A 511,237-nucleotide genomic window follows, 5' to 3' on the forward strand; every position below is an offset into this window, starting at 1 on the left:
ACCAGCTTCTGAGCAGCCAGTCAGCTAGGTATGGGAATACTGAGATTCCCCACTGATAGAGGTAAGCCATTACCACTGAGAGGACCTTTGTAAACACCTTCGGAGTTGTGGAGAACTCAAAGGAGAGAACTCAATATTGATAGTGATCTGTTCTTAATATAAAGCATAGGGAATGTTTGTGGGAAGGGTGATGGCCACAAGAAAGTAGGCATCCTGTAAATTGAGGGCTACAAACCAGTTTCCCAGATCTAGAGATGGAATGATGGTATCTAGTGTAACCATTCTGAAGTGTTGTGCTATGGCATAACTGTTCAAGTTCCTGATGTTGGAGATTAGTTTACACTCTCTGTCTCTTGTCAAAAGTAGTTGAAATAGAACCCTCTTCTGATGAACTCTGGTGGAACCAGCTCTAATGCCTTCAGGAGGAGGAGGGATTGAACCTTTTGTCTTAAGATTTCTTCATAAGAGGGTAGGGTGACCAGACAGCAAATGTGAAAAATTGGGACAGGGGTGGGAGGTAATAGGATCCTATATAAGAAAAAGACCCAAAAATCAGGACTGACCCTATAAAATCAGGACATCTGGTCACCCTATAAGAGGGGTCCCTGAAGAGGGACAGAGAGGGATGGGTGGCAAGGAGGGATAAAGTGGAAGTGGATAGAGTAACCCACTTTGACAATCTCCAGTATCCACTTGTCTGAGGTAAGGAGCTCCCAGGCAACTAAGCAGTGGGACAGTCAGTCTTCAAAAGTCGAGTAATTGCACAACCAAGGATCTGATGGAATGTACTGCTTGATGCTCCCTACCTTGGTGCCAAAACTGCCCCTTAGAAGGAGGGGCAGATTGAGTAGAAGTAGGGGAAAGTAGTTCTTTTTTTGTTATTTGGATCTCCTCCTGAAGGGTTTCTGAGGCCTAGAGAAGGTGTGCTGAGGGTACTGGAATGGCCTGGACCTTTGAGGTCTAAATGCCTTTTTGTTGCATAAATCGCCAGTGATCACAACATTGCCTTGGAATCATTAAGTGTGTGGAGAAAGGAGTCCATATTCTCACTAAAGAGCTGGGTCATTCAAAAGGGAGATCCTCCACAGTGTTTTGCACCTCCCTTGGAAGACCCGAGGACTGGAACCAGGCTGTCCTCATGACCGCAGCTGCGGCCATGAGCCTAGAAGGTGCATCAATGGAGTCTTGGACAGATTGAAGGGAGGCTTTTTTGACTGGTCTTCCGAGATGATGGACTGAAATCAATCTCTCTAGTTTTGTAGCAGGTGTTCAATAAAATGTATAAATTGTGATAAAGTTGTATTTTGCTATGAAGGCCTTATATTGACAATATGAAATTGATGAGCAGCTGATGAGTAGTTCTGCTTATCCAGTAAATCCAGGTGCTTGGATTCTTTGTCCGTTGGAGAAAGTCTGAATCTAGCTTGACAGCTCCTTCTGTTGGCTGCATCCAGCAATAGGGAATTAGCGCTGGGTTCGGAAAAGAAATATTCTATTCCCTTTGGTGGAATATAGTTCTTCTTATCTGCCCTTTTACAGATGAGTGGAATTGTAGCAGGTGTTTGCCACAGGGTATGTGAGGGAGATAGCAATGCCTCATTAAAAGGCAGGCCAATCTTTCCTTGTGGATTAATATTCAAAATATCCACCTAGGAATGTTGTGACTCTTGGACTTCCACTTGAGGAATCTGGAGCGAGCCTGCCAGCCTCTTCATGAGGTCTGGGAAGTTCTTGAAATCACCCACATAAGAAGGCAGTGATGGAATTACTGCCTCATCCAGAGTTGAAGAGGACTTGACTGAAGGAGGCAAGATCTCCTCATTCTGCAGTTCATGCTCCTCCTGAGTATCATCCAGTAATGAAGAAAACCAAGGGATGGTTGGTTGGTAACTGTGAGCGCTGGTACACTTTTGTTGGTATCCTATAGAACTGGTTGCCGAAATGGTCCCATGGGTCCCTGTAACCCCACTGGGGAGGAAGATGGGGAAGCGTCCCCAATGATAGTTGTACTATCGGTGGTTACGGTGTCTGGTAGGTTCCCCAGGATCCTCTTCCCCAGGAGTTTGGTGGTATGGTGCCAGGATAGATTCCTGGACTGAGATCTCTTGAATCTGATTAATCTTCTCCTGAGCTAAGAGAGGGAACATCAGGTATCAGGGCCAGTAGCAAAGGCTGCAGACTTAGGTAGGTCTCACTGGTACTGGCGAGGGGGCTCTGATAGATCTCTGTAAACAGTGGAGATTCAGGCTGATCAGAAATTACAAGAATCTCTGAAGCCAGACCTCTTTCATGAGGCAGAGGGCTCTGGTAGCCTATAGTCGAGACTTGGGTCAGTACCTGAGGTGGGAATGTCAGCTTGTAGAATGGAGACTGCTGCGTTACTGAGGAGGTTGCAGGGTCCTCCCCTTCCTCAGAACTGTGGTAAAGAGACCAGTACAGGGGCACATATGACAGTCCTCTGGGATATCGCAGTGCTGCAAGGGACCTGCCCCATTTTTTGTTTTCCCTGTTTGAGAAGATGTACTTCTTTTTCTTCAAAGTCTTTGCCTCCAGGGCCACAAACGAAGCTGTGACTATAACCAAAGAGTCCTATAATACTAAAGCTGATGAACAGGGGGAGCAGACCCCTGTTGAGGTATAGCACATTCCATTAGTAGGAGCTTTAGTCTAGTCTCTCTGTCTTTTTGGACCTGCCTTTGAATCCCAGACAGATTTTATCCTTTGAGGAGATATGGGAGTCCCCCAAACACTGCAGGAAACTCAAGGGTCCATCAGTGAAGGGAAAGGACCTGTAGCAGGTCTAGCAGAGTTTAAACCCTGTGGTTTTAGGCATAACAGATTGTGCTCCAGTACAAATGAAAGGTCCAAAAATAGGATGGTCGGGGGCGGTGCTCCCGCAGGAGCTCCTTTCAGGAGCACAAAAGAGCTAAACAAACAAAAGTAGAAGTAAATAACTCAAACAAATAGGGTAAAAGAGGATTTTCACAAGGTGGGAAACTGAATACAGCACACAGCTGAGCCACAGGTGCTTGAGAAGGAACTCACTGGTGGCCGACTTGCACCTCCCTATATCCCCTTGTTCAAAGCACAAGGCATTGCTCTGTGCAGGGGCGGACCTGTGGGCATTACTTTGCATTTGCTGATTGAAAGAGCATGGGCTTGCACTTATCCTACGATGGGGCATTCATAGGGATATATACATGAAGATGAAATAAAGGTTACGTACCTTGTACGGTGACTGGAGTTCTTTGAGCCGTATAGTCCCTATCTGTGTTCCACTGTGGGGTGCACATGGTCCATGCGCCCAAAAGTGAATGATTCTTGCTAGCAATGTCTGTTGCACCCTCTCCTTGTTCTCCAAACTGAGGGTACAGGGATGGTGAGGATCAATCGCCTCTCCAATTACCTTAGTACCACAAATAATCCTAGGAAAAGGCTCCAGAGCAGAGGGTAAGAAGGGCGAGTAGTGGAATATAGATACAGGCCACACATCTCAGTTACTGAACAAGGACCTCTCTTCTTCAGCTGGTGCATCCTATGTGTTTTGCACTGTGGTATTCATTGAGGAGGAGGATGCAAAGGTCTCTGCTGTACCAACAACTGGAGGACTGTTCTGCTGAAGGATGCATCAGCTGAAGAAGCTTGCATCAGGGCATAGTATCTCATAAAAGCACAGAGAGTCCCACACTTCTGCCATTAGAGATTTTCATGAGAGGGACATCTCAAAGTGAGATTACCGCTGCAGCCTGAGCTCTAGTCAAGTGATGGAGGAGGAGTCAATGTTAACATGTAACAAAGCAGATATAAAGGACATAAATAGTCCAAGTGATTTCCACATGGCCTTTATTATTATTTCCACCCACCCTCCCTGTCCCTCTTCAGGGATTCTTCTCATGAGCAATTTCTAGCCCAGGAGTGGGAGCCATGGAGGAGGTTCCTCTGGACTTAAGAGGGAAGGGGTTTTAAACCTGATATTTCCTAATTCCAAAGTACAAGTGGGGTCTCCAACCCATTTTAGACCTACTCCATCTCAATGGCTACCTCAAAAAGCTGAAGTTCCGTATGGTCTCCATCATGCCCTCTCTGGATCCAGGGGACTGGTACGCCACCCTCAGCTTGAGAGACACTTATTTCTACATCTTAATTTTCCAAGGCCACAGGAGGTTCCTCAGGTTCATTGTAAACCAAACTCACTTTACCAATTTATGGTTCTCCCTGTCGGACTTTCGGCAGTCCCCAGGGCTTTCACGAAATGCATAGCGGTAGTGGCAGCCTCTCTCAGAAGAGGGGTACAAGTCTACTCATACCTTGATGACTGGCTGGTCAAGGACCACTCCCAGGCCCAAGTGGAGACCAGTATCCACTTCATACAGTTGATCTTTCAGGCACTGAGTCTGCTTATAAATGAGCAGAAATCTACCCTCGTCCTGGTGCAGAGGTTATCAGAGCAGTGCTCAATGCCTCCCATGCAAGGGCTTTCTTCCCAGAAGTCCATTTTCAGACACTGGGATAATTGATAGCGCAAGTCAAAGCCCACCCAGTCACGACAGCCCATTTCTGCATCAGACTGTTAGGCTCCATGGCCGTGTGCACATATGTAGTGCAGCATGTGAGCTATGCCTCAGACCCCTTCAAGCTTGGCTGGCCTCAATGTACTCAACAAGCTGCCATCACCTGGACTTGGTGCCCACGGTTCCTGCACTGGTCTGCTCCTCCCTCAACTGGTGAAGGGACCCTCTGTCAGTCCGCTCAGGTGTCACCTTCATCAGACCTCAGCTCTCATTATCCCTAGTTTAGGATGTGTCAGATCTATGATGCGGGGGCTCACCGAGGGCACCTCAGAACTCAGGGCCGGTGGTCCCCAGAAGAGCTCTCCCTACACATAAATGTCAGGGAGCTAAAAGCAGTCCGCCTGGCCTGTTAGGTGTTCTTACCCCACATCATAAGCAAGAACATGCTAGTGCTCATGGACAATATGGCAACCATGTTTTACCTCAACATGCAGGGACGGGCTCACTCTTCACCCCCTGTGCCAGGAAGCTAGCTGCTTGTGGGAGTTCTGCATAAGGCATTTGATCCATCTCAAAGCTTCTGACCTTCTGGAACCCTAGAACGAGCTGGCAGATCACCTCAGCAGGTATTTCTCCAGTCTCCATGAGTGGTCCCTTCACTCCGATGTAGTAAGGATAGTTTTACAGAAGAGAGAGACTCCCCAGATAGACTTTTTGCAACCAGGCTGAACAGGAAATGTCACCAGTTCTGCTCCCTGCGAAACCACAGTCCAAGCTCACTCACAGACGCTTTCCTGCTTCCTTGGATGGGGCACCTGTTCTATGCCTCCCCACCCCCATTCCTCTCATTAACAATGTCCTGCTGAAGTTCAAGTGGGAAAGAGTCTGAGTCATTCTCGTAGCCCCAGCCTGGCCCCGCCAGCACTGGTTCACCACACGGCTAGGCCTTTCAGTAGTGACTCTGATGCCGCTCCCTCTCCTCGCAGGACAATGGTCAAATGCTCCACCCAAACCTCAACACCCTCCACCTGACAGCTTGGAAGCTCCATGGTTAAATCCCAAGGAACTGGCCTGTTTGGAGCAATTCCACCAAGTTCTGCTAGGTAGCAGGAAGCCCTCTACCAGAGCTACATACCTTGCCAAGTGGAAGTGTTTTTCCATTTGGTTTTTGCAGCAAGGTCTCTTGGCCACCCTGTCATCACTGCAGACCATTATGGAATATTTCCTACATCTGAAACAGCAAGGTCATCAGTTAAAGTACACCTGGCAGCGATTTTGGCGTTCCATGTCCCAGTGGATGATCGATCAGTTTTCTAACATGAGATGACCATTCATTTTCTCAAGGGCCCTGAAAGACTATACCCCCAGATTCAGCAGCCCATTCCCCCATGGGACCTAAAACCAGTCTTGTCAAAACTCACAGGCCCATCCATTTGAGCCACTGGCAACATGCCCCTTGTTGTACCTTTACTGGAAGCTATCAGTTTGGCCCGGAGGGTATCAGAGATCAGGGCCCTTAAGTAAGAACTCCCATATACGGTCTTCTTTAAGGACGGGGTACAGCTTCGTCACCGCATCGAATTCTTCCTGCAGGTGGTTTTGAAATTTCACAGTAATCAGGCTATTTTCCTGCCAGTTTTCTTCCTGAAACCACACGCAAGCAGGGAGGAGCAATGTCTCCATACACTTGATGTTAGGTACACCCTGACTTTGTATCTTGAGAGGACACCATTCCGTAGATCCACATAGCTTTTTGTGGCAGTAGACGGCAGGATGGCCTTCCTATTTCAGCTCAGAGGATTTCATCCTGGATCACTTTGTGCATCCGCACATGCTACAAGCAAACAGGTGTCCTGCCACCAGCTATAGTGATGGCTCCTTCTATGAGGGTGCAAGCTTCCTCAGCGGTGTTCCTGGCCTGATCCAGGATATCTGCAGAGTGGCGACTTGGTCATTGGTACATACATTTTCATCCCACTATGCCATCCCCCAGCAAGCTAAACATGATGCTGGGTTTGGCTGAGCTGTGTTTCAGTCTGCATGTCCATGATCTCTGATATCACCTCCTATGGTACTGCTTGGGAGTCACTTAATGTGGAATGGACATGTTCAAGCATTCGAAGAAGAAAAAATTACTACTAGTCTTTCCGTAACACATGTTCTTCGAGATATGTTGTCTATGTCCATTCCACTAGCCACCCTCTTACCCCTCTGTCGGAGTTGGCTGGAAAGAAGGAACTAAGAGGGTGCAGGGTCGGTTGGATCCCTTATACTGATCGCATAGCACCAGAGGGTGCTAGAGACAACCTGGTGGATACTATTGAGGGGAAAAATTTCCAGTGACTGCATGTGGCACACGCGCACCTAACATGGAATGGACATGTGTAACACATCCCGAAGAACACCAGTTACAGAAAGGTTAATAATCATTTTTTCTGCAACAAGAATATGCAGGCAAAGACAAGAAAGTTAAAAGGTCAGCCAGAAAAGAGACAAGACAATGGATACAAAAATAAAGCGAGAGAAGGAAATCAGAATTCTCGAACCATTGTGGCAATGTAAAGGCTCAAGATTGTACAATTTTAACCACAGATGAGGGACAGAGACCCCATTGGATAGAACATTTCCAGGCTGTACTCAACCACCCTGAACCACTAATACACATTGAAGATGCAAAGAAATAGAAGACTTACCAATATCATTATAAGTAATTGTCTTTGAGGGAGTAAATGAGGCCATAACCAGCTGAAGAGTGTGTTGTGTGCTTGAATTTAATAACAATACAAGATATCATATGACAGGCTCAAGTGGAATTAGTCAAAGATTATTAGTCACAGATTAATACAGCACAATACAGAATACTGAAAGGCTATACATACCAATCTGGAGACTGGAGAAGTGACATTGCAGCTTGATCCACTCTTGACTAACTCCCAAAACTCTTCCCTTTATATACTGTTCAGAGCAAATAAATTGTTCCCCCATGTTTGTTCTAACTATGAGTTCTATCCAGATATCTCAGCTTACCAAATCAATAAGCTGAAGACATCTGTGACCAATCTATTATTACCAAAACCATCTGTGACTATAAGTGGTTCTAATTGGCCCAAACATCAATCAATGGGCCATTATTTCATCAATCACAGAACACATCTGATAACAAATGTCCCTTGTCAATCACCAGTGTCTCATCAATCACAGAACCCGTGTAATAACAAACATCTTGTCAATTACCAGTGGTCCTCCCTGAACATCTGGACACAATTCTCAACAGGTCAATGGGGTTAGAATAAAATATTATATACATTCCACTATTGATGATATACATTCTTTTATTTGATCACCCACTAAGATTCACCAAAATACAAAGAATTTTTCAGTTTGATAGGTTCAGGTCACTAGATCTGTAGATACAAAACACTTTGGTTTATACATGAAAAGGATTTTGATTAATACATAACAGAACTGTAGGGCTTTCAATATCTACTAACAAGTGGCAAAACACCAGTGATAAGACAGACGCTGAAATGTTAATAGCTTGAGGGAAAGTGATGGTGAATTGTATGTGCTGGTTATACAGAATGGCTTAAGAAAAGGAGATTGTTTTTAAAGATTGGAGAAGAGGTGTCATACGTAAAATTCCTAAAAGAAGGAAACAGCTTATTTGTGATAACTGGAGAGGGGTCACTCTCATATCTGTATCTGGAAAAGTGTTTTTTTGCGTTATCATTTTGAAATGGAGGAAAACTGCTGTTGAAAAAAGTACTCAGAGAAGTTGGATTTTGATCTGGTAGGTTGATTTCGGATCAGGTTTTCACTTTGAAAAGACTTATTGAGAAACGTTTAGAATACCAACAAAGAAGAATTTTTTTAAACTTCCTTGATTTTATGAAAGTGTTTGATAGTGTCCACGGAGAAGCTCCCTGGAAGATCCTGACACACTATAGAATTCCTGCAAAGATTGTTACTTTGATTAGAAGCTGTATGATGAATCTGTGTGCTGAGTCAAGACAGAGCAGAGACGTGAAATGGTTTAAGATTGGTGCTGGCGTATGGCAAAGTTGCATACTATCTCCACTTCTCTTCTGCACTGTCACAGAAGTTGTGATGAGAAGAGCAACAGCTGCTGCCAAGGACAGAGGTATTGTTTGGGAAAGACATAAGCTCCGAGACTTAGATTTTGCAGATGACACAGTCATACTGGATGCCAACTTGGATGAAATGAAAAGACGCTTTATAAGCATAAAACTGGAAGCTGCTAAAGTGGGACCTCATATCAGTACGTTAAAGACCAAGACCACGGAGAGAGGAGAGAATGCTGTCAATATGGGCGGATGTGTGATTGATTGAGTACAACAGATTTGACTTTGTTTATCTTGGACGTACATCTGCTAATGGCCAGATCACTACAGAAGTGAAGGCAAGAATTCATAAAGACAGTGGATCATTTTCTGGTTTGTCAAACATCTGGAAAAGTAAGATACATCTACACTCTAACATGAGATTGCATAACACTATTGCCCTTCTAACACTATCATAGCCTCAATAACATGCTAGATGGTGGAAGTACACATCAGGAACTGAATGCATTCCACCAGTATTGTTTAAGAAGAATCTTGAGAATTCATTGGATAAATCGTGTAACCAGTGTGGAAGTGCAGCATCGCGTGGATCAGCAGATTAAGGACTCAATAATTAGACAGAGATGGCTACAGTGGTTTGGCCATGTCATTAGTCTATCCCATGGCAGAAGTGCAAGGTATTTCTTAGCTTGGATTCCAATCTGGAAGGAAAAGAAGGCATAAAGGACAAAGCATGGCTTATCATAGGACAATCAAAAAGGATGCTGCCATTGACTCAGATTCACAGACTTTAGGGCCAGAAGGCACCATCGTGATCATCTAGTCCAGGGGTAGGCAACTTATGGCACACGTGCCAAAGGCGGCATGCAAGCTGATTTTCAGTGGCACTCACACTGCCCGGGTCCTGGCCACTGGTCCAGGGGGTTCTGCATTTTAATTTAATTGTAAATGAAGCTTCTTAAACATTTTAAAAAACGTATTTACTTTACATACAACAATAGTTTAGTTATATATTATAGACTTATAGAAAGACCTTCTAAAAAGGTTAAAATGTATTACTGGCACGCAAAACCTTATATTAGAGTGAATAAATTAAGACTCGGCACACCACTTCTGAAAGGTTGCCGACCCCTGACCTAGTCTGACCTCCTGCACACTACAGGCCTTAGAACCTCCCCCCCGCCCCCCACACTCCTGTAATAGACCCATTTTCTCTGGCTGAGTTACTGATGTCCTCAAATCATGATTTAAAGACATCAAGTTACAGAGAATCCATCATTTACTCTAGTTCAAACCAGCAAGTGACCCAGGCCCCATGCTGAAGAGGAAGGCAACCCTCCCCGCCCCCACCCGGGTCTCTGCCAATCTGACTTAGAGAAAATTCCTTCACAACCCCAAATATGGCAATCAGTTAGACCCTGAGCATGTTAGTGAGACCCACCAACCAGGCACCTAAGAAAGAATTCATTGTGGTAACTCAGAGCCCTCCCCATCTGGTGTCCTATCTCCAGCCTTTGGACTGGTTTGCTACTAGCAGTTGCGAATGGACCACATGCCATTATGGGCAATCTCAGCATACTGTCCCTTTCATATCAAGCTCAGTCTTGAAACCAGTTAGGGTTTTTTGCCCCCACTGATCCCCTTGGAAGGCTACTCCAGAACTTCACTCCTCTGATGGTTAGAAACCTTCATTTAATTTCAAGCCTAAACTTGTTGATGGCCAGTTTATATCCATTTTTTATTGTGCCAACACTGGTCCTTAACTTTAATAACTCTTCTCTCTATAAAGCCATCAGAGGAATAAACACCAGGGAGGGAGAAATCATATTTCCCCTCTGTCTTTGTTTGGTTAGGCCAAATAAGCCAATCTTCTTGTATGATATTCCAGTCCTCCTCCATATTGGCAATACCTCCCAACTTTGTGTCATCCACAAATTTTATTAGTACACTCCCACTTTTTGTGCCTAGGTCATTAATGAGAATGTTAAATAAAATTGGTCCTAAGGCCAATCGCTGAGGAACTCAACTAGTAACCTCCCTCCACCAGTTCACCTTTCAGTATGATACACTGTAGTCTTCCCTTTAACCAGTTCCTTACCCACCTTTAATTCTTGTATTAATCCTCATCTTCTCCAATTTAATTTATAACTTCCCATATGGAACTGTATTAAATACCTTACTGAAATCCAGATAGATTTGATCTACTGCATTTCCTTTGTCTAGAAAATCAGTTACCTTCTCAAAGAAAGAAATCAGGTTGATCTGGCACGATCTACCTTTTGTAAAACCATGTTGTATTTTATCCCAATTACTGTTTACCTCTGTGGCCTTAGTTGGAGCATAGCAGATTAATAGGCTTTTTGTCCAAATAAGTCCTATCATTTCCAGTCTCTGTCATGAGGGGTGGATTGAGGTTGGTACTGGCATCCCTTTTTGTGCATGGCATTGACAACTAAGGAATTTTGAGGTGGGGTGAGAAAAAAATTCCATGTCCTTTGCAGGAATATAATGTGTATCTGCGCGCTTGCAGGTCAGTAAGATGGATGCTGGGGTCTGCCAGAGGGGAATCGAGAAGGGCCTTATTGACAGGGAAAACTATTTTAGAGAATGAGGATGTGTGCAGGATGTCAAGCAGTTTATGATGTTGTTCATCTTTCACTTCCTCCAAAGGGATCTGGAGGGAATCTGCAATCCTGTGAAACAAGTCCTGGAAGTGTTTGAAGTAGCAGGTGGAGGTATGGTATCCACATTAGGGGAAGAGGAGGAGAAGTGGAGTGGTGGTGGAACTTCCTCCCCCTGTTCTTCCTCATCACCTACTCATACATCTTCCTTTGGTGGTTGAGAGATCAATGGAAATGGTGAGCCTGAGGGCCTCCAGATTTATTGTATGGGAGGCTTCCCAAATTGTGCTCTGTACTTGTCCCAAGGATCCCAGTATGGCCAATGTGGAGGGAATGGCACGTGGGGTTGCAGCCAGGGGGGGCCATACCAGGGGCCATACCAGGGCCCTGGTCTGGTTGGAGTTTAAGGATAGTGAGGATGTGTAGAGAACATCATTTGTGCCTGTCTTGAGTATGAGGGAGGGATGGAGTACTCTTCCTCCTCTGCCTTGCTAGGGAAGGGGGTGCCATCCTTGGAGGAGAAAGAGAAGACTGGTGTGATTCCAGAGAGGAGAATGGAAGTGGAGGGAGGTCGTGTCTGGGTAGTGGTGACTCAGGCATATCAAATACAAGGAGATCTTTAGTGTATCTGAACTCTTCAGGAGGAGGGAGGATCATCATCAGCACTAGCGCATGTATCAGTGCCAAGGGAAAGGTATAGTCTCTTGAGTGCCAGCAGATGGAGTTGAAGACTTGCTCGGTGTTGTGGAAGCAGGGAAATAATTAACAAGGATTTGAAGGGGATTTTAATGCATGTCAGTCAGTTAGCAAGAGTCAGGCCATACTATAACCCTAATGACGTGAGACTTGTAGAAGCAAGGATAGTGTGAGGCAAGAGGACAAGAACTGTGTAAAAAGACCTTGCAAATATGCAGGCTTGCTTTTCTTAGGAGTGAGACAAATAAGATAGCAGAAAGACTTATGTATAAACAAAATGTATTTGTTGCTTTTTACCGTCTGTATTATTGCTAGAAATTGTCTGTAACAAAGGTATAAAGGCTTGCTGTAATTGTTTACCAGTTGAGAGACCTGTCCAGGACTGGGGCGATCCTGTGTCCTATGGCACTCTCTCCCTCCATTGTAATTACTGGAGAAATAATAAAGTATTTGATTTTGCTGCACCCAAACAAAAAGCGAGAACTGAGTTTTTCTCCGACAGTGTGGAGGATTTAATCAGTGCCAAGGGCTTTGACAGTGCCAAAATGAATGTTGGTGGTGGCTTTGTCGGTGCCGAAGTGCCCGAAGTTGGTCTGGTCTGGACAGTGGGCATCGGTCTAGAAGGTCTCGTGTCTTGGTTTCCAGTGTCGAGAGATGGAGCCAATGGCTGTAGGTCTGCCTGGTTATGGTCTTTAGATGTTTGCTTAGCTCTGGTACCAGATGTACTAGGATGGTCCCTGAAGCTATATCCCATCTCTGAGAACGTTGAGGCAACTGACCTTGCAGGGGATGGTGTCCTGGCTGGCGATGTCTCAGAGGGAAAGGAGTTTTTCTTTTAGAGGGACGTGGCAAATGAGGGTTGGTGAACAACCTAGCAGAGCGTGAGAGCTGCTCAGCGAAAGTATTCAGCCAGGGTCCAATGCTGGATGCAGTGATTTCTCCATCAGAAGTCTTACTTAAATGTCCCGGTCTTTTCTGGCCCTGGCAGTCAGACTGTGGCAATGAGTACACTTTTGCAGGACATGTCCCTCTCCCAGGCAGCGAATGCACTGCGTGTGGCTGTCAGTTACCGGGAAGGCATCCTGGCAGGAAACACCTCTCTTAAACCCTCAAGATCCAAGCATAAAGGTGAGGGGAAAAGCTTCCTGGTCAGGAAGGGCGGGAAATGGGAAAATGGAAACCTCTGCTACAAATGGGGAACAAGGAGACGAAAAGGTAATTTTTTAAGGGAGATGACAAAAAGAATGAAGTAACTATTAACTACACTAAAACTAACAGGTAAGGCACTATCTAACTAGTCAAAAAAGGAGGAGCGGGTTTTGCTGCAGATTCCATCCTAGATCAACGGTGGTAAAGAAGGATTGGGGGGCAGTCAGACTGCACTGCGCTATATATGTCTCGCTCATGGCGCGAGATGGAGAAAGTGTGCATGTGCGGTCCGACAGGCGCTGCTGCTGAAGATCTCCAATCCTAGGCACAGGAGGCGCTGCCGCATCTACAGGGGAGCACCCATATGGACATCGCTTGAAGAAGAACTGTGAGCTGCCTGTAACATATATTAGTGTGAAAAACTGATTCAAATTTTGCTTAGTCTGTAGAATCTTGATTGCGATTTTTTTCCTTATGTAACCAAGTTGGATCTCTATGCCTGCCACTTATAATTACTTAAAATCTATCTATCCATAGTTAATAAATCTGTTTTATATTTTACCTAAAACTGTGTTTTTGGTTGAAGTGCTTGGGGAATCTCAGCTCAGGTTAACAAGGGCTGTTGCACGTCCACTACTGTTTGCTGGAGTGGCAAACTAATTAATGAGCTTGCACTGTCCAAGGGAGGCTTGAGCAGTGTAAGACAGTGTATTTCTGGGGTGCAGGGCTGGGTTCACTGAATGGTGCCTCTTTCTGTATGATTCATGAGTGTCTTGGAGAGCCTTCATGCAATTTAGCTGGGTATGGGTCTTCACATGTTTATGGCAGAGTGATCACAGCACCTTGAGGGGTCTGCTGTTTGTCACTGGCATAGCTTTGTGAGAGACAGCCCAGGCTGGACTGTTAAGGAGGCACAGTGGGCCCACAATTTCTGGTTTACCCCAGGGGGGTCCCATCACAACCCAAATGGCTGACAAAACTGCTTTCAGCTCCTGGAAACTTTCTCCAGCTAGCTTGTGGTATTCCCTAGAAATGCCAAGTCAAAACCAAGGGGCTAATAAGCTGCAAAGGAGTCTGGAAATACTCTTTGGGCCAATTCCATCTATTAATGTGTATAGCGAGTGCAGGGTAGCTTTTGCATGAGTTTTTGATTAACAATGTAGAACATGAACCTGAGATCTTAAATTAGTATACAATACCACCTAAACTAGCATAATTTGAAGCATTTTTATAGATTGCATGCAATTTTAAAGACTGTAGGGCCTTTATATTTTTAGCTACAGGCAAGATCGATCCCAAGTCTTCTGAGCTCTACAGCCAAATCACTATACTTCACTGAAACAGAAATAAAACCTCTGACCAGCAAATACATACAAAACAGAGATGATGACATTTCTAAATGAGGATGCTAGATTCTTTTTTATATCTTTTACTGTCATCAGGATATGGGCACCATAATTGTTATTATTCAACCAATCACACATCACCACGTTCCCATTCAAGTTAGTGTTGTGAAAGAAAATAAAGAGAAGATTAGTACTCCCTTAGTTGCTAAAGGGACAATACTCATTTAGAAGGCCTTTCAGCAGCGCTGTTAAGAAACACAGCAACATCATTTCAATCGACTCTGCTATCGGATAAAAAACATTACACCTCCAGCATCCATCAGGACCCATTCCACTAGATCTGTATCTACCTCTGTAGCCTTCTTACGTAAAGTGCCATTGACATTTGTAAAGCAGCCACTCAGGGCTCCTTACTCAGGGCCCTCTCTTTGACACATGATTAGGCAGAGCAGTATTATCTACTGCATTCCTACCAGATCCGAAGTCCCTACCTCCTTGAGATATACTGCTTTTAAGTCACCTGGAGTGGAGCACCCACAGGGACATCTCTCTCGAAGAAGAGGAGGTTACTCACCTTGTGCAGTAACTGACGTTCTTCGAAATGAGTTTCCCTATGGGTGCTCCACTACCCACCCTCCTCCCCTCTACTTCGGAATTGGGGTAGCCTCCGTTGTAGAGAAGGAACTGAGGGAACCGGCCATGCATGCTCACTAAGAGGTATACTCAGAGTGGGGGGCAGGCTCTGTGCATGCGCGGCCGGTACGAGTACTGCTGCAGAAATCTCTGATCAAAGGCGCAGGGGCGTACTGACACCTGGAGTGGAGCACCCACAGGGACATCTCTCTCGAAGAACTTCTGCTCTCCTTCTTCCTGCTTTTGCGCCACACACACAGCCTGCTGGCTGTTTCTTTTTATTCAGTTTCTGGCCTTCTGGCCCTCTGATTGGTTGCTGTCTCAAGTTCAGTAATTAGCACCCTTGTGTGGGTGGCAAAAATTCAACCAATCAGCTCTGCCTATCATTTGATCTGATCCTCCTCCTAACCTCTCCCCTTCAGGTATTTTGGAGTGAGTTGAGTCACCCCTGTTTCTTATTTGCTATGGGTCAATTTAGTCTGTGTCCTCCGTTTTTGATGTTTTAATACAAAAACAGTGTGGCTGCCATTTTGAATTTTTAGCTATAAACTATCATTATATTATACCTTATTTACCATAAAACGTCAAATCTAAAACAAACTACTGTTTTAAGCAAAGTTAAGCATTATGATATTGTCACTACCTTTGTTATGTTAATTGGGAGGGGTGAATTGTTCACGATCTCTCTCATCCTCCCTCTTTCTCCTTGTCAGTATCTCTATACCTGTCTCTGACCTGTGTGCTGCAATCTTTACACAGGATCAAAGCAGGTAAAAATTTCCTGTATCACACTTACTATTCAACATATTTGTACAACAAATATTGACCTCAGACACCCAAGAACATTTAAATGTGTATTGAAGTTGTGATTTTAAGCAAGCAACTCAAAATAGCCATATATTATTTTCCTTAGAAATACCACAGTAACATCTAGAACCCTTAATAAGAACCTCTGCTACAGAGCTTAATCCCCAAACTGACTGATGACAAAAATGGACAAGCATAAGCAAGAGTATTTTAAAAAAGCCTCTTCAGGTCTTCAATAATTGAGCTGACAAAACAAAACAAAAAAATCACACTTTGCCTATATTGGATAAATATACAAACTAAGAATATGGGTATGTCTACACTGCAATTACAAACCCATGGTTGGCCCATGTCAGTTGATTTAGGGACCTGAGGCTTGTGTTAAGGGGCTGTTTAATTGTGGTATAGACATTCAGGCTTGAGCTGGAGCCTGAGCTACAGGACCCTGTGAGCGGGGAGCATCTCAGAGCTTGGATCCTGCCAGAGAATCTACACCATAGTTAAACAATCCTTTAACGCAAGCCCTAGGTGCTTGAGTCAGCTGACATGGGTTAACCATGGGTTTTTAATTGCATTGTAGACACAGGGGCTTGGATGCCTTCTGGAGATGCCAGTCTAAGGGACCACATATGGTATAGAAATTACCCACATAATAATGATGTTATAGAAAGACCTGTATACCAGCAATAATCTTGCTCTCATAGTTTTCATTTACTTTTTTTTTTTTAATTCATTTTGAGCATTCATTGCCCCATTCTTCATGGAACTCTTGGATTTCTACCAATGCTGATTTCCAAAGTCACAGAGCTCACATTTTAACACTGCAGAATATTTATGGCCTCCTGTATCCATGATTGTTCAATCAACTGAGCTAGCTAGTAGCCCTAGAAATGAAGTCATACAAAAATAAGAAGTTTCAGGAATATGAAATTGTTTTATTTTTAGATTTTTGCAACGTTTTCATACATGTGACAGATTATGTACAACAGCAACTATATACACCCATTATGTCCTAGGTGGACTTTGCTTTTACTACTCTCCTGTATCTTTGAAAACTCACTCTCTCCTCCTTCTTTCCCTTTCCTTCTCCTTTTTCCTTTCCCCCCTATGGAGGCAGTTCTCCCCTCTCTGTTTTAAATTCAACCTGTAAAAATCAATAAGATACTTTGATTTAAAAAACTGCATTCTTTTGAGCTACAGGCATTTTGCACACAGCATCATCTTATAGGTATGATTCCAAGGAGAATCAGGAATATTTGTTGTTTTATTAACACACAACATTTATAAGCAAGTTCTTCTTGCAGATGACATGTTCATACTCTGCTAGTTCCAGGAGCTACATTGGGAACCCATATATAACCAGCTCAGAATTACAATAATTATCTAAGCCTACAATAATAGTTATATTGCTTAGGAATGAAGGTGTGCTTCCAAATCAATTTATTTGATATAACCATTATCTATTCATTCACCATAAACTTTGTCATATTTTATATCTTGCCTTCCTTGCATTTGTTATATATATATATAAAGAACCCTCAACTGAACCATTATGGTGTATACACGTCTGAAGGTAGCAACTGTATTATTGTATTGCTGTAACCCACATCCCCTTTCACTCCATTCCCTCCTTTCTTCTGACCATCCCAACTTTCTGACTCCCCAATAAATATTTACATTATGAACTCTTTAGAGCATGGGAATCATGCCTTTCTTTGTTTTCTGTTAAGCATCTATTATGTTTTCGGACACTATAAAATAATAAATACAATGGTCCATCTTGGCTGCTGAGTGACATTTTGAAGTACATAAGAGTGCACCTGTGATGTCAATATGCAGTAAATCAGATTTTTAAAAATATATATATATAAAATATTACATAATTTTAGTTAAACAAATCTGTGTGGGAGATAATTGTATTTTGGAAAACGTATGTGATTCTCATTTGCATTAGTGAAGCCTCATTTAGAAGGATGAAGAAATGGAACAGACCTACAAATAGTGAAGGGCCTGATGTTCACAACACCTCCAGCTCCTTAGGACTTCAACTGGAGTTGCAGGTATTCAATAAGTCTGAAAACTGGGACCAGAGATTTTACATATGGCTCAGATAATCCAGTTCTGAGTAAAGATTTATGTTGTTTTACATTCCGCAGGAATACTGGATAAACATCTTGGGCTATTTTTTTTTATCTATTCCACTTCCTCTCCTCCCCCCCCCCCCAAAGGAAGTGATCTCTTTCCTCACTTGAACAGCTTCAACAATGTAAGATGGGAGATGGCTTAACATTTCTGAACTTTAAGCATTTCTGAATTGATCCAGTTACTAAACTGGTTCTGCTAGTTTTTAGCATAGTGCAAGATTAAGAACTAAAGACTGCACATGGCTATCTATTGAAACTCACCTTGCTAGCCACTTAGCTCCTACTGTTTCAATTGTCAGTTATCAAACAATTGCCTTTAGTAGTGTTGGCCAATGAAAGCTAGAAAATATTGTGCAAAAGTCTTTTTTTTTTTTTTTAACATATTTCATTCAACATAGAAAGACCCAGCTTTCCATGAGGACTGGCAGATGAGACTTTCTTATAGAGTATTAAAGGTTTAAAATTATGTGAAGACCATCTGACATTTGCTCCAATTAGATTATCTGATGAGTTACAGAGATAACAAGGCTTGTGAGATAGACAGTAGCTTTCTGTAATACTGCCAAGTTGTCTTCAAGGAGGAGGATGTACCTCTCTTCCTTCTCTCTCAAACATTTTTTGTAACTGTCTTTCCAAAAAAAGCTTTTACATTCAGAGACTCTACGTAGTTGCACAAGACAATCAGTGATGTACAGTCACAGATATGTAAAATATAGGGAAGGGTCCTGAACCAGAAAATATTTCAAAAAGTTTAGCAAAGATTATGAAACTGTGTTTTCTGTAAAGTTAGTTGAAAACAGAGCATTTCTCAAAATCTTTACAATAGACATCATAAAAATAGTGTACACAAGGAATTCCAACAATATGGTAATATTTTAGGAAATATACAATTCAAATGATACAGTCTTATGTACAAGTTTAACATAATTCTATGGTGTTAACATATCAAGTGTTCAGTATTGTTAATGCTGGGGACATGTGGGGAATGGAAAACTAAAGAAACAGATACAGCCAACCTCCTCTTTCTATTGACTCTGGCATTGAAATGCATTCTCTCAATATGGATAAAAGAGACCATTACCACATGGTCCAGCTGGATGAATCTGACTGAAGATGCACTGAGACTGGAACACATTACAAAAAACTTCTAGCTAAAGCAAAGTGACTTATGAAAAACATGATTACGACTTTGGAATATTTTCAAGCAGAGGGAGGTTAACCTCCCTCACGCAATTACCAATTACTAAAAAATGATCCAAGTTTGCCTATTCCATGGATCAAATATTTTTCTTTGTACCTTGATTATTATTTAGGAGATCTATTAATGAAAAATATTACTTTGTTTGTAACATTAATCATTATTAAATTCATAAATTGCTTTAATCACAACATCCTCTCAAGTACCTTTGATTTTTCTGTCAAATGAGGAAACAATCACTATAATAAACAGAAACTCAGACAAAAAAGCAATATGCCAATTTATTTATTATTCCCTCTATACTACTGGAGTACATTTGATTGAACAAGTTTCCAAAATCATGCACATTTCACGTACAGTACAAAGTATTTGCTACAATGACATTCAGATACATTATTTAGTGACAAACAAACGATTAAATACTTCTAACATAAGAAAGCTGATACACTATATTATCACTGAACTGATTTTTTAATGTTACTTTTAAAATGGCAAACATTAATTACTTTTTCCTTTCTATAACCAGGTGAAAAACAATATATTAGTGAAAGGGCATACAGAACAATACTTCATAAATTCAGACAATACTTGCAAACACTGTCTTGATGTAACAGGAGTTACAACTATTTAGTGCAATGATTGTGAAATTACATACCAACAATAAATAGAGCACTCACTAAATCAATGAGAGAACATTACATACTAAATATCTGTTAATTCTAACACTATATCCAGACAATGTCCTCTACAAATCAGCACAATGCACAAATAAAATTGCCAGAAACAAAAGCAATTACAGAACAGGTGATAAAGATGTACAGTTAGCCAATCATGTACCTTAATACTTAACCAACATATTCTATTTCATATGTTGCACATACTTTTAGAGATCAACTAATTAATGAAAAGTATGAAATTTCATGTTACCAAGGGCCTGAGGGATTTTAATATCGTGTCTTCTGGCTTCTGTAAATTCAGATGGGAATACATGGTACAATGTTTTTCTAAAAGTAATCTGTTTAATTGGAATTTTTAGAAGGGATAACAAAATGTGAGTTTGTGCATTGCAGCAGACATTTAATGTCTATGTTTTACTTTTATATGAAATACTCCTGACCTACTTAATCCTAAAACATCTTTTCCTCCAAAATTCTCTGGCACGAAATTTGATTCCCATGCAGAAAGACACGAACTGCTTTCATTTGTGGAAAAGAGCATAATATTTGCTAGCAGTATAAATTAGGGGGAGGGGTAATGAAATATTTTATAGTGTAGGTTATTTTTTCTTTAAAAAAAAAATGCCTGGAAAAAAAACCAGGTTTGTTAGTGGAGGTTACTGAAAGAGATAAAAAGTGTCTAGCATGATCATGAACTGACAAACCAGGGATTTTAAGAAAATTCTGACATACAGACATGCTCTGTTTTAATTTTGTTTGTTCCTTTCACAGAATACTCTCTCTCTCTTCTCCAAAACCTGCAGTGTCCGAGGCTGTAACACCATGGAGCTCTGAAGAATCTTTCGAAAGCCTGGTATAACTTGAACGCTGGCTTCGCTTGAGAGCCACGCTTTTTAGGTTCTCATTCTGAACTGCAGCTGAGTTGGAGCTGGAGCCAGGGCGCAGGATGATTTGAGAAGACTCTCTGATATCTTCAATTTCTTCAAAATTTTGATTAGCTCGATTGGCTGGAGCACTGTTATTATTTAGGGTGACTGTACTAGGTGTTCTGTTTAGATTATAGACTTTCTGGCAAGCAAGCCAGTTCTCTTCAGGACTGCTTGCTATTAAGCTGCTCTCTGAAGGGCTTTTCTTGTCTTCTGAGCAAATTGACATGCGTGCCACAGCTGGATCTTGAAGGCCACTCAGACTGTGTGGAATTCCTCTCTTTCCACTGTGGCTGTCATCTTCAAGCTCAATGAGATTTGCTTTTTCAAGCTGTGAATCATCCGCTCCATCATTGTGGAGGGAGTGGTTTGGAGAACTTTCACTGGACCTCACACCAGAATCAGAGGAATCCTTTTTGTCTAAAAGGGCGTCTGTCAAGTACTCCTTTGCTTTGATGAAGGTTCTAATAGGCTCAGATCCATGTTCTGGGGATTTTGGTTGCTTGTCCACTTTCCCATCCATTTTCTTATCCTTTCCTTCCTTGAGAAGTGGAGTGTTATCTGATTCTTCTGTTCCAGATTCATCTTCATCACTTGGCAGTTTCTGATAGCGCAAAGTAACTCCTTTTAGTTTTAAATCTGCTGCCTGGAAAATGCTTGTTCTTTCTGAAGATTTCTTTCCTGGAAGAAGCTTGGAACCAGACTGATCAGATTTTTCATCTTCTTCAGTGATAGGGTCCAAAGGAGATGCATCATTAATGGAAACACCTGAAGTACTGTAATCTACAACATCACCCCTCTTCATCAGAAAGGACTTTCGTCCATCATCTTGTTTCTGTTCACCATCCTTTCCTTTTTCTTGTTCTATACTGGAATGGAGGGAGCCCCCTGATGTGCTCTGCCCCATATAGAAAGCTGATGTGCTATGTGGGGAAGATCTACCACTTACAGTGGTAGAACTTGCACCTCCTTCTAGCTGTGACATTTGAGCAATATATTCTCTATATGCATCTCTGTATTCTGCCTGCACCTTATCAGTAAGCTTTGAGATTTCTACACTAGAATCTTGAGAATTGAGACTTGAAAGACTTGGAGTTCTGCGAGTTTGTGACTGGAAAAAAAACAAAAAAACAATAAAACAAAACTATTTATTATTATCCTTATTTTAATATAACCAGAAGCAATAGCATATATGAATGAATGAAAAACTTTTGTCTGTAATACATCATGGCAGTTAAATTCTTAAATAACCATTTAAAAGATCTGGATAAATGCTTAATAGTCATATTTGTATTCACACTCATTCATCAACTCCACAAAACACTGTCATTTCTGTTCCATTGCAAAAAGAAATTACATACAAATCTGTATTTAATCAAAACATTTAAAGTTTCTCCTTTTTGAAGAGACTTTATAATTATTAAATTCATTTGGTGTATTGAGTTTAGGCTTTTCACTCATACACACACATGTATATATAATTTTTTTATTTAAATTTCAAGGACAATTAATTGCCAACAAATATTTGTGAGGGAGAATTTTGAAAATAATTAAACGCATTAGCGCTGAATATATACTACTGAAACTTTCATTGTATTTAGCTGGTTTCAGAAAAATCAGACTTTCAGATTAGGAATATGAACTTTGTTCCTCACCTCTTCTCTCCTCGCTCCTTCTCTTTCACTTATCCTTTCTCTTCCACCTTGCTCTTGGTCCTACATGCATTTTTTTTTCCTGATTCTTTCCTTTTTTCCTCAAAAACTGTTCTTTAGCAAGCAATTATGTGCAAGAAGCCTTAGGAAGGATCTTATCTGTGGGCTGTAGTTTTGTTATCCCTTCTGTACTACTACCAAGGTCTTGTGATTTATTAAATATTACTAACAGCTCTCCACAAGATTCTTTTCTATATACTAGGATTTTGTGAAGTTGCCAAACATGATTAATGATGAATAAAACAATGTCTAAAAATAAGCATCTTATATATTCAATGAAAGACAACAAGCTGCTACAGCAATTCAGTGCCCATAATGAAACACTGCAGTCTCAAAGATGGATATGGTCAGTTATGTATGCATATTCCCTATTAAATAGAGCTAAATTAATTCAGAAAGGAGTATTTAATTTGGCTATCCATTTCCAAAAGGTGCCTTTTCCCCTTTAGATGAGCCGGTTTTTGTTTATTTATTGATGCAAACTTGCTATATATCCTCTGAATGGTGGATTCCAATGCTTCCCAAAAGTAGACGGTCAAACTGACTAACTTCTTACTTTTCTGAATTAATGTTTCTCTCTCTATTGTGGTTCTAAAGTTTTGATTTTTTTTTAATGTTTGTCTTTCAAAATCTTTGTTTCCATTATTCCTGGGCTCTTGACATATAATGAAAAACTACAAATAAAAGACAGAGAGCCACACCATACTGGTGTTGAAAAGGACATACTGAGACTGGATTTTACCTGAAGTGTTCATAAGAAACACTCATTTATGTCCTAAATCATTTTGTGTACATTTCAGTTATAACTATGATGATTAAAAAGATTGGCCAAGAGTTGTAATTAGTGATTTTGGGTGCCTCAGTTTCTGGATGCTCAACTTGAAATACCTGATTTTCAAGAAGTGCTGAGGATTGACCCTCTGAAAATCAGGCCTCAATTTTTTGGGTGCCCAGAATTTGAGGCACTGAAAATCACTAGTTACTTTTTAAAATCTTGACCATTGCCTTAAAAACATTTATTCATTTATCAATTACCTCTGTAAAGGCCCCATATACCTAAAAATGCTCATACTTAGTGTGATTTTGGAAATTATAAGCCAAAAATTATATGCACAAAGCTTGTGGGAGAATGAGAGGAGGGTCCCAAATCCAGAGTTTAATGCTGGATCACTTGCCAATACAGGACCCAGGCTCTGACATCCAACAGTACTGTGCATGTTAGAATTAATAAAATTAAATTAAAAAGTCAAATATATTTCTCAACCTTTGAGTGGTGCATGCTGGTAGCAAGTTATTAAAATAGTTACCATTTGTGAGGATTGAACAGTATGATTAATAGAATTTATCTGATGAAATATCTAGTATTTACCATGCCTTATGCAAGGTGAACTAAGTACTTTAGTCATACTCTCCCCCTGGAGGGGAATTACCAGGGAGGAGAAACAGTTATTGGGGAGTGAGAGAAAATGAGGATGAGGCAGTGGAAATCGTTTATTTGGGGTTGTTCCCTACTCTCTCTTCAAACTATGGTCTTGGGGCAAGACAGGGAGTTGAGAGGGTATCTGAATAGACAGAGTGGACTTGCAGTCTGCCCTGTCATCTAACAAAGAATAATTTCCCACATATTAGGTAAACAAAATACATCTCTTTAGTAAATACCTGCCAGCTCAAATTACTGTGATGTGGAGGAGCTTCATCGAGACCAATTGTGTTCAGTTCTTCAAAGCTGAAGTTGAGAGCGTAGGGAACCTGAGCAGAAATTCCTGTAAGCTCAGTATGAGGCAATTCACTATTATGCACAGGACGATGAGCAAGCTCATTGTGAGGAATCACATTGGTAACATGTTCACTCACTGCACGAGAATCTTCATGAACAACCTGATTTTCTGTATTTCTCATTTCGAGTACCTTAATGTAAAAAACAGTACAAATGTCATTACACAGCAAAGCAAGATAAAATGGTTTGAGCAAGTAATCTTTCTTAAATTGTAACAATTACATTCCAAACAAAAGGAAACAGGAAAATGTAACTTGCTTTTTTTTAAATTGTAAAATTGCATGCATGTTTCTGAATGATTCACCAAAAAAAGACTACTTGGGAGAGATCTCTTTATGGAATTGTCCTCATTGTCTGCAATGAAAATCATTCTTAATATATAGTTACTGTACACAGCCTTTTTAAAGCATTAACATGCCAAAGACTCTCAATTTTCAAGAATGCAAGTCCTGTAAAACAAAATACTAATTACACATTTAAGAGTGAAAAAACAAATACCACATTTAATAGTTTTAATAAACGTCAGTATCACAATAAAACACTGTCTAGTAACCATCAATATTTACAAGTCTGTGAATTAGTAGCAGAAACATATTCTGCAGTACAGGAGTAGAGAATCAACAGCACTCAAACATCTTTGTGGAGAATTTAACAGTCTGATGCCTGTCCCTAGCTCCCATTAACTATGTTGTTATTTACCCTCAAGCTGAGGGAAGAACAGATCTTTTAGTATACACGTATGGCTTAACAGTATCAGAGATACAGCTGCCCCTCACTGTATGGATTGTGTAAGTCCAATACTACCAATACTTTAATAGTTTGAGTTTTAAGATGCAGCCAACGTAATGATACACGCTTGCACATTTACCATGAGAAGTGACTTATAGTACCAAGGAAAAAGCAAAATAAATGAGGAGTTCTAGATCAAATTTAAAACAACATCAGCTCTCTTGATAAAGTAAACTTAAGAAAAGCTCAAAATGTTATCTTACTGTGCTTCTGAACAAGTGCCAGTCACCAAAATTCATGTTCATCTCTCGCTTCAGTTCATCGATGTTACATTGAGCCAAGACACGACCATTTATGTTTGCCTAAATAAAATAAGTAAAACTGTGTAAAAAGTACTTGGTGCCTTAAAAAAAAACCCCTGTAAATATTTCATAATAAAATTCATTTTATCCAGAAATCATCTTGGACTCATACAAGGATTTTATATTTCTAATTTATCATTTACTTGAAGCAATATTTCTTTTTAGTAATCTTGACTTTGCTTTTCAAACCTTAAGGTTCTTTTAAACAATAGAGGTTACCTTGGAAGCCTTGAAGTATATGCCATGGACTACCAAATGGCAATTTCAAGGTCAAATACCAATTCCTTGGCTGGGTAAAGGAGAACTGTGGTGGTGACAAACTCCCTTCCCAAAGATGAAGAGTCATGTGTTACTCTAAAGAACAACTGATTGATCAGGAACAAATTTAGTAGAACTCTAGTCACACCTGAATAGTTGTGGAGACATGAGACCAACATACAGAGATAAGAGGTAACAGAAAGGTCAAAAGCCTGGCTCAGGAAAGATTCTACCCAAATCCTAACTGCCTCCAGCAGTCCAGAACTCCTAATCAGACCTGGATTTTCCTGCTTCAGGAGGCACTTGAGTGTGGATGGATTGTACTACACTATGTAGCACCAGAGAGAAGTTGTATGGAATAAGGGATAATCTGGTATTGGTGAGTATGACAGAATACACTCCTGTATTTATACCCTACATATTATTGTAATAATCTTTGTACAAAGTATGACTTGTGAAGTATTTGAAAACTCGTAATTTGCTGGTCAGTATTGCCCTGATAAAATATGTGTGGCAACACTTTAGGTGATGTTATAAGATTCCACTGTACACTGTTGCTCACACATGTTCCAAACTCCACAGCCCTGCCCAAACTGAGGTTGACAAACAGGTTTGTCCTAAACAAAGGAATGTGTGCTCTGCTTAATTGGAATTTAAGCAGTGAACAGAGTCATCAAGCAGGGAGGGAAACTAAGAAAGCTCAAACAGGTGAGAAAAAAGCAGCAGGGAACATCCTTCCACATTGACTCATGGTCTCATAGTGCCCAGCTAGAAATGTTTTTAAAGAGAGGGACTGAAACTATAAAAGGGAGGAACAAACACACTAAGGCACCACGTTCTCTCTCCCTGCCCATCACATTAACTGTACCTGAAGCAACAAAGGCAGTGTTTGTTGGACTCTCAGAGAAGGGGTCCTGACCTACAGGGTTTGGTCAGTAAGACTGTTGAAAGCATGCAGAGAGAAATTTTGCTTGAATCTGATGTAGTTTGTTAAGTTAGGTATTAATAAATATCTTATCTTTATTTTTCTTGTAACCATTTCTGACTTTTATGCCTCATTACTTGTACTTACTTGAAATCCAGTTCTTTATAGTTAATAAACTAATTTTATTATCTAATCCAGCATATTTAAATTGAAGTGTCTGGGTAATTCCATTTCGGATGACAAGCTGTGTGCATATTATTTTCTTAAAGGAATAACAGACATAATTTGTAGTGTTCTGGAGAGGGCTGGGCAGTACAGGACATACATTTCTGGAGGGAAATGTGCGAATGGGTGTGTGTTGGAGTCATCCTGCAGTATAACCACAACTGGTGAGAGCCATAGTGTAATCCATGTGTGGCTGGCAGGCTACAACTACACACAGACACCAAGGGTGTGGCTTGCATTCTGGCAGGCTGTTTTTAGTGGTCCACCTGGGAGCTACTTCAGCAAGCAATTGTAAAGCACCCAATGTTGCATAGCAGGGGTGACACATTAATCTGGATTGTACTCTGGTAAAGAACAGTGAGGAAAGGAAGAATAAAGAGAAGGGACCAAAAAATTAAGTTTATAAAGCATCCATCTAAGTATCAGTGACAACACAAAGTGAGAGATATAAGTGGAATGTGTTTCAGGATATGAAGCTAATTTAGACAGGACAGATTAAACAGATGAGAACTGTAGGATGAGATACCTTATTTACCAACATATGAAAAAGGACATTTTACTCTTTAAAAAAAAAAGTTACAGATATTCAGGGATATATGGGAATTGATATGAAATATTTCCTGTTAATCTGAGATCTCTATTTCAGGACAAGGATTTGGGACAGGGGTTTTACAACTGTGCTTCACAATTGTGACAAGCAGCAGAGTCAGTTCATGAGCCACAATTATTTGCAGAATGAATTGGCTTCCCCCTTTTATTTTCTCCTAAACTGATCTACTCAATAGTGGAAACCTCTTTTCTTATAATCCAATCCCGAAAGAACTGGGTCCCAAAAAGAGAAGGGAGTGGGGCAGAAAAATCTCCAGTTTGTCACCAACCCTCATAAATTAGAACAAAAAATATAAACAAACACATAGTATGTTATTTTTGCATCTTTAGAGAGTGATTTGGAATCTTTGGTATTTAATCCAGATAGAATGAGTACTATGACAGTACATCCCAGGTGAGAGTTGAATAAATATGATTAAGGAGTAGCACAAAGAGCTTTTCATCTAAAGGCAGTGTCTGAAGCTTACATGCCAGTTGGAGTAAGAGAAGAAATCACATAGGGATGACCAGAAAAGGTTCTTGAATAGAAGTATTCCTTATATGATACAGCTAGAGTTGTAGATTAACACTAAGGAACAAATTATAAGAGGACCAACAGACATCCCTAAAATACCTTGCATCAGAGAAATGCTCTGGGTTACAGGTTATCTTTAGCAATACATTATGGAGTTTTCCCAAGCTGTTAGGGAGGAGTGAAGCAGCATTGCAGCGTAGGAGTGCTGCTAATACACTTCAGACTTCCCTTATGAAAGGGGGACGCCCCTCTTATGAAACTGAAGAGAGGACAAGATTAAAGGGCTGGAGCAGAGGATTGATTCCACTTCTGGGTCACTAATAGACTCAATATGAATTAGGCAATGGCTATAAAAGCATTTTTGAGTATGCACAGAGGCTAGTGTGAGATCATTATAAGTATAATTTCCATAAACTACTTCATGGCTCTGAACCTATAAAGCTGTAAGACTATTCAAGGAGAAGCCTGGATATGAACCAAGAACTAATGGCTGGAACCTGAAGCCATGCAAACTCAGATTAGAAATAAGGCACACATTTGCAAAGGTTATTAATCATTACTACAAACTATGAAGGAAAGTGGTGGATCCTTTATCTCTTGTTGTCTTCAAAACAAGACTGAATGCCTTTCTGAAAGATATGCTCTAGTCAAAGACATGTTATCAGGCTAAATACAGTGGTAACCGCGTGAAATTCTCTGGCCTGTGTTATATAGGAGGCCATACTAAATAATCTAATGGTCTCTTCTGGAATCTTAAAATGTATGTGGAAAATCAGGTAAATGTATTTCAGAACATACCCAGGGGTTTTGGTTAGTAATTATAAAAAGTGTCAATACAGATTTTGGGATATTAAAACTTTTGATTATTATTATTACTGCACATGTTGTGGATCTGGCTCTGTTTTATGTTTAATCAGTGGCACTAGTAAAAAACATCATGACTACTATTTTACTGTCTGGTTTGTGGGTATACCTGGAACATCTCTACCAGCACAAAATGCTCTCCTCCCAGGAAGCGTCCCCTCTGTACAGCCCTTGCGAACAGGGTGACCATGTGTCTCTGATTTTTGCATCCTTCCGGACTAGCCAGTTGAGCCAAGGGAAGCGAAAGCAAGCCAGCTAACTGCACATACACTACAAGGATGACCTCCCACCAACCCTATTACTAGCTGAAATCCTACCCTTCCCTCTAACAAGCACTCATGAAGCTTCAAATGAGCACCTATTACATGAGCCCTTGAACCACCATTCCCCTGTATTTACTCTGACATACACATGGGAAAAGACAGTAACCTTTTACGTAACTGGTGTTCATGCTCATGTCCATTCCATATTAGGGGGTACGTGCTCGCCACATGCACCGGTGCCAGAAGTTTTTCCCTCAGCAGTATCCATAGGGTACCAGCTCTGGTGCCCGCTGGAGTGGCGCCCACATGACATGGTGTAAGGGGCACTGCCAACTCCCCCCACCCTCAGTTCCTTCTTGCCGGAAACTGACAGTGGGGAAGGACGGCAGGTTGCAGAATGGACATGAGAAACACATATCAAAGAACACCAGTTACAGAAAAGGTAACTGTCTTTTCTTCTTTGAGTGCTTGCTCATGTCCATTCCATATTGGGTGACTCCCAAGCAGTACCCCTAGAGGTGGGTAGGAATTCACGGATGTGTAGATTAAACAGCTCTGCCGAACCCAGCGTCGTCTCTGGCCTGCTAAGTGATGGCATAATCAGTGGTAAACATGTGAACAGGGGACCACGTTGTGGCATTATAGGTGTCCTGAATAGGGATGCGTGCCAGAAAGGCTGCCGAAGATGTCTGCACTCTCGTTGAGTGGGCTCTGACAATGTGCAGCAGCGGAACTGTCGTAACAGGTCCTTATGCACAATTCATCCTATCCGCTCAGTACATTCTAAGTAGAAAGCCAAAGCCCTCCAGATGTCCAGGGCATGAAGACGCATCTCCTCACTGGTCTTGTGTGATTTGGGACAGAACACTGGGAGGAAGATGTCCTGGTTCATATGGAAGTTGGAGACCAATTTTGGCAAGAAGGCCGGGTGGGGCTGCAACTGAACCTTATCTTTGTAGAAGACCATGTACGGAGGTGCTGAGGTCAAGGCTTTAATTTCAGAGACCTGTGTTGCCGACGTCACCGCCACCAGGAATGCAACTTTCCATGACAGGTGAGAAAGAGATCAGGAACCCAGCGTCTCAAAGGGTGGGCCTATGAGCCTGAGGACCAAATTAAGATCCCACTGTGGGAAGAGCCTCTCGAGCCGTATCAAGAATCTGACTGTCATGTTGTGGGAAAACACTGTCTGTCCTTGGATCAGCAGGTGAAAAGCAGAGATGGCCACTAGACGCACTCTAATGGAAGAACGTGCCAGGCCCTGGATCCTCAAACGAAGCAGGTAGTCCAGGACAGCCTGTATGGAAGAATGCGAGGGAGAGATGCCACGCTTAGACACCCAGCGGGAAAACCTCATCTACTTGGCCAAGTAAGTCAGTCTGGTTGAGGGCTTCCTACTCCCCAGGAGGACCTGTTGGACTCCTTCTGACAGGTCGGGCAGGGGTCAGGGAGGGGCTGCGGACAAGCTCATAAGTGTGCCGAACCAATGTTGGCGAGGCCACGTCGGGGTGATCACAACCATCTGCGCTTTGTGTCTCTTGATCTTTGCTAGGACCCTGTTGATGAGTGGAACTGGAGGGAATGCGTACATTAAGCTCCCTGACCAGTGAGGGTGGCACCAGGAGCCAATGAGGGTGGCACCAGGAGTGTCAGGATCTCCTGAGCTGCTTGAAAAGCTTCGGGCGTTGATGGCACCTGAAGCTGGCCGGGGCCTGCACCGCTATCTGGAGTCACAGGCAAGACATGGGATGGGCTGCACCGCTCGACTTGAACTGGGAACTGACTTCCTGAAGGGGATGTTGAGCTTCCTGACATGGGCCTTGGCACACCCCCTGCCCTCTCCTTTTCCTTGAGGGAGGTAGGAGATTCTCCCTCCCTGCCCCCCAGTCTTTTTCGGCTTCTTGACTGGAACTGTAGAGGGAGACCGGTGCCGGCTTGTGGACAGTGCTGGGGGGAGCACTGCACACAGAGGCCACAGTGCTTGGTGCAGAGTCAGACACCTGCTCCGGCGCCGAAGTGAGTGACGACCCCATTAGGAATGCTCTTTGATGGATGTTGCGTTCCTTCTTCGTCCTAGGTTTGAAGGACTTGCAGATACGGCACTTGTCACTTATGTGCCCTACGCCTAAGCACCTTAAGCAGCTGGTATGGGGACCGCTGACGGGCATATGCCATTTGCAGCAATCACAGGGCTTAAAGCCTGGGGACCTGGGCATGCCCTGACCAGGTCCCGTTTGGGACTAATGGAGAGTGTGAGAACTATTACTAAGGGTAACTAAGAAAACTATTAACTATGTATAACTATTTTACAGGATTTCAAAATTCACAAGAACAGAGAAGGAATCAATGCTAGCCAAAGCATCAGACGTTCCAGCACTCATTGGCAGCAAGAAGGAACTGAGAGTGGGGGGAGCTGGCGGTGCCCCTTATACTGCGCCATATGGGTGCCATTCCAGAGGACACCAGAGCTGGTCCGCTACGGACACTGCTGAGGGGAAAACTTCCAGCACCAGTGCATGTGGCGAGCACACACACCTAATATGGAATGGACATGAACAAGCACTCAAAGAAGAATCAGAACTTACAGAAAGCTCCGCAACAACACACTCATACAAAAATGGCTACTGACCCAGCCTCAATGCTGCTCTTCACTTTCCTGGCATCAGTGGGGAGCACTGGATTGTGAAAAGGCAGGGGAGACACAAGGGAGTTATATTAGCATATGGAAGGGAAGACACAATAAATGAGAGAGTGAATAAGTGTGGCAGAGAAAGTGAGGGAAATATGGAAGGGTGAGAGGTAAAGAGGGAGGAAGGAAGGCTGAATTGACTAATCAGATCAGATTAGTCTAGATCAGACTTTTGTAATACATTGCATGATTCATGTAGAGATGATAGTTTTTTAGTAGTTTTTTAACTTTCTCTCTTCACACAGAGAGTTTGAGTAGTTACTAGGCCTTTCAGTAGGCTATGTAGAATTTTAGTATTTTGCACACATCCAGAACATTCCATATATAACATTGACTAAATTAAGGTGAGAGGATGAAGTGAGGAAAAACAAAAGGTATAGAAAATAAAAAAAAACAAAAACAAAAAAACAACAAAAAAACAGAAAACAGGAGGAGGGGAGTATATAAAAATTAAATGAGAAGACTAAGAGATAGGGGAATCTTGGGGCATGGGAGATTTCCATAGAATAGTTGCAGGGCCTGCAGATACAGGAGTAGAAAATAGAATCACAGGGCTGGGACTTGGAGAAAACAATGATGGGTAAATAGATGCCCATATTTCATTGTAATATGTTCCAACTTTTATGCTGAAAAGCTATGGGAGGGAGGAAAGGATATCTTTTCTCCCCTTTTGACTCCCTACAGATACTGTATCTGTCAAAATCCTCCTTTACACACTTTCTTGACAAAATACTTATCTGTAACACCTCTTTGGGACAGGGATCCTATTTTTAGTCTTTGAAAAAAATGTAGTTACCCTACCAGGGGGAAAAGAATACCTTTTGAGATCAGACTTTTGTAATACATTGCATGATTCATGTAGAGATGATAGTTTTAGAAGTAGTTTTCCGGTGTTAACTCTCACACAGAGCACCCAGTTTGACAGTACTAGGCCTTTCAGTAGGCTATGTAGAATTTTAGTATTTTGCACACATCCAGAACATTCCATATATAACATTTATATATCTGTCAGGATAAGGGAATAAACTGGGAAAGTACTATCTCCTAATTTATCAGAAAACATAACAAGACTTTGGAAAGGAGAGAGAAAGTCTTCAGACAAATTTTTTCCTTGATCTAAAATAAGGTAAAAGACTATACATTCTCATCTGAGATTAAAAAAATAAATTAAATGCAGGCTTTAAGAAAGTTACCATGGTAAATTGAACATGGTAAATTAATTACAATAATGTACAATATTCTTTTTGCAAGAAAAAACATATTTTGACATTTCACTTTAGTGACTACGGCCCTTACCTCAGTTTTAAATACAAGATAACAAAGTACTCAGGACATTTTTCTTGCATTAAAGAAACTGCATTACTTTGAACATACATAGATAAAAAATATTTTGACATTCAGTATGATTCAGTAGATTTTTCATGCAATAAGTCAGTTAAATAATTTTTTCTACACATGCATTCCTGTGTTTCAATGCTATGTAAATGACTGAAGTGTAATAATGAATCACCTTTCTTATAGTTGCAGAATATTGAGGTAGCATACTCTGATCCAGCCCTTCTGTCTGTTTCAGCTTCTCACATACGGCTTCCACATTCATTGAGCTCAAAGGCACATGTGATCCTCCAGTGGCTGATCCTGTGACTGTTCCTGTTCCCTATGCAAGCGGAAAAATGTACACAAACAACATATTCAAATGCTCAGCATGCCTGAGGCAAATCAGTCTTCAATTATATGCATTTTTGGATATGGAACTAAAAGGTAAAATTATCATGATTAGTGCCAAATTATCTAAATATAATACTGGAAAATACTAACATATGGTGGTAATAATAACAATAATAATTAGAAGGAAATGGCTGAGACACTGTCCATCCTAGAAAAGTGTTCTAGTTTAACCAAACTAATTAAAAAAATCAATATAAGATATACAAATTAATATATCAATATAAGCAAGGGTTAAAACTACAGTGTTACCATTAGGGGTTTGCACAGATTTAACTAGGTCAAATTTTAAAAGCAAGACAAGCCCTTATTAAACAATCTGGATTCCAGTGTATTACCCAAACTCTTCATGCTAACTTCAGACTAAGGTGACGTAGGGTGACTCTTTCAGCTTCTGGGAGTAACACCAAAGAGGGTGTGGGGAGGAAAAATGAATGCATCTGCAGGTGCCCAGTACAACAAGGCTCTAAATTCTCAGAAAAGTTGTGGGGTCTCTGTGCCACGACACAGAGATGGCTAAAGCAAGGTGAAGGGGAAGAAATGTATGTCTATGTTTATGCAATTTCACAATCCTGTTAAAATATATCCAGATAAACTGTCCATCTAGATTCTTATACCACACCCATCAGCAATATATTCGAGCATCTATATTAGTGATATGTTTCAAACTGTAAATTGGGTCTAATTATTAATTGATGTAAGGCAATTTGTAGACTACAGCTTTCTTTGAAAGTTTTACACAGCGTCCATGAAAAACACTCATTACTCAATAACGATATCTACATTGGAAAAAAAATATTTTTCAAAATAAACAGCTGTTATTTATGCTAGAGGGTCAGATACTTAGTTGCTTCTGTAGGTCAAGCTCACTGCACACACCAGAGGCTCCTACCACTCTTCATTCACCCCTCTCCAATCACAAACTCCCTGTTTGCCATCCTCCAATCCTTCTTTATTTCAGAGACTCCCTCCAACCTCCCTCATCACCTCCCTGTATGCCAGGGTCTCACATTCTCCCCTCGTATCACAAACTGTGTGCCACCTCATTCCTCCCTTCCCTCTTCTCCACCATGACAGGGGCTCTGTGTGCCCTCCATTCACCCTTCCAGCACATGGCTGGGGCTCGGTGTCCCCCATACCACTGTGCCTCATTCCCCCCCGAATACCAGGGGTCCTGTGTACCTCTCAATTCCTCTCTGCAAGAGTCTGAGTGTCTCACCATCACCCAACCCACCCATGACAGGGGCTGTATGTGCTTCCCTTTTCCCTCAACTATTCTTATTTCTTTTCTGTCTATCTGGGAGATACGTCATTCAGGATGTCAAAATTTTAAACTGTACTGAGACATGGGCAGAGAGGAGATGAGGGGTATTGTTATGCTGGAAAGTGTTAATGACTGCTTTGATTTATAGACAATTACAAAGATGACTGATGCTGCTGAATCTGTGAACCAGATGCAAGGGTCTCTGTCTCCCTCCCACCATTTCTCTCTGCTGATTTCACAAAAAGCAAAGGGGTTCTGCCCACTGACACCTAGAACATTCCCTGACATTTTGGATATTATCACGTTACATAGAGACAAACAGAGAAATTCCATCAAGACCTCTTTTGCCTGTACAATTCTATGTATCAATTATATATCAATTTCCCATTTAGAACTAACAGATTACTACAACTGTGTCATCTTTTAAAACCACTGACTACCTCATTTATGTATATAAGTTTGCTTGCTTTAATCCTGTAATAACTCTTTCATTTCTTTTCTTAGTCAATAAAATCTTTAGTTTATTACAGGATTGGCTACAAGCATTGTCTTTGGAGAGAGATCTAAAGTACAAAATGACCCGAGGTAAGTGACTGCTCTCTTGGGACTCGGAGCAACCTGAATATTTTGTGATCTTTGGTGTATAGCAACCAACTATCACTAAGTCCAGCTTGACTGGCTAGCAAGATATACTGGAATATCAAGGGGACTGCCTCTGACTCTGTTTTAAGACTGTTATAGTGCTGTATAGTTCATATTCCTTACTGGGTTGGTGAAATCTAATTATAGAAATACAACCCAGTTTGGAGTCTCTGCCCTGCTTCTTGACAGTCTGCCCTGAAATTGGCATTAATGCTCATGAACCACTCCAGACACTGTGACACAATGATTTACAGAAAACCACAAGAGACAAAGAGCACACACTGAAGCAAATAAGTATAGTTCTCTATAACAGAATCATAAAAATCTAGGGCTGGAAAGCACCTCCAGAGGTCATCAAGTCCAGCACCCTGTGCTGAGGCATGACCAAGTAAACCTAAACCATCCCTGAGAGGCATTTGTCTAAGCTGTTCTTAAAAATCTCCAATGATGGGGATTCCATAATAGCTATTCTCCTAATAGCTAAACTAAATCTCCCTAGCTGCAGATTCAGACGATTATTACTTGCCCTACAATTGGTGGACATGGAGAACAACTGATCACAGTCCTCCTTTTAAACAGCCCTTAATATATTTGAAGTCTGTTATCAAATACCCCTTCAATCTTAGTTTCTCAAGGCTAAACATGGATAGTTTTTTTTAAACTTTTCCTCACAGGTCAGGTTTTCTAAACCTTTGATCCTTCTTGCTGCTCTTTTCTGGACTCGCCAATTTGTCCACATCTTAAAGCGTGATGCCAAGAACTGGACACACTACTCCAACTGGGACCTCAACAGTGCTGAGTAAAGTGGGACAATTAAGTCCCATGTCTTACATGCAACACTCCTGTTAATACACTCCAGAATATTAGCCTTTTTCACAACCGCATCACATTGTTGACTCACATTCAATTTGTGATCCACTATAACCCACACATTCTTTTCAGCAGTACTGCTGTTTAGCCAGTTATTTCCCATTTTGTAGCTGTGCATTTGATTTTTCCTTTTTAAGCGTAGTACTTTGCACTTGTCTTTACTGAATTGCATCTTGTTGATTTCAGACCAATTCTTCAATTTGTCAAGGTCATTTGAAATTCTAATCCTGTCTTCCAAAGTGTTAGCAACCCTTCTCAGCCTGGTATTATCTGCAAATACTATACGCACACTCTCTACTCAATTATCCAAGTAATGAATGAAAATATTGGATAGTACTGGACCCAAGACAGACCCCTGCTGAAAGAGATTTCAACATTAAATGTATTTCTAGATATTTAAAAGGAATAAGAGAGGTTTCAAAATATTGTAACATTTATTTAGTGGTAATAAAAATGTAAAAATATCAGTATAATTGGGAAAGTACAGAAAGAGTTAATTCTACTCACAGAAGAACATAGTTATTGAAAAGTGCAGTCTAAGAGTGAATGCTATACAGTACAACTTTAATTATCAAATGTAATGGAACTCATTAAATAATTTTGAATAGTTGGCGTTTTGGATAATGAACATAGTTAACAGTTCTCTGTATTGTGACCTTGTTTTAGCTAACAGGGAGTTTTGGATAACTGAAGTTTAACTGTATATCTAGGTTTTATCTTCTTGTCCATGTGCAAATATTTGGATCAAGCATGATTAACAACTTTGGTTGCATCAGTTCCATATGAGACTGTGGTAAAATATTTCCTTTCCAAAGACACTCTTAAGCATTCCATATATAGTAAACTATAAACATCTAAATAGTTAAAGGTACCACTACATCAGTGGTCTCCAACCTTTTTACACACGAGATCACTTTTTGAATTTAAGTGCAAGCCAGGATCTACCCCGCTCCTTCCCTGAGGCCCCGCCCCTTCCCTGAAGCCCCATCCTGCTCATTCCATCCCCCCCTCCTTCCGTCTCTCACTCTCCCCCACCCTCACTCACTTTCACCGGACTGGGACATGGGGTAGGGGTTCGAGAGGGGGTGCAAGCTCTGGGAGGGAGTTTGGGTGCAGGAGAGGGCTCTGGACTGGGGCAGAGTGTTGGGATGCAGCAGGGAGTATGGGGTGCTGGCTCTGGGAGGGGGATCAGGGCTGGGGTGGCACTTACCTCCGTCAGCGGCGCAGTGGGGCTAAGGCAGGCTCCCTGCCTGCCGTGGCCCCATGCCGCTCCCGGAAGCAGCCAACATGCCCCTGTGGCGGGGCACGTGGCTCCACACGCTGCTCCTGCCTGCAAGCACCACACATCTCCCATTGGCCACAGTTCCCCGTTCCCAGCCAATGGGAGCTGCGAGGGCAGTGCTTGTGGGCAGGAGCAACGTGCAGAGCAATGGGGGCATGCTGGCCGCTTCCAGGAGTGGCGTGGGACTGGGGCAGGCAAGGAGCCTGCCTTAGCCCCACTGCACCACCAGACTTTTAGCAGACGGAGATTGAAATTGACTGGCAGAGGCTCCAGGATGAACCAATCGATTGTGAGCTACAGGTTGGTGACCACTGCACTATATCATCTGGAATTTCAGAGCAGGCCACAGAATGCTACCCTACTTTTATCATTACACATTCTGCTGTGACACTTCAGGTTTTCAATCCTTCCTCTTCGTTTTCTAGAAAACTAATTTCTGCCTTTGGCATCATAACCCAACACACATAAACCCATTATTATTCAGAGGACATCCAAAACCTCTATATAATCATAGGATTACTTAACCAAAGGGCTCAGCCCTGTGGAACTCTTGAAATTCTGCAGAAATGATGTTAATCGCCAAAAGCCCCTAAATTTTGCAGGAACAGAGCGCACTCTTGCAAAGCTTAGCTCTGAGCACAGAAATCTAAGATCTGTGTGCAAGACAGAACAGAGTGCTGGGGACGGAGAATGCAGAGCAGGAAGAGACATTTCTGAAAGATGATACAAGCAGAGCCCTCTATCTGTAATCTGGTTATTCCAGATGTCCCCAGAGTCATCAGAAATGCTAGTTCTATTAGCAGTGCACCCACCTAGCATTCACAGTTCCTGCTTATGGAATTTTGGTTTCAGCACTGTGGAACATCTAGGCACCACAGGACTGAAGCTAAACTCTGTGGAGGTCCATCACTTCTTCAAAGCTTAGAAGCTCAACATCACACAGGTAAACTCTGAGATGCAAAACTGTGCTTTGGTTAACTACAGTTCAGTTAATCAGCATTTACCTGTAATTCTTTGTAAACAATGATGAATGTATTTATGTTCTGTATAGTGTTTCTCTCTTTTCTCTTTATTTAAGTACTTCACTTTCAAAGGTGAGCTGAAGAGACCTTTAAGAGAGCTTAAGAGATTCAAGGAAAGAATCACATTTACTCTTGATAATGAGAACACCTACAGCTACACTAGACAATATTCAATTTACTTTTTTTAAAGGATATAAATCCTCATATACTTCAAGGTATAAGCCAATCACTAATTGATTAAATGTTAGGAAGCAGCTTTCCCTCTGAACTATGTAACTGCCCACATTACAGGCTTTCTTCCACCTTCCTCTGAAGCATCTGGCACTGCACACTGCTGGAAATAAACTACTGGATTAGATGGACTAGTGGTCAGATCTGGTATGGCTTATTCTTATGATTTCAAACAACAGAGAGGCTACTAGGTATACAAGAAGAGAGGCTGTTGCAGGCACATTGGGCAATACTTGTGCATTATTTGTATTCCCTTCTTATGTAATCTTTATGTTTTCCAATACTTAACTTTTATAATCACTTTTACATTCTTAGCCTTCTTAGTCTCCTACTTACCAAATAGTTTTGGCTAATATTTCTCCACCCACACACTCACTTTTGATAGTCACAATTATCTAAATTATTTCACGGTCTGTAAATAGTAAAAGATATTCCAGTTTCTTTTATGAATAAAACTAAACAGTTTTAAATAGAGCATTTAAATACTAACAAAACTACAGATTATGGGTTTTTTTAAACAAATACATTTCTGTTCTAAAGGGTAACTGCAATCTAACATGAAGGCAAACAACAAAAATAATTTTTTGATTCTCGTAGTTAAAACTTACACGTTTGTTACCTTGACTTGATTGCTTGAGAAACTTGTCCAAAAGGCAACAAAAATGGTCATAACATTTTTAATCATTCTGATATTAAATTTTTTATCCAAGTAGTCAGCACAATTCAGAAATTTTTAGAGCTATTTGGACGTATTATTCCAATCTTCTTCCTATTCCAATGTGATTTCTCAACAATATTCTTACAATGAATGTAGTGAATAAGAGATGCTGAAAAGCATGAACTAGGTTAATCTACCCATAATCACAATTTACTGGTTAGTTCAAATTATACTTTAGTGGAAAAATCTATTATAATTTGAAAAATGGCAGCCATAAACTGTGACCAAAACTATTTTATAATGGTGTTGCTAACATAAATACTCTAAGAACAAAGTGAAGAGTTTCAACAGTTTGTGAACTGTGAATCTATCAAATATAGTATCTGTAGATTACCACAAAGAAATAAAGAAGGAAATTTCACACACTGTTAAAATGGAATAGGCATTCTTGCATTAAATCAAAATATTTTAGCAGTCAAGAGCAAGTCACTATTTCTGCATGCATTAAGAGTTAGTTTAGAAAGAAGCATTTTTCTCTATCAAAAATTATATGGGAAAATGCTTAAATATTTAGATTTTTGTTAAAGTATAAACTATTTGAAATAAATACACATTAATCCAAATCACTCTTTATAAAAACACTGCCTGAAGAATAAATAATGTAATTGCTTTAGGGATAATGTCATCATGTAAGCGAATTAAAACTGTATTTAAACTGACATTTTTCAGCTTAGAGAACATTACACTGAAAAATATTTGCCATGCAAAAGCTAAAAGCAGCTTGTCAAAGCAAACCTAAGGGCTAGTAATGAGCATTAATTTATAGACAGCCTAGCATGAAGAGCTTTTGCAATGATTCCATCAAATAAGTAAATGACAATTCATAGAAAGTTGCTGTACCTGTTTCTGTTTGTTTAACCCAGATTTACACAGCTTCAAGAAAGGGACAAAAACAGAATGAAAAGACAGAAGCTTAAAGTGAAACATCAAAAATGTCTAAAGATGTAACTGACATTCATATTAATCTAATTTAAAACAGTGAATGTAAAACTAGCTTTATGATACAAAGTTAGTATACTGAGATTTTTTTATACTGCAATAAAACATTTAAGATAGATATTTCTGATAAGTGACTTGCTCCTTTTGTATTCATAAAAAAGCAGATGAATACTTGTTGAGGTTTAATATCCTAGGACAGAGGGAAGATCTGCATCATTTTTACTGTGAATAATCTTGGTTTGCAGCCTAAAATTCCTTTGCCATTTCAAAATTAGGTTACACCATTATTTGTTGAATAATTTTAAAGTCCTCATAGCTAAGCAAGGAAAACAGAGATGAAAAGGTAGATTTTGAGAACAAATAGTAATAGGGTTTATAGTTCGCATTCTAAGGGGATTAACAACATTTGCAAGAATAAGTGACAAACTTCCCAGGCTGCATCCTTTGACCATACCCAGACCTATCCATTAAAAAAAAACTTCCATTATTTTTAAATGATAGGCAGGGTTTATGTATAATTACATGATTTGCACAGGTCCATTTAGGGCCACTTCAATGAAAGTACATTATATGCCTCAAGGCATTATTGATTTCATGCAACAGGGAAAACATCTTTAAAACAATACAATTATGTTGAGGCATGCTCCATCCTAACAAGTGCAATTAGTAATGCTAACTTGATTCGTGATATATGTGGGTAGATATGTAGTAGTAGGATTTTATGTTTGTATTTTGGATAATTTAGAATGAAGGATATAATAATGCAGCATGTATTAAATGTATTGATGTATGATTTAACCATACCCTGCCAGCACCCTTTCTGAAAGCAGAAAGGAATGGCCTAAGGGGCCACTGGTAGAAACGCATCAGACAGGCTGCCTGTGTCTGAACTGATGTTAAGGCAGGAACAGACCAGAACAGTTCTTATGGCTGATTATGGTCACCTTTTGTTTTAGGATAAGTTTTCATTTCCTTCCCTGACGGACCGAGGGACGCACCCCACCCATGTACTTATCCGCTCCACTGATATTGACTTGGACTCCTTATTCATTCCATGGGTGGCATACCCGAGCCCACTTATCCACTGACACTTTAAAAACCTTTGCACCTCAATCTGGGTCTATGCCGGTTATGCGATATGTATGTATCTTTTCATCCTTGCAAACTATATCTGTAACCCTCCATAACCTAAGCCTGACCCCAGAAGTACAGTACCTTCCCTCTCAACCTGTGTATTTTTCATTTCAAACATTTACTTTAATAAAATTTGCTATAACGTCTTGTTTCTTATCTGCATTGTAAACAAAGTTGTGTAAGGTTCCTTTGTAATCCCTTTAGTAACCATATAACCCTTTCTAAAATGTAACCCTGTCTGAAATTCTCTGTAAAACTGTTTGGTGTGAGTAAAGGATGTGTGCATGGTTAAGGCAGGGCCGCCCAGAGGATTCCGGGGGCCCGGGGTCTTCGGCGGTGGGGGGCCCCGCTTCGGTGGTAAGTCGGCGGCGGGGGGGTCCTTCCGTTCCGGAACCCCCCGCCGCTGAATTACCGCAGAAGCGGGACCCGCCGCCGAAGTGCAGTCTCCACCGCGGGTCTTCGGGGCACTTCGACGGCGGGTCCCGGAACGGAAGGACCCCCCCCTCCCCCCGCCGCCGAATTACCGCCGAAGACCCGGCTGCACTCCGGCGGCGGGTCCTGCTTTGGTGGTAATTTGGTGGCGGGGGGGGTGGGGGGTCCTTCTATCCCGGAGAGGAAGGACCCCCGGTCAACGAAGACCGGGAGCGAAGAAGCTCCGGGGGCCCGGGCCCCGCGAGAGTTTTCTGGGGCCCCCGGAGCAAGTGAAGGACCCCGCTCCAGGGGCCCAGAAAAACTCTTGTGGGGGCCCCTGCAGGGCCCGGGGCAAATTGCCCCTCTTGCCCCCCCCCCCCGGCGGCACTGGGTTAAGGATGAGTGTGAAAGCCATCACAAATGTCCAGATGGTCAAGAAGAAGTGAGAGACTTGGAGAGACAGCAGGAAAGAATCAGAAAACATCCATTTTATCTGATGCTAAATAAGTTAGCAGCATTAACAACCTCAAAGGTAAGGCAAACACCCCCGCCCCACAAGGCGAGACAACAAATAAGAGATAACAGCTGAAAACCCCAAGATTAACACCACTTAAGGACTAATGATTACTAATGATTACATTGCAAAATCCGCAGACTAAAATGGGAATTTACAAGTATAAAGCTGGGGTTTTTGCCATAGAACTCTGGGTTCAGTCCTGCAAAGCCTTGGAGCATCAGATCGTGACCAACAGAGCCTAGCTCCTCATTCGTGCTCTATCTAACTGGCCATTAGATTTGACTCGAGCTATGACAGACTGGTAACTTTAAGACCAGTGTGTGTGTGTGATTGAATGCATATGCTGTTATATTTTCAATAAACGCGGCATATTGCCTTTTCCCCTGAAAAGATCCCATGTGATTCTTATAAGCATAACAGATAACACAGATCTTGTTCATATTACAATCTGGTGACAAACTGTTTAGACTAGGCAGAGATTATGCCTTCTTTGCTGTCAGAAGAGTGCCTAGAAAATCATGAGTGCTACTGGAAAACAAAAGTTAACACTGTTTCATTAAAAATACCACACTATACTCTACTGGCACAACAAACTGCTTACCTGTCTACTTGGATTTTGGAAGACTAAAGAATACTAAATTTGTTGTGAAAAAGATATTTTGGAGACTCCAAGACAAAAGTACAGCTAGGGTCAGTATTATAATACCCTGTAAGCCGAATCCTGCACTTTCTAAAGTTAATGGCAAAGCTTCCATTCTGTTTCAATGGCACATGATCAGGCCCCAAATCAGTTAATTTACTAAAGAGAACCAGCATTCAACCTGCAGGGAATTTTAACAGTATTCTTTATCCACTATTCCAGAAAACCATGAAAATTATGGACTAGATAGGGCTAGAACACAAAATACAAGTTTGAAATATATATACACAAGTGTGTGCACTCACACAGTGCCTACAATGTACTCTGCACAACATAATGCACAAAAAAGACTAAACATGTAATTATAATCACATGAGTTTTACACTACCATCAGTCCACTAATTTCCATGATTTACACTGGTGTAGGAAAGACCAGAATCAGGCTCTAAGATTTTAAGATTTTGGGTTAAAAAACTGGTTAACTTTATTGACATACTGACATCAATGGCAGGAGCCACAAAGCATGAAGAGGTATTGTGCAACTGTAGAATCACAGAAATGTAGGGCTGGAAGGGACCTTGAAAAGTCATTAACTCCAGCCCCCTGCACTGAGACAAGACTTTCTCCACACAGCTCTGCCAATTCACAGAATTTTTGACCCATATGAAAAAAACGGGTCTTCCAGAGATACCAGCTCCTTGCATTGGCCAAAAATGCTTACTAAAAAGCAAGTCAAGGGAGCTTCTCTCCTCTACTCAGGGCTAGATAAATCAACCCTTCTAGGCCATGCCAAACTCAGGAATCAAGACTGAGCTTTAATCCTCCATGCGGTATTCCTATTAGATCACCAAACCATTCACAGTAGTTGGTATTCATTAAAAAATTCATAAGGATTGTTAGTACACTGAATTATTTTGCATGCATGGATCCATGCATTAAAGAATAAGTAAAAGCTATCATCATCTATAGTGGCAAAGATGCATGGATTAAGGACGGCCTAAATACTCGGACAGAATTATTATAGTCTATTGTATCCATCATTTGTGGATAATTGAAGTGCCTCAAACACCTCTACTGAGCCTGTAATAACTCTGAAGAATTCATCTTATACTCAAAGGAAGCATGAAAACAGTTCATTTTTTCCATCATGGTTAAATCAATGGAGAACGAACACACTGAGTAATATTGTTTCGGTCTTCCACAGAAATTCAACCAGAAAGCCAGGAAGGTCTGACTGACAGAGCCTACTTGTGGAAGGGCTTTCAGAGGATTAGGGATGGTAGGGAAGCATAACAGGGCCCTTCCAGCCTCCTTCACACAGAGCAGAGGAGAAGACAATCAAGTATTAAAACAAAATAATTCACAAGCACTACAAAATTCAGAATCAAGGTTTTAACTACCCCATTAATGTTACATTTTGATCAAAATATTACAGGGTTTCAGAACAATATATGATCTTGAATGCTTCTATATGTAGGTTCAATAGCATTAGTTAAAGAATGAGAAACATTCCATGCCTATAAAATCCTTAATTCATGTTATTTTAATCCAGGCTTGCCATAATTATGCTGGAATTCTTGTTTTTCCTATTGTTGCATAATTAAAAACAAAGACATTTATGCAAACCTTTTCTTGCATCAGTGAAAGACAAAAAATACCTTAAGTAACACATTTAGGCTGTTGCAGATAACAGGATAAAGCAATTAAGATAATGGTTAAAACTATGTTAACCCTTTTGTGTTGGCAGTCACCAGAGCTTGATGGCCAGGAATGGTTTTCTATTGCCTTCCATAATTAAGGGTTAAAACAGCCACATATAAAGGAAGATATCTTTGTATGAATATTTATAATGAAATAAAGACTAAAGTTGTGGAACACAAAATTCTAAGATTAACTTATTCATGAGTAAAGGTAGACCTTAACATGCTAGCTCATGAATATGATTATGATACAGGAACTCCTCACTTAACGTTGTAGTTATGTTCCTGAAAAATGCAACTAAGTGAAATGATGTTAAGCGAATCCAATTTCCCTATAAGAATGAATGTAAATGGGGGAGGAGGGTGTTAGGTTCCAGGGAAATTTTTTTTTGGCCATACAGTATAGTACAGTACTATAATCGAGAGGTGCCCCCGCCTTACCACACACAGGCACCGCCGACTGGCACTGGAGACAATGAGGCAGGCAAGGAGGCTGAAGGTGCTGTAGGCTGGGAGAAGCACGTTGCGCAGCAGCAGCTTCCCCTACTCTGCAAGCACCAGAGGGGGGGGGGCTCAACCCTTGGCCCACCCACATCACCCCTTCCCCCAAACCCCCACCCTTAACCTGCCTCTTCTTTCCCCCCTCCCCATTTACTCCGCATGCCACGTCCTCGCTCCTCCCCGCTCCCTCTTGCCCACAGCAATCAGCTGGCTTGCAGCATTCAGAAGGCAGGAGGGAGAGGGGAGGAGCAAGGACAGCGCACAGGCTCCCCCTCCCTCCCCTGCCTCCTGAACACTGCAAGCCAGCTGGTCGCTGGGGGGAGGTGGGAGGACTCGTTCCTCCCCACTCCCTCCCCTGCCTCCTGGCCAGGGCAATCAGCTGGCTTGTGACGTTCAGGGGGCAGGAGGGAAGGAGGAGGACCGAGGACTTGGCGCACAGGCTCCCCCCTCTCTCCACTGTCTTCTGCCTGCGGCAATCAGACGTTTGCAGCATTCGGAAGGCAGGGGAGGGAGAAGGAGCCTGTGCGTCATGCCCTCGCTCCTGCCCGCTCCCTCCTGAACGCTGCAAGCCATCTGACTGCCGTGGGCAGGAGGCGGGGGGGGGGGGGGGAGAGCGCGTAGGGGAGCTGATAAGGGGGCTGCCAGCTGTGGACAAAGCAGGCAGCCAAACGATGTTATAGCGAAGGATTGCACAACTTTAAATGGAGCACGTTCTGTAACTGAGCAGGGACATAAGATCGAAACAACATTAAGCGAGAGGACGTTAAGTGGGGAGTTACTGTATATAGCAGATTTTTGTTATTTTCATATAAAGTTGCTTCATGCTGTAACAACTGCAGCAGCTTTATGCTGGGATATTGGAACAAAAGAGAAGAGGATAGGATTCAGCCATTCAGTTCTAAAAACTAAGTAATGAATGGCCAACTGCCATTCCTCACTCCTTTTAACTATCCCGGAACTGCTTTTGAAGACTGAAGACACTGTACTCTTAGCTGAAGACTCTCTACTTCATAGCTACTGAGAAGGTCAGGGGAGACTAAGGGGAAAATAATACAGTAGGTCTTATAAGTAAAATATTAGCTCTTGAATTCATTCACAAACTACATTTATTAGTATTCAGCTACTCTATTTGCCCACCAAGCCACTGATGCAGTGTTAGTGAACTGCAGTTAAAATCAATGCAGACTCATTACTGCTGACAAAGCAATGAGATGCTACATTTCCACACCACATGACTACTCATTTACCATTGAGGGGTCTGTGGGTGAAGAAAGCCCCTCATCAGCATCCTCCTTGATAATATCCTAACAACAACAAAATATTATGGTTTGGGTAAAATGATTAAGGGCTCAAAAATATGAAGTAAACAATGAATGGAAATGAGTCTAACAATAATACATTATTCAACAGAAACATTTGTTTTACTGAAGTGATTAAAAAAGATTTTAAAATATTTTAAAGCTATGCCCAAAGGCCTCAATATTCTAGTATTAAAGTGATTGTCAAATGAGGCTTTATTTTCTTAGGCTTTCTCAGTTCTAAATTCTCTTTTGAACACCAATCTATTTCAGTAAAATATGAAAATCTTTAAAAAGGGATTTTATTTTTACTTCTATATGCACCTAGAAAAAAGCATAGAACTTATTTTTGCTTTTGAAATGTAAATGTAAGATATAAACCATATGTACTTTAACATAAAACTACAACTGATGTATACTGAACATAAAATGTATTTTGTTTTAGTTTGAATTAAAACAATTTAAAATAAGCGGTCCTTTTAATTAATAATTATTTTATGTTGGCCTTTTGATATCCCACATTCTATGCAAAGCAATAGGATGCAACTATATTTTCTCCTAGTCTTTCGTTATATATTATACACATATATTATCTATATAGAAGTGTTTTACAATATTTTGCAAAGTGAGATATAAATTTACAAGTACAGATATTTGGGTCATATACTACTAAGTCACATCATGTTATTTACGGTAGCAGGAAATGGGTGTTTTCACTAAAAAGTTATCCTGCCAATCCCATGTGTCAGTAAAATCTATTCTAATCTTGGTTTTTGGATGTTAGAATTAAATTTCCACTCTATATATGGTATTTACTAAAAGTAAAAACAAAATACATTTTACATTTCATGTTAGCAATACCTTAATTTCTTAAATCTATTTATAAAAATATAATGTGTATTACTATATTGCAGTTAACAACCTTACTGCTGTATTACTCAGTATTCTTATTTTTTAGGTTAGTATTTTAATTGTCCTTCAAAATACTTACTAGGCCATTGTTCTGATCTCTGGACAAACCCGTTTTTAGTGATGGACGTGAGATGTGATGAGAACTGCCAGGGTAATACCCTGGCATGTAAATATATGGGGCAAAGAATGGCTATGGAAAGAAACATGTAACAAAAAAAGGACAAAATTACACAAAATCAAAATGTAATAATAATCAAAGGAAAAGTTATTTCAACAAAATACAACTTCTGCTTAAGAATGCTACATTTAATAAAGTTAGAAATTACAAATACTAAAAGCTTTATTTATCTTTTACTTAATCAAAAGCTCTAGAGTTAGCTTTTCAAAGTTGCTCAGTATTGACCTCTCTGCACCCACTGACGCCAATAAGAGTTCTAGCATTGACTTCAAAGGGGAACAGCTTAAGGTGAATGCTGAACACTTTTGAAAGTCTCATTGCAATGTCTGGGGGAGGGGGAAGAGGGCAGGAGGAGTGGACAGAGCAATAAAAAAAAACCCACTTTGTCCTTCTATTAATTTCACCATCACAAAGCTCTTCAACTTACAATTACAGGGAACAAGAGCTCACTACAGTTTGCAAAACTTCATAATATCCATCATACTTGGATATCTATAGAACTATATAGAAAATGGAGTGCATGGCACATAAGTGGAAGTTTTGATTATAGGATGCTTGTTGCATCCAATTTTTTTTTGTTTTAATAAATAAGAGACCAGACATTAAAGCTACCAGTTTTTGAATTTGTTTTATTTTTAAAGTATTTTAATACAATCACGTTCAATTTTTAGTTTAGATTTTTGCATTTTTAAAGCATATTATGATGCTATAAAGCTACAAGTATGCAAAATGTAAGTTCTTAATACAAAAATATTTTAAATCAATGTAAATTTTAATTACAATAAAACAAAGTTTTTATTAAAATTATTGTTAAATGTTTCTTGCTTTGAAAACTATAAGGTGGAGAACAAATACTAATTGACTAATCAATTTTGTGGATCAGGCAAGTATCTCTCTCTCTCTCTTTTTTTTTTTTATATAAACAGATGGGATTTAAGGAGACAAATGTTAAGTAACTTGCAAAACATATAAAGCACACCAGTGGCTGAGTCAGAATTAGAACTCAGGAGTTCCTGGCTCCCAGACCTGTGCTTAGTCTTCCAGATGACTGCCTCATACACTGGTAATCAAAAGTAGATAAAGACCTCAAAATTACGAATACATTTCCCGTTTTAAAACAAAGTATTCAAAAACAGTTTCCCCTTTATTTACATACCATGACCAAATTTAGGATTCTGTATTTGATCTGTGACTGTTAGACAATAATACCAACTACACCAGCACCCCAATTATGATTAGATTGTTATCCATCAGTGTGTTATGCAAATACAGCAACTGTAGATGTACAAAATATGGAATCCTGCAATTGATGATGCAGATAGGATAGGTAGAAACTGCTTTTCAAACATTGCAACATATTTGTTTTGGCCTGTAAATATATTTGTAATTTTAAAGTTTACACATTTAATGTGTTGTCTGATCCCAATTTTTAATATTTTTATAAAAGTGCTGCAGTGTGCCTTTAAAATTATTTTTCAGTACTTTCCTTCTCAGTTTTCTTATAGAGCCATGCAATTTAAGACTGATGTGTTTAAATAAAATAAAAAGATAAAAAATAATCTCTCTTTAGTTTCCAGGAACCAAGACTCTTGAAACCATTCCATAATTTTTCAGAATATGTTTATACTTTGTACATATGCTCATTTTGAAAATTCCTATTTTATATTATTAAGAGAGACAAGGTGGGTGAGGAAATATCTTTTATTGGACCAACTTCTATTGGCATGAGAGACAAGCTTTTGAGCCACATAGAGCTCTTGAGCTAGAAGCTCTAGGTGGCTCAAAAGCTTCTCCTCTCTCCCTAACAGAAGTTGGTCCAGTAAAAAGATACTACCTCACCCACCTGGCCTCTCTAATATCCTGGGAACAACATGGCTATAGCTACACTGCATAAATATTTTATATTTAGACATTTAAAAAAAATTATTTACCGTCTTATAGCTGTTCTCTGACAATGCTGTAGCATCTATATAGATCCACGCTATTGGGCCTGTATTCCTGCACATGACAAAGTTCTGAGTGTTCCATGGGACAAAATTCAAAGAACAGTACACCACTTTATCACTAGGTGGCAGGCACTCATCTATTGCTGGCAATTGTTATGCCTCTGCATTTTACACTTCGATCTAATCACTAAGGATTTAAAAGGATCATAGACTAGAACTGGTTGAAACTCCAAATTCTCTATACCATGGGAAATTCCAACATGTCAAAGGAATTACAGTTCAAATTCAAAACCAGAAGTTTAGAAATTTCTCATGGGAAGGAAATTCTGGAATTCTGGAAAAATCAAAACTGTTTTGGTTCAATTTTTCCTAAATGAAGTAGAGCAGCTGGTTGCCCTGACTCCCAGAGACTCCTCATGCCCCCCGGACTCTGGGGACAATCCAGGGAGTCCCACTGGAGAGTCAGGGAAGTCCTCCACAACAGATCAGGGATCCCTGAGAGTCCTGGCTCCAGTGGAGGCTTGCAGGCCTCCCAGAGCTGCCACAGTCCCTGCTGCGGAGCCAGAAGCCTAACTCTTGAGAGCCTCTGCTAAAGTCCTTGCACCTAACGTGCCTTCCAGGCTCCAACCACAGCATCCGGGGACTCAACTCTACTCCTGCCCAGAGCCAGGGACCCTGGAAGCCAGGGGGTCCTTGCCTAGACAGTCTACATGGTTGAGCTGCCCCAGAGCCATGGACTGTGGAAGTGTGGGCTCCCCAGCAGCCAACCAGGTTAACTGGCAGAAAACCAGGCAAGTTACTGATGGAATCAGACCTACGGTTCTACAGAAGCTCACCAAAACCAAAATGCTGGAAAATTCCCCAAAACCTCACCTAAGAACTAAGAAACTGGTGCGCTTTATACACGTTCCAAGGAAGCTGTAAATGAAGTGAAACAAAAACTAAAGAACTAAAGTCTAACTCCAATGTATTTCAGCTATCAAGCTGGGACAAGCTATGGGGTAGTTTATGAAAAACTCAAATGGCTCCACTGTCCTAGCGGCAAGATGAACTGATCTTTGGACTCTCTCTCATTTTTACCAGCTAGAGAGTCTCACACACTTCCAATGTGTGACAGTACCTATCATTTGGTATTGATGCTAGCCAGAAGACAGCAATCCAGACTGAAAATGCTAGTTTCCTCTCACTGTGAGTTACTCTCTTTGACTTGAATATTTTGCAATATGCCTGAGGTCTGGAGAACAATAATCTTCCTGTTACAATTGTGGAAAATTGCTCCCAGAAACAACATTTAAATTTTTTCCCTTCTTAAAATGGTTTAAGACTAAGTATCAATCTAGGCCTTAAACCTCCTATTACCGAATTATATCATAAAGTACCTTGAATAAAGTCTATTTACCATGTGCTACAGGTTCTATAGCAATCTATTCCTGGAAGAGAAGGAATTTTATTTCAGAGTTTATATGTTACTTCTTGAATTATCAGCAAAGAATCCTGTGGCACCATATAGACTAACAGACGTTTTGCAGCATGAGCTTTCGTGGGTGAATACCCACTTCGTCGGATGCAAGTCGACGAAGTGGGTATTCACCCACGAAAGCTCATGCTGCAAAACGTCTGTTAGTCTATAAGGTACCACAGGATTCTTTGCTGCTTTTACAGAACCAGACTAACACGGCTACCCCTCTGATTCTTGAATTATGTGAATTTACTTCTTGAACTATGTGAATTTTTGAATTTAAAATGATTATTCCCTCTCAAAAAATCTAGCCACCTCAAACTATGGGGAGAACTTGCTTGTGTGAGATGGCGAATGATCATCTTGGACAGAAAGGCCCTATTCCCCTCCCTCTACAGAAGGTCATCTGAATCAAATAGCAGAGGCTGGTTCAATCACTATTTTTTATTCTTTTTGGTCTGCAACCTAGAAATTGGTCAAAAATTATTCCATGACCCACCATTTCCTATCCCCCTTAGGGGGAGTTTACTGCTTGCAATTATGCTTTTTACTGCCTGGGAATAGCTTGGGCTCAGGTATTCCATGATTTCACAACTGTGGAATTAGCTCTCCATTGTAGAATCTCGCTCCACAGTCTCAGCTTTCATTTAAAAAATAGGATGTTTCTAGCCCTTATGGTCGCAGGGATAACACTGAAAACATGAGATGACCATAAATATATACTGAGTGGAACCAGAGGAACTTTGGCTTCCCAAGTTTGCAGACAGCCTGTAAACCATACATCAGAGATGTGATGAGGGTCTTCTCCCAACCATCTCAATACAGGCCCAGTAGGCTGCATGATTCCACAGCCATGGAATTTTTCTTTCTGGCCCTGTAATTTGCCATCCTGCTGCAGCCTGAGTTCCGACATTATGTTTTCTGTGTTCCTGACCTGCTGAGACCTGTCTAGAGGTACCTCTTGCTCTCCAGCTTTCCCTATAAGAGGGAATCAATTGGATCACAGTGCATGCTCTGTGCACTGTTCAATGAAGATGAGCCAAGAACCAGACCTGGAGTCCAGCTTGTAGGTAGGGAACTGGGGGACTAGATGTGTACATTGGTAAGCTACAAAGCCTGGAGCACAGCACAGCCCTAGTAGATAGCTTTCTACTACCTACCAGAGAGCTACTACCAGGGCAACCTCTCTGTGCTCTACTACCTAGCAAGACTTGCTGCACCTGGTCAGAGGGAGAATCCACGGGGCTGTGACTGCTAGGTCTAGGAGCATGACAAACCAATGCTGGTGAGGCCATGCCGGAGCGATCAGGAGCACCTTGTGAACCAGAGAGATTGCTGGAAAAGCATTCAGCAGGCTTCTTGACCGTAGATGGAGGAAGGCATCGATTACAGTGCCCCTGTTCCAGCCGAGCAAAAGAGGTGACACTTCTTGTTGTGTGCTGTGGTGAACAAATCCACCTGGGGAGTCCCCCACCTCTGGAAAATGGCACTGATTACCTCTGTGTGGAGACACACTCGTGGTGAGAGGAGAAGGACCTGCTGAGGCGATCTGCTATCATGTTCCTTTCCATTGGGAGGTGCCTGGCCTCTATGTGGATGTAATGTCTCATTCAGAAGTTCCATAGCCCAAGGGCTTCCTGACAAAGGATCTTGGAATGGGGCCTTCATTGCTTATTGACATAGAACATCACTGCTATATTTTCTGCCAACACTTGCACCGTCTTGCTCACAAGCTGTGGGAGGAACACCTCGCTTGCCAAGCGCATTGCCCTGAGTTCCTTCACACTTATGTGAAGGGGCAGCTCGTCTGTGGCTTTATGTAGCTATGCAGAAATCAATATGTTCAACTTTACTTTCTGTTTCCATGTGCCTGTTTATTGTAGAATCATGGAAGGGACCTCCAAAGGTCATCTAGTCCAGCCCCTGCACTGAGGTAGGACCAAGTAAACCTAGAGCATAATTGATCAGTGTTTGTCTAACCTGTTCTTAAAAATCTCCAGTGATTAGGAAGCTGACTTCTTCTCGTTCTACACCTTCAGTGGACATGGAGAACAATTGATCACCATCCTCTATAACAGCACTTATTATATTTGAAGACTATTATCAAGTCCTCCCCCACCCCAGTCTTCTTTTCTGAAAACTAAACAAGCCCTCATAGGTCAGGTTTCCTAAACCTTTTATCACTTTTGTTGCTCTCCTCTGGACTCTTTCCACTTTGGCCACATGTTTCTCAAAGGGCGGTATCCAGAACTGGACACAATATTTCAGCTGGGGCCTCAACAGTGCATACAGCACTCCTGTTAATATTCCCCAGAATATGTTGACTCTCATTCAATTTGTGACCCTTTTCAGCAGAACTACTGCCTAGCCAGTTATTCCCCATTTTGTAGTTTTGCATTTGATTTTTTCTTCCTAAGTGAGAAATAATTTGCACTTGTCTCTATTGAATTTCATCTTCTGATTTCAGACCAATTTGTCAGTGCCATACTGAGACAGCACCCGAGTAAATTAACTGTATTAGTAATTGTGTATTGAAAAAAAAGCCAACCCTGATACACTCACTATTAAAAAATTCCTGCTGTGTCCCACTATTTAATAGTGTGTCAAACTAATAGGACATTTTCCCTAAAGTTTGCCCTTTTGTTTCAATTTTCCATACGCTTTTCCATTAGATTGCAGTGATGGGTGACCATCCCTGCAAGTTTCACCATTTTTTCCTGCAATTGTCCCTTTTTATTGGGTGGGTTTTTTAGGTGGTGGGGGTTGTCTGTTTTCTTTTCCTTTAAGCATTTACAGGACTAGCTATGCAATATTACAAGATTAAATCATATTAAGTGTGATTTAATAGCTAATTGGTTACTTACTCGATTATAGAATGGATGCTGAGGTCCTGTCATGCCACTGTAGTAGCTGCTATGAGGTTGTGGTGATACAACTCCACCATTGAAAGGCCCATTGAAGGAAGTGGATGAAGAGCAGACTGATGAAGGCTGACTGAACACTGATGATGCTCTGGCTGGTGCCTCAGGTAAGGGCATTGTGGAATATGGTAATCCTCCAATATTCATTTGATCTCTTGCAGCACGAACATCTGAAACATTAAATATGTATACAAGATGAGGAAAGGAGAGGGACTCAATGTAGTGCTTAGTTTTAAGTTCCTTTTATTATTTGTCAATTCACTGGAGTTAAGTGTGCAAAATAAATAAATAAATTAATTAATTAATTAATTCGTGGACTTAGGGTAGTCCCAAAGGCTTTTGATTGTCATGTATGAGAAACCAGCTGAAGAAATGGGCAAGCCAATCAAGAAAACATCAGAATAACAGGATAATAAACAAGTATCATCATGATAATACCAGGATACAAAATATCTAGGAATGACAGAATAGGTTGTGCTGGTGGGGGAGTGGCACTATATGTGAAGCATAGAGCCAAATAGAGTAAAAATCTTAAAATGAGTCAAACTATACTATAGAATCTCTATGAAGGGAAATTCCATGCTTGAACAACAGGAGTATAGCAGTAGGAATATACTACCGACTACCTGATCAGGACGACGACTGTGACTGTGAAATGCTGAGAAATTAGAGAGGCTACAAAAACTGAAAACCCAATAATGGGGGATTTCAACCATCCCCATATTGACTGGGTATATACAACCTCTGGACAGGATGAAAAGATAAAATTTCTAGACACCATTAATGAATGCTCCTTGGAACAGCTAGTCCTCGAATCCACAAGGGGAGGGACAATTCCTAATTCAGTTCTAAATGATGCACAGGATCTGGTTCAAGACGTGAATACAACTGAACCAATGACAGCAACCATAACATAATTAAGCTTAATATCCTGATAGGGGCAGGAAATACCAAAAAATCCCACCACAGTAGCATTTGACCTCAAAAAGGGAAACTATGCTAAAATAAGGAGGCTAGTTAAGTGGAAATTATAAGGAGCTGTCAAAAGAGTGAAATGCCTACAAGCTGCATGGAAACTTTTAAAAACCACAAACTATATGTATACCCTAAATAAAAACAGCAAAAGAGTCAGAGTAAAATGTGATTGGAGTAAAAAAGATACCCTTTAAAAATTGGAAGTCAAATCCAAATGAGGAAAACAGAAAGGATCATTAACTCTGACAAGTCAAGTGTAAAAGCATAGTTAGGGAGGCCAAAAAAGAATTTGAAGAGCAACTAGCAAAACACACAAAAACTAACAGCAATTTTTTTTTAAAGGATATCAGAAGCAGGAAGCCTGACAAACAATCATTGAGGCCACTGGATGATCGAGGTGCTAAAGGAGCACTCAACAAAGACAAAGACACTGTGGAGAAACTAAATGAGTTCTTTGCATCAGTCTCCACTGCAGAGGATGAGAGGGAGATTCCCACACCTGAGCCATTCTTTTTAAGTGACAAATCTGAGGAACTGTCCCAGACTGAGGTGTTAATAGAGGTGGTTTTGGAACAAATTGATAAACTAAAGAGTAATAAGTCACTAGGACCAAATGATATTCACTCAAGAGTTCTGAAAGAACTCAGATATGGAATTTCATAACTACTAAATCAGCCTCTGTACCAGATGATGGTGGGTAGCTAACACCTATTTTTAAAACATGCTTCAGAGGCGATCCTGGTAATTACAGGCCAGTACTAACTTCAGTACCAGGCAAATTGGTTGAAACTATAGTAAAGAACAGAATTATAAAAGACTCATAGATGAACACAATATGTCACGGAAGAATCAACATGGCTTTTGTAAAGAGAAATCATGCCTCACCTATCTATTAGAATTCTTTGTGGGTGTCTACAATATGTGGAAGAGTGATCCAGGGGATATAACTGAACTTATTTTTCAGAAAGCCTTTCACAATGTCCCTCACCAAAGACTCTTAAGCAAGCTAAGCAGTTATGGGATAAGAGGAAAGGTCCTCTCATGGATCAGTAATTGGTTAAAAGATAGAAAACAAAGGTAGGAATGGTCAGTTTTCAGACAGAGAGGAAAATAGCTGAGTCATAAACTGATCTGGGAAAACAGGTAAACACTGAGGTGGCAAAGTTTGCAGATGACACAAAATTAATCAAGATAGTTAAGGTCAAAGCTGACTGCGAAGAGTTACAAAGGCATCTCACAAAACTGGGAGATTGGGCAACAAAACGACAGGTGAAATTCGGTATTAATAAATGCAAAGTAATGAGCATTGGAAAACATAATGCCAACTATCCACACAAAATGATGGGGTCTAAACAAGCTGCAAGGAAGAGATCTTGGAATCACTGTGAATACTTCTCTGAAAACATCTATTCAATGTACAGTGGCAGTCAAAAAAGCTATCAGAGTGTTAGGAACTATTAGGAAAGGGATAGATAATAAGACAGAATATCATAATGCCACTATATATAAAGGCATGGTACGCCCACACATTGAATATTGTTTGCAATTTTGCTTGCCCCATCTCAAAAAAGATATTAGAATTGGAAAAAGTACAGAAAAGGGCAATATTATTATTAGCAGTATGGAACAGTTTCCATACAAGTAAAGATTAAAAAGACTGGGACTGTTCAATTTAGAAAAGAGACAACTTTTTTGGGGGGGGGGGAGGGTGAGCTATGACAGAAGGCTATAAAATCACAAATAGTGTGAAGAAAGTGAGTAAGGAAGTGTTATTTACCCCTTCACAAAACACAATAACAGGGTGATCCAATGAAATTAATAGGCAACAGGTTTAAAACAAACAAAAGGAAGTACTTCTTCATACAGTGCACAGTCAAACTCTGGAACTCGTTGCTAGAAAATGCTGTAAAGGCCAAAAGTGTAACCGTGCTCAAAAAAGAATTAGATAAGTTTATGGTGGGTAGGTGAATCAATTGATATTAGACAAGATGCTCATGTACGCTGCCCCGTGCTCTGGGTGTCCCTAAACCTCCGAATGCCAGAAAATGGGACTGGACTACAAGGAATGGATCACTTGATAAATTGCCCTGTTCCATTCATTCCCTCTGAAGCATCTGGAACCAGCCACTGTTGGAAGACAAGATACTGGGCTAAACGGACCATTGATCTGACCCAGTATGACCATTCGTACTTATTTGGTAGGAGCCCTGCCTAATCTTCTATCCCCAATATATTTTGAATACTCAGATACATCATTTGTTCTGCTCTCTGAGAAGGAAAGGAAGAAGTCTACCTATTTCCTGAAAAACACTGTATTCTACATTCAAAGGCAACAAAGCCCAATACTTCTGATAATCAAACACTAGAAAAAGTGGATTATTAATTTCTATTGTTTTTCTCATCGGAAATGATAATGAAAAACCACAAAGGATTTCATTACCATTTTTGTAGGATTCTGAACAAGGGAGGGTTGCTGCCCCACTGCCATGGGGTAGGAGGCCTACTCTCCTGCCCACAGCCCTAGATTCTTCTTAACCAGTGTCCTGGCGTGGATTCTTTATGTCAGCTATAACAGGCCAGAATAACTTAACATTAAAGCTCACTAGTACATTTTCCTTCAGACATATTAACAGCATCTACCAATACGTTTTAAAAACATGACTTTCCACTTTTTTCAGTCACAAGCAAAATGTGGCAGTTATATGCTGTTGATCAGTGAACACATTCTTTTCCTGAGTAAATGAAGCTTAGTAGACTTTGGAAAAGGAGTAGAGCAGTGTTCCCCATCACCCACTCTCCCTTACCCCTGTCTGCCCCCGCCAGCCAAGGCTGGGAGTGGGGCCACGGCTCGGGATGGGGGGAACAGGGGGGACGCACAGCTTGGAGTAAGGGGGCCAAGGCTGGGGGTGGGTTTGGGTCCAGGTCCAGGTCCAGAGCCATGGCCCGGGGCTGAGGATGCAGCTGGAAGTGGAGGCGGGACTGGGACTAGGGTCTGGAGCCGAGGCGGGGAGGTGGAGGGAAGCTGTGGTCGGGGGCCAAAGTTGTGGCTATGAATGAACCCGCAGCCAGGAGCCGGAGCCAGAGCCATCGCAGAGCTCGGAGCGGGGGTGGATGGCACTCCCTCCCTGCCCCCCAGCCTTGGCCCAGGCCCCCCGCACCCGCTCCAAATGTTCCTCTGCATCCCCATAAAGGGGGCTCACCCCACAGTTTGGGGTACACTGGAGTAGAGCAACTTTTCTAACACAAAGGGTATTGTACCCAATGCAAAATACCTATTTTGGACCTCATTATGATGGATAAATATGAATTAATCACTGGCCTGCAAGTTGATGGCCTTCTAAGAACCAGTAATCATGACCTGATTTCATCCAATATGGAGAAACAGAGGACAGTCCCAACAAGTAACATACATACTTGATGCTTCAAAACAGCCAGTTTCCCAAAGCCGAGGAATATTATGAGAGAAATTGATTAAGAGTAAATATTTAGACAGAAAAATGTGAAAGAAAGTTGGGAGTTCTTCAAGAAGGGTTCATCAGATGGCCAAAATACCACAATCACAAAAAAGGATAGCTGCCAATACTGTTTCAGTGGTGAAGTGAAGGCAGCAATTAGAAATAAAACAAAAACTAATACACCTCTACCTCAATATAACACGACCCGATATAATACTAATTTGGATATAACGCGGTAAAGCAATGCTCCGGGGTGGGAGGTGTGTGTGCACACTATGGTGGATCAAAGCAAGTTCGATATAACGTGGTTTCACCTATGACGCAATAAGATTTTTTGGCTCCCGAGGACAGCGTTATATCGAGGTAGAGCTGTATATGACAAATGGAAAAAGGGGAAAATAGATAGCAAACAATATAAATTAGAAATTAGGAAGTGTAGAAAATTGATACGGGAAACTGAAGACATCTGGAAAAATCTACGCTCCAGGTTCCCTCAAGTCTCCTAATTGCACCTGGATTTCTTCTCCTGGGAGTTGTGTTGCAGGGAGGTCCTTGCGCCCAAGACAACTAGACAAGGCAGCCACTCCATTACCCCACCCTGTTTCCACCAAAATCTCCCCGGGACCTTCAGGGGCACCTGAGCTATAAGGCAATGCTGTTCATCCCCATGGACACACACTATGTCCATAGTTGCTCCTGGAGTCATCCAGTGAGGCTTCACCAGCTCCCTCCGGACCAGAGAGCAAACTGAGGCTGTATCCACAAGGCCTCCCTGGGGTTTCCTCCCCACCATCACTGAAATGGTAGACAGTTTTTATCCAGTATCAGAGGGGTAGCCGTGTTAGTCTGGATCTGTAAAAGCAGCAAAGAGTCTTGTGGCACCTTATAGACTAACAGACGTTTTGGAGCATGAGCTTTTGTGGGTGAATACCCACTTCGTCGGATGCATGTCAAGTTTTTGCCCCTTTTTCTTCCCTCCAGCCCTGGCCCAGCCATAATCCATGAATTGGCAGTTCCATTTCTTGTGTCCAGATCGCTCACAATGGTAGCAAATAAGGGGCCGAGCCAGAGCTGGAACTCCTCAGGGTTCTTCCTTCTTCCTGTCCATGCCCCTTCCTGCTGTGGATTCTCTAGCCATCCTCCCCAGCTCTGGACCCTTATATGGTCGCCCATCTTTCCTGGGAAAGTGTCTCTCTGCATACTCCTCTGTTAGTTTCACGGCAGCATCCACTGTGCCTGGCAGATGTCACCTGACCCACACTTGTATGGTCTCAGGGAGGCCCTGAAAGAACTGCTCTAATACCAGAGCATCCATTATTTCTGCTACCGTTTGGGTATCTGGTCTCAACCGGTGGGTGGCCCAGTCCATCAACTTTTGGGCAAAGGCCCGGGGCCATAAACCTCCTGTCCCCCTTGCTGATCTGAACTTTTGGTGGTACTTGTCAGTAGACAGCCGCACCTGATCCAGGATTGCTGACATCACCATCTCATATTTTCTGACCTGTTCTTCATTCAGGGCTATAGAGGCTACTTGGGCTTCTACCGACCGATAGGGAGCCAACCGCAGGGCTCAGGTTGCTCTATCCCATCCAGGACCTATGGCTACCCTCTGAAAAGTGCCAAGGAATGCATGTGGGTCATCTGCAGGGCCCATTTTACATAGCCCAAGGCTCTGTGTTCAGGCATCATCCCCGTTGGGGGACTTATCACCTTCTGTAGGAGCTTCTGCTGGATGTTGGCTTGTTCCCTTATGAAATCTTGCAAGTTTCTCTGCTGCTTTGCCTGCCAGGCAAGCAAAGCCTCTCTCTCCAGGTGGTGGAATTGTTGAAAACCTTGTAGGGCCTTCTGCATCTCCTCGTTTTGTTTTACCAGCCATTGAAGGGCCTCCTCCATTGCCCAGGCTGCCAAATCCTTGCGTTGGCTCAGGTCCCAGACAAGCCCCCATGTGTTACAGCGTCACCTTGGTCCTGCCTCTGTCTCAGTCCACAAATGATGTGGAGACACTTTTGCTGGTTCAACACCCTGTGCAGTTTATTTACATTTGCATCCCAACACTTTCACAGCATACCTAAGACCTTTCCCAAGCAGAGAGAGAGTAAACTTTCTCTCCCTCTTACTGCTTGCTTCCCACCTGTGCTCTTCCTTCCTGTGCCTATTTGTGAGCTCTTGGCTAATGGCTTAATTGGCCTTTTTGTCCAGCACCGCTCACAAATTAGAGGCACCGACTTGCATAGTCAGCTCCAATCTGCTTTGCCTGTTTGGGGCTGCTCTGAAGAGTGTTGACTCAGGCCTTTTAACCTAGCACTCTATCACAATTAGAAACAAAAGAGACCCTAGAAATAGCATAAGGCCTATAACAAGATGGAGACAGTAAAACTTTTAATACTGATATAGAAAAGGTAGATATGTTCAATAAATATCATATTTCTGTTCTGTAGTTGGAAAGAAGCAGGATGATGTGCTTGTATCACATGAGAATAATGAAGTGCCTTCCAGACCATTAGTAACTAACAAGGATGTTAAACATCTGCTAGGGATAAACATTTAGCAGGCCTGGATAACTTTCATCCAAAAGTCTTTAAAGAGTTGGCTGAGGAGATCTCTGGCCCAATACTAATTTTCAGTAAATCTTGGAATACCAGGGAAATTCCAGAAGATTTAAAGAGAGCTATTGTTGTGCCAATATTCAAAAAAGAGCAACCAAGAGAGCCCATAACTACAGGTTGCTTAGTCTGACATCAATGCTAGGCAATATAATGGAAAAACTGATATGGAATATATGCTTTGGTCAAACACAAGTTACTGGTCTCAATGCTGAGATCACTGGGTGAAATCTAATGGCGTATGACCGTCAGATGAGATGAGCTAATAATCCCTCTGGGCACAAATGGTACAAACCTATTAACTCAGAGGTAGTGAGTGTTCCAAGCAGTAACATCTACAATGAAGAAAATTATAATACAATTTTCCATTTTCATTTTATCCGAAAACATACTCACCTGAAATGATTTCTCGTAGCTTTGGATCTAAGTTTACAGTACACGGCAAAAAGGTTTTTACATCACGTGCTATAAGAACTGGTGTCCGTGAAGATAAAAATACTTCAAAATTCCGTATGTCCCCATCAATTTCAAGCAGAGGTTCAACATCTTTAGTTGTTGGAATATTCTTTGAAATTCTAAAGAAAATAAATACCAGACAGTTAGGTAAACTTCAAATAAGTCAAATTTATCAGAAAGTAGTATTTCCATTTCAAATGCTACCCCAATACATACTATCACATCCAGGGGCGGCTCCAGGCCCCAGCACGCCAAGCGCATGCTTGGGGCGGCAAGCCGGCAAGGCTCCGCTGGTCCCACGGCTTTGGCGGGCCCTCCGCAGGCAAGCCGCCGAAGGCAGCCTGCCTGCCGTGCTTGGGGCGGCAAAATGCCTAGAGCCGCCCCTGATCACATCCATGACACCAAACCCTTTGGGGCACAGAACTGACATACAGAAGTTAGGGTATGTCTGCATTTTCTGCACACACTTTGACTTGGTATTACTTTTTAAGAAAAATCCAGTGTTTCAGCAGAAAAGAGATTCATCTGACCTATATAAGCTAGTTCCATACTTTAGATAGTTCTCCACTGTGATAGGACAAGCACTACATGTAGAATGCAATAACCTTCATATGGATAATGTCATACTACCTAAAATAGGATGAGGAAATTATCTGGAAGCATTAAACTTAAACATTCATTCTAATCTTGGTAACCAACTGTGAAGTTTTACGATTAAGGGTTCTCTCTCCATCCTTAATTCACACCGTCTCTAAAAAAACAGCACAGTCTCACTCAGTCTATACCCACTATGCATGATACAGCTAGCTAACTGGTGGCTCTGCCCAAAAACATACTAATAGTCTCTTGTGTTTCACATACACTGCTATATGTCTGAAGGAAAAATATTTAATATCTAAATTAAAGTATTTTTTAATTTCTTACTAAGTCATTTTAACTATGTCCAATGAGTTTCGGGTTATATCATTAGCTTAAAGATATCTTTTATTTTTATGATTCACTTTAGAATCTTGTACCAAAGTTTTATTCCACAGACAACTTTTATAGCTGATTATACCTGAAAAGGCTTTATTAGAGAAATGCTGTCAGAATCTTAACCATAGTAACACCACTATTATTGGAATATATACATGCATAATAAGAAAGGCAAAAATTTAATACACATTTCAATACAACATACTTTTTTTTTTCCAAGCAAACTGCAATGGACATAATGCATTTTTAAAAATACTTTAAAATGAGTATAATAAAGCTTCTAAAATGTTCGTATTTATATTAAGGCCCCAATCCTGCAAAGCCTTACTCAGGTGCTTAACTTTACACTAAGCACTTTAGTTTTGCTGCTTAACTGTGAGAATTCTATTGACTCCAGCAGGACCACTCACTGTGCATAAAGTTCAGCATGTATTTCACTCAATTTAATAACATATCTAGAAATGACATATTATAGCTGTTGTAATAATGCTCACTATGTAACATGGTAAAATCCTGTTAAACTGAAAGATCTGATCATATTCCTGTATGATGTCTCTATACATAAAAGTTAACTCTTGTAACAGTTGTTTTGTATCTGATATTTACAGGCAAGGATTTGTTAACTTGTTAAAACTTCCTGAATAAATAAGTAAAAAGTTCAGCACGTGTGTACGTCTTTCCAAGATCATGACCTCAGTAGATAAATCACAGTGTTAAGTTTTTAGGAGTGATGCAGAATCATTAACTGAGCTGCAATATTGGAGATTGGAAATTTCACTGGACAAGCCAGGTACAACCACTCACTTCTCAATCAGGTTCAAGAAATAATAATAATAATAATAAAAAAAATCATGGTTGAGATGACTGTTAGCTACAGAGACTGTGTGCTAGAAAAAGGAGGAAAAAATTAGAAAGTCAGAGGCAGTATCAAAATAAAGCTAGGGTTTATGCTCATGCTTTAATCTCCACAGAGGCATCTGACAACAAATATAAAGTATAAACTCTCTAATAAAATAAAAATTATTTAGTTCCTCAATGCACAGAGCTTCTATTTACTCTTACACACAATTTCCATTCAAACTAAATTTAAAAGACTGGTTAGATGCATCTAATCAAATATATTCAGAAACATAAAACAAAAGTGGCCTCTTTTAAAGAAGCACAAAAATATAATAACCTAATGGGACATTTTAACATATTGTGACAACTGACAAAACAAAATGGTCAGAGATTGATCAGGTAAGATGTGGCCTATCCATTTCAATACTTTTTAAAAATACAAAACAAAAATGCCAAAAGAAAAGGCAAGAGATTTAAATAAAAAACACAGCTGACAAGTCACATGAAACAAATTAGATGAATTTTAATGCCAGCTCTGCTTAAGCCTGAATGTGAACAGTGTTCTGAATACGATGAACAATGCTACTGTTCAGAAGCCAATAGCCCACTGCTGGGTTACAGATTGAAGTCTTTCTTCTAACCTTCTGAGCTCAATACATTAAACTATTCTGTTGAAAGGGATATTTATGTAAATGATAATCTTTTGGCAAAGGGCCACAAAAATCATATGTGCCTGTATTTCTCAGATAAAAAGTGTAAAAGGTTAGCATACAAAGCACTTTAAAAGTGATTTATACTTAAAATATAAGTGAATAGATTCAAAATCCAAGTACTAGGACCAAGCCTATATTATTCTTGTTTAGCAGATGGATTTTCTCAGAAAGCAAGTAATTTTTTTTTACAATCAAAGGCATTAAAAGAGTTAATGAAAACTTTCAACCCTCAGAATATTAACTTTTTCAATGGCTTACAACTTGTTTCTAAGAGATGCTGAGCACCCGGATACTCTCACTGAAATCTGTGGGAATTGTGGATACTGAGCTCCTCTCAGGAACAGACCCTAATATAGCAAGCACTCTGTACTGCCAGTATAATATAATAATAGAAATGTAATAATTTATTTGGTTTTTCTCATTACATGCCCTTTTTTATGAGAGGTTAAATTATGTTGTTGTTTAAATTTAAATTAACAAATTACTGATTTTAAAGCTAGCTAAAGAAATATATCGGGAGTGTTAGATTATTTTTGGCTCTTTCCTCATTTAAAAGTGATCTATAGCTAAAACCCAACAGTTCCAGCCCTTAAATCAGTGGACCCCAAACTGTGTATGTGGGGGGAAGGGCATGGAGGAATGTTCCAGGGGGCTCATGTCAGAGCCCAAGCCACCTCCCATGGGGGGTAGGGAGGGAGTGCCCCTACCCCTGCTCTGCCCCCATCCCAGCTACAGCCCCACTCCGCCCCCACTCTGCTCTCATTCCATCTTCTCCCCCAGGCCAGCTCCGCCTCTAGCCCCAGGCTCCTCCCCCATTCCCAGTTCAGCCTCCAGTTCGCCTTCAGCCCAAGCTTCTCTGCTGAGCCAACTGTGCAGTAATGGAGGGTGGGCGCGTACAGATTCCGTTCCTGGTAAGGGGTGGCGCAACAGCAAAAGTTTGTGCACCACTGCCTTAAACTGACAGTTGGCTGGGCAATTCTAATATTTTTCAAATGTTACCTTAAAAACAGTTGCTGTGAGTACAAAGTAGCTATTTTTCATATTTAGAAATTATATAGCATGTCCTCTATATCTATTATAAACATGTAATGTACAGTCATTATTACTGTGGATGTAACCCTGTCCTCTATCAGCAGACTCTGTTAGACTTGCTCCAGTGTTTTTTAGTTTGTGATCGTCTTACCCTTTAGTGGCCGGCCTTAAAAAAAAAGGGCCTAAAATTTATGACAGCCAAAGGAAAGTCTCACAAGAATCCTACGAACATTTATTTTGATTATGGGTTCTAAACACGTTGACTAAATGGTTCTGAATAGCTCAGAAGATAGTGATCTGAATTACATGACAGGTGAATATTAAATATGCTGATCATTGGGAAAAAAACAAAACCTTAATCTGGTAGTAGTCATATTTATTACAGTGCCACAGGGGTACATGATGCTTTTCAGAATAAAGGATACTGAATGAGGTAATCACAGTAATAGAGGGAGGCTAAGAAAAAAAAGGCAAAAACACAGTGCATGGTGAGGCCAAGATGAACACTATTTAGAGAAGCAAGCAGATGCTATAGAAAATACAGCCCCCTAATACTCCCCCTTCCTCTCAAAAAAACATGTAGGAACAACTGGAGTTCCTAGGATTTCCAGTAGCTTTCTTCAAAAGATGAATACTCATTAGAAAAACTGTGTGATGCTCAATACAATGCATATAACATTCACTCCAATGCCTCAAGTGAGGGAGCATCCCTGATCTACAGTTGTTTGTTCTCACAATTATGGGACCTAGCAAGTAGTTCTAGAAGAAAAGCCAGGAAGCACTTTATAATCAAAATGAAGCAATGTCTCTTCAGGGATTTTCTACCAAATTGCAATACAAGAGAGCAGAGCTGAACAGCACAAGCCAATTCCCAACGGATTGTGGGGTATGATGCAGGATGACCCTACTACGTTTAAAACTGTTTTGGGAAAATTCAGTTACAGTGCGTGCTATTAAACCCCAGCATTTTCGGCTCAGAATATCTGCAGTAACTGAAATATTTTCCTATACATAGAATAGGAAATATCACAGTCCATAATCACTAGTGAGTAGCAAATCCCAGGGTGAAATCCTGGTTCTATTAAAGTCAATGGCAAAATTCCCACCAACTTTAATAGTGACAGGATTTCTCCCTCTGACCTTAATAGTGCTTGCTGTAAATTCTACACAGTCCAAAAACCTCAAGTTTGGCAGTAAACTACAGTGCAACTAGTGCACAACTTGGGAAGTCAATCAAATGAGCAAAAAACAAACAAACAAAAAACAAAAACAAAAACCCATGTATTTACACACACTACATTTGGGAACAGAAAAACACATGATCTGAAAAACATCTAAGATAATGGAGTTCTGAATATAAGTGAGCTGTTTCAAGAGATAATTTGTGAAAGGTACAGGATTTACAGGAGTGACCTTTTAAATACAGCAATATGTTTAACAGATGTGGTAAGGATGGGCAAGTTTGACTCAGCATTAGCTTGTCTATATCAGAAAAAAATGAACCTTTTAAGTTTTCTGTGATTGTTTGTTTTGGTTGCTTAGGGTTTAATATTCTACATGAGGTATCTAAAATGGAAACAAAGCACAACAGATCAAAACAGCACAATAGATTGTGCAAATAAAGGAAAAACAGCTAGGCACAAAAGTCAATTTCACTTGAATTCTCTAGCTAAAAATGGAAATCAGTAATATGGAACAAGAGATGAGGGTGTGTGCAATCCTATTAATTACATATCTGAAAAACAATGAAAAATGAGAGAAAAATAGTATTTAAACTAGTCGTCAAACTAAGCAGTCAGCTGAATTAGCTAATTAGATTATTTTTTTAAATGATTTGAGAGAGCAAAAGAATTTACAAACAAGAAAAATGTACATTTAAACAATATCAGAGTTGCAATAGTGGATTTAAAAAAAAAAAAAGACAGTTACTCACCTTTGTAACTGTTGTTCTTCGAGATGTGTTGCTCATATCCATTCCAATTAGGTGTAAGTGCGCCGCGTGCACGTTTGTCGGAAGATTTTTACCCTACCAACACTCGGTGGGTCGGCTGGGTCGCCTCCTGGAGTGGCGCCACCATGGCGCCAGATATATATCCCTGCTGACCCAATGGCCCCTCAGTTCCTTCTTGCCGTCTACTCCGACAGAGGGGAAGGAAGGCGGGTTTGGAATGGATATGAGCAACACATCTCAAAGAACAACAGTTACAAAGGTGAGTAACCGTCTTTTCTTCAAGTGCTTGCTCATATCGATTCCAATTAGGTGACTCCCAAGCCCTAGGCGGTGAGGTCGGAGTGAGATGTTGCAGAATGTAAAACTGCTGAGCCAAATGTTGCATCATCTCTGGACTGTTGTACTAATGCGTAATGTGACGCAAAGGTGTGAATCGATGACCAAGTAGCTGCCCGACATCTCCTGGATGGGAACATGGGCCGGAAAGGCGGCAAATGAAGCTTGAGCCTGAGTAGAATGGGCGGTGAGGTGGCTAGCCGGAACATGAGCCAAATCATAGCAGGCGCGGATGCAAGATGTCACCCAAGATGAAATTCGCTGGGAGGAGACCGGCAGACACTTCATCCAGTCTGCCACCGCTACAAAGAGCTGAGGCGACTTTCGAAAGGGTTTTGTTCTTTTGATATAAAAGGCGAGAGCCCTGCGGACGTCTAGGGAGCGTAGCTGCTGTTCCCGACGCGATGAGTGTGGCTTCGGGAAGAAGACCGGAAGAAAGATGTCTTGATTGACATGAAAGACGGACACCACCTTAGGGAGAAAGGCGGGGTGTGGTTGCAGCTGTACCTTGTCCTTATGAAACACCCTATACGGGGGGTCCGCTGTCAGGGCCCGAAGCTCGGATACTCGCCTTGCCAAAGTAATAGTGACGAGGAAAGCTGTCTTCCAGGAGAGGTACAGCAGCGAGCAGGTGGCTAGCGGTTTGAAAGGAGCACCCATAAGCTTGGCTAGAACCAGATTGAGGTCCCAGGTAGGGGTAGGGTGTCTAACCTGTGGGTACAAACGTTCCAAGCCCTTGAGGAACCTTGAAACCATGGGGTGAGAGAAGATTGATCGCCGTTCTCCCCTGGGTGGAAGGCAGAGATGGCTACCAGATGCACTTTTATGGAAGAGACCACTAGGCTGTGTTCTTTCAGGGACCAGAGGTAGTCCAGGACAGTAGGAACTGGTACCTGCATGGGGACAGTGTTACATTGAGCGCACCAGAGGGAGAAACGCTTCCACTTGGCCAGATATATCAACCTAGTGGAAGGCTTCCTACTGCCCAAGAGTACCTGTTGGACCAAGGCAGAGCAGCGTAACTCGGACTGGCTTAACCACGCAGCAACCAAGCTGTGAGGTGAAAAGACTGTAGGTCTGGATGGTGAAGTCTGCCCAAGTCCTGAGTTATGAGACCTGGCCATAGTGGTAGGGGAATTGGGTCTGCCACTGAGAGGTCGAAGAACATGGTCTCGAAACACCTGGCACGCTAGACGAATCGCCCTCAGCTCCCGCACATTGATGTGTAAGGTTAGTTCTTGAACTGACCAGAGGCCTTGAGTGCGGAGGCCCTCGAGGTGGGCACCCCAACCCAGAGATGACGCGTCCGTGGTTAGGGCCATCAAAGGTTGCGGTGGGTGGAATGGCATCCCTGCACAGACTAGAGTGGGAGTTAGCCACCAGATTAGGGAGCCTAGAACATTCGGGGGAACAGTGAGTATCGAGTCCAGGCTGTCCCGGCCCGGCTGGTATACTGAGGCAAGTCAGGTTTGAAATGGACGGAGGCGTAGCCTGTTATGTTTGGTCACGAAGGTGCAGGCGGCCATGTGACCTACTAGGCTGAGACAAGTGCGAGCTGACGTTGTCGGGAAGGTTTGGAGGCCTTGAATAATTGTAGCCATCGCTTGAAAACGAGGCTGTGGCAGGCAGGCTTTGGCCAGATTGGAGTCCAGAATCGCCCCGATGAAGTCTATTCTCTGCGTGGGTATCAGAGTAGACTTCTCTATGTTGATCATCAGGCCTAGGCTCCTGAAGAGGTCTTTGACGATGTACAGGTGATGTCTCACTTGTGACTCGGAGGTCCCTCGAATGAGCCAATCGTCGAGATACGGGTAGACATGCACCCGACAACGCCGGAGGGAGGTGGCGACTACGGCCATGTATTTTGTGAATACTCGCGGAGCCGTAGAAAGGCCAAATGGAAGGACCGTGAATTGAAAATGTTGATGGTTGACCACAAAACGGAGGTACCGTCTGTGTGGTGGGTAAACTGCAATGTGGAAATACGCGTCCTTCATATCGAGGGCGGCATACCAGTCTCCAGGATCCAAAGACGGGATAATGGTCCCCAGGGATACCATGCGGAACTTCAACTTTATCATGAATTTGTTGAGTCCTCGCAGGTCTAGGATCAGTCGTAGACCTCCCTTTGCCTTGGGGATTAGGAAGTAGCGGGAATAAAACCCCTTGCCCCTCAGGTCTTTTGGTATCTCCTCTATGGCTCCAATGGTTAGGAGCGACTGGACCTCTTGTAAGAGGAATTGCTCGTGAGAGGGGTCCCTGAAGAGGGACAAGGAGGGAGGGTGGGAAGGTGGGGTTGAAACAAACTGAAGGTGGTATCCCAACTCCACCGTGCACAGGACCCAACGATCTGAAGTTAGCTGGGACCACGGAGGGAGGAAATGGGAGAGGCGGTTGTAAAAGGGAGAGGAAGGGTCCGGGAAAACAACTGGTGGGCCGTCCTCAGGCGTCCCATCAAAAGTTCTGTTTGGGCCCCGCCGGTGGTTATGGGGGGGGCCTGATTTTGACCCCCTTGGGGGCCAGACTACCTCCGTAGATTCCCTCGGCCACGCCTTCTGCTGAAGTCCTGTCGTGGCCTAGGCGGGGGGGGGGGGGGGGTAAGTATGGTGAGGCTGGGGTCGGAAGGTCCTGCATTGGGTCACTAGTGTGTGCATCCCCAGCGAGCGCATTACTACACGATTGTCCTTCAGACTTTGTAATCTGGGATCAGTCTTGTCTGAGAAGAGCCCCTGGCCTTCAAAGGGCAAGTCCTGAATGGTTTGTTGTAATTCAGGAGGAAGGCCTGATACCTGGAGCCAGGAGATATGCCTCATCGTCACTCCTGATGCCAGAGTCCTGGCAGCAGAGTCCGCTGCGTCCAGGGAGGCTTGGAGGGAGGTTCTCGACACTTCTTACCCTTGTCAAGCAGGGCCGCAAATTCTTGTCGGGATTCCTGGGGAAGAAGCACTGTAAACTTCCCCAAGGACCTCCATGGGTTATAGTTATACCTACTTAGGAGGGCTTGCTGGTTTGCCACCCTAAGTTGAAGGCCCCCAGCCGAATATATTTTGCGGCCTAGGAGGTCCATGCGCCTAGCCTCCTTAGACTTGGGAGCAGGAACTTGCTGGCCATGATGCTCCCTCTTGTTCACCGATTGAACTACTAGGGAGCAAGGAGGTGGGGGTATGTAGAGATACTCGTACCCCTTGGAGGGTACCATGTATTTTCTCTCTACTCCCCTGGCTGTGGGGGGGAATCGAAGCTGGGGATTGCCAAATGGTGTCTGCGTTTGCCTGTATAGTGCGGATAAATGGCAGAGCCACTCTCATAAATGCGTCTGCAGATAGGATGTCCACTACAGGATCCTCTATTTCAGGGACCTCCTCCCCCTGCAGATTCATATTCTGTGCCACTCATCTTAAGAGGTCTTGATGGGCCCTTACATCAACTGGGGGAGGGCCAGAAGAGGATGTTCCTGTCACAGCCTCATCTGGAGAGGAGGAAGCAGAGAGGCCAGGGACAAGAGGGTCCTATGGGGGCTCCTGTTCTTGAGGAGCGGCGTCAGACTCAGGTGGGACCTGGGTGTCTGCAGGTGGTACCAAAACCTCATCCGTACTCATGGGGGCGGGGGGGGGGGCGGCTTATGGTTGCCTCTGGTGCCCGGTGTTGCGACGGGGCAGACCGTGGTGCAACTGAGGGAGCACCTTGGGCTTGGTGGTATGCCCACGGTGTCCACAAAGACCACTGATGGGGTCCTTGTCGTGGCCCTGGTTCTCAGGAAATATATGGCTGGGGACATCCAAGTCACGATCACCGGCACCAGGGTGGAGGAAAGGGGCTAATCCCTGATCCCCCCTCAACTATATACACTAACTACATATATATACACACAATAACTAACACTAACTATAACTGTAAAACTCGAACTATAAACACAATTAACAGTAAAGAACGACGAGTAAGCTAGGGAAGTGGAGAGCAGCAAAGCTGCGCTCCACAGTTCCAACGACCATCATGGGCGGTAAGACGGAACTGAGGGGCCGTTGGGTCGGCAGGGGTAATATATCCGGCACCATTACGGCGCCACTCCAGGGGGCAACCCAGCCGACCCACCGAGTGTTGCTAGGGTAAAAATCTTCCGACGAACGTGCACGCAATGCGCGCACACCTAATTGGAATCAATATGAGCAAGCACTCGAAGAAGAATCTATATTTCCATAAAAAGCTGGGCTTGCAATATCTAAACACAACAGGGCAATTTCTTAGGGCTCTACATTGCTCTTTGCTCCCTAGCAGAGAGGCAAGAAAATATGAGTTTAATAGCAGCAGGGGCGCTGGTGGTTGGCAAAAGGCAAAGCAGAGGCTTCACAGTAAACCCTCACCTCAAATGCTGAGGTAGCTCATTTGGATTAACACCATACAGTTGGGGTTCCACGTGTCTTTAAGATCAGGGACAAGAAGCAATCATTCTACACAGCTTAAAGCAGAAGTTATTGCTGTCTCCAGCCACACACACTTCCTGAGGAAAGTAGATTTAAGGCAAAGGCATTGTTAAAGCAAGACAGTAACAGTGTCATTTTTGAAGGAGCCATGCTGCTGCCAAAGAACTACATGGATAGCTGGCCAGAGAGCAACACTGAAGGGTGGGCCTTATACACACCAGGTTGAAACTTGCATTCTCTATGGATTCACTATGTCTGCAGGCCATTTTGGCTGCAAAACTTTAACATCAGGAAAGGAATTTGGGGGGGGGGGGTGGCTACTATAAAGAACCCATTTTAAAAAGCATCTAGTGTTTAGAAATGGACAGTCAAAAAAAGGAAGGTTACTTTTTCGTAACTGCAGTTCTTTGAGAAGTGTGGTCCCTATGGGTATTCACTGTGGGTGTGCATGTGCTCCATATTTCTGAGACAGCAGTGTCCGTTGGTCCGCACCTGTGCCCTGCACTTCTTGTGCTCTGAACCAAGTGTATAAGGGGTCGCACAGACCAACCACCTCTCCAGTTCCTACTCTACTGTGAATCAAGTGAGGAGCCGAGCAGAGGAGAAAGAGGGTAGGTCATGAATACCCACAAAGACCATGCTTCTCAAAGAACTCCAGTTAGAGTAAGGTAAGTAACCTTCCTTTTTACTTTGAGTGCTGGTCCCTAGGGGTATTCCCTGTGGGTGACTCCCAAGCAGTGCTCACTGAGGAGGAGGGTAACAAGGCAGCCTTCTGCACCACATATCATAGGATCGCTGAACCAAAGGAAGCATTCTTGACAGAATGCTTGAACCAGGGCATATACTTAGTAATAGTGTGACTGGAACCCCAAGCTCCTGCCCTATGGATCTCTGAGACACAAATTCCTGGTAGAGAAGCTACTAAAGGCAGCTTGCACTGTGGCTGAATGAGCGCTGACAATCTGAGGAGGAGGGGATGCCCTAAGTTCATAACAAAGGAGGATGCAGCTGGAAATCAATTTAGAGAGTCTTTGGGCATCCTCTTGGTGATGGAGACAAATAATCAGAGACTTTCAAAAGGGCTTTGTACTGTGCAAAGAGAAGGCGAGAACTCTGTGTACATCTAGGGAGTACAGCTTCCTGTCCTCCCTGTTATCATGAGGCTCTGGATAAAAGATGGGACAGGGGAACAGTTTGGTTCAAGTGAAATTCAGAATGTGCTTTTGTGATGAACTTGGGATGCAATCTCAAGCATACTTATCCCTGTGAAACACCATGTAGGGAGGGCCACCTTAAAGGCCCTGAGATCACCCACTCTCCTAAAAGCAGTAGGAAGGCCTTGTCCTCTCTGATATTGTGTAGAGCCCTGTGAATCAGTGGAATCGGTGGAAAAGCGTACAAGAGGGAGATGTTCCAAGGAACGAGGAATGCATACCCTAGAGATGTGTGTCTGAGCCCCGCTCTGGAGCAAAATAGATGGTATTTGTGGTTTTGAGGCGTGGCAAACAGGTCTATCGACGGAGTGCCCCAGTGGGAGAAGAGCTGTCGGAGTATCATGGGATGTAATTCCCATTCTTGTTCCTTGGAGAAGTGTCTGCTGAATGTGTCGGCAGTAGGGTTGTGACACCCAGGCAGGTAGGAAGCGGTGATTTCTATGTGATGTTGTATGCACCAATTCCATAGTCAGATGGCTTCTGTGCATAGGGAGTGAGATCGTGCTCCTCCCCGCCTGTTGATGTAAAACATGCATGCTATATTGTCCGTCAGAACTTGGATGGACTTGTTCTTTATGGTGGGAAAAAAGTGAAGGAACGCATACCTGACGGCTCTGAGTTTTAGAAGATTGATGTGCAGATGCGTCTCTGAGGGACCAACGGCCCTGTACCTTGTGGTTGCCTAGGTGCGCTCCCCAACCTATCTGGGAAGTGTCCCTGGTGAGCATGAGAACTGGGGTGCGTGGATAGAAGGAAACACCCGTGCATAGGTTCTCTGATTTTGTCCACCAATGTAGGGAGGCCAATACGTTCGATGGCGGAGTCAGTGTTATGCAGAAACTGTGTCTGCTGGGTTTGTAGTTGGAGTTGAGCCAGCCCTGAAGGCATCTCATGTGCAGCCTGGCGTATTTGACCATGAAGGTGGTGGCTGCCATGTGACCAAGAAGCTGTAGGCTGGTCCGTGCCTGTATGCTGGGGTGAACAGAGACTGTGCTCATGAGATGCATAATAGTAAGGAATCTGTTGTGTGGAAGCGAGGCTCTGCTTCAAACAGAGTTCACAGGAGCTCACCTAGACTCTATCTGCTGTGTAGGTATCAGGGTGGATTTTTGGAAATTTATTTGCAAGCCTAGGCTGTGGAAAAGAGATGGTAAAGTTTGTCTCGTCGTAGGAGCTGGCTTTGATAAGGCTGTTGTCTAAGCGGGGTAAGAGTATAATCCCATGTTTGCGGAGGTTTACTATAACTACAGCTAGGGTCTTGGAGAACACCCGCGGTGCTGTGAAGAGATCGAATGGAAGTACTCTGTATTGAAAGTGGTCGTGTCCGAGTGTGAATCGCAGGAAGCGTCTGTGTGCTGGATGAATGGATATATGGAAATAGGTGTCTTGTAGGTCGAGGGCTGTGAACCAGTCCCCTTGTTCCAGCACAGGTATTATTGTGCCCAATGTGACCATCTTGAATTTTTGTACATGTACAAACTTGTTCAGTCGGCGTAGGTCTAATATAGGTCTCCACCCTGCACCTTTCTTTTGGATTAGAAAGTAGCGGGAGTAGAATCCTTTTCCCCGATGTTACGTTGATACATGTTCCACTGCACCTAGGTGGAGAAGATGCTCGTGAGAGGGGTCCCTGAAGAGGGACGAGGGAGGGGAAAGGGTGGGCAGGGAACATAAGAAAGGGATGGAGTAACCTGACTGAACTATTTCCAGGATCCAGTGGTCCTGCGTGATCTGTTGCCAGACATGGTGGAAAGCCTGGAGGCAGCAGCCAAATGGGACAATAGGTGGCGGAGTCAAGGGGTGGTTGCACAGACCCCCAACCAGTACTTCAAAATTGTTGTTTGTTACCCAATGGGTGGGAAGTAGTTGGTTGCGCATGGTTTTGCCGGTACCTAGGAGGTCTATTGCCATTTCTCCCAGTGTCATATGGTTTGGACTGGGGTCGGTGATATTGTTGTGTACAGGGTCTCTGATAATGTTGGTATCGTTGTCTCCTAGAGATGAATGGGTATATGCCCAATGTGCGCAAAGTGGCTCTAGAGTCTTTCATAGTGTGAAGGACTTCATCAGTTTTTTTAGAAAAGAGTTTCTCTTTGTCAAAGGGAAAGTCCTCCACTTTGGTCTGCAAATCCTTGTGGATACCGGATGCAGACAGCCAGGAAGACCAGCACATCACCACTGCAGTGAAATTAGTGGTGTCACGGAGATAGCTGAGAGTGCTGGTGGCATAGGGTCTGAGTAGAGAATGCCACCAGCACTCCCAGCTATCTCCGTGACACCACTGATTTCCTGAGGAAACTACAATGCATTGGTGACCTTCCAGAAAACACCATCCTAGCCACCATGGATGTAGAGACTCTCTACACAAAACATCCCACACACAGATGGAATACAAGCTGTCAGGAACAGTATCCCTGATGATGCCACAGCACAACTGGTTGCTGAGCTCTGTGCCTTTATCCTCACACACAACTATTTCAAATTTGATGACAATATATATCTCCAGATCAGTGGCACCGCTATGAGCACCCGCATGGCCCCACAATATGCCAACATTTTTATGGCTGATCTGGAACAACGCTTCCTCAGCTCTCGTCCACTCACTCTCGTCCTTCTCTATCTACGCTACATTGATGACATCTTCATCATCTGGACCCATGGGAAGGAGAGACTGGAAAAATTCCACCATGATTTCAACAGCTTCCACCCCACCATCAATCTCAGCCTGGACCAATCTACACGGGAGGTCCACTTCCTAGACACCACAGTGCAAATAAATGATGGTCACATTAACACCACCCTATACCGAAAACCTACCAACCGCTATGCCTACCTTCATGCCTCCAGCTTCCATCCCGGGCACACCACACGATCCATTGACTACAGCCAAGCACTGAGGTACAACCGCATCTGCTCTAACCCCTCAGACAGAGACCAACACCTACAAAATCTCCACCAAGCATTCTCAAAACTACAGTACCCGCACGAGGAAATAAGGAGACAGATCAACAGAGCCAGACGTGTACCCAGAAGCCTCCTACTGCAAGACAAACCCAAGAAAGAAACAAACAGGACTCCACTGGCCATCACATACAGTCCCCAGCTAAAACCCCTCCAACGCATCATCAGGGATCTACAACCCATCCTGGACAATGACCCCACACTTTCACAGGCCTTGGGTGGCAGGCCAGTCCTCGCCCACAGACAACCTGCCAACCTGAAGCATATTCTCACCAGTAACCGCACACAGTAACTCTAACTCAGGAACCAATCCATGCAACAAACCTCAGTGCCAACTCTGCCCACATATCTACACCAGCGACAGCATCACAGGACCTAACCAGATCAGCGACACCATCACCGGTTCATTCACCTGCACGTCCACCAATGTAATATACGCCATCATATGCCAGCAATGCCCCTCTGCTATGTACATCGGCCAAACTGGACAGTCTCTATGGAAAAGGATAAATGGACACAAGAAAGAACACTTCAACCTCCCTGGCCACACAATAGCAGATCTTAAGGTGGCCATCCTGCAGCAAAAAAACTTCAGGACCAGACTTCAAAGAGAAACTGCTGAGCTTCAGTTCATGTGCAAATTTGACACCATCAGCTCAGAATTAAACAAAGACTGTGAATGACTTGCCAACTACAAAACCAGTTTCTCCTCCTTTGGTTTTCACACCTCAGCTGCTAGAAGAGGGCCTCATCCTCCCTGATTGAACTAACCTCGTTATCTCTAGCCTGCCTCTTGCTTGCATATATAATCCTGCCCCTGGAAATTTCCACTACATGCATCCGACAAAGTGGGTATTCACCCACGAAAGCTCATGCTCCAAAACGTCTGTTAGTCTATAAGGTATCACAGGACTCTTTGCTGCAGTAACCAGAAAGAACTGGAGACAGGCCAGGCAGGGCTTGAAGCCTGGACTCTTGAGCATACTAGGTGTCCCAAAGAGTGGGGGAACCCTCCCAACCCCAAACTATCTAATTAAGACTAATTAGAGCTATCTAAGGTAAATGATTTACAAAGGCAAAGTTTGAGCAGGAGTACTGAAAAGGCTATAGACGCAGAAGCGTTCAGTTCCAGACCACGAGCAATAGAAAGAAACTGGAAAAGCAGTCGGTCTGTGCAGCACTTCATACCCTTGCTTCAGAACACAAGGAGATGTAGGGTGCAGGTACAGACCAACAGACACTGCTATAGAAGAATCTGCTGGTCTCAGGCACATGAAGCACATGTGAACCCACAGTGAATACTCAGAGGGATCAGTGCTCATAGAAGAACCTGGCCAATTGTTTGGTCTGCCTTTGGCTCAAATTCCAAATCCAAGTTCTACCAACTGGAGTGTAAGACAACACTTATACCCTGATATTAAGAACATCACATTCTGAATTGGTCTATAACACAATTAAATTTTCCTCTGCATTCTGAGCAGAATAAGTACAAATAGTTTGTTTTAATACATAAAGATTCTATTTTATCCTGATTAAAAACTCCTGTACAATATTGCAGAGAAATTACAATACTATCACTATTTCAAAAATTCTTCTGAGAATATATAATTGAGTTTTTCAAACATGTTTGCAACAAGCAGCTTCAGAGCACTATTTGTTCAGGGAAAATTTGCATGAAAACAGGAAAATAAGATGCCATTATACACTCCATATTAAATAAGATAAGGAATCAATGTTTTATTTTAATAACGACAAAAAAAGAAGCTATATTTTGATAATGCTATACAGACAAAAATTATAGCCATTTGATGCGCGTTAAGTGGTACAAAGATTTCACTGAACAGATGCACCAGCTGTTTAAATACTCCTATTACACTATGTATTCTGGAAAGCTTTCTATACAAAACCTGCTACAGCTACCAGATCCAACTAGCAGTAAATAAGGTGCCTACTTTCAGTACTGCATACTGTTTTGCTTGTTTTGGAAAGAGATAGTAATTTATCCCACTGAAAGTTAATTTCATTGAAGTGGTTTCTAATGTCCACTGGATAAATATGTACCCCATCCTAATGGTAGTCTCAGGAAAGAGTGGGAGATACACACAATATTAAAGTCAAAAGTACTTTATAAAAGGCGTTTTGATTCTATTTGAATAATTTAATATATTCTGATTTTATTATAATTACTTAGCATTATCGTTTAACTTTTATATTGCAGCAGTGCAGAGATCCCAGTCAGGATCAGAGCCTTACTATATTGGTACTGTACAAAAACAGTAAGAGACAGTTTCTGCCCCAAGGAGTTTACAATCTAAGATGAAAATTGCCATACAAAATGATAAGGAAAAGAGAAACAGTGAAACACATGCACATATACTCATACATACACGCATATAATTTGTGGTGCTAAAATTATGAAGGGTTGCTGTGTTACTGGGTGAACAGTACCCATTTTTAACCACAGAAATGGCATCACTACAAACAGGGAGTAATGGAATTCCTATTTTATCTGTAGTTTGTACAGTATTTACAAAGATCTTTTGGGGTCCATTTGAATGAGGTGTGCTATATAAATGTAAAATCTTCATTATCAAATATTGGTATTTTTACTTATTGTATACTGTAGATTCTATCCACCATTTTCAAAGCATTTTACAAACATTAATAATTAATCCTCGCAATGCTGCTGTGTGGTATTATCTCCTAATATATAAGGAAACTAAAGCACACAGAGATTATGTAGAACAGTGATTCTCAACCTTTCCAGACCACTGTACCCCTTTCAGGAGTCTGATTTGTCTTGCGTACTCCGAAGTTTCACCTCATTCAAAAACTACTTGCTTACAAAATCAGACAAAAATGTCACAGCATACTATTACTGAAAAATTGCTTACGTTCTCATTTTTATATCATTATAAAGTAAATCAATTCGAATATAAATATTGTTCTTAAATTTCAGTGTATAGTATACAGAGCAGTATAAACAAGTCATTGTCTGTATGAAATTTGACTGGTAAAACTGGGATAACCTTCCCTGAAAGGATGATGGGAAGCTTTATTTATTAATGTTTGTAAAATATTTTGAGATTCTAAACAAACAAAAATGTGTTACATTATTTAGCTGTATTACAGTAGTGCCTAGAAGCCCCAACTAAGACAGTAAACATACATTCACACACTAAAACGGTTCCCATCCTGAAGAGCTCACAATTTGAACAGACAAGATAAAGGAAAAGAGATGAGACAGAGATGAAGAGCAGTAAAGTGACTTGCCAAGGTCAGTAGCAAAGCCAAGAACAGAACTCTAGTCTCCTGATTCCCCGTCTGGTGCTCTGTCCACAGGACCATGTTGCCTCATATTAAGCACAGAAAATAGCAGTAAAAGACATATGCACATCCCCTGTTCCAATATTATTTATTATAGGGAAGTTAAATCTTAGTAGCTCCTTTAATATTATACCGCAAAGAATTATGTTCACTGACCAGTACTACAAGGTTATTTGAATTTGAGAAGGCACATTATTGTGAATTAGCAGGCCTAGTAAGCATTATACAGTGGGAAAAAGTAAAATCCAGGAGTGTGGAAGAATCCTGACACTGCTGTAAGATGGACTATAAACAAACAAAGCGTAATTATGCACTGCATAGAGGATACCCAAGCAAGGATACTGACACAGGTAGATTAAGGCTGAAGACAGCCAGAGTTTTACTAACATAAATTTACTAATATCTGACTGAATTCTTTCTGCATTGTCAAACCATTACTTAGGGCACAAACATGCCTCAATCATCCTTGTCTATCCTGGGCTATTCTTTGCAAGTCCTCTATATTGCTAAATCCCTCTTTAAATACTGTTTGACAGTGGGATTTTTTCGGTCACCACTTTTTAGGTGTTCCTCCTGCTGGAGGCAGCAAATCCTTACAAAGTCCTGTACTATTAGCTAGAGATTGCCGGAGTCCTGTCTTGATTCCCAGAATGAGATTCCTCCCAGGCTTACAACTCTCATGAATATAAATACATCAGTAGACCAAATCTTATGGTGAAAAATATAGCTCTCCTATAGGCAACAACCCTCTGCCACCATCAGTTCACAGCACCAGGTTTGTTTTTTAACCCTACAAAAGTATGTGAATCCCCATATCCCAGAGTGACAGAGGCTATGGAATCATGGAATATTGAAAGACTACTAACTTTATGTATATATATCTTTATGGGCTTGTTAGTGATTGAATTCCTGGCTAAATGTGCAAGAAAGCATGCTTCCCGCAGGAATTAACTACAATGGAGGGAGTAACTAATGCAAATCCCGAATTTGAAACAATGAAACAATGCAGGTAACACTTTTTTGAAGTTTCAACCTCCTGGAGGAAAAAAAACCCACACAGATGGGCTTGATTTGGTTCAAAGGCTTTAGCAGACAAGATCTTGAAACTGTTTAAAAATAACCAGTCCTGACCTGGGGAGAGTAACACTATCCAAGAATTGAAAGACATAAGACTGTGATGAACAGAAAGAGATCCTGTGGGAGAAGCTGAAGTCTTTTCAACCTACCAGGATTGCCATGTGAAGAAGGTTGACCACCTGGTAAGCTAGGGATGGATATAAACCTCTTATAGTTTTAAATTATGTTTTCTAAATGCTTTTGTTCTGAATAAGTAGTACTTTCCTTTAAGAAAGCTGGCTGGCCACTGGATAACTTTCTCATTGCCTGAGAGAACAGAACTGAAGTCAGACCTGCAGAGATAATAAAAGCAGGGGTGAAAGTAACTGAGGACACTTACCAGTACAGGGGGCGGCTCTGGCCCCCGTAAGGGGCAGGGCCTCAGGCAGAAGGGGCGGGGCTGGGGGTCAGCATCCCCCAGCCAGCCCTTGGACCGCGCTGCCCGCGGCTCCCGTCTTGATTTAAAGGGCCCAGAGCTCCCAACGCTGCTGCTGCTGTAGGGACAGCGGCATCTTTGCGCCCCTCCCCCCCCGGCCACTGACCGGGGTGGGGGGGAAGGGCAGGGACGTTAAAGCACTGCAGGGACCTTTGCTGCAGCAGCTCTTTAAAGTTGCTGCCCCCCCCCCATCAGTGGCCCTGCCAATGAGGATCCTTAAAGCATTGCCGCAGCAAAGGACCGTCCTTAAAGCGCTGCTGAGGCAGTGCTTTAACATTGCTGCCCCTTCCCTCCATCAGCGGCCCTGCCGGTAGGGTCCTTACAGGCAGAGCTGCCGAAAGGGGAGGCAAAAGGGGCAGGGACAGGGACATTAAATCGCTGCCGCAGCAGTGCTTTAATGTGGGCTGCGTATGGGCCGGTGCGGACTGTTACCAGTACAGAGTACCGGCCCGTACCGGCTCACTTTCACCCCTGGATAAAAGTGAACTGCCTGGATCTGTAGTCTAGGAACCTGGCTAGAAGAGAGACAATCATGGGATTCCACTCCAAGAAAGTTGTAGGCCTGAGACCTAAGTGGGATACCCTCAAGGAGACCATGAGGGGGTCCAAGATGCAGTAAACTCAGAAACTGTGACACCCATATGGATCCAGAATGAGAAATAAGCTTTCCACCTCTAATCTGTTATTTAAACATAGGCCAATTTGTCAACTCTCTTCCAAAGACTATTCTGAAAAAGAAAGCCAAAGAAGTGTGACCCTTACCCTAACCATTCTTGGTTGGTCCTTATGCACTAACATAGTAAACACGATTAATAACATTGTTTAGGATGGTCCAATAGTATGACTTGAGGTAATAGAATGAAATGGAACACAGAAAATTTAGGCTAAACATTCAGGAATAATAGCCCATCTGTGAGATCTATTAATTTCTCTAATCACCAACAACTAATGCATTTTAAAAATACTACACTTCTTAAATCAATACATCAGAATAGTCAATGTTGCCCACAAATCTCTCAAAAAATGTGTTTAACTTGTTTTTTTTTTTTATTAAGGATTGTTTAAACAGTGTCAAAACAGGAATTAGGAACATAATAATCTTACAGAAAAGTAACATTTTAAAATGATCTTGTTTAATTTTTATCATTGTTAAAAGGTTTGCCGAAAACGTGAAATACAGTTTTTAAAAGGAATAATTTAATAGATACTTGTCTAAAATATTGTAACGAAAAGGAAACAGATAATGCTTATCTTCAGTTTTTATTTTACTCCCTTTCTTCTTACTTATGTCTGTTAACAAAAACTCCTCAAATGATTTAGACAAAAGCTTTTAGCTCAACACATAATTGCAACAAAATTACAATAATTGTACCAATTAAAATAATCCTGAATGAACAGTTTGTCATCTTAATGTTCCAATGGTTTATAGAAGGATCTACTTAATTAGCTGAAATTGCTTTCCAATGTTAGTATCAAATGTCATTTGTTAAAAGTTGAACGATTTAGAAAATAATTTAACAAAGCAATTTTACAAAACACCAAGAACCAACATTTTCTTTTTCAGCTGAATAAAGCAAGCAGATGTGTCATCAAATTGCTATAAAAATAAATGAGGCTTTTTATGGAAAAAATAAATTTTACTACCAGTGCTAAAGAATACTATTTTCTGATTGTTTCAAGAAATCAGATTTCCTTAATAAAATAACACATACCCTTTATACCCTGATACTATTAATATGCTTTAAATACAACATTTTCATATTTAAATGGGAAACAATGAGATAGAAGAATTCACCTTGGAGAGTTTTTGGTTTTTGGTTTTTGGTTGTTGTTGTTTTGTTTTGTTTTGTTTTTTTAATATGCGTATGGTATTTCCCTGTCTTGATTCAGGTTAATCCACTATGTGCTGGGCTTTCATATATATGACACAAACAGACCATAGTTCCAATGAAGCTGCTCAACTTTCTAAACACAAATCTAGGTCCCACCCCAAACCAATAGCTTCTGCCACTGCATTTATAAGCAAATTAGTCTTAAATAATTTAACCAAAAAAAAAAAAAGAGAGAGAGAGAGAGACGAGATAAGAAAGGCAGCATATAGGGCACAATGGCAGCAGGATCAGCCATGTAAGATTAACTGTATTTGGTAACAGAGAAAAGACTTCAACTCTAAAAAAGAAAAAGTAATTGGCTTTGGTAATAAGATTGAAAAATAATACATATCCTTAAAGCAATCAGAAAGCAATATTCTAACTCAAAGTGCTGGAAAAGTAACATATTAAACTTAAGAAATCAAGAAATATATCAGCACTTTCACATGAGGATGAATCATGCCAACTGACCCGACAAAAGAAAAATATGTTCCTTACATATACATTTCTTTACTCTGAAGCAATACAGTATGTCTACTATTCTGTACATATGGGTGGGCCCTCTTCCTTGCAAAGTTGGAGGTATGTTAGAGCTGAGACACAACAGGACTTACCCACAAATTACTCCTCAAAATGACTTACCCAAATAGCAGTAAAAATAGCACTACAAGAAGTAGTTAGTAGTCTATGGCCTAATCGTGACCTTAGGATCTGCACACAGAAGGGAATCAGAATAGAATGAAACAAATAACTTCTAGGTTTCTGAGCTGATTTGTTCCGCTTAGGTATATTTTAATTGTTCTTCTGACATCCAGAAGATAATCTGCTTTTTGTTTCAGTTTTGAATTCAGGTAAATAAAGGAAGAACAATTCCTATAAGATATGGAATGTTCATTACTTATGACTTTGGGGATAAAACTACTATTTTGCAATACTTAAGTGCCAAAGATTTCAGAGATTTCTTGGTCCCATTACTGCGACCAGAAAGCAGATATTTACAGAAAGATAGTACTTTGATACGCTACTGATTTGAATGGACTGATCACGGCAGCTTTTAGCAGTATGGGCAGAGCCCATGTGGGAAAAATAGTTCTAATTGTTTTGGACAGATGAGATGCCATACAGAACCTTGATACAGTAGCATCATTAATGTATTTGGATTTAGATAAACATGCATTTATGACACTGTTTAACACTGAGGCATGAGATGCAATGGTAGATGGTCTTAAGCTCAAGTCTAGGCCATCTTGTAAGAAATCCAGAAAAGTCAGGCTGCCTGGTTTGCTGTGGTTGATATTTCTACTTGGAGGATTTTATTCAAATTCTGGCAAATGCACATGGCCTGCATGAGAGGTAGGCCAGTCTCTATTATTTTAAAAGAAAAGCCTCTCTTATTTGGAGCTTGCAACTCAATAACCAAACTGTCAGGCTCAGATATTTTTACCACAATGCAGGAACGGGTCTGGGATAGAAGATACGGGGAATTATGGACTTATCCTAAGGAGAGTCTTTGGACAGTCTAATTTGCTAAGTCCCAAGAGCTAAAGATGAATGACCCAGCCTTCCAGAGCCATCTCTGGACGTGTCTCAGCTTGGCAAATGCAGAGCAAAGGTCCACCAGCTAGGAGACATTAAGTGAAAGATCCATATCTACGGTTCCTAGGAGGGTTCCTGCACAGGTGGAGCACATCTAGACCTTGCTCAGTGCCCTGACCTGCAATGATAGAGAATAGGGAGCAGATAGAGAGATGGAGCTCTCCAGATTCTCTCATTTACTGAACAAAATCGGTGAAATTCTAAATGATCTGGTGGTTCCTCCTGGCCTTAAACTCTCATTAGAAGCATGTGATTTGAGAAAGACGGTAGGTAAATGTCTGGGTTGGTTGAGGTGGAAATGGGAAACCACTTCTGGTAGAAATTTGGGATACAGTCGCAGTGAAACCTTGTTTTTATGGAATGTGGTGAAAGGGGGGTTTGCCATCATGGCCCCCAGAAGTTCGCCAACCCTTCTCGCTGAGATAATGACAATGAGGAAAGCAACATTCATTGAGAGGAGAGAAAGGGGGTAGGAGGCCAGAGGTTGAAAAGGAGAGTTTGTCAATGAGATAAGACCTAGATTGAGCTGCCACTGAGATGCAATAGGCCAAATGGGTAGATATTTACATACAAGGCCTTTCCAGAATCAGGCAATCAAGGGATGGGTAAAAATCAAATGCCCCTCCACTGCAGGGTGGAAGGTGCTAATGGCCACTGCATACACCTTGATGGAACTGAGTCTTCAGATACAGGAAATAATTTAAGAGCATTGGGATGCCCACAGCTTTGGGGACAAGGCCTTGTTGTTGTGCCCAGGAAGTGAAACATGCCCAATTAGCGTGATAGGAGCATCTTTTTAAGTCCTTCCAACTACTGGAGAGGACATCTTGTACTAGAAATAAGCATTCTCATACTAACCGAGATGTCCATCCCCAAACCAAGCAGTAAGGTGCCTGCGTCTGATGTTGTGTTGTGTTAGCAGTTCCAGAAACATCTGGAATGGGAGTGGAGGATATTTCAACATACAAAGAAGGGGAAACCAGAATTGGCAAGGCCAGAATGGAGCAAGCTGAATGACTGTCACTCTCCCCCATCAGAGTCTGTGGAGGGCACGTGGTAGAAGTGTGCATGTGCGGGGGGAGGCATAATTTGGCTGGTCTGATCAATTGACGATCAGAGCATCATCCTGTGAGCGGTCTCCATCCACTCCCTTCTACTTCTTGGGTACCAGGAAACAATTGCAATAGAACCCTGTGCCCTGAAAGGCTGCAGGGACTGGCTCCACTGTTCCTCTCTGCAGGAGGAAGTCCACCTCTAGGGTCAGAATATTGTCATGAGAGAGATCCCTGAGAAGGGATTGGGATGGGGGATGTTGTCCTCGGAGGGACAGGGGAGCCCTTCCATGCTGAATGAGATGGTTCCAAAAACAGATATTGAAGCCACGAGCTGTAATATGGCCAACCTGGTTGATCCTGCTGCTATTGCGTCAGTGCCCAAAGAGCTGGATATCAGTTGCTCCTTGGCTGCAATAAAGGAGGGAACTGCCACAGTGCCGCCGGAACCCTGTGGTAGTCATGTCTCTGGAACAGAAGCGGTGGACCATGTCAACTATCCGAATCCTCAGACTCAGAGGAACCAGAGTCCTGCACAAATAGCAGTGCCGATGGAACCGTTGGAATGGGATGTGTTAAAAGGAATACAGCCAGTAGGGGTAGATCTAAAGTGGGAGACGGGGCTTTCCAAGCAGGTGAGTGCACCGGAAGACACGGAGACCTCACTCTTTCCAGGGCGAACAGTTCATGAGGTGCAGGAGCACTTCCAAGTCTCCTTGGAGTCAATGGACAGAACCCGGACTGGTGCAGAGATCTGTCTTGAGACCAACGAGTCACGGAATGCCGGAGGAGCCAGAGCAGGATGGGTACGGAGTTCCGGAACTGGGACCAGTGGATCCAGCAAGCAGTGTGGCCTTTTGTCTTGTGAGCCTTGGAATGTATCGCTCCTCTGTGGCCAGAACTCACAGATGATGCAGCATCCGTGATTTTTGAGGCTGAGAGCTCGGCCTTCCCGTATGCGGGCAGGGAAGAAAAGGCAGATACTGCACCTGGATGTGGTGTGGGGAGGAATTGGGGTAGTGGGACTGGCTGAAAAAATAGTCTGGGAGCCAGTGGGGAATGGTGCAGGAAGACATGACTGACACTGGATGAAGAGCTGAGGTAAGGAGACCAGGACTGGAAGCTGGGGAATAATGGAGGGGGGATACTCGGACAAGGAACTCCTGATCAGAGGAGAGTCATATTGAATGAGGAGATGGGGTAGGAGATAGGGACAGGCTGGGCAAGAAAACTGGGATGAGGATTCCCACTGGGTAGAGATTAGGACTTAGAAGGCAAAAAGACAGAGTACAATGAGAAGTTGGAGCACGGATGGGAGAGACAGGCTGAAGGGAATAGGCTTGAAGGAGTCCTGCTTGGGGGAGGTGGAGAACAGGAGTAGAAGAGTCTGTGATCACTACAGAAAACTCCCCTCCAGAACCTGGAACTGAAGCCAATATTCCCCAGGCTCAACATTCTTCCACTGTCAGCAAATATCTGTGAACCATCTGGCAAAGTGTGCACCTCATTCTTCTCAAATGCTGATCCACAAAAGGATGACTGATATGTCTGCCATCAGTTACTCACTTAGCTCAAGTGGCAGACATTTGGCTCCAACACTGTGGATGACCTATGTGGATGTCAATATGATGCATGATGGAATTTCAGTTTTTTCGGTTACCTTTTTTAAAAACCTAGGAAATCACACACAAAATACTAGATTAAAAGAACTTTACGTTTACAAAGTCAAGCACTCACAAATTAGGAAATGCTGACATTAAGATTGACCACATAATCTTAATTCAGATCCCTCATGCCTAGGCATTATGATACAGTATTTAGTTACATGATCACATACCATTTTTTCCACAGGATCCCTGCATCATTCAGTGCACATGATTTATAGTGTCCAATTAATGAGCAGCTATTCAATATTTTATTTTATGCTCATTGGTCAGTTTGGCCCAATGCCTTGTCACTATACTCTATTCAGTCCCTGCTCCGATCACAGAATTATTAACTTCCTCATGGACTTTATGTAACTCAACACTTCTGTATCTGACTGCTTCAAAAATACTAACAAATTTATTTTCACTTCACCCCATGAGATTAGGTGGTATTATCCCTATTTTACAGATGGGAAACTTGAGGCACAGATAGATTCAGATCAGACATTTCCACTACTTTTGGGTGCCTAGTTTAAGAAACCTAGGATCTGAATTTTCAGAATTCTTAGGTTTCATAAGACACTTAAAATGCACAAAGCACAGTTCTATTGACTTCAGCTGTAGCTGTGAATGCTCAGCACTTCTGCAAATCAGATCCTATGGTATCAAATTGGGCACCCAGAAAATGATGAACACACACTAGCTATCTGTGAAAATTAGTTAAAAGTGACTTGGCCAGCATCACACAGGAACCCAGTGGCAGAGACCACGATAAAATTAATTCTTCAAGCTGGGCAGTATTCAACTGTTTTAGGCATGGGACCATCCTTTCTCTTCCTGCAATACCCTGCCTTATTCACTGCACACCTTCCAACTTCTGCAACAATTCAGACAGGCATCTCACAGACAACTACCTCCTTCGCTACACAACTCTGATTTATCCTCTGAGCATAAGCTATTTGGTAACAGGAATGAGACAGGCATCCTTTGGGGGAAAAATTGCATGTGATCATGTAATTAACAACTGCATTATGATGCATATGCATGGGTAGGATGAACTACAGTTATACAGGCAACCTTTATTCTGACTCTGTGTGCATGACTTTGCAATCTTTATACTCTTAACATAGCTTTTTGTTTGCAGCTAACTACACAAGTTGTGAAAGAGATATTTATCTTTTGTAATAAAACTTAAAATCAAAATACGTTCTGAGGAAAATAAATCAAAGAAATTATATTTTGCAGAAAAGAGTGCATCCTAAACCATGCATGACAGAGCAATTTCATTGTATATTAGCGCCATATAAAGTACTTTGCCAACATAATTAATGTATTAGTGCCATCTGCTGGTATACCAATGTACAGTGCATAATACAAAGTTGGCATTAGAAGAAGAGTGGTTCAGTTTGATGCAGTTAAACTAGTGCTCTTAGTTCATTTTTACAGTTGAACTATTGATCCTCATACACTAGATATATCCTATCCCTAAAAAAGAAATTACAACAGTGTTTCATGTATAATACAGGTTTTATCACAATTATAACACAGAAGCATGTACAATAAACTGTTTACCTGTAATTCTTGAAATGAAGCACTATAGTCATAGCAGATCTAGCCAAACTCTTGACTCTGTGCCTCATGCATGTGACTAGCAGGTATAAATATAATGCCACGAACTAATAGGAGAGCAGTGCACACCTGTCCTTGTTAGAAGTCCTGGTGGCTCATACATTCCCTAACAGATTGTACTTTTCCAACGGTAAAAGATAAGTATACAATTTAGGGTACGTCCAGACTACCCGCCGCATCGGCAGGTAGCAATCAATTTTTCAGGGATCGATATATCGCGTCTCATCTAGACGCGATATATTGATCCCTGAACGCACTCCCGTCGACTCCGGAACGCCACCGGAGCGAGCGGCGGTAGCGGAGTCGACACGGGGAGCCGCGGACGTCGATCCCGCGCCGTGAGGACGGGAGGTAAGTCAGAATAAGATACTTCGACTTCAGCTACGGTATTCCCGTAGTTGAAGTTGCGTATCTTACATCGACACTCTGACACCCCCCCCGCCCCCAGTGTAGACCAGGCCTTAGTCACAGGGGTCACTGATTCTGTGACTTTAATGAACCTCCATGACTTCAGTCAGTCGCGCTCTCTCTCTCTCTCTCTCTCTCACACACACACACACACACTCACACACACTTTGTCACAGACAGGCTGAAAGCTTACGTGAATGTTTGTTTATTGCCCACGACCTGTCCATGACTTTTACCAAAAACAGACAAAATCCTAATGTTAGTCATAGATGAAAAACGACTAAAATAACAAACATATTCTATGTTGGGAATATATCTGGAATCCCTGTACTTAAACACATTTAGAAAAATAATTAAGCAATTTAAATTAAAGCAACTTTTTCATTGATAATAATCAAAATGTACATATAGACAAAGAAAGAAAAGTATTGCTTGATAACATATTAGGGTTTGATTTAAGAATATTTACTTTGCATATAGTGACATGTGATGCTGACAATTTGTTTTTTAAATGGTTATAAAACAGGGGTCGGCAACTTGCGGCACGCGTGCCAAACATGCCGCAGTCCTGGCCCCCAGCCCCACTCAGCCCCCCCGCCCATCGTTCTCCCCTGCAGGGGCAGGAGGCAGAAGCTTGGTTCTGCGGCAACCAAGCTTCCCTCTCCCCCGCTTCTTCCCCCAGAGTGGTGCTTTCCTGCCCCACCCCCTCTCCTTCCCTGCGCCAATCAGCTGATGGCCCTAGCAAGGCGGGGTGGGGGAGAGCAACAGCGTGCCGGCAGTTCCCTGGAGACAGAGAGAGGTAGGGACGGGGCCTGGGGGAAGGGGGTGGAACAGGGCATATCCCTTCCAGCCCCCTGCCCTGAGCGGCTCAGGGCAGGGGGCTGGGAGCACCCCTACGAGCCGAGCACTCCAGACCTCTGCCCTGATCCCCCCACACCCAGCCTTCTGCCCTGCAGCCCCCATACCCCCAGCCCTCTGCCCTGACCCCCCACACACTCCCAGCCTTCTGCCCTGACCCCCTCCACACACCCAGCCTTCTGCCCTGCATCCCCACAGCCTCATCCCTCTGCCCTGACCCTCCCCCACACCCAGCCTTCTGCCCCCTGCACGCCCCCCACCCCAGCCCTCATCCCTGAAACCCCCCAACACCCAAGCCTTCTGCCCTGACCCCCCTCCCCCAGCCCTGACCCCTGAAACCTCCCCACCCAGGTCTGGGGTCCCGGCCGCAGGCCCTGCTCAGCCCGCTGCCGGCCTAGGTGAACAGAACCCCAGGCCGGCAGCGAGCTGAGCAGGCTTGCGGCATAAGATCAGCATTTTAATTTAATTTTAAATGACGCTTCTTAAACATTTTGAAAGCCTTGTTTACTTTACATACAATAGTTTAGTTATATAATATAGACTTATAGAAAGAGACCTTATAAAAATGTTAAAATGTATTACCGGCACGCAAAACCTTAAATTAGAGTGAATAAATGAAGACTCAGCACACCACTTCTGAAAGGTTGCCGACCCCCGTTATAAAATTAACTTCTTGAATCTCAGTGTCTACTGTCATTAAATAATTGTGGCCTGACCAGCCCTACCTTTTGACTCCCAAAAATTTTCCATAAACGAACATTTCAGTAGATAAAAATCGAAAGCAGTGTTTAAAACCCATAATTTTGCACAACTGTGAAAATTTAAAATTGATAAAAATAAAAAAATGTTTAAACAATATTAACTATCAAAATTATTTAAAAAAATAATAATAATTCTGCCAAGCCGAAACATTTGGAAATAAAATATTCTTGCTTTTGTTTTTAGGTATCAAAACAGAGACATCTTTACAAAAGTAAAATAATAGGGGAAAGAGTGCTGAGTGCACTCAGCTGAGGAACAGATTCTATAATATTGATGAGCCAAACCTGAAATTCATACATTCATAGATTCCAAGCCCACTGTGATCATTCAGTCTCACCTCCTGCATAACACTAGCCATAGTACTTCCCCAAAATAATTCCTACTGCATATCTTTTAGAAAAATATCTAATCTTGATTTAAAAATTGCCAGCAATGGAGAATCCACAACAACCCTCAGTAAGCTGTTCCAATGGTTAATTACCCTCACTGTCAAAAAATTACACTATTTGCAGTTTGAATTTGTCCATCTTCAACTTCCAGTCACTGGATTGTGTTCTACCTTTCTCTGCTAGACTAGAAGAGCTCATTATTAAATATTTGTTCACCATGTAGATTCTTAGAGACTCTGACCAGGACATCTTTTACCATCTCTGTGTTAAACTAAACAGACCGAGCTCTGAGCCTATCACTGTACGGCATTTTTTCTAATCCTTTAATCATTCTCATTGCTCTTCTGTGAACCTTCTCCAATCTATCAACATCCTTCTTGAACTGTAGATAATAGAACTGGACATAATATTCCAGCAGCGGTCACCACAGTGCCAAACAAAGAGGTAACATAACCTCTTTACTACTACTTGAGAGTCCCCTATTTATGCATCCCAGCATTACATTAGCTTTTTTTGGCCACAGCATCACACTGGGAGCTTATGTTCAGCTGATTATCCACCATGACCCCAAATTTTTTTTTCCAGAGTCACTTCTTTCCACAACAGAGTCCCCATCCTGTAAGTATGGCCTACATTTTTTGTTTCTAGATATATACATTTAACCAAATTAGAAGGCATATTGTTTGCTTGTAACCTGAGACTCAGTCCAAGCAATGATATTTTGTAAACTAGAACTACTTGTGACAACCTTACCAATCTCCCAAACAGAAATTGATCTAAAACTTAGATACAGATTAATGTCTTGACTTGAGACAACTGCAGGGCAGCCCAGAGGATTCAGCGGGCCTGGGGTCTTCGGCGGCGGGGTTCCTTCCGCTCCGGGACCCACCGAAGTGCCCGAAGACCTGCGGCAGGGGCCTGCCGCCGTCGAATTGCCGCCGAAGACCCGGCCCTTCGGCAGTGGGTCCCGGAGTGGAAGGACCCCCCGCCACCCAAGACCCGGAGTGGAAGAAGCTCCGGGGACCCGGGCCCCGCGAGAATTTTCCGGGGCCCCCGGAGCAAGTGAAGGACCCCGCTCTGGGGCCCCCGAAATACTCTCGTGGGGGCCCCTACGGGGCCTGGGGCAAATTGCCTCACTTGCCCCCACCCTCTGGGCGGTCCTGGAAAACTGATAAAGGAGAGGTTACTTTCCTGTACAGCAACTTGAGTTCTTTAAGATGTTTTGCCCCTGTGGGTGCTCCACATTAGGTGAACGCTTTACCGCGCACTTTCAAATCAGATATTTTTAGCAGCAGTGTCCAAGAGTGCATGCCTGCACCCTATATATCCTTGTGCTCCGATCTAGGGAGGGGAGGACTTGCCATTGCTTCAGTTCCTTCTCAGCTATGAAATCTGGCAAGGCAAGGACTCTGAAGCAGAGAGAAATGAGGATGAGTACTGGAGCACACACAGGGGCAAAACATCTTGAAGAACTCCAGTTACTGTACAAGTAAATAATTTCTCCTCCTTCAAGTAGTCACCCCTATGGGTGCTCCCTTTAGATGACTCCTGAGCAGTGCCTCAACAACAGAAGTGGATGCTGAGGAGATTGATCTAGTACAGGTCTGAGAACAACCCCCTCAAAGGCTTCATTTACCCTGGATGAGTGAAGAATAGCACAGTGCCAGGAAAAACTACACAGGTGGCAACTCTGCAAGTGTCCTTAAGCAGGGCAGAGATGAATTGTGCCCTACTGGAATGGACAGTTACCCTAGGTGTGCGTGCGGGGGTGCACTCCAGAACTTTCAAAACATGCTAAAATGCATCGTGAGACCCATTTTGATAGTCTTTGGGTGGAAAGAGGAGCTCCTTTCATCGTGGCTGTGAAAGGGACAGAGTGTCTAGGAAAGGCTCTAAATGGCTGCCACCCCCACTGTCATCTGGTACCCAAAGCCTTCATCATCCTGATCCTGAGAGGGGTCCTGACCAGACCAGGCCAGAGAGAAGGACCCAAATGACATTGCCAGCTCTACTGGCTCCAGCTGAATCACAATCACCACCTAAGATTAAACAGGTTTGGACTTAAACATCAACAATAACAGCTCTAGCCCATTCAGCTAACCCCTTTTCTTTTCCCAAAAGGACAATTACCACCATCTTTGATACCATTTGAGAGACTGCCAAACGGTTAAAGGCAAAGGAAACAAGGGATGTTGTTAAAATAAAAGCCTTATTTAATATTTTACATGTTTTAACTGTTTTTCCTGTTTTTATCTTTAATAAAAGTCTGAAAGAATTTTTACTGGTGTGTTTGCCAGGGTACTAAGCAGGCTGAAGTCTCTGTATACCAACCCAAAACCTCGTTTTAAAGTGTTTAATGTTAGACAGTAACTAAGTTAACATCTTTACATGCCTATATTCCAAGCAAGTAAACTTTTGTGTAGCTAACGGACACCACAATGCTCCCTTCTCTAGCCACAGATGGTTAAGAAGGAACTAGCGCAGTGATGGATCCACTCTTCCATATACAGTAACTCCTCACTTAAAGTCGTCCAGGTTTTTGTTGTTACACTGCTGATCAATTAGAGAACATGCTCGTTTAAAGTTGTGCAACGCTCCCTTATAACGTTGTTTGGCAGCCCCCTGCTTTGTCCACTGCTTGCAGAAAGAGCAGCCCGTTCTGGTGGGGGCTTGGAACCAGGGTGCACCGGCAGTCCCCCTATCAGCTCCCCGCTCCCTTAAGTTCCCTGTGCGGCAGCCGCCCAGCAGGCTATCAATTGCCTGGCAGTTCAGCTGCCCCTCTCCCCACTGCTGTGTGCTGCTCCTGCCCTCTGCCTTGGAGCTACTCCCTGGAGCCTCCTGCTTGCTGTGCAAAGGGTGGGGAGTGGAAGGGAGTGCTAATGTCAGGGTGTGTCCCCTCCCCGCTCCTTTACCTCAATTCCATAGAGCGGGGGCAGGTGGGGGGAGAGAGACATGGCAGGGCTCTGGACGGAGGGAGCTTGCTGGCAGCAGCTGCTGTCTCAACTTGCTGATTTAGCAATGTATTTATAGTGGGGTCAGCGTACTTAAAGGGGCAATGCGCATCTCTCTCACACACACACACACACACACACACACACACACACACACAGGGTGTGTGTCTCTGTCTCTCTCTGCCATGCTGTCTCCCCTCCCTCCATTCATGCTGCAAAAAATTAGAAACTCAAGATGTAAATTGGCAAATATAGTCTTTTTTTTTTTTAAACCAGTAACAAATTTGCTCAATAAATATTAAATTATTATAGAATCATAGAAACAGATCATTTAGTCCTGTCCCCTGCAATGAGGCAGGAGTAAGTACTATCTAGATCATCTCTGACAAGTATTTGTCTAACCTGTTGTAAAACCTCCAATGACACAGATTTCACAACCTCACTAGATAATTTGTTCCAGTGCTTAACCACCCTTACAGTTAGGAAGTTTTTCTTAATGTCTAACCTAAATCTCCGTTCCTCTAATTAAAGCCTATTACTTCTTGTCCTTTCCTCACTGGATAAGGAGAACAATTTATCACCCTATTCTTTATAGCAATCCTTTACATACTTGAAGACTGTTAACATGTTCCCAGTCTTCTCTTCTCCAGACTAAACAAACCAATTTTTCAATCTTTCCTTGTAGTCATGTTTTCTAGAACTTTAATCATTTTTGCTGCTCTCCTCTGGACTTTCTCCAATTTGTCCACATCTTTCCTAAAGTGTCCAAAACGGGACATAGTACTCCAACTGAAGCTTTATCAGTACTGAAAAGAGTGGGAGATTTACTTCTGGTGCCTTGCTTACAACACCCCTGCTAATACAGCCCAGAATGAAATTTGCTTTTTTTTGCAACAGCATTATACTGTTGACTCTCATTTAGTTTGTGATGCACTAGAACCCCCAGATCCTTTTCTGCCCATTCCCTAGGCAGTTATTTCTCATTTTGTAGTTATGCAAATGATTATTCCTTCCTAAGCAACAAAGAGTCTTGTGGCACCTTATAGACTAACAGACGTTTTGGAGCATGAGCTGTCGTGGGTGAATACCCACTTCGTCGGTACCGACGAAGTGGGTATTCACCCACGACAGCTCATGCTCCAAAATGTCTATAAGGTGCCACAAGACTCTTTGCTGCTTTTACAGATCCAGACTAATACGGCTACCCCTCTGATACCTTCCTAAGCAGAGTACTTCACATTTGTCCTTATTGAATTTCATCCTATTTATTTCAGACAATTTCTCCAGTTTGTCAAGGTCATTTTGAATTCTAATCTAGACTTCCAAGAGCTTGCAACCCTTCCCAGTTTGGTATTGTACTTGGTATCCTACCTATTTTCAGTGAATTACTGTTAAAAAATCACACTGCAACTTACTTTAACAAGAATATTAACCAAGAAAATTTAAGCCTAAATTAGCAAAGTATACCACACAGTCTTATCTCTGAGCAGATGATGACAAGATCTACTAGTAGAATCTAGCAACAGAGAATGGCTAGCTCATGTTGATATGAAGTATTAGAGTATACAAAACGGTGCTGGGGGAAAAAGAAAAGGTTACTCACATTCTCATAAAACTGTTGTTCTTCAAGATCTGTTTCACATATCCATTACACTGTAGGTGTGTGCGTGTCTCATGCATCAGCATCTGAGAGTTTTCCCCTAGTGATTCTCACTGGATTGCCTCCACCCACCTGGTCTTCTCGTGCTCTGTACCAAGGGTATAAAGGGTGGAGTTGCCCTGCACCTCCTTCAGTTCCTTTACATCAAAAACAGATGGTAGACACTGATACATGAGGGAAGAAAGGTGGGTCATGTAATGGACATATGTAACACAGCTTGAAGAACAACAGTTATGAGGTAAGTTGCTGTTTTTCTTCTTGGAGTGCCTGCATAAGTCCATTATACTGTCGGTGACTCCCGAGCTATTATCAAGGGCATTGGGGCTCTGAGGCTCATCAGAAAAGGGAGTGCAAGACTGCTTTTCCCACCTTCACATCATCTCTTCATAAGAGCATAGTGACTAGTAAACATGTGGATCAAAGACTATGTTGCTGCTCCACAAATGTCCAGAATACGGATGTGCCTCACAAATGCAGCTGAGGTTCCACATGCTCTGGTACAGTGTGCTGTTAACTCCTCTTTCCTGCATTCTGCACAGGAAACAAATAACTGGGCAGAGATCCTGAAAGGTTTTTTTCTGCCCAGGTAAAAAGAGAAAGCTCAATGCACATGCAGCTTTTGTTCACCTTTGTGAGGATGTGGCTTTGTGGGGAAAAAATGGTAAATATATAGGTTGATTAAGGTGGAAATTGGAAACCAGCCTTTGACAGAAACTTAGGATGAGGTCTTAGCTGAATTTTGTCCTTAAAAAAATGTGTGTTGCAGATCCATGACAAGCCCTGTAATTCTCTCTCTCTCTCCAGGCTAAGGTGATAGCCACTACAAAGGCTAACTTCACTGAGAGATGCAGAAATGAACAAGATGCCAACGGCTCGAGTAGGGGACTCATAAGAACAGACAATACTAAATTTAAGTCACAAGTGGGCGCTGGGTCATGAACAGAAGGAAATAATCTATTTACACCTTTAAGGAATTGGGTTAGTGAACACAGTTTTATCATTGATTTTAGAATGAAATGCTGAACTGCGTCCAAATGAATTGTATGAGGGTTTAGGGATAGACTATATTACTTAATGAGAGAGAGAGTCTAAACTTTCTTGAATCGACATGTGTGAAGGTTACAGGTTGTGGAAAGCTGCTCAGAAAAAGAAACATTTCCACTTAGTCACGTAACTAGTCCTTGTAGACAGACAGTCTTCCTACTACTAAGGAGGACATGCCACTGAGCAACATGCCTCTTCTGCATTTAACTACTTATGAACCATTTGTCAGGTGCAGCTTCTGAAGATTCAGGTACAGCACATGCCCTTGATTCTGTGTGATCATAAGATTACTTATTAAATGGCAGAAGCAGAGGCTCCCTGGCAGATAGCTGATGGAGCTCAGAATATCATATTTATCCCAATGATCCTGGAGCTATCAGGATCATTATTTGTCAATCTTGCTTCAGTTTGAGGATGACCCTGGGAATTAAGGGCACTAACGAGTAAGCATATTGTCAGACCTTGCTCCAGGAAAGGAGGAAAGCATCCTAGATTGACCTGAGGCTGTGACCTGCCTTAGAGCAAAATTCGGGACATTCCTTGTCCTGTCAGGTTGCAAACAAGTCCCCACTTTTGTAAACCTCCCTATATGAAACACCACAGCCAGGATATTAAAGTGGCCACTCATACTTTGAGGTGAAAGACATGCTCAAATGGTCTGCCAGAGTATTCTGAATTCCTGGTAAGTGAGATGTCCTGAGAGTATGGAGTTCTGTATGCAGAAATTCCTCAAACCGATTGCCTGCTTTCAGTCTGTTTGACTTTATGGCCCCTTGCTTGTTGATGCAAAACACCACTGTCGATGTGCTGTCGATGTGTACTTTGAGAATTTTGCCTCATTTATGAGGTGGAAAGCTTTGGCATGCACAGAAAATTGCCCTTAGCTTGAAGACATGTATGTGTAATTTTGCTTCTTGAGGAGACCAAAGCCCATGAGCTTGGAAGATGCCCAAATACACTCCTCACCCATGATTGAAGGGTTCATTACTAAAATCATGTAAGATTTCAGAGTCATCTTACAAATCATCAGGCAGAGCAAATGGGACTCCACAACATACATTGTCCTAGTTCATCCACCAATCCAGTGAGGACAGTACCTTCAGCAGAATGCTTACGAGTAGGTCCAAATAGTGAATCTGGGGATGAGAGACTGAATTGAGCCAAGCCTGGATTACTCTGAGGTGCAGCCTAGCACGAGGGGTCACATATGGATCATATGGAGACCTCCAAGGCTGAGGCAGCTATCCAGTCACACCACAGGGGAGGAAGCTACGGCTCTGTCACAGGGAGGACATTGGCTTCTGGTTACTTGGGGTGGCAGGCAATGCTCCACTCCTGCTCCCACCTCACCGACCACAGAGAAGTAGAATCATTATGCTGCCTTGACAACAAGGGATGAGTAATCATCCTCAAAGGTGAAGGAGGAGAAGCTCTGTACCCCCAAGCCTTGAATGCAGCCACCACCCCCAAGAGGAAATGCAGGGTAGTGGTGATCGGTGATTCTCTTCTAAGAGGGACAGAGGCATCCATCTGTTGGTCTGACATGGCACTTGAGAAGTGTGCTGCCTCCCAAGGGCCTGTATAGAGAATTTCTGAGGGATTGTCAAGGATCATCCAGCCCTAACTACTAGCTCATGCTACCTGCCCATATGGGCAATAATGTTGTGAGACATGACCCTGAGCAGATCAGAAGTGACTACCCGGTTCTGGGAGTAAGGGTGAAGGAGTTGGTGACACAAGTGGTGTTCTCTTCAATCCTTCTGGTCAAGGGTAAGGGCACAGGCAGATGCATCCTGGAGGTAAATGCCTGGCTGAACTGATGCTGTCACCAGGAGGGCTTTGGCTTCCTTGATCATGGGATGCTGTTCCAGGAAGAAAGACAGCTGAGCGGAGATGGGGTCCACCTATCTTTGGATACAGTCTGGCTAACCTAGTGAGGAGGGCTTTGAACTAGATTCAATGGGGGAAGGAAACAAAAGCCCACAGGTAAGTCAAAAAGATGGAGAATTGGGAGAAGGGTCAGAATAGTAGGGACAAAAGAGAGATAAGAAGGAACATAGAAAGAAAATCAAATCAGTATTTTAGATGTCTGTATACTAGTGCAAGAAATATGGAGAATAAACAGGAAGAACTAGAAATACTAGTGAATAATCACAACTATGACAGGTGGCATCATAGAGACTTGGTGGGATAATACACATGACTGGAATATTGGTTTAGAAGGGTATACCTTGCTTAGGAAAGACAGGCAGGGAAAAAAGGAGGAGGTGTTGCCTTGTATATCAAAGTTGTATACACCTGCACTGAGGTTGAGATGGAATAGAAGACATTTGTTGACAGTCTCTGGTTAAGGATAAAAGGGGTAAAAAACAAGGGTGATATCATGGAAGGGGTGCACTATAGACCACCTAACCAGAAAGAAGAGGTGAAGGAGGCTATTTTAAAACAACCAACAAAATTGGGAATTGGTGGTGATGGGACACTTCAACTACCCAGACATCTGCTGGGAAAATAATACAGCAGACCACAGATTATCTAACAAGTTCTTAGAATGCACTGGAGACAACTTTTTTATTTCAGAAGGTGGAGAAAGCAACTAGGAGAGACGCTGTTCTAGATTTAATTTTGGCAAATAGGAAGGAACTGATTGAGAATTTGAATGCAGAAAGCAGCTTGGGTGAAAATGATCAGGAAATGATCGAATTCATGATTCTAAAGAAAGGCAGGAGGGAAAGCAGAACTATAAAGAATGTATTTCATGAAGGCAAACTTTAGCAAACTATAGACCACAACACAGTAAGAAGGAACTGAAGGAGGGGCAGGGTGACTCCACCCTTTACATCGTTGGTACAGAACACAAGGAAACAGGGAGGGAAGAGCCTCCACTTTGGGTACTGCTAGGGTAAGCTCTCTGACACTAATGCACAAGATCTACAGTATAATGGATATATGCAAGCACCCAAAGAAGAATGTATATTTAAGGACTGGTTTCAGAGTAGCAGCCGTGTTAGTCTGTATTCACAAAAAGAACAGGAGTATTTGTGGCACCTTAAAGACTAACAAATTTATTTGAGCATAAGTTTTCGTGGGCTACAGCCCACTTCATCAGATGCATAGAATGGAACATATAGTAAGAAGATATATATATGTCACATACTGCAAACTTTGAATGATGATAACATTAAAGACAAAATAAAGATTTGTTAGCAACTGATAACTTTTGACTGTATACAAAACTTGTTGTGACTATATATTATTACAGAAAAAGGTTTGTAAAAAGAAGATTATTAAGGTTATGGCAAAGTTGGGAAATACTAGAATTAAGGTTCCATGTGAAACTTAAATCAGGCCCCTTTGTGTATATGCATGATGATACAGTATGTAATTATGTGATCTCTTACTATTTTTCCACAGCACCTCTGCCTCATTCAGTGCACAGTATAGCTGGTGCTCACTTAAGGAGCAGCTTATTCAAGTATAGTATTTGACTGCTTCATAAAGATTTAAAAAAAAAAAATCACACAACGCCTGTGAGATTAGGGTATATTATCCCTATTTTACACATAGGAAACACTTGGGCACAGAGATATTAAAGTCAAAAATGTTCATTAAGTTTAGGTGCCCAATCTTAGATACCTAGGATCTGATTTTTCGGAGTACTTAGCATTATCTAGCACTTTACATGCTCTCACTGATTTCAGTTGCAGCTGTGAGTGCTCAGCACTTCTGTAAGTCAGACCCTAGGACAGAGGTGGGCAAACTATGGCCCGCAGGCCACATCTGGCCCATGGGACAGTCCTGCCGAGGCCCCTAACCTGCTGTTCCCCCTCCCCCACAACTTGCGCCCGTGCACCTCTCAGGCTTTCCAATAAACCAGTCCTGCCTCTCTGAGCGGCATGGTAAGGGGTAGGGGGTAGATAAGGGGCAGGGAGTCCCGGGGGGCAGTCAGGGGATGGGGAGCAACGAGCGGTTGGATGGTGTGGAGGTTCGGGGGCAGTCAGGGGATGGGGAGCAACGAGCGGTTGGATGGTGTGGAGGTTCGGGGGCAGTCAAGGGACGGGGAGCAGGGCGGGGGGGGCGGATAGGTGTGAGTCCCCCAGGGGGTCTGTCAGGGGGAAGAGGTATGGATGTGGGGGGCAGTCAGGGGACAGGGAGCGGGGGGGAGGGCTTTGGATAGGGGATGGGGTACTGGGGGGACGGTGAGGGGCGGAGGTCCCAGGAGGGGGCGGTGAGGGGACAAGGAGCAGGATTGGATGGGTCGGGTGTTCTGAGGGGGGCAGTCAGGGGTGTGAAGTGGTAGGGGGCAGATTGGGGGCGGGGGCCAAGCTGTTTGGGGAGGCATAGCCTTCCCTACCTGGCCCTCCATACAGTCTTGCAACCCTGATGTGGCCCTCGGGCCAAAACGTTTGCCCACCCCACCCTAGGGTATCAACTTGGACACCCAGAAAACGGGCAACCCACAATTAGTGACCACCTGTGAAAAATGTGGTTTAAGTAAATTGCTTAGTGTCATATAGGAACTCTGTGGTAGGGACTGAATCCCATTCCCCAGGGCAGCATTCAAATGCTCATTTATTACACATCTTCCAGTTTCTGCAGCAAATGAGGCAGGGTTCCTACAGATTACAGCCTCCCTTATTTATCCACAAAGCAGGTTCATCCTGTACATTGAATGAGACAGAGGTTCCTGTGGAAAAAACACTACATGATCATTTAATTAAAGATTGTATCATAACTAAGGCTAAAATTATGTCACGGAGGTCATGGAAGTCCCAGAATCAGTGACTTCCAGAGACCCCCATAACATTCTCTGCTTCAGCCGCAGGGACTGCGGGACTCAAACTGGCAGCCAGCGGGGCTCTGGCAGGGTTCCAGCTACAAGCAACAGCAGCGACAGGCAATAGAGGGCCCCCTGCAAGGTTTCGGCAACAGGTGATAGACTCTTGAGGGGGCCCCTTCTCTGGGTTCCAGGGATGGAACCCACAGGGGAGGAATGGGGACGCCTCAGGCAAGTGACCTGGGGTGTCCCATTTTCTCTTTGGGAAATATGGTCACCCTGCAGCTCCCAGCCGCAACAGGTGGAGGGCCCCCCCATCCCTGCAGCTTCCAGCTGCCCTGGGCAGAGGGGGAACCTCACAGTTCCCAGCCACCATGGTGGCAGGGGAAATCATGGAGCCACAGCAGCAAAAGTCAGCCAGGTCATGGCTTCCGTGAATTTTTGTATGTTTATTGCCTGTGACCTGTCCGTGACTTTTACTAAAAATAACCATGACAAAATCTTAGCCTTAATCATAATGCAAATGCTCTAGTGGGCCAAATTAAAGTTGCACAGGCAATTCTAATTATGGTATTTCCTAAATATTGAATCCTTGACTTTGCAACCTTAATCATGTACTTTTAATGTAGTTTCTGTGTTATTTTCTAGTTTAAAAAAAACTGGAAAAAACAAAAACAAAACTTTCATCATGTTGCATTAGATTGACACCCCCAGGGATCATCAGCGGTGTTGGAACCTTTAGATCCATTACACACACCTCTGACACTTGAGCTAACAGAGTAATTGATAGAAGAGAAAGTTACTCACCTTGCAGTAACTGAGGTTCTTCGAGATGTGTGTCCCTGTGGGTGCTCCACTCTAGGTGATGGTGCGTCCTGGAGCCGTTGATCGGAGATTTTCGGTAGCAGTGCCTGGTTGGGGCGCACGCACCCAGATGGTATCTCCCGTCTAGTTGGAATCTTCCTGAGTGCGTGCATGCGCCCCACACCCTCCTCAGTTCCTTCTCCTCCATGGAGAGTCATCACAGTGCTCCAAAGTAGAGGGGAGGAGGGCGGGGACTGGAGCACCCACAGGGACACACATCTCGAAGAACCTCAGTTACTGCACGGTGAGTAACTTTCTCTTCTTCTTCGAGTGCTGTCCCTGTGGGTGCTCCACTCTAGGTGAATGTGTAGCAGTACCCACTATGGCCGGTGGGACTTTGGAGATAAGGCAGGGAGTACTGAAGATAATACTTTATGACCTACTATTGTGTCTGCCGTGGTGTCTTGCATTAGAGCATAGTGTTTTGCAAACGTGTGTTCAGATGACCATGTAGCCGCTTTGCAGGTATCAGGAATGGGAATGTTGTGTAAGAAGACAATGGATGCCGACATGGCTCTAGTGGAATGAGTTCTAATGTCGTCGGGCGGTTGAAGATTCTTTGCACGGTAACAGGATCTGATGCAGTCAGAGATCCACTTGGATAGACGTTGTTTAGAGATAGCCGTACCTTTTGATCTTTTGGTAATGGAAACAAAGAGTCACGGTGACTTATGAAATGGTTTAGTCCTGTCTAAATAAAAGGCGATTGCTCACCTGAGGTTGAGAGTATGCAGGGTTGCCTCTTGCGGACTCTTGTGAGGTTTGGGATAGAAAGTAGGTAAGTATATAGGTAGGTTGAGGTAGAAGGTCGATATCACGTTAGGAAGAAATTTAGGATGTGGTCTCAAAGTGACTTTGTCTTTGGAGAAGATTGTGAAGGGAGGGTGGGCCATCAGGGCGCTCATTTAACCAACTCTCCCTGCTGATGTTATGGCAACTAAGAAATGTACCTTCATGGACGTATGGAGATGAGAGGTAGCCAAGGCCTCAAATGAAGGTTTCATGAGAGCATGAAGAACGAGGTTAAGATTCCATGCAGCCGCTGTTGGGTAAATTTCAGGGTAGAGATTTTTCAGACCCGTTAGAAAGCGTTTTATGGTGGTGTGGGTAAAGAATGAATAACTGTCTAATAGGTCATGGAAGGTGGTAAGCGCCGCCAGGTGCACTTTGATGGAGCTGAGCGAAAGTCTGTCCTGTTTTAGATTCAGGAGGTAGTCTAGAATGTTAGGGAGGGTCACGTTATTGGGTGCTAAGTGATTGCGTGAGCACCAGAGGGCGAAACGCTTCCCCTTCTGCAGGTAGGTTTACGACTGGAGTCTCTCCTGCTGTGTAGGAGGACACATTGGACTTGCTCGGAACAGGCTAGTTCATGGGTTTGGAACCATGAAGGAACCAGGCTGTGAGGTGGAGCTTTTGGAGCTGGGGGTGAAGGACCTGTCCGTTGTCCTGGGAAATGTGTTCTGGCCTGTTGGGGAGAGCCCGTGGAAGACGGGAGGACATGCGGAGTAGGTAGGGATACCACGTGTGTCTTGGTCAAGCTGGGGCAATAAGGATGACCTGGGTCTTGTCGTCCGCAATATTCTGAAGAACCCTGTGTAACAGAGGGATTGGTGGAAGGCGTACAGGAGGGAGTTGTTCTATGGTATGAGGAATGCATCTCTTAGGGATGCAGTCCCGAGTCTCACTCTGGAACAAAACGGAACATTTTCGATTCTGGGTTGTGGCAAAGAGATCTATTGACGGGGTGCCCCAGAGGGAGAAGAGCTGTTGGAGTACTGCGAGGTACAGTTCCCATTCACGTTGTGTCAAGAAGTGCCTGCTGAGTGCGTCGGCAGTAGTGTTGTGGCAGTCTGGTAGGTAGGAAGCGATGATCTGTATTCGATGTCGTATGCACCAGTTCCATAGTTTAATGGCTTCCCTGCAAAGGGAATGTGATCAGGCTCCCCCTTGTCTGTATATGTAGTACATGCATGCTATGTTGTCTCTTAATGCCCGAAGAGATTTGTTCTTTATGAGAGGAAGAAAGTGAAGGCATGCTCGCCTCACTGCTCTGAGTTCTAAGAGCTTTATGTGTAGGTGCATCTCTGATGTGGACTATCAGGCTTGTGCCCTGTGTTCCCCTAGATGCGCTCCCCAATCAATCAGGGAAGCGTCCGTGGTGAGTATGAGCGTTGGGGAACATTGCTGGAAGAAAACCCCTGTGCAGAGGTTTTCTGGACTTGTTTATCAATGTTGGGAAGCTATAACATTGGGAGGAGGAGGAAGCAGCATCCGTAAGGTGTGTCTGTTGGGTTTGGAATTGGAATTGAGCCAGGCCTGGAGACCTCTCATGTGTAGCCTGGCGTGGTGAACCACGAAGGTGGTGGCTGTCATGTGACCAAGAAGCTGTAGGCAGAGTTTTGCCTGTGTCCTGGGACAAATAAAGAGTGTGCGTTTGAGCTGCGTGATAGCGAGAAATCTGTGATATGGGAGAGAGGCCCTGCTCTGGATTGAGTCGAGATGAGCTCCGATGAACTCGATCTGTTGTTTAGGTGTCAGGGTGGATTTTTGGATGTTTATTTGGAGGCCTAGGCTGTGAAAGAGGGAGATGGCGAAACAGGTAGCTTGAAGTGTCTCGCCATAGGAGTTGCCCTTGATGAGGCAATGGTCCAGATAGGGGAACAGCGTGACCCCGTGTTTGCGGAGATGAGCCACGTCCACGGCTAGAGTCTTGGAAAAAACTCTCGGTGCTGTGGCGGGTCCAAAAGGAAGAACTCTGTATTGAAAATGGTCGTGACCGATTGTGAATCGTAGAAAGCGTCTGTGAACTGAATGGATTGATATATGAAAGTAAACATCCTGTACGTCGAGAGCTGTGAACCAGTCCCCTTGATCCAGTGTAGGTATTATTGTGCCCAGTGTGACCATTCTGAATCTTTGTATCCTCATGAATTTGTTCAGTCGGTGTAGATTTAGTATAGGCCTCCATCCTCCAGTCTTTTTCTGAGTTAGAAAGTAACAGGAGTAGAAACCTGTCCCTTGATTTTGCGGTGGCAAAGGTCATCTGCACCTAGTTGTAGAAGATGTGCCACTTCTGTGCGAAGTAAATGGTCGTGAGAAGGGTCCCTGAGGAGGGACGGGGAAGGGTAGGAGGGTAGGAGAAAGTTTGTCCTTATCAAAAGGGAGATCCTCCACTTTGGTCTGCAGTTCTTTGGGGATGCCAGATGCAGAGAGGCATGAGGCTTTGCGCATAACCACAGCAGTTGCACGGGCTGCTGTGTCTGCCATGTCTAGAGATGCCTGTAGTGCTGTTCTAGAAATCAGTTGGTTCTCAGTCAGGATTGATTTGAAGTCTGCTCTCCTATCCTCTGGAATGTAGGAGGCAAGTTCAAAAGTTTATTGTAAATACCAAAGTCGTAACTGAAGAGGCGTGCAGAAGTTTGCAATTCTGAATTGTAGTGTGGAGGACGTATAAACCTTGCAGCCCAAGACATCAAGGCATCTAAGGTCCTTGTCTTGTGGGGTGGGTTGATATTACGACTGTTTCGTCCTCTGTGCAATTGCATCCATGACCCGGGAGTTGGGTGGTGGATGAAAAATAGGAAGTCAGCGTCTTTAGCAGAGACATAGTATTTACATTCGGCCTTTTTGCAAGTTGGTACTAAAGACGGTGGGGTTTGCCAGAAAGTGTCAGCTGGCTCCAGGAGTGCTTCGTGTATAGGAAGCGCGATTTTTGAGGGTGCAGACTGTTGAAGGATTGTGAGGAGTCTGCGTTGCGTCTCCTGAACCTCTTGAAAGGGGATATCTTGATTGAGTGCCACCCTCCTGAAAAGTTCTTGAAATTGTTTACAGTTGTCCACGGCCCGTGGAGACGGAGGGAGGAGGGCTCTGTCCAGGGCTAATGGAGAGTTAGGCGTCGCATAACTTGCATACTCAGGAGGCGGCTCAGGCACCTTAGAAGTGGACGGAGCAGGAGACTGAGGCACAGAAGGAGGATGATTGGTAGGAGGATGTTGCCAAGGGTACCACTGAGGCCAAGGCATAACGTAGGAGAACCCAAGTGTCGCCCCGGGGGGGCGAAATGGGGAAAACTGAGGCTGGTGGTCTTGAGGTGACCTGAGGTGGCAGAGGTGCCTGTGGAGGAGAAGCAGGAGTGGAGAACTCCATTTGCTGCTGTAAATCAAGTTCATGGTCAGTGAAAACCAGTTCAGTTGGAGAGAACGGCAGTTCAAATATATATATATATTAGCCCTATGTATCTAGGAGCGGAGAGTGAGGCTCAGGTGGCACTGAAAGCTCACATTAAGTGAGAAACTGTTGCTCCTGCTTCCTGGGCTGAGTTGAGACTGCTCTCTGGTCTAGCTCCTTAGCAGGAGAGTGAAAGTGACAATAGTGCTGCAGACTGCTTGGAGGTGTCCTGCAGGGGGTCTGCTACTGGTGTCCGGGTGGGAGATAGGCTCCGTGCCAACATTCTTCTCCCTGCAGGGGAGGATTGCGCAGCCGGCGCCGCGGCCGCTCGCGGTGCCCAGGAGGCGCGCGGCAGGCGCGCGCGGCCGCGTTTGCGTTGCTGAGGAGCAGCGTGCAGCCGGCGCCGCGGCCGTTTGCGGTGCCTGGGAGCAGCGCGCTGGCGGCACCGCGGCCGTTTGCGGTGCCGAGGGGACCGGAGCCACAAGGACCTTCCTGACACAGGAGGTCGGGTCCCTGCCTCTGCTTTCTGTCCGAGCCACGGCTGAGGCATTGGAAAAGCTGAGGCACCTGCCTTTGGTGCTGTCAGCACAGAGGGTAGGGATCTCGTGGGAGACCCCCTACCCTTGTTAAAGTCTCTCCTGTGAGACTGTTCTGCTTCTTGCCTCCGCTCCAGGGAGGGTGAAGCAACGCTGCCCACCGGTTCCGATCTGGCTGGGGAGCGTGTCAGAGCGGGTTTAACCTTTCCCGTCTCCGAAAGCGGCTGTAAGGATTTTTCACTCATCAGCATTTTGAGCCGCAGGTCCCTGTCACGACGAGCTCTTAACGAGGCTCGCGCAATGGAGGCACTTCACATGGACGTGGGTGTCCCCGAGGCACCTCACACAGTATGAGTGCCCGTCTGTCCATGGCATGGAGTCCTGGCAGGAGATGCATCTTTTGAATCCTGAAGCTCCTGGCATTATGAATTAGAGATGGGCGAGGAAAGCGTCTCAACAGGAGACAAGCCTGAAGGATTTTTTTTTTTTTAAACTAAGTAACTAACTATGTAACTACAGTAACGGAAGGGAAACAACTGGGTTGTAACTAATAATTATTTCTATGTTCTTTGTTACTATTTCCTATAGATACCACGGAAGAGAAGGCAGCACTGCCCCGAGATCCGTCTTCGGCCGAGGACGGTTGAGAAGGAACTGAGGAGGGTGTGGGGCGCACGCACTCAGGAAGATTCCAACTAGACGGGAGATACCATCTGGGTGCGTGCTCCCCAACCAGGCACTGCTACCGAAAATCTCCGATCAACGGCGCCGGGACGCACCGTCACCTAGAGTGGAGCACCCACACGGACAGCACTCGAAGAAGAAGTAGAATAATTTTGTCATCCTCTGCTGCCCATCACTGGAGGGGGATGAGACACACACACTGTCAACTGGTTTCACAGCTATTTTCTGGCAGCAGAGGAATTGGGAGACTAAGGAACCAGGGGTTCCATTCCAGGTTCTGGACTGGAGTGTGCGCTAGTGGGTACAGACTCTTCTGCCCATTCCTCCCAAGATTGATCCCTTTTCTCATCCCCGCCAACCTGTTCCTGACTCAGTCCTATCTCTTTTTCACCTTGTCCCAGTCCCATTTTCCATGTGTACTCAGTCCCTATCTCCAGCCCTGAGGCTTCTCATCCCAGTTCCAGTCTTCTTACCCTTCCAGTCTTAGTCTCTCCCTCCTGGTTTGCTGTCCAAGTCCCAGTCTCCCACAATTCCCAGTTAATCTCCATAATGCCCAGTCTCCTTCTCCAGTCAGTCCCATTTTCCCTGCTCCTAGCTCCTCATCCAAGCTCTCTCTCCCCTCCTTCCCCACTCATTGGCTGCTAGTCTCCTTTTCTGGGCTCCTCATACAATCTCAGTGTTTCCCATCTTTGCTTCTTATCCCAGTCTCTTTGCTGGCCAATTCCAGTTCTACTCCATCCCCACAGCCCCTCGTCAGATCTGCTTCCCCTCCCCACCACCCATTTTCCACCCACACCAGTTTCTACTCTCAAATCTTCCCCCTTCCCCTAGCTCCTCATATGATGTCAGTATTTCCCCCCTCCCAGTTCCTCTTTCCCCTCATCAGTTTCAATGTGTTCCCCGAAAACCTTCTGGCTATCAGTTCCCCCACTCCAGTCCCAGTTTCAGCAAACTTCTTATTCCAATCTACTCCTTTCCCTCCCTCCTTGTCTGGCTGTTGTCCTCTCTGCTTTTGATCAGATGGCTTCCTCCTCCACGCTGCCTGGGTACCAGCAATGGATTTATTGAGAGCACAGGAACAACAGGCTCTCTGCCCTCAGTTCCAGTACATGGGCCTCACTCTGGCCAGAAGCAGTAATTACCGGGTAAGTCTGGTTTTGGCCCTGGGTTGTACGGAGCATGCCCATGCTTTGAAAGCTGAGCTGTAATTGCTCTTGGCAATGACACACGAGGTCAGGTCGCACATAAGAGTTGAGAGGTTGCTTTATGGGAATGGCGCATGTGCAGTTTGGTCAGCCCTAGGAACTGAGAGAGGCTTGAACATGCTCAGTGAGGACTGGATCTTTGGAGATTTTAGCTCTTAAAGTGAAGTAAGGGTGAAGAATTTGGTGGCACAAGTATGCGTCAACTGCGATTTTTCAGTCTTACACCTTGGCCAAACATGGGCAGATTTTCATGAGTTCAGGAAGGCAAATCCCTGACACAAAGGCCACCCGCTTGCCAACTTTCACATCCCCATTTCAAAGCTTGGGAAACTGAGAACTTTTTAACAAAAAAGGGCACCAGACTTTTTTTTTTTTTTTAAACAGGCAAAACAAGTTTTTCCCTACTCTCATTCTTGTAAATGCCTGAACCATTTTGGCTACATTTTTCCATGCGAGTTCACCCTGAGATAGACACCTGACATGTAAAATTCCAGTACACGTTATTAAAATTTAGCAAAGTTATGAGCAAATAAAAACAGGGTCTTATAATGCAAAGGGCTGGACAACCTTAACAGGTGATACTTTCAGCCCTCCCTATAATAAACCACTGAAAGCTTCACTGAGAGTCTAGATAGAATTTCAAGAACCTTTGTTAAGTATATTACCAAATAACATAACACCATTTCATATCATATTATGGCCCTTTTAATATTTTAAAAGTTATACTTTATTACCTGTAGATTGGCAAAGAAAATGATGTCTTGGGATGAAAATTAGATTAATGAAAACCCAAAATAGCTGTGCGAGCACCCAATACAGATCTTAATAAAATAAACACACACGTATATAAACAGTACACCTGCTTTAATTAACAGTGAAAGACATTTTAAAAAAAGTCTGCCAATACTTAAAGATTTTACATATAGGGGAAAGACTTGGTTGGTAAATATTGGCAAATGCTGACTTTTTAATAGCAGTTATTGGAAATTTATGTCATCACTAGAACCATACCTACCTCTCGTAGATGGTTTTTAAAGTAAGCTGATCTGAAACACCTTCAGTCTCTTCCAGATGCAATATGAGCCAAGATGTCCTGTATGGCCACTGCTCTGTAAGGTTGATCCAGCTAGCCAGTCTATCCCAATTGAAAGTGATCTGATTAGCTCTCAATAAACGTCCTAAAAATACAAGAAGGGGGTGAGAAAGGAAGCAACTCTTTTAACTGCATGATCTTTTGTCACACTATAACAGATGAAAATCATGTATTCTCCTAACAGCAGAAAGTGTAAAAAGTTAGTAGATTAGTTCTATGGAGCTCAAATTTGTTTCATGTCACATGTAAAAGGATATAATTTGGTAATCTAATAAAAAATCCTACCAGATATCTGTCTATATCTCAGAACCTACCACCTCTGATCGGCTAGGCACTGGATTACAATTACCAGCCTGTTACAAGTAAGAACTAATGAGCATTAGCAGAGTTGTGGGGCAAAGTTTGTATAGTGCCTGACCGTAATTCTGCCCGACTCTAGCAACATTCTACAGCAATATGTTTATACTATACATTTCAGAACATTTTTAAAAATGTCATGATTTCATTCCAAGAGATTTTCTGTCTGTTTCCACCAGGAAGATATCACTCACGGTTATAACAAATAGGTAGATAATTGGTATCCTGAATAGTAAATCAAGAAAATCTCAATACTGGAAACAAAAAGGCAGTACTTCATTAACAAGAAAGGCAAGGTTTGGGTTTACAAAAATATAGCATATTATTAAAGGCAGAAAAAAGGATCTAAAATCAGTTCATGTAGTCGACAAACATTCTGATGAGAATAAATGTGACAAGAGGTTTCTTTACTAAGATTAATCCTAATTTGCATGTGCTGATAAAAGATTATTCAGTTAACACTTCCAGAATACTGTCAAACTTCTAAATCACAGGTAACAAGGTTCTACATGAATTTTTGATGCAAGTTCATATTTAAGACTCCACCTTCTGCAAAACACACATTGTGAATCCATTCTACATATGAATCTCACACTTTAATAATGTATTCCTATTGTGTCCACTTTCTTTGCATTTGTGTTGTGGTTGTATTTGTTGAAGTAGCATTACTAAGATTGCTAAAGTGGTTCATAATTTATCACCCTTAAAGATCTGATTATGATGTTTGTAGTTAAATTATATTAGTGTACACAAAGATCTCATGGTTATAAATTTTATACAGCTTTAGTTTTTACTCTTGGAGGGAATTCTGTGCATCTGCAGAAGCGCAGAATTCCTCTCTCTCACATAATTTTGTATTTTCCTGAATAAAATACATTTTGCCTAAGAAATGCTGCAGTTCCACCTTTTGCCCACCAAACACCACTGTAGCACCAGAACAGCTGGCTGCATTCATGCCAGCTGTTCTGGAGCCACAGTGGCCTATGGTGGACAAAATGCAGAACTGCAGCATTTCTTAGGCAAAATGTATTTTATTCAGGAAAATACAAAATTCTATGCCCAGTGCTGCAGAATTCCCCCAGAAGTAGAAGTTCATCACAGCACCCTGCCCACAGAGCCAGGTTAGGACACAGTAGAACACAGAGGGCTGCTGGGGAGTCACAGACTGGAGTTCAGAATGTCTTGGGGGGAGGGGAGGGTACAGACTGGCACATGGGCTCAGGAGCTGAGGGGTGACAGCATTGAGCCTAGGGGTAGGGAAGAGGGGTTGCAGAGGGATAGCTCAGTGGTTTGAGCATTGGCCTGGTAAACCCAGGGTTGTGAATTCAATCCTTGAGGGGGCCACCTAGGGATCTGGGGCAAAATCAGTACTTGGTCCTGCTAGTGAAGGCAGGGGGCTGGACTCGATGACCTTTCAAGGTCCCTTCCAGTTCTAGGAGATTGGTATATCTCCAATTATTACCTATTACCTTTAGATCCATGGGGGTGGGGGTTGCAGGGGCAGACATGCCTGACTGAATGGGAGAGCCTTGGGGTCAGCTAGGGTCTGCATGAGGGAGGCTTCACAAAGCCCTAACAATCCCCTCCTCCCCCCAAAAAACCTTCTCCCACCCACACCCAACACCCTCCAGATTCACTCCTAAGCTCCTTCCCTCTTCCTCAGCTCCTCCATTACCCCTGACTCCCCCAAGCCTTTGCACTGCTTCTGACCAGTGCAGAAAATACAGTTCTGTATTGTAATTTAAATGAATCACACACACAAAGTTCTGTATTAATAAGTCTAGAAAGGAATCTATTGGTCAAAAAAAATTACCAGAATCTTTTTTTTTTAGTCTGTATTGTTAGACATACTTGCTGACAGATATTTTGAAATAAATTACCAAAATAATTGAAACTGGCATGATTATATTGCGTTATTTTGACAAATAAAATATGCAGAATTTTGCAGAATTTAAATTTTTTTGGTACAGAGTTTTTAATTTTTGGTGCAGAATTCCCCCAGGAGTAAGTTTCATACCTGGTGTCACATATCCACTGGATGTGCACTATGCCCCAGCTTTTAAACAATCCCTTGGAGGAACCCCTTCAAAGGTGCCAGACTCCAAAGGGCTCCCACTTTTCTTTAAGGGTAGGCCACTCAGCCATCACGTCCTAGGCTGAGACCCTAAGCTCTAGTACACTTGTTTCACACCATGAGCTCTGAACAGCAGGACCAACTGAGACAGACGCCTGTTTACTTTCTGCCCTCTTTACAGATCCATTTACTTCAGCAATTTTTGGCTCTGAATGACTGATTTTAATGATTATAGAAAATTGCTTTTTTAGAAAATTGCCTTTGTAGAAAAGTTGCTAATATCAGTATTTTCATTGCATAGAAATGAAATGCAATATAGTATTAACCTTTTTTAAAAACTACTGGGAAATGGTGAATATTAAGTATTTACAAATGTGACTTTCATATGGTTTTTATTGCTTAAATAGATTTTTGATAGTATTTAGCATAAATATTTAATATACAAATATGAGTTCATTAGGTAATGTTGGCAGGATAAAAATAGGAAAATTAAAAATTGCGGATGCGTCAAACTACCAGGAGAGTTTTTGGGTGCTGGCAGACAGGCATAGCTCCTGGTGTGCAGATTACTGGAGTAGTTTCCTATTCATAACAGAATCCTTCTATAAAAAAAACTGCTCCTAATTTTAAATTTGTCAGATCCAGTTAGTTGGGAACATGTTGAATTTCCAAATAAAATTAAATTATACAAATTTTCTTTGTTCTCATCAGACAAGCTTTTCAGGTTTTTGCTTGTAGATTCTCTTGTAAACAGTCTAATTGGTTCAACAGGAACGTTAAATTAATTATTGTGTGTTAAGATATATAGAAGCATGAAATCATAGAAACGTAGGGCTGGAAGAGACCCCGAGAGGTCATCAAGTTCAGCCCACTGCACTAAGGCCGGGCCAAGTAATACATAGGCCATCCCTGACAGGTGTTTGTCCAATCTGTTCTTTAAAACCTCCAGTGGTGGGGACTCTACAACCTCCCTTGGAAGCATATTCAAGAACTTAAGTACCCATGTAGTTTGAAAGATTTTTCTAATATCTAACCTAAATCTTCTTTGCAGCAGATTAAGTTGATTACTTCTTGTCCTATCTTTAGTGGACATAGAATCATAGAATTGTAGGACTGGAAGGGACCTCGAGAAGCCTTCTAGTTCAATGGTTCTCAACTAGGGGTATGCAGAGGTCTTTCAGGGAGTACATCAACTCATCTAAATATTTGCCTAGTTTTTCCATAGGCTACATAAAAAGTACTAGCAAAGTCAGCACAAACTAAAATTGCATACAGACAATTATGTGTTTGTACTGCTTCATATACTATACACTGAAATGTAAGTACAATATTTATATTCCAATTGTTGTATTTTATAATTATGTGGTAAAAAGGAAAAAGTAAGCAATTTTTCAGTAATAGTGTGTCGAGACACTTTTGTGCTATAAGTCTGATTTTGTAAGCAAGTAGTTTTTAAGTGAGATGAAATTTGGGGTACGTACTCCTGACACTAGAGATTGAACAGGCTACAGCATCTGCTGCTTGAAGGAATGTCCTGGCCAGTAATGGTCCCTCCGCAACGATGGCTTGAAATTGCTTTCTTTGCTGTGGCAGAAGGTGCTCAATAAAAGCAGTAAATTTCAAGCAGTTTGTGTAATTGTATTTTGCCATGATTGCCTTGTCATTTGCAATCCAAAATTGTAGGGTTGCAGATGAGTAAACTTCCATCCAAAAAGGCCCAGAAGCTTCTGGTCTTTGTCATTTAGGATTGGCTTGGTGTGGTGTTCCTTTCCCTGTTCATTCAGCACATCCATCACCAAAGATTTAAGTGGGGGCGAGAGAATAAAGGGAGCGCTTCATCATCAGTAGCCTCAGCTTAATTTCCCAGTTTTACCTTGCCTGGGATTTAAGGGCCAGACAGAAGTTACACTTTTGAGGAATGTGTAACCGCTGCTAACTAGGATGTCCTCCCAGCAAGTCAGGCAGCCCAGTGAACCCCAGTGAGCCGAATATGCCCTTCCAAAGAAGGCAAGCCTCCCTAAAGGGGAGAGGAATAAATCTAATTCTCTCAACTACCAAACTAATCTAACTATCTAAAACTAAATTAGCAACTAAAAGAAAAAAATCTTTTAGTGGTGGCATGCTCAAACTCCATCTCAGGCTGAAGCAGCTGAGAAGAAACTGAGGGAGGCTCACTCACACAGTCCTATATAATCTCAGTGTGGGGCACAAGGCTGTGTAAGGCACATGCACGAGCCAAATGGACACTGCTAGTGCAAATTTCCATTTGAAGGCATGTGGGGCACATGTAGACCTGGAATGCAGCACTCCTAGGGGCACTACTCAAAGAACATCTATTCCCTTCTCAACTAAAGGCTGCAGCTCCAGGTTCTAGTCTTCAATGATGTTGTATTCCACTCGTCCCCTCCAACATATGGACATAAAAGCCAAGAATTAAGAATAATACAAAAAACTTTGAGGCCTTCTTTATACATCACAAAAAACTTTTTTTGTTTGTTATTTTTGCCTTGCAGTTCACCTCAAGGTAATAACTATGCGATCATTTTTCGTTACACCATATTGTAGAATCTGGAAATATATTTAAATCATAGAATCAGATAAATATAAGGCTGGAAGTGACCTTGAGAAGTCATCAAGTCCAGCCTCCTACACTGTGGCAGGGCAAGTAAATATAGACCATCCCTGACAGGGGTTTGTCCAACTTGTTTTTAAAAGCTTCCAATGATGGGAACCCAGGACCTCCCTTGGAAGCCTATTCCAGAGCTTAACTACCCTGATAGTTAGAAAGTTTTTCCTAATATCTAACCCAAAACTCCCTTGCTGAAGATTAAGCTCATTACTACTTGTCCTACCTTCAATGGACATTCAGAACAATTGATCACTGTCCTTTTTATAACAGCCTTTAACATATTGGAAGACCGCTATCGGGTCCCACCCCCTCAGTCTTCTTTCCTCAAGACTAAACAGGCACACTTTTTTTTTTTAAACCTTTCCTCGTATGTTAGGTTTCCTAAATCTTTTATAATTTTTATTGCTCTCCTCTGGATTCTTTCCAATTTATCCACATCTTTCCTAAATTGAGGTGCCCAGAATTAGAGACAGAACTCCAGCAGGGGACTCACCAATACCAAGTACAGCAGGACAATTACCTCCTGTGTCTTACAACACTCCTGTTAATACTCCCCCGGAATCATATTAGCCTGTTTTGCAGCTGTATCACGTTGATGACTCATATTCAGTTTGTGGTCCTTACAACCCTCAGATCCTTTTCAGCAGTACTACCATCTAGACAGTTATTCCCCATTTTGTAGTTGTGCATTTGATTTTCCCTTTCTAAGTGAAGTACTTTGCACTTGTCTTTATTGAATTTCATCTTCCTGAATTCACACCAATTTTCCAATTCTTCAAGGTCATTTTAAATTTTCAACCTGTCCTCCAAAGTGCTTGCAACCCCATTTGGTGCCATCTACACATTTTATAAGCACTCTCTATTCCATTAACCAAGTCATTAATGAAAATACTGAATAGTACCTAGGACTGACCCCTGCGGGACCTCAGTAGATACACTCTCCCAATTTGATCGCAAACCACTGATAACTACTCTTAACCAGTTGTGCACCCACCTTATAGTAATTTCATCTAGACCATGTTTCCCTAGCTTGCTTATGAGAATACCATGCTTCATGTCAACAGTGTAGTCTAAATGTATCGTACACACGGGAATAAGTTTTCTAATAATTTCAACAGGTTTTTAGCCCTCTGGCTCCCATTAACACTAACGGCCAACAACTAAACCCAGGACATGATTTATTTTAAAAGAAGATTTACAAAATGCTCAGATTACATTTAAATTTCCAAGCGAACATTTAGTTTTGTTCTGGTTTTTGAGATATGAAGCCACTGAATCTCTTTTTGGCAACATCTGGCAGCATTCTAGGAAAGCATCTTACCTTAGAAGTAGGATTTAAAAAAAAAAAAACGAACAAAACAAAACAAAAAAAACCACTTGGAACAAATGCATGAATTTTGCCCTTCATATACATTACTCTTTCAACTACTACCTTTTAAACAGTGCCTCATACTAAGCATTTTGGAGTATCCATAGCTTATTTTAAATTTTTACACAGTTCTTTTCTGTGATTTTTTTTGTACTAATATTACTGAAAGTATGCACCTCAGTGTGTTGCACCATTCCGCAGAGCATACTACAATTCTGACCAATCACCATAACATACTCCTTAGAGTGAACAATGAACACGTCATATTCACCTGTCACAGAAACAATATTGAGTAATCTTCTCATGGTCTGAGGACTGATATCACTGAACCAGTCCTCTGTAACCAGAAGCTTGGTCAGATCAAAAGACATCTGGCGTGTAATAGTCCGCTGCATCTGTCGCCTTCGGTAAGTATCCTGACAAATTTAAAAATAAAATAATGGTTAGTTTCTCCAAACTGTATTTATTATATTGAAAAAAAACCTTCCCGGCCAGGGGTATCCTTTTATGATTTTCTGGCCCAAAAAACTCTGCCAAAGATTGATAATTTGCAAGCAACTTGGAACAGAGATTTAGCTATGGAACTATCTCCAAATCAATGAAATATAATTGTATCTAATGTTAAAAAAAGCAACTATAGACCTGAGACTATGGCTTATTCACCAAAATACACTTTCAAATATATTGGTCCCCAAATAGCTTAATAGTAATGGGCCTCATAAATACCGGCCACTGTTGGAAATGTAATTTCTTTGATGCTACATTAGCTCATGGGTTTTCAGAGTGTCCTTGTACAAGAATTTTCTCATATGAGATGGATCAAAGGAACAGTTTGATACTGATTCTAAGTTGGAGACCATCCCCTTAGGTTTCATTTTTCGATGTATTACTGCTACCTGGTGGTTACCTGGTAACAAGGTGGCATGGTTCCATCATGCAGTTTTGGTCACTAAAAAAATTATACCTGAAAAAATGGAAAAGTTGATCCCCAATTAATACTGATGCCTGCCCTGGTGACATTGCTGACCTCACGGCTAACAAATGACTGGAATTCCGCAGGAAGAGAATGCCTGAAAAATTCCAAGCAATTTCAGCTGATTTTTTAGCAGCCTATGATGAAGTAGACTCTGAAAACAATTTTGTCGCTTCACCTCCCCTCCCTTTTTCCTAATTCTCTTTATTTACTTTGTGTATTGTGATGAATCTGGCATTTTGGTATATTTGTTGTATTTGGAAAAATTAATAAAAAGTTATAAATATGAAAAAACTGATATAGGAGGAAGAAGACAGACAGCAACACAGTACCGTGCTAGTAGTTCATTTTTGCTTTTGTGGTTAAGGAAATAAAAAGTCCCTTTCTTTCTTTGCAAATGGGATAGAAGGACTCTGCTCATGTACGGGGAGCAGTGAAGGGAAGAAGTTACTCACTTCGTGCAGTAACGATTGTTCTTCAAGAGGAGTGTCCCTATGGGTGTTCCACTGTAGATATGCTTGTGTCCCTGGACTGCTGATCGGAGAACTTTGGTAGCAGTGTCCATTAGACCCACACATGTGCTGTCTCTCCTTGTGCCCCGCCACGAGGCTAGCTAGCATACACGGGCTAACTCTTACTTACTTCTCTACCACTGAGTCATAGAGAAAAATTCAGAAGTAGAGGGGAGGAGGGTGGGTTGTGTGGCACCCATAGGCACACACATCTCAAAGAGCCATTGTTACTGCAAAAGATAATAACTACTTATTCTTCGAGTAGTCTCCCTATGGGTGCTCCACTGTAGGTGACTCCCGAACAATATCCCTACTGGAGGGCTGGGAATTCAGAGTCAGATCAGTTGCAGATGACAGTACTGTCACCACTCTACAGATTTCTGAGATAGGGACATTCCTCAAGAAGGCATCAGATGAGGAGATCGACCTCGTGGAGAGTGTGCAAATACTCTCTGGAGGGGTCATGTTGTGAACCTGAAAATAGTGTCTAATGCAGTTTGAGACCCATTTGGAGAGTATCTGGGCTCATATTGCCGAGCTCTTAGATCTTTCTGCAATGGAAAGGAAAAGCTTAGGAGACTTCCTAAAAGCCTTTGTCCTGTCCAGGTAGAAGGCCAGGGCTCTTCTGATATCTAGTGTGTGTATTATAGCCTCCCTGTTGTTGTAGTGAGGCTTAGGTAGAAAACTGGAAGGTGAATCAATTGGTCCGTGTGGAATGGGGAAGTTACCTTAGGGATGAATTTTGGATGTAGCCTAAGCATAACCTTGTCCTGAAAGAATACTGTGTAGGGAGGGTCTGCCATCAGAACCGTTATGTCTCCTATTCTCCTAGCTGAGGTGATTGCTATTAGGAAGGCTGTTTTCACTGACAGGTATGTAAGCTAACATGGGTTCGAAGGGAGGTCTAGTCAGGCCTTTCAACACCAGGCTTAGATCCCATGTAGGGGTAGGATATTGGGGTTGTAAAAAAAGCCAACTCAAGCAATCATTTAGTGGTTGGTTATGATAGCACTGAGTATTCTTTTACTTGACGATGGAAGGCTGCTATAGCTGCTAGGTGGATCCAGAGAGAACTGAGATAATACCAATCTTTTTAGACTCAGTACATAATCTAAGATCTTTGGAAGAGTTGCGGATGTCATGGAGATTTGTTGGAAAGTACACCAAATCTGGAACCTGGACCATTTTTGCAGGTAAGTATGATGTGGCGAGGACCTTCGACTGTGTAGCAATACCTCTTGTACTTCCTGCAAGCAGGAGCTTTCTATGCACTTGAACCATGAAGGAGCCATGCCTTGAGGTGAACAATCCCCAGGTTTGGATGTAGAGTGCATCCTTCATTCTGCAACAGGAGGTATGGAGTGGAGTGGAAAGGAAAGAGATCTGTGGGCACATCAGACTCGGGGTAAGGGTACCGAGTCTGTGTTGGCCAAGTGGGAGCAATCAGTATGATGTGTGCTTCTTCTCTTTTTATTTTTAACCCGACTTTCAACAGTAAGGGAAATGGAGGAAAGGTGCAGAGAAGGTCTCTGTCCAGGGAAGGAGAGCATTGCCCAGGGAGCGTTGCCCCATCCCTGATCAGGAGCAGTAACGTGGACATTTCTTGTTCAGGTCAGTGGCAAACAGGTCTGTGGTCAGTGTCCCCCACTGCCTGAATAGGTCATGGAGTACTGCTGGGTTTATCTCCCATTCGTGGTCGTGTGGGAACTTGCGACTGACACTGTCCACTATCAAGTTTTGTGTGCCCGGAAGGTAAGCTGCGGCTAGCATAACATCCTGGGAGAAGCACCAGTTTCATAGTTTTATTGCTTCTGCATAGAGGGAGGGTGATCTGGCTCCCCTTTTTTGGTTTATGTAATACATACATGCTATATTGTCTGTTAAGACTCACATGTGTGATCCTTTGATCGGCGGGAGGAAATGGACACAGGCATTCCTGACCGCCCTGAGCTTGAGGAGGATGTGAAGGGATATCTCCATGGATGACCACTTGCCTTGGGTTGTGAGGTCGTTTAGATGTGTGCCCCATCCTATGAAGTATGTGTCAGTATTGAGAAACAATGTCTGGGGGTGGAGTAAGAGCATTATGGCCTGCAACAAGTCAAGGTCGAAGCCTATGAATTTCAGGTGTTGTACTGAAGTGAGGGCTGATTTCTGGGCCCAGCTCTGAACAAGTCTATTGTGGATTTGGTGACTCAGCAAGCTTCTTGAAAGGATAGGGCTGTGAGGAGACAATTGTCCAGGTAGAGATAAATCATGATTCCTTGGAAGCATAGGTACACGGCCACTACTGAGAGGACAATACGTTCAGAGCTGATGGCCCAAAGGGGAGTACGCTGTACTGATAGTGGTCTTGTCCCAGGGTAAATCTAAGCAACCATCTGTGGGATGGTAGGATTACAATATGGAAGTAGGCATCCTGAAGGTCAAAGGCCAAAAATCAGTATCCCGGTTCCAAATGCTGGAATAATCATAGCTAGAGTGAACTTTTTTAATTTTTGAACTTTGCTAAACTTGTTGAGTGCTCTGAGATCTAGCATGGGTCTCCAAACGCCCTCCCTCTTGAGTATTAGGAAATAAGAAGAGTAAAAACCTTTGCCTCATAGATGTTGAGGTGCTGGTTCTATGGCTCCTAACTGGAGAAGACAATCTCTCTCTCGTTGTAGTAAACTCTCGTGAGGGGGTCGCTGAAGAGGGATAGAGAAGGGTTTTACAGAGGGGTGAGGAAGGTAAAGTGGATGGAATATGCATTATGAAAGATTTCCAGGATCCATCAGTCCAATGTTATCCATTCCCAAGTGCTGCGGAACATTCTAAGATGGTAGCCAAATGGGTAGGAAGAGTTGGTCAGCTGTAGCAGTTGGGGGGAGTGGACCGTTGATGCCTCGACCAATACACCAAAATCAGCGTTTGGAGGTGGATGGTTGCGACATGAAAGACAATGGGCCAGATGGTTTACGCCTGGGTAACAGATTTTTCTCTGAGGTTCATAACAGCACTGAGTCATGTATTGGGAGGTGTGTGGTTTGTGTTGGGACTGCAGACTGAATTATTTCTTTTCTCTGGGCGTGTAGATCCCTAACGAGTAGACAGTAGCCATAGAATATTTAATGGTATGAAGAGAGGTGTCCGTCTTCTCCGCGAAGAGCCTGGTGCCTTGAAAGAGAACGTCTTTGACAGTCAACTATAGCTATTTAGGGAAGCCTGAAAGATGCAACTATGGCACAGTCGCATAAACACTACCGTGGAGATGAACTGGGTCAGGGTCGGCTGCACTGAAGGCAGACTTTAGTGCTGTTTTGGCTACTAGATCTCCCTCCTGGATGACAGCTTTGAACTGGTCAAGCTGTGACTCAGGAAGCTAATCAATAAAGTTGCTAAGTTTCCAGTAGTTGACAGTCACATTTTGCCATTAAAGCTTGATAATTATTGATTCGGAACTGTACTGTGGCCAAGGAATAGGCTTTCATCCCAAAGAGGTCCAAGCATTTCCAATCCCATTCATAGGGATGCACCTCATTTGGTGTTGACAATCCTAAAAGTTTAACGCATAGACAACGACGGAGTTGTGGGGAAGCTGGGAGAAGAGGAATTCCGTCTCCCCACCCAGGCATAATATATATATATATTTTTTTTTTAATCAGCCCACTTACAAATAGACGTCACCGATGCTGCGATCTGCCGTATGGTTTTTGAGGGGTCCAGGAGAACCTCATTAATGGGAAGGGCTATTTTAGAGGATGAGGAGGAGTGTAATACATCAAGTTTGTGATGGGTGTCCTTAACTTTCTCCAAGGGAATCTGCAGTGTATCTGCAACTCTCTTTGCCAAGTCCTAGAAAAGTTAGAAGACTTCAGCTAAGGACACTGATGGAGGCATGATGGCCTCATCTGGGGAGGAGGAAGATATGTTGGCCCTCCGAGTCACCTCTTCCTCAGTGCCACCCTCCTGTTCCTCCACAATCTTCTCTAGAGGTTCCCAGGTTCTGGATGCCATGGCCAAGGAGGCATGTGTCAGGGGTTCACGGGCAAAACTGGAAGCCCGAGAAACATGGGGGTGATATGTAGGCCAAGGATCCCAGTATGGCCAATGGGCCACAGGAATAAAGCCGGGTGGTGATACCCATGGTTGGTGTGCCAATGTGATGGTGGGGTTGTCTGAGGGTATGGCTCAGGAGGCCTCTTGGTAGAGGGCACCATAGGGAGCATGAAAGGAATAGTGGGAAACAGCCTCCTCTGGCTCGCTGTCTGAGTCTGCACTGTAGAGGGGAGATGAGTGGAGAAGACTTGGTGCTGAGGTCCCAGTGTCAAGAAGAGGAGATTCCAGTACATCAGATACCTGGAGCTCTCTTGAGTGATGGAATTCTGGCTTTGCTGATCAACCCAGTGCCACTGGTGGTACCAATGGAGTCAGGAATCTTGCCTGCACTGAACGCCCCGGTGCTGGATGGGGCATTGATGACAGCGCTAATGGTACAGCATGTTGTTACTGGAGTGCTAGCTCCTATCTTTCTTCGTTGACTCGGTGCCTATGCCCATCGGGTCTTTAGGAGTGTCAATGGTACCTGCCACTACATATCTTCATGAGCCGATGGTACCAAGCATGCTGGAGATTTTTTAAGGTTGACTCGGGGCTCAAGCTGCGAACTTCCCACTCTCTTTTTTGATGATTTACAAAAGGGGTCTGATGCTGATTTCTTAGACTCGCAGTCCTTGGATGTTGAGGGCTGTGGGGAAGGCTCACGTCTGCCAGGTGAATCTCAGCACAGGCCTGAGGTGAGACTGGAGGGCTGCTTCCATGAAGATGATCTTTTGTCTCAACATCCTGTCCTTTCAAGACCTGGGTCTGAGTTGCTGGCAGAGACCACACTTCTGTGGATGTGGCCTTCCCCAAAGTAGTGTATGCACCAGGATTGCTTGTCTGCTACAGGGATGGCCACTTTGCAGAAGAGGCACTTCTTGAACCCTGGTGAACCAGGCATACCCTGTTGTGGGAAGGATCCCCAACAAAAAAAAAGGGGGGGGGGGGAATAAAGTCTTGTTTCTTTTGTTTTTGTTCGGGAAGAAAAAAAGAGAGAGAGGAAAAAAACTAGAACTAAGACTGGGGAGACTAATTACAGAAATGTTAAAGCAACAAATGGTCGCAAACAGACTGCTAATCTCTAGCCAGGGGCAGCTGAAAAGGAACTGAGGATGGGTAGCCTCATGGCGTGGCACAAGGAGAAACAGCACATGTGCGGTCCTAATGGACACTGATACCGAAGTTCTCCAATAAGCAATGCAGGGACACAAGCACTCCTACAGTGGTGCATCCATAGGGACACTATTCGAAGAAGAACCAGTTTTACATGAGCTGTTTATTTTTACTACTGGATGTACAGATTATAACCTTATTTCTCCTTGTCCAGAAGTGCGGAGACTACAGAGAAGCTCTGCACAGAACAAGTAGAGAAGTCAAAGCTGTGCATCCACATTGTTCCAGGCTACTCCACTTGCTGGAGTCCTGCCCCTGAAGCACCAACCAGTGACCATGTAAGGTCAGGCTACAAAAAGGGATCTACAAAATCAAATATGGATCTAGGTCTGAGTTACTTAAAAATTATTACCATTTTTCTTGTGGCTCATCCTAGCATTTGAGATTACCTTGAGGCACTCCAGCTAACAGCCTCTAGATTTAAGTTAGAGCTGCCGATTAAATCGCAGTTATCTCAAACAATTAACTCAAAGAAATTAATCACAATTAATTGCAGTTTTAATCACACTGTTAAACAATAGAATACCAATTGAAATTTATTAAATATTTTGGATGCTTTTCTACATTTTCATATATATTGTATTCTGCATTGTCACTGAAATAAGTGTATATTATTTTTTATTACAAATATTTGAACTGTAAAAATGATAAACAAAAGAAATAGTATTTGTCAATTCACCTCATACAAGTACTGTAGTCCAATCTTCATGAAAGTGCAACTTACAAATGTCGATTTTTTTTTTTTTTTGTTAACGCATCTGGCACGTAAATATCTTGCGATGCCGACTACAACAGTGCCATGCGAACGCCTGTTCTCACTTTCAGGTGACATTGTAAACAAAAAGTGGGCAGCATTATCTCCTACAAATGTAAACAAACTTGTTTGTCTTAGCGATTGGCTGAACAAGAAGGACGACTTTCAGGCTCTGAAGTTTTAGATTGTTTTATTTTTTAATGCTTTTTTTTTTTTAAACCTAATTCTACATTTGTAGGGTCTACTTTCATGATAGAGATTGCAGTACAGTACTTCTATTAGGTGAATTGAAAAATACTATCTCGTGTTTTTTTACAGTGCAAATACTTGTAATCAAAAATAAAGTGAGCACTGGCACACTTTGCATTCTGTGTTGTAACTGAAATCAACATATTTGAAAACGTAGAAAACATCTGAAAATATTTAAATAAATGGTATTCTATTATTAACAGAGCAATTAATTTTTTTAATTGCTTGACAGCCCTAATTTAAATGTTTGTGGAATAGCTGTCCCCATGATTGGATAGACTCTGAAATGTGCTTCTCAGTTGCTCTGCCCAAGTCTGAGTTTGCAGACCTTCAAGTCAGGCTTTTTATTAATGGATGATTTTTGTTGATTTCAAGGAGAGGGTTTGATGTGCCTTTGAAGGTGATGTTGTGATAAAACTGTTCTCGAATTACCATCATTAAATAAAAAATAAATACATATTATAAATATCTCTTCTTTTATGCTACTATCTTTCTCACCCGTCTATTAAGAGCAGTTTTGCTGCCAAGTTTGGTCATCTCTCCAAGGCTATTCTGAGAAACTCTTCTGTCAACTTCTTCATGTATTCCTAAAGAATGACATTTTCCCCATTAAAAAACATTTCACTCTTCCATTTCATCTGCTTATTCCAACTGTAAAATGTATAAAATTACCAAATATTCGCAAAAGATGTTATTAAAAAAGCTAAAGATTAATGGTTTCAAGATTACTTATTACAAGATTACTTGCTATAGTCTCCTTGCAATATAAACGTACCTGAAGTATCTGTATATGGAATATCTCCATTGGTAGTTGAAGCTACCATCAGCTTTTTTGCACTACTGAGCCCACGACTATTAAGAAAAACAGGCAAATGGACTATATTTCTCATGTAATCATGTCCATTTATGTTTGAATCACGTAACACACTATTGAGGTTCTGGTTAATTGCCTTTATAATAATATGTGGGTCACTTGCAAAAATGGCAATAAATGGGCCTTTTGAAAACAGGACTCGTACCTGCAATTAAAAAAAAAGGTAGATTGTAAATTGTTTTTTTTACTGTGTGCCATTAAACATTCTTGCAGTCAAAATTTTATATTTATTTTGTTCTGATGAGTTGAATAGAAAAACTATATGGAACACAACATATTTTTTCTACTACATATACTGTCAGAAGTCATCATATTAAATAGTACCATGAAAATAATATGCTTGATATACCACAAAAATTAATAGCAAATTTTTAACTCCTGAAAACTTTTCAGATAAAATAGCCTTTTAATTTATATACATTTTAGTTGAGAAGTTTGAAAAAACTTTTCAACCAAAAAAACTCAACTCAAGATGACACTAATTCATAGTGCCTTAGATCTCAAAGCACTTCACTATCATTAAAGAGTTATTCTCAGGACTTCCGGGAGCAGAACTTTGGCTGGTGTAAACAATTGCAGGTTCTACTGAAGCTAGGACAATTTACATAAGCTGAGGATCTGTTCCCTGGGAGGTAGGCAAAAATCATCTCTGCAAAACAACAACTCACTGTGTCAAGCATCTGTAGAACTTTGTCTTGTTCACAAGCATCCAATCCATCAATAATTACGACAAGTCTTGTCTGATTCTGAGTGAAGCTATCAATAGTTTTTGCCATTTTAGCCATCAGTTCCACTTCACACTTCAGAACCTACAAAAGTTTAAAAAAAAAAAAAAAAGAACTTTTCAATATTAAAAGAAAGAATAGAAGCTATATTGTGGAAATATGAAGAGAACTTTTTAGAAATTGGGGCAAAGGCTTTCTAAGCGCAATATTAGTTTTAATGAAGTTTTATATTTTTTTTAAATGTCATTCCCTTTAAAAATGATCTATCCCAACCATATTTTAATATTATTAACTAATACTTTTAATTACTGAAAAGGGAAAAGAAAAATACAATGCAATTTAAAAAGAAATCAGTTAAATATCTGTTTTTTCATAGTTATTTATTTTAATCAGGATTTTTTTCTTCCTTAAACAGAGTTTAAGAGGGCTGTTCTGAAAGGATGCATATTTTTAGTTTTTGTAGTTTTGGTCTGGTCACAGACGGTCATAAGTTAATATCACCTTAGGTTCATTTAACAGTGATAAATTAATACACATTTACAGTAACTCACCATTTCAAGAGTGAGTCAAAAGAGTTCAAAACAGCTATAGCTTCTTCTGTCTCCAGTGAAATTGCATAAAATGTACGCTAAATAATTCTTCTAAGATTTTCCTTATCTGTGTTCCTGTTTGAATGTCTTTTGTAGCTTTGTGTAGAAACCTTAAACGCTTCACAATAAATATTGTAAGTAATTTTTGTAGTGTTTTCTTAAAGTTTAAGTGGGAATGGACTGCGGGACAAAAGGATGCAAGTGCAGTTCCTGATGGAAATGATTTTCTTCATAAATAGCTGTGCATGAAACATTCTCCACTGTAAGATAAATATGATGGAACAGTGTAGCTCCTAATGGAGATTTAATCTGACAGACAAGATCTCATGAGAACCCAGCCCCAAGCAAACAACTTTTGGTACAGAGCACATAAGTTTTGAGCAAGGAATAGTAAGACAGTCATGAACAAATTTTAGACAGAGCCTAATTTCAAAGACTTCTTAAATATTTAAGAGACACTAAACAAAAACTATACAAAAATTCAAAGGGTATAAAAATATAACCCCCTGAGAAATTTCACATTGATTTTCCTCTTTGAAAAAGTGGCCAAACAGGAATTTAAGCCCCATTTTAATCCTATTTTAGAAAGCAACCATAACTATGGAGTCCACATCAGGCTTCTCTATAAACAGTAGCAGCACCAGTAAATGCTATCACTTTTGCTACCAAGTTTTTAACTGGCTCTTAAAGTCTTAAGTCACTCTCTCATTTGCTTCATTCTTTTCTTAACCAAAGACGCTATGGATGGCAAAGGACTGACAATGCTCAAAGTTATGCATGTGTAATTTATTCTTTATTGACTTTGCGGTAAAGTTTCTATGATTATATTGAATCTTAACAGTATTTGAAGCAATTGCTTTTATCACATTACCGCAGGTCTTATGATGGGGTGCCTGACTCACATACGCCCTGAGCAGGAGCCAGGAGGGGCCAATTAATATCACATGTTGCACCTGGCAGGGAATCATGGATTGATACGCCCTAGTGGCAGAAGAAGCCCAGCTGGGGGAGGAGCCAGGATAGGAGTATAACGCCAGGAAGTGAGAGCAGGAAGGGGCTTCCAGGAGGAGGTCTGCAGTCACTCCCCAGAGAGAAAGAAAGTTGGCCAGAAATAAAAAGGAGACCCAGGAGGAGAGTGTGCCTGAAAAGGGGAAGTCTGGCAAGAGGTTGAGATGGGTGAAGCAGCCACAGGGAGCAGAGGAATGTCCAGTGGTAAACCCAGAGAAAGCCAAGGAGATGGAGAGGTGGAGTAGTAAGGGGCCCGGGAAACAGAAACAGGGTGCAAATCTGAGCAGACCTAGATTGCTAATCATAGGGTTCCTGAACTGGAACCTGGAGTAGTGGATGGACCCATGTCCCCCTATTAGTCACTGGGAAAGTGGTGCAGGACCTGGAGACATGAAACGGAAGACGTTCTGAGGCAGCATCCAGACAGCTTGTCTGGCAGGACTTCGTTACCCTGGAGCGGGGGGACACTATACAGTGACATGACTGGAGTGCCAACTCAAAAACAGAGCACCCTGAGGCCCAAGAGAAAGAGGGGCCACGGTGCAAACAACCAATGAAGGGTGTGCCAGAAGACGCGAGATCTAATCCCCAGACCCAACCACAATGAGGAGCATCCTCTGGTGAGTGGGAACCCTTTACAAGGTCATTTAGATAATTTATTGGCTAAAGTGTTGTTTTTCTAAACAAAGTAAAATTGTAAACTGAAAATATGTTTAGCCAATCAAGTAATTCTTGATTGAATAGACAGATCATATGCACTGAATACAATTTTCAGTAGGAGAGCAATGTTCATTTATTTGAAAACTTGTTCTAATGTTTGTGAGGTTTGGTTTGATCAGATGGATGACATCCTATTGTAAGAGGATCATTGTACTCCTTTGTATTAATGAATGATGATTCATAATATCAATGCTTACCTTCATGAACCCTTCACTTTTCAGTTTGTGGAGCTTGGAAGCAGCATTATGAAGACGTTTTCTCTGGGAATTTAAGACTGAGTCCAACACTCGCCACCATGTACGACAGTTCAAGATAAACGCCAAACCAACAACACATGCAACTGATATCAGAATAGCATTCACCGTCATGTTCTTTGGATCTACATTAAAGATGACCAGCAGTGTGATCCCAGCAATAATGCAACCAAGTATGAAAAGGAAGATAACAAAAGATGGGAGACAGCAGGTTTTCTTCCATTTCTTTTTACCTATAAAACATAAAATAGTCATTGGATGTTGCATGCATCTCTAAATTTTCTATCCAATTTAATATGAAAATGCTCAAGTTTGTAAACTCTGTATATGATTATAACTGTCTAAAAATGGTGGGCTAAGTTTGGCCAAATTCTTGCAAAGAGGATGTTGGGGTACCAATCCAGTCTTTAGTTTCTCTTGTCGAAGAGACCCATCCCGGACGTGGGTGGTCTTTGCTGTGAAAGAGGCTGATAGTTTCTCACAGTGACAAGTCCCGGGCTCTTGTGTGAAGTGGAGGCAGTCTGTGTTCATGAGTTCTGCAAAATCTGACAACACTGCCTCTATGGCAGAGGAGAAATAGGATCGCTGCAGGATAGGTTTATAAAAATTTCTTGTTCTGAAGTCTGTTTCAGTCACCTGATTTACACTATCCATACACAAACTCTTCCTTTCACTTCTTTTATTTTCATAGGAGTAGGGCGGAAAAAACTATTCTGGTTTTCATTAAGATTTAATCTCAACAGTTTATTATGATTATTTATTAAGCACTGGCAACTGTTTGCTCAAAGCCTGCAGAGTGAGTGAAAGTGAATATATACATAAATATTATTGGATTAAATTTTCCAAACCCTGCCTTCCCTTTTGAGGGATCAGTTTGCAAAATTTTCATGTGCGCCAACAAATTAGATTACTAACTACCTGGTTTTAAGCTCAAAACTGACAGAAATTCAACTACTAATATAAAAAGAAGTCTCTGAAGCCACAATCTTGATTTTTTAATCCATGCCCTTCTGCCTAGTGAAAAAGAGTCAAGAATATCTAGGACCTTCTACTAACAGATGATTCCTCCTGTGAAGAAGGAAACCTTCCACTTGGAGTAAGATGATCAAGAAGCCAGCAAAAATGTCTCCAACTTCATTTGACAAGTGCTAGTATCCTAGATCCCTGTCAGTAAGGGGAGGGACATGGAACAGAAAAAATAATTGTTTTTATGGATGGATTATTCTTTTGTCCATGGACAAGTGACGTAATATCTGCTTTCCTGCTGATTCTCCTAATTGCATTTAACACCAATTACATACTCCTGTCTGATGTCTGAGAGCTTGTAGGGATGAAATGAAATTCCTTCTCCTTTCTCTCCGACCAAACCCAGTGAGAAACAATGAGCAATTATTCCTTCAATCTACAGATCCCTCACCTGTTTCTCAAGGCTCAATCCTCTCCCCATCATATTCAGTACCTATATGAAGCCACTGTGTAAAGTGGAATAAACAGCATGGCTAGAGTGATGGCAGTATAGAGATTACAGCCACATCTCTATCATCAGTGAAATGGCATCACCTACCAGCTTCCTCAATGCCTGGCCAAATGCAGCAGGTGCAGCTAGGTGAAGACCAGTTGGCTGAAGCTGAACTTAGGCAAGATGGAGGAAATGCTTGTGTGAATTGAGAAGTGCTTTGAAGAACTCATCTTCCTCACATAATCCCATTCTGTTAAGAACGTCTTCCCTTTGACTGTTAAGTCAGTCAGCAGCCGTGGAGTGCTTTTTAACCCCTCACTGCTACTGGAAGTGCAAACATCTACGGATGAAAAGAATCCACCCTTTTCCATTTGTGGCTAGCCAGAAAATTCTGCCCCACTCCTGTCACAATCAGAGTTGGTAACAGTGATAGAGTTGGAAGACAATAACGAGAAGGGTCATGCAGGGATCAGTTGTGGGTCCAGTTCTGTTCAATATCTTCATCGGTGATTTAGATAATGGCACAGAGCGCACACTTATAAAGTTTGCGGATGATACCAAGCTGAGAGAGGTTGCAAGTGCTTTGAGGATAGGATAAAAATTCAAAAAAAGATCTGGACAAACTGGAAAAATGGTCTGAAGTAAATAAGATTAAATTCAATAAGGACAAATGCAAAGTACTCCATTTACAAAGGAACAATCAGTCACAAACATATAAAATGGGAAATGACTGCCTAGGAAGGAGTACTGCGAAAGGGATCTGGAGGTCACAGTGGCTCACAAGCTAAATACAAGTCAACACTAACAGTGTTGCAAAAAAAAAAAAATCACTCTGGGATATTGTGACATTATCTGATTAAAATCTTGTACAAAGGTTGTCAAGTGAGGTGTCTATGAAAAGGTTATGATTTGCTTGTTATGATTCTGCTATCTGTATGCATGTATCATTTTTGTATTTGAAGTTATAAGTATTGGCTCTATACTTGGATTTCAAATGTTTGCTCCTGGGGTAATGCCCAGCACATCTTGGAAGGACTATTTGAATTAAGTGGCTCATCAAGAAACACTTGGCTGACAATGGACCATGGTAGACAACCATCTACACTAAGTGGACTGTCATGTAAACGTGCTATCTGGAATGTATGTAATGGCTTCCTGCAATGACGTAAGGAAACCGGGCATGAACATGTGGCTTGCCCATGTGACTCCAAACTCCATCTTGTTGCTGTAAATTTCCACAGTAAGAACAATGGGATGCCCTCCACATGGCAAAACCTGTAAAAGGCCCTGGGGAAACACCTCCACTTTGTCTTCAATCCTGCTTCTTTACCTCTGAAGGAACTTTGCTACAAACAGAAGCTCTGAACAAAGGACTGAATGACCCATCCAAACCATGGATGTACTCCAGAGACTTGATTTAAGCCAGCAGTTTATTCCATCACTGCTACAAGCCTGAATCAAGAAATTTCCCATTACTGTATGTGATTGATTCCTTTAATCAATTTTAACTCTCACCTTCCTTTCTTTTTATGAATAAACCTTCAGATTTTAGATACTAAAGGATTTGCATCAGCGTGATTTTGGGTAAGATCTAAGTTATATATTGACCTGTGTGGCTGGTCCTTTGGGATCAGAAGAACCTATTACTTGATGAGACTGATTGTAAAGAACCACATCTCTGAATCCAGTGTTTCTGGTGGTGATATAAGAACTGGAATGCCTGAGAAAACTGCCTTTATGTTTTCTCGTTGGCCAGTGTGGTGAAACAGTTTACTTTTGTGGCTGGTTTGGTATATCTTATAAAAGAATAACCACCAGTTTTGGGTTGTGTTTGCCCTATATCTCAGCAGTTCATCCTGAATTTGGCATCCTCAGTTGTGACCCACTAAGGCATGGTTACAAATGTATTAGCAGGAGTGTTGTAAGCAAGATAAGTAGTAATTCTTCCACTCTAGTCCGTGCTCATTAGGCTTCAAATGGAGTACTGTGTCCAGTTCTGGGTGCCATATTTCAGGAAAGATGTGGACTAATTGGAGGAAATCCAGAGAAGAGCAATAATAATGATTAAAAGTCTAGAAACATGACCTATGAGGGAAGATTGAAAAAATTGGCTGTGTTTACTCTGGAAAAGAGAAGACTGAGCCCTGGTCTACAGTACAGTGTTAGGTCGAATTTAGCCATGTTAGGTCGATTTTATAATGAACGCGTCTACACGAGCAACCCCATTCTGTTGATCTAAAGGGCTCTTAAAATTGACTTCTGTACTCCTCCTCAGTGAGGGGAGTAGCCCTAAAATCAACCTTGCTGGGTCGAATTTGGGGTAGTGTGGATGCAAATCGACGTTATTGGCCTCCGGGAGCTATCCCAGAGTGCTCCAATGTGACCACTCTGGACATCACTTTCAACTCTGATGCACTAGCCAGGTACACAGGAAAAGCCCCAGGAAATTTTGAATTTCATTTCCTGTTTGGTCAGCATGGCAAGCTCACTGGCCTGGAGCAGTGAACTGCGGCCACTGGGAGCTGCAATCGGCCGAACCTGTGGACACGGCAGGTACACAAACTGGCCCAGCCCGCCAGGGGCTTTTCCTGCAGAAGCGGAGGAACAAGTTTGGGAACCACTGTTCTACATACACATATATATTTTTATGAAAAATTCTCAACTATGCTCAAGAATACCTTTTGCTTTCAGCTAATTGTTTTTTATAATCTTTCTACATAAAAAATTATGGCTTTGCAGCTTATTTTTCCAAGGTGAATGGAAAGGGTACAATTAAAGCAGTAGTCTATCTTCTACATACCAAAAACTTAGTTTAGACATAAACAATGTACTGATGTGAAAAAACAGAACACTTTACAACTGCAGTGAAATGGAAAAATCAGAAAAGTCATTTGAGTAATAAATACCTTGTGTATCTTCTGTCTTGAACACTCGAAAAAGTCTTGTTGCTAAGAAACCAAACTCCCTTTCACATGCATCAGAAAGGGTAGCAATCATCTCAGCCATTGACGTTTCACCACCTACACTGGACAGTCTATTGTAATCAGTAAATAGAAATCTGAAGAAAGACAAAAAAAAAACACGTATCTTGTATGTAGAAGTCCTTTTTGGCTAGTGGAAATAAAACCTTTCTATTCCCCTACAGCTGAAGGGTACCCTTTCAAATGTGGCAGAAGGAACATTTAAATAAGAGTTTCTTTAATTAAGAGTCTTTATACCACTGCTCTTATAGCAATTTAGCCTCTTTCCCCTGCCTCCTTCTCCCCCATTTTCAAAACTTCCCTTTGCCTCCATCCCTGTCTTATTTTAGCATTTGATTTACTGAAATATATGTCTCTCAGTATCTCAGAGTGCAAATATAAAAGACAAAACTTTAATGATCACAATCCACAAAAACCAAAGACTAATCCAACAATAACATTATGCAGGATGCTCTCATATGTATCCAGGATGAAAAATAAAAAAAACAAGACAATACAATACCAGTATTTCAGCAGTTTCATGGTCAATCAAAAGGCATGGGAGTAAATAAGTTTCTAATTGATATACACATGATTAGACTGCAGTAGTAACCAAAGATAGAAAAATGCATAACTAATGAACAACAAAGGATCCATATCAGCCTTTCTGATGTAAATATATTGAAAAGTATATAAATAATTTTAAGAATTACATGGTCATGCTGCGATTACTTGAAACTTTACTAGACTTAATGTATACATGCACTTGTGATAGGGCAGCTATTTTATGTTGAGATTTACTAACCTACGTGAGGAAAAGGAAGAATAAAACTAAATCATAACTTCAAACTATAACATTACAATTTTAATCTAAATTTTATTTCTATTAGTTAAATTGGCATGTACAAATAGAGATGTAGCATAAAGTAATTTTCTTAGCTTCTTAGTAAAGCATAAGGGAGTCTACCAGGAATCATAAAAGTTAGGATTAATATTTGGTATCATTCTAGAAATACAAATACATACTATTCATTTGAATGTGATAATCATTACAAATATACATACAATCCTTAAAATATTGTAAGAATAAGCTTAATGAACCTGTTGCATATTTCAAGTGATTTTAATATGAATAAATCTTGCATGGTTATCTTGGTAACCAATATTATTGTCTGCAAACTACCTTGATCAACTATTACTCTTTTTTTCCCTTACTAGAACATAAAGAGTTATTTGAAGGAGAATAAACTACACATACTTAAACCTGCTGGATTCCTATTTCCCTGTACTGTTTATAGATTGATGATAATGTGAAACTGAATTATGTAGGAAAGAGAAAGAAAAGTACATATGAAATAACTCTAACCTGACAGGTAAAGCTTTAGTGGTTTGCTCTGGTAATTCTGGTGGGTTCACAAACATCAGTTTGAGAAGCAGCTCCAAGTACCCCATATGTCTTGCCAACCTTGTACTTAATACCCAGGCCCAGTTCCAGCTTTCTCCTTCTCTTCGGCCACCAAAGTAAATCACAGCTGTAATAAAATACTTTCTTAACATCTCAATATAAAAAAAAGTCATGGAAGTCTGAACAGATAAGACCTTAATACTTATCAAAACTTGCAGAACTAATGAAGCCAAGTGGCTTCATTGTAGTACTTGGAATTGTCATGAAGAAGAAAGAATTAGCCTCTACTCCCAGCTAGTTACACATTAGTGGCCTGAACTAAGTGTTGTGGAAGCAGTTAGCTCAAGCCACAGAAGTATAATGGCCTTGTTACACCCAACACTTCACCAAATGAAAAAAAAGCATTTTTGGGTTCTAAAGTTGGCCCTATCCAGTCTTTTTTTTTTTAATCACAAGAATAGCAGCTGCAATATAACTCTCATGACTGAGATGGGATTTTAAAGCAAGGAAAAGGTGGCTCTGAGAGCACTGTCAGATATGCAAAGGGATCTGTACATACCCAGAGTATCAAACTCAGAGCTTAGAAAGAAAGCTAATGAGAAACTGCTTCTCATATTTTATTATGGAAATGCTAGTCATGACTCCATAGATAAGTAAACACTCTAAGTTAAAACAAACCAAAAATGGGTCCCTCAAGACATTTAGCACTCAAACCATTCTTTGCCTTAATAATGGACAGTTACTAAAACAGACACTTTAAACTAGTTAAAAATCATTGAAATCTTGTGCATTGAAATGTTTGAAGAAATCAGATTGCAATAACGCTATGCTACTAACAGTTGTATCTCTTATGGCTATAGATTAAAACAAGTCCAGGCCAGTAGCTCAGGTAATTTATATGGGGCAATCATGACATCTGTGGTAACTCAACCAATCACCATCATTCCTCTCCAGTTAATGTGCATGCTGCAATTCAATTAACTGATATGAGTTAGTAGAGTGAAAGTGAATGTATGTCATGACTTCTCATTCATAGATTACTTATGCCAAATATCACTGGACTGGCCCCAACTATTACTGCTCTTAGAAGTTCTGTGGCTTCATGCTAGCAAAAATTAAGAGTCAGATTCAACAGTATACTCTGGCTGCTTTGTGCTGTTTCACAGATGCAACATTAACTCAGTCCTATAGTGATAGCAAGCAATAAGCATACAATTATGGTTAAGGCATATTAATGTCTGGTATCAAATTAATTTAAAACAAATTTTTAAAAAATAATTATTTTTAATCCTCCCTGCCCCTATCATGGCATCAAGATAAAACAGAGTTACGGGTATTCTGGGGACTTAAAATGGGTGTTTCTGCACTTTAACACATATGGGCATCTTTTCAGTTTAATTTAGCTCTGAATTTTCTGGATTTGCAATGCCAGTTTTGGTAACAATTACATTTTATATGATATCTTATCGTTGATATATATATATTTTAACTCCATCTTAATATATTTTTCCAACAGTTTTTAAATATTTCTGCAATTTTTAATCACACCCTCTTAATCATTTGAAGTATTACATGTTCATTTTTAAAAACTGAGCCCTACTCTTAAAACCTTGCTATTGCATGAATATTAAGCACTTCTGTTAAAAATATTCAGTTCCAGAACTGAAGTGATATAAAATTAAAATATAGGAGTTGAGTCAATGAATTTTTACTTAACAGCTATTGTTCTAATCCATATTAATGAAGTCAAATGCATTATTTTGCTGTTCTTACTAAGTTTATTCTCCAGTGTTTATTTTCATTGTTTTTAATAATAAACAATCTGGTTTTTGTATTTTTTTCAGAAGTACAGCATTTGCTTATGAATAAATACTGAACTCTAAAAATAGATAGAACTAGTATGTTGTATATGAAGTGAAAACAGACTTACTAAAGCATATGTATAGAACTGCTAATAAGCTCAGTGCCACAGCTATTCCGAGCATTGTGTCCACTGTGAAAGCAAGCAATAAACCCAGCCCTCCACACAGCAAGAGTGTAAGGAATACAATAAGCCAAGAGAACTGGAACAGAGGTTCAATCTGCTGTCCTGCAAAAGTTTTCATTTCATCTAGAATAGAAAAAGCATACAGAAAAGTCAACCTTAGTTGTATATTTTTATGACACAAAAAAATAAATTCCTGCAAACCAATCAAGGAAATTGTGTTAGACCCCTGATAATAACCATCACAGTATGAAAGTCATTATGTTATGTATTTATTTCTGGTTTTCAGTTTAAGTTCATACAAATGAGAATTCCAGCAACACATATTTAGTATCCATGCAGTGAGAGGTAAAAAAATGGTGGCATCAATTAAAAATGACTGAGGAATAGCTAACAAAGACTGAGAACAAATGAAAGTTCTCCAAATAGAAAAGTTAACTTACGGTAGATATTAGCGCCAATAACGTACATTACTTTTATTTATGATGGGAAGGATAAGGTGGAGTGAATGGATATATTCACTCAAGTAATAATTATTTAAGTTATTCAAACCATAAAAAATTGTAAGCAGAAATGAGTGTTTGAGTGACTGGGAATTAGGATGATAAATTAAATTGAAGAGATAATTTTAATACATCTTAGAAGTAAGATAATACTTTAACTTTTATGAATTAGATGGAACATCTCAAATATTTACAGAGTCAACCTGGAAATCTCATTGAGCAGCAATAAATAAGAGATTACATGCATTACAAAGAGGACAGAGAATACATGGAAAATGTTTAAATGGTATTCAATGAGTTAATGGTGATTTTCTCTTCAAATATTGCAGTCAGCCTGATTATGCTGGTCCAGAAAATGACAAGGCAAATTACTAGAATCAGAGAACACTTACATAAGAGAATTAAAATATCAGAATTTAGTTTCGAAAGATAACTAGAAGATGGGTGATACACATAAAAAAAAGCAAATAATATCACAAAGAAACAGCCATCAGTATTCACCCTTTCCTATAATACAAAGATAAACTTAAAATTGAAAGTAAAATTCCAAACTAAGAAAATGAAATACTTTCAAAGCAACAGAATTACCATGTGGGGGGATTCACTGCTGCAGGAAGCCTTGCAGACTAATAGGTTAGCAAGATTTAAAAACTGGTTAGATATTGTATAAAATGTACACATTTACGGCAGCACTAGCAAAATTAAAGGTTATCAATCCTCATGTTTTATATTTTCCCTGATTGATGGGTGCAATATGGAGGGGGAGAGTTTTGGAGAAGAGTTATATATTATCGAACCAGAGATAGGATACTGGACTAGATGGTCTACCTCAGTGTAGAAATGCCTGTGTGATATTTTATAGACTATGTATCTAAACATACAAAAAAGCTAAAAATCAAATGTTACCTTCCAGTTTTTTGAGCAAAAAAGACTTCCCACTTCCCCATTGGGCATACAGCCCTACACAGATAGGTGGCTGCATGGTTGGCTCACTGAGAATATCAGCCAAGGCACTGCTATAGAGATCATAGCCCAGCATGTCTCCATCAGTTTCAGTAGGAGACAAATGCCCTGTAATGTAAATATAATACATTATTTTTTTCATATGCTATATTTCACACAATTACTTGAAATCATGACAACTTTACTTGTATAATAAATAATTCAATGGAAAAACAAAATCATCGTTTCTGTATATATATTCCTGCTCAACTGGATTTCAGCCATAAGTTTATAAACAGTAATATAGCTGTCAAAACTATTAAGATTTAGTATGCAAGGACTCAAACAATATCCCACAGTTGCAGCAAGTTAAAGCAAATGAATTCCTCTCAAAAACAAGAACTAAATATAGACAAAACCAAATGCAAGGGAGTCATTGTCAACACATCTCACATTAGTTTCCTGTTCAGAAACAAATGACAAAAGCTTAATTCTAACTCTATTAGGGCTCTGGAAGAATGGATTTTCCTACTATATTCCTGTCAAGCTCTAATTTTCTTTTCAGATCACCACCTTTCCCCACATTACAACTACACATTTCTAAACTACACTCAATTTTCATCACACAATGGGATAAACAGAAACATGGCCTTAGAAGATTCTTCTAATGCACCTAGTTATTTAATCCTTTAAATCCTAGTAGGAGCTCTATTCCCTTCAAAAGCAGATATTAATACTTAGGGAAAAGACAAATAATGCTCACACTTACTGGCACCAAATATCTGAGTTAAAATACTTTTTTGGTGGTTACAGTCAATGTTATAAGGTGTCTCTCCTGCTTTGTTGGGTCTATAAAGCAGTCTGCCATCTTTTGGATTTCTTAAAAGCAATTCTGCAAGTTTACGGCTTCGTCCACGAATGGCAATATGAAGTGGAGTATCTCCTTTCTGTAATTAAATCAAGTGAAAAACTCTAGTAATAGCAATGGGTTAATTTTGAAAAAAGTGAGATTCTGAATGCAATAAATGTTTCAGAATATTAGTGTGGAAACAAAATATATTTTAAAGAAATTTTAATGACATAAACCCCTCCCTGGTACACACTCCCTAATGTAACATTGAAGAAATTCACCAAAAAGTTAACATGTAGGCAAAGGAGAAGGATAATAATAGTAAAAATACATTATAAAAAGTTCAGCTATCTTAAGTAGTCTTTCTCCATATTTTAAGACCCGTGAAACCAAAGGTTGCTATTAACATCAATCTTCTAGTAACTTCAGACACTTAAATACCAGTTATACTATTTTCTGCTGTATAAAACTGTGTCACACTGACAGCTTTAACTAGGAAAGCATTTTCAAGGTCTTAAAGTTTCCCAGAACAACAAATCAATACCACATTAATTTTGTTATTCATTATGATTTACCTCCCAAAAATGTGTTCAGTGCTTTACAGATGTAAAATAAAACAAGCTTCTCTCTCCAAAAAGCTTGCAATGTAAATGGACAACATACAGAGTAAGATGAAGACAGGAGTGGAAGGAAGAAGAAAATAGCAAGAAGAAATACACAGAACAGGTTGACTCACTTTTTAATTATTTTTAGAGTATTAATCAAAACTAAATATGAGTGACAAACAATAACATCAATCTAAACAGAGAGAAAGGAGACAGATTTTGCCACATTATTTTGTCCATCTCATCACTGTTGGTCCTCAGGTTAATTAAGTTGTGTTATGATTCTTTGGGCTTATTTTGAAATTGCTTGCCCAGACTTGCACTCCTGGCAGAATCAATCAATTAGCACTTGCCTGTTTTAGACTGTTTTATTGCATTTGTGAAATTCCTTTTTATGCATGAAAGTAAAATTTAACTTCTTCTGGTACTGTATATCACTGAACACAATACAAATTAACACTTTAAAAGTATGAATCTTAATGGACAGAACCTATATATGTTTTATTTTCTAGTGTTCTTATCAAGTATAATCAGCTCAATTTACACATAATGTGACAGCTTGAGGAAATGTGTATATCATCTTATGAATTGCATTTTGTCTTGTGAATTCCATTTATGACTAGAGTTGCCAGGTGTCTGGTTTTCCCAAAAGACAGGGCTCTATCTGGCTGCAAAAAACACTCATGATTCACTACCAAATTTGTGTACAAAACTAACTTGACTAGACAGTCTATAAATAAGTTACCAAATATTCTCTACCTTGTCAATAGCAGAAACCTTAGCTCCTTTATCCAGCAGAAGCTCTACTATATCAATATTTCTCATCTTGGTTGCTTTTATAAGAGGCGTTTCTCCATCCTAAAAGTAAAAATTAGACGTAAACATATAAAAACCTTCATACAACATCATTCCTTTTGACCAACCATAATTAGGAATATTTTAACAAACTGAATTCTTTACTTTTAAGAGAGGACACTTTTATAATTCTAGAAGCATCACTACATAAAAAATAGTGCTTCCCAACTTTTCCCTCAAAAATGCACTTACTCTTCAAGAACATAGTAAACTGATCAAAGGCATTCATCATAAGCAATGTAAATGCCTTTCTACAGACACTTCATTACACAGTCCAAAGCCAGTTGCTTTCATAAACAGTCTAAAAGAGAGGGGGGGAATTCCAATAATATGGCTACCAAAGCATTTGGGAAAAAGGTTAAATCATTGATATGTATAGTATCCTCTCTTTTCAATTCCTGTCCATGCAATCACTGACTGTAAGAGCTCAAGTTTATTAGCATAGTCTCTCCTTCTCCCTCACCACATACACTGCCATTCACTTTACCTCAGCAACACCAGCATCACCAACAAGAGTCTCTCAGTTTCCCTACTGAATGGCTCTTACTGAGCAGTGATTGGTTCCTACCAGAAAAAGGCATGGCTATAGAGGGTACAGAGCACTGATTATATAGCACAGAGATATAAAACTGAAATTAACCAGTATTGTAAGAGTGAACTGTCCACATTGCGAACAAAATTGGAATTTGGTGTTATAGTTTCAATCCATGCAGGAGGAAAACAAAAAAGAAGAGTCTTAGAATAATAAACACACCGTATCTGTGGTTACAATCCCAGTCACTTACCTTTGTACACATTTCAGTATCAGGATTGCATTGCAAGATATCCCTCACCATTGTCGCATTTCCTTTTTCAACAGCCCAATATAAAGCAGTTTTGCTATCCTACAAAAATAAACGACATTTTGGATTTACACAGCACTTTTCATCCAGCAGCATCCATTTTGTAGACCTTAGGGGATAATCACTATTTAAAGTCACACAGAAAAATTATATCACAGTTCAATAAAGGCAGAGGACACGATCACATCCAACTAAAACTTCAAGTGGATTTTGGGTAAGCAGAACCTAATTCCTTACACCAGAATTTGGCTAGAAAATAGGGGATAAGTGCTAGGGCACTGCTTCCGTAATCAGGGGCGGCTCTAGGCACCAGCAAAACAAGCTGGTGCCTAGGGCGGCCAAATCTAGGGGGCGGCAGGCTGGGCCGGCGGGGGGGGATCGCGGCCCGCGCTGCTTGAGCCTGCGCGTGTCGCCTGCGGGAGGTCCACCGGCCGACCGACGGGACGGCCGCACGCAGCGGCATGACGGCGAGGCGCGCGTCGGCCGGCCGGCTGCTCCCAGCATGGCACAGGCAGCATCAAGCGCGCCGCGAGATCGGGATCCGCACAGCCCGCCGGGCAGCGCCGGGCCACGCAGCAGCACGACACTCTGCAGCGTCATGTCTCGGAGCATGCCGGCTCGGCCGCGCTCTGCCCGGCGGCGCGCGCCGCCGCGCGACTGGAGGGGGGGCGGCCCGGGCCGCCCCCGCCGTGTCCGCGGAAATGTACTACGTATAGAAAAAAATCAACACCACTTCTTGCAGATTGCTAGGTTTTCTCAGATAGGTTTTACAATACAAGTACAGAAATGGCCCAAATCTTCTTCACTTGCAAGATCAGAGGTCTTTGTACTGAGTTTTTAGATAACTATGAAAAATAAATTGTGAATATGTAGTCAGCCAAGAGCTAATGAACAAGTCCAACCCTTCGCCCAGGACTGGCTTGCTGGAAGCAGTAGGGTAGGAACAAATGGGGAATTCTCACACACTATGTAACATTAATGGGGGAAGAAAGGAAGTCTTCAGAGAGATGAGCATACAAGGCAATCTGATTGGATGATTCATCTCTATGAGTGAGGACCACCCAAGATGTAGTGCATAGGGCAAGGATAGGAACAATGTTTGCCAAGGCAACAAAGCCTTCAGGCCATCCTAATTTGGTGGCCAGACACCTTGGTGACTGTATAAGCAGGTCTAGGACATGGGTTTGACTTTTTGTCCCACCCTATGTATTTTTCCCCCCCACCCACTCTTAAGTTCAAGGAAAGGCACTGGTGTGGAACTATCTGTTGGGCTTGCAACTAGTTCATGAATTGGGAGCCAGGGAAGAGACATGAAGGCTTGCAGTACAGAGATCCGTTATGTCATTTGCCACTGTACACATGTGGTATATTTCTAGTTGCAGATATTTTTGGATTGGCATGGTGTCCAGCCAACTGGTCCTGTTTCTCCTGGAATTCCTCTCCTATTGATGGTTCATAGATCCAATCACAAAAGTAGCTCCATGCCTGAAGAGCAGCTCCTTTTCCTTCTCCCTCTCACAAGAGCCTCTAGTAGCAGAAGCTACTCTTTCTTTTACAGGGCTCCAAGCTCTTTCTTTGCATGTACAGAAGAAAGTAGAAGTTATAGCCAGCACGAAGGACCAGAAGAAAATGCTTCACAGTCTACAGTACTGGAAACATTAGTGTAAGATACTGGCTCTGGTGATCAGTTTAGTGCCTGACTATGTTGTGCTTAGGCAGGACCAAAGGGTCCCAGATTTATGATCAAGGAAGAATAGAAGGTCTCACCACTAGAGAGTTAGCTTATAAGTACTCAGCCATTTTTTTCAGTGTGCTGGCAGACCACTGAGAAGTTTGGCCTATTTGCATGGCCTGGCGTTTAAATATTTAGCCAAAAAAATACAGTAGTTGTTAATATTTAGATTTAAAACTTGGTCTACAAGCCATACAATTTCTCCAAGCAGAGCTTGGGGAAAAAATCCACTTGTTTACTCACCAAGGGCAAACAGGATGGCAATGGTCATCAACTTTTGCAGAATCAAAAGATTAATTTTCTAGCTCTTTTGCCTGAGAAGATAACCTGATAACCCTTCAAAAACTAACCACGTATGAATCAGTGTAGTATTGTCTAAGTCTGCCAACAGACTACTGAAGTATCTCTGCTGTTCATTACAATTTTAGCAAGCTACAATACAATGAAAAATGATCTGGCTTTAGTCTGTTTTCACCAGCAGTAGTTTATGACCAGAGAATCAGGTCAGCTTTGTCCCACTGTTGCTTGGAAAAGCTCTGACCTACACCAGAAACTATTCAGTGAGGAAGCCCTAAAAGAGAGACTTGGGGAAGGAGGTCAAGCAGTGGTGACCCAGTCTTCCCTCTTCAATGTAGCAGCCAAGCAACTACAAGAAAGTTTTCCTTTTCCATTCCAGAAGCCTGAGGACATTGAAGGGCTCCAAATTTATCAGACATGTAGTAGACAAAAGCTGATATGACAAAGATGGACTCACAAGCAGGGTTCAATGACAGCATGCTGGAAGGAGGCCTAAAAAAACCCTCCCCCTTTCATAGCTGCTGCGGGAGACAGCTTGGCTTCTCTCTTGGTCATTGCACAGACACTGGGGCACCAAATCTAATTTGTTTCTGGCTAGTAAGTTTAGTGTTCTAGCAAGTATGGCATGGGTGCTTTAGCACACAACAACATAAAGGTGGTGGGGAAAGGTTAAAGGAGTAGACGGAATGATTGGATGTGATAAGTCTGAAAAGAGAAATACAGTATTGGGAGAGAGGCTTCAGGGGGAGAAGAAAGAAGAGACAGAAAACATGGAAGAAAGAAAAAAGTGAGTAGAAGCAGAGTGTGGAAGAAAAAACTAAAGTAATTGATGATAATGCAAAGTATTAAAAGAAAAAGAAAAAAAAGGAGGTGGAGTTAAGTCAGGAAGGGAAAGAAGTTCTAACAAAAAAAGATGTTGTGAGTAGGCCTGGTCAAATAGTACTAACAACAAATATTTCTCAGTGAATTTCACCAATATATTTAATATAATTTATTCAGAAAATATATTATGGAATACTGGTAAAATGCATCAAATATATTCAACAAATATTTTTTCTGCTAAGTAAAAAGTTGGTTGACAATATATTTTTATTAAATACAGCATATAAGATTTATTCCTTCAAACTGCAAGAGCAGTGTCAGAAGAGATATTTTTTTCTTCATACTAGTTAGTAGACTTTGTCCTCTGGCTGGTAGATTATGGACAAATTTTTCAAGTCATATTTTTCAGGAAACTGTACAATTCTTAACTTCACATTCCACCTAAGGGACATAAATAAATCAACACCATTGTACTTACCTGACCTCTAATGTCTATGTCAGCATATTTATGTAGCAGGGCCCTCACAATTTCAACATGACCTCCTCTAACAGCCCCTATCAACACAGTGTCTCCACTCTGAAAATAAATTAAATGATAGAAAATAGGAACAATAGGTTAATCTTCCCTCATTTGATTATAATGATTTACCAAAAAGAAAACATTTTGCCTGAAAATCACATTAGATGACAAATTATAGCCTATGAACATATAAATCATGTCAATTTTTACTAAAACTTTATATAATGAAGTTCAGATTACCTATTAGTAGTTTACACTGGTTAAGAATATTCAGATAGTAGAAAAGGCTTCCATTTTTCAACAAGTATTTTAATTGCAAAGAGGTCAGACATTAAGCATTTGAAGTAAAACATAATCATGTGCAAGATTACAATTTGAGGGACCAAATCTTAAAATAAGTAAGCATAGAAAGAACAAGAAAAAATAAATATGGGAAAAGATAAATTTTTCTTGCTTAAGTCTGTGTTAATTCATAGGTAGTCTACAGAAAAAAGTCATTTTGAAGTCCTTCAGGAATTTGTGCTTTTTCTTCATAGAGCAATGTTTTGTTTTGTTTTTTATACTGAGGTCTTCTCTTTTGATAAATAAATGCTGTATGCAAGGCGCTGATTCTGGTCTCAGTTACTCCAACATAAAAAAAGAAGTAACTTCACAGAAGTCATTGGAATTATATGGGTACACAATCTGAAGAATAAGGCCTAAAATCCAATTTAAAATTTTATTTAATACCTCTCAATTCACATAACTAGTAATTGTTATAGCATACAAAAAATGAAGCCATGAACTGATATGATTTAATTTTTTTCCATAGTGAAAGAGAAAATACATGCCATCAGTAAATGAACAAGTAAAACTCAACTTAATCACCATTTTGTATAAGCAGTCTAAGGACCTGAATTTCAGTAACATCCCCTCCCTGGTAGCAAAATTCTAAACTTAAATGCTGCAAGTCAAAATGGGTGCTAGTGCTACTGCTATTCGCTATTTTAAATCCTTCTATGTAACACTGTTTTCATTTGCAGTGACTATTTTATAGAATAAAATAGTATTATTCTATCTCAAAATTTTCTTTTTTTTCTTTTCTTTTTTGTCACAATGAGTAGTGGACCTAAATTTGTAACGAAAAGGAAAGGGTGGGGGGAGATGGGAGAGCATATAAGATTAAGTATCCTTTGGAACTGTGAAATAATTATTCAACCAACACCATACCTCATAAATTGGGACCCAAATCAGAAAATTTAAAAATGAGGAATTCCAATCCACTCCAATTAGAAGTCACTACCTATCTGGCGCCTAACAGAAGGTGAGAGTATTAAGTATTTTAACCTTTGTTTCTGTAAAACCAATAATTTTTCATGCCACATACGCGAGACACACACTGCAGTTCAGTAGACACATGAAGTGGATATATAAGTGTGGAAACCATTAGTGGCAAAAATATATACTTCTTGAACTCTGGCAGCAACCACTGGGCGTTTTTGTCACTGAGCCAAATATATTATGCGTTAGTATTTAGCAGAACAAAATCTTAGCTGTTTAATGGTATAAATCAATCCCTACTAATTCTGTAAAGCTCAAAGATATCAGACCTAACATTAACCACATTCTCATTACTATCTTCCCCCGCCTCCCACAGCCTCCGCCAATGACTTTCAATATGATTTAAGCCTCTGCTATCAAAAAAAACACTAGAGCAGTGGAGTCACAAGAGGTAGTAGCATAGATATAATTCATTATGATGATTACTTGCTGTTGTAAAATGATTCCTAGCATTTTTATGCATCAGTTTTATCTACCGTATATACTAAATCATAAGCCAGTTTGTTTATAAGCTAACCCCCGCCCCCCAAGATGGATAAGTAAAAATGGAAAATTTTTATAACCCGTTCATAAGCCAACCCTATAATTCGGGGGTCAGCAAACTTTGGCTCCCGGGCCATCAGGATAAGCCGCTGGTGGGCCGAGATGGTTTGTTTACCTCAAGCGTCTGCAAGCACAGAGGTAAACCTAAGTAAACGAAGTGTCCCAGCGTGCCAGTTGCTTACCCTGATCGGCCGGGACAGCAACTGGTGGGGAAATTTTTTTTTTGGGGGGGGGGGGGAGATGATGGGAGTCAGGGGAGTAACCCCTGTGACCACCCCCCACATGACCCCACCCCTAGCCCGGGACCCCCACACTCTCCCCATCCCATCCCTTCCCACCTTATCTGGGGAGGGCCAGGGGAGGATGTCTCTGCAGGTTGGGCCGGGCGGCATGGCCGCAGCGTACTCCAGCAGGCCAGGCAGCATGGCCACAGCCTGCTCTGGAGGCGGGACCGAGCGGCACGGCTGCAGCCTGCCAGACCCGGAGCTGCAGCTGCTTTGCAGGCTGGGGGGAGAGCAGCATGGCTAGAAGCAGAGATACTCTGGCCCTGCCTCTTCTCTTCTGTCTCTGCTGGCTGTGCTGCCTCTCCTTGCCCCCTCTGTTGGGGAGAGGGGATGTGTCCCACCTCTCCCTCTCTATACCCGTTCATAAGCTGACCCCCTTCTCTGGTGCTTCCCTTTTTTACTAAAAAAATTCAGCTTATGAACTCAAATGGAGCCAATGTCCTTTGTTTTAGACCTAGAAAAGTATGCTTAGCAGTTTGATTCCAATGACAGCTTGTGAAGTATTAGCTGCTAAATTTCTATCACTACTAAAGAGAGAAAAAGCAAGATGCCAATCCAGAATGACATGACCAAGTTCCACTACCTTGTAATTTGACAGTGCTACAAACACTTTAGAAACTATTAAAAAGTGCCTCCAGACCCACTACATTTTTCTAAGCATTTTGCTGTGTCAGGAAAAAAAAGTTTGATCTCTATTAAAAGTGAAAAAGGCATTGAAAATGCAAAGAAACTGACTTTCCGGGCAACAATATTTATTTAATTAATATTAATGCTAGAAGGGACAACCCTGATTGCTTATTCTCATTTCCTGAATAACAAAGACCATAGAATATCAATCAGTAATTCAAGCAAGGGAGGGTATTATTCTTCACCACCCAATAAATGAATCCTGAGTTCAATATATTATGGTTGACCTACAGCATATCTTTTGGAAGGACATCAAAAAACAAAAAAGAACATCTGTTAAGAAACTCAAGTGGATGTTCCCACAGTGTATTGCAATACTGTGTTAACTCAGGTCCTGAATGGATTTCATGACCTACAAACCAAGGGAGCTGGAAAAAGGCCTGCTGAAGAGGTGACATTAGTCCACCTATACATTAGTGGAGACTCATAATGCCAGAAGAATGTTAGATTTTCTTTAGCTCTATATAAATAGCATCTTTTTTTCCCAATCAAGCATGTGGCCCATGGCTGACCTAAAATGGTAGTACAAAAGTCTGCCGCCTAGTGGCAGAAAATTAAAAGATAAACATGAAAATATTTAGTATATATGCATTAATCACACCACTATACACTGGAATAAAGTTAAGCAGGTTAATATCAAGCATATGTTTGACACCAAGTTTATCATCAGAAAATTTACTAACCCTATCAGGAATGTTCACATAAGTTCCTGCATCAAGTAGATCCTGCACAATTTCAGTATGCCCTTCTTTTGATGCAATCATCAAAGCTGTATTTCCATCTTTATCTGTTAAATTTACATTTGGGTTCCTTTTCAGAATTTCCTTTACTGAGTCAGTGTAACCACCTTTTACTGCTACAATAAGGGCAGTCATAGAGTTCTAAAAAAAAAAAGAAGAAATGATTACACCCTAAATAAGGAATACAAATAATTACAATACCTGAATACCGCAAACTATCTAAAGAAGAATGAAAGATTTCTCATGAAAGTATCAAATATTTTCTCAAGCATTCAAATGTTAGCATAGATTTTTATTAAATGTACCGTATATGGTAGTATGTACTTTATAAAGTTTAAAAATAAACAAACAGGCACTATCTCGAAGAGCTTTCTAAATGCGAGCATTAAAACTTAAAGCAATTTATCATAACTTCTGAAAACAATATGAACTGTACAATCTTTCTGCAGTATTATGAAAATAATATCAGTTCATCAGTGCACTAAATATGCCAATTCCATTTCAGAAAAATAAATTAGAATCGCTGTTTTAATTTGTTTACATATTACACAAACACTCAGAACACAAACTGTATTTTATTGCTCACTTTGAAGTGAGAATATTACCCTCCACTGTCCCTCCTCCAACCATCTGAAGAGTTAACTAGAATTCAATGTTAATGAGATAGCAAAGTTCTCACTAGCGACTATGCTGTAATGTCCTTACATTAAGTAGTATGTTTCTTCTTGAGCAGTCTCATTGATTTCAATGGGATTATTTAAGGAGTATTTCCACTACTTCTCAGAGAGTGAGAATATCACAATCTAAATGTGAGTGATATGAAACATTTAAATGTTAAGAACAGGGGTAGGCAACCTATGGCAGGCATGCCAAAGGTGGCACGCGAGCTGATTTTCAGTGGCACTCACACTGCCCGGGTCCTGGCCACTGGTCTGGGGGGCTCTACATTTTAATTTAATTTTAAATGAAGCTTCTTAAACATTTTTAAAACCTTATTTACTCTACATACAACAATAGTTTAGTTATATGTTATAGACTTATAGAAAGAGATCTTAAAAACATTAAAATGTATTACTGGCACACGAAACCTTAAATTAGAGTGAATAAATGAAGACTTGGCACACCACTTCTGAAAGGCTGCCGACCCCTGGGTAAGAAGAATGCTGAAAGGTTGTTTTGGTTGTTTTTTTTGGGGGGGAGGGGGGGTAATTTTTTTTGTTGGTTTTTTTTTTTTTGGTAGAGTTATTTGCAGCACCCACTTTAACCTGTATAATTAGAGCAATTTAAATATTCATTTTCATCAAAGATCCATGTGTTGTGAAGCCAAACAGAATTCCTGTTTTACTAGTTTAGGGCTTGACTATTATTTCAGTACCCGTGCATCAACATATAGCATATATTGAGAGAATACCCTACTACACTCAAATTCAATATTTCTCTTCATCAAAGCATAACAGTGTATCTGAATTCAGGATGCAATTCATTTATATGAATTCTTGGGGACTGTCAGCTTATTCTATCACATTAGGCCCCAATCCTGTAAAGAGAACTGCTCAGGTGTAGGGGTTTGCCTGCATGTTTCCTTTGCAGGACTAAAGACTGAGAAAGGCTGCTGCCATATGTATTTAATATAAGTACTACGTGTTCTTATGGAATTTTTACTGAACATTTTATGCAGCTATGTCACCTTTCTAAATGAACTAACCACATTATTTTCAATTCAAATATTGAATAGTCTTCAATAAAAATTTAGAAATAGAAACAGCCTTTCAGTTATAAGGCAAAATAGGCAACTAAAGCAATACGTTTTAAACATTATCTGGAAAACACGAAGAGCCACACCAACTTTTATATATGATTTATTATTCAAATAGCACCATGTGATAAGCAGAATCTTGGTATGCCAAGCACCTATCAGAGAGTTTTGACACAGTAGTTAAATCTCTAAAAATAGCAACTGATAATCTATTAAGTTGTGACTCATAAAACATAGCACAGATGTTCCTTTTCATTGTTGTATAAATCCAAAGAAATAAAACGTGTGCCGTTGTTTTCCCACTACTTCTGTAATGTATCTGTTAAACTTAAAATTTATAGTTTAAAAAATTATATAGCAATGTCACACCTAAAAGTACGAAATCCATAGTCATAAAAAGTTCTGATAGTTTGTTTTCTTATATGCCTTTTTGATTAGATCTTAAAAAATAACCGCACACTGATCAAGACCAATAAATTGCATTTTCTTCATTGTCAACATTTAGCTGTGTTTTATTTTTGCACACCGGAAATGTAAATCTGTTTATGCTGGAAACAAGAGATGTGGACACATCTTATCATGGAAAACAAAATTAGTTACTTACAGCCCCTTCTTGATCAACATCAGCGCCCATCTGCAGCAAATATTTCACACATTCCAAATGACCCTTCCTAGCAGCCCAAATCAACGGTGTGGTTCCATACTATAAACAAAATCAACCACAAAACTTATTACTATGTTCTTTCAAATTGAGTTGCTGTATTTAATGTCAAGAATGGACTATTGTCCTACATCAGAGGTGGGCAAACTACGGCCTGCGGGCCACATTCAGCCCATGAGACCATCCTACCCGGCCCGGCCCTTGAGCTCCTGGCTGGGGAGGCTAGCCCCCGGCCCCTCCCCCGCAACACACCGCCGGGCGGGCAGCACTCTGGGCAGCGGGGTTGCATACTCCTGCCGAGCAGCACAGCGGCATGTCTGGCTCTGGCCAGGTGGCACAGCTGCCAGACATGCTGCTCTGAGCAGCATGGTAAGGGGGCCAGGGCCAGGAGTGTTGGATAAGGGGTGGAAGATCCGGGGGCCAGTCAGGGGACAGACAGTAGGGGGCAGTTGGATGGAGCGGAGGTTCTGAGGGTGGTCAGGGAATGGGGGGGTTGGATAAGCTTGGGAGTCCCGGGGAGCGGGGAATAGACTGTCAGGAGGCAGGGGTGTGGATAGGGGTCAGGGAACAGGGAGGGTTGGATAGGCGTGGGGTCCTGGGGGGCCTGTCAAGGGGTGAGGGTGTGGATAGGGGGTCAGAGCAGTCAGGTGACTGGGAGCAGGGGGGTTGGATGGGGGTGGGGTCCCAGGGTGGTTAGGGGCGGGGGTCCCAGGAGGGAGTGGTTAGGGGACAAGGAGCAGTGGGGGGTTGGATGGGTATGGGGAACTGAGGGGCGCAGTCAGGGGGCGGGAAGTGGGAGGGGTCAGAGGCCAGGCTGTTTCAGGAGACACACAGCCTTCCCTACCTGGCCCTCCATACAATTTTGCAACTCCAATGTGGCACTCGGGCCAAAAAGTTTGCCCATCTCTGTCCTATATTGTCTAGCACAGTGTGCTCGGCACTATAAAATACACAAAAATAAAGACAGGCCCTGCCTTCCCCAATTATTTTACAGTATAAAAAGAGATACGCCCCTCATAATCATAACAGATGCATATCATAGGAGTGGAGTCTTATGGAAAAGTTTTGAGAAGACACTGGTATCTTAGCATACACTGGGTTATTCCCTGGATAGGAGGCAATATGTAAAAATTCATGGAGGTGAGAGCTGGAGAAGGAAATTAACAGCACAGTGATGCTAAAAATCACTGGTAGAAAGATAGAATAGGGGAAGACAAGACCCACAATGTAAACATGTGGGGCTATAACGTCAAGACATTTAAACGTACAGCAGTTCACAAGGGGTTTACCAGGGGCAGGCGGGAAACAGGGAAGGGCAAAAAGTGGTGATCAGTGCATTTTGGATGGATCAGGGGAAGATGTAGTGCAAGCACCAAGGTAGTACGTACAAGTTAGGAGACTATGGAGGACTGGACAAGCATTCTGGATTGGTCAAAGTTTCAATAAGGTCTCAACAGTCTGCAATAGCTGTGTATTAGTTTCCGAAGGAATTTGAGGTGCAGGATTTGATTTATAAAGTCACAAGGCCCCAATCCAGCAAAGTAACTAAGCATATGCTTTACTTTAAATCATGTGAATAGTAGACCCACTGACTTCAATGGGAATATTCTCATGCTAAAAGTTAAGTATGTGTTTAAGGCATTTGATGGATCAGGGACTAAATGATTTCAGTCTTTCCCATTTGAGAGACCACCTCTCTCCCCATGTAATATTGCTGCTAGTGTGGTAAGCTTAGGCAATGATCTTTTAGTCCCCTGCTTTTGAAATAAGAGAGAGAGCTTGTGGTAAGACTTTTTTTTTTTCTTTTTTGGGGAGGGGGGGGGATCCTTGACTAATTCAATTCCTCCTCCCTACTCCCCACCCCCAAAATTTCAGAATATGCTTCAACATGCATCTAATTTCTTAGGCATTTTATGAAGAGGTTGGTTGAAAACAACAGTTCAGGTAATAATTTAAACTATGATTGAGAACTGTGTTTGGGTAATGTTTGTATTAATCAGTGTGTATAAGCACCAAGATTTTATGAAACGCAGCCTTTAAATATCAAAAATAAAGATATATATTGTAGGAATTCCTGTATAGCTGTTCTTTGAAAGTTTCTTACTTAATACAAGGAATAAAATCCTATAATTAATGACTACCAGTTTCAGCTAGGAAAAGATTGTTAGAAAGATCAACCTGAGGGGTATTTTCAGACGCATGCAATTTTTTTTTAAAATTATTTTGCTCTATGAAGAGCCATACGATCTGTTTATAGACATAGAGACATCCAGAGCACCAAAAAGGGGGTCACTTTACAGCAGCTGTTTATAAAAGGAAACTGACTAGCAATCTAGTAAGTTTTTACAGATGGAAGTATAAAGAGCTTGTATGAGGAAAGGACTTAAACTTAACAACCCAAATTTCAAAAGTAAGCTTCCCTAATAAATAACATGTCCATTAAAATAAAAGAAAGAAGGGGATTAAAAGAATCAGCAATGCTTGATGCGGTATTGTTATTCAAGACAATGATAAAAACAATATAGAATGTTAAAATATTATGTTGTTGTTGGTTTTTTAAATAATCTGCTAGTTTGCAAAATGGAAAATGAAGTGAAATGTGTGTTTCAAAACTCAGTACATAGTAATTTACTTCCATTTTCATCCTTCGGTTAAGTGTCATCAGTCTGCATTTTCATTATCGCACCTGACCCATGCCTTGGAACTGGAATTTATAAAATAATCCAAAGAATATTTAATTGTCCAGGAAGTAACTTTGAATTAAAAAAATTAATTTTGTCATCCATTTCTCCTTCTGAATATTTCAACTAAACCTTCCAACGAAGTAATATTTATTTTTAATCTTTTTTTATGATCTCATCTTTATTAGGTGATCAAACTTATTTGTGAAAGCAGTAAGATGGAAGTGGTATTCTCTCGCCTGGCCTATTAAGCTTATTTATTTAGTCTGAAGCTGCGTTTTAAGAAGCTATTAGCTTTGGAACAGTGATCAACTAATTGGTCAAAAAGCTACACTTCAAACTGAAGTTACCACATTTTAAATGCTTGCAATTTTAACTCCTTTCTCACAAGCTTTTAGATGTCAGAATTATATATGTATGCAAGTGACGTCAGCACCATTTCCAAAAGCTATAGAAGCAAAAGGACAAAAAACAGGATTTAAGGTAATCAATGTTCAGTGCAATATTTTGATATTATATTTAGTATATTACTCACTGTAAACTGTTACATACTATGAAGCAAGAAGATTTGCAAAAGATGTTTGGTCTATACCACAGGGATAGGTAATAATAAAAGGTAATAATTGCAGATATACCAATCTCCTAGAACTGGAAGGGACCTTGAAAGGTCATCAAGTCCAGCCCCCTGCCTTCACTAGCAGGACCAATTTTTGCCCCAGATCCCTAAGCAGCCCCCTCAAGGATTGAACTCACAACCCTGCGTTTAGGAGGCCAATGCTCAAACCACTGAGCTATCCCTCCCCCCATTTTAACCATGTGAGGAAAAAATGTAATTTAGGCTAATTTTTCAGAATCAATGACAGATGTTTTAGTCAGGAAGTGGTGTACAAATTTGGAAATTCTTGCATAAATGAAATGTTTAATGAAGAGGAGAAATTCTGGATATTATATGCTAGATAATTTCCCGGATGTTTGACACTCTTTCCGTATAAACAATTCTGTAATAATATAAAAATGCTAAACAAACATCATAGCTTACTTTATCAGAGCAGTTGACTTTAGCTCCATGTTGCAGCAAGAGATGTACGATATCTGAATGGCCACGTCCTGCTGCCCAAATGATTGGATAAATGCTATATTGCTTGGATCAGATAACAATATAAAAACTAAGCCACATGAAACAAAAACATATTCCTAACTCTACTTGTTTTTTTATGTATACATTAATATCTATCAGAATGCCTCAGACTTCATAAAACATGAAAAGAAATACATACAAAATTATCTACTGATCATACTTCATTAACTTTTGCCAATTAAATGGGTCAGTAGTAGACAAGTCATGTATTGTTTGGACACAGTTACTCTTAACAAGGATTTTAAAAGATCATATCCTAATACCTCACTATTTACACAGTTGTAACGAAAAAATCCTAAAAAAACATGACATACATATAACAAATTTATATAAGCTTCAAGTTGTCTACATTTATATGCATCTTCTAACATCAGTGGGAGCTAATAATGCCAACACATACAGAAGACAGAATAGATCCCCAAAAATCAGTATCATGACTAGTCTTCTCAGGAGTATCTGTATATATGACAAAATTACAACCCAGAATATTTGTTAGCTACCAAGAAATAATTAAAACAAGAGATGTTACTACTCTTAATTATATAAATGTTTATTAAATTATTGATTTCTAAAAATAAAAGTACCGTATATACTCATTCATTAGCCCATTCGTTTATAAGCCAACCCCCCAAGATGGTTAGGTAAAAATAGCAAAAACTGTGTGACCCTTTCATAAGCTGACCCTATATTTCAGGGGTTGGGAAACTTTGGCTCCTGACCTGTTAGGGTAAGCAGCCTGCGGGCCTGGACGTTTTGTTTACCTGGAGAGGTCACAGGCACGGAGCCCCCTCAGCTCCCATTGGCTGGGAACAGCAAACAGCAGCCACAGGGAGCTGAGGGGCTCTGTGCCTATGAACGCTCCAGGTAAACAAGATGACAGTGTATTAGATATTCAATTCAGTGATTCCATAGAGTTTAAAATCATCAAATTTTGGTGTAGACCCATTTATAAGCCGACCCCTGCTCTTTGATGCATCACTTTTTTACCAAAAATATTCAGCTTATGAACGAGTACATACAGTAATTAAAACTGAATAGAATTCTCCTTCTACTGTACATGGCTTACTATACATAGCAATTACTGTCACTATCTTAATATATTACCGATGTAAACCTTACTGAAATCTATAAAATCATCTGCTCTAATAAACAATAGTTGCTGTGATACCAAATCATAAAATTACCACTTTATTGCCATGATATGCAGTATAAAATGTTATATAAAACTCATAGTTCTTTGCAAGATAATACTACTACACAATTCAGGTTTTTGAGGGCTCTTTCTCCTCTCAAAGATCAAACCTTACCTGCCCAGTGACGTTTGGGTTTGCTCCTTTCTGAAGAAGCAGCTCAGCTACTTTAGTGCAACCTTTATATGATGCCCACATTAGGGCTGTCCACCCTCCCTGTAAAATACAATAGAGAAAATATTAGAGAGATTTATTTAAAACCTATATTTATGCATTTTCTTCTATTGCACACCTGTTCTTAGACTCCTATTTATGAGCCTATCACAAGCAACAGTGACAAATGTTGCCATCTTACTAGACTAAAAATTCAAACATAAAATTTTAAGTTAAATTCTATATGTTGCAGCAAAAAGAGCTTAGGGCGGGAGATGGGGAGGATGAAGGAAAATGCGCTCCTAAATGATTTTATCAAACTTGCTGCAGACAAAATCACAGACTTTAAAATAAAATAAAAAAAAATAAAAAAGCACTGCAGAATTTAGTTTGAATAAAGTGCTTCCATAATGACTTTCAAATGAAGGTGGACAAACCTGCCCCAATGTTACAGTTGAATAAAAGTTATTGGGAAACCCATGGACAAATTTGAATTCACTGTTCAATAAAACTAAACAGAGTTCAAGAGCAAGGCTTGTCCATAGTTACATAAAGGAAAAGCATACAGTAGCTCCTCACTTAACATTGTACTGGTTAACGTTGTTTCGTTATTAGGTCGCTGACCTATTAGAGAACATAGTCCTTTGAAGTCCTGCAACGTTCCCTTATAAAACTTTCTTTGGCTCCCACACTCCACCCGCCCAGTGCTCCTGCCGGGGACCAGGGATTGGGGCATGGGAGTTTGCCCCACTCCGCCCACCAGGCATTCCAGCCAGGGAGTGGGGTCGGGGCATGAGGGCTTGACCCGCTCCACCCGCCTGGCACTCCTGCCAGAGAGCAGGGTTGGGGCACGTGGGCTTATATTATATAATATACCAGGGGTTGGCAACCTTTCAGAAGTGGTGTGCCGAGTCTTCATTTATTCACTCTAATTTAAGGTTTTGCGTGCCAGTAATACATTTTAATGTTTTTTAGAAGGTGTCTGTCTATAAGTTTATAATATATAACTAAACTATTGTTGTATGTAAAGTAAATAAGGTTTTTAAAATGTTTAAGAAGCTTCATTTAAAATTAAATTAAAATGCAGAGCCCCCGGACCGGTGGGCAGGACCTGGGCAGTGAGTGCCACTAAAAACCAGCTCGCGTGCCGCCTTTGGCACCCGTGCCGTAGGTTGCCTACCCCTGTATTATATTGTGTATGTATATAATGTCTTTTGTCTGGCAAAAAAAAAAATCCCTGGAACCTACCACCCCCATTTACATTAATTCTTATGGGGAAACTGGATTTGTTTAACATTTCGCTTAAAGTTGCATTTTTCAAGAACATAACTAGGAGGTTAAGTGAGGAGTTACTGTAAATGGTTTTATCCCTAACCAGAGCAACTGTATTAACATTTATTTTACTGAAGAAGAAGAACAAAAAGTATTTTTCTCTTTAGCTACCTCCCCCAGCAAAATCAATTCCCAGAATCCTAAGAATTTCAAGAGTTGGACTTTGTAATTTAATGAGATTAATTATCCCTAACATATGCCACATAAGGAGACTACCCTATCAGTTATACATGCAACCGCCCGGATAATCGAGCCTCTAAACTATACTGAACTTGCTGGAGGAATTTAAATTGATCCTTTAGGATGCATTCTCCACCCAGCTGACAAAAATCAATCACCAGAGTGTTTGTTACTTTGCCCCTCCCTAGTTTATATTTGCAAAGATTAAATAATTAACTTTATGTTTTTAAATAAAATTGTTAAAACTTTCAAGTTCTGAGATTCCTCCAGCATGAAAGTCTCGAGCATAATACAGTTTACATTTCACAGACAGTTACAGTATTTTAGTTTAAATTCTAGAAGAAATTCTAATGTACAGAAAAAGAAAAATCACCTTAGAAAAGGTATGTTCTTTTCCATCATTAGACAAACATTTCAACGCAGAACTACTTTACATTTTAAAACACTCAATGAACAATAGATCTTCATTCAAGTTTTTTTGCATAGTTGGAAAATCAACTCCATACATGTCCCTTTTAGCATAACTATTCCAGTTTAAAACTAGAAAAAAAGATCATACCATATCCCGGTGCTCCAAATTTACATTACAGTTAAGCAGCTCTGCTACAATGTCTACATAACCTTCTTTAGCTGCCGAAATAAGAGCTGTCCAGTTATCCTACAGTAAGAAAAAAGTTGAAAGATGTAGGTTTTTTTTAAAGTCAATTAGTGATATTTACAGAGGACACAATATGAAGGTTTTACATACCAAGTTACTAGTCTCAGCATACAGTGGTTCCCTTAGAGCTATCAAGTATAGCTTTTTAGTATAAAGTACAAATTCATGTTTATAATGTGCTTGATTTATTCAACTAATGACAGTATACACCCACTGTGAAATTGTGGGTATGTGTTAGGAAATCAATATAACGTGAGATTTAATGTAACTGTGAAGTCTGTTTTTTTCAAATGAGAGCCTTCATCATACTGACTAATAAGCCAAGAAGATAAAAATGGCTTAAACTCAAATCTGTATCAATACTTACTTTAACAAAATTAACAACCAGCATGCTCAGATTCCCTCATCACAAGTTTATACGTCTGAGGTTTTCCATGACCAAAGCATGGGAATAACTCTCTTCTGTATAATTATAAATCTATGGTTTTTTTCCATCTTCATTCTCTTACCTCAATGCAGCCTTCAATGCTAAAACATTTCAGCTTCCTAGAATCTGCATACATGGGTTTAAGGAGTTTTCATTCTCATGAGCAGCGGGGAAAGAGAATCCACACAGCTCTTCCATTCACCTCTCCTTTGTCTAGAACTTGAAAACATCCTGGACCCTGAACTCTCTCCTCCCATATTTATATTTGTAAAATCTTCCTGTCACCAACCCCACAACACTATGTATACAACTGCCTCTGCGCCACACCTCTGATGCAATTATTATTTCCATTCATCTTTCACCTTAACTACTGCTACTCATCTCTACTGCAACCCAAACTTTAACTAGCAGCAGTATTCTGCATAGCTTCTAACAGGTTTAAAGCAGCTTAATGACATCATTCCTATCATCAATAAACCTAACTGGCTCCCTATTCATTTCAGAATTCTGTTCAAAATTTCTCACCTTGTCTTTAAATCCTCCTTCAGCCTGCCTGTTTCTTTTGCTACTCCTCACATGCAAACTTGCTACTGCTGATGTAAGAGCTCTCTCCACTGTTGCTCCTTCCATATTGAATAAGCTGCCTTTTATCTCTCTACTTATCCATTCTCCATCTTTTTTCAAAACTCAGCTAAGCACATCTTCCTCATCTGTGCCTTGTGATTTCTTTCCCCTCTATTATGTAACTCTGTAATTGATTCTTTACTGTAGCTTTGTAAAAAAAATGGGATGCAGCATGAAAGATGCTTCATTAATTAAACGGTACTGTATTCCCAAATACACAAACTTTCATGGAGGCATCAGTTTAAATATGGAAATGCCAGGACGCAGACTGCTTTGTAATGCTTCATGACCAATAGCTATACACTGTTGTTCTGTGCTGCTACAAAGAAGGGACCAGCACCTACTTAGTCAAGAGTGCTTCCTTGTGGATCAGTTACAGTGGCAAAGTGTTAACTATTTTACCATTATAATTGATCCAAAATCAGCCGCAGAGGTGCTTCATTTAACAGACCTGAAGCAGAACTACATGATATTTTAGAGCCAGACACATTAGTGTTAGTTAAGGAACCATCTTTGAAAAAGAAAATGACACTAATACTTACTGCATCTTCCAGGTTGCAGTTAGCTCCTTTCTTGAGCAATTCTTGGACAATTTCTAAATTGCCTTGCTCAGCAGCCAACATCAATGGAGTCTGACCATTCTGTAATCAAATGATAGTTACAATTGAACTACTTAGACAAGTTGATATATCTCTAAAATCCCATAGTTATATACCCCACCAGTGAAGTACTATCATCTATAAAGGAATTTCAGGTACTGTTCACATAATTTATGCTTTGATTTAGTATATGAGAAACACTGATAAAATGTAACATTCAAACAACATGCAAAAAAATGCAGTGAAAAAAAGAAATGGCAAGACAGTATTAAATCTTTCCATATAGTAACAGTGGTTTCAAAGAGTGGATTTTAGAAAATAATTGCAATACACTAAAAGCATAACAGTCCATAACTCATTTATCCACCTAACACATCTAGAGATCCAGAGTTTTTTCTTCCTTACTGAAGAAGCTTGGCTATACAGTTAGAAAGACCATAGTCCAACAAACGAATTGGTATCTGCAGAGCACCAAAAGTCCATACTGAAATTTCTTTTGGAAGTCCAGAGAACATAGTTCAGTTATACGTTTATTATTTTCTGAACACAGAAAATACGCTTGTCACTGTACCAGACAACTGAGCAACACAGAGTCTATTAATCCTATACTGCAAGGTACTAGGCAGTCTCATCTCACTGAAACAAACAAGACTGGAGAGTGTTTAGCATCTTGCAGAATCAAGCCTTCAGGGATGATAAAAAAAAAATCTGATACAAAGCTGATTCCCTTCTATGGAGACACTTTTCTCCAAGAGGCATCTCTCCCAGCCAGAGGAGCAAAAGAACGATCCCAGATGACGTTGCTTGCTGCTAGACACCACCTTTTGCAGCCTCTCTCAATCCATAAGTCACGTTATCTATGAGAAAGAGTCCATACAAGGGCTGTCCTGTATGATGTTTTCTCCACCATCCATTATGGCATCGTAGAAGATAACTTCTGATTGTGAGGAAGAACAGACTTTGGGAGAAGGGGAGAGAGAATTTGATATACTCAAGGTTACGGTGAGTTTACAAATAAGAGAATTTGTCTGAAAGTGCCTACAGCTGGCCAGTTTGAGACAATGGATTTCTCCCTACCCTTCTCCCACCCTGCTCCATCTTGAAGCTAGAAGTTACCCTACATCTGAATGGATCATTGCTTCCCTTAAAGATGCAAAGAACAGCGTCCAAATTCCCTCAGCTTTAGTAATATGCACTGAATGCCTGCCTATAACAGCCATGTCATTCTAAGTAGTACATCAGTAACTTTCCTGAAAACGTAAACTACTAACAAGCTGAATCACCTTATCTGATTACACTGGCGTTAGTAAAGGTTACTAATTGCTTGCTGCTGACTGCTTAATTATGGAATATATTTTATCAGTCCTTTATTCTGCTTTTGGTACAATGAACGATGGAAATGGATTGACTCATCCAGGAGAGATTTCTGCTGTCGCAAGCATTTGCCTTAAATTAGTTTTAATTACATTTTTCCAGATACTTTCATTATGAATAATTATCACGGTAATACATTTTGCACTATGGGGCATATCTTACAGCGTAATAAATTGTTATTCTGAGACGAAAACATGACTGTATATCTGTAAAATGCCAAGTAAGTGTATGGTGCTATCTTAATGTCTTTCAATAATAAAACTTATTTTTAGGGCTCTCAATTAATCGCAGTTAACTCACGCAATTAACTCCAAAAAATTGATCGTGATTAAAAAAATAAATCGCGATTAATCGCAGTTTAGTCACACTGTTAAACAATAGAACACCAACTGAAATGTATTAAATATTTTGGATTTTTTTCTACATTTAAAATATATTTATTTCAATTACAACACAGTATACAAAGTTGACAGGGCTCACTTTATATTATTATTAGATATTTGCACTGTAAAAATGATAAAAAAGACAGTATTTTTTATACAAGACAGTAGTGCATTTTGAAACTACAACTTACAAATGTAGATTTTTTTTTGTTACATGACTGAACTCAAAAACAAAACAATGTAACACTTTAGAGCCTACAAATCCACTCAGTCCTATTTGTTGTTCAGCCACACATGGAGATGGGTTTTTTTAGAGCGCTGGGAGACCTTTCTCCCAGTGCTCTGCCATGACTACACAAGCCACATTAAAGCACTTCAGCATTGCCAGTGTAGACTAGCCTTAAGACACAGATTTCTGGGTGCAAGGCAGTAGCATAGTTAGGGGGGAAGCGGGGCAGGGGCCGCTCCCCCACCGAGCACAAGTGGCACCTTTTTAATTTTACTCACCAGGGAACGGTAAAAAAAAAAAAAAGGCGCCACCCGCTGAGGCACTTTTACTGACAGGGCAGCGCTCCGGGTCTTCAGCAGCACTTGGGCAGCGGGCCCTTCACTAGCTCCGGGTGTCTTCAGCAGCACTAAAGCTTCACCATCCCGTTAGTAAAAGCGCTGCAGCGATTTTCCCTCCACCTGGCTATGCCACTGGTGCAAGGCTGGAAATATGCAGGTGTCACTCTACGTATTATTCATGGATGGCTGGGAGAGCGTTCATGTATTCAACTGAGTGTGACTTTTCACATTGGTGGCTGTGAGTGGGCAGAGCCTGGAGTGGTTTGTTGTTCACCAGCAAAGCAATGTAAAAGGCATTCCAGGCTGGAGAGCTAAGGGGACACAGCAGTCCGGGCTGCACTCTGGGGAACGTCACACAACCATTAGTTTCTTTGTGCATCAATTCCCCATATGTAAAATGAGGATAGTGTTATTTTCCTACCTCACAGAGGTGTTGTAAGGAGAAATATACTGAAAGATTGTGAGGTAGTCAGATACTACATCAATGGAAGCCATTTAAATACACCACTACCCCGCTTTAACGCGACATGATATAACACAGGTTCGCATATAGTGCGGTAGCAGTGGGGCTCCAGCGGTGCTTTAAAGGGTCCGGGGCTCCAGCTGCTGCAGGGAGCCCTGGGCCCTTTAAATCACCTCTGGATCCCTGCTGCTGCTACCCCAGGGGTGCGGCACCGGGGCTCCGCCAGTGATTTAAAGGGTCTGGGATTCCCCGCAGCTGGAGCCCCGGGCTCTTTAAATCACCGCTGCAGCCCTGCCACCGCTACCCCGATAGAACGGCGTTTCACTTATAATGCGGTAGGGATTTTTGGCTCCCCACAACCACGTTATATCGGGGTAGCGGTGTACCTAAGATAGATAGGCCACAATATGGCTGTTATGTTTCTTACCTCAGTGAGCACAACAAAATGGAAATAAGAGCTGAGTGTATGACTCAAGGACAAGGAAAGGACCACAAGAAATTTATGGATAGGAATTTATCATCATATTAAATATCCAGTGTGATGTCGCATCAGTTATTCATCCTGCAATTAACATGTAACAATATTCAAGAAATCTTTGGGGAAAAAAAAAAAAAACTCATTTTACCTCATTTCTTTCATCCACATCTTTGCACTTCTCAAGAAGTGCTTTTAGAGCAGGAACATTTTCCTCTTCTACATAGGTCACAAGACTCTGAGTCATGAGACTTGCCATTTTTAGATAATACTTCAAGTACTTCTATAACAGTATATACCTGTATTAAAAAAAAAAAGATTATTAAAGAAGCATTCAGATTTAATTTGATTACAGAAACCAAACTGCTGGTTGCACATAAGTATCTGCCACTCTCAGCAATAAAACATTTTCGTAACTAACAACTCTAACTCGACATTTCAATGAAGACCGAGTTGCTAAATCTTTTGCAATTCTTTGAAATTTCAAGGGTTTACCCTATTCTTAGCATTGTGCAGGATAAACAGGTTCTGAAGGAAACAGACAATATTCTTTCACACTTTATATATGTACAGCAGGGGTCAGCAACCTACGGACAATTTCTGATGGCACACGGCGGTGGGCTGAGTAGCTCAGCCCACCGCCGCTCTGGGGTTCCGGCTGCTGTCCTGTTGCCAGCCCCACTCAGCGCCCGCTGCTGGCCTGGGGACCCCCAGGGAACTGCCAGCCTGGGGTTCCAGTCACTCAGCCGGCAGCGGGCTGAGTGGGGCCGGCGGGGGGCTGAGTGGCTCAGTCTGCTGCCAGTCTGGGGTTCTGGCTGCCAGCCCCTTGCCAGTTGGGGTCCCAGCCACTGGCCCCACTCAGCCTCCTGCCAGCCTGGGTGAGCAGAACCCCAGGCTGGCAGCAGGCTGAGTGGTGCCAGCAGCCGGGACCTCAGACCGGCAGCAGACTGAGCCGCTCAGTCAACATCAAACAACATACAAAATGAGCAAAATGTAACAGTTGCCTGTTACACTTGCAACTAATAAAGGTAGTAAAGGTAAAATTTTCAAAAGAACCTAAATCAAAATTTAACAAAGGAAATAGGCTTGTAAGTGTATAAGCCTCATTGACTGTCAATGAGCCTTAGGTGCTTCTGAGAATTTTAGATTTAGTCATATTACATTTAGTGTGCTAACATTTTACAGTCACAGTTTCATGTTTCAAAATTCTGAGGAAATGCCTTCCCTGAAATATCACAAATCCTGATGCTTTATTTAACTAAATATGAAATCTGATACTCATCACAAACTGAGAGCTGTGAGAAGTGAACTGGTGGTTTAAATCCAGTCATAAATTGACATATTGTAAATTTAAAAACCCACTATTACAACTGACATCTTTGTTGGCAGTCTTCATACAGAAGATGAGGATTAAATATGCATAGAAGACCATTCACTTCCAGAGGTCATTCCAGCAGAGACTGAGCCGCTCAGCCCGCCACCAGCCCCACTCAGCCCAGACCGGCAGTGGGCTGAGCAGGGCCTGGGATCCTTGTCTGGGGTTCCAGCCACCAGCCCCGCTCAGCCTGCCGCCGGTCTGGAGTTCCGTCCGCCAGCTCCTGCCAGCCGGGATCCCATCCGCCAGCCCCCCTCAGCCCGCTACCAGCCTGGAGTTCTGCTCACCCAGGCCGGCATGAGGGTAAGCGGGGCCAGCGGCTGGGACCCCAACTGGCAAGGAGCCGGCAGCCAGAACCCCAGACCGGCAGCAGGCTGAATGCTGCCGGCACCCCAGACTGGCAGCAGACTGAGCCACTCAGCCCACCATCCGGCTGAGCAGGGCTGGTGGCTGGAACCCCAGACAAGGATCCCAGGCAAGGATCACACTAAATTGATAAGATCTGCATTTTAATTTTATTTTAAATGAAGCTTCTTAAATACTTTAAAAACCTTATTTACTTTAAATACAACAATAGTTTATTTATATAATATAGACATAGAGAGAGACCGTCTACAAATGTTAAAATGTATTACTGGCACGCAAAACCTTACATTACAGTGAACTTGGCACACCACTTCTGAAAGGTTGCTGACCTCTGATGTATAGTATATGACTGTACTATGGATCACCCAAATGTCCTCGTCCCCCTAAAAGGTATTACCTGTACTGCATATTTCTTAGTATATAGGAACTCAATTGCAGCACTGTTGGCCACAAACTATATACCAAACTCCAATTATTTCAGTTATTTTTAAGAGTACTGCCCCAATAGATGCAGATTCCAAGGTCAGAAGGGACCACTGTCATCATCCAGTCTCACCTCCTCTATAACACAGGAGACAGACCTCCCCCAAAATAATTTGTAGCGCATATCTTTTAGAAAAATATCCAACGTTGATTTAAAAATGGTCAATGATGGAAAATCCACCATGACCCTTGGTAAATTATTCCAATGGTCAATTATTCTCACCATCAAAAATTTATGACTTATATCCATCCTGAATTTGTCTAGCTTCAACTTCCAGCAACTGGATTGTGTTATACCTATCTCTAATAGATTGAAGAGCCCATTAATAAATAGTTGTTCCTTTGCAGGTACAAGCCACCCCTTAATCTTCTCTATGTTCATAGAATCATAGGACTAGAAGAGACCTCAAGAGATCACCTCCATATTGGTGCACATAACAAAATTCACTCCACACATGGGTGGGAAAAATTATAGGGAACACTGACTATGACCCTCAGATCTCTTTCCACAGTACTCCTTCCTAGGCAGTCATTTCCCATTTTATGTGTGTGCAACTGACTGTTCCTTCCTAAGTGGAGTACTTTGCATTTGTCCTTGTTGAATTTCATCCTATTTACTTCAGACCATATCTCCAGTTGTCCAGATCATTTTGAATTTTAATCCTATTCTCCAAAGCACTTGCAACCCCTTCCAGCTTGGTATAAAGTTTGCAGACAATAAGTGTACTCTCTATGCCATTATCTAAATTATTGATGAAGACATTGAACAGAATCGGACCCAGAACCGATCCCTGTGGGACCCCACTTGTTATGCCCTTCCAGCATGACTGTGAGCCACTGATAACTACTCTCTGGGAATGATTTTCCAACCAGTTATGCACCCACCTTATAGTAGCTCCATAGGTTGTATTTCCCTAGTTTGTATATGAGAAGGTCATGCGAAACAGTATCAAAAGCCTTACTAAAGTCAAGATATACCATATCTACTGCTTCCCCCCTGTGGGCAAGGCTTGTTACCCTGTCAAAGAAAGCTATCAGGTTGGTTTGACACAATTTGTTCTTAATAAATCCATGCTGACTGTTACTTATCACCTTATTATCTTCTAGATGTTTGCAAATTGATTGTTTTATTATTTGCTCCATTATCTTTCCAGGTACAGAAGTTAAGATGACTGGTCTGTAATTCCCTGGGTTGTCTTTATTTCCCGTCTTATAGACTGGCACTATATTTGCCCTTTTCCAGTCTTCCAAATCTCTCCCATCTTCCACGACTTTTCAAAGATAATTGCTAATGGCTCAGATATCTCCTCAGTCAGCTTCTTGATTCTAGGTATTCTAGGATGCATTTCATCAGTCCGGGTGACTTGAAGACATCTAACTTGCTTAAGTAATTTTTAACTGTTCTTTCCCTATTTTTACCCTCTGATCCTACCTCATTTTCACTAGCTTTCACTATGTTAGACGTCCAATCATCACCAACCTTCTTGGTGAAAACTGAAACAAAGTCATTAAGCACCTCTGCCATTTCCACATTTTCTGTTATTGTTTTTCCCGCCTCATTGAGTAACAGGCCTACCCTGTCCTTGGTCTTCCTCTTGCTTCTAATGTATTTGTAGAATGTTAAGCTAAACAGATTGAGCTCTTTGAGTTTATTGCTGTAAGGACTGTTTTCTAATCCTTTAATGATCATTCTTGTCGCTCTTCTCTCAACCAACCTCTCCAATTTAGCTACATCTTTTTGAATTGTAGATCGCAGTGGCAGTTGCACCAATGCTAAATATTGAGATCAGCTAACCTCTCTATTCCTACTTTAGATTCTCCCATTTATGCATCCAAGGATCACATTAACTCTTTTAGCCATCATGTCACACTAGAAGTTCATGTTCAGCTTATTATCCACCACAACCCCCAAATCTTTTTCAGTGTCACTGCTTCCCAGGGTAGTCCCCCATCCTGGAAGTATGACCTACATTCTTTATTCCTAGATGTACACATTTACATTTGTAAAAGCAGCAAAGAGTCCTGTGGCACCTTATAGACTAACAGATGCTTTGGAGCATGAGCTTTCGTGGGTGAATACCCACTTCGTCGGATGCATGTACATGCCAATATGAAAATGTCTAATTTTAGTAGCTTCTGTTTAACATTCTCCAGAGATACTAGTGGAATGGAAAGTCTCATTATATGGGGAAGATAATAATCTCATCTGTTTGTCCCCAAAAATAGAACAGAAATATTAAAATGCTTCTGCCTTACTGTTTATAACTATACCATTTCCATCTACTAATGGACCAATACCATACATCTCCTCACAGCTAAAATGTAACCCTTCATGTCCTTAATGAGGACAGGTAGACTTATCATCCCAATCCTGCTTGGCTGCTGTGCTGATAACATACAGTAATTATGGCAACGCAAATCAATGCTACCTGCCCTACACTGATTCTGTCTTACCTCATTAATTAGGTTAGTGCCAACTCTTTTGGCATAGTCACCCATACATGCTGCACATGCAATGTACATAACAGATAAACAGCAATTCCTCAGTGACAGAAAGTCATGCGATATCCAGAAGGGTATAATTTCCTGTAGTCAGCACGGACACCAAAAACTTTACCCAGGCAGCCCTGCATCTAATGAAGCACGGCAAATTTTCTACTCAAACATCTCTACACAATCACAGAAAAGGCAGAATGATCTCAAAACTTGATGGATTCATTTTATACTGCTGTCCTCATCCACAAGAATGAGGATGATCTTGTGATTCGGGCAGTGGACTAGGAAAAGATCTGGGTTCAATTTACAGCTCCTCCACAGGCTGCATGACTTTAGGCTAGTCACTTAATCTCTCTATACTTCAATTCTCCATCTGAAAGTCGTGATTTAATGACATTATGAAAGGTCATTTAGGATAAATACAAAATTAAAGAATTAGAATTAGCTTGAGTTTGGTTAAGGAAACATGTGTGCTGTAAAGAAAGACCTTGACTAGCAAGTACAAGGAAAGTCTTGAAAATAATGAGTTATAAAGGCAGAAGGAATGAAGTAGGGAAGATGTCTGGTTAAAAGAATAACTAATGAGATATGGGGAATTTCTTTAAAAAAAAAAGCCTCATTTTGACCAATAGGCCAAACAGATCGTTTTAAATAAGAAAACAAGAATGTCTTAAAAGGAGCCAACATGGACCTTCCTACATCACATACCAGTGTTATCCTAAAAGTAAATCCTATCTGAAACCAGGTCTGAAAAAATATATAAATAAATAAATAAAAAGGTGTTGGTCAGCAGAAGAGACGAGAAAAGACCTTAGGGCGAAAGGAGGTTGTAAATGTTATCTAAAATAAAACTGGAAATAAAGATGGGGGAACTGTCTCAAATTGGTTTGTTAGCTAAAGTGGTAATTGGCTATGCCAATTGTTTGTTAAAAGGTATAACTCTTGTTATGAATGTTTGGGTTCTTTGTCAGACCCTACCTCACCATGCTGGAGCACACCAGGATGAGACAGTTTTCCTAGGTCTGGCTAATTTATGAGTATACTGATCACATGCTTATGAATACTTTGAGAGTGGATGTAGTGACTGCTTATTTTTAGGCTGTTTGGCATGTCTGGAGCAATTACATAAAGCACTATTTTGTCTTTAAGCATAAATTCCTTTATTAAGTCTAAACTGGTGTCTGGTGGTCTCCCATATTAATATTAAAAATTTATAAATTCCAACAGAAATTTTAAAATTACAATCAGTTCCAGAGAAACAGGGCAATTCGTATATAAGCATCCATTATTATAATAATGGGCTAGGCTCTGTATAAGCATGAAAGTAGATTGTACATACACCTCTACCTCAATACAACGCTGTCCTCGGGAGCCAAAAAATCTTACCGCATTATAGGTGAAACGGCGTTATATCAAACTTGTTTTGATCCACCGGAGCGCGCAGCCCTGCCCCCCTGGAGTGCTGCTTTACCGCGTTATATCCGAATTTGTGTTATATCGGGTCGCGTTATATCTGGGTAGAGGTGTACTTTGGGGCAGGGACTATCTAAATAGACATATCAGACACAGAATATGTGAAAGGAGTATAATATACAAGCACAGTGAACAATGTGATGATGGCAACTATCCTGTTAGTTTCACTTGTGGAGGCAGTGCACTGGGGCAGTGGTTCTCAACCAGGTGTCTGGGGCCCCCTGTGGGGCCGCCAAGCAGGGCGAGCATTAGACTAGGGTAGAAAGCGAAAGCCCCACTGCATGGAACTGAAGCCCAGAGACCTGAGACCTGCCACCCTGGGCTGAAGCCAAAGCTTGAGCAATGTAGCTTCACAGGGACCCATGTGGCATGGAGCCCCAGGCAACTGCCCTGCTTGCTACCCCCAATGCCTGCCTTGGTATTTATATGCAGAAAACCAGTTACTGTGGTACAGGTAGGCTGTGGAGTTGTTATAGCATGTTGCGGGGAGAGCGGGGGGGGCAGAAAGAAAAAGGTTGAGAACCTCTGTGTTGGGGATAATTAGGAAAGCATAAGCTAAAATGAAAGTGAAGGTGATGAGCAGGTCAAGGCAGGGGAGAAGAGAAGGGCAAGGGGGTAGGTGTGGAGTGAGGCTGAAATTAAGAAACTGTTAGAAGGGGCAGGTGGGAGTTGGTGCAAACAGTTAATCAGCACAGAGCAGAGTAAGTCTGGTCAAAACTTCAGAAATTTCTCTTGAGATCAGTTTATGGGAGTCCCCGCTTTAGCTGCTCCTATCAACTAGTTTTTGGCTGGCTTGGGCCTGCAGTTTCTTTCCTCAAGGCCAGATAGCAGGTTGGTTCCTAGTGCCTGGGAAAGGACTGTCTCCTCTGCACAGTTCTGGGTATGAATTGTGTTGGGGTAGCCCTGGTTGGGGCCCATTTCCCCCCCTCCCTTTTCCCAGTGCAACAGTCCCTGCTTCAGCCATTTCTGCAGTGATTTCTACCAGCTTTTGTCACTTTTTTGCCATGAGGGCCTGACAGTCACAGGAGAAAAGCAGAAATATGAATTTTTTCCATCCCATAAGAGACTATGGATGAGTAGTCATCTGCCACAATGCATCACAAAGAGGAACAATACAGACATTCTAAGTTCACATCCTGAGCATGCTATTATGTGGCCAAGATATAAAGGGGTTTGATACCCCCTCCAAACAAAAACAAACAAAAGGCATGAACAGAATTAGGGCTTGTCTATACTGGCACTTTACAGCGCTGCAACTTTCTCACTCAGGAGTGTGAAAAAAAACAAAAAAAACCACCCAAGCCATAGGCGTCAACTCTGAGCACCCACGGGGAAAAACTAGCAGGTGCTCCGCACCCACCGGCAGCCAAGATATCCCCACCCCCTCCTCACATCCTCCTCCTCCGTGAGCACCACATTCCTGCTCTTCCCCCTCCCTCCCAATGCTTCCCGCCCGCCATCGAGGACTCTCTCCCAGCGCTCTGCCATGACTACACAAGCCACGTTAAAGCACTGCCACAGTGTAGACTAGCCCTAAATAAAACATTACTTCCATCCACTGGTTTTAGCACTAGAGCGCCAATTCACAAGGTACTTAATTCCATGCCAAATGGAATATTCACATGCTTAAAGTTAAACAAGGGTTAAGAATCTTGCTATATCAGGGCTTAATAGCCCAATAAGGAAAAGACTTTGCCACATTAACATTTATTCAACCATTGCAACAATAGGCACTGCAAACACAAAACTTCTCAGTTTCAGTTAATATTAAAAACTTAAAATTATATTTTGTAATTCCAACAAAACTACTATTTTTTTTTTTAAAGTCTGCAGATTAGTCTTCTACTCCGTCATTTTCTACATATTTTTATTCTGGCATTTTCTTGAAAAACATTCCACAAGAGGAACAAATATTTCTATACCAAAAAAAGTGCAATAAATAAAATTTATTAGCAGAAAATGATGAATGTTTCCAGAATAAATTACACTACGTATTTGTGGTCAATATTTTATCAGCAAATTCTCAGTTAGCAATTCTACAGGGAGTCTGAGAGAAAACAGTATTCAGCATGCCTCCCTACTGAAAGAAAGATTCTTCCCTTAATATCACTAACTTCCACATTTCAAAAGTGCAAAGACAGACCTGTTGCACTGTAGATAAGTGCACAGCCTTGTAAATTATTCAACTGGCTGACATTCTGATTTAATGTAGATTTTTATCCCTCAGATATCAATTAATCCAAGAAATAGCAAAATAACTGACTGTGCACTCCTCAGGGGAAAAAATATCAACAGTGGCTTAACAAATCTGTTATGTTAGATGCACTTTGAAGTTTCACTTTTTGAAATGCTAAGCACCATGAAATAAACCATTTCTTAACAGCACAGTAAAACTGTTTAGGGCTCCCACATGTCACTGACATAAAATAATTACCTCCCTAAAATTAAGACTCTCTCCTTTTAGGAATAAAACCCTGAAAGTATAATAAAGCCTAATTTCTAAATTGTTCTTCCTCCTTGTTTAGCCATTTTTTCTTGCAAGTTCTTTGAGACAGGCGATCCATCAACATCTGTACAGTAAACTACTGAAATGGAGCAGTGATCCTCCTGATTGGGGACTCTATGAAGAAAATATGGAGGCACCCGGTTGCAACTCCATAAATTAGGATTGCGTTCTAAATTGGGCTCAAAATGCAACAAATTCCTGTTAGCACTAAAAGTAGGAGATCAAGTTTTGTTAATACAAAAATTTATGTATATCAAAAATGTTTATTTTTCTTTTTTAAAATAAACCTACTTAATGTTAAATTTGAAATTATGACAACCCTATGTTAAGGCCTAATCTTACTATTCAAGCAGTTAATCTGTGATGTCAAAGTTTTATAGAAAGTCCAACCACTGAACCTGTGGAGAGTTTGTTGAAGTAACAAATTAATTTTGACTTCAGTAGCTTCTTCAACAGGTACAGAGAAAATATTTTGAAATGATTTCAGTTTATTCAACTAGTTCATTCAAAGTTGAGAAACCAAATGTCAGCTGAAAAAGCAGGAAAGCTTGTTTTCCTCTTCCAGTCTATGAACAATAATTAGGTGAGCGGATGAGCTTGACTAGTTCTAAAATCTTGAAGAACATGATGATCAGAAACAGTTAATCCATTCAATTAGACACAATAAGTACAGATAATATTTCCTTTGTGTAATAAAACTTTTAAATGTAAAACAGGTTTTGATAAACTTTCTCTTATGCATCCAGCATATTTAATGTAGTTTTATTTAATACAAAAATTAAAATGCTCTTTGTGCATTTATTTAAATTTCAATATCCATTCAAATGCGGCTTGACACAAACCACAAGTAAAAAACAGATCATTTTCTAAGTAAACAAGATGTGTTGTCCATCATTTTCTAACATAATAAAAATTGTGAAAATTGAATTAAGAGTCTAAAAAAAGTATGTTAAGCTGTATAACTGCTTATATAAATGTATATAGATATAGTACATCCTCCTGATTAGCAAAACATACCACCAACTTTTACCAATGAGAACGATCCTTTCTTAAGGAAATAATTTAAAAGTACAAATGCAAAACAAGATTAAAATCAATTATTTAAATGAAGGCTTCCTGCTTGCTGATTCAAATCAATCCACTGGTATTTGAAACCGGGCTCTGGCAGAAATTTGTCCATAGCAGTACTACTTTTCATTGTTGAGTGACATTTTCAAGAAACATATAGTCTGTCTATACAAAAATTGTTAGAAAGGTGGATCCTGATAAAGAGTAATTTGTTTTTAATTTAGATTTAGGGTAATTTTTAGCAATTATACATCGTAACGGAAAATTTATGCGCTATGAACACAAACCTGACTGATTGAGCCAGGATGCATACAAAGTTTCCATCACAAGCTATACTTCTTTGTCAGAATGTACCCTACAACACAGAAAGCATAGTCCAGCTGCCTGTCAGTAAAATCTGTTATATTAGCAGTTGTACTTGTACCCTTATACAGGTTCATCCTCATTCGCCCAGTCCCCAATCCCTCACTTATACATTGAAAACCTAGAAAAATAATACATACATAAAACGTCCTTGTCTACACTGCCAGTTATAGCACTGAAACTTTCTTCGCTTAGGGGTATGAAAAAAACATACTCCTAAGCGAAGAAAGTTTCAGCGCTGTAAAGTGGCAGTGTAGATAGCACTATAGCACTGGGAACTATTCCCATCACAGAGGTGGTTTTATAAAGCAGCACGCTTTAATGTCCGCTGTGTAGACATACTCTTAGCTGTGAAACAGTAAGGGTTGCTACATACATAACATACCTGACACAAACCCACAAAAGCAGGTTCACTGTCAAGCAAATATTTGACCCAGATGTTGTATTTAGCTACATATTTAACAAAGAAAAAATAGAAATTGGTCATCAATTCAACATGACCAAGACAATTGCAAAAGAAACAGAAACCTTAACTTTTACTTTTTACTATTTATCTAGGACATCTCAATATTTCATTAACTTTTTTTGCATTTAATTTCCTACAGTTTTTAAAGGGGAAAAACACACACTTGAATTAATCACTCCAACAGTCACTTCAGGGAGGAACATGCCCACTTATTTTTAAGTCCCTCTCGGGTGCCTCTATTATGTACACACTCCTTTAACTGCACAATTAATTACAATATATGCATTATTTCTTGAGGCGCACATGAAAACCCTACACCAGTGCCTCTTTAAAGGTCCATACAAGTGCCTCTATGAAGTAAACCAGGAACATATTGGGAAGGCAATCCCCACTTGGACAAGTGAACCAGGAATTAGCCCTAGGACCTCCTCCCTAACCAGAAGAGCAAAGGGACCTAAGTAGCTGAGGAGTCAATTCAAAATAATTTCAAACTTCTCCATTTATGGAAACCCCTAAACATCCTGGGACTATAAAGCCTGAGACATCAGATCACACCTTAAAACACCACAGTGAGGGTGAGGAGACTAAGAACACTGAGGGGTTAGATAAGGAGTGGAAAGGTCTTGATATATGGGCAAAGATTAACCTGTTTTTGTAAAGCTCACATTTCCTGAGCTTCGAAAGAGATTATCACTCTCAGTAAAAACTGCAATGATTTGCTGATTTACCAAAAATTTAGTCTATCTAAACTGCAAGAGCTCCTAAAGCTAGCTGACCAGGTCGTGACAAACAAAACCTGTAAGCTTCTATTTACTCTCACAATCCTACTTACACCAGTTTCAAATTCCATACAGGGAAAAAAATGCTATTTCATGTTAACCTTTGCAGTCACTCAATATACTGTCTCACAGATCTCTCATGTTTTTAAATCACAGATGAGTTTTGTCCATCTCAGTAGCTGAATGTTTAAAATTAGACTAGGCAGCTCGGACAGTAAACTGTAGCATTACTTGGTTAACTTTATGATCTATTCATTAAAAAAAAAAGTTAAACACCAATTTAACTTTGTTGACTGAATATGAGTCTACAGTGTGCCCTTGTTGACAAGAAGGCTAATGGCATTTTGGGTTGTATAAGTAGGGGCATTTCCAGCAGATCGAGGGATGTGATCATTCCCCTCTACTCAGCACTGGTGAGGCCTCATCTGGAGTACTGTGTCCAGTTTTGGGCCCCACACTACAAGAAGGATGTGGATAAATTGGAGAGAGTCCAGCGGAGGGCAACAAAAATGATTAGGGGGCTGGAACACATGACTTATGAGGAGAGGCTGAGGGAACTGGGATTGTTTAGCCTGCAGAAGAGAAGAATGAGGGGGGATTTGATAGCTGCTTTCAACTACCTGAAAGGGGGTTCCAAAGAGGATGGATCTAGACTGTTCTCAGTGGTAGAAGATGACAGAACAAGGAGTAATGGTCTCAAGTTGCAGAGGGGGAGGTTTAGGTTGGATATTAGGAAAAACTTTTTCACTAGTGGGGTGGTGAAGCACTGGAATGGGTTACCTAGGGAGGTGGTGGAATCTCCTTCCTTAGAGGTTTTTAAGGTCAGGCTTGACAAAGCCCTGGCTGGGATGATTTAGTTGGGTTTGGTCCTGCTTTGAGCAGGGGGTTGGGACTAGATGACCTCCTGAGGTCCCTTCCAACCCTGAGATTCTATGAATTTAGTTTCTTAAAAATTTAAATTTAAGAGAGATCACATACTGTGAAAAGTTTTCATTTTGTTCTCCCTAATATATTTTTTTCTTCTGTCTCTATTACAAAAACCACCTTCCCTCTCCTTCATTGCTGACAGAGGCAGATGCCTTTTTCAGTTACCTGCAAAAAGATCTGAAATGGCAACACAGAGGAAGACAGTGCTTGCTGCAGAATAAAGAAAATCTGCTACAAAATAGGCGTACATAAATATCTAAATGCAGTATCTGAATGAATGTTGAAAAAACAAAAGTTGTATTCTCACAAATCTGAATTTAAAACTGAAAATTAGATATTGGGACACAATATAATCATATTTGTGTGTGATATTTTATTACAGGAGAATGTTAATAAGAAACAATAGTCAGTAAAACTTACATCCTAACAAACTTCAACCTACTAGATATTATTCTATTGTATTTTGTTAGTAAGTTGCTATCATCAATTATGAAAAATCTGCACTGAAGATTCTTTCAGTTCTAGTCTTAATTGTAAAAGTTAGATTGTGCCACCTTTACTTACACTGAGGAGTACTTCACTGTGCAAATACTTTCAGTTATTTCCATATAACTACCTACAAAGTAACATACTAGTGAACATAAATAAGGGTGGCAGAATTGAGCCAAAAGTGATTACAATTCCCTATCATTCCATATTTTACAATAATAGCATCAGAGAAAAATGTAGGGCTAGAAGGAACTTCAGAAGTGATCAAATCCTGCTGTCTGCACTGAGGCTATACCGAGTAAACCTAGACCATCCCTGACTGGGGTTTTTCCAACCTGTTCCTAAAAACCTACAACAATGGGAATTTCACAACCTCCTGTGTAAACCTATTTCAGAGCTCAACTACTCTTATATTAAGTAAATTTTTCCTTATATCTAATCGACATATCCGTGTTACGGGGTATATAAGCCCACATCGGGGAACCAAAGATTAAAGAGGAACTCTGGGCCCAGAAGGCCATACCCAGCTGCACCTGCTGGGCATGTTCACAACGGAAGCCACAAAGCCAGGCAGAGTAAGGGAGCAGTCCTAAACGGTTTGCTCCTGCAGAGAGGCGGGAGAAGCTCCACATCACCCAGACCCTGTTGCTGAGCCACTCCATGGAGACCGGGAACAGTGGGCCCCCAGATCACTGTAAGGGGAACCCCCCTGGCAACAGGTAGGAAGTGACTCAGGGAGCAGGCTTGTGGCATCTGCCCCCAGGTAACATATCCAATGTGCCAATCACAGGGCCCTGGGGTGGAACCTGATGAGGCAGGACAGGCCTGGGTTTCCCTACCCACAGACTCTCACTGCAGGCCAATACCACTGGACTCTGACGCAAATCCCTTGCTCTCCCCACCCCACCCCTGGTGACAACTGGTGGAGAATGCAGGCACCAGCCCAGTCCCGTTAGACGGGCAGCAGACGTACCAGCATATCGGTCCAAGGAGAGAGCCAACAACAGAAGGCAGTCCAGCAACAGCAGGGTCAGCCACTGCCCAGCAGCAACAGCAAGCGACCCAACAGCAGCAGCAGCTACTCCAAGAGCTGGTGGCAAAGCAGCAGGAACTACAGCCATACCTAATTCAGCAGGCAGCAATGCTCTGCAGCCCCAGGGTGCATCTAATGCCAGGACGTCAGAACCCTCAGGTAATGTCCTTCACCCACTAGGCAGCCCAACAGGCTCTCAAAAATGGGCCCCGGGGACAACCAAGAAGTGTTCTTGGTCATCTTTGAGCAGATAGTCATAGTGGCATGCTAGCTGCAAGAACACTGGTCCACCCTCATAACCCCATCCATCCAAGCTGCCTACAGGGGCCTAGATTGCATAAAGGCACTGGATTACATTACAGTAAATGCAGCCATTTTAGTTTACATGGATATCAACCCCAAGACATTCTGCCAACAAATCAGTGACTGAAGGAGAAGAGTCTCTGGATCACCATCAGGGAGAAACCCCTCAGAAACAGGTAGGAAGCGACCCAGGAGTAGGCTTGTAGCATCCACCCCAAGGCCACATATGTGACCTGTCGGCCACAGGGCCCTGGGTTGGAACCTGGTGGAGCAGGCGGGGCCCGGGTTCCCCTACCGCCAGTCCCATACTCTCACTGCTGGGCAACACCATCTGACTTGGATGTAAATCTTCTCCCTCAACCCCCCACTCAACACTCTCTTGCTGCAGATTAAGCCCAGTACTTCTTGTCTAAACTTCAGTGGACAAAGAGAACAATTAATCACTCTTCTCTTTATAACAGACCTTAGTACATCTGAAAATTTTTACTAGGTCCCCCTTCAGTTTTTGCTTCTCAAGACTGAACATGCCCGGTGTTTGCGTGTCTGTTTTAAGATTTAGACAACTTTACCTATGAGAAAAGGTTATCATTTTTGTCACTCTCCTCTGGACTCTCGATTTTGTCCACAGCTTTCCTAAAGTGTGATGCCCATAACTGGACACAGTACTCCAGCTGAGGCCACACCAAGGACAAGGATCATGGAACAATTGCCTCTCATGTCTTACGTACAACAGTCCTGTTAATACACCCCAGAATCATATTAGCTTTTTTTTTTTACAACTGCATCACATTGATGCATTCAAGTTGTGATCCATTATAACCCCCAGGTCCTTTTCAGCAGCACTGCCACCTCGTCAGTTCTTCCCCACTTTGTAGCTGTGCATTTGATTTTTTTTTTCTTCTTCCTGAAGTGTGGTAATTTGTACTTGCCCTTATTGAATTTCATCTTGTTGATTTCAAATCAATTCTCCAATTTGTCAAGATCATTTTGAATTCTAATCCTGTCCTCCATAGTGCTTGCAACCCCTCTCAGATTGGTGTCATCCACAAATACTCTCCATTATCCAAGTCATTAATGAAAATATTGACTAGTACTGGACCAAAGACTGCCCCCTGTGTTACTCCACCAGACATGCCCTTCCAGTTTGACAGCAAACCGTTGATAACTACTCTTTGGGTACAGTCTTTCCTCCACCTTAACAGTAATTTCATCTAGACCACATTTTCCTAGTTTCTTAGTTATGGGAATGTCATATGTGACTGTGTGAAAAGCCTTAAAAAAATTAAGATGCAACATGTTTACTGCTTCCCCTCTACCCATTAGGCCAGGAACCCTGTCAAAGAAGGATGTTAGGTTGGTTTGGCATAATTTGTTCTTGACAAATCCTTGCTGACTATTCCTTATAAACCCATTATCCTCTAGGTGCTTACACATTGATTAATACTTTGTTCCAGTAACTTTCCAGGCATTGAAGTTAGGCTGACAAGTCTATAATTCCCCAGATCCTCTTTCTTCTTTTTAAATATAGGTACTATATTTGCCCTCACCCATCCTCCTCCAGGAGTTTTCAAAGATAATTCAAAGATAATTGCTTATAGTTCCAAGATTGCTTCAGTACCTTAAGTACTCAGAACGAATTTTATAAGGACCTTCCAATTTGAACACATCCAACTCATCTAAATAGTCTTAAACCTGTTCTTTCACTATTCTGGCTTGTGTTCTTTCCTCCTGGCTGTTAATGGTAATTGTGTTACATATCTGGTCATCATTAAACTTTTTGGTGAAAACTGAAGCAAAACAGGCATCAAACACCTCAGCCATCTTGATGTCATCAGTTATTAGCTTTCCTTCCATGCTAATAGTGGATTTACACTTTACTTCATGTTTCTCTTGCTCCTAATGTATTTAATGGTAATTCAATTGATGATAAATATGATTTATTGACATAGACCCTCAGATGGGTTGGATACTAATAGATGAAGAGGAATAGCTAATGTTGGAGCAGGGACTGCCTGACACAGTGAGAGGTCATATGGAATAGAAAAGCAGCAACCATTTTCACCAGGAAGTACCGGAATATTATAATAACCAGTACTGTAGCACAGTAAGAATGATCTAACTAGGTAATGTTGCAGGTACCATGTGGAAGAAGTAGTGCCTCCTTTTAAATACACTTCAGTAGGTCCTGAAGACAAATTTAAGATTTGGGGCCAGAATTCTAATTAACATCTAATTACAGTCATATTTTCATACAGCTCTCCTGCCAAACGATGGACAAGAGGTTAGAGACAAGGGCTTGGGGAGATCCAGTTCTGGCCCTCAGGAAAAGGGAGGATGAATGTTTGTGAGAACACCACAATAATCCTCTCCTGAATCATCTCTCCCTTGTCTCAATTCCCCTCCTGACTAATACCCTATGTTGATTGTCATCTTTTCTCAGCATTTGAAAGCACTTTTTCCTCTCCATATCTGAATGAGTTGGTTAAGGAATAAGGAGAAATAAGACAGTCTTTATAAAAACTATATATCAGAGCCAAAAAATTTCTGAAGAGTCACTGAGAATTGGGAAGATACCAAAAGACTGGAACAAAGCAAATGCAGTACATATTTTAAGCAAAGGCTAAAAAGTGTAATTACTATCTTATAAGTCTAACTTCCCTGCTTAATAAAAAGAGCAAACATTAAAAGAAAATAAACATCTAACAGATAATAGACCCGTGAATAGTATGTGCCAAGAGTTTATAAAGCATAAACCTTCCCAGAAAAATCTTGCACTCTTAAGATAGAATTTAAATATTGGTGGATGAACAACAAGTGATTGATCCAATACATTTGTATTTTAGTAAAATATTGCACTACCTATTTCCTATAATACACTGAAAACTTCTACATAATAAAAGCATGGTAATTACTACTATAATATGTCATTTTCTGTTTCAAACAATTCTTTTAAAGAAAAATAAAAAGTTTCAAAGCAAACAAAAGTACCAATGTGAACTCTCTCAAATAACTGTAGTAAGAAAGAATAATCCGTTCTGTGTGATCTTTGGACCAAGTGGAACCAAACTGTGGGCCAGAAAATAAGTCTGCTTAATAATGTTCTTATCACATTATTTCTTGCTGACAACATGCTTTTCTAGATCACATTCAGGATATAGCGTACTTAGATTTTCAGAAAGCCTTTGACAACGTCCCTCACCAAAGGCTCTTATCCCATGACAGCTTACTTTGCTTAAGAGGGAAGGTCCTCCCATGGATTGGTAACTGGTTAGATAGGAAACAAAGGGTAGGAGTAAATGGTCTGTTTTCAGAATGGAGAGAGATAAGTAGTAGTGTCCCCCAGAGGGCTGTACTTGAACCAGTCCTATTCAACATAGTCATAAATGATCTGGAAAAAGGGGTAAACAGTGAGGTGGCAAAATTTGCAATGATACAAAACTACTCAAGATCGTTAAGCCCCAAGCAGATTCCAAAGAGCTACAAAAGGATCTCACAAAACTCGATGACTGTGCAACAAAATGGCAGATGAAATTCAGTGTTGATAAATGCACGTAGGAAAACAATCCCAACTCTACATATAAAATGACGGGGTCTAAATTAGCTGTTACCATTCAAGATAGAGATCTTGGAGTCATTGTGGATAGTTCACTGAAAACATCCACTCAATGTGCAGCGGCAGTCAAAAAAGCTAACAGAATGTTGGGAATCATTAAGAAAGGCATAGATAATAAGACAGAAAATATTGTATTATCTCTATATAAATCCATAGTATGCCCACATCTTGAATACTCGTGCAGATATGGTCACCCCATCTCAAAAAAGATATGTTGGGCTTGGAAAAGGTTCAGAAAAGGGCAACAAAAATGATGAGGGGTATGGAATGGCTGCCGTATGAGGAGAGATTTATAAGACTGGGACTTTTCAGCTTCGGAAAGAGACGACGTAGAGGGGATATGATAGAGGTCTATAAAATCATGATTGGTGTGGAAAAAGTAAATAAGGAAGTGTTATTTACTCCTTCTCATAACACAAGAACTAGGGGTCACCAAATGAAACGAATAGGCAGCAAGTATAAAACAAACAAAAGGAAGTATTTTTTCACACAATGCACAGTCAACATGTGGAACTCCTTGCCAGAGGATGTTGTGAAGGCCAAGACTACAGCAGGGTTCAAAAAATAACTAGATAAATTCATGGAGTATAAGTCCATCAATGGCTATTAGCCAAGATGGGAAGGGATGGTGTCCTTAGCCTCTATTTGCCAGAAGCTGAGAATGGGCGACAGACGATGGATAACTTGATGATTACCTCTTCTGTTAATTCCCTCTGGGGCACCTGGCATTGGCCACTGTCAGAAGACAGGATACTGGGCTAGACTGACCTTTGGTCTGACCCAATATGGCCGTTCTTATGTAAAAATCATGACTTTCCTATTTAGCTGTTTTGTTTTGGATCTTGTGCTATCTATGATTTAGACTAACTCCTTGCAGCAGAGACTGTCAGTTTCCCATCTTTACATGTTTACTCTTAGCTCATCTCCTTTTATCATTTAATGAGATTTCAAATCCACAGAGACTTCTTAATTTCTCATATTTATATTACTAACAAGCTGAAAAACAGAAAATGTGTTAGATTATAGCATTTCATATATGTTATAACAGGGGTGGGCAAACTTTTTGGCCTGAGGGCCACATCTGGTTGGCTCAGGGCAAGGGGTTGGGGCGGAGGAGAGGTACGGGTGTATGAAGAGGCTCCGGGCACAGGGTTGAGGTGCAGGAGTGGTGCGGGGTGCTGAAGGGGACTCAGGGCAGGGGGCTGGGATGCAGGGGGGGTTCAGGGTGTGGGATCCAGCCCGGCGTCACTTACCTGGAGCAGCTCCAGGGTGGCAGCGGCTCCCTGCCTGCCCTGGCCCTGTGCTGCTCCGGCACCGCATCCCTACAGCCCTTGGGGGAGGCGGGGCAGAGGGCTTCACAGGCTGCCCTTGCCTGCAGGTACCTCCCCCGAAGCTCCCATTGGCCAAGGCTCCCCGTTCCCATGGGGTGGTGCCTGCAGGCGAGGGCAACACACGGAGCCCTTGGCCCCCCCATCGGACATGGTGCCAGCCGCTTCTGGGAGTGGCATGGGGCCCGCGGCCCCACAGGGGTGGCAATCCCATGGGCCAGATCCAAAGTCCTGAGGGGCCGTAGTTTGCTCACCCCTGTGCTATAATCTATGAATTCACTTCAATGGGTCCTTCAAATGACATAGTCTCTATAATGTAAACACGTTATTAACCTAATAGATGTTAATGGTCTTGAAGTTGGTCCAATAAAAGATATTACCTCACCCACCTTGACTCTCAAATATACCTAGTAAATCAATAATTACTTTTACTTTTTTATATATGCCTTTTGGATTTGAAGAGCAATTCCCTTTCCCCTTGCTATATTGTCTTTCCACCTGCTCTGTTTATTTTATTGTTTTAATTTCTGCAACATGGCATGTGGGAGGTTTATTTGGGGGGTGGTTACTAGCATGGGTAAGCAGGTTTGACAAGAGAGTTATAATCTGCATCAAGACCATGTTTGTCTTTCCACATTATCAATAATAAAGGAAAAAAAACACATTAGAAGACAGATGCTCTAGTGTGGCTGACAGCCGAGCTTGTTCATGTTTGTAGTATCCCATGGGCTGTTCATTAAATTTGTGCTTGTGCATGGGTGAGTGGGTGTGGTGGAGGGGTGTAAATGAAAATGCCAAGCGGGGGGAGAGAGGGGAGGGAAAGGTCTATATGACAATTCTCTGCATGGGGGGGGAGAATGGAGGGGTGTAAATGACCACTCACCGCACAGGGGGAGGGGTGTAAACGGCCCACGGCCAAGCCCTTTCATGGGCTCGGGAAGCGCCCTGCTCTGCCCTACACACACGACCCCCCCAGCGCCGAGCGCGGCTGCAGGAGCTGGAGAGACAGAGCAGGCGGGCGGCGCCGCTCCCTGCCCTGCCCTGCCCAGCCCAGGCAGCGAAGAGCTGCGCGCCCCCGGGCAGAGGACGGCGCACGGGCCCGGACGTTACCCCCGCCCGCAGTCTCGGCAGTGCCCAGCCCCAGCCAGGGCAGAGCGGGCAGCCGCCGCCGAGGGGTCAAGGCGGCTCCGTCGCGCCCTTTGTATGACAGCTCCGCGCTCCCCCGCTACTTACCCCTGAGCCGGCTGGACCGACCCCCGCGAGCGGCCTCTCCGGTCCCGGGAGATTCTGCCGAGGCGGCGGCGGTTGGCTCCGGTCCGCGGGCGGTGGCAGCTCCCAGGGCTCTTCACCTGCACCCAGAGGCGGCGGCCATCTTGCCTCCTCCTTGTCCCCCTCCTCGGAGCCGGTCACGTGCGCCCGCCCGTCGCCTTAGCCCCGGGCACAGGAGGGGCGGGGACTACCCCGCACTCGGAGCCGGAGGGGCGGGGTTCGAAGCCCCGCGGGGGCAGCGGGATCCCAGCGGCCTCCCCTTCTCCCCCGCGTAATTCCCCCTTCCACTGACTCCGCCTCAGCATCCCTCGGCGGAGAAACCTGCCCGGCGGAGCCCGACTCGGGCTCTGCTCCAGCGCCAGTGCTGGCCTCAGGCTGCACCCTCCGGGCTCCGGCCGCTGGTCCCTGAGCAGAGCGGCGGGGCTGGCCCGGCTGCGAAATATTCCCGGCCTAAGCGGTCCCGACACCAGGAACCGCCTCGTTTGGCTGCTGAGAGGCTAGTAAGATACGCGAGTTGTGTGTGTGCTGGCAGCAGGCGGGCTGAGACCGAGCCCTCGCCACTCTGCTGGTGGGTGAACGGTTCGTCCACCCTACGCCTCTCACCGTGGTGTCTGGGGCTAGAGGAGTCCTTGCAGCAGAGACTGCAACTGCAATCTTGTCTCAAGCCCCGCTGATGCTACAGGACTGAATACAGCCAGTCAGCTTGTGCAACCCCCAGCATCTGAGCATGTACAACTGCAGACCTGATTACTTTTTGTTTTTTATAACTAGAGAAGAAAGCTGCAGTCGTCGTGCTCAGCTCAGCAATCTAAGTTCACAAGGGAGATGCTCCTCATTCTGAATACATTTAAATGAGCTCGAACTCAGTTTAAGAGCAAAAGCAATTGTTATTTCTGAGCTTTCAGCTAGCAGTGGCCATCTGAGAAGTGAGGTGCACCTAAGGGTTCACAAACAAAGGCAAGATAACCAGCTCCTAAGTGCTGAAGAGCGTCAGTGCCAGGTCATGATTCTTGAAACACAAGATTTTATCCACATAAGTAGTTCCATTAGTGTACCCTCTCTCTTGTGTAACATTTCCCAGTCATACTTAGCTCTTTTCACAATTCAAAGTGTTCCATTGTTTGTCTGCATATAAGTAGCTGGAGGACTTTGTGATGCTATGCAGAAAGTTACCGATTTTTGCCTTCTGTATGTTTTACTTCTCCCTTCTGTAGTTTATCAAAAATGTTGCTTCTAAAATCATCTCCAATTTCACTACCCCCCCACTTTCAAGTCCCTTTACAAGGTTCCCATCTTTTTCCAATTTGTCCTCATCTTCTAGGTTCTCCACAACTTTGTCCTACCTATACATATTTTCTGATCTCTTTTGCGCTCAATACTCCTCCAGTCCTGTCTCACTTTTATGCTATCACCTACTCTTGGAACAGCCTTCTCTTGCCTCACACAGAGGCTCCATTGACGTCAATGCCAGACTTCCACTGAATTCCAGTGAGGCCAGGATTTCAACCCTAAGCGTCATCCTTCTCCTCATTCAAATCCAATTTTTTTGCAAACACTAATCTCAACTGATGTCCCAACATCATCTTAAATTTGTTATGTCATCCAGTGTACATTTGTCTGAACTAGACTGCTAGCTGCTCAGGCTAGGGATGTTTTCAGAGTTTGTAAAGTGCCATTTACCATACCCTTATGGTGTTTATAAATATAGTATGATAAATATTAATGCTTGTAAACTAGTGCAGTGGGGGATATGGTCCACAAAAACATAAAAAATTAATTCACTGAGTACATTTACCTCCTCTCCCCCTCTCCCCCCAAGGATTTATATTTGAAGTTTATGATGCATATGTTAAAAGTAAGTTTGGGGGCAGGGGTTGAACACAAACAGAAAAACTGGGAAAGGATCCAACTCAGTCTACAACCTGATTCAGGCAATCTGACATGGAACTCCACCTCTTCAGAGGTTCTTCTACCATCTGACTACAAGCTAGTTACTTTTATAGTTTGTGTGTGCACAAGTATGAATGTGTGGGAGAGGGGAAGGGAATGAAGGACTGAGTCATAGAATATCAGGGTTGGAAGGGACCTCAGGAGGTCATCTAGTCCAACCCCCTGCTCAAAGCAGAACCAATTCCCAACTAAATCATCCCAGCCAGGGCTTTGTCACGCCTGACCTTAAAAACCTCTAAGGAAGGAGATTCCACCACCTCCCTAGGTAACCCATTCCAGTGCTTCACCACTCTCTGAGTGAAAATGTTTTTCCTAATATCCAACCTAAACCTCCCCCACTGCAACTTGAGACCATTACTCCTTGTTCTGTCATCAGGTACCACTGAGAACAGTCTAGATCCATCCTCTTTGGAACCCCCTTTCAGGTAGTTGAAAGCGGCTATCAAATCCCCCCTCATTCTTCTCTTCTGCAGACTAAACAATCCCAGTTCCCTCAGCCTCTCCTCATAAGTTATGTGCTCCAGCCCCCTAATCATTTTTGTTGCCCTCCACTGGACTCTTTCCAATTTTTCCACATCCTTCTTGTAGTGTGGGGCCCAAAACTGGACACAGTACTCCAGATGAGGCCTCACCAATGTCAAATAGAGGGGAATGATCATATCCCTCGATCTGCTGGCAGTGCCCCTACTTATACAGCCTAAAATGCCATTAGCCTTCTTGGCAACAAGGGCACACTGTTGACTCATATCCAGCTTCTCGTCCACTGTAACCCCTAGGTCCTTTTCTGCAGAACTGCTGCTTAGCTATTCAGTCCCTAGTCTGTAACAGGATGGAAGAATCCCATTCACTAAGTGCAGGACTCTGCACTTGTCCTTGTTGAACCTCATCAGGTTTCTTTTGGCCCAGTCCTCTAATTTGTCTAGGTCCCTCTGTATCCTATCCCTATGCTCCAGCGTATCTACCACTCCTCCAAGTTTAGTGTCATCTGCAAACTTGCTGAGAGTGCAGTCCATGCCATCCTCCAGATCATAAATGCAAAAAGTCTCAAATCCAGGACCTTGTGAAAGATGTATAGCTCACTTGCAATAACACTATCTTAACCATCCTTTAAAAAACCAGCCTAGCACAAAAAAAAAACCTTTTCAGAGCTTGAAAATTAAACATTAGTTTAAATGTTTGGCATCTATCTAGTCCCTTCAAACGAGGCCAAGATGTTAAATACTTATGAAAACAGTATTAAAGAAACCAAACACCTCTCTCCAATCCCAGCCAGAGCTGATAAATGGTTGGAGCCAATAAATAACCCTTACAACACAAGCAAACTACTCAGTGGCTGGCAGGAAAATCCCAGAGCACAAATGGTGGTAACAAAAATCAATCTCATGAATCTCTCAAACAAAAATGGGTGGTTTCATTTCTTACCCCTGTCCTTCTTACCACATTTGCTTTGGCTCCGTTTGGAACTGTTCTCTTGCTCACACAGCAAACTGCAGATGAATGCATGGCTGCACAGATGGTGTCAGCAGGAGGGCTTTGGCTTCCTTGACCAGGGATGCTGTTCTGTCAATGAGAATTGCTGGCAAGAAATGGGGTCCACCTAACTAAGAATGGGAAGAGCATCTTCTCACACTCAAGGCTGATTCCCCACTCTGGCACTTTGAGTGCAGAAGGTGGGGGGCCTGCAAGGACTCTAAAAATTAATACTTGCCACTCCAGGCTTGTATTAAACTCCCAAGGCTGCAGCTTTTCTTTGACTTTGGATTGGTAGATTCTGCCACCACCCTAGTATAGAAACCCTTTGAGAGACCAGGAAGGCTTACTTGGAAATTCCTTCCTGTGGGGTACCCTCAAGCCCTTTCAGCCTCCCTCCGGGGAAGAGCTGAGACGGGGGGGAAAAGGAAATCAGCTGTTGCCACCAGCTAATTAAACAACAGGTGCACAAACCTCTTAAGACACAACTCCAATTATGTTCTTTAAAAAATTAAATATTATTAATTAAAAAAAGAAGAAAACACAGCTGGGAACTTAGGCTTTTTGCTAGATTTTAAAAAAAACAATTACAAGGATTAAGCATCAAGAATAGCTCTCTTGAGGACCAGCTTAAAGGTTACAAGCGAAACAAAAGCACCTGGGGTTAGCACAGAGGACTCCAAAAGCCATAAAGAAATAAAAGAGATAAACCTAATCACATCTTTCTAGACATTTCCTGGTCTACTTACATATCTGGGGTTTTAGATGAGTAGTTTCTAGGTATGATACTGATGATTTTTCATACCTGGCCCAAGCTTCTCACAGCATAACTGCTCCCTGTCTGCCTCTCCCTGAGAACAACAACAGACAGGCAAAAGGGGAGTCTTGTTTCAATTTTAAAAAGTTCTAGCCTTCCCATTGGCTCTTTTGCTTCCTTTTACCTATGCATATCAGTGAGACTTTTTAACCCTTTACAGGTAGAGCAATTAGAAAGCAGCTACTAAGAGGGATTTTATAGCTACTGGCTGGGTGTCTATAAAAGGAAGCTCCACCCACCCTTCATTTATCACACACACCAACCTAGTGAGGAGGGCTTTAAACTAGGTTCAGAGGGAACAGGTGTCAAATGCCCATAGGTCTGTATAAAAAGGTCATCTTAACAGAGGGTTAAATTCAGTGCCTGATGTACACTTATCAAAACAATTGCTGTATGTCCAAATCACCAAAGGCAGAAAGGAAACGGGGAGGCCAAAAGAAACACTTTTAAGACACCCTAAAGAAAAAAACTAATTTCTTCCGTATACTCATTGTATACCAAGGTACCTGTAACTTTAATTGATTCCTAAATATAACTTCGGTTCATAATTTACATTGAATATCTATTTTACTAATTCCTCCTCATGGATCAATTATCTGAAATTTAACTCCTGTTTTATTAATAAGATTATGATACCATTGTATAAGCACTGGTTTTTTTACTTTTTGCACTCCATGTAGGGATGTACCATGCTATAATAGCACATGAAGAATCTGGTCTGGATGTATTGTAAGATTATATGAGCATGAGAATTTTGTAGATTCATCTATCACTGCACATTGCCATTCCCCAGTTTTCCCCATATTTTACCTACATTATCAGTGGCATCCAAATCGCATCTTGAGGATTTTGGTGAAGTGTGGTAATCCGAGTCCTCGACCTTGAGAGGCACAGGTAATAGAACATTTATGAGCATCATAATACATAATAAGTGTTTTACCTTTCTGATTCAGTGCACCACAGTTTATAATCCCCATGGTCTCCATTATAAAATTATTACTCTGAGCTTATTTTTTTGAATTGTAAAAGCACACTCTTGAATACTATTGACATTAGCCGTTTTATTGGATTTTATCATTTTCGTATCCCAATCTACTTTTCTTTTTGAACCTATCAAAAGATTTGGTGAGCTTGCAATCATTTTTAATCCTTCTGTTAGTGCACACTCCCACAGTCCAACTCTTACTGCTCTACTGTGTATTGTACCTATCCCTTCCTGAGATTTCTATGTACATTCTGAGGGTTGTGGTGAATTTTCGCCAGATCTTTGGGCCATTAAACTTTCTTTGCCTTGAGCATCAAATAAAATATTGTGCTTATGGGCATCATCAGTAATAAGCATTCTACCCATATGATTTTGCGCAATGAATTCCAACAGGTCCCATTACCACTTTTACCACCCTTGGCTTATTTTCTATTCTTGGAATTGTAAAAACACACTCCTCAATATTATTGGTAACAGCTTCATTATTGAGATGGGAGTTGTTATTGTAATAACAAACTTTTCAAAAATAACTTTTAATAACCATCCCTTTTCTTAAAACCTATTATTTACATTATACTTATCCTACCTATATCTATTTTAATCCAATTATTAATTGTTATTCTAATCCTAGTACATATTAAAATACATTTTAACTAATCACATATTATCTTAATACAAATGACTGACTAATACAGACAATATACATATTATAACATACAACTTTGTAATTTAAAAAAAAGAAATGCAAAAATAGCTGCGTCCCACAATGCCCTTTGTCCCACATCAATAAAACAATTTAACAGCCTTATCACATCTATTCCTATGATCCCATAGGACACCACTCCATGGTCCATCACACCGAGGAGGACATTAGTTAATTGCCATGCTCCTATGCTGATCGATATGGGCTGGGTCAAAATCATGGGACTTGTCCTCTTATTGCCCCCAGGACCATGTATCTATCCTGAGATGCACAGTGCATTAAATCAAAGTTTATTGTGATGTTCAATATAGAAATGCTTGATCCTGTGTCCAGGTAACATAACATTCCTACCCCTATCTCTGCTGCATTGAAAACAATTGGAACTAAGAATCTTCCATATAGGTGAAGATACAGTCGAGAAATCAACGCCTGGCCTAGATTTTCTCTCTCTTCCTCTCCCTTGTCTGTATCTATGCCACTATCCTCACTGTTTCCCCTTCTTCTTCCATTAAATCTAATCATTCTTCTTTTTCCATTTCTAATAAGTCCAATATTTCCTCTTCATTTACCTCTGGGAGATTCTGGAACCAATTGCCTGCCGTTTTCTCCTGTCTTTCTCACTTTTTTCCCCTTTCTTTCCTTTTCTACCTCTCTCTTTTTTATTTGCTACTTTCCTTTTTCCCTATTTATTTAAAACAAAAAGTATTCATCTTCCTTTTTTTAATTTATGTAATTATACTATTACTTGTTATATTTTTTTTCCACTACTATCATTTATCTTATTGTCTACATAATCTTTTTCTATACTTATTGCCATCATTAAACTTATTCCATATTTATAGTTACTATTATTATTGCAAAACATAATACTTACAAACTTTATCTACTACATCAGTGGTTCTCAAAATTTAGCAACCCTAGGACCCCCATTTTGATTTAAAAATTTTCGGGGATCCCCAATCCTCCACCCACCCAGCCCTTGCTCTGCCCCTTCTCTGAGGCTCTGCCCTTTTTCTGAGGCCTTGCCCCTTCTCTGAGGTGCCATCCATGCTCGCTCTATCTCCCCTCCTCTGTGGCTCACTCTCCCTCACCCTCACTCACTTTCACCTGGCTGGGGTAGGGGTTGGGGTTTAGGAGGGGGGTGCAGGTTCTGGGAGAGAGTTTGGGTGCAGGAGGAGGCGTGGGGTGTGGGCTCTGGGAGGAAGTTTGGGTGCGGGCTCTGGGCTGGACAGCAAAAGGGACAAAAACGTGTTGCATTGAAATAAAGGATAGGGAGAATATGTAGCCCTGAGGATTAATCTGTTGGTCTGTATAAAATGTTTTTTTGATAAAAGTGTGTAGGCTGCATAGATTATCGAATCTTTACAATAAGCTGTAATGCAAGATACCTATAGACATCCAGGCCAGACACCCTGGCCAATTTCCTGCGTGACGCTGAAAGCAACCTTTAAGACCCTTACTCAGAAAAGTAATAATAGAATACAAACCTACGCAAATGTCTAGGGACTTCTGAATGTCTGCTAACCTTTCACCTAGATAGGGGGGGAAAGTGGGGGATTTCTGCCCACAAATCTCACACGTACACCACAAACTGCGTACATATCTGTCACTCATACGCATATCTAGTTGGCCTATGAGGGATAGGTACCCTAACATTTCCATGGGGGAAAGACAAATTTGGGCATAGGAGGAAGGATTTCTCCCTATAAAAAAGTGTGAATCCACCATTAGGTAGGCATACACCCATCTTTTATTCTCCATCGTCTCACCTGCCTACACCTCTACGCGCGCTCACAACTGCTGCTAAATGTGTGGTGTTATTTCTTTTCAAATTTGTAAGTCTAAAAGGACTTTAATTTCTGCTTTACCTCTAAGCATCTAATTTATAGAGGGCTAAAACTCATAACCATTTTCATCACTTCCTCTATCTATCAGCGGTGTGAACAACACCCTAGTGCTACTGCACTAGTGAATTTAGAACTGTTTATTATCATAGGTATTTCTCTTAAAGAACTGTGGTATTTTGTAACTTTGTAATCTCAAACTGCTTTTAACATTTTTGCATTTACTTCTTGTTTTTTTTTTTTTTAAAAAGGTCTTGATTGACTAATTTTGTCTCAGTGTAATTTCCTGTCATATACCCCAATCTCCTTGTATAAATTCTGTGAAGCCTGATTCAAGACGAACTTTATCTTCTGATCACACATATTGGCGAGCCATACCCATATTATTAATATTTATTAATTATTATTAATATTACTAATTAATTAGAAAATTAATTATTAAATAAAACTAAATTAAGTGGATACATTCCACTGTCCCTACTAACCCACCCCAAATCAGGCTACAAATATAACCTTAAACAGAAAGAAGATTTATTAAGGGATAGTTACAACTGGGGGGGAAGAACTGCTAAGGGGATTATTACAAATACCCAAGAATAGATTCTAGCAAGGGGCATAAAGCCCAGACCCTTAAACTGTCCCTTGATTAAACTATTAAATGCCCAAAAAACAATTACTGTCTCTCTTTCACTGCAGATAGAGATCACCAGCAACTGATGGACCATCTCAGAATCTCAGGAACATCAGAGGATCTGACTCTCTACCGCCGAAGCAGGAGATCAACAGATCTGGGCTGATGGATCCTTTGATGGAATACAGGAATCAGATATCAGGTAAGTATCAAAGTCCTTGGCAGGTGTTAGTAGCCGAAATCTTGATCCAATGCTTGTGCAAAGAAACTGGACATGGCTGCCTCGATGGTGGACAGCCCCTGTATCATCGCTGACAGTTCCTTATATGCTCTCTGTGGTGTGAATTCCTGAGGCACACCCTGCCCTCAACCAGTTCCAGCCAGCTCTCAGTCCCTCAAGTTCTGGCAGTAAAAAGAATTTCAGTAGGAAAATGCCACGAAGAAAGGATACCAACATAGAGTTCAAACCTTTCTTGCCACATGTGCCATCTTGAATTCTTAGACTCCATTTTGAACTGCAGCAACATTTATTATAATACATGACAAAAGTATAACCATACACCAATAACACCTTACATATCCACTCCTTGGCAGATGTGACACCTTTAATAAACATCTGACATTATTGTTACATCAATACCATTGAACATCAATCCCATAATGTGATTATGCAGGTTGACATATTACAAAAGGCATTACTGTAGAATCTTTAGATTTCTTCTTACACAGATACACAGATATAAATTATTAGGTATACAATTATAACCAGCTGTATGAGTAGTATGACTACAATTGGATGGAGCATTATTTCCCCTTTTTATATTCACCCGATCTAGCTGTAAAAAGATCTTCTCACCAATAGGACAATTTGGCTTTATCACCAATTCTTTTTAACACCTTTGTGATTTGACCCACAGAATGATGTACAGTGAGTAAAGTGTGAGCTCCTTGAACTTGAAGCTGCTTTAGGTGATAAACCATATCCTTTAATGCTTGGAGGTTTGCTCCTATATGAATAGGTGGAAGATGGTCATAGATAGAGTAAGATGCCATTATGTTCTGCACTTCCAAGTCTGACAGAGTAAAATTTATATCACAGCCCATCACAGGAAAGACTGCGCATAAACATATATTATCTTCTGCATCGTGTTCAATGTGATAAAAACCATTAATTGACTCATTTTTACATAAAGTTCTTACACACAGACGGTGACCATTAACAACCACTCTAGCTGAATTTTGAAAATACATAGGATGGTGGAGCCGGTAATTACATTTTCCTTCATGGGGATCTAAACATGAGTCTCCTCCCATACTCCAGTGATACAGGTAAAACCCAATTTGTCTTGCTCCACACAAGCTTGTAAATTTAAAGAATAATATTGCTCTTCTCTTACATGCACCCATTTGGTATTTTCCGTAGGCATCATTAGGGAATTGATCACAAACATTCCCAAAGGAATCGGGGTGAATCCTTTCTATGGCATTCTTTAAACTAAGTAAGTATGTATGCCACGATAGTCTCATTAGCATGGTCATAGGTGAAATTCGCCATTTTCCACCATTGCTGCTTTTCTTTTTCGAAATTGGTGGCATTAGACCAGATAATGTGTTTAATTTCCTGCTGCACTATACCATTATAACAATCCCTGAGTATAGCCTTTGCAATATCGAGAAGCAACTTCTGCGCTTGCACACATGCAAGTGCCTCTGTTAGATTAGACTGCAGTATCTCCAGTGCTCCTATAATCTGAAGATGGTCCATTTCTTGCATTTCTAACCATGTTGGTAATGTATTAGCAATATTAAATCCTAATTCACCCAAGTCATTCAATGCTGCTGAGAGGGAGTTGCCTAGTGAGGATATGTGGTGTCCCACTTCACCTATGCATGACTCCAGGAACTGCTGATCTACCGTATTCAGCACTCCTAGTCCAGTTCCCACCCCTCCTAAGATTTTAGCAGCTTGATCTCTCTTAACTCTTTGGGGAGATGGTTGTTGCAAGACATTACCCACGCCACCCATCCCATTAACAAAGGTGTTACATATGTTAATACTGGGCACATTCTTTCTGCTTGCCCTGAACTTTGAGGATGTCCAGCTTTATGCAGTCTTTGCTTAATTCCAAAATTTTGACATAATCCCTTTGTAATTTCTCCTACAAAATGAGGTCCATGATCTCAATCTATTTATGTAGGGATACCCCACCTTGTAATAACTTGATCCACCAAAACCTTAGCTGTGGTTAAGGCAGTATTATTTCTTGTAGGAATTGCTTCTACCCACTTAGTAAAAGGATCAATTATGACAAGACAATATTGATTTCCTTTTGCAGTTTTTGCCAATGGACCAGTAAAATCAATCTGCAACCTGGCCCATGGATCCTCTATTCTCTGGTATCCTCCTGGTCCTTTTACTATTTTTGTATCTGTGTTATTCGCTGCACAGGGAAAACAATTGTTCACATATTGCTTTATATCTGCCCTCATACTTGGCCACCATCCTGCCATTTTCAGCCTACTGAGAGTCTTATCTATACCTAAGTGCCCATTATCATGAACTAGAAAGATCATTTCGGATCTAATTTCTGTTGGAACCACCCACACAGACATATTGTCATGTGTTTTAGTAGCTAATACCAATCCTGTTTCATGCTGCCAAATTTTCCATCTCTGGTGTTTTCCTTTCTACACCAGTTTCTGGATTTTTTCTTTGTAGCTCTACTAAATCGATCTGTTCTATTTTCTTTTCTTCTAGTTTAGCTATTGGGATCAATTGGAATTGTAGCTGCCATGCTATCCCCTCCTTGGCTCTTTCTTTAGCCTGTTCATCTGCCTTCTCGTTCCATTGAGCTCCTTCAACATTCTTCCTATGGGCTTGTACCTTGCCCATTAATACAGGCTGTGTTCTTTGTTGTGCTAAATCCCATAAGTAAGATAACTTTAACATGAGTGATGGGTTTACAATCTGCTGATTTCATGCCCCTCTTTGGCCACTGAGGCATCCAGTCTACTATAGCTCTCAATACCCATTCAGAATCTGTAAAAATAGCCACAGGTTCATCCACTGGCGTATTTTCCAATGCCACTGCTACAATTTCAGCAGCTTGTGCTGCTGAAGTACAGTGAGCATAGTCCCTTAAAAACTTTTTCATCGGATATTCCTACTGCTGCATATCCAGTATATGGTTCACCATTCTTGTAAAAGCTAGAACCATCCACAAACCAAATTACATCTACTGTATCTATGACCTTGTTTAAGATTGCTCCACCTTGGAACAATATCGTTTCTTTGGGAGGAATTTCTGTTAAGGTACACTCTCATGTTATTCCCCTTCAGTTATAAGACCATAAGGAACTGGTGATAAACTTGGGACCTTTTCCATTGTTATATTTTATTCAGTAAAGCTAACATCCATTTTGCTAATCTAAAGCTAGAAACATGTCCATTGTTAATCTTTCCTGTTAATACATATCTCATGGGAGAATGGGATGTTTTAAGAAGCACTAGGGATAGTCCTACTAATTGTAAAGCCCAAACTAAGGCTAATACCTCTTTTTCACAAGGAATGAATCCTTGTTCTACTCCGTTCAGGATCTTAGAGGTATATGCTACTGGACAAAGACCTGTACCATAACCTTAGCTTAATACAGCACTCATTCCAGTGCTAGTGGTAGCCAAATGGAGCACAAAAGGTTCTCCTACCTTTGCGTATGCAGTATGCTAACACTGGGGCTTGTGCTAATCCATTTTTAAGATGAGTAAAAGCTTCCTGATGTTCTAATCCCCATTCCCAGTTTTTACCTTTCTTTAATAACTTATACAATGGACTGGCTTTTTCTGCATAATTTTCTATAAAATCTCTTGAGAAATTTGCCATCCCTAAACATGATCTTAAGATAGATACAGTGGAGTAGCATCTTACGCAGGGGTTATGTTCTAAAGTCAGCGCATAAGGTGAAAATTGCATATAGTCAAAATTACCCTTGAAAATCCCTTAAATCACCCATAAAGTACAGTATACATGGTTTTGTGTACAGTATACAACTCTGTACAGTAATATGTATAATGTATACAGTAATGTACAGTATATAATAAAGAGTAAATATGCAAAATATAATTTTACAGTACTGTATTTTTAATTACATAAAAGAGAGAGAGAGAGTCGGAAGAATGAAAGAATAAAAAAAGAAAACAGTAAACCTAACCACTCACCATTCATCCTGGATATTCTTGCTAGTCTACGCTGATGATGATACTACTGGGGGGTTGTCAGGGCTTGGTGTTGATCCAGGAGATGATGGGCCAGGCTCATCTGCTGCTGGTTGTTTTTTTCTTGAAAAACGTGGTGATCGGCTGTTGTCTCTTGAGCTGCTCAAACATTTCTTGATATGGTCTCAAATCGACCATAATACTGCATGTGATTTTGGGGCTTCATTCCATAGAGGGATCGTATTCAGAAATTAAATCATTCAAGTGTTTCGCTGCTTGGAACACTTCAGCAAATTTATGAAGATTCCAACTTGCTGGCTCTTCCTGTTCATCATCATCATCTTCATCTTCTGTAGACGATTTTATCAGTTCCTCTAACTCTTCGTTAGTCAATGTTTCTTTATGGCTCTCAATTAATTCTTCAATTTCTTCCTCATGGATGTCAACGATCACCACCCACTTTCCTGGCCACCTGAACAATGCGTTTCACTTCTTTGTCAATGGTTGGGAAACCCTTAAAATCATTCACACATTCTTTCCATAGATTTCGCCAACATGCATTGAATATTTCAGGCTTGATTGCATCCATTGCCTATTTAATATAAGTGATGCAATCGGTAATGTTGAAGGACTTCCAACACTCCATCACATTAACATTGGGATCAGCATCCATAGTGCTACGTATCCGTGAGAACGTAAGCCTCGTGTATGTGGCCTTGAAACAGCGAATCACACTGTGGTTGAGAGGTTGGAGGACGGAGGTGGTACTGTGCGGGAGAAAGACGACTTCAGTGTTGTTATGCGCAAACCAGAGTGACTCAGGGTGGCCAGGAGCATTGTCTACGATCAGCAACACTTTGAAGTCAAGTCCTTTCTCTTTGAGGTACTGCTTGACCTCCGGAATGAAACACTTGCTGAACCAATCCAGAAATAATACTGCCGTCACCTAAGCCTTTTTATTTGATTGCCAGAACACAGGCAGGAGATTTTTTGTTCTTGCCTTTTAGGGCACAGGGATTTGAAGCCCTGTAGAGCAAGCCCGGCTTTATTAAATGCCCAGCCGCATTGCCACAAAACAACACAGTCACATGGTCTTTAGCTGCTTTGACGCCAGGGGCTTGTCTTTCTGATTTCAAAATGTAAGTGCAGTTGGGCATTTTTTTCCAGAAGAGCCCAGTCTAGTCAGCATTAAAAACTTGTTTCAGAAGATAGCCCTTTTCTTCTATGATTTTCTTTAATTGTTCGGGGTAGGCTTTTGCTGCCTCTTCATCGGCAGATGCAGCTTCACGAGTAGTCTGCACGTTTTTGAGGTTGAAGCGGTTCCTAAAACTGTTAAGCCAACCTTGGCTGGCTTTGAATTCCTTCTCATCAGATGGCTGTCCCTCTTTGGCGGGAGGTTTGAACAGCGTGTAGACGCTAAGAGCCTATTCTCGCAATGTGTTGCCATCCATCAATAGGCACACGTTTACAGTTCATGTCTTCCATCCATAAATTCAATGCCTTTTCAGTCTTCACTAAAGTCTTATCACGCACCTGACTCGTCACCTTAGCAGTTATTAGAGCACTTGATGCCACGGCTTGACAAATTTCTCTCTCTCGAATCTTGATGGCACAGATGCTAGATTAGTTGTGGTCATATTTACGCACCACGCTGGAGACCGACATACCATCTCTCAATAAGTCCAACACATCCAGTTTTTCCTCCAGTGTTGGAACAGATCACTGTTTCTTTGGTTGAGCACCAGATAAAGTAGTTGGCTTGTGTTTAGGGGCCATATTGTACGAAAAATATGTATCTTTAAACACTAGAATCACACTCAATGCAGCGAGATGCTCACACTATGAGAGGCACGCAGGAAATGAGATCGACTGAGGGAACAGCAGATTCACGTCTCCCATCTCATGCTCACTCCGGGACATACGCTCATTGCATGAGTATAGTTGAATTCGTGTAAGTTAAATGTGTATATGACACGACTCCACTGTATATCTGTCTGGGCTGGTAACTTTTGCTATAATTCCACCCTTTGCTTATCTGGCAATCGTCCTTCTCATCTCAACATTATTCCTAAATAATTTACTTGCTGCTGGCGTATTTGAACTTCTCTGGACTAACCTTAAACCCTGTTTCCTTTATCTTTTGTGAAACCTGATCTAATATTTCTAAGTTTTCTTCCCTAGTTTTTTAGGGATATCATTTATATATGATATGATGCTATCCTTATTAGGCATTTTATCCCACATCTTATTTACATGTATATGACAAATAGCTGGTGAATTATGAAAACCCTGGGAGTCCAAGTGAAATAGAACTGTCATCCTTGGACTGTAAAAGCAAATTTATACAAGCTGAATGGTTTCTTTCTCTCTTTTCACCTGCATCCAAGAGTATTACTCTAATTGCAGCTTGCCTATCCATTGCTTTTTGCTTCCATTCCTCAACTTTTTTCATTAACTTTTCCTGTTCTCCTCTTATTTTATTTAGCTCATTTTGGGACTGTAGCGATGCGGCGACTCACTGGTACAGCACCTCCTGCTGTTCATCCTGGGAATTAGCTCTCTAGCTCCCAAGTGCCTTCTGCTGCCCGATGTCCCGCTTGCCTCAGGCCCCTGTGTCCCTCCGGACCCCAGTGCCCCTTTCGTCAGGGTTCTGCCCACCACAGTACCCCCATAGTCTCTGGATCTCCCCTCCCAGGGGAACACCCAACCCTCTACCCCACCTTGCCTCAGTGGCTACTGCCAGTCGTCATCTAGCCCCTGCTCCCTGGGGCAAACTGCAGTCTATCTTGGCCACTCATCGTCGGCAAGGGGGTTTGGACCAGCTGCCTAAGCCCAGGCTGCACCTCTGCAGCCCCAGTACCTTCTTTAGGCCTTGCACAAGGCCTGCAGCGTGGGGAGTTGCCAGGCTGGAGTTCCTCTTGCCTTTCCCCAGCACTGCTCTACCTCTGGCTCAGGCAGCCAAGTCCTTCTCTCTCCAGTGCTGGAGAGAGACTCTGAAGCTGGAGGGAGAGTGCATCTAGCTCCTGGCTCATAGCCCTTTTATCAGGGCCAGCTGAGGTCTGACTGGGGCATGGCCCAGCTGCGGCTGCTTCCCCAATCAGCCTAGCTTTTAGCTTGCAGCCCCAGCCCTCTCCCAGGACTGGCTGTAACCCTTTCCAGACCAGGAAGTGGGTGACCACCCCTCTACAGGGACTCAACAATTTGCACAGAGTCAACATAGTTGCTCTCAATGTATCAGCTTCTGCTTTGAAATTAGATAACTCTTCATCCTTAAGTTTTTTTCCCTCTTTTCTTAATTGTATTTCTTTTAATAATGTATCCATTTCTGTATCTAAAGTTCCAGCTACAAGCTGGAGCCCTTGCAAGGCAACTTGTTTTTTCTCCTTCTTACTAGGTTTTCCTGAGGAAAAAGCCTTTTTTCTTAGGTTGAACCCATTGGTGCCATTGCCTGCAGAATTGCTGATAAGCACCAGGCCCAATGAACGCATTTCCCTTCCAAGGACCACATCCTAACTTTCTAGCAAAATCGTCCAAACTGTTTCCTAACATTATTTCTAAAATGCGATTGTGCCTCAGTTTCCCTTTTGCTGTCACTTTTGCATTCAAAAATTCAAAAACAGACTCCAACAAGAAACTGCAGAATTGGAATTAATTTGCAAATCATTAAATTAGGCTTGAATAAAGACTCGGAGTGGATGGGTCATTACATTACATTACCTGTTCTCTGAGTTTGCAGGATAAAGCCTTCCTAGCCTGTTTGCCAGAAGCTGGGAATGGGAGACAGGGAATGGATCACTTGATGATAACCTGTTCTGTTCATTCCCTCTAGGGCATCCTGGCATTGCCCATTGTTGGAAGACAAGATACAGGGCTAGATGGACCTTTGGTTTGATCCAATATGGCCATTCTTTTGTTCTTCCAAGGCCTTCCTATCCTCGGTGTCTGACCCTGGAATCTGCCTTCCTAAGGCCTTATGTGCCCAATTCTGTTTTGCGTGGGTCTGAATGCCCTTCTTCTGGCCTGAAAACATTTAAATAGGCTTTTTCATTTTGACTCAGGTGTAGGTGAAAATCTGGGCTGCGATCCTTGCTTTGCAACTACAATTTTATCTTCTAAATGTAACCTACAACACTATACCTGCTGTGATCTTGACTGCAGCTGTTTACTGAGGTATGACAACCCCTGCATTCTGAGTATGAGGGCTTGAACTAATGAATGATCCAACCTTAGCCAGTCACCGGGGCATGACAACCCCTACACTCAGGTATGATGGCCTGAACTAATGAACAGCCTGATCACGACTATACTGACCCTTCCACCAGCCCTTAAGCATTTAGCTGGGCTTCCTAATTCTATTAGGATTATGGCTCCAGCATCAATATAAATAACAATTCCTAACAAGGTAACTGAGATAACTGAACAAAATAGCAATTCCTAACAAGGTAACTGAAAGCTTTCACTTACCTTTAGTTACTTACCCTTAGCATGCTTCTTGAAAAGCTGGTTTTTAAGATAAACAGCAGAAAAAGGTAAAAAAGAATGAGAAAGAAGGAAGAAAAGAAAATGTACTGCTTGGTGTCAATCATCCTCCTATCCAACAGGAGGCATTTTTTTCCTTAAACTAACACCTCAAGCCCACCCAGGGACACCAATTTGCTACCCCAAAATTTGGACTTAAGGAATCCCAACACTGGACTGCCTATAACCATAAATTGATTGTAAACTTATTCTACTCAGAGGGGTAATAAGAAGGTGACCCACCTTAGAGGAATTGCTAGGGTATTACCAGGGGGTTTGTCTCTGACATGCAGAGGACTCTGCAGAGCACACTAGTTCTGCTAACCCTTGGAGGTTATAGCCCTCCGCTCAAAGGATTGACATACAAGCAGCAATTCTTCAAAAAGTCTTATTTAAAAAAATTAGGTGATTACATTATATTCAATAAAGCAAGAAAGAAAGCAATACAGTATATAATAGGTAGTAAGACAATTACATTGCACTTAAAGATCATATATTCAAATGGCACAGAAGACTACACAGACAGTATGACAAATACAATGTTGCATTATTGGTACATACTGACCCTTTTGTACATATGCATAAGTCCTCTAATACAATAACATTAGACTCATTACAATGTAGCATACAAATACCCTATACATATGTATAAAATAACATTACAATATAACATTAAAGAAACATTGAGTAGTTAAGATTACCATTCTGTGAGCTGTGATCAAAACGGTCACAGAATGGGGTTGGGTGGATCACACTCAGAAACAGGCATACCCAGTCATTCCTTAAGAATCATCATAAATATCAGGCTTACACTTCTTCTATAATCCCTCTGTATCATCTCAGTCCTTCTGTTCCGTCTGTTGCTACTGCTGCCTGCTATCTTCTCCCTCTGCTGCTGCTTTTCTCTACTCTCTGTTCTCCTTTTTCTGTCTTCTTCTGCTACTTCTTTTCACACACACACACACACACACACACACACACACACACACACACACACACACACACACACACACACACACACACACACACACACACACACACACACACACACACACACACACACACTCTGTCAGCTGCCCTTATATTCAGTTTCTGGCCTTATATTCAGTTTCTGGCCTTTTCTGATTGGTTATTATTTCAGGCTTGGTAATTTGCATGGATCCTCCTCTTGATCCTCCCTGTGTGGGTGGCAACTGTTCAACCAACCAGCTCTGCCTGCTCCTGCTCCTAATCTCTTCCTTCCAGTATTTTGGAGTGAGTTGAGATATCCCTGTTCGAACTTTTTTCATCCCTGTTTCTGATCTACTGTTGGTCAATTTATTCTGTGTCCTCCATTTTTGATGTTTTCTAATATAAAATCAGTGTGGCCACCATTTTGGATATTTAGTTATAAACTACCATTAATTATAACTAATCTAAAGCCTCAAATCTAAAACTAACTACTGTTCTCCACAAACTAAAGCATTATGATGCTGCCACTACCTTTGTTATGCTAACAACATAAGAGATGTATCTCACTCCCACCTCTGACTGTCAGTATCTTTATGCCTATCTCTGTCCTGGGTGCTACAATCTTTATACAGGATCAAAACAGGTAAAAATCTCTTGTAACAGTGGAATCTCCACCACTGGAGATTTTTAAGAGTAGGTTAGACAAACACCTGCCAATGATGGTCTAGATAATATTTAGTCCTGCCATGAGTGCAGGGGATTGGACTAGAAAACTTCTTGATGTCCCTTCCAATCCTACAATTCTATAAATGATGGAGAGGGAGTGGAAAATTACAACCAACAGAGTCATAGGAGCAACAATGGGGATAACAGTGGGGAATCTGCTCAACATCATATATATCTATACATAAATGCAAGGGATATGGGGACTAAACAGAAACAACTGGAAATATTAGTCTAAGCTAAATTATTACTTAATTGGCATCACAGATGCCATACGTGGTGGGCTAAATCTCATGAATAGAGTATTGGAATAGAGTGGTATAGCTTATTCAGGAAGGACATGAGGGGGGAAAGGGAGCTGTTCCATTTTACATCAAGAATGTACACAATTGTTCTGAGGGCCAGAAGGAGGTGAAACAAACCAGTAGAGTTTCCAGGTGAAGATAAAGGGGGGGAAAATAAACATGATGTCATGGTAAGGATCTACTACAGATCACCAAATCAGGTAGAGGTGGATGAGGCATTTCTAGAACAAATAAAAGCTATAGCTCAGATTTTTTAAAAACCTTTTATAATTTTGTTGTTCTCTTCTGGACTCTCAATTTTTTCCCATAGTTCTACACCTGAGGCCTTATCAGTGCCAAGTAGTGTGAAACAATAACCTCCCATGTCTTACATATGACACTCCTGTTAATACATCACAGAATGATATAGGCCTTTTTTGCAACTGCATCACATTGTTGGCTCATTTTCAATTTATGATCCTTTATAACCCCATATTTTTTTCAGCAGTACTACTACCAGTTATTCCCCATTTTGTAGTTGTGCATTTGATTTTTCCTTCCTAATGAAAATACTTTGCACTTGTCTTTATTGAATTCCATCTTGTCAATTTCAGATCAATTCTCTAATTTGTCAAGGTCACTTCAAATTCTAATCCTATCCGCCAAGTGCTTGCAACCCCTCCAACCTTGGTGTCATGTGTAAAAACTCTCCACTCCATTACCAAGTTATTAATGAAAATATTGAATAGTACAGGACACAGGACTGGAGGACCTGACAAGATATGTGCCCCTAGTTTGACAGCAAATGGTTGACAACTACTCTTTTGAGTAGTCTTTTGACCATAATAATTTCATTTAGACCACACTTCCCTAGTTTGTTTACAAGAATGTCATGCGACTGTGTCAAAAGCCTACTAAAAAAAATCAAGATACTTCTTCATGTCTACTGTTTCCCTCCTATCCACTAGTCCAGGAACCCTGTGGAAGAAGGACATTAGATTGGTTTAGCATGACTGGTTTTTGACAAATCCATGCTGGCTATTCCTTATAATCCTATTACCCTCTAGGTGTTTACAAATTAAACAAATATGGTATGCCTACAAATATATAAGCTAAGTCCTGGGTTCCTATGCCTGTAGTTGGACTTCATTATGTCTAAGTTGGAAACAGTAAGCCTTCGGGGAGTATCAATGGTACTGCTCATTTTGTACAACAACATATATTGGCAAAGACCAACATTTGTCCAAGTCTGCTTTAAATATTATTGTTAGCCAACAAGGACAAGGTAAGTCCTTACACTGGAGTCCTAATACCAGAGCAAATACTGCTGAAGCTTTGATCCATGGGAGGTGCATTTTAACAATCCTATTTCTTTGGGGTGGGTGAGAAACAAACAATAAACATATTGTTTAACAAATAAGCAGTTTGTTAAACAATATGAATGTTGAGCCATTTGAGTGAGGCTATTTCCAAATATCAAGCTGAAGATATTTGGGTTGTTGGATGTTCAGGAATGTATCCACCTACATGGGTTGAGAGGGAGAGTGTCTTGTGAGAGTGTCATCCAACCAGTCAATGGCTGGATTTGGAGCAGCCTTACAAAATTCTGTTCACTCACCCATTGTTTGGCAGTAATTACTGTACACACACACAAATACATTTACATGTCTGTAAAATTATTTTTTAGAGAGTCAAGGTGGGTGAGGTAATATCTTTTATTGGACCAACATCTGCTGGTGAGAAACAAGCTTTCAAGCTTCCTCACATTTGGGAAACTTACTTGGTGTAACAGCTAATTTATGGAACAAGTTATTTAGCACAAGTAGTTAACACATATTGGAAGATGCAGTGTTGTTGTAGCTGTGTTGACCCCAGGATATTAAAGGACAAGGTGGGTGAAGTAATATCTTTTATTGGACTAATTTCTGTTCATGAGAAAGAGAAGCTTTTTTCAAAGTTTACACAGAGCTCTTCTCAGGTAAGTTTCCCACATCTGAAGAAGAGCTCTGTGTAAGCTCGAAAACTTCTCTCGCCCACCATCAGAAGTTGGTCCAATAAAATATATTACCTCACCCACCTTGTCTCTCACATACTGTAAGAGACCATTCTAGGTGAAATGATCAGTTAACACCTCTGCGGTCACAGGACAAAAAAAAAAGGGGGAGAGGGCTAGTGTGTTACAGACAGGAGCACCGCCATCTTTTTTGCTGCCCTAGGTGGTGGAAGGTCCCGCCCCCGAAATGGTGCCCCCGACAGAGGCAGTGGAAGGTCCCGCCCCCGAAATGCCGTCCCCGACAGAGGCGGCAGACAGTCCGGCCGCCGCGGTCACCGCCCCCCAAATGTTAGCGCCCTAGGTGACCACCTAGGTCACCTAATGGGTTGCACCGGCCCTGGTTACAGATTGTTGTAATGAGCCATGAATCCAGTGAGTTAATTCAAGAGCACAAAGATTGTTTTATTTCACCCACCTGTGAAGGATATTTCACTCTATTATCCTGGGTCCAACATATCTACAACAATACTGAAAACTGTTTTTTGTGGGGTCATTTTCACTAATCCCCACACAGCAAATGACAGGTCAGTTGATTTTGTGCCTGGTCTGGTAAATGTTCATGACAGCTTTGCAAAGTCGATTTAGGCTCAGTCATGTAGCTCAATTATTTTGAAGTCATTCCTAACTCATTTGGGGTAGTGGCTGGGAGAAGTGTTTCTGTGCCCTGTAGTCTCACTATTGTGGAATTTACACACATGCCATAAAAACTAAATTTTTATATATAAATATTATATATACACACACACATTCCTTTCTTCTCTGCCTGTTATTGTGATCCTGCTACCAGGATCTAGTCATGCGCCATGTCCACTCAGTGCTGCCTGAATCCCTCTGCCATTACTTCCTGAAGGACACACAGACACTTGGTGAAAACACTCAGTTCTTTCTCACTATTTCTGTGAAGCCGGTGTTGATGCCGTCCTAACTACACTGCCCACCATAGCTCACATTTTACCTCCTACTAGTTCCATTACACTTTTTTCCATATCCAATATTCCTAAAATCGATAGCCCCTAATATTCAGTTTGAATTAAATTATTTGGGGGCTCTTCATCCATCCCTACTATTCCTTAATTATTATTTTTAACATTGTTAGATAGTCTAACTGTAATGTTGAATAGTTCAGGTATCAGAGGTGTGATCCTCTGGTGAAGAAAGCATTTCTTTTTTAGCAAAGGGTCTGCTTAGCTTGTTAGATCTCATGGTTTGCTGCAATGCATTGAACTACTTTGCAGTTATTTAAGACACCAATGAAATTAGCAGAACAAATTCAAGGTTTTCTTTAAACTACTATTTAATCAGATTTTAAAGACACAAATTAGAAAACATTTATAGGCAAGTTAAAAACACCTTTAAAACATAACAGCTTGCTATCTGTGCAGCAATGCAGAGACAAATTAGAAATGAGTAATTATTAAAATATCACATCACAGTGTAACTAACACAGTGGTATTTTAATTTACCAATACACCAAGATCTAGGTTTATGGATCTGTTGAAAAATAACACTTTTTTAAAAATATATATTTTGGAATAGTAAAAATGAAATTCACAGACAATGCATTATATTCTGAACCAGAAAAGGCAAGTTGAGGAATACTCATAACTATCCACTTTTAGGTGTATTTTCTCAACTCTGTGTGTGGGTATTTGGGTGCATAACTACTTCTGCACTGAGGTAAATAATATACCCTTGAATGTGTCACCAAGACAGGAAAGAACTAAATTTCATATTTTAGATTCTTAAATTGAAAATTTATTACAATATCTTATATTGTTTGAATAATGCTATGTTCACCCATCTTGACTTAAACTAGTTTCCATTCAATACATTTAGAATTTACTTTTCTAACTGATCTAGAATACTCTTGAGGTCTGGAATTTAAAAATAACTACCTAGTCACTATGAAATCATATGACACCTTTTGTCACTCTAAGACATGTCAGAAGACTCTTCATAGAAATAGTCAATATCACTGGACATGAAAACGTGTATGAAATGAGAAAGTTGTTAATAAAAAAAAGTTAAGAGAACTGAACACATAAAAAAGGTAAAAAAGAAACATGTGGGCAAATATCCTTTTCTTTAACCCATTGTGACAAAATGTTGCTGCACCACTGATATGCAATGCCTTACTATTTTGAGATCTCCAGTACTCATTAAGCTGTGACAAACCCTTTTCAGGGTTTGGAAGAAAGAGAAGTAAAATCATAACCCTGGATGAACTAATGATGTCTGTTCACATTGTAAATTTTGGTAAGAACTCTACAATGAATCCAAGTTAGATGATTCTTCCTGACTCAGTCTAGTTCCTATGCCAGGGCAGCATCTCAGTGAATGAAACCTCTTTCTCCAAAATCTTTCCTTATTCACTTCCCTTCTCTGATGGAGCAATCGGAAAAGGGTCCATCTGAAAGCAGCCCTACATTGTTTTCCATTCAAATAATCTGGCTAAGGGTACGTCTATACTTACCGGCCGGGTCGATGGGTAGCGTTCGACTTCTCGGAGTTCGAACTATCGCGTCTAATCTAGACGCGATAGTTCGAACTCCGAACGCACTCCCGTCGACTCCGGAACTCCACCACCGCGAACAGCGGTGGCGGAGTCGACAGGGGAGCCGCGGACTTCGATCCCGCGGCGTCTGGACAGGTAAGAAGTTTGAACTAAGGTAGTTCAACTTCAGCTACGCTATTTGCGTAGCTGAAGTCGCGTACCTTAGTTCGACCCCCCCCCCCCCCAGTGTAGACCAGGCCTATGTGAAGTCAAATTTTGTGTTCAAAGACTGGCTACAGGCAAACTTTAAGTGGAGATTGTTATGAAACTTCAGCTGAGACCTTTACTTTGCATTTGGATTCTGGCTTAACAGTTATATTTTCACTTTAGGATAATGGCCAGGAGATCGTTTTTGCCACAGCCATGGAGTCCTTTCATTTTATTCAGACCTTAATGTGACTGATATTCTGAGGTTTAATTTATCTTTTATTTGAAGTAGCAACATAAAAACAGAACTTAATTTAGTGGTGTATGATATATGATCTGAGGGGACAAACTAGTCTTGTGTAAATAGTTATACAGACACTTGCATATGGTTATGCACACCACAGACCATAACAGTTTCTCAGTCCAGAGAGTTGCATTTTCACAATTTTATAAGGATATACATATTAAAAAAATATGACATGTAATTTTTAAATGTTTAAAATACTAAACCAGGCCTAATCCATTGGAGACTAATAGCATGGAGAAAGATACAAGAGGATGAACTGGCCAATTTACATTTATTTGCTTACTTTTGCACATTTCTGTAACCAAAATGCTTCCAAAAGAATTTTTTAAATACTGTTAAAGGGAATACAAATAGGCTTGAAATACAGGTTTTGGCAACCAAAGAAATACAAAAATCTCATCTGAAATCTATGAAATTAAAAGATTAAAAAGTAATTTTAGTTTACTTTATTAATCATCCCTTGCAGTTTTTCTGTTTGAAACACTGCATCACTGGGGAAGGCCCCAATTTAGAAGTTTACTTAAGTACCTGCTTAAGTTCACCCTTATTCAGCACAGAACTTAGGCACATTCTTCACCTCAAGCAAACAGTTATTAAGTCCCCTTGACTTCAGTTGGATTTAAGCACATACCTAAGTGCTATGCTGAATAAGGATGGGGTTAAGGACATATCTGAGGCTAAACATGTACTTAAATGCTGTATTCAACTGGAATCTTAATGCATGAGAACTATGGACGTAAAATATTTTCAATTAAATTTGAAAACTTCACATTTCATTGTGATTTTGTAAAATTGATTAGTTCATTTTTCATTTGAAAAAGCATCTATTTTTAGGCAAAAACCTTGACCTTTTCAAGGCTGGTTTCACGTAACTCCAATGAGAATTAGAAAAATTAAACAGACCAGAGTAGTTACAAAGTTAAACAAACATTGTAATTGTTGATGAAGAAATTACATGGTACTTTTAAACTTCTTTATGTTTTAATCTAAGGCTAGGTTTTTAAAGTTAGGTGTAGGCCCATATTCAGATATTTGCATGTACACGTGGAGAAGAGGTAGCCACATGTGTAAGCTGATATACAGTTTGCACACATGGGTTGACATTTTGGCCCCAATGAAGTCAATGGGAGTTTTGCCATTGACTTCAAAGAGGCCAGGATTTCACCCATGATATTTTAGTGCCTAGGTTTGTCTTTACTTAACAGTTGTACCACTGTAACTACATTAGTATTATTAATATGGTATAATTCTCTCCCCAGTGTGGATGCAGTTAAACTGGTATAAAGGTTTTTATACTGGTATGGTTTATTCGCCTAAGGTCAGAGGAATAAACTACTGTGGTATAAGCACTTTTATATAAACTAGCAGTATAATGGATACCATATATGTATTTTGGTAAAATAGCCACACCGTTAACCAAAATGCTTATACAAAATCTGTGCATAGACAAGGGCAATGCAATTATTTATATGCACCTCTCTTTGAACATCTTCTCCTTAAGGTGTTATTCAAAACATAGTCAAGACTATTTTTTAAGAAAATATCTTTTCATGTGTCCCTTTAAAAAAACTTTACCTGTGCTGAAATCTTGTATAAATGTCAGTTGAAGGAATGTCTATGGCTGAATAAAACAGAATTTATATACATTTTTAAAATTAACAGATCTTTCATTATAGTGACAAAGAGTCCTGTGGCACCTTATAGACTAACAGACCTATTGGAGAATAAGCTTTCATGGGTGACACATGCATCTGATGAAGGGGGTATTCACCCACAAAAGCTTATGCTCCAATACATCTGTTAGTCTATAAAGTGCCACAGGATTCTTTGTCGCTTTTTACAGATCCAGACTAACGCGGCTACCCCTCTGATACTTTCACTATAGTGACAGTGGTAGGCACCACTCAAACTATTCTTCTTTATATTTCTTTTCTTCAATGAATGCATGAGTGTTAAATGTTAAAAATAATTAGCGAACAGTTACTATGAGGGATACATTTAAAAATGAGCATTAGCTCATTAAGTGTCCAGAAGAAATGTCCTCAATATGCAACTGTCTACAAAGCACCATAACATTACAAACAAGGATGAGTTATATTTAGCCCTCATAAAAATGTTTAATTGGAATCCAATATCCAATGTGTATATGAAGTGGTAAATAAAATGAGACCAAATATTTAAAAGCAGGTTACTTTTGTATCTGATAAACCACAAATTTCTTCTTAAAGATTAAAATATCACTAAAATAGTAATTAGTAATTATATAAGCCTTTAAAGTGAAATAGTCTACCTAAATATTTCTTATCTGAATAATCTTTAAATAATTAAATGTACTGAGGGCTGCTCTTGAACTTAATTCACAAACAGAATTTGGTGCAGTATTTTTAATTTGTTATAGCAAAGCAAGTAACAAAAAGCAGAGAAAGCAACAGTATAATGCATGAAGGCTGAATGCTGCCCTGAGATAAACATACACAATTCCCATTGCAACGAATAGGAGGTACTCTCATCTAAGAGCAGAATTTGGCCCTATGTATTTTCATGTTCACAAATGAGCATATTACAAAGAGATAAAAATGGAAGGGCACTAATTCTACCCAAGACTAATGAGATTCATTGTCTTTTGTTTTCTTATGCAGCAATGGCAACATTTGTGGAATTTCAAAATTCCAAATTGGAATCAAGAGTGATAAACATGACACTGAATGTAGAAGCAGACAGCTATATCCAATTAAAGCTAGGAATCTTGCAGGTAGTGTTCAATTGGTGCTTGTACATAGTTGCTTAACTATGTATACTCCCTCATATCCAAGTGTTAAATGAGACTAGCTATGCCAATTCCTGAGGAAGTTAAGGGCCAACACAAATTGTATTTGCATCAGAAGCCTATGAGTGCTTTCTTCTACAGGATATTTACTCTTGTTACTGCAAATGCACAACTAATGACAAATGCCTCTTTAAATGTGATGATATCTGCTGGCACGCATACCAAAAGAAAATACCAGATTACTAAGGGGAGAAGGAGACATTTTGGTTTGAGGCTACCAAATACAGATTGTATTGCATTGGCATCCTGGCAAATCTGTTTGCATATGTAATGCTTATATGTGTAGATATGTAAATGAAATGCCAGATTAGGCTCTATGCCATTTGGGAGAGGGCAGGGGTTCTGAAGGAGAGGACCCAGCTCAATAACAACAGAAGGGGACAAACCAAAAGAAGCTGAGAAGTGTGTACAATGTAGACTAGTCTCCTGTTTAGTCTGATATCCTTTCAGAAAGAGAAAATGCAAGTGATGTTACAGATTTATGGATAAAATCCTTACCTGCTTTTGTGTGGAATAAGACAGATCAGCCTGCCCTTAGCCATATACAATGTGAAAAGATAGATGTGTTTGGGAAAAGCATGTTATGATAACCATAGCCCAGGGGATGTAGTGGTCTGTTTGCATAACCATGGTAGGAGTTTACAAATCTGATCATTTTCAATTACACGGACTGCCAGTATCCAAGCCATTTTTGAAGTGCAGAGTTAACTGCTCTCTCAGGATATGTCTACTGCAATACGACCCCTGGGATAGCTCTGGATGGCCCAGATCAGCTCACTCAGGCTTGTGGGTCTCAGGCTGCAGGACTATAAAATTTCAGGGTACATGTTCAGGCTTTGGCATCCTCACCCCTGGAGGGGTCTCAGAGTTGGAGTCACCTGACTCATGCCAACCACGGGTCTTTTATTACCCTGAGACCCTGAGCAAGGGGGGAAGGTCTCAGCCCGCGCTCCAGTACAAGCCCGAACACCCACACTGCTATTTTTAGCCCTGCAGCCTGAGCCCTGGGAGTCTGAGTCAGCTGACCTGGGCTCAGACTTGATGCCGTGGGTTTTTTAACATAGTGTAGCCATATCCAGGGTATACTCAGTTCTGCCTAGCTGTGTGGATTGATGGACGTGTGCTAATATCCACATATAGGAGAAGCTTGTCTTCATCTTCCTTGGAATTTTGGGAAGAGTGCCAAAACTCAGATGCTGAACTTTCCAAGCAAGAAAAACATAATTCTGATCCAACTCAAGTGTAGGTTCTGTGGAAACTGAGCTGAAGAAGCCTTCTGACATTTAGATGACGAGAAGACTATATTTTTTCTTGTTAGTGTCCCTAAAAGCTGAAAGCTGCCTTTTTTGTACTCATTCACAATATTCAGTCAACTAATGTTGTAAGATGCACAACCAAGAAGTTTTCAGGATCCAAAATATTAATCAAGAAATTTATTACTCACCTCATTTGGCTGTTATTGTTTGATAATAAGTTTCATTACTGTTGCTGTGGCATTTTTTGTATAAGTTTTAAAGTTAAAACAACATGTGGATAAACACAGTTTGCATTTACTAAAAATCATATGGAAATAATACAGAATATAAGCAAATAAAAACATAGCCCTTTGAACACATTTTTTCTCTAGCAGAGGCCATTACCACAATAAATGGTCTGTTACAGATATAATCACAACATTACTTCCTTGATATAATTTCAAAATGAAATATCAGTCTCACATTCCCAAACATTGCTTTCTCCCATAATCTCACCTAAAAGTGTAGTGTGAATTCTGCATCTGAAATCTTAATTTTAGAAAAAAAGAAAAAGCTTTCCTTAAAGCCCACCGGCATTTTGGGGTGAAAGGCCATGGATTATCAAGATGAAGCATACAGTGCCTGGTTGACATATGATTTCATCTTTTGTTTTCTAGTAACTTGAGTTACAACCTCAAGGTAATCTGGCTATATTTATTCGATACTGTAAGCACCTTCAACTAACCATTCTATGTCTGAGAAACTTCAGAGTGACTTCTTAAAGATTAAAAAGTCACTATTTGTAAAATGTTTAAGTGCTAGAATAAGGAACTCCGGTAGCTAAAGGTAAGAAGCACTTTCACTGAAAGCCTGGTGGCTTGCACAGTGTCTTCATCTGTATTCTATTATGACTGCCATTTTGTCTCTAGCTTCAAAGTCCACTTAGTGTTTTTAAAAACAACAAAATAAAATAAACCTAGAACAGAGCTATTAGCCCTAGAAAAAAAGGTGAATCTTTAGTTTTAAAAAAATCCTTTCAGAAGGGCTCTTTGTAATTAGACTCTCTTTATCAAACTAAGCTATAATTTGGCATTGGTAATGTTTACAGTTCCGCAACGTACTGTAATAGTTTGAGATCTAAGAAAACCCTCCAAATACTGAGATGTTTATTGCAATACCTTTTCAAAGATTCACAACCTTTCAACAGTTTCCCATTTCATAGTCTTGTTTTTTTTTAAAAAACAGCACCCAACATTATACAGTTCCCACATAATATTAAACATGAAATTATCACTTAGAAACAATATTTCAGTAGATAGAGGGTTTAAGGCAAGTCATTCATTTGGAAAAGTTAATTTCCATGTGTTAATTTAGATTGACACAGCTGTTTTCCACCCCATCAGTGCCTTGGGATACACAACGTACATTCAGCAAAGGGGCACACATCTGACCCTATGGACATACGTTGCAAGTCCTGAGTGCCCATTGAAATAATGGTAATATTTTCATATAAGGCATGACCCACAGGGACATGGCATAGGAGGGGTTAATTTGCTTTGTTTCCAGTCTTGCTATTGTATGTGATATTCCCTAGGTAACAGCATTCTTTTCTTACTAAAAACCTTTGCAAACAAATACAAACCCCTTTAAAAGGTGCTAAAAATGGGTTTTGAAAACATACAAAATATATTCATCATAGTATTTCCCAATCATTGTTTCAGTGTTGGATATCTGCAGGTTATTTCTCGTTTCTGATTGAAACTATTATTTGTTGTGGAATAACTGTTCTGTCCCAAAATGTTTTCTTCTAGTTTTTTGGGCCATGGGGGCTTGATGCTTTCCTGCTCTATACTTCCTTTTTGAGTTCTTTTCAATGGCAATATCAACAACACTAAGATGCAGGCAATGTGAAGACAGAAATACCAGGAGCTAAACAAAGAAGAAGAAGAAAAAAAAATCATTAATCAGAACTTTGGCCCCTATTATAGCTACTTTAAATAACTGACTGCTCTTACATAGGCAGTTTGCTGTAAATATGATCTTTAGAAGCAAGGCATCAACATTTCCACTGGCATTCTTTCAAATATATTTTATTGTATTGGAGGGTAGAGTGGGAATCAACAAAAAGTGAAACCTCTCCCAGTATATTTACTGCTAGAATGTAAAGTAGACAATTCTGAACTATTACCAGCTCTAAGGTAAAATACTACATTTGCCATAGCAAAATTTCATTTTTGGTGACCCCCCACTCTGCTATAATCTGTAACAGACATTGTGATAAAGTGGGGGATTTTCTTGTTTTTTCAATGATTTGCATGCAGAGGGGGTGGGACTCAGTTTCCCTCTGTGCTACTGGTTTAATGAGGTGATGGGAGAGGGAGTTTGTTGTTACAGAGGACCAGTGACAGAACTTGGGACCCCAGCCAATGGCCTGGAGAATGGATACCCCAGCGACCGGTGACCCAGAGGCCCAGCTCAGGAGTCACAGCCGGTTCTGGCCAGTGGGAGGACAATGGGCTGCGAAGAGGGGACCCCGGTGACCTAACCAGCTGGTTCCAACTAGAGGGGGCCAGAGGACAGAAGAGAGGAGAGGAGGCCCAAGTGACCCTCTTAACCCAGCTTTGCAGTCACACATGCCATTAGGTATTTGGGAAGTATGATATATTTTGATGTATTCCATACTCTGGCAAATGTACTATATTTAATTAATAAAAGAGAAACAGTAGAAACAAAAAATAAAGCAAAAGTGCAAAAATAATAACCTTGAGCAATGAGAAGTGGAGAGGAAGAATAATGATAGCAAAGAAACTTCACTTCTAATTGGGTTATTGGACTCTCCAATTTACTAACCCCATAAACAGGTGTTAGAGCCCTGGTGCAGTTCTACTTATTCGTTATAGTACAGTAGAACCTGAGAGTTATGAGTTACAAACTGACCAGTCAACCACACACCTCATTTGGAAGGTGGTATGCAATCAGGCAGCAGCAGGGACCCGCCCTCCCCAATACAGTACTGCATTAAATGTAATCTACTGAAAATATACAGGGAAAGTTGAATTTTTTTTTGACAAGGTAAGGAAACTTCTGTGATTGTTTCATTTAAATGAAAATGGTTAAAAGCAGCATTTTTCTTCTGCATAGTGAAGGTTCAAAGCTATATTAAGTCAATGTTCAGTTGTAAACTTTTAAAAGAACAACCATATCATTTTGTTCAGCATTACAAACATTTCAGAGTTACAAACAACCTCCATTCTTGAATTGTTCATAACTCTGAGGTTCCACTGTAAGTGTGGCCTGATAACTCACCCATGGGAGGAAGGTTCAAAAGGCTTTCTTGGGAGGGGGAACTACAAGTGGCATTCGGAGCATCCCCAAACGTTGGGCAGCCGACTGCATAGAAGATGCTTAGATTGAAGTTGATATTGTGTTATTTTGGGGTTGCAAATAAAGCCACACCCAAGCATTGGGGTGAGTTTGGACACTAACTCGGGTTTGTGTGGTGCACCAAGGACACGGTCGGGACTAAGCCTGTTCATATCAAACCATGTTTACTAGCTTTAACTATAGAAAATCCAACACTGGAATTAGAGATCTATTCAAATGAGCTTCTCAGCTCTATGAGCTAAGATGTGAAAAAATTATCTAAGTATACCTTACTGCTAGACTGTGTACTGAATACTTACACATACTGTCACTATATGTGTATGTACACACACTATATAGTATGTTAAACATCTGTGTCACTTTAAAACTGCAAACAAAAAATGAAAAAAAAAAAGGGGGGGGGATTTTCCTGCTACATTTAAGAGTCTTCTGTGAAGCACTCTCTCTTTTGAGAAATATATACCTATTTATCCTTTTATGGCTGGTTATTCATGAAAGTTACGTTAGGCAGTGGTCACTTATTCCTGTTGCTCTGTGCCCCTTGACCCATTTTCTAATCTCAGATGTGCACTCTGAATGGCTCCTATGCCAGGAAATTCAATAGTGCACTTGTGCTCTGTGTGCTTAAGGAACTATGAAAATTGTTATTTATTTTGTTTTTTCAAACTGGATGACAACTCACTTAGCTGGCAAAATAGTGATCCAAATACTACATTTTTATTCACCACTCAAAGGAGAACCCCTGCCACAAGAATAATTTAACTTGCCTCTGAGTTCAGTGATTTTTAAAAAACCCATAAAGTGTACTTACCTGTAAAACATGAAAGAGGGTTTTACAGAGAGCAGCACAAATGGCACAACTGTGTAACTTATTGCTACTTGAGTTGCTATCCATGTGATGACATCGTAACATAATTTAACAGGAGGAGAATCAACAAAGTAGTGTCTAATGTTGTTTCTCATCTAAAAAAAGCAGATAACAGTAAACAGTATTAGTAACTAAAACATTGTTATTGAGAGCTAGTTTTATTGTATTTTATTTGTTCCATTGCCATGAAAGCCTTCAGGCACTAAAGACTTCATCTTATCTCCACTCTCTTTCCTCTCCTCGAGGACATCTGGTGGGGAAAAGGTTTCACATACTTTATGCTGAGACAAGGAACCTATTGGAAAGAAGATTTCAATGCCAATCTATACATAAGTCAAAGGATTCATCTAAGAACACTGCAGTTGGTACATGTGTGTCCGAGCCATACCCAGCATCCATTGACCTAAGGTACAGATAGCTTGCACACCCTGGCCTTCAGCTTACCATGCATTCTCTGGCCTAAGAATTTAGTATTAGAATTCAGTATTTTCAATATATCCAATCTAATTTGAGACTTCTTGTCTGATTGACACAGCCTTGTTTTACAGTAAGTGACATCTAATCTTCTGTAAATGTACATTTGTGAATAATATGAACATAGAATACTTCAACAAAAAGTCCCCTTAAGGTAAGCCATTCCCATACACTCACTGACAGGATTACAGTCCAAAGCATTAAAAAGCATCCTGTTTTATCTAAATGTAAGAAATTTTAACTGTGTATTTCAGAAGTCTCAATAATGTAGTAGTTAATGTAACAAAATATGTACATAACACATTAACACACAGCTCCTGTATGTTTCTTTGAGAACCTTGTGTAACCCAGGGACCTCTAGGAGCTAGGGTTGCCAACTTTCTACTCACACAAAACTGAGCCCCGCCCCTTCTCCAAGGCCCTGACCCTGCTTACTCCATATATTTCCCCCGCCCCCCGTCACTCACGCTCCCAACCCTCACTCACTTGCTCATTTTCACTGGGCTGGGGCAGGGGATAGAGGTGCGGAAGGGGGTGAGAGCTCTGGCTAGGGGTGTGGGCTCCAGGGGGGGCCAGAAATGAGGAGTTTAGGGTGTGTGGGGGGCTCTGGGGTGGAGCCGAGGGGTTCAGAATATGGGAGGGGGCTCCGGGCTCTGGGTGCAGGTTCCAAGGTAAGGCCAGAAATGAGGGGTTCAGCTGCAGGAGAGGGCTCTGGGCTGGGGTGCAGGGGTGTGTGAGGGTTCCAGCTTGGGATGCAGGCTCTTGGGCTGGGGATGAGGGGCTTGGGGTGCAGGAGGGTGCTCCGGGCTGGGATTGAGGGATTCGGAGTGCGGGAGGGGAATCAGGGCTAGGGCAGGGGGTTGGGGAGCAGGAGGGAGTCACGGGTGCAGGCTCTCACTGGCGCTTACCTCAGGCAGCTCCTGGAAGCAGCGGCGTGTCTCTGCTCTGACTTCTAGGTGGAGGCATGGCCAGGTGGTTCTGCACGCTGCCCCGTCTGCAGACACCGCCCCCACAGCTCTCATTGGCCATAGTTCCCAGCCAATGGGAGCTGCAGAGCTGGTGCTTGGGGTCCCCTGGCTGCCCCTACGCATAGGAGCCAGAAGGGGGACATGCCACTGCTTCCAAGAGCCACACGGAGCCTTGGCAGCCAGGGAGCCTGCCTTAGCCCCACTGTGCTGCCAACCGGACTTTTAATGGCCTGGTCAGTCATGCTGACCAGAGCCACCAGTGTCCCTTTTCAACCAGGTGTTCCCGTCGAAAACCAGATACCTGGCAACCCTATTTGGTGCCAACAGACAGAGCTCACAGGGGTGCATAAGGGCTACGGGGTTTTGGGAGCAAAGGTACATTTAGGCTTGAGAGAAACCTGCTGTGAATTTTAAGTGTCTGTTCTGATCATGTTTAACAGCATAAGTGTAAGCAGAACGGCACGTGAAAATTATAGAGTAATCATGTTTAGTGTTGTGCATGTGTAACAAATTTCAGAGAAATCATGTTTGTGAGAGTGGCAGGATGGACTAGGTCTGGAGGCCCCCTGCTGGAGACCTCATGGTCCTGTATTACCCTGTCCCAGAATAGAGCAGCGAAAAGTCCTCCAAGCAGTCTAGAGTGGCTGCAGAAGAGCGGCCAATCAGAGGGGCTCCTGGAGCAACCAGTAAGGGTCAGAAAGGCCAGATAAAAGGCAGACAGCAGAGCAGAGCCTTCAGTGACTGTGTGGCACTTGACAAGGGAGGACCAAGTGCCTGGCTGATCAGATGAACAGTAGAACTGTAGATAGCTCACCAGACACACTGAGTCCAGCAGAGGCTGCCAAAGACCAGGTGCCTGCCTGGCTGGATAGCAGCAGAGCTGTCAAAAGATTAATGTGGGCAGGCTGAGCCCGAAGGACTGAGCATAAAACCTGGCCAGACCAGACGAGGGTACCGAGATAGGCTCTGCTGGTCTGGTAGCAGACTGAGTCCAGGGAGGGCTGCTGAAAAGGACACCAGTTGAGGTGTGACCTGGTGTGCCTAGGGCAGCCCTCACTGGAAATGCCAAGGTCAGGGCAGGCTGCAAAAGGGAGAGCAGATAGTCCCAACGCTGGTGGGTAACACAGAATTTAAAGTCACAAACTGCTTTTGATTCCCCCACACTGGTTATCAAGAAACAAAAAAAGAAATCACACAGCCCCCTTATTGCATTCCAGTTCTCTGGCTCCCAATCAGCACCTAGGTGCAGTACAGTGAGAAGTTATTTTAAAAGTTCTGCTCACATATACAAAATGTTCTTCTGACTCCAAAGGGTCAGCCACGTTACCAGGTCAGTATAGGTTTGGATCTTACCCAAAATACCATGCTGCCAGCCAATCCTTCAGTATCTAAAACTAAAGGTTTGTTATAAAGACAGAACAAGAAGAGAGTTGGTAAAGCAGTCACATACATACAAAGACTTCAAAGTCCATATTCAGGTTCCTAGCAGCACTGGTGAGTTTGCTGGCTTGAAAGTCCCTCTGGAACACATCCACAGCTTGGATGGGTCATTCAGTTCTTTGTTCAGAGTAGGGTGACCAGATGTCCTGATTTTATAGGGACAGTCCCGATTTTTGGGTCTTTTTCTTATATAGGCTCCTATTACCCCTCATCCCCATCCCAATTTTTCACATTTGCTGTCTGGTCACCCTAGTTCAGAGCTTTGTTTGTAGAAAGCTTACTCCAGAGGTAAGAAGCAGGACTGAAGACAAAATGGAGAAGATGCAGCTGCCTTTTATAGCCTTTGGCCATGCAGCTTTTGTATTTTCTTTGTTTCAAATACAAGCTGCCCAGCACATGGCCTAGCCATGTGTTCTGTCCATAGGCATGCCCCTGCATGCCTTGCTGAGTCATAAGGTGTATCCCTTTCCTTCTCTCAATGGGTCAATTGTATAGCTGATGTCCCTTGATGGGCCATCAAGAAGACTAGGTAGTGCTAATGCCAATCTGTCGGGGGTGGGGGGGGGGGGTCAGCCAGATGCACAGCACAAGTTTGGAACTACAGACATACCATACATGTAACTTACAATAAAAAGGTGATACAAAAACAAACAAGAATAATTTGCCAGGTATGATAAAACATTTTTGCAGATACCTTACCACGGTATACCTGGGATAACTCATTGTAATTTTACAATATTGGTATTCATAATATCCTAAAGTATCCCACAAATTCAATACAGCTTCACAGAGGGTACCAAGATAGGCCCCGGCTAGGTGTCTGAAGAAGGCAGTGCCTCTGGGAAGACCTAAGAGCTACGGCCCCATACCAGGGTTGTGATAAGAACTCGGGATGATATACCCTGAAATGGGGGCGGGGGGGAATGCTTGTGTGGCTTGGCCGGAGGGCTGAGCTGCCAAAGACCGGATGAGAGAACCAGCGGCCAGGGCGTCCTCACAAGAGGCAGATGCCATCCTGAGGTAAGACCAAAAAAGAAATGCAAGCTCACACCTAACCAAGAGAAAGGGGGCCATCCATGAGAGGTGGGTGCCCCTCCCCATGAAAAAAACTGTGTTTGCAGGCACTGTCGGCCAGAGAAAAGGGGGCATGCATCAGAGATGGGTGCTGACCCAATTACAGTAACAAAAAGAAAAGATGACAAATACACAAAAAAGATAACAAAAGAGTTATAAATAAGTTAGTGTAACAAAGGGAGGTTGAAGCTGTATTGTCTGGTACTGGAGGCGACTGTGATGAGATCATCCTAATGAGTTTCCTGTTCTTAAGTAACCACTAACTGCTGAGTGGTTTTGCTTAATAAAGAGTTGTTAGACATATCTTGAGTAAAGGAATCCCAAACCAACACTCAGGTCCCCTAGGTGAGTCGGCACAATTACATAACTGTGAAGCCATTTATCTAAGACAAGGGTTATGGCATACTTAACCACACTTATGCTAATTTATGCTTAAGCTAATGTTTTATAGGATACAGAACTGTAGGTTTCTTGTGTTTCAGCTGATGAAAGCCACTAAATATAATGAAGGCAAGTCAGGGAATACTAGGCAAGCTTGCCCTACAGGCTACAGATTGTAACAGCCAGTGTTAAATATTTGACATGGAGCCTTTTAAACACAGTATTAATTCATAGTATAAATTTATCACATTTAAAGAAATATGCAATAAGTACCATGAAAAAAATTACAGTCCTATTAAAAGCTTTGTGATTCCCTGTCGGCATTGGACGGTTCTCATAAGTTTACTCAGGGCCACAAGGTTAAGCTGACAGCAATGGGGATTGATTCAGGAGATTTCTAGTTCAACACATAGGTGGAAGGATACACTTGGGTTCTCATTTTGGGGGCTGAAAGTAGAAGTCTGTAGGGCCAGAAATTGCACAGCATGTTGAGAGAGTGGAAGATGGAGCATTTTTGAAGTCTTGGGCCATAGCTATGGGATGGGGCAGGAAAATTCTTTCATCCTGTAATGTCCACAAAGTCCCAGTTAACAAAACTAATCAGGCTGCTCACCACTTAGAACAGGGGTAGGCAACCTATGGCACGGGTGCCGAAGGTGGCACGCAAGCTGATTTTCAGTGGCACTCACACTGCCCGGGTCCTGGCCACTGGTCTGGGGGGCTCTGCATTTTAATTTAATTTTAAATGAAGCTTCTTAAACATTTTAAAAACCGTATGTACTTTACATACAACAATAGTTTAATTATATATTATAGACTTATAGAAAGAGATCTTCTAAAAAACGTTAAAATGTATTACTGGCACGCAAAACCTTAAATTAGAGTGAATAAATGAAGACTCGGCACAGCATTGCTGAAAGGTTGCCAACCCCTGACTTAGAACAATCTGGCTGCCTCGTATTAGCCAAGGCTTGTAGAAGAGCTCTGTGTAAGTTGGAAAGCTGAAGCTGGTCCCATAAAAAATATTACCTCACCCACCTTATCTCTCTAATCTCTTTTACTTATTTTCGGAGATTTTTCTACCGATTTGGGGATCAGTTCTATCTAATGAACAATTGTTTGTCCTTTGTCTTCACTTTGATCGTTTTGCCAGTTACCAACCTGTACCTTCAGATTTTGTATGTTTGGTTTTTTTTGGAGGGGTAGTGGTGGTAAAGCAGTTCTTCTATTATCTGCAGCCTTCTTACTGACCCCTTTCAATCTGGCTTTGAATCTGGGTACAGTCAGTATTTGTGCTGATTTCATTAAGAGACTGTCTGTCCTGTGAAGGACAAGATCAAGTGTCCATGCAGATTCTGGTATCGTTATGAAAGGCTGCTGAGAGAGGAGCATAATTATGTGTTCCTGACTCAGTGAATCTTGGCAGTAACTGACAGAATCATGCCTGAGAAGCTCTACGATCCAGGACTGTTCCATTGGTGGAGCAAAGGTGGGACTGAAAAAAGAGTTTCAAATCTGATTTCTTATTAAGGTATAGCTAGATGGTGGAGTGTTTTAAAGAAGATAAGTTTGTGCTTTGTGCAAGGGTTACACTAAAATCTAAAACACTCCTTTTGGATTTTTGGCTAATCTTGAATTCTCAGATAGCAGCAGTTGAGTCTGTCTAGGACATTGTGGTCTTTCCTTACTGCTGTCCTTGCCAGAATTATCCATGCTTTTTTGCTTTTTTGTTTTGTTTTGGTTTTTTTTGTATTCAACTCGGGAGCTACCCTTAAAAACTATTCAGAAATTTTTGCTAGCGCTGGCTTGCTTAGTGGTGCTTCTTGAGTAAAACAAATTACACCTAAACTGGCTACCAACTTGTTTCTGGCTGAGACTCAAGGCATTATGTATAAATTCCTACACTGCTTAGGGACCTGGTTTTCCGTAAGACCATCTCTATCTTTATGTTCCATCTTAAGAGCTGAGATCAGTGAGGATGCTTCTGTTATACATAATAGATTTGACCTCTGAGGCTGAGCTCTCTCCCTGGAGTATCCTCCACTAGTCCAACATAGTCCTTACTTCAAACCTTGAAAGTACAAAATAAGCAGGCTATCTACTTACTCAGGCTTTTGCTTGAGGAATGACCTGATTAAGTGGAGTTTTCTGTGGTTAGGGACAAGTTCTTTTGAGGTCAAAATTATTTTTTTTTGTGGGTTTTATTTATTTCTTAATTTATTTTATTGTTCAGTGTGGGCCTGATCCAATGCCCATAAAAGTAAATGGAGCAAAGTTATACAAATGAAAAAATTAGATTCAATTGTCAAATGTTAATCACTCTTCCATTTTAAGGTTTAAAAAAATAATTTTGAAAGCACTAGGTAGAAGCAAAAATTAAGTTTTTAGAAAGGGCCTTATGCAGTATGAAGTGGCCTTATTTGCTTCCCTGTGATATCTCAAAACATGTTCTTGTGAATGTGTAAATTACTTTACAGCCTGAGATAGTGTAATTTTAAGCCAAGTTTAAATATTCATGTTTCAGTTACAATTCCCATGAAAAAGCGAATGGTGATAAATTGTACCTGCAGCATACTATTATGGCAATTATAACACATACTAGGGTATAAAAGCACAAACAGAGAAAACGCATACAAAGTAAATTTTAAATGATCATTCTTTCATTGGCCAAAGAGCTGCTTCGTAATCATAGAATCATAGAATCATAGAATTCAAGATCAGAAGGGACCATTATGATCATCTAGTCTGACCTCCTGCAAGATGCAGGCCACATAAGCCGATCCACCCACTCCTTAGCAAGCGACCCTGCCCCATGCTCGGGAGAGAAAAAAAAAACCTCCAGGGCCATTGCCAATCTTCCCTGGAGAAAATCCCTTCCCCCCAATATGGTGTGTCCAGCTCCCGAGCATGCGGGCAGGGCAAGACTGCAAACCAGCCAAAAAAGGGTTAAAGGTTATATCATACCCATTGTACTTTTGTAGTGTGGCACTTAATTGACCTATTGGCTAAGCCTATTATATCCTATCATACCATATCATTATCTCCTCCAATCTTAACTTAAGTCATTATCTAGCGTTAGGCCCCCCCTCTTCGGTTTCCTGTGTTGGCTGTGCCACTCCCTTAGAAAGAGCCCTCCTGATAATCAAGCTTAATTTCCTGACTGACTGCAGTTTTCCTGACTGAGTATAAGTATCCACATTAGCGTGTCCACCAAATAATTCTTCTCCTTCCTCCCCTTTATTCCTCTGATATATTTTTATCCTATCTTAATATATCCTTCTCCTCTTATCTTAACCCTCTAACCAGGTTAAGGAACAGTCTTTCTCAAGTCCTCTCCATTCCATTCTCTTCCATCCTCGGGCCTTCTCTTCCTCCCCTCTTCTACCTGTTCTTCTTTTGTTCTTGTTCTTAAATAAAAATTCACTTCAAAGACCAAAAAAACACAATACTGCAAATATTATACCAAATTAGGTCTCTATAACCTACTATATAACGGGACTAGCCTCTCTAGAAATATACTAGAAATATTTACATGACCTCATCACCAAGAACGCATTAGCTTCATTGCCTACTCAATCACATCCCTCGTCCCTCCGCCCTCTCCTTGTTTCCTTCCCTCTCTCCGTAGGTCCTTCTCCGCGTCCCCCAGCTTATAAAAATAAATGCATAACATTAAACTAATGCATAACATTACACTACTAAATACTCCAGGTTACACTCATCTCTAAACTTATATACCAAGTCCTCTTCCAACCTGACAATACCCCCAACTTCCTTCCATCCGCCTAATATCCCCATCAGCCCACTCCCCCACTTGGTGTCAGCAGCAAATAAATAAATCCCAATGTCCCCAGGCCTAAATAAATAAATAAATTGATAAAAAATAAATAAAAACCCCCAAAACTTCCTACCCTTACTACCCTCTGCCAACCTCCCCTTAACCAGCTCCTTTCCCCTCTCTCCCTTTCATTTTTCCCCCCTAACCTCCCACCTTTGGATTTTCTTTTTCTCATTTTGATTTTATTCTTTTCCATTATTCATGTACCCAGTCAAAGATCTACCACTGTCCTCAAATCTGAAAATCCTGGATATTCAAAGAAGGATCTTTAACTTTGTCCAAAAATCTACTACTTCTCTGTAAAGCACTGCTGTACAGCACCCATCTTGCCCTCAGCCCTCATGCTGTAATCTATCTCTATCTTTTTCTTTTTCCCTCTTTTAAGATTTTTTTTATGATTTTGCATACTACAGATGTTAGACTAACAGATGTTAGACTAACAGGCCTATAATTTTGGGTCTTATTTAAGTTTTCAATATAGAACTGCATTAGCTTATCTCCAATTATCACTACATTACAATCCTAAATTTAGGATTTATTAAGATTTTATTATATCCGGCTTGCAATATCTCTGGGCCCTTAATATTAGACTAAGATAAGTATTGTTGGCTTCCGACGTCTCCGGTTAAGCTGTTCAAGTTCCGCTTCTACTCATCTATCACTAATGTCTACTATTCATATCTTCATTCCCATTCATTAAGGACCGAGGCAATCACAGACATCCCCTTGAGGGGGGACATTGGGCACAGCGCTCATCAGCCCCAGGCCTCACACTCCACCCCTTCCCCCAAGCTCCCATCTCTGCTCTGCCTCTTCCCACCCAGTTCTGCTCCCTCTCCAGCCTCATTCCATCCTGCCTTTTCCCACCCAGTTCCACCCCTGTCCCTCTCAGTGCCTCTTGCATGCCTCGGAACAGCTGCTGGCAGCTGCTGGGACACACTGGGAGAGAGGGGTAGGAGTTGATTGGTGGTGCCACCGGCAGGTGGGAGGTGCCAGGGGGTGCGGGGAGGAGGGAAGCTAGCTGCCGATTTTTTTTCTGTGGGTGCTCCAGCCCTGGATCACCCACAGAGTTGGTGCCTATGCGGAGAGCATGAGAGAGCTCATTACAGCCGAGTTGGCCCAGCTGCAGGGTCAGTTACAGTAACATCCCTTAAGGACCTCACAAGAGTGGAAGATCAGTGTAATTTCATTCCATCCTACCCCACTCCCCTGTCACACCTCTTACCCTCGGTTGGAGGCTGAGACAGGAGACTGCCTCCAAGTGAGTTTCCACCAAAAGAGTTTCCCTTCACAAGGGATATTACTTATCACCAGAATCCTGCCCCTTTGTGCCACCTGCACAGTGAAACGGTGTCACATCATAGTGGACAATCTGGCCGTAGACATAGTGCCCTGTGCACATGACTCAAAAGAACTCCTAAACCTAAATCTTGGGATTATATACCAATTTCTTCCATGGTCTTAGAAAAGTCATGCACCTAAATTTCAGTCAATACTGAAATGAGATTAAGGTTTTCCTATCTCACAAGATTATGAAGACTGTTGAAGATGAAAAAATGCTGTACAATTACTACATATGATTATCATGATTGTCATATCCTGTTCAATGAAATGCCTCACACCCATCACTGAATTGTCCTGGAGTGTGGAGCCTGTTTAGAATAGGAAGATATGGTCTACTTCCTCTCCCACCCTCCAAAGATGCCATGTTTTAATGATGCAATACAAAATAAGGGCTTTTAAATATATTATACATAAGCCATTGTACCTTTAATTTGTATGCACAACTACAACTGCATGTGAAAAATTCAAGTAACTATCTAAGGCAGTGGTCCCCAACCTTTTTTGTCTGGTGGGCACCAGACAACAAGCCACCGAGGACCATGGCCAGCGGATAAGCATCTACCGAAATGCCGCTGAGAAGCAGCGTCATCAAGAGGCGTCGCCGCCAAAATGCCGCTGAAAATCAGCGGCATTTCGGCGCCGCCACCTCTAGATGTTGCCACTTTTCGGCGGCATTTTGGTGGATGCTTGTCCGCCAGCCAGTATGCGGGTGCAGATAGATGCCCCAGCGGGCACCATGGCGCCCGCAGGCACTGCGTTGGGGACCGCCGATCTAAGATATTTATATGGCTCCCATCAACATAGTACCTGAGTGCCTCACAATCTTAAGTTTTTATCCTCGCAAACCCACTGTGAGGTAGGAAGTGCTATTATCCCCATTTTACAGACGGGAACGAGGCACACAGAGGCTAAGTAACTTGATCACGGTCACACAGGAAGTTTGTGGTAGAGCAGGGAATTAAACCCAGGTATCCCCAAATCCTAAATTAGCATCCTATTCACTGGGCCAACCTTCTGCTTTAATTGTTCAAGCAAATGGTCAGCTATGCATCTACATGGCCATTTGTGCCAATCTGTAGTAAACTGAAGTGTAAATTAGAAACAATTGTATATGCAGTTTAAAAAAAAATCAGCCCAGTTAAGATTTATCATCCAACTTCTACAGAATTAGCTATAAAGAAATCTAGGTTATTTACGCTTGAAAGGATTAGATTTTAATCAGTAAATGTGATTAATAAGGAATTGAGAGGAAGGTGGTGATCACAGAGAATCTGATCTTTACAGACCTAACAAGGGACAGTAAATAACTGACATGATAAAACACTTCAACCTGTTTTTGATAGTCAGTCAGTACTACTAATACACACAAACCCAAGCTCTGTAAACATGAGAGCTAACCATACCTGTGAAAGAGATGAAATATGACAGTGAGAGGTGCTCCACTGGAGAGTGGAGTGTTGCGATTCATGACAGAGAACTGTTTATGGGCCTTGCCTCGGGCTCTAGTTTTGTATCAGCCTGGTTGAAAAGTGTGAAGATCCATCCCTCCAGTGGCAGTAAAGGGGAAGGGAATTTATGTCTATATACTGCTCCTCCAGAGACTCCTGACTGTCGTTAGGAAAGGGGCCACAGCTTTAAAATGGGACAATAATGCTAACTCGTGTTTGTAAAATGCTTTGAGATCTATGGAGAAAAGTATTCTGTTTTAGTAGTAGCAGGAGAAGTCTGATAAACTGAAGCTCCAGCTCCCACTAGCAGTTGGAAGGTGCAAAGAGTCTTGTGCTTCTCTCTCGCCTTCACAGCCTCCCACCTGCTCTGATGGCAAAGAGGTCTCTGTTACTGTATCCCTCCCTGCTCAGCCTCCATTTTTCCTCTTCCTCTTTGATGAACTCTAGTACCTCCTTTCCCAAGCAGCACTGTGACACTGACAAATTTCTTGACAGGTTTACTTTAGTTTCTGGGTTTATTTTTCTGGATCCACAGGGTTCTAAATAGCAGCAGTAAAATTGACCAGAATCTTATTAATGTCACTCTGCTGTTTCTTGGCAGAACTCTGAGCAGCAAATGTACTAGAGACGTTTGTCTGCTGGCTGATGAGAACACTGCTTTACTTTAATATCTTTACAAAAGTCCCAAATACACATTTATTTTAAAATGATTATTAAATTCTACCGAAATTGTTAGCTTAGGCCTCCAAACCCTAATGAAAGATTCCTCCTCCTCACTGGCAAGTATGTGTCTTTTTAATATCACTTTTAACTATATCTGTTCACATCACAGTAATATTGTACAAGATAGTCAGTGAAGCTTGAGAAAGTCACGTGAAAGATGTGCTACAGATGCACTAACAGCAGTGTAGTCCTTCCTCTTTCGTCTTTCCTCCCATCCCTCCCTTCTATTCACTACTGCTGTTACATCTAAAATATATATTATACTTTTTGGGCCCAAGATTGTGTCTGAGTTTCCCTTGTGATGCACACATCTTTGAGCACTGTAGCATAGTCACTTTGCTTTTACAAACGACTTAAATCATTAAAATACATGGTTGGTACTTACGGCTCGTGCTGCTAATGTCATTAGTACTCCTGTTAAAAATGTTAAATAATATCCTGGGTACACACCATGCCAAATGGCTGAAAGGATGAAGGTCTGGATCGTAGGACTGAAGGAAGCTCGCTCATAGCATACTCTAACAAGTAAAGTAAATGTATTAAAGGCAAAGGGTATAAGGGAGAGAGGATGATCAACAATAGTGCCAATAACCATTTAAAACCTAGCAAGCCATAGATTAAATAGCAGTTGCTATTTGATTACATAGTTCTATTGAATCTTGGACTTAAACATTAACATATTACGATTTACAGAAAATGCTGTAACTTTACACTCTGCTTTGATACCAGATCTCAATGCTACTATGTATGCTCCTTCACAATGGTGTGACACCACTTCCGAGAGGCAGAACTCTACTGGTTAGCTACTATAGCTGGATGGGAAATGCATTACCTGTCCAATGACATTTTTTGAGATTTCCAAAAAAAGTTCCCATCCCAAACTGGGATGAAGATGTTCATGAACCAAAAAATCGGAACAAATTCAGACTGGGTCAATTGAAATGTTTAATTGCAATAATTTCAAAACATTTAGTTTCAATACTGACCTTTAGTTACTTTAAGCCTTTTTTCTATACTATAAATTAATTTAATTTTGAAATGAAGTCATTATGATCCCCAAACTGGAGCTTTTCCAGAAATAGGAAAACACAGAAATGGGACATCTCAACAATGTACTTTTTTTTTTCAAAATGGGAAACTTATTAAAACCAACTCTTTGCAGCAAACAGTTTTGTTTTTGACAAATTGGAATTTTCTGATTTAAAAAAATGGTTTTGTTGAAAAATTCCCAACCAGCCCTAGTAGAGAGGATGTCTCTAGACCCTTGGCTATATGTGCAACTGCACCTTCATGCTGACTTCTCTGACAATAAATTCTATGACATCATGAGTTTGGCTTGCAAATAGGTGTTTACATTAGCAGACATGGTTTGATCTTCCCCTGCAATAAAATTTAAATTATTAAAACCTTTTCTGCTTTTCAGGGATGGAACAAATGTTTGGGGAGGAGGGTGTACCCCCCTCCACACATCCTCTTGTAAGGAGAGCAAGTTTGAGGGATACACCCTACTCTCTGGAGGAGGCAGTTGATGGTGTGTTCCACTATTTGAAGAGCGGGTTTACATTTGCTGGGAGCACTTTCCCTGTTATAAGCCATGTTGGACTTGGAGGGAGGAGTTTGATTAGACAGAGCAACTACAAAGTCATAGAGCTCCTAGTATGCATCACTGCCCTAGATCTGGTATCACAGCAGGACTGTAATACTTGCTCTGAGAATAAGTATCAATCTGCTCTACAGGCTCTATTCCACATCTCCACCATAACATTGGAAATGCACTGCTAATTCAAGAGGCCAATCCAGCAGAATACATATGAATCAACCACAGGTTGCAGAAGACTGCAGTTACTGTCTTTACACGGGTTGTCTATTCAGAGATGCTAGTCATCTTTTGCATAGTGCCAAAACTTAGGAAAGACGTCTTCACAACTAGAAGTTACTTCATAGAACAGGAATCTTATATAAATTAGCTTCTCCTGCTTACCAACATCCAATTTCTTGGATGTGTGGCTATTAAGCTTCTGCAGTCCAAAGTGTTTAGTAAAGGCATATGTAAGGCTCCAAGATGGGGGTCTACCCAGACTGCCAGCTATTAATAAAGTTCATCTCCTGAGGGGAAAATGGACCTGCCTCAATATAATTGCCCAGAAGGATGGGCATTTTCTGCGTTCTATTCACCTAGCTGAAGTGGGATGTTTCATTTGGCTCTATTAATCCATCCTCACAACAATTCCAAGGGGGAACAGCAGGGAAGCATTAGCCCATTGGGAACCATCTCTTATTTCTGGCCAAGCCAGGGAACAATGAATCTGCCAATTATATAAGGGTACTGAAGAAGACAATGTGTACACAGCATACTCTCCCAACTGCATTCCCATGTGGTTTAAAGCTTGCAGTGTAGTTTCTAGGAAGGAAGAGGGTGCACACAGTTCCCATTCATAATACAGGGAAGATTCTGTGACTGAGTAGCTAAAAAAGCTCACAGGGTCCTCCACAGGCCAACAGCCAGAGACAGACAATGCTATAATTAAAGCGTAGCATCGATTATGCAGCTGCATTGGTTTAGGATCTCTAATAACAAGTATTCATAGATTATTTTTAAAGATAAGTAATAAAGAAACTTCAAAGTAGAAAAGTTTTCTTTTAAATACAGTACCTTTTAAGCCAAAGAGCTGTTTGAATATTCCAGTTATCAAGAAACATCTTGAAACTTGTTGAAAACTATAAAACCAAAATATTAATTATTTCTGCAAAACGTAAAGATGCCATATTAAAGACTCATGCTGTATTTCAGAATAGTGTGATACACAAACCAAGTATTCTTTGGGGATGAGCTGAATAAGGACAGCAGGAATTTACTCAACCGCTCTATTATGAGCCTGCTTTTATTCCTTAATTTGTAACTCTACATTTGGAGTATTCATAATCACAAAAAATCCCACAAGCTAGTTGGCTTGCAGAAGATATCTAAAATGTATGTGATTTGTCACTCCTTCCCCCAGAGACTGATTGTCACCTCTGATTTGTGACACCTTTGCAATCCTGAGAATAGAAAAGTGTAAGACAATTTAATGCCTTTAAAATTTTCTACATGAGCACAATTTTATTTGAAAGAGCCATGAACAAACCTCTATATGCTGGATTCTCAGATTTGATATTAAATCCCAGTGTGATGCTCCATTTTTGTCATATCCTCTAAAACCAAACCCTGCTGCATTATTAATTGCATCTGCTGCAATGAAACAAGAGAAAACAATTGATGTAAGTAGTTATAAATTGCCTACATTACAAATATTGTGCATCATATGACAAGTACTTTGTACACGTGATTTGTTGTATTAATGTACTTTTTGGCTGTATATTTAAATGTTTAGAAGCACCTAGAGTCACTGGATTAGGCACTTAACTATCAAGAGAAAAGAATAAGACAAATAAGGATATATGTTTGCAAACCAAGTCATTTTCAATCTTAAAATAATTTTTATAAAAAAAGAAAAGCAAACAGGCATATAATACACCATCGGTTTCACAATGTAGGTACCTTCTCCTATCACAGGACATTTATTTCTATTTGCTCTTTTCTTTGTACTTTGCCTTCCAATATGCCTGTTCGATCAAACTGACAGAGGAACCCATTCAAGCTCACTGCGATGCATGGTATTAACTACCACCCAGAGAGAAGAGAAAAATTGGAATTTGATCAGTTCTATTTTGAATATAAACTGAACTCAATTTAAGGTTACAAAGCACGGGTATCCACTGGTTGCAGTAGTTTGAGAAAGTGTCCCAATGTTCAGATACCTTCCTTCACTTATGAGGGATACCTGAGCTGAATATGTAAATACAAATACAAAAAGGATGCTTCAGATAGCATATCAAAGTCCGATGCTCTAAATATGTGCCTGTTAAAAATCAATGGGGGGAAAATCAACTACTGAGAAGGACATGATTTCTAATGTGTACTCAAAATTTCTTCTAATAGTACAAGTCCTGATACCAGGACAGCCCACAGTTCCTTTCTGATACCAGTGAAGTTTGGGAGGAAATATCAAAACATATTATAGAAAATGTGCAAATGTGTGGCCAAATGAAAAGAGGGAATGATGTGCCAGAGGCAGCGAAGAAGGAAAGGTTTAAGCAATGGCAGAAAATAAAAATGGTGGAAAGTTATGAGGAATGCAAGCTTGTAAAGGTAACACCACAAAGAGCAGTTGCAGAAACTAAGGGTCAGATATTTAAAGACTTGTAAGCAGTCCTACTGATGAAGGAAGGGGGAAAAGGAATATATCAATTAGCCAAGAATAGGCATAGAAGCACAGAGAACTTGGGAACTGTAAAGTGTGTCCAAGATGAAAACGGAAGAGTACTGGTGGAAGATGGTGATATCACTAGGAGGTGGCAGCTGTTTTATGAGAGGCTGCTCAGTGAAGACAATGTGAAGAAACCACCTAAGGAAGTATGTGCAAGAAACAGTCTCACAAGACTTCTCATCATGGTGGAGACTCAGACAGGGTTCAAGGTTACAAAACTGGTAAGGCAGTGGGGCCAGCCAACATACCAATTGAGCTATTAAAGCATTAGACCATGAGGGTATGGGGACAATGATGATCTTTTTCAACTTAATTTTCTGCACTGGAAAAAGTCCAATGAGTGGAGGAAGATCACATTGGTTCCTATCTCTAAGAATAAAGGAGATGTGCAAGAAAGTAGTATTTACCAACCCATCAAATTAATGAGTCACACGTTGAAATGGCTGGTAAGAATAATTGAGAAAAGGCTTTGGGAGGAGCTGGAACATCAAATAAGCAACAACCAATTCGGGTTTATGCAAGGAAGGTCAACATAGGATACAGTGTTTTCAGCCCAAATATTACAGAAGTACAGAGAAATGCCAGGGATTGCACTTAGTGTTTGTGGATTCAGAGAAGACTTATGACACAGTTCCTAGAGAACTGTTATGGTGATGCTTGTGGTCATGCAAGAGACATATGTTAAAACTATCATAGACATGTATGAGAGTAGCACAACAATAGTGACAAGCAGCAGTGGCTACAATGAATCATTCACTGTGGGGATAGGTCTACATAAAGGATCAGCCATAAGCCCATTCCTAGTTCCGATTATAATAGACACATTGACGCAGGAGATTAGGAGAGAGGCTCCCTGAAGCATGGTTTTTGCTGACATGTTGTGCCATGAAAATTAATACAAACTGGAAAGGGACCTAGAACAATGGAGCGCTACACTAGAAGAAAATGGCTTACAAAAGACAGAATACATGTAAAGTTTAATTGAGAGGGACAATGGGAAATCAATAAAGTTAGATGGTATAGAGTTAAACTCTGAACCTCAGTTCAGTGTTGAGCCATTATGAGAATGTGGATGCAGATGTTAGGAGCTGCATGAAGAGCAGATGCTGTAAATGTAGGGAGTTGATGGGGATTATATGTGCCAAGTACACTAAAGAACAAAGTGTAGAAGATCATGATTAGGCCAGCCATGACATATGGGTTGGAACATTGGTCAATGAGGAAGAGAGAAGAACACTACTTCATACTGCCAAAACAAGAATGCTCAGGTGAACACTGAGTAAGACAACAGCTGCTAAGCTATGCAATTAAATGGCATGAGCTATGATGCAGGCAGCCTCCATTCTGGAAAAGCTGAGGGAGTACAGGTTGAGATGGCCGCGTCACATAACATGGCAAGATGTGGGATACGTTGGCCAGAGAGTACAAGAACTAAGTCATAAGCCGAAGACCTAAATGCTGAAGGAAGACATGAAGGAGGTTGGCGTCATCTTGCATGGCACATTTGACAAGAATGCTTAGAGATGAAGAACAAGAACCGCTGACCCGATTGACAGGACAAGATAAAGGAAAAGAACACTAGTTACAGCAGAATAAGCACCTGCAGGAAAAGACCTAGGGATTACAGTGGACAAGAAGTTGGATATGAGTCAATAGTGTGCCCTTGTTGCCAAGAAGGCTAACAGCATTTTGGACTGTATAAGTAGGAACACTGCCAGCAGATCGAGGGACGTGATCATTCCCTTCTGTTCGGCATTGGCGAGGCCTCATCTGGAGTACTGTGTCCAGTTTTGGGCTCCACACTACAAAAAGGATGTGGAAAAATTGGAAAGAGTCCAGCGGAGGGCAACAAATATGATTAGGGAGCTGGAGCACATGACTTATGAGGAGAGGCTCAGGGAATTGGGCTTATTTAGTCTGCAAAAGAGAAGAATGAGGGGGGGGATTTGATAGCTGCTTTCAATTACCTGAAAGGGGGTTCCAAAGAGGATTAATCTAGACTGTTCTCAGTGGTACCTGATGACAGAACAAGGAGTAATGGTCTCAAGTAGCAGTGGGGGAGGTTTAGGTTGGATATTAGGAAAAGCTTTTTCACTAGGAGGGTGTTGAAGCACTGGAATGGGTTAACTAGGGAGGTGGTGGAATCTCCTTCCTTAGAGGTTTTTAAGGTCAGGCTTGACAAAGCTCTGGCTGGGATGATTTAGTTGGAGATTGGTCCTACTTTGAACAGGGGGTTGGGACTAGATGACCTCCTGAAGTCCCTTCCAACCCTGATATTCTATGATAATAACCTTCCCTTCTTCTTTGAAATATTGCCTCTAACCTGTGTTAGTTCAGTATGAGTCTAGAATAAAACAAATATTATACAAATAAAAACAATATATTTAAGTTGCAATAGGAAATAGAAATTTAGAAGACAGAACACTGGAAGTATACTACTGTGCTAAAATAAGTGTACTTTACATGATAGTGGAATATGCCTGAAATACTTAACCTTTTTATTCCCCTTTTCTTAACAGCTGCCCTAAGGCAACTTAACTTCCTTTTCTCACTAATCCATACCCATGATATCAGGCAAGTCAGTGGGATAATTTTTTCCCCCTTTTTCTCAGAGGTCACATATTAAAACTTTCCCCTTTTATATCTGTTGCTACCATTTGCACAACACATTTCCTCCGTCAGGGAGAGGCTACACCAGGGATTGGCAACCTTTGGCATGCAGCTCGGCAGGGTAAGCACCCTGGTGGGCCGGGACAGTTTGTTTACCTGCCGCGTCCACAGGTTCGGCCGATCGCGGCGTCCACTGGTCGCGGTTCACCACTCCGGGCCAATGGGGGCTGCGGGAAGCGGCGCGGGCCGATGGATGTGCTGGCTGCCGCTTCCCGCCGTCCCCATTGGCCTGGAGCGGTGATCCGTGGCCAGTGGGAGCCGCGATCAGCCGAACCTTGGACGCAGCAGGTAAACAAACCGGCCTGGCCCGCCAGGGTGCTTACCCTGCTGAGCCGCGTGCCAAAGGTTGCTGATCCCTGGGCTATACATTTCACTCAGTTATTCAGCTGTCAAGGAAGTCTGACACCACTTATCTAAGAGATTCTTCTGACCTCTACTGGCCCACAAGACAAAATCTGTGATATTTTTTTAAAAAAAGTACCCTAACCTAATAAATTATCATATTCTATAGCACCACCAATGAATATTTATTAAATTAAATTTTGTAAATAAGGAGAGAACCTGCTGCTCTATTTGAGGCCAGGCATAAGAAATATCAGCTTGCCACACTTTTTTAGGATCAAGTTAGAAATACAGTACCTGAAAGTAACACCAATTCCATAACAACTTCCTAACTAAAAGAGGAAACAGTGCTGATAGCATACACATCAGTATGCATTTTAACCTATTTGTAAAAGAGCTCTAGCATTTGCAAGGGATAAAAATAGATAAAAACCCCAAAGCATGGCATTCAGCAAAACACCAGTGTCATCATGCATTCTGCTCAGGCCCTTAGAGCAGTTACAATGAAGTAATAGCAGCAAAAGAGGACAAGAACTAAATGAAGCACTGATCCAATAAAGTGTATGTCCTTTCATATTTTATCAAAGCCAGTCTGGTTCAACTCTGCTAGCAAACATAGTACAGACAAAGAATCCTGTGGCACCTTATAGACTAACAGACGTTTTGCAGCATGAGCTTTCGTGGGTGAATACCCACTTCTTCGGATGCATCCGAAGAAGTGGGTATTCACCCACGAAAGCTCATGCTGCAAAACGTCTGTTAGTCTATAAGGTGCCACAGGATTCTTTGTTGCTTTTACAGATCCAGACTAACACGGCTACCCCTCTGATAGTACAGACAGAACCCCCTCTGAGGAGATACTCCAACAATGCAAGTTTAGGCACTTTTCAGCTGGCTTCCATCCTTGACAGATGATAATACTGGTGTTTTTAGGCACAATATTCCAAAGTATGTCATTCTTCAACAAACACTAGACTTATTCTGTACCCAGACAGGCTGAATATACTTCATTCCCTGAGCAGGAATTAAACTAGCAGCTGAAAGTGAGTCATGCTATTCTACTAAATTCCTTACTGCATTGGTTTCCCCTCAGTTTTCATGCAGAGTTATGCAACGAATATATAATAAACAAAATATATAATCAATTATATATAATAAATATTTCCATGGCACAAACTTCTGGAAGTTAAATATTTTTTCCCTAAATGACTTGGAAAGGAAAAATATTGTTTAAAATACAACATCCATTTAGTGCCTCAAACAAGGGCAATATATATGTATTCTGCTTTTAGCTGGTCATTAAAGTTTTTAATAAGAACAAGGTGAAATGTTTACCATCAATACAGGAAACAACTGCACTTTACATTGCACTTATTGCTGACCATATTACTATACACTACAATATCCATATTGAGTTTTATGCAATTTGTTCTTGCAATTGGGCTATTCTAAATAGGATTTTTTTTGGTCACTGACTGCAAGGAAGTGGTTTAGAATGGATATAAATGGGTGTGAAAAGTAAAGTACATAAGTCTTAAATTAAAATGCACTATGCAATTAAACTATTTTTCAGAAAAATTTAAAGGGATAAAAATACCATTTCTCATTCAAATATATGAAATACATGTTTTATTGAGGTATCTATTCATTGGGCCCTGGAATCTAGTTTGCAAAATACACTTCTATGCTTAAATTTATGTTAATGGGCAACTATAAAATAAACCCATTCATTGTCTCTTGCCTAAAGTCTCAGTTCTAAAATTTGTTCTTTCTAAGACCCCAAGAGGGCACTCTCTCTTTTAAATTCATACCCAACATACAGTACTCTTAACTGCAAAGAAAAGTACAAACATTTTTTGTTGCTTACCTAAAGTCCATGCAAAATAGTATTTGGGCCTGGCAGCCATTAGAGACACATACAGGTAGATAATCCTCATAGGCAAAGATACTGTAGCTCTGAAGTTATCATCAATGTTGTATTCCACAGGTAAAGTTTTTGTGACAGTCATATGAAATAATAAGGAGAGCCCACAGATTAAGAGTTTCTGTGTCACAGCTATCTGAAAAGTGCAATATAGGAGAGTTTGTGAGCTTCATCTTTTTTATTAAGCTTTCTGAACCAAAAAGTAATTGATAATCTTCTCTAAATAGGTGTAGAAAAGTATGTCACTTCCTGATAAACACGTGCTATGAACTTTAAATTTTTAATGACATTTACAAGCTAAAAGGATAAAAGGAAAAGGAAATATTCCTGCCTGGATTATGCTATGACCCTCCCTTCTTAAAGTAAGAATTGTTAAATCAAAGTCTGACAGCAATTAAGAACCTTGAAAGATCCCTTGAATAAATGGGAACACCATTCATACTTCCAGCTTTTCATAATGGTATCAAGAATGATCTAAATAGATAAAAATTAAGATGTCATTATCAAGATTATCAATTGGTCATTTGAGGTTAGTGCATCTTTTTCACAAAACCCACAGACAGACAGTGGCAAAGAGTCCCCTTCTCCACTTTTAATGACATACCACTCAAACATCAATTGGAGTTTATTCAAGCCTATAAGTACTAGTATCTCCTTGTTTTCAGTTCCTTTTCAGTAACTTTTAGAAAGACAAGATGTAAAATGTTGTCCAAATCAATATATTAAGCACCACTGTGGAGGATGTTTCATGGTATTATATACAAGATTTGAAATTATAACAATTTCTAAATGTATTTAACTGGGATTTACAATGGAATCCTTCCCTCTGGTTTTATGAGGCCTTGTTTTCCAGCTAGAGTGACCAAGGCAGAAGAAGGTCAAGTAACTCACCCAAGGACACACAGATTCTGACCCAATATCCCTCAAAGCCCAGTCCTTTTGCTCTTGCCATTTTTTAAAAAAAATGTAGATCAGGTGCTATTATAAAATGAGCACAAGAATAGGTGCTGGAACTAGGGTTGCTGGGGGTGCAGCAGCACCCCCTGGCTTGAAGTGGTCTCCATCATATACAGGGTTTACAGTTGGGTTCAATGGCTCTCCGCATCCCCACTATACAAATTGTTCCAGCACCCCTGCACATAATGAGTAACACATAACATTTGCTGTTTTAAATACATAGTCTGCTCTATATACCAAGGACAAAAGGTCCCATATGATGTGTAAGTTGCTGAAGTATCTTTAATATACTAAAGAAGCACCTAAAGTGTCCATGCACAAGTTAATCATTGAAGAGCTACAGTCATTTAGGCTTTACTTGTATTCAAAATTCTCCATTTCTCTCAATAGTTTAACTTAGACTAAAATATGGATATACATTTACCATTGTAATTCTATTATTATTGAACTTGCCAGGAAAATAATTTAATGTGGCCTGATTTTGGCTATAAAAGTGTTAGAACAGATAAGTAGCAGCTAGTTCCTTGTTCTCTCTACCATACTTCCAATATTTCCCCATACTTTCAGAGAAAATGTCCTATTTCAAATATTGTGTAATTATAAACATAAAGATGTAAGATAACAAGGTAACTTCACCACCACCAAGAATGAAAACACTTAAAAATAAAACAGTAATTAAGTGATCAATTTTGTTTTCCCAGCTTAGATATTACTGTCTCTCCTTCTTCCCACTCAACCACTCTGTTCTCTACTGTGCCTTCTGTTCAAGTTGTTTACCTTCTTGTGTGATGTGCAGAGTGACAGCAAAAGATTGCTATAATCCTGATATTTCACATGTCAACAGGCAGCACTTCAGAGATCAAGATTTTAGCAAGCTTTATTTTGCTGGCCTAACTGAAGTGCATTAATAAGAAGCCTTCCCTTGGCTTTCAGGATCCTGTCCCTCTTCACATCCAATAATCCACAAGTAATGCTGCTTCCACGAGATGGAAAGAACTACTGCAATAACACCCAACAATTTTCAAAAGACAATTTGTAGACCATTACTGCATAAGGAAGTCAATACTGATGATTTTGGTGTAGGGAATTCATTAGGCAAGAGATAAACCAAACAGATTACAGGATTTGAGAGCCATTCTTTAGCATAACAGGAAAGCACTATTAGAAGAATCCTTGCAATTTAGATTTTATTTTCTCTTAGCTACTACACACAGATTTAATTTTCCTTTCTTTCCAACTTAACTCACAAGTGGAGGTTAAAAGTGAGAATGTTCCGTCGGTAACAAGGTCATATGTGGTAAATAAGGGATTAAGTAAAACTATGAGGAATATTATGTATGTCTGGTACAAAAAATACTTGCATACTTCACAGAGATTCTATCTTGGGAGAAGATTTGGAGGGGGGGAACCAAGTCGGATAATCAGCTGAACATGAGCTTACAGTGCGATGTTATGGCCAAAAGAGCTAATGTAATCATTGGATGCATAAACATTCAAACAGAAGTAAAGAGGTTATTTTACTTTTTAATTTAGTTCTGGTGCAACCATTGCTATAAATACTGTGTCCCGTTTTAGTGTCCACAATTTGAAAAATACGTTGATAAATTGGGGAGGGTTGAGAGAAGAGCCATGAAAATGATTAAAGGATTAGAAAACATGCCGAACAGTGAAAGACTAAAGGAGTTTTTTTTGTTAAGCTAAATAGAACGAAGGTTAAGGGATAACTTGATCACACAGTCTATAAGTACCTACATGGGGAACAAATATTTGATAACAGGATCTTTAGTCTAGCAGAAAAGGTATAATACAATCCAATGGCTGGAAGTAGAAGCTAGCCAAATTCAGTTTGGAAATAAGGCATAGATTTTCTTGAAAGAGCACTGCCTTGTAAGATGGGTTCCTGAAAAGGAATGGGGTAGGTGGTGGAAGAAGTGGATGGAGAGGAATTGAATAGAATATCCCATTCTCATAGTGCTCAGGACACATTTGGCCATCATTATGGCTTCCTAAACACTGAGGAAGTGGGACAATCTGTCCCAAAATGGGGAAGAAATAGCAGAATGATCACCCATGACTATCACTGTCCTTGAGGGAGACCTAAATGTGCTGCTTCCGCACCGCTGAGTGAGGACAGGTACAGGCTGGCTGGTTTTAGTTGGAATTGGAGGAATCCTTCTGTGACTTCTGCTTCCTCCTCAAAAAGTCATGTTGCCTTTGTGGATATCCAGGTTGTCTATTATATTGCTAGGAGCACTGTTGTTGCAGTGCCCTATGCTGACACCTCCTGGGGGCTGAGAAATATGCTCCCAACAAATGGAGTCTTTAAATGAATGCAAAGTCTCATCAATTTTGTAGGAAAAGAAAAATTGACCATCAAAAGGGATATCATCTAAGACTTGCTGGCTGTCAGAGGTTATACCACAGTTTTGTAACCAGGAAGCTCTCCTCATTGTTATTGCAGAGGTATTGCAAGAAGTATCTGCCACATCAAGTGCACACTGGAGTGGCCACCAAGCATTCTTCTACCAGGAAAGTCCTAAATTCTTCCCATGCATCTTCCAGCAGCTTGTCAGTAAATTTAGCAATACAAATTCACATTTAGTTAACAGTGCCTGTTGGTAAGCTATACACCAGGAGAAAGGACGTGTAACAGATTTTTCTCCCTAGCAAATCAAGTCTCTTGGACTCTTTCTTTGGGAGTTGATTTGAATCTCCCCTCCCCAAATTATTAAATAATCAGTTTGTAAGCAACTAGAGGATATAACTAGGGTCATAAGTAATAGCCAAAGGATTTGTCAAAAACAAATCATGCCAAACCAACCTAATTTCCTTTTTTGACAGGGTTACTACTGGATAGGAGGTAGCAGCAGACATCATATTTCTTGATATTTAGTAAGGTTTTTGATACAATCCTATATGACATTCTCAAAAGGAAAATATGAAAATATGGTCTAAATGAAATTACTATAAAATGGATGTACAACTGTTTGAAAGACTGTACTAAAAGAGTAGTTATCAATGGTTCACTGTCAAACTGGGAGCGTACATTTAGTGGGATTCCTCAGGGGGTCAGTCCTGGATCCATTGCTAGTCAATATTTTCATTAATGACTTGGATAATGGAGCAGAGGGTATTTTTATAAAATTTGCAGAAGACACCAAGCTGGAGGTTAGAGGCAGGATTAGAATTTAAAACGACCTTGACAAATTGGAGAATTGCTATGAAATCAACAAGATGAAAAATAAAGATAAGTGCTTAGGAAGGAAAAATCAAATGCTCATCTACAAAATGGGGACTAACTGGAGAGGTGGTAGAAATGCTGAAAAAGATCTGGGGATTATAGTGGATCACAAATTGAATGAGTTAACAATGTGATGTGATTGCAAAAAAAGCTAATATTCTGAGGTGTATTAACAGAAGTATCGTATGTAAGACACAGGAGGCAATTGTCCCACTCTACTTGACACTATGAGAACTCAGCTGGAATACTGTGTCCAGTTCTGCGCTCCAAACTTTAGGAAAAATGTGGACAAACTGGACAGAGATCAGAGGAGGACAACAAAAATTATAAAACCTTTAGAAAACCAGACCTAGGAGGGAAGGTTAAAACCATGTTTAGTCCTGAGAAAAGAAGACTAAGGGAGGACCTGATGAGAATCTTCAAATATGTTAAGGTCTGCTATAAATAGGGTGACCAGACAGCAAGTGTGAAAAATCAGGACAGAGGGTGGGGGATAATAGGAGCCTATATAAGAGAGACCCAAAGATCAGGACTGTCCCTATAAAATCGGGACATCTGGTCACCCTAGCTATAAAGAGGACAGGGACCAATTGTTCTCCATGCCCACTGAAAGTAGGACAAACTGCAGCAAGGGACATTTAGATTAGATATTGGGAAAGCTTTTTAACTATAAGGGTAATTAAGCCCTGGATCAGGCTTCCAAGGGAGGCTGTGGAATCCCCATCACTGGAGGTTTCTAAGAAAGGGTTGAACAAAACACCTGGAAGAGATGGTGCAGGTTTACTTGGTCCTGCCCCAGCACGGGGGGCTGCACTTGATAACCTCTCCAAGTCCCTTCTGGCACTACATTTCTATGATTCTATCATGTGACCTCTCATTGGCAGCAGTGACCACATGGGAATTTGGGGCAGGATGGGAATAAAAACACTTGAAGCCTTGCACTGGGACATGGTATAATTTGTCCATGCACTTAGCCGCAAGAGCTAAGGAGGCTGGTGTGTGACATAGGTCTTTGTAGGTTCTAAAAGAGCCTCATTAATAGGATGATCTACCTTCCAGGGTCCACCACCTGGAGACTGTCCAAACCTTATCAGTGTTCTCTTGCACAAGCTCAACTTGCATACCCAAAGCCACAGCCATTCTCCTCAGCAGAGCCAATAAGATTTTAAATCCTCCAGACCTGGAAAGGAGTCATCCAGGGTCACTGAGTCATGAGGATGAAAGATCACTTGTGCCAGAACCAGCTCCTCTGATTAATCCTGAATCAGTTCTGGTTGATTGGGGGGACCAGCATCTGTGCAGGTCTCTGACATAGATGGCTTTAGAAGGTGCATAGCCAAATAGTCTGGAAACTTCCCTTTTGAGTGGGCCAGTGATCAAGACATTGGAGACCATCTATATGAATGGTCCTCCTCCCTGTACCAATGCTCTCCTTCTGGGAGTGATGTAGAAGACTTGCTAGACCAACTGTGCCTAGGTAGGGATGTCAGGGGTGGATACTCTGAACCCAACTATGAGGAGCCACCTGAATAATAATCAGTAGGTATCGAGTATGCCAATCCTGACGAGGCCTTAGGTGATCTGATTTATCTGTAGTCCATTGTAAAGAGGTCAGTATCAGAACCAATGCTGGCATGATAGTCATACCACAAATGTGCTCCAAGATGTGGAGGATATTGCACTGAGACTCGATATGAGGAAAGATTTTGTAGTCCGCGCCAAAGGATAAGCTATGGTCAGTGGCCATTCTGACTATCATCCCATTATCATGGTACTGAGGCCACAGGTGCAGAGACGGAAGATCATACCCATTCTGACCAGTGTGCATAGGTGCCAGGATCAAAACTTTATTGTATTGCTTAGCAGGTACTGACTCTGGTACAACTAACAGTCTCTGTATCAGAGCCAAAGATTGGGACAGAATGGGAAGAGCAGGAGGCGCAACCAATGCAATGGAATCCCTGCACTACAGGAGAGTCCGGAATGAAGATGCAAAGCAAATCCTTTGCAGCCTCATAAGTTTGTGAGGTCATCAGTACTTGTAATGTTAGTGCTGAAACAGTGTCTGTTGGTACTGGACTCAATGGCTGTCCCACAGATGGTACCGGAGTCAATAGCATGGAACCAATATCTTCCCTCTGCAGTACTGGGAGACGCAGGTCAATGGCCCAACTCTGCCATGTGTACTCAAGGAGTGCTGGTGAGGTTCTGAATCCTTTGAAAAAGAAGAATGCTTCTTTGGTCTGTTTAATGGGTCCTCCTTTGAGGAATCCTGGCAAAGGAATCCCAACCCCATTTTTTTCTCTGAGGAGAAGAGTGTGAAACCAGGGGTCTGTCATGACACCACTGCAGTCTCTCTGGCATAGTATGTGCAGAAGGCAAGACATTCAGTCAAATGCCCTGGAGCCAAGTTGGGTCTCATAGCCTGTTCCAGGAGGTATTGCTTGAGGTGCAGATCCATGGAAAGCTGCATTCTTTTCTTGAAAGAACAGCAGATACTGCACCTTTCTGTAACGTGTCCCTTGTTGAGTCACAAAAGGCAGCAGGTGGGTGGGTGTTACTACTGGAATAAACACTTCATATGATGGGCAGTGCTTGAAGCACAGTGACTGCTGCTTACCAACAGTGCCTCGCACCAAAACTAACTAAAAAAAATTAAAACAATAAACGAAGCCTATCTTCTGGGTACTAACTGCTAACTAGTTATTCAAAGGAAAAGAAGAGAGCTGAACATGCTGACTGCACATTTAAAAAAAAGACTACGGTAAACTACCAGGGAGCTCTGATTCAGGCCAGGGGTGGTGAGAGAAGGAACTGAAGTGGAACAAAGTGGCAGTGCCTTATATAACTTTCAGGAGGGGCCACAAGGAGGTGCAGGGCATGTGTGCGGCCCCAAAACATACAGCTCCAAAAAACTCTCTGGCTCTGGCACAGTGGGCATCGACACCTCTGAATGGAATACATGTGTGCAGCCACTTAAAGACAAATAGGTGCTCCACCCTCTTCCTCCTCAAGTTGTCGTCTGTCTTTGATGCAGCTGACCAGGCTCTGTGAAATTTTGTCTTCCCTTGGCTTTCAGGATCCTGTCCCTCTTCTGCTCATCCTCCTACTCACTCCTCTTAACTCTCCTTTTGCTTGGAGGATCCTTTTCATCCCCCCTCCAACTTTCTAAGAGGTTCCACATTTCTCCTTTCTTGCCCCCCTCTTCTTATCCATCTGCACTTCATCTCTGGGCAGTCTCATTTGCAAACATTTCAACTATCAACTCTATGCTGATATGTCTCTCAGATCTCTCTCTCTCTACTCTCCTTCTGCCCAGACTAAGGCTGTTTCTACACTGCCACTGTCAGTGCTAAAACTTTTGTTGTTCAGGGGTGTGAAAAAAATCCACCTCTAAGCGACACAAGTTTTAGCGCTGAAAACGGCAGTATAGACAGCGCTTTATCACTGGAAGCCACACTCCCGGTGATAAAGCTATCACCGCTCGTTCAGGTTGGTTATTTTTTTTTAATCGCCAGGAGAACTCTCCCCCATGCGATAAAGCGTATCTAAACTGCCCACATCACAGCGCAGCCGCAGCAGCACTGCCACAGCTGCGCTGTAATGTGGACAGTGTAGACATACCCTAAAATCTCTTTGAGATTTCCTTGTGCATGTCACTGTTATGTTCAATGTGAGCAGAACAGAGATCTTAATCTTTCCTCCCACTCCAAAATAGTCACCACTCCCTCCATTTTCAGACCCCATGGACATCACCACAACCCTGCCTGTCACTCAGGCATGTAATCTGGGTGTTCTATTCATTTTGGTCTCTTCTAGAGCCTCATATCCGGGTCATGTATGAATTCTGTACATCTTACATAATATCTCTCAGATCCAGCTTTTCCTTTCTGACCACATAGCTAGATCTCTTCTCCCAAGCACTCATCGTAACTACTGCATCCTACTCTCTGGATTTGACACATCCCATTTTGTTCCACATATATCCATTCAAAATGCTGCTGCAAATATTTTCCTGGCTTGTTGTTTGACCACATCACCCTTTAGCATATTAAATACACTACTAATCTTTGCTTTTCAGGTCCTTCATGGCCTATCCCTATGTATTCATATCTTATACACTACTGAGATGCTGACTGCTACTTCTGTTCTTGCCAGCTGGCCTTCACCCATTTACTACATTTTCAAAACAAGTACTTTCATGCTCCTTCCTATGCTGCTCCTAATACATGGAATGAGCTCCCTGTAAACATCTGCAAAGCCACTTGATTGTCCACCTTCATATCCCTCCTTAAAGTCTCCTCCACCATGAGGTCAGTGCATCATTCAGAGAAGAGAGGAAGGGAAGATTCCTTCTCTGAATGATGCACTGACCTTCCCTTCACCAAATGTGATTGCACCACTACAACCAAGATGGCCAGTGCTTGGATGAGACCAGCTCATGAATGAAGAACAGCTGGCTGAAGCAAAGACCAGGTGATGGTGAGCAGAAAGGAAAGTATTTTGAATAATTTTCAGCCATGACACAGTCTCCTTTGGCAGAATGTTCACATCCACCATTGGTCAATTCAGTCTGTAGTTTAGCAGTACGCTTGGACTCCTCACTGACTCTAAGCTCTGGTTGGCTAGGAGTCTCCTTCCCATCCTGGTGAAGAATGAGTTAGCCTCAGTTATTCATGCCTTCTTCACTTTTTGGCTGGCCTACAGCAGTGCTTCGTACTTGGGTCTGAAACTGCCAGCACTCAGAAAACTCCAACAACTACAAAATGTTGTAGTGCAAAACAGGCTACTCAAATATTTGTGAACAAATTATATCAGTCTTCCGCCCTCTACACTGGCTTCCCATAGACTTTAGAATCAATTTCAAGGTCTCTGTCCTTATCTTCAAAATGCTCCATGGCTTGGGTTCAGGATACCTAAAAACCACATAACCACCAGGTCAAAGACCATGGTTGACAACTTTGCTCCTGTGGAGCGATGGAACGCTCAACAATAAAAGTAAAGCTTGTCTACGTGGGAGATAAAACCTTCTCCAGGATTGTCCAAGACAGTTATGAACTGCCCCAGGAACTAAGGAACTTCACAAACCTCACTACCTTTCATTCCAACTGCAAGCCACCTTGCTTTCTTTAACAAAAACACACAGCAACAGGTATGTTTATAAATAATAATAAACCCTACCAAAACAATACATTCCACTGCGCACACACCTCCTTCTGGGGAGAGGATGAAAGAACAAACGTGTCAGATATTAGTCATGTTACTTAATGCGCTACTGGAAGACAAGCTCAGATACCATGGTGATGAAGGTGGTATAAAAACCTATGTAGAACAGAGGCCAAGAATACTGGTTAAATACTTCAGACTTTCAATATTTCAAATTTATAATCCTTAAAAAAATGTTAAGTACCCAAACCTACAAAACTGCTATGTGACCCCTTTCCTCTACGTGACTCTTAAATCCTTCATGTTGAGGGATTTAAGATTAGATTACTGAAGATATTGGCATATCTGCATAAATATTAATAGTGGTTCACATGAGCTCTTGCGCTTTCTGGTGGTGAGGGAGATGGTAAGCAAAGAGAGCATTGAGGGGGTGTGGTTAGTGACTTTTACATATCACAGAACTCAGAGAGAATAGTCTCAAAGGATTTAAAACAAGATAATGGAATGATTCAACAGAATTAAATAAACTGCTTGTATAATTCAGCAGAAAAGCTTGGATAATTCAGCAGTTGGAGTCAGCAAGGTTTCTTCCTCAAGGGTTGGTGTTTATCAAGAAAGTAAAATAATTATCAGAATGTAAGCAGAAAAAAAACCTTTTTAATGTTCAACTCCATCCTAAGTCTTCTCGGTGAGGAGCCTTAATTTCCCAAAAGTATTCTTCCCTTTGTCTCCTATTCAGCCACTCTTCTAGTCCTTCCCTGAGTTCCTGTTCAAGGGAAGGGAAAAGCTGAAGGGCATTAATCCCTTGTTCTCTGGGGATGTAAACAAAGGGCTGAATTTCCACAAGTTACTCCCAATTATTCACACGTTAGTACATGTGTAATTTACATAAACAAATACCTAATCTATACACGCAAATCATTTATTTGCATATGCACACAGTCAGTGCAAATACATGGGTGCAAATCCAAGGCATTTGTACTCACACAAATTGAGTACAAATGAGCACAAGTGACTGCTAGGTAGTGGATGCTGTCTAATGTGAAATGTAGAACATAGGGAGTTTTGCTGGAATTTAGTTCTTAAAATCCAAACCATAAAACTATGAAACTGGTGGTTTTGGTCTATAATTGTGAGAAAATAATGTGTACAAAGATTATTCTGTTTAAATATTTTATTATTATATTTACACTGTATGTTTTAGGATAAATGTCTAGATAAGAAGATGACAACTTGTAACAATTTTATTATGGTTTTGCTCATTATGTTGATTTTTAAGTTCATAATACTATTTCATTAGTGTTCTTATGTATTATTTGTATGACAGTAAACCCCAGAGATCCCCAATCAGGTTCAGTGACCCATTATTCTAGCACTTTACAAACACAGGAGAAGACAGTCCCTGCCTCTAACAGAATCTGAGGTTAACACATAGCACATGAATTTTGAATTAGTTTGTGTGAGAAGAATATTGACCCTCACCCAAGATCACAAAAGCTGAAACTCAATATCCTATGTGAATTCACTTAAAGGGTATCAGAATTACCAGTTCATGTTTTCAAGATAGTCTGTCAAAGCATACAACAAGTAAAATCCTTTCTAAAAGTAGTAATTCTGATTTAGAGGACGGCTGATGAGATGTTGCTATTAGCTTCTGCCATTTACAAATGTTTGTCAAACCTTCTACTTTAAAAAGTCTCAATATAACAGGAAAACTACCTTTTTCAGCATAAACCAGAAATACCCTTCTCTAAAAACATTTATCTGATCTATTCATTACCTAAACACAAAGCAGTTTAAGAGACCATATTTCACTGGTCAGACACTACCATAGTTACATGGTGACAAAACATTACATAAGTATCAATATCATACTTGAAAGATGTTCAGTCATTCAAGTCAATTAATACAATTTTGTAGGCCTTGGCCTTGATCTCCACAAAGTTTCAGTTTGCTATGATTTTTACTGCTCCAGTAACTGACTGACTACTGTCATATTAAGTAATAGACCAACCAAGCGGGATCTCACAATTCTATTTCATTATGAATTTGGAAAAATTAGATCACCAAGCCTGACAAAAAAATTCTGTTGGGCAATCTTGTTATCCTTTCAGCACCTAGGGCTTGATCCAAAGCCCACTGATGTCTATAGGAAGATTCTTGCTGACTTCATAGAGTTTTGGATCAGGCCTTAAGCAATTAAAACTTCCAAGCAAACTTTTACACTTCTACTGAAATGGATTCATTTTTAAATCTTCTTGGGTGATACATAAACAAAAATTAGTTCAGTAAACTAATGAACTATAATAAAGCTTACTACATTTGAGATTACTATACAATCAATTAGTTAAAAACTGCAAGCAATTAGCAAGAGCATCAACATATAAAAATAGTCTAAGAAGCCAAAAGCAGGGAGACTTTTTCCACAGGAATCCTGTATTTTAAGGATAGCTAACAGCTATAATAAAAGTAAACTTACGAAGATAGATATTAATTTCTGACTGTTGACACCACTTTGAGCACCAACAAATGATAGCTTGTAAAAAGGCATAATAGGAGGGAGATATGAAATAAACCATTTTAAAATGTTGATTAGATTCAGTTAACATGCAATTAACACAGTAAAATGCTAGACTAGATTCATGTCATGCACTTAACACAAGTGTACAGGAGGAGGCTGGCATGAATATTTGATGTTACAGAAATAAAATTTGACAAGAAAGGAAGCACATAGTAAATTTAGCTGAAAGATTCTTTCATCTAAGATATTAACATTTGCTGATCCTCATTAAGTTTCTTATTTTGATGAGTTACCTAATGATTTGTTTTTCTTTAAAAAGTAAAATTAATATGAGAATCTAGGAAAATATCTTTCGATAAGCATTTTATTAAGATAACAGGATTGGAACATGAGTCATAACAAAACAATTAAGGTTGTAGTTGATACAGCAAATGCAGTAAACAAATAGATAATCCACAATTTTTTGAAAAGCACGCAGTACTCACTGGTGTTATAAAATGCAGCCAAATTTGTCTAACACCAGTTGGGAAATGAAGTATCAGGAGCACAGACAGTTTATCTTAATCTTAACATCAAAAAGCGAATGCAGCATAAATTACAAAAAAAAAAAAAAAAAAAACCTCAAGCACTGTATAAGCAACACAATTTAAGGGAAATTGCTTACCTGCAGCTAGAGTATTTTGAAGGTAGAATCCTTTATAGATTCACACATATATTGGCCTTGTGACCTTCAGATAGCAAGCTTACTAACAAGAGTTATGTGGTAAAGTTTAGTACCACGTTGAGGCATATGCACAAGCATATCTACATCAGGCAAGCACAATAGTAAAGAATAAAATTGTCAGACACATAGAAGAACATAAATTGTTGGGCAAAAGTCAACATGGTTTCTGTAAAGGGAAATTGTGTCTTACTAATCTGTTAGAGTTCTTTGAAGGGGTCAGCAAACATGTGGACAAGGGGGATCCAGTGGACACAGTGTACTTTGACAAGGTCCCTCACCAAAGGTTCTTACGTAAATTAAGTTGTCATGGGATAAGAGGGAAGGTCCTTTCATGGACTGAGAACTGGTTAAAAGACAAGGAACAAAGGGTAGGAATTAATGGTAAATTCTCAGAATGGAGAGGGGTAACTAGTGGTGTTCCCCAAGGGTCAGTCCTAGGACCAATCCTATTCAACTTATTCATAAAAGATCTGGAGAAAGGGGTAAAAAGTGAGGTGGCAAAGTTTGCAGACGATACTAAACTGCTCAAGATAGTTAAGACCAAAGCAGACTGTGAAGAACATCAAAAAGATCTCACAAAACTAAGTGATTGGACAACAAAATGGCAAATGAAATTTAATGTGGATAAATGTAAAGTAATGCACATTGGAAAAAATAACCCCAACTATACATACAATATGATGGGGGCTAATTTAGCTACAACAAATCAGGAAAAAGATCTTGGAGTCATCCTGGATAGTTCTCTGAAGATGTCCACACAGTGTGCAGAGGCGGTCAAAAAAGCAAAAAGGATGTTAGGAATCATTAAAAAGGGGCTAGAGAATAAGAAGGAGAATATCTTATTGCCATTATATAAATCGATGCTACCCCCACACCTTGAATACTGCATACAGATGTGGTCTTCTCATCTCAAAAAAGATATACTGGCACTAGAAAAAGTTCAGAGAAGGGCAACTAAAATGATTATGAGTTTGGAACGGGTCCCACAAGAGGAGAGATTAAAGAGGCTAGGACTTTTCAGCTTGGAAAAGAGGAGACTAAAGAGGGCAGGTCTACACTATGGGGGAAAATTGATATAAGATACGCAACTTCAGCTACGTGAATAACGTAGCTGAAGTCGAAGTATCTGATATTGAATTACTTACCGTCCTCACGGCACGGGATCGACATCCGCGGCTCCCCATGTCGACTCCGCTACCGCCGTTCGCGTTGGTGGAGTTACGGAGTCGACATGAGCGCGTTCAGGGATTGATATATCACGTCTAGATGAGACGCGATATATCGATCCCCGAGAAATCGATTGCTACCCGCCGATACGGCGGGTAGTGAAGACGTACCCTAAGGGGGGGATATGATAGAGGTATATAAAATCATGAGTGATGTGGACAAAGTAGATAAGGAAAAGTTATTTACTTATTCCCATAATACAAGAACTGGGGTCACCGAATGAAATTAATGGGCAGCAGATTTAAAACAAAAGAAAGTTCTTCTTCACACAAAAAGAATAGGACTACTTGTGGCACCTTAGAGACTAACTTCTTCACACAGCGCACAGTCAACTTATGGAACTCCTTGCCTGAGGAGGTTGTGAAGGCTAGGACTATAACAGCGTTTAAAAGAGAACTGGATAAATTCATGGAGGTTAAGTCCATTAATGGCTATTAGCCAGGATGGCGTAAGAAATGGTGTCCTTAGACTCTGTTTGTCAGAGGGTGGAGATGGATGGCAGGAGAGAGATCATTTGATCATTACCTGTTAGGTTCACTCCCTCTGGGGCACCTGGCATTGGACACTGTCAGTAGACAGGATACTGGGCTAGATGGACCTTTGGTCTAACCCAGTATGGCCATTCTTATGTTCATAGGCCTCACCCTCAGGCCTGGTCTACACTGGTGGGTGGGGGGAGGGAAATCGACCTAAGATACACAATTTCAGCTACAAGAATAGCATAGCTGAAGTTGACGTATCTTAGTTCGACTTACTTCGCGTCCTCACAGCATGTGGTCGATTGCTGCGGCTCTCCCGTCGACTTTGCTTCTTCCTCTTGCCAAGCTGGAGTTCAGCAGTCGATGGGAGAGCAATTGGGGATCGATTTATCGCATCTATATTACACGTGATAAATCGATCCCCGATATATCGATCGTTACCCGCTGATCCGGCGGGTAGTGTAGATGTACCCAAAGTTAAGCAGGGAAAAGGTAAGTTGGAGGTGGATTTGGAGAGGCAATATATTTGGAGATCTCCAGTTCTTTCACAATAACTTTGTGTTCTCTGTTTGAGGTGATAACTGTATCTTGGACTAAAATTCAAATGTGTACATATATACAGTCAGACGAATTAATGTGCAGGATGATGGGAAAGTATGTTCCGCATCCTTAATGTGAAACTGATCAGTTTTTAAAAAGGGTAATGTACTAAATGTCAGTAGTCATTGGTCTTAATTCAAATCATATGTGTATTGTTTGCAACAGATGATCAACAGGCCTTTCATCCATATGTGCCTGGACCCTCACTCTGATAAGGGAGCAAATAAAAAAACCCTAATGTGCATGGATCCTGGGTGCAATGTGGTATGATAATGATACATGTATGTCATTGGTATTGCATCTGTACAACAAACAATCTGTTTACTTATCCTTCATATGAATAAAGAAATGGAAAAAAAATTAAGACTGAAAAAGTTCCTATAGGCATGTTAAAGCTCTCTCTCCCCTAAGAAAGACCCGATTAGAGGGGCTTGTTACATGTAAATGTGCAGTTTTAGCCTGAAATACAGAAGGAAGCGAACAAAAACGTTTAAGAGACTTCGAAGTAGCTTATAAATCTCCCATTCAAATTCCATTGACAAAATGCATGCGGTTTTTCCCATTATTTCCGGCTCATTTTCAGAAGCAGTTCATGCAGACAAATATGCTTATAAGGAAGTGCACATGAACTGCTTCATCTGAAGGTGGTATTTTACCATGTAAGCGTATTAGGCAGCTCCAAGATTATTTACTTTTGTTCAGAAGACCCAACAGTGGGAATCTATGCAGAACACCTACCTTTCAGGAACAATACTTTTTTTTTTTTTTTTAACAAAAAACTGTACCGCTGAATAAACTCCAGATATATCTGAGAAGTTATGTCTGTAAATGAATAATGCAAACCAAGCTTTTCATGCAATGACTATATATATATATATATATGGATAGATATATATAGCAGCACTGCAAAAAATCATAGTTCTTACATTTGGTGAAGGATCTCTTTGTTCATATTTTACATCTTCTTTCCCATTTGCTTCAGACTGTGTCAGTTGGTATGATCTGCCTTCAATGAAAGTAATATAGTCTTTATAAGAGCATAACGGGCCTGCCAGGATACCCATGAAATTACAGTTGTAACTTAAATACTCCAGTAGACTTGGCATGCGTCTGTAATTTAAAGACAAGCAACTTGTGAGAGGTACTCTATGCTTTTAAAACAGTCCACTGTAGGAATAATCATTTATTTTATTACTTATTCTAATTTCAATTAAAACACATACAGTGAAGCAGTCTAGTTACATTTTTATAACTACAATTTAAAATATAAATGAATGTTTCTTCATCAGTCTGTACTGAGTGTTTCCAAACTGATTTAACTACCCACAGGGACTTTCTCAAAGCCCAAAATCATACCATCAGTTTTTAAGTAGATCTCCGCGCTGCGATCAGTGAGAAACTCTGCTTAAAAATCAATGATATAATATAACTATGCAATTAGATAAAGGGCTCTTGTCAGTCTAAATTCAGTTTGTCTGGAGTGAGAGACTGAATGATTTTTTATGGTAGCACAGGTTTTATATATATAGTATATATGTACATATGTGTATACATACGTATGTGAACACGTACAAACACACACCCTTCTGAAACACCCTAAGTACACTAATACAGGCAAAAAAGCATACTTTAAAAAAAATAGAACAGCTTTGGTCCTCTGTCAAAATTGTCGTAAAAATTCCTGAAATTAGTTCCAAATGGTTTCTCTTGTGGAAGTGACATGAAGAATAGAAAAATATTGAATAAACGAGGACATTTTCTACCTGTATGTCCTAACAGATGGTATAAAAAGATATTTAAATAAATGAGAACTGTCTGTAAAACCCCCACTTGGGATTTCTTTTTGAAAGGACACAGTTACAAGCATAAATGTCAACAACTCACATAAATTATAGGTCCTCCCATTCTGTAAGTTGGTATTTATTTCTCCCCTGATTTTTTTTAAAGAGAAGGAAGGCACTCAATTTTTCAGTAGCTGTCATTAACCATTATTTCAGTGATAATAAAATGAGTAACAAAAAGAATTGTGATGTTCCCTTATTCAGTTTTTGAAAAGCACATTATATACCAACTACTTTCCCCAAGAACTCCTAATGTAATCTTTCAGTAACTTAAAAAGTGCTGAGAATGATTTCTACTCCACACTCAAGTCATTTTGAATACTTCAGTTCAATCAGGACTCAACTTAATGATAACAGGAAGCCTAAAATCAATGCATCCAAACGAATGAATATACTAGTTCACACTTTCCCTATATACTTTATCAGTGTAGTAAACACCAGGATATGTTGACTTCTTGGTCTACTAGAGTTTCGGTGGAAGAACATCTTGTATTTAAACTTAAATTCAATTCCCAACTTCATTAACTTCATGCACACACAAAATCTACATATTTCTAAATTATTCTTACAGCAAACATGGTGTGGCTATCACCAACGGAGGTAAGATAGGAATACTAAAACCTTATCCAAAATGAGACACACTTTCACCTGTAATTCAATTCTCACTAGAATCTGTGACCAAATTTCCCAAAGACAGTTTTCCACCTGCTATTTCATTTATGACACAGAAACGTAATCTCTATATTTTTAATCTGTTCAAATTCCCTTAATGCATAACTCAAAAGTTGAACAGGTCAACTGATCAAAACAGAGAATTCTGAAGAGTTAAACATAATGTAGCATACTCTTCGTTTACAGAAGATGCAGCTGAAGATCTGCCCCTGACCTCAATCTCAGAAAAGGTACCAAAAAGAGGGGGGGGGCGGGAAACAGTTACTAACCTTTCCGTAACTGTTGTTTTTTGAGATGTATTTCACATGTCCACTCCACTGTAGGTGTGCGCGTGACCCAAGCACAATCAATGGAAATTTTCCCCTCGATGATGCCCATCAGGGCAGCGTGGGCGCCCTCTGGTGCTGTGTGCTCATAGTGCCCATATAAAGGGCCCAGTGACACCTTCCCCCAATTTTTCTTTCCGGACAGCTCCAACATAGAGGGGGTTGGGTCGTGGAATGGACATGTGCAACACATCTCAAAGAACAACAGTTACAGAAAAGTTAGTAACCGTTTTTCCTTCTTTGAGTGCTTGCACATGTCCATTCCACTGTAGGTGACTCCCAAGTAGTTGCATAGAAGGTGGGATTGGAGCTCATGGACATGCTGACAGCAAAACAGCTCAACCGAATCTGGCGTCATCCCTAGACTGTTGGCATACTGAGCACAGAACATATGCACCGATGACTAGGTCACTGCTCTGCAAATGTCATGAATAGGGATGTGAACTAAGAATGCCATTGATGATGCTTGTGCTCTTGTGGAGTCTGCAGTCAGGATAGCTGGTGGCAGAACACCATCTGCTCGTAACACATGAAAACGCACGATGTGATCCAAGACTAAATTTTCTGACCAGAGATGGGAAGACCTCATCCTGTCAGCTATTGCGATGAACAATTGGGTGGATTTAAGTTTGGTACTTTCTATGTAGAATGCTAGATCATGTCTAGCATCCAATGAGTGAAGCTGCTGTTATTCTCTGTTGTTATTCTCGCATATGGTTTCAGATAGAAAACGGGTAGGAAGCTTACCTGATTGCTATGAAACTGGGAAACCACCTTTGGGAGGAAGCTAGGGTGAGGATGTAGCTGCACCTTGTCCTTAAAGAAGACTGTGTATGGAGGTTCCGTTGTGAGGGCACAGATCTCTGAGACCATTCTAGCAGAAGTAATGGCCACTAAGAAAGCCACCTTCCATGAAAGGTATAACAAGGGTCATGTTGCCAACGGTTCAAATAGGGGACCCATAAGTTTTGATAAGATAGGGTTTAGGTCCCATGGAGGGACAGGTTCTCGCACTTGGGGATTTAGTCTTTCTAGAACCTTGAGAAAACAGATATTACTGCAAGGTGAACCTTGATTGAGGAGATCGCTAAACCTTCCTGTTTCAGATGTAACAAGAATATCATGAAGTGACGACCGCGCGGGCGAGACTCTGTGTTGGGAAGACCAGATGGAGAACTGCTTCCACTTTGAGAGCTAAGTAGCACTGATGGATGGCTTCCTGCTACCTACTAGTGTCTGGGGAGATTTTAGAAGACCAGCAAAATGCCTGGACCTCTATCAGTAACTGGAATATTGATTGTCATGATTATTGCCAAAAGCAGCTAAATCAGTAGGTCTTAGCAGGCTTCTGCAATGGCTTTAACATATCTAGCAAGAAGTCAGGAAGGGAAGGAGGCCCTGTGTCCCTTCTGATAAGATCTCTGTTGAAATTGCTGAGGTATATGTTTTAGAAAAGCAGGAAACTTATCTATATCTCCCCTTTGGGATGTGTTTGTCAGGGCCCTCAAGATGTGTGGATTCTGCAAATACACATCTGTCTAATTAATGGTTTGAGGAAACCTCTTGCTTAAACTTTGAAATTGTTTGCTTAACAAGATTTTTTTATTGACATGTTATTGTTACACTAACCCAAATAAATAAGGAGAGAAAGTATGGGGTAGATGGACTCTTCAGGGACACTTCGTGGACAAAGCTTAGGATCCCCAACAGCTGCTGAAAAACTGACCAATTGGACAGCTGTCATTGTACCACTCAAAGAGCCATCCAGACTTCAGTAATTATTGATTTTTGGGGTGTCTAAGTGCTTCAGACTAAAATAAAGTGCAGTTGTAAGTGAAAGAACTCTTGTATTATACTGTTTGTGTCAGCCTCCTATCGGTCGGACGGCTGTCTCTTCAGTGATTTATTTCCTGCCAGTGCTCCATCAAGAGTAATAGTTACCAAGAGCTTTTGGTTTTTAGAATCACGGTAATAATCGGACCTAACAAACCTGCTCCGAGCAAGCCAGCAATCTGGGATTTAGCCATGGCATTTATTCCAGGCTGTTGGGTGGAGGGAGCTGAGGTTCAGGTGGAGCAGACGACCATGATGCAGAGAGATCAGGTCCAGATGTAGAGAGAGCAGGAGCATAGCCATCATGGAAAGTCCTAGCAGTGTGGCGAACCAGTGCTGACATGGCCAACCTGGAGTTATTAGAATGACCCATGCCTGGTCCCAGTTGATCTTGAGCAGAACCTTGTGCATGAGTGGGATAGTAGGAAAAGCGTAATACAGGTGACTTGTCCACGGGAGTAGAAAGGCATCCGTGAGCAATCCCAGGCTGAGACCTCCCAGGGAGCAGAACTGGTGACACTTCCTGTTGTGCCTGGTTGCAAACAGGTCTACCCAGGGAGTCCCCAACTGCTGGAAAATGTCTCTTGCGATGTCCAGGCGAAGGGACCACTTATATGACTGGAGAAAGACCTGCTGAGGTGATCTGCCCACTCGTTCTGCACTCCTGAAAGGTGAGATGCCTAGGGGTGGATTGAGTGAGCTATGCAGCACTCACATAGCTGAACTGCTTCTCGAAGGGGGAGAGAGCAAGATCCTCCCTGCCTGTTGAGATAGAACATGGCTGCAGTGTTAGCCGTAAGAACCAACAAGCTCTTGCCCATAATGCAACGCAAGGAATGTCTGACCGGCCAGGTGAACTGCCCTGAGCTCTCTGACTTTTTAGTGAGAGCTCTTTCAGAGACCAAAGGCCTTCAGTCCTGAGGAGACCCAGGTGAGCTCCCCAGCCTAGCACTGATGTGTCTGAGATCAAGGATATCGATGATTGGGCCACTGAAAAGGGAATGCCCACACAAATCACCAGCGGGTCCAGCCACCAGTTGAGGGAGGTGAGGAACGGGGAAGGTACTGTGAGATCAAGAGTCCAGTTGGTAGCGGTTTGGCGAGTACACCGAGGCAGTCGTGTCTGAAGGGGTCTGTGGTGTAGTCTTGTGTGCTGCACTACATATGTACATAAATCCATGTGGCCCAAAAGCATAAGACAGTCCTGGGCTGTTGTATTTAGGTGGCCCTTGAGGTATACTATCAGGGACATGACTTGTCTGAAACCGACTTTCTGAGAGGAAAGTCTGGCCTGGATAGAATCGAGCACCACTCCAATAAACTCTATCCTCTGTACTGGGGTGAGGGTAGACTTCTGTACATATATTAGCAACCAATGGTCTGTTGTGATACGAGAGAGTAAGCACAAATGAAGTGGGATAGGCAGTCTGCAAATAAAGGGAAAACGGGATCCAGAAACATGAAACCTGGTACAATATCCTGGAGCATCCCATCAAAAGGCCTTTTTGGAGTCTCTGGGTGTTTGAATGGGACAGACATTGACTCTGAGGGAGAAGGGGGGGGTCTATTCCTAAAGCCCCTGCTCCTTTTCCTCTGTGGGTCTTGATGGGCCGGTGGGGTGGAGTACCGGGAGGACTGCTGAGGTCTGTAGTGCTTCCTTGAAGTTGCTAGGATATACAATCCCAGGGACATAAGGGTCATCCTGAAGTCCTTCAGTCCATGAAGCTTCACGTCGGTCTGCTTCGAAAAAAGCTAAGCTCTCTCGAAGGAAAGGTCCTGCAGAGTTTGCTAGACCCTTCTTCAGGAGGCTGGAGGATTGTAGCCATAAACTCCTATGCTTGGCTATCGTAGAAGCCTGGACCTGACCGCCGAAACTGCTGCATCCAAGGCAACTTGCGGGGAAGCCCTTGTTATCCATTTCCCCTCATCTACCAGCAAGAAGTACTCCAGCCTGGCCTCTTGCAGCAGCAAGTCTCTGAACTTCAACATGGAGTCCCACATGTTTAAGTCATATCTGTACAGGAGCACCTGCTGGTTAGCTGCACCATGCAGACACTGCCTTTCCCTTTCATTGGCAGCAGATACCACCAGAGATCCTAGAGACTGGGTGAGAAAGAGTGTACAGGAGTTCATAACCCTGGGCACGAACAAAATATTTCCTCTTGGCTTTCTTTGACATAGGGGGAAGAGATGCAGGGGTTTGCAAAGAGGCTTTCACAGGGTCCATGATGGCCTCATTGAGAAACAGGGCTACTTTTGACGGGCCCGCCATGGCCAGAATGTCAACCAGACTAAGAGAGGATTCCTTTATTACCTGCACCTGTAAGCCCAAATTTAAGGCCACCCTCATCAGCAAATCCTGGTGGCCCTTATAGTTATAGTGGGAAGGCGACATGCCCGCCCCGACACAGCCTCATCTGGAGAGGAGTCCAGCACTGGCTGAGGGCACTCCTCTTCTCCCTCTGTGCTGACAGGATCCCGCAAAGCAGGTTCCAGAAAGTTGGCACCGGGTTTGGTACCTGAATCCTGGTCAGGTGATGCCCAATGGAACGGAGGTGCCCTTCTCTTGGAGGCCACTGAACAAGAGTGTCCTAAATGGGGGCCAGAGATTGGAGGAAACCCCCACTGGTTCCAAAAGGGTCATGGCCCACTACGCCAAGCACTCAATGGCATTACTGTGCCTGGGTCCACGGCAGGGTAGGGATGACAGAAAGAATAGCGGGGGTGGCTCCTCAGACGAGAGGGGTGCAATTTAACCTCTTGATTCCAACGACAATGAGCCTCCCTCAGTGACCAGGGAAGTGCAGTTCCCATCAGTGCTGGAGACCAGTGCCAAGGTGGGGAAGCCTGCGTTTGAGCCAGCATGATCAGTTTCCCATTAGATGGTACCGTGGGCTCTGGAACCACACCGTAATTAGGGGCCATGTGCTCCCTCCTGCCTTCCAGCACCGATACAACTGACTCCTACACTGCCAGTGACGCCAGTACCAACAGCAATAGCAGGTCTCTGGCACAACAAGTGCCTCTTGCGTGGAAGGCACTGCAATAGGATGGGTATGACGCTGTGCTCAGGTGCTGATGGTTCATCTGGTACTAGACTCTATGGTGCTGACTGCTGCGATGCCGAGGCAGAGGAGTGGCCTGACTTAGGTCTCACTCTGCTCTGCTCCCCGTGCTTGGTCTTTGGCGTCAGGGAACATCCCCGCAGTTTCTTATGCCTCTTCCTCGGCACTGGGGATGGCGAACAGTGCTGGGAATCTTGTTTGGTGGAAGGAGCACTCCTCACCGACACCACGGTGCTTGGTTCCAAGTCCAACCGACTCAGAGGAAGGTCTCGGCACCGCCTTTATAAGCAGGAACTTCAACCTGGTCTCCCGATCCTCCTTCATACGAGGCTTAAAGTCTCTGCAAATCTGACAATGATCCCTGATATGAGCCTCATCCAAGCACTTTAGGCAACTAGAGAGTGGGTTGCTCAGGGCATAGCTTTGTTACAGGATGCACAAGGCTTGAATCCTGGTGACCGAGGTATGCCTTGGCACCAGGTACAGACGAAATTCTGCTAACAAATGGAGAAACACAAACTATACTAACGAAGACTAATTAACTATTTACAACTACTAACTATAAAAATTATCTGAAAAATGACGCCCACTGAGAAAGCTTGCCGTAGCAAGAAGCACAGTTCCAGCGACCGTTATGGATGGTAAAAAGGAACAGAGGAGGTGTGGGGTCAGCTGTGCCCTTTAAACTGGCGCTATGAGTGCGTAGTATGAGAAGGCCCCCAGGCCACCCCAAAGGCTACCACCGAGGGGAAAATTTTCAGCAACTGAGCTGAGGGCGTGTACACACCTACAATGGAATGGACATGTGCAAGCACTTGAAGTTTTGTACTCCATTCTTATGACAAATGTGGTCAGCATGAATATGCTGCAACGGAATGCCCTCCTTCCTTTTAGGGTTTCAAGACTCATCATCCCACAATGCTACAACAAGAGGATTTCTCTTCTCTCATTTCATGTGTGAGGGAAATAGTAAGACATTTGAAATTAAAATATGAAGGTGCTGGGTTTTTTTTAGTCCAATTATCTTCATGCCATTAAGATTTCTGAAATAATAGGTACTAAAAAGAAAGTTATTTCTGAAGAGCAGAAATTCTCCAATTATCTGATCTGTTCACCACAAAAATGGTCTAGATTTCAGATGTTGGATGCTTAAAGCCTTCAAAAGCTATATAACTACAATGTCAAATAGAAGCAGCAAAGAGTCTTGTGGCACCTTATAGACTAACAGACGTTTTGGAGCATGAGCTTTCATGGGTGAATACCCACTTCATCGGATGCATGTCAAATAGAGTAATCCCAAAGCACTTATGTACTCTTTGATTGGACAGACACTGTGGCATAAACTAGGGTACTAACATCTATTAACAAGTCTTCCAAATAAAGAAAGAAGGGAAAGAATCAAACTAAAAGTCATAAAAGAGAAATCAGAGAAAAGTATTTTGTTTCTTTGATGGCTGTAACTCACGTGTACTATGCAGTTACTAATCACTTACTAAATAGAGTACATACTTTTATTCTTCATTGTCAAGAAAAAAAAATTAATAAGAAATTGTCTGTTTTAGTAAAAGCCTTGCAAGTAAAATGTAAAGTCTATTTCAGTAGTTATCTTTCAAGGGCAAAAAAACCCACATGAAATTAAATTACAAATATACTGGACGTGCAGTGTAAACCAGATCCAGCTAGATAACTGGACATCTTATGTATCAACTGCATTAGAGCTACAAAGTCTTCATAATCCATGCAAAGCATTCAAAACAGAAACTATACTCATAAGCATAGGAAAGCCTACCTTACAGCCAAGCATCTCTGTGATGGGGTCAATTCTTCTTCTTTTCGAAACATCCCTGTAGAAGAGGGAAGAAATAAGCACTAGTTAACCATTTATTTGCCAGAGATAATGGGGATTCCTTGTGTCACAGTTCAGGGCAACTGTACCTTTATTCCCCACACTGTGGTCCCTCGAGGGCACTCAGTACATGCTCTCAGCTGCTCAGCCATCCCCTCTTTTGAAGTGGTGCTGAAACTAGGGTGCTGCTTGAAGTAGTAATAACAAACACCACATACATGGTTTCCATTGTTTCCATCATCTGCACTCCCACTATAAAACCTGTTCCAGCACCCCTGCTCTTTTAGGCAGAGACTCACGTTCCTCAGCCTCCTGACTGGGAGTTTACCAGGCTGCACAGTTTCCTGCCCACACTGTGATATCCCAGCAAGCAAGACTTCCTAAACAGGCCAACAACTGCACTTTGCTTTCTCTCTAAGGGCTATCAACAGCTGTAATTGCCTGCAGTTACAAGTTACCATGCAGCTCTTTCTAAGCAAGCACCTTTATTCTTAAGGTGAAAACATTACAGAGTAAAGATATTAAAAACAATAAAAAAATGTATACTCATGCTAATAAGTTTACAAGAGATCACCACCCCTCCCAACTCCAAAAAGGACTCTGATATGAGTCAGTCCTTCAACCCTCACAACGGAGTTTTTCTGTGGTTACAAGTTCATAACAGCCTTAGCTCAGAATTAGACAACCTATGTATAGGTTAGTCTTTCCTTTATTACAGCTTGAGCTTTTGATCTTGAGACTCTGGGAACAAGTAATCAGTAACAATGGTCCCCTCTTTAGGGTGTACCTTCAAAAGCAAGACTCTCAAAGTCCTGGCCCGTGGGCCATCTGCGGCCCAAGAACTCCCCACTGCAGTCCATGGAGGAGAGATGCATGCAGACACGCTGCCCGATGTCTGCTGCAGGCTCTGCCCCCCACAACTCCCTTTGGCTGGGGGAGAGGGACAGAGATACCATCACTAGTCGCCAGGCAAAGTCAGCCATGGAGGCAGCATCATTAGTTGCTGGGCAGAGTCAGCCATGGAGGCAGCATTACTTTTTTCCACAATGAATATAAACAAGTCAAAATACCAAACACAACTATCTGATGCACACCTTGCTGCAATTCCCTCTAAGGTGCGCACCTGGGCAGCTGCACACAAGAGAATGAACAGCCACCCACCTAATTAGTGGATTAGCCACTGGGCTGATGAGGCCTGTGCCCAGAGGCCCCAGCCAACTGGGGGGCCCGGAAAAAATCTGACACCAGGCAATGGAAGCTCAAAGCACAGGCTGCCTGGCAGGCAGGCAGGGCAGGAGAAGCCCCGATGCCCCGACCCTGCTCCCCAGCAGCAGCACTGGGTGGACAGGATGGGGCAGGAGAAATCCCTGGCAGCAGTGCCAGGCGGGCAGGACAGGGGGAAGCCTCCACTCCCTGGCAGCAGTGCCGGGCGAGGTAGGGGAAGCCCTCACACTCCAACCCCACTCCCCAGCAGCAGCACTGGGTAGGCAGGGTGGGGCAAGTCCCCAGCACCCCTAACCCCGTCAGAAGCCATGTGGCTCATCCCCAGCAGAAGCCACGGGGTGGTGGGAAAAGCCCCAGCACCCCAACCCTGGTCTCCTGCAGAAGCGCAGGAGGTGCCAGGGGGGAGTCCCAGTACCCAGACCCCCTCTGCAATACCAGGACTGAAGGAGCTCTCACTCCCTGCTGCGGCCTCGGGACTGGAGGAGCTCTCACTCCTGGTTGTGGCCGAAGGGCCGTGGTGCGGGAACAGAGCTTCTCCAGTCTTGGGGCGGCAGTGGGGGGGACAGAAAGGAGCAAATAGGTTGCGGGGGCCACAATAAGGGCAGAATAGAGGGACCCTGGCTGGAATGGGGTGGGCCCCAGGGAAGGAGCAAAAAGGGGTGGGACCGCAGGCGGAAGGGGTGAGGAGGAGCCCTACCCACTTGCTCTGGTCCAGGGCCCCAGGAAACCTTAATCCACCACTGCCCTTGCTATGCAGTTAATCGGGAGTTTATTGTAAACTCAAATCCTTACTGTTTGTAAAATATTATACATTATAGTCCAAAAGAAGAGACCAGAGATAACAGTTTTTGTTGTCACTATGGCATTGGCAGCAACAAAAGCAAACAGAACACAGATGTCAGTTGAATAAAATAGCACAGGCATGTATTGTAATCATGAAGTTACTCTTCTGAAAGTGATACTAAGGCATTAACCAAAATGTTGTCACTGATACAGCAAAAGTTGCATGAGAGTTACAAAATAAATTATAGAGCAAGAAGCACTAAAAGAAAGCAAATAATCCCTTGGTTCCAGGAGGAGGAAGTGTCAAATTACTAAAAAATAATTTAGGTTCACTGACTTATTTACAGCCAAACAAACTGAAAGAGAGCAGATGCATTTGAGAAACACAGTCATGGGAAAACAGCTGCTACTTTTTGTTGTGAATGAGCTAACATTTATTAAATGGGAACTCATCTTGTCATGATGCTCCATGAACAAAAGAGATGTAATATATAGTAGACTTGGACAACAAAACGTAATTTCTTAAATTTTCTTTATGGTCTTGAATTTTTTTAAAAAACCTGTATTTTAGAAAGCAAGTGAATGGACGGAGGGCTACATATAGGATTCCTGGGTTTTAAGACATGCTAAACTAGTGCTAAAGGTATTTTAAGCTTTTGAAGGATGTGCTGGAGTTCTTTTACTAAACACAAAGAGTGTTTGCAGCTCGGAAAAGAAAAGGGTGAAGAAAGGCTCAAGATAAATGAAAATAGGAGGGAATTATTTATACCAATTATGGAAAGAAACATTCTTCAGAACTTAAGTTTATGAGAATTAATAATGACTGCCAGAACTATTGCTATAAATATGTCTGATATGGTACTATGTACCACAATTTGAGTGGGCAGCTAGTCAAATTTCCAGTAGCTACCAACCAATGTGAACTGTACTATGTTTATGATTTGTTTTATTTTTCCTTGAGCTGTCTCCATAGTTTTTATTGTGCAACTCATCTTTAGAAGATGCCATGATTAGACTGTCCAGAATTGGTAAATATGGCTGTTACCTATATAAATGTCTAATCCATTCTCAAATTTCTATAAACTCTGTGCCTCAATGATGTCATATAGCAATGAGTTCCCCAGTTTAACAGGCACTGCATTGTACTGAAAAATATTTGTCTACCAGCTTTTGATCCACTGCTTTTCACTTTCATTGCACATTCCTTCCTATCCTGTATTATGATAGAGGATAAATAGAAAGGCCTGGTTACCCTATGTACACACCACTGGAGTATCTCTGTATCTCTGCACTGGTATTTATCCAACCACCACTCCATAATTAGGGCAACTAAAATGATTAGGGGTTTGGAATGGGTCCCATATGAGGAGGGATTAAAGAGGCTAGGACTTTTCAGCTTGGAAAAGAGGAGACTAAGGGGGGATATGATAGAGATATATAAAATCATGAGTGGTGTGAAGGAAGTGAATAAGGAAAAGTTATTTACTTGTTCCCATAATATAATATAGAGGCCGCTAAATTAAATTAATAGGCATCAGGTTTAAAACAAATAAAAGGAAGTTCTTCTTCACACAGCACACAGTCAACCTGTGGAACTCCTTGCCTGAGGAGGTTGTGAAGGCTAGGACTATAACAGGGTTTAAAAGAGAACTAGATAAATTCATGGAGGTTAAGTCCATTAATGGCTATTAGCCAGGATGGGTAAGGAATCGTGTCCCTAGCCTCTGTTTGTCAGAGTGTGGAGACGGATGGCAGGAGAGAGATCACTTGATCATTACCTGTTAGGTTCACTCCCTCTGGGGCAGCTGGCATTGGCCACTGTCGATAGACAGGATACTGGTCTGGACAGACCTTTGGTCTGATCCAGTCTGGCCATTCTTATGTTCTTTCCCATGTGCATTACTTTTTATTTGTCGACAATACATTTCTCTGCCGCTGTGCTCCTGTACACCCAGTTTTGTTAGGTCATGTCTACACTACAGACTTCTGCCAGTATAGCTATGTCAGTCAGTGGTATGAAGAGGTGTGATTCTTGACCAACTTAGTCAATGTCAGCTTTCTGTGACAGAGAGCTGCTGAGGTAAAGGAAGTGCTTGACATTTTCCAGGGTCTCTTTATTGATCTGAATTACAGGAGCAGGATCCTGGTGATCTGAAGCCTGTTGGTGGAGTACTTTAATTTTCTTGTTGAGTATGAGGCCGAGTTGGTTGTAGGCCTCAGAGAAAATGTCAACTATTTTTTGAATATCTTCTTCTGAGTGGACACACACGGCAGAGTCATCCACAAGTTGGAGTTAAATGACTGATTTAGTGATAGTCTTTATCGTGGATAGGAGACAAATGAGGTTGAAGAGCTTGCTGTCCATTCTGTATTGAATGTCAAGTACGGAGGGGAGCTTGTCAGCCATAAGAAGGAGGGTGATAGCAACGAAGATGGAGAAAAGGCTTGGAGCGATGATACAGCCTTGCTTAACTCCTGTCTATAGTAGGAAGGGGTCCATTTCGGATCCATTGCTGGCGACCATCACAGACATGTTATCGTGGAGGAGTCAGAGGATGGCAACAAATTTTGGCAGGCATCCAAATTTAAGAATTCTCCACAGAACCTCACTGCTGATGAAGTCGAATACTTTCATGAAATCGATGAAGGCCACGTACAGAGGTCGATGTTCCTTGCAGCAGTTTCTTGAAGTTGGCAAGCAGTGAAGTCATAGACCATGACCCCATTCTGCTAGACACTGTGCAAACAGTTTATTTCACTTGTGGAGGTGATTTTATGACATTGGTACAAAGCACAGCTTCACCAGTATGGCTGCATCCACACTAAGGAGAGCTTTGCCAATATCCAGGGTTCCCAACTTATAAAAACCTTAATGTCAATGGCATGATATGTGTTTGTTTTCATTTTAGGAGCAGAGAGAGAGAGAGAGAACAATGTTTTTTACATATGTTTGATGTATCATATAAAATTACACAGCAAAATGAGAAACATTTTGGCATGAAGAAGAATCAACTTTAACCCATGCTAACATTCATCCACCTATGCAGCTAGCCACCCACATATCCACTCACAGTCTCTCACTCAGCCCAGTCTGTTACTTATTCATTTCCAGATTTTGTTACCTATTATTCTCTTAGATCTAACACTCGCCCCTAAAGAGCTTTAATCCTCCATTCTGCCATTTACTTTACATAGGAGATGCTTTTTAAAAAATCAAATGTCTGCCATTTTTGTAGCCACCTTATTAAAATGAAAACATTCTTCTATCTCGCTCATAATGGGCCTTTTGGTACAAAAAAAGGCAATTGAAATTCATTTATTCAATGTATTGATTGTTTTGTATATTACCAAAATAAGTCATTTCATATAACTCAGGTCTGTGCCACTGTACAAGCCAGATTTCCTATTTTTGTGTTTGTGATGTCAGTCCATTTCTAGAGTCACCTGTGTTCCTACACACAAACTCTGCCCTCAAGGCTGCGCTGCCCTTTTCTTCCTAAGCACACAAAAACCCACCACAGGGTTCATCTAAGTCTCAAGCAGCAAAGAATAAGTATGAATGGGAACACAGTTTCCTAAGGTACTCAAACTTTTAAATAAGGAAGTAATAAATAATAATTGGAGATGTACCAATCTCCTAGAACTGGAAGGGACCTTGAAAGGTCATTGAGTCCAGCCCCCTGCCTTCACTAGCAGGACCAACTACTGATTTTTGCCCCAGATCCCTAAGTGGCCCCCTCAAGGATTGAACTCACAACCCTGGGTTTAGCAGGCCAATACTCAAACCACTGAGCTATCCCTCCCCCACTAACTGTGTCACACCAAACATGCAACAGAATGAAGTTTAAGATTTAATCATAATGTGCAAAGTTCTATGCTAATTTACAATACGTGCAATACTACTGAAGTCAGAGAAGCATAGAATGGGAGCCAGGTTAGAATATGCCCCTACAAAATTAGCACACACTCTTCATTTTAAAAGAATGCACATTAGGCCCACAGAAAATGCAAATATAGATTGTAACAAATGTAGCAATGTTCTTTAATAATTATCAATATGGTATCTGGCTCTGTCACTGGTGTGATGTTTCTGTACTGTATATGGGAATGGATATTTCACCCTCAGGGTATGACAGGATAGGAGAGCCTAACTACCTAGGGAAAGAGGCCTTTTCTAATAATCATATAACTTACACTGAAGGGTTGTTCAGAGATAACGCTAGAATGGGTGGCCCGAGTGGTTCTAACTTGCTGTCCCTGGTGGTGGTGGTGAACAATTAAAGCAGTTTGAACAAGATGCGGCAGACTGACAGATCCAGACTGAGAATCCCAAAGAGCTTGTCTTCACTGCAGAGGTAACTTGAGTTATAACTCAAGTCCTGTAGACACACAAAAACCCTTCAACTCCAGTTCAGTGGTGGTGGTGCTTTTAACTCAAGTTGGCTGCCCTGAGAGGTGACATAGGCTAAAGCTTGAGCTAACACAATTTGCCATCCACTAATATGGCACTCTAAGAGAGAGTGGCTAGTGCTACTCAAATATTGCCAATTCGCCAATGTCTTCCCACAATTCCTTGGGACCATATTCTCTTGCCATCTACCTATTCTGTATTTCCAATCTGGAAGTCACCTACCAATTCATATAGGTCAATGCAGTGTTTTGGAACTCACATTCACACAGTGCTTCCAGCAGCTGCACTTGTACTGTTCTAGTACAGAACTCTGCTTGATTGGAATGTGGCCAGGAAGACATATCCCCAGGATACTACCAGATGGCCAGAGCCTGACACCTTGGTTCTGGGTGGCAAGGAACAGGATTTCAAGACAAAAACCCAGAATTCAAAGTTCTATCATGACGACTTCTCCAAGAAGCTGGGAGAGAAATAGGAGGCTCTGGATTCATTAGGAGAAGCTGGTTCTGTTCTGTTCTGATAACTTAAAAGAAAAGCCTATCTAAGTTATATTGTAGTGAAGCATCAGATGAGCGTTAACGTTACTTGTTTTAAAATCCTTTTCCCTCTAGTGCTTTCTTCCAACTACTACATAAAAATACTTTGTTTGATGAAAATTATTGGCCAATATCACTGTTCACAGGTACCTACAAGGAGGAAGCACAGGCGCCCAAAACCCAGTTGCATCTGCAGGGTGATAAGTGTGACATACCAGGTGCAAACTAATGAGTAGCTGTGTCACCCCTGCCCTGTAACCTTGCTGCAGTAGCCACGAGCCTAGACTGCTCACAAACAGCTTCTCGCATGTAAGTCACTGCCAACTTTGTCTGTGTGTGCTGCAGCCAGCCAGCCATACCTGGATTCTTACCAGATTTAAAGTCTACCTCAGAATCACTCCCAACACACTCCCAATCCCAGATTTTCCCTCAGAAACTTGGACAGCACAAATATACTGAGTCTGTTATTTCTTTAAGGGAATAATATGCATACAACTTGCTACTCCAAATGGAGTTACGGAGACACTTCATCTTGAACACACTGGATTCGATAAAACCATAAAACAAGTTTATTAACTACAAAGGGAGAGATTTTAAGTGAGTACAAGTAATGAAGCATAAACATCAGAAATGGTTACAAGGGAAGTAAAGATAAAACACTTACTGATGCCTAACTTAAACTACATTAGATTCATAGCAAAGTTTTCTCACCATGTGCTTTCAGCAGTTTTAATGACCAAACTCTTTAGGTCAGGAGGATTTCTCCCAAGAGTCCAAAGGCTGTTTCCTTTGTCTCTTCAGGTATAGTGAATGTGATGGATGAGGGTGGGGCAGATACTGGCTGTCTGTCCCTCCTTTTTATAGTTCCAGTCCCACTCTTGAAAAACATTTCCAGCTGAGACACAGGAGACAGAAAGTCTATGGGAAGGATATTCCCTGCTGTTTTTTTCTCCTGTTTTAATTTCCTTTGCCCTCTCACCCCAGCCCCGCCGCTTTATGACTCTGTTTACTGCTTAAATGCAAAGTAAGGCAAGCACAAATTCCTTCCTCTGTTTAGGACAGACCTGACTTCTGCCTGGGCAGGGCTGTGGATTTGGAACTTGCATTAATATCATCATACCGGGGAAATGTTGCCACACATATTTAATCAGAACAATACTGGCTAGCAAAGTATGAGTTTTCAAATTATACCTTACAAGGTGTACCTTATTATACATACATACATACATAATTACAAAAGTGTGTAGGGTGTGAACACCAGGGTGTATTCTGCCTCAATAAGCAGTTGATTAATATTACTCAATAGTGTATTCAAGTCCCAATATAAGAGCAGAAGAATCACAACATTTCACCTGAGACCAGAAAGGGGACAAAGGTGCAGCTAGCCCCATAATTGTGATACATATTCACCAGATATTTCTACATTACTTATTTAACTGCAAATAACTGTACACCTTAATGAACAGTCAGTGAGAAGTTTTCATGCTCGCCATCACACTTAATCAGCACCCCCTGTTCACTGTATAATGTACCCCACCATTTGTGCATTATGCAAATGAATTCAAAACAGCTCATTTCTTTAGAAAGATAAAGTTAGTAAACAAGACTTTCACTTGCTACTAACCTTAATACTAAAATGATGAGTGTGAGGCTTCCTGGGGTACCCAGGGTTGTGAGACACCTCGCTACCACCTGCCCTTAGCATGAGGAAGCCTTGTCTGTATCTGCCTGGGGTCAGCTCCCCAACTCCACCAGCTACAGGCAACACATGCACTTCCCTGTAGGCCTCACAGGACCCACTGTCATTCTACAAATTAACGAGTGGCACGCTCCAAACCTCAAGCCCTTTGAGCATGTCCCTGAAGCGTCCAGCCCCTGGGTCCATGAGACACTTGCAGTATTCACAGATTTGCTGCTTCCAAAGAAATAGCACATTCCAGCTTACCAGTTCCACTCAGATCACAGCTTCACTTAACACACAACACTTAGATATGTTTATAGTGAAATCACAGATTTTTTTTTTAGCAAAGCATACAGATTCTAACTATAGCAAGTGAACATATTGGAAACAAATGGTTACATATAAAATAAGATCATAACGGACATTCTAGAGCCTAGACTTAATTAACAAGACACTCTCATCTCTAACTAAGGCCTGGTCTACACTAAGGGCGGGGGTCGAACTAGGGTATGCAAGTTCAGCTACGCGAATAGCATAGCTGAACTCGAAGTACCCTAGTTCGACTTACTTACCCGTCCAGACGCGGCGGGGTCGAACTCCGCGGCTCCAAGGTCGACTCCGCCACTGCCGTTCGCGGTGGTGGAGTTCCGGAGTCGACCGGAGCGCGCGGGGAGTTCGAACTATCGCATCTTGATTAGATGCGACAGTTCGAACTCGGAGAAGTCGAACTCACCGCGTCGACCCGCGCGGTGAGTATGGACCTGCCCTAAGTATTGCTCACCGGAAGTCCTTGCAGAGCTTTGCAGCTAGGCAGGCTATGACCCTTATTTTCTGAGACAAGCACAATATTAGCCTGCATCCTAACTGAAGGATTCCATGTGTTCTTCTGCATGCCAAGATATATCGGAACAATCCCTTGTCTTTATTCATGAACAGAACACCCTTCTGCTGTTTATTTATTCCCATAGATTTCCTCTCTTGTACATTTTACAATCTCTTATTTATCCCCTGGCTAAGTACACAAACAGGCATACATTGTCAGGCATACAATGCCTGTTATCTCCTTTGGAACATTTCCAAAGTATGTCACCTCCGGTGGCCTGCCTTAATTCTAAAACGTTAAGAACATAATTTTCATTATGGATACATAACTTCCTAAATATTATCCATACATACATTTTGCAATGGTTACAACAACCAGTGGGTTACTGGCTCTCAGTAGAGACTTCACATGCCACCGTTCAGTGGTAAATATCCAATCCAAGAGATCCCTGTAAAACCCTATGCATCCACTGTGCCCTCAGCCAGTTGGCAACAAGGGGTCCCTGGATCACAACGAGTTCTTTAGAGTAATAAGTGACTCCCAAACCCTGGGTGTTTAGTAATCATGATTATAGTTTGTGAAATCTATAATTTTGAATGTATTTTCCTCTGAAAGAGTCCAACTAATCACCACCTTCTCCGATCTATTGTACATACTTTGAATAGAGCTCAACTTCTCTTTTCCACAATAAAAACATAATACTGAAAGAAAGTTTAGTGAGTTGAGATATTCTGTGTCAGATCTCATCCTGGAGCAAATGTTTGACTATTTTATAAATTTTAAAATTTAGAGGCAAGGTGAAGAGGAAAGTGTGACAAGCTAATCTCTACACACCAGTAAAAACACGATACTGCTACAGTGGGGACCATTTAAAAATTTACCTTTGCTGTTTTTGAGCAAAGAGAGGCCAAAGACAGAGTGAGAGAAAGTCACTGACAGGGTGACACCGCAGGGTTTAAGATGCAGAGGAATTCCAGTGAATATCTTAACTTGAATTTTCTAAAACGAATTTGTGGAATTTTGGAATTCAAAATCTTTAAAACAGATATTTTAAAAAGGTACTGACTCATTGTTAGGGCTGTAATAGATGTAAGAATAGTTTACACAGTCATCTCTTTGAATTAGTCTCTGAAATCTGAGAGACTTTGAAGTGAAATAGTCATAGGTATGACAGCAGTTAGGACTAAGTGAATGGGAGGGGCAAAGTCCTTGTGCTTTGCACCAATAAGGTATAAATACAGAACTCACTGGAGATAGGCCCAGTCAGTCATTGTCATTCTTTCCTCTCCCTCCTACATTGTCAACATTAGCTGTGTTCAATATAGACTGCAAGATACTTAGAGTAGAGGCCCATCCTTATGCATGTAAAGAGACATGCAAATCTAGGGGGTTGAAGCAATAACATTTAATTCCTGTAGCCTGATATTCTACAATTAAATAAAATTAAATTAAATTAAAATGGAGCCAGATAACAGAGACTGGAGAACACCATTATAGACAGTTGGAAAATTTGACATAATTTGCAAAACAAACCCCAATTATTTTACAACAAATGCATTTATTTAAAAATTCTCTCACTGGACTAGTCTCATGAGATATACATCACATTTTCATGAATGTCCCCAAGGAGAAACAATCACAGAGCTTATTCAAGCATACTTCAGTGCTACACAAACAATATAATGCACAACAGCTGAAATAACAGAGGATTGTCTAGCCACAATTTCAGTTCATTTTAAAGGTTTTTAAAAACAGTGGATCAGAAGTTTCTTAAACTGTTTCAATGGAACAGGTAAGTTTCTTAAACCCTGTTTCAGTGGAAAAGGTAGTTTACCCCAGTCATTTGTGACTATAATCCCAGAAGTCATCCTTTCAATAATAAATCTTGTCTCTAAGCATTTTAAAATTGATTAAAGTAGTTTGAGTGGAAGGCACATTGTCAGTCTTTTTCATGGTCCACACTATCATTCTTACTTCTCAGAGTGACCAAGAAATCAAACTAGCTCATAAAATAACCTGATACCAATCATTTCTTTCCGTCCCACCCTTAAGAATCACTTCTATATATTGTCACACACTGGGACAATTCACCTCCTGTCAACTTTTCTCTAGCCATTTAAGACATATATATACAACTATGAAGCCTCTTTGTTCATGCCTAAACTTGTTTGTAATATACAATTGACATATTATAGTTCTGTTCATATTATATCCAATCTTTTGGTGACGTGGTATCTTCTGAACAATAAGACTTGTTTTCAGAATGCAAGCTACCATGGTTTTTGCTGAATTGGTCCCTTATCAAATATTTAAAGAACCAACAATTGAGTTATCAAAACAAATTTCTCCCACCAGCCCCCTCTACCCCCCAAAGGCAGTAGTGGGATAATAAAATTCACAGCATAAACGCATGGTTTGATTTTCTGAATTAAACTGAAGGGAAATTATAAAAAATACATTGTGAAGAATTAAAGTAAAAGAATGCAGTTCAAAAAGTCTTACCATCATGAATCTCATAAGCCAGACTAGTGATCTTCTGTGTAATTATCATCATTGGGCTGTTACAAGGGAAAAAATAAAGATATTTTAAATAAGAATATCCATGTTTTAATTTCACATTTAAAATTGGGAATAGGTTGTCTAGCAATCCCCACTGGAAGAGGACAAAATGTCTAACTGCTGGAGCTTAGATCTTGGTCTTATGTTTACATAGTGAGTAGAAAATATTCCTTACATACAGCAGGTCAGTCCACCGAAGAGCCAAGATCTAGAATTGTCCAGGATTTAAGCAGTTTGGTAAAGCAATGCATATATTTTGCTGAATTGGGTCCTAAATGTTTAAATAAATAAGAGAAAATTTCCAGAAATTTAACTGAAGAAAATATAAATTCACGGGGGGTGGGTGGGTTTCTTTATTTTAAGATGGAAGAGTAAGTGGCGAAGGGCACAGAAGACTATTTCTTTGTTATAAATTAGCAACAGCAGCAGTATGCATAGGACAATAACAATCCCTGAAGTGAATATATGGCTATAACTCACTTAAGAAGCTCAGCTGAAATCAAAACCCAAGACAGCAAATCTTAAGAATTAATTTGGCCACATATTCACAACAAAAACATCTTTTTTAATAGTACGTAACTAACTTCGAAAAATTGAAGTAATTTATTTGGATGTAATAAAAAAGTAACAAGAGATGAAGCAGAGAACTATTTATGGATATCTTGGTACATTTAATTTTTCTGTATAAAGATTTTACTGTAAATACATAATATTGACTAGTTGTAAAGCTTTTTCTCCCATATTCGAAAGAAAATACAAGCAGCTGGAACTTTTAACTTAATAAACCACCTTTCATTTGTATGGGTATCTAATGTTTAGAAAGTTATTACCAAAAGGCAGAAGTATGTATTAATATACATACTTCTCAGTTTACAACAGCTAGTTCTACACTTTCACAGATGATCACATTACTAAAGAAGTTTGCTATAGTTCACACTGATGTGATTTCTGAAGTCATATTGAAGGCATGTGATTTAAACTATGCTGTTCTTGACCTTATCCTTACTATTTTTGTTTTGTTTTTACTTTGGTTATTTATCCTTTTATTTATTCCAAGACAAAAAAAACGACATTGACATAGAATTAAGTTTGAAAGTACATATTGATAACTTAGGGTATGTCCATACTGCAGTTCAAGGTGTAACTGCAGCATTAGTACACATGCCCATACTAGCTTTATTCACATTAGCACAGCCAAAAATAGCAGTGTAGCAGAACAGGCTTCCGCAAACACACCTTGGACTGCAGTGTAGACATACCGTTACAGGTTTAAAAGAGAAAGTTACAGAGATGTTGCAGCTGTCACTAAACCAAACATTACAAACCCAGGAAATTCTGAGTTAAAGCACTACTGGTGATTATTCCTTCTATTTATATACTTGAATTATTTGACTTTTAGCTGTTATATGCCCAGGAATGCCCTTCCAAAGAGCAGTAGGAATGTGAAGTTAACTGATGCTTATGTCATGGTGACTTAAGACTTAGTATACAGTCGCAATCTTAGTAATAAAGTAACCTATTCAGCTTCTACATTATGCCTAGTTTGTAGTATTTTTTAAATCTGTGTTGTGTGTTCTGAACTGTAGTATTTTTCTTAGTGTATTCTGTTGGTATTGAATATCTACTGAGCATTTCTAGTATGCTCATCAAATGGTAGCTAGATGCCTACATGATTATGCCACCAATCCCCAACAACTAAGAGTCTGGAAGGTAAACCACATGTCAAATTAATGTTGCAATATATATGAGTATTTTCCTGCAACTGCCTGTTCCACTTTTTACAGAATTGTGCCTCTGTTTGAGGCAGCTTAGTCTGCAGTTTATTGGCCCTATCCATCACTGTGTAGCCCTGCCAGTAATTTTTGTGTTTTAGAAGGTCAAAGTGTTTACCGTGTATGAATTTTCTATTACTTTTTTTAAAAGTCTGTGCGGCTAGAACAGGGTTGGAAATTCACACACAGAGAGAGACACACACAAAAGGTAACAGTTTACAGAACAGGAATATGAGCAATTGGTTAAAGTCCCTGGCCTCCAAGTGACAAAATACAATAATTGAATAGGAACAGGAAAGCACCACCTGAGTTAAGTAAAAGCTGGAAGAAATAATTGGACTGGGCAGTTCCCTTCTATTAATTATGTATTTTTAAAAGATACAGACTACAATACAATCTGGGCCTATGTCCAACTATAAGTGGAATTTCTACTTGTTTCAACCAAATATACTGGGCCTAAATTAATTTCTGATATAAATTCACTGATTTATTCCAAATGTGGAATAAATATGGCCTATTCTGTTCTATCACACTTCACACTCTATTTGAGACTCTTATTAGTTGTACCAAGTAACATCAACATCTGCTTTGGAGACTAAATAATTGATGACCAGAAAAAAATTATGGGACTGCATCTAACCAATGGCTTAGGTATGTTTTTTGCCCGTACTTGAATCTCAGTATTGCCAACCCCGAGCATTCATAACACAAGTCAGATCCCCCAAAGTTATAACCTGGCTTTAAAATAATAAGATCTGAAATATAATAAATTTTACATTTGCCTTCAAGTTTGTGAGCCTTTAGAATTCACATTTTAAAGCTTTTCTCCACAGTCATGAGAGCTAGAAGCTTTCAGTCTTAAAAAAAGTAAACTAAGATTATCATATAATCACCTCTCACCAGGAGCTGGGACTTTACGGGGAAAAAACACCTATTATTGTGAGACTCTGCTTCTTTGGAAACTAACTCAACAGTTTCTATATGATATACTGGTCCCTTCTCTGTCTTAAATTGGATGACTCTAGCAGTAGTCCCCTGCAAAAGCTCCATAGATATATTACTAGATCCCATTCTTCATCATCTTTCTATTTCTACTTCCCCTCATAATGATTAACATTTAAATCAGTCTTCTACTAAGAATTCTTTCAGCCATGTCTTGCAAAATACAGGAATATGAACAATTGGTTAAAGTCCCTGGCCTCCAAGTGACAAAATACAATAATTGAATAGGAACAGGAAAGCACCACCCTCTCATTCTCATCTTCTGTGATACCCACAACCATTGATCTGGCAGAAGATTCTATGCAAAACAGACACCAACAGGATATCACAGATCTGATAAGGAGGAAGAACGCTGTAACAATCTCAATCTTTCCTCCCAAGAAACAGTCTTTGTCTTTGCCACTCTCAACGCTGAGACAGATCCTTTGCTTTAGCACCCCAAAAATCTTATTTCTTAGTCTGTAAAATTCACATGACAGAGCACCGAGGCACTCGCTGGTGAACAAGGGGTCTCAATTCAGCTTCCACAAATGCTCATGGACATTCTATAAATTGGTTGCTTAAGAAGAGGAGGATGCCTTTGAGAAGATCAGGCTCCACATCCAGAATCATTGGACTAGGGTGGACCTCAAGCTGCAAAGTTTTGTTTCCTGTCCTGCTTATGATAACTTCTTTTCATTTTTTTAGTACTATTTCTTGAAATAAAAGACGTGCTATCTATGTTTTTCTGATGGAACATTCCACCGACTTACAAGTTCGCAGAAAACATATATTGAACTATATAAGTTTGTAACTCTGGTAAAACTCAATAAAATGTTGAATTTGAAATCAATGTGCTTCAAATTCCAACAGTTATCACAGTAGGATACAACATTTCAGATACTACTGGAAGCTCTTGATAAGTTTTCACATTTTAATCAGAAGCTACTGGAAATAATTCAAATTATTCCAAAAAATGCTTGTCACTTTTCAGATTCAACTAGTATTCCCAAACCGGTACTATATGGACTTGATCCAAAACCCACTGACTTCTATGGGAGGCTTTCATTGAGTTCAATGAGCTTTGGATGAGCACTTACATACCTGAAGGAAGTTATTTATATATGGTGGGCAAATGGCACTATTTGAACTGTTTAGTATAAATTCTATATTTCCTGACAGAATTTTTTAATATTAATACACTGTGTGCTCCCTTTTGCTTTCTGACTTCAAGTCCAGAAGTCTGGGAAGAAAAATAGCATAATAAATAATATCAACTAGCTCTTATATAGTGCTTTTCAGCAGTAGATCTCAAAGCAATTAAAGGAGGCCAGTGTCATAATCCCAATTCTCAAAGGGGGAAACTGAGGCACACAGCAGGAAAGTGGCTTGCTCAAGGTCACCCAAGAGGCTACCAACAGAACCAAGAGCAGAACCAACATCTCCTGAGTCCCAATCCAGGGCTCCACTAGGGAATATGGTCTTCAATGCTATTGACTTTTAAACTTTCACTTTTAAGTTAAATTAGTATGTAAATACTGTTGAATTAGTGCTTTTTAAATCTGTGCCTTGCAAAAATAGATATGCTGTAAAACCACTTATTGGATTTTTTTGCTGCCCAAAATATTGCAGGTAGTGACAGAAACTTAGAATAACTCAAATTTCAGTTACTGTCATCCAACAATTTACTATCAGAGTAAATACAGTATCACATCAAACAAGCTGTACTATATGTTGTCGTTGGGGTGTGGGGGAAATGGAGTATATAATTTTTTCTTACCCAGAAAAATCAGCAGAATATTGTCCATAATCAAAGATATAGACTCTAGTAATTTGGCACATAGTGAGGTATCCCAAAGCAAAAACAAAGCAATATCTGCAAAGGAAAAACAATTATATTTTATTTAGTTACTCCAAAAAGGCTATCAATCAATGAAAACATATTGCTCCAATGTTCCAAGTCACTTGCAGTTTGTGTTTGGACTAAAAACATTCACATTTTATCTATTATGGCAGAGCAGTTAGTTAAGTAGATTAATTTTTTCATACTTTTTGGCAAGTATTACACAATTTCAAGTTTTAATGCACCCAAATTCTATATATAGTCCCACAATACCACTAAAAAATTGCTATCCTAGGACAAACATTGGTTCATTTTCCATAGGGTGTGCAAAACATACCACAGAAAGCATCTATTGTGGCAATTTATTCATAGTGTGTGTACATTTATATGCATACATGCAACCATAATTCAAACTGCTGTTATAAAATCTGCAAGTGCTATAACAATGGAAAGAATCCAGTCAACAACATTTATCCTTTTCCTCTCCCTTAAAGTTTAACAACAAAAATTGATACACAAATATTCTGTTAACTCACATATAAAACTCCTCAGTGAGATTCCTTGATTCTATTACACTCAAAACCTGAGCACTGTACATCCACTGCTGCTGTTCTAGCAGGGATTAGAACTGACAATTAACTTCTGTTTTAAACAAGCACATTAGTGCATTTATTAAAAAAAATGCATTTACGTCTCAAATTAGAATTGAGATATAAGAAACCATAGATGTATAACAAATACATTTTACATAAATGTTGACACACTGTATGCAGTGGCATTGGAACAACTTTTATAGTAGGGTTAGGGGGAGAGCCCCACAGTGATCTCCCACCTCTCTGCAGCATGGCCTGTGCTCCCCAATGCCATGCTGGAGTCTCTACATTTAACTGACAAATAAAATTTGCAGAATTTTAAAATATTGTGCTCAGAATTTTTATTTTTTTGGCGCAGAATTTTAAATTCAGGAGTACCACCAACATCTTACAATCTTAAACCTTAATCCTTCAAACACTTAAGAATATATTTCACTACCATTAGTCCCCTTGTTACAATGGAACTAATCACAGTAGTAAAGTTAAGCATGCACATAACAGTTTGCAAGATCAGGGCTGTAGGCCGTGACACAGATTCTGGATAGACATAGTGGTCTGGGGATGAGGGGTCTGGTGTGCAGGAAGGGTGCTCCGGGCTGAGACCGAGGGCAGGAGGGGGATCAGGACTGGGGCAGGGGGTTGGGGCATGGGAGGAGGTCAGGGGTGCAGGCTCTGGACGGCGTTTACCTCAAGCAGCTCTCGGAAGCAATGGCATATCCCCCCCTCTCTGGCACCTACGCGGAGGCGCAGCCAGGTGGGTCTGCACACTGCCCCGTCCCCTCTCCAGCTCTTCCATGGAGGCGCGGCGCTGGCCAGGCAGCTCTGCACACTGACCCATCCACAAGCGCTGCCCCTGCAGCTCCCATTGGCCGTGGTTCCACAGGGGCAGCGCTGGGGGCTAGGGCAGCATGCAAAGCCCCCTGGCTGTCCCTACGTGTAGGAGCTGGAGCGGGGACATGCCACTGCTTCCAGGAGCTGCGCAGAGCCACGGCACGCATGGAGCGAGGCAAGCCCCTGACCCTGCTCCCCGGCAGAAGCTTGAAGGCCAGATTAAAACGCCTGATGGGCTGGATGCGGCCCGCAGGCCATAGTTTGCTCACCCCTGAACTAAGATAATAAATGGTATGAAGAGACCAATCAATTAACTTAAAACAAATAGTTAACAACATGACAGAAGTATTTAAACCATATAGAGATTTTTATAAAATTAAACACTATCTAGTATTTAAGGTTGGCTGCATATTCCAAAATTTAAACATATGTCATGTAGTTAAGAGGAGCATATTGTAGCCATGATTTTAATTTATCCATTTATTGTGTGATGTTATAATTAATCCATATGTTATGCCATATATATTCATTGGTTGTTAATTAGAGTTGATTTATAGGATTATAAAAGAATAAGATTGATCTATATTTAGAGGTATTATGTAGTAGATATGAGTAAGACAAGCTGAAACACAAGAAACTGTGGGCTGAGGCCTGCAAGACTTTAGCTTAGCTATTTTAGACCTTGGAGACAAGAAATGAGGATGTAAGTTAATGATCGAGAAATAACCTGAAAAATTATGGGAAAAGAAGTACCAACTCGTAATATCATGAAAATGTAGCTGGAAAGGTTAAATTTAAATTACAAAATGCTGCAACAACAAATCTTGTCTCTAACATGTGCCTTAACTGCGAGTTAAAGGTGGTATGTCAACGAGAACCTACACAGCCTATAGAATTCGGTGTCACTTGCGTTTCTAAGAGACATAGACCAATAAGAAAGAGAGGGTTGACACTTCCATGTACATGAGCAGAATGTAGGTATAGACAGACTGAGAGCAGGTGGTACAGGGGGTACAGGTGGTATGCAGGGTGCGCAGGGGGCTCAGGGCAGGGCGTTGGTGGGTGGGGTGCAAGAGGGTGAGGGGTGCGGCAGGTGTCTCAGGGCAAGGAGTGCAGGCGGGATGTGGGATGCAGCACGGGACTCAGGGCAGGGAGTTGGGGTGCTGGAGGGGTGTGGGATGTGGCAGGGGACTCAGCGCAGAGAGTTGGGGTGCAGGAGGGGTGTGGGATGTGGCAGGGGGCTCAGGGCAAGGAGTTGGGGTGCAGGGTGTGGGCTCCAGCCCGGCACCGCTTACCTAGAGCGGCTCCGGGGTGACAGTGGCGCGCACTGGGGCCAGGGCAGGCTCCCTGCCTGCCTGCCCTGGTCCCGGCCCCGCACTGCTCCGTTCCAGGAAGCAGCTGGAACCGTGTCCCTGCAGCCCCTGGGGAAGGGGGAGAGGCTCAGGGTTCTGTGCGTGCGCTGCTCTTGCCGCTCCTCCAGGTACCTCCCATGAAGCTCCCATTGGCCGCGGTTCTCTGTTCCCGGCCAATGGGAGCTGCGGGGGGCAGTGCCTGGAAGGAGGTAATGCTGCCTCCTTCCCCCTCCCCCCCAGCCCAAAGGGGCATGCTGCCAGCTGCTTCAGACAGCGGCGCGAGGCTCACAACACCACAGGGGGCAATCCCGCGGGTAGGCAGAGAGGCGGGGGGGGGAGGCCACGTGGGGAGCTTGGCAGGCCGCGTGTTTGAGACCCTTGATCTAGGAGGACGTGAATACGTCTGAAGGTACATTGTACTTATCTTTATTAATTGTATATGCTGTGACATTTATAACTTTGTTGATAACTTTAATAAAACTATTAAAAGATAAATGCTATTGTAATTGTATGTGTTATTTGCCTATGGTTTCATGTGTTCCTATAGGCTCTAGATCTAGAACAGAGGTAACTTTGTTGAACTTGAGACTGTAGCTATCAGAGCAGAATCCACTGGAGTATAATTAACATTAAATAGAATAAAAGGCTACAATATGTAAAAATAAAATTATTTGGCACAGAGTAACAATTAATAGCATCAATAAGGGAAGACTTTTGCCTCTACTCTTTCCTGGATGCTTTAAGAGAAATCACCAAAAAAATTGAGAGTTCTTCTGTAGTTCATTACCACCTGTCCCTTCACTTCTCTCTCTTTAAGGTCAGTCCTGAAAACATAATGAATGAAGAAAAATTGTTAATTTCAAGGAGCTAAAGTAGCTAACTTTGTTTCCCACTTTCTAAATCACTGCTTGAACATCTTAGTTACTGTACAACCCTTAAATATGTAAAGGTTTGGAAATTCTTACTTTAAATTTGTCAGGAAATATTACGATCTTATGGTTAGCTTGTAAGTTTTGTAATAAGCCAATTGTTATAAGTGGGAAAGGGTAGAGTAACATTTTCCCCCAGCAAAGAGGTAAAGGTTCTACCATCACATGCCCCCCTGCAGAATGTGCATGAAGACAAGCTTGCAAGTGTTCTTCAATGGAAGCCTTGTCTGTATGTAACAAAGTCACCACAACCATCCAAGATTATTCAACCTCCTAGTCAAAGACAGATGGAAATAAGAACTGCTACTCATCACATTACCTGAGTATTCATGAGCTGTCATGAATCTCACTAACAAAGCTGGGTGTAACCCTTCCTTCAGTAATTGATATAACCATAATATTACACACTCTAGATGCTACCCACCCAAATGAAGTCACTCAAGTCTCAAACATGCCAACCAAACCCTGGTAAGGCAAATAAATGACACCATCCAAATACAAGGAAGGAGACAAAAGAAATGGAATTTTAAATATTGATGTCACTTCAGCCCTGAGAGTATGTAAGCAACTGTCCAACACCACCTTTTCAGATCACACAGAAAGGAAAGATCTGAGAAACTGGTGTGAAATGTCATTCCAGCCAGTCAGGGTCCACAAACAGCTCAACAAAACCTCACAGTCAATGGTACAGAAGTCATCTCAGAGATTTGGGGAGGATGAGCATACACACTTGATCTCTTGGCAATACCAAGTCACTGATCAACCACCTGTGAAATTGTTGCAGTCTCCATGTCTGGAACAGGAGCCTGATTAAAAGGGTCAAGTAAACTATAAGAGACCAGATGGCACTGCTTTGCCACAAATTAGCTTCTAAAGAGAAGGTTAGAATGTTAATTCCTAGACTGTCAATGTCTAGAAATAGATTCTAAAACAGATGCCTTCCTGGCACAATGAACTCAAGGAAGATACTAATCTCTATCGAAGCTGGTCTCAACATTCCTCACTCCTATCCCTCTTGCTTTCACCAGCCACAAGGGGCAGGGTTTCATCTCACAGCTCTCTTGTTTTAGAGACAAGATGAATGAGATAATATCTTTTATTGGACCAACTTCTGTTGGTGAGAGAGACAAGCGATCACTCTATATCTGAATTATAGAAGATTAGGGTTGGAAGAGACCCCAGGAGGTCATCTAATCCAACCCCATACTCAGAGCAGGACCAACCCCAGCTAAATCATCCCAGCCAGGGCTTTGTTGATCAGTCCTCATCCTCAAAGGAAACCTGCAGAACACTTTCAAAAGACAAGCCTGGGAACTTAAATTAATAATGCTGCTAGACACTAAAAATCATGGACTGAACAGAGATGCTGGATTTATCGCTTACTAACCCCGTTTTTTTTTGTCCTGTGACTGCAGAAGTATTAACGGGCCACTCTATCTTTAATATGTGCTAAGTACTTATGTTAAACAATCTGTTCCACCCTGGAGTTAGCTGTGATGCTTGGAGTACCTTTCCTAGACCTGAAGCAGAGCTGTGCGTAAGCACAAAAGCTTTTCTCTCTCACCAACAGAAGTTGGTCCAATAAAAAAATATTATCTCACCTCCCCCACCTTGTCTCACCAATATCCTGAGGCTGAATCGGCTACAACTACACTCCATACAGGTCTCTTGTATGAAATTCTTATTTTAAAACAGATAACTACACATTCTACCATTTCCCAGTTTCATGCTAACAAAGCACAGTATTTTTAGTTTTGATGTACCAGAACAATCTGCTCAGGCAAGAAAAGTATTTTCAGATAACCAACTGGACACATGCTAACCATCATAACCTGCATGGTAACATTTCTTGTGCAAATATCTGTATTCATTTTAAAATTTAAAAAAATTAAATGACACCTATTGGTAATTAGACTATAGGAGTATAGCAAAATAATGTCTAAATTTTGTAAAAAAATCATCTAAAACAAAACTTACCCTCATAAGTTAGTACTGATCTTGCCTCAATATTGCTTTTGTTACCTGAAAACTCAGTACAGTAACTCCTCACTTAACGTTGTAGTTATGTTCCTGAAAAATGCTACTATAGGCAAAATGATGTTAAACGAATCCAATTTCCCCATAAGAATTAATGTAAATGGTTAGGTTCCAGGGAAATTTATATTCACACACACACACACACACACACACACACACACACACACACACACACACACACACACACACACACACACACAAAGTTTTTAACAAACAATTTAATACTGTACACAGCAATGATGATTGTGAAGCTTGGTTGAGGTGGTGGAGTCAGAGGGTGGTATATTTCCCAGGGAATGCCTTGGGAAATGAAGAACTAGTATTCGTCTGAGCCCTCAAGGGTTAACACATTGTTGTTAATGTATCCTCACACTCTACAAGGCAGAACAAATGGAGGGAGGAGACAATAGACGCATGGCAATGGCTGCAAACATTCCCTGTGGAAACTGAAAGTGATGATGAACCCATGCTATTCCATTGGAGCGCACCACTCCCTCCACTTTCCAAAGTGCCAGGGGGTGCATGTGCGTGCGTGCGTGAGAGAGAGAGACGCACATTGCCTCTTTACGAATGCTGACCCCACTCTAAATAAACTGTTTTTTCAAGTAGATCAGCAAGTTGAGACAGCAACTGCTGCCAGCAAGCTCCCTCCATCCTAAGTCCTGTCATATTCCGCACCCCCCCGGCTCTGTGGAGATGGGGTACAGGCGTGGGGGGCAATAATGAGGAGTGGGGGGCAGGGCCGCCCAGAGGATTCCAGGGGCCCGGGGTCTTCGGCGGCGGGGGGCCCTTCCATTCCGGGACCCGCCGCCGAAGTGCCCCGAAGACCCGTGGCGGGAGCCCCCTGCCACCGAATTACCGCCGAAGCGGGACCCGCCGCCGAAGTGCAGCCCGGTCTTCGGCGGTAATTCGGTGGCGGGGGGGGTCCCCGCTGCAGGTCTTCGGGGCACTTCGGCGGCGGGTCCCTGAACGGAAGGGCCCCCCGCCGCCGAATTACTGCCGAAGCCCAGGCTGCACGTTGGCGGCGGGTCCCGCTTCGGTGGTAATTCGCCAGTGGGGGGTCCTTCCGCCCCAGAGCGGAAGGACCCCCCGCCGGCGAAGACCAGGAGCGAAGAAGCTCCTGCGCCTGGCCCCGCGAGAGTTTTCCGGGCCCCCCGGAGCGAGTGAAGGACCCCACTCCAGGGCCCCCGAAAAACTCTCGTGGGGGCCCCTGTGGGGCCCGGGACAAATTGCCCCTCTTGCCCCCCCCTCTGGGCGGTCCTACCCTATCCAGCCCCCTAGAACACCCACAATCCAACCCCCCCATTCCCTGCCCCCTGACCGCTCCCCCAACCTCTGCCCCCTCCCTGTGCCCTGACTGTCCCCAGGACTCCCTGCCCCTTAGCCAACCCCCCCGGCTCCCTCCTCACCCGGAGTCTCAGCGCCTCGCTGAACAGCCGCAGCGTGTCTCCGGCGGGGCCTGAGCTCCGTCCCGCTCAGAGCCGCGTGGGGAGGGGGCGGGGCTGTGAGCTCCACGCCGAGCGGAAGGAGCTGAGCTCAGCCCGGAGCTCCCAGCCCCGCCCCCTCACATGCAGCTCTGAGCAGGGCGGGGCTCAGGGGCCCCGCCGGAGACACGCCGCTTGATGTGCTAGGACTCCAGGAGAGGGGCGGAGGCGGGAGCCTCAGCTGTTCTCTTGGGGGCCCCTGCGGAGCCCGGGGCAAATTGCCCCCTTTGCCCCCCCTCTGGGCGGCCCTGGTCGGGTGACACCCTGACATCAGCATCCCTCTTCCCCCAAACCTCCTGCAAGCAAGTCCCGGGAGCAGCTCCAAGGCAGAGGGCAGAAGCAGCACATGGCAGTGTGGGGGAGGGACACCTGAACTGCCTGGCAATTGATACACTGCTGGATGGCTGCCACACAGGGAACTTCAGGGAGCTGACAGAGGGGCTGCTGGCCTACCCTGGTTCCAGGCCCCCACCAGCTAGCTCCAATAGGCTGCTCTTCCTGCAAGCAGTGGACAAAGCAGGCAGCTGCCAAACAACGTTATAAGGGAGCATTGCGCAACTTTAAACGAGCATGTTCTCTAATTGATCAGCGACGTAACAACGAAACAACGTTAACCGTGAGGACATTAAGTGAGGAGTTACTGTATGTACCTACTTTCCCCACTAAATTAGTCAGTAATTCTAAACTGTACATTAATAGGAAAATAGTTCAAAACACAGGCATCGGCTTCTAATTTTCCCTGGGTGTGCTCAACCCCTGCTCCACCCCAGGCCCCACCTCTTTATCCAGGGCCCTCCACCCTGCTCTCCTCTTCCTGCCTCCGCTCCACCCCCGGTCCAACTCCCACTCCAATCCTTCCCCCAAGGCCCCACCCCACCCCACCTCCTCTCGCCCCTGCTCCGCCCCAACTCTTCCTTGCCTTTTCCACCCCTTCTCCCGAGCATGCCCCATCCCTGTTCCTCCCTCTCCCTCCCAACACCTCCTGCATGCCACTGAACAGCTGTTTTTAGTCCCTGCTTTCAAATTCACATGGCTGGAGGGAAAATGTCCTTTGGTTGACATTTTTTCTTTGCAGTTCATGGTTGAATTTTGTCATAGTTTAATTAAACTTCATGTAGTTCAGCTCTGAAAAACTCTACTCCCCTATCAAAATTACTCCTTGCCTTAGGCGAGGAAAATATTGTAATCAGTTATGACAAAGGGTGGACAAGGGGACTTTGGGCTGAGGAAGGTAAATTTCTGGACAGATCTAAAGAGCTAATTTAGTTGTTGGAGTGTGTGAAAAACATTTCTGATACTGGCTTTTAAATTGTTAAACTAAAGCTGCTCTAAAATGGACTTGCATAAAGAATTCAAACAATCAGAAAGTTGCATCATAGTATCTGATCACTGTACGTGAGGAAGTGGCTGGCCCAAACTCTAGTGAGCTAGTTAAAACTGCACTGAGGGAAACATGGTGATAGTCTTGAACTGTCTGGTTAGGATGACTAGATAGCAAGTGTGAAAAATCAGGACAGGAGGTGGGGGGTAATAGGTGCCTTTATAAGAAAAAGCCCCAAAATCGGGACTGTCCCTATAAAATCGGGACATCTGGTCACCCTATTTCTGGTTAAAAGAAAATTGGCTCATTAATGAAGGATGTGATGTCACTTAATTGAGGCTTAATAGATCTTTGAAGATGAAAAGTGCTGTATAAGTACCAAGCAGCATTATCTTTCTTAGTAAGTGCCGACTCCATGGGTGCTCCTAGCTGGTGCTTAGCACCCACCAACAGCCAAGCTCCCTTCCCTCCCCCACCCCCCCGCTCCCATGCACCTACGGCCCATGCCGATCAACTCTTTCCCCTCCCTCCCAGCACCTCCCCCAGCACCGGAACACCCAGTTGGAAAGGAACCCTCCCCAGCCTGGTGAAAATGAGCAAGTGAGTGAGGGTGGGGGACAGCGAGTGATGGAGGGAGGGGGGATGGAGTGAATGGGGCAGGGCCTCAAAGAAGGGGTAGGGCAAGGGTGTTCGGTTTTGTGCAATTAGAAAGTTGGCAACCCTATTTGGAATTAGAAATTATTTTCTCATCTATAACCACTAGGAATTTAATTATGTTTTCCATTTTAGAATTATAGCAGTAATTCACTCTAAATGTGGGCTACCAGAAGGTAAAGTCAATATTTATTTTACAGATAAACTTCAAGAAAAAACTGGCATGTGACTACTTATTCAACAATTCCACAAATTAAGACTTTTATAATAAACAGTTAAGAGGCATATTCATTTAGAACACATCTGGGCAAACACATCTAGGATTATTTCACAATACTTTTTTGTCAAGATAAAACCAGGTTATCTGTCAACTGAGTGTATCCACAAATATTAGTCAATCTAGTCCGGATGAAGTTCCAATCATAAAGCACAGTAAAGCAAAAATAGGATTGACATGTGCAACAGTATATTTAAATAGAAGGTATATGAGCAGGGACATAAATGATTTAAGAAGTGTGATATATATTTTATTAATTCTTTGATAAGTTTGCTGAAATTCTTGTACTAATCTCTTATATTAGGTTTTAGTGCTTTCCAAAGTTTATATTTCCCAAAGCACTGAACAGGTTATCAAGTAAACACACCATCCAAAGTTTTAAAATTGCATTATTACAAAATGTTTAAAAGCATAAACTTTGGACAATTTGTAATCCTCAGCAATACTCTACTACACATTAGTTGATGATCAAGGCAACTAATTTTACAGGGACTAGAAAAGAAACTAAGACTTCCTTTCTCACTGCTACACATACGTATTGCATTATGATATCATTGCTTGTTAATAATTCATTTGCCAAGTAGTTACATTGGTTGAAAAAATATCTTTGAGTTTTTGATCTACAGACCTTTCCACAAAAAAGCTCCAATCTTTTCAAATGACATGATTTTTTTCTTTCATTGTTTCTGGCCACCTGAGCTATGCATATTTTTCCATTCAACTTTTCCTTTGTATTGCTAAAAAGGCAAATGTCACACCTCATCAGACAGAATTACATTAACAATGGTAGCTCTTATGCACCTTGGAGAATCACTGAAGCAATGAAGAGCATACTTTAGGGTTAAAGGACACGTGGAAAATCCTTTAGCAAACAGAAAAGAATGAAGAACTGATATTTTTAATAACAAATATTTTCAGTGAAATACTAGCCCAACTGAAGTAAATAATTTTGCCATCGACTTTAATGGGACCAGAATTTCACTCACCCTTTGTTATCTGTAATTTTTCTTTCACGGATCAGACAGTTTTGAAATTTATCTTATAATGTAAGTTATATAAAATAAAGTCAAAATCAGAAAATGTTTTCATATTAACAAAATATGTTTCAATTGACCCCAAATGAAGGTTTTTCAAAAATTTCATTTTGCAGAAAGTTTCACATTTTTTTCTTTTGTTTTTATTTGGAATAAAAAAAATTCAAAATCACAGAATTCCCAGCAAAACGAAAATTCCAGTTCCCACACAGTTCTAGATATATAACCTTTTTTTATTTAGTAGCCCTGTTTTATTAATTTTCCCTGTTCACATATCAGGAAGTGAAAAATCTATCTGTTTTAACACGGATGAAACACTGACCCCCGAGACAAAATATCCTGTCTGTTCAGAAGAAGGATTAGGGGAGGTGCTGCAATATTCTGAGACTTGGGCTTCTTGGTCAATATGGTGCCATAGAGCATAGGTGTGTTTCTTCTTTCCTCACCATCTGAAGAGCACCTGACAAAGTGAAACTGAGGAAGAGGCAAAAGGAAAAATATATAAGCACAATCCTCAACCATAGTTGGGAGAGGAAAAGCATCCCTGGATGCATCTTGATATTTTCCCTCCATGTGAAAAACACATGAATTTTGTTGCTAAGTTTTGATGCAAACAGATCTCTCACCAGTTTACCCTCTCTCTCATAATAAAGAATATTGACCTATACAGATTTTACTTCGACTGTTTTATGGCCTGTGAAGGGCTGCTCTACAAGTGTGGAAATGTGCTCAATAGAGTGTGATTTCTAAATCAGACTGAAGTGTTGTGCATTAATTAGTCCATATAGACCCTGCTGATAGTGCTGTTTGAAACAGTACGAAGGAGGAGTCCTTGTGGCACCGCAGAGACTAACAAATTTATTTGGGCATAAGCTTTCATGGGCTATTACCCACTTCATCAGATGCATGGAGTGAAAAATACAGTAGGCGGGTATAAATATACATCACATGAAAAGATGGGAGTTGCCTTACCAAGTGGTGGAGGGGAGGGGGTCAGTGCTAAGAAGGCCAATTCAATTAGGGTGGATGTAGCCCATTCCCAACAGTTGACAAGAAAGGGTGAGTATCAACAGAGGGGAAATTATATTTTGTAGTGACCCAGCCATCCCCAGTCTTTATTCAGGCCTATTTGATAGTGTCAAGTTTGCAAATTAATTCCAGTTCTGCAGTTTCTCATTGAAGTCTGATTTTGAAGTTTTTTTTGTTGAAGAATGGCCACTTTAAGTCTGTTATTGGGTCTTCAGGGAGATTGAAGTGCTCTCCTACTGGTTTTTGAATGTTACAATTTTTGATGCCCGATTTGTGTCCATTTAGTTTAGTTTCCCTTCAAACATAACATACTGCTGCACATCACATTTGGGAAATGGATGCTGTTTTTCCTGGATCACTTCAACGTTCAAATGGATACACCATCCTTCCAGCTAGCACCAAAAAGTCAAGACCTTTTGCTTAATTTTACTATAGTATCGTCTTTGGATAATGTGTGTTTGAGTAACCATCACTGGAGGAGTCCAATGATTGATTCAGGGACCCAAACATTTAAATGGAAGGGGCAAGAGCAGATTTGGTGGAAAGGACAATAAATTTCTTTAGTCCACCCTCATAATGGGGAGAAAAATAAACACAAACCACATCCTTCTTAGTAGAGGCAACCTGGCCTTTTGCTCCCCCATCCCAAGAGAGATGCTGCAATGCACTTCCATTCCAGAAAAGCCTCTCCATAAAGCCATTTGAATATAGTTCCTTTTTACTGACAAACAAGCGGGTTGTGTCTAGGAATCCCCTCCACCTCTTAGGCCATGTCTACACTATAAACGTATGTCAACATAGCGGGGCACTTCCGCCAAGGGGAACCAAATTTAAAGTGAAGACACATGCACAACTAGGCTGACGTAAGCTGCCTTGTGTCAATCTAACTTTATAGCCTAGACTAAGGCCTTACTCTGCTTCTTTCCCCTCTCTCACTTCCTTTCCCTGTGTCTCGCAGTCCCCTGCCCCTTCCTATGCACAGTAGTAATACAATAAGTAGTAATAAAGACATGGTCCCTGCCCAGAAGACCTTACATTGAGAAAAGCCTAGTGACATAAAAATGGTAGGGAAGAGTGATACAATCAAAACATACACAAGTTTCATACATATGTTCTTTTGCTTTATAAAAATATATATGTAAATTATGAACAACTTGTGGGATTCCTGCTCTTCCACCACTCTTCATGTATTGCTCACCTTCTTTGATTGTACGTTCTTCAGGGCAAGGATCACATCTATATCTATGGACAGCACCTAGCAAAATGGGGCTCCAAACCCGATCAGGGCACCTGGGCTCTACCAACATATAAACATTGCAATTAACTAACTTACTTTTCTTGTAGCCACCTCTAACCCCTACATATTTTGTGTAATGGCAGGACAACTGTATAATATTCTGCCTGAAGAATAGTGGGCATAGTTCTACAGAATTTGTACTTGAAAGTGGATTTCACATCTCTGTGTTAAGATCCCCTTCTTCTGTTATATAAAGGCAACAGCACAAATCTTAATTTCTCTTTATGTATATTAAGTTATTCTGCTTCAAAAGGCAGCCTCTACCACAGTGTAATGTGAAATTGCTTTGATTTTTTTAGAAAATGTGGCTGAATAGCCTCAGCATAATTTGCTTATGTCAGTACCCCTGATGCTCCACTTCAGTGCCCAAAATACTGCTGCCTCTTCTACTGCGTGTGCCAATGCACATTTATTAGAAAACAAATTCTTGTCTCCAAGAGTAGAACTGAATATGTAGTAATATGCATACACATGAACTGTGTTAATTCTATTTATCATAACTAAATATCATGGTTCAGATTATTAATAAAAGATATTTGAAAAATGTTTTGAATACTTTATGTCACATATTTGTCTTCACCGTACCTAAAGGAGAAAACACCCTATGTGCTCAAGACAATCAATGAGGCCAATAATTTGTCATTACTCACCCTAAACTGTAATGACTGTCTTCAAGCATGAATCAATACATATTCCAATAAATATTTATAATTTTGACTAATTTTTGTTTTCATGCCATGAGTCAACTAACACCAACCAATGCTGGCTGCACTTCTGGGAGACCCCTTTAAAAATGCCATGAATCCTACCACGGATACAATATTGAGATGCAGTAACTGTAGCCACTGAAGCAGGGAACAAGAATTCTGGAGAGTGAAGTGAATCAGCACCAGAGTCAAGAAAAGAACCTATGATCTCAGGCAAATCACAACGCTCTTTGTGCTTCAATTGATCAGTCTCTGAATTGAAGAAAATATTAATCTTCATAGGCAGCGGGTGAAGCTTCCCCTTGGGGAGGCTAGCGCCTGCCCCACCTCTTCCGAATGAGGCCCCGTCTCTTCTGGTAGAGGCTCTACCCCAGCACTCTGCTCTCAGTCCCTCATCGTGGCCCCAGCCAGGGTGGAGGAGGGTGGCTGAGAGCTCGGCCCCTCCCCAACGTGGCCCCGGCTGGGGTGGAGGGGTGGGCTGAGAGATCAGTCTTGGTCAGCCTTGGCAGGGACTGTGGCAAAGCTCTCGGCCCTGGTTGGAGCTCCAAGTCTGGAGCCCCTCCCCCTCATTCTCCCTCTTCCACCTGCAGCCCTGACCATTGCCCCACCACCCCATTCTGTCCCTTCCCCTGCAGCACTGCCCCCATTCCACCCACAGCCCTGCCCTGCCCCTTCCCCATGACCCCTCCGTATTCCACTCCCATTCCACGTCTCCCCCCCTCATTCCTTCCCTCCTGCCCCACACTGTGGCCCCGAGACCGGAAAAGTTCTGTGCTCCGAGCTCCTTTAGCCCTGAGGCCGTAGCGGAGAGAGATTTGGGGGCCCCAAATCCACCACTGCCCCTACCCCCAGGAGCAAGAGGTTTGGGGAGGCTTAGCCTCCCCCAGCCTCCATTACACATCGCCTATGTTCATCTTTGTAAGTCATGTGGAAATCAGAGGTGTACTATCATGTGCACAGTATGTTATGCTAATTATAATTCCTACTGATTAACTTCCCAACATTCTAGGATCTCTTTGGTTTTCTCAGAAAAGTTGTTTGAACTGACAAATTATAAAACAGCCAACTTTTTAGAGCAAAATATACCAAAAACCAACATTGGATGTCCCAAATACAAGAAGTGAGCTGTATAAGGCTTTTTCCAAGGTTCAGAACAGCAACAGAAAGAGCTTATTAATTAGAACGTTACTATGTGTAAATATAACCCTTATCTCTGAGATCACTTGAAATATAGATAACAAACAGCCATGCCTATATTAGTATAACATTTGATCTTAGAATTTTTAAAAAATAATAATTACAGTATTTTAGTACTTCAGCAGTACTTAAATCACCCTACACTCACACACAAAAAAAATCCCTTATTCATTTTACGATGTGTAGCATTTCTGAGGCATTAGTCTCTGTTGACTTCAGAGATTGCTTTTGAATGGCAGATTCAACTGTTCCAACGGGAGGTAAAGTGTCATAATGGAGAACCTGAACCTGCCAATTTGTAATTCACAAAAAGTTGCTCCTATACTATATTTCACTCACACATATTTCTATCTACAGTATCTGCCTACGTACTTACGCGGCACCACCAGCACCGTAACAGCCAAGTGCTTTACTCTCCCTTTAGTCACATGACATTTGATTGGCACACACGGAAAACTGTAGTAGTACTACTATTTGTAGTAGTCAAATAGTTACCCAGGAACATTCTCCATTGCAAACTAGCGGAGGGTTGAGGAACTCTGCACAGCTGGAGAGCAAGTCAGATAAATTAGCCCTCTCCTTTTGGGACCTCAGTATATTGGTCAATGAAAAACAAAAACAGAAAATACTTATTCTGCAGGAATTAAAAAACTTAGTACAAAATACATTATATACACCTACCTTACCTACAAAGATGACACCATGCTTGCATAAAGATAGCATTTAAAAAAAGAAGTATCAAAGCTCTATCACCCCTACTGACTTGGCAAATCTGATCTAAAACTGGTATGGGGCACAATATCAAAAAGGTGTATGAGTAAAGAGTAACAAAATTAATTTTTAAACATAATTTTGGCCCAACTTGCCATAAAAACTTATACAAGTATAGTGGAATAAATTATTTGATAGCAAAACTCCACCAAAATCAAGTGTTAACATTAGGGTGACCAGACAGCAAATGCGAAAAATCGGGACGGGGTGGGGGGGTAATAGAAGCCTATATAAGAAAAAGACCCAAAAATCGGGATTGTCCCTATAAAATTGGGACCCCTGGTTAACATTAAAAAGCCAAGTATCAGAGGGGTAGCCGTGTTAGCCACTGCTTGCATCCGAAGAAGTGGGTATTCACCCACGAAAGCTCATGCTGCAAAACGTCTGTTAGTCTATAAGGTGCCACAGGATTCTTTGCTGTTTCATTAAAAAGCCAAACTCTTTTTAGCAAGTACCATCCTGTAGCACTAAAGTCAAAGCGAGCTGATACTTTTCCTTCACCTGCTCCTCACTGTGCTCTGGACACACACCCACGTTCACACCCAGACACATTCCACTTATCACAGCTGTTGCCTTTTTCTGACTCAGTCTGGGAGTCTCTCTCCTGCTGCTTGGATAGGAATCCCAGCTGACTCCACTCCTGAATTCTAGTACTACCCACACCCTTCCCTCTACATAGATACACAGCAGCCCTTTTGGGACAGAGGGAGAGTGCTGCTGCAATGTTAGGAGTGAGGGGGAAGGTTTACCAAAAGCCAAGGATGAAGTCAGCTTGAATTCAACTTCAGTCAACAGGAGAGACATTTTTTGCATGTGTGGAGGAGGGCAGCAGCTGTGAAATGTGTGGAATTTGACTTGCTGAGGTTGAGTGGGTTTGTGGCCAGAAAAGTGCATTGAGGGAAGTGAAAAAATTAAAAGACATTCCACATATTGCGAAATGGAAGTTGCAAGATGGAAGGTCAGAGCTACTCACAGTAACAGAAAGTCTGAAACATCCGCATGCACCACTTAGCTCCTCCATTATTTATGAATGTTAACAGATGTATTCTTTTAATACATACCTATCTGTACAACCTGTGTTAACACAGTTGCGTTTTCCTTTAAACTGCATATTTGCAGAGACAAAACATTCTCTATTCTAGGGAGATGTCTGCATCAGTGCCGTAAGGAGGGCAAGGCGAGTGAGACACTTGCGTCGGACGCAGAAGTGAGGGGTGCAGAAAGTCTCTCCTTCTGCGACAATTTGGCGGCAAGTCCTTCCCTCCGAGAGGGACTGAGGGACCCACCGCCGAATTGCCACTGGTTGTCGGCAAGGGAGAGGGGCGGCACGTCCGGCTTTTCGGCAGAAATTTGGCGACGGGTCCCTCAGTCCCTCTCCGAGGGAAGGACCTGCCACTGAATTGCTGCCGAAGAGCCGGATGTGCCGCCCAAGTCCCTTGCCTCGGGCGCAAAAATCCCTAGTTACGGCTGTGGTCTGCATCATAGGAATATCAATCTATGCTGGGCAAGTATGGAGCCACACTTGGTCATAGGAAGTGAGCTGTCTCAGCCTCTTAGCCAGGGGATTCCAATGAGACAGAAGAAAACCGTCAGTGACTCCATCCTGCAAGCTGGTCTTAAATGACACTACCAGAACAAGTTTCATTTGAGGACCCCCCTTCCTATATCGTAACTTTTTTTTTTCTGAGACAAGAAAAAGCATCAATTGGCTAGGAGTCCAGGTTTGAAAGATTCCACACGGGGACTGGTGAGGATCAGAGTAGAATAACTTGATGGTGAGCCTCTGACAAAACAGCTGTTTGTAGTCAGTAGGAGCCCTACTAATTTTCAGAGGAAGAATAAGAAAAGTCTGTGGAGGCACAAGTAGGCAGGGCCAACCGTTCCCCCTCCCCCATATATAGTTGAGAAACAAAATAAGGAAAGAACACAAACATTTTTCATTCCTATATTTAATGTAACAAGCCATTATCAATTTGCCCATCAAGAGTAATATGACAATCAGAATCATGTGGCTTACAGGGTTCGTTTATACTGCAAAAACCACACCAACAACAAGTCTCAGAGCCCACGTCTACAACCTCAGAGTCACGCTACGGCACTAAAAATAGTCATGTAGCTATACCCGCTTAGTCCAGAGCTTGGGCTTTGTAACACCCTTTCCCCATCCCAAGCTTCAAAGACCAAGCTCCAGCCTGAGCGAGAACATCTGCATGGCTATTTTTAGTGCTGTAGTGCTATACTGCAAGCCCTGTGAGCCTCCTGCGGCAGCACTTTGAAGTGAAAATTGCTCCTGGTAATCCACCTCCATGAGGGGATTAGCTCTGAGCGCTGGGAGCATGGCTCCCAGCTCTCGAAGCCTGTTTACACTAGCGCTTTAGAGCGTTCAGACTTGCTGCGCTCAGGGGGATGATTTTCCAACCCCCTGAGCCAGCAAGTTAGAGTGCTATAAAATGTAAGTGTAGACAAGCCCATCTGTATACATGAGCTCTGCAGCTTGTTTTGTGGGGTGGGGTGGGGTGGTTTGCAGTGTAGACACACCCATAATCACACAAGCATCACGCATTAAACCGAAGTACGCACTTAATGATCCAAAGCAACATTTAACTTCTTTAGAAATTCATCAGTAAGCATATATATTCACTGCAGAGTTAACTCGGGTTTTTACTCAGGTGTTGCCCCTAATCCCTCTCCCCTTAACTAGCTGGCTCATCTGGGGCTGTAGGGTAAAACCCAGTGCTTCCTTCACATAGGCTGGTAAACAGCCCACTTTGCAGTGAGAATGTAGACTAATCACTGAGTGCTGATAGTCCTCCAATACTTTTCTCATAGTTTCCCTGTGTATCCACAAGGACATACAAGTTCTTCCACAATTCACCGGGAAAGAATTGCAGGACAAACAATGGGATATGCTCCCAGGAGTCATAACAACAAACATGGCTGTGTGCAGCACCAGTGAGCATTTAAAGCGTCTGTATGTGGCGCGGGGAGCAACAGAGATGAGGTGGGGTGGAAAGAGAAGCAGCACCACAGTGATGGGCCCCAGGAACTCACTGCACCACCAGAGAGACTTTCCCAACCTCACTGACTGTCACTTCACTCCCCAATTCCCAAGAGAGTCTCCCAACCCCACTGTCACTTCACCTTGGCTCCAAAGGTACCCCAACACCACTGTCACTTCATCTCCAGCCTGAAGGACCCCCAGTCCCACTGAGTATCACCATCCCCTCGGTCCCATATCCTCAGAGAGACACCTCTAATCCTAGAAATCCTGAGCTCCAGAGAGACTCCCACTCAACCCTACTGAATCTCAGTACACCTCAACCCCCTATTCCTAGAGAAACCCCAACCATACTGAACTTCACCAAACTCCCAAACACTCCCATCCCCCAAACTCACAGGATGTATTTTCTTTTAATAATGTGAAAGAGGCCTGTTGCTTCATTTAACAATAATAAATAAATACAAATAGCTTAATGAGCTAAAAATTGAATGTGATTATGTAATATATGTATAAAACATTATGAATGATCTGTATTAAGTGCATAAAGTTTTACTTTGTCTGGGGATATAATCCCCCACTCCGCTTTTTTTTCAGAACACTAAGCATTGCCGGTGAGGTCACAGGAACTTGGGTAAGGTTTTGCAGAGTGGCTTCTCATAACCACATGCCACATCCAAGTCAACTCTGTAGTGAAGCCACACCCCATAACCACAACACTGTCCCTTTACACTGAAGCAGCAATTGAAACAATTCACCAAACATAATGCCTACTATCAGAAAATCTTAAGTAGATGTTGTGATGGGTTGCCCCCTCGGGGTGCCACCTGATACACTGCGGTACCACTGAACCCACCTATTTCACCAGCCTGGATTCCCTTACACTTTCCTGCTGAGCCAGGTCCTTATGGAAGAGGTTGTCTTTCCATATATGAAGAAAATAAGTTTCAATTCTACAAACTAAAGCTCCTCTGTCACTCCCTCCACACTTTTACTTTTCCCTCTCTCCTACTATCCTACTATTCACTCCTGTTATTCACGTTCATTATTGTCCCATATGGATTCTCTTTTCACACCTCATCCTGTCAATATGCATACACCAACCCCAACAACCCGCCATTTAATTTCAAACTTGCTTGTGACTCTCCAAGTCTCTTTACTTTCTTCTCCCCCACCCATTTCCTATAACTGTCCTACCACAAACTCCTCCTCCCACCTCCATTTCATTCTCCCCTAAATCAAATCAATTAAATTCCTCCACATCAAGAAACTGAGTTGACTCCCATCCCATCAAGTTCCCATTCATTAAATTAATTCACACATTTACTCAGTGTGTGGAATGCTCTCTTCGCAATCATAATTATTTTAAAATTAATGTTTAGATTCTACTTATTAACCTCATCAATCACATGACCAACCTAGTGGTGAGCTAAACAGTCTGCAATGATTTAGGACCAACTATGCTACTAACTGTGGATGCCTGGTGTCCAGGGGAAATTTATCTTTACTCCTGTGATCAAATCAACCCTTAAGCTTCTCTGTTAAAAAGATTTGCACTCCTGAGTCTTTCTATAAGGCATGTTTTCCAATCCTTTCCAATAAATTATATATTTCAGACATAAGAGAAATATTTAGCATGTGGAATCAATATTCACTACCTCATGGCTATGCACAACTTCCTGTATGACTTAACACACCTATACTGTTCTCTGCTTCTGAAGGCAAAGATACAACAAATAGAGTAAAAAGAGTGGTGAGTGGATGGAGAAGAGAGAATGAACAAGATCCAACTTGGGGAAGACAAACAGGAGAGGAGAGAACAAGTTAAACGCCCAAGATACCACTTTCAAGGTTACAAGAGGCAGTTTAGAAGACAGCACCACCCAAAGCCAAGACTGAAGATAACAGGGCACTAAACTTTACCACTCTCCGTGATAGGAATTTAGCTGTAACAATCCTAAACTTTTCAACTCTGTTTATTGTAGTATTTGTAGAAGCACCACACACAACCTACAAGGAAGCTATGCTATATTAGTCATATAATCAGAATCTGCATTATAATAATAGAAGCAGCAGCAATGCCAGCTTTAGCTACTAATAAATTAAAAACTGTGCCACTGCCAAAAAATAGCAGTATTCTCTTCAGTTATTTTTACTTATGCCAGAAAAGCAACAGACACCATTAGGGAATTATGACATGTTACACAGAGGCGGCTCCAGGCACCAGCGCAGCAAGCGCATGCCTGGGGCAGCAAGCCACGGGGGGCGGCCTGCCGGTCGCCGTGAGGGCAGCAGTCAGGCCGCCTTCAGCAGTGTTTCTGCAGGAGGTCCACCGGTCCCGCAGTTTTGGCGGTAATTCGGCGGCGGGTATGCTGAAGGTGCGGGACCGGCGGACCTCCCGCAGATCCGCCGCTGAAGGCTGCCTGACTGCCATGCTTGGGGCGGCCAAAAACATAGAGCCGCCCCTGATGTTACAGTATGTCCTTTGGGCAAAGTTCACTGTTGTGACCAGATATGGATGAGCTCCACCTCTACCACTAACTTCCTTTTCTGGAATGACTTCAACAATGAGGCAATAAAGCCTTTGAAAGCAAAAAATCTCCATTGACATAAGCAGCACAAGCAAGAATAAGCTGTTGGTGCTTCTGCTGAAAGCAATGATTGCAAGGTGGAGGACAGAGTGCAGGTTATATGTACAAAAAACAATTACTCATCACTGTCCAAATCATTATGAAACGAATGCAAAAAGCACTGTTAAGCTAGAGCTGTGGCTGGGGAAGGGATTTTGACTATCAGAATTACCACAGCAAAACCCACAGCTTTGTGCTTTCCTTTGCTGACCTGCTGAACTAAAGTTGTATTTCATACAATGGAAATAAAATAAATAACTGAAATACATTTTTATTGAATGCTGACAAACTAAAGGATTGTTTGTGTTTTCTATTTCAAGGCACAAAGCCACATATAATCAAATAGAAAGGGCCAAGATTTTCCTCTCTGCCAATTCTCTCAGTGGGTTAATTGTAGGCTATTGCATAGTGGTGAACATCCATTTAACAGTATTAGCGCAAATGTAGCAAGAAAAGCTAATTATTGAAAACAGTATCTGACTGAGATGTAAGGCAGCAACTTCCAACCCAAAAAGCATTAAGAGATACTTGGGTGACATTCTTATATATTCATAGGCAAACCTAAGGCCTTAAAGGCAGTGCTCCTTTTCTTATGTGGTAAGTGGGTGTGTTCCCTTCTCTGGAAGAACCAGACTAAAAGACTCCAACCAAAGATTGCTCCCAAATGGACATGAGACTGTCTGGCTGAGGAGTAAGCAAGTGTTACATTTGGAACAGGGTTAACGCAGAGAGACAGCAATAAGGAACAGCATTAGAAGCATGACATGAAAATGTTGTTTAGTAAATGTAATTAAAACATACTAAGGGTCATGGTGGCGTCTCCATCGCTGATACGTTTTAATCAAGATTGGATGTTTTTCTAGAAGATGTTCTCTAAGGACTTATTTTGGGAAAGTGCTATGGCCTGTGTTACACAGGAGGTCAGACTAGATGATCACAATGATCCCTTCTGGCCTGGGAATCTATGAACTGAGAATTGTGTTTTTTCTGGAGGTATGAAGTTCGAGGAACTACAGAATAAGCTTTGGGTTGCATCTTGTCAAGGTGAACAAGAACTGAGGTCATATTAAAAAAATAGAGACTCAATGTCTTGAGTCTATGTCTACACATTTCTTTTAAAAAAGGAATTAACCCTCCTCAGGAGCCTAATCTTTCTGTCCTAGCTTCCAAATAGTCAATAGTTCAATAAGTATAAACTGAAAGCTCCCTCTATCTGGAGGAAAATAGGTTCCAAGGTGAACTGGGGTATTGGTAGGAGTTATGGTGTAGTATCAGGAGGGGTGTAGTCTTATCTATAAATAAGAACAGCGAGGCCTGAACATTTAATTTTATCCAACAGTAGACATTTTCCCCAGGTAATTGTGTGTAAATGTGATAAAGCACACCATGTTTATAGAACAGTACACACATGTCCATTGTGAACTTTTAAATCCAAACCAATTTTAACTACAAACGTAAGTCGGCAGTAAAGGCTGCATGGGTTACTTATAATTCTCAAGCAAATTTGTTTCTGGAAAGGATATACGATGCAAAAGAGATTGTGAGACATACTCTACAACAGTGGTCACCAACCCATAGATTGCGATCGACTGGTTGATCCTGGAGCCTCTGCCAGTCAATCGTGATCTCTGGACGCTAAAAGTCCAGCAGTGCAGCGGCACTAAGGCAAGCTCCCTGCCTGCCCCAGCCCCACGCTGCTCCAGGAAGCAGCCAGCACCACCCTGCAGCCCCTGGAGGGGGGCAGGGGTCTCCACACGCTGTTTCTGCCTGCAAGTGCTGCCCCCGCAGATCTCATTGGCCGGGAACAGGGAACTGCAGCCAATGGGAGCTGCAGGGGCGGTGCATGCAGGCAGGAGCAGCATGCGGAGCCATGTGCCCCGCCCCCCAAGGGTTGCAGGGGCATACTGAGTGCTTCCAGGAGCAGTGTGGGGCTGGGGCAGGCAGGAAGCCTGTCTTAGCCCCACTGCGCCGCCACCCGGGAGCTGCCCGAGGTAAGTGCTGCCTGGTGGGAGCCCACACCCCAACCCCCAGCCCTGAGCCTCCTATCAGAGCCAGAACCCCATACCCCCCTCGTACACCCCAACACTATGCCCCATCCCGGAGCCCCCTCCTGCACCCAAACTCCCTCCCAGAGCTTGCACCCCTCACCTTCTCCTGAACCCCAACCTCCTGCCCCAGGCTAAGCCCAGAGCCCCCTCCCACACTCCGAACCCCTCAGCCTCAGCCCAGAGCCTACACCCCCTCCCGAATCCCAACCCTCTGCCCTAGCCGTGTGAAAGTGAGTGAAGATGGGAGAGAGCGAGCGATGGAGGGAGAGGGGGATGGAATGAGCAGGAGGCGGGTCTTTGGGGAAGGGGCGGGGCCTCAGGAAAGGGGCAGGGGAGATCATGGGTTGCACTTAAATTCAAAATGTGATCTTGTGCATAAAAAGGTTGGAGACCACTGCTCTACAAGCACAGTTTTAAGTCTTAGGCTTGTTTTCTTGCTTCCCAGAACACAATCTTGAGGTATTTCAGCCCTAAAGGAACATTTGAAAAATAGAGGTGAGAATGAGAGTGTCATCTCATCCTTAACTATAGCATTGCAGTGAAGACAGATTAGAGGAAGTGCAAAAACACTTACATAAAATGTGATTAAAAATGTCACAGATTCATAAAAAGATGATACTGGAAATTCTAATTAGAGAAGTGATAGAGGAGCTCTTGAGAGAAATGAATATAGATAAAAAATGGTTTGCACTGGTTCTCAGAAAGACGAGTTATATTCAAAATAGTTACTAAGATTCTGTTGAGGAAAATATTGAAAAAACCTTAGACACCTATTCAAGGTAAATTTATGTCTAAAATCTTAAAATCCCAAAAGATATTCTGAAACTATTTACCCTGACAACTGCCAGCATGGAATGACGCAGAGGTAAGTGAAAGAACCTCACAATAGGCAGATCTGGGATAATCAAGATCAAAAGGTGATTTGATCACAGTGTATAAATAATTTATGGGGAGAAAATACCAGGTACGAAGGGCTATTTAATTTATCAGGCAAAGGTGTAAAAAGAACCAATGGGCTAGAATTTAAAATGAGACAAAATTTAGGTTGGAAATAAGGCACTTTTTTTAAACAAAAAATTAACAACTGAAACATAGTAACTGATCCATCACTTCCCTTGATATGTCTTAATCTTTTCAAATCAAGATTGAATGCTTTTTTGGAGGATATGCTTTAGCCAAACATAAGTTACTGGGATCAATATGAGAGCTCTGTGGTCTGTGTTATACAGTCACTCCCCGACTTACGCAAGCGTTCCATTCTGGAAAGCCTTGTGTAACTCGAATTTTGCGTAAGTCGGAAACATATACCCGACAATTATGCAAAAAACAAACAAACAAAAAAAACCTCCTATATCTAGCTTACAGAACTTTTTCCATAAGTGAGGATTTGCGTAAATCAGGTGTGCGTAACCCGGGGGGCGTCTGTACAAGAAGTCAGACTAGATGACCTAATGGTCCCTCTTGTGTTAAAATCCATTAATCCAATCTACCTCCATGAAGGTTTCATCCTAATCCTAAATAGTTAGAGAGGGGTTTAAACCATCAAACATGATGTTTATGTAACTTCTAAAACTCTTTGTTTGCATTACCTCTTGTAACACTACATGGATAAAAAGAAAATCTATTACTTACTAATCTAGTAGAGTTCTTTGAAGGGGTCAACAAACATGTGGACGAGGGGGATCCAGTGGACATAGTGTACTTAGATTTCCAGAAAGCCTTTGACAAGGTCCCTCATCAAAGGCTCTTACATAAATTAAGTTATCATGGGATAAGGGGGAAGATCCTTTCATGGGCTGAGAACTGGCTAAAAGACAGGGAACAAAGGGTAGGAATAAATAGTAAATTTTCAGAATGGAGGGGGGTAACTAGTGGTGTTCCCCAAGGGTCAGCCCTAGGACAAATCCTATTCAACTTATTCATAAATGATCTGGAGAAAGAGGTTAACAGTGAGGTGGCAAAGTTAGCAGACAATACTAAACTGCTCAAGATAGTTAAGACCAAAGCAGACTGTGAAGAACTTCAAAAAGATCTTACAAAACTAAATGATTGGGCAACAAAATGGCAAATGAAATTTAAATGTGGATAAATGTAAAGTAATGCACATTGGAAAAAATAACCCAACTATACATACAATATGATGGGGGCTAATTTAGCTACAACTAATCAGGAAAGATCTTGAAGTCATCATGGATAGTTCTCTGAAGACGTCCACGCAGTGTGCGGCAGCAATCAAAAAAGGATGTTAGGAATGATTTTTAAAAGGATAGAGAATAAGACGGAGAATATCTTATTGCCCTATTCATCCTAGCATCCTGTTTGCTTTTACAAGTCTTCCCTGTGCTGTCCACAATGATGCTCAGGGCACCCTTTCCTCAGTTAATCCAGTTAATTTAGAAGCCTGTAGGTTGTAAGACGAGTTAAAATTTTCTCTCCCATGCACATTCCTTAGCATTTATCAAAGATGAACTTCATCTGGTATAATTTTGCTCATTTACCTAGCTTGATTAAGTCCCTCTAAAGTTGTTCACTAACCCAACAACTTTGTTGCATCTACAATTTTTGTTGCCTTTCCACTGAGCCCCCTTTCTAGATCATTAATATATTTAATAACACTGGACTTAATATGAACCATGAGGGCACCCCACTACTAATCTTTTGCCATGAAGAAAATTAAGCTATTTATATCTATTTGTTTCCCAACTCTCATATACTTTTGAGTCCATGACAACATTTTGCCTCACTCCATGACTGCTGATATTTTTGGGTAGCCACTTGTGAGGGACCCTGTCAAAGGCCCTTCAAAAGTCTATATAAATTATGGTTGACCATTTCACCTTTTGTTAACTACTATAATGACATATTAAAAGATTTCTAGTCTATTAATGAGACTATTTCCCTTTGCAGATACCATGCTAGTTAGGGTAAGAACCAAGATAGTATCTGTAAAGTCAATGCACACAGCATAGAGATATGAAGAACTACCCAAACACCAAAGAACATTATACTAAGGGTACGTCTACACTACGGGATTATTCCGATTTTACATAAACCGGTTTAGTAAAACAGATTGTATAAAATCGAGTGCACGCGGCCACACTAAGCACATTAAATCGGTGGTGTGCGTCCACGGTCCGAGGCTAGCATCGATTTCTGGAGCGTTGCACTGTGGGTAGCTATTCCGTAGCTATCCCATAGTTCCCGCAGTCTCCCCCACCCCTTGGAATTCTGGGTTGAGATCCCAGTGCCTGATGGGGCAAAAATCATTGTCGCGGGTGGTTCTGGGTAAATGTCGTCAGTCATTCCTTCCTCCGGGAAAGCAACAGCAGACAATCATTTCGCGCCCTTTTTCCCTGGATTGCCCTGGCAGACGCCATAGCATGGCAACCATGGAGCCTGTTTTGCCTCTTGTCACTGTCACCGTATGTGTACTAGATGCCGCTGACAGAGGCGATTCAGCAGCGCTACACAGCAGCATTCATTTGCTTTTGCATGATAGCAGAGATGGTTATCAGCCGTTCTGTACCATCTACCATGCCATTGTAAATTGGCAATGAGATGACGGTTACCAGTCCTTTTGTGCTGTACCATCTGCTGCTGTCATAGGTGCCCCTGGCTGAGATCGGCTGGGGGCGCAAAAGACAAAAATGGGAATGACTCCCCGAGTCAATCCCTCCTTTATGGTATCTAAAAATAGAATCAGTCCTGCCTAGAATATGGGGCAAGTGTACTAGAGAACCAGTGTATCAGAGAACCAGAGAGCACAGCCGCTCCGTGTCAGATCCCGCAGAAATGATGAGCTGTATGCCATTCACAGGGGGTGCCCCTGCAACAACCCCACCTGTTGATTCTCTCCTCCTCCAGCCTTTCTAGGCTACCGTTGCAGTGTCCCCCATTTGTGCGATGAAGTAATAAAGAATGCAGGAATAAGAAACAGTGACTTGTTAGTGAGATAAAATGAGGGGAAGACAGCCTCCAGCTGCTATGATAGTCCAGACAGGACATTAAGCAGTGTGGGGGAGAGGAGCCCAGCATCCCGCTACTATGATAGTCCAGGCAGAACAGAATCTTTTCTTTACACATGAAGGGCGGGGGCTGATGGAGCTCAGCCCCCTGTTGCTATGATGAAGATGGTTACCAGCCGTTCTGTACCATCTACTGGGAATGATCAGGAGTTTTTTACCCAGGCGCCCCCAGCCGACCTTACCAGAGGCCAGCCAGGAGCACTCACGGGCTGATGATGAGGACGGATACCAGTCCTTTTGTACTGCACCATCTGCCACAAGGCTGATGATGACGATGGATATCAGCCATATTGTAACATCAGCCACCCATGAGCGGGGGCGAGGATGCTGCCGTTGGCTGCTGCAGCATCGCGTCTATCAGCAGCATTCAGTAAACATAGGGTGACATTTAAAAGAGTCAAGAGAGGATTTTTTTCCCTTTTACTTCTGGGGGTGGGTGAGGAGGGTAAATTGACGAGCTATGCCCTGAACCACCGCGGACAATGTGTTTGACACTACAGGCATTGGGAGCTCAGCCAAGAATGCAAATGCTTTTTGGAGACTGCAGGAACTGTGGGATAGCTTGAGTCCTCAGTCCCCTCTCCCTCCCTCCATGAGCATCCATTTGATTCTTTGGCTTTCTGTTACGTTTGTCACGCAGCAGTGTGCTGAGTCCCTGCTGTGGCCTCTGTCTGGAGATTTTTAAAAAATGCTTTGGAATTTCGTCTTCTGTAACGGAGCTCTGATAGAACAGATTTGCCTGCCCATACAGCGATCACATCCGTATGGTCCATGCTGGAGCTCTTTTTGGATTCTGATTTCGGACTGCATCGCCACCCGTGCTGATTGGAGCTCCACGCTGGGCAAACAGGAAATGATATTCAAAAGTTCGCGGGGCTTTTCCTGTCTACCTGGCCACTGCATCCGAGTTGTGATTGCTGTCCAGAGCGGACAGTGGTGCACTGTGGGATACCGCCCAGAGGCCAATACCGTCGATTTGCGGCCACACTAACCCTAATCCGATATGGTAATACCGATGTTAGCGCTACTCCTCTCGTTGGGGAGGAGTACAGAAACCGGTTTAAAGAGACCTTTATATCGATATAAAGGGCCTCTTAGTGTGGACGGGTGTGGCGTTAAATCGGTTTAACGCTCCTAAAACCGGTTTAAACGCGTAGTGTAGACCAGGCCTACGTTGCTGCACTCCACTTGATACCTCTGGATGGCTACTAGTATTAGTGATAGTTCTAATTTTGTTTGCTGCATACACTAACAAACCAGAAGGATCCATGCAGTAAGATGTGACTCTAAACAGCGAAAGACAACCAGAAAGAAGGTTAAATATTAAAGAGAGCAACTAAATGAAGAACGATATGGAGAAGTTAGAACAAGTGTGCAGGTAACTCGGGACACCTCTTCCCCCCAAAAAAACCCATGACCAAGAAGAGAATATATTATCAAAAGTCATTCTACAAATGCCAGCAGTCAGGAGAACTGTTCTAGTTCATTGCAGAGAACAAAAAGTTTAACACAATTCTTAGAATGAGTAAACCAAGCACACAAAAAGAAAAATATTTTAGACAGCAACAGTTCTATCATAAGGCCATCCAGGGCAGTTCCTCCTGAAAAAAGTGAGAAAATTAAACTGAAATGTAATAAATTTATCTTCATTAAAGTTGTGCACTTATTCAAAACTGTTTACTATTTCACTTCTCAGAGGAATGATACTTAAGGGGGCATCTTCTCCAGTGACTCAAATTATATGCTAATGTTTCAGTTGAAGACTCCAAAGCAGTAACAGAACCACCTCAATTTTATACCACATCCATCACAATGGTATCTGAGCACTTCTTAAAGGTGACACTGTAACTTAGAGCAAATGGCCACAGCAGAAAATGAGAGTAATGTTTAAGTGTCCTTAGTTAACAAGTACACATTCGGCTAAGTAGGGCCCCACTTGAAATTGAGCCAGCAATGATATTTCAATACAGTATGTAGGTGAGGCAACATCTGGAATATTTTTTTTAAATTTAGCCTATTAGAAATGTGATATTATTGAGATGGAGAAGCTACAGTGAAGAGCAATTAAGATGACCAAGACTGCGGGAACTGTCAGAACAAAGCTGAAGAAAATTGATGGGAATAAAAAACACAGGCCCTGCAATAAAGAACAGTTGGATCTTACACCACACAGAAAGAACCAGATCTTCAGACAACTCAGATTTGCTTTTAATCATCATTTCAGTCTGAGGGCCTAAGTTCTAAAAACTGCAAAGTTTTTGCATATTGCACTAAGTATTCATTTATATTTAACCAACTATTTTTTAGCTACTAAGAGTGCAAGTTATTACTGTTTGCTATAGATAAGAGCAGCAAGGGTCAGTCACATTGTGAAGGCAGGTAGTCAGTGGCTGAATTTTCTATTTTTAAAGATTACTTCAGTTTAGAACGCAAGTGCGAATGAGACTTTGGCACTAGTGATTTGGAAAAATGTTTGTCCATTTATCTATGACCTCTTTACGTTACAGATTAATACAGAAACCAGTATTGGATAAAATCCTTTGCAATAAGTCCCAGAAACTGGAGACAATAAAAGGAATACAGAATTTAAAGGAACAAACAGGGGGACCATTTTCATGCATACTAATGTGCATTTTAATTAATGTTATGTAATTTTAAACAAAGAAATAGCAGTCATTAATAATCCGTTATTACAAGACAATCTGCCTAATGCTGAGTCTGAATATGTGTTTGTGTATAAAAATGTATGGTCTCGGCACTGACATCTGCTTGGCAGTAACAGTTATTAATAAGTGGTATTAATTAATATTCTTGTTTACAGCAAATTATTTCCGCAATAAAAAATAAAATGTGTATGATTCTTCGGAAGTAACCATACAACCTAAAGCCCTTCATGAGGCCCAATGCTCAGCTGAACGTTAAACAGAAATATGGTAGACTGGGGAACATAACACTGGATAAAACCCCAACTTTAACTGTATCCGTATGTATATTTCCCTAATCTCACTTCCCAAATCGTACCAGAAAGCACAGAAGTGATCTTCTTCCTTCCTGATCCTTCTTTTAATGCAAATAGCTTGTTCTCTATTTCAAATTCACTGTTTAAATATTCTATTTTTTCCTGTGCTGTGACAACCCGTGGAATCTGTCTATGTACAGCTTGCAGATTCTGGTTGATGTTATGAAGTTATGAAATTCTTGAATCATGGACTGTCTCAGTGTGGATGTGGAGTTATGCTGTAACAGCTCTAGCAAACCCCTCCCAGACCAGGTACAACAATGGGTAGTTAGACCTTTATTGGCCATCTATTAAGATGGAAGCACCTTTGGGCAATGAGTTGGCTGAAGCCTAGGGAAACCAGTTCATCCTCTGCAGGAGGCTGGTGAAGTACAAAGTGGAAAATTCTTAGCAGCGGTAAAAGAAAGCTATGAGTTGATGCCAGCATTTAAAAACTACAGTGGCTGTGTGAGTCAGTGAATACTCAAGGAAGCAAGGATAAAGCTTGGGCAGGAGAGAGGGGCAAGCTTTCATAGTAGGGGTGTTCTGTTAACTAAAGGACCAGCCAAGGTAGAAAGTAAGGAAACTGACCTGAATGTGAGAAAGAGGGAGAGAGACACCATAATTTTGAAGAGAAGCCATGCGCAGAAGAGGAAATCTGGACTCCCCAGAGGACTCTGCCCTAAGACCAAAGAACTCTCCAGAGTGGTGAGGAAACTGAGGCAGGGAAATGTATACAGGTGTATCATTACTTTGTCTACGTCTGTGTATTTCTGGTGATAACTAAAGAGTAACTATGTTTACAATCCTGTCTCTGTGTCTATTTGCTTCCCTATCACATATACCTAAAATGGTAAATTATAAACCCAGTGAACCCACATGGCTGGAGCCATGGGAAATTCTGACGGGTCAGCACTAGTTCCAATAGCTAGGCAGCAAGAACACAGGGTCTTAGCTTTCAGAAGAGGATAATTAGGACAGACAATCTGCACCCTGAGAGTGTGCCTACAGACACCAAGCAGCAGCAGCAGCACCTGTACACATCAGACTCAGGAGAACCATTGAGATGGGGCCTACACACAACAAGATGGAGCTCTACCAAGCTCTGTGTGTGTGTGACAAGTGTACAGTAGTTTTAAAATACTAGGTGCCATAATATAACACATCAATGGTCCATTTAGCCACGCAACCAGGGTGTAGCAAAGCATATGCTTTGGCACACACACATTTCATCCAGTTAGAGAGTGCACTTCCCTTCTAACTGGCAACAGGATAGGGCCTAGAGAAGGCGCTCTTAAGGGAGGGAAGAAATTTCACGGCACTGAAGAAAAGCTGGATGGCAACATAAAATAGGTCTGCACACTCATTTCAAAAGCTAGCTACACCCTTGTCAGCATCCTCATATCTATCTACAGCATATCCACACTGGATTATTGTGGCTTCTTCTCCTAAAAGGATTTTTAATCTTATGTTCCTATAATGGCAGAATGTTTCATATTATGGGACCACATTAATGGTTCCCAGTATAAGTGTTTGTCTATACAAATACTTAGTTTGGGGCAAGCTGGGGAGTAAATCTATCTTACATTAGCCTGCCACGCATTAACTGTCTGTGTAGACCCCAGTACCGTGTGTTAAAATGTCCCTAATATGCTTTAATCTACTCCATTTCAAAGCAGCGTAGATCAAAATGTACTAGGGAAATTTTAGGGCATGGCACCAAGTTCAACATGGACAGTGAGGGGGTGGCATGCTAGTGAGAGGTAGATTTACATCCCAGCTTGCCACAAACTAAGCACTCATATAGACAAGCCACAAGAGTACAAGCTGGCTTCCCTTATGTGGACATATATTTAAATAGCAATACCATCACCTGATCTTCATAAAAAATTCCTTTAGTCTTCAATTTCATTATTAATCTCAGGATATAAACACAATTTCTGTGAGAAGTCTGAAGTAAAAAAAAAACTTTTTATAAGGTAATTAAAATAAAAGTTTTAAATCCAAAAACAGAAAAGTTTAGTTTCCAGAGTTCAGACTTCCCATGCTCTAAATCAATCCTTCAGAGTGAAAATAGCTTTGGTTTCACAACATTCTGTGAATCTATTACACTGAAGGACACAAGTTGTTTATCTTGAAGCTACTTGCCAAAGACTATTTTGCTAATTTAGAAAGTCAGGTCATATCAATGGGAGTGATCTGACAATCACTGGCAAGATAGATACTGGTGTGTATTATAACTTCTGATTTTGAAAAAAATCAAGGAAGGAGAGATTTGGTGCACAGGTAAGAAACGTCTAATCCAATGCCCACTGCTACAGAGTCCTTAACATAGAAAAATCTGATATTCACTTGAAGAAAAAAAAGTACTTCAGGTGCCTTTCTCCTTTTTGTGGTAACTATTATTTGTCTCTTCTATATCTGTGGCCATTACAAAGTTAAAGTCTATGCCAAGAAAAAGCCAGTTTCTTATCTGTAAAATTTATTTCTCCAACAAACATGGTCATTCTGTAACTTAATGAGTTTTTCTATAAGTGAAATTTAGGCTGGTGTGATTCAAAAACAGTTTCTCATCATCTTCTCATAACTATGGTTCTTCGAGATGTGCTGCATATTCCCATTATACCCATGTCCTATGCACTGGTGCCAGAGAGTTTTTCCTAACAGTACCTGCTGGGGCTCCTCATGCTCCGAACGGAGTTTATAAAGGGCAGAGCCACACTCTTCCCCGCACACACACACTTCAGTTCCTTCACACCGAAAGCTGATGGTATATCAGGGAAGAAGGGTGGGTCGTGTATGGACATAGGCAATACATCTTGAAGAACACCACTTACAAGAAGGTGAGTAAGCATATTTTCTTCTTTGAGGCCTTTGTCTTCGGGGGTAGCCTTAGTCTGACCCTTAGGGCCTCTCTCATTCACCACTGCCACAACTAATAAGCTAAACATGGGAAACAAATAAAATTGCTCAAACACCTGGAACAGAACTAGGGTAGATATTTTTATTCTGTTCGTTTTGCCACAGGTGGAACAGAGGAAAGGTTCTGCCAGAGTGTTTTGGCCAGCTGCATAAAGGTCTCATTTATAGGCAACACCACCTTTCCTGTCACAGTGGAATGGAGAATGTCAATGAGCTGGAGGATATTCTCTTCCACTAGTTCCATTTGAATGTTCCAAGAAGGTGTCATTCTCCTGAGGAGTTCCTGATACCGGGGATGATGCCTCCAATATCACAGTCTCATCAGGAAATGAGGGGGAAGCAAAAGGAGACAGCTCCCAAGGCTGTTCTTGCAATACCAGGACCAGTTGCAGCTCCGGAGCAGGCTGAGATGAGTCCAGTATCAACTGTCGCAGGTTTCTCAGTACTGGCAAGAGAAAGCTCCCCTGGGGGGGGGATTGACATATACAATGTGTCAGTGAGGAATATCTGACTGCTGGGGGCATCCCCCAGTGCATCCATAGAGCCACAGAGGCAGCTGGTATTGTACCAGGCCCCAGGCATGTCTGGCCCAAGCACCTCCATCCTATATACAGGGTAGTAAAAGTAAGGAAACAAACAAAAACACACACCCCAATCTTTTGGTCTCCACCACAGCCTTTGGAACTTTTAAAGCTGTCAAATATGAACTTATGCAAAATAGTTGTGTGTTATAGTTTTTGTACTTATCTACAACATTTTTACTATATTACATGAAGAAAGTCAATATTCTCAAGAGAAAAAGCCCCATCCTATAATGGATACTGTAAGACAGACTCCTCCTCCCTTCTATCAACAACTAATTTGAGGAGAGAAAAGAATTCCCCATAATAGAGCAGTGTTCGACTAATTCTTTAGACATAAGAGGATTTTGAGAGCTTCCCCCCATTCAGACAATTGAAAAAGAGAGGGACAACAATCCTACATATATTCCCATCCAGAAGGGTGAGAGTCATTACATTGAGTCTCCAGTGAAAAAAATATTTTGATAATGCTGGGGTTAAGCTTACGCTGCATTCTCATGATGCCTGCTGGAGGAGGGGTTTGGGATGAAACCATTTTCAACCCAGCAGCTGCCATGCCATCCTCTTAGATTCTGCAACTATATTGTCCTCTTTGGAGAGGTGAAATCTCTAGTGGGAAGCTGGAAGCTGAACTTTTCTTTGTGGGAGGTAAGCTCTTGCAACAAGCAGGTAGAACCCTGCTACATTGGAAATCTCTCTGTCTGTCAGTGTCATGGCACTCTCAAAAGATATTTTATCTGCCAAAAGCCTACTCTGAAACACAGCAGCCAAAACAGAAAACAGGAAGTGAGAACAAGGGAAGTTCCAGATGGCACAAAGGCAACACAATGGGTGAGATTTTCACCCTGACACTGGTCCCTTTATGCTGCATAAGAGCAGCACATAAAGGAGCTCTAAAAGCTGATTTCTAGCTGGAGGAGGATTCCCTTGGTGCAGCTGCTGAAGAAGACAAACTTGAGGCTACCCTCTGAGAACTCCATCAAGTCCTGGCAAAGATAGCATGCTAAGGGTGGGAAAAGTGTGCCAGACGCAGGGCCATAGCATGTGGAGATTCAGATAGCATGCCTGATACAGACAGCAATGTGGACATTCCAAGCAGTGCTGTGGTCCATTGGGCACCCCAGGGAGGCTGCTGAAACTTAGAGGGACAATGTCTGCAACTAGGGGCCTGCATAACAAAAACCTTTTATTTCAATACATTTTACAAAATATTGCTACATGCCAAGCAGATTTTCTACTGTCAGTCTCTTAGCTGCAAATTTCAGAGCATGATTAATTTGCTTTGAATATTCCCAATGTTTCCCTTTTTGAATTTTTTTTTAAAAGAAAATGAATTAAGACAAGATGATCTCATTCCAAGTGGACCCCTGTGCAGAGCCTCACTGAAGTCAAAGGAGGTCTGCCCACATGAAGCTCATAGCAGGAAGGGGACTTAAATTTGCTCTTTCAATTTTCTCCCTATGACACATGGCATGAAGTGTAATTTAATCTGAGCCATTTGTGTAAGATTGCTTTCTTTACTAAAAAGAAAATCACTACAATGTTTATAGGGACAAAGTTGCTGGCTTACAATGTTGAACAGAATCCATAAATGATTAAATGGTGCGGGTTTTTTTAAATTGGAAAACTGGGGGGGGGGGGGAATGAATTGTTCCAGAGGTATTCTGAAAGCTGTGACAAGACTAGCATTGACGAAGGGTTCACAGAAGAATAAATATAAACAAAATCCATATAACTACAGACACAGCCAAAAGCTTTGGCTAATTCTTTATTTGAAAGGCTAATATTTAAAGAAATTAGGGGAAGTTAGCTCAATAAAAACAGTGGGAGAAAGTTAGTGATTTCTGTCCATAGTGTCTTTTATTTATTTATTTTGGAAAGGTACCCTTCAGACTAGAGCTTCTTACTATAGTTACTTCATTCAATTAAATGTTAGTTAAATAACAAGCTTTGAAATAACTATTAAACAGCCCTTTTAAAATGTATTTTTAAAAATCATTTTGTGATAAAGTGGCATTCTAATGTAGGCATTATGAATGGAGATTAGCATCTCATAGGACATTGAAGGCACTAAGCTTCAGTTGCTTGTAAATCAAAATAATGAACAGATGCACATAAATCTCAGTGTTAATGAGAATTATACATTTATGTGGTTGGAAACATTCAGATCTCTAGCAGAAAAAAGAGAGCCCATGTCAAAAGTAAGACTAGAACTTGATTTTATATACCCATTAAACTGGACTAAATCTCCTTGATTTCACTGCTGAAGGATGGTAGGTAAGATTAGATGCGGAGATTCAATTTTTTTTTTAAAGTATAAACTTCCCACTATTGCTCTCTCAGACCCCCTATTCATCTCTGAATAGAGATTAGCCTTTAGAGGAAACAGTTGTATCTAACCACTTATTTGTTTTTAAGAGAAGCACACAACAGTTCATGTATATATTTGAACTCTTCCTATCCTTTTCTTTCCCTAAGGCATATCACAAAGAAAGGAGTCCATTAATTATACCAACATTCTAGGTCAGGATTACCTGCAGCATGCTAGTTTCACAAGGGGAGATACTCATTTATCATAACATAGAGGGTGCACAATATGCAAAAATTTTATTTTAAAGTGTCTGTGATTATAGAAAGGGTTTATTTTGAAATGTGGGTCAAATACAGCAGAACCGCTCTAATCTGTATTTTGCTTATCTGTACAATTCATCATCTTCACAAAAATGAGGCATTGTCCCCATTTTGCTGCAAATGTTTAAGAGGAGTCCCAATTTAGTGGTGTCTCTAAGACTAATTTTATAATTCATGCTAAATATTTATTAGCACATTATGAAATAGCAAATTAAGACTAAAAGCTACAATTACAACAGTAAGTGAGCAACATAATTTGCTATGCCTTTGTTTGATTTTTCAAGCTGTACAACACTCTGAACTCCAATTGATGTCAGAATTTGCAGGACACTTAGTACCTTGCACAACTGGAGTCCTTTTAAACATTAATTCGCAAAATTCAGTCACTCACATTCATAATGTGTCTCCCAGTCACCGGCAATATTCTAGCATATGTTAATTTTTTAAATGTATATATTACTTTTCTCCTCATTGTGAAGATAATCCTAGAAAATTTTATTCCTGTATCCTTCAAAATGTAAGAAATTCAAGTACAGGTAGCTAAATGGAAAGAAATTTAAAAAAATGCAAAAGATTATTTGAGTCCAGCCTTCAGAGAAAATCATTCCTTATATTTCTTAAATTACATTTTCTGTTTGAGAGAAGTGTTAACACGAAAGTAGTCTGATTAGAAATGAACACTCTTCCAGCCACAGCTATGGCCCATCAACAAGATGTAGCCAATAATTTCTTGCCAGACATTCACTGGAACCCTGCAACTACAATCGTAAAGTGGTTAACTGCTTCAAACACTGAAAGTAAAGCTGTTTAATGCAATGTATTTTTGACCCGCTGATCCTCATTCTGAAGAAGAGAACATCAGAATGAATGTTCACGTGATCTTGGTTTATTTACATCAGATATTTTAATGGCATCCTCAGTACCACTCCTACTATCCACTCTCCCCTGTTGAGATCATAAGAAGCAATCCCAACAGAGCAAAAGCAGAACTTGTTGCTGAAAACAAGCTGCTGTAGTTTCAAAGAGCTACAATTCAAGAAAATCCTCAATGTGAGAAAGGGCAATCAGGAGAACCCAGGAATGTCTCCCACCCTAAAACAGAACCATCTTTATCCTCCTTCCCCCAAAATAAATATGTCTACTAATGTGGTCAGTATATCAATGATACAGGCAACATAAATAGGAAGTTTAGAATATCCTAGGGCTTATCTGAACAAACATCAAGTAGCTGAGAAATTTCAGAATTATGAATTCTTTGATTACATCATGAAATGAAGTCTTTCTGGTATAACTGCTAGCACTGATTGTATATGAAGAATAAGTTTGTTCCGCCTCACTGTACTCTAGGCTTAGAACTGCAGGAATCTATTTAAAATAAAGCCTTTTATCTGAAGCAATCTCCACTTAGATCTCATACATCTTCCCACTAAGAACTACTAGCCTAAAAAAGGTAATGGATTATATCTCATTGCAGTTCATTTTATTCTTCTAGAAACTCAAATCTAATATTTATCGAAAAGAAACTTTTATTAAATTAGTTTAACATTTAGGGAGAATCCAAAATATTTCTTTTTTAAAGTTCATAAAAACATGACATTTTAAGGAAATCAAGTCCTCTCAAGTTAAATCTTAATTGTGAAAAAACTAAGGTTTTGTATCCATTCACTGTAGTCAGTTATTTACAACATGACCTGCGCTACTGAACACAGATGAAGAAGTCAGAAGTTCAGTAGCAAGGTTAACACGAAGATTAAGGTGCAGATGTGCTTCTGCGTACTCATTCAGAGTATGCAGAAGTAAAGGGAAATCATGCCTCACCAATCTATTAGGATTCTTTGAGGGGGTCAACAAACCTGGACAAGGGTGATCTAGTGGGTACAGTGAATTTGGACTTTCAGAAAGCCTTTGACAAAGTCCTTCACCAAAGGATCTTAAGCAAAGTAAGCATTCATGGGATAAGAGGTCCTCTCATGGATCAGTAACTGGTTAAAAGATAGGAAACAAAGGGCAGGAATACATGGTCAGTTTTCAGAATGGAGAGAGGTAAACAGTGGTGTCCCCCATTAATCTGTACGGAGACCAGTACTATTCAACATATTCATAAATGATCTGGAAAAAGGGGTAAACAGTGAGATGGTAAAATTTGCAGACGATACAAAATTACTCAAGATAGTTAAGTCCAAAGCAGACTGCGAAGAGTTACAAAGGGATTGCACAAAATTGAGTGACTAGGCAACAAAATGGCTGATGAAATTCAGTGTTGGTAAATGCAAAGTAATGCACATCAGAAAACATAATGCCAACTATACATAAAAAATGATGGGATGAGTTGTTACCACTCAAGAAAGATCTTGAAGTCACTGTGAATAGTTCTCTAAACACATCTGCTCAATGTGCAGCAGCAGTCAAAAAGGCTAACAGAATGTTAGGAATCATTAGGAAAGGGATAGAGAGTAAAACAGAAAATATCATAAGGCCACTATATAAATCCATGGTACTCTCACACCTTGAATATTGTGTGCAGTTCTGGTTGCCCCATCTCAAAAAAGATACATTAGAATTGGAAAAGGTATAGAGAAGGGAAACAAAAACAATTAACAGCTTCCATATGAGGAGAGATTAAAAAGACTGGGACTTTTCAGCTTGGAAAAGAGAGGACTATACGATAGAGGTCTATAAAATCATGAATGGTGTGGAGAAAGTGAATAAGGAAGCGTTATTTACTCCAACTCATAACACAAGAACCAGGGATCATCCAATTAAATTAACAAGCAGTAGGTTTAAAACAAACATAAGGAAGTACTTCTTCACACAATGCACAGTCAATCTATGGAACTCATTGCCAGCGATGTTGTGAAGGTCAAAACTATAAACAGGGTTAAAAAAAGAATTAGTTAAATTCATGGGAGATAAGTCCATCAATGGCTATTAGTCAAGTTGGTCAGAGATGCAACCCCATGTTCTGGGTGTCCCTAGCCCCTGACTGCTAGATGATTGGACTAGACAACAGCAGATGGATCAATTGACAACTGCATGTTCTGTTCATTCCCTCTGAAGCACCTGGCACTGGCCACTGTTGGAAGACAGGATGCTGAACTAGAGGGACCACTGGTCTGACTCAGTATGGCCATTCTTATGAAGTAACAACTTTAGTACAAAATCTGCAGAAAGTTACCCAGTAAGCAGCTGTTCTCAATAAATATCTTTTTTATAGCACTACTATAATTGTGGTTAAAGAGGCTTTCCTATTTCAGCACTGTTTTTCAGGCAGTTTTAACTTTCAGAAAACTTTTCCTTTAGAATGATGTTCTCCGTAAGTGTTTTCTGCAGTAAATAGGGTAAATAGGGTGACCAGATATCTCGTTTTTAAAGGGGCAGTCCCGTTTTTGGGAACTTTTTCTTATATAGGCACCTATTACCCCCCACCCCCGGTCCTGTTTTTTCACAGTTGCTATTTGGTCACCCTAGAAGTAAAGCTCTTTCCACCTGGCCTCTTCTGACTGTGACCACAGAGCATCAAAAGCACATGGAAGCCTTGTCCTTGTCTGGTTACGCTGGAGCTGCCTCTCTTCCTTCTTTTAACGCAGTCATATCATTTGTTTTATTTTCATTGGTCTTATCCTATGAGAATCTGGAAGAGATTTCAAGAAAGTGAAAGGGGGCAAAACTTTGATACACTTGCTGCACCAGTTTTCTTTGATTGTAAGTCACTAGTCGTGTATTCAGAATATTCCCTCTTTCCTTGTTTATGTTTGAGGGCAGATTTTCCGGTGGACCCCACCATAAGATTTTCCTAGTGTCTATGGGAATTTTTTCTCTTTTACTATACATTTTTGTGCTTCAGAAGACTTTGCTCTCTCACCCCACTAGGTTTCTTTCAAGAAATCAGAAAGTCAAGGAGGGAGGAGCAATAGAAAAATTCATGTTAGCTGACAATCACAACACCAAAAGGAACTAATGATGGAAGACATTTTTTGTGCTTTCCCATTTCTCTCCATTGCCTGTGCTAGACATTACTGCTTTTGAAACAGTCCAATCTGTTGATCAGAGACCTACACCCTAAAACTGAAAGAACTGTTACCTTCACTAGAAACAATTCGGCAGCTATTCCAACCTCACATTCTACAGCTGATTTGATTAAAATTGATCTAATTTTGATTCAATCAAAAAGTGTATGTCTACACTGCAGCTTGCCCATGCTAGCTGACTCAGGCTTGCAGGGCTCAGGCTAAGGGGCTCTTTAATTGTTGTGTAGACGTTTGGGCTCAGGTTGCAGCCTGATCTTTGGGACCCTCCCACCTCACAGGCTCCTAGACCCCAGCCCAAGCCCAAACATCTAAACCGCAATTAAGCAGCCCCTTAGCCTGAACCCCACAGCTGGCACAGGCCTACTGCAGGTTTTTAAATGCAGTGTAGACATACCTTAAAAAAACATTAATGATGTACAGGAACAAAATGGGAGTACTAAATCTCTACCAGAAGTTTTATTTAAAGATAATGCTTTTGTACATTGGAAACTTAAATTTATGAAAAGCTTTACCTACAATTCTTATCAATAGATACTGTCATCTGATAACATTTCTTCTGCTTCCAGAGTTATGGTAGCTGTGGGGACAATAGCTTTGAATTTCATAAGTTTTTTATATTTAAATTTAAAAAAACATGTTACATAGCAGATTTTTTAAATTGAATTAAATACTTTTGTGCTAAATATGATCAGGACCACATTTATCAGGCACAACTTGGGCCCCTCCTGCCAAGAAGTATTTCCATGTTTAAACTTTCTGCACTGTGATAAGTCTTATTGAAGACAATGGGACTATTCACAGTATGAGTCATCAAGCATATAGAATTGAGCATTAGTAAGCAGTTATCAAAAGTAACCTTTTTTGTACAGCACTGAACTACTGTTAACCTCTGACTGATTACTCCAAACACTCGATAAGCTACCATGCAACCAAAAACACTACGTGACACACATGCACATGCATATCCATGCATCTGGGTCTGGTTTGCTTCTAATACTGCTGAGAATCAGGCCATGAGCAACTGCCCTGAGAAGTTCTGCAGGCGCTAGAAAAAATTTGACTTTAAAGACTGGCAAATATGCAATTATTATATACTTTTTACATCTACAAAAATCACAGTCTTACTTGTTTCTTCAATCATTGTACCGGTACTCTGAAGATCATCAAAAACAATAGTTCAAGAAACTCAGAACAAGATTAGAAAAATGTTAAATAGAAAATTTGTTTTTCCAAGCTTCTCTGAACCACCCTTACCTACATTTTAAAATCTCAAAAAAATTACTTAACCTAGATTTTTATCATTCCCTCCCCTCTTGGTGACTAACAAGCCATTGTCTGTTTGCTTGGAGGCAGGTATTATGAGTCCTACTTAAAACAATTACTACAGAACAGCCCTACCAAAACGGGCATACAATCGGGAAGCCTTGATCAAAGAGCAGTGTCTTGTATATGTGTCGACTGGGCGCCACGTAGCTGCCTTACAAACATTAGAAATAGGGACATTCTTCAAACAAGCAGCAGAAGTTGCCTGAGCTTTAGGAAAATGAGCTCTAATAAGACTAGGTTGATCTAACATGGCTAACCCCTACCATGTCCTTATACAGTTGGAGACCCACTTAAATAACTTCTGAGAGGATATTGCCTGACCCTTAACCCTATCAGCAAAGGCCACAAATAGTCTAGATGTGTCCCTGAATGATTCTGTCCTGTTGAAGTAGTATGACAATGCTCCGACTCCATCAAATTTGTCAGGTTTAGCTTCCCGCAGGGTTAAGTGAGTCTTGGGGGAAGAAAACTAGGAGATGAATAACTTGTTTCATACTGAACTCTGACAAAACTTTGGGCAGGAACTTGGTCTGGGAGTGACCTGTCCTTACAAGACACTGTGTAAGGGGGACCCACCATGAGGGTCTGAAATCTCCCTTACCCTTCAAACTGATGTAATGACTACTCAGTAGGCAGTCTTCATCAATAAGTGATAAAACCAACAAGTTGCTAAGGGTTCAAAGGAGGTCCCAAGAGCGAGGAGGCTCCCAAACTGGGAGTAAAATATGAAAGAGGCACATATGCAATCCAAACACTGCACAGTGAGAAAACACTGTATGGTCTGGATAGGAAGTTGATATGTAGATATTGCTGCTAAAGGAACCCTTATGGAACCAACAAGAAGTCCAGACTGTTTCAGGGCTTGAGACTAGCCTAGTATTATTGAGGGCTTGGCTACACTGGAGAGTTGCAGCGCTGGTGGTGGCTTTACAGCGCTGCAACTCACTCACCGTCCACACTTGCAAGGCACAAACAGCGCTGTATCTCCCTGGCTACAGCGCTGGTTGTACTCCACCTTGACCTGGGGAATAACAACTATAGCGCTGCTGATGCAGCGCTGCTCCGCCAGTGTGGCCACCAAAAGCACTGTTATTGGCCTCCAGAGGTATTTGAAGTATCACAGAATGCCTGTTCAACCACTCTGCTCATCAGTTCGAACTCTACTGCGCTGGCCTCAGGTGACCAAGCATCAGACATGTCTTTTAAATGCCCCGGGAATTTTAAAAATCCCCTTCCTGTTTGCTCAGCCACGTGTAGAGTGCAATCAGTGAATCTTTCCAGGTGACCATGCCTCCACATGGCAAATGAGCCCCAGCATGGAACAATGGCAAGCTGCTGGACCTCATCAGTGTTTGGGCAGAGGAAGCTGTGCAGTCCCAGCTGCGCTCCAGCCGTAGGAATTACGATACCTAAGGGCAGATATCAAGGGCCATGCTGGGAAGGGGCCATGACCGGGACATGCTGCAGTGCAGGATTAAAGGGAAGGAGCTGCAGAGTGCCTACTGCAAAACCCGTGAGGGAAACCGCCGCTCTGGTGCAGCCCCCACGACCTGCCGTTTTTACAAAGAGCTGGACGCGATACTTGGGGGGTGACCCCACCCCCACTCCGAGGACCACGATGGACACTTCAGAGCGGGGGGAGGAGGAGGAGGAGAAGGAAAGCGAGAGTGAGGGTACTGGGGTGGGGGAAGACACCCCAGAGTCCCAGGAGGCATGCAGCCAGGAGCTCTTCTCAAGCCAGGAAGAAGGTAGCCAGTCGCCGCAGCCGGTACTTGGTGGAGGACAAACAGAGGAGCGGGTTCCCGGTAAGCGGCTTTTATTTTCAGGATGGAAATTTTTCGGGAGAGGAGGGAGGGTTAGGGCTGCATGCATGCATGCCTAGATGCGGAATAGCGCATTGATGTGGTCTATCACATCGCGGTAATCGGCCTCGGTAATCTCTTCAAAAGTTTCAGCCAGAGCGTGGGCAATGCGCTTGTGCAGGTTTCTTGGGAGAGCCACTGTGGTCCTTGTCCCAGTCAGGCTAACGCGTCCGCGCCACTGTGCCGCGAAGGGTGCGGGGACCATTGCAAGACACAGGCAAGCTGCATAGGGGCCAGGGCGGAATCCGCATTGCAGTAGAAGACCCTCCCGTGCTTCCCAGGTGACCCACAGCAGCGAGATATCTTCCAGGATAAACTCCTGTGGAAAATGTTGGGATAGTGTTCAGTGTAGGTGCCCCCTGCAGCTGTTTGCTTTCCCCAATGCACAGAAACCCTGAGGACAGTATAGCCCTGAAACAATCAGTCCCCCTTACTCACCATTTCAGGGCTCCCGTGGGTTATGTGCGCTCTCTTTGGGATGGGAAAATTATGCTATTGTGAAGACTGTTACCCTCCTTAACTGTGGGGGAATAACTGTCTGCTGCCTCTGTTAAGTGTTGCATTTTTGCCTTTACAGATGCAACCTTGAGATCTCGGCTGCCAGTGTTATCAACGGCTGAGAGACTACAAAACCTCCGGAAGAAGCCGTGCTAATATCACCCTTACCTCCCAGCAGCTAGAAGTAAGGAGGGGAGGGGCGCCGGACTAGTAAGCTTGGAGCTGGAGGGGTTTGGGGTGCAGGAGGGTGCTTTGGGAAGAGAAGACTCCCCCCAGCAGCATCTGGGCTGGGGGGGGAGGGGGAGAAAGAGGCGCCTTTCCCCGCCGTGGCAAATCGGGGGCTAGGGCAGGAGGATAGGTGCCCCTCCCCTGGCAGGTCTGGGCCAGGGCTGGGTTTGTGCTGGGGGAGGGGTGTCGCAGCAGGTCTGGGCCGGGGCTCGGTTCGGGTCACCCCAGCTGCAGCTGGGTTCAGGCCGGGGTAGGCGCGCCCTGGCCATGGCAAAGTTGTGGCCGTGGGAGGGGTGTCAAGGCCACGGCTGGTCCGGACCACCCCGGCCCCTAGGTTGGTAGGTTGCTAGGTTGGAGGCCAGGCTAGGGTGGGTCCGGACCTGGCCAGGCCGCCCCGGCTGGGTTCAGGCCAACATAAGGGCACCCTGGACACAGCTGGGTTCAGGCCGGGGTAGGCGTGCCCTGGCCGTGGCAGAGTCGTGGCCAGGGGAGGATTGCCCCAGCCATGGCAAGTCTAGGCCACCCCAATCACTAGGTTGTTAGGTCGGGGGCCAGGCTAGGTTGGAGCCAGGGGAGATGTGCCCTGTGGGTTTCCTGAGCGCCTGTGTGGCACGAAGAAGGCTGCTGCATGGCCATGCAGTTTACAGGGAACTTAGGTGTAAACCAGTTCTAACACAATAGGAAGCATTTACAAGCTTCCTAAAATACTTATCGTTGTTTTATTTGAAGTTGACACATTTCACTTATGTCAGACTAAAGCACTACAAGTATGTTAGGGATTGCTATTTTATTAAGTTTGTATTGTGGTAATGTTATTTGTAAAAAATGCCCTCAAAATTAAAATCCTTGTATTTTGTTATATGGCAGAATGTCCTGAAGTAATCCCTGTGGCTCACTATTCTGTCCAGCTTGAGTCTATTAAATATCATTCCACAAAATAATTCACTGCATTCGCTATATTTTCAGAGTTTGGCAGTCTTGTTTCCTACTACCATTAATGCACACTGATACCAGCATTCAAATGACACCAGGAAAAATAAACTGATCCAAGAGAAACAAACTTGATCAGGCATTAAGCCTGAGGAAGTAGACTGTGCCAGATATGGCTCAAAGAGAACAACCCAGCCAATCCCAAAATGGGCAACACAACAGGGAGGGAGAGTGATTCATGAGTTTGTTGTTCAAGTTATATTTGATATATTTACATAGTGAATTTGCATGTGATGCACCTATTAATAAAGCATTATGATATTTACCCATTTAGTTATCATGCATTAGAATACCCACAGCCTCCTTAGTAATGCTACTGTGTAGCCAACGCTCTATTCTTTAGTTGTGTATCTGATTAGCACTTACTATGCAAACGACTTTATAACTATTTATTGACTCTCTTTTATTGATTTCAACCCATTTCTGCAATTTAAGATCATAGTATATTTTAAACCTATCCTCCAAGGTATTTGTATACATCTCCTAGATCAATAAAATGTGCGAATTGATTGGTCACCACACACTCTATCCTCCAAATCATTAGAGAAAACATTCAGCATTATTGAGTACAGAAGAGTTCCAGGGACCACACAAATAACTATCAATAATGTCTGGTGTGTTTTTAATCAGTTGAGTACTTATGAGTAGTGTCATGCACAGTATCCATGTTTTTCTAGTTTTCATAGAAAAAGTACAGAGTGGAACTATATCAAACTCCTTGCTGAAGTCCAGGCAGAATACTAAATTCACTACCATAAAATTAATAGTAGGCAACAAAAGTTTGTTGAAAACAAAAAAAGACAAACTAATGTATCTACTATTTTTGCACTAGATTTCTTGTTTCCTTTTAAGCTGCTTTATTAATTTGTCAGCAATTTACCCAATACTGCAATAAATCCCCCATATGCACTTCCCACTCCTGTTTAGAGAAAAGGTATAGTGATTTCTCATTTCCATGCTCCTGAACCATACTTGTTTTCAATTGCTACTTAAAAATAGTTTTCAGTGGTTCTAATGTTTCAGTTTGTTCCTTCAGTACTCAAGTTCAATTCCATCTGATCTTACTGATTTCAAGATACTGATGTTACATAGTTTCTTTAACCATTTCCTGTCTCATTTTGCCTTATGTCTTTTTTTAAATATTTAATATTATCTTCTCTTAGTAAAGATTGACACAAAGCACAGGAAAATATTTCAGTTCCTCCTCCTAATCGTCAGGCCTCAACTGCAGTACATTTTTGGCTTTTTCATTTTTAAAAAGATTGCTCCTAAGATTTCAGAAGGAGACAGCTGGAGAAATGGTCTGAAGTAAACAGGATGAAATTCAATAAGGACAAATGCAAAGTACTCCATTTAGGAAGGAACAAACAGTTGCACACATACATAATGGGAAATGACCACCTAGAAAGGAGTATTGCAAAAAGGGATCTGGGGGTCATAGTGGACCACAAGCTAAATAGAAGTAAACGGAGTAACGCTGTTGCAAAAAAATCAAACATCACTCTGGGATGTATTAGCAGGAGTATTGTAAGCAAGACACGAGAAGTAATTCTTCCCCTCTACTCTGCACTGATTAGGCCTCAGCTGGAGTATTGTGTCCAGTTCTGGGAGCCACATTTCAGGAAGGATGTGGACAAATTGGAGAGAGTCCAGAGAAGAGCAACAAAAATGATTAAAGGTCTAGAAAACATGGCCTATGAGGGAAGATTGGAAAAATTGGGATTGTTTAGTCTGGAAAAGAGAAGCCGGGGGGTGGGGGGACAACATGATAACAGTTTTCAAGTACGTAAAAGGTTGTTATAAGGAGGAGGGAGAAAAATTGTTGTTCTTAAGCTCTGAGAATAGGACAAGAAGCAATGGGCTTAAACTGCAGCAAGGCAGGTTTAGGTTGGACATTCGGAAAGACTTCCTGTCAGGGTGGGTAAGCACTGGAATAAATTGCCTAGGGAGGTTGTGGAATCTCCATCATTGGAGATTTTCAAGAGCAGGTTAGACAAACACCTGTCAGGGGTGGTCTACATAATACTTAGTCCTGCCATGAGTGCAGGGGACTGGACTAGATGATCTCTCAAGGTCCCTTCCAGTCCTATGATTCCCAATTCAGGAAAGCATCTCTGTTCAGGACAGCACTAAAGCACAAGTATGTGCTTAATTTACATTGTAAGTGCTTTTCTGAATTGACAACATAGTGTTTTAATCATTTTCAAAAACATTTGCCCATCACTACTCCATATAACATCCTCCCACCAAAGTGGGTGGCAGCATTCCAAGCCATTAGACACTTCCTCTGTTATCCACTGTCTATTGTGCAGTAACTGTACTGCACGTGAATTATGTTTTCAAGATAGTAACAGTAAAGGAGGAGGAAGTCTAAGTTTCAGCTTTGTTCTTCCACAAAGCTATTTTATCTGCATAATATTTCAACTGACCATCTGTAAGGGTTTGTTATCATTTTCAATAAAAACACTATTTGAAACTTTTATTACTACTCCATTTTAGTGTTGCTTAACTGTGACCTGATACATATTTATGTTCCCTTGGACTAAGAACAACATTTTGAAAAGAAAAAGTATCAAGCTTTTTATTTCTTTTAAAAACACTTTTAAGAGCATCAAAACACGTTTTTTGTTTGTTTGCTCCCACTTAAATTTCATTTTAAAAAGCTAAGCTTTGCCTTATTTATTTTGTTCCCTTTCTTAATTAGAGCCCTGCCACAACTGCAGTCAGTGGAAGTGTTCAAACTGAATCGCTTTCAGTACGAAAGAAAGGAATCTACCAGGATAACCCTTGTATTTTCTGGAACTTGCTCCCTCCCACTTGGCCAGATTCAATAGGCTTTGATTTAACGACTTTCTGGGCATAATGCAAAAGCCATTCATTTGACAGGGTTTTGAGGGGAGGATAAGAGGACATTCCTGGGTGTCATTTGAACGAAGAAAGGCTTTTCTGGAGTTTTTCATTTTTACCATCTGCTGGCTAAGGCAAATCACCATCGTCATTTAAATACTCAAGGCTGATGGAGTTAATTTATTTGTATGTATGTATGCTGGTGGGTGGTTACTGTAAGTTTAACTGTAAGGCTTGCAGAACTTTGTCTTTTTCTTGATTTGACATGGAAAAAAGGTCATGTAAAGGGATCCTTTGATATTTTCTAGATTTTATAAGATGACAACATCTTGTTCTATACTCTAAGGATTGTGTGCTGAATCCAAAGCTTTTCTATCAAAAGGTGAAATGCTGGGCCTATTGAAGTCAAAGGCAAAACTCTTATTGGCTTCAATGGAGTCAGGATTTCATCCAAAAAATTTTAGGGGTATATTTTTGTTTATTATAATATTGGGTGGGGGGGGGAGGGATATTGTAACAATATTCCTCAAAAACAAAACCTGTTGATAAAAGTGTTTTAGTATTCATTACTCAATCCATGTCACACTAAAAAGGTTCAGTTAATCTAGAGGTGTTAAATATAAACATTTTCAATATTTTGTCCATTGCAACTTTTTTTGTGCAGAGTGCTTTATTATAATATATGAATTTATTATTAGTGTCTAGATTTTATTGTCTGTGAGGCTGGTGGTACAACTGTAATAACAGTTCAAAGAGAATTACAAAGTCATCCAATTTTCTTCTTGGGGGAATAAAGTATCTTCTCCTAGAACAGGAGCTCCCATACTCATAGGTGATGGAACTAGGAGTGCTGGGGGTGCTGCCACATCCCCTGGCTTGAAGTAGTAACAAAAATCCAAATACATGGATCCAGCCTTCAGCACTGCTGCTATAAAAATTGTTCAGCACTACTGCTCATACTGATTGTAATGTAGATCCCATCTTAACAGAAGGGCTCATGAACCACCTCGGCTTCAATCCATGATTGTGAATGGGATCAGCAATAGTCTGCACAATCATAACATCCACCTGGTAACCACAACAATATCAGGAGATATTCCATCCATATTTAGCTGCCTTTTAATTAGTTTAGTTTCTGGGAAAGTACAAATTAATTTTCCACCTAACTGAAGAACATTGCTCCTGTGAGAAAATCTGGAGTCTGCAGAATTATTGGTGCACTAGGGTTTGGTTTGTACATATATTTTTGTGTGGTGCAACTTAGAAGTAGAGTTATGTTATGTTCTTATGTTTGAGTTTTGAAAGTTTAGCCTTAAAATAATTATTAAATATAGTTTTCAAAACACAGCTTGATTAATTTAAAGTCACAGCACCAAGGAAATTCTAAATGAAAGGCACACCACCATCTTTAGTATAGAATATCAAGGCAAGGTACTCGCCACATACAATATAAAGCAACATATACATTTGAGAATCCTGCCATTCCTAAGGACAACACATAGAAGATAAAGATGGACAGCAACAGGATGAGTTGATTTTTTTTTTTGTTTTAGTAGTTTAATGTCAGACATTAAACACACATTTAAAATTAAATATATTCTACATCTAAATATATTATTGTATGCAAACCAGCAGCTTAGACACAAAATGAGATTTATGCACATAGTCCCCGGGCTTGGCTACACTTGTGAGTTGCAGCGCTGGTGGAGGCTTTCCAGCGCTGCAACTTAGTAACTGTCCACACCTGCAAGGCACATCCAGCGCTGCAACTCCCTCGCTGCAGTGCTGGCTGAACACCTGGTCTGCTTGGGGTGTAATGAGTGCAGCGCTGGTGATCCAGCGCTGCTCATCAAGTGTGGACACACACCAGCGCTGTTATTGGCTTCCAGGGTATTAGGAGATATCCCAGAATGCTTTTAAGTAAATTACTCTCTTTGTTTTGTTATGCAGCCTCTCTTTGTTTTGTTGTGAACTCAGAGCTCCGGAGCTGCTTATCTAAACAAACACAGCTCCTGTTTGCTGTGATCAATCTGTAAGTGACTGTGAACAATCAAATGAGATAACCCCCTGCCTACCTCATTCACAGGGGTTGAGTGTTTGTTTGATGAGAGAAGGGGGGGGGGCGGGAGAAAGGGAGTCCATGCTGCTTATCTGGTCTGCAGGCTGTTTGCAATTAAGAGTAAGGGGTTGGGAAAATTTTCTGATTTTCAAGGCAGGGAGCTAATACACAGTGTTGGCTCCAAAAATCCACTCTCTCTCTCCCCCCGCTCCCTGTCACACTAGACCCCACTCCACCCCCCTCTTTTGAAAAGCACGTTGTGGCCACTTGAATGCTGGGATAGCTGCCCATAATGCATCACTCCCAACAGCGCTGCAAATGTGGCCACACACCAGTGCTGGTAGCTGTGAGTGTGGCCACACACCAGCGCTGCTCCTACACAGCTGGATGACCAGCGCTGCAAACCGTAAGTGTAGCCATACCCTAAGTTCCCATTCAGCAGCTTTACTACAGAAACTGAAATGATGCCTCCTGATGACCAACTCAGTAAGTCAAATTAAGCTTGTCTCAACTAAAAGTTACTCTACAAAAGAATATAAAGAAGTGTTTAGCACCCACTTAGCAAATACTAGCTGACACTGTGGGCTTGGCTACACTTACAAGTTGCAGCACTGGTGGAGGCTTTCCAGCGCTGCAATTACACCCCGTCCACACTTGCAGGGCACAACCAGCGCTGCAACTCCCTGGTTGCAGCGCTGGCTGAAAACCCATCCCGGTTGGGGTATAAGGAGTGCAGCGCTGGTGATCCAGCGCTGCTCAGCAGGTGTGGACACTCACCAGTGCTTTAATTGTCCTCCAGGGAATAAGGAGTTATCCCAGAATTCCTGTTCAGCCACTCTGCTCATCAGTTTGCACTCTACTGCTCTTGCCTCAGGTGACCCGCCCTTTAAATGCCCCAGGAATTTTAAAAATCTCCTTCCTGTTTGCTGCAGCCAGGTGTGTGTGGAGTGCAATCAGTTAATCTTTACAGGTGACCATGCCTCCACGCGGCAAACGAGCCCCAGCATGGAGCACTGGCGAATTGCAGGATCTCATTAGTGTTTGGGGGGAGGAAGCTGTGCAGTCCCAGCTGCGCTCCAGCCGTAGGAATTACGATATCTTTGAGCAGGTATCAAGGTCCATGCTGGATAGGGGCCATGATTGGGACGCACTACAATGCAGGGTGAAAGTTAAAGAGCTGCGGAGTGCCTATTACAAAGCCCGCGAGGGGAATCGCCGATCCGGAGCTGCCCCCACGACCTGCCGTTTTTACAGGGAGATGGACGCGATACTTGGGGGTGACCCCACTGCCAATCCCAGGACAACGATGGACACTTCTGAGCAGGCTGGGGGACAGGAGGAGGAGGAGGCGGAGGCGGAGGTGGCAGGGTGGGGGGAGGAAAACGCGAGTGAAGCTACTGGGATGGGGGAAGACAACCCAGATTTCCAGGAGGCATGCAGCCAGGAGCTCTTCTCAAGCCAGGAGGAAAGTACCCAATCGCAGCAGCCAGCAGTTGCAGAAGGACAAGCAGAGGAGCGGGTTACCGGTAAGCGGCTTTTATTTTCTGGGTGGAAATGTTTCTGGAGAGGAAGGGGGGTTATGGCTGCATGCATGCATGCCTAGATGTGGAATAGCCCATTGATGTGGTCTATCACGTCGCGGTAATCGGCCTCGGTAATCTCCTCAAAAGTTTCAGCCAGAGCGTGGGCAATGTGCCTTCGCAGGTTTATAGGGAGAGCCACTGTGTTCCTTGTCCCAGTCACGCTGACGCGTCCGCGCCACTGTGCCGCGAGGGGTGGGGGGACCATTTCTGAACACAGGCAAGCCGCATAGGGCCCAGGGCGGAATCCACATTGCTGTAAAAGAGCCTCCCGCTGTTCCCTAGTGACTCGCAGCAGGGAGACATCTTCCAGGATTAACTCCTGTGAAAAATGTTGGGAGACTCTTTAGTGAAGAGATAGGGAGATAGTGAAGATCACCCCTGCAGCTGCATCTTCACTCAACCCCTCTATCACTCCAGATTACCCGAAGCAACCAGCTCCTCTCTATCAATCAAGCCCCACTTCTCCCTCTATAAGCACCCCTCACTCACCATTTCGTGGCTTCTGTTGTGTTATGTGTGTGGTAAAAGAATGCTAAAGTGAGAACTCCCTCAGTGTAACTATTAATGTCTGGAGATAGTGAATACAATGCTGCCCCTGTTAAATGTTGTCATTTCTGGGTTTCTACAGTGACCTTGACTACTGGACTGAGCAGATGTTCCACAGCACAGAGGCTGCACAATTTGAGAAAAAATCCCCGAAAGAGCAAAGAGGACATGCTGAAAACTGTTCTTCAGCACTCTGCTAGAGAAAGTAAAGAATTGAAGGAGTGGAGAGAAAAGGAAAGCAAGATCCGCCAGAGGGAAAGCAGGAACCGGCAGAGAAATGCAGTGGCCAAAAGGAAAAGCACAGAGCAGCTTCTAAGCATCCTGTCGCGCCAAGCGGACTCTATCGAGTCACTCGTTGCCATGCAAGCAGAGCACTACCGTGCTACTCCCCCACCCCCCCCGTCCCAAAGCTTTTTGCCTTGTGCCCCAATGTCAGCTCAAACCACCTTTCCCCAGCATTCAGGTTCTTACCACCACCAGCTGCCTCCAACACCTGTACGTTCCCCAACCAGCCCTGATACCTACCACCACCTTTACCCTCTGCACTCAACCCCCATCACCATGCAGTATATGCACCCTGAAGTGCAGGATTCATTAAACAGCACTCCAGACAGGACATATGCAAACTTGTGACTGTACAGTTCACCAACCCACACCCCTGCCCTCTTGTGTTCATGAAATGTTGTGTGTCTGTCTGTCAAGGAAGTTTTTTTCTTTTCAATAAAACAATTCTTGGCTTTGAAAACAGTCTTTATTATAGCAGATAGTGAAAGATACCTTAGCCCAGTAAAGAAAGAGGCACTGCAAATCATTTTAGGGGTAATAAAATAACAGTGTAAACAGTGCAATTCACTCCCATGCAAGGCAGCAAACATTACTGTTGGCTTTCAGCCTCAAATTCTTCCCTCAAGGCATCCCTAATCCTTGTAGCCCTGTGCTGGGCCTCTCTATTAGCCCTGCTCTCTGGCTGTGCATATTCAGCCTCCAGGACTTGAACCTCGGTGGTCCATGCCTGACTGAATGTTTCACCCTTCCCTTCACAAATATTATGGAGGGTACAGCAAGCGGATATAACCACGGGGATGCTGCTTTCCCCCAAGTCTAGCTTCCCATACAGAGATCTCCAGCGAGCTTTTAAACGGCCAAAAGCACACTCCACAGTCATTCGGCACCGGCTCAGCCTGTAGTTGAACCGGTCCTTGCTCCTGTCAAGCTTCCCTGTATAGGGTTTCATGAGCCAAGGCAGTAACGGGTAAGCGGGTCTCCAAGGATCACAATGGGCATTTCGACGTCCCCTACTGTGATCTTCCTGTCTGGGAAAAAGTCCCTGCCTGCATCTTCCTGAACAGGCCTCTGTTCCAAAGATGCGCATCATGCACCTTTCCAGGCCAGCCTGTGTAAATGTCAATGACACGCCCGCGGTGATCCACAAGTGCCTGGAGAACCATAGAGAAATACCCCGTACGATTAACGTACTCTGATGCCAGGTTTGGGGGGGGGGCAGAATAGGAATATGCGTCCCATCTATCGCCCCTCCACAGTTAGGGAAACCCATTTGTGCAAAGCCATCCACAATGTCCTGCACGCTCCCCAGAGTCACGGTCTTTCTTAGCAGGATGCGATTAATTGCCTTGCAAACTTGCATCAAAACGATTCCAACGGTCGACTTTCCCACTCCAAACTGGTTCCCGACCGACCGGTAGCTGTCTGGAGTTGCCAGCTTCCAGATTGCAATAGCCACCCGCTTTTCCACCGTCAGGGCAGCTCTCAATCTTGTGTCCTTGCGCCGCAGAGTGGGGGCGAGCTCAGCACACAGTCCCATGAAAGTGGCTTTTCTCATACGAAAGTTCTGCAGCCACTGCTCGTCATCCCAGACTTCCATGACGATGTGATCCCACCAGTCAGTGCTTGTTTCCCGAGCCCAAAAGCGGCGTTCAACGGTGCTGAGCATTTCCGTGAATGCCACAAGCACTTTAGTGTCACATGCGGCAGGAGAATCGATATCGATATCATCGTCAGACTCCTCACTGTCACTTTGGAGCTGAAGGAATAGCTCGACTGCCAAATGTGTTGTGCTGGCGACACTCATCAGCACAGTCCTCAGCAGCTCGGGCTCCATTTGCCACAGAAATCGCGATTCACACAGAGAGTAAAACAGAAAGACACTCACAGTGGTGCCAAACGTTGCCGGAAAGAGTGAATGCTGGGATGTGAAGCGATGCACCACGGGGCGTTGGCACACAGGAAGCGGAATGACCCGCACACTTCCTTCCCCTTCCCACAATACTCAGCGCCAAAATGGGACGAGGTGCTCTGTGGGATAGCTGCCCACAATGCACTTCTCAATACAGCGCTGGAAAGTGCTGCAAGTGTGGCCACACTGCAGCGCTGGTAGCTGTCAGTGTGGCCACACTCCAGCGCTGGCCCTACATAGCTGCAAGACCAGCGCTGTTACTCCCAGCGCTGCAACTTGTAAGTGTAGCCAAGCCCTGTAAAGCTCCAACAAAAAGTCAAGTCTTTTCATCAAAGCAGTAAGTGTGTTACCCCCACCATTCCCAACCATAGTACTGAGTTAGTTCATTTACAATGGTGCAGGACCAGAATTTTTAATCAAATCTTATTAGCAGTACTACTGTGGCATAAAGATACTGCAGAGGAATGCAAGCTTTATTGAATTCTCCTAGGTGCAACTTATGCTGCCACTTCACTTTCTAGGGCGTCTGATTTATTTTACAGCAATAGTTTGTTGAGGTAATAAAGCATGCAACAGTGATACCATGAGTCAGAGCTCCTTTGCTTGTAGTCAAATTGTTTGGCAACATGACAGGAGAAGTAATGTGCCTTGCAGAAGTATCAGTAAACGTTCTGGCTTTCAAGGATTACTGAATAAATAGTGTCCAGAAAACATGACTTTTCTCTTTTAAAGTTGCTTGCAGTTTTCTCTTGCTTGATTAAAAGCACAGCTTTATTGATCCAGGCACAGAAGCAAAATGAGGACAGACACATGGATGGATTTTAAGCAGCAGGCTGCAATTTTTATTAAACCTAAACACAGGAGAGGGGCACTACCTGCTGCCCATCACCCATGCTCTTCTATCCCAGATGTTTAAGTGATTCCAGTGTGGAGGTTACAAGGCTTTTTCTACCATATAACCCATGATTCGGTGTAGGTTCACCTCAGCCTACTCCCCCACCCCAGGACTCGGCTCACTGAGTCCTACCACCATCACTTCCCTATGAAGGGGACAGAGGGTGCAGAAAGGTGGTAACCTCAGCCTGCAAGTGCCATAAGCTCTTACCCTACCCCACAAGCCCAAGGCCCATTACCAAAATCCCAGGTCTTCTGCTTCTGTTGGAATGGAACCAACAGAGGCTCCATACCACCCCTACTCCAGGTTAAATTCTTTGAGCTGGGGAATGCTGGCCAATCAGCACCCCTCACCGGCCAATGGATGCCAGATACTCCAATAGGATGCAGGGGAAGGGGTGGGGAGAGGAGCTATCCAGTTTATCTCAGAGAGAATCTCCCTCCCTCCTGCTGGGGCTGTCCCCTTTCAGCACCGGCCCCTATTGAGGCGGGTGGGCAGCATTTTTGCGTACTGTGAAGATGATGCACCAAAGCTTAAGAGTGATATGCACTCAGTACGGTAAGTCAGATGGATTTCAGATACAGCCACTTTTCATTGCTCTTGATCAGGGGTAGGCAACCTATGGCACATGTGCCAAAGGCGGCATGTGAGCTGATTTTCAGTGGCACTCACCTTGCCTGAGCCCTGGCCACCAGTCCAGGGGGCTCTGCATTTTAATTTAATTTTAAATGAAGCTTCTTAAACTTTTTAAAAACCTTATTTACTTTACATACAACAATAGTTTAGTTAGATATTTGTAGACTTATAGAAAGAGACCTTCTAAAAACATTAAAATGCATTACTGGCACGCAAAACCTTAAATCAGAGTGAATAAATGAAGACTCGGCACACCACTTCTGAAAGGCTGCCGACCCCTGCTCTTGACACTTACCTTTCCAAGAAAGCGTTTCTGTTCATGGATGAACACAGTCCAGATACACATACAATTTGAGCACTATTTAAAAAAACTACCTGCTTAGAATTTAGTGAACTAGGAAAACCCATTTTAAGTTAACAATTTAAATACTTTTAATTTACACCCATATCATAAAAAGAAATCTAGTAACTCTCACTTGCATTCAATCAAGTATGACTACAGGATATTATACTGCATTTCTGGATATTTGCCTGCAGTATTATGAAGAAAACTATCCTTCTGGGGATTTCTGGGCTCAAATGATATCAATTTAAGGTTAAGAAAGAGAAGAAACACTTAACAGATTTAGAATCTTTTCTCCTCTTCAAGAAGATACAACAACAAAAATTCATTCCAGCCACATGACCAAAAATGGAATGTGTCAATGTGGCAAAAACAAATATAAATAGTGATATAGGACACTTAAAATATAAGCGCTAGGAACAAAGATGACAAATTTAACAAGAATGCTTAGAAAAACAGATGAAATTATTGCCAAATTAAAGAAAGTTTCAACCAATAAGGATTTTTTAAATATATTTTTAAACAAATGAAAGAAAATATCTATTTAACCACTCAAAATTGAGATCAGAGTGATTTTATACCAGTAGATAAGGAAATAAAGTTGTTCCACTACTTTATTCCTGTCATTATGGAGATCTGGGGTAGATATCCAAGTCAGTTATCATTCTTGTGAAATTGAGCTAAGTGCCACAGATAACAAATGGTTATAAAAAGGCTACATGCATTTAAATTAAACAGTGTGATGCTGTGGCCAAAAGAGCTAATGTGATCCTGGGATGCATAAACACAGGAATCTCAAGACGTTATTTCATCTCTATTTGACGCTGGTGCGACTATTTCTGGAATACTGTGTCCAATTTTGGAGTCCACAATTCAAGGAGGTTGTTGATAAACTGAAGAGGATTCAGAGAAGAGCCATGAGACTGATTAAAGGATTAGAAAACATCCCTTACAGAGATGGACTCAAAGAACTCCATCTATTTAGCTTAACACAAAGAATAAGAATACAGGGTGTCTTGGTCACAGTCTGCAAGCATCTACATGGGGAACAAATTTTTAATGGGCTCTTGCAACTAGCAGAGAAAGATATTACATGATCCAATGGCTAGAAACGGAAACAAGACAAATTCAGACTGAAAAAAGAGGGCATAAATTTAACAGTGAGAGTAATTAACAACTGGAACAATTTACCAAGGGTCATGGTGGACTCTCCATCACTGACAATGTTTTAATCAAGACAGGATGTTCTTCTAAAAGATCTGCTCTAGGAATTATTTAGGGAAGTTCTATGGCCTGTGTTATACAGGAAGTCAGACTAGATGATCACTTCTGGCCTTGGAATCTGTGAATCTAGGCTAAGCACCAAGTCCAATTGTGATAAAATGAGGCCCTGAGGCCTGGTATGAGACCTGAGCCCTGAGCTAAAGTAATGGTCGAGACTTTGCTAACAAAGTTAAGCACTCACAGGGGGAGGGATAGCTCAGTGGTTTGAGCATTGGCCTGCTAAACCCAAGGTTGTGAGTTCAATCCTTGAGGGGGCCATTTGGGGATTGGTTCTGCTTTGAGCAGGGGGTTGGACTAGATCTCCTGAGGTCCCTTCCAACCCTAATATTCTATGATTCAAGTTGGCAAGAAAGAAGGCTGCTCATTGGACATATACACATATCTAAATGGTATCAAGCACTAATAGGATAAACATGGGCCAAGAGGGCACCAGAACAGTCCGGTACGAACACATTCCACAGAGATAATGAGGAACAGGCTGACCCATCCTAAAAGACAGGGTCAAAAGGATAATATGATGGATAGATTTGTTTGCTCAAACCAACATGTACTAAGAGAGAGGCAGCACCCCAACATGCAGAGGGGTTGTGCTTCAATACGTCAGGAGTGATGTGTAGCTTGTTTGTACCTGTGTATAAGAATACACCCCTGAGTGGATGTCTTTGTCTGGCCTAGAGGGCAGTGGAGAGTCCCACCACTGACTGAGCCGGTCCATTGTCACGGGGTACAAATTCATAGTATGTTCTGTAGAGTCTGCTAGAAACTGTTATTGTGCTTTGTTTGACAATAAACCTGGCCGTGTGCCTTCGTACCTTATCGGAGTCTGTGGTCATTGGGGGTTCTCTCGGGGTCTGCTGTGTCAGCTATCTGCGCAGACCCAGGGCAGAACACAGAGGGAACACGCACATGCAGCTGACTGTTATCAACACTGAACAGAGCAGAGCACCACACAGGTGGCATCTGACAATATCAATCACCAGAATACATTCAAAAGAGTTAAAGGAAGTGAACAAAGTGTCTGAAACCTGTAACAGATATTTTTGATACCTCACTTGTTTCAAAAGAAATTACTGAAGATTATCAGGAAACTACTGCATAGCAAATTACTGGATCATGTGTTTTATTTCATATCAAGACAATCTGTGTATTCACATGATTATTCACATGCAGGGTACAGGGGAGCTCTGCCTGTTGCTAGGCAGCACTTCCATTCACAAAACTAGGAATAAACAGGGGAGTCTGGTAGAACTACACGATGCAAAAGGTAATAAACATATAGAACAAATCATCAGAGAAGTCAAAACAGTAGGGCATATAAATAAACCCCAGAGACAGATTTATTTCTAGAGACTAGTAGATTGAAAACAATGAACAAGTAGTAGCAGGATCAAAATGAATTTTAGAGGTATGCCTATGGAACAGAAAAATCATAAAATTTCTTATGCTTTTGAAAGGGAGATTACTTTATATAACATAGGAATATGCAGGAAGCTAACATTTCTACAAGGATTGTATTTACACGGCACCATAGATATGCATCGCACTTTGCAATAAAACATGACATGTCCCTATCCGGTTCATCATACAGATCAAGATAGAAATGGCTTAGAGAGATAACAGTCACAGGGGAGAACAAGGATGGATTAAGGTCACAAAATAGTTAGCTGTATGCATAATATATGAAACATGCTACTTATTTTAAAATTGGTGAAGGAGTTAACTTCTAAGTGGGTTTCAAGGAGTGATTTGACTGAAACAAGGTGCAAAGGTTTAAAAAAAGAGTAGACACACTCAGTTCTCCTGTCTTGTAACAACCCACACCCAAATATCCCGAGAGAACCTGATTCAATACAGAAATAAACACACCTCTGACCACACACCCCTATTGTCACCTACCACCCCACACTGGAATCCATACCAGGTATCAAACAACTACAACCCATACTTGATTGGGACCCCATCCTGAAATAAGTCTTTCCTGAAACCTCCTTTTCTAGCCTTCAAACAACCCCCAACCTCACCAAGCTCAGCTGTGATGCATGGCTAGAAAGGGTTAAAAATCCTGCAAAATAAATAACCCTCAAAAGACATTTGGGGAGATAATGTTTGTGGTTTTGTGTATTTACATATGTATGAGTAGGGTCAGACAATGTAATCAACAGTCCCTATCCATGCTGTATTCTGATAATTCAGAGGTCAAAAGAAGATCTTAGCATTTAAATGGATTGTAAACATGTGATATCTCGGTATTCATCTCTCTTTGAAATGTACTGTGAATGATGGAGGAAAAAGCAAATGGCCTTATGTTAATTCATTAAGTACTGGTGATGGACCTCCTTCAAAGTCATCCTAATTTCTTTTTCTATTTCCCTATGTTAAGTTCTCCTCACATCTTCTATGGGTCATCTCAATTATCACTTCAAAGGTTTTTTTTCTCCTGCTGAAGATGGCTCATCTCAATTGATTGGACTCTTCCTGTTGGTATGCATACTTCCACCTTTTCATGTTCTCTGTATGTATAAATATCTCCTGTCTGTGTGTTCCAGTCTATGCATCCGAAGAAGTGAGCGGTAGCCCATGAAAGCTTATGCTGAAATAAATTTGTTAGTCTTTAAGGTGCCACAAGTACTCCTGTTCTTTTTGCGGATACAGACTAATACGGCTGCTACTCTGAAACCTAATTTCTTTTGTTCCCCAAGGAAATCTCAATTTGTCAAAAGACATGAAATTGTATAAAAGATCCTTGGGTCCTGATTCTGTCATCTCAGATCTGCTTAGACTTCATCAGGGGAAGTTTGAGTTGCAAGACTGAGATCCCAGTTATGCTGGTACGCCCTGAATATGAGATTTGGACACTGGACTATGACCTATGAACTGAATTCTAAAGGAACTCTTTGCAACTACAAAGCTTACCATCTCTGCTGTGAATCTGAACCTCAATGAACTGAACTCATGTCTGTATATATATTGATCTTTTAACCATACTCTCGGTCTTTTGTTTTTTAATACCTTTTAGTTTAGTTAATAAGAATTGGCTGTAGCGTGTATTTGGGTAAGATCCGAAACCCTGGTTAACCTGGGAGGTAATTGGTAGAACCTTTTCTTTTATATGAGGAAATAAGATTTACAAAAATTTTCAGCATACTTGATGTGAGTACCTGGAAGGAGGCCTGAGGCTGGATCACTTTAACGGAACTGTGTTGTTTGGACTTCTGAGTAACCAGTAAGGTAATAAAGAAGCTGTTTTATGCTGGCTTGGTGAATTTAAGAATTGGAATATCCACCTGTTTTGGGGGGTTTGGCTGCCCCATTCTTTGCAGTTCACCATAATTAAGTGACCAGAGCTGGCCCCCACTAGGACCTGGTCACATTAGCATCAGAGGCAAGCTCCCCGCAGACCAGGACACACCTACTCAAAGTGGCACCAATCTTGCCAGAAAAACAGATGCAAAACCTACAGATATATCCCCACTGCTACAATGCCCCACACTCCCACACCACACTTTTCAAGATCCCTCATCCTACACATACCTATCACAATATGGGGTGTACCTCATACAGTGCACTACATGCCCCAATAGCAACTATTTGGGTGAAGCCAGACAATCACTAGGCTCTCAAATGAACTCCCAAAAGATAACGATAAACAAAAACGCCACATCACCTGTGGGTGAACTTTTCATGAGTGACCTATCAGTCCTCATCCTCAAAGGAAACCTGTACAACACTTTCAAAACACATCTGGGAGCTTACATTCAAAACTTTACTAGACACTAAAATCATGGACTGAATAGACACACAATTTATGGCTTAATACAACAATCTATAACCCACTAACATCGCCCAAGAGATGCTTCTGCCCCCTTCATTCCTTTCCTCCCTATGACTGGAGCCACTTCAAGCCACTTCATCTTGAATGGTCCTCTGAAATGTGTGTTAATTACTTATGCTAAACAATCTGTTCCCCCTTGTATTTAGCTGTGATACTCTAAGGGCTTGGCTACACTTGCAGCTGTAGAGCGCTTTGAGTTAAACCAGCCTTCGGAGAGTACACTACGGAAAACGCTCCAGTCTGTCCATACTGACAGCTGCAAGCGCACTGGCGTGGCCACATTTGCAGCATTTCCAGCGGCATTGGGAGCGGTTCATTATGGGCAGCTATCCCAGCATTCAAGTGGCTGCAACGTGCTTTTCAAATGAGGGGGGTGGGGTGGAGTGTGTTGTTTGTATGTGGGGGGGGGGAAGAGAGTGGGATTTTGGAGTGCTGAGAGTGTGTCAGCAAGCTATCTTGTCAGTTCAGATCCCCCTAGCCCTCCTGCCTCTCACTCACTCAGTAAACGTTTGCTTTGCCCCATTGCAGATAAGCAGCCGCTGTCTGAAACGGAGCTCTGAAAAGGCACTTCCGCATTCCTCAGCCAATTTCATAACAAAGAGACGAGAGGCCACTTAACTTAAGAGGATTATGGGACGTTTCCGGAGGTCAATCAGAATGCTGCAACTTAACTCCCTGTTTACACTGGCCCTGGAGCGTCTCAGCCAATACACAACAGCCGTTATCCCTCTCACTGAGGTGGAATACCTGGAGTGCTCTAGCCAGAGAGTCAGAGCGCTCTACGTGCCTTGCCTTTGTGGATGGGGATCAAGGTAGAGTGCTCTGGGAGGCTTTATTGCGATATAAAGTGCCAGTGTTGCCAAGCCCTAAAACATTGCCTACACTACAATTTATTTCAGTATAATTTACATCGCTCAGGGGTGTAAATAATTCACACCCTGAGTGACCTAAGTTATACCAACCTATGTGCCGGTGTAGAAAGTGCTAGGTCAGCGGGAGAAATTCTCCTGCCAACACAGCTACCGCCCATCATAGGAGGTGGAGTAATTAAGCCAAATTAACCAACTCCCCTGTTACCTTAGTGCGTCTCCACCACTGTAAGTAGTGTAGTGCCAGTGCTACTCAAACTGGTGGTCTGTGGACCAGTGCCGGTCCGCAAGCCATTGGCTGATGGTCTGCGGCGCGTTTCCAGGAAAGAAAGAGAGAAATAATAGTATAATTTAAAAAATCACACCGGAATTCCACCAAGAATAATGATCAGTCGATAAAAGTTGACAATATTAAATAATAATATTTTTTCCAAAGCACATATTATAATATTGATAATTATGCCATAGCGCTACAGCATGTTTTGCATGAGACGTGCGAGCGCGCGCTTAACACGCTCCTTCGCATATAAAGACCCCGCCCCACTGGCAGTTACCATTGAGAAGTTGAACAGAGAGCGTCATACTGGTCTCTGCACATTTGTTATTTGGGACCCCGCCCAAACCCACTGATCTGAGAATTTAAGTACTAATAATATTATAAATTTTATTATTTTCTATCCTATCCTGCTGTATCCCTTACAAAGTAGATAGAGAGAACTGGGCACCACACACCTATAGCCAAATAGACAGTCCTTGTAGGAGCAGGATTTTATAATTGTACTATAAGAATTGATGTAAACTTAGATTTCATTCTGCCAGCCACCTTTTTTGAAGAACAGAAAGGAATGACCGTCTGAGACTGGGATCCTGTTTCCAATATGCATTACAATTAGGACCGGTTATAAACGTTAGTTAATAAGAGACAGGATTTTGTATTGTGTCTATGATAAACAGATTAGAGAAATGTTGGGGGCCTGAAGCCCCAATGTGAATTGTTTTAGTTATAAGATTTAGCAAGGCTTGATTTACAGTGTATTCTGCTGAATATAAAATACTGCTGTATGTATACCTTTGAAGGTTTCTGTGAGAGACTGTTTGTGTGAATGAGGAATGAATGCATCAGGAAAAGATAAGGCGTGAAAGCCATCACAAATGTCCAGATGGTCAAGAAAAAGTGAGAGACTTGGAAAGTCCAGGAGACAATCAGAAAACATCCTTTGTATCCAATGCTAAACATGTTAGCAGCACTGATGACCTCCGAGGTGAGGCAGGCACCCCCGAAGGCAAGACAACAAATAGGAGACAATGATGGGAAGCCTAACAATAACCATCAAATGATAACAGCAGAAACCCCCAAGATTAACACCTCTGAAGGACTAATGATTACAGGATGACATTGCAAAATGCATGGACTCAAATGGGAATTTACAACTATAAAGCTGGGGTGTTTTCCCATGGAACTCTGGATTCAGTCCTGCAAAGCCTCGGAGCATCAGATCGAGACCAACAGAGCCCAGCTCCTCACTCGTGCTCAATCTAACTGGCCATGAGATTGACTCGAGCTACAACAGACTGGTAACTATAAACATCAACTGGCAGGACTGTGTGTGTGTGAGTGTGTGTGAGAGAGAGACTGTTCCCTCTGAAAAGATCCCGTGTGCTTTGTATGAGCATAACATCCTTGCTTCCTCCATATCCATATATCGTTTCATACATGCTCTCATTGTTCTGACTTCTTCTAGAATCAAACCTACGTGTTTCTGCCAGGAAGTTCTCGAAATTCCTCACTTTCTCACTCTATATCTTTCAGACAGGTAAATCTTATTTTTGACGTTCATTATTCTTTCCATATGTTCAAACCATCTTAACTTTCCAATTATTATCCTGTTTGCAATTTAATTTTAAAATTTATATTATCTTCTTATCCTAACATTACTTACCCTATTAATCAATGTTCTCCCGCACATATTTCTGAATAAAAGCATTCCCTCCGCATTTATTCGTCTTTCATCCTAATATCATAAATTTAAGTATATACTCGGGGTAATGGAATTTATATTAATTATTTTTATGCCTAATTTACAGATGGCGAAGCGAGGCACAATTGACATATTTATCAAGCAGAGACATCCGGTTGCTGAACACACAAGTAATTCTGCATCAGATGACGGCAATGTAAATGAAACCAAAGTATTGTTAACAAAAAGAATTTGTACTAACTTTACTCGGAAATATGACTCCTCATACATTCAGTTCGGTTTTGTAGCCACAAATGATAGTGGAGTGCCAAAACCGCAGTGCGTTATTTGTGGCGATGTGTTGGCTAATGACGCAATGAAGTCGTCAAAGCTCAAGAGCCATTTAAATTCAAAACATAATGAAATTAGTTCAAAGCTGAAAGAGTTATTCGAAAGAAAGCAAGTTGATTTAAAAGGCTGTCAGAAAGAGATCTTTGAAGTGTCACACATAAATACTTGTGCTTTGCAAGCTTCTTATAAAGTAGCGCTTCGCATTGCGAAGGATAAAAAGCCATACACAATCGGTGAGAGACTAGTGATAGGCTGTATTAAAGATGTCTGCATGGAAATGCTGGGCGAGACAGTGGCAAAGAAAGTGGCTCAGGTTCCACTTTCAAATGACACTATAGCTCGACGAATTCACGATCTGGCTCACGATATGGAAGATCAGCTCATAGGACAGATTAAATTAGCAAAGTACTTTTCTTTGCAGCTTGATGAATGTACAGACTTTGCTAATACGGCAATTCTGATGGTGTATGTATGCTTTGAACATGAGGGTGATTTGAAGGAAGAGTTTTTGTTTGCTGCTTCACTACCAACAAAAACAACTAGTTCTGAAGTGTTCAAGACTGTGAGCGACTACATCGTTAACAAATGTGGGTTGGATTTCAAGTTTTGTGTAGGTGTATGTTCTGATGGCGCTGCCACAATGACAGGACAGCATTCTGGAGTGGTTACCCAGATTAAGGTGCTTGCACCAGAATGCAAGTCGACACACTGCTTCCTTCATGGAGAAAGTCTTGCAACAAAATATGTCAACAGAACTAAACAGTGTGCTCAGCAAGGTCGTAAAAATTGTGAACCATGTAAAGGCGAATGCTTTAAATTCGAGACTATTCGCTGCATTATGTGATGATATGGGAGCTGATCATAAACAGCTCCTATTGCATGCCGATGTATGTTGGTTATCGAGGGGAAAAGTCCTGTCAAGGGTATTTGAGCTCCGAAACGAGCTTGCCGAGTATCTTCAGGACAAAAAACCAAATTGGTCACAATTGTTCCGAGATGTGGATTGGATAGCCAAACTGGCTTATTTGGCTGATATCTTTGCCATCTTTAATGATCTCAACAACTCCATGCAGGGAAGGATGGCTTTGTGTCTTACAATGGCAGACAAGATCGACGGACAGAAACAAAAGCTAAAAGCATGGAAGAGTCGAGTGTCAAGAGATTGTTATGACATGTGTCACAACTTAGTGACAATCATCGCCGATACAGGCAAAGACCTTGATGTTACATCTCTACGAAACATCATCAGTGAGCACTTGATGAATTTGGCAGAACGTTTTGAGTTTTACTTTCCAGCAGAAGAAGATCCACAGAAAGGGACTGGATGGATCTGAAATCCGTTTATTCCATTGAAAGATGACTTAACTGTCACTATGGAGGATAAACTGTTGGCGCTGGCTGCTGACGAAAGACTGAAAATGAGTTTCAAAAACTACAACATCACTTGCTTCCTTTTGGATAAAAGTGAAAGCAGAATATTCTGAGCTTACTGAAATTGCTCTGAAAACTCTTCTCCCATTTCCTTCAACATACCTCTGCAAGACTGGCTTCTCAACCATAAGTGTCATTAAGACAAAGTACAGGAATAGTATGGATAGTCATTCTCCATTGGGTGTGGCACTGTCCTCAATTGAACCACAACTAGATAAGCTGACAAAGAAGAAGCAGGCTCACCTTTCACATTAGTAAAGGTTAAGGTTTTAACATGCCTATTATTGTGTTAATAAATTTTTTTTATAGCATCTTTGTTAGGAGACTTTGCTGGTTTGATTTTTTAATATTTTTTATTTGTATTGTAATATTGTATTATTTGTTTACAAAATAAACATTAAAATAAAAGTTGGCAGACATTTTTTATTTTATTCATTATATTGTTTCCGATATAAATTAATATTATTATGAATGTTCAAATAATATTTTCTTGGATCATAAACGAATAATAGTCATTTTATTCTCTCCACACAGACGCACAGCCTTTCAGTCAGTCTTCAATGTATTTAAATGGGAACATCTCCACATGTATGCCACACTCCCATTCCAATTAATACAGTGAAGAATGTTAGTTTTTCTGATCTGATGTGCTACGTGCCTATGCGAAAACGATGATAATACGGCACAAATATGGTACCGGCTCCTGGCAAATATGGTACTGATCCCTGGCACATAGGGGGGGGGAAAATTGCCAGTCTGCCATATCAGATAGTTTAAGAAGCACTTCTGTAGATGCAGCCTGAAGAAGAGCTCTGTGTAAGCTCAAAAGCTTGTCTCTCTCACCAACAGAAGTTGGTCCAATAAAACAGTTACCTCACTCACCTTGTCTCTCTTGTAACAAGGTAGTAAGGAAAGCAGTATTATTTTCAAGAGGTAAGTTTCAAGCCAGCAAATGTTCTGGTGACTACTGGTGAGATTTTAGGTGTATTTGCATCAATTTGGGTTGATTTCTTTCTGCCTTTTCCAGGTATCTTGTAAGAAAATAGCCTAAAAACACCAAACTACCAAAATAATTATCAATTTGTTGGGATCCTAGGAGCCACATCCACCCTCATTATTTTGTGAGCTATCCCTAGCAAAATTTTTCACAGGCTGCTAACTAACCATTTGTAGACTTGGGAGGGGACGACGTGGGGGCGGATGACACACACAAAGAAACAAAACTAGAGGAATAAACTGTTGGAAAAAAAGCCCGGGAGAAGAGAGAAAAAAATCTGAAAAAAAGGAGAAGGCAAGAGGCTGAGGAACTGACAAGAGGGGAAAGTGGACAGACAGAACAGAGAGATAAAGGAGAGAGAAAGTAGAATAGAATTGGGGGGAAAGGTAATGGTAAGGGAAAACATTTAAAACAGAAATAAAAATTTACAACAGTTGAATTATGACTTGTTAGGTTTAGGAAGTTCAAAAATTTAGCTGGACTGAATCTGCAGCTCACCAGAATATTTCCTATAGTTGAGTCAACCAATAAGCATTTCACTTTTGCCACACACCCACACTAGTCTTACAACTACCAACTTATCACAAATACAAAGAACAGAGTTGCAACCCTTATTTACTCAAGAACACTTACATGTATGACTAGTGTATTTATTTAGGCAACCATGTGGGGACTAAAAGTTTAATACCAATACTCTCACACATACATTTTGAAAAGAAGAGTTAGATAACTTTAAAACTGAGGTTGAGACTTGTCCTTAACTCATGCCATTGGGCAGGTATATGAGAGAGCACAATATTTTAAGATAAAGATGGAGAGTCAGCCTTAGCTTTGGGAAATATTTTTATTTTGAAAACAGACAGGTCTGCTGAAGTGATAACAGCAAGATAAAAGAATCTACGTAACTAGGGTTCAGTTCAAACACTAGGGCAGTGCAGTTTGATAAGGGAATGCTTTCAATGTTTTAAACAAACATCACTTATGTATAAAACGTGTGCATAAAACAAGTAACATTCAAGATTACTTTAACTGAAAGATCAAAGAAGATATATTTTCCATATTTCTAGTATGTGTAGTTGACAACAGTTGTGTGTAATTAGTTTCTTCTGTTTGTGCAGATAGTTTACATAGCAACATAGAGAAATATCAATTTAAAATAGGAAATTGATTGAAGATACACAAAAACTAACCAGGGGACTCAGGAGTAGGTGTAGCAGCTAAAACTACTACTTACCCCTTTTCTGAAACTGATTCAGCTTCAAAATTGATTGTGTCATTTTAATATACCACATACATACAACTAGGAGTGAGGGGGGCATTAAAGAGACATCTTTGGCCATCCCACTAGAGCAAAAGAAGTCTCTTTCTTCAGCCAGGGTGTGTTGAGAGAGCAAAAGGATTACCTGTTTGTCCAAGATTTCTTTATCTAAAACACCTCACTGCTGTTAGTTAGAAGGGAGAATAGGATTGTTGTCAGCCTTCCCCCACAGGAACTCCTGCTGAGCCACTAACTCTGGATAATTAACTGTGTGCAGACAGATTAAATGGCTCCATTCTGCTAGAATCCTGACAATTTTTTGGCAGAGGCAGAAAGCTTCTCACAGACATCCTATTTGGAGCTTTTCTTCTGAAACTCATTAGTTGATGTCTCACGTCCTTGGAGGCATGATTCCCTGCCATTCCATCTTCTTAGATAGCAGAAAGTCCCTGGAATGTAACACTTTCCCTCCTACCACTGGGCACAAGCGCAATGGCATTTCCATAGCAAGTTCCAGCGGAACGTCAGAGCATTTCTAATCAGTAATACATAAGGATAAAGTTTCTGTTTGTTGGATGGCTGGGGATGGGAAAGTGAGTACAGCTTCTCATTCCTATGAAAACCCTCCTCTACTCTTCTTCCCTTTGTCCTTCTCTTGCCCTTCTTTCCCATCACAAGATCTGCCTTGCCAACCCTCAGCCCTGGCTCACTGCTAACATTAGCTTCCTCTCATGCTCCAGAGCTTCTTTGGCAGAAATCCGATGACTAGACTGATTTCCTCCACTACAAATTTGTTATCTTCCTAGCTAACAACTCCATTTCTCTAAATTAGTTGAATCTCACACCCACTATCCAGGCACATTTGACTCACTTCTTAAACCCTCTTCTACCTCCTGCCTCCACTTTTCTCCCCACCCAGGACTACCCCAAATTCTTCCAAGAGAACATTGACAAAACATGGTGTGACCTTCCCTCTCCCTTCAGTCTCCCTTCCCTTCTGACAACTCTCTACGTCTCCTTCTCCTCTGTCACAGACAAAGTTTCTCATCTTCCTTCCACCTGTAACCCTCCACTTGCCCCGGTGACCCCATCTCATCTCCTGATGTCTCTCATGTCCACTCCCATTCCCTACCTTATCCTTCCCCTTAATCTTTCTTCCTTCACAAGTATGCTCTAGTCTCTCTCATCTTAAAAAACTCTACTTTTGTCCCCACTTGCCTTTCAGCTACCCACCTCATCTCCCTTTCATCTCTACACTCCTTGAACATGCTGTTTACAATCCCAGTCTGGAGTTCCTCTCCTCCAATTCCATTCCAGACCCCCTCCGATCTGGGTTTTCCCCTCTCGCACCCCATTGAAACCCCTCTCACCAAGGTCTCTAGTGACCTCTGTGACACTGCACGCCATATTCTTCACAATGATATTATGATGATTATGACATAATTAGGATATATTTTAATAAAATAAGTCATGTGAGATGTCATTGGAAAAGTTATGATTTGCTGAATATTATTATCCTATTTGTATGCATGTATCATTTTTGTATCTAAAGTTATGAATATTGACTATGTATCTGTATTTCAAATGTAGTTACACCTGGGTAACGCCCACTAGACAAAATGCTCTCAGTCTAGATAGTGGGTGGGGAAGGGCCTATTGTGGGCAATAGGCCATTAGATAAAAACAACAGGCCTTAGGAAAAGCTTTCTCCCAGCTGATGTGCCTTCCTGAGAACACTCCAAACAGTCTGTGAGTAACGGATGCTATAACTCTACAAGGACATGTGGTCAGACCACATGATGGTGGACTCCATCTTGGGATGTCAGTATTTTTCCACAGACTGATCTGAGAACCAAGCTTTGAAACAAACCGTTCCTGCCATATGCAAAAGTTATATAAGGCAGGGAGTGACAGTCTGGTGTTCTTCATTCCCCACACAAGAAGACTCTTGGAAACACCTGAGGAACAAAGACTGAACTGGGGGAAGTGCTGGACCCAGGCTAAAGGGATTTCTAGCCTGTGAATGAAACACCTGGGGATTCCAAGCAGTAAAGCAAGTGCAGCTTGCCCCATAAGAGTCTGCAGCCTGCTGATATCATCTCTTAGCTTGAGTTTGTTTATTTGCTAGGTAATCTGCTATCTGTTTAATATCACTTATAATCATTTACAATCTATCTTTTGTAGTTAATAAACTTGTTTCTGCTTTATTTAAAGCAGTGAGTTGGAGTTAAGTGTGTGGGAATCATAACTCAAGGGTAAAGGCTGTTGCATTTTCCTCTCCACAGTGAGGGAGGGGGCAAATTTTATGAGCTTACACTGTACAGTTCCCTGTGCAGCGCAAGACGGTATAATTTTGGGTTTATACTCCACAGGGGATCTGTACCTGGGGAACTGGGAGTAGCCTTAGCTGTAGCCTTCGATGCAGGGGCTGGCCAGAGAGTCTCCATGTAACTGCAGCTGGGAGTGTCCCTACCTGCATGTATGCTGGTGAAAGTGCAGGCCGGAGGGCTCTGCAGCTTGTCACAGCATCACAGTGTGAGAGGGAGTCCAGCATGCCGGGTCAGGGAGCTCAGTGGTACCCCAGTTCCTGGTGGTACCCCAGAGGGAACCCGTCACAACCTCTTTCTAGCCAAAGCTCAGAACCAGAACCAGTACTGCATCCTCATCCTCTGTGACTTGTCAGCCACCTTGTACACCATCAGCCAAGCTCCTCTTGAAATCTTGTCCTCCCTTGGCTTCAATGCCTGTCCTCTGGTTTTCCTCCCATCTCTCTAATTGCTACTTCAGCACATCTTTTGGAAGATCTTGCTCCCTCTCAATTTTTTGGGAGAAGGGATTTCTCAGAGCTGTCCTGGATCCACTTCTCTTCTCCCTTTACATCGTATCTGTGGATAACCTCATGCACAAATACAAATTCAACTACCATCTCTATGGTGACAATTTAGAGATTTACTTCCTTATTTCTCCTAACTAAAATCTAAGCCTGACTCTCGGACACCTCTTTGTGAATGTCAAGCTCAATGTGGCTAAAAACAGAAAGTCTCATGTTCCTCTCTGCTCCCACTACCTCCTTTCTCTGCTACCATCGACAAAACTGCACCATCCTTCTCATCACTCAGACATGTAACTTGGATTTCATCTTCAATTCAGACCTCTCTTTCTGCCCTCATATCCAGGCTCTGTTTAAATCTTACTGATTCTTTCTGTGTAACTTCTTATTCACCCACACAACTAAAAACCTTTTCCAGACTCTTATCTCAATTATTGCAATATTTTTCTTTCTGGCCTTGATAAATGCCATCTTGTCCCACTCATATGCATTCAGCATACTGCTGCAAAGATCATTTTCCTAGCCCATCACGTTGACCACATCACCCGTTTCTTCGCATCTCTCCACTGGTTCACCCTTCTCCATCACATCTAATAAATAATTTGTCTTCACTTTCTATGTCCTTCACAGTCTCTCAAATCACTTTTGAGATGTTGACCCCTGTCGCCAATCAGCCAAGGACACCAGTCTCCACTTGTTAAATTTTCAAACAAGCACCCTTGTGCTTTCTCCTGGGAAGAGTGCCTAGTAAACATCTGCAAAGCTACCTCATTATCCTCCTTCTAGCCCCTTCTTAACTCTCTCCTCTTCCATGAAAGCTTGACAGCAGCTAGACTGCTGGTATGCTAAGACCACTTCCGATCAAGTTGACCAGCATTGTGTCACTGTTTTCTTGTCCTATTCCATCTGTCTGTATCCATCATCTGTTGTCTCTAGTATTATACTGTAAGCTCTTTGGGGCAAGGACAAATCTTTTTTGTTCTTCGTTTGTACAGTGCTTAGCGCAATGGTCCTGGTATATGACTAGGGCTTCTAGGTGCTACAACAATACACATAAGTCCTTTTCCTAACAGAAAAATATATTTGTCATACTTTACAATCCTAAAGACTGCACTCTATTTAATAGAATCAAGTTAAAAAAATAAACAAAAAATTTATTCAGCAATAAACACAAACATTCCCAACTGCTATTCCTGCTTAGTACACTAACATAGTGTTACTTTATAGTGTGCGTAATGCCACAGTAATCAGGTACTTATACTAAATTAAAAACCATCAACTAGACAGCACTAACCCATTTGGAGCCTCATTTAGGAACCCCTATTGCCAACTTCTACTACCAGCTATTCAAGTAGAAGCAATTATGTTGTCAGGAATAAGGGATAAAGAACTAACTGACTTAATCAATTAGTGTGTTAATAAAGAGCTCTGAAGATGAAAACACTAAGTATTAATAAACACACACAACCACAATCCAATGATAATGCCTTGCATCATGCCCCGAAGGCACCACACATAAGATTTGGCCAGCTACAAGGGAAGTAAATTCCAAAGGCAAGAGAGAGTCACTGAGATAGTCTTGCTATTGATCTTTTAAAGGTACAAGTGCGTTTATACCTTTTTAGGGGAAAATGAGATTGGCGTCTGGTCAATGGTATCAAAGGCTGCTGACAGATGTCAGAGGGTCAGAATGACAAGAAAAACTGCTGAGCAGAGATCTAATTCACAGAGTCAATACTTTTGTTTGTTTGTTTTTTTTTTTTTAAAGAAGAAGCCATCATGCTGAAAGAGTCCAGAGGACAGAGAAATCTGAATCTTAAAAGAGGAAGAACAGAAGGAACACTGGCGTCTGTGCCTGTATGTTGATTCAGGGAGCACCAAAATCTTGACTTGCAAATTGATACAAATATCTCAGGAACATAAGAGGAGGAGAATAACTGCAACTTGGGGGGAAGTAGCAAGGCTATTTCAGATCTTTTTTCCTGTAAAGTACAGTTAACTGGTAAAAAGCACCTCCACATTTAACACAGATCAAATGCCTGATGTTCAGGGGGAAAATAATCTTGTTTTTTAGAAAGTATCTCCATCTTCTTTCTGGCAGCCAGAGATTTATAGCCCTAGTCATCTTAGTCAGGTTCCTCAGTTATCTTTGTGAGATTCCTTGGGAGCTTTATAAGGCATGCAGTGAACTTTTCCCACCTATATATGATCACAATTTGACCCTAACTGCACAATATCTGCTTTACACAAAAAGGTTTTGTTCCGTTCAACATGCTGCAAGAGGCTAAGATTTCTAATGCTTTTCTCCTTCTGCAGTCAGGGCCGGCTCTAGAGGTTTTGCTGCCACAAAAAAAAAAAAAAAAAAAAAAAAAAGCCACAATCGCGATCTGCGGCAATTCAGCGGGAGGTCCTTCACTCCGAGCAGAAGTGAGGGACCCTCCGCCGAATTGCCGCCGAATAGCTGAAAGTGCCGCCCCACTCTGGAGTGGCCGCCCCAAGCACCTGCTTGATAAGCTGGTGCCTGGAGCCAGCCCTGTCTGCAGTGGTTGTCCAGGTTGGGATTTTTTTTGGGGAGGTGGGGGCGTGAGCATCTTGTTATCTTTAATCAAAGCTGGGAATGTTTGCTTGGCCCATTCTATATTTCATTCTAAGTATGACTTAAGAAAAAAGAAATTTCACTCCCATCTTAGCTTTCACAGCAATTCAAACTATATTCTATCCTACAGTAAGCTTGTTTGTCATTGAGCCCATGACATTTAGTGAAATTTGTCAGTTAAATGTTCAATAAAGCACCTCATTTAGCGTGCTAATCGAGCTAGTTCAAATTGAGGAACAAGGCTTTCGCTTGTTCCGGCTTAACCTGACTTTAGGCATTAAACAATGATTTTTTCTGTGTACTCCAAGACTTTTAAAAATCTTTCATTGACTGTAATTTTGCAATTTGAGCTGGGTAATATAAAATTCTAATGCCAAATTTTTAAAAAGATTACAAGAAACAAACCTAGGAAAAATATTTTCATTCTGACCTACCTGCAGAAGTGTGTGCATCTAGACGGCTATCTCCAGCCTCCTCGTCCTTGTCTTTCTGTGCCTTTATCCACTTAAAAAATTAAACAGCCCACTTGTTCCCCAACCCCCACCCACAATATCTACAATAAGAAAGTGATGTTGCAGGGCTCCAATTTCATTCAATACCCAGCCCATTTGTAGATTTCTCAGGTGCTAATTGTAGCTGTACTTCTACCATAAAAGGTGAAAAATAGGGATTTGCCAGAGGCTTTATTTGTAATCTGTTTAAAACAACAACAGAGCTCAAAAACACCACTCAAGCACCACTGCAAAAGTGCCCAGTGTTCTGTTCAACTAACACTTCAGAATCCATATCTGATAAGTAACCTAGAACAGAGATTCTTGAATCGTGGTCCATGAACAGCGGGCACATTGTGTTGATATCTCTGCCTTACTTCTAGTTGCTAAATTGCATTAAGAGATAGCTAAAATATATTAACAACTTTTTAATAGTACTTTTCCACATAAGCAATTGCTGTAGTTCCACAATGAGGATACACAAGTCCTGAATGAGAGGTGTTCCACATGATAGTGAGTGGGAAGAAAGACAGTCCATAAGACTATCTCTCTATGAAAACTCTCATTGAGTGGACCACTTTAACAATCCGCTGAACTACAGACTGTGTGAAATGCTGGGGAAAATTTTATATTATATATATTGACAACAATCAAGGTCTGCTAAAAACAAAAACATATGAAATATGTACAGAAAAAATTGTGCATAACCACTAGATATTTCAAACCTCTCAATTATTTATAAATGCAGCTTATCTTTCTTTTTAAGTTATGAAAACAAATTGAGATGTATTGATAAAAAACAAATCCATGCAGTAAGCAGTTTAAAAGTCACTCTAATATAAAGTAAAAACAGCCTAACCTTATGTTTTCAGCACCACAAGCAAGAGACCCACAATCTTCCAAAGACTTTCAGCACAAAGCAGAACACAGGCTTCTCCTAATGACAGGCCTAAATAACATGGATCAGCACCAACCAACAGATTACCTTCTAACGAGACACCAGCTTTACCAATTTCTCATTTAAAAAAAAAAAGTGCTCCCTGGACCTGTTCCTACTCCCACTCAAGACAATGACACAACATCCACTGATTTCAGCAGAGCAGTACTGCGCCTTAAAGTCTGACTGCTATTGACACTAAATTCCATTTCCCCACAGGCACATGCAGCTTATTTACTGACCATAAAATGAGTAATTATGCAGAAAAGAAACAGTTGCCTAGGAACCTCTTCTTCTTTAACTGCCCTGATCAAGTCACCTGTTTCAGAACAGCTAACATAGCTCTTTTCAAGCAGTGAACAGACATTTCCTTTTAAAATCAAGCACGGGAGGGTGAGGGGGAGGGAAGAATGTATATAACTCAGCATTAAAGGGCACTTCACAACCATAGAGCAAGACAGAGGAGTTCTGCAACATATGCAGAAAACTTAGAATTACACCTCTACCCCAATAGAATGCTGTCCTCGGGAGCCAAAAAAATCTTACCTTGTTACAGGTGAAACCGCGTTATATTGAACTTGCTTTGATCCGCCGGAGCACCCAGTCCCGCCCCCCCGGAGCGCTGCTTTACCATGTTGTATCCGAATTCGTGTTATATCGAGTCACGTTATATCGGGGTAGAGGTGTACCTTACTGAGCCATTTGCCTTCTAAAACTTCTTAATTCCAAAGGAATATATTTTCTTTTCAAAATAACACCTCAGTTCCAAGATTCATTGCTTCATGTAAGGGCAATCAACAAACATTACTACAATTTAGTCACCATCAGTCCAAAAATTTGAGCTTGTGAATACTACAACTTCTCAAAACATCAGTTTAACCCTTCAGCTTTTTTATTCTACCAATATAACATGATTTAAACGTCGACAAGTAGGAATCCATAGATTAACACTTGATACCCAATCCTCAGTGTCTGAGGTAATGCTACAGATGGTTAACTAACGGAAGCTGCAAGTGTCTAGACAGCAGCATGGATAAAAATCAATTTTTTTTAAAAAAATATCAAAAATAGGTTTTTGTTTTTTTGATAAAATGCTTTTTGAGGAAAAAACTTATCTAAAGCTAGTTTTAATTAAGATACATTATAGATCAAAGATATCATCATGGAATAGGGATTATAAATTCTAATTCTATAGTATGAGACAATATATTCATGTAATGTTTAAGAACAGTTTTCTAAATTAGTTCCAATAGTTCATGGATTAGGGACCCAATTTTATGAGGTTCCAGGGGATTCTGTACAGATTATTTAGGTTAATCTTTCTATCTACCCAATGGGGCTCAGTGCTCAGTCTAGAAGATACCATCAAAGATGCTTCGTTTTGCAGTTCTCGAACTGTGGATTTGTGTCTCCAGAGGTAACATGCTTGTCAACAGCAAAAATCTTTTTAAATAAATAAATAAATAAATATATAGAGTTGAGAAATAACAGATCTCAGCTCTATTGTCCTTCTGCAAATTTGTGTACGGAGAGGCAATCCTTTACTTCTCTCTAAAAGTGCAAAGTTTCAAAAAGTTCAATGAATAGAAGATTGTTGGGGGGCAGAATAGATCTGGACAAGGAGAAGAAGTCTGGAGAGAAATGGGAGAAGGGAGGGACATATGCTTGTTTTGTTAAATTTTGTGTGTTTGCTGTTGAAGAAAAAAAATCCAAAATACTTAACATTGTTGTTTTAGTTAAATAAAACAATTTAAATGTCTGTCTAGCGATGTTCTCCTCCTAATACAGCATGGCAAGAAAATCCTCCAAATATTAATGATTAACCTGTTGAATTGGAGATAGTTATGAAGTCATCGGGAGGTGAAGTATCTGCTTCAATTACCTTTGGTAAATGGAATAACCCAACAATCGTTCATTTTCTGATATGGCTGTAAAACTAATCAAACAAAATAAATCACTGTTTAAAAATGTATAGTGTGTACTGTACCTTCTAAAAATGAAACCTACATCTATCTCTGAGTTGTGAAGAATATGTATTAAGCTTATAAAAACCAACAAGAATGCACTTTTATGTAGAAAACCATGATTAAGTCAAGTCTTCCTGACTAGTGATTTAAATCATGATTTAAATCAATTTGATTTAAATCAAATCCACCCTGCTAGATACCATGAAATGAAATTCAAAGTTTCCCCTTTCTTAACAAATGCACTTCTCACTGCCGTTATCTAAAGACTTCAAGATTCACACAGAGTGCACATTACCAAAGAAAGACTAAAAGCATTAGAGGCATGGGATCACAGTCAGCCCAAAGAGCATGCTCTCAAAGGGTGAAAATATTCTGCATAAGTCTACTCAAACTTTGGGTAGTTAGACTGGCTCTGCTGACCTTCCTATCATGGTACAAATAAAAAACATTCCAATAAGAACAGGTAACTGAGCTGTAGTTATCTGTCTCCATCAACAAGGCTAAACAAAAGCAGATACCTCTTGCAGATGCTGCTCCAGTTCACTAACAGAATGACCATTAAAGTGCAGTGTGGGAAGCAGCATTGTTGGACTGCACTGGGGAGGACCACAAGGTGTGGCTTCAACACCAGTGTTTCACCATCCATATTGGTGTTACACTAGCATAGACAACAGCATAGCAGGCAGAGGAAGCAGGCTTACCCTGAGAAGATAAACTTGGACCAGTACTGAAAACAGTTGTACAACACTCAGGAGCATTTTTTAAATACAAGGGCATTTTATGTGCATTAAAGGCTGAAAGCATTGGCAACAGAAGCAACTCCTTTTCTCCTCTATAGAGCATTACAGAGTAAAAGACAAGACAACTTTCTCTTGCAGGAAAGCCATAACTGAACTGCCACACTCCTGGGTGTTTAAAATCTCAACCGTGGTGTTCCATTAATAGTTTTTTACCTTTATCAGAAGCATAACCATGAAATATGTCAATAATTCTAGACACCAAACAAGATGTGCAAGTATATTTCAGGTTTTAGCTTTAAATCTGTTATAGTACAGATGTTTTAGTACACTTAAAGGCTACCTACTGTAAGGTCCAAATACTGATTTCCACATGCAGATTGATGTAGTTTCTTGCCCTAAAGCAGTGAAGATATTCCATCGCACTGGGCCATATTTATCCCAGATTTAATTTACCACAACTCTACTGATTTCAAGGGAGTTGTGCCTCCTTACACTAGGGATGAACTTGATTCACTAGGGTGCACACAATTAAATTAAAAATGGTAATTAAAATAAGAAGGTGCTGAAACAAAAATACTGATTGAATATTTTTCCTTTAATCCTTCAGCATTTGTGCTAACTAAAAGGAAGCTATGTTTCAATACTAAAATAATTTATGTTTCCATTTATTTATTTCAAATGTATTCTCTTTGGGATTTGCTGCAACTGACAGAGCTTTTTATGAACTAAAAAGATTAAGATGAAACTAACTGCATAATTATTTTGTCCTTTGGCATCAGTTTTGAAAAAAAGAACATCTCATATGCAGAAATTAATATTTTTCATTAAAAGATAAAAGCTGCATGGTGTTATCTAAATTGTAATCTAGTAAACACCTGCACCTGTCATGCAGGAAATCAAGATCACTAAATCAAATATGGGTTTCTCAGTGGTGACATGAAATGGTACAGGGTACACGTATGCGGCCCACAGTGGAAAGGGGATTCTTGTGCTGCATGACATGGCAACTGTTTTGGACACGTCATTGATCAGCTCTCAAGGGATCTCCATTCTGTCCTTTTGACATGAAAATTTCATAGCCACAATGAGTTGGGGCAAGAAACCAGAGAGTTGAACTTTGAGGAACCTTGGGGCTCTGACAGAGGAACCCCCTTCCTGTTGGGAGTAAGAAGGTGTAATAGGTTAACAGGGTGCCAGATTCTAAAATCTTGCAGAGAGTTTTTGCTGCTAAATCAAACTAAGTGGGTTCTGTTGACTCCAACACAGGAACACACACACACACACACACACACACACGGAACTGAACACTTAGACTCTCCCTTTCCCCTCAAAGACAATCTGGGGCAATTGAGAGACATCAACAGTACAAGATCAAAATTACATCTCCTTTCTGTTTCCCCTCCCTTGCTTTAACTGTGTTGTTTTTTTAAGTAACCTCTTCAGGGAATTAAGTCTCTTACTATGCATTTGTATGATGCCTAGTACAATGGGGCCCTAAACTCAGTTGGGGCTTTTATCTAATGTATACATATAATTCATTTTTAAAACATCCCTTTTCATTTGTTCCCTTTAAAGAAAAAAAAACACATGAATGCTATTACATAATTAGGTCTCTATTTTAGCTTTAAATTGCAGCAAAGGAGATTCAGGCAAAACCTCCTAACTGTAAGAGTAGTTAAGCACTGGAATAAATCACCTAAGGAGGTTGTTGAATCTCTGTCACTGGAGCTTTTTAAGAACAGTGTAGACAAATATATTGGTCAGAGATGATGTAGATAATACTTAGTCCTGCCTCAGTGCAAGGGATTGGACTAGATGACCTTTCAAGGTCCCTTCCAATCCTACATTTCTATGATTCTATCTATCTATTCTATTATCAGACTAAAATAGTGTCCTAATGTGAATACCTTTTCACGTGTTTCTTTTTCCTTTTTAAAGCAACAAAAAACAATGGCATTTAAAATGAATTAATATTCACTTTCATCACACAAACCCTCTTCTCATCCCACGATCTTTTCCTTCTATTAGTATTGAGAGTTATAAAATTGTATTAATACGGATTAACCATGTATTTGCAATCTAAGACTATTTATGATTAAGCAATGAGAAATGTATTAACAGCTATACATTGAGAATTACAATGCTACCTTAGGGTTTCTTTCTGCAGACAGTAAGTGGAGTAAGTGCTCAGCATTTCAAACAGACAAAGCAGACAAAAAGGACGGTGTTTTTCCCTACAAACAAGCCATCTTTAGCGCAATTCAAATACTGAAATGTTCTGATATTCTAATGCCAATAGCAATATGACATACTAGGCACAGTTACAAGATATAAAGTGTGTCTGTAAGAGAAACGTATGCAGATATACACATTATTTGTTCTTATAAACAGCTATACAGCAACTTTCTAAACAACTGTTTATATTCTCCATTTAAATAACTTTAAATTTAAATAAAGAAACCCAATACTTACTTGTGCATATTTTCCACTCCTATTATGATCATGATATAGTAGGAAATTCCACTTTGTACAACAAAATGTAAGGCATACCTAGAAAAAATTATAATAGTCACTCCAGGCAATCATTTTTCATTACCAACAGTCTAGCACATATATATGTTTTCCTTACTTGAAATGAAAAGATAGTTAGATTTTTAATCCATCAGTAGTTGTTGCATGCTTAACAAGAAGATCTCCTTTAAACCTACTTTAAGGTAGGTAACTGAAAAACAAAAAACCTCACCAACTTTTGCGCTTCACTATTTTCTTATAGAAGTATCTGTTTGAGGGCTTTTTGCATTCAAAATATCAAGTCCCTTATCCACTCTCTTTTACAGAGGACCTTGACATCTTTAAATGATCTGAACAGTTGTCTCACACAAGCCTATAACATGAGTGGAGCTCTCCCTTATCTGAGGAAGAAGAGCATGCTGGCAGCTTGAGTTGTGAGAATTAGTCTTCGCACATCATACACAAACAGTAGAGGGTGAAAGTAAAGTTCACATTTTGCAGTTCGCTTTTCACATAAAGGCAAAATATGATAACTGAAGTTCTACACTGACAGTCGTGGTGACTAATGTTCTACTTATACAAAGAACAGGTACAGCATGGCAGCAACGACGTTTTCCTAGACCAGAGGTTGGCAACTTTCCGCACACAGCCTATCATGGCAGCGGTTCCCAAACTTGGTTCGCGGATGGTTCAGGGTAAGGCCCTGGCGGGCCACAAGACGCTTTGGTTACCTGACCGTCTGCAGGTATGGTCACTCGCAGCTCCCAGGTTCATCATTCCCGGACAATGGGAGCTGTGGGAAGCAGCGCAGGCCAGGCCACTGCCATCAAGTTATTTTATACTGGCAACCAAATCACCATCAGTCGGTGAAGATTCAGTGATTAAACCAGTTTTGACTATCTGTACATTTTCCTCATTGTTCTTACAAATAGCATGGTGGTAGAAAGTCCTATTTCCCTGTTGAAAAATGACATTGATAACAAATTTCCCTCTTAAGTTTATTTTCTTAATAGTATTTGTGACACTATGCCCCATATTCTTCATAGAAATATGTTTATGATATGCATATGCCATAACTAAGATGCATTTTATGCAAGATGGGTCATGTGATATATCATTGGAAAGGTTATGATTTACTATGCATGTATCATTTCTGTATCTGAAGTTAGGAATATTAACTATGTATCAATTATAAAAGGGTTTACATTTGGGAAACACCCACCAGACAGAATGTAATTGGTCTGGATGGGCCATTAGGGAGAATGATAGGACTCTGAACATGCTAATCCCCCACCTTCCTGAGAAGTTTCCTGGGATGCTGCTTTGACACTGCAGGGTCATGTGATCATGTCACCTGTTACTGGATTCCACTGGGGGAGGGGTGGGAGAATCCCACTGAGAGATAAAAAGATTCCCACCATATGTAAATCTTTTTTAAGGCAGTGAAGTGAAGTAATCAGGGTTGGTTCTTTAATGAATCCCCACCCAAGATGACTGCTGGAAACACCTAAGACTGATCTCGGGAAGAGAAGAACTGGAACCAGGCTAGAAGATGTCTGGCCCATGAAAGGAATATCTGGAATTCTAAGCTGCAAGCAAGAAAAGTTTGTCTTCAAGAATCTCCACAACCTACTTAAAATTACGTTTAGGGTGTAGCCAGTAGTGCATTAAGTTTAGTTTACGTGCTTGCTTTATTTGCTCAGTAATCTACTTGGATCTGTTTGCTATCCTTTATAATCACTTAAAATCTGTTCTTTGTAGTTAATAAACTTGTTTTGTTTTCTATAAACCAGTTTGTGCAATTCATAACTCGGGGAGGGGGGACAAAAAGCTGTGCATATCTTCCTCCACATTGAGGGAGGGCATGATTTTCATGAGCTTACACAGTACAGATTTGTGTGCAGTGCAAGACAATACAATTTTGCACTCCAGAGAGGGGTGCACTTGAATGCTGGGCAATGCCCGAGCTGAATCTTCCCACACAGAGCTGATCTCAGTGTCTGTGTCCTTTTTCAGCTGGGTGTGGTCCTGTCTGTGTGTATATTAGAGGAGGCCTGAGGGCCTGGCACAGCAAGACAAGGTGAGGGAGCCCAAGCTGGTGGAACGGGCAGGCTCAGTGGTACCTCATTACATCAGGTGGCTCCCTCCGTGTTTTATCTTCATTAGGCAGACTCTCTCTCATTTTGGGACCATCTTATCAAGAGAGATCAAATGGTTAAAATACCACTAATTTATTTGGAAATTTTCTTTCCCGTACAAATACAGCCTAAAAATCAGCTGCTGTTGCTAGTCACCTTCAGCTCAGTTATCACAGACATTTATAAGGCAAGTTGTCCTATAAATCTTGGGCATTCATTTCTTCCAAAAACTGCTTAGCCTTTTTGCTATAAAAGCAGGTCCAATTCACATGGATCTCCATTATTACAAAAAGATCCTTGCATCAGCAGGAGTTAGCCTATTAGAGATATAAGAAGGTTAATATTCATATTGGCTTTGATGTAACACTGTTGCAACTTCTTTTTTAAGAAAGAAATGCTATACTAAAGATTTTAAAAAAGTGTATTGTAATGATGTTTTATCGACTTATCCGTCTCGTTTTATGGCAATTAATACTAAGAAGGAAAAGCATTTCTTTTTAAAACAAACAATCTAAAATTATCAATAATATTTTCTATTTCAAGTCCTTATTGGTTACAATGAATTCCATAACTATATTTTCTTTTTTAATTCAAAAGCTAAAGATCAGGAACAAGATTAAGTACCTTCAAGAAACCCGACAAATACGGTACTGTAAAAAGTATGCCCTGTGGTGGAATTGCAATCCATATTAGCAAGTTAACACTCAGTCTCTAAGAGTATTAATTCTTTTATACAAGAACAGAAAGGTAATACTTGTGTGATTGATCTTTGAGTCATATGCAATTCAATTACAATAGCATTCAAATGAATAGAAAACTATAAACCTAAATATTTTAATTAACCCATTTTAGCTATGTGTTAGGTGCACCCTAAGGGTGCTTCAATATTTACTTTCAAAGAGGACACTATGACCTTTCTTTGTACCCCAAATCACCATGCCAGTGTAATAAAGGTGATTTAAGACTCTGCCTCAAGTGAACTCCACAAGCAGGTTATATTATTAATCAAGTACGTTCTTGGAGGATGGCAGATTCCAAACTGTTCCCTGCATTTGGAGTTTCTGTGAGTGCAATTGGGGATTCAGGACAGAAAAAAGAAGGAGCTGGATTGACCATAAACTGCCATTTAATCAGACAACTGAATAGCTAGAGAGGAGGTTGGTAGATTTTACTGAAGTGAAATTTGAGTGTACTGGAATTGTATTTATTTTTTCTTTTTGAGAGTCTTTGAATTTTAAACACTGTAGAAGATAATAGGTTAAGGGTCTCTCTAATCTGTATATAGGTGATGACATAACCAAAGAGATTTTCTGTACTGTCTCCATTTGCAGGCAGGAATGATACCAAACTATTTGGACTAACAGAAAGGATCAAAGATAGAATAAAAAGTTGTTTTTTTCTCCTAAATTAAAAGAGGACTGATGTTTTTGGCTGAGATGAGAGGCAGCAGAAATTTGTAAGCTAACATGCTTAATTATTTCCTTGGAAAAAGATGAAGTTATTTTATTAATATTTCACTACTGGAAACTATCAGAATATGCATAAGACAAACCTCATATCCAGCATTTCAGATTAAAAAATTATTTATTTAAAGATTATTTAAATTATTTATTATTTTCTAAAGCAAGAGATAATTACTTAGGACCACATTCAGTGAAGCCAAGTCAAAACCAATGACACTCTAATTCATCAGTTTGGATGAATTTTGACTGATATTCTTGCCTAATTTTTATGTTATTTCATTTCTCACCTGATTGCCAATGAAGTTCTATACTTATTATGTAGTTTTCTGTCTTCTAACAGTAAATTTTAGAAATCCAAATTTAGAAGGAACAATATATTTTCATTTATTTTGAAATACTCTTGTAACTTTTCCTCAAAAGGAGAGGTGTGAATTATTTTTTTGTTATAGTGCAGTGATACGGCATTTTTATATGTCTACCGTATGTAGGGTTGCCAACTTTGGTTCGACAAATTCCTGGAGATTTCATAACATAATCTTTAATTCATGGAGACTCTGGGACAATCCTGGAGGGTTAGCAACCCTAAGTGTACGGCATAATCCACATTACTGGAATATCGGTATAGAAGGGTACAGCTTGCTAAGGAAGGACAGGCAGCATAAAAAGGGAGGAGGTGTTGCATTATATATTAAAAATGCATACACTTGGAGTTTGGTTGAGATGGAAATAGGAGACAGACTTGTTGAAAGTCTCTGGGTAAGGATAAAAGGGGTAAAAAAACCAAGGGTGATGTCATGATAGGCGTCTACTACAGACCACCTAACCAGGAAGAAGTGGGTGGATAAGGCTTTTTTTAAACAACTAACAAAATCTTCCAAAGCAGAGGACTTGGTGGTGGTGGAGGACTTCAACTACCCAGACATCTGTTGGGAAAATAACAGAGCATGGCACTGATTATCCAACAAGTTCTTGAAAGGTATTGGAGACATTTTTTTATTTCAGAAGCTGGAGAAAGCTACTAGAGGAGAGGCTGTTTTAGATTTGATTTTGGCAAATAGGGAGGAACTAGTTGAGAATTTGAAAAAACGGAAGGCCACTTAGGTGAAAGTGATCATGAAATGGTAGAGTTCACAATTCTGAGGAATGGTAGGAGGGAAAAAGCCCAATAAAGATCAGATTTCAAGAAGGCAGATTTTCTCAAACTCAGGGAATTGTTAGGTAAGATTCCATGGGAAGCAAGTCTTAGAGGAAAAACAGTTCAAGAGAGTTGGCAGTTTTTCAAAGAGACATTATTAAGGGCACAAGATCAAGCGATCCCACTGCATAGGAAAGATAGCAAGTACGGCAAGAGACCATGCAGGCTTAACCAGGAGATCTTTAATGAGCTGAAAGTCTAAAAAGAGTCTTAAAAAGTGGAAACTAGGTCAAATTACAAAGGATGAATATAAACAAACACCACAAGTATGTAGGGATAAAATTAGAAAGGCAGGGCATAAAACAAGATTAAACTAGCTAGAGACATAAAGGGTAACAAAAAAAAACTCTACAAATACATTAGAAGCAAAAGGAAGACCAAGGACAGGTTGTCAGTTCCAAGGCCCACTACTCAATAGGGGCAGGGAGGAAACAATAACAGAAAATGTGGAAAGGGCAGAAGTGCTAAATGACTTTTTTGTTCTGGTTTTCAGCAAAAAGGTTAGTAGCAATTGGACGTCTAACATAGTGAATGTCAGTGAAAATGAGGTAGGATCAGAGGCTAAAATAGGGAAAGAACAAGTTACAAATTACTTGGACAAGTTAGATGTCTTCAAGTCACCAGGGCCTGATGAAATGCATCCTAGAATACTCAAGGAGCTGACTGAGGAGATATTTGAACCATTAGCGATTATCTTCGAAAAGTCATGGAAGACGGGAGAGATTCCAGAGGACAAATTGGAGATAGTCCAGAGAAGAGCAACAAAAATGATTAAAGGTCTAGAAAACATGACCTGTGAGGAAAGATTGAAAAAACTGGGTTTGTTTAGTCTGAAAAAGAGAAGACTGGGAGGGGACATGATAATTTTCGAGTACGTAAAAGGTTGTTACAAGGAGGAGGGAGAAAAACTGTTTTTGTTAACCTCTGAGGATAAGACAAAAAGCAATGGGCTTCAATTCAGCAAAGGCAGTTTACATTGGACATTAGGAAAAACCTGTCAGAGAGGTTAAACACTGGAATAGATTGCATAGGATTGCATAGATTGCATAGATCAATCAAGATACGGGGAGATCTTGGCAGACTGGTAAAGTGCACAGACCTCTACTGCTACTGCTTAACCAAGCCAGCAGGCCGTAAGTGAGCCTATGCAGCAGCCTTAGCATGACCAAGTCAGGAGGGGAGGGCTTTGGGACTACCACAAGAAGGACAGCTTGACCCAGAGTCCTTCCTGATAACATCTCTGTTGAAATTGCTGAGGTATATGTTTAAGAAAAACAAGAAGCTTATCTATATGTGCCCTCAGGAATGTGTCTATCAGGGGCTCAAGGCATGCAAACTCTGCAAAAACACAACTGGCTAATTGATAATCACAGGGAATTCTCTTGCTTAACCTTTGAAATTGCTTGCTTAACAAGTTTTATTTGAGTGATGTGTTATTATAATACTTATGAATAAATAAGGGAAGAAAGTTTTGGGTAGTTGGATTCTTCAGGGACTCTTCTTCTGGACACATCTTGGGGGTCTCACCAGCAGACGCAAGATTGGCCATCGGAAGGCTGCCGCTGTGCCACTCAAGAGCCACCCCCAACTTCAGTAATTATTGGGGGTTGAGGGTGTTTGCGGACATGTGTAAGTGCTTGACACTAAGTTAAGTATAGCTTTAAGTAAGAGCACTTTTGTATTGTCCTGTTTGTGCCAGTCATCTATTGGCCAGACAGCCATGTCTCCATTGATTTATTTCCTGACACCACCTTGCACAGAGTAAAGCTACCAAGAGCTTTGGGTTGAAAGAACCACAGGAAACAAGGGCAGTTGTGGAATCTCCATCACTGGAGATTTTTAAGAGCAAGTTAGACAAATGCCTTTCAGGGGTGGTCTAGATAATACTTAGCCATGCTTTAAGTGAAGAGGACTGGACTAGATCGCCTCTCTGGGTCCCTTCCAGACCTACACTTCCATGATTATGTGCATGTGTATAAATAAACTGCAAACTTATACCCATAAAACTGAAAGATAACATTAAGAATAAGCCTAACTTTCTGATTTCCTAAATCTATAAGAAATGTCTGCAGCAAGCAGATGTTCGGTTACCTGTGTGACTAAACTGAATATAGGGGCCAAAACTGTAGTTCAGAATTCAAGAACTATGCAAAGAGAAGGGGGAGGGGCATTAGCTCATCCTATCTTCTTAATGTTTTTAAAACGTTGCCAGAATATTTTAGTCAATTAAGAAAATGCCTTGGCCAATATATACCGGTGCCTCAAGAGAAAGTTGGAGTAGCTGTTATTCCACACACCAATTAAGCCAACTCCCTCTTATTCATCCTGAGCTAGCCTGATAAGTACTGAACCACACTGCATCGAAACAACTAGATTATACAGTCTGTAGTGTAATTTACATACATAAAAGTAAATGCATTTCTTGTATCGCCCCTACTGCTGTTCTGGTCAATTACACCTTGAGTATATACAACGGTGAAGAGTGTGCCAGAAGAACCTATATGGAATATCATATACTGAGATATTCTAACAGCAGTCACAACTTAAACTTAAAAGATACGCGCCGGAGTCCACCTTCCTTCCAGGCCCTTCCTGGTGCCAGAGAGACACTCTATAGCAACAATTTTATTCACCTCCCTTCTCCCATAGTATTCAGATCTGTATTCAGTATTCAACAAAAAACAATGCAAGCTAATTGATATTTTGAGATTAAGGAGTGGTATCTAGGCATGTGATTAATTTAGTATTGCCTCATAGTTAGGCTTAGATGTACTAGTTCTATTGATAAATTTTGGTAAATATTGATTTCACTGAACACACACACACACACACAAAAGTATGTCCATAAATGATTATCAAAATTTACAGGCAAGCAAAGTAAGAAAAATACAGCTTGAAAATTTATCAGAGTTTGATTTCAGGATACTTATTTTGTATATTTGACCTGTGATGTTGACAGTTTGCATTTTAACAGTTATAGAGCTTTAACTTTTTTAATCTCAATGTTTGTCATTAAATAATTTCCTGCAATTGTGAACATTTAAATCAATAAAAACAGAAAAAATTGACACTGAAATTATCCATTGAAGCTATAAAAAAAAATTACTTTCTGCCACACCTACTCAGAGCAGTATGTTACACAAATTTGTCACAAGTTGTACAAGTTACAAAATTAGTTTTTATTTTAGCTCTTCCTCTCTCCTCCCAAAAACAGCTGCAAGATACAATACTTTGAAAAGACCTTCAGAGAATTATATAATATGGCATTTAGAGTACTTTCCATCTCAGTTACATTGGATGGAGTATATATTACTTTGTTTCTTTCAGTACATTTGTGTACAACAACCAAAAGAGAACACAGAAAGTGTAGTAAATTTAACTGTGATAAACTTCAGCAGCACTAAATACCAAAATGTATGTAACAAAACACATGAAACGGTTGAAAAAGAAGATAAAATGTTACTTACCATCCAAAACAAAAAAGTGCAAGATAAAGGCCTAAAAGCGTGGCAACAACATGTCTTATAAATGAGCTAGTTTTGCTTGAATGAAGGTATGTTCGAAACCAAATAGCCGCAAGCAAGGCAAAGAGTTGGCACACTACGAAGTTAACCTGCAGAGAAAAGACAGCTGTTATTCTACACAATCATCATATACCTTGCTTCCAAATCAAAAACCTTACCAACACCACCCACCCACTAATGATAGGACCAAAAGTTCTGAAAACTAAATACTATATTCTGTATCACTGAATTACTGAAGCATCTCACAATTTTAAAGAATTAATCTTCACACCACATTTCTAAGGTAGGAAAGTCTATTCCCATTTTACAGATGGAAAACTAAAAGGAACAGAGAGGCTGATTCATCAAGATTACCGAGGAAGTCTGTGACAGATCCAGAAACTGAACCAAAATAACATAAATCCCAGACCAGTGCCTTAACCACAAAGCCATTCTTCCACTTCTTATAACTCGGCTTTGTTTTTGAATTGGGATATCATTTTTAGAATGTTGCCTTCTTTAGTCTGAGACTAGAGCTGACCTTTGCTTCCATCAGGGCAGAGAACCTACTTTGATGGTCTGTCCCAGATCTAAAAGAACCAGTTGAAGTTTTGGAGCTGAATAGAGGCAGAGTGTTGTGCAGCCAGACCGCTCCTTTTACTGTGCTGTCCTCGCAGGCAAGTTGACTTATAATACAGGTGACCTGCCATTCTGCTATGGGTGAAATGATTAGGAAGGCAGCTTTTACCACTGGAAACAGAAGTTACGTTCTGAGTCAGACTGATTGTGGCATGAAGAGTTTTCAAAGTCTTATGCCAAGGATGTGATGAAGTGGTTCTCTTCCTCTAGCATAGCAATCACAGAGACTTGGGCTATGGACAGCCTGATAAACCTAGTTCTCTTTACTCAGAATAAAATGTTTCTCACAGTCACAAATTTTCCATCTATTTTGCAGACCAGATTATTCGTCTGATTATTTCAAATCTATTTTTATATCAGATGAACACTTTCACATTGGGGAGAACTGTGGTCTCTTCTCCATTTACATTTCAACACAAGTTATTCACTAGTTCTGTAGGTGTTTCGGTAGCTTCAACCTGCAACTGAAATGTGGACATGTGTCCCTCCTTTTCATAAAAATTGTTGAAGTTTACATTGATACACTGCTCTTACTGGTAGAGACTATTGTGCTTTCCTTCAAGAAAACATGTTATCAGACATGAGAAACTATGTCTATGTATGTACAAACTATGTATGTTAAGCCATTTCACTTATTGTTGATAGTCTGGGTAGACAGTTCCCAAAAAAGGAAGACTACAGAGTCCTCAAACTTCCTTAATGCCTTTCAATCTGCTCTAGTCTTGTTGCTAGACAATGTCCTGGTGACATACATAGATAGGGCACAGCTGAATGAATGGAGACATTCAGTGGCAGAGTCCAGGAAAGCATTAAGTGAGCGCAATGAGAAGAGGCAGGATGCAATGCTGAGGCTAATGGGGGAGTTGCAGGAAAGCCAACAAGAGCACAGACCGCCCCTGCATCCACTGTACAACTCCCTGCCCTCCTCCCCAAGTTCCATATCCTCCACACCCAGATGCCCAAGGACACAGGAGGGTGGGAGGGAGGCTCAGGGAACCCAGCCACTGCACTCCGGAGGATGGTCCAAGCAACAGAAGGCTGTCATTCAAACAGTTTTGATTTGTAGTGTGGCTACAATAAGCAATGTGGCCTTGTCCTTCACTCCTCCCCCACCCCACCCGGGATACCTTATCAGTTATCTCCCTTTTTTTTTTAATTAATAAAGAAAGAATGCATAGTTTCAAAACAATAGTGACTTTATTTCCTTTGCCAGCTATGAACAAAGTGGGGAGGGTGGTTGCCTTACAAGGAGTTAGAATCAACAAAGGGACGGGTTTGCATCAAGGAGAAATACACACAACTGTCACACAGTAGGCTGGCCAGTCATTAAACTGGTTTTCAAAGTCTCTCTGATGCGCAGCGCGCCTACCTGTGCTCTTCTGATCGCCCTGGCGTCTGGCTGTTCGTAACTGGCAGCCAGGCGATTTGCCTCAACCTCCCACCTCACCATAAACGTCTCCTCCTTACTCTCACAGATATGGAGCACACAGCAAGCAGTAATAACAATGGGAATATTGGTTGCGCTGAGGTCTAACCTAGCCAACAAAGAGCGCCAGCGAGCTTTTAAATATCCAAAGGCACATTCTACCACCATTCTGCACTTGCTCAGCCTATAGCTGAACTGCTTCTTACTACTTTCCAGGCCAGGGGTCGGCAACCTTTCAGAAGTGGTGTGCCGAGTCTTCATTTATTCATTCTAATTTAAGGTTTCGCGTGCCGGTAATACATTTTAACATTTTTAGAAGGTCTCTTTCTATAAGTCTATAATATATAATTAAACTATTGTTGTATATAAAGTAAATAAGGTTTTTAAAATGTTTAAGAAGCTTAATTCAAAATTAAATTAAAATGCAGAGCCCCCTGGACCTGTGGCCAGGACCTAGGCAGCGTGAGTGCCACTGAAAATCAGCTCACGTGCCGTCTTCGGCACGCATGCCATAGGTTGCCTACCCCTGGTCCAGGCTGTACAGTAGTACAGTATGGCTTCATGAGCCATGGGAGCAAGGGGTAAGCTGGGTCTCCAAGGATAACTATTGGTATTTCAACATCCCCAACAGTAATTTTCTGGTCTGGGAAGTAAGTCCCTTCTTGCAGCTGCTCAAACAGCCCAGAGTTCCTAAAGAAGCAACCGTCATGCAGCTTTCCCGGCCATCCCACGTTGATGTCGGTGAAACATCCCTTGTGATCCACCAGTGCTTGCAGCACCATTGAGAAGTACCCCTTGTGGTTTATGTACTGGTTGGCAAGGTGGTCCGGTGCCAAGATAGGGATATGCGTTCCATCTATCACCCCACCATAGTTAGGGAAACCCATTGCAGCAAAGCCATCCACTATGACTTGCACATTTCCCAGACTCACTATACTTGATAGCAGAACGTCAGTGATTGTTTTGGCTACTTGAATCACGGCAGACCCCACAGTAGATTTGCCCACTCCAAATTGATTCCCGACTGACCGGTAGCAGTCAGACATTGCAAGCTTTATCTATCTATTTATTTTTATTTTATTTAAGCTTCCACAGTGCTATCGCCACTCGCTTCTCAACTGTCAGGGCAGCTCTCATCTTGGTATTCCTGTGCTTCAGGGCAGGGGAAAGCAACTCACAGAGTTCCTGGAAAGTGGCCTTACGCAACAGAAAGTTTCACAGCCACTGGGAATCATCCCACCCCTGCAACACTATGCAATCCCACCAGTCTGTGCTTGTTTGCCGGGCCCAGAATCGGCGTTCCACTGTATCAACCAGACCCACTGCCACCACGATGTCCCAATTGCCACAGCCCATGCTTTCAGGAACATCTGTGTTCATGTCCTCATCACAATCGTCCTCATGCTGCCATCTCTTAGCCAGGTTCTGCACATACTGCTTCCCACAGTGCACTGCTCCATGAGTCAATGCTAGCCACAGCAGTGAGGACACACTCCGCCGACTTAATGCACTTAGTGGGGACATACATAATCGACTGTATAAAATCTATTTCTAAAAATCGACTTCTATAAAATCGACCCAGTTTCATAGTGTAGACATACCCTTAGATTACAAGCTCTCCTGAGCAGAGACCATGTTTTCAAGATACTTGTAGTTAATTATAGCATGTCTATGTTAAAAAGAATCTTAAGTTTGCAAAATACAGCACTCAAAAGTTTAGGAAATGTAAGAATTAAGACTGCCTATGCAACCTTAATTCACCCTTCTTGGACATACACATGATGATATTTTCTTTAACTACACAACTGAATACTCCCCCCCCATAGAACCTCTGCGCCTCATTCAGTGAACAGTTACTTTATTCACTGTTTCTTCCTTCTCGTTCTATGTGTGATCTCAGGCCTTATTTAAACACACATCACTCTACCCTCATTTCCATGGAGTTCTCACCAGACTATCTGAGTGCTGCAAAAACAATGAATTCACCTTCATAACACTTCTGTAAAATTAGGTGCTACTACCCCAATTTTACAGACTGGCATCTGAAATACAGAGTGATTAAGACCAAAGTGTCTACTAATTTTGGGTGCCCAACTTGAGACACCTAGGGCCTGATTTTTTCAGAATACTTAGCATTTTTATTACCACTTTATATGTCAAAGCACAGTTTCAAATGTTGCAGTTATGAACATTCAGCACTTCTGAAAATCTGGCCGCAGGTGTCTCATGTCGGGCATCCAGAAAACAAGGAACATCATTAGTGGCCGACTGTGAATGTTTTGGTTAAGTGGCATGCCCAGATCACTTAAGTACTCTGGCAGAGGCAGTGATAAATCCACTTCACTGCTCTAAAAAGTGAAGTGATCATGTAATTAAACACTACATCATAATGCATGCACTCAAGATAGCCGAATAAAATTTGCATGGGCAACCTTTATTCTAGCATCCTCTGACTTTCGAGTGCTTGACTTTAAAAAAAAAATATTCTTTTAATACATTTCTTTTTTATTAAAAACCTAGAACTTCTGTCATGTGGAACCATACTGAGATACAGACACACACAATTTAGGTCATTAGCAGGCTTTTGACCGTTCGATCTACAGCACAAAACTCTACCACTTGAACTAATGAATAACTAGCAGCATTGCTATTACCTTCAATGTGTACTAGGCACTAGAGCAATAGTTTTCAACCTTTTTTCATTTGCAGACCCCTAAAAATGTAAAATGGAGGTGTGGACCCCTTTGGAAGTCTTAGTTTGCAGATCCCCAGGAGTCCATGGACCACAGGTTGAAAAACACTGTTCTATGGTAACAACAATCTTTCATGGACTCCTTAGACACAGTCTGTGGGCCACAGGTTTAAAACCACTGCACTAGAGGGACGTGAGAATTTGATAGTCAGTTCCTACATCCCTCTGCTTTCAGCAAGTGAAACGCAGCACTCCTGGATTCAATTCCAGATTCTGGAGGGAGTGGTTAGACACTTCTGTCCCTGTATACCCAACCTGTTTGTCTGCCTCTCCTCCTATCCTCCACCCCACTTCCCAGCTCCTGCCCTCCAGAACCTGTGCAGCTACTCCCTCCCTCCACCTCACACATCCAAGCTCCTGCCCTCCTCTCCCAGTTCCCCTTGCATCCCCCAGGCACCCCCTGGCTGCTGGCTCCTCCCCTTCTTACTCCTATCCATACCACCATTTGGGTCCTGTAACACCCCAATTCCTCACCCATTTCATCTTCATTCCTGTTAGGCTACTCCTCCTCCATGCTCCATGGGTACCAGCATCAAGAGCACTGAGAGCACAGGATATAGTTTCCCTGCTCTCCATTTCAGTGACCATTATCACAGAAACCCTTGACTACCAGGAGAAGCAACTGCAGAATTGTTGCTCAGGCCCTGTATCCCCACACTGGTGTATGCTCCATTACTCTGTGGGAATGACCCATATGCAGCCCAGCTGATACATAGAAGCTATGTGGGGATACAGTATGCTCAGTAAAGACTATCTTTGGAGAAGACAGCTGTCAAACTAATAAGGCTCTATGAGAATGGGTGCCAGTAACTTGGCCAAATTTGGGTGGATTTAAAAAAAAAACAAACAAACAGATATCAAAAGGCACAACCCAGATACCTTGGAGACCTCTTGCTTTTACTCCACCCCCACCAGCCCATGAAATTTTGAGTCCCCACTTCAAAGCATGGACAAACTCTAGTGCCTAAATGAAACAGTTGCAGATTTACACACACATTGGGAAGCAACAAGAAACCATAACCATAGGCAGTACTACCATCTCCCTCTATAATTGCAGTAGCACTTAGAGGTCCCAACAGATATTAAGGTTCTACTGTGCAAGGCAGTGTATATACTAGAATTAATCGCAGTTAACTCACGCGATTAACTCAAATAAATTAATCGCGATAAAAACATTAAATCACCATTTATTGCAGTTTTAATTGCACTGTTAAACAGAATACCAATTGAAATTTATTAAATATTTTGTAGGAAAAACATCCATTTTCATATATATTGTATTCTGTGTTGTAATTGAAATCAAAGTGTATATTATATTACAAATATTTGCACTGTAAAAATGATAAAAGAAATTGTATTTTTCAATTCATACAAGTACTGTAGTGCAATCTCTTTGTCGTGAAAGTGCAATTTACACTTTTTTTGTTGTTATATAACTGCACTCAAAAACAAAATAATGTAAAACTTCAGCGCCTACAAATCCACTCAGTTCTACTTCTTATTCAGCCAATCGCTAAGACAAACAAAGTTTGACAAACAAGATAATGCAGGCTCTAAAATTTTACATTTTTTTATTTTTGAATGCATTTTTTTTGTACCTAATTCTACATTTGTAAGTTCAACTTTCAAGATAAAGAGATTGCACTACAGTATTTATATTAGGTGAACTGAAAAATACTAATTCTTTTGGTTTTTTTCCAGTGCAAATAATTGTAATCAAAAATAAATATAAAGTGAGCACTGGTACACTTTTTATCCTGTGTTGTAATTGAAATCAATATATTTGAAAATGTAGAAACGATCCAAAATATTTAAATAATGGTATTCTATTGCTGTTTAACAGTGCAATTAATCGTGCGACTAATCACGATTAATTTTTTTAATCGCTTGGCAGCCCTAGTACAGACACACTAAAAAACTTAGTCACAAAGCTAAGTGTTTAGTACATTTATGGTTACTGAATAAGCGAGTGCACACTAAGAGGTACTTTAACTATATCAAATATACTTATATACACATACATGCAAATATATATGCAACACCACATATACTGTACGTAGATAATTTGTTAGCTTAAAATTATTTCTGTATAAGCCCATGTTTAAGGTGATGGTATAGCACAAGGATACCTGACATACCTGAACCATGACTTACCCATTTGTCCAAAATAAAAAAAGAAAAGAAAGAAAGAAAGAAAGAGAGAGAGATTCTCTCTCTCTCTCACACACACACACACACACACACACACACACACAGTTTTTGGTGCAGAGTTGGAAGCATCCCCAATCTAATTTAGAATCAGGTTTTTGTGGTAAATGGAACCCTAAAGAGTGAAATGCTGATTTACAGTTTGTTAGATCTACCAAATGTTTCTATGCCAGCAAACTTGTCTTGCTATAGGAAACACTGAGGTTACATAAAAATCAATGTGCCATTTGCACAAATTGTAGGAGGTTTAGTATAAAAGTCTAATAGACCATTTAGTTTCATTTATGTCATATCTAATTTTTTGTTTATTCTTAATGAATAATATGAAGATTCTTATCAATTAAATATTATGATTCTTGAGGAAGCATTCACTTTTAACATTCTGCTGTCTAAAGCCTAGGAGAACAAGAAAAAAAGGGTAGATTTTCTCACCTCCTAGAGAGAATTTCTGGAAAAAATTTGAATTCAGTTAAAAGTCTCCACACATCCTCCAACAAACTAGACCCTTATCAATCCAAGAAGGAATAACTACATGTTCCATGTGTTAAAGAACCAATAAGGAGGAAAGCCTTATAATTATTATAACAAAGATGGAGGAGAATTAAGTACTTTGTATTTAATTTTTTCATTTAACTAAGGCCTTGTCTACACTACAAAATTAAGTTGACCTAAGTTAAGTCAACGTACAGCCACTGGAGTAATTACTGCAGTGGTTCATGTCCACACTACAGACCCTCAGTCGGTGGTTTGCGTCCTCACCAGGAGTACTTCCTCCAACTTAAGTGTGGGGTACTGACAACTGGAGCCCCACCGCTTCCTGTTCCGGGGCTGACAGCCTGAGCAGGGTGGCCAGACTCCAGACAGGAAACTTATGTAACGCAGTGCCTACACTGACACCGCATCGGCCTAACTACATCAACCTAAGCACTATACCTTTTGCAGAGGTGAAGTTATTAGGTTGGTGTAGTGGGCAACTTACATCAATGGGAGCAACATTGTAGTGTAGACACTTACAGAGCTAGGTTGACGTAAGTTGCCTTACATCGTGTAGACCAAGCCTAAGAGTTTAGACTCATTATCTTTTCAACAGCAGCTGTAAAGTCTGCGTGTAGCCAGGAGTTACTAGAAACCCCTCCAATCTCCCACACTACTTCATAATGGAGTAATCACTGTAGGGGCATCTGCCCAATTGAAAAAAATAAAATAAAGTTCATTTACTTGTACGCATGGTTGTTAATTGGATGGTACAGATTAAGTGTCCCAGACTGTAGAGGGTACATTTCACTAAGGACCTGCAATGTCACAACAGCAAAACTGTAGTTACAGCTTGGCAGCAACAGCAGAAAAAACAGTTACTAACCTTTCCTAACTGTTGTTCTTCGAGAGGTGTTGCTCATGTCCATTCCACATTAGGTGTGTGCACGTTGCGTGCACTGTTGCCGGAGATTTCTCCCTCAGTGGTATCCATTGGGCCAGCTCTAGTGCCCTCTGGTGCCGGGCATTTATGTGGGGTGCCGCTGGCCAGGCACGCTCCCTTGATTTCTCTTTTGTGGATCACAAAATCGATCCTGATGGTAATGGGGCAGATTCTATCCATGATTGCGCGATTTTGGGCCGGGAACAAGCACTGACTGGTGGGACCGCATTGTGTTGCAGGGTGTGGACGATTCTGGCAAGGCGCGAACTTTCCAGCGCGTGGCACTTCACTTTCATGGAACTTGCTTGCTTGCCCCCCCCCTGCCCTGAATACGCCATAATAGAGAGAGCCTCACAGTAGAAGCGAGTGGCGAGTGGCGTGGCTGTGGAAGCAACACACACAGCAACACCAGAGTCGGTCGTCAATCAATTTGGAATTGGAAAATCTGGGGGGGGGCTGCTGGCTGCTGCAAGTAGCCAAAGCAATCACTAAGCTGTGTAGACTCCGGAAACGTGGGAAGGTGAAAGTGCCAGCCTTGATGGGATGGGATTGCCTGGATGGCCTAACTGTGGGGGGGCCCATGGAACTATCCCTATATCTTGCAACACCAGCACCAGGGCACCACCACCCCACAACCGGAAAGGTTTCAATGGCACTGGTGGATCGGCCAGGAGGTTCATGATGCTCGCGTATTCAGAAGCACTACTCTGTTTAAACGGCTGCAGCAAGGGACTTACTTCCAGACCAGAAAAATAACAGTTGTTGAAATTGAAATGCCTGTCGTTATTGGGGGGGACAGCTACCCCCTGATGCCATGGCTCATGAAAAGCCCCACACAGGCAGCCCTGACAGTGGTCAGGATCTGTTCAATTACAGGCTGAGCAAGTGGAATGTGGGTGGTGGAATGTGCATTTGGCCGAAAGGCTGGCATGCTGCGCACATTCTGACTCACTCAGAGCCAAACCAATGTCCCCTATGTATGTGCTGCTTGCTTTGCTGTTCTCTCACAATCTCTGTGAGAGAGGGGGGAGGGTTATGGCGGGGAGGGGGAGGCTGAGCTGGCTGCCTGGCTGGCAGGCAGCATTACCAGAGACACCAGGGAGATTAGAGAGCAGAGAAAGAGGCCAGTGCGAAGAAGCTTTTAGCTTGCTTCATCATCAATGGCTGCCAGTGTGCTGTTGTTGTTGTTGTTGATGAACCAACCCCTGATTGACCTGTAATGCAGCGGCACTCTGTGATCCTGCTGCCGTTCCTGACCACACACAAGGCGGGAGCATGTCAGTTTGATGCAGCAGCAGCCCCAGCATCCCCGCCCGCTGATCTTCTGCCCCTGCCGCATTTTGATTTTTCGGTCTTCCTGCTCCTCTCCCTCTCCTCATCTCCTCCCTCCCCTCCTCCCCCACCCCTCCTCCTCTCCTCCCACTGGCCTCTCTCCTGTAATCTGAAATTTGACTTCCTTCCTCATTCAGATTTTCTCTTTCATTTCTTTCATTCCATAAATATCCATCTAATCTCGAATCTCTCTCTCTCTCTTCCTTTTTTTTTTTCTTTTTCTTGTTTGGGATGGAGGGAGGGAGGAGAGGGGGGAGGAAATTTGCAAAATTTAGGAGATAAATATTTAGAAGAATTTTACAGAAGAACACTTACATTACAACATTTCACACAGAAAACTATTCACACCTTACAGCACATGTCCATTTCACACATGATTTATTTTTCTTCTTTTTCATCTTGACATCTTGCATTTGCATCTCTGGCAGTCAGAGGTCACAGATCACAGAGAGGATTCAGCAGCAGTGTCATGGTGTATCACTGTCTCAGTGATTTCTGCTAATCAACAACCTTCCCCCCCCCCCACTGCTTGTCCGTAGCTTGGGAAGCTCGCCGCCGTGACCAAACCAAAAAAAAGATCACAATTCCTGATTTTTAACAGGTTATCCTGAACGATATCACTTTGCTGAGGATAACAGAACAAGATAAAGCGGATGCTTTTTGAATGCCAGCAGCAGTCCCCGGACCATGCTGATGCTGCTTGCCGCGCAAATGATGATTACTTGCATGTCCCTGGAGGATTTCCTCTCAATCCCGGACATGTTAAACAAACTTTAAAAAACTATATGTTGTGAATGCATCCCAAGTCCCTCAGGGCACCAATCAATCAAAAAAAAAACTAAAAAAAACTGTTTGCTATTTGCTTCCTCTTCTTCTTCCTCTTCATCTTCCCGTCTGCATAATCCTCACATGGCATGGGAGAACCCCCCACCCACCCACAGTTTCGATTCTCAGGAGACTGCATTGTTAACTGTGCTGATGAGCTGTGCGTGGTCACCTGTGATATAGAATATCATGGTTGGAAGGGACCTCAGGAGGTCATCTAGTCCAACCCCCTGCTCAAAGCAGGACCAATCCCCAACTAAATCATCTGGGGAGATGTTAAATTAATTGCTCTCACACTCCCACCCCTTCCATTTATTTCTATCTTTATATATTTCTATTTATATATTTATATTTCTGGGTTTTTAAAGAAAAGAAAAAGAGACTTTGCAACAACTTTGTGTACAACCTTTTTGGCTTAAGGAAATAAACCCAATCAATAGTATATATTCTAAAAAAATGCTTTCCCACAATTAAGTCATTGTTACCAAACACTTTTTCTTAAAAATGAACTAAGTTTTAACAAACCCAAACCCCTCAACCTGCAAAAGCTATTTAATATCCCAAATCATTAACAACAATATATCCCTGCTTGCAGCCTGCCTTTCCTCTCTGGTAAATTTGATCAAGACATGCCCCAGAATACTTATCAGCTGCCATGATAGCAAAACAACTTTTCTGAAGCAGCTGGTGAAGAATTACGTGGCACACACATGGCCATTAAAAGGAAGGAGGCATTAAGCCATTTGTAGAGCAAGCAGTCTTTCTGAAGAAAGCCACTGAATTCTTCAAGCAAAAGCGTCCAATGATGTAAACTCTAAAACCATTTAATTAACGGCATCATACTTGGTGACACTGCAAAAACAAAAACTGCCAAGCCTCATTATAATTAGAGAAACATTGACTATCTTTACTCTCAAATATCAGCGTTAGATTGGGATCTGTTGCTGTCAGTTAAGTCAATGCAATTTTCCTCTCCAATGAAGTAGTCAGTTGATGAATTCATGACATGGCTGCTGCTATTTGTGAACAGCTTCTTAGAAATCAGGAGAACTACTAGTTTTCCACAGAACAGGATAAAACCACAAGTGTGTCTTATTCCACTCAACGTTTTACATTATTCCAGAATGAGTTGGAAGGAGCCATACATGAAGCCTGCTTGACAGAACATGCTATAGGAAAAAATATATTTGAAGCTTTATAACAATAGGCTCTTGAAGAAAGGTGTGTGCAATCACTGTATTGGTATTTACACCTGCTGTGTAAATCAGCAGTCCTTCTTCCAAAATAGAATTCATGGGATTTAATGTGGCAAATTTTTAAATCATGTGGTCAAGCTCAGAGATGAAGCAAGGATTTTCCTTACTGTATATGTCTCTGTCCTTGCAGAATACTTCACTGATCATCACTGGCTTGCTCTCAAAGCTTCTCTCCAAAGATGAAATATATGGCGGCTTAGGTTCTCAATCTGGAGGGTCACAAACAGATGCCAGTGGGTTGCAAATACCCTGCCTTTCCTAGATTGTGGGGGTCCAGGTGTGGAAGAGATTGAACCAATTATTTAGACTAAATTCTTTGGAGAAAAAGACCATCTTGCCAGGTGTCTGTGCAGCGCCCAGCATGATGGAAAACACACACACACACCCGATTTCAGTTTTGGTTTGGAGGCCCTACTTTAACCATAAAATAAAAATAAATAAAATAAAATACTAGCTTTTTAAAGATCTGCAGTCACCACTAGTCTTGCTCAACTTTACCAAGACTGGCAGCAGCTTCTTTTGTCCAACTAATAATAAACCCTATCATTTTAAAATAAATTTGTTGGCAGTCATCAGGACCACTAGCCAATCTCATTCACATTCTTAATGTTTCTTTTTCAGAATTTGCTGATTTTAGTCCAAAACAACATACAGAAAAGACAGACAGACAATTTGTAAACTATATTTCTATTTCTGTTTAACTTTTTCAATTTTTGGCAAATAATTCTTTAAGTATGCTGGGAACATGTAATGAAGAATACGATCTCAGCACTAATAATCTGGTTGTGCAATAAATTAGCATCAAATCCAATCAGCCTTTTAAATAGGGCTTACGAAGTCTTTATTCAAAATCACTGCAAGGAAAGAAAACAATGTGACATTTTGAGCAAAAGTAGGTTTATACATTTTCAGAGTGAGAACAACCCAATATCCAGACTTGTCAAGGGAGATGAGATTCAAGCAAAAGGTAATAACTCTGATCAGTAAGCCAATCTCTCAGTGACTCAGCATCACTGGTTCTCAGCAATCATATGTGGCTCCACACAGCTACCTGTGCACAGGAACAGCCAAACCCTAGGAAACCGATTTGGTTTAAAAGTGGAATTGGAGTAAGAATGCTGATGCTTTTTTAAAAACAATAAGACAGAAGAAAAACATGACCTATGGTAGTGCTTTTTCTGAAAGGAAACTGGTTTGGCCAGTTAAGGGCTGAGTAACTCAGATTGCAAATGAAAAGAATTTACATCTTCAATACACAAACGAGTCTGGGTTTAAATGGTCAAGATGCATTTCCAAGCAAGGTAATTTAACTATTGAATTCATAGAGATAAATGTGTTGCGTCACCTACATAAACAAGTTATGGAATTTCACTGACAAACAATATACTGAAAATTGTTATTTACATTGTGATCAGAGTAGTCAAATGGCCAGGGAAACAATTGTGTATTTCTTAACAAATCACTCACTATTAGGCCTTATAGATGTTAACTTACAGTAACTGAAAGACATGGTTTTTTTTTAGGATTCCTTAATACTGTGATACAAATGAACGTTCTAGTACAAAAGCCTAACCCAAACTCAGTTTGATAGTCAAGAGTATGATACAAAGAAACAAAGAACAACTTTGAGGGTATGTCTACAAAGTAACTGGGACGATGCTTTCCAGCGCAGGCTAGACAGATTACTCCTGGGGGAATTCTGTGCTACTACACAAGTGCAGAATTCATGTGCTGAGCAGATTTTTTTCCCCCCCACAGAAAATAACTTCTACTGGAAAGTTGCTGCAGTTATGCATTTTGCCCACCAGGCACCACTGTGGCACTAGAACAGAGTAGACATTCCTGAGCCAGCCCCAGCTGCTGATACGGAAAAGAAGGCAGCACGCTGCCAGTGGGGCCAGGTCAGGAAGCTGGGGTTATGGGGGACAGTGTGGGGCACATGGGGCTGCTGGGGGGTCACAGAGTGGGGTTCATAAGGGCTATTGGGGATGGACAGACAGTGGCAGGGGCTGAATGGGAGTGGAGGTGCAGGGCCACATAGGGATGGGCAAGGGGTACAGGGCCAAATGGGGACAGGGGATGGACAGGGGAGCAGGTTGGCTGAGTGGGGGTGCAGGGCCACATGGAGACAGGGGGTGGCTGAGTAGGTGCACAGTGACACATAGGATGTCTGAGTGGGGATGCAGGGACACATGGGGACAGGGGGCAGATGAGCCTGACTGAATAGTAATCCCTAACAATCCCTCCCCACTCTCCAAAAAAACCTGTTCCATACTTCTCCCATCCACAGCCAACAACCCTTAAGTTCAAACCCAGGCTCCTTCCCAGCAATTACTTCCCTCTCCCTCAGCTCCTCCATTACCTCTGACTCCCCCAAGCCTTTGCACTGTTTCTGAATGATGGGGAAAATACAGTTCTGTATTGTAGTTTAAATGAATTATTACTCAGAGTTCTGTATTAATATGCCTAGTAAGGAATCTATTTGTCAAAAAACATTTCCTGAATCTTTTTCATTGTCCATATTATAACGGACATACTTGTTGACAGGTATTTTTAAATAAATTACCAAAATAATTGAAACTGGTGAGAGTGTATTGTGTTATTCTGACAAATAAAATACAGAACTTTAAAATACTATGTGCTGAATTTTTTATTTTTTTGGTGCAGTAATAGATGCACACTAAAAATTGCAGTGTCTGTGGCCACAGTGGCTCAGGTTAGACACCCAAGTATGTGTACTCAGGGGGTCAGGAAGGCTCGTACTTGGGTGGCCAGCTTAAGCCAATGCCACCACAGCCATACTGCTATTTTTAGTGTGCTAGCTCAAGTAGAGCTTGCACATCTGTCTACTGGCTCTGGAAAGCAGCTTCCCAGCTGCTATGCAGACATACCCAAAGCGACTGAAAGGACAGCAAAACTTAAAACTTCTTTTTTCATAGTAGTATGAATCTGTCTGGCAAGAAAAAAAGTTTTTTTTTTTTTTTTTTTCTCTCTTTTTTTTTTTTTTTTTATTTTTTTTAGCCTCTATATTATATTAATTCTTAAAATACTGGTTAACCATTTAATTTTTTCTTTTTTTTTTTTTTTTTTTTTTTTTTTTAGGCATAGAGGAGAGGAGGAAGGAAAGTAAAAAAAAAAAAGTAGTAAATAATTAACCCACCCAAAAGAACATGAGATATATAGAAATATATAGAAAATAAAACCTTCTACCTACCACCTCCCTACACTCACCTACTACTACCTACTGGAACCAAAAAATGGGAACAAAAAACAACTTAATGGGGACCTATCCTGGAAAATCTTCCCTCTGAATCCCTCTTCCCCTTCTCAAAACAACCCTCCAACCTCTCTCCCCTCACCTCACAGACCTATCACAGACAGAGCAGACACAGACAAGCAGACAGAGGGGGAGGGACAGGGACACAGGACAGGGGAGGAGTTTGAGAGAGGAGAGAGAGAGAGAGAGGCCTATAATGAGAGGACCAGAACAACATCTGTGCCAGCACTGCTTCTGTTTCCTCCACCTGCGCCTGTAGCCAGACACAGCGCCTGAGCATGGATGCTTCTACCCAGATCCTGGTGTGGTTTTGCAGAGACTGTGATTTGCAATTCCCACTTACTGACATCCAGGCTAGGGGGACCATCCAATGTGAAAGGTGCCTGCTGGTGAAAACTCTCAGGCAGCAGGTGGGGGAGCTACAGGAGGAGGTGGCTAGGTTGAGGAGCATCCAAATCCACGAGCAATTCCTGGACAGTGTCCATGTGGAGACAGCTGAGGTAGCTGTCCCAGTACACAGGACTGCTGACAGACCACTGGTGGAGGAGGACATGGCTCAGGGTGGACACTGGCAGCTGGTTACTCCTGGCAGCAGGCAGTGCACCACCTCTGCCCCGAACCCTCCCGCCGTGGTAATAGGTAACCTTCTTGATGCTCTTCTTGATACAGGAGAGAAGGAATCACCCCCTACAGTACAGGAGGAGAAGCCTCGTACCCCTAAGGCTGGGAGGTCTGCGGCCACCACTGCGAATAGGAAACGTAGGGTAGTGGTGGTCGGAGACTCTCTGCTGAGGGGGACGGAGGCGCCCATCTGTTGCCCTGACATTTCATCTGGGGAGGTGTGCTGCCTTCCGGGGGCCCATATCCGAGACGTTACGGAGGCACTGTCGAGGATTATCAAGCCCTCTGACTACTACCCCATGCTACTCATCCATGTGGGCACAAATGATACTGCAAGGTGTGACACTGAGCAGATCAAGAGTGACTACAGGGCTCTGGGAGTACAGGTGAAGGAGTTTGGAGCGCAAGTGGTATTCTCTTTGATTCTTCCTGTTAAAGATAGAGGCCTGGGCAGAGACAGGTGCATCGTGGAGGCGAATGCCTGGCTGCAAAGATGGTGTCGCCAGGAGGGCTTTGGCTTCCTCAACCACGGAATGCTATTCCAGGAAGAACTGCTAGGCAGAGATGGCATTCACCTTTCAAGGAGGGGAAAGACCCTATTTGGACACAGACTGGCTAACCTAGTGAGGAGGGCTTTAAACTAGGTTCGATGGGGAGAGGTGAGCAAAGCCCACAGCTAAGTGGGGAACATGGAGACCTGGGAGATGGGTCGGAAACAAGAGGGAGAGTGGGCTATAATGGCAGAGAGAAAGGAGGCTCAGGGCAAAACTGGGAGGCAAGATCAAACCAGTATCTTAGATGCCTATATACAAATGCGAGAAGTATGGGTAATAAGCAGGAAGAACTGGAAGTGCTAATAAATATATACAACTATGACATTGTTGGCATCACTGAAACTTGGTGGGATAATACACGATTGGAATCTTGGTGTGGATGGGTACAGCTTGCTCAGGAGATAGACAGGGGGAAAAGGGAGGAGGTGTTGCCTTATATATTAAAAATGTACACACTTGGACTGAGGTGGAGATGGACATAGGAGATGGAAGTGTTGAGAGTCTCTGGGTTAGGCTAAAAGGCGTAAAAAACAAGGGTGATGTCATGCTAGGAATCTACTACAGGCCACCTAACCAGGTGGAAGAGGTGGATGAGGCTTTCTTTAAACAACTAACAAAATCATCCAAAGCCCAAGATTTGGTGGTGATAAGGGACTTCAAACTATCCAGATATATGTTGGGAAAATAACACAGCGGGGCACAGACTATCCAATAAGTTCTTGGACTGCATTGCAAACTTTTTATTTCAGAAGGTTGAAAAAGCTACTGGCGGGAAGCTGTTCTAGACTTGATCTTAACAAATAGGGAGGAACTCATTGAGAATTTGAAAGTAGACGGCAGCTTGGATGAAAGTGATCATGAAATCATAGAGTTCACAGTTCTACGGAAGGGTAGAAGAGAGTACAGCAAAATAGAGACAATGGATTTCAGGAAGGCGGATTTTGGTAAGCTCAGAGGGCTGATAGGTAAGGTCCCATGGGAATCAAAAGTGAGGGGAAAAACAACTGAGGAGAGTTGACAGTTTTTCAAAGGGACACTATTAAGGGCCCAAAAGCAAGCTATTCTGCTGGGTAGGAAAGATAGAAAATGTGGCAAAAGACCACCTTGGCTTAACCACGAGATCTTGCATGACTGAAAAAATAAAAAGGAATCATATAAAAAATGGAAACTAGGACAGATTACAAAGGATGAATATAGGCAAACAACACAGGAATGCAGGGGCAAGATTAGAAAGGCAAAGGCACAAAATGAGCTTACACTAGCTACAGGAATAAAGGGAAACAGGAAGACTTTTTATCAGTACATTAGAAGCAAGAGGAAGACCAAGGACAGGGTAGGTCCACTGCTCAGTGAGGAGGGAGAAACAGTAACAGGAAACTTGGAAATGGAGACGCTTAATGACTTCTTTGTTTCGGTCTTCACCGAATGCTAATGGGAAGGGGGTAGGTTTAGAAGATAAAATCAAAAAAGAACAAGTTAAAAATCACTTAGAAAAGTTAGATGCCTGCAATTCACCAGGGCCTGATTAAACGCATCCTAGAATACTCAAGGAGCTAATAGAGGAGGTATCTGAGCCTCTAGCTATTATCTTTGGAAAATCATGGGAGACAGGAGAGATTCCAGAAGACTGGAAAAGGGCAAATATAGTGCCCATCTATAAAAAGGGAAATAAAAACAACCCAGGAAACTACAGACCAGTTAGTTTAACTTCTGTGCCAGGAAAGATAATGGAGCAAGTAATTAAGGAAATCATCTGCAAACACTTGGAAGGTGATAAGGAATAGCCAGCATGGATTTGTAAAGAACAAATCATGTCAAACAAATCTGATAGCTTTCTTGGATAGGATAAGGAGTCTTGTGGATAAGGAAGAAGCAGTGGATGTGGTATACCTAGACTTTAGTAAGGCATATGATACGGTCTTGCATGATATTCTTATCAATAAACTAGCCAAATACAACTTAGATGGGGCTACTATACGGTGGGTGCATAACTGGCTGGATAACCGTACTCAGAGAGTAGTTATTAATAGTTCCCAATCCTGCTGGAAAGGTATAACAAGTGGGGTTCTGCAGGGGTCTGTTTTGGGACCGGCTCTGTTCAATATCTTCATCAACGACTTAGATATTGGCATAGAAAGTACGCTTATTAAATTTGCAGATGATACCAAACTGGGAGGGCCTGCAATTGCTTTGGAGGATAGGGTCATAATTCAAAATGATCTGGACAAATTGGAGAAATGGTCTGAGGTAAAAAGGATGAAGTTTAACAAAGACAAATGCAAAGTGCTCCACTTAGGAAGGAACAATCAGTTTCACACATACAGAATGGGAAGAGACTGTCTAGGAAGGAGTATGACAGAAAGGGATCTAGGGGTTATAGTGGACCACAAGCTAAATATGAGTCAACCATATGATGCTGTTTCAAAATAAGCAAACGTGATTCTGGGATGCATTAACAGGTGTGTTGTGAGCAAGACATGAGAAGTCATTCTTCCGCTCTACTCTGCGCTGGTTAGGCCTCAACTGGAGTATTGTGTCCAGTTCTGGGCACCGCATTTCAAGAAAAATGTGGAGAAATTGGAGAGGGTCCAGAGAAGAGCAACAAGAATGATTAAAGGTCTAGAGAACATGACCTATGAAGGACGGCTGAAAGAATTGGGTTTGTTTAGTTTGGAAAAGAGGAGACTGAGACAGGACATAATAGCAGTTTTCAGGTATCTAAAAGGGTGTCATAGGGAGGAGGGAGAAAACTTGTTCACCTTAGTCTCTAAGGATAGAACAAGAAGCAATGGGCTTAAACTGCAGCAAGGGAGGTTTAGGTTGGACATTAGGAAAAAGTTCCTAACTGTCAGGGTGGTTAAACACTGGAATAAATTGCCTAGGGAGGTTGTGGAATCTCCATCTCTGGAGATATTTAACAGTAGGTTAGATAACTGTCTATCCGGGATGGTCTAGACAGTATTTGGTCCTGCCATGAAGGCAGGGGACTGGACTTGATGACCTCTCGAAGTCCCTTCCTGTCCTAGAATCTACATAGTACATTAGGCCAGAAGGCCCCATCCTACACAGGACATGGCAGGGGGGACATGATAACTTAGTAAGAAGCATATCCCATAAGTCTCTGCAAATTATCCCTTTGAGAAGAAGGGATAGCAGCCTTTGGAGGGGAAACAGGGGAAATGAAGCTCTGACCATCATTCAGCCCCAATTCGATTTCAGCACAGAAATCCAGTGAGACTGCAGGTAGCAGTGCCACAAAACATGACTGTTCCTCTGCTCCAAACCCTCCAAGGGCCTCAGCAAAGGGACTTCTACAATTAAGAATAAATGGGTGGGTGAGGTTCTGTGGCCTGCAATGTGCAGGAGGTCAGACTAGATGATCATGATGGTCCCTTCTGACCTTAAAGTCTATGAGCAACTGTGCCATGAAGGTAGCACTCATTCCCTCTCTATACCAGCAGGGGGAGATCCATGAACAAAGTAGCCCACCACACACAAATCCCAAAATGAACAGTCCAGGCGCTGCCAGATCCTGAAAGCACATTAACAAAAGCTCTGTCAGTACATGGATGGGAAACTTCCAAAACATGCCTTCCACAGATTCCTATCTTAAAAACTTATTACAGCAATTATTTCCCTCTCTGACAGAACACTTCCCTGCAGCCCTGGCTACATTATTTCCCCATCTCCTATTTGGGAGGTTTAGCACAGGGACACAGGCAATTAGAGGGCAAGGGAGGAGGATGTTGGGCAGTTGTTACTTTTATTTAAACCCAAGGAAATTCCTTGTGAAAACCTTATTAACATAGTATTAAGGCAACTAAACTTACCAACCTAGTATAAAGAATGTTAAGAGCTTGTTTGAACTCTTACCCTTATGCATCAAGCATAACCCCTTCATTCCTTATCAGGCTTTGGTTTAGTTAATCGGGGGTACCTGACGGAGTTAGGAGAGAAGAAAGGAGCAGTGGGCACAGCAGAAGCCTAAGGCAGAGAAGAGCAATGGGGAGACCCAAAAGAGTTGCTGGCTACCATGTGCTCGGCACATACAGTACACTAACCAGCCTAAGACGGGAATGGGAGCTGCATATAGATGGCATGCATCATGTGGATGTTGTGTACTACTTTGGGGAGGTGGGAGTAAAGACGAGAGTTACAAAGGAAAGAAGAAACCTCTGCTTCCTGTTACACAGTTCCTTTTTAGGAGTAACCTTTGAGAGACCCATTTGAATACACAGAGTCTGAAAAGCTCCAAATGGCATGCAATCCACAGTTTCAAGGGAGGCAAGAGGAGAACAGCACAACAGCCGGAAACATATCTTTTCTGGGATTATGCAAGCCCCATGTACCTTGTAAAACCACTGCCAGACAGGCCCAAGAGCATTCCAATTTCAAAATGTAGCAGGTCCAACAACATGCTGCTAAAAGAGTGTCAAAAACTTCCCCCAGACCCTGGCTGTTGGGAGTGGGGATGGGGCGAGGACTTTTTTTGTTTTGCCTCCAGTAAAACTGTCCCTTTTTAAACTTAGTCCAAGAAAACTATGTTTTTATTCCTAGCTCAAGTCTCCTTACTAACTGCTACTGTTCATAACCTAGAGTACAATTGAACCATCTGTCCCAATCTTTATCTGCAATGAACAACTGAAGACCCCAATCCATAGCTGACTGTTTTCTCTTCCTGCTACTGACCGCTGGAGTTTAGGCAAACTGATGAGGCAGCATAGGGAACCTTGCTGTCCAAAAGAGACCTTTCCACCAAGAAGATTCTTGCACACAGCAGGATGACAGACCTGCTTTACTCACTTAGAAAGATTGTTAATACAGTGCCAAGTGGGGAAGGGGAAGCTCATACCAGCTGTGCTTATCTGAACGTGTGATCTCATCAAAAAAAAAGAAAAGAAAATTAACCTTTGACACTTCTGAGGTCCCATCAACACATTGCATTATCACACAACAGCGGGTGTGTGACATAGTATTTGATAAAATACTACTACATTATATACAAAGGAATGGCACCATTTTCTATAACCTTAGATGCAAATGCAGCATTTGGAAGGCTATTTGCATTAACCACAAGAAAGATTGTAAAGTCTAACAGGGGATAGATATTAACAAGTGCAGACTTCCCAAAGTGATTTAAAGTTTCAATTTGTCAAGAACCAAAACAAGTATCCGCAGTTTATACCAGACTACTGTTCAGCTAGGCAACATCTTTTTAATTCTTGCATCCAATTGAGCCACATACCAACTCTGTTCTTCCTATGTGATATTTAGCTTAGCCAAATAAGCGCTCAGGCCTGAGAATAGGTCAACATGACTCAATGACCAATTAAAAACCTTGTACCATAAAATATGCTGTTACAGTAAATAGATGTGTTGAGTGCTGATGTTTAGGAAGAACGTACTGCAATGTACCAGTCCAAATCATAATAAAGCCAGCTGTATCATTTGGGGGATTTTTGTAAAAATAGGGTGTTAGCAATATGCTAACTGCAAGTTGCTATGATGATTAATTGATGTAAATGTTAACAAACATAAAGGAATTGATGACTTAGCCTATGGAAAAACAGGGCATCCAGGAATTAATGGGTACACTAAATTAGAAGTACAAACAAGGAAAAGAGGTGGAAACCTTCATGCAGAGATATGAACCTCAGTGGGTATTAGCATAAGTCATAAAAGGTGTCACTTGGCCTGTGCGTCGGGGGGTGGAGGGAGACGAGACACATCAGAAGACGCTCAGCTGATCACCCAGGCTCTGGAGTGCCCAACATGGAAACTTATTACTGCTGGACGTTCATTATTATCTCACTTTCTTCTGTTATGATTCTCTGACTGTGGCATTTACTATCTGCTTAATAAAATTATTAATAAATGGACGTGTCTTTCCTGAGGTGTTTCTAGAGTCTCTCAGGCTATGCCTACACTAGCACTTTTGTTGCTAAAACTTTTGTCGGTCAAGGGTTGTGTGGACAGCTCCATGTCTGGTGGGAAATGCTCTGACAAAGCTACTGCCGCTCATGGGGCGGGGGGTGAGGGGGGTTAATTATGCCGGCCAGAGAGCTCTCTCATTGGCATAGAGTGGCTACAAGGGAGGCCTTACAGTGGTGCAGCTGCAGCAGTGCATCTGTGCCGCTGTAAAGTCTGTAGTGTAGACATAACCTCACTCTAATGATAGTCCTGGGGGTGATTCTGACTTGATTTGATTAAACCCCATAAATTAGATTATAAAAGGCTACATCAGCTTACATTAAGGGCCAAATGTTCAACAAGCCTCTATGTCAGGCAAATCTATTTTCACATGCAAAACCTGCAACTACTGGTGTAAGTCAAACAGTGACATTTGTGGACAGTTATTTGACTAGTGGGCAGAAGCATATACAATTACAAGTTCATTATTGAAAGCTTGAAAATATAACTTTATTTCTCTATTCTCCTCAACATAATCAACTGTATATGTCAAGATTATGAAGTGGTACATAGCCTGACGACAGTTACATTTCTTATTCCCCGTAGTTCATAGATTACTTCTTCTATCTCCTCACCCCACAACTTCATCTGTGACTACATTAAACAGCAAGTGTGAAACAGAGATAAAATGTATCATGAAAAAATATCAATGATGATTATTTCATATTCTCCTTTCCTTCTTAGACTAGGCCTGATGTGGCAGTTTGTCCAGATACTTTGTACTATATATGAACTCCATAAATATAGATTTACGCAACCTGGTTAACATTGCATTTAAAAAAAATGCTTAGTTATGTGTTTACATTGGGCCATATCCTACAAGTTAACTTTTCGAGCAAGCTGCCCCAACAGCTTCTATGGGACAATCTGCATGAACAAGTCTAGCAGACCTGAATAAGTCTACTGAAGGAGTACATAAGTATCTACTTGGACCCTGATCCTGCAAACACTTCAATATAGGAATGCCACTGATCTGAAAAGTCACTCAAGTATCCATTTTCAGGATCAGAACCTATTATTTTAATTTAATTTAAAAAAATGTAAAAGTGCACAAAATTCTAACAAATCCAAAATTGTCAAGGCCAAATTTGGCCCAAAATTTAGGTTTTGTAAAATAAGTTTATACAAAATTTAGTATTTATAGAAATATTCTTTTTTCCTTTTTAAATCCTATGGGAAATTAACATTCCTCCTTCAACATTTGCAATGTGAATATTGCCACACTCTACTAATGCATGAGAACCTGAAAGTCAAACTCATCCAAGATACGTGTAGCAGCAAAAAGGTGTTAGACACAAACCTGATCCTAAAATGCAGAACCTGACTTCTCCTTTTCCCAACTCCATTATAGAGAGGCATTTTAATTATTCCCCTCCCTTGACTGACTACTGCTCTTCCCCATTGCTGCCATCCCCTCATTTCTGGTCACCTTCTGTTCTTCCCAGCCCTCCCATTTTCTATCTCCCTCAGTTGTCTCCTGCTTTCTGTTGGATTCTTTGCTAGCTCTGGACATCCAGGAAGTAACAGTGGCAAGAAATGCCTTCTTCCACCTTCAGATTAGGTATAAACCTCCAACAGACTAGGAGATTCAGTATGAAAGCTACATAAATAATGTTACGCTTGAATAGTTAACCACCCAAGAGGCAAGCAATGTCAACAGTGAAGCTCTACATGTAAATTAACTGCACAAAAGGGAAGGTTATTTTTCCGTATGCAACCCTAACTTTGCAATTTCCTGACTTTCGGGTACTTAATCATTCGGCATCTACATTATCTTAATATAGTTCTTTGTACTTATATTAAATGCTTTGTTACATGTTTAACTAGAATTATATATTTACTGCAGTCAAGGAGCCCTTCCAATTTAACACCTGGCAAATTTTATAGATGGCTTCACTTACTGAGTTATGTAGTGATATAGTTCTTATTTTATATTGAAAAGAAACCAAAATCCAGTTCTGTGAGAGCTGTAATTATATGAAGATTTTCCTATAAAACTTTTATCCTTTTTTTTTATTATTCATTTTGTCCTTGTAATTCTTAACAGGTTTGTTGTCTCAAGAAAAAAATAGGGAAGTTCTCTAACAGCTAAATTAAAAGGACATGATGTTAAGTGGTCTAGGCAAAATAAATTAAGTGGTTTTACAAAAAAAATCTAATGGAAATGGGTTTTTACACCTTCCATGAAGAGCTTTTGTTGTTTCTATTATCATTTCAACATTCCATATAAGTGTTTGCAATCCAAGTACTGAACAACTGTGCTAATGCACAGAAGCCACAGAATGAAGTGTACTAAACAGACTAGCTTCAGAAATTCACTTAAGACTGTGCCTGACATGCCCACACACAGACAGCTTACTCAGGCTTGTCCATAAGAGCCTGCTCTGCCCCCAACTCAGACCCCATCTATTCTATTGTCAAACGTCATCCTTCTATTTATTCTTTTAAAATCATCTTGCTGAAGTATTTGTTCCCTGGGGATGAGATCTGATGGTTAATCAGTCACACACAGTATTCCTGCAATAAATAGTTTATTTCCACCATCCTAGTGAAATGAAAAAAACAAAACAAATCACAGAAGCAGCAGAAAATTATTTAGGGTTGTTTCCCCCTGCACCACCTTCACAGACAAAGGTTTTCATAATCTAAGGTTTTAGTAACAGTATTTTTGAAATATGATTCTTAATCCATGTCCATATAATACCTTTAAAGACACATACTTGTTCATGTAGTTTAAGGCTAGACCCTTTATACAACTTGTTGCCACAACTGGCAAGGAGCCATACACATCACCTTTCCTGCACATTACCACAGATTCTGGCAAACCTACAAGCTGTATCAGATCTTCAGCCCCTCTTATACAGGTGCCACTCTTAATCCTTACTGCTTCTTTTACTGCTTCTTTTAACATAGAGAGACAGGAAGCCTTAAGATCAAGAGCTCAGCAAACAGGTGGGTCAGAGAGACCAGAGACATGTCTATACAGGGAAATTTACCAGCATCTTATCACTAGAGTATTCTGCTATTGCTCCCTGTGTGTACACACTTATTCCAGAATAAGGGTGCCTTTTTCTGGTTTAGTTTATGTTGCTTAAACAAAACCAGAAAAAAAGCACTTAAAGGACTTGTCTACATGGGGAAACTGACTGGCAGAACTATAGCTATATAATCACACTGGTATAGCTGTAGCATTGTAACTCAATATTGTCAACCTTAAGTTTCAAAAAGCTCAAGTCAAACCTCCAAAAATCATGAGATTTAAAAAAAAAAATCATGATTTTTGGGCTAAATAAAAATTATATCATGTTTTTGGTTTTCTTGATTTTTTAACCCCACACCCCCCTCCAATGCCACTGACAGTGACAATTTGTGTTGCCAACGCTTCCGAGTTTATTAAGATGACTTTGGCTCCTGCTGCAAAGCTCTCACCCCTACATCAGCCCTTCCTCCCACCCAGCAATTAATTCTTCCCCTAACTCTCCATCAATTCTACCCTCATCAGTTCTGCCCAGAACCTCCATCAATTCCACTCCCCGCCCCTTCCACTCCTCCTAAATAGGGTGACCAGACAGCTAATGTGAAAAATTGGGACGGGGTGGGGGGGGGGGGTAATAGGAGCCTATATAAGAAAAAGACCCAAAAATTGGGACTGTCCTGATTTTGGTCACCCTACTCCTGAAACTCTTCACTCCTCTTGTCCTGCTCTTTCCCAGTCATGATGTTGCAGGGAGGGAGGGAGAGGAAGGGAAGAGAAACCATCCCTTTGGTCACAGACATCCTGCAGAGATCAATTCTTGATCCCATGCTATTTAACATTTTTATCAGTGACCTGGAAGAAAATATAAAATCATCACTGATAAAGTTTTCAGAGGACACAAAGATCGAAGGAGTAGTAAATAGTGAAGAAGCCAGGTCACAGATACAGAGTGATCTGGACGGTTTGGTAAGCTGGACTCAAGCAAATAATATGCATTTTAATATGGCCAAATATATATACAAGAATACAAAACACAGACCATACTTACAGGATGGGGAACTCTATCCTGGGAAGTAGTGCCTCAACCAGATTTGGAAGTTGTGGTGTATCATCAGCTGCACATGAACTCCCAGGCTTCCCCTCCCCATGTTAGAGCCAAGAGGTCTAATGCAATCCTTGGACACATACATAGGGGAACCTCAAATAGGAGCAGAGAGATCATATTGCCTCTGTATTCTGCACTGATGCAAACGATGCTGGGATTCTGTGTGCAGCCCTGGTCTTCATCATTTAAGAGGGATACTGATAAATTGGAGAGGGTTCAGAGAAGAGCCACAAGAATGATCAAAGAACAAGCCTTATAGTAAAAGACACAAAGAACTCAATCTATTCAGTTTATCAAAGAATAGGTAAAAGGGCGATTTTATCAATTGATAAGTACCTACTTGGGGAACCAATATTTGATAATGGGATCTTCAGTCTAGCAGACAAAAGGTGTAACAAGATCCAGTGGCTGGAAGCTGAAGCTAGACAAATTCAGACTGGAAACAAGACACAATGTTTTAGTAGTGAAGATAATTAGCCATTGAAACAACTTACCAAAGGCTGAGGTGGATTCTGTATCACTGGAAATTTTAAAATCAAGATTGGACGTATTTCTAAAAGATTTGTTCTAGTTCACACAGGAATTAATTCAGGGAAATCCTCTGGCCTGTGTTATGCAGGAGGTCAGACTGGATAATCATAGTGGCCCCTTCTGGTCTTAGAATCTACAAAATTTTGAATAAGAAAGAGAGGACAGAGCAGAGTTGCTGGGCTCTTTCTTCTCCTTCCCTCCCCACCTTTCCTATTAGAATAGTGTGGGCTCCTGAGAGGAGAGGAGAGGGCAGAAAGTTCTTCAGGCTTTCTGCAGCAGTCCTGACAGGCTGCTTTTCCCCAGGAGGCAGGGCTGCAAGGGAGGCAGCCAATCAGAAGAGTTCTCCCCTCTCCGAGAGAGCTGAAATTCACAAGATGGTTGGAGTTTCTCCAGTCATCTTAAGACCCACATACACAGTTCAATAGATAAGTGCAGGCATAGTTAGCTCCAAAATATCCCTCCAAGAAAGGCTGTAGAATTACCACCATTGGAGGTTTTTACAAACAGGCTGGATAATCACTTGTCAGGGATAGTTTAGGTTTACTTTATCCTGCATCATGGCAGAAAGCTAGATTGGAGGACCTTTTGAGGTCCCTTCCAGCCCTACATTTCTCTGTTTCCATGATCCTCAGAGGAACTTTTGTCCACCCACACCCAGTTTGTGCTGGATTCATGAGTCCTTCTGTGTAGCTAAATCCCTATGAGGCCCAGGGGCTTCTCCTTCTGCCTCCACTGCCCCTAGTGACCTTCCCAACTACCACATAGCTCATCTCCATATTTCCTGCCATCTCCTCTACCACTGCTGCCTGTTTCTATGGCAACAAGGCAAAAATGCCACAAGTCATCTTTATCTGCCACTGGGGGAGGCAGAGGGAGCAAGCACTATGCCCTCAATAGACAAAGTGTCATCCTACAGTGACCTAGAATCAATACAGGAGCCTCTTCTATGAGCAAAGACAAGGGGAAAGGGTATGGATGGGACAGTGGAGGCAGAAGGCCAATGAAAAAGGGAACACAGACTTGTAGGAGAAAGAAGGTAAATACAGTAACTCCCTGCTTAAAGTTGTAGTTATGTTCTTGAAAAATGTGACTTTAAGTGAAACGATGTTAAGCTAATCCAAGTTCCCCAGAAGAATTAATGTAAATTGGGGGAAGGGGTGTTAGGTTCCAGGGAAATTATTTTCACCAGACCAAAAAAAAGACATTATATACATAAACAATTTTAAACAATGTAATACTGTACTCAGCAATGATGATTGTGAAGCTTGGTTGAGGTGGTGGAGTCAGAGGGCAGATCATCCAGCTGTTCCTCTTGCTGTTCTTTTCAAAGTGCCGGGGTGTGCTCAACCCCCGGCTCTGCCCCAGGCCCGCCCCCACTCCACCCCTTCCCCCAAGGCCCCAGCCCACCTCTTCCCACCTCTGCTCCAGCCCCTTCCCTGAGCACACCATGTCCTCGCTCCTCCCCCTCCCCCAGCCTCCTGAACGCCTCCAAACATTGCTATGGGCAGGAAGCGCGCAGCCTCCCTCCTCCCTCCCTGTGCCTCCCGCTCGCAGCATTCAGGTGGCTCGCGGGGAGGGGTGCGGGGGGAGGGAGGCTGCGTGCCATGTCCTCGCTCCTTCCCCCTCCTCCCCAGAGCCTCCTGAATACCATGAAACAGCTGATTGCAGTGGGGATGAAGGGGGAAGTTGCTGATCTGCTGGAGCACTGGCGGGCAGAAGGTGCTGGGGGGGGTGGAGAGGAGACCGATAGGGGGGCTGCTGGCCCACCCTGGTTCCAAGCCCGATAGGGGGGCTGCTGGCCCACCCTCGTTCCAAGCCCCTATGACCAAATAACATTATAACCAAACATTGCACAACTTTAAATGAGTATGTTCTCTAATAGATCAGCGACGTAACAACGTTAACCAGAATGATGTTAAGTGAGGAGTGTACTTAAAGTTGGATCCCCTTCAAATATTAATTCTCTCCCAGATTTTCTTTTTTAATTCTCACCCATCCCACACCTATCTGCAGGACTATCAGAGATGGCTGAAAAAACCCTCTGAACAAAAGTTAAAATAAAGCCCTGGTATCTTTATGTATTCAGATTAATTCTGTAATTTTCAAGGCTTGAAAGTCCACTCAACAGTGGACAATGAGAAGTGCTCCCAGACAAGTTTGGGGCCTTCCACTATCAATTTCTGCAGAATTTAAGTTTTTGTTTTTAATAGAGTTACATTTCTAGTCCCTAGATTGCAATTATAATTTTCCACATGCAGATCCTTATGCCTTATTTCATATATGACTTATGTCAAATTGTCTTCCCAAATCTGTAGAAAGAAAGTTCTGGTCAGGGGCGGCTCTAGGCACCAGCAAAGCAAGCAGCTGCTTGGGGCAGCCCATTTACAGGGGCAGCAGCTGGCAGGGATCCAGCCTGGGAGCTGAGAACCAACAGGGAGCCCTGGGAGCTGTAGTTCCTTGGTTAGCTCCCTGCCTATAGAGCCAGTGCTGGAGCAGGGAAAGAACTAAATTTCCCAGCATTCCCTTGGCCACTATCAACAGGAAAGGGGGGGAGGGAATATGGTAGCTGAAACCTCATGCTGCAGTTTGCTGTGAATGGAGAGCTCACTGCTAGAGCGGGGTGGCACTGTGAATGGGGAACAAGTGTGCCCAAGGAGTAGAAGGCTTTGGCCCAGATATCCCCTTCAGAAGCCATCCCCAGACAGGATTAAGGATATTGGTGTGACCTCACCTTGCAGCCCCCAAAGAAGGAATAGGGTGGACTAAATGAACAGTGCCCCTCTCTATCTGAAGCCTAGCAAGGGAGGTATGCGGATCCCACTAGAATTTAAAATGGAAAGTAAGGGAGGGGAGGCTCTGGACCTGGGCAGCTTTAGATACAGTACCAGGCACATAGGAGGATTTCCACTTCTGAGCCATGGAAGCAGAAATTGACTTTTCCTTTCCAGATTTAGCTGGATTCAGAATGGGAATCTAGCACATGCCTTCCAGATTTGAACACCTCAAAATTCAGGAGTGCTCAAGCTCAATTTGGGCAGCTGTTACTTCATTTCTCTCAGATCAAATATACTGATCCACTGTAATTTGCTGTAGAAAAAGTAGATAAAATTGAGCAAGAAATGCTTCCCAGTGGTTTTTAGGACTGGAATTGCTATTTTCAACAGCCATTGCCTTTTTTTTTTTTTTAAGTTTTATTTGTTTAAAAGGAAGACAGTGATATTGCATTGGCAAATTCCCCATAGAAACAAAGAGTGGAACAAAAGACTAATAAAGGCACCTCAACTTCTCCTCATTTATGGAGGACAGTCTTATAATATGCATCCAGATATCCTCCAATCACACAAGCTGAAAATTGTTCCACTTTACTGCAGTTCTGTAACCATATGGGAACCAAGCCTGTCTGTGTTCTGTGCACATCCAAAATTCCTGCTGAATGACCTGCCCTGGGAGCAAGTTACCAGTGACCCAGGGCTGGGGTGGAAGGAGAGTGCAGGTGGGGAGGGGGCGGGGGAGCCCAGGGCTGGGGAAGCAGGTGGTTGCGGGTGGAGGGGGCAGAGCCCTGGGCTGGGGCGGCAGGGGGTATGTGGGTGCGGGGGCACTAGCGGGGGGGGGGAAAGAGGGGAGCCCAGAGCTGGGGAAGCACAGGGTGTGGGGGGAGGGGGAGCTCAGGGCTGGGGCGGCGGGGGGGGGGGGGAGAGCCCAGGGCTGGGGTAGCAGGGCGTGCAGGTGCGGGGGGAGAGCCCAGGGCTGGGGCAGCAGGGAGGTGCGGGGGGAGAGCCCAGGGCTGGGGTGGGGGCAGCCAAATTTTTTTTTTGCTTGGGGCGGCAAAAAACCTAGAGCCAGTCCTGGCTCTGGTGATTTTGCCACTGCTCAGAACTTTGCCAAGCACCACCAGAGTGAAATTAGCAAAAAACTCTGCTCAGGTTCTGTGCTGATATCCAAAACCCTTTGAGGAGCAGTGCAACTATCAAGAAACACATTAGCATTCTGAAGCAGCAACTTCAGTTAACCAGAGCAGGAGGACTTAAAAACAGAGCCTTACAGAGAGGTAGTGCAGTAGAAACTCCCATCCTGATATCAGGGGGCTATGTATGGGGTTAGGGGGAAAAGAAACAGAAAGCTCCTAACCCTTCCAACAACTGGAGAAGTTGGAACTTCAAATTTATAAAAATCCCAGCTGCCACAGTTCAGGGAAAATGCATCTGTATTTCACCCACCAACAAGGGCAACCAGTCTAGGCTCCCGGCCCCTCAGTCATCCATTTTGTGAGGAGACCTGCATCTCTCTCCCTCCTGATCAGGGTTTTTTTCAGGCTGCCCAATTCTCTGCCTATACTGTAAGTTCCCCAGCAAGCCAGAATGCCTTAATAGGTCAGAGGCTGTTCTTTACTTTCTCTCCGAAGGCTATGAACAACTGTCACTGCCAACAGTCACAAACTTTACCACGCAGCTCTTTATAAGCAAGTACATTTATTCATAAGGTGAAAGTACTAGAGAAAAAAATATTAAAGACAACGGAAGAAACTACATGCACATTAAAAAGCTTACTAGAGACAACACCAACTCCAAGCTCGGGCTCTGGTAGGTGTCAGTCCTTCAAAAGCCACAACATGGTTTTCATCATGGTTACAAGTTCATAACCATCTCAGATTCAGAACCAGAACACCCATGAATAGTTCAGGCTTTCCTTTATATTGGCTTGGGTCTTTGATGTTGGTCTCAGGTAAGAGGATCAGCAAACAACAGTCAACAACACAGCCTTATGAAGCTATGCCCTGTGTTTTTGCATAACCAGCAGTGGGAAATTTGTAATCACCTTCCCCTAGGTATTCCCCAGGAAAATAACACTTTTTGTTCCACGAGTCCATTCTTGTCTGGCACATTGTTCAATGTAGTTTTCTGAAACCACAAGTCTGACATTTGTCACATCTCCCACCCATGAGAGGTCCCGTACAATCCCAGCCCACAGTAATACATAAATAGGGCCCTACCAAATTCACGGTCCATTTTGGTCAATTTCATGGTCATAGGATTTTAAAAATCATAAATTTCATGATTTCAGAAATTTAAATTTGAAATTTCATGGTGTTGTAATTGTAGGGGTCCTGACCCAAAAAGGAGTTGTAGGTAGGATTGAAAGCTTATTGTAGGGGGGTTGCAGTACTGCTACCCTTACTTCTGTGCTGCTGCTGCTGGCGGTGGTGCTGCCTTCATAGCTGGATGGCTGAAGAGTGGCAGCTGCTGGCTGGGAGTCCAGTTCTGAAGGCAATACCGCCGCCAGCAGCAGCGCAGAAGTAAGGATGGCATGGTATGGTACTGCCACCCTTACTTCTGTTCTGCTGCTGACAGGGCACTGCCTTCAGAGCTGGGTGCCTGGCCAGTAGCCGACGCTCCTCGGCCACCCAGCTCTGAAGGCAGTGCTTAAATAAGGGTGGCAATACCACAACCCCCCTAAAATAACCTTGCAACCCTCTTTTTGGACAGGACCCCCAGATTGAGAAATGCTGGTCTCCCCCCCCCCCCCCCCGAAATATGTATGTAAAAGCACACAAGACCCGATTTCACGGGGGGAGTCCAGATTTCATGGTCCGTGATACATTTTTCATGGCCCTGAATGTAGTAGGGTCCTATACGTAAACCATTCATTTAATAAAATGGACCCCAAATACACTTCATTCAATAAAGTCTCCCAAGGATTTTACAGGAAATTGCCATATCTGTCACAACAGCTTTCCCCCTTTCGCCACAGCTGATGAAAATAGGGGGACTGGTCCTCTCACTATGTGGTTGCCTTTGAATCTCTCGGGTGGATCCATCCTCTCCTGTCTTTCAAATATACCTCTGGCTAGTACGTACTTGGTAAATTTTTCAAGCCTTGGCTGTACTGAGTGTTTTTTTAAGTAGTACCTCTAAATCCCCTTTAAAGCCTGGTCTACATGCATATTTTCGTATAACTATTTCTGTAAAAATCATACCCTTAACCCAAGTTTTAGGCTGTTTTCACAGACAAAAAATATTTTTCTTTAGCTTTATTTTAACAGCAACACGTGCTAGCCATATTTCTGTATGATTTTAGTGGAGACAAGACACAAGAGCTTTTCACTAAAGTATAGTTAGACAAAGTCAACATTATACCCCCCACATGGGTTTAATCTCACCTAGCAACTTCACTATAAAAACTAGAGCCTTGTCTCCACTATGACTTTTATAGCAAATAGTTAACACACATTACCTATCTCACTGTAAAAACCCACCTTTTTTGGCAGTGAAGACACAGCCAAACTGGTACAACTCCCACAAAAGGGATTTGTGTAGCTTTAACTATACCAGTGTAAACAAAACACTTTTACTCCTTTTGTACTTCCTTGTTCAGCCAGATCTGCTTTTTATAATCCATAGTGTTTGTACAATATTGTTGAATGGCATACATAACCTTTGCACATACAGCAATTTATCCAAACATTTTGTTTCCTTTTAGTCTTTTCCCTCCACTGCTCCATCCCATTTGATTACATCCAACATTCGTGTTCTCTCCCTAATTAAACATATCTTTATGCATCTGTCTTGTGATGAGACTTGTTATACAAAAATCTCAGCTTTAAAGATTTTTTTAAAATAAGTACTCCAATAAATACAACTTCTTACAAAGTTGTATAATTTCACAAAGCCTTGAATCTATACTCTAAATCAACATTACTATTGCTTAAATCATGGCTAATGAAAATACACAACAATTTTCCTTTGTACACATCTACATATCAAGATTAATAGTCCATCGGGCAGGGCAACATAAAAATGAGGGGGAGGAGGGAGTATTTTAACATTCTTGTTAAAAACCTTCTAAACTACACACAGTTTTCATTGAAATTGCCCTGGAAGCTTCCATGTAGCTTGCTAGATAACTGCAAGGTATTTTTCATAAAGCACCTATTTTACAGAAGCATCTGTTGCAGAACACTAGAACAATACAGGTTATAAACCATATATTGATTAAGATTCTAGGTCAGGGGTCAGCAACCTTTCAGAAGTGGTATGCCAAGTCTTCATTTATTCACTCTGATTTAAGGTTTTGCATGCCAGTAATACATTTTAACGTTTTTAGAAGGTCTCTTTCTATACGTCTATAATATATAACTAAACTATTGTTGTATGTAAAGTAAATAAGGTTTTTAAAATGTTTAAGAAGCTTCATTTAAAATTAAATTAAAATGCAGAGCTCCCCGGACCGGTGGCCAGGACCCAGGCGGTGTGAGTGCCGCTCAAAATCAGCTTGTGTGCCGCCTTTGGCACACGTGTTATAGGTTGCCTACCCCTGTTTTAGATGGAGGCCTTCCAGTCTTTTGGATAAATAATTTTAAGTGATGTATCAGCAATATTTATCAAAACGAGTTTGAACAAGTGACCATATGCCACAAAGTGATGAAAGTTATAACGAATGCCAACTCCTGGAATCATGCCATAAATGAGGAGTTATCTATTATTCTTTGTTTTACAACATCCAAGTGAGTTCTAGGTGCTTTACAGAAATAGAGAAGGCATGGTTCGTGCTTTAAGAATTTAAAATCTAAAAATAAGAGAGTTCAGACACTAGGCCACATGCTGCCCTTGCTACCAGTACGAGACGCATACCGAATCAACTGAAGTTCTACATAGTATCTAGCTCCTTGTGTCAGAATTTACTAGAATTGCCTGCTTTTGGTAGCTTCTGTAACAGTCATATCTTTTTATATGTATGTTTAGAAGCCACAGAATTAGGGTATTTTTAGACTCTTGTATTAGTGGAGTAGAAAAAGTTAAAACTCTTTTTTTCTAGAAAGTTTCCTTTCCTCAATATTTAGTCCCCACTGATTTTTTCTTGTGAAGTTTGGTTTGGTGACGCCCCTTAAATGTAAAACTCCTTCTGTGTACATATAATAGGAGTTCTTCTATTTTCCTTACCTTGCTTCCTTTGTTTGCGTACTATCACCTTAGAAACTTAAACGCTCTGCCCCAGATCAGCCTTTACACATTTACACCATGGTTTTTCTTATTATTCTTCCTTCTAAAATTGTTTCTCTACCCATACATCACAGTATCAATACATTTTTTATGAACATAACATATATATTTGTAAAACTGTTTATCCTTGGAGTTAGGAGATCCAAGTTTTATTTTCATTTCTTTCACAAACATACTATATGACCTTGGATAAGTCACTCAACCTGTACATCTCAGTTTCCCCACCCATAAGATAGGGATAACAATTTCTACTTTATATGTGTTGAGAGACATAAAGCATCAGGTATTTTATACATCCAGAGATAAAAGCCACTAGAGAAGTGCAGTGCCCAGGGGTATATATTAATTATTAAACATTTTGTTTATATAAACAGATACATATATGCACAAAATAAGTAATACATAAATGCAGAGTAAGTGTGTTCCATGAACTGCAGAAATGAACTAACACTCATGACATTTCTGGGAGATCAAGTCAATATTATCCCTCCCTTTCCAGATGGGGGAGGAAAAAAAAGAAGAGGTTAAATGTCTTCCCCGAGGCCACATAGGTAATTACAAAGCCAGGAAAAGAACGTATGGTTTCTACCAATCCCTTGGTATAACTACTAACCCACACACACAGGAGTCAACCACCACCATAGCAATTTGTAAACACACATATAACTATATTATGTACACAATTTTATTACAGATCTGTAATACAGTTTAGAACAAGTGTTGTATTAAAAATACCATCTGATGTATGCTTTTGTATTTATCTGAACACTGAGGTACACCATGTGCACCTGCACAAATAGCATTGTTGTTGCTTATTCTCATACGAGATGCATACCCATGTTCATCACATCTTACACACACACTAGTGTCAGAGATGGGCGGATGCAGGCACAAGCGTTCCTGCACACACAAAGGGCTGGATTATGCACACAGGCACCCCGGTGCCGGGGCACACACGGGAGAAGGTGCTGGGGGCTGTCCCCAGACACACACACACACAGACGTGCCATGGGCTGAGGGGGGGTGTATGCGGGGAGAGATGCCATGGCTGGGATGAGGAGCGGAGGGATGGGGGATGGGATGGAGTGGAGGGGTCTAAACCCAGCCAGCCCCCTCTCCCCACAGGAAGCCGGGCAGGGTGGGCGCCTCCCCATCCTCACCTGGTCTATGGGCAGCCGCACGGCGTTGCTGAGCGGCTGCAGCAGCGTAGAGCCCGTGGTGCTGGTGGCCATGGCGAGGGCGCCGCCCCCGGCCCGGGAGAACGGGGACTGGTCGGGGGGGAGCAGGAGAAGCCGCTTTTCCCTCCCGGCTCCCCACGACAGCGGCAGCAGCGCGAAGAGCCCGACCTACGTCGTGACAACAAGGGGCCGGAGGAGGCGGTGGGAGCGGCCCAGCCGCGGAGTGACAGTCCCGCTGTCCACTCCACACGCGGCCAGAAGGTTGAGTGACAGGCGGCGTCTCCCAATCCCCGCCCAGCAGGAGGGCGGGACAAAGCCGCCAGTCATCACCTCCCCCCCAGCGCCCGGGGTGGCCGCGGGACCGGGTTTGGGGCGGTTGGGCTGGGGTGTGACCCGCCTTCGCCTTCTGCCGGGGAGCGGCTGCGGGACCGACAAGGGAGAAGGGTCAACAGAACTGGGGGCCACGGCAATGCTGGGGGAGGGGTAATGAGACCCCCCAGCAATGGGGGGTTAGTGGAGGCCCCACCCCAGCATTGGAGAGGGGGCACTGACGATGGGGTGGTAATGAGGAGACCCCAGCATTGGGGGGTGGCAATGGGGGGCCCACCCCAGCATTGGAGAGGGGCCACTGACGATGGGGAGGTAATGAGGAGACCCCAGTATTGGGGGGTGGCAATGGGGGGATTAATGGGGGCCCCACCCCAGCATTGGAGAGGGGGCACTGACAATGGGGAGGTAATGAAGAGACCCCAGCATTGGGGAGAGGGTGCTGGCTATGGGGGGAGGGGTTAATAAGGATGTCTCAGCATTGGAGGGGGGTACCGGCAATTGTGGGAGGCAATGGAGAGGGCTGGTTATGGGGAAGCTTGTGCATTGGGAGTGGTACTGGCAATGGTGGGGTTAAAGGGCCTGTACCAGCAATAGCAAAGTTAATGAGGGTCACCAGCACTGAGCAGAAGGGACAGTAGATTAAGGAGAATACTTGGTAGGGTTGAACTGTGGAGGATATCAGCACTTGAGGGGGACAAGTGTGGGAGTGCTGGGGCAGCAGCACTAGATAGAGGGTAGTACCTACCCTAAAGATTACATTGGTATCAGCACTTGACAGGAGTTTGGTACCTTGACACAATGGGATGGGAAAAGCTTGGGAGCCACAGCATTAGGAAGGTTGAGAGTACTGGTCCCCACTGAAAAGGAAATGGCAATTGCCTGAGGACCTAACTGCTACCCTGATAACTATTGCCCAGTTTGGGCTAGGAAAATCACAGTGGATGCTACTGTGGTGGAGGTTTGCAAAACTGTTTGTTGCAGGAGCATGTGGATGCGACAAAGGTGGACAAGATACCAGAGATTATTAAGGAATATAAACAATTGGCTGTTTCTAACCGTGCAGGACCAATGTGCCTATTCTTCTCCTAATTCCTCTCAAATGCCCAAGAGTTTATGCGCTCCACAGGAAGGAATATTACTCCATGCTTATGCAGACATTAGTGGATCGTTGTGGTAAGATTTTGGACGTTTACATGTTATACGATGGCCAAGCAAAGTGCATGGTAACAGAATTTTCAAAGGGCAAAGGGGACTCTATTCCCACTGAACAATACTGATATTAACAAAGTCGTCTTCCTAAAGGTGTTATGCTACATACCCACTTTTACCCACTGCTGAAGAAGCTATTTGCTGAGTACACAAACTTAGAGTGATGCCTCTTATTCACTTAGTAGTTGCAAGATGGTAGTGGAATTTCCTTTTGGGGTACTAAAAGCAATATAGGTATGTCAACCTACGGTGACAGTTCAATGACTAATATAGTGGTTGCGTAAGTCGAGTACATATATGTAAGTCCAAGAATGATGTCTTCAATGACCAGTGGAGCTAGGAGGCAGTGGTGCTTGCAGCAACCTTTGTGCTACTGGACAGACACACTCTAGTATTCAGGATTGTTACATATATTAGAATAGTCTGTATTCATATGCTCTTTATACTCTGTTAGTTGCTAACAACGAGGAGTCCTTGTGGCACCTTAGGGTATGTCTACACTACAAGAGTAGTTCGATTTAACTTAGGTCGAATTTGTGGATTGGACCTTATGAATTCGAATTTGTGTATCCACACTAAGGACACTAATTCGACTTTGTGAGTCCACACTAACGGGGCAAGCATCGACTTTGGAAGCGGTGCACTGTGGGAAGCTATCCCACAGTTCCCGCAGTCCCCGCTGCCCATTGGAATGCTGGGTAGAGCCCCCAATGCCTGCTGGGGGAAAAATGTGTCGAGGGTGTTTTTGGGTAACTGTTGTCATTCAACCATCACTCCCGCCCTCTCTCCCTGAAAGCGCTGGCGGGAAATCTGTTACGGCACTTTTCTGGTCAGTGACAGCGCGGACACCACAGCACTGCGAGCATGGAGCCCGCTGCAATCATCGCTGCACTTATGGCTGTTGTCAACTCCTCGCACCTTATCGTCCACCTCTTCCACAGTCAGCTGCTGAGAAATCGGGCGAGGAGGCTCCGGCAGCGCGGTGAGGACATGAAGTGTCAGAGTGGCACAGACCTCTCACAAAGCACGGGATCCCGCGCCGCGGAGATCATGGTGGCAATGGGTCACGTTCATGCTATGGGACGGCGATTCTGGGCCCGGGAAACAAGCACGGACTGGTGGGACCGCATAGTGCTGCAGGTCTGGGATGAATCACAGTGGCTGCGAAACTTCAGGATGCGTAAGGGCACTTTCCTTGAACTGTGTGACTTGCTGGCCCCTGCCCTGAAGCGCCAGGACACCCGGCTGCGAGCAGCCCTGACTGTGCAGAAGCGAGTGGCCATAGCCCTCTGGAAACTTGCCACATCAGACAGCTACCGGTCAGTGGCGAACCACTTTGGCGTGGGCAAATCTACCGTGGGGGTTGCTGTGATGCAAGTAGCCCACGCAATCGTTGACCTACTGCTCTCAAAGGTAGTGACCCTGGGAAATGTCCAGGTCGTCATAGATGGCTTCGCCGTGATGGGATTCCCAAACTGCGGTGGGGCTATAGATGGCACTCACATCCCTATCCTGGGACCGGCCCGCCAGGCCAGCCAGTATATTAACCGAAAGGGCTACTTTTCAATGGTGCTGCAAGCACTGGTGGACCATAGGGGACGTTTTACCAACATCTACATCGGGTGGCCGGGCAAGGTTCATGACGCGCGTGTGTTCAGGAACTCTGGTCTGTTTAGACGCCTGCAGGAAGGTATTTTCTTCCCGGACCACAAAATAACTGTTGGGGATGTGGAGATGCCTACAGTGATCCTCGGGGACCCAGCCTACCCGCTAATGCCCTGGCTCATGAAGCCCTATACAGGCGCCCTGGACAGTGACAAGGAGCTCTTCAACTACCAGCTGAGCAAGTGCAGAATGGTGGTGGAGTGTGCTTTCGGACGTCTCAAGGGGAGATGGAGGAGCTTACTGACTCGCTCGGATCTCAGCGAAACCAATATCCCCATTGTTATTGCATCTTGCTGTGTGCTCCACAATCTCTGTGAGAGCAAGGGGGAGACCTTTATGGCGGGATGGGAGGTTGAGGCAAATCGCCTGGCTGCTGGTTACGCTCAGCCAGACACCCATGCCATTAGAAGAGCCCAGCGGGAAGCGCTGTGCATCCGGGAGGCTTTGAAAACTAGGTTCCTCAGAGAGCAGGGTAACCTATGACTATCCAGTCTCTTTACAGAGAAGCTGAACCTGCCCCTGTTTCAGTTACTATTGACTTTTTTCAGCGGTTACATACCCTGTTCACCAGGTTTCCCCCCTTCCAACAGACATTTAAAAATAAAGTTATTGGAACATTTTTAATTAACAAAGTTTTCTTTACTAACGAATTCGCGTTCAAGGGTTCAAACAGGGACGCAGACTGTGGTGGGTACGGTGTGCAGTTATGTACAGACGGCTTCTACACTCGAGGACTGACAGGCTCCTGCTCCTACAGCGGTCTCTGGGGGAAGGACGGTTACAGGAGGGTGTGCAGGAAGGGGTGGGTTTGCAGGAAGGGGTGAGGGGTGTGTGGGAAGGGTGAGTAGGTGTGGGGGGATGATGGCTCTGGCTGGGGCTCAGGGCATCGGAGAGGTTCATGGCTAGGGTGGAAGGGCATGGTAAGGGCAGCCTGCCTTGCCATTTGTGGATGCCAGGCGCTCGGACCCTGGGGCAACATACACCTCCCAGACTGACCTGGGGCAGCAGACACCTTGCAGAGTGACCCGGGTGCCTACTGACTGCACTCTGTGTGTGACCTGCTGTTGATCCTGCCCCCATGTCTGTACCCTGTTAATGGTGGCTGTCCTATGCAATTAACAAACCCCTCCCCCCGCTTTCACACAAAGTCTTCTGCAAAGAAACATGACGGAAACAGTAATGAACAGCAAACTATTTTTAATACTCAACTACACAGTTGGGGGATGAAACTGGGATTTGGGATCGGGTGAGCCAGGAAGGGAAGCAATTCTCATACTTTAGGGAATGAGAGCTGTTTGGTACATGAGCGCTCTGCTGGGGTGGAGGGACAGTTTTCACAGCCCCTAGCGCCCCTCCTTCTTGTGATTTTGGGTGAGGGGGGGACAGGACTTTGTGGCGGGGGAGGGCGGTTGCAGATACAGTTCAGGGGGGCTCTCTGCTCCTGCCTGCGGTCCTGCAGAACATCCACAAGGCGCCGGAGCGTGTCCGTTTGCTCCCTCATTAGTCCAAGCAGCGTTTGAGTCGCCTGCTGGTCTTCCTGCCGCCACCTGTCCTCCCGTTCGCTGTGTGAGCGCTGCTGCTGAGAGAGGGTCTCCCTCCACTGGCTCTGCTGGGCCGCCTCGGCTCTGGAGCAGGCCATCAGTTCAGCGAACATCTCGTCCCAAGTCTTTTTCTTTCGCCGCCTAATCTGCGCCAGCCTCTGTGAGGGGGATGCCGGGGCAGTTCGGGAAAGAGCCGCAGCTGTGTGATGGGAAAAAGGAAGTGATTTCCTTGCAAAGATACATGTTTGCGAACACTGAACACAGTCTACTCAGTTTCTGTGAACAAGACCATACAGGGCACCTAATCTCATGTGCTCTCAGGACAAGTTCAAATTTTCGGCATTCGCTTTCATTGCCTGGGGTCTTGCACTGGAGATCGGACAAGCGGGGCAGGACAGCAGAATCCGTGTAGCAGCCAGGCCTGGTAAGCCGTAAACTTTAGGCTGCTTAACAGTTAATGGATAGCAGTGCCCTCCTGCTGCAGGCAATCTGGAAAGCATAAAGTCTGACCCTGTTCCAGCCCCTCGCGGCTGCCCCCGGGAAGATCCCTGTATGCTTTTCCTCTGCAGCCTCCAACACGTGGCTGTTAAACGACGGTCATTGTTATGCAAAGGAAAAGTCAAGCATTCACAATAGTAACATTAAAGTAATTCCCCTAATTAGATGCAGCAGTCGCCAAGCGAGATCACCCTGAGGCGGGTCACCAGGAGAAACAGAGAGCGCATGCTGCTTGAATCCCTGCACAGACCAGGGCCCTATGCTGCCATGCTGGTCGAGGCAATGCTCCCAGTATACCTCAGGATGGCCTGGTGCAGAAGAGTGTGCTTCCACAGAGCACCCAATAAGGCACCTCTCCCCAGGAACCTCCTGCGGAGGCTTTTCGATTACCTCTCCGAGAGCTTCGTGGAACTGTCCCAAGAGGATTTCTGTTCGATCCCTATATGCATTGACCTTCTTTTCATATAGTTTTTATTCCTGTTTTTTAAAAAATAAATGTTTACATGTTTATAGCACTTACCGACTGATCCTTCCCCTGATTCGGAGTCCGGGTTAACAGCCGGGGAGGGTTGGTAGGGGATCTCTGTGAGGGTGATGAAGAGATCCTGGCTGTCGGGTAAAGCAGTATTGTAAGCGCTGTCGCCTGCCTCGTCCTCCACAAACCCTTCCTCATCTTCCCCATCGGTGAACATCGCCGAGAAACTGCCCGTCGACACTATCCCATCCTCAGAGTCCACGGTCACTGGTGGGGCAGTGGTGGCAGACTCACCGAGAATGGCATGCAGTGCCTCGTAGAAGCGGCATGTCTGGGGCTGGGCTCCGGAGCGTCTGTTTGCCGCTTTGATTTTTTGGTAGCCTTGTCTCAGGTCCTTGATTTTCACGCGGCACTGCATTGCATCTCGGCTGTATCCTCTGAGTGCCATGGCTTTGGAGACCTTCTCGTAGGTCTTTGCATTCCGTTTTTTGGAGCGCAGCTCCGAAAGCACAGACTCATCGCCCCACTCAGCGATCAGATCCAAGACTTCCCGGTCAGTCCATGCTGGGGCCCTCTTTCTACTCTGAGATTGCATGGACTCCTCTGCTGGAGAGCTCTGCATCGCTGCCAGTGCTGCTGAGCTCGCCACGATGTCCAACCAGGAATTGAGATTCAAACTGGCCAGACAGGAAAAGGAATTCAAATTTTCCCGGGGCTTTTCCTGTATGGCTGATCAGAACATCTGAGCTCGGACTGCTGTCCAGAGCGTCAACACAGTGGTGCATTGTGGGATAGCTCCCGGAGCTACTAAGTTCGATTTGTATCCACACCTAGCCTAATTCGACATAGCCATGTCGAATTTAGCGCTACTCCCCTCGTCGGGGTGGAGTACCGAATTCGAACTAAAGAGCCCTCTAGGTCGAACTAATTAGCATCCTGGTGTGGACGGTTGCACGGTTAAATCGAATTAACGCTGCTAAATTCGAATTAAAGTCCTAGTGTAGACCAGGTCTTAGAGACTAACAAATTTATAACTCCTCATTGTTTTTACTGATACAGACTAACACGGCTACCCCTCTGAAATCTGTTAGTGCTAGATTTCTCCTTATGTATTAAAGATTATCTTTACACATATTAGGAGAATTAAATATTTAATAATGAAGGAGTTTATGGAGGAATGCGCTGTTTTTTATCTAGATCCTCCAATTATAGCAATGAAGTAGTTTTCAGTGACTTTACTAGAACTCAAGGACTTATTCACAGTGAGTATCCAGTTGTCACTCAAAATTTGGTGATCAGTAAATCTAATAAGGTTCCTGTAAACTCATAATTGTTGGGGTATAGCTACAAAAACAGCAATGTTCATCTGTAGCTCAGGCAAAAGAATGACTTGTCTGGAACATCATATCAAGAGTACTTCTGATGATGACATTACAGATGGATTGCTGTGTATATTTATTGACACTCAATGGCCTGAGTGATATGAAGCTGTTGTTGTTTTCTTTCCACTCTAACCATATGTTTTGGAGGACATAAAAGGTTAGAACATGCCAGAAAATACAAATATTCTCTTCCTGCTTTTACACAAGTTAATTTATCATTTTGTTTAATATTCAGCAGCTATGTGTGATTCAAAAAATGTCAGCCAGGGACTACAGTGCACTATGACTAACTAGATTATTTCCAGCAACTGTAATGAAATGGTGAAACAACTTCTAAGATAAGCATCAAAATAAGGATGAATTCAACAAACTACAAAAGTAAAACTCTTAGGAAGTGAGGCGAAGCTGCCATAGAGTTTTCAGTGCTCTGTGTAGTCAAGCAACAACAGTGAATGAACCTCTGAACTCTGTACAGTAGTATCATAGGTGTTCATTAATTCTTTGATTTGTGAATGCTTGACTTAAGCTCCAAATCTGCCATTTAGTGGCCTATGTTAAATTGTCTCCAATCCTAGGGTTTCAGAGTTTCAGTTCTCCATAAAGGACTTTTTTGGGGGAATCTATCATCACCCATCCTGATAAAATGATATGTTCAGCTGAGCTAAGTTCTGATGATCATTGCCTCCATGGTGGCTGTTTTTGCTCTTTCATGAATGTTCATGTTTGATACTTTATCTTCCCAGCGGGCCTTCACAATAGAGAAAGATAGCACATGTGAAATTTTTCAAGTTGTCTGGTATGCCTGCAGTAAACTGTCCGTCTTTCACACCTGTATAAAAGGAATGCCATCACTTCTGTATCATATATCATCAATTTTGTTGACAGTTTGATGGTATGCTGGTCGAATATCCTATGGTGAAGTCTTCTAAAAAGCCTGCCTTTTGTATTCTGTTTTATATTTCTTCATCCAGAGAACAGTCACTTCAGATGGTACTACCAAGGTTTGTACAATGATTGACATTCTTTAATTTTGTACCCTTGATGGTGATATTTGACTCAATGGTAGTGGTTGATGGTGCCAGTTGGAATAGGAATGCTTTTTTTTCCAGGCTGATAGTGAGTCCAAACTGTTTAGTTGCCTCTGAGAACCTGTCAGGCATAAGCTATAGGTCACTTTCACTGATTGAGTAGAGCACAATCATCTGCAAAAAGGGCTTCACACATGAGTTTCTCAAGGACTTTTGTCTTTGCAGTAAATCTTTGGAGACTGAAGAGAATTCCCTCAGTTCTATATATTGCATGGCTGCCCTTTTGAAGGCTGTCAGTTGCATAATTCAGAATGGCTGCAAAGAAGAGACTAAGGAGGATTGATGCCAGTACACAGACTTGTTTCACCCCATTAGATGGGGGAATGGCTTAGAATGGCCAGCATCTGAGAGTATTTGACCAGTCATATCTTCATGGAATTGAGGTATGATGTTAACAAATTTGGTTGGGCAGCCAAATTTTCTAGAATTTTTCAGAGTCCATTTCTGCTTACAGTGTTGAATGCTTTTTTTTAGATCAGTGAAGATAGCATGCAATTCCATGTTTTCATCAATACATTTTTTTGTGAATCCGTGTCTTAACAAAAATCATGTCTTTGTTGCTCCATCCTGATCTAAGTCCACATTGGGTCTTTGGTAGAAGTTTCCCTGATACTGTTTTTCCCATCTGCAGGTAGCAGGGAGATACCTTGATAATTGCCGCAGTCGGATTTGTTAGCTTTACTTTTGTTTAGTGTTACTATTATTGCATCTCTGAAATCCTGAGGAATTTTCCATTTGCAAGCTATCTTTAGTAATTTCTTATAAATAGTTGACAGTTTGGGGGACATGCAATTTTTGCTTGATGATTTACCTGACTTAATTTGTTTGATAGCTTTTTTCACTTCCTTGGCAGTAGATAAATGGGCGATTTCTTCATGTATGGGGTACTGATGAGTTAGCTCCTTTAGCACTGTGGATTGACAGTAAAGGGATAGATGAGCAGCTTAGTAAAGTGCTGCACCCATCTCTCAAAGATGCCTCTTTTGTTCTTGATTAAGGAATATTCTTCTAAACTCTTTAGTGGAGCTGGTCTCAATTTTGATCGGCCATAAATGACCTTCAGGGAATCATAAAACAACTTTGTTTTTAGTATTGGCATAATGGTTTCTTTTCATCATCATTTTCATCAAACCAATCCTGGTGCTGTCTCTGATTTTTGCTCAGAGTTTCTTCTAAGGCAGGGCTGGGGAACTTCTGGCCCACGGGACAGATCTGGCCCACTGCTTCATTTCGTCCGGCCCACAGCAAGTCTTCACACCGTGGGCCGGAAGCCCCAAGCCTTGGCAACCCCCCACCGGGCAGGAGTCACGAGCTCCAGCTCGCCAGCATGTCCCTGCAGCCCTTAGGTGGAGGGTGATCAGGGAAGCTCCGTGTGCTGCCCCCACACCAAGTGCCAGCTCCACGCTCCCATTGGCCAATAACCATGGCCAATGGGAGCTGTGGGGGTGGCGCCTGGGGGCACGGGCAGCATGCACCATGCAGAGCCACCTGGCCCCTCCACCTAGGGGCTTGTACGTGCTGTCTGCTTCTAGGAGCAGCGCAGAGCCAGGGCAGGCAGGAAGCTTGCCTTAGCCCTGCTGCACCGTCGACTGGGAGCCGCTTGAGGTAAGCACTGCTCATCCGGATCCCGAACCCCCTCCCACACCCCAGCCCCCTGCTCAGGTCAGAACCCCCTCCCGCACCCTAACTCCCTTGCGGAACTCACACCCCCTCCCGCACTGCAACTCCGTGCCACAGCCCTGAGTCTGCTCCCACACTTCAAACCTCTTGGCCCCAGCCCGGAGCCTCGTGCTGCACCCCAAACCCCTCATCCCCAGCCCCACCCCAGAGCCTAGAGGAAGCCTCGAGCCTCCGTGTCCCCCACCCTCGCAGGGCTGTGTGTGGCCCCTGCCTGATTTTTTTTCTGTGGCTCAATGGCCCTGATAGAAAAAAGGTTCCCCACCCCTGTTTTAAGGCTTGACTGATGGCCCACTAGAATATATTCTACTTTTCAAGTGAGTAACTGGATAATGATACAGTACAATCAATTTTTTCCTCTAAGTTTTTTACCTCCCCTTTTTCTTGACTGAAACAGACCTTTCAATTTTGCTATGCTTAATTTTGATTTAATCTGTTCAGCATTGTTTTGTTGGGGCCAGCAACATGTAGACTGAATATGGTTCTGATCATCCTATGGTTGGTCCAGCATTCTGATCTTCACATTGCTTTGATACTGTTGATGTCCCTTGGCCATAGGATGACAGTCAATCACATGCCATCCACATCATTTATATTTGTCAACTTTCCTGAAGATTGTGTTTGTAATAACAAGCTCGTGGTCAGCATACTTGATGAGTAAAAGGAAATCATTGCGTTCAGATGCCTGATTCTGTTGTTCTTTATTACACCGCTCCAAGCTTCACTGTCTTTTCCAACACTGGTATTAAAGTCTGTTAGAAGCATGTCTTCACTGGGTATAGATTTGATTATGTCATCCAAATCAGAATACAACTCTTCTTTTCTTTCTTCTGTACTGTTCATGGTTGGAGCATAAGCACTGATAAGAATCACAAAGTGTAAATTTCCAGTGGGAAGTCAGAGTCATTAGGCATTCATTTTTAGCCATAGATAAGACTTTCAGTGATTTCAGGAGGCTGCGTTTAATGGCAAAAACAGTGCTATATGTTATGTCTTCCTCTGCTGTTTTCCTTTTCCAAAAGAATGTATAGCCATCTTAGTTCTTTTATGGAGCCTTTGAAAGTCTAGTTTGCTGATCGCAGCTAGGTCAATGCTATATCTAGCAAGTTTCCTTGCAGTTAATGCCGTATACATCTTTCAGTCTTGATGTGTTATCTCAGTCCATTAGGATCTGTATGTTCCAAGTTGCCCACAGTGAGAGCTCTTGTTTTTCTTATAGAACGACCACAGTGTAAATGATCCACAAATTGCAATGAACTCATCTTTTATTTATCCTCCTGCATTGGGCGTCCATATTTTCCACCATTTATTTCAGTCTTGTGCTGGTCTGTTCAGGCTTCTGTGTGTCATGTTGATGGATTTGGCTTCTTTCTCTATTGTTCTGCATAATGTTTCTCTAAGTTGCCTTCTTTTTGTCTTCTCAGGTGATGTCCATGTTATCACTTGATATGGAAGTCATGTTGGTATCCTGTCCTAAATGTATTTATCTTCTTCTTACCATGTTTGTTACTTGGGATTGGTTTGCTCTACTTAGAATTTCTCATGTTGCAAGAAACCCTTTTCCAATGGACTCTGAAGATCTTCTGCAGGCACGTATTTGGAATGAGTTGATCTTCTTATCAATTTCTGTTGTAGGTTTACATGACTCTGCTCCATAAAGGAGTACAGACATGATGCTGATGTTTAAAATTCATATTTTTGTATCGGTGCCAATCATGCTACTTTTCTAAATCTTTTTTTCAAGTTTATAAAAGTTGTTTGCTGCTTTTGATATTTGCTGCTTGACATCTAGTATGGTGTCACCATCATTGCACATATCATTCCTTAGATAGATAACATGACTTTATTCTTCTAGTATTTCTCCATCTACTCTGGTGGTTGCATTTGGGACATTGATAGCCATATATTTTGTCTTTCCCTTTTTGAAAACAAACCAACTTGGTTTTGCTGCATCTGCCAAAAGCTTGGTCTTGTTTGTTTGTTTGTTTGTTTGTTTTCCATTAAGCAATGCGTAGAACTAAGCAGGACAGTGTCATCAGCAAAAACGAGGTCATCTAATTGTGCTTTATCATTTGTCCATAAAATTCTTCAGTTGCCTTCTGCAATTACTTTCTTCATGACATAGTCAATGACCAGTGCAAACAATTGTGGGACGTAACACACCTTTTGCCTTACTCTAGTTGCCACTGAAAACCATTGGCTGATGATGTCACCCCTGACTGCACATTAGTCATGGTGAATAGGTCCGATTAAAATTTAGGGAACCTTTTCTAGCCCCTTTCCTTTCTAGAAATGTTGAAAAAGAGCTACTCAGTCACCTGGGGTGTTGTCAGACATCCTTGCTGCCCATGATTCAAAGATGAGCAACCAGAGTCCCAGGTTACCTATGTGCAGGTTTGTGAGTGTGACTCCCAGTGTTCATCTACACCAGTGGTTCTCAACCAGGGGTCTGGGACCACCTGGGGGGCCATGAGCAGGTTTCAGGGGGTCCTCCAAGCAGGGCCAGTGTTAGACTCACTAGAGTCCCTCGCAGAAAGCCCAAGCCCCACCGCATGGATCTGGAGCCCTGAGCAGTGTAGCTTCACAGGGGGCCCTGTGGCATGGGGCCCCAGGCACTTGCCCTGCTTGCTACTCCCTAATGCCAGCCCTGGCTTTTATATGCAGAAAACAAGTTGTTGTGGCACAAGTGGGCCATGGAGTTTTTATAGCATGTTGGAGGGGCCTCAGAAAGAAAAAGATTGAGAACCCCTGATCTACACCACCCTCCCATCGCTGCAGGACTTTCTTAATGATGCATGAATGCCTGTGTGTGATGGGGTTTGTTTTAAGTAAGACCACCATTGCACAAAGGCAATCTCACTCTCTTGCCTGCTGGAGTCAAAGGCCAGTGACATGAACGGTCACAATGACTGAGAACATCATTAGCTGCAGTGGATAGCTGTTGATATATTTTGTGCCTTGTCAGGCATTACATATTCTACAATACCTTTCCATCTGTTGGTCCAAGAGGTGTATCCCTCACCTGGTCTGCCAAAGCAGATTTAGTATGCTGGGAATAGGCATTTCCTCTCATGGCTACTCTCTCCCTGGTTTAGCTCACCAGTGTCCCAGGATCTGGCCGCTACTTCATACTAGCACAGGGGTAGGCAACCTATGGCATGGGTGCCGAAGGCGGCATGCGAGCTGATTTTCAGTGGCACTCACACTGCCCGGGTCCTGGCCATCGGTCTGGGGGGCTCTGCATTTTAATTTAATTTTAAATGAAGCTTCTTAAACACTTTAAAAGCCTTATTTACTTTACAAACAACGGTAGTTTAGTTATATATTATAGACTTATAGAAAGAGACCTTCTAAAAATGTTAACATGCATTACCGTCATGCAAAACCTTAAATTAGAGTGAATACATGAAGATTCGGCACACCACTTCTGAAAGGTTGCCGATCCCTGTACTAGCAACTACTTAGAGCCATGGGTAAAAGCTAGATAAGAAGTGAGGACCAATGAAAGAGCACCACTCAAAGTGTGATTGTCCTGATTTTCAGAAGTACTACCTCTCCCTCTGGGATGTATAATCAAGTAAGCCACTGATGGTTGCATGTTGTTCAAAAAATACTATAATTCTGTTTACCTTATTCATAAAAGTAGTTAGTTTGAAGTCTTTGGGAGTACATGCATTAGTAGGATGAATATAATTTGATCCATAATAAGAGAATCCATTTATTTCTATACCACTCATCAATATAGTATCTGAGTATCTAATTTCAGAACCAAATTACACAATTTTTTTAGAGTAGCAACAAGACTTTTTAAAAGATGTATAATAAGTTTACTCGTACCAGAATACTTTGCTCATTCAAGCATGTTCCTTTGTGTTTTGTGCTGCTGGTTGTATATCTGGAAACATGACTTCAGACCACACGCACAGTTACTGCAAAAATATACTCCATTACATAATATCGCACAGAGATTAGGTCTTCTAAAAAGTATTAACAAGTAATGAGACTGTTTAAGCATCATAATACTCACTGACACATATACCCTGTGGACAAAAGTGCCTACTGCTAACCTTTAACGCTTAAGGAAAAATTTTGTAAAACTTAATCCCCGATGTAACTCCATGAATTTTATTGGAGTTATACCAGAGATTAATTGACCCAACATACCTACCTGGTTTTTGCATTCATATTTTCCTTAATTCCTCTTGCAGCCTAAGGCAGATTCTATTGAGAAATTCATTTGGTGTTAAACTCATAGCTTTCAACTGTATCTGATAAAAGTACAATCACTCATCGTAGACCCAAATGTACTTCTGTCACACCAACTTGGTCTGGTGTCACTGCTTATTATTGCTATAAATTAATGATGATAAAAATTCTGAACTTTGAAAAAGAAATTACACAAAGTGTGAGGCAGATGCAGTGTGGTTTACGGAAATGGGTTTGGAAGGCAAGAACACCTACATTCTAATCCCACCTAAACTTTATAGAGTGACTAATCCCATTAAAGTCAAAGGAAGCAAAGGTGTAAGTGTCTACAGGATTGAGACTATTATTATTTAACTTTCTACCATGCCATTGGTGTTTATTGGCAGTTTCTTTTTTTTATTGGGATCCAGCTATTTAAAGCACAACTCTTTAGAAATCTTTAGTTAGAGATTTTGGGGTAAAATTTCAGAAGGACTGCTTTAGAGACAGCTTTCACTAACTTTGCCACTAGACAATGACCCAATCAGTGTTGTTGTTATAGTACACAGAAATGTACAGAGGTGTTGATAGTTATTATATGATGCATAAACTATTCATAGCAAATAATTTACCCAATGAATGTAGCCCTTATTTCTTATTCTCAAATTGTCTTTGAGAAAACTCACCATGTGTCAACAAAAAGTGCCATTTTTAGAGGTATCTTAATAGCCTGTAATTTTAATATAAAAATAAATGTATACTCTTCTGTCAGTATATGTGCTCTATCTGTACTCGGAAAGTATGAAAAGTATGTTTCAGCACCAAATTGGGCTGGCATCTTATGACAGGAGTTACAGGAATGTGTATTACAAATCTCAAAACAATAGTGCCTTGCACCTAACCAGGGAAACTGGTTGTTCTGTTTACGTGAAGTAAACTTCACGTAAATAACTTACATTCTAGGTTCATAATAAGACACACCAGGTGTGAGTGGCCGACAAGGTTTACAGCAAAACAAGCACATTTTGAGTGAGAGAGAAGTAACAATTTTCTAGTTGTCTACCCATTGTCAGTGGACAGGGTTTTTGCAGATATCACAGCAGAAATGAGTCTTATGTGGGATTTGAAAGAAGATAGTTTTAGGATGTTTTTGAGGCGTTTCCTGGGGGTGGGGAGACACCAAGGTATCTGAGGGAGAAGCTGAGACTCTTGGTGGAGCAAAGGTGGCAGTTGACATCTCAAAAAATCAGTAGAGCAAGCAGGTAGGGCAAGGCTAAATCTTGAAGAGATTTAAAGACAAAAACAAATTGTGCATGTGATTTAAGGGACAAGAGGGAACCAGTGTACTCATGAGAAGAGTGGACTGATGTGGTCAGAGTGATAAGCCTGAGAAATTTGGCTTTTGCTTTCAATCAATTCCACAAGCATTCAATTCACTCTCAAATTGGGAAAAAGGGTATTTTTTTTAATTGTTTAAAACAGTTACATATCCAGTTAGGAAAAAGATCTGTGCACCAAAGGCCCTCTTTGAAGAAAAGGTGTGTCTGCATAGAGAGATTTATGCTGATTGATTAATCCCAGGAAAATAACTCCATATAACACAAACTTCTGCCAAAGTGCTACTATTATTATTTAACTTTCTACCATGCCATAGGTGTTTATTGGCATTTTACAAAAATATAAAGGCAAGTCCCAACCCTAAAGAGATTACAATCACCTTGTGGGCCCAATCCAAGAAGGTTTTGAGTGCTTCCTGAAAATTGTATTTCGTTCAGTGACAGTTGAAGATCTTCATCACTGTGCGGGAACAATCCTTAAATTTGATAGGATGGGATGACAAGGAAAGGATATGGTGAAAGACCATGGTTACAACAGTGGAAGATTACGACATGCTTCATCATATACACATCTTGTTCCTCTGTTTATATTACGTGTACATATTTTAATTAGGTCAAGTGATTAAAAAAATTGAGATTAATCGCAATTAATCACACTGTTAAACAATAGAATACCATTTATTTAAATATTTTTGAATGTTTTCTACATTTTCAAATATATTTATTTCAATTACAACAGAGAATACAAAGTGTACAGTGCTCACTTTATATTTATTTTTTATTACAAATATTTGCACTGTAAAAAACAAAAGAAATAGTATTTTTCAATTCACCTAATAGAAATACTGTAGTGCAATCTCTTTATCATGAAAGTTGAAATTAAAAATGTAGAATTATGTACAAAAAAACTGCAATTTAAAAATAAAACAATGTAAAACTTTAGAGCCTACACGTCCACTCAGTCCTACTTCAGCCAATCTCTCAGACAAACAAGTTTGGTTACAATTTGCAGCAGATAATGCTGCCCGCTTCTTGTTTACAATGTCACCTGAAAGTGAGAACAGGCATTTGCATGGCACTGTTGTAGCCCTCGTCACAAGATATTTACATAAAGAGATTGTACTATAGTACTTGTATGAGGTGAATTTGAAAAATAATATTTTTTATCATTTTTACAGTGCAAATATTTGTAATATAAAGTGAGCACTGTAGACTGTATTCAGTGTTGTAATTGATATCAATATATTTGAAAATGTAGAAAAACATCCAAAATATTTAATAAATTTCAATTGGTATTCTATTAAGTATGATTAATCGCAATTCATTTTTGAGTTAATCACATGAGTTAACTGCAATTAATTGACAGCCCTAATTTTAATAATATAGTTTGAGTGGGCCTAGTGCGTAAAGAGGAGGGGAAAAATCCTCTCAAAAGTAGCTATATAGATTAATATAGAAAGGTGGTTGCAGGTCTTCATTATAAAGTCCTAACTTAGCCCCCTTATAGCTTTTGGTTTGGAAAATTAATTTGGCCTGGAAATTGTCAGATCTGCTGTGAATAGAGAAAAAGGTTTTTGCAGAGTCTGAAGAAAATGAAACTGAGTTATAGAGCAGTAAAATAATACCCTGATTTGAAATGTTGACTTTTGTCTGTCTTTTTCACCATCTAGCTCAAAAGCTACTTGTTACTATCTCCCCTTGAAACATTCCATATAATAAAGTCTCCTTCAAAATGTGAGTGCCAGCTATTTCTGAGATTATAGAGGCTGTAATTAGAGTTGGTTGTTGTCATGGCCAGTTTGGGCCCCAAACCTTCTCCCACAGATGCCAATAGAAATTGTTTGCCAGTCTTCTGTGGTAGCAGAATCAAATTGAGATGTGTGTGTAAGCCTAACCTTGGCCTCTATTGTCTGTTTGCATTTTAGAAAGAACATAAGCATCCTTCAGCAACTAATAGAGATCTTCCTTTAGCTCACATAATGGAAACCTGTGTTGTTGGTTTTTTTGAGGTTTTTTTTTTTTTGTAGTTTAAATTATTGGGCTCCTTGTCCAGCCTTACTGGCTTCCATATTTTATTATGGATGGGTGGTAGTCTTTCTGTAGTTAAGGTTGCAACTGCCTTCTATTAGAGAGAGGATTTGGATGAATTTCCTTGCCTTTAAGTGCTTGAATTTTGTAAATGATTGGATAGAAAAGTACATTGCTGTCACTGAGGAACCTGAACTATTTTTTAAAATGAAACTTTTTGGTTTTAGTGTATAGTACTTTGAAGATTGTAATACTAAGTATGTTAATAAAATCAAGATCTTCCACTGTTGTATGCAGTGTTGTTGTAGCCGTGTCAATCCCAGGATATTAGCTTGAAAGCTTGTCTCTCTCCACAAAAAGAATTTTGTCCAATAAAAGATATCACCTCACCCACCTTGTCTCTCTAATAAAATCAAGACACACTTACACAAAAGAATCATTCACAAAAGCTCACCTACCTTCCAGCTAGGAAAACAGACCTTAGAGACAGACAGCTCATAAACAATAGAGATGTTAGGTTCATCATCAGAATAAAACATTTTAAATGAGACTATATAGGAATTGTTGCATGACAAGAAGCCCTTGAGAGAATCGAATTTGACACTAACAACATCAAACTATTACTTAAAAATATTTTGTAGATTTTTTTACAGAATATATCCTAAAATGCTTTGACATAAAATATAAGATGGTGGATAGCATATGGAATCTGAAACTGTAATATTTACTAAGTATGTGCACTTATGGGATTGTAAAATAGTAATAAATAGTGTTGCAAAGACACTACTTACTTAGTGTAATGTCTTTCACTAGAGGCAAATATGAATGTTCTTCATATTATTTAATTAATAAATGTGTCACTATCACTCCTGTCCTTGCTATCTTGGAGCAGAAGGGCTGGGAAGTAGCTATTCCCTTCATCACTTCTGACCTTTTAGATGTGGCTGCTTCCTGCCTCAAGGTGGCATGGGCTACCATGCCCATCCTTTTGCTAGCCTGAGGCAAGAGGACTTTGAATTAAGGCTGTCTGTGCCCCTAGGCAAACCTCCCCAGGGAGGCCCCCCATAAGTCTTGTCCCTAGCACTGTGGCACCACTCCAGATTGGGGGTGGTAGTGACAGGAGCCACCTACGTATGAGCTGTGTGGTGGGGTTCCAACACCATCGCCACTCTTTGAGCAGGCTGAGACCTCCCTCCTTCCATGGACCATCACTCCATCTTCAGATGTAGCCTATAGGACTAACCTGCTTGCGCGCGCGTGTGTGTGTGTATATATAGTTTAAGTATTTGGTTTATTGTAATAGGTTTATAGATTTATATTAAAGTAAGTTTGGCTGTAATGCAAGAGACCTACAGGCCATATCCTATATGTTAAACTAAGGCAAAGTTAGCATATCTATATTGAGACCTTTTACTCAGAAAGCAAAGTTGACCTTTGTCTTGTTTATCCTATACCCAAATAGATGGAGTACCTACACCTATGTCTATGACCTTTTATTTAGAACAATGGAGAATGGATAGGGTGATTTTTGATGTTGTGCCCATGGACTTAACAAGTACACCACAAGAGATTGATGTGCATACATACCTGTCATCAATACGCACATACATATTGGCATGTGGGATGGGTGTGCCCTGGCATTTCTGTGGGTGAGGAATGAAATTTGGGCATAAGAGGAAGGATTTCTGGAATTTGCCCTATAAAAGAGGTGACCCACCTCAATAGAGTACTCCAGTTCTTACTTTACTCCATCTCCATTCTCACTCACTTACTTTCTCCTCTCTATCTACAATGACTGCTACTATTAGTAGGCTGTACTTGTTCTTCTTAAACTTTACGTTTCAAGGGAACTAGGCTAAGCTTGGTTTCCCTAAGTTTTGTTCTTGGTTTGATTGTTAGGTTTTGATTTTAAGTTTAAGTTAGTCAAGTAAACTGTAATTTCACTTTAATAGCTCGTAGCATTATTTTCTTCTAAGCACTGCATCCCTCACTCAAAAATTAAGAAACCTGAACCACAAGGCTGTTCCTGTGTCTCTTACCACCCGGTTATCAAGGAAGGGTGTGAATATGTTAACCAAAGCTTTGTTGCATATAATACATATGATAATATAGTATCTTTTGAATAGCAGTAATGCAATTGTAACTTTGTAACTCTGGGTATTTTACCATTTACTTACTATTATTGATTTTAATAAGTCTTTAAGACTATATCTGTCTCAGTGTGAGCTTCCTGTCATACCCCTGAGGGTCCTTTGTAAATTCTGTGGAGCCTGATTCGGGACAAGAACTTTTATCTTCTGATCAAACAGATTGGCGAGCCTAAGACCCATACTAATTAATTTAATTTATTATTACTATTATTAAATTAAATTAATGATTAAATTCCCATATCCAAATTAATATTATCACTACACCCTAAATCAGGCTACACAGACAACCTTATGTCTGTCTCACACATGGGAGGACTAACCCCCACCCACCTGATTAGAGGACTTCATGCATAGGGTCCCTTGCCAACACCACACCAACGTAGCCATGTTGCTGTGGAAACAAGGCACTCATATAGATGGAGTCCTCTGCCGGGGTGGTGTCATAATCCCCTGCCCCCAAAAGTAGTGGGCTAGCAGCACATTTAAGCCTGGCCTACACATAGTTTTTGTGCTAGGATAATTAGGGCAGTTAGGCATATGATTTTTACTAATACAGTTGTACTATTGTGGACACAGTAATACTGGTATAAATGTCCTTATAAGGGTATTGCTCAGCGGTTCTCAAACTTTAGCAACCCAAGGACTCCCATATTGTTTTAAAAATTTTCAGGGACCTGCAAGTCCCCCCTGCTCACCCTTGCCTTGCCCCCTTCCCAAGGCCCTGCCCCTTCTCTGAGGCCCTGCCCCCACTCACTCCATTCCCCCCTCCCTCCATCGCTCACTCTCTCCCACCCTCACTCACTTTCACCAGGCGGCGCAGAGCTGGGGCAAATAGAAAGCCTGCATTAGGCCTGCTGTGCTGCGAGACTTTTAACGTGCAGAAGGTGTTGGGAGGGAGTGGGATGAGTTGATCAGCGGGACCTGTGGACCCCCTGGGGCACCATCGGGGACCCCAAGGGTCCACGGACCCCAGTTTGAGAAACGCGGGTATAGCGTATTCCCCTTCCCTTATGAGAATGTTATACCAGTCTAAACACATTTAAACTTGTATATCTACATACATACCTAGGGAGGCATGTGGTTAACGCTTTAACTATACTTGTATAGTTAAAGCACCACAACATTTGTGTGTAGACAAGGCCTAAGATGAAAAGGAGAGTGCACACCTCTGAGAGTTTCAGGCTGTATATAGACTCAGGCAGACATTCCATTGAAGTCAATGGGACTACTTGTGCTTAAAGCTAGACATGTGCTAAAGTAGCTTGTTATCCTGGCCCCAGTGATCCAATACGTCTTTTCTATCTCTAGATGTACAGTATACAAAAAAAAAACTATTTAAGAAAGAAGAGGATGCAGTTTGATAAGTTAGCAAATGTACTAATTTATACATAAAGGCAAGTTAAACTTGTTTGTTCTGGCAGTTCAATTAAATTATCATCATGAGACTTTTTTCTTCTGCAAGTACTGCATTAAATGTGAGTTTCTGCACATACAGAGTGTATGAGAACAGAATTTGGCTCAGTCTATCCTCCACCATTTTCCATATGAATGTTCATAATGCTCTCTTTATCTGGAATTCTTTATCTGCTTGTTTCTAAATAGTATAATAAGAGGAGAGCATTCTAAATGGTGCATTGAAAGGTTAAATAGCATGAGTCAGTTGGCATCATTCCATCTCTCACTCTAAATTGGCAGCAGCTTCATTTTTTCCTAAAAAAAAAAAAAAATAGATGTATCTGCCTACAACAAAAACAATTCATAATGATAATCAACTCCACCCTCCACATTCAACTCCAGTGCATAACATTCCACATGCATAGTTGTAGTGAGCAAACCACTCTGACACCTTACTCTTCATTATTATTTTATTTAACTGTGTGGGGGTTTTGCTTTATTTTGCACTGACATTTTTAAAATTATGGCAATACCATATTACAGTTACAAAGGGAGATTTTCTAAAATAATGAAATGTAAAAATTAAAGCTCCTATAGCAACATTGCCTTGGACTATATTTCCTGTTTTGATTTTAACTGTGAGGGAGGCATATAATTATTGCTGTGGGAAAAGTTAGTGAAGAGTTACTGGATACCTTTTCTCTCAAAAATAGTTTAAGGGCACACCCAATGAAATTAAGTAAGGGAATGTAAAACAGTATTTATTTTACACAATATGTAATTAATCTGTGGAGCCCACTGCCACAAGATAGAAGCTCAGAGCTTAAAAGATTGAAAGAAAAGTTAGACATGTATAAGAATAATAAGAATGTAATTACATTATACAGGATATACCATTAAAAGGGATATAAATCCTTGTTCTCCAGGGCTTAATAATTAGTATTAATAAGACAAACACTAACAATGAGATTTGAGAGAAATTTCCCTCCTGGATTGGTTATTATGTGATTAACCATTATAAGGTTGCTTGCACCTTTCTTTGAAACATCTTACCACCATTTGAGAGAGGATACTGAATTAGATGAACCGTTGATCTATTCTCCCATTAGGCACAATTTCTCTTTTAATTATTTTATTCAACCATATTTCTATAGTGGGTATTTGGTTTTGTATCCATAATGCCAAAATACATTAAGACCTGGATTCTGCAACTGATAGCATGCTGGTGGACTCCTGTGCCTGTGTGGAGCTCTATTCTGCAGCAGGCCTCCCATAAACTGTTTGGGTCTGACTGGCTGCAGACAGCAGGATTCTAAACGGGAATCTGTTCTATCTTCAGTTCATTGCAGTAAATCAGGACACTTCCTTAACATCACAGTAACAGGAATTTGAGTCCTGTATACAGAGATGGATTACAGTTTTGTGGGGCCCAGAGCTAGAGCAAGTGGGAGCCCCTCCCTACCCCTTCTGCCTGCAGTCCCCCAGTACCCACCCCAGTGCTCCTGCTGGGAAGCAGGGGCTTTCCCCACTCCCCGGCAGGAACACTGGATGGGCGGAGTAGGGCAAGCTCCCGCACCTCAACCCTCCTCCCCAGTAGGAGTGCCGGGTGGAGTGGAGCAAGCCCCTGCGCCCCGACCCGCTGCCCCCCAGCAGGAGTGCCAGGCGGAACAGGTCAGGGCGCAGGGGTACCATAATTGGCCAGGGCCCCTGGGCACAGGCCTCGTTGGCCCAGTGGCTAATCTGCCACTGCCTACATAATATATCAATTTTATAACACCAGATCAGAAACTTTTCAGTTGGGGACAGTCTCAGTATGAAGAGGTTTCCTGATACCATGGCATATTCCCCAACATTTTGCTGCAAATGTTGTGTCTAATTTGTTTTGTAAAAGTCATGGGAAAATAATCAAATTCTAATTTTTCTTTGCTAATCTCTCCACAGTATTTGTAGCAACTAGTGCCGTATCCTTCCAATCTTCTGAGTTTTGTTCGTTCATTTCCTTTTTCCAGACTAGTTTCATGTTGTCAATATCGCTCTGTAGTTCTGCAGAAAAATGTACATATCTATTTGTAACAGCTGATTATCTTGTAATTTTCATATACAGTTGTCTGATGGAGATAAATCTAACTTAAACATTTTCTAGTCCTTATGGCAGTGGTGGGCAACCTGCAGCCCACGGGCTGCACGTGGCCCATCAGAGTAATCTGGTGGGCCACGGGACAGTTTGTTTACATTGACCGTCCGCAGGCACAGCCACCCGCAGCTCCCAGTGGCTGCTGTTCACCGTCGGGCCGCAGAGACGTGCTGGCAACCACTTCCCACAACTCCCATTGGCCAGGAACGGTGAACTGCGGATACTGGGAGCTGCGGGCAGCCGTGCCTGCAGATGGTCAATGTAAATGAACTGTCTTCCAGCCCGCCAGCGGATTACCCTGATGGGCGGCAGGTTGCCCACCACTGCCTTATGGTCTTGTGAATAATATATTTTCTGTAAGAAGACACAGAAGTCCTGGGACAGATCCTCAACTGGTGTAAATTGTCATAGCTCCGTTGACTTAAACTCTGACAGTTTACACTAGCTGAGTATCTGCCTTCCTATCCTTCTGTCTTGCATTGCATGAAATATTTTAGCTCAGTAGTGTCAAATACATATTTTAATCCTGTTCATGCTTACTTTTCCCTTTTATCTTTTGTAGTCCATTTTAAAATATTCCTTGGAAGTACAGGTCATTTTCTCATTCACCAATATTTCTATTTTATTGACAATCCCTTGAATTGTGACTTTTTTCTGCTTTCAACTGATCCACGCTATCTCTTTAGTGGCATTAATTATGTGTCACATTTTCCCTTTTGTAAGTATTTGATCTGATTATCTTTGATCCAATTCAACATTAACTTTAATTCATGTTGCACAATATATATGCCATAAATATAGGAAGGCTGGTCCACCCTTTTGTTTTAAGAGCTATAATGATTTATATTTCATTTTGGGTTTATTCCAAATCCATAGTCGTTTTAAGATGTACTCCTTTTCAAGTTTCAAAGGTTTTACTTAAATAAGTAAAAGGCCATATGCACATACCCACAATGATCTTCAGCTAGGATTGAACCTTCCTCACCAAAAGCATAAGCCCCCACCTACTTAACCTAAGAACCCAATTGGCTCGACGTTAGTGACTAGACAGCCACAAGAGGAAGCCATGACTACATACAAATCCTTGAACGAAAGCCCTTTGATGGTAGTGGGAGTTACTATACAAGGGTTATTTAATACAGCATCACGCTTCTTATTTCTCCTAAGAGTCCTGCAGAGTCAGCAATGGAGGCAACCTGCTCCTTAGATGGTACCACAACTCGGGGACTGGACTCCTTCACAGTCCTATTCCAGGCGTTGATCTACCCTTCAAGGAGGCAGAATGGAGAGATGTCTGAAGGCAACCTTTGTCTACGCACTTTAGAAAAGGGGTGCTGTTTCCTACTTCTTGGCAGATAATGAAGAGGATTTGTCAGATGTCACAACCAAGAAGGATGTTTTAGAAGCAGTGGCCTGAGAGCTGGCAGTCAAGCCAGGGCTCACCAGAGCACTTTTAGGTGTAGACTGCTCAGATGATCAGGTTTACCCAATCTCATCGATCTATCCAGCAGAAAAACTTCAGGCAAACCTCTCTCACCATCTGAATTGTTTGGAAAATAAACCACAGATGGAGCAGTTTTCCAGAATATACCTCTATCCAGGCAAAACAGGCATCTCGAGTAGCAATTGTTAAGAGGCATAGCTGCCTCACAAAAGGGGCAATATTTAAAATGCAGAGATTTGGGCTCACCATGTGGGCTAGAATCCAGTAGTAGGTACTAACAGTGTTTTTAAACTAACAAACTAATCCTTACACTGCATCTGTACTATTGTGACGGGGTATACCATCTGTGCATGGGCAAAGCAAGGGTTAAAGAACTGCTCTTGGCCCAAGAGGCCACACTCCCTAACGCCTGCTTGGCATGCTTCCAATGGAGGGACCATTCAGAAGGAAGCAGAAGCTCAGTCTGGGCTGACTGAGGAGATGAGCAGTTGTGTGCCACAGCCTCTCGCCAGGAAGCCGCCAGGACTCTAAACCACTGGGGGTCAAGCCTCTGAGCTGCACCCTAGGGAGCCAGATGAATGCAGGAGCCAGGTGGGATGGCTTGCTGTTTTGAGCTGTGGAGCTGTTGGAGACAAAGCAGAACATGCTTGGGCCCAGGACAACCAGACAACCCCTGACAACTAAATACTAAAAATATATACAGTTAGTTGGATTGAGTCACAAAAGGCACAAGAGAAAGTGAATACTGCTAGCGGTTCCATCTCGCAGCTATGGGTGGTAAGAAGGAACTAAAGGATGGTCACCCCCATTCTGCCTTTTATGGCCTAGGGTGGGAGGCATGAGGATAGAAAGGTCGCAGGTATGGTCCCAATATATACCAACGGCCAAAAGGTTCTTGTTAGGAACCAGGACATAGGTGATTGGCCTAATGGTCAGCGTGAAAGTTAGAGTCAGCACTTGAGCCAAGGATCAGAATCAGGAGTCTGAGCCAATGGGTAGGAGCAAGCTGTAGTGGCAGGAACCAGAGACAAGGCAAGGATCAGGCACAGAGCAGGACCAAAGCAGAAACTAGGAACAGGAGCAGAGCAGGAATAGGGTTGCATGCAGATTGCAGGTAAAGAGTGGGGTCCAATGCAGCAGAAGCAGGGATTCTGCACTGTTGCTCAGACAAGCCACCTGAGTCACTTTATCAGAGGGGTAGCCGTGTTAGTCTGGTTCTGTAGAAGCAGCAAAGAATCCTGTGGCACCTTATAGACTAACAGAGATGCAGCATGCATGCTGTGGTGAATATATAAGGGTGCCATTCTCTTTTGCTTGCTTCTACTGAGTCACTTTCTGGCTTACATAGCGGGTATAAGCCAATCAGATGCCCCAGACTCTGGGTCATCCTAATAGAACTTCCTGACCTTCCAAGATGAAGACAGACAAAGTATCTCCTCATTCCTTGGTGGCATTGAGATAGCATCTTAAGCTTAGGGCCCTACTGTCCTGGGTTCTAGATTCAGAAAAAACTGAGGACCTGCGCCCTCAGATCCTTACAATCCTAATCTTGAGTATATAATAAGGTCCATGTGCACCAGAAGTGAAATACATATGGACAAACACTCAAAGAAGAGTAATTGGATTTCTGCTTCTGCCTTTTTGATTCTACCTGCTTTGAACTGGAATTTCCAATATCAAAGAGGCCATTGACTGAGAGAGTCATATTGCTTTTTAATTTGTGTTGATCAGTGATTCAAGAAACCACACTAACTCCTGATATTCCTGCTGGGAAACATATTGTGAACTAAATATGCATGGACTTGTGTCTTCAAAATATGTTTAAAGAACTTGATTAAACTATAAACTCCAAGAAGTAACTAATTATGGCACTTTTGTGTATAAACCACTATTACTAATGACAGAGAGAACCAGTAAGGAATCTTCTCCCATGCTCTTTTGAAGATGCGTTTACTAGCTCATTCACAATTCAAGACCTTTGGGGCTATCTGGGCTAACATCCAGTTCTTATTAGGTAATGGCCAGGGAAACCACCCATTAGGCTGACACTTGGGAAGCAAGATAATCCCTGTCCTGTAACTACTTCAGCTCATATTTTCCTCCTTTTCCTTATTGCTCTCATTTTTTCCTTTGTCCTCTTTAGGTGGTTGTATGTTATATTTAATTTCTTCTCCCCAGAAATTTACCCCATTCTTTGAGTTGTGATGAATCCCACCTTCCAGCACCACTTGTTTGTATATTAGCTTTAATTCTATTTGTTTTATTTTATTATTATTATTTATTGTATTATGCAATATTTAGATCACAGCAGTACACAGGGAACCTGGTGTCCTATGTACACGTATATAAAGAGACATGGTCATTGTCCTAAGGATTTTTCTTAAGTGAACAGTACTTAATCTACATTTAGAATTTTACACATGTTGGGCCACATCCTGAGGTTTTGACTTTTGGGGCATTTAACTGGGTAAAAATTGAAAAAGAAGCACAGGATTTGATCCACAGAATATTGTATGCATTGTAATTATAGCATTAATAAATTAGAATATATATAGGGGAGTAGTAATGTAAGTGTAAATATTTTTTGTGTAAGAACTGAATGGAATGGCAGAGCTATATTTTTCTTCTTGTTGTCCTGTTAAGATCTGGAACTGTGCTAAAGAGATCAAAGGGACACAGCTCTGGTGAACAGGGTGTAGTCATAAAAGTTTGTTCAGTGTTATGGAAGATTTTCCAGCAGTGGGCTTGTGCAAGCTATGTTTGGTGTTGTTGGATTATGGTAAAAGTTTAATAAAATGCTACAATTCTAAACAGTTTCTACTTCTCTGATAGTCGAGTTACCATATTTTGTATTTTTATATTTACCTTTATAATTTATTTAACTTTACCACAGGACCACTAGATGATGATTGCTTTAGATTATTAATATTTCATATTAATCTCAATCTGTCTTTTAATTGTGCATAAGTAAATATGTTACTAAAACATAAAGATACAGAGGTATTCAGCAATTATATTTATGGTCAGTTACAACCATTTTATAAAATAGTCTACTTATATGACATATAATATATTCAGTCTTTTTTCTGTCCCTATTCTGTCAGAGGGAAAATTGTCAATACTTGTATAAAAAGCTGTGAAAATAAGAAAGATACATTCAGAAGGTATCAAGTATAGGTCATGTATGTGAGAAGAGATGTCGGAGGGGAAAAAGCCACTCATCTCACATCTAGTGAGATGGAAAATATTTGTTGGTTCTAATCTGAACTTTAAATATATAATAATTGTTATTCATTGCATTTATATAGCTCCTTCTACCCTAGGATCTCAGAACACTTTACAAACATCGGTGAACACCAAACACCAAAAAAAGGTAAGTAAGCAAATGTACTGTTTTAGGCTGGTACTGTTTGCATGAAATAGCCCCATTGGCAGGTGTTGATCTCTAGTGAAATAGTTGAGTGATTTTTGCTTATTTGCCAAAGCAGTTGACTCATTACCCCCACCTTGGATTAAAGAAGGTGGGAGCGACGCTCTGGGGCTAGGCGTGATTGAGGTGTGTATTAAGAGTGACTAAACTGAGAGGTAGGAAATGTATGAGTACTGTGTAGAATGTCTGAGCTGACCTTTACCTTACCTCTACTGTTTTATTTAATTGTAATTAATTTTATTGTTAATAAAGCAAAAGATCAAGAAAGTGAGTTATAATGGTTGGACTATGTTGTAGAGCAGCGTGGGACAAGTACCTGCTCAAAGTAATATTGTCTCCGTTTTAAAGATTAGGAAACTGAAGCACAGAGAGCGTTACGTAGCAAGCGAGTGCTCGGGCTGGGAATAGGAACCTAAATAATATGTGAATCCCCAATCATGAGACCATACTTCCTCTTTCTAGATTTCTACATTTTAAACTTTTAAATTATCCTTAAAGTATTGTGTTTTCCTCTTTCATTGCCAATGCCCTGAAGTAGTCCCCTAGCTTGAATAAAACATTATTCCATTATAAACATGATTCTTGGGATTTTAAAAAAATAATTCATTGCCACCTCACCTTCATCACCGCCACCACCAGCAGTGGCAGTAATTAATGCTACAATTTAACCACTCCAGTGTAAGAAATTAGAGAAGGCCACTATGAAATTACAGAGCTTTGTCAGTGGATTAGTTCCTTAAGAGTTTCCTTTTAAAAAGCAGCCAGATACCTTTACTAGAGACTCTTCTAATACTGGATTCTAATATCTTCCCCTACACAACACACATACACAAGCTGTTCCCAACTCTCAAAATGAACCATAAAAACATGTTTGCAAGTTTAAAAGAGAGAAGTGAAAAAGCCAATAAATAAAATAGATTTCAGAGAGAAAGGAAGATGTAGCACCCTCATTGTGAATGCTACTTAAAGGACAATTGTAGCCAGTTGAGAAGAGTATCCCAAGAAGGCCAGACAGTTTTGTTTGTTATTTTTGGAGAGATGGGAAAAGGTCACTTACTGGAACAGTGCTAGTGTATGTCTTTCTGAGCAGCTGCTTCTTTCTGGTTTATTTTGTGGCCCTAATGTTAAGTTACACTTACTTCCATGGAAATATAGTCTTATGGTTCAAGGAAGGCACTCAGTCAGGACTGCTGGATTCTGTTCACAGCTCTGCTTCCTATTCATGGTGTGACCTTGAACAAGTCAGTCTCTAAAATGAATACAACTTCCTTACCTACTTTGTAGGTATTTCAAAGCTTAGGGCTTGCTCCTGCTCTCATTGAAGTCAATTGGAGACTTCAATAGGAGCATGAATGGCCCATTAGATAGTTAATATTTATAAAGTGCTTGGAGATTCTTAGGTGACAGATATTATCATTTATTATTTACTGTAGCACCTAGGGGCACTAGTCATGGACCACTGGTTGGACCCCATTCTGCTGTACAAACACAAAGCAAAAAGATGGTCCCTGCCCAAAGGGGCATACAATCTAAGTATAAGACAAGAGACAACAGATGGGGAAGTACAAGTAAACAATGAGACAGTATTGGTCAGCATGCCAGGCAGCATCTCTGCACATAAGCAGCCTAAATGTTGTCAAGCTTTTTGTAGGCATCATGGCAAAGAAGAGCTTTGAGGAGATATTCGGAGGCGTATAATGAAGTAGCTTTGCGGATGTTTACAAAGAGCCCCTACTGAACATGTGGGCAGTATGGGAGAGAAAGCATTGAGGAGTTTGAAAATTTAACAAGTGGACAGTAGAGTCTGGCATCATGAGCCTATCAGCTCGACAGTGAATGAGAGATGATCAGTAGAATGGGAATTGGGTATGAAGGGCCTTGAAAGTGAGACAAAATGGCATTTGTCAAGGCCAGAGGGAAGGATGTTGCAGTAATCGAACCAAGAGATGATGAAAGCTTGGATGGGTTTTAGCTGTATGGATGGATAGGAAAGGCCATATCTTAGTGATGTTATGCGAATGTTGTATAAGTGTAATTAATATTATAATATGACCAGCAGGGACCTTAATTCACTTTTAAACATTTGTGTGTTTGTAGGATTAAGGCCTAACTATAAACAGACAAGTAATCACATTGATTTTAATGGGATTATTCAAACAAAATTAAGCATATCCTTAGTGTGTATACTCCTCTTGGGAGGTGAGGGGAGAGGGTTAATGCGAACTATAATATATGCTGTCACTGAGAGGAGAAAATACTTCTTAGAAGGGTACAATTATTATAAAACACATTAGGGGTGAAGATGTTAAATGCTTGAATCATCAAAAATATCCAGAGGACATCAATGGAAGAATAGATAGAGACAAGCAGAGAGCATTAAATACTGATCATTCAAGCATTCTTAGACATCAGCTTTTTCAAATTAATTGTCTTAATATAATTGTCTTCCGGTGGTATTAAACAAGTTAGCTAACACTGAAAAATAACTTAGGTGACATAGTTCATAGTAATTTTTTACACTGTAATTTGTTTCTATTACCCAGTAATTTCTATTAAAACCATTTCTAGTCATGTAGTTAATTTGTAGTTCTGGTTACTTAGAACTTTCTTTAATAATAATTAATATGATTTAAATCTTGATCCTGATCCCATCAAAATGAATAGGAGAATTACCATTGGCTTCAATAGGAGCAGGATTGGAATCTTCCAATGAAGTATTCGTATTTTCTGGGGACTTGCTGAGGTAGCATACAGATAAACATGAACAGAACAAAAATACAAGGGCTGTCAAGCGATTAAAAAAAATTAATTGTGCGATTAATCATGCTGTTAAACAGTAATAGAATACCATTTATTTAAATATTTTGGATGTTTTCTACATATTCAAATATATTGATTTCAATTACAACACAATACAAAGTGTACAGTGCTCACTCTATATTTATTTTTGATTACAAGTATTTGCATAGTAAAAAACAAAAGAAATCATATTTTTCAATTAATCTAATACCAGTACTGTAGTACAATCTCTTCATCATGAAAGTTGAACTTACAAATGTAGAATTATGTACAAAAAAACTGCATTCAAAAATAAAACAATGTAAAATTTTAGAGCCTGCAAGTCCACTCAGTCCTACTTCTTGTGCAGCCAGTTACTCAGACAAACAAGTTTAGTTACATTTGCAGGAGATAATGCTGCCCACTTCTTGTTTACGTCACCAAAAAGTGTGAACAAGCATTTGCATGGCACTTTTGTAGCCGGCATTGCAAGTTATTTACATGCCAGATATGCTAAACATTCGTATGCCCCTTCATTCTTCAACCACCATTCCAGGGGATATGTATCCATTCTGATGACGGGTTCTGCTCGATAACAATCCAAAGTGGTGCGAACTGACACACATTCCTTTTCATTATCTGAGTCAGATGCCACCAGCAGAAGTTGATTTTTCTTTTTTGGTGGTTTGGGTTCTGTTGTTTCCGCATCAGAGTGTTGCTCTTTTAATACTTCTGAAAGCATGCTCCACACTTCGTCCCTCTCAGATTTTGTAAGGGACTCCAGATTCTTAAACCTTGAGTCGAGTGCTTTAGCTATCTTTAGAAATATCACATTTGTACTTTCTTTGCCTTTTGTGAAATCTGCAGTGAAAGTGTTCTTAAAATGAATAGCATGTGCTGGGTCGTCATCCAAGACTGCTAAAGCATGAAATATATGGCAGAATGCAGGTAAAACAGAGCAGGGGACATACAATTCTCCCCCAAGGAGTTCAGTCATAAATTTAATTAACGTATTATTTTTCCATCAGCATGGAAGCATGTCCTCTGGAATGGTGTCCGAAGCATGAAGGGGCATACGAATGTTTAGCATATCTGACATGTAAATACCTTGCATTGCCAGCTACAAAAGTGCCATGCAAATGCCTGTTCTCACTTTCTGGTGACATTGTAAATAAGAAGAGGGCAGCATTATCTCCTGTAAATGTAAGCATACTTGTTTGTCTTAGCGATTGGCTGAACAAGAAATAGGACTGAGTGGACTTGTAGGCTCAGAAGTTTTACATTGTTTTGTTTTTGAGTGCAATTATGTAACAAAAAATCTACATTTGTAAGTTGCACTTTCACGAAAAACAGATTGCACTACAGTACTTGTATGAGGTGAATTGAAAAATACTATTTCTTGCGTTTATCATTGTTACAGTGCAAATATTTGTAATAAAAAATAATATACACTTTGATTTCAATTACAGCACAGAATACAATATATGAAAATGTAGAAAAACATCCAAAATAGTTAATAAATTTCAATTGGTAGTCTATTGCTTAACAGTGCAATTAAAACTGCAATTAATTTTTTGTAATCACGATTAATTTTTTGAGTTAATCACGTGAGTTAACTGCGATTAATCGACAGCCCTAAAAAATACCAGTCATTCCTGTATCACCATAGCACCTACATTAAACATTAGTCTTTAATTTTTTTTTAAGACTGGAAAGACATGATGAAGGTGGATCTCTAGTGGTATTATATTACATCTCCAGTGGTGTTCTTGAGGCTGCTACTGGAAAAGCATGGTTGTTTTCTAGCTTAAGATGTCCTGATGTTACCATCAAGTTCTACTTTGAAGAAGCACTTGGATACCTACTTGGAAGGATAATCAAATGAATTCAGGTGCTTCAGATCATTGGCCCTCAGTCCTGTTAAAGCTCATAAGTTAACAAATCAATGCTCTTATTCTACAAAGATTTATACATGTGCTTAACTCTAGCATGTAAGCAGTCCCACTGAGCTTAAAGGAACTGTTTATGTGCTTGAAATTAAGGATATGTGTAAGTCTTTGCAAGATTGGGGGCCAAGTCTATATGAATTATTGGCAGCCAGGGCAAATACTACGATTTGTATGCAGTATGTTCACTAAAGGTCTCATGAACAGTGCTTATCAGAGACTTGGTGTGAGGAGGCAAATTTTCTAAGACCTATGAGGTCTTTTAGTACTAACGGTAGTTGTGTCGGGCACATTAAGATCCGATGGCTAGAAAGATGCACTGAAAAAACTTTCCTGTTTCATTTGCAAAGAGTGAAGCTGAATGCAGATTTAGATGAACAAGTTAAACTTTATTAAACACTGTACAGTGTTCTGTCCATGTGGATGAGATGCTTCGAGCCTCTCCCCCCACGTTCCCTGTTTTCCTGGTGTCCTATCAATAACAGCCCCTTCAGGGAAATCTGCCCTCTGACCCCAGTTCCACTAATCATCATACATCTTCCTTAGTTCATAAACACACTTTTAAATATAAACATTTAAAAAAAAAATTGATTCCCAGACCCCTACTCCATGTTCCCTCAGCCAGAGGTTGGTAGCACATAGCCTCAACAGTTCACCACATTGCAAGTGCCCTATCTGTCTCCACTCTAGCAAATGATATCTCTGTGGAGTCTCCTCCTTCTCTGTGGGGTTCGCATTCAGATAGTGCTATCTCTCCATTCTGTGATGATCTCTGTAGGCTCTCGCTGGGTGTTGCATCTACTGGTTTGTAAGTGTAGTGTCTACTGTTCTTTTGGATCATTAGTTCCTCTTGCATAATCACCTCTTATTACCTGGTTGCCACTGTACCCCTCACTATTCCTTTAGTCCACTCCTTCTGGTCTCTCTCTAGCAGCTAGATCCTCACAGGAGTGTCTGTCTCCAGGGCCGCTGGGTTCTTGGTTGACCTGTTGTACTCTAGTGCCTACCTCTCTGATTGATTGTTAGCAATCTCCTCTCAGTAGTGTCACCATTCTTCTGGCCGCAACAGGCCTCCCCCTCATTGGGAGCAAGGTTTTGGTCCTTTGTCTCATCAGTGTCTGTGCTGGACTGTTTTGGCACCTATGTGATGGGGTGTGACAGTTTGCCAAAACTGCTTACAAGGAGTCTGAACCAGAATAAACAGCCTTGTGTAACAGTCTTAGTTGTTGTCACAGCTGATTCTGTGGGTTTGATGGGGAGGAAATGTGTTCGTCAAATTCCCATCTGCAAGCAAATTTCTTGAATTCTTCCAAGGCAAATTGAGGTCTGTTGTTGGTAAATACAGTGTCCACAGTGCCATCTCTCACAAAGTGGGCCTTCTGTTTGCCAATCACTGATTTGTAGGGCTCTACCAAATTCATTGTCCATTTTGGTCAATTTCACGGTCATAGGATTTTAAAAATTGTACATTTCCTGATTTCAGAAATATAAGTCTGAAATTTCACAGTGTAGTAATTGTAGGAGTCCTAAAAAGGAGTTGAGGGGCTACAAGGTTATTGTGGGGAGGTTGCACTAGTGCTGCCCTTACTTCTGTGCTGCTGCTGGCGATGGCGCTGCCTTCAGAGCTGGGTGGCTGGAGAGTGGTGGCTGCTGGCCGGGAGCCCAGCTCTGAAGGCAGTGCCACCACCAGCAGCACTGCAGAAGTAAGGACAGCATGGTATGGTATTACCACCCTTCTGTGCTGCTCCCTTCAGAGCTGGGCCCTTGGCCAGCAGGCTCCACTTTCCGGTTGCCCAGCTCTGAAGGCAGCAGCACAGAAGTAAGGGTGGTATGGTATGGTATGACCACTCTTACGTCTGTGCTGCTGCTGGTGGGGCACAGCCTTCAGAGCTGGGTCCCCAGCCAACAGCTGCCACTCTCCAGCCACCCAGCTCTGAAGGCAGCGCAGAAATAAGGATGGCAATACCATGACCCCCCCCTAAAATAACCTTTCAAACCCTCCAAAACCCTCTTTTGGGTCAGGACCCCCAGTCTGAGAAATGCTAGTCATACCCCCATGAAATCTGTATAGTATAGGGTAATAGCACACAAAAGACCAGACTTCATGGGGAAGACCAGGTTTCATGGTCCATGACGTGTTTTTCATGGCTGTGAATTTGGTAGGGCCCTACTGATTTGCTTGTTGTTTCAGGCAGAAATTTAAATAGTAGTCCACTGTAATCAAGTACTGCTTTTTCTTGAAGATAAATAAGTCCCCTCCTACCTTTTCCCATGATTGTGTGAGCAGTTCATGTGGCAACAGAGTCTCTTTCTGGTGGTAGTTAAAACATGACCAGCAGGAGTCACACCCCTATATCAAGGAGCAGAGTTGTGTATTCATTCCTGGCCACTAAACATAATCTTGAGCACATCAAAGACATCTGTCAATGCCCAAGTGTGAGGCATATATTTTTTTGCATGACATCCTTACATAATGAGTCTGGGACAACAGCTTTCTGTCCTTGAAATATGATTCCATCCTGAATGATCAGCTCATCTTTCATTTGAAAATATGGTTCTGCCACTACTGTAACTGGTTTTTGTCTTCTGACCATCCTAGTAATTTTGCTGTCTTTGCCTACATTTGGATGCCCTTTCCTTTTATATCCATCAGCTTTGCTGTTGAAACTGCAGTTAGGCAGTCCTTCCAGTACTTGGGTGAAACTTCTTTGGAACATCTCTGGTGCTGGGTTTATGCCCATCAGCATGTACAGCAGTGACCAAATGGTGTTGCTCAGGATGTCAGTGTGATGGTCTTTGTCCAGGCTTATGTGCCAAAAACTCATTCCTCACATCACAGACCTTAAAGATTCTGATGACCTAATAAATTGTGGGCAGTGGATAGTAGCATCTTTTCAATACTCAGTTCAGTGGCTTTGGGTCTATTCAGATGTGTAATTTGCCTGATGCTAAAAGAACAGGAGTACTCGTGGCACCTTAGAGACTAACAAATTTATTTCATCATAAGCTTTCATGGGCTACAGCTCACTTCTTCAGATGCATAGAATGGAACACACAGACAGAAGATATTTAGACATACAGAGAACATGAAAAGGTGGAAGTACGCATACCAACTGGAAGAGTCCAATCAATTGAGATGAGCTATCATCAGCAGGAGAAAAAAAACCTTTGAAGTAATAATTGCCTGATGCTGCTTACCAAAGCTGTACTGGCCTCTAGAGGTGCTATGATACCTCTGCAGACTTTCAAGCTCCTTGCATACTGGATTATGTAGTGCCACTGGAATTTTTCTTAATGATAAGCACATAGGTTCCACTGTGGGGGGTCGACTTTCATTTGCAGCTTTTCCTTCAAGGCACCTGTCACCTTTGAAAATATCCCCACATTCTTTTAAAGTTGTCTTTATTGTCCATGGGACTTCCCCCCTTTTACTACTTGTACTGCAGCTATTAAATTCTGACACTGCACACTGATCAGATCCCTGGCTTGTGTGGCTGTATTCCTCATAAGGGGGTTGTGCTTACCATCCACCACCACAAACTTCAGTTGGTGCCATCCGTTATTTTTTGTGTTAGTTACTATGAGGTCACATTTTCCTATGGGCTGCATTATGCGTTCATTGTACATTGCACCTGCTGTTTGTAATGGGCATGTTAGAGTCCAGTTCACCCTGAGGAATCACTTTGCAGAAGGATCCACCTGAAGTTACACAGGGCATTTCCCCATTAACGTTGTTGCATACACAGAGGTTGGTATTGTCCCTTACTGCTTTCCTGTCTCAACAGCCTGAACCTATTATGCTCACAGACTCAAGGAGAGAGTTGTGATGTCATCACAGCTGTCAGATGAGCCATGCCCCTTTTATACAAGCCTAACTGAACCATTTTAGCAGTGTGTGCAAGAGCTGAAGAAGGTCCCAGAAAGGTTCAAAGTGCCACATTCCTTGCAATGCTGCTCTACTGCAGGACACTCTTTACCCCCTCAAACTGTTTCCCACAGTAAATGCCTCTCACTGTGGATATAGAACCTTGGTCACTTTTTCTCCATTTGTTCTCCTTTGCTGTTGTGCACTTCTGGGTATGTTGGGGCTTCAGACCAAGTTCCATGGCTCATGCTGCCAGCTGCTTCACTTCAGAGAACTCACAGTGCACATGCTGCCACCGTGGCTAACTTGCAAAGAGTGGAGCTAAATGCAGGTCAAGTTGAACAAGTGAAACTTTATTAAACCCTGTGCACTGCTCTGTCCATGTCACTGAGTTGCCTCCAGCCTGACTCCCCACATTCCTGTTCCCTTAGTGTTCCCTAACTAACAGAGCCTCCAATTCCGGTAATTATGATACACCTGAGTAGGTAACTAAGGCCCAAGACTGTGAGTGTTCTATGTTATGATAATTGCTGTCCTCCACTCTACAGGGAGTAATTGGTGTTAACTGATCAATTTAATTATATATATATATATATATATATATATATATATACACATATATATATATATATATGTATATATATATATATATATATATATATAAAATAAAGGAAGTATTTTTTCACACAACGCACAGTCAACTGTGGAACTCCTTGCCAGAGGCTGTTGTGAAGGCCAAGACTATAACAGAGTTTAAAAAAGAACTAGATAAGTTCATGGAGGATAGGTCCATCAATAGCTATTAGCCAAGATGGGCAGGGATGGTGTCCCTAGCCTGTGTTTGCCAGAAGCTGAGAATGAGCAACAGAGGATGGATCACTTTATGATGACCTGTTCTGTTCATTTCCCTTTGGGGCATCTGGCATTGGCCACTTTCGGAAGACAGGATACTGGGCTAGATGGACCTTTGATCTGACCCAGTATAGCCATTCTTATGTTCTAACATGATAAAATCCAGTGGACAAAGATATAAAATTCCCTTTTTTGTATCTCAGTCATATCTTAGCAGTTTTCCAAGCACATTCTTTGATTTTGTGTTGCTCAGGACCTAAAACTAATATTGTATTGTAGATTCTTGGTGTACTCTAAGCATCTTGTTGTTATGTGATACAAAGATGGTCAGTGTAAATAAGTTGTTGTAATTAACTGAAATAATGTAATCAAGACATTGGTGTACAAAGTAAAATTGGAACAGATTTGGAACAGAGATAAGGACAGTCTGAAATTAGTGTTTCTTTGAGTCACCTATGGCTAAATCTATATAAACTATATGAAACTATGCAAAGATATAAAGTTTGGGATTAATCCTTCCATTAGTGCACAAAATATTTATAAAAAGTTACTAACTTCAAACAGCATTAGAAGTTATGCACGTAATCTTCCCAAGCATTAAGATGACACGTTTCAGTTCTGAATTGTCTGACTTGACCAATTAAGTAGCTAACCTTTTTCACATGGCTTTTTTGTAGCTACCATCTTTATGACTGAACTGTTATTTTTCTAACTTGGATTTTTTCTATTTACATATGAAACATTTTAGATCAGATTTTTGTTTTATTATGCTTGAGAAGACTGGTAAGAATTTAATGACTCTAAAATAAGTTTATATACATTTTACCATAAATATAACTGCCACAAGATTTGAACTCATTTGTTCAAAGTAGTGCTGTCAAGCAATTAAAAAAATTAATCACAAGATTTAAAAAATTAATTATGATTAATCGCAGTTTTAATTGCACTGTTAAATAATTGAGTACCATTTATTGAAATATTTTTGGAGATTTTCTGTATTTTCAAATATAGGCTGGACCTTTGGGATTCAGCCCTGGTTGGGGTTTCAGAGCTCTGGGCTTCGGCCCCACTCAGGGCTTGGTCAGGGGTGAAAGTAACTTAAAGGTCTTACCTGTACAGGGGCCTGGCTCCGGGCCCCCAGAAAGGACAGGGACTCAGGCAGAAGGGGCAGGTGCTCGGGTGGACGATTGCAGTAGCAACAGCGGCCGGATGCCCCGGGCCCTTTTAAATCGCTGGGCCCCGGGGCAGCTGCCCCTTTTGCCCCCATGCCTTGGTCCCTGGTAACAGGAGTGTATAGTACTTAAACAAAAATAAGATGCAGATAACGCTATCATCTAGCTAACAAAGTAATGATGGCTAATTAATTAGAACTTCTGCCTTTTCATGCTGTTGTGTTATCCCTTATGCTGAATTTTAAATAGAAATCTTTTGGTTTTAAATAATATACCGGTATATAAACTGCACTCAGACATTGAACATTTTCTCTCTTCCCTAGAGCCACTGTACTCACCAGCCAAGACCTCCAGCTTGTTAGCAGAGTCCTCTGCCCTTCAAATGATCTTGCAGTAGGTGTGATATAATCACCACTGCAGACAACATCTGGGTACTTCATAGCTTTAGAGAGCAGCCCCAACAGGTGAGCTAAAGGAGGGAAGCTTTGTGTCAAAGTTGTTAGGATCTGTGCTAAGATTTTCTCATCTAGGAGTCTCAACAGCTCTTGACACTGTTCATACTTATTTTAGTTATATGTATCTTGTCAATAATTCATCCATGAACATTTTTTAAAGGTTTGGGGTTTTGTTGGTTTTTTTCCTTGCACATGATCATTCCTCATTCTTGAGCAATGAGTTTCCTAGTCCAAATTGCAGCTTTAGGTTACCATAAAGTGTGGTGTTAGCAATATCAAATGCTGAAACCAGGTCTCATATTTCTGATTGGCCTAGAGACATACCAGTCACCAAGATGCTGTCAGGCCTTGATGGATCAGAAATCACCAGTATGGTGTCATGGCTCTTTTATGCATATAAGTAAGGGCATAGATATTTTTTTCAGATACAACACTGGTGGGCTCTGTGTAGTGACTATGGGCTGTGGAGTAGCACTAAGTTATATGTTCTGTCATATATCCTGTAATATGTTGTTGACCTACAACCTTAAGAGTTAACATCTGAAAAGCAGAGAATTGGGATACTGAAATCAAAATAATATACTAAAAGATTTATTGCTAAAGTTGAACAGGCAACGGGTAATGGATTTTAATTTTAGTGCTAATGAGCTCACCCTGTTCACTTAATTAAGCAATAAAACATGACAGGCAATGCATTGTGGGGGGATTATTGCATGCATTTGGTAAACTGTAAAACAAAGCCAAAGGCTTTCAACTATACAAGAAGTGCAATAATCCCCAGAAATACATTGCCTGTCATGTCTTATTGGTACTTAAGAAAGTAATGGAATTTGTTTTAAGGATCAAGGAGGATGGGGTTGGGGAAAAACAGAGTCCTGGATTTAGTGGGGATTGCTAAAGCTTATGTGTTTGTTTTTGTTGCCCCTCAAATCTACATTTCTGTCCTGAATTCTAAACCTCTTTCCTATTAACGATGGTTGTGTGATGTTTTTTCACCCCAGAATCACTACTTGGCAAACATGAATTACACTTTACAGTACCCCTTCAAAGCACAGTGACAGAAGAGACAGATTTTGGGTGCCCCCAGTAAGGACTCTGAAGCTTCTGGCCCTATGAAGAGGCTCTGTTGGGTCAGACAATAGCCAGGAATTTCAGGAGTTAATGTCCAGCCTGGTTGGAGAGGCCATGCAGAGTCTATTTCCAGCCAGAGGTAAATTAGGTGGATCTCAGCCTATTTAGGCCAGGTCAATATTACAAACTTTGGTAGACATAGCTATGTCGGTCAAGGGTGTGATGAAGTGTAATTCACGATGGACATAGCTGTGCTGACAAAAGCTCCTAATGTACTAACTTATATCACTGTGTGAGGATAGAATAAGCTGTGCGAGCAAAAACGCAGTTTTTCCTCTATAAGCTGTGTCCACACTAGGAGTGCTTTGCCAGTATAGTATACCTGCATAGCTATACCAACAAAGCCTTCCAAGTGTAGGCCTGACTTTAGCCTCAGTCTCTTCAGAGAAGGGTGTGTTCCTTTCAGGAGAGAGACAAATACAAAGGTTGTGCTGGCCAAAACCAAGACAGAGAGCTCTGGGGAAAACCAGAAACTACTTTACTACTTTCTATATTTTTGAGCTTTCTACTTTTGACACTGTATGGAAGAAATATAGCTAGAGATTTTTGCCAAACTGGTGTCAGTTTGGGTTTAAACCAAAACCTTGGCAATAAAACCCCAGCCTACAGATGGCTCACCTGAGCCTCTAGTGAATTTCTCTCTTCAGCCCTACTACAGGCATTTAAGTCTCATTAGGCCAGACTCAATCTTCAGTATTTAAACTGCACTACTGTGCTTCAGATAGTCCCAATTAATCGGTGTCAGATGTGGAAGATTTGGTGGCAGCTGCGTAAGTCATAAGGGACAGTGCTATGTTTACAGACCATGCCCACTCAGCACAGCCTCTTCCTAGGACTAGTTTCAAGTATACTGGCATAGGGGAAATGTAGGTAACCAAGGGCAGAACCTGTATGATGGCAAGTTGTAGTGAATGAATATATAATAAAGTCACAATAGACCTTATGTGTGGAGTCTCTACACGGTGTATAGAAAACAGTAGGAAAGCCTATGTGTGTGGCCTATAAAAATCTAAGGTCAAATTTACCCCCTTCCTAGAGTTTGGATTTGTTGGGCATTAACAAGAGATCATAAAACTCATCCCTAACTTTATCTCCAAGTCTACCTATTCCTAGTAATCCTGATGAGAGACTCACACCATTATATCCTGTTGGAGTTAAATTGCATCTGCCACAAGGAATGCTCAGAGTTACCGAGCAGCTTTAGTCAAGATTCCCATGCCTGTTAACAGGGTGGATCAAAAGAAGAGCCCTGTATCTTAGCTGCCCTGTTATACTTGTGGTAGGATCAGATGACCTGTGAGGACTGGCTGTGATCCTAACCTTGAAATAAAATGCTAAACTTTATGTGATGCATGGCCAGAAAGGGTTGATAGCTTGCAGGCTGATTGACCCAGATTCAATGTTTAAGGACATATTGGTAGATAATGTTTGTGTTTTTGTGTGTTTACATATATATTGTTAGAGGTTAACAATGTAATTGAGCTGTCCCTGTCTATGCTGTATTCTGTTAATTCAGAGGTGAAAAGGAATTAACATTTAAATGAACTGTAAACATACAATATCGTTGTATTCATCTCTCTTTGAAATGTATAGCAAATCACCTGTGAATGGTGGAAAACAAGCAACTGCCTTATGTTAATACATGTAGCTAATTACTGGTGATGCTTAGGAAATAGGTCTACTTCAAAGTCTCGATGATTGCCTATTGTTCGCCTAAGGACTCCAAGCTGTCAAAGATATAAAGATGTCTTGAGTCCTGATCCTTTTTATCTCAGATCTGTTTGATGCTTCATGCAGGGAAAGCTTTTAAGTCCCAAGACTGAGATCTCCAGTCCTATCTGGATCATTGGACATTGGACTATAACCTATTGACTAATTCTGAAAGAACTCTTTGCAACTACAAAGCTCACCATCTCTACTATCAATCTGATCTCAGAACTGTACTCATGTCTATATGTATATTGATCTTTTAACCAATGCTCTCTTTTCTTTTTAAAAATATTTTATTTTAGTTAATAAGAATTGGCTGTAAGCATGTATTTGGGTCAGATCTGGAATATTCATTAACCTGGGAGGTACTATTCCGATCCTTTGGAATTGGTAGAACTTTTTTATATGACAAATAAGATTTTCAGTAATCCTCATCATATTTGACTTGGATGTCTGGGTGGAGGCGGAAGGCTGGGTTACTTTAAGGGAACTGTGTTGTTGGCTTCTGGGTAACCAGTAAGGTATTATAGAAGCTGTTTTGTGCTGGCTTGGTAAATCTAAGTATTAGAATAACCACTAGCTTTGGGGATTGTCTGCCTCCATTCTTTGCAGTTCATCCTAATTGAGTAACCTCACTGAGGCTCCCTGGGACTCTGGTCATACTTTATTACACTGTTCAGCTATTAGATGACACTATGTGTAAAATACCTTATTTAAATGAACCTTGGCTGTACCTGGCAAAGCATTAAAGAATCTTATGATGAACACATCCAGTATGTATAATCAAGCTCTGTAGCCACTCTGTATCTGGTATAGATGAACATAACATGGTATCAGGAGTAAACTAACAACAGAAACAGAAGGAAAACAGCAAGAAGGGTTGCAGACAAAAGGAACAGCAACAAAGGTTACAAGATCTCATCAACATGCGACTCCTCAGTGCCCCAGACAACTTCAGCCTTGACTTCCCAATGGTCAAAATGGAAACAGTATTTTGCATGCTTTTGAATTGCAAACAAACTCCACAACGAAACTGGAAATATGTAGGCATCTTCTCTAATTTATGCTATGGGGAAACAGGCAGAGCATATCTTTAAATCCTTTCACTTTATTGAAGACAGTCACAAACAAGACTTTGAAATGGTTCTGGGATTATATTTGATACATACTTTATACCTCAGAGAAATATTGTTTATGAAAGAACATGTTTTCACCAGAGAATTCAAGAACCAGGGGAAAATGTTGAATGTTTTATAAGAGTTCTGCATACATTGACTGAAAACTGATTTTTGAGAAGGCAAAATATGAAAATATCAGAGACAGGCCGGTTATTGGGTTAACAGATAAAAATCCTTCACAGCAGCTATAACTGACAGAATTAGTCAAACAACAGAACAAAAGGCAGGAGCAAACTGAAACCCCTGAAGCAAGGAGAGATAAATCCCAGGCTAATAGGGACAAATTCCAGCCTACATGCACAAGTTGTAGGAAAAAGTCATATCCCAAGAGATGGTGCATGTCCATCCAGATGCATGAAATGTGGACATTTTGCAGTTGTTTGGCTCACTAAAGCAGTCCGGGAGTTGATTCATATTACTGACCATCAAGAGCCATTGTTTCTGAGATCTATCACTTGTGATGGTTTAGAGCCTGCCTGGAGAGTAAAATTGAATATTATTTTAAAATTGACTCAGGAGCTAACATTGTGGGGAGTTACGTCGAGTCTGCCTGGTAGGTGGCAGCAGAGTCACACACGGAAAACCCCAAAACCACAACCTTGCAGGTGTTCACTGACAGAGACAGCCAAATGCTCAATAACAACCCCTTATGTGGCAACAGCGGTCATGAGCGAGGGTAAACATAAACAGGGACAGGGAACTTGGCAGGGAAATTAAAGGGCAATTATTGGGCCGAGGCCGAGAACAGAAATGTCCACCTGGGCAGGGGGAGGGCTGATGATTACAATAAAGGGGAAACGCAAAAGGATCTTAGTGCTCACTCCTCAGGATGCGGGGGAGGTGAACAGGTGGTACAGCTATGCTTCTGCAGGGTGTAGTTGAGCTTCTGCTACAATAAACCAAGCCGTAACCGAAGATTCCAGTCTCCGTGTGTTCCTGTGTGTGTCCGTTGGTCATGTCTGAAGACATAGGATATCCCAACAGACATCACAGTCATCTCAGAAGGGACTTTACAATCACTTTCAACCCCTCCCAGAGCTGAGGTCACTTGACACAGCTCTGATTATTCCTGGAGGTATTCTGAATTGCATGGGCCAGTTCACCATGGAAACAGCTTACACTCTGAATGCATAGCTTTTGTCTTTGTGATCAAAGGACCACAGACCAACAGCCTTCTCAGCCACTGTGTGGCAGTCATCATGGGCCTAGTGAGAAACTTGGAACATTTGGTGATATTGGACTTTTGTAAGGAGATTAGGTACAAATGCTGATCTATATAGTGTATACACACCTCCCAGAATTCATATGCCCTTATTCCATAACATGAAAATTGAGTTGAAGAGAATAGAACAGATTGTCATAATTGAGAAAATCTGAGCCAACAGCATGGTGTGCCCCAAAGGTACAAATTACAAAGAAAAATGGGAAAATATTAATGTGTGTGTCTCTTAAGAGACTTAATGAAACAGTTGTGAGAGAAAAATATATCCTTCCAAAACTGGATGACTTCCTGCCCAAAGTGAAAGGAGTTACAGTATTCTCCAAGCTAGATCCCTCAAGCAGATTCTGCCAAATTCCTGTAGCCAAAACAAAGTGCTAAACTGCCAACATTTATCACGCCCTTTGGGAGACTTTACTTTCAAAGATGATCTTTTGGGATTGTCAGTGCACCTGAAATTTTCCAAAGAAAGATGACAGAATTGTTAAAGAACACAAATGTGTTCTTTCATGGAAGAACACAACAAAACCTTCAACAAAGTCCTAAGCCTAATCAGTCTGGACTGAAGCTAAACAAGGAAAAATGTGTTTTCTGCCTACCCCAAATTGAGTTTTTGGGACAGACAATAAAGAGGGAATCAGTCCTAGCCCTGGGAATGTAGAAGCAATTTGAGGATTGAATGCACCAACTAATGACCCAGAACTGAGACATATACTGGGAATGGTAAATTATCTTGGTTGATACCTACAAGACCTTTTTACAGTAACAAAACCACTGAATTAACTGTTTAACACATATTCATTATGGGGGCCAACTCAAGAAACTGCTTTCAAAAGCTAAAAGAAATGATCTCAACAGCTCCAGTTTTCAAGTCCTATGGTGTGAACAAACTCATAACTGTCAGTGTGAATGCAAGCCTAGGTGGTGTATTGTTGCAACAATATGGCTCTGAGTGGAGGCCAGTTGCATTTTGTTCTCTCATGCTTACAGAAGCAGAAAAATAATATGCACAGATTGAAAAGGAGTGCCTGGCAAGTGTATTAGCATGTGAGAACTGTTACAGATATCTGTGTGGACTGGATTTATTTACACTGATAGACCATAAACCACTTTTAACCCTCATCGACAGAAAAGACCTGCATCCAGCACCACTCAGTGGCCAATAGCTATTGATAAGGTTAATGTGATTAAACCCAATTGCTAAATATATGTTCTTCGGAAAAATTGGGTAGTAGCAGACATTCTGTCACAGAGCCCAGCATTGCATTCAACAACCTGTGTGGTCAAAGATGACATAACGGCACTGTGGATGCCGTGGACATGTTCAGACCAGTGTCCAAAAAGAGACTACTCCAACTACAAAAAGCAACCTCAAGAGACATGCAACCTCAGGAAGTTCTAAGTTACATTGGAACGTCTGGCCCAAGTATCTAAAGGTCACTAAGGAAGGGACAAGAGACTTTTTTGCAGTGCGTGGACAATTTAGCGAGCCAAATAGACTCATGATTAAAGGCAATTGCATCATAATTCCAGACAAAATTAAAGGAGAAATCATAAACCTCATCCATGAAGGACATCACAGATTAACTAAATACTGCGAATGAGCCAACCAGTCAGTGTGGTGGCCAGTAAAGACATAAAGAATAAAGTATCTGCATGTGGAAATTGCAGAACTAACAGACCTACATAACACAAAGAACCTTTAATAACAACACTTCTATCATATGGATCTTGGAAGAGACTAGTTGCAGATTTATGTGAATTCAGAAGACATCATTACCTGGTTGTTGTGAAGTGTTTTTCCAGGTATATAGAAATAATGTACTTGAAAGACATAATGTTTCAGTATAATTGAGAAACTGAAGTGCACTTTTGCTCACTTCAGTATTTCAGAACAACTAGTGATGAGCAATGAACCACAGTTCACTGCAGCAGAATTTAAGTCATCCAAACAATAAGCCCACATCATCCACAAGCCGGCTGAGAGAGCTGTTTAGACAACCAAGAAAATTCTACAGCAGGAAGATCCAGTCCTTACTCTTCTGAGTTACAGATCAACACCAATAGCAGCTACTGGATATAGTCCAACACAACTCCTTATGGGAAGAATTCAGAACTACTGTTCCTACTTTGGAAAAGAGCGTATTTCCAAAGTGGCCATACACGAAGAGATAGCCAAATTGGACGAAACAGCTAAAAGAGCTCAAGAACACTTTTACAACAAACATTACTCAGAGAACTTCCAGGTTTAGAACCTGGTGACTCTGTTCATATCAAATTGGATGGAGAAAAAGGATGGACAACTCCAGCTCCTGTAAAAAAGAATTCAGCACCCAGATCATTTGTGATTGAGAATAACAGTGGAAAGTTCAACAGAAACCATCAACATCTACAGTTTCTTCCTCAGAACAATCAATATATCAAACTCTTTAGAGATGTCAGATGCAGAACAAGAAGATGGCAATTTGGGGATTCCAAACCAACCATAGCCAGTTGTTGCAACTAGGGTGACCAGATAGCAAGTGTGAAAAATCGGGACGGGGGTGGAGGGTAATGGGTGCTATAAGAAAAAGCCCCAAATATCGTGACTGTTCCTATAAAATCGGGACATCCGGTCACCCTAATTGCAACTAATGGACAGCCAAATAACCAAGTTGTTGTGCATTTGAGTCATGTAATTAGAAAACCAGTACAATTCAGAGACCCATAACAGACTGATCTGTACTTAGCTTCAAAGATAGTGTGATAGTGTAAATATTGTTAATGGTAGGAATGTAGAACTTTAAGGGGGAGATGTAATAAGCTGTATCATATTGTTCAGCCACTATATATCACTGTGTGTAAAATAACTTATTTAAATGAACCTCAGCCATGCCTGGCAGAGCATTAAAGGATCTTATGATGACCACATCTGGTGCTCTATAGCCAGTCCATACCAGGTACAGAAGAACATGACAAACCTCACCTGAGTAAAGGGGTAGGTTTGTTGCACTTTGTGACTTTCCAAAGCTAAGTTACTGTTTTTAAGCTTTGCACAATAATGTGTGCTGATCATTGAAACTCAAGACAGCACATTAGTAAATCAAGTTTTCTGCCTGATACTGGAACAAACTAAGGGGCCAATTGAAGGAGAAGTCAGTTCTGTTTCCTTACCTGATAGTTGAGTGGCAGTTGTGCTGGACAAAGTGAGTCATCTGGTGATAGTGAAGGTCTGAAACATTCCTGTCCCAACATTCAAGGAATGTGGTAAGAGAAGAAAGACCACATGTTCCTATTTCCCTGGCTAGGACTGGAGACTTCCTGTAGCTTCCTTTCCTGTTACCCTTAGAATACACTCCCGTGCTTGAGTTGAGAATAATGTGTAAGTCATATATTGTGCTTTCTATGTTTAGATTTCAAAACACTTTACAGAGGAGGGTAAGTATCATTATCCCCATTTAGAAAGTGAGTTATAGAAAGATGCAGTGATTTGCCCAAGCTCACAGGCCAGGTCATAAATGTCTAATTCTTTTTTAATCCTACTAATGTCTTGGACTCAGTGATAACCTGTGGAACTCTCTGCCACATGATAACTATGCACTCTATTAAGTATTTGTTTTCAGTTCTAAACTTCAGGCTTATACAGGGCTGCTGGGGTTGGGGGTTAATAGTTAAGGCAGGTTAACCAGTAAGACTAATGCTTACTGGTTAACAGGTTAACATTTTACATTCCTAGTGCTCAGCCTCAGCTGTGGGCAGCACGGGGCTCGGGCACTCATCCCCAGCTCTGGGCGGCAGGTTGGGAGGCAGCCAGGGCCGTCCCTAACTATTTTGGTGCCCTACGCAGCCCCCCCCCCCAGGCCTCTGCAGTGGGGAGTGGGGGGGGGCTGGCCCCAGACCTCCCCAGGGGGGCTGTGTGGGGCCCTGCCCCAGGCCTCCGCGGGATGGGGGGCTGGAAGTGGAGTGACCCAGCCCCAGCCTGCTCTGCTCCCCTGGCTCCCAGGCTTGGGGAGAGGGAGGAACTGCCCCCGCAGCACTCACTGGCAGTGCAGCTGGGAGCTAGAGGAGCGGAGCAGGCTGGGGCTGGGTTGCTCTACTTACCAGTGAGTGCAGGCCCTCAGGAGAGTGGGGGCAGGGTGGGGGCAGGGAAAAGGTGGGGCGGGGCAGGGAAGAGCCGGGGGCCCTGGGGAAGAGCCAGAGCAGGAACTGGAGCAGCACGCAGCTGCAAAGGCACCAGGAAATTTGGTGCCATACACAGCTGCGTACTTTGCGTATGGGTAAGGACCGCCCTGGAGGCAGCTGTGGCGAGCACTGCGCATGGAAGGGAGGGAATTGGTGTGTCATTTGGGTGAGCCCTGGCCCTCTCATTTTTACTTTAGGAAATATGGTCAACCTAATAGTGTCACTTGATGGAAACCCCTCTGGCTGACTGAGATTGAGTCTAGCCTTGACAGCTTCTGAAAGGAGTCCAGCCTTTCTTAGCTGTAAGGATGGTGGCTGTGAGGGCGAGAGGTTAAAAGTACAAAAGCAGGACAAAAATGGAAGGCTCCTTAGGCTATGACCCTCCAAACAAATCTGTAAGTGAAACTGCCATGGTATCCATGCGTGTTTGCTGTGTTGTTGTAGCCATGTTGGCAGGTGAAGAAGAGCTCTATGTAGTTTAAGAGCTTCTCTTTCACCAACAGAAGTTGGTCCCATAAAAGATATTAGCTCACCCACTTTGTCTCTGTGATAGTTATATCTCTGTATAAAACAGTTTCATTGAGGCATGGAGTGATCAAGTAGATAAAAAACAGTTTGTCAGACTCTTGTCTGTGTGTGTCCCCTTTGCAATTAGATGGGGTCTACAGAATTGCTAGGAGATGGTAGCTTGCATCAGAAAGGAGCATGCATAATTCAGCATAATCAGCTTGTGTTAGCATGATGCCTTGCTTGAAAAAAGGGCACGGTACAGTGTTTCTTATGAGCAAAACATCAGCACCCTGCAGTGCAACATTAGTTTAATCCACAGAGGAATCATGTTTTTCCATCCTGCTAGGCAAGTGCATGAAGTTTGCCAAGACAAGCTCCAGGAGCTTGGTCATTGGATACAACTAATTAAAGTTTTATTTTATATCAAGACTGCTACTTTAAAACTGTTAGGTTCTCAGTCTCATGTCTTCCTATGCTCTGATTTTGCTTTCTGTACTTTACATACTCTGTCTGTTTCACTAGACACTAGGGCCTGATTCCTCTTTTTCAGTGGTGTAAATCCAGAGTAATTTCACTGATGTCAGTGCTTTCACAGGTGTGAGAAGACAATCAGGCCCTGCTGTTTAATATCATTCCAGTACAATCCCATTGAAGTCAATATGATTTCATGGTATTATAGAACAGAGAGCTAGTCTTTTCTCACTTATTACTTTGTGGAAACCCACATCTATTTAGACTCAAGATGCGAAGTCCAAAGCATGTCTGGACTCAGCATGTTGGTTATGCTCAACATAGTAATAAATGGCTTCAAATTGCCAAATATTCCATCCTCAGGATACAGTACAGCACTTTATAACACTGATCATTTATATAAGCTTAAAATACAACAGACTATTAATCGGAAATATTGAACATTGCCACTTTGTGTTGACAGTGGTGATTCTGTACTAGAAGGAAAATTAATGACACCATTCAAACTTCTTTATATAGTCACCCATGTCAAAGTCTTAACTCATGACTGCCTAGAGGAGTTGACATTATCTAACTAACAATGTATTGCATATTAAAGTCCTCAGAGCAGAGGTCAGATGCAGCCTTTGGCCAAGTAAGAGGAGGATGGTGACATCTGTTGCCAAGCAGTGCTAGAAACTATGGCATCAACAAGATGGTGACCCCAAAGGGCTTACTATAGAGTATAGACCTTCATCATGAGAGATCACTGACTCCACAGAGACAGAGGTATTGACATTATGGTTTATTATACCACTAAAACATTTTGTAAAAAATTTCTATCAGTATATATGTTTTTATTCCTAGGTAAGGGTAGATAGAATTTAATTTAATCACACATTTATTGTTTATAGGATTGATTAATCTAGTCCATGCCTAATCTGGTCTAGGATTTAAACAGATCCTGTGTGATTATTGTGTAGAACAAGATGATTCCCTAGTCAGGAAGCTGGAGAACTACTGTCTCTGCATTCCCAACAGCTTTAGTAAAGATCCCCTGTATTTAGTGCACTCAAATCCTGTCTCTTCTTCATCCTGAAGGAAATTACAGGGGGCTGATGGACCAGCAAGTAGCATAGAGGCAGTGTTCCTCGGCAGAAGTCTTAGCCTTTTTAAGGATACTCTGAGATTTGTAGGGAAATTCCACAGATATTGGGGCCTCTCAATTAAAACAGCCATATTCTCTATCTGTCTAAGCTAAATTCAAAGCTTTCTTGCCCTCTGTGGAGCGTCAATATCTACAGTGCCCACATCTCAGCAATCTCAGGCAGGCCACTGATGAGTAAGGCTAAGATTATGTCACGGATAAGGTGACCAGATGTCCCATTTTTAAAGGGACAGTCCCGTTTTTGGAGACTTTTTCTAATATAGGCGCCTATTACCCCTCACCCCCTGTCCTGTTTTTTCACAGTTGCTATCTGGTAACCCTAGTCATGGAGGTAACGGAATCCATGACTTCAAGAGATCTCCATTACATTTTCCACTTCAGCCACGAGCAACAGGGCTGGAGCTGTCAACCAGCAGGGACCCCACAGCTCTCAGCTGCTGTGGGCAATGGAGGCTCTTGCAGCTCCCAGCCACTGGCCCGAGAGCACTGAGCTGCGGTGGGGGGCCTCACAGCTCCCAGCCATCACAGGTGGCAGAGTGGACCCCGGAGCTTGCAGCCACCGCAGGCGGTGGGAGGGACCCTGGGACTTTGCGAGTGGCAGGACCCTGATTTGTGTGCTGCCGCAGGCACTTGGGGGACCCTGGAGCCACAGCAGCAGTGAGTGCTGGACCCTCCACCCTCCCCATTTTGTCACAGTTATTTTTAGTAAAAGTCAGGGACAGGTCACGGGCTTCAGTGAATTTTTGTTGCTTGCAACCTGTCTGTGACTTTTACTAAAAATAACTGTGACATAATCTTAACCTTACTGATGAGCAATAGTGCCAATGGAAGGGTCTTCCACCTTGCTCTCTCAAGTGCTGACCCTCTGGTTTAACCTTCCTACCCAAGTTTCTGACTTCTGATCCTCCTGGCTTCCTCCCTGAGTCTTGTCCCCAGTCTGGGGGATCGTTATTCCAAGTCTACCTCTAGGCCATCTGCCTGGGGTTTGGCCCTCTGTGGAGCCTGCCACAGGAGCCAAACCCTCACCTTGCCATTGCCCTCTCCTCTCAAGGCCATTCATAGGAAATAGCACTCCTCCCCAACTGAGCTCTCCCAGCCCTTTATGGAAATCACCTGATTCCTTCCCAGCTGGGTCTAATAATTGACCCAAGCCATCTGATCTCCAGCCCATCAGGGTCAGCTGTGGGGTGGTAGTTGATCCATCAAAGGCAAGGCTGAGCCCAACTCTCCTTAAAGGCTAGCCAGCAACCCACACTTGACATTGCCAACCAAATAAATGTGGGCTGTGTTGCTGTAGCTGTATTGGGCCCAGGATATTAGAGAGACAAGGTGGGTGATGTAATATCTTGTACTGGACTCTGATGGTGAAAGCCAAGAGACAAACTTTCAAGCTTACACAGAGCTCTTCTTTAGGTCAGAGCTCAGTGTAGCTCAAAAGCTTGTACCTTTTGCCAACAGAAGTTGGTCCAATAAAAGATATTACTTCAGCCATCTTGTTTCTCTAATAAAATAAGTGTCATACAGTGAGAATGCTATTTATTTTGCAAAGTTTTGTCAAGAGTGCTGCATTAAATATTTTTTAATCCAAAACAAAAACCCATCTTAAATCAATGTACTTTTTTTTAAGTCTGTGTAAGGCCAATAAGAGTCTACATAAATTCCCCAGTCCTACTCTTCTTCAAGGCTTTGCTCATTGGTAAGATTAAGATTTTGTCACAGTTATTTTTAATAAAAGTCATTGACAGTTTGCGGGAAATAAACAAAAATTCACGAAAGCCCGCAACCTGTTTGTGACTTTTACTAAAAATAATGGGAGAGGGTTGATGGGGGGATCACTGAAGCCGGAGCCCTGCTGTGGGTAGGGGGATGAGAGCCTGAGGCACGGGTGTGAAGCTGAAGTGAAAATGTCACGGAGATCTCTGAAAGTCAGAAAATCCGTGACCTCCGTGATAAAATCTTATCCCAACTCTTTGGATATTGTAGCTATTCACTGAGACTATGACTGCACTTTTCGTAAAATAAAGAGAAGAATATGGTACCAAGATCTGTAAGAGTGTAACATACAAATTATAGTTACATTTTGCCAAACTCTAAAAGGTGAAGGCAATTGTTCCTGCTAAAAAATGCTTTCACAGAAGGAGCCTTTGGGCAACATTTTCTTGAAGCTTTTTCATGCCCTGTTTTATTGCTTTTTATTTCATATGCAAAAACTAGAATACTCAGACCAGATCCTCATCCCTACACTGATTTTACCTATTAACATTCTGCATCAATATATCATAAATAAAGAATCAAGTTTACATTTTAGTTTTCACCTATCTACTAAGCCATGTCGTGATTGTGCTGATCTGTTCACTTATGATCATCAGGGCCCAGATTTCTGCCGTGGTTTTTAAGACCCTGCAAACAAGTACTCATGCAAGTAACTTAAGCATGTGAGTAGTCCCATTTAAGTTGTATGAGAATACACATGTTTAAGTGTTTGAAGGATCAGAGCTTTAGTTTTGAGAATGTGGTTTCTAGACCAGTATGTGACACTTTGCTGACAGTTCCTTATTAGGACGAAAATCCTTCAGGAAATATTCTTGCAGCAATGTGACAAAAAAGTCTGAACTGTCAGTCTGAGTAAGGGATTAGATGCTCAGAGTAAAAGAAATTTCAAAGTAAGAATATAGAATACTTGTAACGATCCTGCAATGTGTGAAGGAAGCTCTCAGCAGGCAGAATCTAGCTGCCAAGAGAATAAAAGACTAAAAATCTGTCAGGTTTGTGAATGCCAATAAAAACAAAGAGTAAAAAGGTTATACAGAGTTTAAAAATGAAGTAGAACTTAAGCACTTTAATATACAATGAGTTTTCCTTACACCAGGTGATGTCCTAGTAACGTTAAGTAACTCATGATATATGATGTGGTCACCCCTTCTGCCAAGTTCGAGCATGCCTGTTCTTGATGTTTGCTGATTCTCTTGGGGGAATCTAGTTAAATGACCAGCAATAATGAGATCTTGACTTTCCTGGGGTTCCTGTTGATAATGCTCTCTTCATGGAGGTAGCCAGCAGAGGCTCAGATGTCCGAATCCCCGGTAGGTGTGTGTGTCCCTCATCACCTTGTACTAGATATACTGCATATATGAAGTGAGACAACATGGCTATACAATAAGCTAAAAGGCCAAAACCATAACATTGCATTAGAAGAACTGCTAGGGGTTGTTATAAAACAATATCTACACGAACTTCAAGCACTCCTTGCATCAGAGAGACTATCAAGGAGAAGTCCTTTGGGTAGATCTACCCCAGCTCCTGGAAATCTAATGTCTCATGACCAATGCCTGAGGAAGCCAAGAACATTTTTCTCAATCTGACATGGGATGGTATGCTCCAGATCAGCAGACTGTTGCCAAACCAACCCCAAAGACAGTCCCATGGTGTGGTCTGAAGTAAGTTGGGAAGAAGACCAATTAGCTGAGATTGGGCCTGTGAGGACAGGGACCGATGAAGACTGTCTATCCCTATAAAAACAATGAGGAGTCCTTGTGGCACCTTAGAGACTAACAAATTTATTTGGGCATAAGCTTTCGTGTGCTAGATCCAACTTCATCAGATGCATGAAGGTATAAATACATGAAAGGATGGGGGTTGCTTTACCAAGTGTGAGGTCTAACGAGATAAATCAATTAACAGCAAGATACCAAGGGAGGAAAAATAACTTCTGAAGTGGTAAGAGAGTGGCCCATTACAGACAGTTGACAAGAAGGTATGAGTAAAAGTAGGGAGAAATTAGTAATGGGGAAATTAAATTTAGGTTTTGTAATGACCCAACCACTCCCAGTCTTTATTCAGGCCTAATCTGATGGTATACAGTTTGCAAATTAATTCCATTTCTTCAGCTTCACGGTGAAGTCTCTTTTTGAAGTTTTTCTGTTGAAGAATTGCCACTTTGAGGTCTGTTATTGAGTGACCAGAGAGATTGAGGTGTTCTCCCACTGGTTTTTGAATGTTATGATTCCTGATGTCAGATTTGTGTCCATTTATTCTTTTGTGTAGAGACTGGTTTGGCCAATGTACATGGCAGAGGGACATTGCTGGCACATGATGGCATATATCACATTGGTAGATGTGCAGATGAACGAGCCCCAGATGGTGTGGCTGATGTGGTTAGGTCATATAATGGTGTCCCTTGAATAGACATGTGGACAGAGTTGGCACCGGGGTTTGTAGCAGGGTTTGGTTCCTGGGTTGGTGTTTGTTGTGTGGTGTGTAGTTGCTGGTGAGTATTTGTTTCAGGTTTGTGGGCTGTCTGTAGACAAGGACTGACCTGTCTCCCAATATCTGTGAGAGTGAGGGATCGTCCTACAGGATAGGTTGTAGATCCCTGATGATGCGCTAGAGAGGTTTTAGTTGGGGGCTGTAGGTGACGGCTAGTGGCGTTCTGTTACTTTCTTTGTTGGGCCTGTCCTGTAGTAGGTGACTTTTCGGTATCTTTCTGGCTCTGTCAATCTGTTTCTTCACTTCAGCGGGTGGGTATTGCAGTTTTAAGAACGCTTGATAGAGATTCTGTAGGTGTTTGTGTCTGTCTGAGGGATCGGAGCAAATGCGGTTATGTCTTAGAACTTGGCTGTAGACAATGGATCATGTGATGTGGTCTGGATGAAAGCTGGAGGCATGTAGGTAAGTGTAGGGGTCAGTAGGTTTCCGGTATAGGGTGATGTTTATGTGATCATCACTTATTAGCACTGTAGTGTCTAGGAAGTGGACCTCTTGTGTGGACTGGTCCAGGCTGAGGTTGATGGTAGGGTGGAAATTGTTGAAATCTTGGTTGAATTCCTCAAGGGCCTCCTTCCCATGGGTCCAGATGATGAAGATGTCATCAGTGTAGTGCAAGTAGAGTAGGGGCGTAAGGAGATGAGAGCTGAGGAAGCGTTGTTCTAAGTCAGCCATATAAATGTTGGCATACTGAGGGGCCATGCGGGTACCCATAGCAGTCCCACTGACTTGAAGGTATAAATTGTCCCCAAATATGAAATAGTTGTGGGTGAGGACAAAATCACAAAAGTTCAGCCACCAGGTTTGCTGTGATGGTATCGGGGATACTATTCCTGATGTCTTGTAGTCCATTTTTATGTGGAATGTTGGTGTAAAGGGCTTGAAGATCACCAAAGGATTGTAGGTTTCAGAGTAGCAGCTGTGTTAGTCTGTGTCCGAAAAAAGAACAGGAGTACTTGTGGCACCTTAGAGACTAACAAATTTCCTCAGGAAGTCAGTGGTGTCCTGAAAATAGCTAGGAGTTCTGGTAGCGTAGGGCCTGAGGAGGGAGTCTACATAGCCAGACAATCCTGCTGTCAGAGTGCCAATGCCTGAGATGATGGGGTGTCCAGGATTTCCAGGTTTATGGATCTTGGGTAGCAGATAGAATACCCCTGCTCAGGGTTCTAGGGGCGTGTCTGTGCGGATTTGCTCTTGTGCTTTTTTAGGAAGTTTCTTGAGCATCTGCATCTGCTCAAGAAACTGCTTGCTTTGCTTACTTTGGTGAGGGACCTCGTCAAAGGCTTTCTGAAAATCTAAGTACAACTATATCTACTGAATCACCCTTGTCCACATACTATAACTGACCCCCTCAAAGAATTCTAGTAGATTGGTGAAGCATGACTTCCCTTTACAAAAAACATGTTGATTCTTCCCCAACAAATTGTGTTCATCTATGTGTCTGACAATTATGTTCTTTACTATAGTTTCAACAATATGCCTAGTACTGAAGTTAGGCTTATTGGCATGTAATTGCTGGGATCGCCTCTGGCGTCTTTAAAAAAAAAAAAAAGCTTGCACTTTCCAGTAAAGGGATATAATAATATGACTTTGTTGTATACTGTAGCTTAGTGGTGATCAGCCTTTCTACCCTGGCAGCCAAATACTATTTAAAAAAAGTCAAGGAACAACAGTCAGTACTTGGGGTGGATTCTCTGCCCAGGTCCACTTTCTTTGCACCACTGAAGCAGGCAGCTTTTATAGAGATGAACAGCTGTTCTCAGCCAGGAGAGCATGTGAGCAGGTTTCAGGAGGTCCACCGAGCAGGGCCCACATTAGACTCAAGTCGAAGCCTGAGCAATTTAGATTCATTGGGCCTCCTGTGGTGTGGAGTTCTGGGCAATTGCCCTGCTTGCTACCCCCTAATGCAATGCTGGCCCTGGCTTTGATATGCACAAAAACAGTTGTTGTGGCTAAGGTGGGCCATGGACTTTTTATAGCATGTTGGGGGGGGGGAGGGGGCAGAAAGAAAAAGGTTGAGAACCCCTGGAATAGAAGCCACAAGTCCTCAGCTGTGAGGAAGTCTCCTGTGTGTAGAGCCACTATATCCAACTCCTTATACCTCCCTCCAAACAGCATTCACCACATGGGGTATGTCAGGGTGGGGAGCGCAAGTGGCTGTAGTGCACTGTACTTAAGCTATCCCCATTTATTGTATTGTGTCTTAGGAACTGTTGCCACTTGATGCAAGTTAGAGCAATGCCCCGCCCCACCCCAGCTGCTGCAATCTAGAGAATCAATGAGCTATAATTGGTGGCTGGGTCTTAGTTTCTTCTCTTTTTCCACACCTCCTGGGTGGCTACATGAGGGTAGGGAGCAATCCTTTGCTAGGCGTCCCCTTTGCCTCAGGAAGATAGCTAGGGCAGGCCCTACCAAATTCGTGGCCATGAAAAATGCATCACGGACCGTGAGATCTGGTCTTTTGTGGGCTTTTACCCTATACTATACAGATTTCATGGGGGAAACCAGCATTTCTCAAATTGGGAATTCTGATCCAAAAGGGAGTTGCATGGGGGTCACAAGGTTATTTTTTTCGGGAGGGGGGGGCACAGTATTGCCACCCTTACTTCTATGCTGCTTTCAGAGCTGAGCGGCCGGAGAGTGGCAGCTGTTGTCCGGATACCTAGCTCTGAAGGCAGCGCCCTGCCAGCAGCAACACAGAAGTAGGGGTGTTAATACCATATCATGCCATCCTTCTGTGCTGCTGCTGGTGGCGGCTCTGTCTTCAGAGCTGGGCTCCCAGCCAGCAGCCAAGGCAGTGCCACCACCAGTAGCAGTGCAGAAGTAAGGGTAGCAATACCACAACCCCCCCTACAATAACCTGGCGATCCCCCCTTCCACAACTCCTTTTTGGGTCAGGACCCCTACAATTACAACACTGTGAAATTTCAGATTTAAATAGCTAAAATCATGAAATTTACTGTTTTTAAAATCCTGTGACCATGAAATTGACCAAAATGAGCCATGAATTTGGTAGGGCCGTAAAGATAGCCAAAGCTTAGATCTACAAATGTACTTAGATCCCAACTCCCATATTTAGGCACCTAAGTTCTGGTTGTTGGGTTTTTTTGTTTTGTTTTGTGGGGTTTTTTTGTGCCATTGTGATCCACAAAACCCACACCTGGCTGCCACCTAACCCTGTAGGCATCTAAACCAACTCAGCGCCTATGTTTTTGCAGTAAAAGCTCCTAAGTGCTTATGTTTCTGCTTCTGGCCACGTGTGCTGCTGCCTCATTCAAGGCATCCAGACACCCATCTCCTGCCTAAGCTCCAGAAGGATCAACAAACTGAGGGAAAACGGGCAGTTCCTCTGCCTAGCTCAGGTGCAGGGCCCAATGTGATAGGCATGCTCAGAGGCCATCTAACTTCACACAAAACAGCTATTCTTTTCTGGAAAGGATAGTATTCCATAGCAAAAACCTGGAAGCACCTTTGCTGTAGCTGAAATGACTTGATGAAAAAAAAGTTTCATTCAGCACCTTCCATTCTGTCTGGACTCCATTTCTGGCTTTCACATCAAAATAACTAATTTATCTCAAATTCGTTTGCATTTCTGCTTGGTAAGTCATGCCAGTTCCTATTGTTTTTAACTGATCTCTATTACTTTTAAAAGGACACTATCAGGCTGAAATCTAGTCTGTTTAAAAAAATGTATTTAAAGTATTTTCAGGTACTGCCCAGGTCACTCAACCCCCCTGCTAATTGTTGTATGTTAGAATCACATTTTCTTAAAATATTTCTCTCCTTACTTGCTCTGTGTGAAAGATCTACACAAACAAAAGTAGGAACTGATTGACAATACATAGGTAAGTGAAACTGACAACCCAAAAAGTTGTCAAAAGCACAAAGTAAAACTGAAACGAGATTTTTCTTTTTGCTCTAATTGTGTTTAATTATAGAAATCTTAGATGTTAGACAACAGTTGATAAGACGTTTTCAGACAAGTGTGATTAAAACAACCTCACTTTTTGTTGTTGTTGTTGTCAAGCATTCATTGTTAAATTGCTAAATTTAACCTCAAGTGAATTAAGTGAAAAAATGCAACCTTGCTTCACTTCATTAAATATCTCCAGTATGATTCTTCTAATCACTGTTTTGAGTGTATGTTGCTGCAGCACACTCCTTGAAAGATCACAATAGCAGGTGATGCTAATACATGGCAGCACATACCCACATATATGAGACTATAATCAAGCCTATACATTTATTCATCTTCTTGGTAGTCCATTGATCCAACGATGACAAATCTGAGCAAATCATCTATTGTTGGTCTCATGGTGTGCCCTCTGATGGCTATACAAGCCAAATCTAGAGGTGCACATTTTGCTGCAGATGGTGCATGGGAAGTTCGCAGTCAGTGGGTTGTGCACTGCTGGTGCTCTGTGACGTCGTTCGTGTGCCTCTTGTAGACGCCGGCAGCGGTCTTCCTCAAAGGCGATGCAAGTACTTCTGACTGTTGAACGCCACTGTGTTCTGTCGCTGGCGGCGTCCTCAAGGTCCCTGGGTTTGATACTGCTATACTGCAGATTGGCTTCGATGGTGTCCTTGTAACGTTTTCATGGACGACCTATATGCCGGATGCCCTGGGAGAGCTCACCATAGAGAAGCTGGCGGGGGATTCTGTTGGCATCCATGCAGCTGACATGACCGGTCCAACGTAGCTGTGACTTCATGATCATCATTTCGATGCTTGTCATCTGGGTGCTCTCGAGGACCTCAAGATTGGGCACTTTGTCTTGCTAGCGGATCTTCATGATGTTGCGGAGGCAACGCAAGTGGAATGCTTCGAGCTGCTTGATGTGATGCCTGTGTAGTGTCCATGTTTCACACCCATACAAAAGAGATGGAAGAACAGCAGCTCTGTACACAAACAGTTTTGTTGACATCCGGATGTTGTGGTAGTTTAAAACTTTGACACACAGATAGCCAAGTGCCTGGCTTGCTTTGGATATTCATGTGTTGATCTCATTATCCAGTGATCCATCACTGGATATGACACTACCCAGGTATTTAAAGTTCTCTACTACTTTAAGCTGAGTGCCATCAATGGAGATACTTGGGAAAGAAGCGTTTGATCCAGGTACAGGTTGATGGAGCACTTCTGTCTTTCCGAGGCTGATAGTTAGTCCGAAGAGTTGCGAGGCCTCGGCAAACTTGTTGACAATGTGCTGAAGATCATTTTCAGTGTGAGCCATGAGGGCACAGTCGTCAGCAAAGAGTGCCTCAAGAAGGAGTTTCTGCAGTCTTAGTCTTTGCATTCAGGCGACGGAGGTCAAAAAGTGAACCATTGTGCCGGTATTTCAAATATATACCTCAATCCAGATCTTTCATTGCATGGTTAAGGACGCATGCAAAGAACAGGTTAAATAAGACAGGAGCGAGAACACATCCTTGTTTCACGCCGTTGATGATGTTGAAGGGGGCAGATGTGGCTCCATCAGACAATACTTCTCCTGTCATGCTGCCATGAAAAAGGCGTATAATCTGGACAAATTTTCTTGGGCAGCCAAGTCGTGTTAGAATAGTCCAAAGGGCTTCCCTGTTGACGGTATCAAACGCCTTTGTCAGATCTATGAAGACAGCATACAGGTGCACGTTCTGTTCAATGCACTTCTCTTGTATTTGTCTGACAGCAAACACCATGTTGACTGTGCTCCGGCCAGGTCGAAAACCACATTGACTTTCAGGTAGATTTGCCTCGGAAATACTGGCTATTAGGTGGTTCAAGATGATGCAGGCGATGATTTCCCCTCCAACGGAGAGGAGGGATATGCCTCTATAATTTCCACATTCTGCTTTGCTGCCTTTGTTCTTGAAAAGAGAGACAATAGTAGCGTCGCAGAGGTCCTGTGGTATGTTTTCATCCTCCCAGATGCTGATGATCACGCTGTGGAATGCTGCTAGTACTGCTGGACCTGCTGCTTTGTATATCTCTGCTGGTATCCCAGTGCCAACAGACTTGAAATTCAACCATTGAAAGGCTTCTGCTTGAGTCTCAGCTAATCTTGCTGGCTTGAAGTTCTGGTGGTGTTGAGAGAACTTCAACTTTCAAATTCTATAAATCATCTATTTGAGTTACGTGTAAGCAAAAGCATTTTTAATGTATTTAATGTGGGAAGAGTGTCTCATATTTCATAAGTCAAAAGTGGAGGTGCAGATTTTGATCAAATTTTAAAAAGTTCTCTCTAAGCTAAGAACAAGTAGGAAAAAATTTCAGGCCAGAATATGAAATTTTCAGAATGTCACTCAGGGACAGTAATTAAAGTCCTGGCATAATTTTAAATACATAAGGAGCTACCAGAGCAGTTGCTATGAGAAGAATAAACATGAATTATAAATTATAGGTGTTAGCACTGTATATATGTTGTGGAGTTGATTTTAGAATCAGAGGAGAAAAATAAAAAAAATTTAACATGACCCTTAAATAGGCAACCAATAAAATCAATTGTACGAGTAATAATTAATAGCTGCAGAATTTATTTTTGCCACCAAGAGGCACTGCTGTATAACTTCATTGTGACATCACCGTTCAGTTTAGTGAGATAGAATAGCAACAAAGCAGATGTATATAGCTTTTGTGCAGGTAAATGTATGGGTTATCATCTTTAGTGGATCTGATTGATTTAGAGCCAAACTATTTTAAAACAAAGAAAATATCAGTTTCAAATGAAACCTCAAAATCTATTGTATAAAGTGGTGCTGCATTGTCTTTGTGAGATGTTCTACATATCCATCAGAGCAGTTATAGGTTACATAATAGGTTAGTATTCTAAGAAAATATTTTAAAAATATGTGACAGGGTTGCCACCCCAGAGCACAAACCCTCATGGCTTTTCAGGCACACCACCATCAGTCCCTCTTGCTTCTCAAAAGTAACTTGTTCACAGCCAAAAGTACTTAAAGTAATATTCCCCATCCAAGGGTCCAATTTATTAAATCTGTGTAAATAGAGTTCTTTGAGTGGTAGCAGAGATGTATTCCACTAGGGTGTATGACTACCCAGCACACCTAAGCCAGAGAATTTTGCTTAGCAGTACTCGCAGTCTCACAGCCTCTGGCCCTTGTAGCCCCTCTCATAGCTATATAAGGGCAGCACTGCACCAACCCTTACCCTTCCTGCACTTCCTTCCCACCACTTGTGGCTTGAGTGGGAGCGTTCAGTGTGGTCTTAACTTCATGTTCATTATCACCGCATTTCTGAGGTTTGTTTGGTTTAGTGTAGTGTAGTTATTAGAGTTTAGCCTGGAGTAATGACTTTTCTGGATTTCAAACATTGTCCATCCGGGTTGCTATATCTACTAGTAACCCCCAAACTCAATGTTGTTTATGCCTTCAGGAAGGGAACATTAAGGTTAAGTGCTCTATTTGCAAGTCTTTTAATAGAATGCAGGTGGCATGGGACTTGCATCTGAAGCAGCACTCTGTGGAGCAGGCCATGGGGCCCACTTCATCACCACCAGGGACTGTTGTTGGTCCCCACACCCCCACAAGGAGTGCCTGAGTAATGCGGACTGCTGCTCCACATCTGGACTCCAATTGATCACCCAAGAGAAAGAGGGATTGTTCCCCTTCTGGTCCCTTGGGGAAAAGAACCCATAAGACAGACCAGGGCTGCTCCAGAGTCTGAACAGATTTCTCCTCCCCATCTAGGGGGTGTTTGAACTGGCACCATGATTCTTTTGGTACACAGGATAGAGCCAGGCTGTCAACCATTGTGACATTGCTCTATGAAAATATGCTTATGAATGTAAATATGCTTTATGCAAAGGGTCACATTACATATAATTGGAGATATACCTATCTCCTAGAACTGGAAGGGACCCCCTGCCTTCACTAGCAGGACCAAGTACTAGTTTTGCCCCAGATCCCTAAGTGGCCCCCTCAAGGATTAAACTCACAACTTTGGGTTTAGCAGGCCAATGCTCAAACCACTGAGCTATCCCTCCCCCCTTTGTAAGGTATCATCAAAGCTTATAATCTACTGAGTATGTTAATCCTATTTGTATGCATGTATCATTCTTCCATCTGAAGGTAGAAATATGAAGTATAACTCTGAGGTCCTATTGTAACTATGCAAAGTGTGGGCCATTAATAGTGCCTTAGAATCTTGATAGCCCCCTTTGACTAGGACAATTGGTTGTGAATGGGTTTATTTACCTGCAAGCCTTCCTGTGTACAGGTGGGCTAGGCTGTGGGTAATGAAGAATGAGGTCTCACAGGGACATGTGACCATGTCACCTGATGCTGAAATCCATCTTAAATCTGGTACTATTCCATTTAGAAGAAGGGGTGGGGACCCAGAGACAAAAGATTCCTGCCTTGTGCCAAAGCTATAAAAGGGGGTGAAGCAGAACAAAGGGGGCCAGTCATGAGAAAACCCCTAGTTAACACATAAGATGTCTGCTGGAACTAACAAGGACTGTACCGGGGAAAGGATTGGGCTCAGACTAGGAAGAAGTCTAGTCTGTGAAAGAAGCTTATTGGAACATCTCTGAGGGTGAGATATTACCTGTAATCAGTTTCTTAATGTATTAGGCTTAGACTTGCATATTATTGCTTTATTTTGCTTGGTAACTTACTTTGTTCTGTCTGTGATCTCTTGAAGCCTGTGACGGGTCTGACACCCCAGCACCCCCTTGTGGCAGGGGCAGGCTGGGGGCCTAGCGCCGCGCCACTCACTTGTCCTTCGGTCTGCCCCTGGCAGCCGGCGACACGGCCTAGCGGCCAGAGTCCATAGACGCCTTCGGGCGGGTGAGCGCCTAGCGGCCGGAGTCCATAGACGCCTTCGGGCGGGGCAGCGCCCAGCGGCCGGAGTCCATCGACGCCCCCTTCGGGGCGGGGCAGCGCGGCCTAGCGGCCGGAGTCCATAGACGCCCCCTTCGGGGCGGGGTATTAAGGGGTGGGGTAGGGGGACTCGGGCCCACCCTCTCCACCGAGCCCCGACCCAGGGCCCTGATTGTGGCAAGCTCTCCTTGCCTCCCGCTCGGCGGGGATCCACCCGCAACACGCCGAGCGGTACTGCAGCTTTAAGGCTGTCAGTCTCTACAATCCCCTGGGTCACTTCCTACCCTGTCTGGCCGGACGTCGGCGTTGTGGGAGCGGTTCCCCCGTAGGTCCCTCGCGGCAGGCGTCCCTCTCCGGGGTCTCCGGTATGGCCTCAGCTCGGCTCACGCCCCGGTCCAGGCTCACTGGCTCTCCTTCTGCAGGAGCTGATGGTCTGCATCCTTCTCCCCTGGTGGCCAGCCCAGACTGAGCAGACCTGCAGGCTTTTATACCGGTCTGCCAGTTGGAGCATGCCCAGCAGAACTTCCTGGGCGTGGCTTCCTCTGCTAGCAAAGAAGGGTTAACCCCTGCTGTACCAGTGCGGGGCTGTCCCGCCCCGTCACAAAGCCACTTAAATCCTACTTTTTATACTTAATAAAATCACTTTTGTTTATTAGTAAACCCAGAGTGATTAATACCTGAGGGAGCAAACAGCTGTGCATGTCCCTCTATTATGGAGGGTGGACAATTTATGAGTTTCCCCTGTATAAGCTTTATACAGAGTAAAAAAGATTTATTTAGGGTTTGGTTCCCATTGGGAGCTGGGTGTCTGGGTGCTGGAGGCAGGTAACTTGCAAAGCTGTTTTCAGTTAAGTCTGCAGCTTTGGGGGCGTGGACCAGATCTGGGTCTGTGTTGCAGCAGACTAGTGTGTCTGGATCAACAAGGCAGGGTTCTGGAGTCCCAAGCTGGCAGGGCTCAGCGGTAACTTCAGCACGTCAGGTGACAGTCCCAAGGGGATCTCTGTGAATGAACCCGTCACAACCATATTGCTAGTGCTGAGGCCCGATCAATTAGATTCCATAGTATCAATACTGGTACCACCCCAGAGAGACAATTGAATCTGGTATCAACAACAGTGATGTCGGTACCAACAGTCTCTGCACTGCTGATGTATCAGACAGCAGTGGACTTGCTGTGCCAGTCTGTTCCTGACTTGCCACTCATTCAAGAGCATTTGTCCATGGTGGCCTCATCTTCGGTGCCATTGGAGTCCCCTGCACTGGTGACTGACTTTTCGATGTGGTCACTATCATCTGTGCTGCCTTATACCCAGGACCTTGGGTTTTCATCGGCCTCCTGCCCACACAGATGCACACTGACGATAATTCCAGTGCAGTCTACATCTGCAGATCTGGTACCAACGTCATCTTAGGCACCAATGCCTGCTGTGATTTTGCTATGATTATGGTGCCTTCTACTGTTCCATTGTTGGTGCCAATGAGCCTATCATGTTGGACTGTGGATGATGCAAGCCATTTGTTAGCTTCGGCTAGTCCGACTCTTTCTCTACCATTGAGGTACTTAGAGGGATCTTCAGGATCAAGTGCAGAGATATCTCCCTCTCCTTCACTTCGGCAGTATCACTCTCAGAGGTTGTCGAGGCCGCCTTGGGATCACCAGGTACCAGGATCAGTACTGCTCCTACAGTAGGGACAAAGCTTCCTGGCCTAGCTCCTACTGATCACTAGTGTCATACCCTTACACACAGTGGCCTCTTTGGAATTCCTGGGAGGCTCCTCAGTTGGTAAAGTCCCAATCATCCACTCCAGGGGTAGATCATCTGTTCCTCTGGTAGTCTCTCCGCCTGAGCCACCTGTGCTACAGACAGAGACTCTGTGTGTGTGTGTGTGTGTGTGTGTGTGTGTGTGTGTGTGTGTGTGTGTGTGTGTGTGTGTGTGTGTGTGTGTGTGTGTGTGTGTGTGTGTGTGTGTGTGTGTGTGTGTGTGTGTGTGTGTGTGTGTGTCCGTCCGTCCGTCCTTCTTCCTCTTCACCAGACAATGCTGCGGTGCCTGAGTCTTCATCTTCAATACCAGGGGATTTTAAATAATATTAAGACCTCCTGAGACAAATTGCATCATTGTTGGGTATTCAAGCTGAATTTGTCCCTAAATTAGTGTATATTCTCAATCCTCAGCTCCCTAGAGAGTCACTCTCCTTATAAATGAAGCAATATTGGAGCCTGCTAAATCTCTGTTGAATACCCCAGTGATTATAATGCCCCATGTCTAAGCATACTGACAAGAGATATTATGTCCCCATGCATAGTTTTGAGTGTTTTTGCTCACATCCACTGCCTAATGCCCTAGTTGTGGCAGCAGCAAAGGAGAAAGTGCAGCAGAGAAGGTATAGCTTAGTGGTTTGAGCATTGGCCTGCTAAACCTAGGATTGTGAATTCAATCCTTGAGGGGGCCACTTAGGGATATGGGGTAAAAATCTGTCTGGGGATTGGTCCTGCTTTGAGCAGGGGGTTGGACTAGATGACCTCCTGCGGTCCCTTCCAACCCTGATATTCTATGATTTTCACTAAATCTACATGTAACGGTGTTGCACCCACCTCTCACAAGCGCCCCTTCTGGTTGGGTGTGTCTGCGGTCTTTAATCAGTCCCACCACTGGTATCAGGCCATACCTCCAGAGGTTCCTCCCTGGAGACACTGTCTTACTGCAGCCCTTTATGGGCTCAGTCCTTACTCAGTCCCAGCAGCCAGCCAGGCGCTCTCTCTTGCTCCCCCGGTCCCTGCCAGCACTGAGCTCTGTGGTTCTGCTGCTCCTTCAACCAGCCAGTAACAAAGTTCTCACTTCTCCAACTCCAGGCAGCAACTGACTGACGCTGGCTCTGCAGCTCCTTTTATGTGAGCCTTCTGGGCCCTGATTGGCTGCTCCCTGCAGCCTCCCTTATTGGCTGCTTCCCCACAGCCTCCCTCATTGGCTGTTTGGAGGGCTTCTCTTCTGCTCTCTCTGGGATGGGGTGTGATAGGACACTGAGGCCTCCGACAGGGGACCTCTGGGCCTAGTTCACCCCATCAGACTAACCTAAGGGCAAAAAGTCTAAAATATTAGATTTGATGGGGAGGAAACTTGATTCAACCTCCTCACTATAAATGCACATTGCCAACCTGTGAACATTATTAGCCAAATATGACTTTGTAAATAGGGACAAGTTTACAAATAAATTACCAGAATCCTCCAGAGAGGTACACGGCTCTTCCCTTTGGCCCATCATCATCCCCATGTCTTTTTATTAAATGTATGACAGTGGTAGCACCCTGTCTCAGAAGGTGGGGAATTCATGTATTCTTGTTCCTAGATGAGTGACTACTCAGACATAGATCCAAGGAACATTTCCTCAGCCATGTCCAGTTTACACTGTGTACAGGGAGACTTTGGCAAACCAGTAAAATGCCTAAAACCACTATGGCTTATTGTTAAAAAGCAACCTAGTCAGCAGGCTGTAAAGTGGTCATGCAGCTTGACCAAGGCAGAAGGGGAGGGGGGTTTAGGGTGCCACAGAAAGGGCAGCTTGACCCTACCGTCCTTCCTGATAAGAATTGTGTTGAAGTTGCTGATATGCCCCAGGAATGTCTATTGGGGTCTCAAGGCTGCAGACTCTGGAAAAAAACCCACCTGGTTAATCAATAATCAGAAGGAGCCTCTTGCTTTCCCATTGGAACTGTTTGCTTGACAAGTTTTCTTTAAGGGACATGTCATTGAATTACTAATGTATAAATAAGGGGGAAAAGCTTGAGATAAGGGGGACTCTTCAGGACTGGTCTCTCCCTCTGGATGCATCTTGTGTTCCCCACCGGCAGACGGGCTGCCGCTGTGACACTCGAAAGCCACACTCAGCTTTGGTAATTATCAAGGGTTGGGAGTGTTTTACTAATCTTGTTGCGGACATGTGTAAGTGCTTGAGACTAAGTAAAGGTTTAGCTTTAAGTGAAAGCACTCTCGTATTGTCCTGTTTGTGCCAGCCATCTATCGGTCGGACGGCCGTGTCTCCCCTGATTTATTTCATTTATTTTATTTTATTTGTTTAGTCTGCAGAAGAGAAGAATGAGGGGGGATTTGATAGCTGCTTTCAACTACCGGAAAGGGGGTTGCAAAGGGGATGGATCTAGACTGTTCTCAGTGGTAGAAGATGACAGAACAAGGAGTAATGGTCTCAAGTTGCAGAGGGGGAGGTTTAAGTTGGACATTAGGAAAAACTTTTTCACTAGTAGGGTGGTGAAGAACTGGAATGGGTTACCTAGGGAGGTGGTGGAATCTCCTTCCTTAGAGGTTTTTAAGGTCAGGCTTGACAAAGCCCTGGCTGGGATGATTTAGTTGGGTTTGGTCCTGCTTTGAGCAGGGGGTTGGACTAGATGACCTCCTGAGGTCCCTTCCACCCCGTTAATATATACAAGATGATTAACAGTAAATTCTAGTAATTGAGTTTGTTTTTATTAATACACTTGTAATACATGTGAAAATAGAGCGCAGAGCTACACAACAATGATCCCATCACACCCCAGCATCTGATCAGATTCTTCAATACAACTCTCCTGATTGTACTAAGGGTTAGTTGAGGAATGGTGGAACTTGGTCATATTTTTTAAAAGTTCTTAACTCCAGATCCTCTTAACTCTTATATTTCTAAAAAGTTCTAGAAAGGGACACAATTTGGTCAGAAAGGTGTTCAGAAACTGTTTAGAAATAAATAAATATTGGTATCACAAAGTTTAGGTAATTTCTATTCTATATCTGACAACCTCAGGCTCCCCATCAAATATTAGATTGTATTCAAAGTTTTGCTCTCAGTGAGCAGGGTCTGGAACATCTCAATAACGAAGGTAAAATTTGTAGGAGCAGGAGACAGATCTCTCTTGTGGCTGGGCCACTGTTATGGAACTTGTTTTCATAACAGATTAGAACGACCATAAATCTCATCTTCAGGTCAAAAACATAAAACTCATCTTTTCACCATAGCTTTACCATAATAATTGCTTCCCAGAAAGAGTAATTAAGTGAACAGAAGATGGTGAGAAAATAGAGGGAAAGATCCCCAGCCATCAAAAGTGTTTAGCCTATCTGACCTTATGTAACTGTTTTTAAGTTCATAGGCACCATGGTGCTGAATGCAGGATAGATTAGTTAGGTTGGTGGTTTCCAATCTGTCATCGATGGAGCATTTGCTGCTGGTCTACAGAAAGCTGCTGGACACAGTGCTTTCCTACTTGTTTCCAGCAACAAATTGCATTAAAAGACGACAATGAAAATACATAACGGGTTCCTAATATTACTTTTTCATGTAAGCAATTACTCTAGTAGTCACAGGGATGTTATTTATCATTGATGGAGCTGGTCTCTGTGATCATGAATGGAAAGGAGATGTCCACACTGTAAAATCCCTCTTCAGTGGAGATTTGTGGGGGCTTGTTCATGCTATGTAAAATACCACTTAACAGGGGAGTAATGGGGCAGCCATGATGAGAGGAGATCTTAAGATGCATCAGTTCTACAGAGACTGACAGGAACTTGTAGGGACAGTTGGCAGAACAGACACAACAGGCATTTTGCCTCCTGTGGATCTCCCAAGATCCAGACTCATCTTGGGGAAGGGGAATCTAGAGACTAAGAGGGACAAACCCTTAGCAAACCACTTCCCCTAGGCCCTGAAGAATTCAGGGTAAACTTTATGGCTTTAAACTTGGAGCTAAGCAAGGAATTGTAGAACTTTAGTGGTCCATCCTATGTACACATGAAACTCTCTGGATTAAATTAAGTTGGATTCAAGTGTGGGAGCTTGTTACAAACACTCCCCATGCATTTTTCCTATTCAAAATCCAAATTAACCCTTTAAAAAAGGTCTTTGTGAAGGTAATTCTTTATTTCTAACATATTTATAAACCGTAAGCAAGCAAAGGTGGGTGAGATTTGTGTGTGCAACAGCTCCTGCAGCTACAGCTCTTCTTAGCCAGCTGCCTGAGGCAGGAACAAACCCTTCAAATGTAAAATAACAAAGGAGGAAGTAATGGTCACACCCACTTCAGTTTTTGCCATTTCCACCTACTCTCTAGATTATTTAACAATTAAATTAGTGGGGAAGATGCTGCTACTTCTGTGATCAATGTCACTGGAACTATAAAGCAAAACACCTCCTATAGAAGAGCATAGTATCTGATTGTATTGTGAATCAAAGAAAACCAGTGTTACTAATTAATGCTATAAGGGGCCCAATTTCCATTCATCCTGCAATAAACAATGTGATAAACACATTATAGAGATACAAAGAGTCCTGTGGCACCTTATAGACTAACAGACATATTGGAGCATAAGCTTTCGTGGGTGAATACCCACTTCGTCGGATGTGTATTCACCCACAAAAGCTTATGCTCCAATACGTCTGTTAAGCCTGGTCTACACTAGGCGTTTAAACCGGTTTTAGGAGCGTAAAACCGATTTAACGCCACACCCGTCCACACTAGGAGGCACCTTATATCGATTTTAATGGCTCTTTAAATCGGTTTCTGTACTCCTCCCCGACGAGAGGAGTAGCGCTAATATCGGGATTAACATATCGGAATAGGGTTAGTGTGGCCGCTAATCGACGGTATTGGCCTCCAGGCGGTATCCCACAGTGCACCACTGTGACCGCTCTGGACAGCATTCTGAACTCTGATGCACTGGCCAGGTAGACAGGAAAAGCCCCGCGAACTTTTGAAATTCATTTCCTGCTTCCCCAGCGTGGAGAGCTCATCAGCACAGGTGACCACGCACAGCTCATCTGCACAGGTAACAATGCAGTCTCCTGAGAATTGAAAAAGAGCCCCAACATGGACTGCACAGGAGGTACTGGATCTGATCGCTATATGGGGAGAGGATTCAGTGCTAACAGAACTGCGTTCCAAAAGACGAAATGAAAAATTATTTGAATGAATTTCTAAAGCTATGACGGATAAAGGCCACAGCAGGGACTCAGTGCAGTGCAGAGTGAAAGTTAAGGAGCTCAGACAAGCCTACCAGAAAACCAAAGAAGCAAACGGAAGGTCCGGGGCAGGTCGAAAAACATGCCGCTTCTATGCTGAGCTGCATGCAATTTTAGGGGGCTGCGCCACAAGTACCCCACCCCTGACCGTGGATTCCGAGGTGGGGGTTGTAATCTCTGCCATGTCTGAGGATTATGCAGACGGGGAAGATGAAGATGAAGAAGAGGAGGATGACCTAGCAGAGAGCACACAGCACTCCGTGAGCCCCAGCAGCCAGGAGCTTTTTCTCACCCTGACGGAATTACCCTCCTCCCAGCCCTCCCAAGCAACTATCCCAGACAATGACGCCATGGAAGGGACCTCTGGTGAGTGTACCTTTGCAAATAGCAAACATTGTTTTTTAAGCAAGCGTTTTTTAATGATTGATTTGCCCTGAGGACTTGGGATGCATTCGCAGACAGTATAGTTACTTAGAAAAGTTTGTTAACATGTCCGGGGATTGAGAGGAAATCCTCCAGGGACATCTCGATGAAGCGCTCCTGTAGGTACTCCAGAAGCCTTTGCAGAAGGTTTCTGGGCAAGGCAGCCTTGTTCCGCCCACCATGGTAGGACATTACCACGCCATGCATGTAGCAAGTAAACAGGTATCATTGCATAGCAAAGCATAGCAGCGTATGGTCCCGGTGATTGCTGGCATTCAAGAAGCATCCGTTCTTTATCTCGCTGTGTTATCCTCAGCAAAGTGATATCGTTCAGGATAACCTGGTTAAAAATCAGGAATTTAAGTAAGGGGGATGGCCATTTTCCTACTGGGTTCGTGGACTGCAGCAGCTTAAAAAAAATCCTTTCCTGCACGTAGCCAAGCGGGGGAAGGGGAGGAGTGAAATGCCGATGATCTTTTTTGTGTTTGGTCAGCGGGGATCTTGGGTGGGGGGGTGGGAAGGGTGTTGATTAGCAGGGAGCTAGCGTGGTATTAGCCATGCGTTGGGGGGAGGGGTAAATCACTACAGAAGCCGAAAGACAGTGGCTTACCATGGCCGCATGCAAGCTGAATTCTGATGCCTGGATCTGTGTCTGTGAGATCTGTAACCCCAGAGCTGCAGGCACTCAGTATTAAATATCTGTGTGTAAATGCGACCTTGTAGGGAAATCACATGTGCTATGTAGGTGAATAGTGCTGTTCACTGTGAAAGAGTATAACCATTGTTCTGTAAAAATGTATCTTTTTAAATATTTCTCTCCCTCATGCAGCTGCAAATTTTTCAAGCGTCCCTCCTCCATCCCAAAGGCTAGCACAGATAAGGCGGAGGAAAAAGAAGACGCGAGATGAAATGTTCTCGGATATTATGGAAGTTACACGCAATGAAAGAGCTCATCTGAATGAGTGGAAGGACGTGGTATCAAATTACAGGAAAGATGCCAGTGAACGTGAGGACAGGAGGGAGGGGTGGCAGCAGGAAGACCGGCAGGAAAATCTGCGGTGGCGGCAGGAAGATCAGCGGTGGCGGGATGCAACTCTGGGGCTGCTGCATGATCAAACTGACATGCTCCGGCGTCTGGTGGAGCTTCAGGAACGGCAGCAGGATCACAGAGTGCCGCTGCAGCCCCTGTATAACCACCTCAACCTCACCATGTTCCACATCCTCCTCACCCAGACGTGTAAGAACGCGTGGGGAGGCTCCGCACCCGCCCACTCCACCCCCGTGGACAGCCCAACCAGAAGGCTGTCGTTACTGTGAAATTTTTTTAATGGCCTTCTCCATCCCTCCTATCCTCCTCCCAAACCACACCCTTACTTCTCTCCCTCTTTTTATAATGAATTAATAAAGAATTCATGATTTTTAAATGAGAGTGACTTTATTTGCATAAGTAAGCTGTACTCGAAGGGGGAGGGGGAGTTGCTTACAGGGAATGAGTCAATCAAGGGAGGTGGGTGTTCATCAACAAACACAGCAGTCACACTGTACCCTGGCCATTGATGAAGCTCGTTTTCAAAGCTTCTCTGATGCGCATCGCTTCCTGGTGTGCTCTTCTAATCTCCCTGGTGTCTGGCTGCGCGTAATCAGCGGCCAGGTGATTTGCCTCGGCCTCCCACCCCGCCATAAAGGTCTCCCCCTTACTCTCACAGAGATTGTGGAGAATACAGCAAGCAGTAATAACATAGGGGACATTGGTTTGGCTGAGGTCTGAGCGAGTCAGTAATGTGCGCCAGCGCGCGTTTAAACGGCCAAATGCACATTTCACCACCATTCTGCACTTGCTCAGCCTGTAATTGAACAGATCCTGACCACTGTCCAGGCTGCCTGTGTATGGCTTCATGAGCCATGGCATCAAGGGGTAGGCTGGGTCCCCCAGGATAACGACAGGCATTTCAACATCCCCAACTGTTATTTTCTGGTCTGGGAAGTAATTCCCTTGCTGCAGCTGTTTAAACAGAGTAGTGCTTCTGAATACGCGAGCGTCATGAACCCTCCCTGGCCATCCCACGTGGATGTTTGTGAAATGTCCCTTGTGATCCACCAGTGCTTGCAGCACCATTGAAAAGTACCCCTTCCGGTTTACGTACTGGGTGCCCTGGTGCTCCGGTGCCAAGATAGGGATATGGGTTCCATCTATTGCCCCCCCACAGTTAGGGAATCCCAGTGCAGCAAAGCCATCCACTATGGCCTGCACGTTTCCCAGAGTCACAACCTTTCGTAGCAGCAGCTTAGTGATTGCTTTGGCTACCTGCATCACAGCAGCCCCCACAGTAGATTTTCCAACTCCAAATTGATTCCCGACTGACTGGTAGCTGTCTGGCGCTGCAAGCTTCCACAGGGCTATCGCCACTCGCTTCTCTACTGTGAGGGCTGCTCTCATCTTGGTATTATGGCGTTTCAGGGCAGGGGCAAGCAAGTCACAAAGTTCCATGAAAGTGCCCTTACGCATGCGAAAGTTTCGCAGCCACTGGGAATCGTCCCACACCTGCAACACAATGCGGTCCCACCAGTCAGGAAAGGAGCTGCCATTGCTGGTTGAGTGCAGGGTAGACTTGCTCAGCAACACCTGCACTCCACCCCTCCCTCCCCCCCTCCACAAGGCAGAATCTGAGCATATGGCGGGGGAGAGGAATGAATAAGACAAAATAACACCAAAAAAAATCCTGAAAAAACCTGAAATATTGTAAAAAAAAATAAAAAGAATTTCACAAGGTTCTAAACATATACACACCAATTCACCAGGGACTCCTTCCCAGTGGATCTATAGTAGTCAACCCTTGTAACCTGCTTCCCAACAAAATTATATTAGCCTGAGGATCTGATTAACACTCCTATCTATCTAACATAAATTCCTACATTTATAACAAACTGTATAGACTGAGTGCTGTTCAAGAGGCTTGCACGCTTCATCTTGTTTTATGTCTGTATACACCTAGAAATTGAAAGGCAGTAAGAAACCACTAGCTATGGTAGACACTTGTTCAGTGTTCAGCAATCTCAGTTAACAGCAGTAACTTATTCAGCTTCAAAGCTACTTTACAACAATCTTGATTGGAACCTGTTACAAAGCAGGGACTCACAATAAGTTACTGCTGTTAACTAGGATTGCTGAACACTGTTCATGTGTCTACCATAGCTAGAATGAATGAATGAATACTTCCTTACTACTCAGGCACCAGTTTCAATTATTCTATTTGGGTCATCACCCAAGAGAAAGTCAGTGAGTTACTTATCACCAGATCTTTGCTCAGCCATCAGCTTTCAGCACAATTATCATTCAGAGCAGGAGTTGACATTGCAAACACAGGTGGAGCAAAGGAACCCAAATTGCTGAAAAATAGAAAAAGACCTTTAGAGGTGTCTATCCAAGATAGGTGCTTAATGTCACTAGGAGGACTCCCAGATGGCCAGCCCAGGACCTCAGTCTTCTCCCTTCTAGGTGTCTTCAACTTCGAGAAGCAATGTGCTGAAGCAAACAAGTTGTTTCTGCTGGTTGGTCCAACTTGGTTCCTCTTCTTGGAGCTAATGGCATGGAACAGATGGCAACCTATACTTCTGCTAAAGATTTGTAATGTCCAACCAAAATGAGAGTCATCCACTCTCATTATTCACTAAGGGAACAAGGCATCACCTTTGAGTTCTTGCCACTAGGGCTGGAATTTTCCAGTCTCTGTACAAAATATGTTGTCATACCAGCTTACAGAAGACAATTTAGGCTTATCTGTTGGTACAGCCATCTTGGGATATTCATTGAACTCTGGCTGGTTTGCTCCAGTCAGTAACTTACCTCCTCAAACAGTTTCCATAGAATATCAGAGTTGGAAGGGACCTCAGGAGGTCATCTAGTCCAACCCCCATCTCAAAGCAGGACCGATCCCCACACAGATTTTTGCCCCAGATCCCTAAATGGCACCCTCAAGGATTGAGCTCACAATCTTGGGTTTAGCAGGCCAATGCTCAAACCACTGAGCTATCCATCCCCCAGTGTGGTGAATCCCTTGGTCAACTTTGCATGCTATGCTTGCTCAAGTGTCAGAGGGGTAGCCGTGTTAGTCTGTATCCACAAAAACTTATTTAATTAAACAGGCTGACAAAGGAGGTGCTGTAGTCATCATGAACAGGTTGGATTATGAACAGGAGGCTGCCAGGCAACTCTCCAGCACCACATTCTACAGGCCACTATCCTCCAATCCCACTGAGAAGTACCACAAGAAACTACACCACCTGCTCAAGAAACTCCCTGTTATAGCACAGGAGCAAATCTACACAGGCACACCCCCAGAGCCCCAACCAGGGGTATTCTATCTGCTACCCAATATCCGTAAACCTGGAAATCCTGGACGCCTCATCATCTCAAGCATTGGCACCCTGACAGCAGGATGATGTGGCTATTTGGACTCTCTACTCAGACTCTATGCTACCAGCACTCATAACTATCTTTGAGACACCACCGACTTCCTGAGGAAACTACAGTGCATTGGTGATCTTCCTGAAAACACCATTCTGGCCACCATGGATGTAGAAGCTCTTTACACCAATATTCCACACGAGGATGGACTACAAGCTGTCAGGAACAGTATCCTTGATGAGGCCACAGCACACCTGGTGGCTGAGCTTTGTGACTTTGTCATCACCAACAACCATTTCGGATTTGGGGACAACTTACACCTTAAAGTCAGTGGCACTGCTATGGGTACCCACATGGCCAACATTTTTATGGCTGACTTAGAACAGCGCTTCCTCAGCTCTCATCCTCTAGTGCCCCTCCTCTGCTTTCATTACATTGATTACATCTTCATCATATGGACCCATGAGAAGGAGGCCCTTGAAGAATTCCACCTGGATTTCAACAATTTCCACCCCACCATCAACCTCAGCCTGGACCAGTCCACAAAAGAGGTCCACTTCCTAGACACTATAGTGCTAATAAGCAATGGTCACATAAACACCACCCTATACCGGAAACCTACTGACTGCTATATTTACCTGTATGCCTCCAGCTTCCATCCAGGACACATCACATGATCCATTGTCTACAACCACGCGCTAAGATACAACCAAATTTGCTCAAATCCTTCAGACAGAGACAAACACCTACAGGATCTTTATCAAGCATTCTTAAAACTACAATACTCACCTGGGGAAGTGAGGAAACAGATTTGACAGAGCGAGACAGGTATCCAGAAGTCAGCTACTACAGGACAGGCCCAACAAGGAAAATAACAGAACACCACTGGCAATAACGTACAGCCCCCAGCTAAAACCTCTTCAGCACATCATCAGCAATCTACAACTATCCTGGAAAATGATCCCTCACTCTCACAGACCTTGGGAGGCAGGCCAGTCCTCCCTTAAGACAGTCCCCCAACCTGAAGCAAATACTCACCAGCAACTACACACCACAGAAACACTAACCCAGGAACCAATCCCTGTAACAAACCCCATTGCCTTCTCTGTCCCCATACCTACTCTAGCGACACCATCAGAGGACCCAACCACATCAGCCACACCATCAGGGGCTCATTCACCTGTACATCTACTAATGTGATATATGCCATCATGTGCCAGCAATGCCCCTCTGCCCTGTACGTTGGCCAAACTGGACAGTCTCTACATAAAAGGATAAATGGACACAAATCAGACATCAGGAATGGTAACATACAAAAGCCAGTGGGAGAATACTTCAATCTCCCTGGACATTCAATAACAGATTTAAAAGTCCTTCAACAAAAAAACTTCAAAAACAGACTTCAAAGAGAAACTGCAGAGCTACAATTCATTTGCAAATTTAACACCATTAATTTGGGCTTGAACAGGGACTGGGAATGGCTGGCTCACTACAAAACCAACTTTGCCTCTCCTGGAATTGACACCTCCTCATCAATTATTGGGTGTGGACCACATCCACCCTGACTGAATTGGCCTTGTTAACACTGGTTCTCCACTTGTAAGGTAACTCCCTTCTCTTCATGTGTCAGTATATTTATGCCTGCATTTGTAATTTTCACTCTATGCATCTGAAGAAGTAGGGGTTTTTACCCACGAAAGCTTATGCCCAAATAAATCTCTTAGTCTTTAAGGTGCCACTCGTTGTTTTTGTTTGCTCAAATTGCAGTTTCTCCTTCAACACACTAGTAGTTGCTGAAATGTCCCATTTAAAGTTCACATAGTTTATACAAAGTCCCTCCATGTTCTTTGATGCTCTTTAAACTTGTTATAATAGTCCATTAAACAATGCAAAGTCACTTCAAAAACGGTTGTTCTCCAGTGGGTTGGAATAGCAGTATAAATCTTCCATTACTGCCTCCTTATTTTAGCAACAATGGTGGGGCCTTTGTATGTATGGCTGAGCTGAGTCTGTGCCTTCTTGATCAAATAGTTGCATTTCTGATTATTGCACTCTGGGACCAAGTGTCCTTATAACATACTATTTGGTTTCAATCCCTTTTATTTATTGCCTCTTTCAGCACAGATGTATTTCACTAAGTTGATAACATAAGAATACTTGATTGCAAACATTAGCCTCATTTCTTCACTTTATCACTAAACTAAAATAAATCAATATGAATGCAACCCCTTTCTTTCCTTAAGGATTGCCCATTAGGTAAAATCTGTCATTAAGGTTTACAATATTTTGGCCAATGCTGTATAACTTATAATTGACTTCCCTTTTATACATATGATTGCTACAATGTGGTTCCTATTTTTCCCCACTACTGTATCTGGCAACATAATATGGTATCTTAATATTGGAAACCTACATTTCAATTCATTCATTTGCATGCAGGGAAAAAGGGAAGTGTCTTCAGCTGCACTCTTGTGAAAGGCTTCAGAAACTATGAGTTTCCTCAGACTATTTGGAAAGTCTGATGAAAGCTTACTGCTAGATTTTGAGTTTTTTATTCTCTCCGCTCTCTGTCCTATATCTGTTCTAGAAGGCATTGATGCCAGGACAATTCTTAAATAGTAACAATTCATAATTTTGGGGCCTTAGTCGTTACAAGGACAATTAGAATTGCCAATTATTTTTCTGTGCAATGTGTATGTAGGAATCTCACCAAAATAGTTGTTTGTTTCCTGGGGCACTTTAGCTTTTGTTTTATTTCAGGAACTCTTAATGAAATAAAATGAATAAAATCTCCAGATTTTCTTTGAAATGTGTTTTCTCTGCATTTGTATAAGTTTTTTCCACCACAGAAAATTATGTTAACAAAGGGGCACCAAATTTAATGCTTTCAAGATTTCTATTTTAAGAAGTTAGGATAAGTCTGCTCTCCCATACAGGAGCTGAATCCATGATAAGGGAAAAGCCTGCCAGTGCATCACCATCACTGCCAGCTTAAGAATTTTTATGCATTCATCAATATAAAGAGTTTGGTAAAAAGGCTTTCCAATGATAATTAATTGATGACTTTAAGATTGTATTTGTGCAACCACTCTGCTTTCCCATGAGCTTTGGCTTTAAGTGCATCCCAGCAGTAACATTAACCATGTCCATCTTTTGGTTTATTGTCCAAGTTCAGTCACTCTTTCCATTTCTGTATCTACCATGGAATTCAGAATTAAACAGTTCTATTTAAAGGAACAATAAAGAAAGCTTTCTGTGTTAGTTAACGGCACTACTTGTGCTGCACATATTAAAATAAATCCATCAATAGCCTGCAATATTTCAAATGATTACAGATATTTTAGTCCTAAATTATGAAAACATCCCTTTAAATTCCAAGTGCTTCAAGCCAGCAGCTACATAATAATAAGTGATCTAAAGGAATGGTAAAAAGGAGAAAACAAGGAACTTATCTGATCTGAAGCCAATTTGAATACAGAATGTAGTGAGGAAAATTATAGTTCAGCCAGTGTTTAATGCAGCACTGAGACAGTAACAGTGTGTGAACCATGGTTAGGCAAGGCAAAACTCTTCCCAGATGTAACTCGTCTGAAACCAATAGGGTTACTCTGCGGACGATGTTTTTTATAATACTTATGGACCCTAAAGTTTACTAACTGATAGAAAACCAATATCCTCTTATTTATCTGAAGCAATAATGGTCCTGTTGCCATAGGTGTAGGCCTTGCAGGTTCTGTACTCTCAGAGAAAGCCAATTTGAAGAGAGATGCCCCCCACCCCCGTCCAATCACTATTTTGTGCTATATAGTGGTGTAATCCTGAAAAGTTTCAAGGAGTGTTTTGGCTTATGATGAGGGCTCTTAACTGCCACTGAGGTCAATAGCACTTCCAGAACTGGATCCCTGCTGAGGGACTTCATCTCAAAAAAGCATTTTAAAAGAGCTGAATGTCAGCCCAAGTAAACCAGTGACGTGAATGAACATCGCCACTCTGAAGTGCCTATTATGCCCTCCTCCTCCACTTAAATCCAGAGGTCATGAAACTACCAAAAAGTATGGGTCTGATCCTATAGTCCTAATCACATAACTAACCTCTCAACAGGATAAAAACATTTAATTTAAAACAATAGTGAGGGCTACAGGATTGTGCACCCACATGTGTGTAGAATTTTTAAAGATATATTTAAGTCCATTGCATCTCTGCAATTAAATGATGAATTGTGCCATACCTCCCAAAACACTGCATCCAGTTTTATTCTTCCACTGAGAAAACTATGATAAAAAAAAACTATTTAAGAATCAGCAAGAGCTTAAGGCCCAGCAGCTGGTAGTGGCACTTGTGGCAATCCAATTCCATCTCAAAGCAATGTCCTGTCCAGAATCCACCATTGTTCAGAATCCTACAGAGATTCACAATCAGAAATTGAAAATGCCCCTAATATGCATCTGCAGATTAAACCCTGCACAGGAAATGGAATTGTAATAAAATCCACCCAAAAAAACAAACAAACCCAAAACAAAAAACAAACTCCCCCTTCCCCCCAAACATTCACTGCATGGTATTTATTTAAATTGATGAATATGTCCAAGACTATTTGATGACTTTGCAATCAAAGGATGATTTGGGGCACAATTAAAATAATTCAATCAAAAAACTCGGTTGAGAAGCAGCAAGGCCTGCTTTAGCAGTTCTCAATTTTTTCATAGTGTGGAGCACATCCTAACAGAGATGGTATTGTAGATAATTTCCCTTCCATTTACAATTGCACTATCTCCCTTCCTAGTACCAACTGCGTAACATCAATGTGGCAATGATAAAAATTGTTTTAAATGGAAAATAATATTAAGAAAACGCTTTATGTATTCTAGCTGTTTTTAAGATGATTTAGCAGCAAGAAACAAGTAGGGTGGCCAGCACCATGTCAGCAGCCCCCTTTTCCACAGACTTGCAGTGGTCCATGGATCAGAGTTAGAGATCTACTGGTCTAGTCAATTGAGAGCTGAGTGGGGAGCTGACCTTTCATCCTCTTTATGCCACTGTTTTGTTTGGCCTTGAGCAAATCACTTATCCTCTCTACTTGGGATAACAACTCATACAGTATGTTGTGAGGATTAAGGGCCTAATCCTTTATTCCTGGCTCATCCAGAACTCCTATTTAACTTCAATGGGAGCTTTAAGTTTTTGGGGAATGCAGGACAAACAAGCAATATTACCAACCCTAACCATTCAAAAATCATGAATCAGGCCCCCAAAATCATGGTGTTAGAGGCTTTCCCTTCACCCTCTCCCCTGGTTCTTGTCATGCAAACAGCAAGCTGCAAAAGACCAGAAGTTCGAAGTGCAAACAATGCAATGTTTATTGGGGTTAGTTTTTAAGCAAGCGTATTCCGAAGCCCTTCACACCAGTCAAGCTTCTCTCTATACGCCGATAGAGTCTGTTCCCCAGTGTTCCATTCCCAGCTCTGATGGCACAGAACATTTACCCCATGTCCCCCTTCCCAGCTCAGATGCCTCAGAGCCTTGCCTGTGTCCCTGTTCCCCATTCCCTATTCCCGTTCCCCCCCCCTTTAGCAAGCATGATTCCAATTTCCCTTCCACTTCCTGTTTGACCCCAGTTTATATAGTAATATACTTAGCTATACCATAACCAATTATTTTACTGAAATTTAACTAACCAATCCTAACATATTGTAACATAATTCTCTAACCAATTATATTTCACTACCCTAATTAACTTATATCTAGCAAAATTAATTATACAGCAGACAGAAACAATTAGAGAACCAGACAGATTAACAATAGAAAAGTGGGGGCCATAAAGATAACACAATACAGAAATGAGTGTATTACGACCACAACCATTGATAAGTGATTTCTTACCAGACAGGATGCTATCAAACTAAGTTTTCTTTGACTATCTTAAGATCTGTTTCTTTATCTGGTGGTGATGGGGGTTACTTTAATTTGCCTTGTGGATTTTGAAACTTTAGGGTACACTCCAGTCATGTTTTCAAGATTTCTTCATAAGCGGGAAGGCTAGTAGCTTTTTTTTAAATCTCAGCCATCATTTTTTTCTTACATAATCACTTACCTCCAGGCTCTGGGATCAAGAAGAACACCTGTCAGGAGTCTCAAGATAAAAATCACAAGAGTTGGCATCAGTGCATAAGGTTAACATATTACTAATAGTACTTTAGTGACCTTTGATGTGGACGGTTCTCTTTAAGCCATCATTCAACATGACACCGCCACAAAATCTGGCAATCTAATCAGTTCAAATTTAAACAAATTTTGGCAACAGGCAGCTTTATGTGTCCATAGTGATTCATCCCCAGAGCACATCATGTCTGCTCCTCTCTGCAGTTGATAAAATAAAAGCTATCTTATTTACCTAATTGTTTTTTGGAAAGGACAATCGGATTTTCTTCTAAGCTTCTTGAAAAAGTGAAATAGGCTCTTTAACATACACCTGGACAGCCAAATAGCACCAGAAGTGCTATCTAAATCTGGGGCACCAAAGCAAGTTAAAAAAAAGATCATAGAGCAGATTCACCTTGTTGACCTGATTAAAGTCTCAAGAGTAGGAAATGGGGACATATACTTTTTTGAAATTTTGAAAATGTGTGTCTGGGAGAGAGTTGAGGTCACTGATGGAAATAGCAGATGAAGTGGATTTATACTTAATGTTGTGATTAAGTTGTTGTTGCCAGGTTAATTAAAACTCACTGAGGTGAAGGTATGCCTACGCTATGGGGACTATGCTGGCCTAGCTGCATTGCTGTAGTGTAGATGCAGCCTATAATGTAGGAAGTTGTAGTGAGGCGGTGGGGATCCCCACCGCCCCAGAGAGAGACGAGCCCTTCTGGACACCAGAGTGGGCGGAGCCAGGAAGCCCTGAGCCTGCCCTCCAGAGGGTCAGGTGTGGCACAGGAAGTATAAAGGCCCAACCCCAGAGTTCACTAGGAGGGCAGCCACCAGGGAGGCCAGACACCTCCAGCCTACCTCCCAGTTGGGACCCCCAGCGACTTGCGGCAGACCCAAGGGCTGGCTGGGCTGCCTAAGGCCAGCTACCCAGAGGAGTTGCTGAGCCTGCCCCAGGTCCAGCTATTATGAAGAACCCATGGTGCTGGACCCCCCGAGGACACCACCCTGACCCAGATACCTCAAAAGGGGGAGTTTGGAAGTAGCTTGGGAGCAGCTGAGCCTAGTCTGGCTGCGCCACTGCCAGAACCCATGTCAGTGTGTTGTGGCCGGGATCCCCACTGACACAGAAGCAGGTTCTCTGCCGCTGCTAGGGCCCCGGGCTGGGACGCAGTGGAGTGAGAGGGCCTGTGTCCCCCCTGCCACCCAACACGCGGATGGCAGTGTCCCCCTCTCCCAGGCCTTCAGACCTAGGGCTTGGGCTCACTGTGTATATACTGTTATTGCTCAGCCGCTGTCTGAGGCCCTGAGCACCTGACTCACCATTGCCTCACCCTGACCTATGGCCTGGGCTTACGACTATGTTTATTTTTGCCCTCACAAAGGCCGTGAAGGAAGACTCCTGTGGCTGGACCAATTCCCTGCTAGGACTCCTCGCAAACTTAGTGAGGTGGGGGGTCCCCTCCACCCCAGAGAAAGATGAGCCCCAGCTAACCTCTCTACAGAAGGGTTTTTCCATTAGTGTAGAAACAACACTTCCCTGTATGGCAGTAGGTAGGACCATATCTATACTATGGGAACTTCAGAGGCATAACTATGGCACCATAGCTATGCCACTGTATCCCCATAGTGTAGATGCAGACTACAGTGGTAGAAGGGCTTTTTCCATCTCTGTAGGAACTCCAGCTCCACAAGCGACAATAGTTAGATTGATGGAAGCATTTTTCTGCCAACCTTGCTGCATCTACAATGGGGGTTAGGTTGGCATAGCTATGTTGGTCAGGAGCATAGGTGCTGGAATTAAGGGTGCTGGGGGTGTTTATACAGTATTTAAAGTTTGGTTCAATGACTCTGAGCACCCCCACTATAAAAATTATTCTAGCACCCCTGGTCAAAAGGGTGGATTTTTCACACCCCGACCAACATAGCTATATTGACCTAAGCTTTAAGGGTAGACCAGGCCCGAGTGTCTGCTTTCTCCCTTTGACTGCACTAGCAGTTTGCTGGCTAGAACAAGTTTTTCCAGTATTTCTGCGGTAATCTGTGTCCCTCCCTATCCATAATAAAACTACTCTTTGCATGTGTATGGTGTTCAGCAGTACTGTGTATATGAGAACAGAACTCTCAATAGTCATGGAAATAGTCTATAGATTTATAGAATCAAAAATTCCAAAGCATTGGGAGTAATGTTCCAGGAAGAGCAATGAAATCACTAAGCCAATAAGGGGTGAAGCTTAAAAAAAATGCTTGGTATTGTTAAGAAATCTATGTTTAATATATTTCAGGCAGCCTGGACAATCTTACATTTCGAGTTGCATGGAACTTATGCTGTGCACCAGAATTTTATTTTAAATGCACCACCAATTGCATTTTTGAGGGCATTAGATTAGATACACCAAAGCATTGTGCAAATCCTTTTGTGCTTCACTAAATATCAGAATCTTGATCCTGCCAAAGAGGGCAAAGAACAGATATGTCTAAGTAACTTCCTGCAGAAGTTATCAACCCTCCCCTCTAACAGTATTGCTAAGTAAGAAAGTCTGAGTGTGGCACTGGCATTAGTTGACTTAAAAGCGTGAGAGGACTAAGCTATTAATCCACAAACCAAGCCTGCTTCCCTGCAACCATTCACATTTGCTAGATTCTGGGGGAAAATACAGTTTTGTTCTGGCTCTGGTGCGTGCAATGGAGGACTCTGAGAAGTAGAACATAGCTTGAGTGGTGTGTTCTTTCTCACATTCACTGTGTAGCATAAACCCAGACTACAGTTAATAGTTTTGGTTACTCTAATTCAGAACAAGGTCTCTGGAATCCCTGTAACCAAATAATATTAGACAACTTCCCATGGTGGGTCAGCCACAAACACGATTTATTCCCCATGCACCCCCTTATGGCCAGGGTGCTTCTGCGGTACCCAGCTAACAATTCCTCCCCTTTTTAGGGTGCTCTCATTACATTCACACCAAACAGTCTCACAGACCCTTCTGACCAGGCTTTTATTCTTTTTTCATTTCCCCAATATAGCAAACCAAATCTGAAAATGACAACTCAGTGATTAACCCTGCTGCTCGTGAGCTCTCGCCTCAGGAGTCTCTCATCCATAGCTTACTGTCAGGCATCCTACTTCTGACAGTCTCAACCACTCTCACAACCCCCTTCCTTCACTGCAGCTCCTAGTGAGGAGTATGGTGAAGCAGGGGAACTACCTACCAGCACAGAAGGGGTTAAGGAGAACCTTTGGGCCCAGCTAGCCATGCCCCATTATACCAGTCAGTGTCAGGCCTGGAGAGGGGTTTAGGGCTGACTGGTGAAGAGGCAGGAGCTAGCTGTGACCCTGCCTGAAGGGACTGAACCCTGGCCTGAGAGCCAGGGCAGCTATTTAGAAGCAAGTGCTGGTTCCCTAGCCAAGAAGAGACTGTGAAAAAACTCCTGGCACCAGAGATAACTGACTGAGTGCTCCCCAGAGACATTGTGGGGCTTGCCCTCGCCAGCTTGTGGCTGCCCTGCCCGAAGGAACCTGGGACCCCAGCAAGGTGCTGCCCCGGACACAAGAGGGAACCCTACACAGGAAGCAAGTCACCTGATAGATTGAACTAGAGGGGCCAGGCCCCAAGACGAATGGACTGGTAGGAAATAGCCCAGGGCAATGGATTCTGAATCCCCTTTGGGAGGGACACCAACCCCCCTGCTCAGGGGCTGACATACATAGGGTTGTGGGCTGGGACCTGATGGAAAGGGCCCTACCCCTCTTCAGTCTTAAAGGCAGAGGCCACTCAGCCAGCAGGGGGCTGAGAGCCAGGCAATCTAACCACTGGGCTACCTGGCCACCCAAGCCCTGTTTCAGAAAGTCTTGGCTAAACACAGTGAGTTAATATGGCTTCAAATGTGTTAACCTGCATCTTGACAGGGATTTTCTATCCTACTAAGCTAATATAACTTAAAAAAAAAGCCTTTTTGCCCATCAAGACAGGACTATATAAAAGTTTGATAGGTTGAGCTATGACCATACAGTATTTGGCTAGAATGTAAATGACCATGTAGCACTGTATCACTCACATAGGGAGCTCCGTGAATGGAGACACATGCCAAACTTAGCAGTAGGACTGTATAGAGTATAAAAAGTACTCGATATATGACATGTATAGATACATCAACTTTTTACGTTTCCTTTTTTCTCCATATAGGGCAGAATCAAAGCACTACAGAGCTTCTCTCTTTCCAAACGCTCCTGGACATGTACTGCATCTGTCACGATGACAGGAGTCCAGGCAACCACAAAGTAATAAGGATTTACCAGCAGGTGCAGAGGACTTCAAAAAGTTAGTTTAAAATTATTTCTGTGTTGAATGCCCCCTGCAACATAGTTTGAAGGGAAGTTAGACCAGAAATCAGGGCTTTCTCTCTGTTTATATTACTGCTTTGGCAGTTCACCTTTATGCATGAAATATTGAAAGATCATGGATTCCAGGATCTCTCTGAATAAATATATATATGTGCATTCAAGTAAATATTAATTACTTTAGACAGCAGAAATGTTACCAGGTCATAATAAATGCAGGGCCTATTCAGTGCCTTTTCTCTCAGGCAGTTATTTCAGCAATAGAGTCTGCTTCAAAATGTCTATAAATAACATATATTCCTCATTCATTAGGACAGCATTTTCTGGAGCTACTACTGCTAGAACACATTCAGCTTAGAATACATCCCCTGGGAGGGGTTTGGGATCTAGAACACGCTGTACACTCCAGAGAGTCTCAGGAGAAATACTATCAGGGGTTCCTACTGATGACATCTTAAGAATAAGGGGGGGGACTTACATCCTTCCTATCAGTCTTTAAATTCCCTGTTCCTTTAAGATAGCAACAGAAAGGGCCCAGCAACTACTCTGTCAGTAGGTCCCACCCTCCTGAGCTGCTTGCAGTACTTGATTTGACTCTCTTCGGCAACGATAACAATCAAATAAAAGCGCCATCTCCTTGTGCATCAACATCCCTCTCGGCATTCAAATCTCTCCTTTGAAACATACTTGTTATGCCAAGTTTCTCCCCTGCCTTCTGCCCCAAAGATATCTGGACTTTGAGCTGGAGTATGATGTGTATAAACTGCATTGGTTGATTGAGATTGCTAGGGCTTGTTCAGGCAATGCTATGAGAGCTGCAGCTGCAGGAGGGCCTGAGTCAGCCAGGGCTCACTCCAGAAAGGACAGATTGAAATACTGAAAGTGTGATACTTATTGCTCATGCTCCAGTGCCAGCCATATGGTGCAGAGCACAAGCAGCTTCATGCTGAGTCACAGCTCTATGGTGATAAATAAGACGAACCCCTTGGGGGATCTGACATCTTCCCACTATTGATTCCACTCTCATCCTGTTTTATAGGACACCTCTTCACTATTCCCCTCACAGGCGCCGGCTTCCTCCTTGCCCCAGGGGTGCTCAACCCTCGCTCTGCCTCAGGCCGCACCTCCACTCCACCTCTTCCTGCCTCCACTCCACCCTTTCCCCCAAGCTCTTCCCCTGCTCCGCTCCACCTCATCTCTTCCTGCCCAGTTCTGCCCCCTCCTCCAAGCATGCCCCGACACCGTGCCTCCCTTTCTTCCCAGTGCCTCCTGCACAGTGCGGAACAACTACTTAATAAATAATAATTTCCTTTTCACTGGAATTTTCCATTGCACAATGTGTCTATTTCAATGCTTGTTTACTATTGTTTTCCCTAAAACTCCTACCCCACCATCAGCGTGAAGAAATTCAATGCAAAAACTATGGTAATGCAATGTGGTGATTGAGAATTTAAACTCCTAAGGCAGGGAACTCAAACCAGCTGTAATTATATTGTAGCTTAGCTGTGTTGCACATAGTGGCCCAATCCTACATAAAGTAGAAGTCAGAGGATTTCCTGTGTTATTTATCTTCGTTATATGTTTCATATAAAATCAAAACACTCATTTTTATAACATAGTTTTTCTGACATTACACTACATTCAGGTGTGACAGATATGGCAATTTCCTGCAATATTTTTGGATTTGTCTGTAATTTATGAGGGAGTAACCACAGCTGCTCCAAGAATTAAGAACGGTCGGGGTGACTAAGCAAATTCCCTAAGATTGTAACATCTCCAGAGTGGCACCACCACCTACTCATATTTACCAGTTCAAACTATTTTTTTCAGCATCTAAGAGACCAAGAAAGGACTTTTGGATAAATAACCTGAGTTTAAACTGACTCAAAAGGGCGTTCTTTCTAATCCAGAAAGGTTAGGACCTTCCATCCCAGGGTAGCCCCAATTCTCCCTTGGAAGGGTTGGAAGGACTTTGGCCAACTGAAGCCCCACAAAACTGATGGGTTACCTCTGATAAGCTTTGAGCATGTGTACAGGAACTTTTATTTTTATATATATTTTTTCTTTGTAATACTTCGATCTTAAGAATAAATGTGTTTGCTTATAAGGGCTGTGTGATAACCTGTCACTGCTGGCAACTACAGCTGTTCATAGCCTTTGAAAGAAAGCAAAGTGCAGACACTGACCTGTTTATGCCACCTGACTTTCTGGCGATATTACCGTGGAAGCAGGAACTATTCAGCCTGGAAAACCCCCAGTCAGGAGAGAGAGAAAGGCAGGTCTCTGCCCAAGAGAGGTGATAGCTGAGGAGCCAGGAGTCTAGAGTGGGTGCCCTTGGGGAATCCCAGAGGGGAAATACAGGGCATTGTGATCTATGACAGTGTGAATTACCATAGTGCCAGCAGTGTAAAGGAAGTGCTATAGAAGGGAAAAGCACAGAGAAGTCTCATCATAGTTTTTTTTGGGAAAGGAATAGTTAAAAGAGACAGAGAAAAATGAATTATGAACAGCTGAAGAAAGGTCAGCTGCTTGAGCTATGCAAAAAAAAAAAAAAGGCAGCTCAACACTGAAGAACAGAACAGAGTGCAACTAGTACAGTGGTTCTCAGTCCACGGCCTGCTTGCTGCCCAATCAGCACACTGCTGCAGCCCATATGACATCTTCAGGGCCATATAGTAGTATATATATTGTGTGGATGTGGCCCACATAACACATAGAGAGCTGCATATGCAGCCCACAATGGTAAATAGATTGAGAACTACTGAGCTAGTAGATCTGCTGTACAGAAAAGGAATGATGGTGCATGTTCGCAGGGAACATCCAGCCTATTGGCAGAGAGTCCATCAAGCAGGGGAAATCTTGGAACTGACTCCTTGGAGAGAAGCTGATAGAGGCAGCAACCATATTCCATTGGGATCAAAGGCACCACTTGTGGGGTTTAGATGTGCTTGTAATTACTAGAACTGGGAGCACTGGCTGTTGGGAGTCTGAAAGGACAGGAAACAGGAAGGCGGGGGGAGGAGTTGAGGAGGCTGAGTGAGAGTTACAGAGTGTGCAGCAGCAGCTTGGTAAAGATGTTTCCACTGTAAAAATAAAGTCCTGTTGAAGCTTGTTAGTACCTTGCCTTCTTGATACCACATTTTGGCAACGAGGATGGATCTTCTGCCTCTGAACCCACCTGCACCCTTTCTGCAAAGCCCAGGTGAGCCTCCAATTGCTTTTACTGTCTGGATCCATATGTTTGAGACTTATCTGCTTGCAATCAGTGCTACAGAGATTTCTGAAGTAAGAAAGCGTGCTCTGCTAATCCACTGCCTTGGAGCAGAAGGGCAGCATATATTTTACAGTTTTCCCCTTGCAGATGATAAATATGAGACTGCAGTCACTGCATTAAAGAACTTTTTTGTGCCAAAAGTGAATGCTAATCGGTACAGATTTCACCAGCATGAGCAGAAACCAGGGGAGACTGTAATGCAGTATATTGCTTCCCTGAGGAGTCTGATTGTAACTTGTGACTTTGGGAATATGGCAGATGAGATGATTAGAGACCAGCTCATTGAGAAAACAACCATGCTTTGTGTAAGAGAACGCTTACTTCTAGAACCACAACTTACACTAGAAAAAGCAACAACCATTGCTACTCAGATTGAGTCGGCTACAGCTGAAGCCAAAATAATAAGCAAAGATGCAGGAGGCACAGTCCAGGCTGTGACTCCTTTGCAGAAAAGTTCACTATCGCTGCAGACAAACAATTGCAAGAGGAAAACTAATAAAAAGCCACTGAATCAGCAAATGCAAAATACAGTAAAAGCTGTGGATCCCCACAACATCTTGCAAGCTACACAGGATATCCAGCAAAAGTAGCTCAGTGTAATCATTGCAAAAAGGTAATAATTGGAGATATACCAATCTCCTAAAACTGGAAGGGACCTTGAAAGGTCATTGAGTCCAGCCCCCTGCCTTCACTAGCAGGACCAATTTTTGCCCCAGATCCTTAAGTGGCCTTCTCAAGGATTGAACTCACAACCCTGGGTTTAGCAGGCCAATGTTCAAACTACTGAGCTATCCCTCCCTGAAAGATTGGGTATTTTGTTAAAGTATGTCACAGTAGCCAGTTCAATCAACATCCCTCTCAGCATTCAAATCTCTCATTTGAAACACTTGTTATGCCAAGTTTCTGCCCTGCCTGCATGCAGTTACAATACCAGATGTTACTGTGGCGAATGTGGACAAAATCACTACTACACATATTCCAGAACAGATAAAGTGCACTGTAAACATTTCTGCCATACCCTCAGGCAAATCACACTCTATTCAGCTAATGTTGGACACTGGCTCAGCAGTATCTATACTACCTGATTCCATTTATTTGCATTATTTTAAAGATGTGCCTCTTACTGAACCCAAACTTCAGTTGGTGTGCTATTTGAAAAACCATATTCCAGTACATGGCTGCCTGCCAGCAATAGTTACTTTGGTGATTGCTGTGTAACTGCAAAGTTCTACATTGTCCACAAAGGCACTCCGATCCTTGGCAGAGATTTATTGGCTGCTTTAAATCTCAGGGTAGTTAATGGACGAATTGATCTTCCTCAGCAAAGCACTCTTGCAGTACACACACCAGCTTCAGCTGGGACCCAACACCGGGTTGAGGAGAAACTCGGCTGTGCTTATGGGTTTCGCATAAAGTTAAAATGCGGAATAATGTGATGCCTGTACAACAGAAATTACGGCGCTTACCATTTTCAGTCAGGGAAGGTGTTTCAGAGGGACTTAGAAAACTTGTTCAAAATGACATTATTGAAGAGATTAACTCCTCGGAATGGGTTTCACCTATAGTAGAGACACAGGAAGAAGGGTGGAGGCATTCGCCTTTGTGTGGACTTAAGGAAGCCAAATAAAGTTATTGGATTGACAGCCATCCTCTTCCTCACATAGAAGAAGTATTTGCAGAACTCCATGGAGCAAAGATGTTTTCTACTCTTGATTTGCAGAGTGCATACCACCAGGTTATGTTGCATGAAGACAACAGAGACCTCACAGCATGTATTACACATTAGGGACTATTTCATTTTAAATGTGTTCCATACGGTCTCGCATCAGCCCCAAGTGCCTTCCAAAAAATGATGTCATTGATTCTGAAGAATCAACATGGAGTTCAGTGCTATTTGGATGATATTATTGTGTTTGGAAATACTACTGAGGAGCATGACAATAACCTGCAGTCTGTACTAAACTGCATCAGCAAAGCAGGCCTCAAGCTCAATAGGTCCAAATGCAAATTTAGACAAATTGAACTCTCCTTTCTGGGGCATACAATTTCACAGGCTGGACTAAATCCAGATCATATCCTGGCAATTTCAAATGCTCCTTCTCCAACAGATTTGCAAACCTTACATTCCTTCTTGGGTCTTACCTCCTGGTATGCAAAATTCATTCCCAATTATGCTTCTGTCATTGAACCGTTACGAGAATTACTATGGAGCAGTTCAACCTTAGTGTGGACAATGGATGCACAAGCTAGTTTTGAAACAGTGAAAGACCTGATTGTACATAGTCCAGTACTTGCACTATTCAGTCCCGCATTGTCCACAATTGTAACTACTGATGCTTCTGATTATGGACTTGGGGCTGTCCCCATACAACTACATGAGGACAACATAGAGAGGACTGTTGCATTTGCTTCAAGGACACTGAATGCTGGGAGAAAATATTCTACAGTCAAAAAAGAAGCACTTGCTTGTGTGTGGGCTACTGAAAAATGGAGAACTTACCTGGTGGAGCCGCACGTTCAAGTTGCGCACAGACCACAGCCCTTTGATGACATTGCTCACCACGAAAGGACTGGGAAGAGCAGGATATCGTATTGCTAGGTGGTCTGCAAGACTACTCTCTTTCAAGTATGACCTGGAATATAAGCCTGGAAATAAAAATGTGGTAGCTGATTGCCTTTCTCGCCTGCCTTTGCCTTCACCAGATGGTCCACCAGAGGATGAGGATGTAATAGTTGCGCTTATTACAAACACTCTTACTGCAGATACAAGAGAACAATTTCAAGCTGCTTGTTCAGCATGTCCAATTCAACAAAACTACAGGAATTTCTGACAAAGAGATGGCCCAGTAACCCTAAAAACCTTGACCCAGTTTTGCTGCCTTATTTTAGAGTTTGGGATGAACGTTCGTTGCTCGATGGCTATGTGCTATGAGGTACACACCGGCTACTTGTTCCAGAAGAATTACAGTCAAAACTCATACACCTGGCACACGATACTCATCAAGGGGTGTCAGAACCAAACAATGACTATGGGATTTGTAGTGGTGGCCAGGGATGGACTCTCAAACTGAAGCACTCATAAAATCCTGTGTCACTTGCCAAATGCATGATAAGACAGCAGTGACATGTACCCCTCCATTACAGCCTATTCCTCTTCCTGAATCTGCATGGGAAAAAGTGGCGATTGACATTGTAGGACCCTTTGATAGTGCTCCAATTGACTGTTGTTATGCCATCACTTTAATAGACTATTTCAGTAAATGGCCTGAGGTAGCGTTTACATCGCAAATCTCTTCTGCTACGGTAATTAAGTTCCTCTCTTCAGTTTTTAGCAGGGAAGGTAACCCCAAAGAACTGGTTTCCGATAATGGTAATCAATTTACTTCCCTGAAGTTTGAAACCTTTCTAGCAGAGAGGAACATTTTACACAGAAGGTCATCCCTATTTTACCCTCAAGCCAATGAGGAAATCAAATGGTTTAAAAGAAGTTTGAAAGAGAGTTTGCAAACAGTTAAACTGGAAGGGCAATTGGGGATACTCTTCACTCCTGATTTCTTGCAAGCATACTGGGCTACATAACATGCCACAATGCAAAGATCACCCACAGAGGTTTTTTTTTAATATTAAATTAATAGAGAGATCCTATCTCCTAGAACGGACCTTGAGAGGTTATTGAGTCCATGCCCCCTGTCTTTACTAGCAGGACCAAGTACTGATTTTGCCCCAGATCCCTTGGTGGCCCCCTCAAGGATTGAACTTCAGTCCTGGGTTTAGCAGGCCAATGCTCAAACCACTGAGCTATCCCTCCCCCCTGTGAGAAACAGATGAATACTAAACTGAACATTGCTGGATTGTTAAAGGCACGACCTGATGCCCCAAACGAGGATGATGTGAGAAAAACCGTTGAACAGAACCAAGCAAAGTATAAGGCTTTCACAGATAAGCGGCGGGGTGCTAAGGAACCAAAGTTTGAGTGTGGTTAGTTCGTTAGAATACGAAAACCTAGAATCTTACACAAAGGGGACCATAATTTCACAGCTCCTCTTAAAATCATAGAGAAGAAGGGACCTTACACCTATTGACTTTCTGATGGGTGGGTATGGAATGCTTCTTATCTTGCACCTGCCTATGCACCAAGAGGAGATTATGCCAACACCCAGTCTGCATTGGATGACTTCACCGTAGAACCAACACAACAAGACATTGCACTGGAACCGGGGCTTGAGAGATGGCCTGTCAGACCCAGATGACCACCTGTCTGGACTAGAGACTATGTTATGTAGTATCTACAGTGTTTTCAGTGTAATATTTCTGCCAATAGTATAATGTCTTGTTTCCTATTTGTTCCTGTGGTTAGAACAACAATGTTTATTTTAATTGGGAGAGTTTCTTAAGAGAGGAGGGAATGTGGTGTTTAGATGTGCTTGTAATTATTAGAACTGGGAGCTGTTGGGAGTCTGAAAGGACAGGAAACAGGGAGGACGGGGGAGGAGTTGAGGAGGCTGAGTGAGAGTTACCGAGTGTGCAGCAGCAGCTTGGTAAAGAGGTTTCCACTGTAAAAATAAAGTCCTGTTGAAGCTTGTTAGTACCTTGCCTGCTTGTTACAACACCACTGCAACAGGAATTGTGGACAGATTGAAAGGTAGAGCTAGAGAGGCTCTGACTGGAGAGAGACAGAGTGTGAGTAGAAACCCACCTGCTTGCACACAGGGAGCAACAGAGAGTGAATCGGGAGAGGCAGCATCAGTACAAGAGAGAAGACAAGTGCCAGCATGAGGAGAGAGAGAGAGAAGGACAAGGAGCAACATCATCAGCTCCAGATGGAGAAACTGCACCCTCAGAACCATGGGTGAAGCAAAACCCCACATACCCATCTCGGTGGGTAGCATAGATTCTAAAATGCTTCCTCACTTTAGGGAGGGTGATGACATGGATGTGTTTTTAAATGCCTTAAAACAGTGGTTTTCAACCTTTTTTTCAATTGCGGTCCCCTAAAAAACGTTTTAATGGATGTGCGGCCTCTTTGGAAATCTTAGACCGAGTCTGTGGACCCCCAGGGGTCCGCAGACCACAGGTTGAAAACCACTGCCTTAGAAACTGGGTGTGAATTGAACAAGCTGATGGACATAGTATGGTATGTGCCTCCACTATTGTCAGGGACAAAGGCTTTGGACATTTCCCCTCTAATGGACAGAGAGAACTATAAAGATTATGAGTGATGTAAACAAGCTTTGTTGGAAAAGTTTAAGCTGACCTATAAAATGTATATGAGAGGGTTTGGGGAGTTCAGAAAAAAGGGGAAATGCCTGATGGTGAGGTTTTTTAAATTCAAATTAAGGGTTATGTAGGAATATGGGGAACCGGGGGTGGGGTGGGCCGGGGTTACTATGGTCAATGAGGACTACACATTAATGGGTTCAGAACAATTCTATACACTCTTCCACCCCAACCTGAAATCTCAGTTAACAGACAAAAATCCCAGATATGTAACTCTAGCTGAGAAGTGGGCTGACCATTTTGTGGAGGCTGAGCCTGAGTTTGATAGAAAACCTAACAGGAATGAAATGGGATCAGAGGACAAGGATCGGGCCCAAGCAGAAACCCACATCCAGTGGGGAGGGAAACCACTTCCAACAAGCCCTGAGATGGGTGGGAAATAGTAGTGTTCCATATGTGGCCAGCGGGATCACTTTGCCCGGGATTTCCCACTCTGCCCACTGAGACTCAGTGCAGTGCTGGAAGGGCCAGCTACACCCCAACCTCATCATTAATTGTGTGACTAAATGTCTGGCGACAGGGAGTCACACATCCAGTCTGCCGATGACACATAATGTTCATGCTGAGCCATTCACACCCCAAACCACCACCCACATGTCATGCTGCACCCTCCTGGGTGCAGATCCATTGGATCGCCAGCAGGAGTGAAAGGTGGTAGTCAGTGGGGATACATTCATTAGATGGAGAGAGACTGGGACTGCTAAAACTAAGTTAAGCCCCATGTCATGAAACCCCATCAAATGTCCCCAGGGTGTGAAATCTCAGTTAAAGTTCCTGGTGGAAAAGCCTTTGTTCTACCTACAACAACAAAAAATGGAGATATACCTATCTCCTAGAACTGGAAGGGACCTTGCAAGGTCATCTAGTCCAGCCCCCTGCCCTCACTACCAGGACCAAGTACTGATTTTTGCCCCAGATCCCTAAGTGGCCCCCTTAAGGATTAAGCCCACAACCCTGGGTTTAGCAAGCTAATGCTCAAACCACTGAGCTATCCCTCCCCTCCAAAGAGTTCTATGCAGGCCCAGATTGGTCAGGGGTGCTTGTTGTAGGTATAATGTCAGATGCTCCATATTCTTTGCTTTTGGGGAATGATATAATGACTTTGAAAGCAGAATGGATAAATCAGACCTCAGTTAGCTTCAGAACTGTGAGAGACTGTTGTAGCCAAAATGCAAATAGTATAGGTGACAGGGAGTGTGGATCCCCCCCGCCATTATACAAGAGGAATTAAGTTATTTTCCCAAAATGCAGATGCTGACCCGCTTAGGCAGTCTGGCTTCCTGGGGATATTAGGCAGGGAACTATGCAGCCTGGAAAAACCCTGGTCAGGAGGGAGAGAGAGACAGGTCTCCACCCAAGGGAGGTGATGGCTGAGGAGCCAGAAGCCTAAAGTGGGTGCCCTTGAAGGACCACCTGTATATTGCCTTGAACTGTGATATAGAGGTTTGGGGCCTGCAAAAGTGACTGTAAGCCACCTTTGCAGGCCTCCCTCAAGTTACCCAGTGCTCCAATCAGTTGATTCTAAGGTTCTTTCCCTTATGTAGTCATTTACATCTATGCAAAATACATGTAAAACTCTGCCATCACTGCATGTGAGTGAAGAATTTTGATTTGTGTAAGGGGACTCTTGTCCCATTACTAAAACTCAGCGGGGGTGTTTTAGTTGGCTAGCTCCCAGTACCAAAAGGAAGGGGAAGAGTCAGTGGAAATCAGGACCCTGAGACTGACAGTCCCCAAGAAGAATGGGGAGAGGCCTATGCTCCAGGTCAGCCTGATTGACAGGGTGGGCAGGCTAATTAGGGAGTCAGGAGGGTCCCATCCTCTGTGTGAACTGGAATTGCCTGGGTCAGACAGAGTGGGCCTGAGCTAAGGAGAGAGCAGGGCGGATATGTCAAACCCACGGAAAATGCAGAAATTGGGCTTGTTTTCGTCTTAAAATGGCTTGTGAGTTGCTTGTTGGCTAGTTTTTGGTTTGTAGCTTGTTGCTTCTTTTTTTTTTTTATTGGCTCCTGACAAGCAAGGGTAAGGGAAAGGTAAGCAGGAGCAAGGCGGGGAGAGAGTCAGGGATTTACAGTGGGCCCACCACAGTCCCAGACTACACACCGGGGGGAACTAGTCACATAGAGTGTTGGGGTTCTTAGGGATTGGCTTGTTTTGGCCTTGTTTTGAAATGGGATTAGATTGATTTTTGGTTTATTGTGAAAGTCGGGATGCTTATTTACCACATGAAAGTTGGCAACTGTGGAGCAGGGGCCCAAGCTGTGCTGGGAACAGAGTCACAGAAGCAACCCAGAGAGCAGACCTGCGCTGGGAGAAGAGCTGTAGCAACCAGAGACAGAGGGGCCAGAGAAGCAGCCCAAGGAGCTGGAGGCAGAACAGCAGCAGCAGTGCTGAGGCAGAGTGGAGCTGGAGCTGAGGCAGAGTGGAGCTGGAGCTGGGGCTGGAGCAGTCCAGAGCCAGGTGCAGTGAGCAGCTGGGGAGACCAAGGGGGAGGGGGGCCCAGCGCAGGGAGATGTCCCCAGCGCAGGGAGATGCCCCCGGCCAAGAGGCCCTGCAGGCCAGACTTGGAGGGGGATCATAACCCCGATGGGGCAGGGGCAACACTGAGAAGAAGGGTCCCGCCACCTAAAGTCTGAGGGTGTGTGGCCACCACCAGAGCAAGTGTTCAACCCACAGCATCCCTGCAGCACTGCCAGGGCCTGAGAAGGAGGCCTGGGACTTGTGAGGAACAGACTGAACTTCCCTTACATTCCAGAGACTGCTAGTTGTGATGTCCCCGTGCCACAGACAGGGGCGGCTCTAGACATTTTGCCGCCCCAAGCACGGAGGGTCCGCTGGTCCCGCGGCTTCGGCAGACCTCCCGCAGGTGTGCCTGCGGGAGGTCTGCTGAAGCCGCAGGACCCGCCACAGGCACACCTGTGGGAGGTCCACCAAAGCCGCGGGACCAGTGGATCCTCCGCAGGCAAGCCGCCGAAGGCACCCTGCCTGCCACCCTAGCGGCAACCGGCAGAGCGCCCCCCGCGGCTTGCCACCCCAGGCACTCGCTTGGAGCGCTGGTGCCTGGAGCTGCCCCTGGCCACAGAGTGGGGTTATGTGTTTTCCTTTAACTTTTCTCATTTTTTCCTTACAATTTATTAAACAGCAATCAAATTACAAAAGATTTGCTTTGAACTGTAGGTAATGATCAGTGGGTCAGGGAAGCATCCAGTGCCGAGAGAGCACTCTGGAGTAGAGACACCTTAACCTCTACCCTAAGTGACCATAACAGGGTTGGGGGTCGAGTCCCCCAGGAATCCTGGGCCCAGCCTTGTTGGGGTTATGAGGACTTTGCCACACAGGAGAGTGGAAGGGGAACCCTCAAGGTCAAGGTCACTTCCTCTGGGTAAAGGAAGTGGTAGCGAGGACTCAGATCCTTTTGCTAGCCTATATCACCAAGCAGTGTATAAGCCAGGAAAGTTCCCCACAATAGCAGGACCATTCCCATGCTTACATTTGGTAGTGCTCTATACCTGCTCTAGGAGATAAATATATTTATGAATGAGGTCTCTCAATGCCCTTATGTAGTTGATAATTATTCCCATTGTACTGATGGAGAAACTAAAGCACAGAGAGGAGAAATGTCTTAAGCAAAGATACTTGGTCAGACAGTAGCAGAACTGAGGCTCTAATTCAGGTAGGGGCATTTGAGTGCTACTGCAAAGAAATAATAAATTATAATAACCAGGAACAGAACTCACATCTGTGTACTCCCACTGCTGTGCTTTAACCATTAGATCATACTTTGCCAGAGTATAGTTCTTCAAAAGGGATGAATCAACATGGTCCATACATCAGAAGGGAAGACTGAAAGATTATAAGCAAATAATTCATATAGGCTTTCATAGAAAACTTAAGATAAGTACAGTGGAAGGTTAAGCACCAGTGAGAGGCCATTGTATGTAAATGAAAGTGGAGAGCACTGAGTTAAGTCATCTGATTATTTATCTCTTATTAAACTTCACTTGACTATCTGTCTGAGGGATACATAAATGCTAATGTGACCCTGTGGAGAAAGTATTCTTGAAAGCATAATAAATTTGAATAGTAGATAGATATCCTAGAAATAAATACTCAGGGCAATGCTAAAATGGCACTTACGACAATACCACTTAGACATTAGAGACATTACAGTAATTGGTTTCATGTAAAACAGATAGCTAAAGACATTGGATTAGTTCCCAGGAGCATGCTAGAATACATATCAGAGATGAGTTCTTTAATTGAATGCATCTTGGAATAGGTATAATAGCCTACAATATATATAGTATGTCACAAACCTTAACAATGATGGCTACATTTCATTTTGCACATCATCCTGTTCCCTCTAAGTATCTTAAAGGTACAGTAGCTAATCTATTTGTTTAAATTATGCTTTTATACTCTGTGAGGCAGGAATCCCACCTTCATGAGTTTTCCTGCAAAAAACCTAGCACAGTACTGGAGCAATATAAATAATAAATATATTATGCATTTATAAAGAATTTATCAATGTGATGCATATTTAACATATGTGCACTTTAAAATGTCTTTATATTGTGAGGGAGTAACATTTTCTCTATTTCTTGTGGAACATATTTCACATTTTATTGTATAGGAATATGAATCCTAACCCTGCTTTCTGCATTCTCAAATTTGTTCCACTGGACTAGGTTACAAGACTAATTTTTAAGGATTTTTTTTTTCCATTTTCCATTTTAACTGTCCTCTTAGAAGCTGGGAAATACTTTGCACCTACATTTTTTGTACTTTTCCTATTTGATTAATAGTAATCTTACTTCTTGTTTTGAAAAGAGCAGAAATTAAGAGGCCTGATTCTCCACTAACTTCCACTGTTTGTAATGTAAAACACTACCAGCAGTGTGAGTGGAGACTTCTGGTATGGTAAGATCTTGCACTCACTTTGTATTGGTATACATTTAAATATAAATCCATAGATATTAAGTCAGAAGGGATCATTATGATCATCTGTTCTAATTCTTGCAACAAGGCAAGAAATAACAAGTAACAAGGAGCAACATGTCTATCATTGCCCAACAACAATTGCAAATTGTGAAGGGCATTATCATAAAAGTATAGCTTTGAAAATAAAAGGCCAAATGCAGTGCAAATGAAATAAAAATATTACCATGCAAACATAAGAAAATATTAAGATGCAAATAAATATTATTTTTTTAAAGTGACATAAAAGAAAGATTGTGATTTCCTTGGGACAGTGTATTAAATCCAGAGATTGACTTGCTGTAACATGATTAGAGTGTCACAATCTCCCTCCCTGTCTGCTCCTCCAGGGAGAGAGTAAACTGCACCAGATCTAAACCCAGCACAAGATTCATTTTCTGACATGCCAGTCATTTGTGGGCATGCTGGGGACTTAGAGTGAAGTCTCCAACCACTCTCAACCCATTTCCACTGATTTGTGTTGGGGGATGGAGTATAGTGGCTCCATAGAACCTACTTTCCCCCTTGTACTGCTACTCATCATGTAGGTCACCAAAGCAAGGGACTAAAGGGTGTTTTATGCCCCTTACTGTGGATGCCAGGCCACAATTTGGACCCCAATGGGCATTCAGTAGTTAACACACTTTTCAAAATTTCCAAATATAAAACATATGTTAATATTCAGCTCAAATCAACAAAAGCAACTTCTTAAGGGCATAAACTTACTTGCTATTATGCCTCAAGCAACATGCTGTGCTGTGCTTTGCTTCTCTTCTCTTTTAACAATACAATTATAAGGGAACCTAGAAAAGATGGCATCCTTGTATATTAAGGAATGAAATATCTATTACTGAACTGAAAAGGGCATTACATCTTTTTACATTACATACATTATAAGTATTGTGGAGAATATTGGAGCTACGTTTTGAGATAGCCTCTCTCTTGCTGTCATTTTTCCCATTACTAGTATGTCATTTTCCCATTACTAATGTGTCTCTTGTTCTGGTTATCCAGCCTTTAACATTGGGTTGTTCTCTCTTTTTTCACTAGGAATCTATGGTATATTATACAGCCACCCAGAGTTGGGTAATCAGTTTACCTCCTTTTGATACTGTTTACCGACTTGACTGGTAATCCCAGAAGACTGTCGAGCTATGGGAGAGTTAATACAGCTACTGCTCTGATTCAAAAGGGTTGGATTTCATGGCATCCTCACCACGGATGGAAGACTCACCACATTCACCAACTGATTTTTCCATAAACCTTACAAAGTTTGCAAGAGGTCAGATATCACTGATAGCAAATGCAAGGGGATTCTGGAATGATTCTCTTATATCTTATGTACATGTTCACGTCATTATAGGCTTTTCCAACATTAATTACCACTGACTGAATGCTGACGGTGTGAATTTGGGATCTGGCTGAAATTTATCCATGGCAGTCCTACTTCTCACTGTTGAATGATGAGATCTCAATTGTTTATCTACACAGAACTTAGTAGGGAAGTGGATCCTGAGTAGAAATTGTGCAACAAGTATGTTTAAAAAAAAAAGACCCTTAGGATTTCAGGCCACCATTTGTTGTGATTCGTATTATAACTGAGTGTTTAGTTTGTGGGCACAGAAATCTGATCAATTCGGCTAGGCACACACAAAACTGAATGATGGGGCGGGGTGCACATAATACCTTCTCCATCTTTCTCTCAGATTTTATCCTACAAAAGAGAAGGGGCCGGGCTCCTGCACAGCTGCTGACATTTTAGGATTCATGTGCAGTTTCTGAAAAGTAAAATATTTTCCATCATCAGCTACACTTTTGTCCCCAACTGATCCCCCATTAAACATTATAAAACACAAACTTTGGTGGCAAGTAATTAGGATTGCTGCACACAAAACATAACTGACACAAACCCACAAAGGCAAGGAAATGAAAAGTTAAGCCACGCAATAATGCATACACTCTATTCCTCCTTTGCTGAAAATTCAAGCCCTATAAGGCTACCTCATTTATCTTGGTACTGGAAATAATGATTGCAGGGCTTGGCCAGACTGCATTAACCATCAACCATTGCCAGACAGGGCTCGGGCTACACATGGACCTCTTCTCCTTTACAACAGCCAGAAGCAGAGAGGCCAGGCTGCAAAGGAAGCACTAGTGCTCCCAGTCACGTTAGAGATCATGGGGGCATCCTTTGATGCCAAAGAGCCACGTTCCAGAGTAGGTAGCGAAGCACCTGTTTTATCTTAATGCATGAATCACCTATTTCTAGGGAGGTGCCAGAGCACCCTAATCATGCTGAGATGTCAGTGCAACAGGGTCCAGAGGTGTCAGTCATTCCGAAGCCATGCTGCACCAATCCCTGACAGGGTAACTCTAATTTTTAAGGTATGTATGTGCTATAAACATTTTCAAGATACTGCAGCACCAACTGAGGTGAAGTATTGGACCACTCAGTAACCCCAGCCCCAAATGGAAGCATCGAGTTAAGTACAATGGGAGTACCCTATCAGATGTGGAGGCCTGTTTCAAGGTTGCCAAAATTCACTCTAAGACCTGCCTGAAGTGCCAACACTTACAGTGTGCTTAGCCCAGAGCCGTCCCTAGGAGGGTGTGGTGCCCAGGGTGGAAGTGACGATTCGTCTCTTCCAGGACCGACCACACCAGCCAATCGTACCGACCTATGGTGCCCTGAAAAGTGCAGGGCCCGGAGCGGTCGCTCTGATTCACCCTACCCAAGAGACAGCTCTGGCTTAGCCTCACTTTAATAGTGTGCTTCAAACAATGGCTTCAGCCAGAGGGAGCTCCTAGACCATCTCTGGCAAACAAATAACTAGTAGTTGATAGTACCACAGAGCTGTACCATTCACATTATAGGGTTAGACTCCCTTCCCCCACATTGACATGTAAGGGGGAGCTGCTTTAAAAACTCATTGGCTTTACTCCTGAAGGAGGTTTGATTCCTAGATGGTAACCATAACACTTTTCAAATGTAACTCTGACAAAATTAGTAGTCTGACCTGGTCCACTTTTTTTACCTTATATTGGGTTCACCTCCAACAGATATGTATATGTTAAAGAAATAATACATATGCTGATCTTGTGAATCATAGTAGTTTGGTGGTGAAATGGCATTTCCCTCTCATCTCCAAGAATCCACTAGTTTTTATCAAAGTTGCTGTTTAAGTTCTTCAGAAAGGTGTTTACATGGAGCCAAAGTCTGCCTTCAGTTACTGGCATAAATATGTAACTCCCACTAACATCAGTACTAGATGAATGTGCTTTCACTACTCAGTGCAGACGCAGTCTCTAGACTCTAGAGGCTGTCTCTGCCCTGAATAGTGAAAGCACTCAGTGCTTTTTTTTTTTTTTTTTGGTAGAGTGTAGAGGCACTGTGTACTGGACTTCTTTTTCATCCCCAATTAGCTAGTTAGTTAGCTAGTAAGTCTATCCTGCTTTTATTTTTACTGCTGCAGCGGTCCTAAAACTACCTCTACTGCAGGAGTTGCTGCTATATCTACTGTTTTGTTTTGGGTTTTTTTGATACCCTATTCTTAATTTGACATCTTTCTTCATGCATCTCAGAATCCTGCTAAAATTGACACATTATTGCAATTCATCCAAATTGAGACAATCTTAACTTCTGTCACAAAAATTAATGTCAATATATTAACACAGAGTGTATAGTAAAATAGGGTGTGGTCCTGCAAGCCTTCATGTGGAGAACTCCCATTAGACTGGAGGGCTTAAAAGATCAAGATCCATCAATTCAGCCTTTCAATAGCATTCTCCCCTGTTATTGTTTAGAAGGAGGGATAGATAGCTTGGTGTTTTGAGCACTGGCCTGCTAAACCCAGGGTTATGAGCTCAATCCTTGAGGGGGCCATTTAGGGATCTGGGGCAAAAATCTGTCTGGGGATTGGTCCTGCTTTGAGCAGGGGGTTGGACTAGATGACCTCCTGAGGTCCCTTCCAACCCTGACATTCTATGAATGTTTGGATTTTGAGAGATAAAAAATGCTCAGGCCCAACTCTCCTGCACTTCTCTCTGTGCATGTGTCTGATGACTGCCTCTTCCGTTTCAGGTTTGTTGCTACTTTTACAAGTAAACACACTACTGAAGAGCATGAGGAAAGGCATATATGTGAACTCTTCCCCGAGCATGTGGGTGAGATCAATTCAACTGATTGTAAAAAAAAAAAAAATTAAAAAATGAAATTGATAAAATGTTGCCAATGAACAAAAAAAGCAAATGGAACAGACTTTTTAGCTAATTTCTTTCATTTACAGGAATATTAGATGCAAGTACATTTATTAGTATAATTATATTTAAATATAAAATTATTGAAGGTGCAGCATTTTACAGGAATGTGATTTTTTAAGCCAACAGAGTCCCTGTAACTTCATCCTTAAGCAGGATGCCTACTTGCTATTACAGCTTTGCCAATCCCAAGTATTCAGAAACCATCAGTCAGGCCCTCAAAAATCATGAGATAGCCTTAAACATAATAAAATTTGGGTTCCTTTTGGTTTTTGAGTCTTAGGGTTCAAGTTTTCAAGCTTTTCTCCCAAACCACGAGGGCTAGAAACTTACTTTTAAAAAATGAAAGCTGAGAGTCTCATATAAATCATTGGATTCTAGGACCTGCAGCTTTAAAAAAAAACACTGAATATCACAAGACTCCTGATAAAATTGAAAGAGTTGGCAACAAAGTGTAACGAACAGTGTCTTGCCTTTCTGATATAAACTGTATGTGCTATATAAATCTTTGAGTTTAACATATATTGAACTGTACATTTTCCCATCTAAACATTAGCTGTTGAATGGGCTAGCTTTATTAGCATCCCAGTGAATACTCTCTCTCTCAAAAACAGAAAAAAACCCCAAACATGCTGAAAGACAATGAGGCTAATGAGATTTTCTGTGAATCACCTGCTATTTGCATTCTGTTAGATCACGTCTTTGATAGAAATAGGGAAAACATTTTATTAAATGCACATCAAGATTGCTGTAAATACTGGAAAGGAGGTGGTGGGGAGCCTAAGAGGCAAGCTAAAACAGAATAAACACACGGGTGGGCAAAAAAAAAACCCCACAATATTTCTTCAAACTATAAAAAATTATAAGAAAAAAGTAATGAGGAAAAGCTGTGCATAACCTTGAGACCAAAGAATGAGGCACCAGAGAGAGCAATACACTGAGGCAATCTGATACCAAATCAGCAATGGACTATAATGATAAATGACTACAGAAGAAAAAAACATTTATATACTACTGAGCAGCTGCTTGATGTATCAGGGATGAAACCCCAAGTATACAAAGTAGCTTACCAAGTTCTCCTCCTTCCTCTCTAATTTCTCCTTCAGCACATGCTTCAGAAGATCCTCCTCTTACCCTCTCAAATTTTCTGTGGGGGATCTGTCTTTGGTCCCTGTCTCTTCTCCGTCTCCATACCTTCTCTCCAGACCTGTCTCCTATCCAAATGAAAATCTTGGCCTGTCTCTTGGACATTTCCTTGTAGATGTCTAACCATCAGCCAAGCACAATATAGATAAACCAGATCTCTTAATAGTCCCCCAAGCTTTCCCCACTATCCCCTTTCTTGATCACTGTAGCACCACTATCTTGCATATTATGCAGGCCTGTTACCTTGATGTCATCTCTGACTCGGTCCTGTCTCTAGGTCCTTGCATCTAAGCTATGTCTAAACCTTGCAGATTCTTTCTGCCTAACATTGCTAAGATATGGCCTTTCCTATTCATCCACACAGCTAAACCTTGTGTCCAGGCTTTTATCATCTCATGTCTCAATTACTACAGCATCCTTCTCTCTGGCTTTGACAAATGCAGTCTTACCCTGCTCATATCCATTCAGAATGCTGCTGCAAAGATCATTTTCCTAGCCGGTTACTTAGACCCTGTCACCCACTCTTTGCATCCCTCCACTGTGACCACTGTCTTCTCTTCTTCTACCACATCAAACAAGTTACTCAGCTTCACTTTCAAGGCCCTTCACAGCCTAGTCCCACCCTACCTATTGTCTCTCATTCACTACTGAGATGTCAGCTCCTGCCTTTGATCAGCCCATGATGCCAGCTTCCACTGCTCCCTTGTTAAATTTTCAAACATGCACCGTCATGCTTTCTCCCATTATGCTCCCTCAAAACTCTTCTTTTCCATAAAAAACTTGATAATAGTTAGGCTGCTGGTGTGTTAAGACCTATCATGCTGACCAATCCTGTCTCATTGTTTTCTTGTACTGCTCTACCCCCAATCTATTTGTTTGTATCCATTTTTTGTTGCTGGTTTTATACTTAGATTGTAAGTTATTTCGGGAAGGGACTGTCTTTTTGGTTTGTGTTTGTACAGTGCCTAGCACAATGGGGCCCTGGTCTTTGACAACGGCTCCTGGGTGCTACCGTAAAAAAAAAAATCAAATATTTGTCCTAAATATTATTATATCTGCCTCTGACAGGCCTTTTACATATTGGCAACATTTGTATAGTGATCATGCTAGTAAAGAACTGAAGTGAGAGAAAAGTGGTTAAAAGTCAACCATGGTTACTCACAGGAAGAAATGTTTGTATAACCTGCATTTTCCTGATTTTCATAATCCCCCTGTCCCTCAGCCTCTGGGTAGTGCCTGTAGGGAAGGAGACATAAGGTTTGATTGGGCAAATTGCTCTGTATAGATGGATGCCTGCACCAGTACTGAGCCACTTCTCCACAAAGAGACAGAACAATTTTCAAGATTAGGCCTTTAGGGAGATGTTCTTATGTTACCTGTCTCTTTTTACTATAGGGTCTGTGGCAGGGAGGGATTGGGTCAAAAAAAAAAAAAGTCTGATGGCATTCCTGAACTTCATCTTGGAAAGAGAGAAAAAGAAGGTGGTTTGGGACTGGTAGGCACAGTGACAATGAGAGAGAGACTGCTAAGGGGAACCTGCAGCCAAAAACCATGTTGTGCCAAGCTCAAGTGCCAACAGGCCTTGTTCACTGCTGCCTGATTGCAGACGCTCATATGCTGCAGCCTTTATTCATAGATTCAGAGAATGGGGACTCTATCCTGGAAAGTAGCGACTCTGAAAAGGATGTAGGGATTATAGTAGACAAGTGAACATGAGCTCCTAGTGTGACGCTCTAGTAAAAAGGGCTACTGCGATCCTTGAATGTATACAGAGGGGAGTAGTGAGTAGGACTAGGAAAGAGATTTTACCTCTGTATACGAGCCATAAAAATGATTCAAGGGCTGGAAAAAATGCCTTATAGCACGAGACTTAAAAGGTTAAATCAAAATGACTTAATTTCAGTATATAAATACCTTATTGAGGAGAAAATACTGAGGTAAAAGGACTCTTTAACTTAGTGCAGAAAGGCATAACAAGAACCAATGACTGGGACTTAAAGCCAGACAAGTTCAAATTAGAAATAAGACACATATTTTGAAAAGTGATTCTGAATAACCATTTACTGATGATGGTGAGGTCATGATATCTGTCTTATTGTGGTTGATTTTCAGTCCAATTTGGTGGCTGAATATGATGAGTTGCTTTTTTTTCCTCTTGAATATGGTGTTGGGTATGTGATAGGAGAGTGACATCATCTGCAAAGTCCAGGTCTTCAAGGGATGTCCAGGTCTTTTGGCATGTCTTCTGTTGTACGCCGCATTACCGAGTCGATGGCAATGTTGAAGAGGTTTGCAGACATGACACACCCCTGACGTACTCCTGTTTTGACTTCAAAACTGCACTCACTGTGATCAACACTGCATGTAAAGTTGAAATAGAAGCTTTTGATGACTTGATTATACGGAAAGGAATTCCATATGCCCACTGAATGCACCGTAGACTGGTCCTGTGAATGCTATCAAAAGCCTTCTCAAAGTCTATGAAATTTATGTAGAGTTGCCGTTGCCATTCTAAGCACTGTTTTATTATGTTTCGCAGAGTGAAGATGTGGTCTCTGCATCCATGCCCTTTCCATCATGAGTACGGATAGAGGATTATGTTCTCACCAATGTGGAAACATTCACATACTTGGGCAGCACCATCAGCCAGGATGATGGAACAAGCCAGGACATCTGGAACAAAATCACTAAAGCCAGGAACACCTTCAGGAGCTTAAATACAGTCTGGAAATCATCAAAATACAACACCAAAACCAAACTCAAGATTTATCAGAGCTGCGTACTTTCAACACTACTTTATAGTGAAGAATGCTGGGGAATGAGAAAGTATGACATGTCCAAACTGTCTTCATTCCATACAACTTACCTCAGAAAAATCCTCCATATCTTTTGGCCCAGATCTCAAACCAAGATCTATTGACATAGTGCAGCCAAGAGGATCTGAGCACCATCATTGCCAGGAAGCTTTGGAGATGGACTGGTCATGTGCTTTGGATGGAAACTGATTCCATCACCAGAATAGCAATAAGATGGACACCTGAAGGCAAGCGAAAACAAGGTCGCCTGAAAACAACATGGCAAAGAGCTGTGGAAGATGAGATAAAAAACCTGGGGCACAGCTGGGGAACTATTGAAAGACTTGCCAGAAACAGACAGGAGTGGAGGAGCTTAATAGGCGTAATAGGAACATGATGATGATGATGATGATGATTAACCACTGGAACACAGTACCAAGGGAAGTGGTGGATTCTCCATCACTTCACATCTTCAAATCAAGGCCAGATGCCTTTCTGAAATTTATGCTTTAGTCAAACCAGTTATTGGGCTCCATACTGGGGTAACTGGAGGAAACATTATGGCCTGTGCTTTGCAGGTCAGACCAGATGATCCAATGGTCCCCCCGGCCTCAAGATCTATTAAAATTAATTAATAGTTTTCAAGGCCAGAAGGGGCAGGGGGTTGGAGTGTGGGAGGGGGCTCAAGGCTGAGGATGGGGTTGGGGCATAAGGCAGGGTGCAGCACTGAGGCAGCACTGAGCTTAGGTGGCTCTTGGGAAGTGGCAAGAAGTCCCTCTGGCTCCTATGCAGAGAGGCAACCAGGTGGTTCCATGCACTGGCCCCGCAGCTCCAATTGGCTGCAGTTCCCGGCTCGTGGCCCTTGGCTGCCCCTTCTCCTAGGAGGCAGACACGCTTCCTGGGAGACGTGAGGAACTGGGCAGGGAGCCTGCCAGCCCTGCTGTGCTGCCAACTGGACTTTTAACAGACCGGTCAGCGGTGCTGACTGGAGCCACCAAAAATCAGACACCTGGTAACCTTGGTTGTCTATGAACTTGGACTACATATGGTGGGAGAGAAGTTACAATATGTTAAAAAATTATTTTATTAATTACTGTCCAAATTCCAAGTTCTTTTTCCTTCTTATATTTTACCCAATAAATGTTCCACTGTCCCCAGGCCAAGCTTCTTCCCAACTCCAAAACATGTTGCCATGCCCAGTCTTTTGCACAAAGGTTAATTTTTTAACAGAGGTTAGTTAGCAAACAAACAGAAAACTAGTCTTTTAACTTAACCCTTGGCCCCAAGCTTCAGGGCCATCCCTCCCAGGGGTCTCTGGCACTCCAGCTCCTGGCAGCTTCCCAGCCTCAGTTAGCTGAGGCTCTCCTCTCTTCTTGGAGCAACAGATCCAGGGCTGCTTCGAGCCCTCTTTAATTGGCTGAATTGGGCTCACCATGAATATGGTGAAGAATTGTTTTTGGTTTTAAATGAAGGGTAAAGGTAGGGCGAAGCATGGCTGGCTTGGGGAAGTTAGTAGGAGTAAAGGAG

The 511,237-nt window shown here is 42.0% G+C and overlaps 2 protein-coding genes and 2 long non-coding RNA genes across 13 annotated transcripts; 2 read left to right on the plus strand and 2 right to left on the minus strand.

The window, feature by feature from the left end:
• Positions 1 to 16,838: 16,838 nt before the first annotated feature.
• KIDINS220 (kinase D interacting substrate 220) lies at positions 16,839 to 182,865 on the minus strand. 5 transcript variants are annotated; one of them, XM_039528935.1, is made up of 30 exons: positions 182,684 to 182,865; positions 162,534 to 162,681; positions 159,064 to 159,162; positions 157,372 to 157,470; positions 155,265 to 155,363; positions 153,859 to 153,960; positions 150,082 to 150,180; positions 147,665 to 147,862; positions 144,106 to 144,204; positions 140,720 to 140,818; positions 139,839 to 139,937; positions 138,394 to 138,571; positions 137,589 to 137,753; positions 136,126 to 136,305; positions 134,157 to 134,322; positions 132,737 to 132,888; positions 128,315 to 128,604; positions 125,743 to 125,883; positions 124,976 to 125,219; positions 124,699 to 124,787; positions 116,731 to 116,875; positions 109,953 to 110,115; positions 61,457 to 61,635; positions 53,971 to 54,197; positions 47,603 to 47,713; positions 40,312 to 40,344; positions 33,228 to 33,374; positions 25,272 to 25,370; positions 24,162 to 24,410; positions 19,444 to 21,901 (listed from the first exon to the last, which is right to left on the minus strand). In XM_039528935.1, the coding sequence occupies exons 2-30, from the start codon at positions 162,639 to 162,641 to the stop codon at positions 20,630 to 20,632; spliced, it is 5,331 nt and encodes a 1,776-aa protein (XP_039384869.1). In that variant the 5' UTR covers positions 162,642 to 162,681; positions 182,684 to 182,865; the 3' UTR covers positions 19,444 to 20,629. The 5 variants fall into 5 exon arrangements, with proteins under 5 accessions (XP_039384873.1, XP_039384869.1, XP_039384870.1 ...); XM_039528936.1 differs by lacking the exon at positions 182,684 to 182,865 and adding an exon at positions 179,737 to 179,753; XM_039528939.1 differs by lacking the exons at positions 19,444 to 21,901; positions 182,684 to 182,865 and adding an exon at positions 16,839 to 16,989 and having other exon boundaries at positions 162,534 to 162,641.
• A 4,787-nt stretch (positions 182,866 to 187,652) lies between these two features.
• Positions 187,653 to 211,135, plus strand: LOC120400416. Its single transcript, XR_005595792.1, has 3 exons — positions 187,653 to 187,850; positions 191,185 to 191,321; positions 209,509 to 211,135. It is a non-coding gene; the product is annotated as an uncharacterized LOC120400416 (long non-coding RNA).
• Positions 211,115 to 402,220, minus strand: MBOAT2 (membrane bound O-acyltransferase domain containing 2). Of its 6 annotated transcripts, XM_039528940.1 has the most exons (13): positions 402,007 to 402,220; positions 365,924 to 366,069; positions 357,622 to 357,699; positions 277,165 to 277,260; positions 272,575 to 272,630; positions 260,558 to 260,612; positions 251,958 to 252,141; positions 236,060 to 236,252; positions 229,999 to 230,102; positions 229,527 to 229,591; positions 227,259 to 227,391; positions 215,127 to 215,278; positions 211,115 to 212,860 (listed from the first exon to the last, which is right to left on the minus strand). In XM_039528940.1, the coding sequence occupies exons 1-13, from the start codon at positions 402,076 to 402,078 to the stop codon at positions 212,641 to 212,643; spliced, it is 1,554 nt and encodes a 517-aa protein (XP_039384874.1). In that variant the 5' UTR covers positions 402,079 to 402,220; the 3' UTR covers positions 211,115 to 212,640. The 6 variants fall into 6 exon arrangements, with proteins under 6 accessions (XP_039384874.1, XP_039384878.1, XP_039384876.1 ...); XM_039528944.1 differs by lacking the exons at positions 357,622 to 357,699; positions 365,924 to 366,069; positions 402,007 to 402,220 and adding an exon at positions 352,365 to 352,386; XM_039528942.1 differs by lacking the exons at positions 357,622 to 357,699; positions 365,924 to 366,069; positions 402,007 to 402,220 and adding an exon at positions 292,465 to 292,507.
• Positions 402,221 to 429,869: 27,649 nt separating this feature from the next.
• LOC120401584 lies at positions 429,870 to 488,032 on the plus strand. The gene is made up of 5 exons (XR_005596569.1): positions 429,870 to 429,935; positions 440,929 to 441,069; positions 452,039 to 452,208; positions 455,457 to 455,670; positions 487,830 to 488,032. It is a non-coding gene; the product is annotated as an uncharacterized LOC120401584 (long non-coding RNA).
• Positions 488,033 to 511,237: the final 23,205 nt, after the last annotated feature.

This window comes from Mauremys reevesii, linkage group 3 (assembly GCF_016161935.1).
Source record: "Mauremys reevesii isolate NIE-2019 linkage group 3, ASM1616193v1, whole genome shotgun sequence".
NCBI lineage: Eukaryota > Metazoa > Chordata > Testudines > Geoemydidae > Mauremys > Mauremys reevesii.

Bases quoted from the DNA above. Each gene is read 5' to 3' on its own strand.
- KIDINS220 (XM_039528935.1), bottom strand. From the start codon at position 162,641: ATGGCAAGTCTCATGACTCAGAGTCTTGTGACCTATGTAGAAGAGGAA. The intron at 128,605-132,736 runs GTATTTATTACT...TATGTTTTATAG, and splicing joins CAAGACAGAAGATACACAAG to GTAAAAAGAAATGGAAGAAA. The intron at 24,411-25,271 runs GTAAGATAACAT...TTTTACATTAAG, and splicing joins GGCACTTGTTCAGAAGCACA to GTACTCGAAATGAGAAATAC.
- MBOAT2 (XM_039528940.1), bottom strand. From the start codon at position 402,078: ATGGCCACCAGCACCACGGGCTCTACGCTGCTGCAGCCGCTCAGCAAC. The intron at 236,253-251,957 runs GTAAGAACTATG...TGCACTTTTCAG, and splicing joins AAAGAGATCCTTCACCAAAT to ATAGCTGTGACACAGAAACT. The intron at 215,279-227,258 runs GTAAGTACCAAC...TGCTTTTTTTAG, and splicing joins TGACATTAGCAGCACGAGCC to ATGAGAAACAACATTAGACA.